Source organism: Cervus elaphus, chromosome 32 (genome assembly GCF_910594005.1).
Source record: "Cervus elaphus chromosome 32, mCerEla1.1, whole genome shotgun sequence".
Classification (NCBI taxonomy): domain Eukaryota; kingdom Metazoa; phylum Chordata; class Mammalia; order Artiodactyla; family Cervidae; genus Cervus; species Cervus elaphus.
This window is the reverse complement of record NC_057846.1, coordinates 23,353,394-23,930,109: the sequence shown is the minus strand read 5'-3', so window position 1 is coordinate 23,930,109 and position 576,716 is coordinate 23,353,394. Positions and strand designations below refer to the sequence as shown.

Here is a 576,716-nt window from a genome sequence, read left to right as displayed (position 1 = left end):
CGTCTCTCATGTCTTCTGCATTGGCAGGTGGGTTCTTTACACTAGCTCCACTTGGAAAGCTACTAACCGTGGTCATCAACTAATGTTCTTAACACAAAGTGTCACTCAGGTTCAGCAAAATGGATTGACCACCGAGGGACTCCAAAGCCTCCAAAGGCTCCAAGAGAGGTTTCCGTTTTGCTGTTGTTTTTGTTTGGTTGGTTGGTTTTTATCTAGCAGAGTTTTAACCTCAGAGTTGGGTAGATTATAAAACAAGAGACTCAGCACTGACTTCTGGTGTGAGAACTTAGAGGGGATCACCAAAACACTGCCTTCCTAGCACATTCTCTAAATCACCCCTACACTTTTATGATGAAATCTGATTCCATTCAACCAGCTATTCAGTCATAAAAAAGATCCAGAAGTTTAAAATACATGAATGTTCATTTGTGTGAAGTGCTACATGAAACACAATATTATTCTGTAAGATGCAAAAAACAAAGCAGGGTAAAATGTGATAATAACTATTTAACTTTGGAATCAAATAAATGGCCTTGTCCCTGTATTAGTAGCAAGGTCATTCACACAATTATAGTCAAGGGCAACTAATGGAAGTTTGAGGTCAACAAGTAACTGAAAACAATTGTTTGAATACTTAAAGACATGCAAAATTCATTTATACTTAGATCCTTTATGAAAACTATCTAAAAATAGCAATAGGGAGTTGAAAATGTGTGGGAGATGGTATTTGAGAATGATGTGACCCTAAAGCTTATGCCTAATATTAGCAGGCTCCTGAAAATGCATTTTTAACTAAATAAGCAATAGAAAATTAAAAACACAAATATGGAGAACAGAATATGAAGTCATTCAACATGCATTTATTGGGCTCTTACACTGTACCAGACCCTGTTCCAGGAGTTGAACAAAATAGTGGAAAAAACTGACTCAAATCCTTGCCCTCAGGAGGCTTGTGTTCTAATGAACAGATTCTCCATAATTTCACCACTTACACAGAACTAAATTTACAGTTTGGGATTCAGCTGTTTTTTCTTTTCTCTTTGCATTTATGTACGTATTTCTTCACAAAAGTAAAACTATGATGTGAATATTTTATACTTAAAATATAATGTAGTTATAGTTTCCACATGATTAAATACTTCTCAACAGCATTATTTATCATCATGGTTATCTTTTATTTGAAGAAAATATTAAGAAAATAACTGTCACATTTAAATGATTCCTCAAAGAAACTCATTCTCTCAGGAACCAGAAAAAAAAATACCCTTCATTTTATAGCTGGGAAATTTGCTAATAAGCAGAATCAACAGCAGAAATGAAGCTCCATCTCCATGTTCCTGAATCTGTCTATGAGACTTTATTCCAGGCCTGGTGACTCTGGCATGTATCCCAAGTTGCCTACTCAATATCCGACCTCCTTTTCTTCTAAGAGAACCCCAGTTGCATTTGAAGTGAAAACATGACCAGGTGAAAACTACATTTCCCAGCATCCATTGCAGTCAATTTGAGTCAATGAAATGGGAACTGCAACTACCGCCTGGGGTTCACCAATGTTGGTACCTGCCTTTGCTTCCTGTTTCTCCTGGCTAAGAGTGTAACTGTGATAGGTGAGGTTGCAGGAGCCATCCTGTATGAGCCAAGTATGAGGCCATAAAACTGAGGATGGCAAAACGCAAAAACAGAGGAGCCTGCAACAGTAATAATGTAGCAGATTCTTCCTATGAATCTTGACTTGCCTACCTACTATTTTTGATAGAAAAAAAATAAACTCTTTGTTCAAGCGATAGTTTTTCAGGGTTTTTTTTTTTTTTTTTGATCAATTGAGTGACTATTCTAACTGAAAGCATATCCCGATGCAGTCTTTTGTAAATCAAAAAGTTAGGAAAACAGCATTTTTATCAATCATTTATATCAGCTTTGTTCTTAGATTTTGCTGCTCAGAATAGAAAACTGCCTGCCTTACACTGTCTCAGCATCTTTGACGTGGTCCCCATCCTTCCCCCATATCCTTGTCCACTGTGTTTTCTAAATCTCATTCACCACCCGAGGCAAATTCTTTCCCAACCTCCTGAGCATTCAGAACCTTGTGGTGATTGTATTTATGTGATTGTATTGTGGTGATTGTGTATTTATGTTATGCTTCAGAAAGTCACCATTGTTTCACCTCTAGATTTAACTCCAGAAGATTCTCTTTGTCTTTATCACTGTGTACCCATAGCAGAACATTCCCAACTATCTACAATGAACATCAGATTTCTATCTGACAGGTTGTCCAACCACTGCCCAAGATAAGGGATCTGGCATACTGGTTCAGAAGCAATACTTTTTGGTGGGAACTGGATACCATGTGACATCCTCCTGTTATGGAGACAGTTTCCTTCCCTCAGAATTTTGCCCCATACTTTTAGTTTTCCCTCTCTTCCACTAATCAGCAGCTATAGAAAGGGGTCAATGGGAAAAAATTACAAGAGGAGACAGAACAAAAAAGATGGTTGGTTCTTAGCCAACAATCAGGTTCTTAAATAGTGGTGAGGTAATTTATTGAAATATTAAATGTGTCTGTGTTCTTTCTGTTTTTTCCCTCCATGTGCCTCCCCTCAATATGAATCCCTTTTTTCTGAGATTTGAAGGTTTTGCTCTGTAGAAAGTGGAAGCATTTTATTTCTGCTCTATCACTCAATGTTACTCTCTTCTCTGCCACTTTGCTGATTTCCTGTTGAACAATAGAGGCTTCCCTGTGGCTCAGTGGTAAAGACTCTGCCTGCCGATGCAGGAGACACGGGTTCTGTCCCTGGGTAGGGAAGATCCCCTGCAGGAGGAAATGGCAACCCACTCCAATATTCTTGTTTGGGAAATTCCATGGACAGAAGAGCCTGGTGGGCTACAGTTCATGGGGTCGCAAAAGAGTCAGACATAACTTAGCGATTAAACACCAAACACCCAAAGAGAATGGAGAAAGAATTTGGCCTTTGAAGTCCTCCAGAGGGAGAGATTTCCCAACAGATAAGATAGAGGTGGGTGTATCTGTCCTGTGAGTAACTTAATGAGTAGTCGGACCTCACAGCAAAGATACCACAGCTTCACCAGGGAATTTCAGAGCCAAGTGTGGCCATAAGTGGTAGAGTCCCCAGACAAGAAGGTGATACAGCAAGGCTAGATGATGGATGCATTGAAACAATAAAGACACCAGCATCTTTGCAAGGCAAGGATGGGGCTCAAGGAAAAAAACTCTCATAATGACTAAGGTTTTAATTCTTGCCAGACCAGTGGTTGAAATCAAATATAAGTTGACTTAAACCAAACATTCCTGTCGTGGTCCAGGCGCGGGTTGGAAAAGAATTTCCAGACATGAGACAGAATGAGAGGGAAATAAAGCTTATTCGAGTGGGAGACGCTGTTAGAACAGCAGGCCAGCTCAAGGGAGAACCGACATTAAACAGGGGTCCTTAGTCCACTTTTATACCCAGGGCACAAGGAGTGGGATAGGGGTCTTGCGGGTCATTTGCTAATTGGATGAGGCACTTATACTGGGTGGGGGAAGAGTAGGGAAAATCCCTTCTCCCTCTGGGGTGGGAGGGCAGACAGGTTGTACTGTTCCATTTATAGTTACAACATTGGGGAGGGAAGGACGATAAGGGTCTGGCCTTTCTGTTCCTGCAAATTCCAAGACCCTCCTTGGTTTTATCTGCCCTTTCATCCTTGGGTCACCACAATTCCTTCTTACCTGACTTCTTAGACAGAGATTCTCATCTACTATATCATCTGTAGAGGAAATGAAAGATCTGAAAATACAAATCTTACAAATCTATGTCTTTTACTGAGGTTTCCAGCCAGCCATCAGGATGGAAAACAGATACATTGGTCATAAAATATGATTTGTTTCACAGATTAGAATTAAGAATCTTGAGATGGAGAAAGAAGGGGAAATGAGAAAAAAACTGACTCTGCCTCATCTGGAATTTGTTTTTAAGTGATTTGAACTAAATGCATTTGGTAGCATATAAAACAATGTCCATTGAATCTGTTATTATTTCACATATATGATGGGACAAGAAATAGGAAGAAGAAAAATTAGGCCTCTAGAATCAAGTTCATGGCCTTTTTAAAACTGAACGGGCATTAAATGTTGTGTATGTGCGTATGGGTTTAGCTATGTGCATCCCATTAACTTGATCTCATTTCCATTGTAAAATGTTTTATTTTAATGAAGTGTTGCTAACAAATTAATTGAATTAGGCCAGTGAAATGAAACTTGATTTGGGGCAAGTCTTTCTTTTTGGCCTGTTTGATGTACTTGGTTTGTTTGCTGTGCAGCTGGAAATACTGGCCCATTTTGTCTCTCCTGGTACCCACCCAACACCAACTTCCTTCAGCTGCCCTTTAGCAATAGTGATCTGGTCTTACGATGCCCACCGGCTGGTAACTACAGAAACCAATGCAGGGATCAACAACTATCAAAACCCTCTCAAACATGACTCAGTTCTGAGACTTTCTAAACCTAGAATTTCCCTTAGAAATCTGTCCGAATTATGATCTGCATTTCCTGGGTGAGAGTTCAAGATGACACCTGGCAAAAGTTCTTGTTAAATCATGTCGTTTGAGACCAGCTTATAGATGGTCTGTAGCTCAGAGCCAAAGCTGTTTCATTACTAAAATAAAAATCTCAGCACTGCGGGCAAGAGAAACTAAGTTACGTTTATCGAGAAAGAGCTAGAGGGACTTCCCTGGCAGTCCAGTGGTTGAGACTCTGTGCTTCCACTGCAGGGGCACGGGTTTGATCCTTGGTCATGGAACTAAGACCCACCGTCGCCGCCCGCCCCCCCCGCCCCCACAATGCCTTGTGGTAAAAGAAGAAGAAAGAGCTAGAATTTTTGCATTAGGTATCTGATAAAAGTTGGGGGCAGAATTTAAAATCTGATGATGCTACAGCCTGACTAGGGTTCTTTAAGACTAGAACCAGATGTTACATCAAAAAGAACTAGACGCAAATGCAGTGTTTGAACCGGAAGGAAACTCTTCAGGGTGAAAGTAGGAATAAGACGAATATTTTCTGAGTTGGTGAATTATTCTTTTAGCAAGGATACTCTTGGAAAGGTACGGTGTGATTTTCAACACCTCCAACTTAACTCATGGGAAAAGGCCCTGATGCTGAAAGTAGGAGGAGAAGGGGATGACAGAGGATGAGATGCTTGGATGGCATCATCAACTTAGTGCACATGAGTTTGAGCAAACTCCAGGAGATAGTGAAGGACAGGGAAGCCTGGCATGATGCAGTCCACAGGGTTGCAAAGAGTCAGACAACTGAGCGACTGAACAACAACATCAGCCTAGCTAAACTGTAATAACCTTCAAAGCCTATCTATCTATATATGCACACACTCACATATATAAATACATAAATAAAAGTATATAAAATATTCTCCAAAGCCTCTGTGTGTGTGTGTGTATTCTAAATCCCTCAGAGTTTTATTTTTTTCTGGGTCTCAGGGGAGAAACAGTAAATAGTTAACTATTTACTATAACTAGAAATAGTAAATAGAAACAGGAAATAGTTAATCTGATTTTAGGTCTGAGATTTGTATACAGCATTTCAGCAAAGAGGATTATTTCCAGCATAGTTAAGCTAATTAGTGGGCCTTGGTGAGGGCAGGGGTGCCAAGGGCAGGGAGTGAGGGACAGCAGGAAAGACCCTGCAGAGGTCCTGGATCACGCGGGCCCCGGGCTTCCTTGCTCCTGGGCAGGGCCTGGCCAATGTGCCATTGTTTCTCTGGCTGACGTTGCAGTCACTTGAGTTGGAGGTTGATAATTAAACTTATGTGAATTATTCTCTTTTACTATGAAAGGCAATTCTAAATTATTCCACCTTGGCAGCCACATCAAAGACAGGAAAATACAGAACAGAAAGATGCCTTAGGTAATGTCTAAACTAAGCATTTATTTGGGGAGATAGGAGAGCTACAAGAACATGGACTGGGCAAGGCAAGGAGAAGCTTTATCCTAAAGCGCCCACCCAAGCTTCTGTTGTGTGCCAGCTTCTATTAATCTTCACCTCCCACTCTCATTACATACAACCCACTTTCCACAGGATGTCTGCTTTGTCTCCACCACGTTACTTTCTTTTGGTAAATCGTTAGATAATTTCCTTCCTGCTTCCCCCTCCCAAATCCACAGAGCTTAATCCAATGGAACCAATCGAGTGATAGTTAGGGGTGATGATTTCCATCTTCAAACGTGATGATCATCCAAATGTCAACTGGATATTTCTATCTTAATCTTTCTTTTTTGTAGAAGAGTTTGTAAAACAACAGGGAGAAAACCTTACCGTACAAGAATCAAAGAACAGCATCATGAAATAAGGTTACATACAACAATCCTTTCGTTTCTGAGAGATCATTTTCATTTGGGGCTTTTATTTTTTATTTACTGAGGTATAGTTGACTTAGTTTCAGGTATACAACATAATGATTCTATACTTTTATAGATTAAACATCAGACCAAGTTATTATAAAATATTGACTATATTCCCTAAGTTGCACATTACACTCCTGTGACTCATTCGGGGCTTTTAATCTCTTTCTTTGAATTGAACCCTTTCTCATGGGGAAAATTCAGTGTGATATTCTTTGCCTCAAAGGTATTTCGTTGGTTGGATGAGATTTTTTTTCCTGAGGTATGTTTTCACCCTTCTGGCTTTTTATAGTATGATAAGCACAATGATCTCATTCTCTCCAGTTGATAATAATGACATACTTTTTATAACTTGAAAAGGCATCTGCTTATTGATATGGGAGTTAAAATTAACTATAACGTAAGAGTTAGCCATTGCATGCCTCCCCTTATCTCATGGAGCAAAATAAATAGGATGGAAAACATGTGAACTTGCTGTTAAGTCTTTGTAAATGATAGTCTGTGTTCCTGTAGGGACTTTTATCTTCTTTTTATGATATATTTCACAGCCAAAAAATTAAACAAAGAACACAGTTTTTCTGAATATAGTCCTTTCTAAATAACTCTAAAATGAAAAGCAAATAAATCCTATAATGAAGTGGTCACACTGAATTCATAATCATAAACATTTGATATGTTAATAAAAATGTGATAATTGGCAAGCTGCTCTTTCCCTTTGAAGATGACATATTATCTCCACATTTCCTGTGGGACCCTATTCTGTTTAAAAATTACAAGAATACCATTAAGGCTGCTTGGAATTTCAATCCCAAACAAAAGGAAGAATAATAAATGAAATTAAGGTGCCTGACTAAATAAGAAACCTGGAGACTGAATAATTATAATAATTGTATACAGTAACACTGATATTTATAAACTAATTTATGAAATGACTTAATCCCAAGTGGATATGATAATGGTACATTTAACATGTGGTCTTTTGATGATGAGTTAAAGCTGCAAGGATGGTGGATGGTAAATGGTGATAAATTCCCTCATAAAATGAGGACCAGGCTTTGCATGGGGTTCACCTATCTGTCTCCCTGACTAAATGAAAATAGTTCTTGTAGTCTCATAGGACTGCATAGTTTTTTTCTTTAATCTCTTTTTTTGTTTTCAACCTCAGTATCCGGCACATTGCCTGGCATATAAAGGCACTGGATAAAAGTTTATTGTTATTCAGATTATAGACAGTGGTGAAAGAAGGCAGATCCTATAATTTTGAAAAAATGTTAGTATCGTGCTTCTCCTATTATAAAAAATGCAAATGCCATGTGGGAGGCAGGGATCATGCATTTAATCTCCTCAGCACTGAGCACGTTAGAATCACAGATAATGGAAGCTATTTGAGAGGTTTCCACCACCCTCTCCCTGGCCCATCTCTCCACTGTCCTGGGGTGCAGGGGTGGACCCTGGCGGGGATGAGAGGGTGTGCAGAGGATAGCACTGGACCACTGGGGTGCTAGGCTGCAAAGGTGCAAGGGTTCTAACAGGCTGGGAGGGAACAAAGATGAGTTTCAGCAGCTACTCGACGGCAATTATGTCCAGGCTTAGCCACCTGTCCAGAAGGTGGCAGGTGCATGTGAGGAGGGAAGACACCCCCGTCACCACTTCCAGAGTAAGGGAAACACGAGGGGGACCTGGGATTCAGGGACCAAAGAAGAGGCGGAGTCACCAAGCTTCACCTCAGAGCAAGAAGGACCCTGTAACTGGAACATTCATTCAAGAAATATGTTTTCTTGAATATTATTGCCAAATGCTTTGGGAATGAGTCACATAAGCTGCTACCCTTAATGCACAAAGAATTTATTTCGAGAGGCGAGGGCCATATCTAAATAATCACACAGCAGGGCAGGCGGTGATCTCTGCCACGTGAGGGACTCAAGGCTCAAGGCTCAGGAGCAAACAGCTCGAAAAGCTCTCCCAGCTCTGTGCTGAGCTCGGGCCTGGTGACCTTCCCACCCCCTCTCCACCCTGGAGTCACAGAAATGCAAGCATTGTTCACAGTCAAGTTTATCATGTCCATCTCCTACTGAAAACCACCTGGCCACTCTTCACTTATTCTCAGATGAGTTAAACCCTGTGCCAGGACCTGTAAGGCTCAAGGCTCTGCATAATCTGGCCTCCTCAGATCTAATCTGTAGTCACTGCCCAGCTACAGCTGCACCTCCAGGTTTCAATGGCACTTAATCTTTTTAAATTTAAATTTATTGATTTTTAATTGAAGGACAATTTCTCTATGACACTGTGCTGGTTTCTGCCAAACATCAGCATAAATCAGCCATAGGCATAACTATGTTCCCTCTCTCTTGAACCTCCCACCGTCTTCTTCTCCATCCTACCCCTCTAACCGGTTACAGAGCCCCAGTTTGAGTTCTAAAAAGGAATACATTTGAGTCAGTTCTAATGAGGTGGATGAAACTAGAGCCTGTTATGCACTTAATCTTAATTCCTTTGTCTCTCTCTCTCTCTCTCTCACACACACACACACACACGTACACAGTTTTCTATTTCATTTGTACAGAATTTCTGGCAGTCATGCCGCTCTCCACCCTCGTACCCAGTTAATCCTGTGGTTTCCCTCTTCTCTCTGCCATCACGACCCTGCTCACGCCACAATCTCTCATCTGGACTATGGCTGTCACTGCCCCATATCCAATTGCTTCCCTATTATCAGGACTCTCCACAGCAGGCAGAGTGTTCTTTATTTTTATAATAAAAATCACAGCTCTTTTCACTTATTTAATTAAAATTCTGCCATAATCAAACCCAGATTCCTCTCCGTGACCCCCAAGGCACCGCGTGAGCCGCCTTCTCTCGGTCTCTCCAGCCTCGCTACATGAAATCACTGTTTCCCTCCGACTCTGTGCTCTGCCCACATTAGCCTTCTCTTGGTTTCTCAAGCTCTCCGAACTTGTGGGTCTGATCTCAGGGACCCACACATACCCCATCTGCCTGGAACATTCTTCTCCCAGATGTTCTGATGGTTTTTCTGTTTACCGGGGTCTCAGCACAAATGTCAACTCCTTGGAAAGGCCTTTTTCTAATCAGTCCAATGAAAGTAGTCCTTCAGTTACGTTCTTAACACATGGTGCTCTGTATTATCTTCCTGCCACTCCTCACTATCTGAAATGATTGACCACTGATTTATTTGTTTACTTGTCCATCTCCCCCTGCACTGTGATGCAAGCTTGTCAAGATAAAGAATCTTGACTTCATCTTGACTGTCTTGTTTATCCAGTGCCTCCTATGAGGCTGGTGATTTATAAAGATTTAACCACTGTTTCCTGATTTAATGAGCAAATCTTCTTTCTCTCACTCTTCTGTGTTTTCAGTTGCTCATTATAATTCTGTGTAATTCTATTTCATTTCTAGTGGAAAGTTTCCCAGAACCCCAGCTGCTTGTGCAATTACCAGCGACCTTTTATTTATGGGCCACCTTCAAGCCACTTCCAATGTTAAACAGGAAAAAAACAAGCTCATAAAGTACGGAAGGATCTTTTGCATATAGTAAAAATGGTAAAGACTCAGTGCCATTTTTACCTGCCATTCATCTAAGTGACTCATAGTGTTGATTTCTTTACCAGTTCATTCTTTCCAGGCACCTGTTCTTGGAAATAATAGCCACTGGCCCCTGAGGTTTTTATTCATTATCCACATACCTCTGGCTTCAAGTTTTTATCCCACTCTATCTTAACATTAATTTATTCACCATCTTTTGTTGGGAACCTCTTAGGCAGCAGGCACTGAGAATGGAAAGGTGGCTTTAAAATGGCCCAGCCTCGGGAAGCTTACAGTCTAGTAGAGAGGAACGGTATGGAAACCAGCAAAAGCAATATGTGTCATAAGGTCTAGAAATCAGGTATATGCAGGAAATAGTGGGCCAAAACACGAGGGAGAGGCCAGTTTTCCATGACAACGAGGGGCTCACAGAACAACCTCACAGAGCGGAAATAGGCATTCCTAGCAAGGCAGCAAGGCCAGCAAGTGTAGGAGCTATAAGCGCTTGGAGGAACTACATGGACTTGGGGTGTAGGGCCTTGAGAGGCTGGGGGGAGGGTAGACAGAGAAGGCAGAGGCAGAGCTGTGAGGAAGACAAGATGTGCTCTGCAGAAATATCTGAGCTTTATCCCATGGAAAACAGGGCCAGTGAAGGTGTTTATTTTCCACCCCAAGAAATTCTGAGAAAACCATGGTCTATTTTCAGATTGAGTTCTATTTACTCAGTCTTTTTGACTAAAGTAAGTCCCACTAAGGCCAATACTGTATTTATTTTTTTAAGACTTGGTAGAAACCTCCTTGTGTCCAATTCTTTGTGACCCCATGGACTACAGCCTGCCAGGCTCCTTGTTCATGGCATGTCCCAGGCAAGAATGCTGGAGTGGGTTGCCATTTCCTCCTCCGGGGATCTTCCTGACCCAGGGATCGAACTTACATCTTCTGCATTGGCAGGCAATTCTTTACCACTGCCTTACCAGGGAAGCCCCAGAAACCTCCTTACAGGCAGCAAAATAAGCCAAGGTGGTGATGGTTGTTTGGTTTGCAATTTCCTGCAATTTTCCTCCTGTCTTTGTTTTCCGCCAGCCTTTTGCATTCACCCAAAGCTAGTACACATGCCTTATAATACATAAATGGACCAGTCCCAACATCGAGAAAATTATAAAGGTTTTACAGAAATCAATAAATAATTAGTAATTTAAAGGCATCATTGGAAACTATTATAAATATGTAGACTCCTTTTGATGGTCTAAGCTTCATTTACTTTACTGTAAAAATAGATGAAATTGTCACAAGGAAAGATATCGGAAAGTTGTCATGTGTTGCCCATACGTTTTGGATTTTTCTCCAATTATTACATAGAGTAAGTTCATGAAGCCAATTAGCCCAATTAATTCTTTGGATAAAAATGTATTCAGTTTTCTACATAAAGGTAGATTTGATCTTATTACACATGGTGTGTGATATGAGCTCCTTTAAAATCTTTCCTGCGCCTCCCCTTTCAGCAGCATGCTCTGAAATGCAGGTTTGCCTAAGAGAAACCAGTGATTATAGCAACCTCAGCCAAAAAAAAAAAAAGTGCAATTTATGGACCTGCTGGAAAGAAAATGTGTCAAATAGCAATCTGCAATCCCCAACAAATCCAGAGTGCCTTATTTTTACCAAAGCCTTTTCATTTCTGCTGTGTAAGGAGAACGTGGAGAAAGGGTGAGAATAGGAAATATGAAAATAAGTAGCAAAGAAAAACAGAGTATTTTAACTTGTGCTGCCAGACGAAAAGAGTGGCTAGTGGTGCCAGCAGTGAAGAATCTAGAGGATTATGAGCCTCACAAAGGTCTTAGCTAGATAAGAGGTTAGTTAAAAGACAGGAGGTGGGAGGAAGGAGGAAGTAACTCTGCTGTGCGTCTTCTGCATGTCAGCAGTGACCTGGGCATATTGATTCATAATCCTCTTTATTATTTGCCATGATTTTGAGCCACAGTCTGATGGGACGATTGGGATTTTACCAATAAGGAAGCTATGAATAAAAGTCAAGGAGTCAGTAACCTGAGCTGGTCACACAGCAGTGTGGGAGATGCAATTGGAATCCAGCTTGATCCAGAAGCCTGTGATCTTTCTGCCTTATGACACTGCTTCTGATTCTAAACGAGGAACATCCTAGTTTGGATGCAAGATTTAAACTGGACTTTGGACTCAATGAGTAACAGAAAGGAATGTAAGAAATGCACTGATTAGTATCCTAAGCTAAGCTAAGTCACTTCGGTCGTGTCCGACTCTGTGCGACCCCATGGACCACAGCCTACCAGGCTCCTCCATCCATCCTAGTGTTCATGTAATCTGAGTGGCAGTAGACTATTGTAATCTACCATGAAGACAAATATTTGACTCACATTTAATGAGTGCTGAGTATGTGCTGACAATCACAATGGCATATTTTTCTCATTTAAAAAAGTGGCTCATTTCACAAGCCCAGTGACCAAGGCAGTGCCTTATCAGCTTTTGACAACCAACCATAGTTTACGTCAAGGGCCTGGGAGACAATGGCATCTGCATGTTGCCATTGGGATCCAACAAGGATCCCAGGTATAAAACACAATAGCACACATCACAGGTAGCACTTCAGTGGGCCGTGAGATTGGGGAAGGATGTCGTGTGAATACTGACATCTAATCAGGGCACGGATGCTGTGTTTTCATTCTGCTTTGATTCCTGATGATTCTTCAGTGTTTATATTTACCAAGCACAAACAGACCTCTCAGAAAGTGCTTTCCCCGAATGGTTTGTCTTGCAGAGAAGGAAAGTTGCTACCAGATCAATGTGCTTAAGGAAATGAAAAGTCCTTGATTAGCCGCCAAGAAGCCTCCTAATGAAATGACATTTCCCCCTAGGGATTTAAAGTGGTTAATAAAATCTAGTGCTTTCTCTGTAAAGTGCTTATTGTTGTTCTAAGTGTTCTGAGGTACACTTCATAAATGTTGCTACAAACATAAAGCTGGCCCCCAAAATAGATGCATTTGCATGTCCACAAAAAGTACTGAAGCAAGAGCTTTATGGACATCCTCCACTTGGACTGTGTAGATAGAGCTAAATATACCATATGCACATCCCTAAATGAACTCTTCAAAAGTCTGAGGGCTTCAGAGAGGAAATGCCATCCTAGTGAACCTAAAAAGAACTAAAAAGTTTTCATCTTAGCTCCTAAAATGGAGGAGAGAATGTCAGAAGTTAATGTGAGGAAAATCTATGCCCCAAATAAAATAGTTAATTTATAGAGAAACTGATCATCTATGATCATTTTTGCAGGGATGAGTAAATTATTAGACTGTGGTCTTTATTCTCAGTTCAGTTCAGTTCAGTCACTCAGTCATGTCTGACTCTTTGTGACCCCATGGACTGCAGCACACCAGGCCTCCCTGCCCGTCACTAACTCCTAGAGTTTGCTCAAACTCATGTCCATCGAGTCGGTGATGCCATCCAACTATCTCATCCTTTGTCCACCCCTTCTTCTCCTGCCTTCAATCTTTCCCAGCATCAGGGTCTCTTCCAATGAGTCAGTTTTTCACATCAGGTGGCCAAAGGTTTGGAGTTTCAACATCAGCATCAGTCCTTCCAATGAATATTCAGGACTGATTTCCTTTAGGATGGGCTGGTTGGATCTCCTTGCAGTCCAAGGGACTCTCAAGAGACTTATCCAACACCACAGTTCAAAAGCATCAATTCTTCAGCGCTCAGCTTTCTTCACAGTCCAACTCTCACATCCATACATGACCACTGGAAAAACCATACCCTTGACTAGATGGACCTTTGTTAGCAAAGTAATGCCTCTGCTTTTTAATATGCTATCTAGGTTGGTCATAGTTTTTCTTCCAAGGAGCAAGCATCTTTTAATTTCATGGCTGCAGTCACCATCTGCAGTGATTTTGGAGCCAAAAAAAATAAAGTCTGTCACTGTTTCCATTGTTTCCCCATCTATTTGCCATGAAGTGATGGGACCAGACACTGTGATCTTAGTTTTCTGAATGTTGAGCTTTAAGCCAACTTTTTAACTCTTCTCTTTCACTTTCATCAAGAGGCTCTTTAGTTCTTTGCTTTCTGCCATAAGGGTGGTATCATCTGCATATCTGAGGTTATTGATATTTCTCCCAGTAATCTTGATTCCAGCTTGTGCTTCATCCAGCCCAGTGTTTCTCATGATGCACTTTGCATAAAATAAGCAGGGTGACAATATACAGACCTGACATACTCCTTTCCCGATTTGGAACCAGTCCATTGTTCCATGTCTGGTTCTAACTGTTGTTTCTGACCTGCATACAGATTTCTTAAGAGGCAAGTCAGGTTATCCGGTATTCCCATCTCTTTCAGAATTTTCCACAGTTTGTTGTGATCCATACAGTCAAAGGCTTTGGGGTAGTCAACAAAGCAGAAGTAGATGTTTTTCTGGAACTCTCTCGATTTTTCAATGATCCAACAAATGTTGGCAATCCAATCACTAGTCTCTCTGCCTTTTCTAAATCCAGCTTGAACATCTGGAAGTTCTCTGTTCATGTACTGTTGAACCCTGACTTGAAGAATTTTGAGCATCACTTTGCTAGCATGTGAGATGAGTGCAATTGTGTGGTAGTTTAAGCATTCTTTGGGATTGCCTTTCTTTGGGACTGGAATGAAAACTGACCTTTTCCAGTCCTGTGGCCACTGCTGAGTTTTCCAAATTTGCTGGCATATTGAGTGCAGCACTTTCACAGTGACATCTTTTAGGTTTTGAAATAGCTCAACTGGAATTCCATCACCTCCACTAGCTTTGATCATAGTGATGCTTCCTAAGGCACACTTGACTTCGCTTTCCAGGATGTCTGGCTCTAGGTGAGTGATCACACCATCATGATTATCTGGGTCATGAAGATCTTTTTTGTACACTTCTTCTGTGTATTCTTGCCACCTCTTCTTAATTTCTGCTTCTGTTAGGTCCATACCGTTTCTGTCCTTTATTGTGCCCATTTTTATTCTGCCATCATTTAAATACACTTATAAATATGTAGATTACAGTCTTTAAGATGGCTTCATACAAATGTGTGCTTATAAAATGCTGTAATATGAGAAACCTGCTAGTATTATATAGTTTGAAACTAGCAGAAAGCATTTTAATGAATGGGAAAAGTTTTGTGGCACCCAAGGGCAAGGATGTTTTTAGAATCAGAGACTCAAATTCTCTCTCTCATTCTCCCTCTCTTATATCTGCTTCTCTCTTTCTCTCTGAGCTGTTTCTTCATTCCTCCTCCTTCCTGTGCAGGAGTTCTCTGGCACCACAAGAATGTCTCTCTCTCCTCAAGAGAATCATTTTGAGACTACATTCTTTCAGGTCCAAATTTAGATTCACAACAGACACATTTTGTTTAAAACGCAGTGATTTGTTCCACAAAATGGATAACCAAGACAGTGCCTTGTCATATTTTGATGACAGAGCCAAGTTTACCTCAAGTGATTAAAAGAAATCTGAGTGCTAAAGTAGAATCCCAAATGTTAATTACCGCAACAATCACGTTCCTGCCTCGCCCGGGACAGCTGCTGTTCCCTGAAGCTGTCAGCAGGAGCCAGGCGGTCAGGTTCACTGTGGCGTGAATATGTTGTGCTTCTATTACAACAGTGAGCATTTAGAGGGGTAACAGGTTCCCCCACCACCAAGGAGGATGAGGTAAAGAAAATTCAATATACCTATCTCAATGATCTTACATAATTAAGATTTCAATTCAAATGGGACCACGGCATTTCGTAGGTAAATTTCAAACCAAGAAATCATTGCCATTACTCTTTTTCATGTTTCCTGTGAATCTGGGTCTGCCCTCCATTCTCCCACTCCCCCCACCCCCAACCCTTGCTGACCAGCTACTGCTCACCTTCAAAACTCAGCTTGGGTTTCCGCTCTCTTTGGGACACCTCCCTCAATTCCTCCCTCTTATTAACAGTCACACTTACTCATACTTGAATAAAGCACTTATCACACTCTTTAGTATAGTTACCTGTTTAAAGACTGTGGGCTTTCTTGGTGGCTCAGATGGTAAAGAATCTGCCTACAATGCAGGAGACCCAGATTTGATCCCTGGGTTGGGAAGATCCTCTGGAGGAGGGCATGGCAACCCACTCCAGTATTCTTGTCTGGAGAATCCCATGGACAGAGGAGCCTGGCGGGCTACAATCCATGGGGTCGCTCAGACACCACTGAGGGACTACCACACACACACACTTAAAGACTGTAATGGATAATTTCTGTGCTGAATATTTCATTTCAGAGACTATTTTCTTAACCTCTTGTGTGAAGATAAGCCTCAATAGTACAGATGGCTGACTTCTACAAGAAACTTAAGAATAACATATGAATAACATCTCTCTTTTTTTTTTTTTACCTATTTGGTGCTGACTGAAAGCCTTACTAAATGTCCTAGACACATGTCATTTATACATCAATTAAAAAAATTAATAAAGTCATCGAGAGCATGAAAAAAACCCAAGACACAAACCGAAGGCTCCATAACCTTGCCTTCAGCAGAGAAAATACAAAAATGATTTTCCTTCCATTTCCTCCTTAGACCTTATTCAGAGTTCCTAGGTTTCAACTCCATCAAAAAGAAGTCTTCTGGCACACTCTCGGTTTCTATTCCTCATCTGATGATGTGACAGTACCATATGCATATATCCAGAAGAGTGTTTGAGAATTTTTACAAGTATAATACAGAGAAAAAAATCCTGACAGCTACTTTATATCTCATGTTGAAAAATTATATGTTTGCATATTTCTACCCAAAGGTGGACAGGAAATATATCTCATAAATGTACCCCTTGTATCTTATCCTTACTATATGCACAAGAAAGAATTATACAGCTGCTTTCATGTCACCATTGGACAGTGATCTCAAGCCTACCCCTCTGCACACATTTGGGGTGTGGTAGGAATCCTATCTATGAATAAATGAAGCCAAGATTATACCTCAAAGAATACCAGGATAACATACTCTCTGGTTAGGCATTATGTGTTTAGAAAGGATAAATACTTCATCCTATAAAACTCTGGAGAAGTGATACTATTTTTTTTAGCTTCAATTTCTTCTCCCATAAAATTAGCTGTATAATACCTGCCAAATGGACGGTGGTAGAATTTTGATATGTTTATCTGAAACTCCATTTTTTGGGTTGGTTTTGAATTGGGCAACTATCATCAATTATGACTGGGAATAAGGGTTTTCTAAAACCAGTGATGCCAGGATATTAAAGAACTACACACTGTCATATGCTTGTGTTTCTCTGACAACCATGAAGAAACTGTCCTCTTTCTCTCCAGTGACTTTCTCACAAAGATGTTAGACGTGACATATGGGATAAGTCAGTGGAGCAGAATCTTAAATTTCCTGTGACAGCTCAGCATCTCTCAAGATTGCTATGAGAACCCACGACACACGGGTAGTTAGGGAGCTGTGCGCTTTCCCCAACTCATTACCAGTGGTATGACCCACATGCAAGCCAAATTTAGTCCTTCTCCTTATTTTAGGAGGAAATGGTGACTCATGCCTGAGAGTCAGGATGAGAAGAAAAGTCTCCTAGGCATCTTCAAATCAGATTCTCTTCTTATGCCATGAACAAGCTTCATTTGATAACAAACCAGAGACCAAGTATAAATTAGTATCTACACAGTCTTGAAGACTTGAAGGCTTATACAGGGCAGGACTCACCAGGGTAAGTGTGGATCAAAAGGCAGCATAGAAACCCCGATGCCACAGAGCAGATGGCCTTCTCCACTCCAGTTGTTTGCGTAATTTTAACAACCATATGCCTATCTTCTGTTTCTGGCAACCTAGATCTGTTCTTTGTCTTTTCATCTCAATAGAAATTAAGTGATTTTGGCTATCAACATTCTGCCTGTCTTCTTTCAGTCTCCTGTGAAGAGGACCAGATGAAATAAGACCTCTTATAGTCCTGCCACATTCATTGGAACTGAAACAATGGGCTGCTAATGTTCCATTTTTATAGGGAAAGACCCAGGCCTGCCCTGTGAGAGCGCGGTGTGCTGGGCTATTGCCTGACTCTTCAATGGGGGCTGAAGCATCAAAGATTGCATCTAAAAGAGTAATCTTGGAGGCAGGAAAGGGCTTATATAGGAATAAGAATTTCTGAGTATATGAATGAAGAATTATCCTTGCACTACTGCTGCTGCTGCTACTAAGTCACTTCAGTTGTGTCCGACTCTGTGCGACCCCATAGATGGCAGCCCACCAGGCTCCCCCGTCCCTGGGATTCTCCAGGCATGAACACTGGAGTGGGTTGCCATTTCCTTCTCCAATGCATGAAAGTGAAAAGTGAAAGTGAAATCGCTCAATCGTGTGCGACTCTTAGCGATCCCATGGACTGCAGCCTACCAGGCTCCTCCATCCGTGGGATTTTCCAGGCAAGGGTACTGGAGTGGGGTGCCATTGCCTTCTCTGAGTATCCTCGCACTGGAGATGACTTATTTTATCATGGAAATGTTACCAGAATCTATCAAGAATCTACTAGAATCTACCAGAATCTGGCAACAGGGTCAACCAGTGTATGCCAAGGGGAAGGGTCTTTATAAGATCCTGTGTAGAAAGGAACAGCTCTGTAGGGCTGACAAATGGAACACCAATGATCACTGTACTAAGGTTCAGATACCACTCTCATGATCAAAGAGCATTATCCAAAAGAACAAAACTTTTCCAGGCCAGCTAGCAGCAAAGTCACTATGACGTGAGTGTGGCACTATTATCTGCTTCTTTGATATAGATAAGTCACCGTGGTAAAAATGCCACAGTACACATTTTACTTTGCTTCATCTGGGGTATCTAATGATCTCAAACAACTTGAAAATGTTTAGAATATGTTACCTGTAGGAATGAAGCCTGGAACTGCACCCACAGGATTTAATAGAGGAGAGAGACCCAAACTCTTATAAAAGGTGTTAGTTGCTCAGCCGTGTCCAGCTTTATGCGATCCCATGGACTGTAGCCCACCAGGCTTCTTGGCCCATGGGATTCTCCAGGCAAGAATACTGGAGTGGGTTGCCATGCCCTCCTCCAGGGGATCTTCCCAACCCAGGGGTTGAACCCAGGTCTCCTGCATTGCAGGCAGACTCTTTAGCATCTGAGGCACAAGGGAAGCTTGTAAAAAGTTATAGATATAGATGTCCTTATATAAAGGACATTCAAAACAGGGGTTTAATCATGAGCATGAGAATCTTCATTTCTGCAACAATTTCCCTAATACTTTTAAAAGCTCACTTCTTATAAATTTGTGTTTGTTTGAATTTCCCTTTGCATTCAGGTTGATTTCCTGGTTTCAGAATCAGAGAGTCACAGAAGTCACTGATATGAAAACATAAATTACTAAAGCAAAACTTGAGATTGTGTGTCACAGTGGGATTTCATGGGGTTAAAAACCACTCACCCTCACCTCCCAGTGCACTGACTTTCACATCCATTTTCATTTCATGATATTAGGTGATCTGTGTTGAAATATAGGTTGACTGTTATCCATATGACACATGACTTTCCAGGAATGCCCTTGAAGCCCTGAATCACCATGGAGACCATTAAACTTGACCTGAATCCTAGAGCTCTTATGGAAAAATTGCCATAGCAACACCCTATATTGCTATGTTGCTAAAGATACCTCCATTCTACTGTACCTGTATAATTTGGAGGTATGTGAGGCTAGAGCTCAAAGCATAGTACCCAGGGGTCTCAGAGGCTAATCAAATTCTCTAGAGTGCCCAATCCCAAGCCTTGACTTAGGGGCAAAATTTGTCATTCTGAAATTTCTGGATGGTTCAGATCTTAGAGTACAGACCAGGTCAGCCCTGCATCCCAGCATGAATATGAGAAGCCTGCAAAGAACCAGTTAGTTCTAATGCAAAAGCTGAGTCCACTCTGCTTTGATGAGACTAGCCATCAAAAATGATAGTAAAAAAATCCTTCCCATTGTGTCAGAGATACCACCTGTTCTAGACATTTCAGTCCCTGTTTCTTAAGCCTGATGAACACGTCTCCTTAGACGTGAGTTTCCACAGTTTAGTCATCATTCCAGGTCCCTAGGGTACAACTTACTGCTCCGGAAAAACACATTGCTAAGTAGTCTATGGGGTTTAAGTTGTCACATTCCTTACGGAGTCAAGGTTACTATAATCGTCACTACAGCAGTTCTGGGAAGGGCCACAGAGCGGGGAGGAATTTCACACATGCCAAGTGTCGCTTACTCATCCTGCGAGGCCTGGCCGGAGCCGGCTGCCGTTGGGAGGAGGGGACAAGGGATTGGCCGGTCCACACACCGGGACCCCGGATCCTGTGAGAATGGGCCTGAGCTATAATTGGTCACCATGACTCACTCATTGGGGTTGATTTTATGGTACCAGCATTTCAGCACTCAGAAGTCACCTCCATGGCTGGGCAGGGTGAGAATTTGGTGCCTTGATCCAAAAGATACGGCAGGAGTTTTCACAGGGAAATCAGATCAGATCATTTCTTCCAACCTCAAAGAAACTGACTGACTTCACCATTTAGTCAGTAGGTAGAAATAAAATTAGGGCTTTTTTTTTTTTTTCTTATTGTAAAACAAGCTGTTTCTTGTTAGTTAAGGCTTAAATATGAGGTGGTGAGAAGAACTAAAATAATATCAGTTTTGCATCTATTATGGGGCAGAATTTCTCTAGTTGTCTTAGCCTCTGCTCCCTTGTGTCATAAAATATCTCATCTCCATCACCACTCAAGCCACAGTGAAGAATCCTCATAGCGGGCATGACTCCACAGTGAGCCATTTTTGCTTGTTTTCTGAGTATTCTCATCAAACAAAAAGATTTTGTCAAGCTTTACTTTCCCTAGTTTTTATTGGATGAAAAGAGTTCTTTCTCCAAATTAATATCATAAGATTTTTTTCAAACACAAATGCCCTTGGAGATTCTGAATCATTACCCCACGAGCCCTTCCTTCTGCCAACGCCTCACACTTTACTGGTTTTGAATTATAAGCCTAGAGGAAAAGACACATGGCAATTTAACTGATTAATGTAGCATTCAGGAGAGGCCCACTCTCATTCTCCACAGAACACCTTGCTCTCTACCTGGTTGAATAAATGGATGCTCTGATCTCTATCTTGCTTCGGGCTTGACCAATGAAACTGCTCTCAAAAGAACTGCCAATGCCTTTTCATTTGGTTTAACCAACTGGTATTTCCAATCATTTTTCAAAGTCAGGCTTATAAAAGTATAATTTCACCCTTTTAGGTGCACAGTGATAGGAACTTTGAAAAAGGCATGCAGGTACGTAACTCTCTTCACATCAAGATACAGAAATTTTCCATCACTCCAGAAAAGTTCCTTGCATTCCTCTGTATTCAGTGTCATGTCCGACTCTTTGCGACCCCGTGGACTGGTAGCCTACCAGGCTCCTCTGTCCATGGGATTCTCCAGGCAAGAATGCTGGAGTGGGTTGCCATTTCCTTCTCCAGGGGATCTTCCTGACCTAGGGATCGAACCTGGGTCTCCCACATGGCAGGCAGACGCTTTAACCTCTGAGCCACCAGGGAAGCCCTCCCACCCTCCAGCCCCTGGCAACTCCTAATCTATTTTCTGTCTGTACAGTTTTGTCTTTTCCAGAATGTCCTAGTAATGGAAACATATAATATGGAGGCTTTTGTGTCTGGCTTCTTTCACTAACATCACACATTTGAGGTTTGTCCCTGTTGTTGGATATACCAGTAGTTTTTACTTTTTATTGCAGAGTAGCATTTTATCGTATGGATGTACCACTGGTGATTTATCCATTCTCCAGCTAATGGATATGCGTGTTATTTCCAGGTTTTAGTGGGATTATAAATGAAGCCTCTAGAAAGATTTATATATGGGTTTTTGTGTGAACAAAAGTTGTCATTTCTCTTAGATAAACACCTAGGAGTAGAATTACTGGGTTACCTGCAATTTACGTTTCACTGTATCTGAAACTGCCAAACTGTCTTCCAAAGTGGCTGTATTACTTAGGATTCCCACTAGCAGAGACTGAGAGTTACTGCTCTACCATATCCATGCCAGCATTTGGTATTACATTTTTTCTGTTTTAAAAAATTTTAGCCATTTTGAAAAGTGTGCGGGGATATCTCACTGTTGTTTTCATTTACAGTTTCCTAGTGACCAATAATATTGAGTATATTATCATCCTTTTATTTTCCATTTATATCTCATCTTTGGTAAAATTTCTGTTCAAAACTTTTGCCTAATTTTTTTAAAAAATAGGTTATCTCATAATTTTTCTGTTATGAAAGTTCTTTATATGTTCTAGATACCAGCCTATTATCATACATGTATTGTGCAAATTAATTCTCTTAGTCTATGAATTTTTTGTTTTCGTTGCAGTAGAAAACACCAAGGCTTTTAGTTTTATTAAGTTCAGTATATAAAATTTTCCTTTTCTGGCTTATGCATTTTGTGCACTCTCTAAGAATTTTTTTTTCTAATGCATATTTATGACTACAAAGTATTTTTCCCCTTTGTTTTCTTCTGAAGCTTCTTTTTTTTTTTTTAATTGTAGTGTGCTAAGTCACTTCAGTTGTGTCTCTTTGTGACCCTATGGACTGTAGCCCACCAGGCTCCTCTGTCCATGGGATTCTCCAGGCAAGAATACTGGAGTGGGCTGTCCTTTCCTTCTCCAGGGGAATCTTCCCTGATGCATGGACGAAACTTGCATCTCATGGCTACTGCACTGTCGGGCTGGTTCTTTTCCACTAGCGCCTACATAAAATATAAAACTTAGCATTGTATCTACATTAGGTATATAATTTCAGTGACATTTAGGAAACTCACAGTGTTACTCAACCATCATTATAATCTAGTTCTAACCATTTTCACCACTCCTAAAGGAAACCCCATACCACTGGGCAGTCACTCCCTATATTGAAACTCCTGACATCTGTGACCCTACACCTTTTGGGTCTTCTTCCTTTGTCTCTTTTGTAGCAACTTTTTACTCCAGCTATCCTTAGAGATTCCACAAAGTCTGCCTAACCAGGTGCTCTGCTCCTTCTACATGCGCTCCCCATGTTGCCTCACATTCTCCTGAAGTACCCAATGCCCCTTCTGTGCTGATGACTCCTAATTCCATACTCAATACCAGACCTTTTCCAGCACACTTATTTATCCAGTTGAATGCCAATTACATGTCCCAGAGGCATGTCAGATTTAATATTTCCAATATTTACTCCATTAATCCTACTTTCTCCATATGCCTCTACAAACTGTTTTCTCTAGTGGTAGTTTTTTTTAAACACACATCTGATTGTGCTGCTCCTTTGCTTAAACCTTTTGAAGGCTGGTTCCAAACAACTCACATGGGCTTAGAAGGCCCTACACGGCCTGCGTGTACGTGCATGGTAAGTCGTATCAGTCGTGTCCGGCTCTCTGTGACCACGTGGACTGTAGCCTGCCAGGCTCCTCTGTCCACGGGATTCTCCAGGCAAGGACACTGGAGTGGGTTGCCATGCCCTCCTCCAGGGGATCTTTCCAACCCAGGGACTGAATTTCCGTCTCTTATGTCTGCTGCATTGACAGGTAGGTTCTTTACCAGTAGCACCACCTGGGAAGCCCCTATGTGACCTGACTCCTGCCTAATTCTCAGGCTTCATCTCTTGATACTCTCCTCCTCACCAGGGTCCAATTCAGCCACATGCCCCTCCCTTCTCTACCTTGTGTCAATCAAGTTTGCTGTTACTTACGCCAGAAATAAATCTTTGCAACACAAATGCTTTTGGTCATTTAGGTCATTCAGGCTGAAATGTGACCTCTTTAGTGACTTCTTTCTCTATTCAGTCTGGTCACTCCACTGCCTACACATTCTCTTTCCTATGATCCTTTTATTTTCTTTCTAATAGTTACTACCATCTGAAATGACATTGCCTAATTATTTGTTTCCTGCACTCTTGTTTCTGCCTCTAAAAGGTAATCTCCATGAGGGCAGGCTCATTGATCATTTTGATAGTAGTGACTGTATCTGTAGTATCTGTACCAATGCTTGGGTGGAATGAAACTGAAGGACTAAATGGATGGATGAATTCTATAATTCACTCATCCATCCACCTGTTTATGTAAGCCAGAAACCTGGGTATCATCCATAAAAGTTAGCTTACTAAAACAGAAAGCACTCTAGATAGTTTAAGCAGGAAAGAATTTAATACAGGAAACTAGGAAATTACAGAATGAATTAGAAGCTCTACAGAAGCAAAGGTCAGAGAAGTCACTGTGAGCTTTTAAGAAAACAGATTATAGGAATCTCAAAGAACTTCCACCTAAGATCTCAGCTGTCTACAACATCAAAGGGAGTGGTCCTCAGGAAATGACCCAGAAACTACTCTCAAAACCTCATTCTGTCATCTGCCAAAGCTCATGCTCCTACCCACCATTGCTGGGATAATGGGAGGTTTTCCTTCTCTTCTGCCTTCTGATCTTTCCTGAGTACTATTTGTGGAAACCTAACAGGAGACTGATGGCCAAAGAGTGACCAAAATGTAGGGGCTCTGACACCTCCAATCTAGGGAAAACAGAAGGAAAGAACAGCATTGAGACACTAACAATCCAGCCATGAGCCCAACCACCTCCAACACACAGCAGAAGCTTCTAGAGCCTTCACTGCTGCCCTTCCCTCACATATCTCAGCGCCTCACCTCCTTCCAGGCCCTCATTATCTTTTGCAACAGCTTAATTGATGTTCCTTTCTTCAGCCTTGTTTTCTTAAACTAATCTGTCTAAAATACAGCTCTGTATTATTCCGAAATCAAACGTCTTAGATACTGGGCATCACCTACAAGGTAAACTGAAGTTGGATAACAGGGAGGAAGGCCTGGTCTTTTGACCTCCTTCATTCTTCTGCAACACTGTGCATATCACCCATTTCTTCACTTCTTGGCCTTTCTTCATCTCATCCACTTTGTCTGGTTGTGCTTCCTAACCTCTTCCACTTAATGCATGCTTCTCCTTTAAGACATGGCTGAGGTGTCACCTTCCCCAGGACACCTTGCATCCCTCCCTCCCATCCCCCTCTGCTGTCATTCACACCCCATCTGAGTTAGGAGCACCTTCTTGATGCTCTATCAAATGATCAAGTCAGTTTATGGATCAGTCTTCCCTGCAAGACAGTGGTCATCTTCCAAGGATGGATTCTCCACCTTGTCTCAGCACCAAGTGCCTGACAATTCAGAGCACGTGGAAAACATCTGATGAAAGGTTAAATGAATGAATGCATGCATGCGTAAGTACTACATGCATCTGGTCCCTTTAATGATTTTCAAAGACTGAGTATATGCAAAGAAATTCAGAGAAATGAAATAGAGTTGCACATAAAAAGGGACAAGGACATCATACTTCTCAAAGACCATCTCTGATTTCTTTTCCAAGAGTAACATGTTTTCTTTCCTCCTGCCTACTTGTATTTGATGGAAAAAGAAGATTGGAAAGGAACTAAAAGGGTTTTGTATGCTCAGAGAGCTGACAGACATGCTTGGAGGAAATTAATAGCAGGAGTGGCAGATCAGATACGCAAGATAGCAGCATTCCTATTCTTCTGAGCACAAGCAGTCAACCACACAAGAGAGATGCTTAGGAAAGAACCACGACAAAAACCAGTCAGATTCTATCTAGCCTGAATGAGAGGTGTTTTCAGTCTACAAATACGTAGGCATTTAATACTTTGACATTCTTTTTGACCCATTCATGTGACGTTGCCTCTCCTTAGAGCATTTCTGTAATACAGGAAGATCTGACCTTTGTTTGTTTATCTCAATGATATGCTTAAAACGGGTAGGCCCTGTTCATCCACAAAATACCCTGACTCTACCAATAAGCTACACAGCACAGACCCTCCTTATCGATCTTCACAACTGGTGAACACACCTGTGTTCCCAGGCTGAGTCCGGCAGCTCCGTCCACAAGCTGCTCTTCTCCACTCTTTCCATTTCTTCCATGGGAAATGATGCATGGTGAGCCCCAGGTTATTATGTGTTAAATTACTTCAGTCATGTCTGACTCTGTGACCCCATGGACTGTAGCCCACCAGGCTCCTCTGTCCATGGGATTCTCCAGGCAAGAATACTGGAGTGGGTTGCCATGCCCTCCTCCAGGGGATCTTCCCCAACCCAGGGGTGGAACCCGACACTCGTGTCTCCTGCATTGGCAGGAGTACTGCCTGGGGAGCACCAGGTTATATCCCACCTAACAGACACATTTCATGAGGCTTCATTTCTCTACCTGCTCACTGATGCTCTCCACTCTCTTTGGTGCCATGCCCCCTGCCTTTATGACTCTGCCCCTCTGAAGGCCCTCCTGTGATCGAGCCAAATGCCTAATGATCCTGGGTAGTAACTTATGAAATCTTTGTTTCACCTCCCCAGACTCAAAGCACAAGGCATTTTAATTTGTACAAACCGTCTACTTTATGGTGCACTGGCTTCTTAAGAGTTTCAGAAGTGCAGCCTTTATGGGCCAAGTCTTGGAAGACTGTCCCATCAAAAAACAACTCCGGACAACACTGTAAACAGGTCAAACAGCACTGAAGCACTGCTGTGCATAAGAAGACGTTTGATTTTTCTCCCAGCCTCTTCCCTGGGGAGCACCTAGTGCTTTAGAGTTTTTTCTTTGGAATAGGGACTGCAGGACACATGGATATTGTAAATATCACCGGAAAATAAACAATAAAAACAGTCTCATGCAGCTCTCCTAACCTGTCCCCTAGGGCCACTGCCAGCGTCCCCAGAAGAGCATCAGGGGCATGAATCTTGGGTAAAATATCGTGACTTTCCCAGATCTGCTTCCATCCTTGTCTAGAGACTCATTTCGAAATTCTCAGAAATGTATTCATCTTCTATATGCCCTCTTTCTTTGCCTGGAGCCAGTGATAGAGACTGAATCCCAGGATTGTATCTGAGTTACCCTGGACATTTGCCTTTTGAATTTATCTTCTGACTCAGTTCCCTTCTGAAAGTTTAAAAAAACAAAAACTTTTTTTTTTGGCCATGCTTGGGCATTCAGGATCTTAACTTCCTGACCAGCGATCGATCGAATCCATGTCCCCTTCAGTGGAAGCATGGAGTCTTAACCACTGGACCTCCAGGGAAGTCCCCCTAAAACATTTGTTTTCACAGCAGAGCATGAGCCCTGCTGTCATCGGCCCTCTCTAGAGACAGACGGCACAAAAGAAAAAAGACAAATGTTTTCTCTTCGCTTGCAAAATAACACCAAGTAGCACTGGGACCTTAAAGATTCAGTGGGTCAAAGCCAGGCCAAGAAAGGGATACCCAGTTGACGACCCATGAAAGACAGTGGGACCTGCTGGAAGGACAAATATATATCATGTAAGTCAACACCCCCAGGTGCCCCATGGCAGCTGAGCAGACCTGTCTGTGGGCAGATACCAGATGCCTCCTCGGGAGCTGCAGGTCCTCATGGTGAGCTCTAAGCGATAAGGGGGCGTATGTCAGGTGACAGCAGAGAAGTCTGGGTGGTTGCTATCACTAGGGCTTAATCAGTTTTTCTAGAACCCAGAGCCCGGCAGTGCATATGTGCTAAGCTATTACTCTGTGGGGAAGGGACAGTGATATGCAAACCCAAGTCGGAAGATGGAGGCAAAACTGAAAGTGAGGCAGGGAAAGAGGAAAAGCAAATACGAGGTGATACATTACTGAGCGGGGCAGAGTTTCTCAAGGAAACACAGGTGGTTGTTAGGTTACGTGGAGTGAGCCCTCCGTCTCATCTCCGCTGGCTCCTCCCTCTCTCTTTTCTCCCTCGGTCAGCGTTCACCCCTCCATGCTCCCGGCTTCTGCTACCTGAGCCTCCGGGGAAACCACGGTGTCTGTGGTCGAGTGGGGCCAGACCTGGGTGGTGAGTTGCTGTGACCACCAATCCTTCTGTGTATGAGGGAAGCTTTGCCTAAGCCCCCGGGGGAGGCAGAGGCAGTCTGTGAGTTAGGCGATGAGACGGCAGAGGCTGCGGCTGTAGTTTTACGTCCACGGGAATGGTGTGACTGATGGCTGGACCGCTGCAGCTGGGAAGGAGGAAGACAACCCAGGCAGATGGGGTGGGTGGGGCCAACCAGACCTGGGGTGACTATGGTAGGCGTCCTGTGCAGCTTCCGGGGTGCCGGAAATCAGCATCAACTGGGAAACATCATAAAGGAAGATGCAAGATTTCAGCAGGGATACAGACTCCTAGACTGGGATCAGCGGAGGAGCTGTTAGAGACCATCTCCACGTTAAAAAAAAATCTTCAGATGGAAGAGGTTAGATGACTTGCCCAAACAGAACACGAAAGAATCCAGCATCCTTCCTTTTCTCAAAGCAATGCTGGTTTTTGTTTCTAGTTTAGTTTTGTTTTTTTTTTTTTAATTAAAAAAGCTGTACATTTTGGGGATAGTCTGAGTAATTTAGATAATTTTTCTCTTAGAGCTTTTTCATATTTATGATTGTATATTTTAATACCTTTATGATGATTAACTACATAGAGATTTATAAGCTTTCAAAAGCAATATCTCAACATATCTCCAGGAGTTATATTTACATGGAACAATCTGACAGCAGGAATGTTAACAATTATATTAGGGGTTATGTTCATAAGTCTGAAGAAGAATGATCTACCTCAACTTAATTAGGATGAAAGCCACTTCAGCAAAGCAGTATATATTTTCTTTCAACCTAGTTGTGTTTGATTAAGGATTGTATGAGAACTTTCCTCACACTTGGCTTTTCTACTGAGGTTTTTGAAATGCTGAAGGGAAAAAAGTATTTATTATAAGAGCTTTGAAACCAATAGCTTCCCTGTTTATAAAGTGTGGCGAACACTAGAGCCAAAAATCAACAATTTAAAAAAACATTTTTTGGGTTGAGATCCCCTGGCTCATTTTGGCTCAGAAGTAAATGGCATGGCAACCTTCAGAGAATATTTTGGCCTTTATCTGTGTTTGGGCCTGCATTTCTTTGGGCATAAAGAGTTGATGAATTCTATTTTATGTAAAATTCAAAAAATTCATGTAAATTTAACAAATTCTGCATATAAGCATGATTAGAGTTACATAATTTTGTTTCTTACATATTTATGTGTGCATATATATATATATATATATATATATATATATATGAATTCATCAACAACTCTACATGCATAAGCAAGAGATATAACAGGAGTAACTTAAGATCTCTTTTTAACACCTTGCGGGTAACGTAGATTCATAATCAAATATCCATTACTAAGAGGTGGTGACTGGTGTTTATTTCAGGTGCTGTGTGGACGTAAACACCATACACTTTTAGAATTTAGGAGCATAGCCATGTTTGTAAATCAAGTACACTGGAGTCAAGAAACCCTGAATGAATGTCCTTAGGTCACAGACCCACTTTTAGGCAAACATGCATCTTTTCAAACTTCTGACTATTCACGTAATTCCTTATCTCTGTGCTTTCAGGCATTAAGAGTCAAAATAAGATTTTTTTCCCCCATGGCATTATTTGGCTAAGAAGAGCTTAATCCTTGAGTGTTAGTGACATTCTAGTGTCCAGTTCTGAGCTACAATTGAATTAAGGCTCTGCCACTTGCTAGTTTCATAACTTTTTGAGTCTTCATGTCCTGGTCTATAAAATGGGGATAAACACCATGCCCACTTCATAGATTCATTGTAAAGATTAAATGAGTGACTTCTATAAAGCACTTGGTGATGAGTACATAGTTAACACTTAATAAATACTGATTTAAAAATTATTATTGTTTCAATTGTAAGATAATTTTATAAAATACTTGCCCTTAGAATCCTTCTATACATCACATGGCCTCTTCTCTAAGTTGACTTTTATCTGCCCTGATCAGGAAGAACCCTGGCTATGTAGTTGCTGCTTCAAAGTGGAAAATAAAGCTTATGCAGAAGGAGATGCAAAGAGTATGTAAAATGGGGAAACCTTCAGGGCATGGTCATTCAGTTAGTTTCATTGGCTCAGTATAGATTTCAATCCATTAGTTTCCCAACTATTTTAGTGAAATGATCTAGGATTATGCTTTTTAATTAGACATGGATTTGTGATCGCAAAGGCAGCTGTAGCTCTTTACCTGGACCTTTAGGTCATCGTGTATTACATCCTTGCTTAGGTTTCCCAGAATTAAACTTCACTATCCTAGCTAGAAACCTCAACTATGAAAATGTCAAGAGGCTTCATATTTTCCCTTGAGTCTGTAATAGATTGTTTATGGAACTTCAAGGCCACGGGTCAGGCTCAGTCTCTTCCAAAATCCCTTGTCTTGTGAAGAAAGCCAGTCTCCCACATTCAAGTGAGGCTTTCAGATTTGAATCCTGTGCCATTATGTTGGTTTCTGGGTGGAGGAGAACTGACGGAAGTGTTTTTCTATTACTTAGTACCCATTAGCTGAATACTGCAAACACACACATGCACACGCACACACACATATTTTAAATGTTTTATCATTATTTTGAGCAATTCTCATATAAAATTTTTACTTATGTAAGCATATTCTAATGTTCTGTTGACAAATTCTTTTTTCTAGTGTAGTCTATATTTCTCAGGAGAAAATGTCTATGGGCCACCAAATATAAGATAACATGGTTTTACTCCTTTTTCTACTGAACAAGTCAATAAAATTTTAAGCTACACTGGAATGGAAATATCCTTTTATTTTCCTTATACTAGCAACCTTTGATAGTCACTTGCATGCTTTATTTCATTCCATCTCTTCTCATAAACTTATTGCCAATTAATTTTGAAGATATTTTTGATGTTTTATAATAACTTCCATGGTTAGGCTATTTTATAACTGATAAACATTTTTACTTCGGGAGTATGTTTGAAAAACAGTAGTGCAGTTGCTAGCAAAAATGATTATTTTTTTATCATGTCCAAAACAAATCAAATGTATAGTGGTACTCCATGATATCCAAATTAAGTCATTTTGGGTGTTAAAATTTCTAAGGCCCAACACTGAAATTATTTTATATAGAAATATTTATATTCCCTGTTTTGGTAAAATGAAGAGTAACTCTCATTTTAGGGTCTAGTAGCATATAGAGGGGTAGCATATACCCCTAGTAGAATGGTGTACACATTTAACGTTGCTCGAATGCTGCCTGATTTGGAAATAATATGTGTATACTTTTCTTCACTTCATGAATAAACTTTTCAAGAGCAAGGGGGCATATTTTGCTCATAAACATCTCATAGAAATGGACATAAGCTAAAAGGACACTGTAAGAGACATATGTCCATCTAATTAGGGTCTCATGTATATACCTTTATATTTTGTGTTTACTTAGGATGTAGAAGTTGGTTTACACATTATTTTATCATCTGAATATCTCTTAATTGACATTTCCAATGTCATAACTTTATATTCATATTATCCGTTGGTTAATTCTAGAACTATCTGTTGAGCATGTGTTATGTGCAGGAACAGGCTTACAGTCCAGTAAGGGAGTTAGACATTATCTATGTGATACAAAAGCATCAAGTGCCTTCTGACTCAAACTGAAGAGTAGTTATTTCCATTAGAACTATAGTACTGAATTTTACTACATTTTAGCTTTGTATTAATTGAAAGAAAAATTATTTGAGAATATTAAATGAAAATTAAACATCAAGATTAAATAGTAAATGAATGGACTGCCCTGTGAAAATCCTTATAAAAGCCTGTGAATTAAGTGCTGTAATTCCCATTTTTTATATGAAGAAACATTAAGATAGTATTCCACAGTCATATAGTTGTAGACATGGATAATTCTCTTGTATCTCATATGTAGTAGTGATCTATTACTCAAAATAGTTCTTTCCCAAACCATTTTATTTTTAAAAGTGTGTTTAAGGCATATATTAATTACGTGGTTTAGTAGTGCTAATTGCTTAACTCCTCACATTTGAAAGGATTTAATTAGGCAAACTTAAAAGCACAGAAGATACCGTATTACAAGCAGATAATCCAGGAGCAGTGTACATGAAGCCCTTTAATTAATTTCAATGACCAGTTTCTGGAATGTTTAAGCTTTGTTGGAACTTTCAGGAACAAAGGGGACAGTGACCTCCCCATGAAAAGAATGCTGTGAATAAGCTGATCAGTTACTTATCAGTCCTGCTATTGTAGCTGTGCCAACCAGACATGTTCACATTACTTGGACATGGTGTGCTGTGGTAGATACTCAGACAGGAGAGATAAAAATAAAATTATGACTTCATTCTCCATGGATAACTTAGCCTTTGTTCTTTGGAATTAGCCATTTTAAGACCACGTATGAGAACAACACAATTCAGAAAAATGTTCCAGATTGTGCTGTAACAGTTTTAATACTCCGTAACAGGTAGAAAGCTGAGATCTTAGAAATATCAAACCTGCTAAACTCTGCTATTATGAGAGGAAAAGAATTTTTCAAAGAAGTGAAGACAAGTTTCAGAAAATATTTAAACCTCAACCATCACACTTGACTAATGATTAATGATGAAGAGTTTCATTTGGTTCAGCAACAATTTCCAACTTAGAGTTTGAAAATGGGTAATGATAAGACTGACTAGCCAGAGAACATCAGTAATAGTGATAATAACATTTAACATTTATTGCACAGATGGTATGTGCTAGACTGTGCTAAGCCCTTCATAGGAATTATTTCATTTAATTTGTAGCCCTGCTAGTTAGACATTATTAGCAGTTCCAATTTAGAGATGAGGAAATTAAGGTCTTTATAGCTTTACAGTTTTGTTTCTGTTCAGCCCCAGGTAGACACACAGGGAATGCATTTTTTTAGCACCAGTAACACAACAGAGTACAGTGGAAAGAGCAGAACTTTGAGAGTCAAGAGACCTGCATTCTGTTCTAGACTGTAAACTCCCTAAGGCCTCTATCTTGGTTACCATTCTATGCCCACACATCTCCTAATACCTGTGACATAATAAATACTTAATGAAACATTCTAGAATGACCGAATGAATGAATGGGCTGCTAACTCGGTGTATAATCTCAGCCAAGTTGTTTAATCCCTTTAGGCTCCAGTCTTTTTTTTTTTATTTCTTTCCTATTTTGTATCTTCCTTACTTCCACTAATGATTTCAGATGTCATAATAAAAGGTACAACTGCATAAGACCTTTAAAGTAAGGATAAAAGATTAAGAGTGATGTACATTAAGTAGGAAAAATCAGATCTAAAGTCAACGGTAAGAATAGCTGCTTCATTTGAGCATGAAATTTAGACTGAAAGTTGCAACAGAAAAGGAGCATCTGCTTGCAACCACCCCACCTACCAGCTCTTCTGCCACAATTTGGGCAGAGCATTCTGCACCTGAAAGGATTCTTGGAGAAAAGAAAAAGCCCCAAATAACAGCTTTGCTGTCTAATTATTTTCAATCATCAAATCATTCCAGTTCTAGATGATCACGTTAGGTCCGTTTTAGAGCATATAATCAGAAGTCCAAACAGCAGAAAAACCATGCATAGGAAAAAAACAGGCTTTCTCTAGTGAAATCTGAGATACTCTACTGAATGGAGAGGGGATCTTCCTGACCAAGGGGTCAAACCCTGGTCTCCTGCATTCCAGACGAATTCTCTACCTTCTGAGACACAAGGGGGAATGAATGGAGAAACTGGAATAGCTCAAAAATTAGGGATGAGGTCTAAAGGACAGGTTTAAAAGATCAGAAAGAACCAAGTCACAGCAAATTCTAAGTCCCCTCAACTTAGGAACACAAATCATACCTGACCTTCACCAGCAGAACTGTTATGGGAAACAAGAGAAACCATGAGAGAAAGAATAGAAGAATGTTCCGTCACTGTCACACCAACCCAGTTTAACATGATCACTCACTGTTCTAGGGAGGTTGACCAACCCAGTTTAACATGATCACTCACTGTTCTAGGGAGGTTGTTTGTTTGGGGTTTGGGCATAGCAGTTTGATAAGAAAAGAATCTGAACCAATGATGAGAAAGGTAAATAATTAACTATGTTACTGAGACAAACAGCAGTAATCTGAGTTATTCAGGTTATACCTTGAAAAAAGAAGCATTAGTACCAGCAAGACTCCATCCTGAGAAGCTTTTTTCTTTATCCTGTGGACTTCAGAGTCTTTGCTTTTACTACAGAAGCTACTCTTCTTAAACTGGATGAAACTGCATTTCAGAGATCAAAAGGAAATCTTTCCAACACACTAGACATGCTCTTATTTCTTCAATGTTTATGATCGTGTTTGTTCAGCTGTTTCCTCCCATAACTCTTTTCTGTTTGCAGACTCAAAATTAGATACCGGGTAATTCAAAGAACGATTCAGCAAAAATGTGCTTTATCACCTCACAGGCCCTCAACATGTATGCTGGAGTTCCTGCCTTTATATGATTATCCGGCAGATTCATTAATCAGGAAACTTCCAATAGCTTAGTGTCTCATTCTCCAAACTAAAGTCTGAGAGCATCTAGATGGCCAACCAGAAGGTGAATTTTCTCACTATTTTTCTTTCAGTTTTCTACATCTAAATTAATAATAGCAATTAGAGAAATTGAAATAACAAAAAATTTGAAAAAGAAGTGAAAAGTTTCCTTGGTGGTAAAGAATCCACCTGCCAGTGCAGGAAATGTGGGTTCGATCCCTGGGTTAGGAAGGTTCCCTGGAGGAGGAAATGGCAACCCACTCCAGTATTCTTGCCTGGGAAATCCCATGGACAGTGGAGGGGGTCGCAAAGAGTCAGACACCACTTAGCAACTAAAACAACAACAACAAATTAATAATAGTAATCAGAGAAATGGAAATAACAAAAAAAATGTGAAGAAGTGAAAAGAATCCAACTTGATTTGCAAAATTGCCAGTATAAATGTGCAATCAAGGGATATGCAATTACAACTGTGCCTGAACAAAATTAGGGTCCACCAAGATCTCAAAGAGATGGAATGAGAGACAAAATTAAGTTTTACCAAGGTCTATGCAGTGTCATACACCAACCTTCAGAGAAACCCAGCTGCACTGTACACGGCTAAGAGACAAATGGCTTTAAAACAGAGCTTTATTTAGCAACCGTATTACACAGTTCACGTGTGGAGCTTAGCATCTAGTATGTTAATATGAGGCCACATTAATAGAGGCAGTAGCAAGAACTATGACTGTCTCATCCTTTGCATGAGTTAGAGAAAAGTTAGAGCAATCTTCACAGTTTAAGAGCAAAAAGAAGATATTCAAAGGACAGTTGAAACGATTTTAAAATTATTATAAACTGGGCACAAGTTTTGGGGACTAGGCACAGTTAGTTCAAAAAGAGAATGTGTATAGAACACAAAGTGGATAGATTAGATCTGTTCTGTTGTCTCATACCACAGCAGTGGGACCATCAGTAGAAACTGGGAAAGCAGACCCCACTCACACATGAAGTCCCTGACAACAGAAGAGGCTGCTCAGGAATGCAGGGGGCCCTCATCACAGGAGTTGGTCCAGCCAATAAAGGCTGGTAGGCTTTGTCAGGGTTCTAAGCAGAGCTCAAGCATAGGCAGCACTTCAATCAATTGACCTGCAAAGACCTCTCCCACCCTGAGAATCCATCATTCAATGAAAGAAATGGACATTGAAGGGTGATCAATGTGGAGACAAGAGATAATTAATATGGAATTGATGTACTCTGTTATGTGTCTGCTTCTTAGGCCATGTGGGACCTGATCTTGCCATGACTGGGGGTGGACCATAATTCCTTGCTCTTCTACGATGCTCTTGAGGTTCACTTATCATGTGGTGCTTAACTGCTATCAGAGCAGCTTTATCTTTTCTTTCCTTGTGTTATAGAAGAAAAATGAAATGACAGTGTCTCTCAAGGATTTCTCAAAGGTCATTGCAATCTCCAGATGATGATGATGATGATAATTTTAGAGGATGCAAAAATCCCTCCGATCTTCCCTTCAGGACCAAGTGCTCTCCCACCCAGCCCTCCACCCCCACCCCAAGAGTGTATATTGTTGAAGGCTTACAACTCAGTCTCCTTCCACAAATGCCTTTACCCAAAGTTATGCCCCCTTCATGTAGGTGCCAGTGGTAAACAACCCCCTTGCCAATGCAAGAAATGTAAGAGATGCAGGTTGGATCCCTGAGTCAGGAAGATGCCCTGGAGGAGGGCTTGGCAACCCACCCCAGTAGTCTTGCCTGGAGAATCCCATGGACAGGGGATCCTGGTGGGTTATGGTCCATGGGGTCACAAAAAGTCAGACACGACTGAAGTGACTTAGCACACATGCACGTAGGCGGCCTGCATGCAATGAGTGGATGAAGGGTTATAAAGGCCCAGTCCGCCTTGGCTTTACTTGGCACACACCGAAAGCGTAATCTTAGCACCACAGCTTCTGGTGTCCTCTGTGGACACTTCATCAGGGTTCACCTTACCTCTTGGTTCAGTTTTCCTTCTTCCACTCTCCTACAGGTATTATAACTAAGGGTACTCCCCAGTAACCTTGTTGAGTAAAGCCCCTCCTTACCATCTGTTTCTAGAGAACCAACCACAGCACTAATGATGATGACAGCGACAAAGATGGTGCTGACAGGGGACGGGTAGGTGGTGTTAGCAGTGGAGAAGGGAAACCAACTGCATTTCATTTGCATTATCCCTTATACTAGCAAATGCAAAGACTCTTCAGATCCTCATAATAACATGGAATGGGTAGGAACCGAAATAATCCCCAATCTATAAAGAAGGAAATTGAGAAACTTAAAGTCGGTGATGTGTCCATGATCCCAGAATTAGGGATAAATTTTACAGTAAATCTTGTCTTCTGGTTCTCATTTTAATGTTATTTCACCTAATGTTAGTGCCTGACACTTCAGAGAACTCAAGGAAATATTTTTTGGGTAAATAAGTGTGATTTCACTGGCTTTTTATTCTTCCTCTTCTCCCACTTCAGAGAACTCAAGGAAATGTTTCTTGGGTAAATAAGTGTGATTTCACTGGCTTTTTATTCTTCCTTTTCTCCCACTGACCCTGCAAATCAGGCAAAGGTAGAATGTTATCTGATTTTGCAAGATAATTGTAATTTCAAGTATTCCAAATTCTGTTTTCAATAAATCTGCTTATATTCACCAGCTAACAGAACAAATTTATTTTGTTCAGAAATTATGATTTGTATAAGTATAATGTAAAAAGGCAAAGAAAATGAAAAATTTCAAAAGGAAACTCAAGAAATATTTCCACAACATGTTGACATACTGTGCTGTTTTTCTGCATCGATGTCTATCATAAACCAGTGTAACTTGAATAACAGGTATTAATAGTCAATAAATGCACAAACCTCGGCTTGATGAGTGTACCTTATGGGTCACTCTGATTAAAAAGTATTTCTACCAAGTCCTAGATGTAAAGGAAAACATTAGAGAAAATTCCCCTAGTCCTGTAGAGCATCTGAGCGCTAAAAGATGTTTCTTAGGATATACACGCATTGTTGTTATTTAGTTGCTAATTTGTGTATGGCTCTTTGCGACCCCACGGACTGCAGCACACCAGGCCTCCCCGTCCTTCACTATCTCCCAGAGTTTGCACAAACTCATATTCATTGAGTCGGTGATGCTATCCAACCATCTCATCTCTGCCACGCCCTTTTCATCCTGCCCTCAATCTTTCCCAGCATCAGAGTCTTATCTGATAAGTCAGCTCTTTGCATCAGGTGGTCAAAGTATTGGAGCTTCAGCTTCAGCATCAGTCCCTCTAATGAATATTCAGGGGTTATTTCCTTTAGGATGGACTGGCTTGATCTCCTCGCTGTTCAAGGGACTCTGAAGAGTCCTCCAGCACCACATGGAGAATGCATGCAATTCTCCAGGCAAGAATACTGGAGAGGGTTGCCATTTCCCTCTCCAGGGGATCTTTCCAACCTAGGGATGGAATCTAGGTCTCCTGCATTGCAGGCAGATTCTTTACCCTCTGAGCCACCAGGGAAACCCATTGTACATGCATGAATGTGGTGAAAGAATTTACAAGAATTTGAGTCCACATTTGATGAGGTGTCACTGACTTAAATAATGCTGATTAAAATGTTGCTGCCCTACTTTGATTCTGCTTGAATTAAGTTCTTGTTTGGCTTCTTAAGCCATGGACTTGAAATGCTTTCGGGCTAGCTTGTTTCATTAACTGCAGAAGACTCCCTGGGGTGACCTAAGTTATTTCACTTTGTAGGGGTTTTAGAGGAAGATGTTCTATAGCAGAGAGAATAAATCTTAAGCAAGTGAAGTCACTGCAGCTGAGAGAAAATCAAAACCATTATTCCTCTTTCTTCACAGTGGACTTAGACCCAGTGTATAGAACAGCTGGAAGCAGAAATTGTTTCATTCATGTCAGGAGCAACTCTGTAGTTTAATATTAAAGTCATAACTGTTGCTAGTGAAATAACTTAGCATTTAAAGTCTAATATGCTTTCTCCCTCACCACAGTCCTATGTGAGTGCCTCAAAGCATTGAAAAAATATAATACTTTATATTTTATGATGCAGAAACTATAATGAGAACGATCAAAATGATTTGTCCTAGATAAATGGCCAAAAAAAAAAAATCACTGAAAACATCACCATTTCTTTATAGCTAACTTCCAGTAATCTGATCCAAACAAACCACAGGAGTCTCTACATTTACAGAAAATTAATTTACAAAATGTTTCAATAAGAAATTTCATATGGCAAAAATATCATCTAATTCTCTGACTTTGGACATCACGATTTTTGAAGCCTAATTTCTCATCTCTCACATAAAAATAATTCCTACTTGGCAGGCCTCTATGAGGAACCGATTTAATATTTATAAAACTTGTAGCATAGTGCCTGGCACATGGTAATCTGCTCAATAAATTACACTGACACAGCAAAGGGACCATTACACTATGCTCTGAAATGGCAAATGATTTTCAACACGGAAAAAAAAAAAAAAACCACCGAACAAAATGAACAACAAAAAGATGTTCTCCATGTGCCTGATAATTCTCTGAGATTTTAGGTACATTTGAAAGGTGCAATAACTGCTTTAGATGACTGGTGTCCGAAGCTGCTATACTTGACCTATAACCAGACAATGACGTAAAGTCTGAGAGAGTCTGGATTAAGAAGCAATGCTTGCCTTTGTAGATGCGATGAAATCATACATGTGTTCTCAGAAATCGATGGCTAAAGAGCACATGGAAGCCTACAGGCGGATCTCAGAATCCACACATGGGCATCAGACTGTCCACAGCCACATGGGAGGGGGACACATTTTGAAGTGAGAATATATGGGCCTGGAGAGTTTTGCTTTGGAAGATTCTTCCGGAAAAAAGCATTCAGTCTGGAAGAGATTTGGTAGGATCTCATCAACATATCAGTTATATACCTTTGTGTTGTCACTGTTTCAATTTTATCATGATAGATTCAGTCTATATCTGGTAGAAGAATTTCCTAGGCAATTCAGTGGAGGGAAAAAAGGCATCTAAATAAACATCCTGTTTGATATTATCCATGCTTCAGTTCTTTGCAGCCCCAACTCTGAATTGAGAGCTACAACTTTTTGCTCCAAAAGAAATGATAATTACAACACCATAACTGTTATGGGTTGAATTGTGTTCCCCAAACAGGTATGTGCTGCATGCTCAATCGCTCAGTCACCATGGAGCATACACACAGCAGCAGCGTAAGCTGCAGACTGCTCATTCCAGGATATTTCTCTTCAACAGTTGAACAGAATTTTGAGATCCAATACACTGAATTCTCTACTTGGCCTTTATACCAAACCATAGACAAAGTCTGACTCATTTGTTTCAAAATCTCAATTCCATAAGTATATGACCTTGAAAAAGACCAGATAAGAATCACACCCAATGCCTACATTTATTCTGTTCCTCTCTCCTTTTACTATAATTTATGACTAATACTCCCCTCCCAGTCTGATGTGAATTGAAAAAGTCTCATAAAACAGGTTTCCACCTTCTCATTGAAATTATATTCATCAAAGCTCCCCATGGAGAACAGACCAGTAAAACTCACATTTTTCTTTGATGTTTTCATATAGTCAGTTCATTATTCCTATTTCAATAACCATTTTCTTATAGAAAATATGTCCATTTATTGAAGAGTATACAATGCAACACAAAGAAAATTTGTATATAATCCAATCACTCATTATTAAATAATGGGTAATGTTTAGTATAAATCCTGTATTTCTCCATGAAAATAGATTCCAAGTTTTACTTACAAAAATGAAATTGTGCTACCGCATATTTTTATGGGTTTATTGCTGTTGCTATTTGTTTAAATATAATATGAACGTCTTCTGTGCTATAAATAGGACAATTCTATATTAAAAGTCAAATAGGATCTTGATTCCTCTTCTCATGTCTTTCAGAATGCTCAAGTACACCATGAAACTACCAAAGAGACACAGTTCACAGCGTTTCCCACACTGTTTTTGGCCTGTGGGGCCCTTTTGGGATGGCCTCTCATAGAACACATTAGTAGATATCACATTACATAATTACTGTTAAACTCTAAACATATCCTGTGGTGTAAAGGAGTAGGCTGCTCAGTCACTCAGTCATGTCCAGCTCCTTTGCGACCCCATAGACAGTAGCCCGTCAGGCTCCTCTGTCCATGGAATTTTCCAGGCAAGAATACTGGAATGGGTTGCCATTCCCTATCCCAGGGGATCTTCCCCAGCCAGGGATTAAACCTGCTCTCTTGCATTGGCATGTGGATTCTTTAACACTGAGCCACCCTAGATGTAGAAGAACCATAATCGATTTAATCACTTCCCTATGACAGAATTCAAGTAATCGTTATCTTTAATGGATTCCCTGCCTACTTTGGGAAGTTCCCATTCTATTTCTAAAAGAAAATGATTGTCTTTCAACAATTCGAGGATGCATGCTTTCTGCCATTGAAACATTTCAGAAAACCATATGCTTCTCAGCCAGGCAGCAGCAGTCTTGACACTCTTACCATGTGTGTGGACATTGACACTCACTGAACACCCGGGAGTGTTCTGAACACAAAAGAGGCACACCCACTTCAAGCGGTGCTCCTGTGCCAACAGCTCTCCTGGTGGCATAGAGCAGTGATTTGCAAACGTCAGGCGTCCTTGAATTTCCCGGAATAACAGCAGAGAACATGGAAGCTCAGGCTTTTCAAAATGAAGCATGACTTGGGGCTCTGTCATTACCACTTTTCTAAGTGATTCTAAAACTGGCTAAGTTTTTGGTTTTTTGGCCAAGCTTTTTTTTTTTTTTTTTAATGTAAAACTATTTGTTTCATTCTAAATCCAATCACTTTCACAACAGTGAAAATTAGTGACTGGTCAAGGCATGCCACTGTACACGGTGTTGTTTTCTGACTGTGGTTGGGACCTGGTCTTAATCCACAAAGGTGGCAGGAGGGCTTGGGGACCAAGAACATAGAAACACACACAAAAGAAAGGAAAACTACCTCGGCAGAGAGGCAAGGTGGTGAGCCTGCAGTGGGGGTGAGAAGGGGCTCCCTGGCGGGGCTGGGCCAGCAATCCCAAGTCCGCTCTCCTGCCCCAGCTCCTGGCAGAGGGTGAGTGGAGACCTGCAAGGTTCAAGGTTAAAGGCCAAGTTTTTAAAATTACACTAAACAGGTGACAATACTGTGTGTGTCACGGGGAAGGAGGGCATCTAAATGTCATTCAGAGGAATTGAACACTGAACGTGAGGAATTTTAAGAATATCTTAACTACTTTTTTTCTTTCTCTTTTGTGTGCCCAGAGCGAGAGATGATATTTACTCCGCGTCCATTTAAAAGAACTCTTCCAACAAATGGTATTCAAACATAAAATGGAACATTGTGTCACCAGTTTATTGGCAAGCTTTTTTTTTCTCTTTAGAGGAATGTAAAATAAGGACATGTCTTATGATTTATGAGTCCTTCATTTTGCTGGCAAGTCTTTGGCACCTGATCTAATACCTCACATAAAGAAGATGTTTAATAAAGGTCTGATGATAAAAAGCCATCAAAACACCCAGCTCCAGAAGTTGCTCCATGAAAATGTATTGCCTCAGTAAATGTGTCCCAGAGTTATCTTCCTAAAGTACAAATATGGTCACATCTTTGGTCCTTTAAAAACTCTGTTACGGCTGCCCATTTCCTGAAAGTCCAAAGTCCTTAACAAGTGGAACGAGGTATTTCACAAACTGCCCCACGGCTGCCTTTTCAGTCTCATATCCTCTCCTGCCTGCCCCGGCCCGTGTTTCCGCCACACTCAACTGAGGTCCTACAAACTTCACACTTGCTCTCCTATCCCTGAGCTGTCACTTGGGCTCTGCTGGTTATCCTGTCCCCCAATTCCCAGAATGAAAAACCCCTCCTGGTCCTCTTAGCCCAGGTCGAGAACAGCCCCTGGTCATTTTTCTCTGGCTCCCTGGGCATAATTGTACCTGAGAGCAAGTCCCATTGCAGTGTAACTACTTGAGTCACTTGTATTCTCCTCTCTCAGAAGGAGAGCTGTAATTTAGTAACCTGACACCGGATGAGGTTGTTGGCAGGTAGTACAGGTTAGAGGGATGTTTGTTACATTGAATAGAGGGGCGGCCATGAAGGAAGATGCAATTAACCCAGGACTTCCCCGGCTGTTCATTCTTTCATTTGTTCAGCCATCATGTCTGTTTCTGTGTGCCAGGTGCTATGCTAAGCAATGGAAACAGGGTGACGATGAAACAGAAATTATTCCTGTTCTGACAAAGTTTATAATCCAGCAGGAACTGGGGTGCCCCAGGGCCCTGTTGGTGAGCAGCATCACTTTCAAAAGTCCAGTTGTAGAAGCCTTGAAGGAAAATGTGACTTTCCTGAAAAGGCCACCCTGAGCTGGGTCATATTATCTAATTTGATCCTCATCAAAGTCCTATGAGGCACTCAGGGGATACATTCACTTCACCCAATTTATGAAAGAAAATCCACCAAGGTCCCTCGCATATCTTACACTTGGTTCATGTTATTCCCTTGGTTTATAGATTTTTTTTTTTTTTGTCTTTCCCTCATCAAGGCCTCCATATCTTTCAAGTTTAGGTATCAACTCTTTATCCCTCCTCTGGTAAAGTTGGTATGAAATGATATTCTGTGCTAATTTAAACCCACAAGGACTGTTTACAGAGTTAATCGTCTTCCTTTGATGTAGAAGAGGCCTAAAAGGAGAACATTCTATTCAACTATCATTTCAAGGGAACTATCCGGCAATTAGGACTTTAGACAGCAAGAGAAATGAATTCTGCTCTGGGTAGATTTGGTAGAATAATTACCATTCTGGATTACAATTCTACCCTGAAAAAAAGGGAGCTCCCATTCAGTGTGCTGCGTGCATGCTTGCTAAGTCGCTTCAGCCATGTCCAGCTCTTTGTAACGTCATGGACTGTAGCCCACCAGGCTCCTCTGTCCATGGGATTCTCCAGGCAAGAATTCTGGAGTGGGTTGCCACGCCCTCCTCCAGGGAATCTTCCCGACCCAGGGACAGAACATGTGTCTCCCGTGGCTCCTGCATTGCAGGTGGATTCTTTATCACTGAGCCACCCAGGAAGCCCCTGCAAGGGCACACAGGTTGTTCATTTCTTCTGGCTGTGTATGCCGTCCCTGGGAGGCTTTCAACTGTGCATCTACTAAGTCGAGCACATTTTGTGCCTTTGATTTTTAGTTTGTTTTCAACATTTTTCTCATTTGGTATCAAACACTTGGATTCTAAAATATGCACCAAATCATGTATTACTCAGACCTCATTATTTGTTCACTTTGATGAATAAATCTTGCTGAACAGTTACATCAGAAAAAAAGGTCTGGAGGGCAAAGGGCGACCCCCGCTAATTTGCATTCCTCTGAGATTTGTGTGTTTGGCGGCTGAGGGCTTTGGCAACTGCCTCTTCAGAGCTCGCAGAGCCTGCCAAGTTTCACCTCAAGCCTCATGATTTGTTTCGGTGGCTCAGGTGAAACCAGAGGCATTTGTTTTAGAGGGCTTCTCTCCCGGAGTTGTTTGCCCAGGCTGATGGGGCTTCGTCACTAGTTCAGTCATGTGGTGACGCCTGAGCCCCGTGGTTTGCTGTGGGGTCGGGCGATGTGCCACGTAGCCCGTAGGTACCCGGGAGCCGCCGTCTCCACGAGGAAACAACGGGAGGTGGAAAAGCTCCCTCGAGAGACACTCTGTTCATCTGGTCAGAGTGCCTCTCAGAGAACAAAGCCTGGCCCCTTGTAGGAGAGCAAAAGCCACCAGCCGCCTCTTTCTAGGTAGCTTTTCAAGCTTATCATTATGAAGTACAAACAGTCAAACTCCTTGGGAGCAAGTGCAGCCTTTGCTATATGAATAGCTGGACGAATCTCTCACACTGGGGGCTTAATCTTAATAAAAGCCAAGGGCGCTTTTCTTTGCGGGTGAGGAAAGGCTGGAAGGGGGAGCAAGCAAGATGTATTTGCTTGGGGTGGGGGTTGCCAGGGCTGAGGGGCTGGTGGGTGTGGAAAGTTCACTGTGGATTAGGTTTTTCCTTCTGCTATTGGCTAACACTATTTCTTCCCCCCACCTGGTACTGACACATATTAATGGACATTTTCAGATAAAGTCACACTTGAAAGCACCTGCAGTTAAAGGTATCTGCAAGCCCAGAGCTTGACAAACCTGAAATGCTTAAAACAACGTTGTTATTATTAGCCAGTGAAGACCATGTTCCCTGTATTTAAGCCTGGCCAAATCTTCTTTCTGTACCTTCTGTTACAGTTTCCTCTTTCCTCTTCATCCAGAGGGGATACAGAATTTCTAGTGGGTTCTCATAACTACCAGTGGAATTTACTTCTGTGGTACACATATGGTATTTCTGTGTTAACAGATTTCACTTTATATTCAGCTTTTAAAAACATTTTTATGTAGCTGATATTTATATTCTTATCATTTGCCCTCTAGTAAGATTTTATTCTTCTGTAATAATTTTCTCATTTGTAATTCAGTCAGTACCTGGATGTCCATAAAACCTTCACTTTGCTGGATTTGTTTTGGTTTCAGGTACCTCTGATTTATCAAGGTCATTCTGGATCCTTATCAAGCTTAGACTTCCTCAGAGGATATGAAGGCATTGATTAATAGCCTGTGAGTCAGTTGGCTTCCCAGCATATATTTCTTGGAGGATGGAAGTTTAGAAATAAATCCCATTTGCTTAACAGAGGTATCCCAAGCCTCTTTCTAATCCCATCCAGGGTAGTTGTCACACTTCCCATCTTGGTCCCACTTAAAAGCACATTTTTCATGTTATTGCTAACATATCTAATTATGCAAGATTTAGAAAGATTCTTTGGCATATTCTCTGTGTTGCTAGGAATTAAAAAATTCAGTCTAAGCTTTATAACAGTCTGTACTGTCCCATTAAACAAACCATGCTCAAGTTCTGTTCTCTTAGTGTACAAAGAGCTTCTTTGTTACAACAGGGATGGGGTCCCTTGGAAGACTGTCACCCAGCTGCAGAGGCTGTTGGGCTAGGTGTGACCGCAGAATATTGCTTCAATCAGCAGTGATCTTGCTGAATTTTTACAGCAGTGAAGGAACCAGATTAAGAAGGATTTCTACATGGGAAACAAGGGATATGTGGCTTCCTATCAGGATACAGGAAAGCAGTAAATGTAGGGAAACAACAAACTTCTCTGAAAGTACAGAATGTTTCTAATACTCTCTACCAAAGTAGCCTCTTCCTAACACTGATCATTATCATCTTAGTCCAGAACTTAATAACTTTGTCTCTTATCAAGTAATCTTACCTTAAATCTGTTTTTGCTCTAAACACTTGTTTTACTTCATCTTTTAAAACTTTTTATCTTAAATACAAATAACTTCAAACTTACAGAAAAGTACAAAGAATAATAAACTGGAATACCCTTCACCTAAGGTTCACTAGGCGTTAGTATTTTGCCACATCTGTGTTAGCCTTTGATAGGTTGACGGATAGATGTGTATATAGGTTTACATGAATCTAGTTGTCATCTATCTTTTTTTTTTTTAGTTTTTATTTTTAATATTTATTTTTTTATCTGGCTGTGCTGAGTCTTAGTTGCAGCATGTAGGATCTAGTTCCTCGACCAGGGTTTGCACCTGGGCCCCCTGCATTGGGAGCTCAGAGTCTTAGCCACTGGACCACTGGGGAAGTCCCAATTTTTATTTTTAATTGGAGAATAATTGCTTTACAATGTTATGTTGGTTTCTGCCATACAACAATGTGAATCAGCCATAAGTATACATATGTCCCTATCTATTCTTATAAGTGGTAAATTGTACCATGAACATGCACACCTAAGATGGATACGTTAAAAAAAAAAAGACAAATTATTAACTCTCATGCATTATTATTCTTTCTGCTGAACCATTTGAAAGTACGTTGCAGAGTCCATGGCCCTTTACCCTAAATACTTCAACATATGTTTCCTAAGAACAAAGATACACATTTTAAAAATCATACTATAATACAGAATGGGAACAACAACATTAAATATCACAGAGTCCATATTCAAATGTACAAATTGTCTCCAGAGTAGACTTTATGGAATCTTTTTTCCTGATCTAGTGCCCAATCCAGGATCACACGTGGCTTTCAGTCTGTCTCCTAAGTCTCCTTTTATCTACATCAGCTCCTCAGATCTTTTATTTTCATTTTTAAAGACACTTATTGTTTTCTTTCTATTTTACAAACAATATATGTTCATTGCAGACAACAGTTCCTCACCCTCTCTTTTTCTTTAATGATACTTGCTATTTTAGAGATAAAAGTAATAGTAATTTTGAAAGGCACTTTTGCTGACAACGTTTTAAAAGGTGAATGTGATTTATATGACTTTAGATTTTGTTTCAGAAAAATCATCTTTCATATTATAGTGTGGCAGTATACACATTCATACTGAAAAAAGTTTTCAAAATTACGTGGATTTTTACCCACATTCTGCATAATAAAATCCGAAACAATTGACAGTGAGTTGCTGGTTTCCCTTTATATAGGATAACTTATTAACTATTAATTATGTAACAAATTTAGTTATATGTTTAAATATATAAAAGTTTAAAAAATACTTTTCACAGACATTTTGTTTAAAATTCTATACTAAGACAACAAACCTCAATAGAGAAAACAGGCAAGAGCTATGAACAGGAAATGTAAGGAAGAGGTGACTTAAAAAACCATTGAACATGAAGAGAAGTTCAGTTTCATAAGTAACTAAAGAAATGCAAATTAAGACAATAATAAGAGACTGCTTTGTGCCTATTATATTGGCAAGATTTTGAAAGCCATATAATGCCAAGGGTCCCTACTCTAGCTGGCGATGGAATCTGACTTAGGGCCGGCCAGGTACACAGTTACTAGCAACTTATGATGTATCTCATCTGACTCAGAAAGATGAGCTGGGAGAATCCTGTTTGTTTCTTGGGCCTCTGTATTTAGCAATGAGCAAGTTAGAAGGGAGAATAAAAGTCAGATGAGGCAGAGCAGAACCAGAGGGCCAGAGCGATGCATCCGGGCAGTCAGAGCAATGAGGGGAGAGGCTTGGGGCAGGTGAGGAAGCCTGATTCTGCAAAGAACACAGCAACACCCCACCCACCTCCCCATCCTCCGCTGCACAGAGTGATTTATAACAATTAACAGAGGGGCCATGAGAGACACCATGGGAGCAAAATGATCCATCTCAGTTCCTGCCTGCTTCCCAGCTCCTAATCCTGTGCGGCTGTGGGTATTCTCTAGCTCTCCCCTTCAGTGGAGTATAGTGGGGGTGTATTAGGGAGAGAAGACAAGACAAAAGAAGACCTTCATAATTTAAAAGGAAAATGACTTCAAAGATGCTTAAACTTAGCTAAACAATCAATCACATGTGAAAGTAGAATAAAGACATTCTTGAACAGGTAGTAAGAATCCACCCTAAAATACCAGATGAATTCAGGATGTTTCTTGATGATTTTTTTTTAAAATGCCAACATTTAATCAAAATCACTTAAATTCTTCTGAAGTTATAGTAAGTCAGTAATGCCCGGTATTGAAAAGATGAATTAAAACCCAGACTTTATACTATACAGTCTTTCAACATCTGTTCAGACAGTGTTCTAGGTTGTCACTAAAAGTATATTGAAAAATTAGAATATTCTAAGCATGATAAATGAGCCATGGACCAGGTTGGCCGCAGGGTGTTAATGGAGCAGTAGAAGAGTCAGACAAGAAAGGAAAACTGCTAATAATCTAGAGCTCATGAAAAGGACACAACAGTAGAGGCAGATTCCAGGTACAGTGGAGGCACAGAGAAGGCCGCTGCAAACTCCACCCAGGACTGTCTTTAGGGAGGGGGTCTATTTGAGCAAGGTGTGGAAAGATACAGTAGGAAGCAGCTTGGGATGCAGGCAGAAGGTGCTGGGGGGATGGACTTCATGGAGAAGCTTTTGGAACATCTGCAAGGCCGGGAAGCAAGAAATGGGGTGTCATTCAAAACTGCTGAAACATGGGGAGTGAAGAACAGAACCTGAGGCTGAAGTGGAAGGCAGGGGCAAGTTCAGGAACAGCAAACTCAAAACAACTTAAGGGAAAGGAACTCAGATCAGGGCAGGCTGAAAACAATGTGAAGTGGGAACAACCCACCGACTTTTCTGCAGCAGATGAGATAACCTGAGCAGGCTCAAACCGACCGAATGTGAATATGCTTGAAGACAGAAAGAAAATGGGACCCCCAAATCTGCGTGCACAGGATTCTTATGCACAGTAATGTTGGTAATTACTGCTGAAGCAGGAGTCCTAAAGTGGGGAGGGAAACACAGTAGTTACAAAACAGTAAACCAATGACTACCAGCAAAGGAAGGAAGTATCTGTGCTTATAAATGCAAAGTATTAATACAACTATTCCAATCAAGTTGCTAGAAACAAAAAGAAACAGGATGGTGTCTTGAAAGTATGTCAAATAGAATATGACTGGTGATAGTATTTAAGGGTGGGGATTTTGCAAAAAGTATAAATGGTTCATGGTGTGTATTACAGGAACGTCCCTGAAGAGATGAAATTTTAAGGAAGTGTGGGATGAGATCCATCTAACTGAGGAAGTAAAACTATTCCTGCTTTGAAGGTAGTTTTAAAATAAAAGAGTCTTAATTTGGTTTGGATTTTCTGAAGTATTTTAATATTATGAATAAATCATAAATGAGTTAAAGAGTCATTTTCCACAGTAGGAGACAATAGGAATTTTTAGAATTTTATTTTAAAGTTTGTATTACGGAAAAGTATATTAAAGTAATACATGGAATCCATAAGCAACACTTCATTAAAATATCCTAACTGGTTTGGTTATTGTGGCCACATATAATGAGTCAAAGGACTTTGTTTCAGCTGAGAGGCTACAACACTATCATTGAAAAACACAAAGTATTGACATAACTGCCCATATTTGCCAGTCTCCTTGAGGCTATGAGGAAGGTAAACCCCGTTTTAACAATGGTTTCAATTACTGTTGCTACGGTGATTTGCATGTTATTAACCTGGATAGACACAAATCTGTGTATTGAGAAGGGCTCCCCTGGCTCAGAGTCACATGGCTCTGATAACAGAAGTTCCTCCTGAAAGGTGAAAACTCAAGAGCACTTGTATTATGGGTGAAATATTGAGAATGATCACAGAAGCTACCCTCCTCCCAAAATGATGAGTTCGATGAAAAGAAATTAACAAGCTGTGTCGGGGCGTCGCACGTGATCAGCCGTGCTTGCTAAGTCTGTCTGTTGGTTGTTGCTATGACTACGAAAAGCCAGTGGAACCCAATGAGCTGTCTGCAAGCAGTTGCTGGGAGGACCAGCCATTTTACTTATGGAAAACAGGGTGGCATATTCTGCCGAGCTTTACCCTGGAAGAAGCATTTTTTAAAAAAATCTATTTGAGGGAAAAGAGAAGCGGTGGGCATGTTAGTATACAATTAGCATGGCCAGGCATGCCTGCCAGCTGCCGTTTGGACAAGCTGTTGACTGCTTTTCCTAGTAGCTGATCTGAGAACGTGGAATGCAAGGAGATAACGTTGCCTATCTGCTATCACACAGCAGGAAAGGTTTTTGTCTTGGGAAGGCTCGCCTGGCCTGCAGTGTTATCTCGGCAGCTCTCTAGCTGCTTACCCTGAAAACTACTGACCCCGCAGGAGGTGTTTCCGGCTGCAAACACCGGGCCGCTGCGTGGCTGTTGCCTATGAGTGGCAGGTCTGAAGAAGCAGGTGTGTGCTCCGATGGGCACTGGACTGTAACGCGGGCGGCGCGCTCGGGCTTACCTGCTTCCTGTTAACAGATTGTTGGCTCAGAGAGCATCTGCCTGCACACTGAGGCCGAGGCTGAGAAGGAGGGTCCCGTGTAGCCACTTGACCGACAGAGGTAAGCCTTTTTGTCCTTTCTCCAGCACAGCCTAACAATAACTCTGGGCAAAACTTCACCTAGACGTTTACATTCATTGTTGGTTCTTTGGCTTTACCAAGGCAACACACACACAGACACACACACACACATAAAATAGTGTCAGAGACAGAATTTTTTTAGTTAAGTTCAGGTTCTAGAAATCATAGCGATTTTAAAAAAAAATTCCTAATATGCCTTGGGGTTTCAGATAAAAATTTGCTGTTCTAACACACCATGATGGCTTGTCCTTCTGGACAACCTTCATAATCAACAACCTTTCCCCTTTAGAAACAATGGAGGCTTTTATAACCTGCACTTTGACATACATTAAGACAATTACCTTGAAAATCAGGACTGGAAAACTGTGAGGCATTTATTTTTAAGCCTCTGAAATGATGTATTTAACTCTTAACACACCTCTATATACATTTATATTAAGGAATTCTGTTCCCTATGTAGGTCATAACGGCCAGTGGATCATGCCCCCTGCTTACTCTGAGCAGAGTCTTGGTGTGCTGTTTGGTTTAGTTGGGGGTAGTTGTAAAGCAAATAGTGTAGGTATTGGAAGCTGCTCACACGTCCTCCCTGAGTATCATGCATGCCACGCTAGCCCAGAACACAACACCCTCATTGTGCGCCCTAGCTTGGAATCCAGGCAAAGAAAGGAAGTGAATCGCTGCATTGAGTTCAAGCACAGCATTACTATGTGACGGTAAAACTTCTTTTATTGCACAACTTTTCTCACAAGCAGATAGGTTTCAGAGAGAGAGAGAGTGAAACCAAAAACACAACACTCCTCTGACAGATGTACTAATATTTGCAGTGGATGTTTGCTATCCATTGCTACATGATAATAGCACAGATTTTGAACTGCCGTAGGAATTGCTCCTTACTGAGTATAGGCTCTTAGGAACAAAGCTGTTACTGTGGGTTGAAATTGGTCAGTCAAATTGAAATACCTGGTAAGGAAATGATCAAATAACGATTAAGTTCTATTTCAGCAACATTTCAGCTTTAGGTAAATCAGTTCTGTTCTTGGTCTATTGGAAAATGTCAGATCATTTACAATGCTATAGAAAATTTCTAAGGAAAAATACTGTGTTGAAAATGTTGAATAAAAACCTGTAAGTGCCAAAGATGAAATCTACCATGAAGTGTAAAATAAATAGGATCTGAGATCTACTTCTAAGAAATATATCTTTATTTGCTATCCTTTTACCCAACCTGTGCATGACACAGGATACACCTTTTAAGTATGATAATATAATTTTCATAGTTATGTATGAGTGTACATCACCTGTTTCACAAATATAGCGATGTCCTTATGCCCTCAGATAAGAGAGTTATAGAGCACAAGGAGAATAGTTTAGAAACTTCTGTTCTAAATGTCACCAATCAAGATACAGAAATATTTTAAAAAATCAAGATATAAGCAATCTCAGTCCAGAAAATCATCTCCAAACATTTAATGATAAGAGCTCTAACTAGGAATATTGTTTGTTTGTGTGTGAGACAATGTATAGGATAAAATAGTGAGGTGATAGCCTTGTACTTCACTTACGTTTAACTTTCAAAGCAAAGTTGAACTAACAGATTTAGTTGTGAGTCAAATTTTATAAATAACATCAGCCAAGAAAGTGAGTCTGCTATAGCAAAAGGAAAGGTGGGAAAAGTCTCTCATCGACTTAATTCCTGTTGGAGCTTTGCATGGCAAAAGGAATTTTTAGAATTAACACAGTGAAAAGCGCTGCAGCAAGAGAGGATCTTGCATTAGTTTTTCTTGGGGGAGTTTTTAGAAGAACCAGGTGTGACGTACCGAAGGCTGTGTCCTGTAGCCTTTGCATGGCACCATGTGTGACGGGAGTCAGGCTCTGGGAAGAGGGGCGTGCAGACTTCATACCTGTGTTTTCTTCCTACGTTAATAACCTTTGAGGTGATGTGCTCTGAAAGATTAGCAGTCTAAGTCCACTACTGCACAGCGCATCTGCATAGTTACGAACGCAACAATTTTGATAACCAGACGCAGAGATGTAAATCCCTATCTTCCAAGACTCTGCACCTTTTACTGTTTTCTGCTACTTCCCAGCTCACCTGCTAGCAATAGCAAATACTTCGTAATTTCCCAAATGCACTATACCAGACGTAGGCAAAGCTCGTCTCCTCTGTATAGATTTTTTTTTTTTTTTTTTTAATTTTTTTATTAGTTGGAGGCTAATTGCTTCACAACATTTCAGTGGGTTTTGTCATACATTGATATGAATCAGCCATAGATTTACACTTATTCCCCATCCCGATCCCCCCTCCCATCTCCCTCTCCACCCGATTCCTCTGGGTCTTCCCAGTGCACCAGGCCGGAGCACTTGTCTCATGCATCCCACCTGGGCTGGTGGTCTGTTTCACCATAGATAGTATACATGCTGTTCTTAAATCACCCCCACAGCGGCAGCCACCTGCCAGGTACGCTTCAAAATCCAGCTAGAATGTCTCCCCTGACACTTCCTCACCTTCTGCTTCAGCTCCATCCAATCTTATGTCTGTAGTGCTGCCCACCGCACCCGATTACACTAGTCTCTGATCAAGGGCTTCCAGAGTATTACTGACCTCTGAACGTACTTTGTCGAGTGTCTAGAACTTGGCATTCTGACATTGTACTGGTAACCTCGACTTCACTGTTTTCCTATTAGTTACCATAAATATGGGCTTGATCTTAAAGCGGAAGTCCTATTATCCATTATACTGCATTTGGTCAGAGAAACTCAAAACATCTAAAAACAGCAATGAGCCTTTAATTTCCCTGATTTGAAATTGTAACTTCAAGATCACAATTTAATAGAAGGACTACATTTCTTGTAATACATCAGAATTTTCTCAAGGAAAATTTTACAATATGTAAGTTTTAAATAAAACCAACTTAAAAGCTTTAATATCTAAAAGATACTGTTTTTCTACTTGTAGCTATTATAGAATTTGCAGGGGGAAATAAGCACCATAAATATCCCTATTAGAAATATGCTCTAAAATCAGGTCATTTAAAATTAATATTGAATTGATGATGATGATTAGTAGTTGACTATAAAAATGTTAGTTATGGAATTGTTTTCCATACTAAAGTCAGAGGAAAGTAGAGGCCATGAACTGGGAAGAAACCAAAGGATTAATGCCTACAATAGCAGAATTTCTTTTGATTTTCCGTATAAACCTGAAAGGTTACAGATAATAACTAGTTACATTATACTTTCCCATAACTTGAGTTCCTGGGTCATGGAGAGAATTGTTACACTCTTGTACAGGTATGCGTTTGGTTATAGAGACTTCCCACTCTTTTTTCTATATTAGATGGCATGATTGTTATTTTTTAAAGCCTAAATTTTTACAGTTGTTTTATGGAAAATTTATCACAATGTTGTAATAAAAATGAGAATGCATCAAAAGTTACATTAAGAATGAATAAATATATAATCCCTCATCTCTAAGATACCCATCTAAAAAGCAAAAGTTGAAATTAATATGAGTTCTTATACACAAAGTGGCAAAGATTAGGGAATTTAAAACATCCAAATGTTTGTAATTACTAAGCCAAATATTTAGGAAACCACCTAAATTCATATTTCTGGACACTTTTACACTATTTTCCAGCATTGAACTTTATAATCAACATAAGATATATAGTAACTCTTAAGTATCTTGTTGTCCTTTAAAGGCTTATTTTTACTATCTTCTAGCTGTTATTAATGTATAGCATGCTAATTAAATAATAGCTAAAGTTGAAATTGATTCTAGTTGTCTTAAAGACTAACCATGTTAAATCAATTATTTTAAATTGTATATAGTAATTAGATTTCAGGAAACATGATTCCATAGTATTTCTGTATCATTTTTAAGATTTTCTTTTTTAAGTAACTATGTTGAATGTCAACATATAAGTATTTGACATTCAAATGAAATGAAGGCGCTCCTCGCATTTTGTAATGAAGTATTGTAATATATAATTGTGTTAGATAATTTTCTAAAAGTTCCTCAAATAATTTAATCATAGATGTCTGTTAAATCCTAAATTGTTACTGCAAAGAATTATATGGAGATTTTCAAGATCTCTTTATCTACATTTCTGAGAGAGTTAAGACATATACATTTAGCTATAAGGGAACACTTCTATAATTAATTGAGTTCTAAATATTGATGGATAAGAACCCTCATTCCAGGTTAAGCTTGTTTAAGATTATCTTATTTGAATATATGACAAAGAATCATCAAAAAGAGGGTTTTATTTTGAGTTTCAGCAACATGATATATCCGTATAGAACTGTATTATACTTTAACCCTCGTCTGCTAAACAGAAGCTTTGCCAACCAAGAATTTAGTCAAAAAGACAGTGGCTTCTTCTTCCTCATGCAGGTCTGGTATGATATAGATCCAGGATTAATTTTGCACCTTTGAAAAGCATTATTTGAGCCAAAATCCAGAAATCTTTCACTTTTCCTAACTCTAAGCAAAAGTCTCACTTTCAAAGAAAAATTTCCTACCTGAAAAAAAAAAAAAAAAATCTAGCCATACTCTCACTATATTTCCTAATTTTTTCTATCCACATTAGAATTTAAGAAAATTTTATTTTTAATAAGAACATTATTTTAAAGTTTTAGTTATATTTTTGGTTTTTAATGTACACTGTTGCCTACTTTTAAAAATTTTGACTTTTTGAGTAACCTAGACATTCAGTTCTTCTAACTTTCCTTTGAGATGTCCTCTCAACAGTTGGTGTAAATTACACGCCAAAAAGTCTTTCTTATAATGAATCATATCCTCTGCTTTAAGTAGGAAAGTTAATCCAACCAGTTAGAAATACTTCTTCCTTTTAGATTTCCTTTCCTGATCAATTTTTCAGGAATAGCTGAAAGTGAGGGGCAGAATAAAACTCTCAGGCTCCAAGCTTTCTGACTTTCTACTAAATCTGGTATCTTCTAGAGACAAATGTGGCTTTAAGGATCAGCCAAAAGGAAGCCAAACAAACTGTACCAAAAATAGGCTTCTAATCAAGAGCACTTGTTACAAAAATCCCTAAGAGTCCAGGCAGGGAATAGTATAAAGAATGGAAACTTTTTTAATGTAGCCACACAAATATATGCAAATGAGACATTCTAAGGAGATACTGGCCATGTTGCAGAAAATGTATTAGTATAAATGTTCATTCTATCTGCCTCTTTAAATTCGCTGTTGCTAATTCTAGTCGGGGGTAGTTATCTTCTTTGGAAATATTTAGTCCTGCATGGAGGTGGCGGATGGAAAGAAACATGCTTAAGCTTTTGACTGTGTGAGGACTCATCCTCCACCTGTGGACACATCAGCTACTTCTGCCTCTTTGGATTCTTTTGCGATCAGATCTTAATGTTTAATAAGGTTTTCCTTCACTTTACACGTTAACCAAAAAAAATTTAAGAAAGCAATGCTTGGTTGTTTACAAGGGAGCTTTTTCACAGATTATCAAGATGTCTTCACACATCAAAAGATTTCAAATTTCTGCGCTACAGTTAACAAAGGGAAAGAGATTAGATAACAGTTTCAGCTGTTCTTGTGCTAACCACGTCATCTGGTGAACTGTTTGAGCACTTTCTGAAACAATCACACTTCATCTGTCAGGTATATAGTTGCAGTAGAATAAATACTATTATATCCTGTGGGGATAAATAACTTTTGAAAGAACTTGCCTCTCAGTATCCAGATGTGGAGATGTATATATCAATAGCATAGCATTACTAGTAGTGAAGATAAAAATTTTATAACTTAATTGTTCTGGAGCAGAGTGAATAGACTTGTGTTGGCTGATACACCTGGAGCACTGGCTTGAACCGGTTTAGTTAAAGGAAGATGCTGACTGTAGCAAGACCAGGAAAAGGTACAGATTGCTTGCGCAGAATTAAAGTTCCAGGGACAACTCAGCCTGCTTTGCAAGGGCAGCTGGAAGCTTGTAGGCACGTAGCAGACAAGTTGATTTATTAAATATTCAGTCATTATTTCTAGACTGAATGAATGGATCAGTTTTCCCCTTGATGTTGTGCTAATGGCAACATGTTGACCAGAAGATGTTGCTTGAATTTAAAGATTTAAAGGTCACTGACAAAATTTGCTGAGGTTTTTTTTTTGGAAATCATGAAATTTGAGATGGAAAAAATGATGGAAAAATTTTAAAATGCTATTATTTTTTAAAATAAAATATAGTCTTTCTGATGAGAAGCACTATAACAATGATATAAAGCAGAAGTATAACCAGAAGCTTAGATAAAACTCAAAGAACATACATCATTTAATTCAGACACCAAGAAAAATTGATTTCCACTCTTTTAACTTTCTTAAAATCTCTGGTTACCATCACATTCATCAAAATATGATCAACACTAAAGAGTAAGAGTATCTTGTGCCTTTTAGGTAAGCGCAAGATAAAAATGTTAAAACCTAGAGTTACAAAAATTAAGAGGTTTATTTTAAGGCTTTAGACTATAGTTAAACAGAGAATTCAAGACAGAAAAAGACATCCATCTGGGAGATTTTTTCAAGTTAAAAACCATAAGAACTGGGAGACCTTCCATGGCCAAAGAAAATATCTGCTCTGATTAAACTCAAGAAAACAATGAAAACTGAATAACAAGATTTCAATAAACTGCAGAAAAAATTGCTCAGTTTTTTCAATCCAAAAGGTACTACTACTAATAAAAAATTACATAGACTTTACTCATGCTAGCTACTATCTGAAGAGCTTTACATGTATTAGCTTTTTGTTGTTGTTGTTACCATATGTCACCATACAAAGATTTTACATAGTTACTGACTGTATTTCCCACTCCCTACGTTTCATACCCATGACTCATTTATTTTGCAAGTTTGTACCACTTAGTTTTCCTCACTTGTTTTTTTTCCTCCCCTCAGCTCCTCCCCTCTGGCAGTCACCTGTTGGTTCTCTGTATCTATGACGTCTGTTTCTGCTTTGTGATGTTTACTCATTTGTTTTGTTTTTTAGATTCCACATAAAAGTGAAGTCATATAGTATTAGTCTATCTGTATCTGATTTATTTCACTTAGACCTTCTAGGTCCATTCATAGGTATCACAAATGGCAACACTCCATTCTTTTTTTAGGGCTGAATAATATTTCTCTCTCTGTATGTATGTATGTACATATATATGTACATAGATACACACACATTCCACATCTTTATCCATTCACCTTGTGATGGACATTTAGGTTGCTACTGTATCTGGCTACTGTGTGTGGAGTTTACTCTGTGCTAGCTACTACCCCAAGAACTTTACATATGTTAACTTTTAATGAAGGATCTGAGAATTCATGAAGCTTTTAAGGGTATTTTAACTGGAATTTTCCACAATGGGATCTTAAATTAGTCCCCAAAGAGGGACTGAATGAATAGCACATTTAGTTGCTCCTTCTAAGATGCTCTCATATCAGTTTGTAAATTATGTTATTTTTATCTAATTTTAAGGAAGTTTTCCCTATATATGTCTCATCTTTCCATATGAAAGTGAATTCCATGAGGGAGTGATGGTGTTTTATGTCCATTTTTACCTCCATCAACTTGTCATGGGAATGGCCAAGAGTAGATGAGTTTGGATGATTAGCCCAAGTAGTCTATTAAATCAATTTCAACAAATAAGATTGACACCAAGGAAAACAGATGGAGTCAAGGTAATAAAAAACTGTATGTGATTCCATGTAACCATCATGAGAAGAATTCAGTTTATGTATCTTTAAATGTTTGTTGTTTTGTTTTGCTATGGTTTTACTGTTTGTTTGTTTTTGGTTAGTATGCTTTTCATTTAAAGCACTAAGTTAAATGTCAGAGCCATCCTTCTTAATACAGGGGACCTCCTCAATAGAGGAAATCATGACACAACCAAAAATGTTCCTGCTCACTTAAACCACTTTAGATTTTCCCCCCAGAATTTAATCTCCTGAACAAGTTAACTATATGTTTGTATCTCTGACAATCAAGGAAGCAATAAAAATGTGGGAAAGAGCGTTTATCTCCTTTACCAGAAAAACTTATTCACTTGTTGAAAATACATCTGTTTTGGGAAAAGGGTTTTTTCTTAGATCAAAACTTCAGATGACTGGTAATATATTCTGAATTCTTTGACACTGACTTTACTTAGAAACATGACTTTTTATATTATGTGTAGTCTACAAGCCAGTTATATTACTGACTTCCTTTCAAACATAAATTTAATTTTAGAAGACTAACATAACTAATTTATATAATTAATATGACTCTTTTCTTGAATTTAAAAAACCTTCCTTCTGAAGTTAACAATGTGCTTTTAATACATTTAAAATTAACTTTTAGATTTATTGGCAGCAGAGAGGAGTTTCGTCATTCTCATTTTATAAATAAAAGTAAATGAAACAGCCATGAATAATCTAATTTAATTTGAAAATCACCTTCCTTTTGACCCAAAGTCCCAAATGTCCTCTCATATTGACAGTTCTCTGGTAAAATAATTGCACCTGATGTATGTATTATTATGTGATGTATTAACACATCATAATCATTTTGAACCCTAAACTTTTGGTTCCTTTGGGATGAACTGGGAAAGCATACCCCTGAAACTCTTGTTCACTCCTCTTGGCACTAACATTTAACTTTGCAACTGTCAAGAACTGAAAGATTACGATCATAAAATTTAAGCTTCCTGGGGAGTGTTCCATTCACGAACTGCCTTCCCAGACTCCTCTGCATTCTGTTTTTAACCCAGTCTGCCAGAGGAAGTGCTGACTTCCATGGTCCAAAGAAAGCCCAGGGGGGAGGAGAGGACAAGGGCTTAACAACTAGGACCCAGGAGGATCCCAGTCTTTCAAGTATTTGCTATTGGATGAGGTCATTCAACTAAAAGAGCTAGGAGTTCAGTAGAAATTAGGAAATGTCACATGTTCTGATTTCCAACCAGAAGTAAAGCATTTCTTTTGAAATCAACTTCTAATTTTAATGACAGAAACCGAAATACAGTTCCGTTTATGCTCTTTTCCTCTTCTAACTGTTACAAAGACCTAGACCAACGCTATTCCCTTTTACAACAAAATCTGAGTTCCTATGAAGTTTCATGTCTTACATTTTAGGGAGATACTGCAGGTACAGAAATGAAATATTGATGTATCCAGTAAGTCTCAAATTAAAACAATTTCCATGACAATTTACTCAGTCTTCTTTAATGAAACACTTGCACAGTTCATATACAGAACCAACATTCTGTTGTTTGGCTCCCTGTATGTTATTTTGTGTTATGAGAAGTGTAAAGCATTTTTTGAGAAATCCGTGCACACTCTTATGTAATGCACCTCACAGAGTGACAGTATTTTATCTGGCCAACAAAACGAATGGTTTGTTGTTGTCTAACATTAAGAAACATCACTTCCCAAAAGGTCAGATGACTATATAATTGGTCAGTGCATTCTTTAGGAAAATAAAATCAGAACTGCATCTGACAAGTATAATGTCAGGGACAGACAATTTGAAAACTCTCCTCAAGCTAGATTTGCCCAGCAAACACATCAGAACCACGAGTCCATAACTGCTAAGTAGACGAGAATATCTAGAGTCCCCTGTTCCTGCAGTTGGTCTTGACCACACACTGACAAGAGTCTCTAACTCCCTTTTCTTTCCAGACTTCTGAAGATTGTTGTCTCAATTGCTGGTATGTTCACATCAATTAGTTCGCATCTGATTTTATCTGATATTGAAAAGAAGGCTTTGATAGGGAAAATAGGGGATGAGAGAGATGCTAAGTTCTGAGAACAATGTAAGGAGAGACCAGACTCAAATACAAATACCAAAGTTTTAATTGTATATTTAAAAATCATTCTTGAATTTTCATATCATTCATTTTTTTCATTTATTGCATCCTCGAGGACCTACAATGTGTTCAGCATGGATAAAAAGATAAGAAAATGAAACAGAGAGACACTTAAAAAGCTTATAGTTTAGTAATAGAGATAAGACAGGAACACTCATTTTTATAATTAGAAGATGAAGAGTGATAAGTACTATAAGGGAAGTATAATCATGCATTTATGTATTTCCTCAAAAGACATGCCTTTGTGTAGTTTGATATTGAGCAAAAGTTATTTTTCCTATTGAAGTTATGAGCACTACCAGTGTAATTTTGCTGGGAAAAATAAATAAGGATTAAAAAAATAAATTATCTCAAAGGGTTTTTGAGGCTTAACTAGATTATAAAGGCTAAGTGTGTAGAATGGGGCCCAGCATGTAGAAGATGCTCACGAAGTACTAGCAGTATTGCATTGGCCAAAAAGTTCGTTGAGGTTTTCAGTACCATTTTAGAGACAAACCTGAATGAACTTTCTGGCCAACCCAATATTATTAGCAATCATGTATATATAAAAGAGTTAAGTAGAGAGGCATGTGCTGTGATCCTGCACGCTCTCCAAGTTCAGTGGTAACTTGCCAGACTCTCAGTTCTTGAGAACTGTTCACAGTCTTCAGGGAAGAGAGGAAGGATGCCGATGATGACCAAAGAGCATCAGAAATACCAATACAGAGGTGAAGGGACACTCAGATCAACTCACCTAAGTGTTTGGGATGCATCTCAAACAAGGACTGCTCAACACTTAAAAATAGGTGATTCTCACTCAGAGTGGTATGGCATCCATGGAAATGTAGGGCATCGCAGGATCTACTATGCTTGTTGAGGGGCTCCCGAGGCATCAACGAGGAAACATTTGGGGCATAGAGAATATGTGGGCTCTTGCCTTGGAACGCACCGAGCTCCGTGATTGACGAACAGTGTGTGCTGAAGCACCAGAGCAAGAAGGAGGTATCCTAAGGACTGAAAGTCAAGTCGTTGGGTGTGGTCGGAACACAGGGTGCTTGACATGAACAGAGAGAAGGTAACACGGACAAGAACAGCAGAGCCAGACGGTGGCATCGGGTGTCACGCTCAGGTAGATGAGAAGGCTTTGGAAGAGTTCAAACGGGAAGGTGAAATACTGTAATAAGATTTCCATTATAAAACTTCTATTCCGGTATAAAGTGCAACTGGGGTGGGGGCAGGTGGTGAGACTAAATTCAAGGATTTCACAGAGGATGGTGCAAATTACAGGAAGAACACTGCCCCTGACCTTGACCTTTTATCCCTTAAGGATGTGGAAACATGACATTGGAGTTTCAGAAATTTCAGGAAACTTTGATTATCTGTGTTGAAATTTCATACAAATGGGAATTGCCATGTAATAAGCACAGCCTGATGCAAAATGAAACTCTGAGACTCCTTATTCAAAAATTATTGATAATTTCAAGATGAAGACCATAAAGTATTAAACCCAGCATCTGCCCTTTCTAAGTACAGAACCAGGTATAAATGCTTAGGTTGTTGTTCAGTTGCTAAGTTGTGTCTGACTCTTTTATGACCCCATGGACTGTAGCCCACCAGACTCCTCTGTTCATGGGATTTCCCAGGCAAGAATAGTGGAGTGGGTTGCCATTTCCTTCTCCAGGGGATCTTCCTGGACCAGGGATTGAACCCGTGTCTTCTTCATTGGCAGGTGGATTCTTTACTCCTGAGGCACCACAGGCCCATAAAGCCAAACCTGCACACAGCTTCCATTTTTATTCATCATATGTGAACACTGTTGCCTTTTGTGCATCAAACTCAATGGACTTAATAAGATGAATAATGAGTTTGACTACCGTGGGGGTATCACTACTGGCAGCCACTTTTCCTGGCTGGAGGAAAATCAGCATCTCCCCAGGCTGGGGCCCTTGGATGCGTGAGTCTTGGATGCGTGAGTCCTGCCATACCCTTCCCATACTCCACACGGTAGGACCTTGGTCATGAGAACACTGTCACCTCGACCCCTGCATCATGTCAAGGGGGCCCTTGAAGTTCCCAATGTGGGAGGGATCTGGAAGCTCATTTATCTTCTAGCTTCTAGAAAACCCACTCTCCCACCCTTTCCCGTGGTAAGAGGGCATTCCAACATGGAAGTGGGAAGATCGAGCTTCCCAGAGGATGGGGGAAGGAGCACTGGGTCAAGGAAGCATAATCTGGAACTCTCTCGGATAAGCCCAGTAGCTCCAGAGTTTGGGGTGGGCTGTGTGCCTGCAGTTCTAGGTCCAGGCCAAGGCTTGAAGATGCATTTGGATTTTTGTATTTATGGATTTCTGTGAGTGGAAGGTCCTCGACCCTAACAATGTCAACATACTGATCAGTGTCAGAACTTCCCTGCAGTACATCACAAATGGAAGCAGGGATCTGCCTCACTGAATAGCGCCAGGTGCCAAGATGGCCCCAGACACTCAGGAATGTGAGTGCGCCCCCCAAGACCCCCTACTCTGATCCTGCTTTGCCCTTCCTCCTCCTCCTCCATCTGTCTCCATTCTCCTTCCCGTCTGATGTTGTTTCCTTATGTGGTTGTTATAAAAATCCAGATTACAGTTTGAAGTCCCAGTTAATTGTATTTAGTAAACAATTTTATGCTCTTTATTGTTGGCTGCTGATTTTTAAAGGTCAGTAAATTACAGTATGAATTAAGTACTTTTAAAGTTTCAATAGCCCATAACTGCTTTCCCCTTTGTATGAGCCTTGTCAAAGATAAATTTTCTCTAATTCTGCATCAAAGTCCCTCCAGTTTTTTTTTTTTTTTAAGAATGAGCCGGGCAGGCCTGGGAGGTGCCTACAGGGTAGAGTAAGGTCCGGTCATGGGTGTGGCCTTCAAGAGATGTAAGTACAGGTGTGTGATTTAACATCTTTCAACCACAGGTCTGGAACCAGGTAAATGAGGATATTATGCCTGGCTCGTAGGCCCATTAGCTCTGAAATATGAAATAATTAATGCAAAAGTACCCACAACAGTGCCTAGCACATAACTGGCTCTCAATAAATGATAACTCTGCCGTCAAAAGTCTCCTGGGATGAAAGAGAAATGGGGATCTAGCAGAGAGATCTTGACATAATAGATTGGGCCCGGGACAAAAACTACGTACTGCAAAATGATCTAAATGAATTGCCACAATAGATAATGTAAAGCGTCTTAGTGTAAAACCCACCAGACTTCCAGTGATCACATAGTTCTTAAATTTGACCTTTAAAACTCAAAGAAGCTTTTAGAAGAATCTAACCCACATACTTTTGTATCTTCTGGTTATCACCGAATTATTTCACGCCAAGGCAAACTTCGCAGAGTTATTAAGTGAAAACACCGTGTTAGGATAGAATGGGGGAGATCATTATTTTTAAAGATCCTAATTCCAAATAGCCATCCCGCCATTAACTGAGCTAATAGAGAAGAATTTTAATGAGCCCTACAATCCCAAAGGACTTGCTTCAGAATGCATTGTAGGGTCTTTTGCCAATAGATTTACCTACTTAATTATGTTTTTCTTGAGTTGATCTAAAATTAATCCTCAAGTCACGTGGTGTTGAGCTTAGTGATCTGCAACTGTTAGTTAGGAATGTAAAATAACAGTAAGTTTTCTTATAAATGTTAGCTACCATTCACTGAATGCATACTGTGTTGGGCAGCTTGCCAAATTCTTCAAATACCTCTCACTGACTATTCACAAAAACACTCTGATGAGGGTATTATTCTCATTTTACGGAAGAGGAAACAGGGTCTGAGAAGTTAAACATCTTGTACGGGGTCACACTTGTGGGGAAGGGAGGAATCAAACTTGGGCCAGCCAGATTCCAAACCGGTGCTCTAACATTTTTCTAGATAGATTCTTTGTGGGAACCTCTGACTAGCTCCCCCCAAAATGTTATAATTCCCATGTTATCCTCCTCTCTATATTTTTCCTTTGTGGATTCTATAGAAATATTTACTTACCAGACTATACCAAGTATCTTTATTCTCAAAGACCAGAATCAACACAACAATAGAATTAAGGAGGGGGGAAACATCTAGAAGGCAAATAAGGATTATCTCTCTGTGGTGAGATTGCAGATGAAATTTTCTTTTCTTCTTTTGCTTTTTCATATTTTCTAAATCAACCTTGAGTTTTGAAAATTTCAAAATAAGGAGATGCATATTAGTGAGGGCCGAAGGAAATCTGTGGGGCACCAAAGGCACTTAGACATCTCAATCTGAGGTTGCAAAGCAAAGCAATAGAAACTTAGAACAAAAAAAAAAAAAATGAATCTCTGGTTATACATATTTATCAATTTCCTTTTATTGTCACAATTTGCTTCCATTTTAGTTTGGGAGACTATTTGGAAGATGTACCACTAGAAATTGATCACTGCCAGCTTGAATTCTTTGTGCTCAATGTCAGTGGGCCTGTTTACTGGTAGTGATGGTTTTACCTCCGGATTAAGAATGATTAGTTCTACTTTGGAATCACATACAGTTCAACTGGAGTTCGAAAAGAATTAAGATCTTGTGGCTATGTACACGTGGAACAATTTCCCTTTGTTAACCAGGTCACTGTGATCTAAAGGAGAAGTGGCCACTCTGAGAGCATGTATGGGTACTTTGGGGAAAGACAATCTTGTCTCTTTCATATTTTAAGATAGGAACTAGAACCATAGGTAGCCATTAAGACTCCTAACCTGTAAGTACTAACACAGTAGGTGAAATAGATCCAGAACATTTAAAATAAGAAAAATAAGACGAAAAAAGGTCATTTCAAATTCAAAAAATCATTTCCAAAGCATTCGTTGTTCAACATACATCACGTGGCCTGTCTGGCTATTTTTGTCCTTTCATTATTCTGTCATTCGCTTTCCACTGGCATTGAGTGAGCTTATTCCTGTGAGTACTGTATTACCCCTGGACTAACGTGAACAAAATAGAAGTGCTTGTCCCTGTGGAGCTTACAGTCTTGAGGGTTATTTATACTTTTTATATGAAGCCGAATGGCCTAATTCACGAATGTGTGAGCCTATACACACAAAACATATGATGAGATGAAGTGTGGGAAATTTTCTTTAACAATTACTGTATTCATAAATATATTTCCCAATTTTTTTCTAATGTAGATGGTGACTGTATGCATCCCATTGGATGGTAATTAAATGGTGCATTGGCAAACTGTACTCATTCTAATTTAAATAGATGTCATTTTTTAGTTGCACTAAAAATAAGCATACTTTTACCATTTTAATAAGCATCATTAAAAACAGTATATTGCTATGCTTTTAAATCACACTGACATCTTTTATTGCTTTTCCCCACATTCATGGTTTCCAACTCAATGTTCAAACTTTTTCAGAGGATAAACATTATGGAATATTTATAACCAAACACCAAAATCAGCTCTTCTTTCCATTTATGGGATGTAAAAGAGGAAAGCAATTTCAATGATACAGAATCAATGCTGAGTTACAAAAGTCATTCATTTCAGGAAAATGTGACCATGGAATCTTGAATTCTGCCCTAAGTTAATAAAGCCAGTTGTTAAGTAATAAATAAATTTTACAGTTATTATATGTGAAATGAGAGATGCTTTCTACCCACCCAGAGGACTATTATAAAAAAAAGGAAGTTAACATTCATGACATTAAAATGTGAAAGTTTCTCAGTATAGAGTTTTCTTTAAAAGCTAAAAATAGAGCTACCATATGATCCAGCAATCCCACGCCTGGGCATATATCTGGAAAAGACGAAAATTCTAATTGTAAAAGATATACACACACACCAGTGTTCATAGCAACACAATTACAATAGCCAAGACACAGAAGCTAACTAAGTGTCCACCAACAGATGAATTGATAAAGAAGATGTGTATATGTGTGTGTGTGTGTGTGTGTGTGTATAGATGTATATATATATATACACATATGTGTATACATATATACATATGTGTATATGTGTGTGTGTGTATATATATATACAGGATTTACATATTTGTATATATATGTGTGTGTGTGTGTGTGTGTGTGTATATATATATACACACAATGGACTACTTACTACTCAGCCATTTGCAATAACATGGATGGACCCAGAGGTTATCCCACTGAGTGAAATAAGTCAGACAGAGGCAAATATTATATGATACCACTTATATGTAGAATCTAAAAAACAATACAAATTAATTTATTTACAAAACAGAAACCAACATACAGACATAGAAAACAAACTTATGGTCATCAAAGGTGAAAGGAGAGGGAAGGATAAATCAGGAGTATGTGATCAACAGATACACACTACCATATAGAGAACAGACAGCGGGATTTACTGTGTAGCACTGGGAACTATATTCAACATCTTGTAATAACCTATGGTAGAAAGATTTTACACACACACACACACACACACAGGTATATATTGTTGTTGTTATTTAATTGCTAAGTTGTTTCCGACTCTTTTGCAAGCCCATGGACGGTAGCCCACCAGGCTCCTCTGTCCATGGGATTTCCCAGGCAAGAATACTGGAGCGAGTTGCCATTTCATTCTCCAAGGGATCTTCTCTACTCTGGGATTCAATCTGCATCTCCTGCACTGGGGGCATATTCTTTACCACTGAGACCCCGGGGAAGCCCTGTACAGGTATATGTTAATATATACAGATGATCCCAAGGAAGGAGGAGCCTGGAGAAACTGGACATAATTTAGCAACTAAACAACAGCAACAATATGTACAGATTATATATACATATAACTGAATCACTTTGCTGTATACTTGGAACAAATATAATATTGTAAATCAGCTATACTTCAATTTTTAAAAATGTTAAAGTTTCTTTTACATGAAGAGACCATCTGTAACTGGGACTGGCTATCCAGATAAATGGAGTGAAACACGAGTCCATATATTTCTTGCCTCTTTGAAGGTGGAAATCATTCCAATTTTCGAGTCACGCAGCTACTCAGGTATCTTGTAATAATTCTCAAAGTTTATACCCCTTATCCATTTGGAGGAAACCATTAGTACATAGCCAACAGATGAAACGACAAAGATACACTTATTTTACTTGTAGAGCCACAGAGATTATCATGTAAGTGAGAATCAGGAACGTTTGAGTTTAAGTGTGTTTCTGTGTCCTAGTGTGGGCACTAATCGGTATGTGTTAATAGACTGATTTACTCACTTCATTGTTCTTGTGTTTTCTATCTTAACCCAATGCTAGTTCCTCTGAGAACAAAGCTAACAAAACCACTGAAGCAGACAGTGGAGATAAGTAGTAAGAAACAAGACCCTGAATATCCTGCCTGCTGAAGTGTGTGCAACTAGAACCCTGTTTCATCAGCCTAGAAGTTAGCAAGGACCGTTCATAAACCTTTTAATGACTGTGTGTATATCATTTTTCGTTGAAACAGAAATGGCAAACACAGCCCTTGAGGCACTGCTCACTTTGATTTGGAAACTGTGCAAGAATTTATATGTGTAGGAAGACACTTCAAACTTCTAAATATACTAAGACAGTGAGAAGACAGTTGAGAAGCAAGAATAGCAGCAAACTTACATAACCATTCCTCACCTTGTGTGTGTGTTCAAGATTCTTTACTATTTAAGAAGGAGATGCATGAAATATTGCATTAAAAATCAAGACGAATTCAATGTTATGTCTGTCTCGAATGATTCTGTTGTAAGAAACTAATACATTCTGAAGGCAACACACAAAGGTTTCCTTCTATAAATATATTGATTTATGTAACTATGTTATATATAAATTATAAATGTAATTTATCACTGATTTGATAAATTATATTTTGGCCAATCAATTATTATGACTACATTCTGAACAAGTTGTGCATGAAACATGAAGGCTCTCTGATAACCTTGTGTTCAATTAAAATCCAGATAGATGAGCTCTGCCTATGAATAGGAATGAGTTCTCCATGGAGATGGTCAGTGGAAAGTGGACAGCATCATTTCACATGAACAGAGAGAGGACTTAGTACCCATCTTGGGGCAACACAAAAGCAAGCTTTAAAAATGACCGTAAGCTGAATTGTGGTTATAGGGGGAATGAAAGAGCAATAATATGTTAGCTGGAAGAATAAAATCATCACAGCAAAGATGATTAACCTGGTCTAAATCTCTAAGTCAAACACTCCAAAGAATAATTGGAGCCCATGGCCCAGGGGATCAGGTTTTTACCAGATCATGTTCTTTAGTTTGTAGGTTGTGGTGTTTGTTACTACTTGAAATTTCCAGCACCTTTGTGGTTACCAAAAATAGAACGTGGTACAAAAGTCCAGTTTGGAGTCTCAAAGGTGTGTTCCAATGTGCACAAGTCTTTAAAAAGAGGCCAAGTGGATAGATCTTAATCAGGAACAAGAAAACAGAGTTCATGTTACAGAATGTTAGAGCCATTGCAATTTATAGCTCAGCTCTGGTTTGGCCATAGGTGATGGGCAGCATTTGTTAAGACCTTTCCAATTCTTTCTTCTCTTACTCAACGTTGTATATGCAAACCTAAAGGCAACCTGATTTTAGCCCTCTTTATCTGTCTTTGCAGGTAGGATTCATTACAGAGTAGAATTGTAAAACTGGGCAAATAAGTGCACCCTAATGTAATGCTATTAAATGAACTCAGGGTTCTGTTTTTTAGAAGAGTTTTGCTAAGTGAGTCCTGCATTCATAAAAATAATTACTTGTTGAGAATTATCTCATTTTTCGAGTCATTTTTTAAATTATCTTAAATGGTATTCTTCTCCTTTGATGACTGATTCCAAGATCACTTTATTCTACTTGCGTGTCTGACTATGACTCAATTAAAATAGACCTAATATTGAACTTTGAAGCTCCAAATTTTACTTCCGTTTTAGGAGGTCTATTAATTTCTTTCCCCCACTGAATCCCTTCTCATTAGAATTATTGCAAATAATTCTACTTCTCTGCTGTTTGCGTCTGTTTTCTTATCTCTCTCTGAAAACCTCTTTTGGTTGCAGTTGAAGCCATCACTTGATACTTTAATGAGTCGACTACTGTGGATAGCATTCACTGTAATTTAGTTCACTGAGGGGTTGAATCCAAGTTTCAATCAAAGCGGCTCCCAGCAAAAGAAAGCAGCAGTTAGTGATGGAGGAGCCCTGCAGCTCATGGTACAGACCAGCAGGGTCCAGTGGGGCTGCTCATCCCAACTTGAGTCTCGAATCTGCTGGTGATGCTGTGCTTGACGTTTCAGCCTCACTAGGACAGGGTTTCTCAGGCTCTGGCCCCAGTAATCTTCTATAAAGTGATCCTCTGTACCCCAATGTTCTTTTTTTTTTAACTTTTTAATTTTATATTGGAGTATAGCTGTTTAGCAATACTGTTGGGGATCAAAGAGAAATCAGGAGATCTGAGTTTTTTATAAAAACTCCTATGAATCAAAGAAGAAATCAGACAATGCTCACAGAAATCATGAACTAATAAAGGAAGAAAATATAGGTGATACATAAACAGTTTCACTTAAAAACGTTATTGATAATCCCTTCAGCTAGCAAAGGGATCCCTGTAACAATCCTTTCTCTGTCCCATACAGCTTGCCTTTCCTTTCTAAATGTGTGAGGAAGAGGCTGTCTTTCAATTACTTTTTTTGTTGTTGTTCACTAAGTCGTGCCCTAGTCTTTGGACTACAGCCCACCAGGTTCCTCTGTTCGTGGGATTTTCCAGGCAAGAACACTGGAGTGGATTGCCATTTCCTTCTCCAGGGGATCTTCCCGACCCAGGGATTGAACCCATGTCCCCTGCTTGGCAAGACGATTCTTTACCACCGAGTCACCAGGGGAGCTCTTTACTTTTTTTTACTAAATCTGTTCCCTAGAACAGTGGTTCAGTTGGTCAGTGCCTGTCTCTTTCCCTTAAGCAAGTCAAGCTTACCAAATATTATCATGGCTGTTTCAGTTCCCCATGCAGGGTACCCCTTTCATTAGATAAATATTCACTCAGAAGATTCTGGGGCCCAGACACTGTGCTGGGAACTGGCAATACTTATGGGGCTTAAAAAAAAATTTTTTTTTTAAATCTTTTGCCACACCGCAGGGCACACATGGCGTGTGAGATCTTAGTTCCTGACCAAGGATCAAAGCCAAGGCCCCTGCGTTGGCAGGGCAGGGTCTGAACCACTGGATTGCCAGGGAAGCCCTGATACTTGTGTTTTTAAAAGGAGGCCAGTCCTCAAGGAGCCTATAGTCTAGTAGGAAAATGACAGCAAATAGCAACAACAACTCATCAAACACTCTTCCACAACAGGCGCTTGACTAACTGGTTTTCCCACAGCCTCATGTCATCCTCTCAAAAGGCTCCCCAAAAGGTAGTGAATATTGTTTGTGTTTTACAGATAAAGAAAATTAAGGCTCAGACTAAGTAACTTGCTAAAAGTGACAGGGCTTATTAAGTCTGATTCCAAACCTTGAATCTTTTTTCCAGCAGTGTACTTACTGCTATAATAGGGTACTTATACTTCAATTAATCACTTATTGAAAGGTAGTGTGTGTTTGTTTTTAGCAAAGACGGATAGAATTATAACTCTGTTCCTCCCACTTGCTAAGAGAATGACGGACTCTTAAAGGGACTTACAAAGTCCACTCTTTTTTTTATTTTGCTTCTTCTGGTTTATTCCTTTTAATGATAATAAATTTCTTCATCAACCTGTTACTCACCAAATAAGATGATGATAATGCTGTTGCTTTAAGGGGAAAATATCAATCATAGAGAAAGTCATTATCAAAGTCATTAGCAAAGATTGGGAATTTTCTTAATCCATCTGTTTAACAATTCCATGAATTCTTATTTAAAATTAAAAATTTTTTAAAGCCCCATAAAAGTCTGAATGTGAGCGCTCTGAAATGAATTATAAGGAAATTAAACTCAGAATGTTCGTGTGTCCCATCCATTTCATTTTCCCCCATTCGCAAACTAAAAGAACACATTTGCAAAGATCAATTACTACATTGACAAATAATTTTTTTCTACCTGCTTTTTAAAATAACTGATGATTACTGTGTGCCAGGAATGGCTTTTCATGCAGTATCTCCTTCTGTCCCCTTAATAATGCTCTATGGTAATTAAGTGGGCTCCCTGGGTGGCCGCAGTGGTGAAGAATCCGCCTGCCAGTAAAGGAGACGTAAGAGACGTGGGTTCCATGCCTGGGTCGGGAAGAGCCCCTGGAGAAGGAAATGGCAACCCACTCTAATATTCTTGCCTGGAAAATTCCATGGGTAGAGGAGCCTGGCAGGCTACAGTCCATGGGGCCACAAAGAGTAAGAGACAACTAAGCGACTTGTCAGCCGAGGGAACTGAGACTCAGAGATCATGCCCAAACCAAGGAGCAAATGAGGGGCAGAACCAGAAAGTTAATTAAGGACTATTTATCCTCAAAGCATGTGTTTTTAACTGTGTGTGTCATGCATCATTGAGACAATGATCATATCAAGAGCAGCAACCAACACTTATGCCTGTTGTATACAAGGTATTGTCTTAAGACCTTTGCATATATTAACTCATTCAATCTTCATACCAATCAGATGCGTTAAGTGCTGCAATAATTCTTTCTTCACACAAGAACTGTAGCTCAAGGAGATTTGGTAACCATGCTACTAAAGGCAGTGGTGTCAGATTCCCTGGTGGCAGACAGCCTCCAGACCCTTCCTGTCGAACATCAAGCTCCTCACCAATATAGACAGAAAGACAAAATGGTTATACGTGACTGATGATTATAAAATGGAATGTTTTATACTTTATATTCATTTCTTCAATGTATGGTACAACCAGAAGCCATGAGATAAGAATGCTTAAAATAATTTCCACGTTGTACGTGTATCTTTAGTTTTATTTGAAACTGAAAAAATTATTGGCTTCCTAATCCAATATGCTTTCGCCTCACTTATGACTGAGAGCATTTACCATTTTAAGAAATCCTAAGTAGAAAATTTTAAGATCACTTAATACTCAAATACATCCCTCGCCATCTTCTCAAAATCACTTTTTTTTTTTTTTTGTACCAAGGACAAATTCCATCATTCAGTTTAGCTTTTGAAACCTTGGTAAACTACACTGCAGTGACCCTGCTCAAAGTTTTCTGAACAATGCTCTGGCAATGTCCACCGAGAACAGGGTAAACAATGGGTTCCTGTTTTCTATTTCCTGCAGACTCTTATAATGTCCTTATTCCTCTTGATATCACTGATCACTAATTGTTAGTTTTAAGGGAAAAAAGAGCCAACTACTCGACTATATTTGTTTAAAGCCGAAAAGGTTCCAACGCTGCAGCTCCTTGGGCTTCAAACATATCGGCTCTGTTTCTCACGGCAATTTTCCGTCCATTAGAAAATGATAATGGGCCTGAAACTGAACGCAGCAACTCACAAGAGGTGAGGGCTAACTGTTGATGTCCAGAAGTACTTTCAGAACTTCTGAAACTATTTTGTGTGTGATGATCTTTATTATTTTTTTATTGGAACACGCTTGCTGTACAATATTGTTAGTTTCTGCTGCACAGCAGCAGGGATCAGCTATATGTCTGCATATACGACTGTTTCCTGGGCCTCCCTCCCACCCCTGCCCATCCCACCCCGAGAGTTCATCACGGAGCACCCAGCGGAGCTCCCCCCAGCTATAAATTTTACAAATATATGCATCAATGCCACTCTCCCAATTCATTCCACCCCCTCCTTTCCCCTCCGCGTCCACCAGTCCACTCTCCACGTCTGCATCTCTATTCCTGCCCTACACATGGGTTCATCAGTACCACTTTTCTAGATTCCATATACACATGTTAATAGACGATACTTGGTTTTCACTTTCTGAGTTAACCGCACTCTGTATGACAGGCTCTAGCTTCATAGCCAGCCTAATAGTTTTCAGCTACCTTTCAGCCAGCCTGAGCTGAGAAACTCGTTCTTGGGTGATTGTGTCAGTATGCCTCTAAGTGTCCAGCGACCAGATTACTTTTAACCAGGTGAGGGGCTGGTTTCCCCGAAACAACAAGGAGCCCAGGGTGGGTTCAAGACTGCTTCAGCAGGTGCCTCCCAGAAGGGCATCTGCATTTCCATCAGCTCAGAGGAGCAGTGTCAGGTGATGGGGCGAAGGGTAGAGCACCCACTCCTCAGGAGGTTCTGTGTTAGCATCGCACCCGTGAGACGTCTTGCCTGTAGCTTATCAGCCTGAACAAACCGCCAGGGGATCCCAGAAGATAAGTTTTGGGTTTTGGTTTTTTTGTGTGTGTGCATGACCTTTATTTTTCATGTTTGTGTTCGGAATTTCTTTGCAATTTGTATATATGTTTATTATAAAATAGAAAATGAATAAAGCTACTCTGAAAAATTATAGTGAGGGAATGAATGATAGATGGCTTCCCAGATGAAGAAACCACATTGATCTAAGTCCTACAATGGTTTTTGAAAGCATTGGTGTCTCTGGATTGGAAGAAAGAGGAGTGCAATATTTTAAATAGGCCTGTGACCAGGATTTTGTAGCAGAGTAGAAAGCAAAGATGAATCCTCCATAGGTAGAAAGCTGCGTCTGCCACGACTGTGTTACAGTATTTATTTCTTTTCAAGCCATGAGTCTGGATATAGTGAGTGACTTGATTGTAAAATGAAATGTGTCAGAGAGAAACTTCATTCAAAAGTGACCCTTAAAGAAACCCTGGCTGAGAAAAAGAGGAAGCTCACGAGAAGGTGAAAATGCATGCATTTACTTTGGCTCAGACGTCCATTCCCCACCCCTCTGCCTGAGCACGCACCATCCACAACTGCAGACTGGACAGACCGTCCAGCACTTTCCTCTGGAGACCAGGCCAGTCCTGGCTCAGCCCAGAGTCTGAACAATGATTTCCCCCCCCGGCCTGTTTTTGGTAAAACTGAGCTATCATTACTCATTTCTCGACATTTCTAACATGCCTCTCCCATACCATCTCATTTCTTGTGTTTCCTTTGTTAACAAGACTATTGCTTTTTTTAGGAGGCTGACCTTGCTGGTTAGACCGTTCCCACCCAAGCTTGTCTATATCTGGCACATGGACAGATGAGCATATCTGTAGGCACTGAAGTAAACAGATGAGGTTGCTAACAGCCAGAGGTGACTGGCCCCAAAGCTCCAGGTGCCTTGGGTGTCACCTAGCGAGGTGACAACCGCAGGGATCAATATTGCAGCAACATCTGTAACCCACCCAGGACACACCAACAGGCCACACAAAGAGGGGTAGGAAGGTCTGGATTGGAGGACGGATAACACAGGAAATATTAACACATCCAATATCTGAAAGCTCCCATTTCTAACCCACATTCATTTTAGGAAAATGTTTTTCTTATGCACTTGATATAACAAATCTATACAGTTCCTTCTAACCCTTGAATGCTGGGAACTCTTTCTTATTATTCTTCACTCATATTTCGTCTCTGTGGATTTCAAGGAAATTTTTCTAACATTTTGTGTATTATTATTTAAGTATGCCTGTCCTTGCAAAATTAACTTTTGTGGCCATAGTAACGATGGAAATATGCCATAGATGGTTGGGTTAATTAGTTTGTTTTCTGAATGCCTTAGAAAAGATATTTTTCATGCTCTGCCGTGATGATTTCAAAGTGTCTTACACGTGTACAAAAAGCATGTACAAATGTACAAAACAGTACCTCTTCAAACATTCTTAGGCTCTAATCAGTGTCCTTATGCCCATGGTAGAAGAATGTGTTTCACAGCCTTTTCCCAGGCAACAGGGCAAAGACCAGCCCCCAGTCTCCAACTCAGCTCTGTATTCCAGGCCACACAACGCTCCCTTTCCTCTCCTCTGCCAGAGAACAAGATCACAAATCTCCCAGTTTTTCGACGGCTAGTAATTCCTGGTGTGTTTATAACTGACGCACTATATGGACATGACAAAGGGTTTCATGCCACGAGAATGACAATGGCCGGAGCAGGCAGTGCTGTTGGTGAGATAATTCATTTCTGTTTGTCTGCTCATCAAGTATCTATAAAAAGCATCACGTACAGCTTGCCAAAAGCCATGTGGTATAACTGTCTAGTAATACACAAATACATCATTCTCTCAATAACCCTAATCAAAAGAAATTTTGATCAGGGATCCCAGTTGAGTGATTAATACACCTTAATGGAGTATTACATGATTTTTAAAAAGATCTGGAGAGAGATGATGCAAGAATGCAGGTATCGATTTATTTCAAGCCTATTTTAGAAGATAAATGCGAGTTATTAAGATAATAGATTCTATCCCGAGGAGGAAAACAAGTGCTGATTCTTTAAAAACCTTTTAAATCAAATATGTAACCACAAAGCAATACCGTTCAGAGAATCCTCTTGGTTGGAAACAGCTGCTTAATCAGAATACAGAGTTTTTGCTTTTTAGAAGATAAGATACTTTTATAAGCTCTCATTTATGTATAACAAAAATACCATCGTGTGTTGCCTCATGCCTTGAGCAGAACTTATTGAATTGCTTCTTTATTCAACAAATGCGCGCTAAGCCCTTCCTCGGCGCCGGGCACAAATATAACAAACCTGTCTGGGGTTCAGTGGGAAATCAGAGGAGAAATCGATGAATCGATCACTCAAAGGCAACGTTTGATGTTGGAGGGAACGCGAGGAACACGATTCTTTGAGTTAAAAGTGCTTGACCTTGGCTACAGCAGGGAAACCCTTCCCGAGGAAAAGGCACTTGGGCTGACAGCTGAAGGGTGCCTGGCATCCACATCAAGCAGGGCAGGTGGCAGGGAGAGCGCATGCAGCACACACAGGCCCCGACGGTGGTCCAGCCCAGGAACTGAGGGGAGGCCAGAGAAACCTGAAGAGACGGAGCTAGAGGAGGGAGGGAGACGTGGGTGGGGATGAGAAGCAGCAGATCGCACAGAGCCCTAAATAGGCCCCTTTATGAAGGCTTATCTTGATGATTTTTCTACCATATGTAGCAACTGTTGCATATGCTCAATTTCAATGGAATATAAATATCGAGAACTAAGTCATAGTTATATGAAACAGCAGAGGCACTTGCTAAATACAGATGGAGTTCAGACAGTCAGTTTAAAAACAATAAGGTTTTCACTAGAAAAGTGAGTTGTAACAAAGGTTTTAAGAAGTTGTTTCTATAGAATCTCTAGCACATGATAGATAGAATCTCTAGTCTGAATTGCTCATTCAGACTCTCACCTTATTTAGTAAAATCCAGTCCCAGATTGCATAATGGCAAATGGGATGGCAAGTCACATTTCATTTCACGTCAGTAAGCCAGGAAGCAGAAATAAGTGACATATGATTTGACAACTTTAAAATAATTATACCTGCAGATGTAGATCATGGGGATGAGCGGGAATGGCCAAATGCGATCTCTGTCAGTCCAAGCAAAAGTGGAGATGTTAGAGTTAGGAACGGGGTTTATATAGCTCAATGTTTCTGCTTCCGTTTTAGGGTATCAGCGCAGAGGACTTGTATGAGTGGTCTGAAACCACTCAACCCATGGGCTTGGGTTTCCCCACTTGGTGCATTTATTCACTGTTCAACACACTGAACTTTCTGGAGACGACCCTGCTGACCCTTACTGAGTGTGTGATGCTTCTAAGCATCACTAGTTTCATTGCAGACATGCGTAGTTCACTCAGATTCATGTGGTTGAAGCAGACAACTGTAAAAGATGTCAGTACACTTAATCGAGCCTTCATTTTGCATCCAACATGCCTGCTTTGGGGGTCCGCTCCTTCCTTTCATCAGCGTTATCTGATTTCTATCATTTCTATAGTATCAGAATCTGACTGCCTTTTCAATACATCTTTGAAACTCATGCCATGTTTCAGGCAGTCCTGCTGCCTCTCCCTAAACACTGAAATATCTAAGAGAATGACGCATTGTTCTCCTGGAAAATTAGACAATGCTACCCAACTGACATGACCATGAAAGCCTTCAAACATTTATAGTGCAACTCACTTTTCAAAGGACTTCGGGGGGTGAGGGGGAATGTGTAACCTAGAAAACAATATTCATGGGAAAACTACATTCACTTCCTTCCTACTGAGATCCTCTCAAATCATAGGAAGCGATGAGGAATCAAATGAGAATTTGGAGTTCTCTTGGGGAAAAAAAATTTAAACAACTCTTAAAGAAGCCCTCAAAACACATGTATTCAAGAAACCACACATATAAAAGTCCCTAGAAATCATCACAGTATCTGAAAACAAACTACTATGTTTGGCCGTAAAAGGAAACCGGCACAGTTATTCTACAACGTTTTAATTATTTAACCAATAACATTAATAGCATTTGCAACATGCCAGACTTTTCTACATTCCTTTCAAATGACTACTCTTCTAATCCTCACAACAGCCTACTGAGATAAATCCTATTTAAAGAAGAGGAAACAGAGGCACAGGGAAGTGAAGTAACTGGCCCAAGGTCACACCAACGTGGATTCCGGACAGACACACTGTCCCAGACTCTCTGCTCTTAAGCATTACACACTTTTTAAAGTTTTCTGAAACAATCAACCAACCAGTAAGACCCTAAAGCTACAGATGGTCACTTCATACAGAACTGGGAGTTTTAAATATTACTGGTGTGGGCCCACATTTTCTCTTACAATGAGGATTTCATTTTTAGGAAGCCCTTTGAGCCCAGAAGGCTTTGGTGCCACCTGAAAAGGTGAGAAGGCATTTGGCAAACTGGTGAGAGCCTTCAAAATAATGTGTTCACTTATTTAACGGTGAGGCAGAGGACAGCGGAAGCCTCTCTTCTCCAAAATGCCAATCTCTCGTGCGTCTAACAATTGGAGGGTTATCTGAGTTAATAAGATCCTTTCTTGTGACATAAATACCTTCTAGGATGGTTTGTTCTACATCAACTGTGCCTTAGTTACAGTTTCGATTAGACCAATACTTAGCTGAAAACAGTGTCAGTATTTCTTGTGTGCTATGGAGGGAGAAAAAGAAATGAAATGCTAAACTGACTTTCAACATTTAGGTTCATTTCCCCCCCTCCCTCTTCATCTCTGAAAGATTATTCCTGCTCTAGCCTCTGAAACCAAGCCTGTCCTCCTGGAGAGTTTAAGAATCTCAGTGGACGTGGTGGCTGGTCCCACTCATGCCTTGCACCAGGGCAACTAGATTTTTATTTTATTCTTCAGAGCCTGCAATGCTGCCTGGAATCTCGTGAAGTGTCCTAATTCCTCCAAGCATTAGATGTTGATCTGTGGACCACTCATTTAAGTAGCAAGGATCAAGAGCAGTGTTTCTCAAAGTGTGGTCAAGAATCACTGGGGGCTTGTTAGAGATCAAAATTTCAGGCCCCTCCCCAGACATACTAAATCAGAAACTAGGGATAGGACCCAAGAATGTGTGTTTTGACGAGCCTTCCAGGTGACTCTGATGCTTAATACAGCTTGAGACCCACTGGCCTAGATGGCACTGCCCAATAAAAATATAATACAAGTCCCATTTATAATATAAAAGGCTTTGGCATTTTAAAAAATAAAAAGAGGTAAAATTAATTTTAACAAAATATCTTATTTAACAAACTATGTCTGCAATACTATTTCAACATATCAAGATTTTTAAAAAATTCTCTTACAGTCTGTTTTTCATATTTAAAGTCTGGTATATATTTTATACTTATATGACATCTCAGTTCTGACAAACCATATGTGGCTCAACAGCCATATGTATCCACCACATTATATAGGCAGGCTCTAGACTTAAAGGAAATCAGTTCTGAATATTCACTGGAAAGACTGATGTTGAAGCTGAAGCTCCAGTACTTTGGCCACCTGATGCAAAGAGCTGACTCATAAGAAAAGACCCTGATGCTGGGAAAGACTGAGGGCAGGAGGAATAGGGGACGATAGAGGATGATATGATTAGATAGCATCACCGACTCAATGGACATGAATTTGAGCAAACTGTGGGAGTCATGAAGGACAGAGGAGCCTGGCGTGCTGCAGTCCATGGGGTTGCAAAGTGTCGGACATGATTTAGCAACTAAACCACAACAAAACTTCACGGTGATAATATCATTAACTTTTATGCGTTCTGTGTATCAGGCATTACTTGGTTAAGAATTTTATGTGCGTAATCATATAAACCCAACCACAACTCTATGGATTGGCATTGTTCTTACCCCCATCTTATACAGAAGAGTTATGCCAAAGGCCTATTAAATGTTTCATCAATATAAGAAGCCCACTCTAATATAAGCATTTCCAAATGATTTTAAATCAGGTTTTTTTTGGTAAAAAACACAAACAAAAAAAAAGAGACATAAATAAAACCATTAACAGTACAGTTGATACAATTGTTACTGTATTGATAACTTCCAAAAGACATAGCAGTTGGGTAAGTATTCTAACCTTTAAAAATATGCCTCAGTTTGCACTCTTCTGTGATATCAGATCTGCTGAAAAGTACTTATGGACAGGCTGTCTGGACAGTCAAGATCTTTGGGGAACAAAGGAGTTCTGGGTGAGTTACTTGGCAGGTTAGGACTCATCCTAAATGGAACAGGGAGCTGGGTCATAACCTGTTCATTCAAGTGCAGATTGGCATAAAATGACTCTAAAAATAGTTCAACGTGAAGCAACGGGCTTCTTTCAGTATTGGTGTGAAAAGCACCCAGTTTGAAATTTAAAAATAATGGTTGACTTAGTACTCAAATAGTTAATCTTTATCTGTTCCCTTAACTTCCACAGTTTCTCAAGGAAGGTCCATTTTTAAAAGTATTTTCCTTTTCATTATGAACTACTATAAGGAGAAAAAGGAAAAACAGTTAAAAAGTTTAGCTCCTGTTACATGGCACAGTGATTTGATATTTGTATACATTTCAAAATGATCACTACAGTAAGGCTAGTCACCACAAAGATATTACATAATTATTGACTATATATAATCCCTACACTGTCCATTTCATACCTGTGACTCATTTATCTTGCAACTGGAAGTTTGTACCTCAATCTGCCTCACCTATTTCTTTCCTCAGTATTTTCTCTAATCACTTAAAAGGAAAGAACTGAATTTGATGTGAGCCTCTGGTAGCCAGCCTTCATAATATTAACTATAAAACATATCAAGGTGGTTTTTATAATGGACTAAAATCAGGGAATCTTCTTTCATCTCTCAGCAGTATTTCCTGACTGCATAGGCATTTTCTTTGTTACAAAGAATAGAGAGTTCAGAGGTTTCGGGGATTTCATCTAGAACAGAGGCTTTTATACAAATACTTAAGTGTTTCCTTGGTAGGAAGTAACTAATTTTCCTTTTTCGGGATGTTGCAAAAAGCCTAATGAAGCAATGGAAGTCAGGAGTCCGTCTGATGACGCATATATTCCCTGGGTCAGAGTAGAAAGAGATCTCCACATCTCCAGTTGCCATGGTTTAAATAGCCTGTGGAAAAGAAGCTGTAAAAGTCTGTAACAAATTCTGTCCTTACTCTCGCTGTGTTTGTGTGCTATAAACCTTTCGAGGCAAAGAAATTAATTTTGTCCACTATTGTATTCTCAGAGTGCTTGGCGTATCAGAAGTTCTTGCCACGAAAATGTTTGTTGAATGAATGACTACAATTTCCAGATCTTAATTCATCATTCTGCAAACAAAATGAAAGCTCAGAGTTTGCCAGTCATTGTTGGTGACCCAGTCTGAAGTATTTCTTCACTGGCCTTTGGAGTGGGGAGAGAGCAGGGGCTGGGTGCCTGTCTGCATCTTGTCACTGAATGGCCCCCAATCTCTGCCAAGAGATAAGAAATGTCAACAGCTTAACCCAGTAGCTTTCAAAAATAGCATGGTTGATGAGACTGGAAATGTGGGTGTGGGCTAGAAATAAATCATTTGTCTTCAGTCTTAAGGAGGATAGGCTGACAACAGTTATTCCTCCCAGAGAGAAACCTAAAACATTTTTTTAAGACCCATATAAGCAGGCCAGGAACTAAGAGAAGAAAAGTCTTTCCTCTCAATACGGCATAAACAGGACATCTGATTTTCAACGAATCTCGTGAATCGTTTTGAAAACGCAAGGATTATGGCAAAGTACTATGTTGCTTTAAGATTCCAGTGAAGTTTTTTTTGTTGTTGTTACTGTGTGTTTTGCTTTCAATCATGCTGGCAGTTTTCCTCAAAATGTAAATGAATATTTGCACAGTGGAGCAAGTTGTTGTGGGTTTCCTGGTTTGTGTCCCTGCCCCCCCCCCAACACACACCCCCCTGGGGGGGCGGGGTGTGGCGATCCAGGCAAGGATTTTTCATCCCTTGCAGACAACCCCGGCTGCTGTTAAATGCTGAAAATAGCTCAAATGCTCTCAGAACAGTAGCACCACCCAGCAGCTGAGATTCTTTCCCTCTCTCACTTGCCTTCTCTCTTGCCCCCCTCCTTTTTTTTTTTTTTTCAGACACTTGGATTGGACTTAATCTTAAACCTCTGGAGTTCAAGACCTTTTAAAAAGGGCTAAATAAACAACCTCCACATGTAAAAGGCCACTGACTGCTACTTCCTCTCTTCAGAGCAACTGCTGAACCTGGCTGCCTGTAGGTAAGATTTTTTTTTTTTTAAATTCTGGAATTATTTGGTTGGTTTATGACATGGACTCAACGTTTTTTAAATAACTTGTCAATGGTGAAAATAAGCAGGGGGGGTGGGGGTGGATGCTGCTGGGGGTGCTGAACGCCGTCCAGGTAGATAGGGTGTTCCAGAGCCCAGCAGCACCCGGCGTGCGTTTCCGTGGCTGCAGCTTTAAACGGGGCTGAGGGCGCTCCGTAGGATGCTGACCTGCAGAACAGACCTGTCTGTGGCCGAGCCTGAGCTGAGGCAGAACGGTAATTAAGCCTCCTTGCCAGGGTCGTCCCAGAGCCTTTCAGACACCCTCATTTTCTTGTTTAGACGGGGTTTACTTATTTTTAACTTTCTAAGGGCATTTTTTTTTAAGGGAAAAGATGCAACTACCTGAGTAAAGGAGCTAGATTAGTGATTTATTCTTTAAGGACAATGAGAGGGCGCTATGTTATTACCTTCTTTCAGCACTGTTTTGTTCATTGCTACTGTGGAATTAGAACAATTTTTTGTTTGCTTTTGTATTGTATCTTCCTACCACAATTCAGTGACTCAGTTTTGAGGTTTCCTTACCTAGCTGATGGTCTTTGGCTGGAAGGTTTCTTTCTCCACTGTGACAAAGTAATACTTTGGAGGGTTTTCTGTGCTTCCCCCTCCCCCACCTGATGCTTGCTCTTGACGTCTTGCAAAGCACTTTGATCTGTGGACTTGAACTTCAAACATGGCATTTACTTTGATTGTGGGTATTTACTATGTTCAGTTAAAAAGTCATCTTCTTTTTTGTTTAAGGCTTTTATATCATTTCCTTGGAATAATCTATTGGGTTTTGGTTTTCTGTTACTGATACGTGTTGTTTTATTAGTACAGGGAACCACCCCCCACCCCCCGCCCCTACCACCAAGAGAAAGGCAAAGACTATTCTATGGCAGGTTTCTCTGACCATCAAAAAATTTATGACAGTCCTCGGCTCCATGCTCAGCAGATGTCTAAAATCAAGCAGGAAATAATGGTACACAGACTCTATCATGTAAGTGCCTCTAAATTGCCATATGCCTTGGGGCCTTACTGTTGCTTTTTAACATGGACACTGAAATCCTTGGAATTTAGAGATTCTTATTTCCAAAGAAGTTTACTGGTATCTTACCATATGTCAAAAGAAAACATGCATTTTAAACACACATCTTCTGGGTAACTTTCTTTCTTTTTTTTTTTTTTTTTCAAAAAAGAAGAAAAAAAATTTAAAAGAAATAAAAGAACATTTAAAAAAGGAAAACTAGAAAAAAAAGAAAGGAGAAAAAAAATTCTCTGTAGCCAGAAGTCTGTTATGCTAGTGAAACTTCTGCTGAATGAGGGATAAGGAATGAAAAAAATGTATTTCCTAAAATAGGCAGAGTGTAGTGCTTTCTAGCCATTCAGTCAACTTTTAGATGTTCTTTTTGTTTTAGAGAAAATTCGTGGGTATATCACATTAGTTTGTCACTCTTTCCTTCTCTACTGCAAACAAAGGGTATTTTCAAAGTCCTCAGCCAGATACTCAGTTCTGTCTCCTGGCAATCTGGCCTTGTGTCCTGGGGAAGGTGAACAGTAGGACGAGACTAATCCTGTCAGGAGACTAGGGGCCAGGGAGGGACCCTGGCTCCTCAGAGCTGACACGGGACGCACCCTGTTCTCTGCATCATGCTGACAAGGAAGGAAGCCAGTGGCCGCCGGACTCAGGTTCAGAGGGTAGAGCTAGGGAGCAAGTTATGGGAGACGTCCCTCTGGATTAGAAGCAGATGCAATGTGATCTCTAGAACTGGGGCTGAGATAGTAGGAAAACCTAGAGCTGTTGAGTCTAATTTTTTTTTTTTTAATTTCCCGAAGCAGGACATTTAATCACTAACTTTCTCTCTTCGGATCTGCATCATAAGAGCTTTTGAATCATCTCATTTCTGTGATGTGTGTATAGTCAAAGCTTGAAATCCTCTGGTCATTTTGAGCATATACTTCATTACCTTTGGGGGGGGGGGTGCGTCTAGAATACTCTTCCCTTTAATACTAGGAATTCTTGATTTGCCATTGCTGAGGAGAAATGTGCTGCTAAAAAGGCAATGCTAGTTCAGTTGCAGAATCCAATGGCTGAAATGTGATAGAGGCCATTCCATTCTTGAGCAAGCCTTTTTTTTCCTGTTCTGTTGGGGTTTTTTTTGTTTTTTGGTTTTTTTTTGTTTCCCTTTGCCTCTTAATTTTACTTTGAAACTTTGCCTTGTTTGAATGTGAAACTCAAGGAGAAACGTAGCCAAAACCACTGAGTTTCACACAGGTTCCACATGAAAGAAGTATTCTACCCAGCCTTGCTCGAAACTTGGCCCATGTTTTGCCAAAAGTTTCATGAATGTCACTGAGCCTGGATTTGAAACATAATCCCAAGCCAGGTGACTTCTGGTGACTTTGAGGCTGTCCTGTAGAAGTATAGAATCTGTCAAACAAGGGCACCCCTTATTTTCATATCTCTGACTATAATTTCATGTATACACACATTTTTGCAATAAACTTCCATTTGTTCTATGATACTTTAAAGCCAGGTTCAATCCTAACATGAGTTTTTATTGCTGGGGTATTGAAGCAATTGGCAAATAGAAGTCTGCATTTTTAAATTCCAACCCAGTCTGAAGCAAGTGGTATGAACATGTTGGTATAATTCAGCTGAAGGACGTCAGTCCCAGGAGAGTCATGGAGTGGCTTTCTTTGCTTAAATATACCTCTGTGCTCATGTGGAACAAACAGTAACATTTTGTCCGGGTCTATCTGCTTGACAGTATGCCTTTTGTTCGTTCTCCAAAGGTGGTGTCAAATATATTGGTGGAAAAATAATAAACTTACAGATTTTTTTTTTTTTTTTTTTTGGCCTGCTCAACTGACACACTCCTAGGGAACATTGTAAGCATTGAAAAGTTTAGTACTGTTCCTTGTAATGTATACTGAGGGTAAAGGAATCCTCAGCAGTCAATTTTCTTCAGAAAAGCTTGACCTTGAGCTGTTGTGTGACGGTCAAATGGGCTGGGTTGTGAAGTTGTGTGTGTGTGTTTTGAGTGGCTGGAAAGGACGGTGGGATTTGTAAACTTCGTTCAGCAAATGTTACATTTACACAAAAAACAACCAAGAAGAAGGGGACAAAGATGACAGCACGGGAAGTAAGAGACCTTCTGGTGCAGAGGGTGAGGAATCAGGACTGTTCAGTGGCGACTTCTTTAACTTGACTTTGTCCTAGAGACTAAAACTCTACCTGCAAAATACCCACACCTGTAATTTTATTTAATACTCAGGATTATCACAGGTAATAGACTGTGTTTTTATTTCACCCCATGCATAGTTATTTCACATTCAATAACTGATTTCCTGGATCATCTGTCTTAAGGTAGAGTGGTATTCCTATTAATATGGGGTTGGTCATGCAGGCAGTGTGTTCCCAGTGTACAGGTGAGGACACTGATCCCCAAAGTTGCCATAGTATCTATTTTACATCCCTAGAAAGCAGCCAATGGCAGGTTGGCTCTCATATCAGTTTTCAAAGTGTACCATTCCATCTCATTACATAATACAAAGATATAAAACAAGTTAAAAATAATAACCAAAGGATAATAAGAAAGTAGTTAGTCCAAGCTATGAGAGTGCTATTTGGAATCATAACAATTTCTGAGTTTCTATACTTCACTGAGAAATAATAATCTAATAATCAAAAATGGGATGAAGATTACAAAGAAAGACAAGCATGTGCCAGTGGTATAATGAACCAAAAGTTATGACTTGGTGATCAAAACAAGACTCAGGTCAGTGAAAAGAATCAGGTTAGTAACTTGATACAGCTTACATAAAATAATGTACTTGCTACTGAAAGGTCAATCCAGTATTAGAAAAGATAGGACAGAAACACTAATCTCTTGTTCTGAAGATAAATTTGGGCTTGAAAAAAGAAAGTGAATTTAGTTTAATGGAAAAACACATGTACAGCTTGTGTTATTAAAGCATTGTGTTTTGGTTACTTTGACCTGATACAAATCCTGGTCCAAGCACAACTTTGAATTGGCTTAATTCTAGTGGAGCCATTGCTCTTGACATACATTCAGCTCAGTGGTGCTTCTCTTGTGCAATTTTGCAAACCTAAGAAATTTGGTTGGTTTCGAATTTAGCACCAAGCAGTGTTCAGAACTTTTGTGTTTGTTCAACCTGACCATTTAAATATTTTAAAGCCACATAACACTCAACTTTAGAACAAATTCCTAGTGTTAAAAATACCTAAGAATGTTGAAAAAGTTATGTATAGGTACACTGTCTGCAGTGTACCATACAACCAAATATAGTTAACAAATACAGTTTTGATCTGTAGATCAAAGCTATTTTCTATTCCACATTTATATGTTTTACTATGAAAGTATTCACTCTTTAAAAAAATTTTATTATACTGGGATTAAATATCATGGTTAAGAACAGAAAACTGGGAATCCTCTGTCAGTCCAGGGGTTAGGACTCTGCACTTTTCCTGCTGGGGGCCTGGGTTCCCCCCGGGTTCAACCTCTGAGTGAGGACCTAAGATCCCACAAGCCGCAGGGCGTGGCCAAAAAATTCTCTTAAAGAGAAAAGAAAAGAGAAGCATGGAAATCTATCCCAAAACAAATATGGCTGAGTAAATGTGCAGTTAGACTAGAAACCACATCCTTACGGTACTAGCAAAGCCAAGTGTTTGAAGGTATTGTCTGGTATCTGGTTGACCTTCACGTGGACATCTGTGAATAGTCCAGAACAGTGGGTCTGTACTGAAGGATTCAGCAAGGAAGTATTGGAGATAAAGGAGGAAGTTTTGCACTAATTCAAGAAGGATGCTAAATGCCAAGCTAAGAGATCCACACCTCATTCCCATGTAAGAAGTGGTCATTATCCCTGACTGTACAGGGCAGTAAAATGATAACTTTGGGAAGAAGTAAATAGCTTACAGAGTATCACTTCTTAGTGATTAAGATTAAAAAAATTAAATTGCTTTGAATAAAAATCTTTGAAATATAAATTTTTTAGTATTTTTATTCAGTTAAAATTTTAAATAAACTCATTCTATTTATTTATAAATGTTCTATAATTTGAAATATAAATTATTTTACTTATAAAATGTAAACAATTGTTTATAAATTATTTGCTACAAAACTCAACAATTTACTATTGATGTGGGGCATAAAATTAAATCACTGAAATTTTCTTTTTTATATCAAATATGACTTTTTCATTCAAAGCAAAAGTAGGTATAAACAAGTTCTAAACTTTATATTGATATCACAAAAGGCTGTGGCTTATGATGAGAAACTTTTAAAAACCAAGCAAAAGACTGAAAAACTGAGTGAAATGGTAAATTCAGTGAGAGACAATTTTTTGTAGAAAAAATAATGAAAGTTGACTTTGTAAAAAAACAAAAAACTTTTTGTAAGATGACTACTAGTTTTCAATATAAAATATATTACATTTTAGTGTTTAAGCTACTTTACTTTAAAAATGAATGGATGGATTTTATATTCCAAAATTAAAGTTGGTATTTGCACTTTGTCTCACATGGTGAGATCCATCACTTAATAGCCATAGTTTATGTAAAAACTTGTCTGGAAACGAGGTGATAATATTTATGCAAAGGTAAGAAAATTTTATTGCAGTGAGATTTTTATCATCTTTATAATATTTTACCTATTTTGTATATTGAAATTAAACAAAAAGCATTGAGGTTAAAAATAACTTGTGCCTAAATCATGTACATCCTTTTCCTAATCAACATTCTGAATGACTATATAGGAGCATACAAAAATTACATGTAAAAACACTTGGCAGAAGACCAGTTTGCATTTTTCAATAAACATTATAGCTTCTTTTACTTAACACATGATGTGCTTTTTAATTTAAGAAGAATGATCTTACATATAAATCAAAAAGGAAGGAAATTAAGAGGTTACCAGTAAATGCAAATGGTGTTTTAAGTGACCAGAAATAACTACTTCTAATATCCTAAGCATTTACCATTTATTGAGTGAATATTGTCATAAAGATCTTTTTATATGGCTTCAGTCATTTGCTTCTTAAAGACTCCCGCCACCATTCTATATATGAAGCATATGGAGCTTGAGGTTTAAAACTTTACACTCTGACACTCTGACTACTGATCAGTCTCAAGGTAGAAGACATTGATAAAATCCAAAACAACATTTCAAGTTAAAAATTCACAACCAGACATAGGAAAGCATTGCTTTCACCTTAAAGGAAAAAAAAAGCATCAATTAAAAACCCGTATTATAAAAGGTGCACTTAAAAAACATGATTCTCAGATTCTGGTTACCTTGGGGGACATAGGGGAGATATTTCGATCAGAGGCGTGTATCACAGAATTTAATTGAATTCATAATGTCTTATATTTTAAGATGAATCATGGGTACATGGATATTTTTATATTATTCCTTTTATCTTTTGAACGTCTGAGTAAATGCCGGCATCTTCCATGCCTTAAATTTAAGATAAACATTGTATATACTGAAAAAAATTTAAATATATTTCTCAGCTGCTAATCTTGAGAAGACAATATTAATTTTAGTGAAAAGCGATTTTATAACATATAGGCAAACCTCTCAGTGGCCACAGGACCACAGCAGTGGTTTGATATGCATGAGTTTCCAGTTAATGTTATCCTGTGCAAAGTAAGGACTACTATGTTTAATATAAAGACTTCACTCTGTAACTTAATAACACATTTCTTAAAATTTAATTTATTAAAAAATTTTAATGTATTAAAAAAATTTACATACACACAACTGTTCCTTAATTTTCACACTAACACATTGACATCACGGGGGGAAAAAATCCAGTGACTTTTCATGATCATTTGGCAGGAACCTGCCAAATGAGAATTTTCATTCCTATTTTTTTGTTTGTTTGTTTTATCCATAGAGTTATTTCAAAATGCTAAAATGGAAAAGCTGGCAGGCAGCACTATCTTTTTAGGAGGTTTGATGAATGATGGATTATACTGAATAACTTTTGTCTTTTTTTTTTTTCATTGCAAGCGATTTTGCACTTAGTCTGAAAATTTAGTACAAGCCAAAAGTCCCTTATTTTAAATCACAGAATTTGAAAAAAATATATTTCCTATGTTTGCAGGCAAAGCCTATCAAGACATTTGAACTGTAAATATAAACTCATCAAAGAAATTGTGATGTTCTGATAACACAGAGAATAACTTTGAATTTCTTCATGCCATTGTTACTAAAGCTGTGAAACCAATTATTACATAATTAACAAAAGAGTAATATCTGTAAACAAATGTGAGGAAGAGGCTTTTAGATTTCTGGCATTAGACACTATCAGTTTCCTGACCATTAAAGTCTCTTCTCCTTTGCCTCCTGTGCCTCCTTTGCAATATTTTCCTCCAGTCTCTGATCACTCCTGAATTCCACTGACAGGTGAATCTTTCTTTGCCTGACCTTAAAGGTGTTCCCTTGGGTTCTGTTCCTCGTGTCAAATCTCCCCTCAGTTCATCTTTATCCTCCTTTGTGAAAATCTTAAAATCTATGCCTCTATCCCTCATCTCTTTCATGAGTTCCAGCCTCACATCTCTAAGGAAATGGTAAACACCCCATATGAATATCTTCAGCGTGTTTCAAGCTCAGTACTTCTAAAACTCATCATCTTCCAATTCCCAACCTGCTCTTCTTCCCCAGGGCTCTGTTTTAATAACTGTGTCACCCAGTTATTCAGAATTAGAATCTTAAACAAGCATTCAAATGTTCCTTCATACCAACTTAGTTGCCGTTGATTCTACCTACACACACAACTTCAATATCCCCCCTTGCCCCTGCTTAAAAGGCACTGCAACATTCTTGACTAAGAATTTCTCAGTACTGTCCTGATCACTCTTGACATCCATATTTTCTGCCCTCCAGTCTAATCCCTTGAAGCCAGAGTTGCTTTGTTGAAATAAACAAGCTTGGTATGTAGACTGCCCATACACCACACTCCCCTATCGTATAGCAAGTACATTCACTTTGCTCTGTCCTCAGGCTTGAGGGACCAGGAAAGATGATCATGTCAACCAGTGGAAGTAAACTCAGTACATGGTGTTCAGACATAAATAGCCCCGTGTTTTCCCAGACAAAAGGCAGAGTTGGCAACCTTTCCAGACTCATTAGTAAGAAAAGGTGTGGCTCACTGTGCCAGCCATGGAACAGAGATCCAAAGTCAGTCCAGTTACTTCTCTCAAAAAATCCTTTCCCTTCAATTCCCCTTCTAACAGTAGTTCACAGATCACCTGTTTCATTGGCACTTATTATGTACAATGTGATGGCTGTAGGCAAAGGCTAAGTGATAAAGTTTGTTTAAAAAAAAAAAAAAAACAGACTATAGGAAGAACACAAAGTTTTAAGCCAGAAACCCCATGTGATTCATAAGTGACAGTGGAAGAAGTCTTTGAGAAATAAATGACTTTAATTTTTTGAGGAGCCTCCATACTGTTTTCCATAGAGGCTGTACCAATTTACATTTCCACCAACAGTGCACAAGGGTTTCCTTTTCCACATCTGCAATAAGACTTGTTATTTCTTATCTTTTTGATGATAGCCATTCAACTCTAAAATACCTTCAGAACTAAACAGAAAACTGAAAAAAGAAATGACTGAAATAATATAAAAAGATCCTTATGACAATATTTCACTCAATAAATATGAAATCACTCAAGGTATTAAAATCATCCATGGTAACTTAAATTGCCAATCGGTTTTGCCAGTAAATTCCCAATTTCCTCCCTGTCTGATTTATATGTAAGAAGACTCTTCTTAAACATAAGCACAGTCAAGTGTTAAATGTACCAAGCTTTAATAGTCCATAAAAAATACAAAAACAAGGAATGGAGTTGTTTTGGGGGACAGCATAAAGGTCCCACTCATTGAATGATTGTCATAATTATAGTAAATATAACCTTATCTGAATAGTAGGATGTAAAGAGTGAAATTCTAAATACCAATCTTCTGAATCTTTTAACATTTCTGACACCATTGATCTTTAGTCATCTAATCAGTAATCGTTTATTAAGAGGCTACTCGGTAGTCTGTCCTGGCCTCTGTGACAGTCCCTGAGAACTAGCCCACCCCACCCTCTATCCCTGAGCAGTAGGAGATAGTTATTGAAAGGTAATTGGCCAAATAGTCATATAATTAAAACTGTAATAAGAGTCATGAAAGAAAGATAAAGGATGCTAGGCGAGCAGAGTTCACAACTTTGAGGACCAAGGATCAAGGACAAAAAGACAGCTAGATTTGGAAGTTAGTGAAATTATTAGGAAGGTGAGGCACTTAGGGTAGCAACCAGAAGAAGCATTTCCTGTGCCGAGAATGATGGTCCCTTTTACCAATTACCGAGGGTAAAGAATGAAGAGAGATGGACACGATTCCTCCAAAAATAGATACATCAGGCATCACTGTGAACATCCACCCTCTAGATTCAAGTGAGTGCATGTGATGAACTTTTTCTCCTATGAAAAATATCTTTAGAATGATAGCTAGCTGTGCTAGTATATATATAGTGGTGTTGGAGAAGACTCGTGAGAGTCCCTTGGACCGCAAGGAGATCCAACCAGTCCATCCTAAAGGAGATCAGTCCTGAATATTCATTGGAAGGACTGATGTTGGAGCTGAAACCCCGATACTTTGCCCACCTGATGAGAAGAGCTGATTCATTTGAAAAGACCCTGATGCTGGGAAAGATTGAGGGCAGGAGGAGAAGGGGACGACAGAGGATGAGATGGTTGGATGGCATCACCGACTCAATGGACATGTGTTTGGGTAGACTCCAGGAGTTGTTGATGGACAGGGAGGCCCGGCGTGATGCAGTTCATGGGGTCGCAAAGAGTCGGACATGACTAAGTGACTGAACTGAAATGAATTGATATATATATACACATACACACACACTAATTTATATGTATGTGTGTACATATACACACAAACTAATTTATATATATTATCTCCTAGTTTATATATATATAAATTCTCCATGGATTATATAGTGTTGTGTTTGCTCCTACTTAAATATTGAAGGAACATGATTTCTGAAAGATGAATGTGACTTTGAGAAAAACTTATTTGAGCTTTGAGTAGGATTTTCAAGATAAACATCCAAGGAAATGTCTAACAAGAGGGGTATTGAAACAAAATTTCTCAATGAATAAAGACCTTACTGATTGCAGCTATGAATTCAAGTATTTTGACGTATGTTCAGGTGTTTGTTTTGAGGCATGTGAGGAGTTAAAAGTGAAAGAAAATGTTTAAAGTTCTCTTCCTGACTTTGAACTACATTTCAAAGAAATACATAATTTCACCGTAAAACATATTTCCTCCATACACCAACACAAATATGTGTATAAATGTGAATTAAATCTCATGGTTGGGGTTATATCTGTTAATTTTTATTATGTATCTGAAATGGAAACTATTTAAAATAAAATATTTTCTGCTTTAATAATATTATTCAGAGTGGTACTGATAACAATATTTCTTCTGCTTCTTATACCCTTAATTCACATTTTTCAAAATCAGCAACGAGACTAATTTATTTTAAGAATTTCAAGGTTTTCAAACAAAAATACCTGCATGCAACTAAAAAAAAAGAGAGAGAGAGAGAAACATGGTTTTTCATGCATTATTTATTTCAGGTATTTACTGTGTTCAGTTGTGTCCAACTCTTTGCCACCCCATGGACTGTAACCCTCCAGGCTCCTCTGTCCATGGAATTTTCCAGGCAAGAAGACTGAAGCGGGTTGCCTTCTCCTCCTCCTGGGGATCTTTCTGATCCAGGGATCAAACCCACATCTCCTGCATCTCCTGTATTGCAGGCAGATTTTTACCACTGAGCCACCAGGAAATTTTTCTGGAAATATTCATAAACTTATATTTGTAAAAGGTAGCTGAGCACATTTATAACATTTCTTTTCCGGGGATCAGTATTGCTCTAGAAACGCTTTTTGAAATAATGAACTGGGTATCTGTGTAGATATGTTTTGTTAATTTTTCAGGTTATTCCTTCCTCATGCTACCACGAACAGTAGCAAAAAGAAATCAGAGAGAGCAATAAACAATGAACTTCCAGTTCAAAGAGTATAACACAAAGCACTTCCAATTCAATGAGTATTGTATTCCTGATGTAAGCCTTAAACCCAAGAACCAGGAAATCTGGGCATTCATGGGCAATAGAAACATGTCGAAAAAAGAAGAATCAGAATATGTGCTGGAGTCCCTAAACTGTGCTATTCTTGAATGAGCCAGCTTTCAGTGGAAAACAGAAATTTGCCTCATAGGAATATGAAAGGGCTGTGGCATAGAGTATTTTATAGAAGTTGAAGATTTGACCTTAAGTGATTACTGAAACTGACTTAGAATATTGTCCATTGGATTTCCCAGGCAAGAATACTGGACTGGGCTGCCATTTCCTTCTCCATGTTCTCTTTACTCACTGTCAGTAAATCTGTCCTATCCTATAGTCATGTAGCTCAGCACTTAGAAAAAGACATCCCACTTCCCTTCCAACACACATACACACACACACACACACATATCTTATTTGATTTCTACATATATCAAATGGAAAACCTTACTCTCATCTATGAACCTGAGAATGCTTGGTATTAGGAGAATTACTGAGAAAAAAGCAATCAACCCTTTGTCGCTGTTACTTGAAAGGTGCTTTCCTCACATTAGGCATACATAGTTTTAACTCCTACTTCATCTCTTAACCAAGAAACCATTCTTTCCTCTGGCATTTGGTGCCTCATAGGACATGTTTCATTTCTAGACTTAGAAAGACTGAGTTCCTTGTCTCTCTAGAGATATTAATAGCACTGCCATTCATCAAGACAGATGCAATCAGAGCACCTTCTAAGAGCAAAGCGCTGCTCTGAGTTCTTGCGACACATCAGTGAACAACACTGATCAAAATTTCTGCCCCCAAAGAGCTTACATTCCCATGAAAAGAAACAAACAATAGAAGATAAATATAATAAGTAATTATGTAGTAGGTGAGAAAGTAACAGTGCTTTTAAAATAAAACCGAATAAGGAAGATGTGGAGAATGTGTTGAGGACACTGCGGCTTAGAATTTTAAATGTGGAGCAAAGAATATGAAGGAGGTGAGGAGTTGTCCATATGGATCTCTGGGGGAACCATAGTCTAGGCAGAAGGAAGTGCCCCCATAATGCCCCCAAGGAGCCAAGGCTTCCCTGTTTGAGGTACAGCAGGGAGCCTGACCCAGTTGCAGCCAAAAGACAGAAGGAGAGAGCAACTGGAAGATGAGCTCAGAGAGGCACTTACACTATAAAAGGCACTTACACTCTGGCTGCTCCATTGAGAGAAATCTGCAAGGGAAGGGTGGAAGCTAGGGAACCAAGTAGGAAGCTACTGCAATAACCAAATGAGAGAAGATGATGGCTTTGGACAGGGTGGGAATGGAAGAGGTGTCAAGAAGTGGCTGGTTCTCCATGGGTATCTAGATCCCTGGGACATTCCAAGATTGAGAGGTCAGGATGAAGAGGAGAAACCAATCAATGAACCTGAGAAAACATATCTAGAGAGACAGGAGGAAAAGCAAGAGGGCGCGGTGTGCTGGAAGCCAAGAGAGGAAATTGTATCAGAGGAGGAGGCATGATTAAGTAAGATGACAACTGAGACTTGGCTAGTGAATTTCACAAATTGGAGGTGATTAGTGACCCTGACAAGAGCAATTTGGTAGAGTGGTATAATTCTGGAAGGTCCTGGGCATGATATTTACTTTAAAAAAAAAAACTGAAGTGTTTTTATTGGTGGGTAATAGCTTTTCTGATTGATTTAAACTTCCACATTATTTTTACTCCACATGCCCAGCAGTCACAGACTCCAAAGTCACTGGACCACTTGAGCACATAGTGCCAGTATTTAATGAAATATGTGTCTTCAGGTCAGTAAACCTCACCATGTGACTTGGAGTGCTTCCTGCAGATGCACTTTCTGACTGCTGAGTGTTTACATGGACCATGGCGATACCCAAAATAAAAATGCTTTTATACTTATAGATTACTTCACTGAATTATATAAAATCGGTATTGATAAACATATTTACTCCAAAAAAATGAGTTATAACACAAGCAAATTCATGCAGATTTACTGGCAATCTGTGAATTGTTGTTTAGGACCTGAGAGTTTCTGCACCACCAATCTTACTAATTGTGTGAAGAATTACATGATACTATGGTTATCAACCTCCATGTTAACAGTCTATAATGGTTTCCAGTTATTACATTCAATCACATGAGTGAATCAGCCAATTTGTACAAGCTGTCTTGCAAATAACTCCTATAATAAAAGTAAAATAAGAAAACCACCATTATGGAAATCATTCTTAAACACCTAAGCCTGAATTTTACCGTCTCATTGTGTAGATCTTACTGGAGAGAAAGCATCTGCTTTCTCTTTAAGGACTTGAAATAGCTGAACTAATTTACACTCTAATCTGTGTGATGTGTTATACAATACAGTCCTATACCAAACAGGTTTCTCTCTGCTAGACTTTTATTGTGCTTCTGTGTTTGATTATGTTATCTTGAAAAGGTAAACACGGTGTTTTAATTTCTAAGGACTCAGGATAACCATTAAAATAGAATTGTGATGTTGCATTGTAGCAAATGACATTGAAGATAAATGCTATTTTCCTATCTTGAAATTATTTTATAACAGCATTAGTTTCTGAAGTCTTTAAAATATCAGGTTAACAATGAAAAGGAAATTAACAAAAAAATCTCTAAAAGCTCAAATGTGCAGTTAAAGAGTAAAATTTGATATAAAATTTAGTTGTGTATTTTCCCTACTCAGAAATAAAAATTTGAAGAGCAGCAAGGGTATTTTGCTCTTCAAATTTCAATATGGGGCTTCCCCGGTAGCTTGGCTGATGAAGAATCTGCTTGCAATGGAGGAGACCCCGGTTCAATTCCTGGGTTGGGAAAATCTGCTGGAGAAGGGATAGGCTACCCACTTCAGTGTTCTTGGGCTTCCCTGGGGGCTCAGCTGGTAAATAACCCACCTGCAATGTGGGAGACCTGGGTTCGATCCCTGGTTGGGAAGATCCCCTGGAGAAAGGAACAGTTACCCACTCCAGTATTCTGGCCTGGAGAATTCCATGGACTGTATAGACTGTATAGTCCATGGGGGTCTCAAAGAGTTGGACATGACTGAGCAACTTTTCATTTTCAAGGGTATTTTGCCCTGCTCTTCCTCCTTCACTTAGATGAATTTCCTATCTTATTGCTGAGGCTACTTATGAAATGATAATATAATCAATAGGATGTTTCATGTTTCCTGAAGGGGCTTTGCAAACTCTAAATATCTTAGAAGCCACTGAAGTCCAGAGGAATGAATCAAACCTGACAATATCTTAAAGTCTTCTAGTAGAAGATCAGGCCTCCTGAGCAGTGCACCTCCTGTTTTTCACCTCACGCAGTTCAGTAAGGAAACCATCCCCAAAGTGGAGAAATGGAAAGCCTTTTCAGGACCCAGGCCTAGATATTACTGTATTACCTAACAGCACATGTAGTAGATAAATTTTTGTAGGTTGACCACATATAATTAGAGTTACATAGAGTTCAGGCCACATTCAATGATGACTAGAACTTGAGTTTTTGTATGGCTTAAATATATATATATATATATTTTTTAACTTACTTATTTTAATTGGAGGCTAATTACTTTACAATATTGTAGTGGTTTTGCCATACATTGACATGAATCAGCCATGGGTATACATGTGTTCCCCATCCTGAGCCCCCCTCCCACCTCCCTCCCCATCCCATCCCTCAGGGTCATCCCAGTGCACCAGCCCTGAGCACCCTGTCTCATGCATCCAACCTGGACTGGCGATCTGTTTCACATATGATAGTATACACACTGATATTTACTGCAGATCTGTTTTCTAACATTTGAAGTTAAACTTGATCTTTTACTACATGTAACTGGGTATGAAATCAGGATCAGTGAGATAAACAAATGAAAGATTTTTACTTCAGTGAGCCATTGATGGTATGTTCTATGCAGTGATGTTTGATGAGTGATAAGAAGGTCCACATGAGACCTTTAGCCATTGTGATCCAAGTTAATGAATGCTTTAGCCCCTCTTGGTAGTCAAATCCAGTTTTTAAGACTTGGTGCTACTTCCAAGCTCTTTGACAATTTTTGTTGTTTTATCTCCTCTGCTAATGTCTGCCAGTTAAAATCTTGCCTGGAAAATTCCATGGACAGAGGAGCCTAGCAAGCTGAAGTCCATGGGGTCGCAAAATAGTCGGGCGTGACTTAGCAACTGAAAAACAACAGCAATGACAAGCGAATGGCAGAGTGTACAGTCACATTCCAGGTGACAGTGACTCTTCCCATGTTAAGACAAAGATGCAGGGGACACTAATCAGATCTCTCCCTGAACTGGACAGGACTGCTACTGGAAGCAAGACTGTCAATCCCAGAAGGAAAGGAGCATGGTTGCTCAGAAGATCAAGAGTGTAGTCTGGCCGTGATAATGGACCAGGTCTGTTCATAAATGACTGGGTGGAACAGACACCTCCCCTTCCCACTCTCCCTCACACCCTCCACTGACCTGCACTGGATATTTAATCTCCTGTGTTAAGCCACTAAAACTTAGGGCTTGTCAATTATAGACACTGGCCAACCTTACACAGTTGGTGAAACTATATAGCTACACGAATCCATAGTGAAATATGCCAACATAGCCTAAAAGACTTTATGATTACATATGAAGATATATTTCTGAATTTTTGTATTATTGAAAGATACATGAATAATTTCAGAAACTCAAATCCAATGGTACTATGATTTTAAAAGAATTTTTAAAAAATCATTGAATTTAACTTTTTAATTTCATTTGAAAGTATGTAAGTTATGTATTCTTTTAAAAGGGTGATGAAACTGAATATATTCTTCTAAGTCTCTCAGTAAATGTATAAAAGTCTAACCACAATGAATTGATGCTTAAATTCTTTTCATATACGTGATTTCAGGTGTGTGGGTTCTGAATACAGATGCTGTCTATATTCTTGATATTTTCCAGTAGGAAAGAGACAGTATCGCTGGGATGATGAGGAAATTTAGACCCCTGGTTTGATTGGACAGCATTGATTGGACAATACTAATTAAATATTTCTTCTTTCTAGGAGGATAAGAGTTATCCTAACACAAGGAAAAATCCACAAGATATTAATTTTTTAGTTCCCCCAAATGAAACTGTTATCCTTTCTACTTTATCTGAAAGGAGTATTTTTATGAATAATCTTTAAAAACAGATTTGAACCTGTCAAGTTCCAAATTAGTACCCAAATTAAAATTTTCCAGATTAGATTTTTAGGAGGCATATTTTACCTTGAACTCCTCAATGTATTAAAATAAGTTAAACAAAGGGAATTAAAATTTTCTTATTATAAAGTAGTAGATCTTATTGGATCTTTATACAACTTATAGTTCCCTGATGTGTTTTTTACCAAAACCTATTTTTAAAAAAAGACTTCCAGACAGTTCTTCATCATCATTAAATGACTTATGAAAATGAACGATAGTGCTGGTGTTTAAATGGCCATGGTTCTATATCCATTCCCCTAGAACCTTATTTTGGTATTCGTGGGTCGGTGTCCTACAAAGCATAGTGGATATAGAGTTAAAATTCATTCATTAGGTCTAATTAGGATCAAATGTTTATTATGCACCAGTAGCTACACTGAGTGTATTTCCTAGGATGGAAATTGTTTGTGGCTAATGTGCTGTAGAACCCATAAAGTATTCATGACTGTGTTAACTGGTTCTGAGATTGGGTCCCCCTTTGTGGAATGTCTTTCATCTCAGTAGCTGCTTTATATAATTTGGCTGGGGTTTCCCCTACTAGTCTAAATGTAGCATATTAATGCCAATTTAAAGATCAAATATTATGAATAACAGACATGCATTTTGTCTAATAGATATACATTAATTACCTCAAAAGGGATATAGATTCTTCAGGATATACATTTTTTCATAACTAAATGGGTCAGAATTCATTAGCAGTTTGGAAAGACAAATATAAACTGGGACCAGTAGCTGAGTTTAATTAAGTTGTCACTTCTTTCAATTTTTTTCTTTAAGGCAATTTTCTACTCATTACATCTGAATTCTTTCTAAGCTCAGAATATCGTTGCTTTCCATTGGCATGATTTTGATGGAAGTATTTTCAATTTATTCTTTTAAAAGGGTGATGAAACTGAATATATTCTTTTAAAAGTCTCTCAGTAAATGTATAAAAGTCTAACCACAATGAATTGATGCTTAAATTCTTTTCATATACGTGATTTCAGGTGTGTGGGTTCTGAATACAGATGCTGTCTATATTCTTGATATTTTCCAGTGGGAAAGAGACAGTATCGCTGGGATGATGAGGAAATTTAGACCCCTGGTTTGATGATAATGAAATGAAGCTGAATTTTATAACTTGTACATATGTGATACACATAGTTGACCCTTAAAAGGATGCTTTGTATCATCATTTTATTTTACACATGGGAAGAGCTTCAGAAGTGTTAACTTTCTCAAAGTCCCTGGGCTAGTGAGTTACAGAGCCCGGATTTGAACCTGGTGTGTGTCACATTCCAGCACCCAGATCGGCCCATGGACAGCAGGGAATCACTCCATATTAGTAGATAGGTAAAAGGAGGTGTTTGCAAGTAGCCATATAAATGGTTACATTTGAACAGTTTACTATTTCCCCAGTGGATACACTTAGCAACCAGCCCCACCAGACAGAAAATTAAGCCACAACACCCAGTTAGGGCTGCAGGTGAGCAACAATTCCCCAAAGAACAGCTTCTAATTTTTGGTTTATAAGGAGTTTAATGGGTATACACTCAGCAGGCATGCAGTTTCTTTTTTGGGTTGCATCAAAGGCTCTGATCTCCATTTTCGTATTTGATTTGTCTACACAGGCAACAGAAAGTCCTCCGTTAGATCTGTAAACTCCTGGCAAACGAGTCCACTCTGACCCATTCTGCTTTGGCCTCGGCAACATCTCCAAAATTATTTCCTCATCCATCAACACATACGTTAACTAACTCATCTATATAGTTTCTTCCCTACCTAAAATTTCTCTAGCCTAAAAGTCCATTTACTCTGAGGTTATACAGCTTCATGCATTTGTCTCTGTAATTCTGGCCCCAAATGGCCAGGAATCAGAGGTCCATGTGTTAATTAGTTTGTATCTAATTAGCTCTGATATTCAATCTTACTAAGATTTCAGGTGAAAAAAAAAAGTGTTTTGTTTTTTTTTTTCTTGTTACTTAAGACAACAAGAGGGCTCTGTCTCTGTCTCCCTCAAGGCTCGACTCTCGGTGGGGTGTCAACAAGGCAGGAAAGGCAAAGTAATTAAATCTCCTCTGACAGTCTGCTGTTCCCAGGGTGGCTCAGAGCAGGGCCAATTCCCGGGCGCTCTTTGCTCTTGGCAACACCATGCCATCTTGCCTCCTGACTGTGGCGCTAGGGTCACTCCCATAAAGCGCTGGTTTTTTGCAACAGTGACTTATATTGTTTCAGGGTTCCTCTCCTTCCCAGATGGTCAGAAGCAACTTCTGCTTCCAGGGAGGCTGGGCACTTGAGTATCCTCAGCACCACCAGGAGGCTGACTAATGCAGTGGTGGCTGATCCCTGCTGGTAGCTGTGGAATTCCACGGCTTTATCAAGGACCAGTTTTTATTAAAAGAGCCTTACTCAAAGTTTCCTAAATATGCATTTAAAAAAAAAAAAAACCATAGCAAGCAGAGCTGTGTTTCCAAACATCTTTTTGGTCTTTGTCTGCTCCCCTCTGAGAAAATAACACCATCTTAGCTTGGAATTCTTTCTCATTCTTCCTCAGGTTCTGTTCCAAAGGGTGCAGCCCCTCATTTTTGCAGGTGGAGAGTTGCTGCTTCTTGCAGTGGGGCACTGGAGCTCATCAATAAATTAGGCTCCAGAAACAGCCCAAGGAAATCCTATAGTTGCCAAAGGTAAAAGGTGAACTGGCTCTAATAAGAAGCCAGGTTTGGCTATCATTTTTCAATATGTTACTTGGATTACCAAAAAAAAAAAAAAACTGATAAATCAACTCAGTAACAAACTCTGATAGCATCAGAGATTACTTTGAGGTGGTGAACACATCAACTTTATGCTTCAAATGTCATTAATATCAAAACTACAGACACAAAGCCCATGATAAATCTCTCCCATACATTATTAGCTCCTTAAAATTATCCCGGGCCCTCCCTTGAGACCCTGGACTGGCCGTGGAGGGTGAAAGAAAGTGAAGAAAGTGCTAGTTGCTCAGTTGTGTCCGACTCTATCTGACCCCATGGACTGTAGTGTCCATGGGATTTCTGAGGCCAAGAATACTGGAGTGGGTAGCTGTTTGCTTCTCTGGGGAATGGTCCCAACCCAGAGATTGAACCGGGTCTTCTGCACTGCAGGAAGACTCTTTACCATCTGAGCTACCTGGGAAGCCCCCCAGGGAAGGCTGTGGAGGGTGTTCTTGCTTTAATGTGTAAGGAGATGACATACCCCTCAGAGGGTCTCAGCACTCTGCTCCCCATTTCCCTTCATCTCAAACCCCAAAAGCAGATGCCTGTAGCAGAGGGTAAGACAGAGGGACACATCCTGAAATTATGTTCAAGAACCAACTGCATGAATCAAAGGCGGCATGATTAAAAAGAGCTCCCCTGAATGACTAAGCCTCCTCGGGTGGGATTCGTGGAGGATTCGTATGAGGTCCAGAAGGCCTAGCCTGTCACTCTCAGTCACTCTTCTTCACACCTGAGGCCCTGGGCCACAGTTCGCTTCATTAGAGCCCAGTCATCATGGATGAGGCCAAGGCCACAGGCCTGGATGTTGTAGTATGTGCATGCTTAGTCACTCAGTCATGTCTGACTCTTTGTGACCCCGTGGACTGTAGCCCACCAGGTTCCTCTGTCCATGGGATTCTCCAGGCAGGAATACTGGAGTGGGTTGCCATTTCCTACTCCAGGGGAACTTCCCGACCCGGGGATCTTCCCGACCCACGTCTCCTGCATCTCCTGCATTGCAGGCAGATTCTTTACCTGCTGAGTCATTGGGGAAGCCCATCGGATGTTGTAGGGTTAATGTTAATTTCCCAGTTATAGAGTACCACCGAGAACAGCCCTGTCTACCTCAGAGCAGACCACCGCAGAATTCACAAAATGTGCCTTGAATGGAAGACAGCTTTGTAACCAGCTCTTATAGCATCTTAGACCAAACCTGGGGAGATGTGTAAGAATCCCAGGTCCAGGAGGTGGCAGAGACCACATCTTCCTCCTCCAGATGGAGAGCAGTGCATTCTGGGAGAGGATAAGGGGATGCCATTGCCCTGATCACCTCTGAGTCTGACTCACTGTCTGGGACCCAGGAAGGGACCAGTGATGGCACAACCTGCTACCTCTGGCTGTCTGCAAGAGAGGACAGAATGCTTTTGATGCTGTGGGGCTCTTGTCGAGAGAGGTCAAGCCATCCTGAACACAGAGCCCATTAACTACCAGCCTCCAGGCCTCTCCTGTCACACAGATCATCAAAAGCCTGTTTGCGCTCACAGCCAGACATATGCAATAAGTTCAATTTACTGCATCAGGGAAAAAGTGCATCCCTTACTTACCGCTTAAAGCCTACAGGCTGCAACTAGTTTAGGAGACAGTCTGGTTGATGAGGAAAGAAAATTTCCCCACACAGGGACATTTTACCAGGCATTCCTAACTGTGCATCCATCTAGGATGAACTCAGCTTGTCACAGCTTGTCATGGTTGGTCCTGGCCTTCAAACACAGCCTCCGTTCTCACTTAAGTAACTCGGATGAGGTAAAAGAGACTGTGTGGATCCACAGAAATCCATCACATTTCTCAAAAACAAACCCCCAAAACCTGCCTCACGGTGATGTCAGTGGCAGACTTTTCAGAAACAACAAAATGTGTTTGAATTATGTCACCAGGGGAATCATCTTTCTATAACCTGTCAAGTCACTTAAGTGTAGAGAAAACATTCTCGCCTATAAATCTTACCTAAAGGCAACCCTGATGAAAAGTCACTTGCTGTTTCTCCCCCAAGTGTCTGTCATTTTGTTCTTCCTTCTGTGACTTCTCCCTCTGCTATCTTTTCCATAGCTTATAATGTAGAAAGATAGGGTTGAGGTCTTGCTGATGAGTGGAGACAACTAAAAATATGACCAGGAAGACTTATTTGGGATAGCTGGGGCCGCCCCACTTTTCAGGAAGGCCAAAATGGCAGAGTCGTGGCCAGGGGACAGAAACCCAAGAGATCAATGAAACAGGCTTTCATCATATGCGCTTCAGTTGGTATCTTCAAAGTGTGTGTGGGTGGTAGGTGGTGGGAGTAGTATATGTTTAAAAATAAAAATGCACCATCTAAAGAGAACCAAAAAGAGAAACGCTATTTGTCTGTTGCTACTTTGTTCTTTATCTATGAAAATAATATTTAAATTTAAATTCTCACCAACTATTAAGCTCGTATTCTACTAAATATCACAGTGTATACTCTAGATAGGTTAATGAACTGATCGACTGATACAAGAAACTGGATTCCATATTCATCAAGTATTCTGGGGAGCCTTGGAAAGGGCTTTATGGAACTACTATGTTCCCAAATCCCACAGGAATTGCAGGAACCTATAGGATAGGGTATTTGTTTTGAAATCACTGGCACTGACATGATCATAGTCTAACTGTATAGTTACAATAGCATCCAGCCATGTGAACTCATAGGGAGAGAAAGTGGGAGACAGAAAAATAAAGCAAAAAGGAGAAGGCGAGGAGGAACAGGAGGAAGGGAGGAAGAGGAAGAAGAATTAGGAGAGGGAAGAGAAATAATACAAAGAATCTTAAGTCTGCATTGTCCCACCACCCATTTGATATCTGAAGCCTCTCTGAACTTGCGGGGATGGGAGAGGGGAAGGCAGAGTAATTGAGTAGATAATGAAGTCAAGAAACAAGAGCTCTCAGCTACTGGGGGGGTACATCCTGCAAGGAGGCAATAAATCATTGCACATCACACTCTTTAGCTCCATGTCCTCACTTTATCTTGAGGACCAGAGGATGATGGGGAAGAAATAATTACAAGCCTCATAGTCTAGTTACCAGTGCTGGTCTTCAGCTTCCTAGGTAGCAGGCAAGGAGCAAAGTGAGCAGCCTATGCAAAGTCAGCATCAATATCCAGGATCCAGAGGGTTCGCAAGACACAGCGAGTTCATCACTCTAGGCTTTCCCACTGTGCTGAAATTTAGAGAGGTCAAACAACTTATTGAAAGTTCCCTCTATGCAGCAGATTATAAAACAAGCCTGCTCACGAGGATGCTACAAAAAAAGTAATGTGAGCATGATCATAAAAATGCAGTTAAGATACACTTAAAAAGGAAAGTATATCCCCTAAAGAGTAACAGCACCAAAGCTCAGTCTTACCCGCTGTCTGATCTTGAGATCTGACGTTCAGATCTGGGCGCTTCGTAGATGGAGGTAAAAGAGATGCCTCCTCAGGAAACTGGAGCTGGTACCAACTGTGTCCCAAGGACTCAGGGCCATTTGTCGCCATGCTCCCCAGGGCCCTTTAGAGTTGGTGGGGGTGGGGGTGGTGTTGACACATGCTGCAGGCTGTGTGGCTGGGAGTGGGGTCAGACCGTGAGCACACAGGTGTGCACGCACACTAAGTCGCTTCAGTCATGTCCGACTCAGTCTGCGACCCTGCAGGGCTTTATAAATGCACCGTTCCAGCTATGTAAGGCCCATCCAATAGCACAGCTCAGGGGTTAGGAAATAGAGTCCACTTAAACCAAATTCATGCATGATTTTAGCAACTATTTCTCTTTCCTGACTTCCCTATATTTTCTGTCCTTTTTACCACAACGGATACATCTTTACTTCTAATTTTAAACTTTGGCTGTAAGTTTACTGTTATAATGATAGCTAACAACTCTTGTGTATTTCCTATGTCAAAGACAGGATGGTGAACCATTCTGGTGGATTCTTTTATTCAGTCCTGGAAGTAAAGTGCCCTGGGATATAAACTCCACGGGGGCACGGACTCTTATCTGAATTCCTTTTGCCTGGGGGCGGGGGTAGTAGGTACTCAATACATTTTTGCTGAAGGAATGAACAAATGGATGAATGAGTGAAACAGCAGCCTATGAAGCGGGTCCTCTGATTATTCCCATTTTGCAACATGAAAAGTGGCCAATCAATGGTGAGAACAAGACACAGCGCCGGGCAATTTGTGCCCACAGTCTGTGCCCACTGTACGCTTCTGATGCGTACAGATGCCACCTTCACACAAGGTGTGTTTTTTGTATTTTTATTCGCTGCTTGCTTTAGGTACCGAGTCGTCCTAAAGTGCCAGCTGGCAGGCTTGAAAGATAGGATTCTGAAGGGTTGTCTGAATCCCACACCTAAACTCCTGGAGCCAGGGAGGCATCCTCAAGAACTAGAAACTATTTTCTTCACCAAGAATGAGCAGAATTAAGAAGTCAGTGGGGCAAGTTCAATCAGGAAGAATGCGAGGGAGCTGAGATACCTATTTCTGAGAAAGGCAAGTGGGAGCATTGGGAAGGGCTGCCAGCCGCGGAGGGACTCGAGCCTGCATCAAACCAGAAGGATTCTGAGATGCAGGAGAGGAGAGGAGCGAGTGCCGACCAGGGTCAGGCAGAGGGCGGGTGGGGCGGGAGGCAGGGAGCATCTTAACAACCACCTTGAAAGTCAGGCGTTCAAGTTCGCTCTCGTCCGCTGGCCACTGTATGATTTGTGGCTGGGTTAGTCCAATCTGAAGGACCAGAGATAAAGCAGATAACAAAAACAAAACATGTATTTTTAGTTTGCTTTGTGTAGAGTCTAGCACAGTGCCCAATCGGGGCCACAAAAGAGTCGTGATGAAAGTAAGGAGGAGGGGAGGTCTGGGGCATGACCCTGGCTCTGAAGCAGTGATTGGGCTGCAGAAATGAAAGGTACTATCCGTGCACGTCTCTCTGTTCCCCTCCTCTGTCTTCTTCCTTCATGACTCCTCTCGTCCTCTCTTTATATAAAGTCTTCAGCCAACATTTCTCTTTCATGTCTTATACTCATAGACCTTATCCGTATTCAGGCAAGGCATGGACTACAGGTCCTAACTTGGCAGTTCTGAGTTAGATTTTCTCTACGAATTTTTGGGTTCCAATTCTTTTTGCCAAGGGACCAGTACACGCAGTGGCAACTGGTCTGAGGTGCTTCTTCGGCATTTCTGGCCTCTCAGCATCACTCCATGCTGCGGTGCAGACAAGTTGACCTTCAAGCCTTCATTTCACCACCTGCCAGCTTTTCCTTAATGCCCACAGATCACTCTTGGGTTTGAAATCACCTTTTCGCACAGGCAAAGAGGAAAACCCAAGCAGCACAGATAACTTGGCCTGTCCACCCTGGTGATACGCCATAGGCTGAAGCCTCTGTGCCCGCGGACTCCTCACACGTGCTTGCTCTCCGTCACTTATGTAAATGAAGCAGCATTGCTGAGCCCGCATCACTGGTGCCCTGATGAGTACCCTGTGCACGTGTGGCTGCTGGCCAACGCAGGCCAAGTCCAGGTTCAGTGTACAGGCGAGACCAGTGCTTTGCTCTGCTCCAGTCCCGTAGAAGACACCCACGGCAGACTTGTATTTCCGTCCAAGGCTCCGTTTTCCATCATCTATTTTTTATAGCACCGATACTAACCCAGCTGCAGCAGATGAAGGGTATTCTTTCTGGCTCGGGTGCATCACCATGCTGATCTGCCCCTCCTGGGAAGCAGGCTTGCTGAGTTAGCTTTTATCCTTTACCATGGGAGACTCAGTTCAACAAAACGTAAGTGTTTTGAGATGCCTGGTATTTTCAAAATGTAAATATCTACTTCCCCACACATGAGGGGCAAAGGGCCATGTGATAAGATGGGAGAAGGATGGGAATTTTGTTTGGTACCATTGGTGGCAGGATGACAGTGGGTTTGAAGACGAGCAAAAGAATTTGCGACAACCTCCAGTTTTTCAGTATGTTATTAACCTCTGAGAGAATCTTAGTTTATTCTGAGGCAGCTTTGTGACATTTCAGAATCATACTGTCATGTGCTGTCTCTGAAATGTTTGCATATTCTCATCTTTATATGCTCTCCAGATAGAATAAGCTTGCATTTTTAGACTTCTCTACAAAGAGTGATAAAGATTTGCAAACCAGGAAATTTAAAGAGGACCATTTATAAAGGAACATAAACCACTTCCCCCATACTGAACACTCCGCACACCCTCACACACTAACAAACAAAGAGATTTTAAACATTAACTAGCTAACTAGTAATAGCATTATATATAAACTTAGAATGCTTTGGACTTACACTAGATTTATGTAGAATGATTCATTAAATGTCAATAATAAAATGACTGTATTTGTTGCCCAATATTAAGCTTTAAATCTGTAGTGTATTTCACCAGGTCGTTTGTGGTTTTATGAGAGTTAATGCTCTTTATTTCCATATGCATATTTATCACATTTCAGGTATACGGCTATTATTGCTTTCTCAAGCTTGTTTTTCTTTTGGCCTATATTGTCGACTCTGACTCTATTCAGCTTTTTGGTTTTGTGAATGTTATTGCCATTTTCAGCTGGCCAAAAATGAAAACACCCAACCAACCCATGTGAACTGCTATTTTTCAGTGTTCCTGTGTGTCTGTGCTCTACCTAACGGCAAGATCTATAGGACACCAGGAAGGGAAGCAAGGCAGCTCTGGGCTACATTGTCTACTTCGTATTAAACTTGACGGCTAATTTGCACGTTCACACTTTTTTAATGCTAGAGTTCTTAAAACCCTGACAGCTGAACCCTTTTAACTTCAGCTAAGTATGCAAATAGAGAATGGAACCTAGAGGGTTCCCTTGCATTGGTATCATTTCCAAGGTATTTATTTTGGTCAAATACAGAAATTAATTCATGTTTAATGCTCTCTAGTAAAAGGGAATCATATGAGGGCAGTGAGAGGAAAAAGTAGTATTGAAAGTGTTACAAAATAAGCCTGAACATTCCAGTGAGGATCACAAAAAGAATTCAGAGACCAAATATTTAATCAAAATTAATTTAACAAAATCATATTAAGTAAAGATCCTTCCTTAGAACCACTGATGAAATGTTTCAAATGCTTTTTCTATATAAAGAGACGTTTAATCTGATAAAGCAAGTGGCATTTTTATACTCCAGAAAAATTATTTATTCTTAGAAAAGAAGAAATCCTGGACATGTAGCCAGATATGGGAATAAATATTTAAGGGGGAACATGTTTTGGCAGGAAAGAGAAAGAAAATACTTTTTTATTTTTTTTCTGAAGCATTTGGCAAAGCAGAAAGCTTAGAAATATTTCCCAACTTGACCAGTTGCAAAACCACACAGCATGTTTTGCTTTTCTGTCCGGGGAGAAGGAGAAGCCTCGTCTGGGATGGCCTTCTGAGTCCCATCACATCCCCTCTCCTGACGGGGGTTAGTCACATTAACTCGGCTCTTGTTGGAATGCCTAAGCTGTCATTTGTCCTGCCCCCCTGAATGAGACACTCGGCATTCTGAGAAAGAAGACAAAGCAGCCAATTTCTCAGAAAATATGAGAATGACCCCCGGAGGTTAACAGCACAATCATTTATACAAAAATTGCTTCAAACATGGATCACGTGTTCTTCCCGGATCCGCGGATCTGTGTGTGCTGAAAGCCGCTCACAAACAAGCCGCCCTGGCTGGATCAGACGTGCAGGCAGAGGCTGGCGAAGACTGCGTGGGGCACTCAGAAGTGCGCTGCTGCCTCTCCCGCTTAACGCCACAGCCCTTCTCTCTCCATGGTTTTTTGGGGTTTTTTTTTCTGTCCCCTAGGGTGTTGTATTCCCTGAAGCAGTTTCATTGAGATAGATTAAGTGGCAAGCAAAGTAGCTCTTCTGGTCTCGTATCTGGAGTCAACAAAGGGTGTTTCTGTCCACTGAGTGGAGAGTGGAAAGGTTGGTTTATTGAAAGGAAACTTCACTGTATTATTCATCTTTTTTCCACATTACCTCCGAGGTCAATAAGAGGTAGGCAGCAGACAGAACCTGATGAGGGGGGAGATTTGGCTTTATCTGTGGGAGAGGCCTTTAATTCCTTCCACGATGTAAAATGTAAATCCTCACAAAGATGCCCGACTTTCTTCCCCTGAGGCTGGGGAGACCACCAGAAGCTCCTCGCCTTCCCACCCAAGAATCAGAAACTTCAGTGTCAAGGGTCTTACAGACCATCTAATCTTTGAGCACACAATGTTTTAACATTATTTGTTTGTTTTAATGATAGAGTTCCCTTCCATCCTCCCTTAAGAAACCCTCATTTCTTTTGAATTGCACCTTACTGTCAGCACGGGTCCCCCTAAACTGTAGGGCCATTCGAGGGGAAGCACAGGTTGTAAAGGAGCAGACGAAGTCTCGGTTCTGATCATGGGAAGGGGAGACCCAGGTGCAGGACAGTCCCTTGGTCCTCCCCCTCCTCCCTCTTCCCGCGCTGGGCAGGTGTCAGCCACAGTCGGGCTGGACAGCTACCGCTCTTCCTGTCCTGCCTCTTTAAGCCCCAGTCCTGAGACCCGAATGCTGTGGAAGTTCTACTTGTAAATGCAAAGTCCTAACAATCATTGGAAAATCAACCTCTCCTTATATCTCACCCTGAAACACAGTGAAAGAAGCAGCGCTTCTTTAGCAAATAATTGCTAAAAAGGGAGAAATTGTGGGCAATCTCAATAGCAATGAACACTGACCACTCTTAGCCTGGTTCCTGTCCTTCAGTAAATGAGGGGAGAAGCTCAGATTCGTAGGTGTTGCAAAGAGCAACCCAGGACTCAGACATCCTTACAGTGCTTTACTCAACTTGTAACTTGAAGTAAATATGTGAGTGATGGGGGCCAAGGGAGAAATTACGGGACTACCAGGTAAGCTTGTACTCTCAGGTAAAACGGATCAGGCCTTCTTGTTGGGGAACCCTCCAGTTAACCTCACTGTGGGCTCAATTCCTGATTCCAAGTCACTGCTAAGAGTGGACCACTGTGTGGGAAGACCATCTCTGAGTGAACGGGTGTTGAGCCGAGTCCTAGAGGACCCTTGGGTTGAGTGGGTTGTGTCAGAGGGGCCCTAGGCTGAAGAAGACACCCGGGAACACCTGGAGATTTGTGGGGGCTGGGAGTCACCCACAGTACAAACCCTGAGCTGTGACTAGGCAGCCTTGGCTCCTTTGCAAAAGGCAAGCTTGCCTAAAGCCTCATCCTCTGAATTTGTGTTAAAGTACCCAGACAGAGCTGAGCGCTGTGATGACTGAATGTCATTGGCTTCAACCTCTCCTTAAAGCTCACCATACCTCCCTATTCCTCCTGGGTCCCAGGTCTGCTCAGCGACCTCCAGAATACCCAGTTCCTTCATGAACAGACTTCTACATTGACCTTAATGATCCCAGGACACTTGCAGACAAGGGAAGGCTTTTGTAGGGGAGGAATATCCCCTCTCTCCTCCCCTCTATCCTGAGTTCTTAGCTAAGGCTCCTGTAATATTAACAGAAGATAGATTAACAAGAGAAAAACAAGCAAGTTTATTAACCTGCATGCCTTGTATACATGGAGGTACACAGGGAAAAATGAGAAACTCCCCAGGGTGGCTCAGAATTCAGGCTTAACTGCCATCTTCGCAGGGAACGGGGAGGAAGATGCGGGTCTCTTAGGAGAAGGTAAATGACTTTTAGGAAGATGAGTGGGCCCTTAGAAAAGTGGGCGGGAGGCGCGATAGTCTGTGATGATGATGTGTGTGGTATGATGTCAATCCTAGTCTCCAAAGACAAGTCCCTCTTCCCTCGTTGATGAAACTCCTGGAGGGGATCCGCAACCATTGAGTTTCTTTTGGAGGTTCTGTCTTTAGGCAGATAAGGGAACTCAGAAAAAAGCCTCTCCCTGCATTTGCTGTTTTTCAAGAGCCCACAGCTCAAAATAATGAATGTATCGAAGCAGCGTAACTTGGGGCAGTGTATTCTGCTGGCCTTCACTTCTAAATGACAAGACCTATATGCTGTAATGGCCTTAGATGCAAAGCATACTTCTCCTTTTAGTTCAGTACAAACCCAGACTTGCACTATTGCACCTGCATGAAAGCTGGTGATTTCTCAGGCTGACACAACTGGTGAGATGGTTCCTGACTGACTCGGTATTCCAAGCTCTCAAGAAGCTGTGATGAGCAAATGCTTTGGGACCGTTAGAATGGGCCACTTTTAATGCAGCCATAGCAGAGAACATCCGAGCCCTGTTTGTGTGGGAGACCCAGCTCCCCACCCCCCACCTAGACATGGGTAACATGGCACCTGTCCATGGCTCCACCTTGTGCATCATTGGAAGGATTAATAGAAACGCTTTGGGAAAGAGCTTGAACACAGAACACATTGGCTGCAATAGATACTATAACTGTGTTGCTGGAAATTCAGCAACATTAGGATTGTATGAAAAATCAAATTCTGAACATTTTCTAAGAAATTTGTTCATTGCAACTGTTAACTTCATCAAGGCACATGCAATACACAAGATTTTAGTTTTCTGCAGGTAGATCATTTATTTTGATCCATCAGTGATGAAGAGGACAAAACCACACACACACACACACAAATATTTTAAAGAAACAGTCCAGGAATGACAATTTAACTAAAGTTTAACACAACAGCAGATGCATTTTTAATGAGGTTTCATCAGATGTTATTTATAAATAAGTAGCTTAAACAAAATGAAGATTTGGAGAGATTTGGGGGGAGGGTTGCATGTGAGTATGTGTGTGTGTGTGTGTGTGTGTGTGTGAGAGAGAGAGAAAGAGAGTGTATGTGTCTGTGTGTGCAGTTTGCCTTTTTCCTTGCTGTCAGAATGGTTCCATTTAGGAAACAAGCTTTCTTCCCAAATTTGCAGATGTCTGCAAATAGTATTCTGCCCAGAAGGGAAAAAATAGCTTACTATGATTCATTTGAAACAAACCTCCTAGAATGTCAAAAGGGAGTATTTATCACTGTGAGAGACTGATTTATCTGCAGAAACAAGTATTGCTTCTCACCTGAAAATCAGGGCCTTCCCTAGAAACAGGTTGACTAGGCAATGCCTCCTGACAAGATAGGAAGACCCCAGAGAAGTTCCCACTGGCCTCCAAGTGGCTTATCACCTCCCATGACCCTCGCTTCCTGGATGGTCTGAAATTCTTGCCCACAGGGTCAATCCCATGTTTCAAAAACACAGACAAACTTGCTTAAGATAGAATTTACTAAGAGGAGAGTGTGTTCAACTTGTTAGCATCTCACAGAGCCTTAAATGGTCAGATACACTACTGTACCCCTTTAAGATTCAGCGAGCAAACCCAGAAAGGTGACTTTCAATTTGTAAAAAGCATCTAGGCAACTTAAATTTTGAATTGTAAGGAAAGGGTTGAGAGCTGGTGAATCAATTGAGGAGAGACCCTTTGAGGAGGGGACACAATGGAGTCTCCTCGCAGGATGAGTTGGCTGTGGGTGGAAGGCAGACACCAACGCACGTGGCAAGTGAGGGCGGAGGTGGGGAACACTCCAGAGAACTGCCTGGATCCTGCAGGAAGTGGGGTTGCCTCCCTCCTACCCTTTAAACCTCCCACCTCTCCTATCCTGCTCCATGCAGATTTGGAAAAGGCTGGAAGAGCGAAGAGGAGATGGAAATGGTGGATACAAGATATATTGACACTATAGTCTTTGTTATTCCACATACTTCCGTTCTATTAAAATACTCATCGGTGGTAATGAAGCTTTGTTAGAGAAAGTTTGTTTTAAATAAATGGGGCGAGGAACGTGGAAATGGATCAGCAAAACAACTCAGGGCTGCCGAAGTCACACTGCCTGCTTCACCCCCCACCTGAGACCACCGTGGGTTAAACAGCCCCGATCGACCCTATTCTATGTTATTCTGGCGACTAGCTGCATGCAATGTGTCACAAACTAAAAATAACGACAGGTGGGTTGGCCCAAATATTTCCTTTCATATTGTTTCTCGAGAACAAGGTATCAAACTTGGTCAAGGAAGAAGGGTATACACAATGCAACGATAAAGTTAAGCTTTCCTGAGTTTGATTTCCTTGCTATTTTGGTTGCTTTCACGATCACCGAGCTGATCCCACCCACCTATTTATTGTAACGTTTCTTTTCTAGAGCCAGAATAGGACAGACTCATATACCATTCTGATCTGGGTGCATTTCTTCAGAAGGTACGCTGTGCTCATGGGGAACTGCGGCTGCCCGGGTGTGGGACTGATAAGGCTGGGAGGAAGGTCTGGCGTGTATTTTAACAAGATTTCCCAGGGAAGTAGGGGGAGGAAAACGATGGGCACCCTTTGAGGCTGCTCCGACCTCTCCTGATATTCATTCCTCTCGTGTCCCAGCAGCATTTCTGCTGAGAGTCTTCAGAGGTGCCCTTGGTTTAAGTTGATTGATGTAAAGGAGGCCAGTGGGGAAATCAGAGGAAGTTGGGGGGTGGGGGGAAGGCCAGTGATGGTTCTGGAATTCTTGACTCTGCCTTATTTCTCAGTAGGATATTGTGCTGGGTAGGGGTGAGGGGGGTGGGGACAAGGAATCTCAGGAATGCTGTGAGGAAACTATAATCAGGCCCCATCCTCGTCCTAAAGAGGAAACTAATTGGGCCCTACGTGCTTTGTGTCTGTGCTCAGTTGCTCAGTTGTGTCCGACTTTGCGACCCCGTGGACTATAGCCTGCCAGGCTCCTCTGTCCATGGGATTTTCCAGGCAGAATACTGCCGTTTCCTTCTCCAGTCGGGCCCCATCCTTGTCCTAAATACCTCCCGTCTTGCTGCTTCTCAGTTACAGCCATGCCCACATGGTCCTACTTGTTATAGCAGGAGGATGCCTCTTTCTCACTGACACTTTACAGGGCACGGGAATGCCCTGACCACCATGCACGCCCCTGAGGGCAGGACTTCTAAGGCCCTCCAGGTCACCTACCAATGAATTTTCCCCGGCTTTCCACTGGGTGCCGGGGGTGGACAGGACAGCAAGGTCCACCACTGGATGTCAAGGGGTCAGCAGGGTCACTCTGCCCCTAAAGGCTCTAGACAAGAACCCTTCTTGACCTTTTGCTTGCTCCAGGTTGTGGCCAGAAATGCTTGGCATCCCTTGGCCAATGGCAGCATCGCTCCAGTCTCTGCTTTTACTTTCAATGGCCGTGTTCCTTTTTCTTGTGTGTCTGTCTCTCTCTGAATCTCTGTCCTTATAAGGACACCAGCCATTGATGTCTTTAATCCTGTTTGACCACATCCTAACTTGATGACATCTGCAAAGAGCCTATTTCCAGGTGAGGTTACTTGCGTAGGTACCAGGATTAGGACTTCACCATACTGTTTTGGGGACCCAGTTCACCCTAGGATCACAACTTCTGGGCACTGGGTCATGTCCGAGCAAGAAGTATCTTTCAAGTGTGGATCACTGGCTGGTGACTCTTCAGTCCCAGACTCAGCACTCACCCCCTCCCACATCTGTGCAACTGACCTGCTCCACGGGGAGCACAGAGGGCCGTGGTCCAGTGTCTCACTGGCAGGACAGGCCCATCTGGTGCAGGTGATTCCTGAGTGAGGTCAGAGACCGGAGGACTCATCACCTCACCATTATTCAGGAGCTTTGGTCTGCGTGAACCTTAAGCCCACAACTTACTTCTTCCTAAATACTAGGACCATCCATGTAATAGATCATTCTTTCTTCACAGTCTTTCTGTCACACTTTGACGCCCTTCTAATCCACACACAACATTGAGATTATCTTACAAGGGGATGAGTTTTCCTAAAACTTCATGGGTCCCCTTGATTGTTCTGAATTTAGAGGGCTGCAGAATGCCCTGGAGATACTTATTCCTATGCAGACAACTTATAAGATCACCCATCTCCATTGAACTTTCCGTTTTCTACTCATATATTACTTCTAAAAGGAAAATTTTTACTTCCTCAATTGTAAATCGGGTTTTAAATGTGCATATTTTTTCAAGAAAGCAGATCAGATATCAGAGCATAGATATCAGGCTGTGGAATTTATTATCCACGATCTACAAATAAGAATCTGTGCAATACTTTTAAGTCCTTTGCACACTGATTTGAAAATATATCTGGGAAGAGAGAGACGGGAGCAGAATGAGAGAGACATTCCCCTTTCTAAAAGTCACTGCTTAGTCATTGCATTCTGTGTAAAGACAAAGAGAATCCTACTGAAAAGGTAAATACCAAGAGGCTTAGTTAGGTATGATTATGCAAGACATTTTATAAATATTTTGATACACAGATACAGGAGAAAGTGATTTGTGAGACGGTAATTTTGCATTATGCTATGTCCAAAGCCAACTGAAATTCCTCATTTGCATTAACCATCCGAGCTGTTTTCCATTTGGAGAAATGTTCTATTCTGAGTTCCAGCTCCTCCCATATTAGGAGGGCAGTATTGGAGAGTCTGTATTTGAATCTGTCCAGATGAAATTGTGTATCCAAGTAAGTTCTATGTATCAGAGATGAAGTTAGAAGTTATTTTATTTAATTTTACTGTTGCTTCTACTTGTAATTTAGACTTGATCCATCATTACAGTGAGGTCATAATTTCTTCCTTTCTTCTTCCCTCCCTGCCTCAGGGAAGGATTTAAATTAACCAATGGGACTTGGTTTTTAAAACAGCCTTTTAAAGAATATGGATACTTGGACATAAGAAAAAGATACAAAATAATGAGTGGCATGAGTCATTTGTCACTTAATAGAAGAGAATAACCTGTTTAGTGATTTTGATAGGAAAGATATCCACTAAGCAGATAACATCAATTAAAAACTGACATTTTAGCCATAAGGATGGAATCTGGGTAGAACACTGCAGCTAAGTCAGGATGAAGCCCCTTCCAGGTTTCAAGATGGTTGATACTTGCTCACCTGTTTCAACAGGCAGGCAGGTGCCTGGGAGCCCAGCTTCAAAAGTGCGACAGCATTTAAAGCCTGGACCTCCTCCAGCCTGTGACTTCTAAAGGCAGGGCCCTGAGCTGAGCTATTATTTGTGGATTCTAGCTGTAAACTGCCTACTGCAACCTGGGCTGCAGCAGTTCACAAGAGGAATCTTTGTCCTTTCTTGAAGGAACTTAAAAGGGACTCACTCAAGGACTATTTGTCAAAAATGCTGAGTCATTAGTATTCTTTTACAATTCATCACAGACATATGTTGCCCTTATTTGTGAAGGTTCATAAGAGCCAAAATATGACTTGTTAAAGTTTCTTGGCTGTCCTGAAGTGTCCCCCTGAGTGGAAGAAGGCGTGCTTCTCAAAAATGAGAGATGACTTTTATAAAAATTCAACCCATCCGGGGGATGATGAAATGAACATTTGGAGATATTTTTCCCCTGTCCTTAAAAAAATTTCATAGTGACCTTTTTAAAAACCAAAATTGGAATTACACTGTGTTGGTCTGCATCTTCAATTTTACATCATTGTTTTGAGAGTATTTTTCCATTCATGAAATGTTTTTGAAAAATGTAAATTAATTAGTGACATAAGGGGTTACATAATAAATAAATATATCACAGTACAACCCAATGATAAAAACTAAAATTTTCTCTTAATGTTAAAGGAGCCAGAAATTCTGCATTGAATGTTAGATTTTTCTCATTCCCTAAAAAAAATAACATAAGTTATACTGTACATGAAATGTGATGGGTTTTTTCCCTATAAAGCAGATCATGATAATTCTAAAATTGGGCAGAACCACCTGGAATATGAATCATTAGACTAAGTAAGTAGAAAAAGAGAAAGAGTAATAGGGTGTTTTTCCAGGAAACCAAAGATCTGTATTATTCCTTGTATTTCACGGACTGGAAACTAGGGATCTGGGCAAACTTTAGATTGGATGATTTTGTAGGATTAATGGACCCTGAGTATTCGTAACCCACGTCCTTACAGAACTACGGCCATCAGCTGGCCTGATGTGAGGGGTGTTCTCCTCGAATCAGTTTAACATAAGGACCAGACAGACAGAGACGGCACGAAGCATCTAGTTCTGCTCTTCACTTATTCAGAAACTAGAAGTACACAGGAAATCACAGAAGAACATCCTGCCTCCAGTCCCTTAGAGGGGAGTCCTCTGAAAGAGTAGAGATTTGCTCAGCCGGCCCAGAGAACTGGGTAGGAAGTCAATGAAACATCTTAGAGTCTTTTCATTTTTCAGGGATACAGACTTAAAAGCAGCTTCATTGTTAGTATACTTATTTAATATTGATAGAACTTACAGTTTACCACATGAGAAAACAGGAGAGTAAGAAATAAGTGAATTCTATGAATCAGAGACATGACTTCCCTGTAGGAAGATCAGCAATTACCAGTCACAGAATTCTCATCATACGCAGTGCCCTGTGCTCAACACTTTACATATATTATCTAATTGTCACATAATCAGTGGTAAACAGATGTAATCGTTTTTATTCTACAGCTGAGGAAGGAGAGACCGGAGGGCTGACTTCATTCACTCCCCCAGCTACTCCCTCACAGAACATGTATTTGGCTCCTAATGTGTGGCCAGCGTGGTCTGAATGAAGGAGATGAGGTTGGGAGCATGGCCGTTACCTCTGCCGACTCCCCAAGCAGCCAGGGATCTGCATCCATCTGCTGCTGCTAAGTCGCTTCAGTCGTGTCCGACTCTGTGAGACCCCATAGATGGCAGCCCACCAGGCTCCCCCGTCCCTGGGATTCTCCAGGCAAGAACACTGGAGTGGGTTGCCATTTCCTTCTCCAGCGCATGAAAGTGAAAAGGGAAAGTGAAGTCACTCAGTCATGTCCGAGGACTCTTAGTGACTCCATGGACTGCAGCCTACCAGGCTCCTCCATCCATGGGATTTTCCAGGCAAGAGTACTGGAGTGGGTTGCCATTGCCTTCTCCATTGCATCCATCTACCCATCTCCAAACCACGGAACCCAACACTAACAGTGCTATTTAATAGAGAAATCTGTGCAGTCTCCCAGGAGACCAGCAAATAGCACTGCATCTTCAATAATTTTCTTCTTGAGTTGAGAATCACTGTGATTAACTTTGGAATCTGGAATGAAAATAACCAATGCGAGTGTGAATTATTCTGTGATGATGAGTTGAGGCAGGAGATGTTTGGTTAACCAGATTTAGAAATAAAGCCCTCAGGTTTTGCTGCTTTACCAAAAAGAGTCTTATTGATTGCCATGGAAGAGAGAAGAATGCTTACAGTAAAAGAAGCACCACCAATATTTACCTAGAACACGAGGTTCATCACAATGACCAGAATTAGAAAGAATGGCAAAGACAGGACCTTAGCAAGATATTTTCAAGTGATCCCCATTCACAAATACAGTTTTATTTGGCAAGCCAAGGGCTCTTCTCAGCCACAGCAGGTGAAAACATTTGCCTAGGTGACAGATGGTAGAACCAGAGCTCGAAAGCATCCGTTTGCAGCCACATTCTTTCCGTACACCATGCAGTGGGCTTTCCTACAGAATGCAGCCACTGCCACTATGATAGATCTTCCGGTCCCCATAAAGGAAGACAGAACCTTATCTGAGTCCTGTTCTTGGACTGACTGGATAAACCCACAGACCCAAAACTCAAAACACTTTGTTTTTGGAATAAAAATCTTTTTTTGAACATTTAAATAATGTCCAGAAAAGCTATTCTCCTTAGGTTTACTAAAACTCAAACTAATTTGAAAGCATTGACCATATATATTTCAAGTGTTTTTTAATATTGGAACCCTTAGTCAAGGATATACCACTAGGATGTGTTTAATATTTAAAGCAAATCATATTTCCATGAGAGTTAGTCATCAAAGAAAGCATAAAACCTGTCTGGAGCAGATTTAAGAATGAATGCATGAGTGTTAAGTCAATTCAGTTGTGTCCGACTCTTTATGACCCTATTGACTGTATGTAGCCCGCCAGGCTCCTCTGTCCATGGGATTCTCCAGGCAAGAATCCTAGAGGGTGTTGCCATGCTCTGCTCCAGGGGATCTTCCCAACCCAGGGATCAAACCTGCATATCTTACTTCTCCTACATTGGCAGGCAGGTTCTTTACCACTAGCACCACCTGGGAAGCCCAGGAATGAATATTAACCAGTAATTCAAAACAGTGATTGAGGATTGAGGTGTTTTATTTCTGTTTAGTTCTTTTTCCCGAACAAGCTATTTCCCTTGCTTTATCTTAAAAGGTATAGCAAACTGGTTTTATCAAAATAAAATAAGCCTAATTATGGGACATTATTTTGGAAATCAAGTTTTATTGCTGCAAAACCATGATAAATAAGCATGTGTCCTAATGAACACATTTAGTTAAAGGAGCTTATTGAAACGAAATGAATCTCTTTAGGCTTTTCTTTCTTAATGTAGGTATGATCCCATAAAAGGCTTAATTTGGTAATCTGGTAACAAAATCATTAATTTTTCATTAACTTAAAAAAAATAAAAAGTATTGAAATAAACAAGATTTGGTTCATTTAAATGCCCCATACAAGAGCATAATAAAGAGTCAGTTACTGAATTTATTAAACTCCTCCTAACTTCCTCTTGTATGTGAGCATTATTACACTGTCAGTGTAATAATTAACATAACATGTTAACATAACAACATGTTAACACAACAATTACAACATGTGTTGTAATTAACACAACATGTTGACTCTGACACACCTATTCTGTTAGCTGCAACTGTGTAATTGTGACTATTGAAGCTACAGGATCACTGATGCAAACTGAGGAAGTTCCTCAATAAATCTGTCAACTTTTCCGAGGGGAAGAGAATTTGCTCTGATGAAGCTATTTCTATCACATCAGGGTTGACTGAAGTGAATAACTCACTTAGTCACCATGGAGATGATGCCCGGGAGTATGAAGGGAGGAATGTGTGACGGGTGTGCAGGCTTCCAGACGCTGCTGCTTTTGTGGATGCATCTGTTTGGGGATCCAGATCTGTGAGAAGCACACTTAATGTCTCACAGAACCATGTGGTTTTGCTTTCCCTTCCCACTTTTGTTGTTTCTCTGGAAGAGCCTCAAGTAAATATAAAACAAGGCAACCCAATACTTCACTCACAGGATCCCATGTTCTTTTCAGAAGTGTGTCTCATATTTAAAGACGTGTGCCCTAATGTGCTAAAAACAGACCTTCCTCCCAGACACATTTCTACAACTTCTATTTCTGAAAGCCCTGGTCCATCTCCAGGATCCCATACTATATTTATCTTTATATTTGTGTCTTTCTATTTATCTTACAACTGTTTCCAAAATTTTTTAATATGTGAATACGTATACACTTGTAGGACAAACAGATAAGAAAAGAACGTCAAAAAAAAGGGGGGGGCAATCAATCTCCTTATTTGCTTAACCTACATCTAGTCAAGTAAAATGTGTGGGTATATATGTGTATGGGTTTCCCTGGTAGCCCAGTGGCTCAGTGGTAAAGAATCTGCCTGCTAATGCAGGAGATGAGGGTTCGATCCCTGGGTTGAGAAGATTCCCTTAAGTAGGAAATGGCAACCCACTCCAGTATTCTTGCCTGGAAAATTCCATGGGCAGAGAAGCTTGGTGGGCTAGTCCATGGGGCCACAAAGAGTCAGACTGAGCACGCGCGCGCGCGCACACACACACACACACACACACACACACACATATGGTTTTTGCAGCAGTCATGTACAAATGTGAGAATTGCACCGTTAAAGAAGGCTGAGCACCAAAGAATTGATGCTTTTGAATTATGGTGTGGAGAAGACTCTTGAGAGTCCCTTGGACTGCAAGATCAAACCAGTCAGTCCTAAAGAAAAGCAACCCTGAATATTCATTGGAAGGACTGATGCTAAAGCTGAAGCTCTAATACTTTGGCCACCTGATGTGAAGAGCTGACTGAATGGAAAAAACCCTGATGCTTGGGAAAGATTGAAGGCAAAAGGAGAAGCAGGAAGCAGAGGATGAGATGGTTAGATAGTATCACCAACTCAAATGGACAAGAGTTTGAGCAGACTCCAGGAGATAGTGGGAGACAGAGGAACCTGGTGTGCGGTAGTCCATGGGGTCACAAAGAGTCAGACACAACTTAGTGAACAACAACAAAGCTTCTTTGGATGAAGTATCTTTGGGGATAGATGATTAAAGATTTGGGGTATTTTTCTATTTAAAATAAAATTCTACTGATACATTCATTTGATATTCAACCAGTATTAACTGAAAGCCTAATAATTATAAGGCACAACAAAGAACACAAAAGTCAATAAAGCATGGTCCTTGCCCTCAAGAAAACATAAACACAGATAACAGAAAGTAAGACAAGATGAAATGGTACAGACAGGGAATTATATTCACTTAAATGAAAGAGGGCAATTTATGTCATATACACAGCAGGCAACTTTTCGGTGGACCTCCAAGAATGAGTGTGATTTCAAGAGTGATTAGGAGTAATGCCAGTTAAGGAAAGATATCATAAAAGGTGGTTCAAAATCGTATTTGCCTCACCACACCAGTCACGCGTTCCTGGGAGACAGGGATGGGTTTTGATGATCTGGGCACCCCCGAGACTCAGAACTATGCCTGACACATGGGAGGTGCCCAGTTAAAATGTGCCGATTAAACTCATATGAAGGTTGAAACATAAAATGTGTATAAAAAGGAGCAGCAGAAAGTCCAGTTTGGCTAAAGAACAGAAATATGAGAAGGGAAATAGAATAGAACATCTTGAAGATTAGGATGGGAACATATTGTGCTGGGCTTGATTTGGAATGTATAAATAGATAATGTGAGGTCACTGGTCCTTGTCAAAAGATAAACCTTGCAACACTGCGCCATCAAACCAAAAGAGAGAGAGACTGAGAGAGGTCAGAGGGAAGACTAGAGATAGGAAATGAAGCAAAAGATTAAAACGATAATTTGTTTGCAAAAATGAAATTAAAATAACAGAAATAATGATCCTGAAATTAATAGCAATAGTTACAAGAACTCTATGAACAATAGAAAAAATAATAAACATTAACAATAGCTAATATTTAATGACCAATGCTATACCCAGGCACAAGGTCAGAATGTCTATTAATTTACCTCTTAGGACTCTAACTTCAAAGTTGTAATTCACAAGTTTATAGGTCATTGAGTCTTGAAGGGACTAAGTAACTTCCTCAGAGAAACTCTGCGAGAAACTATGTTAGGATGCCACATTTTGTTTGATCCTCTGGAATAGAATTCTACATGGTAAGTGTCAGAAACCCACATTTAGAAGCCTTATCAAATGCAGCTTCTCCTTTGAATACAAATGATTAGCTCGAATATTCAGCATCAGTGGTAGTAATTCCAAACCAGAATCTCTGCAGCATGCTGCTTTTTTTGCAGGATAATTTCCATGCTTTTGTAACTACTGGATGTGAGCTGGCTGTTTATAGCTGAGGTTTATAGCTGCTGACCCATAGAAAACTGAAGTTCATTGTAAATATTAACAGGAGAAATGCTCAAAAATAGATGTCTAAATCTTTTTAAGGAACTAGTCAAAGATTTACTGTAACTGCTTTAAAACTCTCCATTAAAATATAAACCGGCAACAATCTTATATGTGATTCACCTTTTTAAAAACTTACTAAGCACATAAGATGCACACGGTGCTGAACTAGATGGAATGTGGAATAAAGAATGATAAAGAAGTTAGCCTTAATCTCATATGTATGATAGTCAGTGAAACAGACAGACACGAAATAGGTAAGCATGCCAGTGTTGCCAGAGGAGTGTGTTTTGAGAACACGCAAAAAGAATCATGACAGTCAGTGCAACAGGCATAGGACCAAGCTGGTTTTAGAGCCTGTTTCTGTGTTGGAGCCTATGAGGAATACACGCATGATTTCAGAGACTATTTTTCACTGTTTATTTGTTGTTGTTTTTGTTGTTTTAGTCACTAAGTCGAGTCTGACTCTTCATGACTCCGTGGACCGTAGCCCCGCCAGGCTTCTCTGTCCATGGGATTTCCCAGGCCAGAGCACTGGAGTGGGTGGCCATCTCCTGACTGGGGGAAAATAAATTGTATGTTACACGATTTGAATAGGTCAAAAACACCTTTAAAAGCACAGAAAGAGTAATTAATTGGGGAGACAGGAGCCTTGAAGAATGGGAGAGATTTGAGGAAACCAAGAGAGTTCCAAAAGGAAATTCTATACACAGATTGGGAAAACAGCGTAACCACCCATGGTGGACTTTCTGAAAGAACAGGCAGACACGGCTGAAGTGAGGGCTGTGGTGGAAGAGAAGACTGGAAAAGGAGGATGGCATCAGATCAGAGGATGGCCTTATGGTTGCACAGAATTGTTAGAAGTTGACCTGGGACAACCAGAGCCCTGAGAAGCTTCAGAAGGAGTGGCATAATTGGGCTAGGTTTTAGGAAGAGCCTCTGGCAACAGTGCAGATGATGGTGAGAAGTAGCGGAGTTAGGTTAGGTACCCCTACCTGATATCTCAAAGTATGGATCTGACCACTGGATGCTATATTACGAAACTTGGGTCAATTCTGCAAATATGACAGCACACCAGCAAACATTTGCTGTTGAAGGATAACTAGCTCCTTCTAGAAGCCAAGAAGACCATTAACTAGCTGCTCATTCCTCTTTCACTGTCTGTGCATGAAAAAATACCCCCAAGTAGTCAAGAAAAACACACCAAAGTGGTCCTAGCACAGTTTAAGATCTAAATGTACGGTATCTTTTTTTTCTTAATCTTTTAAAACACCCAAGCATCCTCAAAAATAGTCAGAGATGCCTATATGTAAGTCAAGAAGCCCAAGATTTTCCCCCCCAAGATCTTTTATTTATTTTTTTAATACAAAGCTTCTTGGGTCATTAATTTGGGAGCTAAAACCATGAAAGATAACTTACAGCCTCAAAACTGCTTCCTGCTCTCAAATTGTAAAGAAACTGGCCTTCAGTATGGAAGAGTGGAACTACCTGGAGTATTCAAGTAATCTGCTAATATATAAATGCTAAAAACACTGAAAATTCTTACTTCTTGGGTATTAGCCCTTTGCGGATGTAGCATACAAGAAAAGTTTAAAGTAACTAAAGTGATTAAAAATATGAGGCTGCAATACAGCTGGAGTCTATGGATTTATATACTGTTCTCTGTCCCCACTCCTTGTGAACCCAGGGCCTTTACAGTCACAGAAGCAAGGTCAATGCCCTGCTCTGTGACTGCGAACTCGACTGCTTCTCCCTCAGCTCCAGAGATCACTGAACTAGAAAGATGCATGCTTAAAAAAGAAGCATTACTAAACTCCCCAAAGCTATGAAATTTCCAGTGTGATTAAGACACACTTTCTACCTTGAGCCTCCAGATTCCGAATGCCTTAACAAACACTGGAAATTATTCTAAGGAGATGAAATGGAATAAGACTCAGTAGTTCTTGAAGCAAATCAGCATCTCTCCTTCTGGATATTTGAACACACTGATGCTGGTACCCTGGATCTTTTTTTTTGTCTCCTGGCTTCCTGCAAAACTTCATAATTATTTTCTCATGATCCTCATTGAAATAGATTGCTCTGTTAACATCTGTTGCTTAGCTTTCAGCTTATTGGAACATACTCTATATGTTCTATACGATCTGCATTTCAACTAAATTGGTCTTATTCTCCAAAACATAAAATTGTTTCCCGAGTTCCTTAAGGGAGATGGAGCAAAAGAGTCCTTTTCTTCATGTTTTTGGTGAAGTTGCCGCTACCCTCCAGCAAGAAGGCACCTGTGTTATTTCAGGTGCTCACCTTTATGGCCTGAGTTGTACGTCCAAATACAATATACCTTTAAATGGCTCTGGGGCTGATTAATTTCTTAGATGTTTTCCTTCTTCCCTCCATGATGATGTGAAATTCAACTCTGGCCCTCTTCAGCTATTACACAAAATAAAATTACACGGAGTCTTCAAAAACTGGCTTTTGCCTGGCATTTTGGTGCCTATTTTGGGTAGTATATAGGGTAAGAGTCAAGGGGTGTTAAGAAAAGCTCAGGTGTTTCTGGTTCAGTTCAGTTCTGTCGCTCAGTCGTGTCCGACTTTTTGCGACCCCATGAATCTCAGCACGTCAGGCCTCTCTGTCCATCACCAACTCCTGGAGCTTATTCAAACTCATGCCCATCAAGTCAGTGATGCCATCCAGTCATCTCATCATCTGTCGTCCCCTTCTCCTCCTGCCCCTAACCCCTCCCAGCATCAGGGTCTTTTCCAATGAGTCAACTCTTCACATGAGGTGGCCAAAGTACTGGAGTTTCAGCTTCAGCATCAGTCTTTCCAATGAACACCCAGGACTGATCTCCTTTAGGATGGACTGGTTGGATCTCCTTGCAGTGCAAGGGACTCTCAAGAGTCTTCTCCAACACCACAGTTCAAAAGCATCAATTCTTCAGCGCTCAGCTTTCTTCACAGTCCAACTCTCACATGCCTACATGACCACTGGAAAAACCATAGCCTTGATCAGATGGACCTTTGTTGGCAAAGTAGTGTCTCTGCTTTTTAATATGCTGTCTAGGTTGGTCATAACTTTCCTTCCAAGGAGTAAGCATCTTTTAATTTCATGGCTGCAATCACCATCTGCAGTGATTTTGGAGCCCCCCAAAATAAAGTCTGACACTGTTTCCACTGTCTCCCCATCTATTTCCCATGAGGTGATGGGACCAGATGCCATGATCTTAGTTTTCTGAATGTTGAGCTTTAAGCTAACTTTCTCACTCTGATCTTTCACTTTCATCAAGAGGCTCTTTAGTTCCTCTTCACTTTCTGCCATAAGGGTGGTGTCATCTGCTTATCTGAGGTTATTGATATTTCTCCTGGCAATCTTGATTCCAGCTTGTGCTTCTTCCAGCCCAGCGATTCTCATGATGTACTCTGCATATAAGTTAAATAAGCAGGGTGACAATATACAGCCTTGACGTACTCCTTTTCCTATTTGGAACCAGTCTGTTGTCCCATGTCCAGTTCTAACTGTTGTTTCCTGACCTGCATATAGGTTTCTCAAGAGGCAGGTCAGGTGGTCTGGTATGCCCATCTTTCAGAATTTTCCACAGTTTATTGTGATCCACACAGTCAAAGGCTTTGGCATAGTCAATAAAGCAGACATAGATGTTTTTCTGGAACTCTCTTGCTTTTTCGATGATCCATCGGATGTTGGCAATTTGATGTCTGGTTCCTCTACCTTTTCTAAAACCAGCTTGAACATCTGGAAGTTCACGGTTCATGTATTGCTGAAGCCTGGCTTGGAGAATTTTGAGTATTACTTTACTAGCATGTGAGATGAGTGCAATTGTGTGGTAGTTTGTGCAGTCTTTGGGATTGGAATGAAAACTGACCTTTTACAGTCCCGTGGCCACTGCTAAGTTTTCCAAATTTGCTGGCATATTGAGTGAAGCACTTTCACAGCATCATCTTTTAGGATTTGAAATAGCTCAACTGTAATTCCATCACCTCCACTAGCTTTGTTCGTAGTGATGCTTTCTAAGGCCCACTTGACTTCACATTCCAGGATGTCTGGCTCTAGGTGAGTGATCACACCATCGTGATTATCTGAGTCGTGAAGATCTTTTTTGCACAGTTCTTCTGTGTATTCTTGCCACCTCTTCTTGATATCTTCTGCTTCTGTTAGGTCCATACCATTTCTGGTTAGTAGATACTTAATATCAACACTATTCTCAATGCTTTGGCCATTAGAAAAGGGAGATGAAGTTCTTAAACCTAACACAGGGATGAAGGAAAAGAAGCCTTATGTCTCTTCGAGGCCTGTGTTTTCAATAGTTCTCAGAATTCTGTCCCAGAATAACTTATGATCCATGCCTGATGATTTTTTTTTAAGCACATTTATTTATTTGGCTGCCCTGGGTCTTAGTTTCGACATTTGAACTCTTAGTTGCAGCGTGGGATCTAGTTCCTTGACCAGGGATTGAACCCAGGCCCCCTGCATTGGGAGAATGGAGTCTTTAGCCACTGGACCACCAGGGAAGTTCCATGCCTGATTATTTTTTATCACCAATCGCATGCCACAGACAGACTCATTGCAGAATGTCATTCTGCTCTTCAAAGTCTGAAGTGATATTCAGCATTTTCACACCTCTAAAAATATTCAAAAAGGCAACATAGCTGCTTCATGTTAAACTCATTTAGAATAAATTGTAGAAACAGTTTTCCAAATAATGTGTTGTGTGTGCATGCTCAGCCACTTAGTCGTGTCCAACTCTTTGCAACCCCCGGGACCGTATCCCACCAGGTTCCTCTGTCCACGGGATTTCCCCAAGAATACTGGAGTGGATTGCCATTTCCTTCTCCAGGGGATCTTCTTGACCTAGGGATTGAACCTGTGTCTCCTGCATTGGCAGGCGGATACTTTACCACTGTGCCACCTGGGAAGTCCTTTCCAAATAATACCACTTTCTAACTAAATATTCATGTGAATAATAATAGTAACTGAAATCTAATTGTTCATAGCTGATTAGGACTGAAGAATCATTTTGAGATTCAAAGAATTAGGAACTCTTCTGTCTCATTAGACTAGACTTTCATAGATGTTTTTCATTAAAAAAAAAAAAAAAAACTCAAAAAGTAACACAGACACACACACACAAAAATAACACATCCATCCTTAACACTGTTCTCCAGATAAGCAGATAAAGCTTATACATGATCATGGCTTTTTCATCACCCTGTCTGGGCCCAGTGGCAAAACATGATCTCCTTTCTATTTATTTTTTGTGGATTATTCTGAAGTATGATTTATTCTAACAGCTGTTACAGAGCTCATGACCTTTCAACAGGTATCAGTGGTGCCCATTTATATAACATCCTGAGACTTTAACTGTTGTTCTTGGTAAAATTTGAACAACTTCTCAATTTTCTCCCTTACTACACTTTACTACCACTGAGAAGGTTGTTTTGGATAAAGATTATTAATCTCACATGGTAGCTTTCCCTAAATTATTTAGAAGTTGAGCAACACAGGAACAAAAGCCTATCATTAAGAGGAAGACCTCAACTCTCTGGAATGGGGCTTTTCCTCGAGTGACGGATTTCATCTCCTAAAGAAAGTTCTTGTTTTCCCCATTTTTTCAGTGCGTATTAGTACAGAAACCATTTTACTTTACAGAAAGATCTGGGTATTTTTTTTTTCTCTTTCACTTTACAGTAAAATACTTTGCTTATTTGAAACTGGGATCTTGGGTTCATTTTCTGGTTATGTCTCCAGAATTCTTTCTCCTTAATTGTTTGGTTCTCAACCCCATTTGCATTTCACGTCTGGATCGAAATTCCCATTAAATGTGGCAAAACAGGGACGAGAGCAAGATTTTCACTGGCTGCTCCAGGAAGTGTTAATACTAGCTTCCAAGAGCTGCTACCTGTTGCTATTTTTTAAGGGAGTTAGGGCACCGATTCAATTACAGTGGTGATTTTTATCTACAAATAGGTTAGAGATCAAACATTTCTATCACACTTAAAAGAGTGTGGGGCAGGGGATGAAGGAGGAGAAGTTATTAGGAAGTTAGTTTTCATTATAGTTGTTCTTTTGTTCTCAGTGTACGGCGTCCCAGATGGTCTCACTTTAGTCTCTGACCAACCTCAGTCTCCCTTGAGGGAGACAGATCAGAAATTGTAGCATCATCCCCCACTGCATAGGTGCTGCCTTTCTTGGCTGAGAAATGTTTCTGAAAATGTTTTCCAAATGTCTAGAAACCTTAACTTTGGGCCTGCTCCTGTATTGGAAAGACAGAATACAATCTATACCTTATGCAGTACACACAAGGTAAAATGTAACTTGATTATTCTTTTGGCAGTAGCAATTCTCTGACTTGTAAAGAATGTTTATATTACATGTGGATAATCAGAATCTACTGTCGTAATATCAACTCAGGCAACATGAAGAATTCAGGACAATGTGAGAAATTTAAGGCATTTAAAAAATTTATTTTCTAAACTTCAGAATAAATCATTTTGTTTCCTATAGGACATTCCGTAGATATTTTGCCTTTTATGGTTTTTGGTCTCTTTAACCTTTAAATAATTTTTACTGGAAGTGATAATAAGGGAATAAATATTGGGCATGAAGTGCTTTACACTTAAAGGCTTTAAGAATTTCATCTAATTTAATACATTATGCTACTCTTTGTTGTGTCTAGGGCTGTTTCTTGAGGTACTGAATCACCTAAAATGCCACTGAATTTTTTTTTTTAATGTGTTATCACTAACGATTAATAATATCTGTCTGGAAACCTAGAAATCTAATTTTGTAGTTAATTTAGGCACTTGTTTTCAAATTCATTTTAGGAATTCAATTACATGCATGGTGTGTTAAAAATTAACACAGCTCTGTGCATGTCTTTGGAGTATCTCTTTAAACAAAGGCTCACTCTGAACTTTTTATGTACAAAACGTTGTGTTTAGAAAATGTGATAGTAAACTCTGGAACGTGGAATGTAGGTCTGGACCTGAAGGAATCTATAATCCAATGGAGATGATAAGACATTCAGGGAAAAATGGAAGGGAAAACAGAAGGAAGGAAGGGAACAAGATCTTTGAAAGAGATGCAAGGGTTGTAGTGCCCCCAGGAATATGTTTGCTAGCTAATATTTCACTCAATCTGTGACAGAAGGAAAATGAAATTTACTATAAAATTGGAGACTTTCCCCCTTATAACTATTCCTACATATAAATTAAATGAGAAATTATGATTTGCTGGATTCCAACTGTGGTGGTCCATTCACTGGGATAAAAGCCCAGTGCTGTTGGAGATCCAAAATAACAGAGGCTTAAACAAGGGAGATGCTCGTTGCCCACTCGTGTGTCAGCGCAGATGGGTACTGCGATAGTTATCAGGGAGCCAGTCTCTTGCACACTCAACTTACAGCTTCCCTTTCACAGTCATGATGGCCACTCCAGATCCGAACACCAGGTCTGTCGAGAGCAGAGAGAAAGCCGAAGGCATGCCGTGCCTGTAAGAACCTGCCCTTGGAGGGCGCACATATGTTCGTCTCGCGCTCACCGGCCAAACTCTGATCACAAAGGAAGGAAAACTGAGAAATGGAATCCTCGCCTGGCTTAAGCCTTGTGCCCAGCTAAAACTTCAATTATAGGGTAAGGAGGAGAGACTGGCCTAAGAAGCCTGCTAGTTGTCTCTGCCACATGGAGCAACCATGCTATAACCTCCTACCGCAGAACTCAGAGTCACGTATGAGAAAAGCATCTTTTTTTAAAATCACATATTACTCGAGCTTTCATTTTCAAAAACAGATGAGATGCACCCTGGACGATTTCAACAATCAAAAGAGGATTTCTCACCTTGTCAGGAGCTGCCCTCTCGCAGCTGAAAGCTCACACCTTATGCTAAGCTAGTCAGAGCCAAATACAATTAATTAGATTAAGCTTGTCACTAAAATATCAAGACAAATGTTCTTGAAACATGGCACTTTCTCCCTTTGGCTTCCCCGCCCCCCAGTCTGGTTTATTAACAATAAAAGTAGGTTGAAGGATGGTGTTGCAGAAACTGATCCTTATGACTGTTACTCTATATATCCCCATAATTCATAACCAAAGGCTGGAGAGCAAAACAGATCTGAATTGTCTTCCCAGCATGGACGTCCCAGCCTGGATCACATTTAATAATTAATCACAGTGGTTTTCACACTGGTTTGAGAGCCTTTATAAAAATACTACAGGCAAGTCTGGATACGTCATTCTCTAAGGAGCTGTCTCAATTTAGTACCAGAGCTGTGACTTGCACCTGCTGCTTCTCCAAATCAGAAAGACTGAATTTTCCTCTTCTTTTTTTTTTTTTCTTTGTTTGGTAACCTCTCTCTAAGAAAATGATTTGCCAAAGGAGTTTTTTAAATGCAACATTTAACAACTCTATGACACACCTTTCTTGATGCAGTAGACAACAGACACGTTGATTTTTTTGAAAACCGAATTCTTTTTTAAAGTCATTGGGCAAACATGCTATGTAATGGAATATGATCATGCATTTGCTCATTTGCAGAGCAAAAATAAATCATCTAACTGTTCCTGATTTATAATTCTGGGTTTCCACATGGGCAGGTTTGCTTAGAGCTAACCTGTGAAAGAAATTATTGTACTGGACTGCTCTTCCGAAGAGGGATCAGAAAATTATGAGTTGTGGAGATCTAGGAAACATTGTCTAAAAGTTCGACTTTCATTAGCAAATGAGGACACAGAGAAATCCACAGATATTCCACACAGTTAGCAACACAGAACCTGGATCCCACATTCCCCCAGACCCCACAGAAGTGCACTAGGACCACATAACTTTTAAGTGGAATAAACATAGATGTCCTTGTGCACATAATCTGACTAATACATAGCTAACCTTAGGCAGCCTGGAGTATGCACACACTAAATTTGTAACTGTCACTGTGACAGAATCAGCAGCTACCAACACGGGAGATTTAAGAAAACTTTAGCTTTCTCTCTGCTTCCTTGACATTTTCCTACTTTGGTGAGTCTACCCCTTTTATCTAAACGTGTGGCTTTCCAACCTTTTGAAGTTTCATATACCTGATTCTCTAACTTTTGGGTGGTGATGAGCTGTATTCTGGGAACAATAGAATAATGCTCATAAACATAGTGAAAATGATAGCTTCAGTTCAGTTGCTCAGTTGTGTCTGACTCTGTGACCCCATGGACTGCAGAATGTCAGGCTTCTCTGTCCATCACCAGCTCCCGGAACTTGCTCAAACTCATGATCATCGAGTCGGTGATGCCATTCAGCCATCTCATCCTCTGTCGTCCCCTTCTCCTCCTGCCTTCAATCTTTCCCAGCATCAGGGTCTTTTCAAATGAGTCACTTCTTTGCATCAGGTGGCCAAAGGACTGGAGTTTCAGCTTCAGCATCAGTCCTTCCAATGAATATTCAGGACTAATTTCCTTTAGGATGGACTGGTTGGATCTCCTTGCAGTCCAAGGGACTCTCAAGAGTCTTCTCAACACCACAGTTCAAAAGCATCAATTTGTCAGCACTCAACTTTCTTTATGGTCCAACTCTAACATCCATACATGACCACTGGAAAAACCACATAGCTTTGACTAGATGGACCTTTGTTGGCAAAGTAATGTCTCTGCTTTTTAATTGCTTTCTAGATTGTTCATAGCTTTTCTTTCAAGGAGCAAGCATCTTTTAATTTCCTGGCTGCAGTTACCATCTGCAGGGATTTTTGAGCCCAAGAAAATAGAAAGTCTGTCACTGTCTCCATTGTTTCCCCATCTATATGCCATGAAGTGATGGAACCAGATGCCATGATCTTAGTTTTCTGAATGTTGAGCTTTAAGCCAACTTTTTCACTCTCCTTTTTCACTTTCATCAAGAGGCTCTTTGATAGTTCATATTCCCTTAATGATTCTTAGTGCCAGGGACTTTCTTAAGCACATTATTTTCTAAGTATGTTACTATATTATTTCCTTTCATCCTCACACAGATCTTGTGAGGTATGTACTAGTATTTCCCCCATTTTATGACTGTGGATACCCAGGCACAGAGCATGTAACTAATTCACCCCAAATCCCACAGCTAATAAGTATGTATGATAGTTGTTCAGTCATGTCCAACTCTTTATGACCCCATAGACTATAGCCCGCCAGGCTCCTCTGTCCATGGGATTCTCCAGGCAAAAATATCAGGGTGGGCTGTCATTCCCTTCTCCAAGGGCTCTTCCCAACCCAGGGATCAAACCGGGTCTCCTGCATTGCAAGTAGATGCTTTACCAGCTGAGCCCCAGGGAAGTAAGAGTAAGTTATTGTTTAAACCAAGTTGTCAGTTTCAATCGCTACAACATATTAGCTCTCATAGAAAAAGAATTCTAGAGTTCATAGCATATATATCTATATATATACAGTATGTACAGAGGACAGTGTGGCATAATGAAATGGGCCCTAGTCTTGGGGCCAGAAGGGTTACAGCCTTCCCTCTTTTTATTTTACTTCAATCCAGAGGCTTGAGCTAATTGTCCTCCTCAGTTTGTGACTCTGTATCTCTTTTGACCCGTGTTACGCTCCTTCATGTATGTATAAGCACTTCTTTTAAGACATAAGCCTCCTACCGTACCTATGCATGATACTATTTTTGAAGAAATTACTAAAAATTATGATTCCATTTGATTAAACAAATAATATGTATCAAACATTGGTGACATGCCAACCATACTATGCCAACTGTTACTGGCCCTGCTCAGATAACAATTCTTAAGATTCTACTACATTCATTATCATGGCTCCCTTACCCTCCTCTCTTCATGCAAAATGGTCCAGGCTTCAATACCTCAGTGCAAGTTACAGGAAAAAATGATCCTTAAGCAATCACTGCCTTTTTTTTTTTAACTTTTGGCATTCTGACAGTGGGGCAGTTATGCCCTGTAATCAAAGGAAAACATAAACCGGTCATCTCCTAGCAACTCACTGAAGATTACTCCCAGGGAATAATTTGTGTGGCTGAGCCGGAGCGCACATAACTTTGAACTTTGAAGCCAGCCAAGCTCCTGCCCTGGCCATTAACTCTTCTCCATATCTTGCAGATACAGTGAAGTTGTTTTTGATGATGTTGCAGGAATAACAGGCACTAAAATATCCCAAGCGTGAGCAGTTTTATGTGAAAGACACTGAAAGAGTTTTATAATCTTTTTCGTTGTCGTTAAAAGAAAAAATCTCATCACAGTGCAGTGTCACTAGGTACCAAGATCATTTTGCGGCTCCAGGTTCCCCTTTTGCTGACGCCTGTTCCCCGACTCTCCCGTATGAAGGGACATCTGTCGCCTAGGGCTGGGCTGCGTCACGGCAGCCTTGCCTTCCCGGGTGTTTCCTCCCAGTGGGGGCTTCGTTAACTGCCCCCACAGTCTGCTGTGCTCATGAGACCAGGCAGTCAACATCGGCTCCTCGTTAGTCTGAGGAAGCTGCCGGGTGCCAAACGAAGGTGCCGTCAGAGCAGATTTGACTCAGCCATCTGTGCCTCCAGGAAGCAACTGTGACTCGGAGAATTCATTTGAGCTCTTCAAACCAAGAGTTAGTGTGCTCCTTCAGAATTTTTAATTGATAAAAAGAGGAAACCTGACTAGAGAATTCATCTGAATGAATGACCATGCAAGAAAGAAACCCTCGTCTGGAAGGAGTCAGCCGCTAAGTCACAGGAATCAACACCAAAGAAACACTAGCTTTTTCATAGCAGGGGTAGTAAGTAGTAACATTACTGGCAGGATGCGCCAGACCCACGTCTGCACGCTTTATGTTTATTAATCACTGGACCCTCAAACAACGCGAAAAGGTTGGCACTATCGTCACTCCTATTTATCGAGTGGAAGCTCCGTTAGGTTCAAGGAGAGGAGAAGTTATGTTTCTTGTAGTTATCTGGGGATATGGTAGAATGGGCTTTTAACCCAGCTGGCTTGGCCCCAAACTCTTGATCGCAGCACCAGCCCACCCCAGCAGCAGGCATTCTCGTGTGCCAATCCCAAATCTGTCTGGAAACCAAGGGCAGAAGGTAATGACGACATGGCTCTTGAAAATACCCATAATTTGGATCATAAGCATTAGTTCTAACATGCCTTTTCCATGAAATCCTCTGATGTAGAAATTAAGTCCATTTTTATTTAGTAAGAGAAAGAAGAGGGCTGTTATCTTTTAGGTTTCTTGCTGTGCTTTCTATACGGAAAAGTATTCCTGTTCTGACCAGACAAAAACACGTGATCAACTTTAATCCCAAGTAGAGTTACATTATAGAACACTGTTCAGTGAGCATGAACAGCCTTCTTTTTAAAATATTCTGTTAGATATTCTAAAAACATTTAATGAGTGGTTAGTATTTATTATTTATCTGTTGAGCATGTGGTATTTTTCATTTATTATTTGTGATCTCTGTCTTTTAAGCCATTTAAAGTCAAGAGGGAAACATGAATGGGACTGTCACTCATGCAAACTTGTGAGGATTCTATATCTGTCTACATTTTCAGTCTTTATAGGTCAAATTATTGATCCCCAGAAATTTTCTACTCATTATAGAAAACGGTGTCTCATCTATATTTATCAAAAATTTTTCTGAAGTGTAAGGAGTGTCTTTTAATCCTGCTAAGTTAGGTCTTATGGAAAAAGTAGAATTAATTTTACCAGTGTTTTTCCTGATTTTAACATTTCAGTCCCATTTTTTTTAACCTTGATTATTTGGGCTAAATTATAATTTTTCTTCTTTAATCTGAAAAGTTATTTTGTTTTACATCTGTCCCTTTGACCTCATTATGTGCCTTTTCTTAACTTCATTATCTTTTTCTTAGAATGCAGGGATATTTCTTAGATTGAAAAGCTATAAATTGCTGGAGACTAAGTTAATATTAAAATAGAATGAATTTTGTTAAGTCCCTTTTTTGCTTTATTATCTGGGATAATTCCAATTTATGCCTGTTATGTCAGCATAAATATTAATAACACTCCCTTTTACTCTTAGCACTGCTCTATTTAGACAAATTATACAGACATGCTTTCCAAAAGTAGTGTAAAGCTAATGACTAAGTACATTTGTTTTTATTTCCAAGAATTCATGTATACCTACCAGAAAACCTTATTTCCTAGAACCTTTCTTGAAAACTGCCACTGTAAAGTAGATTTTCTTTTTTTTTTTTTTTTATTTTTTTTTTAGATTTTCTTTTTTTGACATTGGCTTATAAGCCTTTGACTTGTAGTCCAGAAACACAACTCCTCATCTTGGCAGAGAGTCATACGTTCTGAAGCTGATGTAAGTGAAGACCTAAAAGCATTTGAAATACACAGGTAGCAAGATGGTATTACTTATTGCTGTTATAAAACATATCTCTGTCAAATTTCAGGATACATTCTGTGTGCAAATGAGGAAAGGACCTAAAGCAAATTTAAATAAACACTAAGCTTGTACAATCTGCCATCATTCTACATGACACCAGCTTAGGGTATCCATGAAACTCCAAGTTGACCTGATATGAACCATGATCTGCGGTCTAGCTATGGGGTGCTTTGAGGCTTACTTGTAAGACACTGCCCAAAAATATACCACAGTCTAGCCTGTTGGCCCCTCCCATTATTTGGGATACTCCTTTAGAAATAAAGGAAAGACAACCTGTTAAAATTTTAAATGTGTTCTTTTTAGAAGTCAAAACCTCACCACTCAAAACCTTAACAAAACTTGATGTTTTGATAATGTAAGATAGAACATCCGCCATACAGCCAATTAAATAATGAAGGTTCTTCCCACCAAGGAAGTAATTTTTTCATTTTACTTATGATAGGTGGTAGCTACCTGTCCCATTTAGACTTGAAACTTAAGATCACAAGTAGTGGTACTGATTCCAAATTTCACTGAACTGCGAACTGCGTCAGCGTTGTTTGGAACCAATGCCCGTGATCAGAGTCCAAACTTGATTGGTGACTGTTTGTCTAGTTTCACATGAGAAGACAACAAAGGCAAATAATGGTGCTCAGAATGAACAGACGGCAGTATTGATGTGTGTGATGCTGCAGCATAATAACAGTGAAGCAATTAACAAATAATAATGATTAGAGTTTCTGTTGATCCAATTATAAAACACTGATCTGGTCCACTCTTTTTCTTGTACTCCGGTTCATAACAGCAAAATCTCCCACTGCTGCCTAAGAGGTAATGTTTGACTATCTCTTTGCATTAACTGTAAAGGGAGGAGGAGGGATTGATTTCAGGAATTTGTAGCGCTCATCACTTCCCCGCACTTCTCCATGTGGGGCCACAGGAGGCTGGTGTGTTGGTGGAACTGCCCTGGAGGCTCCACCCCATGACTGAACTTCCTGCCTCTGAATCACATTCTCCTGAGAAAAGTCCCTGGTCTTCTGAGCTTATGTTCTTGGGGTGGGAAAGAGATAATAATCAAACATAAGGTGAGGGATGATAAGAAGGGTTGTGATGAAAAAGGCTTGTAAAGGGTAAAGGAAATGTGGAGGGGGAATTCTGTGACGGATGGTTAGGAAAGCTCTCTCTGACAACAGGGCGTTTGAACTTAGACCCGAAGGGCTAAAGGAGAGGGCTGCAGATACCAAGGGAGTGTTCCAGGCAAAGGCAAAGACCTGGGACCATTTGAGCTTGGCATATGTTTTCACGGGGAGGAGGTCTGCAAGCCTGGAGCAGAAAGAGCAGGGAGGGAGTGGGAGCATGAAGCCTGAGGCTGAGTGAGGGCCCAGGACACGGAGGACCCTGTAGACTATGGTAAGCAAGGGAGATGAGAGGCCTTGGAGGGTTTCCACCTGGGACTCAGTGATAGCGCTCAGGTTTTACAGAGATTATTCTGAATACTCTGGGGACAGCAGAATGCAGGTGGTATAAGCAGATGAAAGGAGACCAGTCGCAGGCCTCCTGAAATAGTTCAGACTTAGACTAAAGTGAAAGGCTGTAGTGGAGAAGGTGATGAAAAGCATTTGGATTCTGGATATATTTTGAAGGCAGAGATAGTAGAGTCTGCTCATAAATGAGGGTCAGGGATGTAAGAGAAAATGTAAGTCAAATATCATGTCACTGCTGTTGGTCTGAGCAACTGAAATGGTGATGCCGTTTACGAAGAAGTGAAAGGAGGAGAGGGTGGGTGACAGGGTGAAATGAAAGGTCAGGGTGATGTGCCTGGTGGACATCCAAGTGGACACGGTCAACAGGCAGGTGATGTTCCAAGCCTCGCACGCTGAGGACAGGTAGGGGCTTGAGAAGTAAATTTATGAATCTTCAAATAGTTGTAATTTTAAGTTACACAGTCTCTCTTTCAAACACATTCATACTTTACTCTGCTACTGTTTCAAGGATGACTGCCTAAACCCCAACATTAAGTCTGGGAATTTTGCTTGGGCTTAGTATAAACCCAACTGTGATGAAACAAACAAACAAACAAAATAATACAAAAAGATGATGGCAGTAAAAACACGAAACAAGGGTGCAAGGACACCAGAGATGTGCCGCCCTGCTCTGCCTCGCTAGCAGGTGCTTTGACCCTTAGACCTCACCTGGATGAGGCTGGACAGCAAGAGGCCATGTGAATGGAAACGCTGGTTAGACCTGTATATTTCTGCAAATTGCTCTACCTAAACTTGAGAAGCAAAATATCTGTAATAAAAAGTTGTTGAGATCTGTTACATAATTCTATCTTGTTGTAGAAGGCATTTATTTCATTGGTTTTAAAATAATTCCAAATGTCTAATTAGTAGGATCCTTGTTATGTTGGGGATAGATCTATGTGCAATTTACGAATAGAGCTGTGACTCAGTTTGGCATCTGTTATGGTCCCTCAGTGTTTACCCGAAAAGCTTGGTTTCTCCCAGCCCCATCAGGTCCACGGTCTCTCCGCATCTCCACCGCCAGGCCTTCCTGCCTCCCACACAGTGTGGGCAGCAGACTGGTGATGCTCACTTTATCATTAGCGCTCATCACTAATGCGCAATGCAAAATCCATAACTCGTAAGATGAGGGCCCCCAGAGCACAGAAGCAGCTGTGTATCTTACACAGAAAATAAAGACTGAAACAAAAACAACTCAAGTGCTGGAAACTAACAGCCATAATAAAAATACAGGCATCATGCCACTGTGTGGGAAAGAACTTAAACAGTAAATATAGGGGAAAACACTTTTACTCCATCTTGAAAATTTGGAGTAAGAAGAATTTGGAGTGAAGGGAGAGGCATGTATACTCAAACACATGTAGAGATAGACAGAGATACAGCTGAAGCTTGGAAACCCAGAAATAATGTTCTAGTTCGGATTTTCAAAGATGGTATAAAGAAGCAACAATAAAGATTAAAATATTAAACTGTCTTGAAAGTATTTGCTTCTTTGAAAGATGCTCGCTTTCAAAAGACTGCCAATTGTGGGGCCTTTTCCCTCCTGCCCTGATGATGTGAAGGTTGTCAGCGCCACGCTTCCTGCTTTTTTCCTGTTTTATTGGTGTGACCAGGAAAGCACTGGGAAAGGGGAGAGATGGAAGCAGGTGTCACAGAGGGTGAAAAGAATGGGTGAGATAATTCCAGGGAGAACTCAAAATAGCTAAACTAGTCTTTTTGCCAAAGGTAAATGAAGTAATTTACTTTTTATAAGATTTGTTCATCTGAATAAAATGATTTCATTTTTGAATGTTCCTGTGATTATAACTAAAATGTGACTCATCCATCTGATGGCTCATTCTTCCTCTTGAGAATAAACCTTCAGAATCAGGATGAACAAGAGCTTAATGGAGCCATGTAGGGTGGCTCTGATGATGGTTTTGGTGCTGGTAGAGGAATCAAATGCTATTTGTGCTTCCTGTCTCTGATATTTTATGTATATTCATGGCAAGAGTCTTTCTTGACCCAATAAATTTATTATGAGTTATTGTGTAGTGACATATGTAAACTTAAAGACAGACATGCGACACATTGCTTACCAGAATGTCCATTCATTGTTGAGGATGCTGTTACTAGTCCATCAGCGTTTTGCTCTTCATGTAGGAACATCTTCTCTAGGAAGTGAGAATCCAAGTTGTCTCTGCCTTAAGACCATTATTTGATTCCCTGAGAGCCACCAAATGCCCAGACTGTGCCCTTAAGTATCAAGGCATAGAGTAAGCCTGGGCCTCTTAAAGGGGTCTTCCCAGGTGGTGCTAATGGTAAAGATCCTACCTGCCAATGCAGGAGATGTAAGAGACACAGGTTCGATTCCTGGGTCAGGGAGATTCCCTGGAGGAGGGCGTGGCAACCCACTCCAGTATTCTTGCCTAGAGAATTCCATGGACAGAGGAGCCTGGCAGGCTACAGTCCATGGGGTCACAAAGAGTTGGACATGACTGAAGCGATTTAGCATGCACACACATGGGCACCTTAAAGGAGGTTGAAGATGAGCAAGGTGATTGAGAAGATGAGTATCCTCTGATTGTCATGTAAAGCGATGCAAAGATGTAGAGAGACATGACAAGTGCATCTGAGAGCTGCCACCACTGGGCTGGTGGGGCAAGCAGTGATACCTTCAACATCAAAATCTGCAGAGATGTGGATGTACCTAGAGCGTGTCATACAGACTGAAGTAAGAAAGAGAAAAGCAAATGTTACATAATGTTGCTTTTATACATGGAATCTAGAAAAATGGGACAGAAGAACCTATTTGCAAAGCAGAAAGAGAGACAAAGAATTAGAGAACAAATGTGTGGACACCAAGAGCGGAAAGGATGGGTGGGATGAATTAGGGGATTGACATTGACATATATACACTCCTCCAGGGGGTCTTCCCGACTCAGGGATTGACCCCAGGTCTCTGGATGGCAAGCAGATTCTTTACCACCTGATCCACCAGGGAAGTCATGTATATATATACACACACACACTACTGTGTATAAAATAGATAACTAACAAGTCAGTTGAGGGACTACTGATTTGCTTTGTGTTCATCTAAGTTTGGTTGCGATAAGGAGCAGTAAATTAGATGCAAAGAGCTGATACTATCTGCTTGCTGCCCCCTACCTATATGCCACTGGAAGATCACCCATTTAGGGTTCACTGCTATCTCAGGTACATGAACCAATAATATTCATCCGTGCGTCACCATTAACCTTCATGTACTCCTGATGCTGGATGTTAAATTATGCCTTACCTGTATTTGGCCCACATAAAGTTCAGAGAGCTAAAAATGCTTATCCTCTCACACCCAAATCTCTTCCTGTGGGGCTGCGATAGAAGCATACTGTCCTTTCCAGGGCTAAATGTCTCTTCTTTAATTTCAAACACATAGAGTTGAGAGATGGAATGGTCAAGCTTCCCCCAAGTTCTGCTTATACAATGCCTGCCTTTCAAATTTTTTGATTAATGAATTAATGCATTGAATAATGAATGAATGGAGACGTTCTCTGAGTTATGGAATGCTAAAAAATGGGATGAGGTTTGGGGACAGGGAAATAATCATGAACTCAGCATGAAGTGGGAAATAAAGTATATTTGAAATGTAACTTAGATGTATCAATTTACAAACGAGGATAATTGGATGAAGGTCTCGGCTGCATTTACTTTTGATGATATTAAAAGCTAGGTTCTTAAAGAAAATGCTAGCATAAATACCTACACGACATAAAATAAGCCTTTTTTGAAACATTTACTACATGTAAATTGATGTCACATGCACAAGTCATTCTTATGTGTTTATTAAAATAAAGAACCCATTTTTTGGCATTATTTCCTGGACCTAGAGTTAATCTATGTTTTTGAAGGAAATAAATTGTTTCTTCATAAACAGTTGCTAATTCATCCTTCTCCTTAAGTCAATTCTTTCTCAGACAACTGTAACTCAATAACACATATATTATACAGTTGCCATATAAATAACCAAATATCCTAAAATCATAATTTATGCTAAGTGAACAGTCTAATTCCAAAGCTTCTGAAAAGAGGAACAGGCTGATTAAAATTTCTGTGGGTCATAAGACTTTGGCAATTTGTATGTGAGCCTGATGTCAAACTTCCACAGTAGCCAAAGCATATAATAGCAACCTCCACATGAAAAATCATGTGAAATACCACTGTACTTCACATGCTATTATAATTTAGCAAGTGATGACATGACTGATTCAGCCAGTAAGAAAATGTAATGAAAATACTAGTTTGGAACACAATGTGCTGAGATCTTTCAGCCTTTTGTTTCCTCAAAGGTCAACAGACTTTACTCTTGGAAATACGAGATATGCAAAATAATGCAACATTTGGAATTTGAAACCACATTCTTGACTTATCTGTTTTTTCCACTGCAAACTCTAACAGAAAACCCCCAAAATCAATGATCTTTTTCACTCTCAATGTCCCTGACACCATCACACCACCCGTAATGGAAAAAGCTTTAAGAAGGTGATGATAATTTATTGACTGAACTTTATTTTTATACAAATTGTTTTGGATGTACATTTATAAAATGGAAATTGTTTTAGGCCACATGACATCTTAAAATTGATCATCTCCACTGAAAGGCACTTGAGATAATATGGGAAGACATGTCATATAGAACGAGTGCCATGGATCTCATTCCCGGACTTAAGTAAACGGGACAGCTAGAGGAAAGCAGTCACGGATGATGGCTCAGACTCGTACTAATACATATCTATCACATACTGATGCTACTAGAAATACAGATCTTTCAAAATCTTTTTTTCCGAATTTTAGTGTGTAAATGAGTCATTAAAATACTGACTTCCAATAAGATTCTGCTTTATATCATATACAATCATGTTAGTAAGGATACTGGATTGTGCCTTTCAATAAATATAAATGAACTAAACATACCCTTTTTGGATTTAGGAAAATTTCAGACCACAGAGGGACCTTATGTGCTTTTGCATTTTAAAACAAGCCTTTCATTTTATAAGTTAAAACACTCAGGCAGCAAGAAGTGCAAGAGATTTGCCCAAGCACATATAGACACAGAAGACTAAATACTGACACTCAGTTTCATACAAGGAAGATCTAGAGGGAATGTTAAAGAGCATGTACCTGAAAGTTCCCTGAAACATGGGTTGTTGAATCCTGACTCTGCCACTTCCTAGCTACTGATGACTGTATATGTATTAATGTATTTCTGAAGTTGCCCCTCCCACAAAATGGAAAGTTGCTAACTTTCTGGTCCACCCATTATCTTTGGCTCCCTCCTGATATGAGCTATATTTTCTCTTTTTTTAAATTGAGTTATAATTGACATACAGCATTTTGTAAGTTTGAGGTGTACAGTCTGACATGAATTATAATATGATGGGCTCCATTTCTCACCCTGACATAGGAAGGGCAGACAGGCAACATCCCAACCGAATGAGCTCACATTAGAAAACAGAAGTGTGATCGCTCTCCTCAACTACATTTGCTAGACTCAGTATGACGGCACGTGATCACAACACAGTTTCTAGGTTTCCAAATGTTGCAGGAGAAATGAAGGACTGCTCCTGCTCTCCATCAACAGAGAAGAAATGATGCTAAAGTCAGGGAGTGTCAGGTTTTTGTCATGGGGTGTTCACTGCAGACACAGTCTCTGTCTGTGAACCTGATGGAGTTCACAGTAGAGTCTATATGATGTGCACAAAAAGCCCAGGGTGGGTTCTTAAGATCATGACCCCACGCCACAGCTGACCGTGGAGGGGAACCCAGCCTGCCCTGAAAGAGTTCCTATCCTCCGGCCATTGGAAAGTCAAGATGAAGTCTTTTCTGCTTTTCAAAGAGCAGCCGAAACTCAAAAGGAAGAAAGTAGAGAACTTCTTCCCATAGATAAAAGGGGGGAGGGAAGACTAACAAAGGAGCAGATCAAATAAGACTTTAACTGTGTATGTTAAAATATGTCCAACGATCATCTTAAAGAGTATTCCAATCATTTCTAGATGTAGCGAGTGTGTCAAAGGTGTTATGAAAGGACAAAATCCCTATTCAAATAATTTTCACTGTTCCCCAATGTTTAAGTATAAATTGTATGCTGTTTTAAGTATGCTGTTTTCTTTGCCTATTTTTGGTGGATTGAGTGAAAGTTTTAGCTTTAAATAGTGGCAGGGTATGAAGGACTATATTAGGTATTAAAAAGTGAAGAACGCTGGGAACATGTGACTTGGGTAAGACCTGCAAGTGAGGTCATTTGAGTTGGCATCTTGTTGAGCAAAAGAGTAACAGATATCAGCTCCAGTTTTGTTGTATAATGCAGAATTATTAAAGCCCTTAGTTCAAGGATGGAGTTATTTATATCCTTTCTGATGAGAGTTGTAAACCAGATTGTTAAAAACCCAGCATTGAGAAATAGTTGCATCTGGACATAACACAGCAGTGGGTTGCCATTCCCTTCCCCAGGGGATCTTCCCAACCCAGGGATCAAACCTGTGTCTCCTACACTGCAGGAGGATTCTTTGCAGTCTGAGCCACCAGGGAACATCTGGATATCATGTTTCTTAACCTCAGGTACATCCTAAGGGATACTGAAACTTTGAGTTACTACTGATATTCTTCTCCCTGTCCCTGCAAAGCCTAAGTGTGAATAATTTAAGAGTATTAATCCTAAAAGCCCCCGAGATGATTTCTGAGATGAAAAAACAAACAAACAAACAAGAAAATCAGGGCACTGTCAATAATTTTCTTATGGCTGCTAACACTCACGTGACAGCACTTTCCACCGAATCACTCAGAGGCCTCTCCACTTCCCTTCAGCATTCAGGGCTAGCCTCTAAAATCTGGGGAGACACATCCACAGCAGGCTGGCTCATGGACAAAACCAAAAGAACGACATTTTTTTTTTTTTAATTGAGGCCATGAGGTGCCAACGTGAGTGTAAAAGCGAGGTCATAATCTTCCTTGATTTCTACAACTGCTGCTCATTTTTAATTGATACAATCACATTTTTAAACCCCTGTGTCACACTGAGCTCACAGCCCATTAAAGCTCGCAGACATATTTCAGACAAAGTTTTGAGAAACAATCTTTTCAACCTTATCATGAAGTAATTTGGTATAGCAGAGTTGCAAGACTTTTTATTTATCCCTGTTAAAGTTTAACTCAGCCTGTTAAGATAAAGTCTTTCTACTCGTTACCTAGTCCTCTCTTGGGTATATGCCTTCTGTGGAACTGATAAGCATGCTAGTTATTTTCCCCAAAAATAAAAATGTTGAAAACACCCAGCCAGGGAAGGGTGCTCCTGAAAATGATTTTTCATTCATCTGTAATTCCGTCTAACACATTCATGTTAGTACATAGAAATGTCATGAAGCATTTTGCCAGATTTCTTGCTAAAGATCTAGTGTACTACTTTTGCACTCTGAATATTACATTTGGATATAAGAAGTCAATAATTTTAACAATGAAAACAGAAGAGATCTGTCTTTATTATCTCTTTTCTTTGGCTCCAGTGAATAGTGTCATAAACTACCCACTCCAGCAAAAATACTAAGTTTCAACTTTTAATAAGTTCAGGATTTCTTCAGAGGCAGTATTTTCCTTCAATGGCCTCTTATTTTCTTCCTTGGATTTTCACAAATTAGTCCAGTTACCTTAAGATGTTTGTGAACTTATGTGAGATACATTTTCATTCTAAATAAACTTTGCAAGAGAAATATTATTGAAATGTTAAGTAACCAAAGTAGAGCAAAGTTCTTACCACCACCAGCACCCCCAAATTCAAATCCCAGATAGAGTAGCAAATAGAGTTTCACCATGTCATATCTGAGACACACACAAACACAGGTTTGCATTACTGCTGGTGGTATATAGCAGGCTTTTTGCCCTTGCTAAGTTATGCAAACATTATTTCAGGTGTTCAGGAAGCAGGTGTGTTCAATCAAAAGAAAAAATGTGACTCTTAAACAGTCAATTAACAATAAGCAGATTATTTAAAGGTAGTTATTTCATAAAATAACATTACCATGGAAATACGTCCAAGTAAATATTTACTTAAAATTCTGAGGTTTTCTTAAAAAGAAAAAAAAAAGCAACAGTTATTGATCTAGGCTTACACCTAAATAAAGCTGTCTATTTAGGCTTGTGCAGTAGTTGGGCAAAAGAAATCCCTGTCATAAGCAACCATTATTTCCATGTTAGTTCTAGAAGAATAAATCTATGGTCCTCTGTTAACAGTCCTTACTTATTCATCAGCCAGGTCTGTGTTTTACCTGTAGAATCTGCCACACCTCCTGATATGTAGGAGGTACATATATGTCTGTCCTTTAGCCCCTGCCGTGGAGGTAGGATTCAGCACTCAATTAGGCACTATGCCTAATGTACTGTATTATAATTAACTGTAATGTGTTGAGGGGAAGCAGCTTGATTTCAATTACATTTGAAGATATCTTCACTGTCAGGAGAGCTAAGTCATTTTTGAGTGTCAACTTGTTACTATTTGATCTTGGAGCAGTCATTTCTCTTATCCCCAAATGCCTAATCTCAAAAATTGAAATGACTGATCCCAGGTCCTTTTCAGAAGTTGAAATTTTAAAAATAAAACACACATAAAATGATACTTCTTTACTACCACAGCATTTAATGTTTGCTTCCACTTGAAGTCTAAATATGATATATACAAAACTAAACTAGATTATTTAATTTCCTTTTATATCTGCTAACTTGTGATATCAGTGTATAAAAATTAAAATGAAAGGTTTAAAATAAAAATAGGAGGAAATTTATGAATAAACAACAAGATCCTACTGGATAGCAGAGGGAATTATATTTAATATCCCAGGATAAACCATAATAGAAAATATTAAAAAGAATGTATATATGTATATAACTCAGTCATATTGCTGTACATCAGAAATTAGCACAATATTGTAAATCAGTTATACTTTGATAAATAATGTTTTTTTAATTTTGAAAACAGGAAAATTTTCAAAGTTCAAATTTTTTAAAAATATGGTTCTTTTGTTTTTTTACATTGAACATAACTATAATTAACATTTTTAAATTTCAACTTTATAGAAGCTATAATTGACATACACAATTGTAAGATATTGCAAGTGTACATAGAGATGACACGTGTACACTGTAAAAGGATTCTCTCCATATGTTAACACATCCATCATTACATATATTAATCTTTTCTATTTTTGTTGAGAATATTTAGATTCTATTCTCTCTGTTGTTGTTTACGCACGAAGTCTGTCTGACTCTTTTGCAACCCCATGGACTTCAGTCGGCCAGACTCCTCTGTCCATGGGATTTCCCAGGCAAGGATACTGGAGTGGGTTCCCATTTCCTTTTCCAGGGCATCCTCCCAACCCAGGGACCTCCTGCATTGGCGGGCGGGTTCTTTACCACTGAGCCAGGAGGGAAGCCCTCTACTTTCAGCAAATTTCAATTCTGCAATACATTGTTACCAACTACGGTCACCATGTCATACATTAGATCCTCAGACCTTATTCCTCTGACAGCTCAAAGTTTGTACCAGTTTACCAACCTCTCCCTACTTCCCTGCCCTGACCCCCAGCCCCTGGCAACCACTTTCTTACTCTCTGTTTCTATGAGTTTGACGTTTTTTGTGTGGTTTTTTTTTTTTTTTCTGTTTTAGATTCCACATATAAGTGATAGCATGCAGTATCTGTCTTATCTTATCTTGCTTAAGCATAATGCCCTCAAGGCCTATCCATGTTGTCACAAATGACAATACTTCCTTTTTCCTCACACTTGAATAATGTTTTATTGTGTAAATACACTACATCTTTATTCATTCATCAGTTGGCAGACACTTAAGTTGCTTCCATGTCTTGACTACTGTGAATAATTCTGCAGTGAACACAGGAGTGTAGGTATCCCTTCCATAGTCTATCTTCATTTCCTTTGGATATACTCCCTCAAGTGGGATTCCAGGATCATATGGTAGTTCTATTTTTAACTTTTTGAGGGACCTCTGTATTTTCCCCTGTAGTACTAGCACCAGTTTATTCCCACCAACAGCACACAAGGGTTTCCTTATCCCCACATTTCACCAGCACTAGTTACCTCTTGCCTTTTTGATAGTAACTGTTCTAACAGGTGTGAAGCAAAAATCTCATTGTAGTTCTGATTTGCATTTCCGTGATGATTAGTAATGTTAAACACTTTCTCATGTACCTGTTGGCCATTGTATGTCCATCTTTGAAAAATGTCTATTCAGTTCCTCTGTTCATTTTTTAATCAGATTGGTCTTTTTTGAGTTTTGCCTTTTTGCAGTTGATTTATAGGAGTTCTTTATATATTTTGCATATTAGCCCTTTATCGAATATATGACTAGGAGGTACTTCCTCCCATTCTGCAGGCTGTCTTTTCCTTCTGTGATGATTTCCTTTCTGTGCAGAAGCTTTTAGTTTGATATACGCTTACTTGTGTATTTGTGCTTTTGTTGACAAATACAAAAAAAAAAAAAAATTGCGAAGACCTAAGTCAAGCTTATGCCTTGTATTTTCTTCTGGGATTTTTATGGTTTTAGACCTTATATTCAGATCTTTTATGGATTTTGAATTGATTTTTGTGTATGGGGTAAGATAGGCGTGCAGCTTTATTCTTTTGCATGTGGCTGTCCAGTTTTACCAGCACCATTGAAGGGACTATCCTTTCCCCATCATATATTCTTGGCTCTTCTGTCATAGATAAACTGAGCATATTTGCCTGGGTTTATTTCTGGGCTCTCTATTATGTTCCATTGGTCTGTGTGTCTGTTTTTAAGGCCAATACCATATTTTTTTTTTATTTTATAGCTTTGTAATAGAGTTTGAAATCAGGAAGTATGATGTCTCCAGTTTTGTCCTTCTTTCTCGAGATCGCCTTGGCTATTCATGATCTTCTGTGATTCCATACAAATTTTAGAATTTTCTTTTCTATTTGTGAAAAATGCCATTGAAATTTTGGTAGGGATTGCTTTGAACCTATAGATTGTTTTGGGAAGTACGGACATTTACCAATATTCTTCCAAGCCATGAGCATGAAATATCTTTCCATTATTCATAGCTTCTTCCATTTCTTCCACTGATGTCTTACAGTTTTTAGTGTACAAGTGTTTCACCTCCTTGGTTTCATTGATTCCAAGTAGTTTGTTCTTTTTTATGTAATTGTAAATGGAATTATTTTCTTAATCTTTCTTTCTGATATTTTGTGATTAGTGGATAGAAATGCAACTGATTTTTGCACACTGATTTTGTATCCTGCATCTATACTAAGTTAATTTATAGTCCTAACAGTTTTTTGGTAGAATCTTTAGGATTTCCGTATGTGATATCAAATCATCTGCAAATAGAGACAGTTTTATTTCTTTCAAATCAGAAAGAAGTGTTTCTTTGAAAAGATCATAGATTTTCTTCTCAAAGTAGAAATTTATGGTACTCTCTGCAATGGTGGATGGCAGGGGAGACACATTTGCTTAGTGAAATAAACAAGGATGGTTGTCATCAGGATGTTATCACTCTGCAATTTGCCACACAATTCTTTATGTGACATTTAATAGACATCTCTTTCCTCCAACCATCACCTTGGGTTATAAGCTGTCAAAGATAATGGAAAGTCTTTTTTTAAAGCTAATTGTCACAACCTTTAAGTGTCTCTTCCCCTTAGGTTTAGTAGTAAAGACTTCACTGGGGCAAGAGGCTAGTGTTTGATTCAGCTATTTATTTGGGTCTGTCTCTTCTTATTCACTGCAGTGGGCAGAGGGCATGGGGAGAATCTCAGTTAAAAGAAGGCTCTGTTTAAGGAAGAAAGAAAAGCTGCCTGGAAAGCAGAATTCCTTTTCAATTCCAATATGTCACTAAGTTGGGCATGGAATAATTGAGTAATGGGAAAATACACACAAATTACCTTTATAGACTGTGGTGGCTTAGTTCAATCTAAAGCAATAAAATAAAGTCTGTGTATTTTCAGGAAAGTGTTGATTACATTCAAACAACTCAATCAAAGGTAAAGGTCTGTCTCAAAATACTCAAAATATTGGTGAATGGGAATGATGCCAGTTAACCAATCTGGGGATGGTTCACAACAGTGGGGGAAGGTGTTTAATCCTGCTTCTGTTGCTGCTGCTGCAGATGGTAGTAATGTTGCTATAAATCATTTTTAAGGGCTTCCCTGATGGCTCAGACCGTAAAGAATCTGCCTGAAATCCAGGAGACCGACCCAGGTTCAATCCCTGAATTGGGAAGATCCCCTGGAGAAGGAAATAGCAACCCACTCCAGTATCTTGCCTGGAGAGTTCCATGGACAGAGAGGTCTGGTGGGCTATAGTCCATGGGGTCGCAAGAGTTGGACACCACTGAGCGAATAAATTATTTAGATGGCTGCAAATGCGCACAACTGTGTTTGAATCCAGGCCCACTTGACTTCAAGACCTATCGTTCCAGCACTATTCAGTTCACCTATAACATGTGTTTCTATAGTCTAATTCTTTACATGTCTCTTTGATGATGTGTCTGACTTACCAGGTCCATGTTAGGGTTCTGGTTTATTTTCATTAGGAATACATTTGGCTTTTGATTTACAGAATAGAAACCAACAGAAATTTCCTAGTACTATACCATCAAGTTGATCAATAACTTTGACTTAGGAAAAAATGCATTTGTAAGTACTTAGATGTATTCTATAATCATTCTTAAGTACTATAAAAGTAAAATATATCATGAAAGTAGGATACTAGAGCAATATTAAATCACTGGATCGTTTAGTGCGAAAAGAAACCAATATTCTTTTATCATTAAATAAGAGAGTAAATTACAGACTTTGGAACTTTGGAATAGCATCAGGAAGAAAATTATCTACCAGGATTGACTTTGAACTAGCATACTTTTTAAGGAAAATCTGTACATATTTGGACTAGCTTGCATTGTAAAGTCTCAGAAATAAAATTGCTAGTTTCCTTGAAAAACATGTGGGCAAAACTGGGTTTGAATACAGGTCCACTTGACTTCAAGACCTATTCTTGAATCATTCAGTTCACCTATAATATGTGAGTCTTCAGGAAATTTTTCCAGGTATAATGATATTTGGTATAATGAAAAAGAACACTGTATACTTTTATGAAAATAATCAATGACCTCATGTCCTTTTGTTCATCACTGTTCACAGTAATGATTTTGTCTTATTCCTATGAAATGACGCTAAATGTGTTCTGACCCCAGCATTCATGTGCGAATGCTATGGGTAATTTGGCGTCAGCATACTAAGGACCCATCTTTAGGCAGCATTCATTCAGGACTGTTCAGAGGGATTTAAGTTCTTATATGGAGGGTGAGCAGGGACAACTGTGCCCTCATTATTGACTGAGATGATCTGTGCCACCCACTCAGAGGCAAAGGAGCCCCCGAGTTGGCATCATAGACTGGCTGTCAACTCAGAGAAACCATTCAGAAAAGGGGTTGACGTGGATTCTCATTTATCTAAGCTCAGGGATTGTAAAGAACATAATAAACAACTTGGGGGATTTCCTGTGAACATTTCAAGGCAGCCTATTAATACAGTAGAAAGGATATATGTCAACAACTTAAATTATGTCATTTGGCTATAATTGAAGAGTGAAATCCTTTGGCAGTTATGAATACTGCTAATCTTTCCACAGAGAGAAAGAAACGCATTGACCATTCAGGGTAGCTTATGCAGAAAGAATGGTTACATATGACCCCATTTCAAAGTAAATTCAGGCTAAACTCTGGTGCATAAAATTAATATGCACCATATTTTTATTCTTGTGTTTAGAATATTTCTCTTAAAAAAAAATCTAACATTCCTCAGTATTTTCCCACCACTTTGTGTGTCCTACCTTCTGAATTATATATGAACTCTGAATAGAATAATTTAAAAATAACCTAGCAATTTACTGGATTAAAATTATTCCATGGAAAATCTTTCAGGCTCCAGTCTTAAAATCCTCATATTAACTGAGCTAAAATGTAGTCCAAAGTTGTACAGCTGGCCTTGGTGCTTAAATTCAAGTCTACAAAAATAACATAACTAACAGAATTCTTGGGCAAAATTGAGGAGAGGTATTGACCCTGCTCCTCTTCAGAATGGAATGCCCGATAATCAAAATAATTCAAGCACAAAGTCATGTTGGTACCCGTGAGTGAGCAATCAAACATCTTAAGATCCTCATTCAAAGCTTAAATGACCCAATCTGCTGTCATGTTGGAAATAAAGACTATTCTGATCCATTAAAAAGAGAGAGAGAGAGAGATCTGATAATTGAAAGGAATTCAAGGGAAATTAAGAGACCATAGCCACAAAATCATGTCGTTGCCCTCTGACCTATGAGAAAAACAAATCTACTGCTATGTACAAATTGTTGTTGTTGTTATTTAGTGCTAAGTTGTGTCAGACTCTTTTGTGACCTCTTTTGTGTGGACTATAGCCTGCCAGGCTTCTCTCTCCAGGGGATTTCCCAGGCAAGAATACTGGAGTAGGTTCCTTCTCCATGGGATCTTCCCAATCCAGGGACTGAACTCAGGTCTCCCACATTGCAGGCAGATTCTTTACCATCTGAGCCACCAAGGAAGTCTTTATGTTGCCTTTTATATAAAAACTTCAGTAAGAACTGACTTTAAGGAAATATAGCTCCACACCACCTGTTGAATATCATTCTGACACTCGAATGCACAGATAGGTCTTTGCTCTGTGGATTATCTGCTGAGGTTCAAGGTAGCCTGCATTTTATGGTCAGTTTTCATAGTCTTGGCCCTAGTATAATTCCAATTTAAGAGAATACTTGAAATACTGTCTCTCCTAATAGCAAGTAAACACTCCAGGAATTCGATGCTTTCCAGAATAATCTGTGCTTGTTATGTAAGTACCGTCAAAGGCACTTTTTCAGAACAGAACAAAAGAGGTTAGATTCGCCTTAGTTCTAACTGTCTAAAGAGAGCTCTCAGCTGTAGACTTGTTAATGGCTTCAGCACAAATAATGGAAATCAAATCACGCATTTTTATTAGTCACCAAAGAAGCCTTGGGTTTCAGGTTCTTCTGCAGAGCTCAATCACTGTGACTCTTCTTTTAACAACTTGGAAAATGTCTTTCCTGATTAGGAAGTTAGTCATTTCACGTTTTGACATCTAAAACAATGTGAAGTTAAAAAAGAAAAAAAAAAAAAAAACCCTCACAAATTACATCTATAAGTAACAGGATACATCACTTTAAAGATGACAAGCTCAAGAATTTGTGGCGCCTTTCTTTGTTCCCAATAATCCTATTCTACTTTTTGAGTGTCAGATACTTTGTAAATATCAGCATTTGAATTCAAACAACAAATGCTGATAATTAGTTCCCTAAACTTGTTATCAAAACATTATTATAGTAGCAGGTTTCATGTTTTGAGAACTAACCTTCCTTCAGTTTGATGTTTTCTGTAGCAATTATTACTATCCCAGTTCAAACACTGTCTTTGTGATTCAGTTTTAAAACTTAAAACTGTGTTTTGTTTTTTTTTTAATTTATTTATTTGAAGGGTAACTGCTTTGCAGTATTGTGTTGGTTCCCACCAAACATCAACATTAATCAGCCACAGGTTTACCTATGTCCCCTCCCACTTGAAAAACTTAAAACAGCTTTAAACATCAAGTGTTTTGAAAAGAAGTGATGAATAGAACTGGGGAAATGTCTTTCCAGTCCTCATTCTTCTGCAGGCTTGTTTATTCCTTCTTGTTTTAGCAGTTGCTTCAGCCTTGGTCACAGACATCCCCTGAGGCTTCTCTTTTCTATTTAGTTTGCCCATTTAAGGTTAACATATTAGGAGTTTTTGCTACTGAGACATTAAAATAAATACATCTGGGGCTTTCTCAAGGCTCCTGCACTGACCACTGCCTTCTTCCCTGACTTCATTGGCATCCCCTCAATCCAGGCGGTATTAAGGCTGCAGAGTTGAGCTCCTTAGCTATGTACCATGTTTATTTTTGTATTCAGAAAAAGAAAATAGAACCCTGCCTCTTTATTTATACTAGCTGAAAAACAAGTTAAAACTCATCATAATAAAGTGTCCTGCAATCACTATTTAAAGTCAACTGACGTGAAATTTTACAGTAAAATTCAGTGTAATGTCATGACTCTCTCGAACCTGGATGTGGCAGCTGCAGTATCCTTCAGGGTGGATGGGCAAGAATGTAACACTAAACACAGTCAGGTGATACCAAAACACTATGTAATGAGGATGTCATCTGTGTTGTTTTCAGTGTATAGCTCTAAAAATTAAGTTGGGGTGAACATCAGTACTGTCATTTTATCTATTCTATATATTCACTGCTGTGTAGTATTCATTGAGTGCCAGGATCTTGGAGAAGAAAATGGCAACCCACTCCAGTATTCTTGCCAGGAGAATCCCATGGACAGATAAGCCTGATGGGCTACAGTCTATGGGGTTGCAACCAGTCGGACACAATTGAAGAAACTTAGGACAAGTACCAGGATATTAGTAATTGAATGTAGGCATAAAAAAGGTAAAATCCTTCTCTTCTTGGCTCATATGTACATCTCATATCATTTGAGTGTATTGTTTTCATGCTGATTTATTTCTCAAATTCTCCCTCTACCCTGGGGGAGAAGGTATCATTTTATTTAGCCAGTATCCAAATTTTAAAATTTTTTGTAGTTTTAAATAAACTTTTTTCCAGTTTATTGAGTTATAACTGACATACAGTACTGTATAAGTTTAATGTAAACAACAAAGTGATTTGACTTATATAGACACAAAATTAAAGAAATAGAAAAAAATATATTTTTCAATGTGCTGAGAAATGTTTGGATTTTCTCTCAACAACTTTCATATATAATTGCAGCAGTGTTAATTATATTTATCATGTACATTACATACCTAATACTTACTTATAACTGGAAGTTTATACTTTTTTAGCTGTCTTCATCCAATTTCCCCTACACCTACCAGTGGCAACCTCAAATCTGATCTCTTTTTCTATGAGTTTGTTTGTTAGTTTATTTGTTGAGATATAACTGACTTACAATATAGTATATTAGCTTCTGTTATACAACGTAGTGATTTGATATTTCTATACCTTTCAAAATAATCACTACATTAAGTCTAGTTATGAATCTATCCCCATACAAAGATATTACATAATTATTGACTATATCCCCCACACTGTATGTTTCATACCATGACACCTTTATTTTGCTGCTTGGAAGTCTGTACCTCTAATGTCCCTCACCTATTTCTCTATTCCAGCCACCCTCTCTGCTTTGGCAACCACCTGTTTGTTCTCTGTATCTGTGACTCTGTTTCTGTTTTGTTACATTTGTTAATTTGCTTTGTTTTTTTCATTTAAATTTTTTTTTTTTTTTTTTTTTGCTTCGCCATGTGGGCTTGCAGGATCTTAGTTCCCAAACCAGGGATTAGCCCCATGCCCTCAGCAGTGAAAGTGTGGACCACTGAGCCACCAGAGAATTCCCTATCTTGTTTTTTCAATTTCACATATAAGTGAAATCATACACTATTTGTGTTTCTCTGCCTGACTTACTCACTTATATCCTCTAGGTCCATCCACATTGTCACAAACGGCAAGATTTCCTTCTTTTTTATGGCTAAGTGATATTCCATTGCACATGTAAGCCACATCTTCTTTATTAATCTATGGATGGGTGCTTGGGTGGCTTCCATATCTTGGCTATCGTAAATAATTGAGTTCAGTCGCTCAATCGTGTCTGACTCTTTGCGACCCCATGAACCGCAGCACACCAGGCCTCCCTGTCCATCACCAACTGCCAGAGTCTACCCAAACCCATGTCCATTGAGTCGGTGATGCCATTCAACCATTTCATCCTCTGTCGCCCCCTTCTCCTCCTGCCCTCGGTCTTTCCCAGCATCAGGGTCTTTTCAAATGAGTCAGCTCTTTGCATCAGGTGGCCAAAGTATTGGAGTTTCAGCTTCAACATCAGTCCTTCCAATGAACCCCATGAACAGTATGAAAAGGCTAATTGTAAATAACATTGCAACAAACATAGGGGTGCATATATCTTTACTAATTAGTATTTTTGTTTTCTTTGGATAAATACCCAGGAGTGAATTGCTGGAACTTACGCTAGTTCTATTTTTAATTTTCTGAGGAATCTCCATACTCTTTTCCATGGTGGCTGCAATAATTTATATTCTCACCAGTACTGCACAAGACACCCTTTTCTTGGTATCCTTGCCAACACTTGTTATTTGTTGTCTTTTTGATAACAGCTATTCTGACAGGTGTGAGGTGATATCTCATTGTGGTTTTGATTTGTATTTTCTTGAGGATTAGTGATGGTGTGTGTCCTTTCATGTGCCTGTTGGCCAGCCGTATGTCTTCTAGGGGGGAAAAGGCTTTTCAAACCCTCTTCCCATTCTTATATAGGTTGTTTGATTTTTTGATGCTGAGTTGTATGAATTCTTCGTATATTTTGGATATTAATCCCTTATCTGATAAATTATTTGCAAATATCTTCTTCCATTTAGTAGGTGGTCTTTTCATTTTGTTGACAGTTTCTTTTGCTGGGCAAAAGCTTTTTAGTTTGATGTAGTCCCACTTGTTCATTTTTGCTTTTGTTTCCCTCGCTTGAGGAGACATAATCCAAAAATAATATTACTAAGGCCAGTGTCAAAGAGCATACTGCCTCTATTTCCTTCTAAAAGTTTTATGGTTTCAAGTTGTATATATATGTCTTTAATCCATTTTGGATCTATTGTTGCACATGATGTGAGAAAGTAGCCCAGTCTGATTCTTTTGATGTAGCTGTCCAGTCTTCCCAATTGGACATTTTAATTTTATTATTATTTACTGATCCATGAGGTATAGATAATTTTTTTAACCTATCAGATATTAGAGTGCTAATGTACATGGAAACTCAATGTGTTGTAGGGGAAGTTCATGTTCATTGACAATAGACCCTATTCAGGAGCTAAGGCAAAGTGACCAGGGTTAAACAACTTTCAGAGAGCTCTTCCCCTTAGAAGAATTGCTTCCTGAAGAGCTTATCCTTTCGCTTTGGTTACCAGGATATAGAGAAATAAGAAACTCTAAAAGTGGGCTCAGAGAATATGCCAGGGAAAAAACCAAGTCATCTTACACATCAAACAATACTGTAAATATTTTGAAACTTGTTTTCTACAACAAGCACCATTTTCCCAACCATTTCCAATAAATTAATCTCAGTTGTCATACAGCAAGTGCTCCAGTGGGGAAAACCACCACATCTGATACTGAAACAGAACTGGGTTTAGTAGTCATCATTTATTTCTTTCACTTTAGTAAAAATAGATGAATCTTACCTTTGATTACTTGCTCAAAATACAAGCAAGTACATTGCTTAAATACATTAAATATTCCCTGGTAATAAATTAACTCAATAATAAATTGAATATAATAAATTAAATAATGTAAAGTAATAATCTCAAATAAAATAAATAATGCAATAAACTGAATAATGTAAAGTAATGATTTCAAAGTATCAGAGTGTTTTTTAAAATTCTGGAAGAGGGCACATAACCATCAATGATCCTTTCTGGCTTAGAGAACAAAAACTGTTACTATAAACGTTTGTGAAAGCAATTTAATTTTTAACCATGAAAACCCTACTCCATTTTCATCCATTAACGATCACCATTAAACAAAAACATGAGTTTATGTTTATGATAATAAGACCAATAATAATTGAAGCTTAACTTGAATAGAATTATAAATTCTGCCCAGTTTATTAAACTTTCATTTAAATAAGACTAACAATAATGTGATATTAGCTCACAGGTACACCAAAACCAAAGAAAAACACTTTCTTGATATTTTGCTCCCCACGCTAGTGAACAAATTAATACATCATTTTCTTTCTACAGGAAAACTGAAGACTTAAATAACAAACCCTCCAAGGTCAAAATGAACACAGGTATGCTGTCTCTGTTAGTTTTAAACTCTTCAGCCTCACTCTCTAAAAATCATCTTGGCCCTAAATCATTAGTTTAGCACTTGGCTGATCCTAAATGTGATACTGAGTTTCTGAGATAGTTGAATTCATTATTTGATTTCTTTGTTTTTGTACTTCAATCTTACAGTTATCAAAAGTAGAATTTTCTGTTTTGCTGTCTGTTCTTAGTCCTTTTTTTTCTGTAATTATATCATGACATTAACTCCTATAAACCCTAGGAAAAAGTAGTATATCATTCAATGCATACATTTGAAAACTCTCACTTAAAATAGGCTAAATTCATAGGCAGGTTGCTCTAATGAGAGAACATTTAAAATTCTCCATTCTATAAACATTTTATGTTGACATCAAGAGTAGACAGAGTGCCAAAACGTCATAGGAAATCAGCTTAATTAATCAATAGACATAATACACTTAGAGTCTTAAGTATTATACTTTTAGATGTAAGAACAGTATCTCCAAATAGTTTAACACTGGTGCTCTGAACCCCATAATGTATACAGATTAATTGTAAAAAAATTTTGTAGTACTTGCTAGATACATATGATTTTTTTCCCCATAATATAATTATTTTAGCTTACATTTTCCCCTTCTCCTTCTCCTGAAATTCTTATATTCAGTATTGAATAATTCTGGAAAGCAAGTTGAAATTTTGTAATTTTCAACTGTATTTAGAAAATACCACTTCCCACCCATAAGTGATCACAGCAAAGGAGAAAGCATAGTGGAAGATATTTTTCTCAGATCAAGCCAGTTGTTTTTCTTTGCTGTCTCTTGTTATCAAAATGCCTCGAGGGAGGATTAACAACCACTGGTGAGAACCGATACCTAATCCCTATCTAGTGTAGAGACAGGCGCTGTGAACGTGATTCTGCGGCTGCCCCTGAGCAGAAACCAGCTGGAACCGGCCTCTGAGAGCCTGAAGTCGGCTGGCCCCTGTGCAGTCGGCTCGTAGGTGTGCAGGCTAGACGAGGACGTTGGAGACAGTCAACAAGTACAAGGAAGGCTTGGAAAGAACAGAAATCGTAATCCTGGAAATGAACCAAGTCAAGTCCTTTGGACAATTGGAGATGTGAGAATTATACACATGGGAAATGAAAGGATAAATATTATTAGGCAAAGGAGACTGAAGAAAGCAAATAGAACAGACAGCCCATCACTGAGCTTGTCTAAGTCATCCTGTGAAACTGCAAAATCACCCCAGTGGGTCATGCACATGAGGAAGTTACATTCACCAATTGTTCTGCAGCGTCTTCTTGCAGACTTAAGTTGAATGTAATTTCCCAATATCCTTCATTTTGTGGAGTCTGATTTTCCTATTTATTATAACCTTATTATGACAGATGTATAATATGTGATTATACTAAGTATATCATATTTGTTACAATCCATTCAATAATTAACCTTCCTATTCATAGAATTCAATCCCCAATAACAAAGTAGGCAAATAGAAATTTGTAAATTTATTTAGTTCTCCAGGGTGCTTGAATAAAGTTACTGCTCTAGTAGCATGAATATAACCCTCTAAAGCATCCTCTCATTAAAAGGAGTGAGCTGGGCTCTATATGGGATGTTAATTTGCAGATATTTTAATTATATGAGTGAATTTACACATCTATATATGCATGTAAATATGTTATTCAAACATACACATACAAAATTAATTAGAAGTGACTGGAACCCTTTGTTTAAAATGCCAAAGTAATACTACAATGTTGCTATAAAAACATACCACTTTTGAAAATACATATAGAACTATAAGAGCTTCCCAGGTGGTGCTAGTGGTAAAGAACCCACCTGCCAGTGCAGAAGTCATAAGAGACAAGGTGTGATCCCTGAGTCAGAAAGATCCCCTGGAGGAGGGCATGGCAACCCACTCCAGTATTCTTGCCTGGAGAATCCCATGGACAGAGGAACCTGGAGGGCTACAGTCCACAGAGTCACAAAGAGTTGGATACGACTGAAGTGATTTAGCACGTGCACACGCAGAACTACACGTGTGCACGCGTGCACACACACACACACACACACAGTTTTTCAACACTGTAGGAAATTGAAGAAAGCATTGTCATTGTATCTCAAAACAAAGTATAAATCAGTTCCCAAATATCCAATAAATAAAACAGGTCTCCATTATCTACCTATTAATCATTACAGAGAAATATTACTATTTCAGTGTTCATGTGTCAGTCACTAAAGTTTTTCAAAAAGAAAATAAGATTCTTTCAAAACAGCTCTTTGTTTTTAGCCCAATACGTAATAAACCTGCCAAGGGAACTGTGACACATTTCTCATACTAAAGTATCTAAATAATGTATAAAATATACAAAACATGCTGTATTTGTACTCTTGGTTTTTGGTCCACTGTTTTCGAAAGAAAATTTTTGCTGGGGAGGAGTGGGAAAAAGACATCAAATGCTCCATTGTATATGGTTTACTCCTGTGAGTGTTTTCCAGCAGTAGAAGCAGCTACCGCGGGTCCTGCCAAGACCCAGAAGTATGAGCAGATTATGAGTGAGCATGAAGGTGAGGGCAGCATTAGGGTTCTTTTGGATGACCTAAATATGTAAGATAGCATCCTCATTTTGAGATCTAAAAGAATATCTTCAGGAAAGAGCAGAAAGTATCAACACATAAGTAAGTAGAAACGGGATACGATAGATTTCTTCATTCCAGCACTTTCACCAATGCCTCAACTTTTCAAACTAAGCTCTTTACTAAACTGTTAATAAAAATTCTCCAGTCATTTTACTGAGTTCTTAGAGTAACACAGAATACAAAAATTATTTAACCCAGAGGTTCCCACACTTTCTTGGTTGACAGGGCCAAAACAGCTCAGTAATTTTTCATGCACCCTCAAGCCAAAAGTACCTGATAGTTGTATTTATTAAGCAGTTAGGTGCAGACAGTTTAGTAAGTGCTCATGATCTATCAACTCAGAAGCAATCTGAACAAAATCATACACTTCAATATACTTCCCCGGCAGCTCCAAACAGCCATGGTTATTTTAAAGCTTCCCTGGTGGCTCAGATGGTAAAGAGTCTGCCTGCAATGCAGGAAACCCGGGTTTGATCCCTGGTTTGGGACGATCTCCTGGAGGAGGAAATGGCAAACCGCTCCAGTATTCTTGCCTGAAGAATCCCATGGACAGAAGAGCCTGGCGAGCCCCAGTCCATGGACTTGCAGAGCGTCGGACACAACTGAGCGACTAACACTTCACTTCATTTCATATACTTCAATTGAAAAAAAAAATCATTTATCCAATTCCCTATAACCACAGTTACTTGTTACTGGGATGCCTGTGTGTATTGGGCGCTATAAAATTTCTCAGACTCAGAATTAGATTGTATTTCACTTCTCTCAATGACTGGCCCGGATTACTTTGACAGGGCACTTGCGTTCCACCACAACAATCACCAAAAACACAGATTTACAAAGATGTGACCTCATCTAAAAGAAGATAACAGGATCTCTGATGGTGAAACTGGGAACTGCCTCAGGCTAGTGGTGGGTGCAGAGTCTGTCTGATAGACATCACCGTGTTTTCCTCAAAAATGTGAACTATGTTCCCAAACCCTTGTGAATCCACTGTGGTGGGTGCTTAATACAGAGTTTTGGAAACCAAAGGTTTAACCAGCCACCTTGGGTCTCTTTATTCTGAATTTTTCCCTTTGCATCTCTGCTTGTTCCTCAGATGTTCAGAATTAAAAGAACTAGAAAATGTAATCTCTAGTAAATGAGAGCTTTCCATTCACACTGTCAACACCCCAGAATACTTAACCTTTTGAGACCCTGATAGCTGCTATATATTGCATATTCAATAATATTACCTCTATTTTATTAGAAACATTCACCCCCCTCCATGGCTATTCTCCATTTGCAGAGTTTGCTAAAATCCTATTGGTGCCTCTCCTGAAGATACATTTGGTTGTATGTTTTTACCATTTATGTCCTTCTATATTTGGTCTTTGGCTTATTTGATTTACTTTCTTTTGTTGTCCCATTTCTCTGTTTTATTATCAGCATTACAAAATTGCTATTTTGAGTATATATTTAAAAACATATTTTGACATGAGAATCATTCTATCAATTTAAAGTTCTGCTGACCTTACTACTTGTTATTTTACCAACAATTAATTCAAATCATTCCTTCAGCACTCAGTTCCCTCATGTTCAATAAACGAAGTGGATACACTCCTTAAGAAATAAAGGAAAGCAATATGCAAGACTAGCATGTGGCCAAATATAATAATTATAATATTGGTGGTTATAGAATTTATCTCTTTTTTTTAATATCTTTTTGTTATAGCTTTCAAAAAGAATTAAATTTAAGTTCTTTTGGTTTCAGGGGAATGAGCAAAACTATTTATTGCACATTCCAGCTACAAAGGAATCTGGGAATGGAATTGGAATCTGTTCCTAAATAGAACATTAACCTTCCAATTTTAGAAGTCTTGTTACGCTAAGCTTCTCAAATCATATTAAAATAGCTGATGCGTTTTCACTTCTTTTACTTCATGCTGTGATTTGCATTAAGTGTAAATACATAAATCATATACTTATTGTTCAGAAGTATGAAAACTAATTTTTTAAACATGGTCATTTCAGTACTGTATATATCAATATTGTTTTACCTCAATTAGGCAAAACTTCCCATAACTAATAATAACTATGGGAAGACACAAAATGCTTTTCTTTATGAATCTTACTTATCAAATGTATTATGCCTATAACAGGTAGGTAAGAACTTTATTTCAAGAGGTCCTTTGACCTATCTTCAGGAATCATAATAGCTCAAATACAGTAAAACTGAAAACGATGGATATGAAAGTATGTTATACCATAGCTCTTAATCCTGAAATACAGGATATTCATAACTCTAAAAGCTAGTTGCACTGCTTGTAAATTTAATAGTTGAATTCAAATGGTATAAACAAAGTTCAGTTCCATACATGGTGTTCCTCAAAGAAAAACCATAAAACATCAAGTATAAAATCTGATTTTTTTTTTTTTTTTTTTTTTACTAAATCATTGGCATCTATTTCTAAGACCTAACCCTGGCATTTTCCTTGTCTTGTTTTGGTTTAGTTTGGGGTGGGTGTACATTTTGCAGATGTGTTCCATGGTTACTAGTGCTGACTGTTCATCTCTCTCACGGATGTCTGTCACATTTCACTGAGATGCATGATACCGCATGTGCTTTCTCCTCTGCTGTGGCCTCTGCTATGTCATTTTTTTGCTTCCAGATAGCGGTGGGTGTGCTCGCAAACGTGCCGCCATGTCTGTTACATTAACATCTGTGAAGAGAGTTCAGAGTTCTCCAAACCTGTTGGCTGCAGGTATAATATCACTAACTCACAGAATGTCACATTTGAATGGCTTTCTCTGACCTTTCTCTCTTTCCAGAATTATCCTGTTTGGATGATGAAAGTGGCTGTAAATACCTTTCTAATGCCCCACAAGTTCTTATTTTTCTTGTCTCAAGAATAGCTCCTATCCCTTATGACTGTTTTGCTCTAAAAATAAAAAATGTCAAAGGGAACTGATATCTTGTAGAAAATATTTCAAAAACCTAATTAAAAACAAGTCACTTGCCAAAAATGTGTTAAGTAGCTGCCAGTTTTAACTAAGTTTTTGTACTGCATGAACTAAAGTAACATAATATTTAATTAAGATAACTCATAGGTACTTTTCTTGTTTTTTACCTAAAAACTGTTGAGGGTGAAGGCACAGAGTGGCAGAAGTGGGATTTGCAGGAAATTGAATCTTTATTAATTTGCTTCTCTGTCAAAGGTTGCAAATAAAATGATAGAATATTAACTTTGAAAGAGACTTTTAATCTTCCTTTAATCCAATCAACAAAGAGCTTTCTAATATATATTTTTAAACATCTTGGTCCAATGAAAATTAACATGAACTCACAAGTATAAATATACTCTAGAAAGTAACTGAGAGTGTGATATTTCAGCATCCATTGAAGTGTGTCTTTTTATAATAAATAATCTCTCATGACTTCAACCCTAGTCTCTCTAGACCCTGAAATATACCCATATCACTAGATGACTGGTTAGTTGGTTGGTCAATTTTATTTTTCCTTGGTTAGTTCGGGTTTCTTTTGGTTTTTTAAATAATATTCATGAGTTTTGGAACAGAAGTTGGGAAGGGATGAAGGATATTTAAATAATTCTAATTCTCACTGTGCGTATTACTGTCTTTTATACACATGCATTTATTAGTCAGTTTTTCAGGATGTCCTTGACTTTAAAGCCACTTGACCCTAAACTATCCAGTTTTGTTGAGGAAAAATCAAGCTTCCATGTGGAGAATCCCACTCCTGCCCACCACCTTCAATCCATAAATAGATTTCAATGTCTAAGTTTAAATACAAAGCCAGGTGGTTCCATAATATGTTACCTTTATTAAAAAGTGTAAATTGATTGCAATGGATGTAGTAATGATCTCATTTTGGTTTGAAAAAAATTATATATGTATTTGTACATGTTTGTTCATGTGTATGTGAGCATAGAGAATGTTAGAAAAACAATCATTTCCCCAACTCATAAGGATTTGTCAGAATTAAATGAGGGTAAACGAAGAAAATAAATGGACAGGTTTATCATAGTACTGACAAAGACAGTAGCCATTCAGTTAGTTAACTTGAATTTAGTTAATACATTTAATTCTTGCAAGGCACTTGAACCCTCTAAAGAAAGGGGCTATAAGAATTCAAAGCAACATAACTTTAAGGAAAAGTATTAGAAGGACATTTAAGTAAAACCCAAGAGTAGAGACTATGAGGTAGGGGGTACTGCAAACACAGCTACGTAAAAATCGTAATATTGGAATCATAAGGGTGGAAAGGACCGCTAAGGACATCAAGTCCAGTCCCCGACACCAGGCCAGGAAAGCCCTGACAACTTCTCTCATGTTCGCCACCTTCTGCAGCACACAGGTAGTGCTCGTTGTAAGAGGGAAGAGCAATTAAAGTTCTTAGTTCTTAAAGACTGTTTTCACGCACAGAACAGCCAGGGGACATTAAATCCGTCCCATTTACTCATTCTTAAGTTTTCAAAGAAGCAATGACCACCCACTAAAGTATACTAAAAATTGAAGGCTCTGATCCCTAGAATTCTAGCTGTTTTTTTCCACAAGGGAATGGTCATGAAGTGTTCAAGATATTACACAAAACCATTTTCTCAAGCATCTGCCAAGTTATTTACCTGCCCAATTCTTAAAAAAATAACCAAAAAGCTCTATTCTCTTTACTTGACATGTGTCTAGGATGCTTCTTACTACCCACTCCAAATCACACCTGCCCTCCCTTTCCTAAGCTTTCCTGGCAGGGGTGAAATAAAAACAGAGCTTTGGTGAACAGTGTCCATGTGGGATGCTGTGTGACTTTCAGTTCCTCTGAAGAACTACAATATTAGTAAAGTAGCAAATTGGCACCCGGCGTTTTATATATCTAAAATTAGATTTATGTTAAAGAAACTGAAATATTTGTACACCTGAGGCTCCTTAAAGGACCACCCACTTAAAAGTAAATCTGAATCATTAATGTCCAGGACCTGGACAGAAGATTAGGCTGAATGACCTCTAAGAGCCTTTCTAAAACTAAGGCTTTATGATTCCAGGTGAAGTTGGCCCTGTGTTATCACAGAGCCAAGCAATACCAACTGATTACCTAAAACTGTGCATAATTTATAGGAGATTCTTGAAAGTATAATTCCAAATAAAACTGAGAGTAAATATGTTATCAGGCTGCTTTCCAGCTGTATTATCAAAAGCAATTTATTAGCAATGAAATGCTTACTGCAAGACAGTGGAATACTTGAAACAGCTTTTTCACTGTTGAATATAAAATCACTCTTAAATGGCAGTAAGAAGAAAATTCAAAGTCTAGAGAATGATTTGAAAATATCATATAATATGGCAGTGTATTTTACACTTTCTTAAGGTAAAGAAGAATTAAAGCCAAAATATTGATGGCATTGAAAGCTAAGGATCTGGTGGTTTGATTCATTGTTGGGAGAACCATGCATTGTTTACCAAACTTTTGATCCTTCAAACTGCTATTTAAAAATTCATATATTCACCTTAATATAGTAATAAGATAAAACTGAATTCTTGCAATAATACTGAGGGGAAAATCAGTGTTTGATATATGTTTTAATTATATATCATATTTAATTAATTCTAATCTAATTGAAGTAAAAACAAATGCACAAACTTTCATTAGTATATTTTATATACCCAGAGTTTTAGATCTAAGATAATGTTTGCCCAAAAAACAAAATAAACATCGTTTTTTGCCAAATAATCTTTACGGCATTGCTCGTTTTACCAGAGACCTAAATTCAACATTTCTTTTTCTTTTAGGTCGTGATTCTCAGTCACCAGACTCAGGTACCAAAAAACTATTCTGAACAACTACTACATTTGTTGTGAGTTTTTTTTTTTTAAGCATATTCATAGCCACATTGTTACTCTTACAATAAACTTAAATTGCATACACAGTTATGCATTTTTAACGTCTAAAAAGAAAATTTCAATTTTGGAAATAAAAATAAATTTTACTTAAAAAATATGTTAAAAGTGAATGTAGATATTTTTGTATCCGATTTGTTTTCTCTTAATAAAAGCTTGGAGATGTTACAATGATCGAAATCAAGAGACACTGAATGGAGATGCTACATGTTCCTCTCTTGCAGCAAAAGGTTTTAGAAGCGTTCGACCAAATCTACAAGAAAAAAAATCACTAACTCAGGTAATCCTGCACACTGCTGTCCACTGTGTTATTTTAAAGCATGGTTATTAGGCCACTGCTCCAGAGTCTCTTTTCTAGTAACATGCATATTTTGATATGTCTTATTGTTAATATGTTGTTTTTATATTTATATTGACTTGTATTTACAAATGGAAGACAAGTCTTAAGTTGAAAACAGTTTATTGATTTTTCTTTTTTTCTGATTCAGCTGATAAAAGCACAACAGTTTCTGGTATAATTTTCAGGATATTTTCTAATTCTCAAGAAAAAAAACAGTCAGTTGATGATTTGGATTTCAAAGTTATGAGGCCAGCAATATATTATTTACTGAATAAATATGAGTTATGCAACTGCTCATTAAATGAACGAAAGAAACTCAGTGTTGGAGGTATTAGTAAAATTGTCACAGGCATGAAACGTGTTACCAAAATGATGTGAGTAAATACTGTATATATACCTGAAGGTCTAGAGATATACACCAAGAGAAAATATTTTCACTTTTAACCTGATTTCCCAGAAAGTAGATGGAGACAAACTTGATCACGTATTCTCTATAAAACTATTTTCCCCCAGAAGGCAACTATTGACAATAAATTAAAATGCATTCTAAATAAACATGATCATTCAATCTGGCCAACAAAATGTATAGCATAATAAGAAGGTGTGACATTGCTTTACTTTCTTTAAAGGGTAGAGTTAACACTGGTTTCTTTAATGATTAACTTTGACTTTCTCTCTGTTTTTCCTTCAACATTATTTCTTTCTCCGGATGCTTTTGGTAACCCAGGCACCCCTTCCACCACCCAGAAAAGAGAGCTTTTGTAGCTCCTTGATAACCAATCATACAAAGGGTGACATTTTAGACCAATTAGGAACTAACACACAAATTCCATCCTGTACAGAGTTCATTACTAACAAAACACCTCTCCAGGGAACTATGTATTCTAATGATGATTCTAGCCAGACAATTGTTTATTCTGAAGAATCTAACACAACTGTGTCATATACACAAAAAATCACTAATCCACTACCACCGCCTTCCAGCACAGGTCCCCCACCAAAAGCTGACATGAGTACCCCATTTCTCCAAGAGGACTATACCCAAGATTCTCAAACTCGGAGAATTTCCACATTGAAACTAATCCATAACCAGGATCCAGGAAGCAGCATCACCTTTAGTCCTCCACAGTTTCCCAAATCTATTGAAGTACCATCATTTCTCAAAAGGCCTTGCTCACCACCCGCTAACCCAGTGCCTGAGAAACACACAGCATCTCTTTCCATTCAGATAGCTCCCCTTTCGGGACACGATCCTGAAAGCCACAAACAGCCACCTGAGCTTTCTCCAGAGACTGCAAAGATACCTCTTCAGCCAGAGAGACAAAGACCTGCAGTTGCTGCGGCCTCTCAGTCCTCAGACTGCCAAGTGGTACCTTACACTTTCCAATCTCTTCTCACAGCATTCTGTAGAGACCCTAACTCCTTTGGTTTGGGCTTCTTATATAACCCGATGCTTTGTTAGTTTGCAATCAGGAAAGGAGAAAGAAACCATCCTCCTATTTAAAACCCCACCAAATTCATCAGTAAATTTCTAGGGACCTTTTAATTTAAAAAATCTACAGATCTTTTACCCAGAAATCATGTTTTATAAGCTTCTTCCTTCTAGGTATTTATTAGAAATCATTGATGACTGGTTAACAATTAAGACTGCAAAGTACTTTTTAGGTTTTAAAGAAATATTGTTCATGCCAGATTTCTGAGTACTTAGATTTTACTTTATTTACATGGGTAAAATCTGCTAAAATAATTGTCCATTATAAGTCACTTTGGCAAGAAACAGTTATCTTAATTCTAGCAGAGTTTATTTTCTTGTAGTTCAAAATTCATTTTCATTGAAACTCAAACTTCTATGTTTTTAAGTTTATTATTTCAGAAAGTATGTTAATAAATCTTTAGTACTTAGACTATTCAGAAGTAAATCTATATTTTCTTATATGTTAAATTCTCCCATAGTGTCATTCTGCTGACATTTATGAATCTAGTTAGAAGAGAAATGTGTTCCTCTCCTTGGCTTTTTCACAAAGTAATGTAATGTGAAGAGCATAGCTTTAAGGCTAAACAGTAGATTCCAATCTAAACTCCATCACTGGCTACGTGATAAGGCAACCATCCTAACTTCTCTGTGAGTCTGAATGTAGAAATAAGAGTATTAATTAATCCTTAATTCATAGGCTATGATAAGAGTAGGAAGTTAGTAGAGGTAAATTACTTAGGATTCAGCAAGCTCTGCTTAAATGGTAGCCATTTATAAGGACATACTAGCAACTGCAGCAGTAGTGGGAGTCCAGAAAACACTCGTACTTGAGTAAATAATTTGAATAACGGTATCTACTGTAGCTGTGCTATTAAAAATCACCCAAGACATATCCTTGAAGCAATGTATTTTTTATCTTTATAGAACATCTTCAACAGACATGTGATTGACATCAACATCCTTCCCACACACACCCACCCATAAAGCAGAAACTTTAAGCTTAGATGATTAAAAAGACAAGTGGGTGTTCCTACTAAAATACCTCCTTCGTCAGTGCAAATTCTTTGAATTAAGGTAATATCTTCTGAGAGCCCCTATGAAATAATAATAAAAACAGTAAAAATGACAATAGCAGCTAACAAATACCAAGAGTTCACTATATGCAGGTACTATTCCAAACCATTCACATTTATTAACAACCTCCACAATCCCACGAGGGAGGGAGCAAAATCAAAGTGAGACACCACAGACGGGTGGGCTAGTGTCAGGGAGCAGACTTACTTGTGTCCAAGAACGTGTCCCTGGGAGCAGATGGAGAAGTCAGAGCAGACACCACCACATTCACAACTCAGTTCACGCATCTGACATAGTCTGGCTTTTTAAAATTGCTTTATTATGCTTAGAAACGTAACTTGAGAACTTTCTTCCCTATGGTTTTGTCACCATCCAGGCCGACCAGAGACAGCTGGTTTCATTATACAGTCCCCAGGGAATCAGCATGATCCACAAATCAGGATTTGAGATGCTGTCACTTTGATTCATTTAGGGCTTCTGAGGTGGCACTACTGATAAAGATCCCGCTTGCCAGTGCAGGAGTCATAAGAGATGCCAGTCTGATCCCTGGGTCGGGAGGATCCCCTGGAGAAGGGCATGGCAGCCCACTCCAGGATTCTTGCCTGGAGAATCCGGATCATGGACAGAGGAGCCTGGCGGGCTACAGTCCATGGCGTCACAAAGAGTTGGATGTAACTGAAGCAACTTAGCACGCACTTTATTCATTCAACAAATATTTATTGGGCGTGTGTCTTCTATTCTAGCCACAGAGCTGGATTTGAAACCATTGATGATTAAAGGCTTGTCGATGGCAGCGGGAACCAATATTAATAGAAACTTAGATAAGTAGATCGCATACATTAGAAGGAGATTATGTCAATAAACTAAACAGCACTGAGCAGGAGTGAGGGGAGCAGGGTCCGTGTTAAATAGGGTGGTCAAAGGGCCCTCATGCAACAGACAGAGCAGCTTTGAAGGGGGAAGAACTTTCCAGGCAGAGGAAATATTTAGTGTAAAGGCATTCAGGCTGAAGCATGCTGGGGCTGCTCAAAGACCATCAGGGAAGCCAGTGGGAAGGAAAGGAATCAAGTGAGGCTCAGAGTAAGAGGAAGTCAAGTCCGAGGTAACAGAGGCCAGATGGCAGAAGTTCTAAGAAGCCACTGTAAGGATTTCAACTTTTACTCTCAATGAAAATGGGAGTCACTGGGGGGATTTAAGGCTACGACTGTCATTATTTGACTTACAGTCTAACAGAATCATTCCGGCAGCTCCGTGGAGAGCAGACTACAGGAGGGTAAGACAGAGGGTAGGCAACCCAAGCAGGTGGCAACGGCAACAGCTTAAGTGAGAAATGGTGGTGGATCTGAGCAGGGTGGAAGCAGGGGAGGTGGCAAGAAATTGGATTCTGAATGTATTTTGAAAATACAGTACATAGGACTTCCTGACAGATTGCATGTGGGAGGTGAGGGAAAGAAAAGAGGCAAGGCTGCCTTCAGAGTTTTGCATCTTTGCAACAGGGAAACGATGGAATTTGCCACCCTCTGTCCCCTGAGACTGGATAACCATGGGTAGAGCAGGTTTGGGGAAAGATCAGAGGTTCCATCTGGGACATGATAAGTTTGAGGTGGGTTTTAGACATCCATGTGGAGAGGTCCAGGATGCAACTGGATATAGGAGTCTAGAGATCTGGTGAAAGGCCTGATCTTTGGAGATACAAGCCATCGGCTTATAGATGCTTTTGCAGCCATGAGACTGAATGAGATGACCAGAGCATGGCTGCAAAGAGAGGAGGAGTCCCAAGGACTGAGCCCAAGGGCGTCCTGATAGTAAAAGGAGGAACCAGCTAGGAGGGACTAAAGGGAGTGTCTGCTAAGGGACGAGGAAATCCAGAAGATGTGGCCTCCTGAACACCAAGTGGGGAAAGCACATTAAGAAGAGATGGTTAACGGCACAACTGATGCTGCCGGCACACGTGTAACATGAGATCTGCTAAACTACCACTGACTTAGAAGGGGGGAAGGGGGCTTTCTCATGCTCTCTCGTGAGCTTGAGAGAGACTGGGAGGAGAAAAATCGGACAGTCCGCTCCTTGAGGGGTTATTCATGTTAGACCTTTCACTGAATGATTACCCTTCCCTGAGCCTCACTTACTTCATCTGTAAAATGGGGATAATAATGTAGCATTCATCCCATACTATTGCTGGGATGTTTGAGTAAGACACTGCCTGTAAGGAGCTGGGTACAGTGACTGCCATGATAATCCCTCAATATGGAGTAACTGTGGTTATTTTAAACACCCTTTTCCAACTGTGCATCTGATTGGGGAAAGGAAATACATTATTTTCAACAATACATTTTTTGAATGGGTGGGATGAAGTTTGTTTTATAACACTTTGTCAAAAAGTGGTATAAAACTGTTGCAGTTCTGACTTGTTTTAATTGTGTAAGAATATTGAACTGAGATCCACCCACTTAACACATTTTAAAGTATACAATATAGTATCGTTGACTACAGGCATGGTTTTGTACAACAGATCTCTAGACTGTAATCACGTCACCATCTCGCATAACTGAAACTCCTCCTGTGAACAGCAATTCCCATTTCCGTATCTCCCCCGCTCCTGGCAACTACCATTCTACTGTCTGCTTCTATGAGCTTGACTGTTTTAGATCCCTCATAAAAGTGGAGCCATGCAATAGTTCTCCTTCTGTGCTGGTTTATTTCATTTAGAATAATGCCTTTGGATATCATCTGTGTTATCTCATGGGACAGGATTTCCTTTTTTTAAGGCTGAATAATCTTCCCTTGCCTGTATATGCTGCATTTTCTTTATCCATTCATCCAATGATGAGGATCTAGACATGTTTCCACATCTTGCCTATTGTGATATACTTTAAGTCTCATTTGCCATGTGATGGCCTTTACAGCAGTGACCTTTTGTTTTAAATACCCACATTTCATATTCCTGTAAGAAAGTCTCAGTAAATGCCAAGAGCTATCAGCTACATATCATAAATCAGCCAAATATATGCTCTATTATAAAGAATCATCCTCCCAAGAAAACAGCAGTACCAAGAAACAAAAATGCTCTATTGAGAGTAAAAAGGAAACTTTAGTGCTCTAGAAGTTTCATTTATATACTTCTCCTGTTTTTATTAAAGTCTGACCATTAGTGTAAGAAAAACACTATAGCCTACCATTAGGAATTTTCATTCTCTCCATATTTGATAATATAACACATTGCGTTATAAGGTGCATGTGTTATAATTTACCTCCTACAAATTTATGTATAGAGAGAACACAAAATGAAGTATGTTACCCTCTGTCACTATGTGAACAGATATCCTGTTGCTAAAAATGTTGCATTGTTCTCAGTGTCAGATAAGTGCAAGTCTAAGTCAGAAGCTTTGAAAGACAGCAAAATCTACACCTCACACATTTTCTCCGGCATTTTTTACTGCTGTGTCCTTTGCTTCAGGACAATAAACTTTATGATACATATAACAAATCTATTATGAAATAATGTTATCAATCATTTGCCAAAGCTTTACTTTCACAGCTGCTGATGCGCAAATGTTAGGGACTCAGACGGGACTCTGTCTCAGTGTCATATAGATGACAGAGAGAACTCATCTCTGTGGCTCCCTGGGGTCAAGATGTAGAATGTGAAGGAAGGCTGATAACGAATAAATGCCAGCAAAGTGGGATGCTAGAAAAGGTAGAGAATACGGACTATACTTTCTGGACCAATCCCATCAACACCAGCCCCAGTCACTCATGTGTTCTATTAGGATGGCCAACCAATATTTCATGACTTATTCTGTGTGAGTTTGTTATGAGATTAGTTGATCAGGCATTACACCCAAAAACTGATACTCACAAAATATTGGTGACCTCTGACTTGCATTCAAACACTTTAACCTTACATGGTCATGAAAAGACAGAGACACAAAACAACTATGATGATTTTCTGCAGTCATCTATCTGCCACCAACTCAGTAGGGGAAAAAAAAAATCTGCTCTTGTTTTAAACTAGTTTTTCCTACTTAAAAGTAGTTCAGAATGAGAAAACACTTCCCTCGCCTTTTCATACTTTCATCGTCCTCCTCTTAACGTTCTCTTCAGGGAAACATTTGTATTGTGATTCTTTCTCCCCCTGGGTCTAAGAGAGTATTTCATTAACGTGGGCATCAGGGTTATGTTAAAGAAGCTCCAGCTAGTCTAAGGGAAAAGTTACATCTTTATCCCAAGATATTTCAAAGTTTTTGTGTGGGTGCCCAATCGACTGTTGAACTTTTGAGTTTTATCCCTGGAAATTTAACTGTGATATGAATCAGCAAGAGGCATTTTACTGTTATCTACACACACATACACGTGAAAATTGTAAGCCTATCAGCTGCTTGTGAGAGAAATTCAGAAAGTGAGATAGCTCTGTTTTCTGTAGACACTCTCTTTAGAAGAACAATGAATAAGGACCCTTCCTAGATACAATGCTTTACAAACAAACTGATCATATTCCCCGTAAGAATCGTGGTTTTAGAGATGATATGCTTTAGCTTTTAACATGTTTCACATCCAAAGAAAATGGGCAAGCCAGTCCCAAGAGGGGTACAATCATTAAATTTTTCTCTTTATTTTAAAGGAAAAAAAAAAAAAAACTTCCTTCATGCAGATTACTCAAATCTTTTTGAATGATTTAATTTTTAAAAAATTTACTTAGCATAAATAGGACTAAAGACATTTACATTATATGAAAATGTCTTAAAACTTATGATTAAAAATTTACTAATAGGAAGGATGCAGTCCTTCTAAGACATTTTAAGTTCTGGGTTATTTTAAGGTTTCTCTCAGTTAATCCTAAAGATCTTAAAACTATACAAGTATAAAAGTATCACTTAAAATGAGTGTCTTTTTTTGCTTTATAAATGTTTAATTTTATATTGGCGTATAGTTGATTAACAATACTGTGTTAGTTTCAGGTTATGCAAAGCGATTCAGTTATGCACATACCTATCTATTCTTTTTCAAATTGAGATGGACGTGTACACACTGCTGTATTTAAAATGGATAACCAAGAGTGACCTACTGTATACACAGAGAACTCTGCTTAATATTATGTAACAACCTAAATGGGAAAAGGAGGTAAAATGAGTATCTTTAGACAACAACAACACAAGCTTAGAATAGAAAAATCTGACTTTTATTCAGGGTTGGAGTTTCTTAACCTGTTAAAGATGTGCTTTTGAGTATTCATGAACTCCTAAAGTCGACATGAAATGTTATGAATTTGTGCATTTTTCCTGAGAAGGATCAACAGCACTCAGATTTTCAAGGCATCTATGACCAAGAGATCATTTTATATAGTGGGTTTTTTAAAAATTCTTCAACTAAAAGTCTGAGGAGAAAATTAATTTTAGCATTTTATGAGATCAGCAGTCTACATGAGATCAACTGTTATGAACATGATGATTGGCTAAGAACCACTTAAATCTTTACTAGGCAAGATTTTTAAGTTTATACAGTTCTGTTTACTGTATTCCCCATCCTTGTATTAATATAATACTTTGGCTATCTATGTTACAACGGGCACCATACCAAACACTCAAAAAACCTCTATTCTGGAGATGGGGGTTTCAGAGTGAGGAGTAAGAAAAACTATTTTGGTTCAGAGTTTCATTTACTCATGTTGAGTGAATACATTTATCATCATATTTGACCTGTGTGGTCAGATAACAAGGTTAGGATGAATAGTTACCTTTAATGGGCCATCCACTCTCTTCCTTTTACAGACCACCCTTCCCACCATGTTTAGCCTCTTGGGTTGTATGGCCTTAGAGGTATTAAACCTTCTCTTTCTTCTTCAGTTTCTTTCTCCTTTACCTAAGATTTAAAGCCAACAGTAGTTCTAACCAACTAAGATATACTCTAACATCATCAATGGCTGGTTTTTGTTTTTTGTTTTTTCCATTTTCACACAAAGATACCACTATTTTCACTGCTAGGATACCTTAAAGTTCAATTCCTTTAGCATCTTACAGTGAAATCAAAGTAGAGATTCAACGAGTGGAAAGGAAACAAAATTCCCTTTCCACTTAGTTGTGTTTAGTTCGATCAGTCTCTAGATCTGTAAATCACCATAACACGAGGCAAACTGATTTATAGTTGGGGGACACTTTCCAAAAAGGAGGCAATAGGAGAAAATTGCTATAAGATTTTTCTGGTGAAGGGAAACTAATTCTGCCAACCGATGGATAACCAGGTATTAATTTGCTGTCACGAGTACAAAAACTAAAAATTAGGAGAAAAAAATTCCATTATGCCAACACTCTTAGGCCGCTACTCCAAATGAAAGCTGTGTGAAAACTGGTCTTTCTTATTTCCAAAAAGCACTGGATTCATTTTCTGCATGTTTTCATGCTTTGCCTCTACTGTGTCGTTGGCACCTAATCCTTCTAAATATATTTCCTTAAAGTGCTTGCAAATAAATCTGTGCTTTGCCTTCTCTGTCACATTGCAAAAAAAAAAAAAGAGATGTTTTTATTAATTGGATAATTTATCTCTCTTCTCATTATTTTTTCCTCAAACTCAGCTTGGAAACCAGAACTTAACTGCCAATGTGTTGGAGGTAAATGCTTCACAGACAAATCTGACCAGAAGCCTCTGCTCCATGCCCATCTTCTGGGGTACCTTGTAACCCAACCTCTTTTTCACAAGACAGTGGCTCCAGCCCAGCCTCACTTACCCTGCCACCACCTACTGATTTGGGGTCTTCACACCTGCAAAGACCCCCCAACCTTTTCACACTGTTTTTATAACGCACTTCTCCTGGGGCGAGCACTCCTCCTGTTCCTCCAGGGAGTCCTTCTCAGCCACCCCAGATGAACTGCAGATAGCTGACTCTGACACCACTGACCGTTCTGAAACACCTTCCCCAACCTTGGGTCAGCAGTCTGCCATGACAGCTGGCATCATCTTAACCACCCCTGCTATCATGAATGGAATTACTCCTCTTTCCTTTGCTTCATCATTTTTTAAACAGATCTCCAAAAGCCAAAAGGACCAATTTCTTGTCTGCCATCTGATCTTGCAGCTGAGCATTTTTATTTGCATAGGTGTTGATTTCATCTAAACCAATCCTGTATCATCTATTAGGGAAAATTCCGTCAGAATCATCCTCATAAGCCCATTTTGGGCTGAAAAAGTCAATTATATTCTCTTAATTCATTTTAGAGTCACATATATTCACACTGTTGCTCTAGGGAGTTGTACAATGATTTGCCTTATTAAGAAGGTTTCTCAAAAATTTAGATATCCATATAATATTATGATGATTAGATTATAAAGTCTAAATCCTGGTAGATAATAATTTATTTCAGAGATTCATATGAATGTGCCCTGTGTGAGCAGTTCACATCTCCTTATTCATCACATACAAGATTACTCACTGTATGATATTAATTCTTGCTGCCCCTTCATTAACAGCTACATCTTTTGAACCCATCTGTCCAACAGGAGTAAATAATGTAAATAATCTTAATCTGCACTGCAAAAATTTAGCCATATGAATTTTTTGGAGCCAGTTTCCCAAACTGTTCCAGTATAGAAATTTATGAATATTTATTGTTTTATATAGCAATAATTTGCCTTCCATTTAGATTAAATATAAATATTTTCCATACATATTTATATCATTTACATATGTCTGTTTGACAAGCAGCCCCTGATAAATGATTTATGAATGACTGAAGTGCTTCAAAATTTTATGGTGCAGATTTTCAATTACGTATACTGTATGTATGCCTGAAAGGGATACATATATCCTTGTGGAGCTAACTGTAACTGAACTTCCTTTTTTTTCTTTGCAGTGCAGTAATAAACGTTTATTGTTTTATTTTTTATTTATTTTTTTTTTACGTTTATTGTTTTAGATTCTGAGTTTAAGTGGCTTGTTAAGCAGCATAAATTGCATATACTTTCTCCATGAGATGGCTTTCCTAATAATCATGTCATATAACAATAAAATACATTCTAAAGTTCTAATAGTAGTATTCAATTAGTAAAATCCTAATTGATTTAACATGATGAAAGACTAAATCTCTTTGCAGTGTTTATTTTTTTTTTTTAACCCATAGCCATTGTTATTGAAACCATCAAGATAGAAGGAAGGGCAGCTTTCCTAAGTTTAGTTACAAAACATGATAGTTTTTAGTTCTCCTACCTTTAACGTTAATTCAAACACATTATAACAATAATATTGAAAATATATTTACAAAGATCAACCAAACTGGATTTGGACCACGAGGCAAAAATATTATTGAATTATTCATCAAAGGTATATAAGCATTCTGAAGCATTATGGGAGATCTGTGCATCATACTTATTTGAATGGCCAGTGCTCTAAGTTAGACGACCCTCAAGACAGAGTTGCTTATAATAGGAGAGTAATTTCTGTAACAGCTCAGAGAAGTACTTCATCGTTAAGCACACTCATTGTAATGAAATGCTTACTGACTTTAGGACAGATGTGGCATGGCTAGAAAGTAACAAAATTAGATTAATTCTACATGATTTGAAAACATCTGCTTTGAAGTGAGAAATCATGGAAATGTGAAATTAATTGACTACCTATGTTTCAGGCCTATACAACAAAAGTTTAATTGCTTTCAAATAAGTAGATTAAGTTCACAAATTATGGTTCTTTATCTGTATGCATATGTGTGTTGTGTGTGTACTGTATTCAGCTGTATTTTAACTAAGTGCTCTTGCTAACGTTTTATCTTATTTGCACGCATTATACCAATGCCCAGTGCTGCATTGTGGACAGACAGGCAAGCTTAATAGCAGTGAGCTCAACCTTTCTGAACTGAGCTGATTCAATTCAATTTTAATATGTATCTACTGAATATCTACTATGCTATTAGCCCCAGGTTGCATGTTATACAGAAAAAAAATATGTTTAAAAAGCATATATATCACAATTTCCAACAGGAATCTTGAAACACCAATGGGAATATGAAAATACTGATATAAAGCAATCAAAACAACAAACTAGTATTACTATCAAGGGCTAAAAAGGGAGATGAGAGCAGGAAGTAGCCAGAGATTTAACACATCTTTCTGTTGCTTTGCCAAGTATTTGATTCTTCCAGAATAGACTGCTTCAGGACATATAAATCCAAACAATTATCCTCCTTCTGTTAGTCACCTTGCCCTGGAAACACTGATTCACTAGAGGATATACATCCAAGATTAAACCTGAGAGCCAATCCCTTTCTTCTTGTCAAAGAACATTCATTTCAAATCCCACACACAGAGCAGTATGACAGTGTTCGGACCACTTAAGTCATGACATAAGAACAGATTCACCCTCGTGTGTATCGTAACTGACTCCTATGAGATCTTTGGACATCACTGTTAGCAGAGTGCCCAGTGGTCAGCTGCTTCCATTCCCCTCGTCACCTTCTATGGTCTCTACCATAAAAAGGGAGTGATTTTCAAAGTAAATGAAGATAGAGAAGACACTGAAAAACAGTGCCATGCCCTTCTCGACATCAGTTTCAAAGTAAATAAACACATGACAGCTGATTCCTGTCATGTGAGTGGAAGTCTTTATTGCCGTCTAAAGGAGTGAGGCATATAGGGGAATTTGTGCTTTAACACGATGTCTTTGCACTTTTCTCAGAGCCAGATAACAGTGAATGGAAACTCTGGAGGCACTGTGAGTCCAATGAGTTACTATCAAAGGCCGTTTTCCCCTTCTGCTTACTCGCTACCAGGCTCACTCAATTCAAGCATGATCATGCAGCATGGCCGGTCACTTGGTAAGTCATCTGATAGTCATGATTTTCATGACAATTTCAATATAGCAGGTACAAACCACATGACGAATACATAAAGCATCCAAATAATTTTTGGAAAAGGAAGAAACATGCAACACTCCACTTTTTTAAGGAGCCTATCCTAGGAGAGGAATTAAAGGCAGAGGATTCAACACTGGAGAAAATAGACACCCAGCTATTCCAAGACGATGACTGCATGTGTGTATGTGTGTGTGTGTGTGTGTGTGTGTGTGTGTGTGTGTGTGTGTGTAGAAGGCTATTAGATATTTGGGGTGATGGTGTAGAAAGAAAGAGATGGCCATTTAGGGAGAAGTGAGTGCACATGTACCAGGAGAACATTCCATGAGGCAGTGCATTTCCATGGGAGACAAATACCATCTATGTTCGAGACAGCCCTTTCTTTCATGGAAAAGCTTTCATTACAGAACGGTTTAGCAATTAAAACAGCCTAACAAGGGGACAGGCGCCTCACAAAGTAGTAAACTGCTGTTGGAACCGAGACCAGAAGACCATCAGACAGGGGTGTGAGTTCCTTTAAATGATTCAAGAATTTTATAGGAAGTTATTTCTAAATCTTTGGTGAATTAAGTCAAAGATAGAGTTCTCCTCCAGAAAAAGAAATGAACATTAGAACAGCCACATAAATTTTAAGACATAATTTCATTTAGGGCCTCCTGGAAGAGAAGCTGTGCTATATAATTCTACAAATATTTTTATGAAGCAAAATATGTTAGGACAATTTAGAAGATAATGTAATAAGTATTTCTTGGCTTTTAAAAAGGTAAAGAAAAAACCCAAACATTGGGAAACTGACCAAATCAAACCATCATCTGAATTGAAGCTGGAAAAGTTTCCATGCTTAGCAACTGGAAGGCCTGAAGGACAGCCGGAAACAGGGAAACCGGCAGAGGGCCACGTGACCCCAACCTACCTCTCAGAAAAGCAGGAGACCAATCCTCTGGACACCACCAAGCAGCAAAGAGAAAGGAACTAGACAGGGCTTTAACTCCCATGTCTTCATTGACAGTAGACAGCATCTTCTCATCCCTGACACTGTGTATTGAAAGAAAATGAGGGTATTAATTTACCCAGGAACACCCAGCCTATGGATTATGCAACTCAAACTTCTGTGGCCAGCAAAAGCTCTCTAATTATAAGACTTACATGGAGCCATGAGACTCATTAAGCAGAAGTCTAAATATACTTGCTCCTTCTCTAAGGCTGCTCCTGGGATCATCTGTGAATCTTACAATGATGTCCTTTTAGAGTATAAGAAAGTAGAATGTCTTTGTGCCAAAACACTGCCCTTATATAAGCAATCTGTGGTGTAGTATTATAATAGGAGTCTGATATATTTAGATTCTTTATGGAGCTATGCATGAGCACACATCTATAGTAAAATTCTACAAATTACCCTTGCCATAATATTTTTCCAAATAATTATTATCAAAGTTAGACTGTCCTCTTTGTCTCTCTTAATGAACACAGTTTTGCCCCTCCCACTCCAACAAATAAAATATGTAAATACTTGAGGACGGACAGATTTTTATATTAGAACATATCAATGGGTCGATTTTACATATAAACTATACTATACAGAAAGAAATTCTGTAGATAAATATTGAACAAATTCTGCCTAGAGGAACTATTCTGCCCTAAAGAACTTTATAAAGTTGAGGACAAAAAGACTGAAAAGGAGAGTTAGTGAACCATCTAAGACCATAATAAAATAAAAGGCTAACTTGTATTATGTAAGCTGTTAGTTCATAGATTCTTATGAACCACATATTAAGACAGAGTTAACACTGTTTAGACTGGGACTTTGCACATACTCAGTGCTCAAAAAATATTTGATAGAAATACTAGCATTGTGGTTGTCCACTCAAATCCTTTCCATAATTAAATGGAAAATCAGAGTCAAATGTCACTTTGTATCTTAATTTGGAGTTGCTTGGGAAAGATATTACTTTTACATACAATAGCATATAAAGCAGTTTTATTCTTAGCCTTATTTATCCTTCATCATAAATTGAAGTGGATTGAAAAAAGCTTTTCTGTTGCAAACCAAAACATAGAGTATAGAAGTTATAAATGTTACAATGGATTTTAGTTTGAAGAGGTCTTATCTTTATTTATCCTTACAATGATGAGTCCATTTTTTTAAATATCTTATGAAGTTCTGCCACAAAACACAGTCGTATCTTTTTAGATTTTTTTTTAGATCTGCTATATCTATATCTATACTTATATGTAATCAATGACTGCTACCCTGACATAAAGGCTTCCTTATCCACATTAAAAAAGAAAAAAAAGACCCAACTTACATGAGTAACAGACCTGGCAAACCATGGCTGAGGGTCATACTTGGTCAGCAAAATTTTGAAATTTACTTTCGAAAAACAGAAAGTCATATCATCAATTGTACTAAATAAATGATAATAATGTAGATTTTCATAAATACCTGTATACTATAAGTGGAATATATAGTACACCTATGTCCTCTTTGTTTCTTACAAAAGTACAAAAGTTAACAAAGATGGCTTGAAAATAAGAATGTGATAAATCTCAGCCAAACTGTATGCTTATGGCAACTTTCACATCCCAGGGGTGAGAGGTCATGATTTTTGCTTCTTTAAAGTAAAAACAAAGCTATTAAGGCCATCATGGAGTCTTAGATAAAAATTAATACTAATACCTTATGATCATTTCTTTACTTATATGCCTTAACATTCAAGTATATGTTTGGATGTGAAGATTTCCTGATGTGATTAGGAAGTCGTCATCACTGGACCCACCAGGAAAATCTCAAAAGCACTTTCTTAACACAGTGGTGGCCACACGGCCACATGATCTTTCAACAAATACTATTCTTCCCCTTAACCCCTGTCACTGGATGATGAAGATCTTGTTTTCAGAGGGCCAAGCAGTATATACCTACATGTTAACAATGAGTGGCTCAAATTTAAGATAAATGAGTTAGAAGAAATAGTGATGGAAATACACTCTATATTTATTTATAAATATAATATGGGGCTTCCCTGGTAGCTCAGCTGATAAAGAATTGCCTGCAATGCAGGAGACCCCAGTTCTATTCCTGGGTCAGGAAGATCCCCTGCAGAAGGGACAGGCTATGCATTCCAAATTCTTGGGCTTCCCTGGTGGCTCAGATGGTAAAGAATCTGCCTGCGAAGCAGGAGACCTGGGTTTGATCCCTGGGTTGGGAAGATCCCCTGGAGGAATGCATGGCAACCCACTCCAGTATTCTTGCCTGAAGAATCCCCATGGACAGAGGAGCCTGGTTTAATATATACCTACATGTTAACAATGAGTGACTCAAATTTAAGATAAATGAGCTGGAAGATATACTGATACAAATACACTCTATATTTATTTATAAATGTAGTATTACATGTGTGTTATTTGCTCAGTTATGCCTGACTCTCTGCAAGCCCATGGACTGTAGCCCACCAGGCTCCTCTGTCCATGGGATTTTCCAGGCAAGAATAGTGTAGTGGGTTGCCATTCCCTTCTCCAGGGGATTTTCCTGACCCAGGGATCAAACCTGGGCCTCCTGCATTGCAGGCAGATTCTTTACTGTCTGAGCCACCAACAAAGACCATTGTATTATATATTTATGCATAATTAATCACATATAACTATGTAATTACACATAATTATAATATACTATATTATAGTAGGCATGAATATGAGGCTCCATTAATCTGATTCCTTGTGCATCAAATATATTTCACCACATCTTCTCCGCAGATTCCTCGGAGGCATATCCCCAGCATGCCCAGTCTCTGGACGGCAGCGTGGGCAGCTCCATACCCCTGTACAGGTCCTCTGAGGAGGAGAAGAGAGTGACAGTCATCAAGGCACCCCACTACCCAGGGATCGGGCCGGTGGATGAATCCGGAATCCCCACAGCAATCAGAACGGTAGGAAATGCCAGCGCCCGCGTTGCTCTGGGGCTGTGCAAGCCTCCACAAAGGATGGATTGTCGATGGCTTTGTGCATTCCTACACTCTTACATAATGAGGATTGCCCACTGTGCCATCTGAATTCTCATGAATATTATGCTGCGTGTGGGCAGAGAAAAGGAACTGTCCATTGAAGATAATGACCCAATCTGTTTCTCTTATTTCGATTAAAAAAGCACGAAAATTGTGATCCTGTAAGCTTTGTTTGCCTTCACCTTTTACCAAGGGGAGTTAGGGCAACAGAGAGAGAAGAGAGAAGGGAGAATTAAATGTGAATTCTTTGGCTGCACTTAAGTCTCACGTGCGCTGCGAATAAGCCAGTGATTTGTGTCTGGAGATGGACGGACATGCCTTACCGCCAGGAGATTGGGAGCCCTGGATTGGGAGTTGAGAAGCCTGATGATTGGAGGGAAGGGCGTTCATGTCAGAGAAAGGAAAAGCTGTCCGTGGAAAATACACATCACATTTGGGTGTCCCTCCTCGGCTGTGCCTGCCGAGAGCTCTCGGGGCGATCAGTGAAAGTGTTTGGGTTGGGTTTTTTTTTTTCCCCTCCAGTCTGTAAACTCTGCCAGACCATTGTTGAGTGTGTTGGGGCAGCCCCTTCTGGCAGAGTTCGGCAGCGGCAGAGGCCGAGCTCGGGCAGGCAGCTGCTGGCTGAGCCAGTCCACTTGGAGAGGAGGTTTGTGCTAGCCTGCGGGGAGGAAGACAGGGCGCCAGGATGAGAGCCGCGGCACCTCTGCAGGTGAAACGGGGGGCGGGCAGGGATCGTGGCGCCCGCTGTGTACGCGGGTCCGCACACCCGGCTGGGAGGCTACGGAGGGCGGCCGGTTTGGAATGCAAACCTCGGGGGGGTGAGAGAGAGGAAAAGACTGGGCATTAGATCAGAAAAAGAGGTGGGGGCAATTGGAATCTGCTCAAAGAGAAGGAAAGACAGAGAGTGGGGGTGGGTGGAGGTTCTTCTCTCCTTGAATTTGCATTTATTACATGGATCCCACGATCTGAGATAAGAGTTAAAAATTAATTATTCCAAGCATCTGTATTAGGGAAGTCAGAAGGTAAGTCTGTAGAGTCATTGCTAGGGCTTTAGACTCATGAGATTCTGGGAATGTTGAATGTGGCTACTTTTAAAGACCTAAAAAATCTATGTTGGCACCAATAGTTGTCATATTTAAGTGACAGGAAAAGTTCGGGATCCGGACTGACATTTTTAATCTTACAATGACTGCATGTTTCTGGTGGTGGCGCTTTGTTGTATGTTTCTTTTTTAAGATTTCTGACCCCAAATGCTTTAATTAGAATTTATTTTTCCTAATAGAGTAGGGATACAGTGCCAGACCGGTACAGTGTCACTGGTTTTTTTAAACTGACCCTTGAAACATAATAGATACACAGATTAGAGATGTCTGATTCTGTGTACATAATATAGACTCATTTTATCTGAGATCTCTAGGTGTGTTTTTAATCAGTACACTGCAAAGTTAGAACTGTTTTTATCCATTAGATATAATTTTCTTAAATAACAAGGCCTTGCTTTCACATTTTAAAAAGAAAAAACTGAGATGTTAGAGATGGTTAGTGAAAAATCAAAAAATGTTAAAAATTTTATAGTATTTTATCTACTGCCAAATGAAAAGCATGTTTAGATATGCATAAACAAAAGCATATACTAGACATTTGATGCAAGCTTCCCTTCTATAAAACAGAAAATAAAATATAAGCAACTCAGAAGTTCCTTATAAGGAACCAGCATTTTTATGTACAGCCAGGCTCCTCTGTAGACGTTTCAAAGTTTACAAAAAAGGTACAGGTCTGAAGACTCATTCACATTTCTTATTTGTCAGCCCCGCACGGCACATCCCCAAGTATAGCTGTGTTTATAAATGTGGAGTCAGGCCATCTCAGAGCCACAGCAGGCCAAGAATCTCCAAGGCTGTTTTCCTTTCTCATCTGCAGAGAAAGCAATGATTATCTGACTTACATTACTTCACACGGGCTTTCCGCTCAGGGTGCACACCAAAGGCAGCGCTGTGTCCATGTGCCATTTTATAGTCTCACGGTCTCAGACATTTTAGACTCCAGGCTCCTTTTAGACACATTCTAGGTGTTGTGCTAGGTCTCTTTATATACACTGTCTCTCTCAATTTCCATAGACCAAGGAAACAGAATTTTGTAAAGTAACCTAGAAGCTCTAGAAGGCCAGGAGTTAAACAAACGCACCTTTGAGCTATTTGCAGGAAGGGGAGCAGCTCCCCAGACTGCCCTCTCTCATGTGACCTGGGACGTCTATGTCAGCCTTTTACTGCCGTCCTTAACAACAACAACAAAACGCGCTGGGGTCCAGCTCCCACAAGATTGTGTAATTAAGGCCAACTAGTTAACTGAAGTACAAGATTCTTTTCTTCTACTTCAAATATAACACCGTTAGAGCCTTTTCAAAGCTGGAAAGGGGAAAAAACAGAACAGAACAATGAACACTGGTGGGTAGAAAATACGTGTCTCTTCCCTTTTTGGAAATCTCTGCCTGATAAATCACTGTTGAGTTCTGATGTTTTGTAAACTACAGGAATGTAAATTTTCAGGTTTATTCAGCCAAGTTCGAGAAAACAACCAAAGAGTGATTTACTAATAGCTACTGTCCAGGCAAAACCATTTTGAAGAACACATAAGAAAGTAAACTTTCTCAAATTCAAGGAGACTTCTGTTTACTTAATCTCAATATTTGCTGCAACAACCTACATGAGGACATATATAAAGGGAACTTTAAATGTTTAGAAGACTTCTTTGAGAAAGAGATGGAGAGTTTAAGTGTTCCCATTTACCAGGTTCATATTCCTCTTTGTCAACCAACTTGGGCATTTTCTGGCATCTCAGTGCTCACCATATAAAGCTAGCAGATGGCAGAACGAAGATCCTGCCTGATATGTGCCCTCCGGCAAGTGAAGGGAAAAAAATCCCGTCTGTCAGGATACCTTGCCATATACAGTGATATAACTCACTTATTCAGCTTCCCCATTGCCATCGGTGGTGTTCAGGTATGGCTGGGAAACATGTTTATACAGTGTTATGTCTTATTTTTTATTGCTAAAGACTACAAAGGAATTAAAGCTTAATAAAAAAAAGAAATCCATCTTTTATGAAACTAAATATCTCTTAAAAATACAAGTTCAGCTACTTTGTTTAAACCAGCAAATAACAGCTAGACTGTTGCTTTATCACTACCTCCCCCACAGCTCCCACCATTTGAGTATAAAGTCAGCCAGTGATCCACCCAATATTTCCACTGTAAAAAGAGCCTAGAATGAATGAAGAAGTGATTTCCAACAAAGTTAAGTAGCCCCCGATGCTACTCTATATTTGTGGTGATTATCGGAATCAGATATTCTTAGCAAAAGAAATTTAGATATAGCACAAACTCTCAGTTTCCAGAAGAAAAACACAATGACCACACTGGAGAGAAAAATCAGGATATAAAATGTACACCAAAGTTCAATGTAACAAACACACGACTATTTTTATGGCTGTCCTAGCGGAATGTTTTATATGAAGAGAACTATCTAAAAAAATGGTATATTTAGTTACCATATACAGAACGGTCATGTTTCTCACCAGAATAACCTTGGAAGAGCTGAGGTGAACATCTTGCCAAGCAAAATCTTGATTATGATTATAAAGCATATGTACCCATTTACAGGTATACTATTAGACAGACTTTTATCCAAAAACCTGGGTCATTCATTATTTTATTCTGTAAATATTTGAGGCTTTCTACTGTTACGACTTATGGAACATTTCTTATATTCTAGCCACTGTTTTAGATCTTTTTGCATACATGTCTCTTTCATTTTCCAAAACAATTCTATGATGTGGATATAATTATTTCATCTTAGAGAAAACTGAGGCTCTATAAGGTTACCTCACTCGCCCAGATTCACATTGCTGGGAAATATTAAACAGTAATTAAAGGAACTAAGAATTGAATCTAGGTTGATCTGACATTAATCTCAGCTTTCCACTGTAGCCTACTGTTTATATTATGTCAAAAGCAGAGTGGATAAGAAGCTTCTGCTTTTAAGGAACTTACAGTTTAGCAAAGCAGATACTGCCAACATTTTATTATTATGTTAGAGGAGTTTTGAAGCAATAGCTACATTTTTGGACTTGCTCCAGGACACTAAATTATTTACTATATTCAGTATTTTATTAACTTAGACTAGTAAATATCAAATTTTTATTTCTCTAATTTAAGCCAATGATCAGAATACAGTTTACATGTAAAATATTCCCCAGTTAATTTTAAAAATAATGTATTGAATAGTATACTAACAAGTTTTTATGGATAATGATAATTATCACCAAAAGGGGTGAAACAAAAAACTATAACTACGAACTATAATTACAAAATGATAGCTTTGATTCAACTTCTTGTTGTTGTTCAGTCACTAAGTTGGGTCCAACTCTTTGTAACCCCATGAACTGCAGCATACCAGGCTTCCCTGTCCTTCACTATCTCTCAGAATTTGCTCAGTTTAGCTAATTTTATATAAATAAGCTCATGGAAATATCAATTACCCAGGGCTAGGCACAGCTGTGACTTGGGAAAAAAAAAAAACCATAGCATATAATATTCCAGCTCAGCCTAAACTCAAACAAGGGGTAATATGTTTACAAAGTGTGGGTATGCCTGGATAAATTACTGATATCAGCTTATTGACCAGAGATGTATTAATACATCTTTTGTTGCCCAAACATTATGGACCTGAGTGTTTCAATATTCACTTACATAACAAATCACCAGCCACAGGTGTTAATTTCTACAAAAATCCCCTGGTCAATAATGTGATGTTGTCATCATGAAATAATAAAGTGAAAATTGTATCACAGAATCTGCTATGAAAAAAGGTAAAATATAGAAAGAGGAACAAGGTCTATTCGTGACCAGTTTTGTAACCTTTGGACATTTTCTTTTACAGACAGTTGACAGACCGAAGGACTGGTACAAGACCATGTTTAAGCAAATCCACATGGTACACAAGCCGGGTATGTAGTTCTGTTTTCGGATCAGGTCCTTGTGGGTGGAAGAATACGTACTCTTCTGTGCAGTTTTGTTTCACACAAAATGTCAAGACTCTAGCAAACTTCATGGCCCTCCCTTCTTTTCAACACTCCTCCTTACTCTCAGTGTTAAGTGTTAGTCACTCAGTCCAGTCTGATTCTTTGTGACCCCATGGACTGTAGCCTGCCATATTCCTCTGTCTATGGAATTCTCCAGGCAAGAATACTGGAGTGGGTTATCATTTCCTTCTCCAGGGGATCTTCCTGACCCAGGGATCAAACCCAGGGTCTCCTGCATTGCAAGCAGATTCCTTACCATCTGAGCCACTAGGTCACCCCTCAATTCCCAGACACCTGTGCTGCTTCTTCACCCCTGAGCTGCCAGAAAGCCTCTTAGAAGATGAGCCTCGAGGAGTACCAGAGGCTCTGGCCTTATCCATTCATCCTTCCCTGTTCACAGTATAAACAAGCCTGGCTATTGTCTGCTTAAACAAACTCATGATTCCTCTATCCACACAGATCCACCCCATGTCAAGAGAGTGGGCCATAGCTGGGTCTCACCAAGTTGATAAGAGATCTTTAAAGTACTTACTAAAGGAAATTCAGGATCCAGAACAGGTGGAAAGGGGGGAAAGGGACTGACGTCTGTATGCTGTGAAGTGGGCGCCAGAGCAAAGCTGTTACAGACCAGAGAAGTCAATTTGCAGAGACCCAGCAAAACAAAAACAAAACATAATATTTGAAAATTTTTAAATGGTATTATGAACTCGGCAAACCATGTTAGCCTTCTAACAGGTCTGTTGTTTCCCTGAAGTTCTGCCGTCTTGATAGGATGTGGTGACCGAATCTGTATTACCATAATATTTATGTTTCATTTTCTAGATGATGACACAGACATGTATAATACTCCTTATACATATAATGCAGGTAGGCTGGTTTCCTTGCTTGCCATGAATACACTGTGCCTTGCCATGCGTGGAAGAACTTCCCACTTTTTTTTTTAACCACTCTGAGTGCACGATTTCAGTTTCTACAATTAGGAAGATGCTTTTTTTTTTTTTTCCTCTTTCTTTTCTCAGCATGTGTAACAAAAAATGTGGATCTTTTCTCATGCAAATGGAACTAATACTATTTTATCTCCTTCATCCCCACTGTTAGTTTATTCTCTCTGCTTCAGGAATGTTTAACCAAAATGTGAAGGACAGCAGGGGAAGAACATACTGTAATAGGGGTACAAAGTAAGATAAAAAGGTCTCCTTTTATCAGTGGAGAATTGTTATAATTGTGTAAGATCTTTCGGATTACACTTCACAGTAAAACAAGTCAAGCAAAGTATTTTGTGACCCTGTCCATGCTTTTGCTCCAAATGCAACCATTCATAGAAAGCTTTTTAAAAATCCCCGTTTGCCGGGCCACTCTTCTGACTCAGAGCTGCCAGTGGTCATGATGGAACGGCTTCAGCCCTGGGCATTTCCACTAGTGTTTCTGTGAGTTGGTGTCTTGGGGATGCTTGCAGGCTGGAATGAGGGACCCCTAAAAAATGTTTCTGATCGCAGCTGTCTTCTAAATATCACATCGGGGGATCCCTCACGGGGCCTCCAGTCACTTGCCAGTTCCGGGCTCAGGACTACAGCACTGTGTCTGTATTCCCTTCTTAGAACAGGCTCGGGGGCCTACGTCCCCTTTGGCAGCTGCAACCTCCTGTCAGGGTCCCCTGGGTCAGCCTGGCCCCTGAACTAGATGAGGCTGCTCTCTCTGTGACACTTGAAGGCCAGCACTCAGGCCTTTTGTAACAGTTGAGGATTCTGCTACTAGCATCCAAGGACAAATAGAGGGAAAAAAAATACAAGGAGAACAAGCTCAACAAGCTGCAAGAATCTGGCTTTCAGCCCTCACTCCTCTAGATGATAGCAGGCGGCCTCCTAAGAGTCCCTCAACTTTTATATGCTGGTCACAGGTACTACTAACTCCCCTCTTGGGTTTAGCCTGTTAAAATGCAAAACCCAATTGAGAAAATTTCAAAGATCTTATTGACTTTATATGACGATTCACGAATCAGGTGGCATTCAATCTAGCATACAGAAAGGAGCGCCTAGGAGCTGAATGCAAGGAAAGACTTTAAAAAGGCAGAGGGAAGTGGGAACAAGGAAGTTATACCAAAGAGAAAAGCCAGCACGTTGCTGCGAGGTTACTCTTCTTGAGGGGAGGGTAGAGGTCTGTGAGGCAGAGTGTCTAACTCATGCTGACCAGGCAAATCCTGGTGGACTGGTTTAAGATTCTGTTTCTGGGAGAGTCAAAACTGTAACTAGGTTAAGTCTCGGTTTCGTGACGTGGGGCTTAGCATGAGTGACTCCATTTTGGGTCTGTTGTTTTGTTCTTAAAAAGCACTACAGTTGAAGTCTAACTGTGGAACTGAGGCAAAACAAAAGTGTATAGACTGTATCTTATTTGTCATAGCCAATGTGCATGGGCTTCCAGGAGAAGCAGAAGAGTGAAAATAGTAATAGCTCGAAAGACTGAGGTGGCAGGAAACTCAGAATTTTTATAATTATTTTTCATACTGAGGTTTGTATCCATGAATAATTAGTAAATTGAACAGTAGTTACCTATCAACTCACAGACCCCTTTAGAAAGCTTTACCATTTAATCGGTAGACAAAGCAACTATAGTCAGTCTCTTCCCCTTTTACTAACCTTGCATGGTACTGTCCTATGCTTTGTACTTTCTGCCTCTTTTTTTCCTCTGCCATCTCCACAACTTCTTCCCCTACCCGCCCAAACCTTCAGGGCTCACTCTAGCGCCCTCAGTTTTTTATATCTTCTCCAACCAATCTACCATCTTCTAAAATTTTAATTCCTAATATAAGTTTCCGCATGTGGCCTTTATCATATGTTACCAATTATTTTCAATCATAATTCTAATCATGTCTCTTTTCCAGAGATGCACTATGAGCTTATTGAGGGTTTAAGTTTCCTTATGCCTTGCACAGCATGTAGATAACTTGCTCAATATTTTATATGATTGTAATTAACATGTCAATTACTATATACAAATCAAAGCTTCTAAAGTAACAGAAGATAATTGGAAACATGTTAATAGTTTACATTATCCAGGAGCAAATTTGCTAAGTATCTGTAAGTCTGTTTCTGGTACCAGTCTGAATTATTACTAATTTCATAATAATTGATGAAGATTCACTGTAACCAATGCTTGTGTCTACAACACATTAATGAATCAATAATGATTAATAATATTAATCAATCAAGGGCATATCATTCAATGCATGCGTTATGAATATGTCTACTGATAATAATCTTGGTAAAATCATGGGATATTTTGTAAATAAATAACAGGATTTTTATTTATTACAAATAGCGTGATGCACTTTAAAAACGCCACTTGTCTCTGTCCTGTTTTTGTTCTGCCATTCTGTGCCTCCTGACAGGCCTCTACAACTCACCCTACAGTACTCAGTCACACCCTGCTGCCAAGACCCAGACCTACAGACCGCTCTCCAAGAGCCACTCCGACAACGGCACCAATGCGTTCAAGGATGCTTCCTCCCCCGTCCCTCCCCCGCCTGTTCCTCCGGTTCCGCCCTTTCGAGCAAGAGATCGGTCTTCAACAGAAAAGTAAGGCTTTTCCCCCACAAAGTGTCCAGTAGTAAGTTTAGGATATAACTGATCCCACACGGCATTCAGCAGAAGACTCGGTGCTTACCTTACTAAGATAGTTTGCGTATAACCTTATCCGTATCATCTTATTAATCAGTAAAGTGACCTCCTCTATCAAGAGTGCAGCAGTTTCATACTCTTGCCTTATAATACCCTAGTCACCTTAGTTAGACTTGAAGTAATAGAGCCCCATCTCCACTCTTTGATCAATAAATGCATATGACAAACAGAAATAATGGACACCCACTCCCCTTTGGCATAGCAGGTCAGAGACAATGCAGTTAAATTTCAGCTTCCTCAGATTTGAACTGTTAGGACTATTAATGATTTAAAATTTCCCCTCTGATATCCAAAAGTACAGAAAAGCTTATTCATAAGTAAGGCATTAGTTAACAGGTGTCTACCTGTGGCTCATTTCCACACACTAATTTTAATTTCCCCACTGAAATACATTTATAGAAACTATTCAAACAAAAATAAAAATTTATAAACACACTTTCATTGTGCCATTTTTGTTAGGATAATGACTGATAGCCCTACTTATAGGTAATCTTCATTGAGACCTCACTATGAGCACTCATCTAAGTACTTTTCCTGTATTGTATCACTTAATTCTGAACACAACCCAATGAGACATGCTCTATTTTAAACCCATTTTAGAGAGGGAAAAAACTGTAGTTTCAAAAACCAAAGTAAGTTGCTCAACCCATGCAGCTAGTATGCCCAAGCCAGACTCACACCTGGCTCTGACTAAAGCCACAGCTCATCCTATACTAGCAATAATAAATATAAATGTAAGGATTATTTAGTATTAATATGCTTAACTATTAAGCATCCACCTATCTGACCCATCCCAGAAATTATATTCAACACCCTGCTGTACCATGAGGAGTAATTGATGATCATATAGGTTACAAGATAGCACAAAGACAGACATACATTATACGTGAAGAGATTCTCATTTTAATGCCATCTCTTCATGACTATTATATGTTTAGTATATGTTTAGACATGTATGGTATCTTAAATTTGAGAAAGAAGTCTAGACACAAAATAGTATCTCTGCCATAAAGAACCAAGATTAACTCAGACTTAAATGTATTATTTGTCCTATATGTCTAGTAAAAGTTAATCTTTCCTTAAGAAACATGATAATCCCTTAAAATTTTCTAGAATGCTTTCTTCTCTGCTGAATAGTGCTCATCAATTTACTAGAAAGCCAGGACCTGCTTTCCCCTAGCTCTCCTGTCTTGTAGAATATGTCTGTCTCCAACCTGCCACAGAGTTGGAATTTCATCCCATTCCATGGGTCAGAACTGCCCCCATCTATAGTCAGAAAATTCTTCTTCCTCAAAAGTGATCCTCCCAAAGGAAGCCTTCTTCAGCCTCAGCTACCTAGAAGAGTTTTACTTTTGAAGTCCCTCTTTGACTGCCTCTTGAAGGATGTTAGTTCAAGGAAAAGAGCTGATTCCAAGGACTCCTATGTGCAGAATACATGCCAGGCTCTGGTTTTTCAAGGCTAAACCATGGAGGGTCTAGCCTGTCAAACAACTTGCTCCTATGGACAGCAACCCAAGTGATACTTTAGCACTTTTTGCAGACAAACTACGATGCCATTTGCAAGATAAACAAGATCAAACACGACATGTGCATTACTCCCTGTCACTTCAGATCAAGAACGCTAGGTCACAGAGTGATGGGATAAACTCACAGGACTTTGGCGGGTAGCCACCACTTACTCTAAACACAAACATACATAGTTGCCATTTGTGACCCCAGGGTTCACTAGCACATCACTGACTGCGTATCTATTGCACAGACCCCTCATCTGACTTACTGAACCAGCAGGAGGCACATCCTTGCATGAAAAAAACAGAGGGACATACAACATGAAAGCAAAGAAATGGCTTTCTTTAAATCATTTATGTAAAACAGAACATAAATGTGCTTTTATTTTTTTCAGGGTAACATTTTACCCTGAGACACTTAAAAAAAGTCTATATCAGAATTAACTTTGAAAACAGATATTCAGTGGTTTTATACAATGGCTTTAAGCATAGAGAATGATTTTAATATGTAACTTGTTGTTGATTTCTAGGCATGACTGGGATCCTCCAGACAGAAAAGTAGACACAAGGAAATTCCGTTCTGAGCCGAGGAGTATTTTTGAATATGAACCTGGGAAGTCCTCCATTCTGCAGCATGAAAGACCAGTAAGCACTTGTCATTAAACAGAATGCCAGTTCTCTAGGCTTCCTGGGTTCCCAAATAAACCTGAACTTCATATTGTTTAGCAATTTTTATCACCAAGGTAATTAGTTGGCATTATTAAAAAAATCATGTTTGTTGTTTATCATGACTTGTGCATCTTATCTCAGAATCAAAGATGCACTCACTAATATACTGTCCCTACCCACCAAATATAGGACTCATTGGCATGGAACTATAACTATGCCTAATCATGATCCTGAATTTAATTTTTTTTTAAAGTAAAAGAATACTCAAATGCCGCACTGAATTGCCCATCTACATTGCCAGTGAGAGCAATCGTTCTTGGACCTCTCTGATACAAAGGGATCAGGCAGTTCCATCCCTTCATTTCCATTATTGGTTTCTTAATATTTCTTTAACTTCAAAGGAAATTTTCCAAATGCCCTTTTTTATAACAAGTTGTTTTAATTGATTCTTATTAAATCTCTCTCAGGTTACCAAGCCTCAAGTCTCCTGACTGATTGTCAATCTAATGGATCAAGATTATATTTAACTTTGCAGCATTTTTTCCAATTATATGTTTTAATTATCTGCAAAGGAAAAGATCTATAATGTTGAAAATAACCGCATGTCTCCTCAAAGTGCAGTTTAACAAACAGGCTTTTCCTTGGCCCTCTTTTAATTCCCCTAATCCTCCTTTCTGAGTCCTCTGCTCTCTCTCCTTGACCAAGGCCTTCAGGATCTCTTTGAAATTCTAAAATTCCTATGCATCATTTCTATCAAAACCTGCTTCTAGAGAAACAATTGTGCAGTTTATTCTTGTCCTTGTCTTGAAAGAATTTTAGGTGTCAGTGAACAGAAAATAGAGAGTTTTCTTTGTTAGTACCTTTACGAGTCCCCAGGAAGCCACATCATTATATATAAGGTCAGCCCTGAAATTTGATTAGAAACTGTTGCGCACCACACCCAATATGAGTGTCCTTGATTTAGTTTTCAAACCCTGTGTTTATGGTTATGTTCTTGAGAAACATGTTTCAAAACCTTATAATCACATAATTCATACAGGATATTTTTCTAGACCTTCTTTGCCTTTCTTCAAATTAACTTGTATCTTTTAGAGTAGCAGGACTTTACCAGAAAAACTGAAAGAAAAAAAAATGAACACCACTGAATTGCAGGTTCCACTGCAAACATATAACTCATTCACTAAGTTATATGATTTAATACCATGATCTTTGAAATTTTTAGGATGAGAATATCATGGTCTTTGAAATTTTTAGGATGAGAACCGTGAATTCGCCATTGCATAAAATGGAAAAGATCAAAATCATCATGCAATATGAGTCTCAGAGTTAAATGTAGTTACCAAAACATTAATGATCATTCTAACAATATCTGAGACCCTTAGGATGATGGGGGTTGTAATTGTCCTGGAATGCTTTTGCAGCTTTGGTGTCAGGAAATAGGATTGATCTTGGAAGCTGTCCATCAGGATATTTCTAGTATTTACTCATGCAACAAAATTTATGAAGCACCACCCATGTGCCAGGCATTGTATTAGGTGCAGAGGACATGGCAATGAGCAAGACATAGTCTTTACCTCAAGGAACCTGGAGTAGACACATTTGTAAGAAGTAGACCATCTCCAGTGTGGTTAAAACGGAGATACACAATGAATTTGCCCCCCTCAAGAGCTTATTCACAGGCCCTGTCTGAAAGAAATGTCCACTTTAGTTATGTCTTTGGGTTAATGCCTTGAAGGCTCCAAGTTTAAAAACAGCAATGACAAAAGCAATAGCAATAGTTGTAGCTCCTTATTGAGCACGCACTTAAGATGTCAGGCCTTGTAATTCATGCCTTATTACCATATAATGATCCACCAATTCTATGACGTAAATGTATGGAATTCCCATCTTACAGATACAGAGACTGAACACTTGCTCAGTAACCTTGCCCAGCTTCCCGTGGCTGGTGAGCATTGCACCTGGGAATTGAGCCCAGGCAGACTCACACCTGGTGCATTTCGTCACCTGGACGATGCTAAACTGCAAACACGTTTAGCTAGTAGTCATCACCTTAATTAGATGATTTGATTATTTAATTTGCTTAGCATAAGTTAATTTGTTCATTTATAATAAATTAGTGTACTGGATTTATCTGACCAGCAACCTGGGCCCTGAGTATTATAGTTAAGACACAAAACCAATTTACCCAATATACTGAACTAGCTCTAAAAGGAACAGAAAGATCTGGAGGGCGGGTGTGGTTGAAGATTCGGATATCGATAGCTCTCTGCCGCCACAGGAAAAGGGCCGTGAAAGGAACCTAGAAACTTGGAAAATCGTGAGAATGGCTATCTAAGAAGAAACAGAAAGAACCAAAATGTTTATCCCTCCTAAACAATTTTGCTGAGAGCCAGCCTTATGCAAGATGATCTCAGCCAGTCATCTGTATCATTTTGGCCAGGCTTTTTATTATAGGGCTCGGCTAGTCTAGTATCTTCTTTTCATCAACCCTGAATCCATTCCAATTGCCTCTCTAAACCAGAAAAAAAGGGGGGGAGGGGGTTGACGCAGGGCAGGGTTGCAGAGACTGGATATGTCTTGCTATTTTGATAGATTTGAGACTGTCTTAGATACATGAGAGAGAGGATAGGGAGCAGGTTTGCTAAATAAGAGGGATGGGACTGCAGGTAAGGACTGCAGGGTTTAGCTCTCTCGTGTATTTACTCCAAGACAGTCTGTGAGCATTCCTTGGCTCTTTTCATCTTTAATTTCTGTAAGGTATACACCACAGCTAGGTTACTCTCTGCTTCTCTTTTGAATTCCGAGATTATGCCATCGTCTGCCCAGTCTTCCCAAGTGTCATCTTGGATTCCCCTCTCCCCAACCATCTCAAAGTCCTGCCTCCTGGGAGAAGCACCAACTGCCCTTCTCTGTCCATCTGGCCCACCACTGTCCACACCTGGATTGGAATGTCAGCCACTAACTCATTTCCCAAATTCTCCAATCTCGTCTCCACACCATAGCTACGACAACCTTAGAAAGCCTCCTGCTCAAAACTTTCTCCTGGCTTTCAAGGGTCCTTAGAGCAAAAGCAAGTTCCTTAACATAATACACAAAAACCCTCGTGGTCTGGCCCCGCTGACCTCTGCAGCCCCGAGTATCTCCCAGACCTTCCTGTCTCAGCACGTTGCAGCTCTACAGAGTGCTCTGCACGCCCTCCTCCCTGGACCTCTGTCCAGCTGCCCCTCGGCCAGGAATGCTCTCTCCACCACCTCTTTCCTCCCAGGGAAAGTCCATATCTCCTACTCAGCCTGGCTCACTTCCCCCAGGGCACCACCCCAACTTCTAGACACTAGGTGCCAGCTTCCCCTGCTGTGAGGAGCCCCCCTAAGGCACGCTGTGCCTCACCACCCTGAATTGAAATGGCCTGCTGACTTGTCTGTGCCCCTCATTAGACTTTAAGCTCCTTGAAGCCAGGGACCATATCTGGTGCAGCAGTTGAATCCCTAGCACCTAGAGCAATGCCTGGCACAGGGTAGGTGCTCAGTAAAGACACATTGAATTAATAATAAGGGAATGGGGATAGGTCTTACCCTTGGAGTTAGTGGTCAAGTTGGTGGGATGGAATCCTTGTTCTGTTGCTTATCTGTGAAGTCTGTATGTTTCTAGGGACGAAAGGCGCCCCCAGTCTCCGTCAAAGCACACACGAGGGGTCCCACACGCTGCTGTTGGTAACTGTGGTTCCCTGACTCCTTGGCACATGCAGTGGGGAGAGGAGACAGTGCTATTTGAACAGAAGTCCTCCCCTCCTCTTCCTTAGAAATCAATGGAATGTACATTCATATTCTTTAATAGGAAAGTAAAAGTGAATACAGTTTTTTGGAAGAGCCTACATACTCAGTTGACTGTAAATTCAGGAATGATGATTAAATGGCCCTCATGTTTGATCTGGAAAAGTACTCTGCAATCACCAGGAATTTATCTTAAACTGACTTGAACCACAATTGATTCCATGAGACAATCATATAAACTCTCTCCTGGGATTATATTAATAAAAATTCTACATCCTCTCTGGGTTGGATATGTTTACAGGTGAACCAAGTTAAAATAAATTCAATTAAGCAGTGGTTTAGAACACCTTTATGCTTGAAAATAGAAAATAACGTGGAGATGTAATCTTTCTCTACGGTAACTAAACCCACACATGATAAAAGTGAGCAAACAAACTCTGAAGACAGTGCAGGGTTGAAATGCAATTTAAACCCTTGGTGAACTTAAACTTCTTTCAGTGAAGATTGTCACTAGAAGCTTAAGCTATAAAAATTGAGAGTTTCATCTGTTGGTTTAAACCATAAAAAATTGTCCGGACTAACAATGTGTCAAGCATTTACTGTGGAATCTCAGTAAATGTAAAACACAGTAGCCAACATCATTAAAGCTTAAAAACCTAATGAGCATAAGTTATAAAGAACCAAATGACACTGACAATTTCTTTTTGTTCAGAACTGCAAACAGAAACCCCATGCCTGCAATAAGAATACTGAGAGCAGTAGAATTTTTATAACCTGAAAAGCAACACATTTCTTTTCAACTGTAGAAAACAAAACTTGAAAAATAGGTTACCTTTAAATAAGAATCGAATGTGATTCGTAGTTTTAGGTTTTCTTACACACCTTCCTCTTGCCCTGATGACCCAGCGTTCACTGTGAGCACAGGTGTGCTGCGTTTTTCAAAATGAGAGGAGACCCAAAGAGGGTAGAAAGAGGTGTAGCAGTATCTCTGCTCTTCTGTTGTCTTTTATGAGCATGGTTATGCCTCCTAAATATTTGTGGATGTTAACATTTGTGTTGAACAATTGAAAACACTTTCGAGTCACTCATGGAGAGCTGTTTTGTGAGATCATGAGTATGTCTGTCTGTCTGTGGGCTGACCATCCGAATGTGCATCACTGACTTCCATGAGGCCCCTCTGTGCCTTAGGGTGACTCTAGGTTGCTACATAATACATTTAATTGTTGCCTGACTAAAGGGATTCAAAAGGTCAATCGCAGCAAAGAGAAAATTCCAGTTCTGCCACTTGGCGTTTCTTTACCAGGCAGGCTCTGCTCAAGCCTATGCCTTTCATTACGTCCCAAAGTTATGGATAACTGCTAATGATCGTTATGTGTGTGGGGGGGGGGGGCGATAGACGGGGGTGGGGGGTGGTGGGGGCTGGGTTCTCTTCTAATTTCTATTAGCATGTGCCCATTGAAACAGTAAATTGAAGCTTTATTCTACAAAATTATAAGTTTGGGAAGTTGCCGCTCTGAGGTGGGATGCGGGATGGTAGACAGTATTTTCCCTTTTCCCTAGTCTATCACTGAAATAGATTTCTATAAACCAGAACTTGGTATATTTGTTTGCTGTATATATATACTTTTAAGATGGAAATCAGAGTGAAGTTGTAACCTCTGGAAAACATACTTATTTGTTTAGTAAATTTGCTGCCCTCTACTGTTCAAAACGTTTTTTAAACATATGTTTTCTCTTAAGAGAAGTTTCTGTCTCCCCTTCGCAAAAATAAAGTACCATACATGAAAACAGAGATTTTAAAATCAAGAATTAACAATGTTATTAAAGGTGTAGCATGAGAAACAGCAAGATTTGAAAAAGTTAAAGATTATTCTCCTCTGGAACCAGTACTGGGCCTCTTACACACAGAACAAAATTACTGGAAAATTCTAATATCATTTACCCTAAAAATCAGCTCCAGCCAAACTACTCCACAAAATGCCTACATGCTGCAGCTATAATCTAAATGATAATTGGAGAAAAATAATATTTTAGTACCATCAAAATCTCAATTACTACTTTTGCACTATCAACTCAGAAATAAATTAAAACAAGTTTTTAAATTAAAGAAATGGTAAATTATTTACCAGAATATTTTCTATCCATTTCATTACTTCTGAAATGTAAACCAAATATAATGCTGACTAAATGGAGAATACATCTCAAGATTTCTGCAGCATTTTTCATAGTAATCATACAGTGTTTTCCATAATGTTATAATAGTACAGGATAATAATATTTGAAAAGAAGTCTCAGCACTGTGTTTGTCCAGGCACAAGCTTTGTGACACCGCCATAACTAGTATCATAATCTGTTTTTACTCACTTAGCACCCCATCATTAAGTGTGTTACAAGGTTACTACATGGTCTTTATCACTTTGGTCACCACATGTTTTGGGTATTGTAGGCCCTTTCACTTCTGTTATGATGTCTCAGACTTTTTCTATCACTGCCTGTAACTACTATCACAATCTCAGAAAATACTGAAATAAAAAGCACATCTGTTAAAAGACTTTGGATATAATTGATTATTAAATACAGACCGTGTGTTATTAACAAAACAATTGGGACTGCAACAGGCCAACAAAACACTTGGACAAGCTAGGGTCAAACAATGGCTTCTGTTTGAATATGGCGTACCTCAGAGGTTGTAGAGCATTTCTTCTGGAGCTGACATCAAGTTACTCAGTACGGGTCCTTGAGAGCTTTAGGGCTTGGAAGAGAATCTAAGGATCCAGTTTGAGGCCGTGAGCACATCACAGACCTCTTGGAATATGTCCTCTCCTGGCCCAGGTGAATGGCTTTTAGAAAACAGGAGCTTTTTTTCCCCCCTGACTTAAAATACTACCATCCAGCTCCTCCACATTTAATTAGTGTCATGTGATGGAGAAGGAAACACCAACCCACTCCAGCACTGTTGTCTGGAAAATCCCACAGACGGGATCCTGGCCGATTACAGTCCATGGTGTCACAAAAGAGCTGGACACAACTTAGTGATTAAACAGTGAATTCTCAAAGAAGTCATAACCCACACGTAGTACTTTAAGCATCCCTTTTGAATGTAAAATCAGTAGCCTGAATCAATCTGGTCAGGCATGTATTATTTAAAATCATTAAGGATATTGCTGGGTAAAGTAAATGCTTTTTTTTTCCTATTATCAAAGCAATTGTATATATTTTTTTCAACCTGCTTATATTAACAGTCCTAGTTTTTGTACCTTAAATATGACATTCAGAAACCACTGGGGGGTGAAAGTCAACTATAAAATTTTTTTTTTAGTTTTTGTCTAGAATGTTAACCAGGGTTGGATTTTCTCTTCTCTTTCCCAACCCTTGACTGACCATATGAAAAACCCCTCCCCACTAACATCCATATCTCTAGCTCAAGGTGGACAGGTAGGTGATATTTGGGGTTTCATAAAACGTGACTTTCTTCGCTTTGTAAAGGCTCTTCACACTTCTTTCAGTGTTCCGGATCAGACCTAAACTATCTGGGGGCCCCTGGGGCCATTTACTTTCCTGGAACGTTTTCTTCTGCCAGACTTAAGGCAGAGCACAACGCACTGCTAGCTGGCGTCCTGTTGGCTTCCACCAAGAAGCTCTATCTAATCAATCAGTTTGTCCTTCACCCCTTTTTCTTGCAGCCCCCTCTCCCAACCACTCCGACACCTGTTCCAAGGGACCCTGGCCGGAAGCCTATTTCTATGTCACCCTGCGGAGAAGTAACTGGTAGCCCCTCCCCTCCGCCCAGGACCAGTATCCCCGCACCAAGCCCGTGCGCCCCGGCTCTCTCCCCCATCCGGGTGAGCTCCTTCCTTCTTTAACTCATGCCGTCGGGAAGTTCAGGTGTAGCCCTTGTTCCCCAGAAGCTGAGAAGATAATCGGAGGCTGGCTACTCACCGTCACCCCCCACCTTGCTGCCCTTTTCTCTCTCACCGAGACTTCCGGGGTCTTCATGTCCAGCGACCCGCTAACAGTCTCCCAGCACGCTCACTCCTCCCCCGACCTTGTATCTCTTCCCACGACCCCCCTTCCCTCCCCGAGGCTCTCCAAGTGCCTGGACCCAAGTCAACTGTGAGCAGAAGGCAGGCTCGCTCACTGGGACCCCGAGGGCAGGGGCGATGGAGGCACTCGCCCAGAAGAGCTACTTGGGGACGGAGTTGAGCCTGTTTTAATACCTTGCTGGGCTATCAGTGCTCAACCTCACCGTCACAGAGAGTCTGTTAGAGTTTATGCATCCAGCTAAGGCGAAAACCAGAAATGATGGCAGAGAAAACAACTAGGGCTTAAGTGACGCCATCGGAGCTAAATCTTCATATCCTAATTTGACTCATTTTACTTTACCTCCTCTGTTCTCTCTGGCTGAGATTTGTTGGATGAAAGTTGATGCATGTTTGTGTGCGAACGTGTGTGTTTTTCATGCCTCACAGCGTTGCCCTCACTTAGCTCAGTGTGACTTTTCCTTCCCTTTTCCTTCACATCTGCTCCAGACTGATCGCATAAATCCAGATGACATAGATTTAGAAAATGAGCCCTGGTATAAATTCTTTTCAGAACTGGAGTTTGGACGCCCGGTAAGTGAGGCTAGACTGTTAATATAAAACGATTAGGAGAATGTTGTTTGATTTTTAAAACATAATCGTTACCAGAAGAGATAGGTGTCATTTAGAGAATAAGAGCTGAGTTCTATAGACACCAAAAAACACTGAAAAAAGTATATTCTATATACACAAATTTGGTACAGCTTAGCTCACACTCACTTCTCTACCAAATGGTTAAACATGTTCAGACACTGCTTATATAGTTCTTTTTTTTTTCCCCACCAAATCATACATTAGGATTACTTTATATCTAATTGCAAATTCAAAATGATGAGGCAGTATCTGTCTTCCTATAGTCAGACAATTCTTTATAGAAGATTTATATTTGTTTACAGTCCATTTAGGTCTAATTCAATCAGAAGAGCACCCTGTGAAATTTACAATAATAAAAATTACTATGGTGATAGCTCCTGTCTGCTTTGGAATCACCAAGCACCTGCAGAGGGCCGGTTCTGTGTGATTTCACAGAGACCTCATAGCATCCCTCCAGTAAGAAGAAACCAGAGGCCAGAGGGGTTAATTAATTTGCCCAAGATAGCCAGTGGCAGAGTCAGAAGTTAATCCCAGACCTATCAAAAAACAAACAAAAAACAAACATCCTGGGAAATCCCTACTATAATATACTGCTAGAATATCACCACCATAAAATGTCTCATTTGCTCTTAGGCATGAAAAGAAAGGGAAAAACAAGGAAACCCTGTAAACCTTGATTTCCCCTCCTGCTACTGAAAATCACCTCTCTAATCCCCAAAGCCCCACCAATAAGAATTGCTTAGTCTGTTTGGGATTAAGAGTTGACCCAAGCTTCAAATAAAAATTTCCCTTATCAACTCAAATTTTATTGGGGAAGTGCAGATGCCAACAGCAGTGCATTTGATGTCTGTAAATTACAGAGTTTTTATACTTTCATTGGTGTTTCTGAATTTTAAATGCCTGAAGAACATACTGAATGCACTGCATAGAAGTTTTAGTAAATCTTTCTTTTCATATCATGTACTGATTTATACACTCATATACTGACCATGTATTATATACTAGGTGGTTATAGTGGTTAGTCCCTTTTGTCCATTAAAATGCAAAGGAGATTTGGTTAGATTCATTACATCTTATTGAACTGGATCAAAAGTGACTGTAAATGAATATAAACCAAATAATTTTTTAGAATTTCTGTAAGTAATAGGAAGAATATTTTCCCTAATTTGTATCCAAGTATTCACATAAATCGGGCTTCCCAGGTGGCTCAGTGGTAAAAGAATCCGCCTGCCAATGCAGGAGTCCTGGGTTCGATCCCTGGGTTGGAAAGAAACCCTGGAGAAGGAAATGGTGACCCACTCCAGTATTCTTGCCTGGGAAATTCCATGGACAGAGGAACCTCGCGGACTGCAGTCCATGGGATCGCAAAAGATTAGGACACAACATAGTGACTAAAACAGCAACAACTCACATAAATGCATTTTACTTTAGAGAAAAAAATTTCCCAGCTTTAATGTAAATGTGTTGTTACTGTTGATTAGACAGTTCACAGGGGATAGAACCGATTTCTGTTCTGAGCCTAAATTATCACCATTTTCTACAAGCATTTTCAGCTACACGTGGAAACTCACCAGCATGCTATCCACCTGCTCCTTCGGTGTTTCTTTAATGTACCTTGCATTCCTCTGCGGCTAGAGACTAGGAGTGCTAATTTTGATTTGATGAAATGAGTTTATACTAATCAAATCACCAGTGATTTTGCCCAGTGCTTGAAAATATTTATGAGCATTGCACTCTTCCTCCTGGGCTACCCGCCCCCGCCTCGCCATTTCGCTCCGTTCATGTCACTCTTTTATGTGTATCTGATGCTGTCAGCACCGTTTCTAACTGTTGTCACCTTTTCCACATGGTCATTCCTTGCTGCCATTGATTCTCCTCCATTCCATCTCTACACTTCCGCTTATGTGGTGCATCTACACCCAGCCTCCTAAAAAGGCTCTGGACTATGTTCAAGATCATTCTCCTGGTGTTTCCAATGAGGTAAAAAACAAATTACTTTCTTTTTTCAGATTTCTTTCTTAGGAGCTGTTACTATGATTCTGAACATCCATGTTTTATGATTCACTAAAGTGTCTATAACCTGGTTTTGAAAATCTATCTTCACATCATTGTGTTGTATACAGTATCACTGCTTGGACATTAATTACATCACAGTTGTTGGCTCTTAGGTGAAAAATCATGCCAATCACTACTTTCAGGTGAACTATTCAATGCATCCTGGTATCTGAGTGTGATAATCAAAAAGCATTATTGCATATATCTGATTATACTGAATAAAATACAGCTGGAAATCTCCTCAGAGCCATTTTATCATCATGCTTGGAGGTATAGAATGACAGTTTAGATTCTTAGATGATCAGATTTTTTTTTTTTTTTTTGGTCATACCATGTGGCACAAGGAAATTCCCTAATCATGGATCAAAATCACATCCCCTACAGTGGAAACATGTAATCTTAACCACTGGACCACTGGGGAAGTCCCATAATCAGATATTTTATGTCTCATATATTCCTAAAATTTACTTCAATTCTTTCTTTTTCATAGATACAATTTCTAGATTTTAACATCAGATAAAATCAGGAATAGGACTGGCAAATAACTGGCACACATGTTACAACTTCCCAGGCAAACATTACTACACCCTTGGCAGACATTACTGATCCTTCTCAATGCTGTGATCCAGGCAGCCACTATAATAGATTATCACTAGCATATGAAAGGAAAGGTATTTTCCATCTCTGTCTGTGATGTTCATGAGAATCTGATACATAAAAAATATTATGCCTGGCAATGTAAAGTATTATTTGAATTAGTCAAAGAGAAGGCAGAAATTATACAGAGCCAAAAGCTTTTTCTCTGCAAAGAAGAATGAAATTATTTTGGAAAGCAGATTTAGGACTCATTAGTAGACACAAGCAAAAGTGATGGTTGTCTAAACATTAGCTAATAAGAAACAAAAAACTCCCATGGGAATTCATAGACGCAGCTAGGATGAGAGCGAAGTGAGTAAACTGGCTTTTGCAGTAGTTTTTCATAGTAGTTTCTGTGTGATCCTAAATAAATGAAAAAAACAATAAATATTTTTATCAAAAAGTCTTAATTCAGTTAAATATATACAACTAGAAAATAAAACTAGTAGGATACATCCTATGCTGCCACGTGTACAACTGACACATGATGATGATAACTGGAATTGCAGGCACAGTTGGAGGACAAAAAACCCAACTATCCAGAGCAATCTGCAATTCCAAATTACTTTCCCTGAAGTATGCATCACAGTGTATGTTAAAACAGGGAAGTGTATAAATATTTATATATTAAATAAAAAGTGATATAGAGTCTGAAGAAAGAGTATCATTTCAACATGTGAACAGTCAAAGGATTTACTTCAGAATTAGATAAGGTCAGATATTTCTCTTAGATATCTTGGCCAAATATTTCCAGGTTATTATTAAGGCAGTTCATTGAGAACTGAGATGGAATTCAGAGGTCGCTGTATCTAACTCACTCATTTTTCAGTCAAGAAAAGTAGAGTCCAACTGTTTTAAGAAACACATCCAAAACCAGATGATAATATGATGGCAAATTAAAGATAAAAAACATCTCCTAACCTTCCTTTATACCATACTTCTTAGCACTTCCAAGAGATGTACTAAGAACTAAAACCTTTTAGATACAAATTATTTGTTTTATTTGTTTATACTATTATACAAGTTATACTATTCCTTAATAACTCTAGATTTCTGTAAAATACATTTCTATAATTAATATTACAGAATAATACTTGGTGTAAAACTAGGAGAAAATTAATTCTATGGATTCTGTAATGTTAATGGTAGTGATGAAAAATATCACATATAGACGCATTTGGATATTTAAACTGATTTTTCATCTTCTCCTTGGGGCTGAGAAGAGGGTGTTATTTGTTCTGATAGCATATGAACTATATTATTAACTTCACATCATGGTTTCTCAGTATTAAAAAATACTCTGATAAGGTACTGAATCTGTCTCTAATAACCTCATATAAAACATTTCTGGTAAAATTTGTAATTGATTGGACATCACCCTAGCTACTATTTATTCAGTGCCTAGTATATGCCATGAATAACACATTTTTAGTCCATAAGTATCAATGAGAAACTGACATTAATAAGAAACAAGCAAGCATTTTTAAGCAAAGTTTAACGCATGATCACTTAGACTCAATGTCCGTACTTTACTAAATGACTTTCATTTTGGTGTACTACAATAATGGTAACATGTAAATACTCAGTAGCTTATAATAGGTAAAACAGGTATCTCCTTTCTGAAGACAATTTCCATTTCAGTATGAGTACCAATCATATACAAAGTTTTCTCTTAGTCATCTATCTAAACTTCTTATTGCTTCCTTATAATTTAATACTGAACCGTTTCCTTTGAGCATACATCACAATACTGGTTTCAGTATATTTTACCTTGTGGAAACCAGCACGAGGAGGAATAATTTTAGCTTCTTTGCGTAAGTCTAAAACACAATTTAATAGCATGGCGTCTTCACTTCTTACACTATGTTTTATTTCATATTACAGTAGTGTTTAGGCTCATCTCAAGCTAGTGATTCAAAATTTCTGATCACTTTAAGGGTATTCTAAGAGTGTCCACAAATGGACACTTTTTTTGGCCAACTGGGCACTGTGGTTGGGTGTCCCATGAAAGCTGTGAACCACACAGATGTTCTGAGGCTCTTTGGTGCTGCTCTTCTGCAAACACGAAGAACTAATATTTATAAATCAGAATATAATTATCTGGTTTTATTTATTTACTTGTTTTCCATCTTCTTGTTTGTATTTATCTTTCCACCCTTCCAGTGTCCAATTTAGAGTAGCAAGTTAAAACAGTCATTTAAACTTACCCGATTAGCAGACCAATTTTTTTTTCTATCTTTTTATTTGTTGAAAACCTCAGAATCTAAATATTTTATGGGAACTAAAAGTATTCTAATATGCTTTTTCTCTGTCTAAAAAGAGGGAGTAGTATCCTCTTGCATAGGGATGCTTTGTTTGTTTTGGGGCAATTCCTTTCTCATTCAGTAAGAGAGAATTAAATGAAAATAATAGTTAATAGAAGATATTTTAGAGTTGTGTTTTGTAATGGGGCTTGTCAGTATATATCTACACATACTTGGTATGCATTTTCCTAGACATCCCAGACATCATACATCATACCACAACTACTTGCCTCTCAAATCCATGTCTAACAAAAAATTGTTAATATCTATTTCACTGTATTATTCAGAATGAAGGAGTATGAAAATGGTATATATAATAAGCATTTGTAATTATTTATCAAATTTAGAGTATCTATTTTTCTTTGTTCCTATATCCATGGACAACTGAAAGCTGATTTTCTCACTAAAAGATTAAAAGTCCACTTTTTAAGAAAAGCTTATACTTTGATTCATTAAATCTTCTATTTTAACCTAACCCTGAATGTAAATAATTTCAAAAATACAAATCTGTACCTGATTCAAGGACCAGGTAGTTTAATTTCAAACCAAATTCTGTGGTTTTTTATTTAAAAAGTCATGTTTATGTTGACAGACGAAAGAAGTTCTGCTTAAATTTTATGTCTACATAAAAATTACACCTGGCAATATGGCAAAAATTTATGAAGGTTTATGCTTTATAAGGATTGAATGATGGCTACAAATACTTCTTTAAACATCAAACCATTTCTTTATGTGAGAAATTTCTATTTATAATCTGTTTCTACATGAAGGGGTAATTTTTCTTTTTCTCACCCTAGGCAATGTTTGATTTATGAATATTTTTAGTTACACAGAGAAAAGTACTGTTGTACAGTTGGCCCTCCATATCTGTAGGTTCCGCATTCATGGATTCAACCAACTTAGGGACAAAAATATTTCCCCCACCAAAAAAAAATAATTCCAGAAATTTCCAAAAAGCAAAACTTGAATTTGCCATGCTAGCAGCTATTTCTATAGCATTTACATTGCATTAGGTTTTATAAGTAATCTAGAGATGATTTAAAGTATACCAAAGATGTGGGTAGGTTATATGCAAATAGTACACCATTGTACATAAGGGACTTGAGATCTTCAGATTTTTGGTATCCTTGGGGAGCTCCTGGAACCAACTGCCCTCAAAGGATGACTGTATATCAGACGAGAAAGTAGATAAGAGGAAAGTAGAAATTAGGCTGCATGACTTCTTTTTGGGAAAACATTTTTATGCCCATAATAAATGGTATTTTTAATGTCACTTTTGACAATATTCTTTTTAGGGTACCTAATTTAATGTCCAAGGACACACAAAATTTTCCCATGGTAAAAATTTTCATGTTAACTATCCTTCTGTCTTAACAGGCCTCATTGTATCAATCCTCTATAGACAGAAGCCTGGAAAGACCCACTAGGTAAGAATCTCTTTACAGGTGGTGAGGGGTGGGAGGGAGGCTCAAATGGAGGACATACACATATACTTGGAGCTGATTCACATTATTGTAAAGCAGAAACCAACATAACATTGTAGAGCAATTATTCTCCAAATGAAAATTTTTTTAAAAATCTCCTTACATTATGCAACCAAAATATTTTATGCCAGTGGTTTCTTTTTCAGTAAAATAGTAATGATAAAATTTTCTATCCTTCTTCTTTAAGCACCATAATTCATGAAATTGTTTTAACTGTTTCTGCATCATTTTACATGAGGAAATATTCAAGAATGTATAAAGTTTAAGTGAAATAATTCTAGGTCACTTTACAGGCTAAGAAACTCTTGCCTTTCCTGTCTCCTCTGTACTCAGTTTTCTTCTCCTTAGATAAGGGTCATAAACATCTAATTTTCAATACTGTTAGATGATATGATGAGGAAACATTTTTTTTTAATTATAGTAAATTATAAGCAATTTTATCAATTATATTCTGTGTAGGTTTGTTCATTATACTCTATATACTCTGACCACACAAATCAAAATACTATTGTTGCTGTTTAGTCACTGAGTCATGTCCAGTTCTTTTGCGACTCCATGGACTTTAGCATACCAGGCTCCTCTGTCCATGGGATTTCCCAGGCAAGAATACTGGAGCAGGTTGCCATTTCCTTCTCCAGGGGATCTTTCTGACCCAGAGATCAAACCCACATCTCCTGTGTCTACTGTATTGTCAGGCGTGTTCTTTATCACTGAGCCACCAGGGAAGTCCTCGAAATACTGTTACAACTGATAAATGAGGACTTACCATATACCAGGCATTCTAAGTACATAAAATATACTCAATTCTTAATTATGAGTTAAGTATTATTATCTACCTTTTATCTCTAGTAAATGGAAACTTAGGCTTCATAACATACCAGGTTTACACAGTCAGCAAGGAACAAAGTATAACTGAACCCAAATTACTTGTAGGTCCTAACTGCCCTAAGAGACTACCAAGGCAAGTTCTGTTTGTAGGCCTTCAATATCACACTTACCTTAAAATACTACAGAACTTCAGACACAGTTCAGTTATACTGAAAAATGCAAACTCCCAGCCATATCATATCATCAACAAATATTTAAGAATAATTTGCCCTTCTGCAAATTTCTATCAACATAAAGGAAAAACTTGGTAAACTGGATCCTTTGTACATTGGTTTCACGAGTACCATTTAACAACATTAAGGTCACTAAGAAAAGAGCTCGCTAAATTCCTCCTTTTACATCTTGTGCAACTATGTATGCACCTAGAATATGTGAATTTTAAAGTTCTAATCTAACTTCCATAAAGACACACAGACCCTGACAGGATAATGATAAAAGATGGGCATCCTCTTGGGAAGAATGCAGACAAATTCCGAGGTCTGGCTCCACCTCTATACGTGCAAAGTCTGTAGGTTCAATTTATTTGTAAAACACTGAAATACCTCATATGTTACTGTACATGCATGCTGTATAAGACAATAATGTCAGTAAAGTAAATAGCATACTTTGCTCATAGGACCTGTTGTACTGTTGCTGCTGCTGGTGGTGGAGTTTTATCTAATGATTTGACAGACAGCATGCTATGTGATGTATATATTCATTCATTAATGTTTGTCTTAAACGACGCTATACTCAGAACCATGATAAAAAAAAAGTCCCTGCCCTTACAGACTATCAACATCTTTTAATACAACTAAGTGAAAGGACTCTAATAGTTTATTTGATGACCAGATTATTGGTTATTCTTAAATGTTGGAATTGAAGTGTAAGATTTTTCAAGCTAAAATGATTAGCAAAAGCCTTATGGAAAGCTTGAAGTAAGAGAAATTGGTCTTACCAGATTTCCTCCTTCTTTCCAATCATCTCTTCCATTTTGGCATCCTTCCTCTGGATATGTTCGTGTTGGTATAACTCCTCTATATGGAGAAAAGATGTATGGTACAAATCATAACACTGAATTGTCAGTAACAAAATATTACTTTAATAGGAGAATTTTTACTTTAAACGGTGATTATAAACTTATGTTCATACAAAAACCTGTACATGGATTTTACAGTAGCTTTATTCATAATTGCCAAAATGTGGAAGCGACCAAGGTGTCCTTCAATAGGAGAATGGATAAACAATGGTGCATCCATATAATGGGATATTATTCAATGATACGAAGAAATGAGCTATCGGGCAATGAAAGGACATGGAGGTACTCTAAGAGCACACTGCTAAGTGAAAGAAGCTAATCTGAAAACATGATATACTGTTGACTCCAACTACATGACATTCTGGGAAAGGTAAAACTAGAAACAGTGAAAAGATCAGTGGCCACCAGGTGTCATAGGGAGGCAGGGATGAAGGGGTTGAGCCCCGGGGATTTTTGTGATAATGACACTACTCTATATGATACAACAGTAAGGGATGCATGTATGTATGTATGTCATTATACATTTGTCAAACTCATAGGATATTCAACGGAAAACATGAACCCTAATGTAAACTATGGGCTTTAATTACATTTAATAATAATGTACTGATATGATTCATCAACTGCAAGAAATGTACCACACTAACAAAAGATGATAATAACAGGAGAAACCGTATGCAAGAGAAAGGGAGTACATGGGAACTCTCTGTGCTTCCCAGTCAATTTTTCTATAAACATAAAACTGCTCTGAAAAATAACGTCTAGGAAGTCCTAACCACAGCAATCAAACAAAACAAAAAAAAGAAAAAGATATCCAAATGGTAAAGGAAGAAATGAATCTGTCACTCTTTGCAGATGAGCCTGTTAATTTTCAAAGAGGTGAGTGTAAAGAAATAGTTTTTTATATTAAGGAACGAATTCCTAAAAAATGCAATTTGGGGGATGAAGGGGGGATGAAGTCATTCCATGGTCACCTCCGGCACCTTCCACTAGTCTTTCTGGTTCACATCTGAATCCCTGCAACACCAGCCAAACTGAAGCTGATTCCTTCTTGCAGTTCTGCAAGCATGGCCAGCGACTTTAGGAAAAGGAGGAGGAGCGAGCCTGCGGTGGGGCAGCCCAGGGGCCTGGGGGACCCAAGTGCAAGGAGCACTAGCCCAGGCCGAGCAGACCTCCCAGGATCAAGCACCACCCTGACAAAGTCTTTCATTAGTTCTTCTCCGTCTTCTCCGTCAAGAGCAAAAGGTGAGCAGCAATAAATGACGTGTAAATAATCAGTAGTTCGTTTTAACCTTGGGAGAGTTGGTCCAATGATGACCACCCAAAGATGGTTAGGGTTACTATTTTAACAAAATATAGCTTCAAAACAACAGCTTTCCTTATACACAGACTAAGTCAGGATGATGAACCTTCTGAATGGCTTACAGGACTCTGACTCTCATCTGTTAATGCTTTCTTTTCTCCAAATATATCACGTGTGTTATTTGAAACAAATTTAAAGTATCAAAAAATGTATGGTCAGGCTTCTAAAAGATTATATTTACAAACATTTGCATGCTGTCAAATTTTTCTAATGTTACTATGACTAGTAAAATTAATCATATTTATAGAATAGAAATTAGTAGTAGCAACAGAGAGCATTATTGCCTAAAACATAAATTGGGTTGGTTTTTTAAAAATTATTTAATTCTAGACAAAAGTTTATCTAACCTATGAAGGTTGTTTCTTTAATCACTTGGTTTATATTTTGGTCAGTATTCATACAAAGAGTAAAATATCCACATTCTGTATGTAACATAGTGTTCAATTCACAACAGTCCATAATTGTGAAGTTTGTTTATCACCAAGCCATTTTTCTATATGGCCTGTCTCCTCTCTGGAAGTTTAGTGAGTTGTGTTGAAAGGGAGCAGTCACTACTTCAAGTCTCTGTTTAGTTACATATTAACTGCAGCTGTAACAAGAATAATCCCACAGCAGAAACCTAGGATTGAACCAGCATCCATAGGTACCTACGATCTGGGGACCCAAGGTCTTTTCCAACCCTCTGGGGTTGAAACAGAAGAGAGAAGCAATTTGAAGTGTGGAAGAAAGTGAGCTGTAAATGAAGTTACCATAAAGTAGCAGAGATTCAGCTACACATACCAAACGCAGGCACTGAAAGTGCTGCCACATAAAGTTAAAGCTAAGAGTTTGCTGGTTTGTGAGAAAGGGTTTTTGGTTCTGATGATGGGGCTCTGTATAGGCAGGAGGTGCTAGCTCTTGTCCATGACCTAGTAAAGCTGTACTTACTGGAAGATTCAGATTCCAGCATTCAGAGGGAGGAAGTCCCTTTCAATATACCATTCCTCAAATTATCAGAAGCACCCTTACCAGAGTCTACTCATTTATACAAACAAATATCCTAAAGAAACCAACAGCTCATGAAATGCCATTGACTCACTATGCTTGGATTCCTGCAAAAAGTTAAAAGGATTCTTTCTGATTACTTTAGATATTTGCTCTTATCCTAGGGGGTATTAACTTCCTTTCCCCAATACTACATAGCTACTTAATGTGTTTATGTACTTTTGAAGAATTTGGGGAAGGCAGGAGCTGTCAATAGAGATATTTTCTTTCACTAGGCTTATTTTTAAGAAGAAAATGTCCCGTTAGATGTAATGTGGTCTGTCATTTATTAATTCACTCAGCAACACAAAAGACTATTTCCATAAGAACCATTTCCATCAGGGTTAGCTCTACATTATTATATTGCAAATGATTTTTTAAAAAGACCTTTCCTGGAAAAAAGCAAGTGCATTTACCTCTGATCAAAGTTTTATAATATATCCAGTTATCCTTATGGGAACCTGCCTAGTAAGAGGTTGAAAGTAGAGAAATCAAAGAGGTAAATTCGTTTGTTTGAAAAGGTGCTAGTTGGTTTATTTCTTAGAAAAATAACAGCAGTAGTTCACAGCAACTGAACTCAATTTTACAATTCTGGAAAATATTCTGTCTTACAGCTTTTTCTATATAATGCCCATGAAAAATTATTTGGTATCATTATTGGAGTATTAATTAAACGAAAATGTATAAATTACTCTTTACATCCGTATTATTATAAATCAAATAAGACTCAAATTCTGATCCTATTAAGATGATTAAATCTGTAACATTTTTAATTACAAAACCTTTAAATCACTACCAGGTCATGCTATTGGCTTACAAGGTACTATTAGATTTTTGACATACCATATTCACAGAAAGATGGATGAAGTATGCAATGGAAATAAGTATATTTAGCAATACGAGTTACTTTCCATACACGGTTTGGTTAACTATTGTCTGCAAAGCTATGCTTATTGCTTTAGAATTAGACTTTTTTCTCTAAATTGAAGCTACACATATGACATTTGGTTCCTGGATTGAACCCCACTAACTGCTTTCTCTTTGCTGTGCTACCTGATGCTAACTGACATGCTGTCCTCTTCACGAGCCTTTTAACTTCTCCAATGTCTCTCTTCCACCACGCTGCCTTGGACTAAAAGGTGGGGATGATAGCCAAACGTGTCCATCCCTTTCCAGTTTCTCAGGGCTCAACGGCCACCCCTCCCATGAGTTAGATTACTGTAACACTTACAGACAGCATCTAGATGTTCCTCAAGACTCGCAGAGGGCCATTACTTTCAAAAACGGCTGGCAGATGGCCCGGCAAAATGCAGAGGTCTGGAGCAGCACTGAAGAGACCGTCTCCCCCAAAATCAAATCCCGTAGTTGCGATGACCTTTTAAATGATGACTGCGACAGCTTGCCTGACCCGAAAACCAAGTCGGAAAGTATGGGTTCTCTGCTATGCGAGGAGGACCCCAAGGAGAGCTGCCCCGTGACCTGGGCTTCCCCCTACATTCAGGAGGGCCGCAGTAACGGCAGATCAAGGCTCCGACACAGGTCGGCCCACAACGCCCCGGGCTTCCTAAAGATGTACAAGAAAATGCACCGCATCAACCGCAAGGACCTGATGAACTCCGAGGTCATCTGCTCCGTCAAGTCGAGAATAATGCAATATGAGAAGGAACAGCAGCACAAAGGCCTGCTCCACGGATGGAGCCAGTCTTCCACCGAGGAGGTGCCCAGGGACATGGTCCCCACCCGCATTTCTGAATTTGAAAAGTTGATCCAGAAGTCAAAGTCCATGCCGAATTTGGGAGATGAAATGTTATCTCCTGTAACCCTAGAGCCGCAACAGAATGGTTTGTGTCCCCAGAGGCGGTTTTCCATTGAGTCTTTGCTGGAGGAAGAGAATCAAGGTAGACACCCGTCTCAGGTACCGCGAAGCTACAAGTCTACGGCCCTGGTGCCCATCCACATTGAAGTCACCAGTGACGACCAGCCGAGAACCCACGTGGAGTTTTCTGATAGCGACCAGGATGGAGTTGTGTCTGACCACAGTGATTACATTCACGTTGAAGGATCGTCCTTCTGCAGCGAGAGTGATTTTGATCACTTTTCTTTCACATCCTCTGAAAGTTTTTACGGATCCAGCCACCATCATCACCACCATCACCACCATCATCACCGGCACCTCATCAGCTCCTGCAAAGGCAGATGCCCTGCCTCCTATACTCGATTTACCACGATGTTAAAACACGAAAGAGCTAAACACGAGAACGCTGATGAGCCCAGAAGACAAGACATGGACCCTGGCCTTTCTAAACTGGCGTTTCTGGTCAGTCCTGTGCCTTTCCGGAGGAAAAAAAATTCAACTCCCAAAAAACAGATGGAAAAGGCAAAATGTAAGACGTCTGTGTTTGAGGCTCTGGACTCTGCCCTTAAGGACATCTGTGACCAAATTAAGGCTGAAAAGAGAAGGGGAAGTTTGCCAGACAACAGTATATTGCACCGTCTTATCAGTGAACTGCTGCCAGATATTCCTGAAAGGAATTCATCCCTCAAAGCCCTAAAAAGGAGCCCCATGCACCAGCCTTTTCACCCACTGCCTCAAGAAGGTGCTATTCATTGCCCGTTGTACCAGAACGATTGTGGGAGAATGCCTCACAGTGCCTCCTTCCAAGACGACACCAACAACAACTACCACCACCAAGACCATGACAGTGCACTGAACCTCCAAGGTGGATCAACTTTTCTTTCTTTTCCCTTGTGGTTCACATACACACCCTCCAGTTCTTTCATGTTTCATTCCTACATCTCATCATTCTTGAGCTCTGTGACCACCTGGATTCATTATATGTTGTGAAGCAAATGCTTGTTGTACAAACATCTTACCGAATAGTTCTCATTTGTTCATGGGATATTTGGACTTGATGTGTGGCTTAAAGTGATCACAAAAATTTACTCATTCAGAATCAAAAGGGATAAATAGTTTTGCAGCTTGATGTTAGGGTTGAGATAACTGTTACATAGAAATGACAAATTAAACTTATTTTACCAGTTTATAAGAATTTCAAGACAGAAATCATAACTGAGTATCAGTATCCTTAAGAAACTGACAACTTTGCATTAACTCCTTTTTTGTTGTGTAAAATGAATCAAAATCAGTAGTTTAATATCTTTATTTTGATTCTATTAACTTTCTAGTCACTCACCCAATAAATAATTTGCTGACATTCTATACAGAAGATGTAAAATCAGCACACTCAGGAAGCAAAACCAAAATATGTAATGCAGTAATTGATGCGTTATTAAAAGAGAATAAATAGGACTTGTTTAATAACTTTCTTCTTTTAAAAGATACAACTGATAAAATTTTTGTGAATATATCTTTAAGCTGTATATGTAAAAGTCTCATTTCCATCATTCATTTATTCATTTTCTCTTCCTCTTCATTATTTAATCTATTTTCTATTTCTGCTAAAAACAATCCTGTACCGACATTTGAATTAGATTATTTAGGATAAAAGTGACTCTCAACTTCATTTTCATAGATTCCTTAAAGTGGAACACAAGGACAAATAGCAATTCAAATACAGAGGACATTTTTTCAGGTATACATTCCTGGAAAACACAGGATGTTTTGATATTTTTATCCAATCCTTTTCATTAATGCTTAAAGTGCATTTGTTTCCTGTGTAAATTTTAAGAAGCTGGAATGAATCTTCCAGGCTGAAACTTAGATTGTTCACAGAATTTTTTATGCAACAGGCATTCCAAAGTGCTTTATACACATTTTCTACTTAACATAGCGTAAACCTAGATGATAGATATTACTGTAAGCACTGTTTTACAGATGAGGAATTAACACCCAGAGAGGACAAGAAATCTGACCAAAGTCACACAATGAGTAGGTAGCAGAAACAAGATTCAAACTCATGCAATTCAGAATTTGAGCATAGGATATCTATAGGGAAAAAGAGTCATAATTCATATTTCAAATTAATGTAACATATATAACCTGACTGTTAGTAACTATTGCACAAATTTGCTTATCTTATTAGTATTTATGTTTGTTTTCATTGATACCATGTGACATGCTTCAAAAATAGTAAATTTACATTTTTAAAATCAAAGTCAACAACTTGAAATTTTCACTGACTGAGACATGTTATAATGTAATGTTTTCATAAGTAACCTTTTCCAGTTATTCAATGTCATTTACATTTCCACATGTAAAAGCATAAGATATAAAGATACCATTAATAGATACTTGCATCTTTATTTTATAGTGCAATTAATTATGTATATTTTGTTTTAGAGCGAACAGAAACAATGCAATAGTTCATGAGTCACTGGCCACCAATACGACACTTTCTGTTTAGAAAATTTTTATCCTTTTGTTTCTGGGGATAGATATTCACTTTCTAATAAGATAGTTGAGCACAAAGGAAGCAAACAGATGATGGCCTAGTAAGCCTTAAACCTTAAGATGTCATCTTCAGACTCAATAAGTCATTAAACACAGAGAGAAAGAGAGAAGAGAATGGCCACGACGTAGTTCTGCCATCATCATATTTTTTTTGTTTTTCATTTCTGCATCCTTAAATTGTTCCATAACGTGCTCCAGTTTTTATAAATGGTTGCTGCCAGCTTCATCTTCTATAGGCTGTATCATAGAAATTATAAACTGGTGGCAAAAAGAACAGCAAGTATTAAATCCTTGAGAGGAAAAATCCCTGTAACTTTGAATTACCTATAGTAGGTGCTGCAGCATAATTATATCGGCAGCGTAACAATTAAACCTTTATTTATATTTATAATACTTCTGACATCTTGGATACTTTTCCTCTAAAAGTGCTCTGTTTTGTGTCTTATATCACATCTTTGTAATTACCTGTGAGCTTTAGGCCTGTGCTTTCCATTGTGGTGTCTCTCCACATTTGAAGGGGAATATAGTTGCCACCAGGGGAAATGGCTCATCAGGTCTGCTTTTGATTACGTGGATACTCATTCTGGCCCTGTCCTTTCCAACAGACCACGAGTCCCCTAGGAGTTACTCGGCCACACTGACTGATCTTGGAAGAACCGCACCCAGGGAAAGAAGAGGAACTCCAGAAAAAGAGGTAGCCTGCTTAGTGGCATTTGAGTCTTTTTCAGCAATATACTTGAGAAAGCATTTGCCAGCTGAAGTTATGTCCAAAACCAGTAAAGAGCCCAGATTAAAAACATAAAAGTGTTGATGAAGAAACTAGAAATTAGTTTTCCCTGGAGCCCGAGCAAAGGATTTGAAGCCACTGCATTCTAACCTGAGCAGCACGTCTTCCCCAGTTGTAGTCCATTTTTGAGAGTGACTCTCTGAGTCTTGACCTGACCTGTAAATTAACAGCTTTGTCTGAAACAGTCTTGAGCTGGGCCACCCCTTGGAGAAAGAGATTTCCCTATCCAGATTTCTGGCCCAGCGATGAAGGGGACAGCCCTATCAGCTGTGCTGCAAATCAGTACAAGGTCCATGGAAATAATTTTTGCTGCCCTGCTTTTGTTGGGGAGGATCCCTGAAAAAAACCGCTGTTCCTGGGACCCCACAACCTGCTGGCTCTTGTCTGTGGTCCTGACCCAGGGCTGATGGTCTAGCTTGTACTATCTTGAAGCCATGAATGTTTGATTGAAACAGAAGGCTGGTCCTGGACCATCAGCCACTCCAGAAGGTTCTCTACCAGTGTCTAACATAGTCCAGTGCCTGTGGATCCAGGATCCAAAGTCAGGAATGATCCAGGATGCCCAAAGTCCACCAGAGTCACAGGGAAAGAGAGGTGAGAGGATGATTGGCATCAGAGAGGAAGAGCTCAAGTGAGAAGCTACAGGTGCCCCAGGCAGATCTGTGAGCCCCACAACGCGAGTGTGGGCTTGTGTCAAATCTGGTCAGGACTCAAAGATGAGCAGCTGGTGTACTGGGTGCTAAAGAATTCCTGAACTCCCCAGGGAATACAAAATGACCAAGCCCATGCTTTTGGCCACTAACTAGCCTCTCCCTGATAACTTGGCTGTATTTCTCTGCTACTATGTTAACAAGTGTTTAGTAAAAGGAGTAATGACTTCCTTTGTGACTTTTTCCAGTCCTTTAATTATGGTTCAGAAGCTGTGTCAATACTTAGGACACAGAACAATTGACCTTCCACAGTTATCCCAGGAAAACCAAAATATACCGAGGACCAAATCCTCTGCAGGCATTTTATTCCCTTTTCATGGCAAATATTTGCCTTAGTCCCTAAGATGAAACGTGATATTCAACAATTATGGGGAATAGGTCATCTGTTATAGTTTAACTATCTAAAAAGAACCAATTGATTTGCTTATAAATTGCATATATGATTTACATTGTATATGTTTAATCAATCCCTCAAGTTTCATTTCTCTTTAATTCATATGAAACTGCTTTTTTAATAGGATATCCAAAATTTTAAGTTAGCATCAACTATTTCCTTCCTTTTCAGAAACTGCCTGCAAAAGCTGTTTACGATTTTAAGGCTCAGACATCCAAGTAAGTATAAGCATTCATCATATGATTTAAGTTGACTTTAAATACATAAATAATACTTTAAAAGACAAATATTGCACTGTGATGTGTTACAAATAAGACCTAGTTCCCAATTCAGCAATCAACTCTAATTAAATGGTTCTTTTTGAATTCATTGGGATGTTGGGGTAATTTTATTTTCATTTTGAGTTTCATTGAGAAACACTGAGTTTTAAATTACCCTAAATATGTTAGAGCACAATGAGTTCAAAAGGACAGGAAAAACAAAACGAAATTAAGGATCTTTGTTTCTAGAATTTTCATGTCAAGAATGAAGTAAAAATAAAGTGCTGGGGAGTAATTAATACTTAGAGAATTTGATAACATTTATTTATCCAACTATATCAAGGATAGTTTGTGGTTAAAGACTAGAACTGTGTACAAAGACTCCTATAGTAAAAATCTCCATTTCTCAATACTCAGAGCTTAAAGACTCTGAGTACATTTTTATCCTGTGGCCTTTTTTTCTTTTTTTAAGAGGTTAACATTTTATCTATTTATTTGGCCACAATGAGGGTTATGTGGGATCTTAGTTCCTCAACCAAGGATCCAACCTTCCACCCTCCACAGTGGAAGCATGGAGACGAAGTCTTAACCACTGGACTGCCAGGGAATTCCCTATCCTGTGGTCTTTTAATGTTGGTGTCTTCACAACACAAATTGTGTTGGAATTTTTCACTTTTTTTTTTTTTAGGAACTTGTTCATCAGATGGGCACATGGTGAGGGAAAGCTAATAGTAAGCACATGAGGAGGTTTAAATAGGAGCAAGACTTCCAGCTCTGTTATGGTCCATGTCACATGCCTAACTTAAGAAACTTTGGTCTCCAATAGAATTCAAGATACTGGCATTAAATTACACTATGCCATTTAGATGGAATATATACAACAGTCAAAGCATTTGTTCATAAAAATGCACATTATATGAATTAATAAAGAATCCATCTCTGGCAGAAGACGTATAAACAATAAAACCACTCAAAATTTGGAAATGAATAAGAAAATGCTATTTAGAGGGGAAGATGTTGAACATGAAGGAAAGCTTACAGCCTTTTTTTCTGATGAGAGAAGTAACGTCTGCTCTGCTTCCACTGCTATTTGGGTGTGGTGTGATCATTCATACAAGGCATGTCAGTTTTATGAAATAATGATTTAAAACACGTAAATTTCATTTCTTCTTTATGACAATCAAATGTGTCCTCACATGTGTGAAGCCCTGAGGCATGACAGGATGTATAAAATATGCTCAGGGCTCAGAAGCTTTGTGAGAAATCTGAATCAGAAACAAGCATCGGAAGACAGATGAGGTGCAGTGCAGAGGAAAGGTGTTTGTGGTGGCGATTGTGTCATGGATTTCATCTGCTCCAAGTGCCAAGCCCCTCACCCTCCTCCATGGCCAAGTCCTCACTGTGAATGTGTGAACGTGGCAAAGGTTCGGGGAAACCCACTCTCCCGCACGCTGCCCATGGGAGTGTAAATGACACAGTTGTTCTCAAGGGCACCTGCACTACCCCCACCAAGGTCTTCCTCAACCAACAAAATCTAATTGTATTATATGCCTTTAGAGAAGTGGAGTGAGTAATCACCCATGGAACCCATCCCAGAACTTCCAGTTCAGTTCAGTCGCTGAGTCGTGTCTGATTCTTTGTGACCCCATGGACTACAGCACGCCAGGCCTCCCTGTCCATCACCAACTCCCAGAGTTTACTGAAACTCACATCCATTGAGTCGGTGATGCCAACCAACCATCTCATCCTCCATCGTCCCCTTCTCCTCCTGCCTTCAATCTTTCCCAGCATCAGGGTCTTTTCCAATGAGTCAGTTCTTCGCATCAGGTGGCCAAAGGATTGGAGTTTCAGCTTCAGCATCAGTCCTTCCAATGAATATTCAGGACTGATTTCCTTTAGGATGGACTGGTTGGATCTCGTTGCAGTCCAAGGGACTCTCGAGTCTTCTCCAACACCACAGTTCAAAAGCATCAATTCTTTGATACTCAGCTTTCTTTATAGTCCAACTCTCATATCCATACATGACTACTGGAAAAACTATAGCCTTGACTAGATGGACCTTTGTTGGCAAAGTAATGTCTCTGCTTTTTAATATGTTGTCTAGGTGGCTCAGACGGTAAAGTGTCTGCCCGCAATGCAGGAGACCCGGGTTTGATCCCTGGGTTGGGAAGATCCCCTGGAGAAGGAAATGGCAACCCACTCCAGTATGCTTGCCTAGAAAATTCCATGGATGGAGGAGCCTGGTGGGCTACAGTCCATGGGGTCGCAAATAGTTGGACACGACTGAGCGACTTCACTCACTCACTCTAGGTTGGTCATAACTTTCCTTCCAAGAAGTAAGAGTCTTTTAATTTCATGGCTGCAGTCACCATCTGCAGTGATTTTGGAGCCCAAGAAAATAAAGTCTGTCACTGTTTCCACTGTTTCCCCATCTGTTTGCCATGAAGTGATGAGACCGGATGCCATGATCTTAGTTTTCTGAATGTTGAGTTTTAAGCCAACTTTTTCACTGTCCTCTTTCACTGTCATCAAGAGGCCCTTTAGTTCTTCAATTTCTGCCATAAGGGGGTGGTGTCATCTGCATATCCGAGGTTATTGATATTTCTCCCGGCAATCTTGATTCCAGCTTGTGCTTCATCGAGCCCAGCATTTCTCGTGATGTACTCTGCATATAAGTTAAATAAGCAGGGTGACAACATACAGCCTTGACGTACTCCTTTTCCTATTTGGAGCCAGTTTGTTGTTTCATGTCCAGTTCTAACTGTTGCTTCTTGACCTGCATATAGGTTTCTTAAGAGGCTGATCATGTGGTCTGGTATTCCCATCTCTTTCAGAATTTTCCAGAGTTTGTTGTGGTCCACAAAATCAAAGGCTTTGGCATAGTCAATAAAGCATAAGTAGATATTTTTCTGGAACTCTCTTGCTTGTTCAATGATCCAGCGGATATTGGCAATTTGATCTCTGGTTCCTCTGCCTTTTCTAAATCCAGCTTGAACATCTGGAAGGTCATGGTTCATGTACTGTTGAAGCCTGACTTGGAAAATTTTGAGTATTACTTTACCAGCATGTGAGATGAGTGCAATTGTACAATAGTTTGAGCATTCTTTGCATTGCCTTTCTTTGGGGTCAGAATGAAAATTGACCTTTTCCAGTCCTGTGGCCACTGCTGAGTTTTCCAAATTTGCTGGCATATTGAGTGCAGCACTTTCACAGCACCATCTTTTAGGATTTGAAATAGCTCAACTGGAATTCCATCACCTCTACTAGCTTTGTTCATGGTGATGCTTCACTGAGGCCCACTTGACTTCACATTCCAGAATGTCTGGCTCTAGGTTGGAGATCACACCATCGTGATTATCTGGGTCATAAAGATCTTTTTTGTATAGCTCTTCTGTGTATTCTTGCCGCCTATTCTTAGTATCTTCTGCTTCTGGACAGAAGGTCCATACCATTTCTGTCCTTTATTGAGCCCTTCTTTGCATGAAATGTTCCCTTGGTATCTCTAATTTTCTTGAAGAGATCCTTAGACTTTCCCATTCTTTAGTAAGAAAAAAAAATTGTTTCCCTCATAGTACCAATAAATTTATCTGATTGCAACTTAATCACCTTCCTCTTTTTCTGTTCTCAGGAAATATAAAAGAGTGGTTATGCATCACCCCCAATGTAGCTACACACCTGACACAAAAATCATGGTTGTGGGTGACTCATACAGCTACAAAAAAAAGGCTCTCACATCCAGACAGCTCTGAAAGTTTCAGGAGGACTGACCACATTGTGAAGTCATTTCAACCATGAGCTAGATGTGAGGGTTAGCAGACATTTGGCCCAGAGGTCCTTGAAGTCTGGTCCTATCCAAACTGTCCATGAATGTATCTGTCCATGCCAAATGGTTTTGGACAGGACCATGTATCAAGGACCTTTGGGCGGAAACCAAATATCTTACAGACATTCTGGGCAGGATAAAATGTCCTGCAAGAAATGTGAGTACTTCTTGTGCCTAACATCTTAACAAACAAGAGACAGATATTTGTTTCAAATAATCTGTTTTAAATGCTTTTTTTTTTTTTACTGAATACATAATGTATAGACTGTTAACTAGGAAAAAGAGATAAAATGCTATTCCCAATGGTTGTCAATGGCCACTATTCAAAGGTGGTGGGGGTTGGGGGTGGAATAAACTTATCAAAATGAGATTTCTAGAAAGATGAGCCTCCCGTGACATGAAAACAAGCCCTGAGCCTTTGGAGTAGGGGCACTGATTCCAAGACTCTAGACTACCAGAGAACTAACCCTAGGGAATATCAAATAGTGAGAACTCACACAAAGGAAACCACTTGAATATAAGACCGGGTATCACCCAACCACCAGTAGCACCCTGTGCAGGATGCCTCATCTAAACAACAAACAAAACAAAAATACAAACCTACTCATCAGCAGACAGGATTACCACCTCACTCAGTGTTGCCCATCAGAGGAAAAACAAATAAAAATTCAACACAAATCCCACCCTATACAAAGCTTACACAAACCACTGGACCAACCTGAGGAGGGCAGAAACCAAAAGGAAGAAAGAATTCAACCTTGAAGCCTGGGAAAAGGAGACCTCAAACAGTAAGTGTAAAAAAAAAATAATGAAAAGGCAGAGAAATACTACACAAATGAAGGAACAAACCAGAAACACAAGTCCAAATAAATGAAGAGGAAATAGGCATTTCATTCTGAAGATGAATTCAGAATAATGACAGTAAAGATGATCAAAAACCTTGAAAACAAAACGGAGAAAATACAAGAATTAATTAACAAAGACCTAGAAGAATTAAAGAATAAACATACAGAGACAAACAACACAATTACTGAAATTAAAAATACTGTAAAAGGAACCAATAACAGAATATCTGAAGCAGAAGAACAACTCAGTGAGCCGGAAGATAAAATGGTGGAAGTAACTTCTGAAGAGCAGAATAAGGCAAAAAGAATAAAAAGAACTGAGGATAGTCTCAGAGACCTCTGGGACAATATCAAATGCAACAACATTTGAATTATATGGGTCCCAGAAGAAGAATAGAAAAAGAAAGGGTATGAGAAAATTTTTGAAAAGATCATAGTTGAAAATTTCCCCAACATGGAAAAGGAAATAGTCAATCAAGTTCAAGAGGCACAAAGAGTCCCATACAGGATAAACCCAAGGAGAAACATGTCAAGACACATATTAATCAAACTAACAAAGACTAAACACAAGGAAAGAATATTAAAAGCAGCAAGGGAGAAGCAACAAGTAATATACAAGGCAAACCCCATACGCTTAACAGCTGATCTTTCAGCAGAAACTCTGCCTGTCAGAAGAAGGGAATGGCAGGATATATTTAAAGTACTGAAAGGGAAAAGTCTACAACCAAGATTTCTGTACCTGGCAAGGATCTCATTCAAAATTGATGGAGAAATAAAAAACTTTTCAGACCAGCAAAAGTTAAGAGAATTCAGAACCACCAAACCAGCTTTACAACAAATGTTCAAGGGACTTATATAGTCAAGAAATACAAGAGAAGAAAAAAGATCTACAAAATCAACCCCAAACAATTAAGAAAATGGCAATAGGAAAAAAAAGAAAATGGCAATAGGAACATATATATCAATAATTACTTTAAATGTAAATGGATTAAATGCTCCAACCAAAAGACACAGACTGGTTGAATGGATACAAACAAGACCCATACAAGAAGCCCACTTCAGGCTTAAAGACACATATAGACTGAAAATGAGAGGATGGAAAAATATATTCCATGCAAATGGGAAGCAAAAGAAAGCTAGAGTAGCAATCCTCATATCAGACAAAAGAGACCTTAAAATAAAGAATATTACAAGAGATAAGGAAGGACACTACATAATGATCAAGGGATCAATCCAAGAGGAAGATATAACAGTTGTAAATATCTATGCATCCAACATAGGAGCACCTCAATACATAAAACAAACACTAATAGACATAAAAGGAGAAATTGACAATAACACAATAATAGTAGGAGACTTTAACACCCCACTCACACCAATGGACAGATCATCGATCATAAAAACAGAAAATTAATAAAGAAACACAAGTCTTAAATGATACATTAGATGAGATGAACCTCATTGACACCTTCGGGACATTCCATCCAAATGCAGAATATACCTTCTTCTCAAGTGCACGTGGAACAGTCTCCAGGATAGACCACATCTTGGGTCATAAACCAAACCTCAGTAAATTTAAGAAAATTGAAATCATATCAAGCATCTTCTCCAACCACAGCACTATGAGACTAGATAGCAATTACAGGAAAAAAACTGTAAGAAACACAAACACATGGAGATTAAACAACACATTTCTAAATAACCAACAGGTTACTGAAGAAATCAAAAGGGAAATAAAAAAATTTCTAGAAACAAATGACAATGAAAACAGGACAACTCAAAACCTATGGGACGCAGCAAAAGCAGTTCTAAGAGTGAAGTTTATAGCAGTACAATCCTACCTCAAGAAACAAGAAAAACATCAAATAGACAACCTAACTTTACACCTAAAACAACTGGAAAAGAAGAACAAAAAAACCCCAAAATTAACAGAAGGAAAGAAATCATAAAGACCTGAGCAGAAATAAATAAAAAATAAATGAAAGAAACAATAGTAAAGGTTAGTAAAACTAAAAGCTGGTTCTTTGAGAGGATAAACAAAATTAACATAACTTTAGCCAGACTCATCAAGAAAAAAAGAGAGAAGAATCAAATCAACAAAATTAGAAATGGAAAAGGAGAGGTTACAACAGACAATGCAGAAATACAAAAGATTATAAGAGGCTATTATGAACAACTATATGGCAATAAAATGGATAACCTGGAAGAAATGGACAGATTCTTAGAAAAGTTCAATCTTCCAAGACTGAACCAGAAAGAAATGGAAATTATGAACAATCCAATTACAAGCACTGAAATTGAAGGTGTGATCAAAAATCTCCCAAAAAACAAAAGCCCAGGACCAGATGGCTTCACAGGAGAATTCTATCAAACATTTAGAGAAGAGCTAATGCCTATCTTTCTAAAATTCTTTCAAAAAATTGCAGAGGAAGGAACACTTCCAAACTCATTCTACAAGGCCACCATCACCCTGATACCAAAACCAGACAATGACAACACAAGAAAAGAAAAGTACAGGCCAATATCACTGATGAACATAGATGCAAAAATCCTCAACAAAATTTTAGCAAAGAGAATTCAGCAACACATTAAAAAGCTCATACACCATGATCAAATTGGATTTATTCCAGGGATGCAAGGATTCTCAATATACGGAAATCAATCAATGTGACACACCATATTAACAAATTGAAAGATAAAAATCATATGATCATCTCAATAGAGGCAGAAAAAGCCTTTGACAAAATTCAGCACCCATTTATGATTAAAACTCTTCAAAAAATGGGCATAGAAGGAAACTACCTCAACATAATAAAGACCATAATAAGCCTATAGCAAACATTATTCTCAATGGTGAAACTTAAAAGCTTTTGCACAGCAAAGGAAACTATAAGCAAGGTGAAAAGACAACCCTCAGAATGGGAGAAAATAATAGCAAATGAAACAACTGAGAAAGGATTAATTTCCTAAATATACAAGCAGCTCATACAACTCAATGGCAGAAAAACAAACAACCCAATCAAAAAGTGGGAAAAAGACCTAAACAGACATTTCTCCAAGGATGATGTACAGATGGCTAACAAACACATGAAAAGATGCTCAACATTGCTCATTATTAGAGAAATGCAAATCAAAACTACCATGAGATATCACCTCACACTGGTCAGAATGGCCACATCAAAAAGTCTACAAACAAATGCTAGAAATTCTAGCTCTGAGATGAGATGAACATAATTTTGAAAACTGAAAAGTGAGACCACTGTCCTTTTTTCCCAGAGGACTTGAAAATTCTAAATACAAGTCTTTACCCATAGAAAGGATATCTTTTCATATTTAAAAGAAAAATAATTAGCTGTCTCTTAATTACTCTTTTTTAAAAGCTAAGCTTTCTGATCTCATTTCCAGATACAAAATGTACTTAGTATAAATAAAACTGTTGGATTGTAAACATGAAAATACTTCGGTTTTTCTTTTCTATATTAGGCACATGTGTGAAGAGGGAAGTACTGTATTTGAATGTAAGGCTCTGTGAATCTTCTTTGCTTTTAGGGTTACTGAAAATTTAACACACTTCCATTGTGAAGATTTTAGCACTTCTAAATGTGTGATAATTCTTTTAACTATGCAGCCTTTTTCAATTAATTCTTTTAATCAATGTGAAATATTCTACACTTAATATAAACCTCTCTGTGTTATATACTCTGCACACATAAATGCTCCAACTCAAGATCCTGAACAAAACAACACAGAAGATTTGGGAGTGGGAAGGCAGGTGTGTCAGACTGTGGGGCTCTTGGCAAAAGATCCAAAATAAGTACCCTTCAACGAGACATGATTGTGAAGACAAAATAACACAGAGACACAATCACCTGGGAGATGAAGCCATGAAAAACTATAGCAGTGAGGGTGAGAATTTAGCCATGAATTATTCATGATGAGTAATGTCTTTATAACTTAAAATTAAACACCCCAATCTACCTACTATCTCCTTAGAAACAGTCAAAATGGAAAAGCATACTTACTTTCTTGAAATTATTTTTAGATTTAAAAACCAAAAAAACATAAAGGAGGGTACAAGCAATCTGTGCATGTCTTTGCACTTGAAACAAATTGCTCTTTGTGACCATAGTTCATAATACTGTACTGCATATTTGAAAGTTTCTAATAAATCTTAAAGGTTCTCATCATAAGAAAAAAATGGGAACTATATGTGGTGACTGTTAATTCAACTTATTGTGGTGGTCATTTTTAAATATATACAAATATTATGTTGTACATCCGAAACTAACATAATGTTACATGTCAATTATACTCCATGTTTTAAAATTTTTTCTCATTGTACCTCATTTGAAAAATCAAAGTATAAAATCTTTTCTGTTCCACAAGATAAAATCATTATCAAGATACTCTACTTAAATGCATGTCAACCAGCTTCAAGGAACCATAAATAAAATGTTTTCTCATGTTGGCATTTGTGTGCTAAGGTTAAATGATATTGGTCTCCTCATTGTAAGCTTGAGCTCACAGGAGGAGACAAAGGAGACAAAGAGAGAGAAGTAACTAACTAGCTAACTTCAGGGCAAATAAAAATCATTGCAGACTAAACCCAGCATTATGGCAAGCATCACAACTCTTCTCCCATAAATCAAAGAGTAGATAGCAATCATCTGTCCCCACCTTTGAATTTCATATTAATCTGCCTGTGATTTAAATCAGACATGATGTTTATATTTGCTCTTTTTCAATCATTTCTAAAATGATAATGTTTCAAATGAATTCTAAAAATTTTTCAAGGAACATCCTTAGCTAACTGGGCTCAACAGACTTTTTTTCAATACTGGAAGTACATTAACCAGCCAAATGCAGATCCAGTGAGAATGCTGATCTGAAGAATAACTGCTGTACATCACGAAAAAAAAAAAATGTAAATGTATCTCTTCCAGGGAGCTGTCATTTAAGAAAGGAGATACTGTCTACATCCTCAGGAAAATTGATCAGAACTGGTATGAGGGAGAGCATCACGGGAGAGTGGGCATTTTCCCAATCTCATATGTAGAGGTAAGCCCTTCCCCTTCTCCCCCTACGTGATTGTTGTTTCTAGAGTCACCATGGGTCAAGAATAGATAACTGCTTTGCAAATAAGTTCATCTGTACCATTGTTCTAGACTCCACAGTTATGAGTTAATATGATATTTGTTTTTCTCTTTCTTACCTCACTCTGTATGACCATCTCTAGGACCATCCATGTCTCCACAAATGACCCAATTTCATTCATTTTTATGGCTGAGTAATATTCCATTATATATATATGCACCACATCTTTATCCATCCCTCTGCTGATGGGACATTTAAGTTGTTTCCATGTCCTGCTATTGTAAATAGTATTGCTATGAATGTTAGGGTGCACGTATCCTTTTGAATTATGGTTTTCTCTGTGGTATGGAGATATGGTATATCTCCAGGAGCAGGATTACTGGGTCATATGTTAGTTCTATGTTTCATTTTTGAAGGCACCTCCATACTGTTTTCCATAGGGGCTGTATCAGTTTACACTGCCCCCAAGGAGGGGTGGGGAGTGGCGTGGGAAGAACTGGGAAACTGGGATTGGCTCACATACACTGTTGATGTTATGTATAAAATACATAACTAATGAGAACTTACTCTACAGCACAGGGAACTCTACTTTGAGCTCTTGGGTGCCCTGAATGGGAAGGAGATCCAAAAGAGAGGGGATACATGTGCACATATAGCTGATTCATTTTGCCGTATGGCAGAAACTAACACAGCATCATAAAGCAATACACACCAATCAAAATTAATTTAAAAAGAAGACAAAGAATAAAGAGAACTGTTCTCCTTTGTAGAAACTCACACCTCCTGAAAAAGCACAGCCTGCAAGACCACCTCCCCCAGCCCAGCCTGGTGAAATCGGAGAAGCTGTCGCCAAATATAATTTCAGTGCTGACACCAACGTGGAGCTATCGCTGAGAAAGGTAAGCGGCTTTCTTCCTTGGTGCATTTGAAAGGCTGCATAGTTTCAAAACTAGGACAGGTCATGTTCTTCCTTAGACAATTTTTGCGTCTTCCTCATTTACTGCAAAGGACCCCGGTAAGGCTGCCCTGAGTCACTGCTACCTACCTCTCCCGTGTCCTTCCTGATGAGGCTGCTGTGGGATGCAAAGATTTGCCGAGAGACTAATTGTCTCCCAGGGGTGCCTCAGGCTAAATATCAGGAGCTGTACAAGGGAGAACATCAAAAGAAATTAGCACTTTAGTACACTTCAAAATATTGTTCTTCTGCTGCCTTGTTATTCAAAAGTTATATCAAATTCCAAATTTAAACTGGGTTTTGTGGCATTGGCTTGATCCTTCAGGTCGCAGAAATAGTGACTATAGAAGGTCCTAGCACTGTCAAAGCCAGGGGTTTTATGAAAAACGTTACTGACCACTATGGCATGGCCACCCACCTGTCAGAATGGATGCTGGTATTACACTGTCTTGATGCAGACCAGGTGGACGTGAGTCCTGGCCACAGCTATGCATTATCTAGGATGCTAGCTATGCCCCATCCCATTAGCTTTTACTCCTTTGTTACTATGCAGTGCATTAGATAAAAGAAGAAAAATGGTGTGCTATCCACCTTCATCCCTCCCAGAGGGTGCTTTCTGGACCCCTTTTCAGACACACCGTCACCCCAACCTCTGGTGCACTTTCTGAGGTTCTGCCCACTGAAGCTCATCCCCTTGAATCTATCAGTGATCAGATGATGGTCTTGTCATCGACACACTGCAGGTTAAACTACTGTGCTTTTTGAAATAACTCACACATGACATTTCCCACAGGACCAATCTGAACATGTGTAAAGCCCAAGTATCCTCAGGAAAGCTTCTAATACATGGCTGATTACACTGTATATATGTTGATAAGCTATAATTTAGGAGAGCTCTGGAGGCTTTAGTTGCATTTTCCTAACGAAAACAAAATGCTCAAAGTATTAAGACTTTCCCAGATGGAAAACTATTATTAAAAAACACAAACAATTATAACTTTTTATGTTATCACAGGTCTATTTCTAACGCATTTTCCTACTATTCATTACAGGGAGATAGAATTATTCTTCTTAAAAGAGTTGATCAAAACTGGTATGAAGGTAAAATTCCAGGAACCAACAGACAAGGCATCTTCCCTGTTTCCTATGTAGAAGTTGTCAAGAAGAATACAACCAAAGGTGCTGAGGACTATCCTGAACTTCCAATACCCCACAGCTATTCTAGTGATAGAATCCACAGCTTAAGTTCAAATAAGGTAAGAAGACATTCTAGCATATTAGTATAATACTCGGGAGTTCGGAGTAAGATACATATTAGGTACATATTAGGTACCTAATTTGGTACATATTAGGGCATTGGACTACAACATCGTATCTATGGCAAAATGAAAGATTTACATGTTGTGTTTCTAAGGTGTGAGTGCCACGTCAAGTCAGTGTAATTTAGTTTCTCTTATGGGTACTTGCATAATGGTTTAAGCTACACAAAGGGAAACAACATAAAGAATCTACTATCTTAAGAGAAGCATTTTCTTTTAGAGGGCTATGGCTGTGCATTTTATTTATTCCACTTTTTTTTGAAGACTGGGTTTATGAGAAATTACTCTCAATCCTTTAGCATTGGAGACTGAAACAGTTTAGTACTTGCTAATTTTGTTTGACTGGTGACAAAATTTTCTACAATCTTCTTTAGTACATTTGCTTCACTATCAGAGCTCAGCATTTAGATAGCAACATCCTTCCTTCAGTAGTTCCTACTGATAAAAAGAAAAAAAAATCTTCATGTATGTGTTAAATATCTGTCTTATCTAGCATTCAGTCATCTTAAAAGAACTACCAGATAAATTTCAAAGTGACCGCCCTTTCAAATAAAAGGTTATAAGAAAGAATCAGTGTATCTACAAAGCCTTATTTAAAATTTAAGAAATTTTCCCATGAAGTCTTAATAAATATTGGTAGCGTAGATCACAATGTTTTGATCTTTGTTGTGAATATGATTTAAATGTGTTTTCAATTTCCTAGGTTTTTCTTAGGATATCATATTTTACATTTCATAGGTAGAGATGTGTACAAATTTCACTAATGACTAATTAGTGTTTTATTCTCACTGCTGGGGAAAAATACATTAAAAAGCTTATGTCCTTAAATTTAAAAAAATATTTAACAGTTCACCAACCGGAATCTATACTATGATGTCACTGGCTAAATGAAGGAAACTCCTTAATAGTTTTGAACTGAATCATTTTCAGAAAAAAAAAAAAAACAAACTGTAATGTACTTCTAAACCATGACACCCAAAACAAACTAAATGTTAAATATCCTATTTTCTAACTGATCTTTGTAAATAGAGAAGGGAATTCACTATGATTTATGAATCACTCTTGGACATACTCTGATCACATTTCTTTAGACATATTATCTTTATTTAGGAGAGGTTCAAATGTAAGTTAGTACTATTTCTGATATTTCTGCTTTTAGTAAAGTAGAATCCAATTCTAACGCTTTTAGAAGATAAGATAATTATATGATGCTTGTACTACAGGTATATTTTTTTGTGATACCGGTATCTCAGGGCACTCGATTTAACTTTCAGTAGAAGCAAGCCCATGGTCAGGCTAAGCACTTTGAAACCGTTAACACGTGTATTAGTGACTGTGGTAATGGCACATTGCAGTAGCCATAGTAACAGGCCGTAACGGTGGCAATAATGGTGTAGTGGTAGTCATGACAATAATGGAATTTAAAGACCTTTCTTCCTCAGCCACATCATATTCCTGGCACGAAAAGGTGCTATGTAGCCTTTAATCTTGAATCTTCTATAAGGATGCTCATAAATGTTTTGTGACGCTTTGTCTCGTTTATCCCACCCCATGGTGATGTGACATCACATTTCCTTTTAAAAAAAAAAAAAAATCTAGATAAATTCTATTAAACCCCATTCCTCTTATAGGATAGAATTCAAAATTAAGTGCAGAATGCACTGTGCGCTGATCCATACTAAGGCCCAAGGACCAAGAGTGCTGAGTGCACCAGTGACATGTCATTCAAAACAGTCAGCCAGAAAGTACAATCTCTCCTGAAGATGTTTTTCTTTCCACACCCCAATCGTCTACTTGGAAAGAGCCAAAGTAAAATGTCTTCCGCCAGCCTGTCTCAAATACTTCACATATGCAGCATGTAACATTCTTCCTAGTCCAAAAACAATATATAAATGTATTAGAATGTTCCTAGGCACACGTCAAGAACAACTTTTAATGAATAAAAATTCTGTTTTGTTCAGTACATCCAAAATGCAGTAGTAACATTAAGATATACAGAAGTTGTCTTTTTTTTTTTACTTCAGGAGATTGAGTTTCATAAATTAGACCTCCACTAGTTTACATAAAATGTCAAGCTTTTGAAAAAGAGAATGGAAGTCCTACTAGAGGTTTACTCCTGTTCACATCACATGCTCCCTTTCTGTATAAACATTTACTCTGGATTTTTTAAAACTTTGAAGTAGTAGTTATGCAAGTTCAGTCTCATTTTGATCATAAGTTTCTCTTCTTAAAAAAAATCTTTCTCAGAACTTATTCATTTAGAAATGTGTTAACATATAATGATGTAAAAATATTTTATGCCATATGTTATAATCACCTCGCAACCATAAGTGAGAAAATGATGAAAGTTCAAAAGATTTGGCACAGGAAGAACACTAAACAAATTCTGGGAATAAAAAAGGCTTAATTGTTGGTTTTCACTCTACATTAACATTATTCCAGAGTTATTTATATTAAATCAATATCTAGAAACCTATTTTGAAAGAAGTAGACTATTAAATCTCTAAATATTTTCCTGTCTTTATAATCTCTATGACAGCTTTACCTTGTCATTTGACATTTAATGGACCTTTTCCAAATGCTGGCATATACTTCAGATCAATCTTTAATTAATATGCTAAGGATTTTATGTATTTAAATTCAAAAACTAACAGCCAATCTACACCATAGCGTATTTTTTATATTCACCACCATGTCTTTTTGCATTTCTGTCTCTGTGTTTTGATGCATTATTTTTACTTTCATCTTTTCTGTAAATTCATAATCCCTGCTCATCTCTAAGCTGGCTTCCAGTGAACCAGGTCCCCCTCTCTTGCACAAAGCTTCACGTGACCCTGATAGCGACGCTCTCCAGGGAACCACCCCAGGGTGGCTGTCCTTGCCAGCCAAGGGTGCACTGGTAAATCCTTCAGCCCCAACGCCGCCTCATTTTCTGGACAAGTTCTTGGACGAATTAGAGAAGCTTGGTGCTTTAGCTTTACCAGCTGACCCAGCCAAACCAGATACCCCGGAGGAGATCAGCCTTGAGATTAAGGAGGATCCCTCCATCCTCCCTCCATGGCCGCGAGTACCCACACCTGCCAGAGGCCCCTCCTCTCAGCTGCCTTTGCTCCGCTCAGCTATGACTTCAGCTGTAGCCCGGCCTCCTGAGGCCACGATGCTTCAGGATTCTAGAAAGACACCTCCAAACCAGTCTGCAAATGTGACAAAAATGAGAGAGGGCTCTGCAGGCCCGGAGAAGGTACTGGAGGTCCTAGGTGATAAGTTTGTGACCGGCACACACCCTGGCATGGGTCCCTTGCCCCAAACCCTCCCTGTCATTGGAGAGGAAGATGAGGAAGTCTATGAGGGGGTCAGGGCAGGCACCCGAAGAGGGCCAGAATCTCAAGATCCAGATGCCCTGTGCTGTGGCCGTGATGGCACAGAGGTGACGTCACACCTACACATTGAAGAGGAGGAAGAGGAAAGACAAGCTGACTGCCTAAGATATCCAATAGCCACCCTCACAGGCCCTAGGACCCCTAAGGAAGACAGCAATGCAGCAAAAACCAGTGATGAGGTATTTTAGTGTTGCCTAATTCCTGAAGAACTAACCAGTCTTACTATAATTAGCTAGGACAGTTAATCATATTAATAAACATTAATCCTGACATTGTCTTAGAAGGTTTCCACGCAATAAACACAGCAAGGTGGAAGGATGCAATAAGGAAGCAATAAGGGCAAGGTGGAAGGATGGATGAAAAACATCAAATTTTACTAAGATGATGTACATATGTATTGTTATTCTGTTATTTATTACTGTAAATCCATGTTTAAACATGTTTATAGTCTTTCTAATTTTAATATTAATAATAATAGTTAATATTTGAGGTCTTACTGAGTTTCAAATAATTTTCTAAGAACAATACGTCTTTACTTTTCAAAACTCAATAGGGTGGGTAATATTATTATCATCCCCACTATACAGATGAGGAAATTGATACACACAGAGAGAGATTAATTCACCTCCAGAGTGCAAAAACTAAATACCATTTCTTTGATATAACAGCAGTCTGGAAAAGAAGGAAGGAAAAAAAGAGAAAGAAAGAAAAGAAAAATATATATATACACGCCAGTTCCCTTTCAATTCTCTCTGAAGACATAATTTTTTAAGTTGGTAACTACTTAAGAACTGGGTCCTCCATATTCACCTTACCAACAAAGAGCCTTGGGCAATGATTTTAATCAATAAAGAGAGAAATGCTCTAAATCTTTAAGCTTCTTGTAAGCTTCTCTCTTCTAAAAAAGACAAAAACAAAACTTGATATCCCAAATATTTAATCTGTGAATTAGAAAAGCAACTGTGACTACTGGCAAATTTTAAAATTATGAAACCAAATCAATAAGTCGTATTCTGCTACTAAGCAAGTCACTTTCTCCCATGGCTCCTCTATTTAGAAATCTTTTTAAATGACAATCTTTTTTTTTTTCCTGTGCATTTCATTTATTTGAAACATTTTTCCATCATGAAATTCATTTTTACAACCTCATTTTAAGGAAAACCTTAATTTCCTATTAAGACCTTACCAATAACAAATGTAGAGGTATTTGGTCTATATGGGGTATTCTTGGGATTAAACGATGGTAAGTGTCCATTAGGTCACTGGACAGCCACAAAACCCTTGAGTCTCGGCAGTTTCCCAACCAGATGAGAAAATGTCATCTGGACAAAGAACCCAGCCATGCCTGCATTTGTATAAAATAAACAAACTTTTAGTAATAGAGATCATTCATTCATTGCAGTAAATCAAAAATATTTCTAAGTCACTTACTTAAGTAACTTATTTTCCCTTCAATTTAATCAGTTTTAAGATGTGATTAGATATGTGGCTTGGTTCCCAAGGACTGCTGCTGCAGGCTGCAGGCAGCAGCAGATATTCAGGAAGGGGGTGCTGAGTTTACAGCCAGTTCCCAACAAGCACACACAGGCACAGACAGAGGTCCTATTTGCCTAGCTTTGTAACAAACCTACTCTTCATAAATTGCGATCTACTTCACAAGCAAGTTACAGACAGTCATTGCAGGGTTTTACATTTTTTCCCTTCATGGTCAGAAGGCCCCACATCACAAATACCTTATAAAATTGTAGACTGTGGGAATTCTGATCTCCAGCCCCTCGTGTCAGAAAAATGAAACTGATCAAACCCACTGGGAATTTTGAATCAAATTCAGAAGTTAATGCTTTCAAAGCAAGAAGTTGTCATAAATCTCACACACCCCGGGTATGTAGTAACTTTAAAAATATCTAGGTATGGAGGGGTGGGTATTCTCTAAAAGGCATGTAACCGCATTCTGGACACAAGCATAATTTCATCTTGTCTTTCCTCAATATTTAAGCCATCTTCATTCTCTTCGGGACATCGAACGTCTACATCTTTCCCCAGCTGTCTGCTTTCCTCCCCTCCCTTCCATGCCTCCTCGGCCACTGTCTCTGACCTGGTCCCCACACTCTCTCAGCCTACCCAGCCCTACTCACCTCCGCTCCTCCCTAAATACTCTTACCAACAGGAGATAAGTTCACCACAATTAAAGGTAACTGCATCTTGAGTGTGGTTTATTGCATGTCTTTCAATGAACTTCATTAATTAAATGTATGTCTTTAGATTCATGTCATCTGACAAGATCTAAAAAGTCATTCAATGTTGGTTGCTAACTTTTAACATCATTAGCATGGCCTCTGTCTGAAAATTTGAAAAGCTATATTTGCACAGCAGCTATACTTAAGAGTGAGGAGAAAAACAGGCTAAACTTTGTATAGTAATAAAATGTGATCATTAGACTTTTTTTTTAGGTTGAGGATCAGCAGGAGCTGATCAGGTGTCAGCTATGCGCCTGTATCTTCTGTCACTTCTTAGTGGGCTCGTTGCCTCCCAAGTTTCCCAACTAATCAGCAGGTTCAGCAGAGCCTGAGGGTTGGATGATCTTCGACACTGACTGTCTTGAGCCTTGCTCTTCCACAAAATTGCAGGAAACTAATGAGGACGTGGGAAGGAGGCTTCTTTTGTAGCAGTTAACAAAGCATCCATCTCTGAGACTTGCAGGCTGGCGGGCGGCTCTGCCGGTGTTTAACTCCCTCTTAGGATACCATGATAAAAGATTTTTAACACAATTAATGACCGACCTCGGAAAGACATTTAATGAGAACCACAGCATGAAATCAACCCATCACAGAAAAGTTTAACTTCTGTGTTCAGAACCATCCTCAAAACCTTTTCCCTTACACAAAAGGACTTCAGATACTGACTCATCCTCGCACGTAATCTTCTCCACTTGGAATGAGAGCCTCTTCAGATAAGTAAAAAATGAAACAAAATGAAGGCTCTGGTAGGGTCATGTTTTTGAACTGTTAAGAGAAAGCACCAACACCTGAGAAATGCCATTTATGCAATCTTCCAAACCCCAGTCACCAAATCAATCCACCAAAATCGTCCATCTACGTGAATTTTATCTTACTTAGAAAAGGAATCTTTGGGGGGGAAACATAATATGTTTTAAAGACTAATTGCTCTTTGCCCTTTGAGGTTTTATCTTAGCAGGAAATAATTAGGAAATTTTTAAAATAATAATAATTCTTTAGATAAGGTCTAAGACTAAGAATTTGCCTTGTGTGTGTGTGTGTGTGTGTGGTTTTCTTTTAGAGCCAAAATATTTATTCCTTGCCTTTCCCTACCTGTTCTTCAGCCTTTATGATTAGCGAATAAGTGGGCAAGTTAACTTGAGAATTGGAGTTCTCTAATTTAAAGAGATGGAACACTCACCCTTGTAGTGTCAAGGAAAAAACCAGAATTTAAACAGGTTTATTCTCCTGCAAGAACCAAGCTCATCTCATACATTCTTTATGTCTCAGTTCATAGAATGATATGAGACCATTGAGATACTCATAGTAACTATGTTTTCAAAGAATACTTAAATAATTAATTCCAGAAAAATTAAGTTATTTTTCTTTTATCTCATATTTGAGAGCATATGTTAATTTTAATCCCCTATTGAGTTTTTTGAGGCTCTTATAAGTCAATTTTTTTATTCATAGAAAGAATACAAATCAACTGAATTTATGCTTGTAAGTGTAGATACAAATTGAACCAACTACAAATTTTAGACCACTATTATGGTTTAATCCACATCTGACAAAGTAAAAATTGATGTGAATCCTTTAAGAAGGCTTCCTAGTTCTCTTGTTTCAAGAATGTTGAAAATTATGCTCGTTACAAAGAAGAAAAGTAACCTAGCACTAAAAGCAAAGAGAAAATAAAATTGCAATAATGTTTTAGTAGGCATAGTGTAGTATGCATGAAATCATTATTACATTTTTATTAACATTCATCAACCACTATTTTACCTAACCCATATTAATTTAATGCAGTTTTATTCTTCTAAAGTATTTTCTGAGATAATATAAGTCTGTCACATGCAATGCAAAATCATTTGTAAAAGTTGCCACCACTTTATAGATGACAGAAGACTGAAATGTAAATATAAATTATGATTTTGATATATAAATCAGAATCCAACATTTTCTCTAGTCTTTGAGCATCTTTTTGAAAATAATATTTTTTTGCAAAAAAGAATTATTATAATCCTCAGCTTTGATGTAAGTTGAACTTCCAATTCTATGTAAAACTCTTTTGTAAAAATTCATGTAGCCCATGGATTCAAACTGCAGTGGAAGTGCTTTGTAAAGAGATAGAAAGACTCTTCATTTTTTTTTTCCCAAGAAACTCAGTTATTGCAGTACCATAAAGAAGTCTCCTCACCCTAAAGCCATCCTAGCAGAAGGTGATCCCCTTGGACACAGTTTCCAACATGAAATTAAGCCCTGATTCCTCCTAATATGTTCAGATGATCTTTCCAGCTGTTTATCCACATCATTCCAGTGCTACTTTTTTTTTTTCTATGACTCTTGATGTTTATAGAAACCTCATATTAGTCAAGATTAGAGCAGCTGCAGTGCCAGAAAACTCAAAATAATTAGGTAGAAGTATATATGTCTTATGCATAAATGGAGGGCATCTAGGATTGGAATGTTGCTCCACATTGATCAGGAGATTCCATTTTATTTCTGCAAATCACCATGCTCAGTGAAAAGCTTCCAGTTGTTGGTCCAAAGTGGCTGCAGCAGCTCCAACAGTCCCTTCCTCAAACCAGCTAGCAGGAAGGAGAAAAGAGGAGGGGAGCTTATACCTTCTTTCTTGAAGGACATTTGCTGGTAATTGCACAGATCCCATCTGTCAGAACTTGTCACATGAGCACATCTAGATACAAGGAAGGCTGGAAAATAGACTTTATTCTGAATGGCCATGTGCCTACCTGACATTCAGGATTCCATTACTGGGATGACAAAGAAGAGAATGGATGCTGGATAATGTGAAGCATTCTCTGCTCCAAGACTTAAAGAAAAGTACCTGATGCATTTCATCCCCAGAGACTGAAGATAGGGGGCCAATCATTACTAATTATTATGAAATTTGAGAAAACCACATGCTTTTATTTAAAAGTCCTTTAGTCCTGCTAAAATTCCCATAGTATAGTATGTGTTAATCACTCAGTCATATCCAACTCTTGTGATCCCATGGGCTGCAGCCCTCCAGGCTCTTCTGTCTATGGAATTCTCCAGGAAAGAATCCTGGAGTGTGTTGCCATTCTCTTCTCCAGGGAAGCTCTCCAAGGCATCTTTCCAACCCAGGGATCAAACCCTGGTCTCTTGCATTGTGGGCAATTCTTTACCATCTGAGCCAACAGGGAAGCCCAAAGTTCCCATAAGCCAAATCAAATACTAGACAACACACTGCTAGGTTCAGTCCATGAATGGACAGAAAATCAGACAAGCACACAAGAAAGGTTAGCTTTTTCACTGTTGTATTAAAAAAAATGTTACTTTGAAGGAACATCAAAACAGTCACAAGGTGTTTGGCAATAGAAGAGTATTCTGAATTTAATTATATTTCACCATTTCCTCCAGAAAAGCCATATTTTCTTTGTATGTGTCTTACTAGAAAATTTGCCTTTGACAAATGATTGACACCATCTATGAAATCTGATGGATATTAAGTGAAATGTCCCTGGATCTTACCTTGGATCTATTCAAACAAACACATAGAAAACAGGTCAGATCTGAGAGTCTCTTGAAACCAATTGTTAAGCATTTCAATAGACATAAACTTCTTGCAGGTGCTCTTAGCCATGCACATGGCATTCAGACATCTTCCCTACACCCATTTCCCTCCATAAATGTCACTCTGCTCTGCCCATGAGTTCCTTGTTAAGGCAGCAACTGATGCTTGTGCAGTGAAAACTCTGGGCCTCCAGGCGAGCTGCCTGCAGACTGTTAACCTTCTGGCTCTGTTATCCGGGAGTTTGGCATGCTGTGTGTGCATGGGGGGCACAAAAAAGAAACCAGAAAGCTCCTCTGAAGGCTGGATAATGAAGACAAGAACTAATCAACTTCTTATGGCTTTTCCAGGCTGATTTTAAAAGCGAGCTATTTGTCCTGGGTAAGCCTCCGCGTAGCCCAGTGATGTCCAGGAGGACCTCCGGCTCCCCTGTCAGAGGGCTCGGCGGTCCCCACAGGGTAGGGTCAGAACGCCCCGTCTTGAGCCAGGCTCCCAGCCACCCCTCCGCCCTCGGTGGGCTGGCTCTTCCTTAGTTGTCATTGCTGTGCTTTGCCAGGGAAGTAGGACTGGACGTACCCTTGAAAGGAGATGATCTATTGATGATGAACAGCTACGAAGTCAGATCAACACGGAAATCCTATCCTGCACCTGTAGGCAATGTGCTTCTCTTTTATGTGTGTGTGCAAGCCTTCCAAAAGCCAAAAAGACATGTCCCAATTCTCTGTACACAAAAGGGCGTGGTACATGCCTCCATCTCGTGTAAATCACTGCTCTTCCATCACTACTTTTAGTGCAAAGAATAAAGCTGCTGCCAATCACATACTGAACTTACACCCTTCCAGGCATGTTTGCTTCTGGGTTGTTCAGTTTACTGGGATTTCCTTTAATCCATGATCCTTGTTGTAAAGTATCTTCTTGCTCTGCTGGCATGTGCTGAATTCACTTCACGACCCTTTCAAGCCAACGCTGCTTCTCTGGGCTCCAGGGTCTCCCAGGCTCTTGAGAGCTTTGAATGAACTTAAAGGTCAGATTACGTTCCCTTTGACTACTTAGTTCTGTAGCATCAACAGCCCTTGAAAATAAACTGATTCTACCTGGTGCCATCAGTTCTGAGAATGTCAGAGGAGGAGTTTGAGAATTTTCATCTCTGCATAAGTCAGTCCTTTCCCATTTCTCTTTTGATGGATGCTGGTTCAATCTCACATGTTTCATCACATGATGAAGTTGTGGTTCTGCAGGCTTTTAAGGGCTTGATGGCAAAGATTTCCTTTTCTGTTTTTTAGAAATATAGATACTTCTCTGTGTTTAGGCCATTTTTGTGCTTTTTTGCTTTGCATAATAAGTCCTGATTTTGCTTCTGAGGCAGAGATTTGTTGTTGCCATAGAGAATGAGGAATGTTGACTAGGAAAAAAGTCTCATGGAAGGGCTTTCCAGAGCCAAAACAAAAAGAAAACATTTTCCAAAATTAATACGGCCCATCCATAAACCTCCTTGGGTCAGTGAGATGGTATGCTTTGGGTCACCTTAACTTTTTTCTTTGCCAGATTTTTACATTATGTGCTTATATGTTCTACATGTTTGTATGAAACACAAATATTCTTTAGATTTATGAAAAATTGTGTTTTTGCAATTTAAAAATAAATATTAAAATAATTGTATAATGTAAGAAAGAAAAATACATCTATAAACATAAACATGGTACTGTTATTAAGAGAATTTCATCTAATTCTGCTTGGAAAGTACCACACCTAACATTTTCTGGGGGAAAAAAAAAAAGAACTCTAGAACAGCTTTTAGCTCTTTCCAAGATTTTTCCACATTAGTATTTAAAGTAATGGTCAATGTTTATGTAAGAATTATCTAATTTTAGGACAAACTTATTATCTGAACTAAAAAAGTATATATTTTACTGATACCAGAGATTCTAGGATATATCAAACCAGCTTTCTTATGAGCAGTGGTTTGTAGTTGGTTCTGGCTTTGAAATTAGTATGTGTTTAAAACCTGTCTCTCTTGTATCTGCTCTTGACATCCCTAAAAAAATAGCTACACTAGGAGAGAAAAAAAAGATTGCTACATTGTCAAGGAAAAAGCTAATATTTATGATTCTACAAAAATATCATGTTTCATTGAATTTTCTAATTTTTATTGTGCTCTTAAGACTCATTAAGGAAATATAAATACAACATAATTCTCACTTAAAATTTCCAGCACACTGACTGTCATCTGTTAACTTCCTTTAACAAAACTATCCTTTAAAACTCGCAGCTCATATGAGCTTCTTGAATGTCACTAATGTATCTGGTTCTGTATTTATCACAAAACCGCTAAGAAGTTATGAGTAATAGAAATGCCTGAGCAGATAGTGAAAATGCAAATGAACACAGGCCAAAAATACTGGTGGCTAAAGGCTGATCCTTTCTCAGAATTTAAAATCTGAGACAGGTCAGAAACACAGATGAATATCTATTCCACATCAGTCTGTGGTCTTTAAAATAGCCTTTCAAAATGACTCCAGGCTGAAGGAACTTGGTGAGAGCTGTCCAAGGGCATTAACACTTTTTAACATGTTGCTGTCATTATTCACCATTAGGCGGCAATAGAGTGCAGACACAGGTCTTTGCCTCAAGCTTTGCGCCCAGTTACAACATCAGGAGGGGAAAAGCAAAAGACAGTCTCCCACAATAGTTCAGTTGAGTATCCACACAGAACATAAACACTTGCCTAAAGGAAGAAATTAAGATGTGACTTTAATAAGACCACACTATCTATTCCATCATAGTCATCTTTAATCCAATATAGAGAGTCAAAATTATAATTCAGATCCTTCTTACCTGTCTGTGGTATTAAGAAATTTTCTTTGGGCTTTGGTTTACTGATCTGAAAAATGAAGTTTCATTATTGTTTTAAAAGTAATTGCTTTTATGTGACGGAGACACTTGGAAATTAACCAACATCAGTTGTCACAGCTCTCTGACAACTGAATGGGTAACAAGGGAAAGACATCTGTGGAAATGTGGATTCCTTTATGGATTCCCTAAGGGGGACATGACCTAAACCATCATCATGTCTGACTCCTGATTTAAGCAATAAGGAAACTGAGGTGCATATCAAAGGTCATACAGTTAGTCACTGCCAACACCAGAAAGACACAAGTGTGCCCTCACAAGTATCTATACTGCTCACTCCTCTGTTGACCAAATACTTTTAAAATAAATTATTTCAGTTGGTGTAACTGGTCATTTTTCCTCCAAACTGGTTCCCAAGTATCCATATTCACATGGAGAGGAGTCCTATCAAAGGTAACCTCAGAAAAATTCTAAAACTCTCTGTTATAATAGATACACAACTTCTCTGCTAATAAAAGCCATGATAAATCCTGGCCTGAGTATGTGAACAGTATAGAAAACCAGTGGTTCAGGAAAAAAAAAAAAAGTGGGGGTGGGTCCTTTCAAGGATATGAAGGAAGTATTGGGAAAGATTGGTTAAAAAACAAGGATGTTACTGGCTGACACACCCAGGAACACGAATTATTAAGACATAGAGGCCTCTGGAATTAAGGTAGCCGCTTGGTTCTTACAAAAGCCTGACTTTCATAATTAGCAAAGAGATGGTTCATTTAAATGATTTAGGAGATGAGTTGAATTAAAGAAATTAAACTAGTAGAACTATAATGACAATAATGGAAAAGTGCTATATGGGTTTTAATAAGTAAATTTTTTTTATATTAACAATATGATTTTAAAGTTGTATTCACCTTTTTACATAGGGAGCAATGAAATTAGACCAACCAGTTTTACCAAGCACTGATGCCATGATGTAGAAGTGAAACTTTTACTCAACTCAAAACTATTAGAATGGTTTAAAAGTGTGAAAATAGGCATGACATTTTTAGAGCACAATGAAATATATTTTACAAAACATTTTCTCTTAAAGCAAGAACATATACTATTTTCTTAATTATAAGTTTGTTATGCACTGCAAATGGCTCTATGATTTTGTGTGTGTGTGCAAATTAGTAGCTATCTTGGTATGAAATTTGAAATATGGCATTTTAGATGTTTTTAAGTTACATTTTTAAATGTAGTATTTTTGAGTAACTAATACAAGCATTTTCAATATCATGTGACTTGAATGCATAATCTTTGGCCTGAAATCTTACTCCTGGAAATGTGTTCTAAGGAATAGCTCAAAAGAAGAAAATATCTCTTTGTATAAAAATGTTTATAGCTTTGAAATATATGATAGTGAAAAAGGCAAGATCAATCTTAATTTCAAAAGCAAAAAAGAGAGAGAGATGACTAAGACAATCAAAAAGGATATATATACATATGTGAGGGAACATTATTCTGCAGTGATTTAAAATGAAAAAGAAGACTGAGAAAAGGAGACTGGAAATTATTACAAAATATAAATAGCAATTGATAAATACAAATATTATTTCTGCAGAAAAGTATATATATATATGATATATATATACATATGTATATATATATGTAATATATCATATATATATGACTGAATGAAAACTTGAAGAAATGTAGGCTTAAGAATGACTTAACTTTACCTCTTCGTTTAATTAAATTGATTTAGTCTTAATCAATCTTAAAATAGTATATTTATAATTTTAATAATAAATACATTGTTAGTTATTTTATATTTATGTACAGGCTAAGTATTATACTCTTCAGCCATACATGTGTCCAACAATTTTTATCCACTCTTTAATCTTACACTTATATATTCCATGCATAGACTGTTGAGTGAAATTTCTAAGAATACAGCTGGTAAATAGTAGTTTCCAATTACTATTAATTGAAAGCTTGAAGTTTTAGTAGTCTAGTAACAAGCACCTAGTCTTCTATGCTAGACAGACAGCTTGGATGGGAAGGAAGTGGATAAAGAATGCAGGAAGGGAGCAGCTTATAGACTCTTAGACTGAAAGAAACCCAAAGTCACCCTCCATTCTTGAACCAGTGGGGTTTGATGGACAGTTTGCAGGGGGGAATTCCCAGTCTCTCAGTTATCCATTTATAACTCCAGGATCCAGGTACTGATCCTGAAGTCTAATGTCAGGGATCTAAACTCTAGTCATCAATAAGGAATCACTTTTATAATTGCCATGCAATTTGTCATTCAGATTCTGATTTATCTCATTTTTACCATGTAGCCATCATTTATAAAAGAATGGTTTTGAAGTGTGTTGTGAATGAACTGTGATGCATTCCCCCCCCCGCCCCCGCAAAAGGTAACATTTAGACAGTTGGTATAAATGACATTGCGTTTCCATATTCAAGAAATGTGTTAACTTTCATTCATTGAAGTATTTATGTGGATATATGGGATTCAAAGGCTTGTCATTTCCAATATTATAAGTATCTATTACAGATACTGGTCTTGATGCTTAGTTTAAAAAGAAAGGAAACTCTTTTGAGAGTTCAGTGCACTGGGAATTTCTACCAGTATTTCTCTTCTCAGGTAAAATGTTATGTGTTACCTGGATATTGTTTGTTACATGCAATTTAAAACTCTCTGTTTTCTGTTTTTAAAAATGCATGTGTTTCCTCCACATTGAGAACAGAGAGTGTTAATTCAAATGTAGCATGGCATGTCTGCCTCTTGACATGTTCCTCTGTACCGTATGTGAAAATGTTGTCTGTGAAGGAAAAGTATATTAGAATGAATGTGGATACTTTGCCGTTAAGACTACATGTGGTTTATTTTTTGCTTGTTTGAGAAAACGCTGAAGAATAAGGTTGAATGAAGATGTCCAAACTCCCCAGTCTAGTTATTTGGTGTCTATGTTCTTGCCATGTTCCTGGCCTTTGAAAAATCAATGGGACTGAGCCCTGAGTCTTCCTTAAAGCTTGAGCAGACAAGATTGCAGATATGTTCAAACATTTGAACTTTGGTTATTTCTACTTAATTTAAAGCACCCTTCAAAATATTTTAATTATGAATCCTATAGAAACCCTTTATTTGGTTTTTCTTTTCTTCCTCTTGGTTTTTTACAACAGGAAATATTAAATGTCAAGAAAAGTGCCATGCCATTATCCAAATTATCTTTTAATTAGTACCAGTTTAAGCATTGATTACATTGAAAATCATTTCATTTCAGCCACAGCGTCCTGTGTTTACTCATGAAAACATTCAAGGTGGGGGGGAACCGTAAGTATTCTTCTTATCTTCTAAATTTGAGACTAACCTTGACCGGCATAATGGACCACTGATGTACCATAAGCGAGGATGGTACAACTTTGCACATGAAAGAGACCAGAGTAACTAACATGAGATAAGACCTCCCAGATTAAGAGTGATTGGAATAACTTCCATCTTTCACAACAGAGAACAGAAGCTACTTTTGAAAAAAATCCATGATTTTGCAAAGATTGATTTATGCACTAGAAAAACCTTCCAATGCTGCAGTGATTCCTAAGATTTATGAATCTGTCTCTCTCCTTGTGCTACTCAGCATGTAGATTCTAGTAACTGCAGCCTTAAGACACTGAAAATGTTCTAACATTGTTTTTACACATATTTGAAAAGCAAGAGAATGTCAAAGTAGACCTACAGTGATAAGTTAGTGACATAATTACAAAGTTCCAGAATGTTGGAAATGTCATGCATTGTCAGTTACGTGATGTTTACTACCCAGAGGGCCAGGAAAATGCCTGTTAACACTTTCTTTCAAATCCCCACCTCCTTTCTGATACTAAGTCAAATCAAACCTGAAGGTGTCACATGCTGTCTTTAAGGTTGCCTTTCTGCTCCATTTTGCCCAAGAGAGACATTCAGAGGTTATCCACTTCCTGTTGGCTCTTGCCTCTGAGTCAGGAGTGAGCCGGCTGGGAAGGAGCATTTACAGGACTAAACCTTGTCGGGCTGACCTGAGTCCGCACACACAGTGCGCCCCCTGCCGGCTGGCCAAGCTCCATTCCCCAGTTCAGTTCAGGCGCTCAGTCCGACTTTGACCCCATGGACTTCATGCCAGGCTGGAGCACAGCAAACCAGCAGAGCCTCGTGACCTCCCAGCCATCAGTCCCTCCTCACTGCTCACATATCTGGTGTTTAGCGAAAAGCTCAGGCCTCAGAAACCATCTCTCAAACCCATCATTGGGTACAGCTAGAAAGAAATTTTTGTTAATGAAGAGGTTTGGAGGAACAGATCATTTAAAATTTCATTTAGTTTGGAAAAAAAGTTTATAACTCATAATTCTAAAGGTTGACTTTGTGTTCTTTTTTACACAGTTGACTATGAGATGAATCACAGAGAATAAATCCAAGACTGATTAGGTTTACTGCACTGCATCATCAATGCATTGTATTAGCAGCTTTTAATCAACTTAGGAATTAGGATATAGGTGATGTTACATTTTCATGTCATATGGAGTTAATACTCACACGTGTTTATGAGCTCACAGGTGGGAGGCACATTTTCGGTGCCCTGCTTTGAACATTATAAAAGTTCTTTATTAAGTTTCTATTTGATTACAATGCCAAGGATAGGTTGTTGTTCAGTCGCTCAGTGGTGTCCGACTGTTTGCAACCCCATGGACTGCAGGGTGTCACTTAATCTCTCTCATTTAAGAAATAGGTTTTGATTGAAAATAGGAACAAAATGTTATCATGTCACTCCAATTCAGAAGTATGGTTAAAATATGTTACAGAAAGAGCTGCAAGTTATAGACAGAGTTTCATGATTGGCCGACCATTTCCTGTTTTAAAGACAAATTTCTTTTTGAGGCATCCTGACCCCACCACCATCGTTCATCTCACCAACACATCCTTCAAAATAGCATTTTTTTTTTTAATTGTAATTCGACTGCATTTCCTGTCGTGCAACACTGATTTTGAAGCCAACAGAGGCAGGAGGATTTCTGAAAGGTTTGTTTATGTTTCCATGAAACTTCCAATTTTCTTCGCTTTTTTTTTTTTTTTTTTGGTGGTCTAATTAAACCAGAATGGTAAGTAAACTTTGACAAGCACACTGGTTTTCATCATGTTAAAGTGAAGGAGGAGTTCGTGCCAGTTTTTTTTTTTTTCACTCTAGGGACCTTGAGATTCTTCAAGCAGCTGGGATTTATGGCCTTAAATAGGCCTATTTCTGAGAGTGGTTGGAGATGGGCCTGGGTGAAGGCTGAAGGCTGAAGAGCTTAGAGATCTAGCATTTCCCAAAGTGAGAGATGCAATGTATATCCATAGATTTAGCAGCCCAGGAATGCCTTTCTCTCTCAAATGTGAGACCGGAAAAGGAACGGCAGTGAAACTAACTTCCCCCAGGGATGGACAAAAGATACCATTCCTTCACCTGAGCATCTTCAAATCGAACAACAAAATAATCTGACTCCTCCAATCAGGGCTCACCCCATGCAAACATCCAAATTAAGGAATGTTGGTACTCAAGACCTCCCTGTCTATTTTGCCATTGCTCTAGGATTTAGGCTATCTTTCTTAGCCCTTCCCCACAACCAGAATCCTTTCTCCATAGAAGACCTCAAAACCCCAAGTGGCTAATAAGGTTTACCTGGAGAAAAAAATGTTAACAGGGGAAGAAATCTCTAACAGTGGAATTTCAGGCTTTGCTCTCAGGCTAGAGAAGATAATGTTTTCTAGTTCAGGCTGTTAGACACCACATCTTATCAGGTCTTTCCCCAGTACACCCTCCCCCAGTCCAGCTTTATCCAGACTCATTCCTTCCCCAGTCGGAAAAAGTTCAGGGAAGCCAATACAGCCTGTCTCTGATTTGTCACATGACATTTGAGTTCAGGTGAGAGAATAGTTTTGTTCTACCAAAGGATGATTCTCTTGACTAAAGTAATCAAAATAAATCATTCTTGTTCCTGAGCAATATCCAATATTATCAACCTTTTAAAGTTAGCTTGAAAAAATCCAAAGTGCCATGAAATGTGGTTTTTATTTCCTACTTTGGCAAAATTACATTAACTGTTAAGAAGAACAGCAGAAAAAATTCATTAAAAAAAAATCCCCCTCACAATACTGGTATTATTTTAGTAGTAATATGACATTTTCATGTTAACTGCATATCAAATGCGTCCTGACCCTCTAAACTGCTAGAATTGGTATCCTTCCAAAATGCCAGTCCATATTAGTATGCATGCTATTTTATTACCCAAAATTCTCTGAGTTTATTACTGATTGATGCCACCAAAATATATGCTCTCAAAGAATTCAAAGAAAGAAAGAAAAGTGGCAGCATTCTATCAGTAATACTTTTACATACAGTTGTTTCAAGAGAGAGTTTTTACATTAAGAACAACTTTTCTAGGACCCATTTTAAAAAAGAACTTATGTCTCTAAATCTACTGCCTGAGACAACCACTTACACTGATGCAAACTATGAAATTAAACTATTTTAAAGACTTCCTCCCAGTAAAAAAAAAAAAAAAAACTTCTCTTTTATAGTAATTTCCACATAGCAATATAAAAGCTTTACCTGAGACATTTTGTACATCTTGATTTAGAATCATTTGAAAATTCCACTTGCAAGTTGCAGTTCCTTGCTCCTGAATATGACTAGTTAAAACTATAATTCCTTCTTGTTTTATATAGCTGAAAAGTACACATACCACTTCTATTATATTCTGTATTATTATTTAATGTCCAAATTATCACTATCTATGAATGTGCAATTGAAGTGCAGGTCAAATTTATAAATGTTAAAATGTTTTAATACAACTCATGGATAGAATCTTCCATAAATTTTCCTCATTGTGAGTTCTGAGATGCTGTTAGAGTGGTCTAATTCTTATGAAAGCTTAACTACCTCTACTTACTTTACAATCTTACCAAAGACTTATACTACCCTAATTAATATGTCAAGGATAGGTTCAAAGTAAAATAAATATTATATTCTTTCGGTAGTTTCATAGAGGTGCAAAAAAAATTTTTAACACATGCATTTGTCTTGTTTAAGGTTTCAGGCTCTGTATAACTATACTCCTAGGAATGAAGATGAGCTGGAGCTCAGAGAAAGTGATGTCATTGATGTGATGGAAAAATGTGATGATGGATGGTTTGTGGGTATGTGTACATTTCCTTTCAGGCATTTGGCCATTTTATAATTTGCTTATGTTTGCTCCCGTGCATGGTTGGAGGTGATAGTCAAGCTTTCTTGGATTTCCTAATGCCTTTGATCTTTCATACGTCCATATGCATTAATGTAATCCTAGGGCAACTGCATTTTGAATACAGTTTAGTATTACTGCTTCAGGTATATGTGGTTTCCTGCTGGTTTTATTTCCAAGTCAACTGAAAGAAGAAAATTTCTCTAAATAGCACCAACCAGTAAAGGCTGAGATCTGAGAACAACAATGAGCTGTCCCTTAGACGAGAAACACGAATGTTCTATTCAGCAGAGAATGCTGGTCATCAGCAGTGAGGGTCTACTCTGAGAAAAGAGATGAAATGAACAACTCATGCATGACTAGGTCTGTTGGAGGTGCCCTTGGTTGTTGCTCAGTCACTCAGTCATGTCCGACTCTTTGCGACCCCGTGGACTACAGCACGCCAGGCTTCCCGGTCCTTCACTATCTCCCAGAGCTCGCTCAAACTCATGTCACTGAGTCGATGATGCCATCCAAGCATCTCATCCTCTGTCGTCCCCTTCTCCTCCTGTCCTCAATCTTTCCCCGCATCAGGGTCTTTTCCAATAAGTCAGCTCTTCACATTAGGTGGCCAAAGTATTGGAGCTTCAGCTTCACATCAGTCCTTCTGATGAAGACTCGGGGTTGATTTCCTTTAGGATTGACTGGTTTGATCTCCTTGTTGTCCAAGGGATTCTCAGGAGACTTCTCTAGCATCACAGTTCAAAAGCCATCGATTCTTAGGCACTCAGCCTTCTTTATCGCCCAACTCTCACAGCTACTGGAAAGACCTTAACTTTGACTAGAGGAACCTTTGTTGGCAAAGTGAGGTCTCTCCTTTTTAATACACTGTCTAGGTTTGTCATAGCTTTCTTAAGGTCCACTGATCCACCTTAGCTTCAATATGTGGTCCAAGTAGAGAGAAGTTCCATTCTTACCACATACAAAACAGCCCCATTCTTACCATCTTGAAAGAAAACTAGAGGTTTTCTGAGAAAATTTTTGTAGATAAGAGTATCATATACTAAGTCACAGAGGAAAGAGATGAAAAGGAAACAGATGTAGGAAGATGAAGGATACAACTGCTGGAGGTATGAAGGCTTTCTGTAGACAGGCCAGCTGTCGGGAAATAAAGGAACAAAGGCCACATTAGCAGCCACAAGCCTCTGCCTCTGTTTATATTAATTCTCCACTGAGAAGAAGAGTAAAATGGCTTACCTGCACAGGGATAAAGAAGATCAGTCATCAAACCAGAACAGTAAGCTCTAGAGGGTAAATGAGAAAGGGAAGTACAGAGACTGTGTTCACTCTATGTGAGCTGGAAAACCTAAGGAAGAATTTGATACACTTGCTCTTCCCAAAAGCTTCAAAAGAATTATGATATTTGAATCCAAAAGCTATCATCATGATGGTCCTTTATGCATTTGGTTTTACTCCTTATATTAGAAACATCCCCAGTGTTTGCCTGTGGTCTGCCTTTTTTTCTTTAGTGACTTAGTAAGTTGTTCAAATATTCTACATTTTGTGAAGGACCCTAGCAGGGCTATTTGTAAATGAATGCTGTGGTATTTAGCATGATCTATGAAATAACAAAACAGGGTGGTGATGGCATCCCTGATAAAGCCTTCGTGTTACACTGTGCTAAGGAGCCGTGACAGACCTCCTGCTCACAGAACCAAGCCTTGCTGTGGGCCTTTTCCAGTCCATCCTATCCCACGGCCAGCCCCATCTTTATTGAGAAGATTGTACCCACATGCATTTCCTCTTCCGCTCCTCACTCCTGTCTAGCAGCCTCAGTGATGGAGCCCCATCATACTCAAGTGTCCTTGTTCTTAAAAACCCACCTCCTCAGCAAGATTGTCTCTCCCCTCAGACCAAGAGGCTGAGCTTTTCTCTTTAGCCTGGTGTGATGGGAGCAGTTGGATGGCATCACTGACTCGATGGACATGAGTTTGAGCAAGCTCTGGGAGTTGGTGATGGACAGGGAAGCCTGGTGTGCTGTAGTCCATGGGATCGCAGAGAGTCTGACATGACTGAGCAACTGAACTGAACTCAATTAAACTGATGGGAGTGCAGTCTTTAAGCTTAAGAAGTGATGAAGACATCGGGCAGTAGAGATTAGACTGCTGACTTTGTTGTCCCATCCCTTCAATGAGTCTCTCTTCTTTTCCAAACTCTGAGGGCTTGCTCTCTTAGTGAGTTTTCAAGCCCACTTGAACTGATGAACTGATATCTCATGGTTGTTACCCCCCGCCCCATTTCATTTATCATTTCTGTTTTCAGGAACCTCTAGAAGAACCAAATTCTTTGGTACTTTTCCCGGAAACTATGTCAAGAGGCTGTGAATCACTCTCCTGGTTATTTATGCCGCATTTCAGCAGCACATCTGCATAACCTTGCCTGAGAGGCCCCGCAGGCCCTAACCCTAACCCTAACCCTAACCCCAACCCCAACCCTAACCCCAACCCCTAACCCTAACCCTAACCCTAACCCTAACCCTAACCCTCCTGCTGTAATGCCGCCCAGCTTCCAACAGGAGTCACCCACTATCACCATCTCCACCTGCCACCACACCACCAGCAACTGAACTGCCACGCCCTGGGGAAGATGGGCGGATTAGCCTCCACGTGAAAGTGCATATTCCTGCTTTCTGCTCTAAACTTGGAAAAGTGGATGTGTGGCATCAGAAAGAAAACCCTATGCTTAATAAGGGTTGAGCAGTTGAGGCAAAAAAATAAGTGTCTCAAGGAGGCTCCCTGGTCCACTTTGGAAGCTGTTCTCCCTTCAGGCAACCAGAAGATTGTCTCTTACTACTTGCTGTGGTTCACATTTTCACCTTCTTAGCTTGGCGGTATATTTTCCTTTCACGAGTTTGCCTAGTGTCCTGGTTTACACGATATGACAACTGTACTTCAACTATTGTTTGCCTGCACTTATTTGTTGTAAAATGCACAGTGATTACAAAATCTAAAGCAAGAGTAGGAAAGTTAATTCGAATGAGTGTGATTTTGTTGAATTGAATGTGAGTTTCCAATAGGAGTCTTTTCCTGCAGGTTTTCTTTTTGTACTTTTTAGAAGTGCAAACAGTAAGTGAATAAGAGCCTTTGGTAATAATCATGAGAATATAAGAGGTTTAGCTAGACTACAAAAAAAAAATAACTATTGTGTTGTAAAGTTGCATTGCTATTTTATATTAAAATGTAATAATCAGCATCATGAACAATGAGCTCTTAGTGTTTTATTTATCTGATAAAAGTTAAATAAAAGCAGTGTTAGTGACAGGGGCAACGAATTATTCTAACATAGACACTTGAAAATATGTGTAAGCAATATTCATAGGTAAGATTTCACTGTGTGTACACATACACATCTGAGATTGTATGAGAACAGACAATCCATATGCTATGTTGTACGTTTTATGGAAATGTAGAAGAATCTCACACATTATTTTATAGAAATAGAGTACTTTGGAAGCATCACAAGTATTAAGGTTGGTTTTAGTAAGGATTATGATCAATACAATTATTTTTACTATGATAATTATTTTTCTTCTCTGGAACTCAGAATCCTGGCTACATTTGAGGACAGGAATATGTTGAGCCTGATTTTCCTGGTGTGTGTAAACAATTTCCTCGGAATACATTAGGCACTTTTTAGAGACAATGTTAAATCATTCAGGTTATATTTTCTGCCCTGAAATAGAAACCTACGAGATGATATTGGGACCTGAAAGATTTAATGTGGTTAACAGTGCCTGAATTACGCATACCCCGAGAACTAGCTTTGTATTTCTTATGACTTTGCATAAGAACTATTCATATTTGGATCTTCAGCACCTTATAGATAAAACTTTTTACAGCATTTCTTCTGTGGACAGTGATTGATCTTTTCACAATGTACGTAGACTCTAGAATTTTGTACATACATTTGCTCTTTTTTTTGTACAGACTATTTAGTTGTTGAGAAGACAGGGGAATTTCCTAATTTGGTCTTTATCCTTCATTTAAACTAAGCTAAAACACCTTCAACAGATCATCCTTTACATCTCCCAGAAATCATTATTATGACTCGACAGTGCGATTCTGTAAGATAGCACTTAGCAAAAGTTTATGAATATAAGATTTTAGCAGCCAAACTAAAATGTATATAAACACTGATTATAGAGGAATTTCACTAGGAAGAAGGTAAAGAAACATCTTTGAGTAGCCTACCTTGATTATTGTCAAGTTCACAGCCAGCTTTATATTTTAAAGGCTTTGGGTTTGAAATTAGGTCAACTGCATGCAGCTTTGCTGACAAATGAATAATTACCTTTGATGCCATTTATGAGAGAAGACTTCAATATCTGTTGCCTGTCATACTTAAGAAAAATTAATGTTTCTACTCTCTGTATCTGATTTTAAAAGGAAAAATATTCATACCAAGCTTTTAGGTAATTGACTTCAAATTCTTACAAGCAAAGGTCATTGTGTTTTTCTTGAATAGACATCTAATAAATTTTGCTTGGACATATACTTCAGCTTTTCTTCTTGACATTTATCCTTACATGAATTGTGTACTTTATTCCAACCTGTTAGATAAACTCGGATAAAATGCATTTGCTCTGTGCTCTCTTGACACACAAATGGAGAAAAGATGCATTTGGATCAGCTCAGAGAAGAAATATTTTTTAAAACCATCACCAAAGCTCCTTTGGCTAAAGATTGTCCTTCAGCTAAAACAACACATTTTAAAATATTTCTGCCTCAAAAATAGCTATTTTTCTAAGGAGAAGTTAATTACAAGAAGTTGTAAGCACTTTACAAATTCAACTATCTTCAGTTCAACATCCTTGCCCCTTTATCACCATTGGCATGGCAAACTGTTAATACTCACAAGCGCTCAATGAATCTCAAACTAGGTGTTGCCATGGGGTGTCATTCCTTTACCTCAACAGATAGTAAGCAGCTAGCTCTCCCACTTGGATACTTTCTAATAAACTGGAGTCCTTTCAGGCTCTATGTGCTTCAGCCCTCTTCCAGATCTATCACTCACATACTCAGAAACACGGACGTTCCTCTGTTGGCAATTTAGTTATCAATGTTGTCTTATCATGTAGCTTCACCTCAACACCCACCCTGATCCCCTCTATTCCACTGGGCAGTTTCCCCCATGTATTAGCTTTCCACAAAGGTATGTTCCCATTGTAGGACGAATTATTTTTATTATTCTTTTAGTCCCTGGTTTTGTGAGGACATTTATGGGTAATTTAACCAGGTGAATCTGATCAAACACAGGATGCTGTTGGTGAACTTTCTGCAAGAGAATCTGCCAAATGATCAGCATGCTAAATATATAAATCTGGGATTATAAAACCACGTGCATCAAAATCCGGACTTCCTTGTCCCACTGGAGAATTTTATCATCTGTGATTCTCTGCAGAATCTGTTGAGATGCAGCAGCAATTCTGTCAAAGCCCAAGCTCAAGAATGCCTAAACAGGGACTTCCCTGGGGGTCCTGTGGTTCTTAACCAGTGATAGACATCTGCGCTTTCAGTGCAGGAGGCATGGGTTTGATCCCTGGTCGGGGATCCTGTATGCCACATGCGACAGGAGAAAAAAAAAAAAAAAGAATGAAAATAGTACAAAGAATCCCTAAACAGCTTTACATTTTGCCCAGACGTCTGACACAGCCATGCCAACACTGCTGTCAGATCCAGACTGGCCGTAACCAGCGTTCAGCCCTCCTGCTGTGCTTCCTCACTGTGGATGCCAGAACTCTGGGTCAAATGCTGAATTATTTTTTTGCTCCAAAACTGATGCTTAGTGACCTATTTTACTTAATTTTATGTCAATGCATGATCATCAACGAAATTCCTCATTTATGCCATTAATGGTTGCCTTGGTAGGTAGAATAGGATCCATTTTGTTGTGAAACCAACACAACAAGCCCCGTAGAGCACTGTCTCTACTCGTCAGCCTCAGTGGGCTGTGGACTCACACCCGTGTACCAACTGGCCAGCCGGGTCAGGGGAAGGAAAGCAGAAAGGGACCCTCTGATATCTGCCAAATTTTAATCCCTCCTTTGCACAAAGGGGGTGGGGATGAATACAAATAGGCATGTCCACTTCTTATTTGATAAGAAGCAGGAAGAACCTGATAGAGGGTCTGTTTCCATGATGATCCACACTTGATCTCTGTGTGTAGGTGGTCAATTTGTGTGGCCTGATCATTTCTTCCTACTGTTTTCCTGATTTCAGCCACAAATGGATCAGATAAAATAAGCACTTTGTCAGCTTCCAAAAGCCTATTTACAGATTGAATTATTTCATCTTACTTTCCAGATTGTAGCCCTCCAATTATTGTTTATTAATTAGCAATAATGATTTCAAATTATTTACTCATCATGGATGATTGGGTTAGAGCACAAGTAGAGACCGGCATTAGTTGTAGAGAGTCTACAACAAGAAACTGTAATCTATGGCCTGTGGACCAAATTCAGCCTGCTGCCTGTGTCTATTTGGTCTGCAAGTTAAGCACGGTTTGTACAGATGAACATGGGCAATCGATCTGATGATAAGGAGCATTGACTTTGAGCCCCAATTGAGTCAAATGTTGTCTCCCCAGAAAAAGAATCCCTTTCTTTTCACTGGTAGGTCTATATTGGAGAACCTTTATCCTGTTATTATATTTGGATTTCATCAATTCAAAATTGGTAGAAATTAGTTTTCTCTCTGAAATGTAAATATGTACATAATATCCTCAATCTTGCCTCCTGACCCACAAAACCTGAAATACTTGCTCTCTGTCCCTTTATAGAAAAGAAAAAAAAAACCTGTGAACCCCTGATCTATTTGAATTGTCAGTCACAAACCTGGAAACCAACTAGAGAGAAAGGAATGCTGAATGTCTGCTATATACCAGACTGTCATTTACAAGCATTCTGTGTCTTTTATCCTCACAACAGATCTAAGAGGAAATCTTCTCTGTGCCCATTTTATAGATGAGGACACTGAGGCTATGAGAAGTTAATACAAAATATGCAATGAAAGCTGAATTCAGACTCTGGGGTCTATCTACCAAGCTTGTACTCCTTCTTCTGAGCCAGCTGAGCCTGGTGCTAAACACTTTTGATCAGATCATGTGCACTCAAGAGTCAAACAGCTACATCCACCCAGCTCCCTCCCTCTCTATCACTTCCCTCTCGCAAACTCTGCCATCATCAACAGCTAGCCACTCACAGCAGCATCAAGCTGTGCCCAAGACGACAAGAAAGAGGTGTCTGCTTTTGCCCACCACCATAGTGTTTCCCTGAGGAAAGCTAATTTGGGTTTCTAAAAGTACACAGTAACCAGTGAGGCTATAACTTCAATTACTGGCATGTCTCAGCTGAGCATGGGCCTGCCCGTGAGCTGTGATTCACGAAGGTCCTGAAGGCTGACAGTGAGTCACATCAGCAGCTGATGGTGCTCAGGGAGATGCTTAGTACTGTGAGGCCATTTGGAGAAGAGCAAGGCCAGCATGCTCTAAGAACATGGTGTGCTCATTGGACCTCTTTTCAATAAACAAAGCCCCAGGATAAGCTAGCCATTCTCTGCTGGATGACACTCTGAGTGACTGAGAGCCTTAGCTCACGGCTAAATTCAGCCCCGCCATGGCTCAGGAAAGTTCCATCTGAGCTCATGCACGTACATATATCTTGACCCAAAAAACTTTCAGTACAAGACAGAAATCTGCCTAGCGAATCTTCACCTGTTCCTTTGGGGTTTCTTGTTTCATTCTTTTCCCTAAAATACGATGGGTGACTCAGTTGTCCTAGTGTCTTCCAAAAATAAGCGCCACTGAAAACAAAACTCTGGTTACCATTAACAACACCCGTGGGTGAGTGTCAACTCGCACTGATCAGACAGAAAGCTTGAGAATGACTTTGCAAACATTTTTGTCTTTTTTAATTTATAAGCAAAATGTGTATTGTAGGAAAAATTAGAAAATATAAATGAGCAGAAAGAAAAAACACTGAATCACTAAGGATCTCATTTAGGGTAAAGATTATCATTTGGAACATATCCCTCCATAATGTTTTCCTGCACATGTGTATTAGCCTGTTGTGTGTGTGTGCATATGTGTGTGTGTGTGTGAAAAAATGGAATCATACTGAACATATCAGTTTACATTTAACATTGAACAGGACTCTGAAATAAATAAACCATGCTTCAATTCAACCTTACCAAGGTTTACAAAACCAGTGAGAAAAAGTCAAAGTCAACCCCAGAATTCATGAAAATAATGAACACAAAGCCGAGGCAAGAACTACAGAATTACCACTAGGCTAGAAAATCTGCTGCAATCCAAGGAACTGGTAGATGAAAGAAAAAAAAGACAAAGAGAGAAAAGGAATAATATTTATTATCTCCCTGCCATAAGCCATCACATGCATTAGGCATTTTTATAGCTAAGGGGGTGGCTAGAGGAAGAGAGAGCTTAAAATGAGAAATGTATGAACTACAGAGGAGTTGGATATGACATACAAACTGTCCTGGGAGTTAGCTGAGTGCACAAGTTTTGAATCAAAACTGAGAGAACAGGTAATAATTTATTTTGAAAGTAGATATATTCCAGAAAAGTTAGATCTAAAACATGTTCATAATGCACTAGCACAGTGCTTCTCACCAAGAGCAATTTTGTCCCTCTCCGAGGGGACATCAGGCAATGTATGAAGACAATTTTGGTTGTCACAAATGGGGGTGCTATTGGCTCCAGAAGTTGTTGACTGGATACTCATGAAATACCAGTGTTTCTCCTGAGGGTGTAAGTACTCATAATGCCATGATGAGGTATAAGCTCAAGAGTTTACAGATAATATTTATCCTAGAGAAATTCCCTCAGACAAAATGGCAAGGAATCAACATACCTTTTCTAAAGACTCACTCACTATTTAACCACGTCAACTAAAACTGGTCTCAAGATTAGACTGGTATAAATATTGGCTTTATTGGGTCTCTAATGCAATGTCAACCCATAGTACTCTTTCTACTGCCATTGCTCAAAACCACTAGTCTATATTTGAGCCTCTGCCCCTGGATTTTCTTCTGCAGATGAGCTTTCATACAAGGAATAGGATATCAAGACCACACATTCAAGGCATCCTGGCTTGAAGATTCCTGACTGCAAGCTGTCAAAATATCAACTAACCTCCCCAGGGGCCTGAGACCCAGGGCTCTGACATGGCCAGACTCGACTCCTGTTGATCATTCCACTGGGCTCGTTTTGGGACTCATTATCGATAGAAGATATTTAACTCAAAACAAAACAAATACATAGTCATAGAGCTATTCAGAACATGTGTGTGTCACCATAGGCCAGACCTGGGACATAAGGCTTGATTACTTTTTAAAATTTTTCTGAAGCATAGTCGATGTACAGTATTATGTTCATTTCGGGTGTACAACCTAGTGATCTGACAAACACACTAAAAGATGACCACCACAACAAGCTTAGTAACTATTCATCACCTTCAAAATTATTATGGTATTATTGTCTGTATTACAGTATTACTATCTGCTACATACTACATCCTTGTGACTTATTATGTACTGAAAATTTGCAACTATTAATCTCCTTTACCTATTACGCCCTGTCCCCTCTCCTTCTCCCCATCAGCAACACTTCATCTGTTCTCTGTGTCTACAAGTCTGGTTTTTATTTGTTCATTGTTTTGGTTTTTTTTGTTTGTTTGTTTTGTTTTTTAGACTCTAAATGTAAGTGAGATCTTGTGGTATTCTTCTTTCTCTGTCTAATTTCACTTGGCATAATATCCTCTGGATCCATCCATGTCATCACAAATAGCACAAATTTCATTCTTGCTATGGCTGAGTAATCTTCCATTGCATATTTACACTGCATCTTCTTTATGCATTTGTCTGTCAGTGAACACCTAGGTTGCTTCCAGGTCTTGGATACTGTAAATAATGCTGCAATGAACATGCGGGTGTGGATATCTTTCCAAATTACTGTTGTTTTATTCAGGTAAATACCTAGAAGTGGAATTGCTGGATTATATGGTAGTTTTATTTTTTAATAATTTTGAGGAACTTCCATACTGTTTCCCACAGTGGCTGCACTGACTTACCTTCCCACCAACAGTGCACAAAAGTTCCCTTTTCTCTACACCCTCACCAACGCTTGTTATTTCCTGGCTTTTCGATAACCATTCTGACAGGTGTGATGTGATACCTCATTGTGGTTTCGATTTGCATCTCCCTAATGTTGAGTGATGTTGAACATCTTTTCATGTGTCTGTTGACCATCTGTAGGCTTACTTTGCTAGTAAGAAAATCCCTCCTTCGAAGTCTGCTCCTGTACAAACCAGGCAGTTGTTAGATAGCTTATCAGAGTTGCTGATAGCATAAGCTTCTGCCTAGAATTACTGGCATTTTCCCCCAACTCATCAGCTAAGAAAGATAGTTACTGGTGGACAGAAATGAGTTGGAACTAGCAAGTTGATCTTTGACCTATTCCCTAAGAAAAACACTGGTACTATTTGTTCAAAGTATTTACAGTGAAGCCCCTAAAATATCATCTTCTCTCCCTTTCCCTTCCTTCTTTCTTCTAATGGAGGAATCTCAAAATGCTTATGAACTCTGATCTACTGCTATCTCGACTTCCCACTACCACCACCACCACCCCCCCACAACAAACAGTTAGCCTTTGGTCAGCTGTCAGACGATATGACAACAAGCTTAACAGACATCTGCCCCTGGATTAATGGGCTTGGTATTTCTTTCACTATTAAAGATAAATCACTAGACAGCTGTATTGAAAACCACAGCACACTTCTCAACACTGATGACGCATAGATGAGATGACCTGCTTTTTAAATGGGGTCATGAATAATCTTCCTACTTCAGGAGCTATTTTTCCCGGCAAGAAAAGATTTAAATAAGCAACAAGGAACATGGTGTAAACTTCAAATTCAAACGTGGCAACTTTTTGACTCTGCAGGTGCTGATAATGGCATATTTTTTGAGGATCATTCTGAAATTCAGGATTAACCAAAAGAAAAAGTATAAGAGAATGAATGCCTTGCTTTGCCAACACAAATCAGTAAAACAGTATGAAAAGGACATCGTTCAAATTCAGACTCGCTTAGGTTTCTAAGGAAGTTGCCCTGAACTGGTGACAAATTCAGTTAGCTTGTAAATGGATACAATTTTTAAAAATCACATAGAGCTTATCTGAGAAGTAAATGAGATTAAAATATACAGGCAAAATTGAACACACAGTTGACCCTAAATAAAGGTTAGTTTCTTGTCCTTCCTTTCCTTTTGAAGTTACCATTTTGGCTGATTATAATTAGCAGCGAATATTTGGATTTACTTGTAGATACACCTCTTGGCTGCACTACTAAGTTTCAGAGTCTAGATGTTTGAAGAAGACAGTCAGAATATAGCATTAAAAAACATTTTAAATCAATAATATTTAAAGCATATTTTGTATAAAACAAAAAACTGTCATATAAGCTAATCGTTCTTAAGAAGGAAATGACATAAAAACAGAGTTAAAAGCTAGAAACAGAAAAATAACAGAGCAGGAAATGTGGATAAAGTGCTACCAACCATGAGTTACTCAGACAGTTCCAACACAGAGATCTAGTCCATCTGCAGAAACCCTAGTGGGACTGGGGGTGATGGACATACAACCAGACTAGACGTCTAGAACAGCACTATGGAGCCTGAACTCTGTCCTCATGTGATCTGTGACACTGAAAGTTATTGGAATGGCCAAAAGGTCAATGTCCTCATTGATAAAATGAAGAAAATCAATGGAATGATTGAGTTCCTTTCATTTCTGAGCTGTCCATGAAGTCTTTACAGAAAACGTTTCCCCAAAGAATCATTCATCAGGATAAAAACGCTTGGTCCTTCAGGCGAGCCTCCCCTCCTAGGCTTCCTTCCCAGGTGAATGGGAAGAAGGAGCGTTTAACATCCTCACGATGGTGGGAAAGATCCAGTGTCTGGGAGAGGATGTCCTCTACCTCTTCTAGTCTCCAGGGCTGGGTCCCTTGTCCCCTGGGTGTCCCCTGGCCCTCGGGGCTGAAATCTGAGCATGGTGTGGCTAGCGATCTGATCTGCCTTGGTTTGCTCCAGATGGTCACTTCCTGGCTGACTCAGGCTTGTGTTAGCTTCTGCAGGCTAACTGAACAGTTGCCATGCCCTTCCTTCAGCCTCTGCCTCGGAGGTCACCTCACCTTACCATCATGTGCACCACTGTAGAGCTCTCCCTTGTCAACTCTGCAAGCCCATCAGATAAAGAATGATGGTAGCATAGCAAAACCCAAACCCAGGGCCCCCCGTCTGCTTGATCACACTGCTTTGCCCAGCTTACTTGTGATGTGCCCGAGGTCCAAACTGCTAAGTTAATTCACCTGAAAGCATAGGCCTCCAGTGGGAACCAAGAGACATCCCACTTTCTTCATCCTTTCTCTTCTTCTCCATCTTTCTTTCATTTCCCAGGAAAGAATATGGCCTGGCTTTTCCTTTTCTTCCATTATACCCAGCCCCTTCCCCTCTACCTACTCCAGCTAAATATGCAGGAGTCTCTTTTCTGCTGAAGAAGGAAATGGCAACCCACTCCAGTATTCTTGCCTGAAAATCCATGGACAGAGGAACCTGGTGGGCTACAGTCCATGGGGTCGCAAAGAGTCAAACACAACTAAAGTGACTGAGCAGTCTTCTCTGTGTTATTAAAAATCTCTCTGAACTGAAGCATCTATGCTCAGTTAATGCTCAATTAATCTGAAGCCTCTATGGTCAGTTATTAATCTGATAATGGGAAGTAGGAAACCTTTTTCAAGGAAATGCTTGCAAGACAATACTTTATATCATTCTGTTTTTCAATCATATTAATAATGACTGTTAACTTGGCCTTTCTCTTGGTATTTCTCCTATAGAAATCATATTTAAATGAATACTGAGGGCAGAAGAAGCAAAGGTTTTTGACTGAAGAAAGCAAAAATTTTAATATTTTAAAATTTTATCTCCATAATAAAGCTATTTAACAAAAAGAGTCAGCCTAAATATTACTACATACCTAGATAAAACAGAGAGATGCCAGGAAAGGATGAACAGAGACTTGGAGGAAACTGAATGTTAATGAAGGGAATTAAGAGAAATCAGTGCAAAATATAGACAAAATTTGAGAGATAAAAACTAAAATGTCTGAGATTCCCCTGGGAGTCTAGTAGTTAAGACTCTGCACCTCCAGTGCAGGGGGTTATGGGTTTGATCTCTGGTCAGGGAACTCAGATTCCACATGCCCTGTGGCACAGACAAAAAATAAATAAAATAAAATACTGTCTTCTAAAAAAAAATAAAGGTGAAGAAGAAAGACAATGCCTTGTGTACTTCATGAACTTTCTCTACATACACATGTTGCTTCACAGAGAAGTAATTATGCTATGCACAATCTTCCTGCTATGGGCGTAACACTTTCTGGAGACCAGGATAAATAATTAAGACACCCATGTCCGTAGTTTATTTCTCTGCTGTCTTGTTTCAAAAAGGATTCCAAGCAGCTGACAGGGATAACTCTCATCCTACAGGAAAAATGAATGGTATATGATTAAGGAGCTTCAAAAAAAAGAAAAGAATGTTTCTTCTTTTCAGAAGCATTTAAAGGTATAAACTCTCTAGTTCACACAGAAAAAGAAGGAAGAAATGTTAGAGATGATACAGCTGTGTAAAGAAGACAGACCAAAGTACGAGATAAAATGAAGATTGAATCAAGGAAAGCATGGTGAAGAGCGTGTGGGAAGTGACCTGGGCAACATGACACGAAGCTTAAGATGATGACCCTGGAGCCTTCAGAGGGAGCAATATGGACGCCAAGAAGCCGGCAGCCATGCTGGTCCAGGTGAGGGAAAGGAGAGTCTACAGTAACGCAGCAGCAGTGGAAAACGTGTGAGAGGGGTTACAAAAATAAAATAAGCAAGACTTGGCCAATGACCGGGTTAAGGATGAAAGGAAATGGTGGGGTCCGTGACAACTATGCGGCTCCAAGCCAAGCCAACTGCAGGAATAATAAAAACAATATGAGAAATGGCCCACTTCCAGTCTTGCTCTTAAAAAAGAATGACGGTAATTTATTTTCCACATATAATTTTTCTGTGATAACAATATCAATAGACGTAAAAGTAAAAATGAAAATTTTCAAAAACTTGTTCTGAATCAGTATACTTAATAGCTATAAGAAGCGCTCTGATTTAGAACATAACATGTCATTTGTTCTCTTTGAAGCATAAGAGAAATCAAAAAGATAAAACACTGACTTAACCCAAAGTTTTTGATTTTATAAGTGTCATCTCACACTGAGTTTATACACCTTGTGGATTGCTTTATTTCTGCAGAGCTATCTATGATTACCAGTTGTGGTTTTTTTTTTTTTTTAGAAGTTTATTCTTTGGTAGAAATAATGTAAAGCTATATGTAATCTGTTAGGCAACATGGTACCAGATTAGGATGGTACCTAATGGTACTTTCTGTCTCTATGAATTTGCCTATTTCAGATATTTCTTATCAATTGGATCATACACTGTGTAGCCAACCAAACTGCCCCAAGAACTCTTACCCTGTTGGGCAGCAGTAAAAATTTACTTTAGCTCAAATTTAGCAATTAGCATCTCAGACATTTCTGGTTTAAGACAATTTAATTTTGACAAAGACTCATTAAGCGCAAAGCACACTGGCTAACCAGTTTTCCCTCCCCTTTCCTCTTCCTTCCCAAGTTGCTCTGGGTACAAGGGAAACCTGAGGATCCTCCTAGCAATGGTGGGGGCAGACATCGTCCTCCACTGGCCTCTGCAGGGCGGCAGCCTGATGAGGCTGGACTTTGGATCTGTGCCCCTCGGGACAACTGGTCGGTGCTGGACTGGGCAGACGATGGCTTCCCTCGCCGCTGACATCTGAGCCCGACACTGCCTCCCGCCACCCAGATCACTGCCCACAGCAGCCACCAATGCCAACTCCTGGCTTCTGTATCCACAGAGGATGGGCCTTTTTCCCCCTTCCTCACACCCTGCGCCTGTCATGGAGCCTACATAGAATAGGCATTCAACAATATTGTCTGAGTGGGTGACTACATCCTTCAAAATCCAGCTAAAATATTCTCTCCTCTGCAAACCTTTCTTTAATGCTGCCACCCCTTCTCACCCTCCACTGCTTGTTCTGTGCGCCTATAACAAGCGGATCTTGCTGCCAGGGGAGCAGGCTGTATCATAACCCACTGCATGGGTATCATCTCTCACACGATAAAAATTCCACTGCCCCTCACTGCCCAGGGGAGGAGCTTCCCAAGGCCGCCCTCAGATCCTTGCCACATAAAAAATATGCTCCACACCCCAGTGGAGACACAGACGTAGAGAAAAGGCTTATGGACACAGCTGGCAGGGGAGGAATGAGGGAGTGGGGTGTAAGGAGAGACTAACATGGAAACATACATTACCATATGCAAAATAGATAGCCAGTGGGAATTTGTTGTATGACTCGGGGAACTCAAACAGGGGTTCAGTGACAACCTAGAGGGGTGGGATGGGGAGAGCAGCAGGAGAGATGTTCAAGTGGGAGGGGACATGGGTAAACCTATGGCTGATTCATGTTGATATCTAGTAGAAATTGACACAATACTGTAAAGCAATTATCCTTCAGTTAGAAATAATTTTTTTAAAGTATGCTCCATAAACATTCAAAATAATTAAAGCCTTTTCATTTTAAATTAGTTAGGTTTCTTTTCAAAAATAATAATATGGAAATTTTACAAAATAATCACATGGGTATAAAATGAAAAGAAGTCTCCATTCAACCTTAGTTTCAAGGGCCAGTATTGAAACTCTTCAAATTTCTTTTTAAGTGCATATTTAAAGTATTGCCTAATAACCTGAGTTAGTAAAGGAGAAAATTTACACTAGAGGTTCCTAAGTGAAGAGGCCAAGAAGGGATTAAAGCAGAGAGAATTGAATTTGCAGACTCATGCACTGCACCAGAGGATGAAGAGGCAAGTATGGCCCTTGACAATGAGAAATTTGAATTTCATCCTGAAGCCAAGGACAAACCCTGCCTAATCAATTCTATTAACAAATATGTATCTCAGTTCTTCAACGGAAATGAAATCTTTCCAATATGTACTTGAATTTTTCTCCTCTGATTACCTGATATCACCTGCCTATGGATGGTTTCTGACATAATTTTAGATTCCAGAAAAAATAAATCCAGGCACTTGTGGGTTCATGAAAATCTGAAGATGGTGGTATTGAACTGAGACATTCAGATTGTGAATGGTACACTGAGTTGGGAAAAGAATGAACACTGAGAGTTTTATTATTCTTTCCATATCAGCATTGCCTATTTTTTCTCCAAAGTCATTCCAGAATTTTACATACATAATGTCCCCTTAGAGGAGGCTTACGGAAAAAGAAGACAGGCAAGCTAGGTGTTCTTCCTACTAAATCGGTAGAAAAGTTTTCTCTGCGCAGTTTCCCCAGAACCAAAAATGCTGTCGATCAAACTAAAAGACGGTGAACACAAGCTGAGGCTTGGAGAATGGAGGCCTCCCAACGGAGTCAACAGAGAGCCATGGTTCTGAATCAAGCCGCCTGGATTCAGTCCACAGCTCCACCATCCATTGCATATCCTGGACAAGTAATGTATGCCTTCTTCTGTTCCCTTGTAAACTGAAATTTACAAGATCTACCTCTAGGGCTGGGGGTGGGGGGCGGGGGTGTGAACGAGTGTAAAGTTGATGTATGTGTGAAGGACATTAGACGAGGTCCTGTCATCATCCCCTCCATCACGCATCATTGTGTTCCTTGACATCACTGTCTGTTTTCCTCATCTGTCTTCTATGGCCTCCTTTCCAGTAAGTATTATCTCACATCCTATTTTATCTCAGATAACCATTTCTTAGCCTTGGAAATGAACAGAGATCATTCTGTCATTTTTGAGATTGCATCCAAGTACTGCATTTTGGACTCTCTTGTTGACTGCGAGGGCTATTCCATTTCTTCTAAGGGATTGCTGCGCACAGTACTAGATACAATGGTTATCTGAGTTAAAATCACCCATTCCAGTCCATTTTAGTTCACTGATTCCTAAAATGTCAGTGTTTACTCTTGCCATCTCCTGTTTGACCACTTTCAATTTGCCTTGATTCATGGACCTAACATTGCTGGTTCCCATGCAGCATTTTTCTTTACAGAATCGGACTTTTACTTCCATCACCAGTCGCATCCACAACTGGGTGTTGTTTTTGCTCTGGCTCCATCTCTTCATTCTTTCTGAAATTATTTCTCCACTCTTCTCCAGTAGTATCTGTGTACCTATCAATCTGGGGAGTTCACCTTTCAGTGTCCTATCTTTTGCCTCTTCATACTGTTCATGGGGTTCTCAAGGCAAGAATGCTTAAGTGGTTTGCCATTCCCTTCTCCAATGGACCGTGCTTTGTCAGAACTCTCCACCATGACCCATCCATCGTGGGTGGCCCTACACAGCATGGCTCATAGTTTCATTGAATTATACAAGGCTGTGGTCCATGTGGGAGAAGGCAATGGCACCCCACTTCAATACTCTTGCCTGGAAAATCCCATGGACGGAGGAGCTTGGTGGGCTGCAATTCATGAGGTTGCTAAGAGTCGGACACAACTGAGCAACTTCACTTTCAGTTTTCACTTTCATGCATTGGAGAAGGAAATGGCAACCCACTCCAGTGTTTTTGCCTGGAGAATCCCAGGGACGGGGGAGCCTGGTGGGCTGCTGTCTATGGGGTCGCACATAATCAGACATGACTGAAGTGACTTAGCAGCCGCAGCAGCAGTGGTCCATGTGATCAGATTAGTTAGCTTTCTGAGATTGTGGTTTTCAGTCTGTCTGCCCTCTGACAGAGAAGGATAAGAGGCTTATGGAAGATTCCTGATGGGAGAGACTGACTGAGGGGGAAACTGGGTCTTGTTCTGATGGATGGGGACATGCTCAGTAAATTTTTAATTCAATTTTCTGTTAAAGGGCGGGGCTGTGTCCCCTCCTGCTGTGAAAGTGCTGCACTCAATATGCCAGCAAATTTGGAAAATTCAGCAGTGGCCACAGGACTGAAAAAGGTCAGTTTTCATTCCAATACCAAAGAAGGGCAATGCCAAAGAACACTCAAACTACCACATAATTGCACTCATCTCACACGCTAGCAAAGTAATGCTCAAAATTCTCCAAGCCAGGCTTCAACAGTATGTGAACCATGAATTTCCAGATGTTCAAGCTGGATTTAGAAAAGGCAGAGGCACCAGAGATCAAATTTCAACATCCACTGGATCATCAAAAAAGCAAGAGAGTTTGAGAAAAATATCTACTTCTGCTTTATTGACTACGCCAAAGCCTTTGACTGTGTGGATCATAACAAACTGGAAAATTCTTCAAGAGATGGGAATACCAGATCACCTGACCTGCTGCCTGAGAAATCTGTATGCAGGTCAAGAAGCAACAGTTAGAACTGGACATGGAACAACAGACTGGTTCCAAATTGGGTAAGGAGTATGTCAAGGCTGTATATTGTCACCCTGCTTAGTTAACTTACATGCAGAGTACATCACGAGAAATGCTAGACTGGATGAAGCACAAGCTGGATTCAAGATTGCCGGGAGAAATATCAATAACCTCAGATATGCAGATGACATCACCCTTATGGCAGAAAGTGAAAAAGAACTAAAGAGCCTCTTGATGAAAGTGAAAGAGGAGAGTGAAAAAATTGACTTAAAACTCAACATTCAGAAAACTAAGATCATGGCATCTGTCCCATCACTTCATGGCAAATATATGGGGAAACAGTGGAAACAGTGACAGGTTTTATTTTTTTAGCCTCCAAAATCACTGCAGATGGTGACTGCAGCCATGAAATTAAAAGACATTTGTTCCTTAGAAGAAAACTTATGACCAACCTAGATAGCATATTAAAAAGCAGAGGCATTATTTGCCAACAAAGGTCCATCTAGTCAAAGCTATGGTTTTTCCAGTAGTCATGTATGGATGTGAGAGTTGGTCTTTATTATAAAAGCAATCTAAACGCCAAACAATTGATGCTTTTGAACTGTGGTGCTGGAGAAGACTCTTGAGATTCCCTTGGACAGCAAGGAGATCCAACTAGTCCATCCTAAAGGAAATCAGTCCTGAATATTCATTGGAAGGACTGATGCCGAAGCTGAAACTCCAATACTTTGGCCACCTGATGCGAAGAGCTGACTCATTGGAAAAGACCCTGATTCTGGGAAAGATTGAAGGCTGGAAGAGAAGGGGACGACAGAGGATGAAATGGTTGGATGGCATCAATGGATGGAGTCAAGGGACGTGAGTTTGAGCAGGCTCTGGGACTTGGTGATGGATGGGGAGGCCTGGCGTGCTGCAGTCCACGGGGTCGCAAAGAGTCAGACACAACTGAGCGACTGACCTGAACCATTTCTTTTGGGGGCTTCCCTTGTGGCTCAGTGGTAAAGAATCCACCTGCAATGCAGGAGATGCAGGTTCAATCCCAGAGTCAGAAAAATCCCCTGGAGGAGGAAATGGCAATCCTCTCCAGTATTCTTGCCTGGAGGATTCCATGAAGAGAAGAGCCTGGCAGGCTACAGTCCGTAGGGTCGCAAAGGTCAGGCATGACTGAGCGAATGAGCAACACACACACAGCCGTTTCTTTTATACTGTAAAATTAGGAAGTGAAGAAACCAAATACCTATGAGATATCAGTATTAGATAGGAAGACAACTTCATATTCTCTTTTCTTTGCATAATGCTTTTCCAAACTCCTGCTCTAGACCCACTCCACCAGAATGGAGTAAAGTTTCCCAAACAAAGGGTGAACATGAATGAAACTACACCTGGCTTACCTTTTCTGGCTGGTGACACTCTAGCTTCTGACTAGAAGGTTCAAGAACCCTGTTCTGAAAATGCATATTGGAGATTTGGAGAATGGAGATTTGGCTCCCGTTCATAAGCAAAGGCCTCTTTGAGAAAGAAAAGACTACGTTATTTTACAACCCTATCAAGTTATACAACCCTGGCTGATTTCTGGAAATAAGTCTGTGATTGAAGGCATGCAGTAAGCACCTTTTTAAATTATTGCAAGCAATCTGTGGAAGCATAATGCCAACCCCCACTCTCAAAGGCCTCATTGTGAGCGCTGGTGCTTGGAGCTGCTAATTGCTGGCCGCCTTCCATCCTCCTCCTGCAAACACCATACCATATTTGTCTTTCAGCTGTCACTATTTGTTAGGGGCCTATAAACAGAGAAGATGCTTTCTTAGCAACCGCTGTGAAAACGTAGAACGCTCCCTTCCCCTCACCCCCAAAACAAGCCTGAAATGAGGAAAGAAAGGAAAAGGGACCTGACAAAGGTCCATGTGAAAGTCAAAAGGACAATCCAGTACGGAAAGTTTCACATACTGCTAGCTGCCTTTGGCTTGGGGGAAAACAAAGAAAAAAACTCACAAGAAGCTTTCAGAAGCCAGCTGCCAACAGATTAAAGGGCGGCTAGAAATGATCTCACCGCCATTTGTAGACGTCTGGTTACATGGATATCTGCAAGATAACCAAGAATAATCTGGTTACGTTATTCAATTTTACTTCCTTGGAGAATGCTTTAGGCTTCATCTTGCTATTTTTAGTCTTTGGTGTCAGATGCCATGGGAAGTCATTGCCAAGGCAGTTCAAGGATGACATGTTCCTCCAGAACAGGTAAAAGTTCTGGAAGCCAAAATGACCGAAAAAGCAGCTGGAGATCAAAGCATTCAAGAGATTCTGGAAAGGAAGAGCAGGGAGGAGATAGGGAGTTTTTTATTGATAACCACAGAACAGCCTTGATGGATGCTACATTTTAGAGATCGTTACAGAAAATCGTCATGTCTGTAAAGAAAGCAGAAACTTAAAAAAAAAAAAAAAAAAAAAACACAGAGGATCTGTGGGAGCACCCCTGGCCATTGAAGCTTTCGGGAAGTTGAAAATGTTTCTGGAGTTAAATCAGTTCACTCTCGCCAGCCTGAGAACAGCCAGTTTGGAAAACAGGACTTGTAGGCATGGAAACAGCAGGCATCTTGGTAACAAAACTCATTACAGGGTTTAATGGAGAAAAAACTGTGGAGAATCCTCAAGAGGGAAGGATAGTTTGGTGTAATACCACAAGGCCAGAGAGTATGAAACCTAAACTGAGAGTAACTAAAATATGCTAAGCTTCAGTAACTAAGTAAAAGAACTAAACTTTTGTGAGCCATAATCCTTCAAGTGCTGCCTGTTGGCAACTATCTGGGGTGCTAATCATCAAAGCAATGAAAGTTAAAGACACCCAGAAGAAATTATTTAATCCTATATTCCCACTATGTCCTTAAAGACATATGACAGTTAAGAGATAGTTAAGAACTAGCTCTCATGAATAACGTTTCAAAACTGGAAAAAGCAAAGATATTGTGAACAGAGAGTTTTTATATTGAATGCCAACTTTCATGCTCATTTTGATCCCCACAATAGCTCGTTGATAAGGATATTCTCTGGGCTTCCCCCGTGGCTCAAAAGTAAAGAATTCACCTGCAATGCGGGAGATGCAGGTTCAATCCCAGAGTCAGAAAGAGCCACAGGAGGAGGGCACGGCAACCCACTCCAGTATTCTTGCTGGAGAATCCCAAGGACAGAGGAGCCTGGTGGGCTACAGTTTATGGGGTTGCAAAGAGTCGGACATAACTGAAGCAACTAAGCAGGCATGTACGCAGACAAGGATATTATCTCCACTGCATCACACATGAGGAAACTGAGGCCCAGAGGAGTTGAGGTCTGTAAGCATCAGAGCCAGGCTTCCAACCTAAGCCAGGACTGCTCCTCCCCTTCATCCAGCCTCCATCCTGTACATACTGTGATTCAGGTAAGGCTGTAGTGACACGTGTGGGTACAACAAGCCACTTCTATGGTGCTGGTCCTCCCCCCCATCAGAGCATGCCACTGCACTAGAAGGCAGAGGGCAGAGTGAGTATTTTTACTGTAAAAATGGGAAACTTTGTTGTATACTGCATTTGTATTTTTTAAAAGCTCTTTTCCTTGGTCACAAATTTTGTCTTTGTGTTTTTCTCTTCCTCTACCTCTTCCTCTTTTCTCCTTTCTCTCTCCACTTTTACACACTCAACTTACACTGGAGCCCCAAGAGTAAAAGGAAGCTCATGAACTCAGGACTTCCCAGGGTACTCGCTGCGGCCAGTAATGACTACCCCACCCACATCCTCCTCCTCACCCAGCCTGACCCAGCTGCTTTGTTTGCTGATAACTTCATAGTAAAGGCAGCAAACGGGCAGCCTCAGGGAAAACTGGGGAATCAGTCACAGCTATTGCCAATTTCTCATGACCTCTGGTCTCCTAGGAGGCCCTGTTAACATGGCCAGAGAGTGATGGTGGAAAATGGAAAATTGAATGGAAAGCATACTCACTGTTAAGAGATACGGTTTGGTGCAATTTGGCTGCCCAGCTTCTGAAATCTAAAGGTGGAGCTCTGGTCTAGGGACAGCAATGTGACCATATATGACCAGAACTACTGTGAAAATAACCATATTCTAACCTAGTCCCTCGGTTTCACATACAATATTTAATCACTTGTTGTTCCTTCTCTATTTTCCCCAAATTGTAATTTAGGGATTTTTTTTTCTGCCAGGATACTAATAGCAGTGCTTTTCCTTAACCTCAGCTACAATGGGTTAAACTGTTCACTAGTGACTAGAATATGAACTTCCTTTCCTTAGTGAAAAGAAAGTGACTTAATACAACATAAGAGAACAAAAGAAGAGGGAGATCTATAAACTACCTAAGTTCCCTATGTGCTTAGTCACATCTGACTCTTTTGTAACCCCATGGACTATAGTCCGCCAGGCCCTTCTGTCCGTGAAATTTTCCAGGCAAGAATACTGCAGTGGGTTGCCATTTCCTAATGCAAGGGATCTTCCAGACCCAGAGATCAAATCCACATCTCCTGCATTGCCAGGCAGATATTTTACCCCTGTGCCACCTGGGAAGCACTTCAGTTACTAAAACACAATAATTCTTCAAGATTATTTGCAATACACATAATTGTTTATATTTGCAACCATTCATTTACATGAATTTATACTTTAAGACAGACAAGGTAATTGCAAGCCACTGCAGTACTCTTGCCTAGAAAATCCCTGGACAGAGGAACCTTGTAGGCTGCAGTCCATGGGGTCGCTAGGAGTCGGACACGACTGAGCAACTTCACTTTCACGCACTGGAGAAGGAAATGGCAACCCACTCCAGCGTTCTTGCCTGGAGAATCAGGGGCCTGGTGGGCTGCCATCTATGGGGTTGCACAGAGTCGGACATGACTGAAGCAATTTAGCAGCAGCAGCATACTTTAAGAAAATGTGTTATATACTGACAATACCAAATGCTAGCAAGGATATAGAGTAACTAAGGAAAAAAATAACAGAGGAGGAGGAAGAGTGGACAACTGATACAACAATGTAGGTGAATCTTAAAATCATTATGCTCAAATTACTAAACTCAGGGATGAAAGATGAGACATCACTACCAATCCTACAGAAAGTAAAAGGATTGTAAGGACATGCTATGAATACTTTTATGCTAACAAATTAGGCAACGTAGATGAAATAAGAAGATTCAAAAAAGGTACACAGTAACAAAATTGACTGAGTGAAAAGGATAAAATAAGAACAGATCCATAACAAGTAAAGAATTTAAATTATTAATTGAAAATCTTTCTTCAAATAAAAGACTAGATCGAGATGTCTTCACAGGTGTATGCTATAAAATATCTAAAGGACAAACAACACCACTCCTTCAAAACTCTACCACAAAACACAAGAGCGAACACTTCCCAACTAGTCACTCAAGGCTGCTGCTGCTGCTGCTGCTAAGTCACTTCAGTTGTGTCCAACTCTGTGCGACCCCATAGACGGCAGCCCACCAGGCTCCCCCATCCCTGGGATTCTCCAGGCAAGAACACTGGAGTGGGTTGCCATTTCCTTCTCCAATGCATGAAAGTGAAACATGAAAGTGAAGTCGCTCAATCGTGTCCGACTCTTAGCAACCCCATGGACCGCAGCCTACCAGGCTCCTCCATCCATGGGATTTTCTAGGCAAGAGTACTGGAGTGGGGTGCCATTGCCTTCTCCATACTCAAGGCTAGTATTCCCCTAATACTAAAACCAGACAAAGACATCACAAGAAAACTACAGCCCAATATTCTTCATGAGTCTAAATGCAAAAATTCTCAACAAAATGTCAGCAAGCTGAATTCAACAACATATCAAAAGGATTATACACAATGACTGAATATGAGTACAAAGTTGACTTAATATCTAAAAGTCAATGTAAAATAATTTTAACATAATATGAATAAAGGACAAAAACCATATGATCATGTCAACACATAGAAAAAAAGCATTTGTCAATATCTAACACTCAGTCATGATAAAAAAAGTCTCAAAACTAGAGATGGAAAAAATTTCATCAACTTGATAAAAAGATTCTTTGAAAAATCTGCAGCTACCATCACATTTATTGGTGCAAGACAATGTTGTTTCCTCTAAAACTGAGAAAAAGACCACATATTACATGATTGCATTTGTGTAATGTCCAGGAAAAGTTAACCTATAGAGACAGAAAAGAAGAGAGAGAGAGAGATACTTACAGGGTAAGATTTTATCCTTGATAAATGTACTTTTCCTTTCTCAAGCTAGCTGGTAACTGCTGACTAAGCTCCTCCTTGGCCCCAGGATGTCTATATTTTTTCAGAAGCTCATCTCTGATCCCAAGAAGCAGGCACTGGCAAATACCCTCTGCACACAGAGGGGTGTGTGGTTCCCTCAGAACCAGAAGGGGTTTGCTTCAGAAATATGGGAAAGGAACATTGAAGAAAATGCTGTAAGGTCTCCAAACCTGAATTTTATCATTCAGAGGAACAGGCCCATGTCTAAGGAGACAAAGAGCACATGTTCCAGGAAGAAATGTCACTTCAACACAAAGGCATTGCTCTGGAATCAAGAGAGTGAGAGAACCCAGCTATGATGGCAGTGCTTTGGAGATAAATCCCTCTGTCATCACACCACTTGATAAACAAGTCACACCAAGCCTCTCAGAAACTGCAGGAGTTTTCAGCACATCAAGGAGAAATAAATGGAACCTAGTCAGAGGGGACTGTTGAGAGCAGAAACACTGTTACCTGCAAGTAAGTGGCACCATACCGGGAATGTTGTGAGTACTTGGTCATCAGCATATGGATGCAGCTCAAATCCCTTTGCTGTCCTCACATTACATAGAGCATGGCAAGATCTTGAGTCCTGGACACCACTGGTGGAGGAGACAGATGTCACCATCCACCAAAATATCTATCTGCATTTCGGCTGGTAAAGTAACTGAGTGTTGCCTTTCCCTGAGTATCATTTTGCAACCATGAGCAACTAAGGGGCAGAGGACCAAGAAGACAATTGATTAGTGGCCTGATTCTTTCTGTTTAAAAGCCAAAGAATTTCAAAATCTGCCTGCTGAACTAGCATAATCTTACGTGTGTCCCAAGAACAGCACAAGACCGTAGTAGAGACATTTATCATCATGATGGGAGAAGGGTGTCTGGAGGATGGATCCAGACACAACAGCAGGGCCTAGGTAGAAAAATTGCTGATCCCCAGCCAGGAGTGTAGCTGATGCTCCAGCCACACTGTCACAGTGTGTGTGCTAAAAGGCAAATGGTACTCATGCTAATGGAAAGAGATGTGTCATTAGAGCTATAAGGCTTTGGTGTTTTGTTGTCAAGGAGGTTTGTTGTGGGATATTCTTGGCTGAATATAGGCTTAAGGAACCACGAGGAGTAAAAAGTCCAGTCAGTCCCCCTGGGAGGCAGAGATGCTGGTGACCACAGAGACCAGAAGGTGCCAGGACCAGAAGTGCCAGCATCCAGCCCAGAGGCTCCATCATCCCAGGAGCCCCATGGGTCTACCTGTCATGTAAACGCCATCACTTAAGTACCAATGCATCCAGAGCAAAACAGCAGCAGCTTTTCTCTCAACACTTGTATAAAGGGCTGCCTTCACCATGAAAGGAAGAGAACAAGAAAGAGCAAATTGGCCAGATTGGTCCTACTGTGTTGAGGGTTAGTGTCTGAAGAAAAGAGACCCAGACCCACTGCAAAAATAATAACATTAGAAACCTGGGAGCATGTCTGCTCCACATTCTCCCAGCGACAGAGGCCTGGGGGCATCGCTCTCCACTGACCCCAGTAGCACACTAATGCCAGTGGGAGGGAAGGGCCCCACGGTACCCGAGCCAGGGGAGAGAGACCAAGTCCTCTCTGTGCTGGGCATCCGTACTGACTTCCCATGGAGTCTCATCTTCGTGGAAATTCACGTATACCTATTCATTTTCAACATTGCTCTCCTGAAATTTATAAGTTTATGACTTTATTCTTCACTTAGTCACAAGTACAGTCTGTGCTTATCTGGCCAAGTAACCCCCTCAAGAGGGGAAAAAAAAAAGGAATGTATTTACTTTCCAGTTTGGAAAGGAATATGTACTTGGTGCACATTAGTCTTATTTATCATGTTTGCTGGCTTTCAAGCTTTTGCTCAGGAACTATAAAATGGGTTTAAATAAAGCAAAAAGGAAATTGAATTCCATCAATCAATACTCTGAAACACAACCAAAATTAGATATCATAAGGTTATACCATTTCATCACTAACAATTAATATTGTCTGTGCAGGCCTCTTCTGAGAAAATATTTATGTTTTGTTTCATTTCCTAAAAAGAAATTCATCTTCCGGCCTCCCCACAAATTGAAAAGTTACATTATGAGCTAGAAAAAAAAGAAAACTATTGTAGTCCCATTGGTTAATTTTAAAGTGAAATCTTTTACATAAAAATATTATTCCATCTGAATAGTCAGAAAATAAATTGATTTTGAGGCTATTTTTCCTCATGAAAAAGTCTGACTTAGAGGAACTATAGGTCATATAATCAATATTTTGCTGAAATCAAAATTCACATTAAACTAATAGTTAAATCAGGAATAATTAAAATGGTTGATGTGTACTTTTTTCTTTTTCACTAAAAATGATCATTTCTCAGAAGATACAGGTTTTCTTATGCTTCCTCACTATATGTTAAATAGGGCCTTTTGATTCACTCAAGGAATTACAATATTCAGTGATGCTCTACCAGGAAGGTAGAGCAACAGCTCAAAAACTGAAAGATTCTAGGGCCACCTGGGGACTAGACCGAGTGTGGTAGGCAGAATCCTAAGGTGGCCCCAGAGACTCCCACTCCCTGGTGTACACACCCTGTGTAGTCCCCTCCTCTTGAATGTGGAGCGGTGAATATGTAATCACTCCTGATTACACTAGACATAAGACACTGCGTTACGTAAGACCCTGAGTAGAAGGCTGGAGTGAAATCCCCACGTTTGGCTTGAAGAAGCAAACTGCCAAGTGCGGAGATGGCCATGCAGCAGGGAGTGACAGGAAACCTCTGGCTGCTGACAGCCTCAGTCCTACAACCACAGCAACTGAATTCTGCCAACAACCAATGAGCTTGGAAGACCCTGAGCCTCATGTGACCACAGCTCCGCTGACACCTTGACTTCAGCCTGTGAGAGCCTGGGCAGAGGACCCGGCTAAGCTGTGTCTAGACTTTTGATCCACAGAAATCGTGGTAAAATAGATTTGTTTGTCTTAAGCTACTGAGTCTGTGCTCATTTGATATTCAACAACAGAAGACTAACGTGTTAGTTACCTTCTTGCCCCTCAGGGATAGAAATGTGACCTGTGTGCGATAAGCAGCCCACATCCTCGCTTCTCTGCTTTTCGGCTCCTCATACTCATGGTTTCTTCAGGACTCTCCTACTTCATGTCTACATATCTTTTCTACTTATGCTCCCACTCATAAGTGAATGTCTCTATCTCATAGAAGCTGGACAGACAAAACAACAAACATCCTCAAAAGTGCCTTACCTTACTGAAGCACCTTTGTAATGTCAACTAATCCTCAAAACAGCCCTTTGGGGTGAATGCCATTATTATTCTCATTTTTGTAATAAATCAAGGAGTTAGGAGACTTGAGTGGAGATTCCAGGCTCAAACCCAAGACATCGTGCCTGATGTCTTAGACACACAGATACTGAAAACTACCCAGGAGAGTACTGATAACATACACTGCATTCTTTCCTCTTGTTTTTTTTTTTTTTTTCCATTTATTTTTATTAGTTGGAGGCTAATTACAATATTTAGTGGTTTTTGCCATACACTGACATGAATCAGCCATGGATTTACACGTGTTCCCCATCCCGATCCCCCCTCCCGCCTCCCTCCCCATCCCATCCCTCTGGGTCTTCCCAGTGCACCAGCCCTGAGCACTTGTCTCATGCATCCAACCTGGGCTGGTGATCTGTTTCACCTTTGATAGTATACTTGTTTCAATGCTGTTCTCTCAGAACATCGCACGCTCACCTTCTCCCACAGAGTCTAAAAGTCTATTTGGTACATCTGTGTCTCTTTTTCTGTTTTGCATATAGGGTTATTGTTACCATCTTTTTAAATTCCATATATATGCGTTAGTATACTGTATTGGTCTTTATCTTTCTGGTTTACTTCACTCTGTATAATGGGCTAAAAGCCACAGTCATCAAGACAGTATGGTACTGGCACAAAGACAGGAATATAGATCAATGGAACAGAATAGGAAGCCCAGAGATAAATCCACGAACCTATGGACACCTTATCTTCGACAAAGGAGGCAGGAATATACAATGGAAAAAACACAACCTCTTTAACAAATGGTGCTGGGAAAACTTGTCAACCATTTCTAAAAGAATGAAACTAGAACACTTTCTAACACCATACACAAAAATAAACTCAAAATGGATTAAGGATCTAAATGTAAGACCAGAAACTAGAAAACTCCTAGAGGAGAACATAGGCAAAACACTCTCTGACATAAATCACAGCAGGATCCTCTATGACCCACCTCCCAGAATATTGGAAATAAAAGCAAAAATAAACAAATGGGACCTAATGAAACTTAAAAGCTTTTGCACAGCAAAGGAAACTATAAGCAAGGTGAAAAGACAGCCTTCTGAATGGGAGAAAATAACAGCAAATGAAGCAACAGACAAAGGATTAATCTCAAAAATATACACGCCAACTCCTGCAGCTCAATTCCAGAAAAATAAATGACCCAATCAAAAAATGGGCCAAAGAACTAAACAGACATTTCTCCAAAGAAGACATACAGATGGCTAACAAACACATGAAAAGATGCTCAACATCACTCATTATCAGAGAAATGCAAATCAAATCCTCAATGAGGTACCATTACACGCCAGTCAGAATGGCGGCTATCCAAAAGTCTACAAACAAATGCTGGAGAGGGTGCAGAGAAAAGGGAACCCTCTTACACTGTTGGTGGGAATGCAAACTAGTACGGCCACTATGGAGAACAGTGTGGAGATTCCTTAAAAAACTGGAAATAGAACTGCCATATGACCCAGCAATCCCACTCCTGGGCATACACACACAGGAAACCAGATCTGAAAGAGACACGTGCACCCCAATGTTCATCCCAGCACTGTTTATAATAGCCAGGACATGGAAGCAACCTAGATGCCCATCAGCAGACGAATGGATAAGAAAGCTGTGGTACATATACACTATGGAATATTATTCAGCCATTAAAAAGAATTCATTTGAATCAGTTCTAATGAGATGGATGAAACTGGCACCCATCATACAGAGTGAAGTAAGCCAGAAAGATAAAGACCATTCTTTCCTCTTGAGACAAACCATGGACAAGCTACTATGGAACCATCACCCAGCTTCTCTAATTATGTTGCTTTTGCATTCCCATAGTGCCTGAGTCAGGAAAACCTAGGTATAAATATTTGCTCTCTCTATGACCATGGCGAATGAGTTACCTCTGTGAGCTTCAATTTTCTCAGCTGCAAGATGAAGCTACAGCAGAACTTACTCCAAAATATTTCCATATAGAATTTCAGGAAATAGTAATAGTTGTTGGTGGTGATGCCACCAACACCAACACCAAGACAAGGGCAACTGCCATGTCTTACACCTCTGTAGCTTAACAACAATTAAGCAACCTCAAAGTAGGACTCAGATGAATAAGCTACTTAGTTAATCCATATTCTAATCTGAATGGATGTCCATGTGCGTGAGGGAGTTCCCATGAAAGAAAGAACTGACTCTTTTTTATTTGGGAAATAACTTCTCAAGAATTTTAGAGCAGTCAGAAGTCCTTGAAAGAGTATACTAGGAGTGGGTTTGCTCAGGTTACAGGGCAGTCCTACTTTTGGAACTCTGTGAGGGGGCCAGCTCATCACCATGACAAAATTTCCAGAAGGTTCAACATCAAATGTAAACTATGTATAGAATCAAGGTTAAGATAAGAGCATGGACTTCAGAGTTGCATCTGCTGCTGCTGCTAAGTCACTTCAGTCGTGTCTGACTCTGTGCGACCCCACAGACGGCAGCCCACCAGGCTCCACCGCCCCTGGGTGGTGAGAACACTGGAGTGGGTTTCCATTTCCTTCTCCAATGCATGAAAGTGAAAAGAGAGTTGCATCTACCTGGATTCAAATCTTGCCTCTGGGTATCCCTTGGGAGCTCAGTGGTAAAGAATCTGCCTGCCAATGCAGGAGGCAAGGGTTCAATGCCCAATCCAGAAAGATCCCACCTGCTGCAGAACAACTAAGCCCGTTACCACAACTGCAGAGCCAGCACTCTAGAGCGTGACTCTCAACTATCGAGCCCAGGTGCCGCAAATGCTGAAGCCCCGCGGTGCCAGAGCCCGTGCTCTGCAACAAGAGAAGGCCCCACAATGAGAAACCCGCACACTGCAACTAGAGAGTGATCCCCACTCGCCACAACTAGAGAAAAGCCCACGCAGCAACAAAGACCCAGCACAGCCGAAAATAAATACACTATATTTTAAAAATATCTTGCCTCTGCTATTTATTCCCTGGATTTGTCTCAATAAGTACTTAACATTTTTGTGTCCTGGATTCCTCATAAACAAAAGAACGATATTAAGTGTCTTCTTCATGGTGTAACAGAGAGTATTAAATGAGTTAAAATATATCTAAAGTGCTTAGAACAGTGCCTGGATGTGGTAAACTCCTATATATGGCTGAGCACTGTGAATAAAAATGACAAAAAAAGGAGGAAGAAAAAAGATTAATGTTTATTGAGTGTTCATGAATAAACCACTCTCATGGTGTTTTACATATATTCTCTTAATAACTTTTTATTAGAGACCTTATTAAGTAGATACAATTTGCCCTGTTTTTTAAATGAGAAACATGGATAAAGACAGATTAACCATGTTTTGTAAGGTCACAGAGCTAATACGTGGTAAGGCAGGGACTTGAAGTCAAAACTAGGCTTGATCCTGCTTTTGCTATAAACCCAAGCTCTGTCCTAGAAGAATGAACACACAGTAAAGGTTCACAAGCAAATGACTAAACATAATAAGATGTAAATGCCAAAGTAGAGCTGTATACTAAGTAGAGATACTTATCTACAGGAATGAGGAGTTCCTTGGGGTGTCAGAGAAATGACATTTAAAACATGAATAAGATTTTTCCAGAAGAACATGGACTTTCAGGCGGTAGACAGGGAGAGGAGTGAAATACTCACAGACTGAGATGCACAAAATAATATCTGAAGTATTGGAGGGCCAGCAAAGAAAACGACCAAGACTACTGTCTCTTGAATGGGGACTTGGGTGGCAGTCCAGCAGCCAGCCCACACAGCATGTTGCTACTCACAGTGATTCCAGGAATTCATCTCTGCCTTCAATGTCAGCACTTTCTAATTGTAAGCACCAAACTGCTCTGTGTCACTGCCTCTTCCCGGCAGCCCAACCCCCGGCCAACTACACACCTAAACTGCACACATCTTTAAGGTGTTTCTTCTGTCCTCCTTGATTGCCAGCACCCACTGCAATTTATGTTACAGCATGTACTCCTCTCATTCTGTCTCGATGTCTATTATTCTGCAATAGCTTCCAGAGCCTGCTTCATCAGTTTCATCTGCTTAAGAATTTTTTTCATCAGTTCCATCTGCTTAAGAACATATATTTTCCAAAGATTTTTCAGCCCTGCCTCTATTCCAGGCAAAATGAATCTTCTGTATGGTTACAGGCTATTTCCAACAGACCTTTATTATGTTTCAGTGACTGTCTATGTGGCTCTTTTCCCTAATGTCAAGTCATTAGAGCAAGCAATGGGTATGTTCATCTCCAATGTCTTGTCCAGGGCCTCGCATATAAACATTTGATAAATAAATGAACAAATGCATGAATGAATGATAACTCAAAGGCCAGACATTGTAAGAACGTCCATCAGATGGACCCATCCATTCCATCCAACGTTTCCTTCCAATAACCTTCACAAGACAAATTTTAGGCTGGTCTTCTTCTTACTCAGTCTTCCTGCTCCCACTCCAACCATTTTCCAAGCTCCCCACTACCTCCTCCTTTACCTTCAATCACACAAGATGCGTTTTTCCACCGACGTAGTTTTTGCTAATGTTTACCAGCCTGCAAAGCCAAATCCTCTCTTTACTGACAACTAATATCAAACATATTCTTCACGATGTACATAACACTCAGGTATCCTTCCTTGACTATTTCCCACCCTTGAGACTGTTGTTCAGAATTGTCTTTAACTTTTGAAACCACTAACACTCATTTATTGATCTCAAGTTGTTTTATACAACCATATTTGTCTTCTAAAAGCTAGGGAATGTCATCTTATGTTCCATTTATTTCTGTCATTACCCAACGCAAGACACATAGGAGTTTTTTAAATAAATGAATAATCGAGAAACTGGCAGATTCAGAATGGCTGCTTAAAGGCTAATCTAACACAGTATTATCCAAAATATTTTCAGTAGGAATAATAAATTACTATCGCAATTAAGTATACTATATGGACAGGGAATTTTATGAAAAACCAAGCTAATTTTCTTCTGCTAAGAGAACTGAAATATGACTGACCTTTGCCATGTGTAAGTATTTTCAGAGGAGATGATGCAACATACCTAGATTCAAGGCCATGCAATTGTTCCATGAGTGGATTTTGCTGGCTGGAGAGCTCAACATTTGCTCACAGGCACACAGGCTCCCGAGACTGTAGATTCCATCTACACTCCTGGGGCCAGCTCACATTGTACGTGGACTGCGGCCCTTGCTCTGATCCCTGAAGCTCTGGCTAACAGCCCACCATTTCCATCCAAATCTTCTCATCTGGAATGAGCAGATCCATCTTCTTTGCCAGAATAGGCCTTAGCCCTAAACCAAGTCAGGGCAGCTGTTTGCCAAACTTGGAGATGACGCTTGATTCTAACGATCAATATGGCATTGAGCCACTGAGGAGAAAATGACAGAATGGAAAATAATGACGCCCAATTTCCAGAGGAACCATAATGTATTTTTAAAGGATCTATCTAGTTGGCTCTGGCCGGTAGGGCTTCAGTAAACCTCATCCTCATTTATATTCTTTTTACACGTGTGTAAAGAATGTAAACAGAATATTTAGTTTTACAAAAGTTTCTTTCAATGTAAAGTTAAGTTGGAAGTTTCTTGAAATTAAGGAAATTTTGAACATTTCTAACATAAACAGAAGAAAGATGGAAAGAAAACAGGAAAGCAAGGAATGCTTTATAATTCTCCCTTCTCAATTATTCACTGGTTCCCTTTAGATGCCTAAAACTTCAAAATGTAAGCTGATTATCTGGCCCAAACTGGTCAAATCTCTTTCTCAGGTTGCTTTAATCTGAGATAAAAAGAAGGCCACACTCAATATCAGAAGACTCTGACTCTACTCCCACGATTGGGCAGTCCTCCCAACTCCCCTGTTCTACTCAGGAATACCTCACTTGTACACCACGATGCCTTCTTTCATGGTCTGGTTCCTAGAACTGTTTACACCAAAAATGACAGCTTCTGCCAATGTAACATGATGAAGTCAAAACCACCAATGCCCAGAGAAGCTGCTATCACTCCTGCCTGTGCCCACTGAAGTCACCAATCCAAATAACAGTTCCAAGAAAAGTGGGCAATACAGCTACACCAAGTCCGCGATGCGCTTGCTCCCTCCCAGAAGCAATGGCATTACTGCTAATGTCCACTTATGGTGTTGGGCCACCAATCCCCAGGAGTGAGCCACGCCCAGTGTTGAGGGTACTGCTGGCTAAAGAAGTTGCCCTCTGAAGCTACCAGTTTGCTCACACTAGAGTAACCGTCAGTTGTTGTTTAGTCACTAAGCCGTGTCTGATTCTTTTGTGACTCCATGGACTGTAGCCTGCCAGGCTCCTCTGTCCATGGCATTTCCCAGGCAAGAATACCGGAGTGAGTTGCCATTTCCTTCTCCAGGGGATCTTCCTGACCTAGAGATCAAACCCATGTCTCCTGCATTGGCAGGGGGATTCTTTACCACTGAGCCACCAAGGAAGCCTGTAACTGGCAGTGTGTATCTTAAATCACACTGACATTTTCATGAAATCACTCTTTCTCATTCTTACAACTTCTTGCCTTGGGCTTTGAAACCCATTGATACATGTTTTGATACTGACTGGTGTGGCTGGTCTGAAATGGTAACTACTAAGTACAATACCCCTGCCCTTTTAAACCAGTCTATGGACTTGCACCAAACCTCTGAGTGTTATCCAATGTCTTATTCTCTCTTGCTCTGGGATCAGTTTCTTCAGAAAGGGTTACTCACCACAACTACCCGCAGGGCTCCTCTGTCCACGGAACTCTCCAGGCAAGAATACTGGAGTGGGTAGCCATTCCCTTCTCCAGGGGATCTTCCCGACCCAGGGATGGAACCTGGGTCTCCTGCATTGAAGACAGATTCTTTACAACCTAAGCCACCAGGGAAGCCCCAACTACATGCAACTACTCTTCATTTAAAAATCCACATAGCACCTAGTAGATAGCAACTAACACTTCAGTGCCTGGTCAGCTCATGAGTCCTCTATGTATGCCAGATAATCTGGAATTCCAGGGCCTGCCTGCTACAACTATGTGTTTTCTTTTTTTTGAGAGTATTTACTTCAAAGATAAGAAGACATGGTCTTATCTTTGTTGATGTCAAGTGGTAGACAAACCTAGAAGTTCAAAACTTGAGTTCCAAAAAGCATAGGCTACCAGCTCAATTTTGACTACTTGGTAGTTTTGTTTTTCCTTGTTTCTTTTGTGGGTGTCTCTAGAAGTAACCTCACGATCTTCTTTAAAGAAGTTAAAATCTGTGTCCTAATTCTGAGAAAACCCACCAAAACCTTAACAGAATATGGTACAGAAAGTTAGTATCAAGAAAAGAAGTTTCGAATTTCTTACAACTCATTTATACCACAGTAATTAACTGGAATTTGAATTTCATAATCAGATATCACAATGTAAGGATCATAAGACTCTCTTTGACAAGTCTGCGATAAAGAATGCTTTTCTAATTTGAGGGTCACAGAGAAAGACCCACAAGAAGATACACTGCTGTCAGATGTGGATGCCCTGGTTGTCACTGCTCCACCCAGTCCCCATCACAGCTGGATGACCAGGCGATACAAAAGCCCCCCAGACAGACTAATTCTTTGTCATCTATTTTAAACTGCTTAGTAAAATAAAATCAGACATGCCTGCAATTCTAAGAATGCCTGCTAAGCCTCCCACCAACCTCTCAAGTCAATCACTATCTCATCCACCTTCAAAAAATATTTAGCTAAAGGGATATCTTGCTTCCAGTGGGGCCCTGTGTTATTTAAAAGTATAACATAAGCTATGGGTGGGAGGTGTGCTAAATTTAACCTAGGAGAGAGAGAGAAAAACTACGGTGTTTCCCTAGGACAAAAGGGTATGTCTCCCCTAAACAGATGAGCATGTAAAATATGAATGGCAGGCAGTCTTTATAGAAGAGTCTCTGTGACACCCACAGACGCAATGTTTTCTTTTTCATATTGGCTTCTTTTAAACATCATACTGCCAGGTAAATGTACAATCCATTATTTATGTTTCACTTGCAGACTAGCATAATGTTCAAACTGTTTCACTGAGATTTTTAGGCAGCACACTATCTTAAGAAATACACAATCAACTAACATTTTTCAATATTTGACACATTTCAAAACAGCTTTTAAATCCTTTCATGGTTTCATCTTCAGGAAGCTTTTAATCTGCAGTAGGTCAATTTGCTAGCTGGAGGGTGGAACTTAGGGAAATATAAATCAAAGGATTCAGTTGCCATATTAACAAGCTGGCTACAACTCATTTCATGCCCTCAGACCACCGCCACGAGCCCAGCCAACCACCTAAAGTATGCACATGCCCAGTAACAGGGAAATAAGACAAAATGTATGTACAGAGGGTTTCCCTGATGGCTCAGCAGTTGGTAAAGAACCTGCCTGCAATGCAGGAGATGTGGGTTCGACCCCTGGGTTGGGAAGATTCCCTGGAGGAAGAAAAGGCAGCCCACTCCAGTATTCTTGCCTGGGAAATCCCATGAACAGACGAGATTGGTGGGCTATAGTCCAGGGGGTTACAAAAGAGTCGGACATGACTGAGCATGCGTGTATCTACAGAACAGCAAAAACACATAATCATTGATAGAAAACTCCCCAAAGTCCATGACCTCTTGAAAGGAATTCATTTTTGCACCTAAAGAAATGCATAATTTATATCTACCTCTTCTAATTTCTGAGAATATAGATGGCCCCAAGAAAAATGTTACTGTTTACTATCCTGAGAACAGAAAATGTTCACCAATTTCATATGCCTCATTAACTTTCAAGCAAACAGCTCCAAGAAGACAGTACTCCTTGATGTAGGAATTCAGAAAACCTTCAAAGACGACTACAGGCTCTGGCTGAGTATCAGAGTGGAGAGTTTATCAAAAGCATGGAAGAACTCCAGTTGACTTGCTGATCATCTTTGGTAAGCTGAATAAGGACATGTGAATTATGGATCCAATCTCGTCCATGATTCAAGTTTATTTTTTTGTGTGGTAAGGACACTTAATACGAGATCTACCCTCTTAGCAAAGTTTTAAGTGTATAGTATGGAATTGCTAACTAGAGGCACAGTGTTGTACAACAGATCCAGAACTTATTCACCTTACAAAACTGAAATGTTACTCCCACTGAGCAGCAGTCCTCATTTCCTCCTCCCCTCAGGCCCCTGTTTCTATGAGTTTCTGTGGGTTTGACTATTTTAGACACCTCATCTAAGTTTCCCTCATGGCTCAGATGGTAAAGAATCCACCTGCAATGCGGGAGACCTGGGTTTGATCCCTGGGTTGGGAAGATCCCCTGGAGAAGGGAAAGGCTACCCACTCCAGTATTCTTGCCTGGAGAATTCCATGGACTGTATAGTCCATGGGGTCGCAAGAGAGTCAGACATGACTGAGCAACTTTAACACACACACACACACACATCTAAATAACATTACACAGTATTTGTCCTTTTGTGACCAGTTTATGTCACTTAACACAATGTTCTCCAAGTTCATCCAGATTGCAATTCAGTGGCAGTAGGGGCATTCTCTGTGTTGTACAATCACCACCACTATTTAGTTCCAGAATCTTTTCATCTCCACCAAAATGAAATCCTGCACCCATGAAATAGTCACTCCCCATTCCCCACAGTCTCCAGCCCCAGAAACAACTAATCTGCTTTCTGTCTCTACGGATTTGGCTGTTCTGAATATTCACATAAATGAAATCATACAACATGTGGGGAGTGCTCATTACTTGGGGTGACTGAGAGGAGAAGGGGGAGACAACACCTAGGTCTGAGCCTTGACTAGCAACCCTGGGGGTGCTCCTCACCAGAATGGAGGGTGGAGTAAGGGAAAGAGGCAGAAGATTCAAATTTTGGACACACTGAGCCTGCGCTTCTCTGAGGGAAAAGCTTAACAGACACTTCGATACATGGCTTGTACATCCAGAAAAAGAAAGTAATGACAGGATATATAGCTTATCGGGAGAGACAGACTTTCATTTTTGTTTCAAAACTCAAATTATATATCATTATCATTCTAACACTTCCTGTAAGTTTAAAAGCCTGGGTACTGACCAGAATTTTCACCTATTATGAGGTCGTATGGAGATTTTTCTTGGTTTATGGTGACACCTCAGTTTTCAGCTCCCCTTAGGGGCTTACAGGGATTCTCTGTCACCTCTTGAGATATTCTGCATGCTGTCTGTGAACCTCTCCTTGTCTAAGTGTAGACAACATGTATAAGTGCACCACAGGGATACCATATGTACACAAATACTTCCCAGGCTTTGCCACCTTTACCATGGTCTTGACCCAACACTCTATATCCATGAAGCTTTGTTTGCAATTAGAGGAGTACACTAGGCTCTTTGAGGCTTCCCCAGTGGTTCAGTGGGTAAAGAATCTGCCTGCAATGCAGGAGACGCAAAAAATGCAGATTCAATCCCTGGGTTGGGAAGATTCCCTGTAGGAGGAGATGGCAACCCACTCTAGTATTCTTGCCTGGAGAATCCCATGGACAGAGGAGCCTCATGGGCTACAGTCCATGGGGTCGCAAAGAGTCGGACACAATGGAGCTTTCGTTCATACACACATGGGTTCTTTCAGATTTCAGAAATGATCTGAAAGACTTGGTGAAAACAGACCCATCTCAGAAGCCTCAGATCAGAAATCAGCTCCACATTGACAGCATGGCTTACCTACCCAGAAGGAGTCAACCATGCTTCCCATGGCCCCACTCCACCCCTTTTACACATCTACCACGATGCCTGTAGTACTTCTGTACATTTATTTCTTAAACATCTGCCTTTTTTAAAAAAAAATTGTTGATGTGGATCATTTTAAAGTCTTTATTGAATTTGTTACAACATTCCCTCTGTTGTTTATGTTCCAGTTTTTTGTCTTGGAGGCATGTGGGATCCTGGCTCCCCAACCAGGGATCAAACTCACACTTCCTGCATTGGAAGGCAAAGTCTTTAACTACTAGACTACCTGGGAAGTCCCAATATCTATCTTTTTTAGTAGTCTATAAGACTTATACCAAAGGCCAAGTGTTATTTCCCACGGTCACTCTACGTTTTAATACAGTGACTTAGTAAAGAATGAATTACACAGCTGTTAGTAACATGGCCTAAGAAACTGATTGGCAGTGGTAGTGGTTTAGTCGCTAAGTTGTGTCCAATTCTTGTGACCCCATGGACTGTAGCCCGCTAGTCGCCTCTGTTAATGGGATTTTCTGGCAAGAATACTGGAGTGGGTTGCCATTTACTTCTCCAAGGGATCTTCCCGACCCAGGGATCAAACATGTATCTCCTGCATTGCAGGAGGATTCTTTACCACTGAACCACCAGGGAAGCCAGAGAAGTTGATTCTATACATAGAAAAGGGTTTTAAGTTGAATTGGGGACTGAGACCAAGAGAGGAGTGAAGGTGAGTGAATGAGACAAAGACAGAAGTTGGAACTTATCCAATGACCATCCCCACCCACCGTGAACTACAAAGGCATATACAATATATAAATATATCGTTTTCTATAAAAAATATTTGGAAGGAGGCTCCCGAGCCACTCCAACCCATTTAACCCCTGTCCCTGTTAATGTTTTCTAAACAAAAAGGATGTTGCTACTGCCCAGTACCATGGTTAGTAAACACTTGTGTGGACTAGCCAGTATCATTCTAGCTCAAAATAGAGGCTCTTTTTGGGGCCTGAAAGTAGATTTCTGTCGGGGCCCAGAGGGCAAGAGGCAAGCAGTCAAGAAACAAAGACAAAACAGAGATCTAAGGGACTTTCCTGGTGATCCAGTAGTTAAGCTTATGCAAGTTTGAGCCTTGGTCAGGGAACTGAGATCTCACACGCCAGCAGGACAACGAAGCTTATGCATCACAACTACTGAGACCCCTGTGCTCTGGGGCCCACAAGCCGTATCTAGAGAGCTCACACACCCCAAGGAAGACCCAGCACAGCCAAAAAATACACCACAGAATTGAATTAAAAACTCAATTAGATACTGATGCTAAAAATGGGTAAGACAGACAAACAAACCCCAGACATCTGCAACAGTCATAATCATGCTAGTTAAGAACTAGGTGCCTCACTCAGGCAGGTACAGAAGCTGGAGGTGGATGGAAAAGCCCATAGAACCAATGTCTGAGCACTCACCAGAAACGCCTCGTTTGCTGTAGACCATAAAAAAGTCCACCTGGCTAGCCATTATCAGTAGACAGGCTGGGCTAGTAAGGGTCTTCTCTGCCCCTCAAGAACTCCTGACCAGTGAGGAGCCCTCCATGGTCTCTGAGGGTGTCTGGCTCCCAGGATCTTGACAAGAAGCCCTGGGTCCTGAGCGGTTACCAGGCGAGTGGTCCGCGTCCCCCTGGCCGCCCTGCCGTCCGGCCCTCAGCTCCTCCCCGGAGGTCACCGGGCAGAGGCCCAGGAGCCGTCCGGGCAGGCTGAGTCCCCGGTCTGCCATGAGGAGATGCTGTCCGCGCACCACCCCCGGAAGACAGACACCGGTTTCACCCTTGACCCGGCCAACCTGACCCCTCCGGCGCCGCCTGCGCACCTGGCGCTCAGCCTGCAAGCTGCTCGCTGGGGCGGGACCAGGTACCGCGCGGCGGGTGCTCGAGCAGAGGCTGCAGCTGGGTGAAGCCTCGCGTGTCAGGACACACCCAGCCCTCGGCCCAGGCCTCGTAGCACCTGGACCGCTTTTTCCTCCTGCGACCTCCCTCTAGCACCTCACAAACCCGTGGCCTCGCTGGAAAAACACTGCGCCCGACCTCACAGAACTGAGAAGTTTCCATGAGTGCCGAGAAGGTTCCAGAAGGTTCCTTAGAGGCCTGAAGGGGTGGGGGGCCGCAATGCACACGGGGAGTATCCGTCTCTTGCCGCGGCCTCTTGGGTTCCTCCTGTTCCTCCTCCGCCTCTGGTTTCCGGTCACTGCCTTCCCCAAGTTTCCAGCTCTGCGGAGCCCTTCTCCCGGCCCTCTGCCTCCATGCTGGCTGATACGGGAAGCCAGACAGCCATCCAGACTTTTTTCTTTCTTTTCAAGGGATTTTTTTTTTTTTCTTTTTACATAGGCTATTTTTAAAGTCCTTATTGAATTCGTTAGAACCTTGCCTCTGTTTTATGTCTTGGTTTTTTGGCCTGTGGGATCTTAGTTCCCCAACCAGGGATTGAACCCACACCCCCTACACTGGAAGATGAAGTCTTAACCACTGGACCACAGGGAAGTCCCCAGACTTTAATTTTTAAGTAGGAAAACAAGCCACAGGCTTTTATGAAACCTCGCAGTAAGATTCCAGAACATGAGATGAGCCTCGGAACCACTGACATTTAAGAGGCAATTATGGAAGGGGGCTTTTGAAGGAACTCAGGAGCTTCCAGTGATACGTGTCAGGAAAAAATCCAGAAAATTCTGGGATGACAGGGTCTAAGAGATGCACAATTTTAATGGAATAAATAGACCAGAACCTTCACGGAATTGGTTTTAGTTTGTACCAGGAGCATCCAATTCTACATCTAAAACGAAGAGGTTTCGTTAACCTGGAGGAAGAGCAAATGTGTGTTCTTTGCAGATGGCTTTCCTGTAGTGAGAAGGCTTTCCTCCAACCACAACCACTTGGCGGGGACTCGGAACCTGAAATGTTCATTCCCTTCGTGTGACCAGAAAACTGAGATAAACAGGACAGAAGCACTCATTTTCCTCCACTCCACGCAAGAGGAGGCTGATGGAGATGGTCAAGGCATCTGTGATAGATTAAATTCTAGTCTTAGTGCTTCCCTTCAAACCTTCTGGGTTACTAAATCCAGGCCAGGCATCCAGCCATCCAAATCTAGAGCTCCCTGTACATTTCCCCAGGGTTTCCACTCACTCTGTTCTCCTCTGAAATGTTTTTATAGTGATGATAAACTGACTCCAAACAGAAAAGCCCCAAAACACATGGTCTCTGTTACCGAAGCATGGGTTCCAATGTATTTCCATTATAACTATTATCTTGGCTCTTCTAATGGCTCATGAGCATGTTAAAAAGAGAAATCTAGATAGAATCTGAGGGCAGTTAACCCTACCAAGTAAAATACCATTTGACTGAAGATTAGGTCTTTGATTTCCCAAGACCCATTTAGGCAGGAATTTCTAGGGATCCTGAAACATCAAGAACAGTTTGTGGTGAACGAGATCAACTTTCTGAGGAGTCCTTTTCACTGGGATTTGTGACTCCAACTAGGTCCCCAGGGAAAACAAGCTTCTGGCTTCTAAAAGACCTCAAACCATGGCACTGAACAGCTTGTAGAGGTTGTTAGAGGCTCTCTGGGTTGGATAAACCCTAGCAAATGTGCATTAAGAGGCAACATGAAGGGACTTCCCTGGTGATCTAGTGGCTAAGAATCTGCCTCCCAATGCAGGGGACATGGGTTTTGTCCCTAGGCAGAGAACTAAGATCCCACCTGCTGCAGGGCAACTCAGCCCACTAGAGAGAAAGCCTGTGCACCACAGCGAAGACCCAGCACAGCCAAAAAGAAAAAAAAAATAGAAGACGACGACGACGCACTGTGAAATAATAGAAGAAGCAGGAAGTGGCAGAAAGGGACAGATCTAAGTTTGAATCCAACTCTGTCACTTTTCAGGTATAAGATTTTAGGTAGATTCCTTATCTTCTCACAGTCCCCATTTCCTAGGCTAATATCTATACTGCAGGGTTGTCTTAGGAATCAGAAATAACTAGCCTGTTAAATGTTTAGCACAATACCTGACACACCATAGTAGCTCTTCTGATCACATTCACTTTGGCACAACTAGAAATAGGTAAGTAGTCCACAAAGAAAGAAGCTTCTTCCTCAAGCTGCCAGTGGCAGGAAGCAACCTGCCCTTACTCGGCTTGAAGTCCACCCAGAAGACAATCTAGTAAGGATGGAAATACCCCAGATGAGTGGCTTCAATGGGAAAACATGATTAAAAAAATGCTCACCCTCTGACCAACTCTTTCTCTCTATGACACTGCAATTTGCAAAGGTCCTAGCATCCAAACGGCAGCCATCAGCAATAAGAGAGGCTGGTACCCAGAAGTCGCCCCTATTTGCTGCTCAGTCCACAGTGCCTCAGTTCTCATTTCCAGCATACTGATGAGTCTCTTGATTGTTATTAGTTAATTCAGTACCAACAGTGGGAAAACTCAGTGATATTTCAGAGGGGAATACCAAATGAACTTGAGCTGAACCATCGCATGGTCCCAAGGAGTGTGACGACGTGGGAATAAAACAATGGAGGCTCCTGCCAGCACTGAGGGCAGACACAGAGCATGGAATTCAGTGTGGTTAATTCTCCAGGAGAGATTTCACAAGGGCCCAAATCCTCCAAAGCATGAAAATCACACGGGCTCTTACCAAAGAGGAAGTCAGATACAATGCAGGGAAGGGCTTGGGAGCACTGGCTGGCTGCCCGGGCCCCTGGATAAGTTGGTTTGTGTGGCCATACCAGCAAAGACACGCAAATACAGCACCAGCAAGGTAGGGTTGGGGGAGCTGAAACCCCGAAAACAATGAGCATAACAGCAGCTGTCAGGGAAGGTGCTTCTTGGTAGGACTATTGTGGAAAGGAGGGTCAAGAAGGAACAAGGAGCTTCCCTAATCCAACCAATTCCAGTCAAGACCAAAACTTGCTTCTACCTAGAGAAGATCCCCTGGAGGAGGGCACAGCAACTCACTCCAGTATTCTTGCCTGGAGAATCACATGGACAGAGGAGCCTGGCGGGCTACAGTCCACGGGGTCACAAAGAGTCGGACATGACTAAAGCGACTTAGCACAGCACGGTACACCTATCAGTAATTACTGACCACCTCCCCAAAGTTAGCAATAGATGGCAGTTTTGGTAAATTCCAATGAAATAGGACACCTGCCTTGGAGAAACCTATTGTCTGGTTGGGAATGCAAAATAGCTCTCAGGATATCGTCATCCTTGGGACTCCCCTGATGGTCCAGTGGTTAAGACTCTGTGCTTCCAGTGCAGGGAAAGTCTTGATCCCTGGTCAGGGAACTAAGATCCCATATGCCAAGCAGCCAAAAAATAAATAAATAAAAGTAAAGAACAAAAATAAAATATCATCCTTGGAAGATTATGTGCCTGTCAAAATCCAGACCCATGCCTTGTCCTTGTGTTTAACACCAGCATCCATCAGATTAGTGGGTGCTTGGTTATATTGGAGAAGAGCTAAATTCAAAATCAAGATATTTGGACAAGAAATAAGAGCTAAGTCAAGAAAACGTTCGGAGTAGATATTGGTGGCCAATCAAGTCTTCCCAGAAAGTGTGGAAAGACAGAGGAATGTGATAGAGAAAAGAGGACATTCCTGAAACACACACGTGAAGACACAGTATAAGACATTAGCATCCTATGCGTTGATATACTTTTTCTTAATGTGTGGGCCACAGACCACCCACAGTGGATTTTGGCCCCAGCAACTGAATTCAGATCTCTGTAGAGTGGAGCCCAGGAGTCCGCATCTCTAATAAGCACCCAGGCTCTCTTGTGTTGCGCAGTGCTGAGTTGTTCAGCCATGTCTGACTCTTTGCAACCCCACGGACTACAGCCCGCCAGGCTCCTCTGTCCGTGGGATTCTCCAGGCAAGAATACTGGTGTGGGTTGCCATGCCCACCTCAGGGGATCTTCCCAACCCAGGGATAGAACCCAGGCCTCCTGCATTGCAGGCAGATTCTTTACCATCTGAGCTACCAGGGAAGCCTCCCCAGGCTCTCTTAATGCGCATCAAAATTCAGAACCACTGACTGAGGGATCTCAGACTGAAACACATACTCTTCCTTTAAAGACAGAAAGAGAAGTAGGGAAGGAAGGAAGGCTGAAAGAACTGTTTGGGACCGGAAAACACCTATCCGCTAGGATTTTATATAACCTGCCACAGTGGACAAAGTAGTTTCAACCCAGGTTTTGTGATTGACACGATCTCCAGGCTAGTCAACTTTGCTCTCTGCTCCCTGAATCTGTCCTCTCTGAGAGTCTTAAAACCACATACAGACAATACTGCTAATAAAGCGTACTGCAGCTCTCCTTACCTGAAGTGAGACAGCCATATCGTATTCAGCATGAAGTCCAAGACACTCATCCTTGGGCTTTTCAAGCATTTCATGCTTCTGCTCCCTCGTCCCTCCCCTTTTCCTTGGGAATCAGAGCATCCTGGAATATAGCACCAAAAATATCCGATTCCACATGGAACCTAGGCAGGACCCGCTTCAGACTCTCCTAGTCTTCAGACCTACACCAGCCACACCCTGGAGTCAGGCAGACCTGGGTTTATGATCACAACTGTATCACTTATTAGCTATGTGATCTATGCAAGTAACTTCCAAGAAGTTACTTCTTTACCAGAAAAAAAAAAAGAGAAGAAGAAGAGCAATCTGATGGGCTTGCCATGAGGATGAAGATGACAGGGATAAAGCAATCACCACAGCACCTGGACAATTAAGATGTTCACTGAACACCCACCACCCCCCCTTTCTCCTATACCCAGTCTTGTCCTGTTCGGGGGTCCTCTTGCATGGCTCACACAGGACAGTCTCAGCTCCTGGGTTTCTGTTACACTTGCAACCCATGTGTCAAAAACATAAGTTTAGAGACTGAATGTGAGAGAAGTACAATTACTCCAATCAAAATTAAACGAAACTCTGAGCATACTCGGGTTCCCTGGTGGCTCAGACAGTAAAGAATCTGCCTACAATGCAGGAGACCTGGGTTCAATCCCTGGGTGGGCAAGATACCCTGGAGAAAGGAATGGCAACCCACTCAGTATTCTTGCCTGGAGAATTCCATGGACATAGGAGTCTGGCAGGCTACAGTCCGTAGGGTCACAAAGAGTTGGACATTACTGAGCATCTAACACTTTCACTAACACTTTGAGTGTACTAACGAATTGTCTTTTCATATACACTTTAAGATGATTCATTGGATTGGGTATCTTTGCATAGTATTTTCACTTTTAGATTTCTCCATTTTTTTAAAATAGAAGTTTAATATATTTATATTATCATAGATTACATAAGGGCTTCCCAGGTGGCACTGCTGCTGCTGCCAAGTCGCTTCAGTCCTGTCCGCTGCTAAGTCGCTTCAGTCGTGTCCGACTCACTGCAACCCCATAGACGGCAGCCCACCAGGCCCCGCCATCCCTGGGATTCTCCAGGCAAGAACACTGGAGTGGGTTGCCATTTCCTTCTCCAACGCTCAGGTGGCACTAGTGGTTAAAAAAAAACAAAACCGCCTGCCAAGGTAAGAGACACAGGAGATGTGAGTTCTATCCCTGGGTGGGAAAGATCTCCTCGAGTAGGAAATGGCAACCCACTCCAGTATTGTTGCCTGGAGAATTCCATGGACAGACACTACAGTCCATGGGGTCACAAAGAGTCAGACACACACAGAGTCGCTTAACTAACACACCAGTATACTTGCCTGGGAAATCCCATGGACAGAGGAGCCTGGTGGGCTACAGTCCATGGGGTCGCAAAGAGTCGAACTTGCCTGAAGTGACTTAGGACGCAGGCACAGACCCACATGCCGTGTGAAGCACTGTGCAGAAGTATCTCATTTAATTCTCACAGCAGCCCTACCAGAGAAGGACCATAATTCTGTGCAGAGGAAACTGAGGCTTAAGAAATTTAAGTACCTTAGCCAGGCTCACACACTAGTAAGCAACTATTAGAGATCTCAAAATTGCTCAATAACCAATTGCATTGATGATGCTTGTCTTCTTTTAACTTCAAGTATAGAGGCTGTGGTTTAATTGCTTTTAACTTCCAATGAAGCTCCCTGCGGCTCTCCAAGCAGAAGATAAACAGTAGGACAGGTGTTACTTTAAGAGAGGGATGGGAGTTGTAACCCGAAGCCTCCTCCAGCCTTAAGCCCAAGAAGTCTGGGAGGCTGCGCCGAGCCGGTGCGCGTCTGTAAACTCCCGCGGGTCTGGCACGTCTCTTTCTTCCAAAGTTGGAGCTCTCCTTGGTGGGAGGGGGCGGGGAGGAGGGGAGGCCAGTGACGTCACACGCGAGCGGGGATAAAGCTCCCGGGTCGCGGTCCAGCGAGGACACTGCCCCGGGAGCGGAGTGGGCTGTGCCGCTCGGGGACACTCGCTGCGGCCCCGCCCGAGCAAGGCAGTGCCAGGAGGCACCATGCCCCAAAACGTGGTCCTGCCCGGGCCGGCGCCCTGGGGCTTCAGACTCTCGGGGGGCATAGACTTCAACCAGCCTTTGGTCATCACCAGGGTAGGTGTTTTCCATCCTTCGGCTGCAAGTCGGGGACTCTGGCGTGCCACGGGCCCCCTCGGGAGAGGAGCGCGGCCAGTGAGCCACTGGGGTGTGGTGGGTGGGTCCTGGCTTCGGGTTCACAGGTCGAGAGACGGCAGCATCTCGGCAAAGTTCGGAGGATGCGGAGCGGCTTAGAGAATTAACCACGTCCCGTCCTAGCGGTCTTTTTCTGCAGCCTCTTGGCCTCCCGCAGTTTTCCGAGGAGGGATGAGCTGGCTGCGTGGTTTCCCTGCGAGGTGGGCTGCCTTCTCGCCCTCGACGCCAGGTTTCCTTTCGGTAACAAACGCGAAGTGGGGATCAGAAAAGCGGAGACAGTAGTGGTGGTTTGCTGGAGAGAGACGCGCGTCTGAACGCTTTCCTTGTCTGGATGAAAACTTCAGGGCGCTGTTCGCAGGGCACCACCTGGGCTGGCCAAGTTGGAATCTATCATATCAGCCCAGACAGGGAAAAAGTTACTAATTTGTATTACTAGGTTTCCAGGCATTTTGAGTAAATACTTTCCAAAGCTGGGACTTGGCTTAGAAATCATCACCTATAACTCAAACTACAAAGAAAACGTGTCAGATAGCTTCCTTCACCTGATGGAGAGCCATCATTCAGACTAGTAACTCTGAAGATAATACCTCATTATCAAAGTCAAGCTTTCCGTAAACTTATTATTTTCTAAAGTATTGTCCAATTAAGAAAAAAGAAAATGAAAAAATTCAGCATCTGTCCTGTCAGTAAATTTCTAGTTGGTCTGGTTGATTTTTTTCTAACATTGTCTTAACAGAAAATTGTTATTATTTCAATTATCACATATAAATATATATATATTAAACCTAATTTTAAAACATAAACTTTCAGCACGTTTATATCTTTACTATGCTTTATTTTCTTCCTTACTGCTCATACTATATTTTATAAATGTATACTTTATAATCTGACATACTCACATAGACTTTGAACAAAGAATTCTAAATTCTGTTCTCCTTATGGGTTTTAAGAACCAATGGCTTTTAAAAATGTCTCAAAACATACGGATGCATGGAACATTTCAAGCTTTGTTTTACATTTTTTGAAAACATAAACACATCTGACATGTGTTTTAATATGGACATAAGAACTTAACATACTCCCAAAATGTTCCTAAGTAAATTAGGCAGAAAATGGTTCAATGATCTGGGCCAAGCAATGCCTTTTATGGATTTACCAAAGGAAACAATTTCCATTATCTCTACAGAGAAATATTTTTAAAGTTTCTGAAGTATAGTTTTCATTTGTTTATATTAAATGAAATAAGCTTTTGAATCCTAACAAATCCCATTTATATTATAAATCCTAACAAATCATATTATAGTAAATCTTAGGGAGACAACTTTGTCACAAAAATCCTTTCAGTGATTTATAAAAGAAGTATCTTGCTATTACTGTGGAACATATCAATATGATTAATCTTATGCTTGAAATGTTCAGTTGTTGACTTTATAAACAGTGTTTATTTCAAAGCAGAACTTAACATTTTGCACTTGACTGCAGGAGCTATCAGTAAATATATTTGATATATTGACAACTATTATTTGGGAAGCCAATTCTGTTTGAATTTTTAACTCATAATTAATTTGTGTCACTCACAGTGACACTTGGTTCAATAACAGTGCCTATGGAACACATATGATTATTTCATTTGACTACAGATTTTCTCTTCAATTAAGGTACCACTTAATTGAAGGTACCACTGCACTGCTTTGTTTTCATCCACTTAATTCATTTCATCCACTTAATTGACCTACAACCTCTTCTTACATCCCACCTTGTACCACAGTTGTTTGAATACATCTGTATCCCAGATTGCACGCTCCCCGCTTAGGGCAACAACCAGCAGATTTAGGGGGCTACTCAATGCCAAGCACAGTGTCTAGTACCTCTTATATTACAGAATAAAAGTAGACACAATATGTGATTAAATCATTCACTTTTGAGATAACTTTATAAATTTATCCTAATTGGTGTACCTTTTATTATTCTAATAGGTGTACACTTTATTATCCAAGTGTACCCAAAGCCATTCACATGGTAGATTCTTGTTCAATAAATGAAAACATAGTCACTTGAATTTTTTTGACTTAATGAACACCTAATTGAGAGTACTTCCACTGAAATTATTAGAATACTAAAAATCATTTGGGAAAAAGACTAGAAGATATGAACATACTTATCAGTATTATAATTAGGTGGCAGAATAATTGTATTAATTTCATAATTTTTATACTGTGTTAAAAGGTAGTGGATGAGGTTGTGTGTGCGTTAGTATACTTTTGCCTGCCATGCACTCTTCTAAGCCTTTCATACCCACTAACTCACTTGAATCTCACAATAATCCTATCAGAGTAATAATAGTACTAGTAATATCCTTTTCTGCAGATGAAGGGAGTGAGGCTTCAAGAGATTTATAACCTGCCGATGACCACAAGTGGTGGGACGGACTTTGATGCAGGTCGACTTGTTTCCAAAGCCTGCATCCTCCAAACACATGAAAGATTCTGCTTATTGTACAGATATTTTCAAAGAGGTATTTTGTGCCATCCAACTCATCACCAGGTCCTATTGATGCTAACTCTTCCAGATCTACCACTTTCCTCTTTTTCTTCCACTGTCTCCACTCAAGATTTAATAAGTTGAAACCTAGCTGTTGTCTCCCTTCTCAATTCACCATGCATATTCTCACCAGCCATCTCTGAGGTGGTTGCTGGTTGATCCTATCTTTCCCACTTTTAAAAGTCCTTCTGTGGCATCCCCAGTTTATAGAGAATAAAAGGTGTGGTTTTTAGCATGACATTCATGGCTTTCACCCTCTCTCTCAGCTCAAGTGTCCAACTTCATTTCCTCCCTCTCTTCTCTCTCCTTTCTTCCTCTCACTCCATAAATATGTAGTGGGGCCCATACTCTGGACCGCTTATGATTTCTCTAACATGGCTTTGCTCTTGCTATCATTTTTCTCCAGAATTCTCTTCCCCACCCAGTCCACCATCCTCTGTGCCTCTGGAAACGCATTCAAATATCCCTCCTCCAGCCTGACTCTGGTAGCCGTCATTTCATCCACTTAAGTATCCTTACATTATTCCTTGTACCACAGTTGTTTGAATACATCTGTATCCCACAGATTGCATGCTGCCCTCTTGGCAACAGCCAGCAAATTTGGCGGGGGGGCGGGGGGGGGTGGCTCTTCAGTGCCAAGCACAGTGTCTAGTACCTCATGTATGTTACAGAGTAAAAATAGACACAATATGAGTCATTAAATTGTTCACTTTTGACATAACTTTATTTTCCTAGTAGGTGCAAGTTGTGTTCTCAGAAATATCCCACAGTAAATAAAAAGGAAAACTTTTATTGTTCATTGATTTGTTTTATGTAAGTTCTTAAGCATGCAAAGAAGTAAAACACCAGTGCCTGTACTGAACACCAGGATAAGTCCCATGAATGAGATATGGTCCTCAAGGCAATCAATCAATTTTTAACCTGCAAGCAATGCCCTCGCTTCCCTTCCTCACACTCTACAAAAGCAGATGATAGCAATGCTACTTAGACAGTGGTCCTCTGCTCCACCCTCTGCTGGGGAGCTTGGTTTACAAAGTAACTCTCTCCATCAGTTGAAATTACAATTCACAAAATTAGGACAAAGGGTCCCCACCCAATAATTGTTTACCGTCCAATTAATCAGCCAGGTAAAACTCTGTGTCATAAAAAAAAATTAGAAGTAAGATAAATCAGGGCTTTCCTGATGGCTCAGATGATAAATCAAATACCAGACAATCTCAAAAAAATTTTTGAGCAATTGGTTGTGATCCGATTTGTAGGCAAGTAGTTTCTAGGCAAGGGTGCTCTTTACTTGGTGCAATGTGAATTTAAGTTGCAAATGTTTAGCGTGGGGGAGGGCATTGTTACTGCAAACATTATATACAGCTGGCCTAGGTATTTCACAGAAGTTTAAGGTTCACATCTCTAAATGAGCAGTTTTTCTTTTTCTGGCAAAAGTTTCTAAGGAATCTCTCTCTGTCTTAAATGTTTGGACCACCCAGAAGGTGGATCTATTATCACAGCCAAGTTACAGACAGTTTGTTTTCACAAATGGTCCAGTTTGGAATAAAGCACAGGCTTCTTTTGTGTACATGATGTAAAATGACTGTATACATCTCCTGCCAGTATGTCCCTTCCCACTCACTTCCTCTTCCCTCCTTTGTATACCGAGCACACCCAGGATTGAGATCACTGTGACTGAGAATGCTGTATATGGACCCGGGTACCAACACAGAAAATGTTAGGTTTTAACACAGGATAGTACTTTAATATAAACTATATTTATAATTTGAACTTTTAGAAAGAAATGTTTACAGTTGAATGCAGTCTTGTCCCATGTAGCCCTTGGTATCCTTGAGGAATTGTTTTCAGGACTCCACCGCTCTTTCTTCCCAATTCCCATCGCCCCTCAAGGATACCAAAACCTCAGGATGATCAAGTTTTTTATATAAAATAGTATTTGCACATAACCTAGGTACATCCTCCTGTATACTTTAAATCATCTCTAGGTTACTTATAATACCTAACGTGATGTAAATACTTTGTAAGTAGTTGCCAGCATGTGGCAAATTCAGGTTTTGTTTTTTGGAACTTTTTGGAATTCTTTTTCAAAGATTTTCAACCCTTGGTTGGTTGAATCCTGGATGCAGAACCCATGGATTCGGAGAAGTGACTGTATTTAATTTTGTTCTAACAGAGACGTGTCTACATCTAAGCACTAAGTTCATCTGTTTCTGACATTCATACATCCCACAAGTATCTATCAGGTGCAGAATGTATTGTTTGTGTAAAGCCCTGTGGGGGATACAGTTATAACTTAATGAGTTTCTACCCCTCTGAGAAGTTCATGTATCAGAAGAGACATGTTCACAAACTACCATGATACAACTTGTCCAGGATTCCATGAAAGAAGTATGACCAAAGAGATAGGAGGAGTCAGAGAAGAGAGTACCTGCAGGAGTGGCATTGTGGAGGAGCTTGAGCTACAGAGATAGACAGACTCGTGAGGAATTTCAGATTTTCATTGGATATGTGACCCTAAGCACATTTCTTATACTTTCTGAGTATTCATTTTCTTATCTTAAAGAAGACAAAGACAAATAGTATAACAATGTTATAATATGTAATATGATTATATATTATATATAATACAATTATTATAATTATATAATATATAATAGTATAACACAGTTCTCAAACGTGGCTGCATATTAAACTCGTTCAGATAACTTTTGAAAATATCCATGACCAGTTGCTACTTTCAGAGATTCTGATTGAACTAGAAATGTAGATTGCAGCCAGATGCTGTGGAGGGCTTTCAGGCATTGGAGTTTATTTGTAGGCAGTGGAGAACAACTGGACAACGGGATTTCTCACTATTTAAATCCACACCCCTTCAGTATACACTTGTCTTGCTCCAAACTGTTCCAGTCATTTTTATTCTTAACACAAAAATCCCATCAGGGCCAAGGACTTCCTTCATGTCTCCCACAGTTAACGGGAGCTTATAGATGGTTTACCTGTGATTTAAATTAATTTGTTTTTTTTTTTCCAAACAGACCCAAGTAATATATTGATGTGAAAAATAGGAGTCATCTGAAGGACTTGTTAAAAGCACAAATTCCCTAGTTCCTCTGCTAGAGCTTCTGCTTCATGATTCTAGGCTTCTGGACTGGACTGGAATCTTTATGTTGAGCAAAGACAACCCCCCCCCCAACCCAGTGATTGTTCTAATCAGACAAGTTTGAAACCATGTGTTCAGTGACTGGCGGCAGTACTGTTTCCAATGATCTCTTGAATGCTTTTGACTTTTGAGACACTAACGAAACTGAATAATAATCCACTGAAAACCTCTTGGCCTCATTTTACCTCTCTCTTCTCCTAGTTTGGGAAAATGTTAAACTATAAGCAGTAACATAAATGAAATGCAAAGTAATAATATAAAGTGACGCTGGGAAATAATAGATTCTTGTGATTAAACAGATCATTTAACTTCCTAAAACCAGTGACCAAGTGACCAATTTAGTGGTAACTTGCTGATCACTAGCCTCACTGAACTTGAGACCCAGGAAGAAGGGAAGATCCTGTTTTTTCCTTCTCTCTCATCCATTCTTTGACATACTTTTTTTCTTTCTTATCAACTCTCACCTTGGAGGTCTCAAAAACCAATGTCCAGGTTGAATGCAAAGTCAGACTCTTGTTCTGACATCACCATCAGCCACCTTTCCTATGCGACTTAATTAAACCACTGGTGACACGGCTCCCACCTTAATGAGAAGCCATAGGTTCCTTAGTCACTTTACCTCCTCTGATGGAAAAAAAGCAGCCTCCTTTGTCCAGCCTGTCTTAGAGTTGTAATGATAGAGTTATTAGAAAGAGTTTTGTAAATGTAATATTTGGGATAAGTATAAGATAGTTATTAACTTCCATATTAACATTGCTAATTACATTTAGTAATGCGTGTGTACTAAGTCACTTCGGTCATATCTGACTCTGTGCGACCCCATGGACTGTAGCCCACCAGGCTCCTCTGTCCATGGGATTCTCCAGACAGGAATACTGGAGTGCATTGCCATGCCCTCCTCCGGGGATCATCCCTACCCAGGGATAGAACCCTCATCTCCTGCAGCTCTTGCATTGCAGGCTGATTCTTTACTGAGCCACTGGAGAAGCCCACGTTTAGTAATATTCAGTATCTAAGTTCAGCACACCAGATGTCTCTGTTTAAAATTTATATAAACAGATATACACCAACCCTACCCTCAGATGTTTACACGCACTGGAATCAGAGCTAAGAAATAATGTTAGGCTTTTCTAAACCAATATTGAGTATTATATGTAAGCCAAATTTAAGTATATTAGAAAAGCTAGGTGAGTCTTTAAAAGCAAACACATTGAGCCATGCTTTCTCATGTTTTAACTCAAAGAAAAGCATTCTGGTCTTAGAAGTTTAAAAATAGACTGTACTGATTTTGATGAACTATAGCTACAGAAAATTAAAAGTTTGAGGTTATTTTTATCTCTATAAGCCACACTGGGGATGGAAACTCTTATTCTTCTAACAGTTGTGTTCTGGGAGAATTTCTAAATGGAAAAATGGCATGCCTCCCAAAAGTTGAGATGTAATAATCTCCAGTTGTCTTCACCCAGGGCCCCATTATCTGTCCCTACTGGAAAATAATCATGATTGCTACAGTGAGATGATCAGAGGCATGAACTGAGTACAATAAACATTTTATTGATGAGACTGAAGATCTAGGACACATGAGAATTTGCTATTTTCTTTTTATGAATATAAATTTATATGAATTATTCATTTATACAGGGCTTCCCTCATAGCTCAGTTGGTAAGGAATCAGCCTGCAATGCAGGAGACCCTGGTTCGATTCCTGGGTTGGGAAGATCCGCTGGAGAAGGGAAAGGCTACTCACTCCGGTATTCTCGGGCTTCCCTTGTAGCTCAGCTGGCAAAGAATCCTCCTGCAATGTGGGAGACCTGGGTTCAATCCCTGGGTTGGGACGATCCCCTGGAGAAGGAAAAAGCGACCTACTCCAGTATTCTGGGCTGGAGATTTCCATGGACTGTGTAGTCCATGGGATTGCAAAGAGCTGGACATGACTGAGTGACTTTCACTTCACTTCATTCAATTATGTGAATCTTGGATCTCTCTTAGAGCCATGAAGTTAAATTAAATTGATGACTAGATGAAGCAAGTGGAGAAAAAATGACTTAATGACTGATCCTCAGTTAAACATTAGGAATGATCTAATTTATTCCTGGAGCAATTTGAGGTTTCAGTCAAGTTCCACATATTATCCAGGCTTCCTGCATAGCTCAGCTGGTAAAGAATCTGCCTGCAAAGCTGGTGACCTGGGTTTGATTCCTGGGTAGGGAAAACTCCCTGGAAAAGGAAATGGCAACCCACTCCAGTATTACTGCCTGGAGAATCCCATAGACAGAAGCCTGGCAGGCTATAGTCCATAAGGTCACAAGAGTCGGACATGACTCAGTGCTATCTTTCTTTTCTTTCCACATATTATCCTACTCTAACCAGTGGGAACTTGAAAAAGGAGCAAAAACAGATTGACATTAATAGCCATCATCTTTGGGTGTGTGAGGACTAGTTCTTTTTGTTTCACAAGCTCTGATTAAATGTCCATTTCATTCATCTTTCAAGTAATTATTTATCAATTCAGAACACTGAGTATACACTGGGAAGCATTAGGAGTATACATAGTATTGTAGACCTCCTCAAGAACTTGAGGTTGGGAAGACACAGTACACAAGTAGATAAACATGCAAGTACAAGTTGTTCATAAAGGGAAAGAACGGGGCGTCACAGTGGAGAACGATGGAGAGGGGCTGGAGACACTCTCCAGAGGTCTGCGGAGGTCTCTTCAGGATGTTTAAGCCTAAACCAAAAGGATGAGAAGGAGCAACAGGGTGATGAGCATGTGGAGCATTTCAGAAAGAAAGAACAGTGCGTGAGAGCCCAGAAGAGGGTGCAAGCTTGGCCTATCCGAGGAGCTCAAAGGAAATCTGACCGGCTGTAGGGCAGTGGATGAAGAGGAGCAGGACGTTGTGAGATCACACTAGCGAAGTAGCTCAGTGACACCAAGTGAGGACTATTAGTTGTCAATTGGATTTACCCAGAAAAGTCGGAAGTGGGTATAGCAATCAAAAGAATCATTATACTTGCTCCTTGGAAGAATAGCTATGGCGGTGTGATCAGTGGTACAGTTTAATTGAAAGCTGCCATCTTGTTAGTTGTTTTCTACTTATTCCACCTAGTCTTCGTTTATGGAGAAGAGACTGTAAGTGGATACAAACTTCTCTTGTGTCTGTAGTTCCCAGGGGTTCTAGACTCTCGCTGTTTAACTCATACTTGGCCTTTAGCAATTTGTTCACAGTTTTAGCTAAATTCTTCTCAACAGCTCGTACACTTGGCCCCATCTTCCTTCGTGCTCTGGTACAAGTAAGCCCGTGCTTACATCTCGTCTTTCCTTGGAGACTCCCATCTTTCCTTAGATTCCAAGCTAGTTGGTAGCCCTGCAACTTCAGTTCTCTGAAGAGTCTGTGAAAAGTTATAATTTTGCATATTATCTGGCTTCTTGTTAATACAAGAGTGATTCTCTTTCCAGCTTTCTATATCCCACCCAAGTGCATTATAGGGATGCTAAAGCTGTTTCAGTTCAAATATAAAAGCACCCCAAATATATTAATAGTAAAGTTATATTCCCAAATAGAGAGTTGGGGTTGACCAAAGACTCTAAGAAAGCAAATTTTTATTTAAAGCAAAAATATGATTCAAACTGGGAGTCATGGAAGATGTCTTCAAAGAGAATTAGAAATGTCACGATGGAGAAAATGTGGTTACTAAGAAATAGAATTATCTCACGTAACAGGAAAATAGAATACAATTGGCCAATTAAGAGTTAAGCTAGATATAATATTTTCTGCAGGGGACTTCCCAGGTGGCTCAGTGGTAAAGAATCCACCTGCCAATGCAGGATCTGCAGGAGACTCAGGTTTGATTCCTGGGTCTGGAAGATCCCCTGGAGGAGGAAATGGCAACCTACTCCAGTATTCTTGCCTGGGAAACCCCATGGATAGAGGAGCCTGGCAGGCTGCAGTCCATGGGGTCACAAAGAGTCAGACAGGACGGAGCAACTGAGCACAATATTTCCTGCCCAGTGAAGCGTTTAGAATGTTACCAAGGTGAAGTACAAATGTCAGGCACAAAACTCAAGATGCCACAGGGTGTGGATTTTTAGCTATGCGGTGATTTCTTCCAGATCACTCCAGGAAGCAAGGCGGCCGCTGCCAACCTGTGTCCTGGAGATGTCATCCTGGCTATTGATGGCTTCGGGACAGAGTCCATGACTCATGCTGATGCACAGGACAGGATTAAGGCAGCAGGACACCAGCTCTGTCTCAAAATTGACAGGTGATCTTTAATTAATGGTGGTAAAATTTGATCTGTTTTGCAGGAGAACCTGAACCAGAATGATAAATGACTTCATCCTCCCAGTGAGGAAGACTATTGCAGGACCCAGAATTTTAACTGGCTTTTTTGTATGTTGGCCACTTTGGTCTGTCCTTCACTGAGGTCAATCTGGTAGCTGTTAACAAAGGATTTCTAAAAAGAATTCTCCGGAATGTCAGAATGAAAGAGGCCAAAATAATTTTTTTTTTCCTTCACTAACCCAGTTGGTCAGCTGAGAAAATAGTACTGGCCACATAAACACCGAACAGCATGTCTAGCTACACTGCTATTCTAAACATGGTAGAGAATGGAATGGAATTTCCAAAAAGAATCTCCTGCTTGCCAAAATGTGATCCTATTAAAATCTGGTTGCTAATGTCCTCTATGCTATTTTCTGTTTTGTACTGAATTCAGTCCGGAAGAGTCTCACAAGGTATGAGAGGACATGGGCATATAAGGGTTTTTAGACAATGAGAGATTTCTGATCAAAAACAATATTAGGAAATCGAACCTGATCTTTTGCCATCAGACCCAAAATCTGGAACTGAATTGTGAAAAGAATGATTTGTTGCCCTGATTAGCATGTGTGTTTATCCTGCTGCTGTTATATCCACAGTTTCCCTGCTGTGGTCCAGAGGACACAGTCCATCAGCCAGTCTGCCATTTCATGGGGTGAAACTGACTCTGTCCCTGTCTCTGCATCACCTGTGTTCCTGCCAAGCACATAGTTCTGTAGAAGCCACACGACCCCGAGTAGATACATGAGAAGAGTTGGATGGAGCTCACTTCCTTGATGCCAGCAGCAAATCCACCTGGCACATCATTCACTGCCTCCTGTGGTGCCCTACATAGGACAGGAGGGAGGTTGAGGAGATCCAGGGGGATTGCCCTGTGGTCATCTGCAGGGCAGGTTGCCAGGATCTCCCTCTCCTGTATGCTTCCCTCATGCACGGCAGACTCACTTTCTCCAGAAACTCTACAGTGTCCTTGCCTTAGTTCAAGTTGCTACAATTGAACACCATAGACTGGTTGGCTTAAGCAACAAATATTTATTTCTCACGGTTATGGAGGCTGGAAATTCAACATCAGGGAGCCAGCATGGTTGGATTTATGGGGTTCACAAATGCAGGAAATTAAAGTGTATTAAAACTAGAAGTCCCATTAGAATTTGGGTTTACGAATTTTATTTTTATTTACAGGGCGGAAGCTCGCTTATGGTCTCCACAGGTAACTGAAGATGGAAAGGCTCATCCTTTCAAAATCAACTTAGAATCAGAACCACAGGTATGAATTTTGGAGTTAAATGATGTTCACATTATGAAGAGAAGTATTCTTAGGTAAATATCTTGTTAAAAGACAAATATGTTTTCATTAGGGAAAAAGAGGCTATATCGATGTACAGTCTGCTTATTTTTTCATTTTTCATGATGGACATCTGCCAAATGACCATGAGGTAACCCAAGAAATTTAAGATGTTAAAACAAAGCAAAACAAAAACAGGGTCGACCATTTGAAACAGGTGTCTCTAATCTAATAGTTATTGTGACCTTCAATTCCTCAAGGTCTTCACCCAACTCTTAGGTTACATCCTTCTTTAATTATCAGTTCAGGCATTCTATAATTAAGTTTACTCTAGGAAGAGAGTTTTGCATTATGTAATCACAATGATATTCTGCCTATGCAGCTGAATTACAAAAGATAAAGGATTTTCCCTTCAGGCAACTCTAATGAGCTAAATTAATCTAATAATCTGATGCTTAGCTGACTGTCTACTTTCAAAATCTCAAAAAAAAAAAACAAAAACCTGAAATTAAACTGACCCCCAGTTGTGCTGTGTGGACAGTGTAATCAAGAAAAGGAACCTCCACTTGGTTAGATGTTCCCCACATTTAGAGAGACAGACACATAATTTGAATATTCCCTTTTAAACAGGTATCACTACTAAACTGATTATATCTAATGAAAATGAACTGAAAATGTGTTTATAATTTATGCTTCAGCAAGGTTTCCATTTTCAGGATCATCAACTCCTGAATTTGTCCCTCATGTTTTCCACTTGGGGGCCTAAGCCCCCATTCATTTTATTCTTGGTAAAATACATGGAGAGTACACATTACCTGTGTCTCATAGGGCTTCTAAAGATTGAAATAAAATAAGATAGAAAAATAACTTGGCATATCGAATTGCTCTTAGAGATATTCAGTTAAGTGGGCGCTCTCATTATTACTGAGTGTGTCGCCCCTTCCTGCCAGGCTGCGATCAGAAGGTCTCCTGGCCTTTCCTGACAGTGAGATAGGAGGCTGCCTATGTGACAGAGGCTGATGGTGGCTTAGCCTGGCGTCAGAGGTGGGTGGGTGAATAACACCTGTCATCAACATCTTCTTTGATAAAAGGAAAGGTTGGAAGAAGGAATGAGAGCAAAGTCCTCCAGGCAGAGCGGTCACTTGTGGACAGCCCTTGGCAGTAATGCCCAAACCCACCTGCTTCCTCCAACCCTCATCAACTCATCACTTAGAGGCAACACAGGAAAACAGAGTATGTGGTGCTTTAAAAAACAAAAACAAACAAACAAAAAAGGAAATTTAAGGCTCACATACATACATATATCGACACCCCCTACATATATCGACACCCCCATCTCCTATTATCCCTAGGACAAACTGGATAGAATTCTGAATTTCCTTGATCCATGTAGAGGACACGTCGAAAATTGTACAGCACCCTTATGCACATTTCTATTCAAAATTTCTCCTTATTTTTTAAACCCAATTTCATCGATACTAAAATAAGGGACCAACTACACATGTTTGACCCAAGTACCAAATCCCCAGTGATCCCTGATCATGTTGGAGCACCCATTCAGGCACATGGATGATTCGGCAAGTATGGATTTTATTAAGCACAGGGTAAGCTGAGAGCTTGCTGCGAGCCTGTGTTTCTCTATCATCTCCCCAGAATTGGCGCTTGTCTGACCTTTATTCTTTACTGCAGATCCATGAGTTTTAATTTATGACTATGGTTATTCAAAGACTTAATTTTAAAAGATAATCGAAATGTTAAATACTCTGGCCTCTTGTCAATCATTTGTTAGCACATGTGTCCTGCATTTTGGGGTCAGACAATATAAATATTAATGATACTACACATGAGGAAAAGATAAAGAATGAGATAGTTTTTATTAAAAAAAAAAAAAGGTGAAGACTGAGTTAAGGGCTACAGAAGTCAGTCAGATGGAGCCTTTGAACATTCCATTAGACTGAGTCATGACTAACTTCTTACTTGCACCCTCTCTCTAAGAGGCTGGTGTTTGAAGGGCTCAGAGATAAGGACCATTTCTGTTCTTCCCCTAAAGGACCAAAATATTCCTACTCCTTATGACCCTCAGCCAGATTTCTGCATAACTTGGCACTTCAGGAAAGACCTTCCCTACAAAATATAGCTAAATTTCAGCATAACCTTTGCTATCTAAAAGTTCCATAGCACAAACTGGAACAAAATGTAGCAATAAATATCAAACAGTGAACTTAACTTGTAGACTGAGACTGAAGAACTGGCTAAACTGTGCTTATGTTTGTATTCTTTTTTTTTAATTAACACAAAGCTATGCAAAGAAATATCTTGCAAACAGATATCTTTTCTTTACCCAAATGAGAACTCTACAAATAAAGCAACCCCTTCTGAACAACAAAGGTGTGTCAGTCTGAAAAACAAATGCCAGTAAGTCTTTAAAATGCCATTGTATGTGAATGGTAAAAAGTTGCGTTTGAGTGATATAATAGTTGAGTTCTTGTTTCTCAACCCAAGTCAAACTTCTGTTGTAAGTTATGTTACCTTTGCTATTGAACTAAAATACTATTTTTCATTTTAAAGGCAATATATATTAACTGGGTTGGGGGGAACCATGACACCCTACCATGCAAGTGCAGCCACAAATAATAAAATGTTAGTGTATTTGTTTTTCCAGCTTTTTCCCCTAGGAATAGGCTTAAGCTCTGGGGACTTTTTCTTACACAATTATAGTAATAAATGATACTAAATTTTAACATCTAGATTTTTTTCATTTTTCCATGCTATTATTAAATAGCTAAGTTTTTATTTTATGAATTTAGACTCCAATCTTAGGCTTAAAAGAAACCTTAGAGGTTGTTTAGATCAACCCCTGGCCAGTGGATAAACTCCTTCTAGACAATCCTGAACATGCCTATGAGCAGATGGGTGCATTTTTCTGTATAAAGCATAGAAAAAGACAAAAGGTATGTGTTAGAGTTCTTTGTCCTTCTTCAAAGGTTACATTCTCCAATAAGGCATTACCCTCATCTTTGTTTAATATTAGCTGAACTATTCAAAATTATAATGTAGTTATCACAAGACAGGAAAGATGCTTTTCAGAAATAAAAATGCTGTTTTCTAAATGAGCAAAGACTGCATCCTTTCCATAAAAGGTTTGACAATAAAAACATACTATCTGCACAGTCAAGGGTACAGAAGTAGGCTTGAAGTAGGCTTGAAGCTGTCATATTTTCATGAAATAACTTTATTCTGCAATGTTTTGGTAACTGGATGGCAGCCTGCCCAAAACAAGTTTTCATAAAATCCTCATTTCCCCAAACTCCTCCCCAGTGACTTATGGGAGAACACTTGAAACAGATCACTGAAGTAAAACTATGAGTGGTTTTGTTTTTCATTTAATGGGTGAGCATGAGGATGGGACAGGGATTGTTGATCAATTTCAACCATGATAAAATATAATCATTTACTAAGTGTACCTTGATTTGAGCACTTGATATTGTTTGTTTCTTAATTTTGCCACCTGTTTTTCTTATAAGTAGCTCTGCATACTGTCACACATGTATCAGACATGTTGTGTCAAAGCTGGTTATTGCCTCAGTTCTCAGACCAAATATTTATTCAAGTAAGAAACGGAAAGGTGAACTCTCTTTGAATGACAACATCTCTGAGGTCATTTCAAGGACTGGGGAGATTGCTGACAAGAGCTGCATTCTCCCAGTGTCAGCAGATCTCTGTTAAGTTACTTAGCTTTAACTCTGGCAACTCTAGCATTTCATTAATTCAAAATATTATTCTTTAATATGAGATCCTACCATTTAATATTGAAAAATCTGATTAATCATAATAATTACTTATTGAGTTCCTAAGAAATAAGAATCATTTAGATGCTTTTGTCTGGGTAGAAGAAACACAAGAGCTGGACTATATTAACTGATAAAATTTTTTATCAGTTAAAATTTTTATTTTAAAATAAATAAACTGAATAAATAAATATTATAAATATTAATAAGTAAATTAAATAAATAAATAAAATAAAATAAACTGATAAAATTTTATCAGTTAAAATTTAGATAAAATTTTTACAGTATTTTTCCATTACTAATGATTTTCCAGGAAAATATAAAAAGGAATTAAAGTAGAATAGCAAGCTTCTAATTGGCCTTGTCTTTTGATTCTGTTTGACCATCAACAGTGATGTAAGACTTGGATGGAATGTTGCCTCTCTGTGCCATATTTAAATTTTTTGTTTACCTTTAGTGTATATACTTCACTGTGCTTTTTTGGAATAACTCTAGCAGCCCATAAACTAATGCTTTGCAAAGCCTGAATACAAATGTTTGAAGCCTGTATTATAAACACTTCATTTTAGGATCTGAGTAAAAAAAGAGAGGGTTTTATTGTTTCATTTTAACAAATTACACTTTTGCGACATTTGCAATATATAACTAAAACCGAAAATGGCAAAAAAAAAGGTTGGAGCTAATTAACTTATGTGCTGCTTTTTGAAGTACTACTAGGGGCTATTATTGCACAAATATTTTCAGAGAAGATGCCTTATTTATAGGACAATTGCCATCCATGTTTGTTTATCATTTTAAGACTAAGAAGAAATAAGGGTAGAGATTTTTTTTCCTCATAAAGCCATCACATTATGTTATCTAATTTTTGTAAAATCAGTATTACATACCAAGATCTTTCAGGCATATCACTCTCACTTTAAAAAAAAAAAAAAGCTAAATTCCACAAAGCTTGAGTCCTTCAGTACTTCTTTATACACTCTTTTAATTAACCTGAAAGATTTACAATACACCAAAACTAAATTAGGCAATTAGCCTTCTGTCTTCTTTCATATCCAAAGTAACAAAGGCTTGAATCATGTCCATTGTCATTATTTACAATTATTTCCCATTTACTTTTTTTCATGCCATAATAACAGCTAATCATAATGGTTAATCATAAAACACAGCCAATCCAAATTCATTATTAAATCAGTCAAAGCAATCAGATGGTACCACTATATTAATCTTTGCACACATTTTCACATGTTCTGGGATTCAGCACTTTTCTAAAGCCATATTTAATTGTTTCAATAATGCTGCTCTCTCATATCAGCAACGACATTGTCACTCAACCAACTCCTAGGCAGTGAGCCTGGAGATTAAAGATTGAACCAATAAGATATGAGTCAAGTCAATCATACTATAGAATCACAGACCTTCTTTTCAAGTTCAGGAGGCTATTAAAATATACTGTCCAAAGTAGTTGAGAGAAAAGCTCCTATTCACCACATTACAGATTGTCAGGTACCATGAGACTTGGGGCAGTTGGAGTCAAAGACTCTGTTAGGGCTAGTATTTGAAGCTGCACCCCATTTGCCTTGTCATAGCGACTTTGTAAGTGGGCTTTTTCCAATAGGCCTAAATGGGAGAACAGGGAGTATATGTGATGACTGCCTGCTCAAGAGAACCAAGAAGAAGCATTGTTCTGGTTGGGTCCCTAAAGTAAGTTGTTGGCATTCCCTGAAATCCATGCAAAACTGTGGTTGCACCCCCTAAGAAAGGAACACAAGCTTTTTTCTAAAAAGCACACTCCCACATCTTACTCATCTATAATCAGAAGGGAAAAATGACACAAGAATATTACTAGATGTTTTTGGTTTTTAAATCAAAATAGTCTCCATTAACATTTCAAGTAATCATAAATGTTTGTACTATTTGAGATCTCTGTGAAACACTGGTGGAACACTGGTGGTGAAGTCACAAAAGGAAAGGAGGCTGATGTGAATGTGTGAGTGAAAATAATGTAAAGACTGATCTTAACCAATTCTGCCAAATGAGAAGGTTTGAAAGAGAATCAGCTTGTTTGTATTTTAGCATTTGTTTTGGTTTTCTTCTGTTGCTTTGAAGAAGAAAAAGTTTAATGACTTGACAAAATTATCAATCTGTATAAAAATTGGAAAACTTGATTCCTACATTGAAAGATAATAACAGAGTTTCAGATCATTCAGGCATGTTTCCAACTCAGAGTTTTGGATGGAAGTTTGTTCCTTTTCCCTGAGCAATAAAGTAAAAATGCTTCTGTAAATCACCTACCTTCACTGTCTTTGAATTGCTGACTTAAGTCTTTCTTCAACTAAAGTAAACATGAACCCACAACATGAAATCAGCACAATAAAAAGGGAGAGTTTTCTATAATGTTTTTCCTGCTTTCATAATGGAAGTCCTTTAATTTCTATCATTTTTTCAAATTTAAGGTTATATCTTAATGCAAATTAAGAATTTTGTTTGTTGTAGGAATTAAGAAAAAAGACTTGATTAGTTAAAATGATGCAGGACAGTTATTCATAAATGCTCACTCCCTTTCTGGTTGCATTAGTCTCCCATTTCCTAAAATGGTGGAAATGTTAAGAGAAATCTTATCTAAGTTCTACTTAAGAAAATGTTATGTAGAATCATTTTTCTAAGCCCCAGATCTCATTTTTGAGACAAAATTTCTGGATTGAAATGAGTCCTATGAGACTTTCTTAGATGAAATCAATAGTGAGCAGACAAATGGTTCAATATTCACATTATTTTATACTTCAAATAATATCAGTTTCTTTGCACTTAATGTATGGTGACGTTCACAGCACATATGAAGCTCATGGCAAGTGTAATCCTCCTTTAACCCTGCCGTTAATCTCATAGTGGATAAAGAAGCCTTGATTAACAAGAGCGATGCTGTTGGTTTGCGCGCTAACGGCTTTGTTGTGCGTTCTGTGGCTTTGTGTATTCTGTCTGCCATTGTACAGGAGTTCAAACCCATTGGTGCCGCGCATAACAGAAGGGCCCAGCCTTTTGTTGCAGCAGCAAACATTGATGACAAAAGACAGGTAGTGAGCGCTTCCTATAACTCACCCATTGGGCTCTATTCAACCAGCAATATACAAGATGCGCTTCACGGGCAGCTGCGGGGGCTCATTCCTAGTTCACCTCAAAAGTAAGTATTCCACTTGGTTTCTGGCTGCCATGTTCTCAATGGTGATAGTAAGGCTTCTTTTCCTTTCGAAAGTCCAGCTCTTGCTGTTTGATTTTTACTTTCCTGAAGGCACGGATCAGATTTTTCTTTTAAAGACAAGCATCTAGAACATGGTTCTAGGGTCCAGTCTGCCAGTTCCTGAACATTAGTGAATAGACGGTTGAGAGGAAGAAATCGCTCTGGCTCCATCATCACCCTTCTTAGTCATGTCAATATCTGGTGATAAATAATCCTTTCTGTACAGTTATTGTGCATTTAATTTTGTCTAAAATATATATATATCTATTAATCCTCCACTGAGGGGCTTTCTAACCCTTTGTTTTTACAGGATGTGAACTACTTTGAACACAAGCACAATGTTCGGCCCAAACCTTTCATAATCCCAGGCCGAAGCAGGTCATAAGCTTTAAGATGGTGAAGTTTGGAGTGCATGCCTCTTTAATAAATCCTACTAATCACCAAGATACATAACTCTTAGGTGTTTGGAGTGACTTTTCTCTTTTTTGAAGCTTACTGCAAAAGCAAAAGAAACAAATTCTACCTAGCGGAGACTAGCAGCCAACTAACCTCCATTTCTGAGAGTAAATGTTGACAAGATTGTAGAGCTGTGAAATATTATGCAATCGCTGTGTGTATTTATAACTGATACCCCTGCTGCTCTGAGAATCCCATCCAGAACACAGTGACCTCTGAGGTTAGCAGACATACCCTGTCCCAGGACAGGATGGCCAGTCAGCAGGAACAAACATGAAAACCAGCCCCCAGTCAGGAGTTAAGGTAGCAGGTGAGGCAAACGTGGAAAGGCTGGTGCAGCTTTCTGTGTTTGACGGACTCCATTCATCCCATCTCAGCACCTCATTTCTCACTGTGTCATCAGAGCCCGCTGGGTCATCCCACTCATTCTAACTCTTACATAAAAATAAATTTGCATTCTTATGGATACTTGTATGGCTTCCCTGGTGGCTCAGCCGGTAAAGAACCTCCCTGCAATGCAGGAGACCTGGGTTCGGTCCCTGGGTCGGGAAGATCCCCTGGAGAAGGGATAAGCTACCCACCCCACTATTCTTGGTCTTCCCTGATGGCTCAGATGGTAATGAGTCTGCCTGCAATGCTGGAGACCTGGGCTCAATCTCTGAGTTGGGAAGATCCATTGGAGGAGGGAACGGCTACCCACTCCAGTATTCTGGCCTGGAGAATTCCATGAACAAAGGAGCCTGGCGGGCTGTAGTCTATGGGATCACAGAGAGTCGGACACAACTGAGCAACTTTCACACATGGATACTTGTGTGGCTTCCCTGGTGGCTCAGATGGTGAAGAACCTGCCTGCAATGCAGGAGACCTGGGATTGATCCCTGGGTTGGGAAGATCCCCCTGGAGAAGGGCATGGCCACCCACTCCAGTATTCTTGCCTGGAGAATTCCATGGACAGAGGAGCCTGGCAGGCCACATTCCGTGGTGTCTCAGAGTTGGACACAACTGAGAGACTAACACACATACACACACACATATACATGGATACTTGCAAAGGAAGAGAGGCCACTTGGAATTTTTCCACTTGGGGAAAATAAGTATAAAGAGAGGGTTAGGAGGGAGGGAGTAACTGGGTAACCCTCATGGATAACTGTGCATAGACTGGAATAATAATAAGCAAAATCTCGTCTTGTCTGTCAGAGAAACAGATCATCATCAGACGATCCTTTTCAAATCTTCTCTAGAAATTAAATTCCAACCTACGAGGAAAAAAATGAACACCCTATATTGCCACATCAGGAAACAGTGACTTTAGGAAACCTCAAACCCATTCCTCTGACCTCAGCTCCATCAACCAGCCCAGAGGAAGGAAGTGAGGGCTAGGCTGGATCAACCCTAACAGATCAGTGATCAATAATCTACATCAAGTGTCCCAACTGGTGGTCCGTAGGTGGAGTCAGTTCACAGACGATGTTTTCTTTAATCCTCCCGTTGTTTAAAAATACGGAATTTAGGTCAGTGCCTTAAGATGGAACATCTACTCTCCAAATCTTGGCAAAATGCCCTTAACTCCCAAGCGTATGACACCTGGCCCGTTTTCATATATGTGTGACCCTCCTGGCCCCTGGAGACATCTGAGTTTATGCTGCTTGCCATGGATGGTCAGTCATCACTTGATATATGATTTCCATGTGCACACTTTTCCATGAGCTAGAGTCAGGGCCAGAAAATGACCTCAAAGTAAGCCAATTTTGTGATATCAGACTCAGAAAGAGGAAATGTAGTAAAAGAGCCGGAGAAAGATGCTATTAATAATAAGACAATGACTACCAAAGACATCTGACCCCACTAGAATGTAAACATATTATATCTCCGCTACCAAGAAATGAGGCTAGGACAGTAAATGCTCAGCAAATGTTCATTAGATAAAGGAACAAAATCTCAAGAGTACCTAATTAGACTTCCTGAGTAGCAAGAAGAATCAGGAGCTGTTATTCCTCCTGCATACTGGCAACTTTTGAACAATCCTTTTTGGCTTCTTTCAGTTTTTTCCTCCTTCATATTTCATTCTCCTTTACATCCTTCTCTATTTCCCCACATTCAACAGTTTTCCAACCCCACTCTCAATAACATAAAAAAATTGGATTAAAAGTTAAAATGCTCTTTTACTATGGAATATATACATACATCTTCCTAAAGAAGCATAGTAAAACAATATACTTGCATTCTTTTGAGGTTAACATAAATGTAAGCTCACTAACATGAGCCATAGAACTCCTCGAGGCTTGAGTAAAATGATACATTAGAGTAACACAGATCTTGCTTCTGCTAAAGACCAATAACATTTAATAGCAAAATTCAGGGTAAGTCAGAGATTCAGGTACGTAATGCCCTTCTTTTATATTTTCATTTAATTCAAACATGGTGATAATGACAAGCTACTCATAATTTTTTCACTGTAAGGTGCCTTTCAATCTAGCTAAATTTGGAGGAGGGGAGAGGAAAAACAGAGATGAAAGGATTTGCTTAAAAAACAGGTACCAGTAAACAAACCTTAAAAAATTCTAAAAATGCTTCTATTATCCTCCCGGTCTTCCTGTGGCCCCTCACTATTTTATCTAGCTTCCGAATTTCTTGTTCTTACCAAATAATTCTTCATCAAAGTGGAATTTTGAGTGGCTACTTACCAAGCAATAACTACACCGTTAATAAACAACTTTTGAATCAGACATAAGTTGGAGATACTAATATAGTCATCTCCCTGGGTCTTAATACTAGTTAGGATTCTTTTAATGGTTTCATCGTAACTGACCCATATTAAAAGACCAGTGTTTTCACATGAAAATATGTAAATGTTTAAAGCCAAAACTATCATTAAAAATACATACAAGGCATTTTATAGATCCAAGTGATAAAATACAATCCGGTTAGTGGTTTTTGGACAAGCTGCTTCCAGAAGCATGTCCCCAAAAGTCCATATACACAGCAGGGAAATGAGTTCTGTGTCTAATGATCTATCCAGTTGTATGATAGTAATTGAGTGTATCATCAGCCTTACAGGTTGCCAAGTCAATAGCTCAATGTCATGAAATTTCAGCAGTATCTACCTTTCCAAGTCACAGGAATAGGTCATGCTGACCCATGATCATCTCCACAGTGACTGGAGTCCATGAAAACTCTTTTTTAAGCATCAGTTCAAGAGCTTGTTTAAAATTATTTCAGAAATGTATGAAAAGATAATTGTCATTTGCTTAGATTTTATTTCCTATGTGAATAGCTTGACACGGGCCCTTAAATAGAATGATTAAGAAACTAGGAAATAGAAGACACAATCTCTGCTTAAACAAAATTATATACATAGACATGCATGTATATAAGAACACTCTTAAGAAGGGAAAAATAATATTAATTACAACTGTAAAATAAGTTATATCTGTAAGCTCCAAGTTAGCCATAGTTTATATCTCCACTGTGTAGCACCATGCCTGGAACACAGTAAGGTCAGAGTAGTTATAAAATGCTTGTGGAAAAGGTTCACTATTTTAAGCCCCAGTCTCCCAGTATTGAAATTCAGTGTCTCAAATCCCTAAATTACAATTTAATAAACTTCATGATACTGAGGTCAAATCAATGTGATCCTGACTGAATTGCACTCTAACTGAAATTTCATTTCTACTCTTTTACCAACTGAAGTCAATTTCAGCAACCAGTATAGTGTTACACCTATGAAAATGGTGAATAAACCACTTGATATTTCTGTGTGTGATCAACCAGTTTACTGAGTTTCAAACAGGTTCTCAACAGCCAGGAAGTGAAGGAGCACGTTCATATTTACCTGCTTCGTTTAGTCTGTGAAGGTCAAACTGGATAACACAACACAAAAATTTTTTTTTGTAATTTATTTAGTGACATGGGTTGCCCAGACTAACCAGGCTGCAGCATTGATGAAGCCAACAAAATCAATCCTCAACATATTGGATTTGCAGTTTTTGCTCTCTGTATGGGCCTGAGGTTGACATTAACAGTCCTAGAGAGTAAATGCAGGCAGGGACCATACTTGAGCCCTAAGGGAACACTGACTTTGAGATAAACACACCATATAAACTGTTCTTTGCCTTGAGTTTACAGCAACACTAACTTGCAGACATGATAGAGGCTTACATCAATACTAATATTTCCTTTGGCTTTGTCTTAAATGACTATGCTTAAAAAAAAATGCCATTTATCAAAAAAATGCATTTGTCATGCTGCATTTAAAATGCATGTAGAAAAATGACTTTTAGTCATCAGCATGTCAGTTATGACTAACCTCATATCTGTAGAGAATTCTATTCATAGAGAATATGAAACTTCTGTAGTTGTTCTTAAAATTGCACGACTGGCCTTTCTGATGTTTTAGTAAGTTCCTTTAACTTGACTTTAAAAGGAAATGAAAAATATGCATGAAAATATATATGTGCTTTCAAAATTTTGCAAGAAATAGCTATGTATTAAATATATATACATATCTTAGCCCTAAGTTGCATCCAAAGAGTCTGAGATCACTTTATTTGCTCTCTAATTATTAATTTCAAGGTGACAAGCATTTATTGGCTATTTCTAGGACCTATATTAAGTCACCAAACAATTTCTTAAAGTGTAGTCTTCACAAAATTAGAGAATTAAATAGAAAAAGTTAAAATAGTAACAAAACATTTATAAAAAGTCGTAAAACAGAATCTTTATCGCATAACCTCAAGTTGCCAATTACTTTGAATTAAGCCCAACTATATTTCTGAAAATACTTACTTTGCAATGTTTAGCCTAAATATTTGATTGGATCTTCATGCTGCATATTCATATTCCTATTTGTGTAGGATCATTCATTAATATTTTGATTTTAAATACCGCAGCTCAGAAATGTAGAAGGATTCCAGCTAATGCAATTCCCCTGAGCCACTTTATGTATACACAACCCTTTTCCCATGAAGCGTTCACCTAGCAGAGCATATTTTATAGTACAGCGGAGCCAAAAAATGCAGTATCACCGGTATCTTTTAATCCTGTGAAACTTTTTCCGATCGTGAATTTTTACAAGTGTTCCCTTTCTAAAACAAATTCTAGCCAGAAACAGACACTTCTTTTCCATCTGATTTAATTCACCTCTTCCTTTTAACCCCTCTGTACTTGTTCTCTGTGTCCCCCTGTCTGGATTTGCTGGTTCCCGTGTCGTCTTCTGTGTGGCGTGGTCATTAACACAGCGGATGCAGCACTCCGTCCGGTGTTGAAGGTGGCAGCGGACGTAGCACCCCTTCCTCTGTCAGCACTCTTAGTACTATTTGCCCAGGTGACTTGAAAGTTGCTGCTAAGATGGCCCCTAACATTCCTTTGGAAATGGAACTTCCTGGTGTGAAGATTGTACATGCTCAATTTAATACACCCATGCAGTTGTACTCAGATGACAATATTATGGAAACACTTCAGGGTCAGGTTTCAACAGCTCTAGGGGAAACACCCTCGATGAGGTAATAAGAGTCTTTCTGAACCATGGGCATGTTAACTAAACACGTGGGCAATGTTGACTTTACTGCTGTCTTGTAGCATTGTCTTAATCGAAAGAAAGCTTTCAAGAAAAAAAAAATACTAAGGGTTTATTGCAGATATCTAGGCCTAATGATAATGGCGATTTGAGAAATTAACCAAGCAGAGTTCTATGTGACAGCAATAAAATGAAATCATGGCAGGACGAAATGTACATGTCTTTTGAAAAACTACAATGTACTTTATAAATGTCTGGTACAGTACTTCTCAAAAGTGATTTCTAATCTGGGATACTGTGTTTCTTCTTTGGGTGTCAAAAACTGGGGAAGGGATGGGAGGTTTAGAGAAGTTTTAACAGAAATGATACCTTTTGTCTCTTCTAATGGCATCTTGTGGAAGAGTTAATTATTTTTCCATTTAATATTTTTGCCATGAATAAGGGTTTGTAAGTGAATATCTCAAGCTACTAATGTAGATATCTAATTTCCATTGGTCTCTATTTTGACTAATTTCTTCTTTATTATGCATATTTGTTCAAAGTACTTTTCAATTAAAAAGATTTATTAGAAGATAAAACCTTATTACTTCTTTCAATATTATACAACCATTATAATGGTTACAAGTGCTATGTAAGAATATCCCAAAGATAGCCCTTGGGATGAATACAATGAGATAATAATAGCATAATGTATTTCAAAGCCATTTGCAAGGAGTTTCAGATAGGTAAGATGATTATTTCCAAATATGATACAGGTAATAAAAATGTGTGCAAATAGCAACTACCTTTTCTAGATAATGCAATTAAATGACAAAAATAGTAAAACATTACAGTGCCTGATATGTATTTTTATTGTGGCATTTTTTATTGTTCATCATGAATATATATGTAGAAAGTTTATTAAAATAAATCATCTATCATTTTTGTAAATGAATTATAATGTAGCTATTTAGTAGCCTATACAACTGACTTCTATGTGAAAGTCATTATATTATGTGCTTTCAAACACAAGTTGAATTCTTCGATTTACAGGCAAAATATTACCTTGATTCAGGAGTTAACAAAACTAAACCATACACTTTTGGTTTAATATCAAAAATGAATCTGAATTTTATTAACATATTTATGACTGAGATAAACTGGGCTCACTCATGCACTTTCTATCACACGTATGTGGTCTTTTATTTCCAGAAGGTTAATTTTGTTCACATTATAATTATATATCCATCAGACGCACGCATTATTTTTAAAATTACTATTTCCTAACAACGTTTCAGTTGCCCTCCAAAGGATTCTTCCACATGGAGAAGTGCTGGAGTGACCCCCCAGGTTAATCAATGATATTTTTAAGGCAACCCGTGTGGATTCACATTATACTTAACTATCACAGAGATTAAGTTGAGAATACTGAATCTCTGTTCGGGAGTTGCTGTAAATACAGTAGTCACTGCTTATTGATATCTTGTCTTCCTGCACATACACACGCTCCTGACGCGGCTTCGCCCGCCATGTTGTTCCAGTGAACCCACGGCCTCCGTGCCCCCCGAGTCGGATGTTTACCGGATGCTCCACGACAATCGGAATGAACCGACCCAGCCTCGCCAGTCAGGCTCCTTCAGGGTGCTCCAGGAGCTAGTGAACGACGGCCCTGGTGAGCAGTCCGTGAATGTCTGCTGAGACGTTGTTGACAGAGGTTATTCCAAGGGTCAGGGGAGGGAGGGGAGGGCAGCAAGCATAATGGGAATGAGAGTCTAAAAACAGATTTTCATCAGTCATCAAATGACTCTTTGCTGAAAAGGATTTGGTGTTGTTTGGTTTAGGAAGAGAACATCCAGAACATATTTAAGTAGCCACCAACTTGATGGTAAAAGAGCATCAAAGATAAATCCTATCTCAGTAGTCAAGGGCTAGTTCAACTTAACGATCATAAAATACTGCAAGATTTCTCAGCCTCCCCCATATCTCAGGGTATCATAACCATCAAATTTTTTAGATAACACTAGAATGAACACTCACTATGTCCCAAATCCTGTGCTGAGCTGCTTTGCACATGTGATTATTTAATCCTCACAATAACTCAGTGAAGTAGGAGCTGTTATTTTCCCTATTTAACAAAAGAGAAAATGAGGCATAGAGAGAGTGGATTTGCACAAAGCCACACAGCCAGTAAGAAACAGAGTTGGGTCTCCAACCCACTCCTGAAGTCTTCAGAGTTCATACTCTTGCCAATGATTTTCCATGTCCAAAAGATATATACTGTCCTTCAGAAGTTGCACAGAAATGCAAAAATGCCCCATTAATATAGCTATTACCAAAAAAAAAGGAAAATAAGTGTTGATGAGGATGTGGAGAAATGGGGACCCTTGTGAACTGCTGATGGGGAATGTGAAATGGTACAGCCACTGGGAAAAACAGTATGGTGGTTCCTCAAAAAGTGAAATGTATAATTACCGCGGGATCCTGCAATTCCACTCCTAGACGTATACTCAGAAGAACTGAAAGCAGGGACTCAAACCAATACTTATGCACCAGCGTCCACAGAAGCATTATTCACAACAGCCAAAAGTTGGGAACAACCTAAATGTCTATTCACACATGAGTGGAAAAACACAATGTGGTATATATCCATAAAGTACACTATTATTCAGCCTTAAAAGGGAATGAAAATTCTGATATATGCTGCAACATGGATGAACCTTGAAAACATTCTGCTAAATGAAATAAATCAGAGACATAGGGACAGATATTGCATGATTCCATTTATATGAGGACATTAGAATAGTCCAGTCATAGTGACAGAAAGTATAATAGAGGTCACTGGGGTCTGGAAGGAGAATGAAATACAGAGTTAATGTTTCCTGGTTACAGAGTTTCTGTTTTAGATGATGAAAAAGTTCTAGAAATAGGGATCAGTGACGGTTGCACAAAATTGTGATCATACTTAATGCTAGTGAATTACACACTTAAAATGGCGAAGATGGTCCATTTTATGCCATGTATCAGTTCAGTTCAGTCACTCAGTTGTGTCTGACTCTTTGCGACCCCATGAATCACAGCACGCCAGGCCTCCCTGTCCATCGCAAACTCCCGGAGTTTACTCAAACTCATGTCTATCGAGTCGGTGATGCCATCCAGCCATCTCATCCTCTGTCGTCCCCTTCTCCTCCTGCCCCCAATCCCTCCCAGCATCAGGGTCTTTTCCAATGAGTCAACTCTTCGCATGAGGTGGCCAAAGTACTGGAGTTTCAGCTTCAACATCAGTCCTTCCAATGAACACCCAGGACTGATCTCCTTTAGGATGGACTGGTTGGATCTCCTTGCAGTCCAAGGGACTCTCAAGAGTCTTCTCCAACACCACAGTTCAAAAGCATCAATTTTTTAGCGCTCAGCTTTCTTCACAGTCCAACTCTCACATCCATACATGACCACTGGAAAAACCATGACTAGACGGACCTTTGTTGGCAAAGTAGTGTCTCTGCTTTTTAATATGCTATCTATACTTTACCACAATTTAAAAAAGAAAGATGCAAAATGTTCTGTTCCTTTGAGCATTTTGTAACAGCTCCCTAGAACAACAACAGTTTTTAACTAATTTCATTTCGTGAGGTCCTGTTTCAGAATAAATTATGCTTGAACAAATCCTGGTTCTTTCCAAATGATATTGTGGGTACAGCTAAGAATTCCTCAGGTTAAAGTGCACACCTTAAAATAGAAGCCAAGTATAAACCATAGCCAGCTGCTCCCTGGCCATAAATGGAAGCACTTTGTTTTTCAGATGACCGTCCTGCGGGAACTCGGAGTGTGAGGGCTCCAGTTACAAAAGTACATGGCGGTGCTGGCGGCACACAGAAGATGCCATTCTGTGACAAGTGCGGGAGTGGCATCGTGTAAGTTTCCATTTCAACCCAAAATTCACCATCAGTCTTGGCATCAGTTCCCTATTTCCTCTACTTTAAGAATCCAGAGATAGAGACTTTAAGTTTTATGAAAAACAAATTTCTATTCAGCGAACTGAAATACAAATGTCCACAACATTTCGGGCAGCTTGACCAGAAATCCTTTAGGTGTACCCCCAAATTAGCATAGAATGTGAGCTGGAAATTCTGACTTATAATTTCAGGTATATGCTCATGAAAGGAAACTGCCCCAGAAGTATATTCTAAAAGTCATTTCCAAGAATCATGACTTCACTTCAAAAAGCCCTCCCTTTGTTGATGCATAGTCTTTGAATTCTTCCTTTTCTGTATAAACCCAGGAAAACAAATATGGGGGTCATCCAGTTGTTCATTAAAACACATTACCCTTACTCGATTTCTTAAAGTTGCACAAATACTGAAATTATGATTTCTAGACACACAGCTTCCATTTTAAGGGGCTTTAGGTGTAAATAGCCACCCTTGCTAGTTTCAGATCTTCAAGTGAACCAGATCATTTCAGTCCCTCCACCTCCTGGCCCGTGGGGGCATGTCTCCCATCCCCTTTCTCTGTTCCCCTGTCTCTAGCTCTCACGAGGAGCTATCAGTCCGGTCACCCAGGAGGCATCCCAGGAGGGTGGGGGAGGGGATAAGCCTGCTTTTAGCACAGAGAGAGCTGGGAGACAGAGAAACAGGCAGGACAGGGGGCTGGGGGCAGAGAGGACCTCGTAACACACCACAGGTCATGATGTTACGCTGAGTATTGGGTTGGCCAAAAAGTTCGTTCGGGTTTTTCACATACGCTGCAATGGACAAACCCGGAAGGGGTTTTTTGGCCAATCCAACAATTGTTGCTCCGAAGTTGGATTAACTGTTTTGACAGTTTACTGTCGAAAGGCAGGTGTACCCACCCATGGAAATTCCATCTCCACCCTTTGGTGTGTTCTGTGTTCCATAGAGTGGACGCTGGACCACCAAGCTAGACAGTAAGCAGAGGGACAACAACCTTGGTCACAATCTGATTACTTTGCAGAGGATTATCTGCATCATCTCTCCTGCTTCCAAAGAAACAATGGGGAGAGATCATGAAGTAAGATCCTATCATTTCTCTAAAAAAAAGAAAACTTGTTTGAAAAAAGAAAATCTGAAAAATAATCACACACATGAACAATGGAGAGAAACCCGTGAAGATTTACTGTGGTTGTCTTGGCTCTCCCTGGCAACTGCATCAGTTCCATAGCTGTGCCCAGTTTTACAGCTATTGTTTCCTGAATGTGAAACACCTGCCTTATCTGTAGTGCTGGCTCCCTTTGGGTCATGTTTTTGGCTGTGTGTGTGTGTGTGTGTTTTCACGAGGGTCTCCTTCTTCCCCCACCAGTGGTGCGGTTGTGAAAGCGCGGGACAAATATCGGCATCCGGAGTGCTTCGTGTGCGCCGACTGCAACCTCAACCTCAAACAGAAGGGCTACTTCTTCGTGGAGGGGGAGCTGTACTGCGAAACTCATGCCCGGGCCCGCATGAGGCCCCCAGAGGGCTACGACACGGTCACCCTTTATCCCAAAGCTTAAGTCTTAGGCAGAAGGAGCACGCACTCACCCAGGCGCACCTACACAGGCTGGTGTTAACGGCTTTGGGCAGATTTATAGCAAAGTGCTGACGCCAAATCTAGAACCAAGATTTTAGACACTTATTGTATTTTTAGGAGAAGGAATGGGAGGTACATGCCTGCTATAACAGAAACATGCATTCAACTGTTTGGGGGGGAGCTTAGCAATAACTTAATGGCATTTAAAGCAATAATTTTTTTCATGTCATTCTCCACAGTTTACATTTATATTATTATGACCATCAAACATGTAAACATCAAGATATTTGGGGAGTCCAATTGTCTTTCCTTAACCAGCTGACTTTGCAATTCTAGTAAATACCAAATGACAATCTTGTATTCTAACAAAACCTGCAGTGTCTGTTTCAACAATTACAGTGCATGTCAGGGAGAAATTCTGTAGATCTCTCTAGTTTCATATTCAAAGAGTCGTACTGCCAGATGCAACATAATAAATACATAAAATATTTTTAAAATACCTAACGAAGTGGCACTCGCTGAATTCAGATAAAATCAACATTCCAATGAGGGAGCCCAGTCCTGACTTGGCATGTACACTGACAAGTATAGTGTACACGCGGGTATTTTAAGGACAAAAATATGGTTTCGTTAATTTTTATAACTCATTTGCTCTTTCTTATGAGCCCACAATTTCTGCTGATTGGAGGGGAAGTTTTAAATTTGCTAGTTAAAGGTGATACAGTTTCAGATTAAAACAGTTTCTGTTGCTTTGAAATAGTCTCTTTCATTTTAAATGTCTCTTTCAGATAAATATTCAAAGTTCAGACTCCATCAAGGCTAGTTCTTTATTCTCAAGGCTCACCACCACCATCTTCTCCTCCCAAAGATGGCACCTCCAAGAGGAGACATTTAGGGGACCCTCTGGGGAGGAAAGGGGCTGCTGCTCTCCTGGGGTCCTGCTTGTATTCTCTGCTGAAAATCCATGGTTCCACTTGTGCTGTTTTCTCAACATAGTTGGAACCAGACAACAAGCCCACCTTTACCACCACCTCCAGAAGTCTCAGCTCAGCTTTCCTTGAGTCATAGTTTCTTTGCATCTCGGACACGAACCCCATCTGGCCCCTGACTCAGCTTGGGCACCTTGCCCTTCACCATGGTGGTGCCACGGCAATGCCCCCTGAGTTGCATGTCTTACCTGCTTCCCAAGCTCATCCCTGGGGACAAAGTAGGACTTATGAAACTGTCCTCTCCAAGTATAAACCATGGGAACCAGCAGGCTGGGGAGGTAGGGACTGTCTCAGGCCCTTGGTCTCACCCCCTTGCCACAAAGTCATGTCTACTTGACTGCAGCTGCTGCCTCTAGGCCGGGAACAAGGATTCTCCTATTGTCCCAGATAGAGACTAGGGCCCGTGTTGTACTGCTCTGGGATTCTCCTAAACTTCTCTGATTATTTCTGACCCTGACTGGTCTGGGGTTTTGAACTAGTGACACAAGACAGAACACCTGCCCGGCGCCTATGGGCTATTTAAGATAAAAACTAACCCCTGTACCAAAACACAAATTCGTTCACAGAGCAATTCAAAGAAAATAGAAAACTATGCGATCAAAGGAATGACTGTATTCAAACACATTACTTTTTTTGTTCAGATGTTATTTTTAAACTTTTTTTTTTTTCTGGGAAGGATATAATCTTAAAGGTTTGGAAGCCAAAGAGCAAATGAGTGGGAACTGATTTAGGAAATCTGAGAAAGTTAAAATCCAAAGCAGCAATGGAGAAAACTGAAGACTCAACCCAGAATCTTGAAAAGGCAAGGGAACTGGTAACATAGGCATTTCTAGACTAGGGGATAAACGTGGAGTTAACAATAAGGAGGGTCACAGACAAGCTGTTTTAGAAGCACTTAATCCCCACTGTGTCCCCTCTCTGCCCCTCTCTCACACACCCATTGCCTTTCCTAGTGGAAGTTTGCCTGGTGTTATCTGGAGAAAGTCAAACAGCATCTCTGGAGTCAGGAAGCACAGTTGAGGGTATGTGTACCATACTAAAAAGAAGTTAAATAAGAATGAAAGACTCATGAGAAGAAAAGTGTGCATTAGACATCATGCTGTACATTAATGCATACTTTATGTTAGATATCAGACTGTATTTTCCTTAAAATTTATATATTTTGTAATGAACTTCTTAAGTTCAGATGTTCAATAATGAGGGGAAAAAGTAGTACAGCTTGAAAAATAGTAGTAGTAGAGCTCTAATCTGAAATTCAGGAGCCATGTGGCTTAAAGCTGATAATTCAGTCCATGTGACTAAGGTTTGTGATTATTGTTGTTTAGTCACTAGGTCATGTCCAACTCTTTGCAACCCCATGGACTGTAGCCTAACAGGCTCCTCTGTCTATGGGATTTTCCAGGCAAGAATACTGGAGTGAGTTGCCATTTCCTCCTCCAGGGAATCTTCCTTACCCAGGATCGAACTCTTGTCTCCCACATTGGCAGACAGATTCTTTACCTGGGAAGCCCCAAGGCTTATGAAGCAAATTCTAAAATTGCATGTTCATTATTTTTAATTAAAATTACTCTTTTGATGATTAAATCTAGAATTTAAACATAAAGTTAAATTTATGACAGAATTAACCAATAGAAATGAATGCAATATAAAAATCACTTTAAAACATATAAAGTACAGGGTGAAAACAGCAATGTTAAAATGGAAAGGAATTAAAACTTTTTAGAAAAGTAAACAAATAAAGCAATATTTCTCCCTGTACTAACACTTTGTCTTTCAATAATGAATTCACACCTGGGCTTATATAGGAATTCATGCCACAAACAAAGAATGCCAACCAATTTTTATTTAGCTCTCAGAATACTATATCTTCTGAAAAAACAGATTAGTCACTGTTTTTATATTTATAAGCTTATTAAAACCAGCAATGATCAATGAAATAATCTCTGTTTAAGAACTCTAGGCTCATGATTAACTAAATTGCTCTTTTTTTCAAAGTAAACCCAGGATAGAGTTGCTACACCCTCTGCCAATGGGACAACTCTGAATAAAAAACAGTTCTGGTTATCACATACATTTGCACCTGTGTAAGCAGTAAAGTTAATGGCTAATATGATATGCAAACAGTTTATTTATCTCTACATAAGATAATCTAAAGTTTGTCCATCACAGGAACATTCCAAGATAGGCAGGATGAAGCTTGGGGGTTCTACTAACAACCTGAGTTGCAAAAGTTTATCAAGCCATCCTTTAAACAGATTTGACTTTAGCCTTGAGAAACTACTACTTTATAACCATTACTCTTTATTACCGTGTCATCATGGCTTTTTTTTTTTTAACTTATGCTATGCCATCTGAATCTTAAGCATAAAAAACAAAATTGGAGAAAGATTGAGGGTGTTTAGATAATTCAAGCAAATAAACCATTTGTCTGATCTACATGAATATTTCAAGATAATTGTCTTAAGCTTCTATTCATGTTGGAGAGCACTCAAGAAATACTTAGTTGAGCACCTACCGAGTAAGAAATGCTGACACTGAACCCAACGAAATGGATTTTTTAATACATTGGCTATATTTACAAACTGACATTTTCAAGCTAGCTAGAATGCTTCATGTGATGATAAGAAGTGGTTGCTTTATCATAATTTCTTTCTTTCAAATTTGTAGTAATATTATTAATCACACTTCAGAAGAACATAAAATGAGTATATACAAGTTGTTTCTGTGCCAAGGGCAAGAATATGTTGCAGAGTTTCAGACCTACCTCTCGTGAGATCAAACTCCCATTTTATCTCCTTTCCTGAAGAAGAGGGGATTGAAAAACACAACATATGAATTACCCATCATGTGTATATATGCCAAAGTGCATGTGTATCTGTGGTTCACTAAAGCGCCAAGGTTATGCTACCAACGTCGCGTGCAAGAGCTTGCTCTGTGCACCATGATGCCTCATACAGGGGCACATGCTGTTCCGCCTGCCCACACATCTGGGCTCCAGATGCTGCTGTCTGAGTTCCCGAGGCTTCCAGCCATGACCCTTCTGGAACCCTGCTTCATGTCTCAAACCTTGTCACTCCTCCACATGAAGACAGTCCTTGATTCCAGTGCTGCTTCTGCCAGCCAATGGAAAAGACTAATTGCTGCTAACATGTACTATTAATTTTCTACTGCCCCCTTTATGTCAAATACTTGTGTTTTGTTCTGGAGATAGCCCTTTAATCTTAAAAAAAAAAAAAAAAAAAAAAAAAGACTTCAAGGGTAGGAATTCTAGATATAGGAGGAAAAAAAGTTGGAGAGAGAACTTGAGGAATAGAGTACTGGGCATGATCTGGACCAATTAAAGACCAAGTCTCTCTCCTTTTTTCTTTTTTTCTGACTGTGCTAGGTCTTCATTGCTGCATATGGACTTTCTTTAGATGCTGCGAGTGAGAGGCAGCCACTCCATAGTTATGGCACATGGGCTTAGTTGCCCCAAGGCATGTGGAATCTTCCTGGACCAGGGATCGAACCCATGTCCCTTGCATTGGCAGGCAGATTCTTAACCACTGGATCACCAGGGAAGTCTGGACCAACAGTCTCTTTGACCTTAGGAAGGTTTGTCCGATGTGTAGAGATGATGATACTGAGCTTGGCTCTCTGACAGGGACTGAAGCAATAGGGAATTTCTCTGAAACGAGGCACTTCCATTAGATAAGGTTGTGTCTGTGAATCTTACAGAGGGTGCCTATTTTTCCCACTCGGTCTTTCTGTGTCATGGACTCTTCTCAGCCTGCAAGCATGCTCACATACTCTCCACCATGCTAAAACTCTCTCTTTCCCTTATATCTATTCCCTCTCAAGCTCCCGTGATAATCCCCTGTCTATCTCTTTAGTACAGGCAGATCAACTCTACTTTCTGAGTTTCCCCACTATATCACTATTTGTAAGTCCTCTAAGGCAGCAATCAACTTCCTAAGAGCCAAAGCTACTGGCTATTCTTAGTGAGTTGTGGGATTCATTCTCCTATATAGGTGAATTCAGGTTAAAATTAACTCTAAAAGATACCTAAAGATGGCTGTGGATTTGCATTTGCACAAAGTAGCCTTTGAGACGGTCCAGAAGCCATCCAAGATGTAAGTCACCAGCACATAGTTCCTCTGACCAAAGGACCAACCTTATGACAATTGCAAAATTTATCATGTCCCTTGTGACTCAGCTGATAAAGAATCTGCCTGCAATGTGGGAGACCTGGGTGTGATCCCTGGGTTGGGAAGATCCCCTGGAGAAGAGAAAGGCTACCCACTCCAGTATTCTGGCCTGGAGAATTCCATGGACTGTATAGTCCATGGGGTCGCAAAGAGTCAAACACGACTGAGCGACTTTCACTCACTCACTCACTTGGTCACTTTTTCACACTACTATAGACTTCAGCTATGATTAATGATAGCCTTGTGATCTCAGGTTTTTAAAATGATCTTCTGGAGCTAAAACCTCAGAAGTATTTTAGTCTGGTAATAAATTGCTAAGAATAGATTTGACTAGCTTGTTTTTGTGCAAGCTCTTGAATTTGTTCCAGATTCTTGATTCTGCAGCTGTTAGTCAACAGGTGAAAATGGATTCTGTAAGAAGAGCTACTATTTGAAGATTCTGAAATATTGTGACTCACAGATTAAAAAAAAAAAAAAACTGGCAGTACAGATTTTAATTCCAACCTTTAGCAATGATCTTCACAAATCAGATATTTTCACAGCAGTTTCTGGACTGACTGACATGCATGGCCAGAGAAGGCATATCCCCTGACAGAAAATTCTCCACTGTCCATCTGATATGAGGTCACATGAAATAGGAACAGTTTCACCACACTGAGAAAATAGTACAGGTGACATGTGATACCATATCAGGGAAACAAACTTTTAGTTCTAACATTAATATTTATACCTCCTCTATACTTTTGTAAAATTTAGATGAAATGCTGTCCTATATCATAACACTGTGATTTGCTATGGGTAAAAAAAAAAAAAATCAAAATAAACTGGTTTTTGGCAAAACTAGGATTTCAGAATCAAGAAGTCTAGCATTGACCAGTTAAGAGAGTTTTTGAAAAGTTCCTAAACCATCCCATGTTTCAGTTTTTCCCATACAAATCTGGAAACTAACATTTTTCCATGAAATTCCACACTTCTCAATACCATGAAGTGTAAGCTAAGAATATTTCACCAAAAACTTAATTATTGGGGCAATAATTACACTAGGGAGGGAAAAATTTGATCATCCCTCAGAGTAAGTGTTTTGATTCTAAACTTTGCTTGCCAATTTCAGCTGGGATTATCAACCTTTTCAGTGTCACAGGCCCAGGAACTATGATAGGTGGGGCCACGAGTAATGAGATAAGATTTCCCTGGACATACATTCACAAATGCAATAAATACTCCCCAAAGTGACCAAATACATCCATTTTGGCGGTGACAATTTCTCTCCTTAACCATGCAGTTTCTCTCTCTCACCAAAGAACAGGGTCTCCATGCGTGTCTCTTGGTGTGAGGCCCTCACAAGGGGCCTCTTCTGGGATACCATTCATATCGTAGACACTTTAATTATTAAAGACATTTTAAAAATGTATTATAACTTTGTTGGCTCCAAAGATGGGCTTGTTGTATATTAATGATAATGATTTTCTGACAAATAAATTATTTTTTAAAAGTTATTCTTTAGTTTACAAAAGAGAAATGAATCTTATAATCAAATGATCTTGTTGACCCTTACATCTAAAATCAACTGAACTTCTAAGTAAAGAACTGCTGCTCTGACTGATGAATTGATTGGGAAGTATCTTAAAAGTAGAGTAGATGTCTACTGAAATTAGTACGCCAGCCAAATTTGAGTTTTTGATACTGTAACTCTTATCATCTGCTTTTTATATCCTGTACTGAACGGTATGGTTGAATCATCCCATTTAAATCCACAAGTAATTTCTGCGTACACATCTGCCATCCTAACCTACAAACATTACACAGACAAATCAGCTATTGTAGAATATTACATTATGTTAATTATCATGTTATTAGATATTAATATATAATGTTGCATAAAATAAAATTTTTATAGTAATTTCTTGTTATGGAAATTTCATTAGTATAGGGATTAACTTCCTAAAATGTAATGCTTTTTTATCTACATTCTCCCTTCAAAATACTGAAATTTACTTAGAAGAGTAATTTGACAGATATATTGGTGAAAAGGTTTGCAGCTCTTCAGAAAAAGTTAACTTTGTCACCATCAATCATCAATGGAGAACCTAAGTTCTCAAAATTACAGTTTGTCAAAACGGTCTACAACACCACAAGAAAGACTGCCAAATCTTCCAGAGGCCATTTCTATAGGCTAGGAAACAAGAAATGGACAGCTAGTAAACAATGAAACTATGATAAAGAATTTCATTTCCATGAAACCGAGCCACATAATTATTATATAATAAATTATTCCATCATGACTTGAAATTCCTTACTGTGACTTAAAATCTGAACTTTCAATTATTTTATATTACATCTATAATGGCTGTTATCACAAAATAATAACATATACTCATTTAATAGATTCACTTCAACAGCTCCATTTTCTGGTAGACAAGGGGGTTGACTGTGGCCAGGGTCAACCAGTCTTTACTTGAACAAGCCCCAGCTTCCAAGGCAACATCCATCTTTTACAAGTGGTTTACCTAGGTGCACAGAAAACCAGCATGCTCTACAAATGAAGATTGGCGCCTCTGCGACAGCGCTAATGTGTACATTTCAATACACTGCTATTGTAAGTTCATTACTGGAAATAGGGGTCTTCTTTTAACCGCAGCAAACAAATGTCCCTGTCTAGGATAGTTTGAATCCCAAGTCGCTGAAACTGACCTGACAGATGGGTTGAAACAAGAGGACCAGAACAGAATAAAACAATGAAATGGCGATCAGAGAGATCAGAGAAGGCAGGGAGTTCCTAGGTGTCTGTGTCTCTCCAAACACCCAACTCTGTCCACACAACTTCAGCTCAACAGGTGCTGCGTTAAGGCAGAGTCTGATCAGTTTCTGGATGAGCAGGGGAGACGCGGGGGGCAGGGAGCAGGGCGCCCTAATGAGTTTGTCCCTGGATTTGGGGGGCACAGCAAAGGTGGGTGGAGAAGGAAATGGCAACCCACTCCAGTATTCTTGCCTAGAGAATCCCGTGGACAAAGGAGCCTGGTGGACTGCTGTCCATGGGGTGGCACAGAGTCGGACACGACTGAAGCGACTTAGCAGCAGCAGCAGCAGCGAAGGTGGGACCTTCCCACCACGCTACCGTTGCAGGCGTCGCTCGGGCGGGGCGGGCGTTTGGGACCCGGGACCCCAGACCGCAGTGCGCATCTTCCTCCTCCCCACCCCCACCGCTGCGCGCGCCCCCACTGCCCCTCGCGCGGTCCCCGCCACCCCGTTGCCAAGCAACGAGATGCCCGGGCTAGAAGCAACCGAGCAGAATGCCTGGGAGGAGGGAAGGCAGTTGGGAAGAGGCCTTGAGTAGCAGAAATGAGCCCGGGTAAGAGCCAGGCTGGGGTGGGGCTGGCCTTTGAGGGGGCGCCCTGGGAGGTGGACGGGTACTGGAGAGCGCCGCCTCCCCGACCCCGGCCCCTTCGCCCGAAGAGTGAGTCGGGCCTGGGGTGCGGATCTGCAGGACTAGCCGCGCACCTCCGCCGGCCCGGAGGAAGGCATACCCGCGCCCGCCCCGCCTCCGGCCCAGCGCGCCCTCCGGTGGCCGCTCAGTGCGCCCGCGCCCTCATCCCCAGGCCTAGTCTTCCTTCTCCCGAGGCCTCGTCTCCCTCCTCCAGGCAAAGCCAACAGGCCGAAGCCCAGTGCTGTTTTGTTACAGAAAAGCGTCCTGAGGAAGAGGATGAGGTTGACTGCGTTCTCCTTTCAGCATCCAAGATCCTAAATTCTTCTGAGGGGGTAAAGGAAAATGGTAGCAGTGAAACAGGTAAAAAAAAAAAAACCTTCCGGCCAAGCTCGGCCGCAGTGATCCCTCCGCCTTTTTACTGTAGTAAAACTACAATAAATGACGTAGCAACCAGCACGCCGCCTAAATCCCCTGCCCAACTGGTGTACTTCCGGTAACTTCATCTAGTAATAACAGTAACTAACACGGAATATTTCCTTTGGGCCACGTACTGTCCTGAGCACTTAAATGGATCAACTGGATATTCACAACAACCTTAAGTAGGTACGACCGTTCTCCTCATATTACAGGTGAGGAAACTGAGTGAGGCACAGAGAGGTTAACTAACTCCCCAAGGTCACACAGCGAGTGATAGAGCCAGTATGCAGCAGGGTAGCTGCAAATGTCCAGGCCTTAACACACCTGCTGCACTCTACTGCTTCTCTGAATATCAAATAAGAAATTGCTGATTTTTCTGGACAATCACTAAAAAGATACTGATTCTTTCCAAAAGAACTGTTTTTATAGTAAATATCTGTGGACTACTGGAAGGGTGTATAGAGAGGGTGTTTGAAATAATTAAAGAGCTTCAGTTTTCAAGCTCTGTATAAACCATGAATAAGATGTGCGGCGGGGCATCTGAGCACACTGAAGTTGGAGTCTGGCTTCCTCCAGAGAGGCTGGAGGAGGCTCCAGGGCTCTCAGAGGGGCCTGGTGTTCATGAGAGATGTCAGGGGAGGCCGTCTCTAAACTGATGGGCCACGTTCGGATCTACCGTTGCCCCTAAGCCACACGGGACACATGGGCCATCCCCACACAGAGGGACTGGGAGAAGTAACTGGAGATCTGAGGTCAGGATGGGTTTGTTCACCTTCAGAGACCAGGGACCTTCACAAAGGCTTTGTCAAGGGCTCTGAAAACAGGGCGGGCACAGCCACGCCCCTGTAGACAAAGACAACGGGATGCCGGTGACCACCAGGATAAGCCGTACCTCAGTGGCCCCCATGGGGACAGTGGGCTGACCTGCCCCCTCTCCGCTCTTCTGAGCACCGCCCATATTCTGGGGGGAGGCCAGGCAGGCACCCCTGTGCAATGTGTGGGTGGGTAGGTGGGTGGGGGGGTTCCAGAAGTCCTGACCCAGGGAGAAGTCCTCACAGACAGTTCAGACAGCTCCACACTGCACGGAGAGCGTTTAAGGTCAGAAGAGACTGAGGGACTTGAATTTGGCAAGACTGTGTGTTCTCTAACGTGAGCAGGATGTAAGGCTCTGGAGGAAAATACCAGCGTTCACAGAAAATGATGTTATGTACAAAATAGCACATAGGCTTGGCTGAGAGATCCTGTCTTTCTCGCTAGAGCGTGGTGGGTATAAGGCAGGGGCTCAATCAGTGAGAGATATGCTAAGACAGGCATGATGAAGGGTGGCAGGGATCTTCTGCCCACAACTAAAGACAAAACTTGGATGTGTGACCCTGTGCCCTGCCGTCCTTCTGTTCTCTTAGCTACACTTCATCATCACCAAGATTTCTGTTCTTTGGGTACTGACCAACAGAACATTAATGTGATTTGCATAAATAACACTGAATTACAATGCCCTGCAATAGTTCTCAGGTCTCTTGATTTAAAATAGTTAATATATGAAGTGGTGGAGTATATGGAATGTCAGAGGTGGGTGGGGAGTGGGCGATTTTATTTCAAACAGGATGGGAGAAGACTTCATTAGCAGATGACATCTGAGCAGAGGCCTGAAGGAGGTCAAGGAGTCGTCAGTGCAGATTTCTGGGGAAAGAACATTCCAGGAAGAGAGGACAGCAGCTTCAGGGGCCCTGAGGTGGGAGGAGGCCTGGTATGTTTGAGGAATAGCTAGTGACAGGGGCAGAATGAGCGAGGAGGAGGAGGATGGCAGAAGGGTTCAGAGAGGAAACTGGGCTTTGCAGTTCCATGTACGATGAGAGGGCTTGTTCTGAGCAGACCAGGAAGCAGTGAACTGGAGCAGTCATCCCTGCTGTCCATCTCAATTAGAATTTTTAAATTTACCAAACCAACATCATATTGATAACATCCTTGCTACTACAGTAACATTAGTAACGTTTTCTTGAGTACTTACTGTATGCCACGCACCGTGTAAGGCTTTGCCTAGAAACTAGACAGTGACCCCTCACGGCAAACATCTGGCGAAGTCAGGATTCCAGCCCAGGCAGCCTGGCTGCAGAGCTCCCGGGACAGTGCCTTGTGCAGGGATATACCCTCCCCTGTGCCCTACTTTTCCCCATAGGATTTACTCCCGTCCTACACACTCTATCCTCCGTGCCCCTCACCAGAAGGGACACTTCACATGGGCAGAGATGTTGCATGTCTTGTTCAACTGTAAAGATCACCAGCACCTTGGACAGTACTTGATAGATAGCAGGTGTTAAAAACAGTTGTTGCATGAATGAATGAAGGCTTGCATGGAGCAGCTCACAAGGCTTCAGAAAACAATTCCTTCTAGGTGTGAATGGGAATTGCCACAGCAAAACTCAGTGTTTGAACCTGAGAATTAAAAAGCTTCAATTACAGAGTATCTAGCATCATATATAGAATTATTACCACATCGCATTTTTAAAATTCATTTGTTCTCCCTGCTCTGTGAGCTACAGCTATGCCCTTAAAACTTTCTCTACACGTTGAACGGGCTGCCCTGATAGCTCAGTGGTAAAGAATCCACCTGCCAACGCAGGAGACTTGGGTTTGATTCCTTGGTGGGAAAGATGCCCTGGAGAAGGAAACGGCAACTCACTGCAGTTTCTTGCCTGAGAAATCCCATGGACAAATTTGGTGGGCTACAGTCCAAGGGGTCAGACATAACTTAGCGACTAAACAACAAAAATACATCTACTATGACATAAGCTCCTTTAGACTTTAGAATAAATTCCCCATATCTTTACCTAAAGTATCTCAAAAGGCATCCTGTTGCAAACTATCTTGTTTTTAAATTCTGATATTTAAATATGAAACAGCTAGAGAATTTAAGTTGAATCTAATCTGAGTAATATTTCTTTCAATCTGAATAGAGATAAAGCCTCTTCAGGACTGGCACCACATCCTCTACTTAGTCTAAATACTTCCCAATATTGTACGTTTAGCAAGGACTTAATATACTGTGACATGTGATTCTGTTCCCTCTCCTGTGCTTCATTCATAACTTCTTTTCCAATTCTAGAAACACAAAATCCTATGTGGTTCTTTAAGTATTGATGAATTTTAAAATTATCTTCCCATTGGGAATAAGGAGCAGCCAGTGTCTCTGAAACTCATAAGAAAAATAAAAAGTTCTTTTGATAGCTTTTTAAAATAAATGACTCTCTCTGCCTACCCTGTATCTTCACTGAATCATTGGAACTTTGCTGGAGAAAAACACTCACTTCTGAGTCATACTGTGGATCTCAGTGCTATTTGGAAGTTACTTTATTTCCCCAGAAAACACTTTATCAAGCCCTCTCCAAGATAACTATTTCACTTTTCTTGTTTCATGAAATCTCCAACACCTCTCACCACTACCTCTTAATGGGGAACATGATCTCATACTGTATGAAGAAATTAGAAGCAGTCAGGCCCAAACACCCTGACCCGCAAGGGTGCCCACTCTCACCACTGCTATTCAACATAGCTTTGGAAGTTTTGGCCGCAGCAATCAGAGCAGAAAAAGAAAGAAAAGGAATCCAGATAGCAAAAGAAGAAGTAAAACTCTCACTGTTTGCAGATGACATGATTCTCTACTTAGAAAATCCTAAAGACTCTACCAGAAAATTACTGGAGCTAATCAATGAATATAGTAAAGTTGCAGGATAGAAAATTAACACACAGAAATCCCTTGCATTCCTATACACTAACAATGAGAAAACAGAGAGAGAAATTAAGGAAACAATACCATTCACCATTTCAACGAAAAGAATAAAATACTTAGGAATATATCTACCTAAAGAAACAAAAGACCTATATATAGAAAATTATAAAACACTGATGAAAGAAATCAAAGAGGACACAAATAGATGGAGAAATATACCGTGTTCATGGATTGGAAGAATCAATATTGTGAAAATGAGTATACCACCCAAAGCAATCTATAGATTCAATGCAATCCCTATCAAGTTACCAACAGTATTTTTCACAGAACTAGAACAAATAATTTCACAATTTGTATGGAAATACAAAAAACCTTGAATAGCCAAAGCAATCTTGAGAAAGAAGAATGGAACTGGAGGAATCAACCTGCCTGACTTCAGGCTCTACCGCAAAGCCACAGTCATCAACACAGTATGGTACTGGCACAAAGACAGAAATATAGATCAATGGAACAAAATAGAAAGCCCAGAGATAAATCCACGAACCTATGGACACCTTATCTTTGTCAAAGGAGGCAAGAATATACAATGGAGAAAAGACAACCTCTTTAACAAGTGGTGCTGGAAAACTTGTCAACCATTTCTAAAAGAATGAAACTAGAACACTTTCTAATACCATACACACAAATAAACTCAAATTGGATTAAGGATCTAAATGTAAGAGCAGAAACTATAAAACTCCTAGAGGAGAACACAGGCAAAACACTCTCCGACATAAATCACAGCAAGATCCTCTATGACCCACCTCCCAGAATATTGGAAATAAAAGCAAAAATAAACAAATGGGACCTAATGAAATTTAAAAGCTTTTGCACAACAAAGGAAACTATAAACAAGGTGAAAAGACAGCCTTCAGAATGGGAGAAAATAACAGCAAATGAAGAAACAGACAAAGGATTAATCTCAAAAACATACAAGCAACTCCTGCAGCTCAATTCCAGAAAAATAAATGACCCAATCAAAAAGTGGGCCAAAGAACTAAACGACATTTCTCCAAAGAAGACATACAGATGGCTAACAAACACATGAAAAGATGCTCAACATCACTCATTATCAGAGAAATGCAAATCAAAACCTCAATGAGGTACCACTTCACACCAGTCAGAATGGCTGCTATCCAAAAGTCTACAAACAATAAATGCTGGAGAGGGTGTGGAGAAAAGGGAACCCTCTTACACTGTTGGTGGGAATGCAAATTAGTGAGCCACTATGGAGAACAGTGTGGAGATTCCTTAATATACAGGAAATAGAACTGCCATATGACCCAGCAATCCCACTCCTGGGCATACACACCGAGGAAACCAGAACTGAAAGAGACACGTGTACCCCAATGTTCATCACAGCACTGTTTATAATAGCCAGGACATGGAAGCAACCTAGATGCCCATCAGCAGACAAATGGATAAGAAAGCTGTGATGCATATACACAATGGAATATTACTCAGCCATTAAAAAGAATTCATTTGAATCAGTTCTAATGAAGTGGATGAAACTGGAGCCCATTATACAGTGTGACGTAAGCCAGAAAGAAAAACACCAATACAGTATACTAACGCATATGTATGGAATTTAGAAAAATGGTAATGATAACCCTTTATGCAAGACAGAAAAAGAGACACAGATGTATAGAACAGACTTTTGGACTCTGTGGGAGAAGGCGAAGCGGGGTGGGTGGGGAATGATCTGAGAGAATAGCATTGAAACATGTATATTATCAATTGTGAAACAGATCACCAGTCCAGGTTTGATGCATGAGACAAGTGCTCAGGGCTGGTGCATTAGGATGACCCAGAGGGATGGGATGGGGAGGGAGGTGGGAGGGGGGTTCAGGATGGGGAACACATGTAAATCCATGGCTGATTCATATCAATGTATGGCAAAACCACTACAATATTGTAAAGTAATTAGCCTCCAACTAATATAAATAAATAAAAAAACAAAACAAAACAAATTCTGCTGAGCTACCTGGCTGTGTCCCACACTCTCTGCTGCCCCCACTTGCATGGAAGGATTGTCCCTGCTCCATCACAGGCCATTTCCTCCAGATCGAATCTCTCCTGGAATTCTGTAGTTCTTAACTTTGGCCTCATTCTCCAGAATTATTCTTCTCCATTTCCACTACATGATTTCCACAGCAAGCAGGTAGATTAGACTCTCTCAAGTTAAAAAAATTCTTGGACCTTCATATCTCTTCCCCAAATGCCTCTCCCCACCAGGCACCTTATCCCCTGCCACAGTAAAACCAGAAAATGCTGCCTATATATATATATACCCAATGTCACAAACCTCCACCTTCCACAGGAGAATGAGACGGAGGGAGGGAGGTCCATGTAGAAGCCATCTAGAAAGCCCACGCTCTTTCCTTAAGATCTTCATTCGCTATATCTCTTGACCAAGTCTTTGGATTTCTTTTTGCCCCACATTTCTTACTCCATCTTAGTCCTTATATTTAGCCCTAAACTTGCAAGTCCTAACAAGACAAAGGAAATCTGTGCAGAAAAGGGAGGCTGTTGTTGCGGGTGCAGGAAGAGATAAAATTGTGAATAGGAAATCCATTAAGAATAAAGCTAAAGGCTGGGAATGTTCACAGCAATAATATCTTATCTTTGGGTTTAAATAGTTTTGTGAGCATTATAGTTACAGAACAAAGTGTGACCATCATGAAACGTAAAAATACTATCACTATCAAACATCATGACAACTGGGGAGCAAATGTGGGAGGAAGGATGAGACCAATTTTCTCAAGATTTACTTCCTTTTTTGGCATGGATGGAGTAAATCAACACTGAATATTCACATCAGAAATGTATGTTACTTGCAGGCGGCTTCTTTACCTGCTGAGCCACCAGGAAAGCCCCACTTAAAACATAAAATTTCCAATCTCTTAATCCTTTTCATGACCCATTTCCAATATTTTAGAGGACTCTCATAGGAAATAATCTCTCATGTAGTGAGTAAAAATCTGAATACTAGCAATAAATTTGACTATTTGCAGTTTTCTTTAACAAATATGTCTAATATTATTATTTAAAAGTAGAATGCATAATATCCCATTGATTGAAAATCATTTGTTTTTTTCACTTATGTGTCTAGAGAGCTGAATAAGGGTGGGAACCTAAAGTTTTGTTGTTGTTTTTCAGTCACTAAGTCGTGTCTGACTCTTTGTGACCCCATGGACTGCAGCACACCAGGCTTCCCTGTCCTTCACTGCCTCCTGGAGTTTGCTCAAACTCATGTCCATTGAGTCAGTGATGCCATCCAACCATCTCATCCTCTGTCAACCCCTTCTCTTCCTGTCCTTAATCTTTCTCAGCAGCAGGGTCTTTTCCAATGAGTTGGCTTTTTGCATCAGATGGCCAAAGTATTGGAGCTTCAGCTTTAGCATCAGTCCTTCCAATGAATATTCAGGGTTGATTTCTGTTAGGATTGACTGGTTTGAGCTCCTTGCTGTCCAAGGGACTCTCAAAAGTCTTCTCCAGCACCACAGTTTGAAAGCATCAGTTTTTCAGTGCTCAGTCCTCTTTATGGTCCAGCTCTCTCATTCATACATACTGGAAAAACCATATGTAACTTAGACTATACGGACCTTTGTCGGCAAAGTGATGCCTCTGCTTTTAATATGCTATCTAAAAAAAAAAAAAAAAAAAATGCTATCTAGGTGTGTCATAGCTTTCCTTCCAAGGAGCAAGCATCTTTAATTCTGTATGGTGGGATTCTAGGTGATATATTCTTTTTTCATTTGCATTTTGATCTATTAATATTTGAGTTCATCAGAAGAGGTTATTTTATTTATTTTTATTTTACTTTTTAAAATTAATTTATTTCAATTGGAGGCTAATTACTTTACAATATTGTAGTGGTTATTTTAGAGTTTGAAAAAGTTTGGGATGACTTACAGGACTGGTCCAGACCTTGAGTTCCTTTTTTTCTCTCTGAGACGAACATTTCTGACTACCATTTATTCCCAGTAAGATGCAAAGCTGAGCGGTAACTAGATGGACTCACTGTCCATCCGTGCCCTGTGATGAAGGTGGGATTCTTCAGTTGGCCAAATGACTCCAGGTTGTGAACGAGAGCTGCTCTTGCAGTGATAAGGGCCAGATTGGGACAGGATGGGAGGGAAGATGCTTTGCAACCAGATTCTATAACATCTGGCAAGCTTCCATTCCAAAGGAGATATGCTGAACTCTTTAGAAACCTTCTCTTAAACATCAGAAATTGCCAGCCTAGGGGGAACATTCTAACATAACTCTCATTTCATTTACGACATTAAAAAAAATTTTTTTTAAATTTTGCATATGTCACAAAATTTGCAAATATTATATAGTCTCTCCCCTACTGCAGATCTATGATCTGTTTTTTAGGAAGGAACACACAGATCTTTATAGCACTTTGCTTAAGAACATGACAAGACCTATGTTCTATTAATCCAAACTGTTTTCCAGATTAAGGAAGAAAAACATCACATGGCTGTTGCGTAGACACTGAGACCTATATAATACTTTGCCAAGGGTCTCCCGTCATATGAGAATTGTTCATTTTTATACCAAAAAATGTATAGTTTATATCCCTGAAACAAAGATATCTAAGTTTCAGAGTATTCTAAGTTTGGTGTTACAAGTTAATGATTTATTATAAAAGTAAAACCACTGTTACAACCTCAAGTAGGTGCAGTATTTTAAGCCAGATGAAAATTATTTCTTAATTTGTTATACAGGTAGCACTGGGTTTATCCTAATGTGAACATCAGTCTTCTCATTATCTCTTTGCCTCACCATCCAAGGAAGCTGAGACTGCTTTCTATTCACATTGTTTAAAAATAACAATTAAGAATTAAATCACATCACTTTTCAATTTTACTTTTTAGAACACGGCTGTGTATCAGAATCAGAAAATCAAATCCAACCACAATCAGCATTGAAAGTGAGTATATTTGATTTTATTTTCTCAGAAAACCTGTGTAAAGTCTGATATTTCTCAGAATACTTGAGAGTGAGCAAGAATGATTAAGAATGTAAGCCAGCCACCTGACCTTCCACATGATTCCTGTAATAGGCAACTTTGGGGGATATTTTTTTTAATTCTAACAAAGTGTGCGTTCATGCGTGCTAAGTCGCTTCAGTCGTGTCTGACTCTGTGTGACCCCATGGATTGTAGCCCGACAGGCTCTTCTGTCCATGGGATGCTCTAGGCAAGAATACCGGAGTGGGTTGTCATGCCCTTCTCCAGGGGATCTTCCTGACCCAGGTCTTCTGCATTGCAGGCAGATTCTTTACCATCTGGGCCACTAGGGAATCCCATAACAAAGTATATGTTCACCTACAGATGTTCAATTGCATCCCTGTATAACTTTGTTTTAGGCCCTTCAGCAACAACTGGAATCGTTTCAGGCTCTCCGAATACAGACTCTGCAAAATGTTAGCATGGTATGTTTCTTTTAATTTACATAGAAAATATCCAAACTGAGGACACCATCATACATGTCTAAGCTGACAAACCCTAGCCAATTGATCACTTGAAACTAAATGTAATAAAATAGAGCTGCAATCTATTCTAGACCCCAAATTTGCAGGAAACTACATTGTTATACCTGTATTTTTTTTTAAAAAAATGTATGTTTAAACTGCTACCTGTATACAGTCTACAAATAGGGACTCTCGTCATAAGTGATAGAAAATCTAACTCAAAGTGAGGAGAAAGTGCCCTTTGCCAGCTCTGGTAATGAAAACCCCAGGGATAGTGCACCTGGGGATGGCTTTATCCATATGACCAGGACTACATCATCGGAGAACCAGCCTCACTCCTTATCATGGTTCTGCTTTTGACAGTATCGGATTCTCAGACTCCAGGTGGTAGCAAAAGGGTTGCTAAAAGTTGCGGCCTTTATCTTTCCAGACTCCAGTTAGAGAAGAAACTCTGCTTTTCTCTCTTAGCAGTTTGTCCTCATTCTGATGGCCCCACATGCATTCTTGAAAGCAGTCCCTGTTCAGAGGGCGGCAACGCTCTGACTGGTCACATGCTCACCCCTTGGAGCTGGAGGTGGGCTCTCTACCACCACGAAAGGCATAGGGACTTTATCCAGAAGAAACAAGGGGTAGTGTTGACAGGATAAGGTGTGGATACTGGGGGTACAGATCACAACACATTACAACTAGAGGCCCTTAAACCTCATCCTGATATTCCTGTACTAGAAGCAAGTGTGGGGAAACGGGAAGAGAAGATAAAATCCTCCTGAGGCTGACACAACAGATTCCATTCTGATGACAGAGTCAAGGATCTCTGATTTATTCAACAATGTAAAAATCAAACCTCTAAAGTTATTTTAATTCAGAAGATTTTACTTTCCTCAGTTAAGTCTTTCTGATTTTATAATCACATAGTAAAGGCATATCTTTCTTAAAAGATTCCTTCAATGATAGAGATTACAATAAGTTTAATTTATATTTTATATGATGGCCAATAATTTTTATGTGTAGGAAATTTAAAGATATCTTTTAATTATATCTATTATTCTTGTGCATTTCATAAGTTTATAAATCAAGGTCTGACATTCTTAATTTGTCTTTTAAAGGTACAGTCTGAAATCAGTGAAATATTGAACAAAAGTATTATTGAAGTAGAAAACCCACAATTTAACCCAGAAAAAAATCTAGTATTCGGCACACACAATGAAACGGCTTTGGTATGTTCTTCAACATAAAACCATTTCTACATTTAGGTACTTCAGAAATGTTACAACCTTTGATCTTCATCTTTACATTCTCCCCTTCTTCACAGGGTGACTGGATTGTCAGAGGTGAAAATAAGGAAACTCCTGTCCTGAAAACCCTAAAAGATGTATGTTTACCTCCTCCATACTTCTACAATTTTCTTGTTTCTCTTAGAAGAGCATATGAGGGGCATTTGACTTAGTCCAGATATCTAAAGATTCCCAAGTAAACTGAAATGCAAGGCAGCTTTTATAGCCTTTCTGTCCACTTATGAGTTCTCCTACTTTTAGGATTGACTTAGACCTAGAGTGAATTCTCTAGAACAGGTCCAAACCAGAGTCACTGTGTCTCCACTTATTAGAACTCACATTTCCAGGACAGTCACAGCCCTAGATACACTTGAAACTAGGAAGACAAGCTAAGGTTGACATACAGAAAGAATGAAAATTTTCATTTTCTTTAAACTTCCCTTTGAACTATGGCTTCTCTCTTCCCCATCAATGTATGATGGTCTCTTGAGAAATGCTGGATTTCTATTTCTGAAATTGAGGGGTTGGCCCTGCTATCTCACTACTTAAGGAAATAAGTATAATTTCTAAGCAAACCGTGAAGACCAGAGTTACAGACCTCAAAATAAAGGTAGATTTTCCTGCAGAAAAAGGAATCATACTCGTTAGGCTTCTCTGCTGCAGAAATGGATAAAATGTTCATTCTGGTTGTAAAAATATATCCTCCCCAAAATATTGTCTTAATTTGTTGGTCATGTAGCAAATGATAGTACATCTATAGTGTGATTTTTATTTTTACTAGCCTGTAGAGAATCAAGAAGAAATCCTTTTTACGGAGAAAATTCATCATTTTGAGGATTCCAGGACTCTTCATTCAGCAGAGGAAAAATTCAGTAGTGATAGTATTGACAGTCTTCCTCAAAGTATAGATGTTCCATGCCAGATACATTTCAAGGACATACTAACTCAGAGAACTTTGACAGATAATTCAGCTTCAGAAAATTCTGACAGGTTGAAGAATTATAATAACTTTTATAATTTTCTACCTAATGCACCTCAAAATGGGATGTCTCAAGCTGAGACGCTAATTCTGGATAAGTCCAGAATGACAATGCCTCTTCTCAATAATGGATTTTGTGAAAATTTAGATGGTATTTGCCATTCCATCAAACAAATGAAGGAAGAGCTTCAAAAGTCACATAATAGGGAACTGGCACTTACAAACGAACTGCAGACTTTAAAAGCTGTTCCAAGGCACAGGAATTATGACCTGCCCTCCATTCACAAGGAAAAAAAAATTTTTATTAAGGAAGAAAATATTGAAAGTAACTTAAGTGAAGATATAAAATCAAAGAGAATTTTGGAATTAGAGGCATTAGTAAACAAATTGCTCCCACTTAGGGAAACAGTGTCAAAATTCCATGTGAATTTTTGTAGGAAATGTAAAAAATTATCCAGGAGTGAAATACACAGGGGAAAAAGGAATGAGAAAAACAATAAAGAAATTCCTATCACTGACAAGAATATTGCAGATTTAAAACTCCATTCCAGAGTCCCGAGACATACATTGGCATTCTTTGACCCAACAAAATATGAAATGAAAGACAAAGAAAAACAACCATTTACAGTAAAACAAGGATCAATAATAGTTGAAAATGAGAAAACATCCAAAGTCAATTCTGTTACTGAGCAATGTGTAGCAAAAATTCAGTACTTACAGAATTACTTGAAAGAATCTATGCAAATACAGAAAAAAGTAATGAAACTAGAGAATGAAAACCTAACCCTTAAAACAAAAATTAAACCTCTTGTCTTTACCACACAATCTCTGATACAGAAAATTGAAATGTATGAAAAGCAACTTAAGACATTGGTTGAAGAAAAGAATACTCTCCAGTCCAAGTTAACTAAAACAGAAGAAGATGGCAAAGAATGTCTTAAAGAATTGAAAAAAATAGTTAGTAACTATAATGTTCTCCAAGGACAAACTAAAACCCTTGAGGAAAAAAACAGTCAACTTTCTTTGGAGAATCAACAAATAATAGAAACATTAGATCAACTAAAAAGTAAGGAACACAAAACTCAAAGTGATATGGCCATTGTCAGTAATGAAAACAAACGATTGAGCATAGAAATGGAATCAATGAAAACAAATGTTCTATTGATACAAGAGGAAAAAGAAATGTTAGAGAAAAAAACACATCTGCTTCTAAAGGAAAAAGATGCACTGGAAAATGAACTGAAAGAAAACCACCTAGAGACAGCACAGCTAAAAGAGAAAGAAAGATTGGCAAAAATCGAACAAGAGACACTTCTTCAAATAGTAGAAACAGTTAAAAATGAAAAGCTTAATCTTGAAACAACCTTACAAGAATCTACTGCTGCGAGAGAGATGATGGCAAGAGAAATTGAGGACATTCAAACATACCAATCTACTGCGGAAGAGAATTTCCTGCAAGAAATAAAAAATGCAAAGTCAGAAGCAAGTATTTATAAGAATAGTTTGTCAGAAATGGGCAATGAATGTGAACTGTTATCAAAAATGGTATTGGAAATTAAGACCGATAATCAGCTTCTAAAAGAAGAACTAAAAAAAAATAGTCAAGAAACTATAAAATTTGAAAATAGCATCTGTAGACTTGAGGAAGACAAAATACTCTTAGAAAACTATGTAAGGAGTATAGAGAATGAAAGGGACACCTTGGAATTTGAGATGCGGAATCTTCAAAGAGAATATTCAAATCTAAGTGAAAAAATCTGCAGTCACCATACTGACCTCTCAAAAATGGGTCACGTTTCAAGGAAAGATAAATTCCATTTTGACATCTATGATATTTATGAAGACACCTCTAGTCCTGGGAATAGGCCTTTAGCCCTGGGTTTGAAAGGTATGTATATCTTGGTGGATTCATAGAAGTGTGTTTAAGATTTCTTTTGTCTATCAGGTTTAGCCAGAGGACAGTAATAAGAAGGTGAACACTATTTTTCTAAGATTTGTATCCAATTCATTACATAGTGGAATTTCTTAGAGATTTTGGTCCTTTGATGAGATGTGTTATTTTATTTATACTACTTCTATATATTATATATGGCTAAGGCAACTTTGGTAGCAAGCAGGAAATTTTTTTTAATTATTATTTTTCCATGGTACACATAGCAGTCCGATTTTTTCAAAAATTCTTCTCTTTTTTCTCCCAGGAACTCCGAGTAAACTGTATCAACTGCTTCCATCCAAGACATGTAAATAAATTTCTGAAAACATTTCACAATCTTTCATCCGGGTACTTTATTCAACAAAAAGTTTTAAATTGACCTCCACATCTGATCACGATTACCTTATAATTGATTGGGCTAGTTTTTAATTAGAAATTGGAATTAGGTATATATTCTTATGCTGTCAAGAACTATAAACACCTTGAGACTTGATCCAGTTTGTAAGCTAATGAGCTAGTGGGTTCCAGTGTCGTGGGTTCCAGTGGAAGACGTAAGAATCCTGGGTCAGAGACAAAGGAGCTGGTTGCTCACAGCAACAGCAGTAGGCAGAGGAACAGCACTTTCCCACGGGTTCTCCCAGTTCCTACAGGCAACGTGAAAAAAGTCATACAGTGGTTATTGCAAGAGAAAACTCTGAGCTTTTCCTTTAAATACAATAACAGGTCCAATAGCCATTTTAATGTCTTTATTTGCTAATTCCATCTTCTCTACCATTATGGGGTTTATTTCTATTGACTGATTTATCTCCCAGTTGTGAATTACATTTTCCTGCGTCCTGGCACATCTAGTAGCTGTTTTTTGTTTTAAACTGGAAGATGGATTTTTTTAAAAAAATAATTGTATTTGTTTATTTTTGGCCGTGCTTTGTTTATTTTTGGGTCATTGTTGCTTTTCTCTAGCTGCGGTGCGCAGGCAACTCCAGCATGTAGGTTTCAGCAGTTGCTGCTCGCGGGCTCTAGGGCACAGGCTCAGTAGTTGTGACGTACACAGGCTTAGAAGCTCCATGGCATGTGACATCTTCCCGGATCAGAGCACGAAACTGTGTCTCTGTATTGCCAGGTGGATTCTTCACCACTGAGCCACTAGCAAAACCTGGAATTTTGTGAATTTTACATTGTTGAGCGTCTGAATTTGGTGTCTTCCTTTACAGATGGTCGGACCTGGTTGTGCTTACTTCTGTTGGAAGTGGTTGTGCTTGCTTCTCTTTCAGTCAGATCCTCTTGAGCCTGGTTTTTTAGACTTTCATTAGGGTGGGTGCAGAGTAGTCTCTAGCCTACCCTAGAAGCTCTGGAGCCACCGCCGAATGCAGAGAGGTGAGAACACCCCAGCCTTGACTTGTTTGGTGACATTTATCACTATGTAACTAAATGAATTTTTATTCATTTATGTCCATCTGGAAAAACCTCAGCTACTTTGAGACAAACATATTCCCCTTTGAGGCTCATGATACCCCTGATACTGTCTTTGGGATGTTCATTCCACACTGTCCTTTGGATAGGAAGTAAAAATCTTAAATATTCCTTTAGAAAACTTTTTCAGTCTTCTTTAAAAATGTATTCTTTTAGAAAAAAAGTAAACAGTGATGAGGCATGAAATAAAAATATACGTTTGACAACAGGAAAACTTCTCTGTGCCCTCTGAACCCCTTCAAAAGTCACATGTGTATCTGGATTGACCTGGCTTCTCCATCATTGGAAAAAATCGGTCTAGAAGCAGAGCACTGCAGCCTCTACACATTCTGATTTTCAAATCTGGGAGGCCTAGAATGGCAGAGGGACAGGTACTAAGGAAAAAACCAAGAATCAAAAATAACTCCCCCAACACATCATACTAATCAGTTCAGTTCAGCCGCTCAGTCGTGTCTGACTCTTTGTGACCCCATGAACTGCAGCACGCCAGGCTTCCCTGCCCATCACCAACTCCTGGAGCTTAACTCAAACTCACGTTCATCAAGTCAGCGATGCCATCCAACCATCTCATCCTCTCTCCTCCCCTCTCCTCCTGCCTTCAATCTTTCGCAGCATCAGGGTCTTTTCAAATGAGTCAGTTCTTCACATCAAGTGGCCAAAGTATTGGGGCTTCAGCTTCAGCATCAGTCCTTCCAATGAATATTCAGGCCTGATTTCCTTTAGGATTGACTTTGGCCTCTTTGCAGCCCAAGGAACTCTCAAGAGTCTTCTCCAACACCACAGTTTAATTAATAGATACTGTAAACTTCCCTTTTAAAATACCACCACTACCCCACCCCGACTGAATGAGAACTATTGAGAGATACCTCACAATGAATTACGGGAATGTATTTAAGTCATATCTGTTAACAGATTTTTTAAAGTGATAGGGCCAGTGAAGAGGTAACATGGGAAGGAAGAGGATAAGACCTAGAGAGGCAGCTACAGGGGAGAATGAGAGAAGGCCAAAGACAACTTCATCCATCTTGAAACCTGGCCATTTTTTATAAGATACTGAACTGAAAGTGCATTCCCCATTCTTCCATCCCCCCCACACACCCCACACCACCACCAACCCTGCTCAGCCTGGGGCTGCCATTGGCAGATCTGATGCTTTACACAGGCTATAAATAGAAGGCACCATACCACATTAACTGAGCTATCTGCCTCACCATACAACACATGTATACGAGAATCTATTAAATAAGACTGGATCAGTACTTCCCTGATGTTAAGAATGCTTTAATGGACCGAGACACTTGGATAGCTGTCAACTCAACCTCCACATACCTCCAAGAAGGAACAGCAAATTAAGAATTTACTGTAAAGCAACTATACTCCAATAAAAATTAATCTTAAAAAACAAAAACAAAAACGATACCACTTAATAGAAAAATAAGCATTCATTGTGCATGTTCTACCCCTCCAGTCCCCATTTTCATCCCTACCCTCCAACTCGGCAATATTTTTAATGTTAAGAGCAAAATATGTCAAATCAAAGAGTACACTTTGAGATTTTATAACAGTCTCAAGCATTCCTAAACATCTCCTCAGAAACACAGATCAAGAAACATAGCAATTATTAACAAATACTAGTCATTTATTGATGTAATAGTATGAAAAGAAGGAAAAGCATTAGTCACAGCCTTAAATTTCTTTTAAATGTTTGAGCTATTTGTTCCACACATCTTATATATTTTTTCAAATAATGAGCACTTGATAGTGAATTTTTGGAAGTCAGGACCTGTAAGGTTATTTGTCTTCCAGATGCTAGTAGGACTGTACTGAAGCAGTCTTGTAGTTCTTCATATTTAGTGCCCTAAAATTGGAAAATAAATGCACATTTAATTTTATAGGTGCAGGTAATAGATCTGTATGTTCTTGTAAAAAAATATCTTGCAATTAAAAGTTAACAATCCAAACAAAACCAGATTTCCTCACCAAAGAAAAAGCTTCACGTATATCAGATATACTTTTAAAATGTAATTTAAGAGGGAAAAACTGGTTTATGAGACCAATTTTAAATACTACTTTCCAGAGTTTTAAAATTAGGCTAAAAAAGAAGCTAAAACTTGATCTAGGATAATATTTGTGATAATGTAAAAAAAAGATATTTCAATAAACTCAAAATACTAAACAAATGATAAACTTCTGAACAATTGGATACTTTTTTCCTTTGCTTTAAACATGTGTGCTAGAGCATCATAGAATTTTCTCAGATCTGTTCTCTGGATAACCAGAAAACTTGAAACCACACTCCTCCCCACTCCACACAAAATTCCATTTATTTGGGTGTGAGTGTGTTGAGGAATATTCTAACTTAACTGTCAGTTCAGTTGTCAAAGGATAAAGGTCAAAGGACATGGAAAAAAGGCTCCACATCTTTGTTTCCCAAATGAATCCTCTACCAACTAGCCTGCAAAAAAATATTATTCCTATAGATAACAGTTAAACTATATAAATAATGAAGGGCAGCCTTACTTTTGTGATTATAATAATGATGTTTTTACAATCACTATCCACAAGTGATAAAGATGTACTATTGTTTCTACAAAAGGAATATGAATTTGATGTCCTTTTCCTAATCCATTGTATGATTACAATGAACTTACAAATACATAAGTTAGTCAGATTGGCATTAAAACTTTTTCAGTGAATAGGCAGAAAGGGAATCAAATAAATTCTTCAGTATTTATAATCTTTCACACATAACAAAAGAATGACAGACTGTCCTTTTCTAAATTATATTCTGAACTTCTAAGAACTTTTCAGTTCTGAAAGTGCTCAAAATGTAGGAAAGATCATGAATAATATACATACACTTTTCCTCAAAGTATTCTTAATTAATCAGAATATTTCCAGTTCTCATAGAGGATTATTTAAAAGTTAAAGACAGAATAAGTGTCATTAAGAGTCCACACAATTACAGAGTCTGGGGCCTATACAGAGATAATAATTTAATGAGTCAAAAGATCCTTTTAAGAAACAGACAATGTTAATATGTACTGCTAAGTGAAATATATATATATATATATATATGCATGTATGCATGCTAAGTCACTTTAGTCATGTCCAACTCTTTGTGACCCTATGGACTGTAGCTCACCAGGCTCCTCTGTCCATGGGATTCTCCAGGCAAGAATACTGGAGTGGGTTGCCATTTCCTTCTCCAGGGGATCTTCCCAACCCAGGGATAGAACCTGTGTCTGTTTGGTACAGACAAATTAAGCTTTTTCAATTGGGAATTTCAGAAGATGGAAAAGAACTTCTACAGGAGAGGGCAGGTATAAAGAAGAAACTGAGATATCTAAAGTCACCCAGATTTGTCAAATTTTAAAAGTATATATAAATAAAAGATATTACTCTGAAGAAATCTAAAAGCTGGAAATAATTTATGGGCTAATATTGCTACCTTTTGACGTTCAAAGCCATTATGCTTTCAATTGGTCTGCTTTTTGGTCCACCTGGTGGATGGAAAACCTTAGCACTTTTGCCGGATGGGCCTTTCAATTTAACCATGTAAGGGTCAACAGAATGTGAAGGGTAAGGATCAAATGTTCCTGCCTTCATTCCACCAGCCTACAAGTAAAAATGAGACAATTTAATATAGTTTTGTCAAAATGCTTCTAACAAAAATTACATGTGAAAAAGGTCATACATATTTGTGTATTGTACATGAAGCTGATTTTACATTTAAAGAGAACTGTTTATTCTGTTTAATTCAAATACCATCAAAGGGTCTTCCTACCACTAATTTTATGGGTTAAGACACTATAATTCCAAAAGTTCTCTGTTAAAATGCATATAGTTATAAGAAGGTAATATTCTAAACTATTGCCAACAGTTAATATTTTAGTGAGTTTATCAGATCAGGCTATGAACTACACAGGATGTGAGTCCATTCCTGAGGGAGTGAGACCCAGGTCACATGTATTTTGATACAGGAAGAAGTTAGCGTTCAGAACCAGAGGACGAGGGATGAGGACAAAGGTAAAGTTTATCCAAAAGGAAGCCTGGCACAACACGAGTTCAGTAAACATCAGTAAATGATGGGGAAGATACTGAAAAAAATTTTTTTTAAAAAAATAAAGGAATAGCACACAGAAAAAGAAAGTGAGAGGCAAACATAATCCACAGTCAGTCCTCCACACCAGCAAGGTCTGCATCCTCAGATTCATCCAATCTCAGGGTGAAAATACTTTTTAAACAAAGAATTCCAGAAAGTTCCCCCAAAGAAAAGTTGAACTTGACATGCACAGCAAACTATTTACATAGCATTCGCATTGTATTAGATATTGCAAGTAGTCTAGAGGTGATTTACATTATACAGGAGGATGTGCAAAGGTTACACGCAAATACTAAGCCATTTTATATAAGGGACCTGAGCATCCTTGAATTTTGGTATTCTGGGGGTAGGGGACAGTGGTCTCGAAACCAATCCCCCATAGATACTGAGAAGTAACTGGATCATACATTGTACTTTTCTTAAAATCTATTAAGAGAAGTCAATCATTTTTGACCTATATGCAAAACAAACATTTGCTTTGACTTTTTAAACTGATACATATTAACAGGATTTTCCTCATATTATATATGGTCACCAAGAAAACTCTATTCAATCACAATAACCCATTTAATTAGGCATCCTTTCTCTTACAGTGTCTAAGCCAGATATACAAAAAAATGTGATTCATTTGAAAGATATGGTTGTAATTTTTCAAGTTATCAAGATTGAGACACATGGGTTATTTTAAAAGCAACAAATAATAAGGAATCTAAAGAAAATACAATTGATTAGTCAACTGATGTAAAAGCAAAACAGATGAATAGAAAATGGAAAAATGTATGTGGTAAGTAAACCAACTCACCAGATGATGCTTAAAAAATAAACAGGTAAATCTATATTATAAAGATTGAGAAATAGGTGGAAGAAATCTATACATATATGGAATACAAAAAACTGTAAGATAATATTTTTTTACACCTCTACATTGACACATTTGAAAACCTGAATTAAATGAATGGTTCTCAAAGAAAAATATTGTCAAAGTGACTCAAAGAGAGGACACCTACAGAAAATAGATGGACATCATGTAAGAAATTAAGCTGAGAACACTTACTATGAGAAGTCTTTTAAATTTTCAAGGAAAAGATATATTTGATGCTACTAAACTCTTATTTTAAGATGCTAGAATCTACCTATATCAAAATAGAACAAGGAATGTAAAAAATACAGACCAGTCACAACACTTATAATAATTGATGCAAAAATACTTAATAAAATATTAACAAATAAAACAGTATTACACTTAAAGATTAATACAAAACAATACAACACAATACAACACAAGTGAGAATCATTTCAAGAAATATTATTTTTACTCACCTTATAATAAGTTAATAGAGAAAAACAAAGATGATCTAGATAGATTATACCAAAACATTCAACATAATTCTACAAACATTCCTGATTTAGTCTTATTTTTTTTTTTTAAGTCTTATTTTTTTAAACATGAATGCTAGAGGTTATTCCCACGATCCCCATATCATGTCTATGTCTTGGGCACAAGCATGACATGAGAGAGAGAAATACTGGAAAGGAAGGTGCAAAATTATCTGCAGATAATATAATCATATATCTAAAGATCCAAAGAGAATCAATGAAATACCCATTAGAATATAAAATTTAAAAAAGTGCCAGTTACTTTAAAAAAATCAGATGTTTTAATAAGAACAAATAATATAAGGGGACTGATGGGGAAAAGAAACTATTGATCAGGATCTTAAAATAAGAATAAACATGATACATAAATCTACATGAAATAAAATATAAAAATCCACAAGACAAATAAAGGTTTCTGTAAGTAGCTTAATTCTAGATAAGAAGATTCAAAGTATAAAAATCCTAATACAAGCTAAAATCTAAAGATCTCATTTTAGAGCAAAACACCAAAGGTCTTTTTTCCCCACAACTTCACAAAATAATTCCAAAGTTCTACATAATAACTACTGGAAAACAGTCATGTAAACGTATTTAAAGAAGAAGAAGAGACTAGACCACCCAATATTAAAATGCAATAATAATTAAAAGTAGCTTGGTACTGGTAGAAATAAACATCAATTAAACAGAATGAAGATTCAGGGGGAAAAAACACTAAAAATGGGAATTTTGATTTGATAAAGTGGCATTTCAAAACAGGGGTGTTAATTATTCTATCTGTGAGATCAGGAACAACTGGCTCTTTAAAAAACAATTTCACTTAAGTCTAAGTATAATAAGCTGCACCCATTTTAAGTTTACAGATTCTGTGAGTTTTGACAGATGTGGTTTTTCCAGTAGTCATGTACGGCTGTGAGAGTTGGACTATGAAGAAAGCTGAGAACCAAAGAATTGATGCTTTTGAACTGTGGTGTTGGAGAAGACTCTTGAGAGTTCCTTGGACTGCAAGGAGATCCAACCAGTCCATCCTAAAGGAGATCAGTCCTGGGTGTTCATTGGAAGACTGATGTGGAAGCTGAAACTCCAATACTTTGGCCACCTGATTTGAAGAGCTGACTCATTTGAAAAGACCCTGATGTTTGGAAAGATTGAGGGCAGAAGGAGAAGGGGATGACAGAGGATGAGATGGTTGGATGGCATCACTGACTCAATGGACATGAGTCTGGGTAAACTCCGGGAGTTGGTGATGGACAGGAAGGCCTGGCATGCTGCAGTCCATGGGGTCGCAAAGAGTCGGACACGACTGAGCGACTAAACTGACTAACTGATACACCCTTGAAACCACAAAGGCAATCAAGATATGGAACACATCCTCCCCTCAAAGCATCCTTCTGTCCATAAAACTGAATTTTGAAAAAGATAAAAGCTGGATCCTTGCCTTGTTCTTTCCATCAAAATATATTCCAGATGAAAATTTAAATGCAAAAGGATAAGACTAGTTAAAGAAATCAAGAATGCATATTTCACTAACATTGCTGGGAAGGAAAGATATTCTGAGAATGACATAAACTCAGCACAGAGGACTGATAAAATCATTATTTTATATGATTTTATCATTATAAAGCTTATATTAATGATAAATCATTATTGCTATTTCTGAATAGCACAGAATACTATAACCAAAGTCAAAGATTCAACAGACTAGAAAAATTATTTTCAACACAAATGATAAAACAATATCCTTAATATATGAAAAGATCTTACAGATCAATATGAAAAAGACAAATGTCTTAATAGAACATCTGCAAGTAAAAGGAACACACAATTCACAGAAAAAAAAAAAAACCAAGGTATAAACTAAGTCTATAAACTGTAAGAAAGATTTTTATTTTTATTCACACTTGTAAACCTCAGCAGAAGGGAGACAGTTTATTTTAATCACCCTTCAAAAACTAAAGATGGTCTGACTTTTTATGGTTTTGAGAAAAACTATACCTAAGATCTAGACAGGTGCTTAGAAAATTCATTGTAAATTAAAATACTTTAGAGATGAGTAATAATTATTTCATAAGGGCATCATTATTCCTTATGGTATCCACACACTATGACTTTTCATAATTTCATCAAAACAGGTTCCATGATTCATGGCATGAATATAAACAAATGGGAAAAAAAATAACATGACAGCAAGAGGCAACATTTCCTTACGATGCTTAATATTTTTTCATTCTAAAAACTTTAACTTACCTTTTTACCAGGAGAAGAGGGCTTAAAAGGGCTTCCAACTATTTCTTTCTTCTCTACTTTTTTAATTGGTGGTAAAGGTTCCTCAGACATGTAAGGATTGGCATCAAAATATTCCCTTGGGTAAAGATTTAATTTGAAAGCTGTCCCTTTGAGTAAACGATGGTGTTCTTCATTCTCTTTCTGTCAATTAAGGAGTTTGAAATTATAGTAGATAGCAAAACTTACTCAACACTGGAAGTAATGTAAAGTTAATTTAACTTTAAATTTTAATATAAGCATGTAAATTTTTTAAGTATATACTGCTGGGTTCACTTTTTTAAAACATTCCTTTGTTATGTTCTATTTTTATGATACAAAAGATATGCTTGCTTAGGAAAAAGCACAGCTATGATTGTTCATCTTGAATATAAATTTATTTGATGTATATAGATACATCACTTGAGCAAATCTTTATTAACTATCTATAATATGATAAAATGCATTAAAAATAACAGTCAGTTTCTAGCTCAAACCCTAACTCCTTCCCGCTTTCCAGCATTTCCTAGGGACACTGGGAAGGCTACTGACCCTTTAAGTATCACATTTTCTTCAATGATAAATGACGATCATAACATCCCCCAGACCCTTTATGCTATGATAAAGATTAAACGTGATTATGTGTTCAAAGTACCTGGCACATGGTAGGCCTTCAAAAAAATGTCAGCTTTTCTCCTAAGAACAAGGAACACTTACTTTTTACATTGCAACACTTTTATGTTACAATATTATTTTAGGAAATTCAGGGACATAAAATTTCTGACTTATGAATAGTAAGTTCTATTCATAAGAACTATTCTTATGAATAGTTCTAAATGCAGAATGAAAATGTTTTATTCTAAAGAGAGGAAAGTATCTTATATCCATAAACTTAGGATGAAAGACCAATTACTAAGCTATTGATAAAACTGCCTTGTAAAAAAAAAAAAACCGCCTTGTATGTATTTATATATTGGGTATTATCATTCCTATAGAATATTATGTATTATTCTATCCTATGTAAAACGTAGTTTACATAGAATTTTATATGAAGTGAAGAGTTAACACACAGAAACAAGAGATGACTATTTTCAAATGACCAAGGTTTCTGCTCAATTTAGTAGAAAACTTTTCCTGGGTTTGGACATGCCCATTTGCAAAATTGGCAACTATCCTTCTATCTCGCGAGTGCATGCATGCGTGCTAAGTCACTTCAGTCATGTCCGACTCTGTGCGACCCTATGGGTTATAGCCCGCTAGGCTCCTCTATCCATGGGATTGTTCAGGCAAGAATATTGGAGTGGGTTGCCATGCCCTCCTCCATCTATCTCACTGCCATTTAAAGTCACCACAGCCAAAAGTATTGAAGACTGCATGCTGAAAAAAACAAAAATTTAAAAACTTGTATCCTTCTCTAGTCTCCACTTCCTCCCTTCTCCCCAACACTCTTCCATTCTGTTCACTCACCATAATGGCCTGATCAGCCCAAAGGACTACCACTACTTTCTTAGGCACAAAATATTAGGATGTGTTGGGAATATAGTTAAGAATTAGGATACAATGCTTAGAATCAAAATAGAGCAGAGTTAATCAGGCCATGCAGACAGAAGTCTCACAGCTAGTTTAGAGAGATGGAAGATAAACTATAGCAGGAATTAAAGCTCATCCAGGGAATCTAAACTCAAAATGGTAAAATTATCACAATTCCTAAACATCAATCTGCCATTGCCCACATAATACAAATAGGTAAAACAAAATAAACCCTAATTGGATCACAAGTGAATTCTCTAAGTCAACTAAATAAGAGAAAGATTGAAAGAAGTTACAAGAGATTCTTTTACCTTGTTAATTAGTTTTGCCGCATCATAGAGATCAGAAGAGTGTGAAAACTGCTTACCTATGGTAATATTTGCATAGCTAAGGAAGGAAGATAATGATGATGACTTCAGGGTTCAGAAATTAAATTTTTTAAGTTCAAAACAAATGATATGAAAGTACTGAAATATCTTACCCATATCCAGTTCCTTTCTTTCCTGGGTTTGTGTATAAATTCTTTCCAGGTGGCTCATATTTTTCTTTGGGTTTAGACTGTGCACTGAAAAATGGGACTGGTCCACCTATGGTTCCATAGTAACTTCCTAATCCACAGCTTAAATAAGTGTAACAAGAACAAAGAGAAGCAAGGTAAAATAGTGAACTTTGTGTTACATGTATTTTACCAAAATTTATAAAATATCATCAAAAGAGGAGCAAAATATATGCAGTAGATTTGACGTGCCTAACTTTGGTAAGGAAAAAAAAAACTCTTTTGTTATTGTTGTTGTTGTTGTTATTTTTTTAATCTAATTTTCCCTATTATTCAAAGTCAAAAATTCCATTTTAAATGTTCTACATAAACAAAACTGAGCAATCTCTAGGAGGTTAGAAGAGTTTACATTAGTTCAGTTAACCATAAGAATAAATAGACCCTTTGTGTGTTCTTCTACTACGTTTTTCTAAAATTAGTTTTTATTTAAGCATAGTTTATTGACAATATTATATTAGTTCCAGGGGATGGGAAAGTTGAATAGGAAAAAAGTTGTTTAAAGGATAAAATACGTATGTTACATGAAAAAGAAATAAAGTAGCAGCCCCAAAGATACACATGGGAATTTACATCTAAGAAGAAAAGTAAGAAACCCAAAAAAAAGTAGTAGCAATAATAATAAATATATAATAATATAAATTAATATAAATAATAATAAATAGTTCAAACTTCTCCAAAGTATACAAAGGTAGGAAAAGATAAACTATAGTAACAGAAAAGAAGACATTTACCACTCTTAATAAAGACAATTTAACTTGGAAGACTGAACCTTTACTAATCTCAAAATCACAAATAAGCACAAAATTATTTTTCAACCAATCCTCATCTGTCATAAACTCTAGATTAAGAGTCAATGTAACTGAGTGTGAATTAACATTATAAAACTCAGCTATATTATAATCACATAGATTATATCATTTTATCTGTTTAAGGATTTAAAGGTTAAAAAAAAAAGAAACTCTTGACAATTTTTACAACTAAAATACTGTTTCCCTACATGTAACTTCATCATGATTTTTAAACAATGTACCTTTGATAAATTATGCTTTTTACCCAAAAAAGATTAAAAGATTTCTCCTAATTTCACATTTTTTATTTATACTTTTTTAAAGCTTTAAAAAGCAGAAAAAATAGTCAAGGCCACAGACATGATGACCCAAGGCAATTTTTTTTAATAGTCTGACTATTGTAAGATTTTCAACTAAAACTTATTTTCATTATTTAGTTGGCTTTATTAGTATAAACTGATAGAGAATAGTGACATAGATGATTAAAAATTTAATGTGACAATGAGAATCTACTTAATCAATTACCCCGCAACTTAAATCACCCAATATAATGGTCTCCATCTAAGATAAACTCAACTTAAAAGTCACACTTTAAAAAATGAGTCATACATAAGTCAGTCCGACAGAAAAATCAACAACTTAGGCTGGAGGAAAGAGAGTGATGCAGGAGATAGATTTAAGATTTTCTCCTTAATACTTACGGCTTTTTCTCTCCATTGCTAGGGAGGAAGGCTTTGCTTAGATTTTTTTTGGCTTCTTCCATCATGTGCCGTCTCCTCACTTGATTCGGATTGACATAGCCTTCACCTTCAAAAATCCTTACAAAATGGGGATCAAAATAACCTGCCTGGAGATTGGACATTTCTTTGGATCCTCCGGGTAGAATCTGTCTATTTTTGCTTGCAGCTTCATTAAAGGGTCCTTTAAAGATAAAATAGGAATATCACAATTTTGAGCTCACCATTAATAAAAGGACATGAAAAATAACAGAAAACTTTCCTGATCCTTGCCACTAGAACACCAGGGCAACAGAGAAAAGTTTCAAAACGTGATTTGAGCCAATGAGTTTTGAGATCTTAAATGTTGTTTCAAAATGGTCACTGAAAGATCCGTATCAAAGGCTTCACTGACAATAAGAACTAAGGCATTCCCATTAAAACATTTTAATAGTTAGACTGAGATCCTCTTAAACTCTGAATCTGAGAGCTGGAAGAGGCCTTACAGGTCACTGAATCCAATACTTTCCCATAGGAAATTGTTTTGCATCTTGCCTTTTTAATAATTTATCTTAGAGATGTTCCATATCAGTGTATTCTTTTTTATTGTTTTATTTATGACTCTTCTAAAAATCTCTCAGGTATTTATTTGGTACTTCATTTTCAAGAAAGTGATCATGGATGGCCATTTTAGATGTAAATGTAAATGCTATTTGTATAGTAGGGTGTCTCAACTAAGAAAAAAAAAAGCCAATGGTTCAGTCTCTCCGTGGTTGTGATTCCCTTTCTGGGCTTTCCAGGAGGGGCGCCAGTGGTAAAGAATCTGCCTGCCAATGCAGGAGTGACAGGAGATTGGGGCGATTCCTGGGTCCAGAAGATTCCCTGGAGAAGGAAATGGCAACTCACTCCAGTATTCTTGTCTGAGAAATCCCATGGACAGAGGAGCCTGGAGGGCTACAGTCCATGGGCTTTCAAAAGAGTCAAACACAACCTTAGCGACTAGACAACAACAAACAATATAAATATTCTGGGAGAAAACTGCCATGCACCTTGAAAACAAATACAAATACCTATGAAGAGAATATATGAAGGTAGGATAGTGCAAGAAAATGAGCTTCCTGATCTTACAAAAAAAAGCTCTCTCTTAACCGCTGTTGAAATTTCACAGGTGTTTTCAACTTTATACCTAAAGCTTTAAAATACAGACCGTCCAAAAAGATCATTTAACAAACATTAAAATCAAGAGGAAACATCCACTCTTAGGCTGTAAAGAAAACCAAATTATACTTACGATTAAACTGTGACACATATTTATCACCCACAGTAATATATTCCATCTCACTGAAGAGGCCAATCCTCTCCATATCAGTTTTCCCTCCTTCCGCAGGCATGGCTGTTCCTTGGGGGCCGTGTGCTCAATGTTGGTGACTTCAGCGGGCTTCTTAGTGCTACTTCTATAGCAAAATTCTACTCTACGCTGAAAATACAGGAGAAAATTTAGGGAAAAGCTGATTCTAACTTTCAATCCAAAATATTTTCAGTCTGAGAGTTAACATGCACATAGTTCCATCATAAAACAATAGTCCCAACTATATGGGGGAAGAATCTACTTTGTGGGGCCAAGGGGGAATAATGGAGATTATTCCTCCCCTTGAGTCTCCAGCTGAAGTATCCAAAAATTACAAAGAAATGTTTATCTGTGGCACTGCCGTTCATCTGTCACAAATAGTAATATTATGATGGTACAGTGTGGTATAAATACTGTATAAACAACATCCTTCTTTTGAGACGTTCAAAGTTGACTGAAAGATCTTAATTATATAAGGCAGTCATTTTTAGTTTAAACCCTTCTATCTAAACATACTACATTGTCCCTTGTATTAAAAATTACAACTTACTTTTACAGAATGCACAACACACCTAGGCATTACCCTATAGTTCTTGAATTTTTTCAAGTTTAAATGTATATAACAAATGTGCCACTTGGTGAAATCAGTTCACAACAGGGATAGGAAGGGGGGACAACTGACTAAGCAAGATAAACACGAAGAACAGCAAAACAAAAATCCACAAGGAATTCAGAGTATTTGCTAAAGAGCAGACTGCAACTATGAGTTCTTGAAATATCACTCTAAATACGCAACTACGTATTCGGATGTTTCCTTTAATTAGACATGTTCTAAAAAGTTGGACCAAAGAGCTAAGAATACTTGCCTCCATTTCATGGTAATATTTTTGAAGCACCAACTAGATCTAGGTACTGGACACATATGCTGAATAAAACAAACATTGGCTTACACTTCCCAGTTTATAATCCAAGGTAAGAAACTTCTGCCTTGAACTTAGAGCAGGCTGTTTCAATGACAATAACAGGATTGCCTATTCTGAATCTGTGGCTCATCCGCTCCTCTTCCTTGCCATCCTACCTCTGATCACCTATGCTTTAAAACTAAAAGTCAGTCAATTGGAGGGCACTAATTCAATTTGTTCCATGTTTCAAGGCTCCATCTCCACTGCAACCTTAAAGTCTTTCTGTGCTGCTACAGGGGCTCAAATCCTTTAAATGGCTCATAAGGCCACTATCACCCTCATCTGTCACCATGGGAACCCCTCTCCCTGGAACCTAAGCTCCAATTGTCTTTCAGTTCTCAAGTCGGCCTCTCTCCAACCACAGGACACTAGCACACACTGTTTCACTTTCGGCAGGTACTTCACTGTGCCTACCCTTTTCTTTCCTCAATAAATACTGATCCTTCTGATTGTTTAGCTCATTCTTCACTTCCTTAATTCACTCCATCATAGCGCCAAGTACTTCCCTCTCCAAGCCCTGATCATGGATGTTTATTTTATATTGGGTTATTTTACATTCACCTTGTAGGGATCTTGAATTAACTGCTGTTTTCCCTCACTAAACTGTGGGCTCCAGGAAGACAGGAACCACCAAACGAAGTGTGACACAGAGGGAAGAAAGTAAAGGGAACAAAAGGGGAGTTTTTGCCTTGAATTCTTCCACTACTTAACTTTTTTTGCGCAGCACTGGCAAAATATTTGATTCATTTATTTAACGTTTTGCAAAACCCTCCTCTGAGTAGGGCTTGCTGGTAGAAGTTATAAAACTGAGATTTTAAAAGGCATAGATACTGCTGTTAGGGAGCTTATACTCTTAAAGAAGACAATAAAGTATAACACAGTGGAACACGGCAAGTACCCTTCCAAAGTTATGGATAAAGTGCCCTAGGGGATGAAGGAGGGACAGAAAACTTCTGGGGGAAATGATGTCCCATTAAGGAAACGGAGGTTCAGAGTATCCAGGTATCTAAAAGACAGTACCTGATGGCTGCGAGTACCAAGTCACCTCGGAGAAGGGTACAAAGATCAGAGATCAGATTGTCCCAGCTCCAGTCCGAGCCTGGCTGCAGGAGCCACAAGCGCCACGAAGCAGCCGCCGCGCGAGCGATTCCCGTGCTGTACCTCGCCACGCAGCCGGTCCGCACGCTCGCGGAGCCATGGAGACCGTCTGCGGCGCGTTGCCCCGGCTACGGGAGAATCCATTCCGAGAAAGAACGTTGCGGGAGGCTAGGTGGAGGGTTCGCATCCGGATCGAGGAAGACACAGACAGAAAGACGTCAAGAGGGTGCGGAGGACCTGCATCCATCTTTCGTTAGGACTTCCGCTCCCCGCCCCGTTATCCCCCCGCGAGATCTGGCGTGGTGGTACGCCCCGTGACGCACACCGCAGGGCATGTTGGGAACGGTAGTCGGCCTTCCCAAATCCCGCCCTCCGACGGAACCACTTTCGAGCCAGCCTCCTGCGCGGTGGGCGGGCTTTGGTGTTGCCGTCGGCACCGCGTAGCTGATATGGTGAGTATCCCCTCCGCCCGCTCGCCACCGACTCCTGCGTGGTCACCTCCGACCTCACTAGCTGCCTGCGAGTGGGGCTCTGCGGCCATGGAAAGAACTGGGCCTGCCGGGGACCGGTGGTCCGGGCCTTGGTCTGGGCCTTTTCGTCCTCGGCGTGGCCCCTCCCGATAGGGCCGGAGGGAAGCCACCCCCGGACGACCTTCGGCTGCCGGGCTCCACCGCGCTCCCTGCACCGTTCCCTTAGTGTGCGTTTTGACAACGAGGGAATCATGAGGCGTTTTTGAAGGTTTCGAAGAAAGAGTGGACCTGGAAAAGAGAAGAGTAACTTTCCTCATAACTCTTGCTCCCTAGGCTGTGTGGTGGGAACACTTTCCTGGTTTCCCCTCTGATTGCTCAGGCAGGTTCTGCTGCAGTCCGGTATCCCTAGATGTGTGTTCAGTACTTTTCTTTACACCTTTGTGCTTTCTCCAGAATTTGTATCTTTAGCTTAGAGATGTATTCTGAGCTCCAGAGCTTCATATCTATTAACTGTACCGCCACTTGGTTGGCGCATATATATTTAAACTCAGCAAGTTCAAAACTGACTTAACCATCCCCACCTCACCCTGCTCTTCCTCCAGTGACCCCCCCGTTTCAGATCATTGCGCCACCACCCACCCCACCGTTGTTCATGCCAAACACCTGGAAATCATCCTTGACATCGCCCTCTTCGCAGCTCCTGAACATCCATCTGTCTGTTCCGTGACCAAATCCTATGGAATCTACAGGGGCTTCCCTGATGACTCAGTTGGTAAAGACTCCGCCTGCAATGCAGGAGACCCCGGTTCAATCCCTGGGTCGGGAAGATCCCCTGGAGAAGGGATAGGCTACCCACTCCAGTATTCTTGGGCTTCCCTTGTGGCTCAGCTGGTAAAGAATCCGCCTGCAATGCGGGAGACCTGGCTTTGATCCCTGAGTTGGGAAGATCCCCTGGAGAAGGGAACAGCTACTCACTCCAGCATTCTAACCTGACTGTATAGTACATGGGCTCGCGAAGAGTCGGACACGACTGACCTCTAAATGGTTGCCAGTCATCACAGTCTCTAGCTATTCTTGTCCTTGGTGCCATGAGATCTAACCCTCTGCTCTGTTGTCTTAAGTGGTCTTTTAAGCAGGTCTTCACCAGTCAGAGCCCCTGCCTGGGAGAGGCTTGGCCACCTTCACTCCTATCTTTTCCTTAGAATTTGTAATGTTCTTTGGAGTATTTCCTTTGGAATACTCTTATCTACTTACCCCTCAGACCTCAGTTTAAATATTGTTTCTTCAGAGAGAGTCTCAATTTAGAAGTGTAAGGAGATTCTAGTGTGTTCAGATAAGATCTCTTATAGAGCCTTTGGGACAGCCCTGTGATGTATATTTTTCCGGTATTACAGAAAAGACACACTTGAGTGATTAGTTACAAGGTCCTAGGGAAAGTCACAGGTAAGTGTTGCTCTTGCTGACTTTTATCTTCAGTATCTTTCAGTGCCATTAAATATTTTTTATTCAAATAGGTACATAGTATTTAACCGACTTCTTATACTTAACAGATTCTTATTGATAGCTATTTAGGTGGGATTTTTGTTTGTTTGTTTTTTGCTGTGATGAACAACAGTACGATAAGTGGACCACATTCAAGCTAACTTTGTCCTGAACTTTCTTAATTATTTCTGTAGGATAAATTCCAAGAAGTATAACTGGGGCAAAGGGCATGGCCTTTCAATATGTTATAATTTGTGGAAAATAAAAGCAGTCACCGTTGGAACAATGTGACAGGGATTATAAATGCGAAAAATAGTAATGGTAACTATTTTGAGTATCAAAGTTAACATATGTCCAGTCATTTAGCATAGTGCCTTCTACTTTTTAAGAGTTCAGTAAATGTAGTACTTACTGATTTAGTGTTAAATCATAGTTAAAAATAGGGCTCTTACTGTGTAGTATGTTTCTTCATCTTGTTCGAGGCAGGTTTTGAGACTCTGATGAAATCTTTGAAACCTTTTCCCAGAGGTTGCATTCCTCTTTCCCACCCTTCTCCCCATGCAAAATGGTATGTCTTTTGTCATATGTCATCAACTACCTGAAACTCAGCGTATGGACTCAAATTAAGAACTGCTAATAATTTCATTTTACAAGTGCTTTTTCTCCCCCTTTGCAGGCATTTTCCTACAGCATTAAATATTCACATAAAGCATGATTTTTCATTGCTATATAATATTTGTAATTATTAATTGGTCTCCTCTTGTTGACAGGTTAACATCTGTATACACTAGTCTTTGTGTGTTTTGCAGATTTCCTTAGATTAAATTTCTATACGCAGAATTACTAGACCAAGAATGTGAATGTAAAGCTTTGGATTCTTATTGCCACATCACCCTATGATGAATTCTAAGAGTTTATACTTCATACTCCCACCATCAGTGATATATTAGTTTCCTCTCATTGTCTTGCCCACCAGTTGTTATCATAATAGGTTCAGTGTTCCTGTCCTATTCTTAAACCATTTCTTGACCATTGATCTTTTCATGGTGTTTTTAAACCCTATAATTGCAAAGACTATAATTTAGAAATACTGTTTCAGAGCAGTGTGGTCCTCAACCTTTTTCCTTTAGAATCATTGACACAGAAGAGTTTTTAAATATCCTCCCCAGACCAATTTATCAGAATATCTGGGAGTATAGCCCGGGAATGGGTGCTTTAAAATCCTCAGGTAAAAAAAATAAAATAAAATAAAATCCTCAGGTGATTTCAATGTGGAGCAAAGGCTGAGAACCTCTAATACAGAATTGATTGTGTTTTGTTTTTCTCCGTAAAGCAAGGAATTAACTCATGAAATAATTTGAAAAGTCACGGTAATTTATACCTTGACCTAAATTCAGTTGGATTCTAATTTATATGAGGATGAGTTTCTTTTGTTTTACAATGAAATTTTGGTTTTATTTGTCTTAGGTTATTTCAGAGACTATGGATATACTCTTCAGAATAAGAGGTGGCCTTGATCTAGCTTTTCAGCTAGCTACTCCTAATGGTAGGTCTGCCAAGATACTCTCCTTTTTTACTGTAAAAGCAATGGTGAGAATCTCACCATTTTGCAAACAAAACTGAATGAGAGGGTGAATAAACTGTCTAAGGTCAAATAGTAAGTGATATGAATTGGATTTAAACTTAGAAACTGTGTTCCCCACCACTGCTAGCCCTTGGGGCTCCTCTGCACGTTAAGAAAAGGTGCCCCCTTATTTAAGAAACTTTACTGCCCTCTCCAAGAAAATTGTCACAATAAATATAAATATCCACTGTGAGCATAATGTAAATGAGACAGCTAGAGTTATACATTGCACACCTAAGACTCCAGAACCCACTCTCGTGAGGTCGTGTGGTTTAGGAATGGCAGGCAGGTTCTATGGGAGAAAAATCAGCAGTGTTGGTATAAACCAAAGTCTAGGATGTCTTCCTGTTTCTGACTACTGCCACAAACCAAGCTAAACGATATCAGAGGAGGAAGACAAGGAGCTATGTTTGAGATGTGTTTCATTTGAAATGCCACACTACATCAGGTGTAAATTCCCAGCAGGCAATTGGTAACTTGAGTCTGAAACTTGGGGGAGAGTGGTCAGAATTGGAGATAGAGAACTTAATATCTTATGAGGATGATAGTTAATGCCTTGTATTAGATGAAGTCACTCAAGAAAAGTATGATCAAGGGTGTCAGGAGCCACAGAGAAGTTCAGAAAGGTAAGGAATAAACAGTGTCAGAGTTCCTTCAAGGAGATCACCAGCTGATGATTATTTACTGGCCCCTTGGAAAGAGGAAGGGAGAGAATGCAAGATATTCTTTCTGATGCATCCCTTCATATTAAAAAATTATTCGTGTTGGTCCACATTCTGATTCCTACTCCCGGCCAATTAAAGTAAGTTTCCAGGACAGAGACTTCGGCATCTGTAAGTTTTTTCGTTGATTCTCTAATGTGCCATCAGGATGAGAATTGTTTTGCAAGAACTAAATCAAACTCATTTTTAAGCCTATCTTATCAGTAAAGTATTGTTCCTTGGGCTTCCCTGGTGGCTCAGTGGTAAAGAATCCATCTGCCAATGCAGGAGACACAGATTGGATCCCTGAGTCGGGAAGATCCTCTAGAGAAGGAAATGGCAACTCCCTGTGGTATTCTTGTCTGGGAGATCTCATGGACAGAGGAGCCAGAGGAGCCTGGTGAGGCTTAATCCATGGGGTCACACACAATCGGATACAACTTAACAACTGAGCTCCCATGCAGTGTGTGGATAAAGCCTTACATTTTACAACTCGCTATAAATTGAAGTTATCCTTTGTATGAACTTACTACAAAGTATAACTGATCTGTCATTCAGCAGACATAATGATGTAATTTCAAGTATAAATAGGGACTGCAGATAACGTTTTACGCAAATAATTGATGTATTTGAGCTTGTTTTCAGACTTTATAGTATTCCTCCTCCTGCTCCCAAGTCTTTGAAACGCTCCATGAAGGGAATCATTAATGAGGAAATACTGAGAACAGAGGTGCTTAACTTTAAAGACATTGCAGTTATTTAGATATTTCATGGTCTTTAGGGATGGACAGAAGATAATCCAGGAATTATGTTTGTCTTTTGTGGTGAAACTATAAATCTTTAAATTTGGATTTCTGAAACATATCAGGATGCCTTTATATCTGACTTATTATAAGTAATCTTTCTCTCCCACAACCTCAAGGTGTTTATTTATTAAGATATCAATGTGATAGTTATTTTAACCACCGAGTTAAATAGGTTTAGGATTTAGGAGTAGGACAAATATTTAAATATTGTCTTCTTCAAATGTATCTTTTTATATAGTTTTGACTTTGGAACCATGAAAATGTTTTTCATAATCAAAAAATTCTATTGAGTAAAAAGGAAATCACTGAAAATGAAGTCAGACAAATATCAGGTTGATGACATACCACATAGAGCAAAAGAGAACTTAAGAACACAATACTTTGTACAGTCTTAGTGGGATATAGTCTGAAGAAGAAAATTACAAAGAAATTCAAATCTCACTCCAGAGTTTTATTTCTATAAGTAATACGGTATTTTGAGAGTAATTGGAATCCTCACCCATTGCTGATGGGAGCATAAAATGATGCAGCTCCTCTAGAAAGCATTTTGACAGTTCCACAAAAAGAGAGTCACCATATGACCCAGCAGTTCCTTCAGGGTTATTACCTAAAAGAATTAAAGACATATATCCACACAATAACTTGTGCACAAATACTTGTAAAACCATTATTCATGATAGCGAAAAGATAGAAACAACCCAAACATGTATCAGCTTACAAATGAATAAGCAGAGTATGTTCTGGTCATATAATAGAATATTATTCAGCCATAAAAAAGCTAATTCATGCTAGGGATGGAGTCACAGTTGGATGAATCTTGAAGATATTAGGCTGAGTGAAAGAAGCCAGACCCAAAAGGCCACAAAATGTGTGATTTTATTTATATGAAGTGTCGATAATAAACCAATCTATAGAGACCAAAAGTAGGTTAGTGATTGCCATGGGTGAGTGCAGGGGGTGGGGAATGACTGCTGGGAAGTCCAGGGTTTATTTGGGGGTGACGGAATGTTCTGAGATTAAATAGTGATGATTGTAAACCTTGTGGTATACTAAAAGCAACTGAATTGTACACATTAAATGAATTAATTTTCTGGTCTATGGATTTTCTCTCAATTTTTTTAAAGACAAAAGAAACTTTTTTTACATTATTGAATCTGAGGAATGGATGTTTGGGGGCCACTTTTACTGTGCTCTACTTTTGTGTGCTTGGAAGCCTTCATGTTGAAAAGTGTACAGTTTTTCTTACTAACTTCTATTTGTATTCTTTTAATTCAGAAATTTTTATCAAGAACGCACTAAAACATGTACTGAGTGACCTGTCAACCAAGCTTTCTTCAAATGCCCTTGTGTTCAGAATTTGCCAGAGTTCAGTGTACATATGGCCTAACAGTGACATGAACACCATTCCAGGAGAGCTGACCGATAGTTCTGCCTGTAAGAACATAGTGCGCTTTATTCAGTGAGTATGCTTAAAGATTGCTAGAAATGTTTTTACAATATCATTTCACATTATAAACATCTCCGTGTATTAAAAATTTAGATTTGAACCGGAAGAAGGTACGAAACGAAAATTCATGAAGAAGAAAGATAAAAAGTTATCAGACACGGTAAGCAAATCACCTGTCTTCTTAGTGATAAAAATTTTCAATCCTTGAATTTTGAGTTGAGTGAGATCTTAGAAAGTTCTTACTTTTTTTTTTTTTTACAGATCAGATGATTCAAGTCCAGAAAGATTAAGTGACTTGCCCAAGGTTATACCTCTGTGTTATATATCTAAACTTTTGTCCTTGAGTATGTTTACAAATTACTTAAAAAGGAATCATTCTGAAACATTACAGTGACACATTATGCTGTATGAAATAGTAAATGATAAGTGATTTACTTTTCTTCACAGTTTTGGTTCTGTCAATTTTTGAACCAGTACTGTTGAGTATCTGCCACGTGGCACAAACTTTGCCAGGTATTAGAGATGAAAAACGGAGCAGCTACTTCAAGGCAGGAAGTTGTACAAAGTTAATATTTAATATGACTGTAGCATTTTTCTAGACTAGTAAGAATAATAGAGTGGACATGGGGTTGGAGATGTGGACAGAGAGCACTCGGGGGAATCTGAACGAAACCAGTAGCTATAGTAATAAAGAGAAGGGAATGGATACAAGAAATATTTACGTAATGAAAAGGATTGTACTTAGAGCCTAATTGGATGTGGGATGACCAGCTTCTTGCTTGGGTAAAGATGGGAGATGGGGAAGATGTGCGGTCAGTGTTGGTCATACCATGTTTGAGACACCAGTGAGGTGTTGACCTGAGCTGTGAGATTTTTAAATGTGGAGTGTACAAAAAAACTATGGACTTTGGATAAGGATTTGAGAATTACTGGTAGTTGGAGGTTAACATTTTGAGGGTTCAGGTCAGTTATTTTATAGAGTGTTTCTCGGATTGGGTTTGAGTTAGTTCTAGGCTGCCTCATGGTAGGTTCAGGTGGTCATTGTTGATAGGAATACCAAAGAAGTAATGTGTGTCCTCAGCACATCATGTGAAAGAGGCATATACTTAGTTGGTTCTCGTATCAGTGACGTTAACGATGATCACTTAATGTGGTAACTGCCACCTTTCTCCACTGGGAGGGTCCTATTTTTTGCCCTGATAATTAGAAGGTATCTTGTGAGAAGATGCTTTGAGTTTATGTATATATCCTATTCCTCATCAAGTTTTTACCCAACGCTTCTAACATCAATTGATAATTTTTGTCAGAAGCTAGCATTAACCTGATGGTTGCAAAGTGGTGATTTTTTTCCAAGTTTGTTGTTTTCTTTTACATTTACAAGATGACTTTGTACTGTAGGAAGAGCTTTTCCTTTTCCCTGTGTATTAACTGCGTGGAAGTATGGAATCCTGTTTTATGCAATGAGTTGTCTGTTAACTGTCATCAGTTATTTTGATGCTTATGTTTTCTAATTTGGCCAAGAGACACTTCATGCTGGCTCCCGTGTTCTCTTGACACTGTACTTTTGAATACTTCGTAATTTCTTCCAAGGATGTTCCAGGTCCATGTACTTTTGCTATTTCATTTCAGGAATCAGCCATTTCCCCAAAGAAGGCAGACATGTATGCACACATACTATACATATATAATGCACACTTCAATATTTACCCATGTGAATCATATACCTCTAGTTCTACTTCAGCCTCACACAATTCCTAACCTTTTCCCAGTGAGAAACCTGGCTTCCAGTACTCTTAATATTTTGCTAAATTTGTTTAATATACAGAAAGCATTTTCAGAATTGTTTTTCCATACCACTATCAAAATCAAACCTTTCTAAGAGTTCATTATTAGTATGTCTTTAGAGCAGAGGTATATAGTCATAACATATGTTTAAAAGTTGCCTTGATCTGTGGTTATTATATCTTGTTTATTCTTTTTTTTTTTGGAAAATTTTAAATCTATACAAAAATAGGACAATGAACCATAGTGAACTTTTAATGCTTATGGATTCATGATCTGATTTCATCTTCACTTCGCACTCACTCTCTGCCTCTCCTCAGATTATTTTGAAGCAGAGAAGAATTTTTCTTTAAGCTAAGAATTGTGCTTTTAAATAATTTACTGTAATATAGTGTATATGATCCTTAAAAAGTCCTTTTACTTACCTTTTATATTATTGTTCAGTGTGCTTTAAGTTAACTATTACTGTTTATCTTTATAGCATCAAATAGTAAATATAGATCTGATGCTGGAAGTGTCGACCCCTCTGGCAGCCGTAACGCCCATTATTGAAAGAGAAAGCGGAGGACACCACTATGTTAGTATGACTTTACCAGTTGATGCAGTTTTATCTGTTGCTCCAGAAGAAACGTGGGGAAAGTAGGTATTTTCTAATACTACTGCCACCTTTAAATGAGGACCCTCCCCCAAAGTAATCACATCCTATTTTTAAGTGTCGTTGAGGCATATCTAGGGTGGTTATTGTTCTTTTTACTATGATTTACTCCTTGTTTCTTATTAAATTAAGAGTCATCTAGTAATTCAGTGTTTATTGAGGAAGTAGGATAATAGGCCAAACCTATAGAATTTTCCATTTACCTGTACAGAGGAAATTTAGTCTATTTAACATTTAACTTTTTATTATTTAGACTTAATTTAATAAATCCAGTCCTATCAAGGGCATATTAGGAATATATTCACTCAACAGTTTCATGTATCATGACTATTATAACTTTTGTTAATGCACTTGTGTATTTCCCTCCCACAGAGTTCGTAAACTTCTAGTCGATGCAATTCATAATCAACTAACTGATATGGAAAAATGCATTTTGAAATACATGAAAGGAACATCTATTGTGGTTCCTGAACCACTGCACTTTTTATTACCAGGTGAAAAAAATCTTGTAACAATTTCATATCCATCAGGAATTCCAGATGGTCAGCTGCAGGCCTATAGAAAGGTAAAACCAATTCATTCTTAGAAAAATAAAAATATCATTCATTTTGTATTTAATTTTGTGCTTCTAATAAATAGCCAGCGTTTTGTGATTTAATTTTATAAAGTGTGGATGAACACTATTGGCTTTACATCTTAATGTCTATTCTCATGTAACTGTTTAAAGTATTTTTAAGAAAAAATTATTATGCTGAATCATATGTAACATTTTAATTTCATACATTCGGTAAAGTTCATTTGTAATTTTTCTATAGTGAAATTTAAGAACGAAAAGATGCTTACATGCCTAGAGTAGCTGATGAGTGCTATTTAATAACTTCCTTTTCTTTTCCATTACTTGCAAATTTACAAAAGAGACAGGGTTACAGTTAGAGAAGGGAAATTAGAATTTATCCTGTTTCTAATTAGGATTTGTAGTACTAGTCCATCCCCTACCTCTCAGGGTCATTTGGGTTTTATTAGAGGTGTTTTGAAGAAAACATGATCAACATTCAAAGAAATGAGATTTATTGGCAAATGACTGGTTTGATAGTGTGTATATATATGTATTTTTTTGTAGTATATATTTTTGATATTTGGCCTTGCCTAGTACCCATCAAATTATACCATGGAAACATCTTCCCAATCTCTGACCCGAAAAGAGATGTAACACTGTAACCCTCTGTGCCTCTCTGTAAGTGCCAAATGAATTGGTTTGCAGAGGCAACAGTTACACAAGCTAATGATCTCATTCAAACTGCTCCAATACATAGGAGATATCAAAAAGAAGATGTCAGACTTTCAGAGTAACTATTACGTTTTTATACATTAAGGAATATGTTGCCTTTTAAACATATATGTGTATTTTTATTTTGATGCCATATTGGTCTTTAAACCACGAAGTTCCATTCTGTAACCTAATCACTACCCCTTATATTTGTTAAATACTCTAAGCATGATTTTTAAAAATAAAAACCGAAGCATGATTTTTTTGATATAGTTACATCATTGTTAATTATAATTTACTCATTTACAAGACTTTCAAAACTACTCGTTACCCTAGATTTATTTTAGCAGACTGTGTTACAATAAGTAATTTTAAATTATCTCAGTTCTTTCATGCTAATAAATTATTTTCAATTTTCTGTATTCTCTTCCAGTTTCTATCCATATACATAGATAAACAAAAATAAATCCTTTTTGATTTTAGTTTAAATCTCACCCTCTTTGACCTTCATGAATTAAATCATAAGTGTTTGATAACTTAAATTTTCTGTTTTGAATCTAGTTTGGGTTTATTTATTGACTAGGAACCTATATCATTTAACCTTTTTTCTCTTCTTTCCTGTTAATTCTGGTTTTATTTAGGAGTTACACGATGTCTTCAATCTGCCTCATGACAGACCTTATTTCAAAAGGTCTAATGCTTATCATTTTCCAGATGAACCATACAAAGATGGTTACATTAGAAATCCACATACTTATCTCAATCCACCTAACATAGAGACTGGTATGGTGAGTTTAGTAATTATTTATAGGAGTTGGTTGATCATTAGTGTCATTAATTGTTTTTTGCTGGTGCCCAGGGGATGTTTGATTATTATTTTTTTATTCTGAGGGACTTAATATTTTGTTAAGATTTTTGCATTTATGTAATGATATTGTCTTATAATTTTATTTTCTCATACTGTTCTTACTTCACTTTTGTATCAGTAATACACTGATACATTGAAAGAGTTGGAGAGTATTTTTTCTTTTTTAAAAGAATTTTTATAAGGCACTAAAAGTAACAATCTAGCTCTGAAAACAGTAAATGACTCCAGCATGTATATGTATATGATGTTATCTTAAGCGATGATATACATATGTATACGTATAATATATACATCTAAAGTTAATATTTTACTGTGTTTCTTCTTTTTATATAGGTTTATGTGGTCCAGGGCACATACGGTTACCATCATTATATGCAGGATCGAATAGATGACAACGGCTGGGGCTGTGCTTATCGGTCTCTGCAGACTATCTGCTCCTGGTTCAGACACCAGGGATACACAGAGAGATCCATTCCAACACACAGAGAAATCCAGCAGGTACAGAACACACCATTTTGAATTATATGGAAGTTTCATGAACCCTAATATATTATCCATTAAATAATTATGCCTACCTCCTGGTCCAGACTTACTTCTGTTTTGAAGGGAAAAAATATATACTGGTAATCAAGGGAAATGCTCTGTACATAATCTTTAATAGCTGTCTTGTGTATGATTTTTTCTGTATTTTTAAATAAAGGCTCTAGTTGATGCTGGGGACAAACCAGCAACCTTTGTCGGATCACGGCAGTGGATTGGATCTATCGAGGTACAGCTGGTGCTGAACCATTTGATTGGTGTAACTTCAAAAATACTGTTTGTCAGGTAAGGAAACTTTAAGAAATTTGAGAAATCACTTCAAAGAGAGTTTGTCACTTTTATTAAAAAAGTGCATTTTCCCCCCAATTTGTTTTCGCTCTTTTCTCTTCCTCCATATTGCCCCCTTGCTTTATAAATCTCATTTTTTCCAGTCCTAAATTTCTTTGTTGTTATTTTTTAGAAGATGTTTGTGAGTAAACTTTGTGATACGTACTTGTATAGTCTAGGCCTAGTCTTAGTCTGGAAGAGGAAAACTTGGAAATATGCCAACTTTGAGTAGATACAGAAGGTCTGGTTTTTTAATGCAGAAGTCATTGAAGTCTTGGAAGGGAAAAATCAAATATTGATCTATGACTGACCTTTTTGTTTACTTCCCACTCTTTTGCTTCCTGAGATTTTAATAAACTAGTCATGTATCCAAATATAATTTTATCTTTTCCTTATCTATTATAACAGGAAATTTTATATAGGAAATTTATACTATAGGAATATAAAATTTATAAATAAGATATTTATAATAGGAAATTTTCTTTTCCTCTTTAAAAAATAGAATATTATTGGGAATACATGTAAATCCATGGCTGATTCATATCAATGTATGACAAAACCCACTGGAAAAAAAAAAAATAGAATATTACTATTCTAATCACAATTCTAGTATTAAAATATGAGCAAATATTAGAGAAGATTGATTTCTATGACCATCTCTAGCTTACTCCTTATATATGAGCTTATGTTTTTAATACATTTATTATGACAACCTTGATAACTAATGTCATTATCCTTATTGTCCAAGTACTTCAGTGCAGTTGCCTTCACAGTTGCAATTTGAATTGGATGTGGAAATCAGCACTAACAAATAAATAATAGATTAAGTAGTGAAGTAGGTGGTGATTAAAAAGTGAAAGTTTTGACACATGAAAATGTTATTTCATACATTCCTTACAAAGCAAGAGCTAAGGGTTAACACCATCTGGCACCTCCATTCTAAAAAAAAAAAAAAAAAACTTCCATCTATTCATCTTTTCTATTCTCAGAAGTAAAAATTGTATGATATTAAAATATTCCCCCCAAAATATGTTTTACTTGAAAACGTTTTGCAGTTTTCACGTTGGCTACACAGACATTGTCTGTTTTAGTCCTAGAATCTCCTGTCACATAGAAGGGCAGGTATTTTTGGTCCCAGATTAAAGATGAGGAATTACAGGCTCAGAGCTTGATGGTATGAAAACAAAATCCCAGGATTTAAAACCTGTCCTTCTGAAATTAAATCCACCCATAAGAATCCCCTCAGTATCAAAGTGACCACTTTCAATCTTAGGTGGTTAAAAATCCAGAACCTTCTTTATGCAGTTCTAGAAGCAAAGAATCAAGGTCTTCTTTCCTAGCTCATTTAGTGAACTTAAATATTTAGAGGTTGTATTGCTTTAGATTGCTCTCAGTTCCCTACCACTTAATTTTGCCTAAATTTATATCTATATTTTTAGTAACCAAAAAAGAAACCAAAAAGGTAGAAAACATTAGTTCCCAAGCTCATTTGATCTTCAGAATAGTTCATCTGATAGAAACTGGTTTCTTTCTAGCCAAGGTTCTGAAATGGCCTCTCAGGGACGAGAACTGGCTAATCATTTCCAGAGTGAAGGAACTCCAATAATGATTGGTAAGGTGTTTTGCAATCTTATGTTCCTTTGGTAGATGGAGAGTATGTGAAACTTACCATTAATGTAAATACATAATGGCACATAATATCAGTCCTTTGTAAACATATTAAAATTAGCTTTTACATCATGTGTACTGACCTCTAGATATTTTTTAAAATTTCCAAGGTGGGAGGAAAGTTATAAAAAAGATTATAATAACTAGAAGTAGTAAAGGCTAAGTTATTTGATAACTGTGCTCAAATAAAAACTTTATAGCAGAATGGAAAAGAGGCAGTGGTCACTCAGTATAGCATCAGAAGTCATGGCTGTCAGGAACTTGGCTCGCTGTGTGATATTATGCAAATTGCTTAACCTCTTTAGACTTTCTTTGTAAAATTAGAGAATTGGATTAGCTAATCTAAAGATTCCCGATTCTATGAGAAATAAGACTCGTCCTGGATGACAGAAGGCAAGCTAAGGCTGGTGGGTAAGAAATGCAGGTAGGCAGATGTCCGCAAACCACAGGAAGTAGTGACTGAGTAGACGGGCGCACCACTGGAGGCACTCGGAGCAGAGGTAACACGGCTTGTCTGCTGAGAGAGGCACCAGCAGCAACGGTGGGTACCCTGTGTGAGGAGTTCAGACCTTCTGTGGCCCTTCTTAAATCCAGTTTAGGTAATTCCATGAATATTAAAGTGACATAGAAGCCTAATATGATTATAGATGTGATTGTATCTTTTCTGTCTTTAAGATGTAATTTTGTCTTTTCAGAGTATATTTGACATTATGTCTCTTTTCCAGTTTAGGTCAATCAATTTAATATTATGTTAGATCAATTCATAGGCAAAATGATCTTTTTCAACTGAAACTGATTGGGAGGTTGAGACTGACATATGCCCTGTCATTTCTTATTTCCTCTTGTATAGGGGGAGGAGTTTTGGCTCACACAATACTAGGAGTTGCATGGAATGAAATTACAGGACAGATAAAATTTCTGATTTTAGATCCACATTATACAGGTGCTGAAGATCTGCAGGTTATTTTGGAAAAGGTAAGTGTCTGTTTAACAAATAAATACAAGGAAAATAACCCAAAGCCAAAGGAGGGAGAACTGGAAGCTAACAGAAAGATAGATTGTAAACTGAGAGCAGAGATCCTCACTGTAAGGAAGGACTCTAAGCCTGTGATGAGTAACTCTCTCTAGATATGAAGGCCAGGGGGGAACTAAAGTATTAGAGTATGAAACTCATAAATATATTCCTTTGAGACTTTACAGCATTTCATAAATATAGTGAGATTTATCAATGCCTCAAAAAAGAGTGAAATACATAACGTTTATAATTTTCAAATTAACCAAAAATTGGCAGTATGATGGACATTATGGAGACTTGACTGCTTTTATATATATATTATATATTTTTTTTTACATATAACTTAATCTCATTCTATGAAAGATTTGAATTTGAAACAAATTTAAGAATATTTGTTAATGCTTAAACTACCAACTTAAAGGAGGTATAAATTTACGTTAATTTATAGGCAACTAATTCAGATTTAGTACTGAGTTTTAATGAGAAGTTAGTACTAAATTTCCATGAAACTCAGTACTAAATCAGAGGCAAGTGTTATAAGACACAATTAACTTGAGTCCATTAAAAGTTTCATATTTTTTGCCAAATAAGTCATTAGTACCAATAAAAAGATTTCTTAAATCCGAAATCCCACGGAATTCTGGGGAAATGGATGGTTTAACATTGAAATTCACTTATGAGAGATCTTCAAAACTGAATATAGCTGTATGAGATTACTAAAGCCCTGTGAATGAGATGTTTATGAGAGTTTTTACTGTTTTATGTAGCTGAACTCTTATATCCCCACTTTAGTAAAGTCTATTGCCAATTATTGGAGCATCTATAAATACTAACAGGATATAAACACATTCTTAAAATTTTAAACGCCACATACACAAAATTTTCTCTTTCAAGGCATTTGGACTTTTAAGACTATGACATGTTTTTGGCTGGTATACATATCTTCCTAAAAATAGGAGCAATATTGACTGTCTTTCTGTAGCAAGGTGTTCACTCATTGGACATTCATTAAGTACCTAATATTTACCATCCACTGTCCTAAGCACTGGGGTATTAAAATGGATCTTTAAAGAGCTCTTTGTCTAGTATAGAAAGACAAAGAAGGGGAGTCCATAAAGGACTGCTTCCCCCCAAAAATATGGTATCTTTGGTGGCGCTTACAAGACTGCCCCTGCAAAGGGATCAAAGTCAGTGAAAGGAAAGCTGGGCATGTTCTGAGAACGGTGGCATTTTTAACATGACTTGAGCTGGTGGAGAGGGGTGACTGTTGGCTAGAGGGATCTGTAGGAGCTAAGTCAGGATGGCCACTGAGAGCCAGGCTGAGACACACACGTTCAGATTTTATCCTAAAGGCTGTGAGAAGCCTTACAGCTGCTGTAACAGAACACGGTAGAGGGGGTGGCTTATAGTAGCAGAGGTTTATTTCTCAGAGTTCTGGAGGCTGGGAAATCCAGGATGGAGGTGCTGGCTGATTTGGTGGCTGGTGAAGCCCACTTTCTAGTTTAAAGACGGCAGACTTTCTCACTGTCCCCACATGATGTAAGGGATGAGGGAGCTGTCTGGGCACTCTCTAATGATGGCTCTATTGTCATAACCCAGTCAACTTCCAGAAGCCCCACTTCCAGATGCCAGCACATTGGAGATTAGGGTTCATCATACAAGCCTTAGACACATTCAGTCTATGGCAGGGGCCTAGAGGGACAATCCTCCCTCTGCCTGACCTCTCTCTACCCACTTGGGGAGCTTTCCTGTGTAAGTCACCTCAAAAGAAAGATGTCCGGCTCCTCTACTTACTCCCACAGTTTCTGGCTTGGGCACCGTCTCTACCCACTTCTCTTGAAAAAAATTTGAGACCAGTTACCTAGAGATGGCCCACATGTGTGAAAGATCAAAACAGAAAGTATAAACCTTTTTCTGTCATTGAGAAAACAGATTTTAGGACATGAAATTCATTAGAGAAAGTTTTGCTGAAAAAATGAGATGATAAAAAGAATTTTATGTAAAGAAACGACTCTCAACGGAAATAAACCAGACTTAATGGTGGTATCTGTAGGCAGGGGGAGCAGAACTCGTAGAGGATTTTTTAATTTTTACTTTCACCCCATTTGAATTTTTTTATGTGTATCTTATTTTTGCAATCAGAAAAAGAATAAAGACCTAAAGAGCATCTCTACTCAACCCTCTGCCCTCCACACTGAAAAACAGGCTAACACACCATCTTCCTCTGTAGGAACTATGACCTTTGACTTTAGGTCCCTGTCAGAATGCCCAGCAGCCTCCTAGTTAGGTGGGCTTCCCTGATGACTCAAGTGGTAAAGAATTTGCCTGCCAATGCAGGAGACACAGGAGACTCGGGTTCCATCTCTGGGTTGGGAAGATCCTCTGGAGGAGAAAATGGCAACCCACTCCAGTACTCTTGCCTGAAAAATCCCACGGACAGAGGAGCCAGGTACTGGCTGTAGTCCATGGGGTCACAAGAGTAGGTCATGACTGAGCACACACTCCACTCCCAGTTAGGTAGGGTAAAGGAGCAAGACCACTCACTGCCTGTCACTCAACGCAATGGCATTTTGAGTCCTCACTAACCTCTGAACAAGTATGTGTAAGCAAGCGTTTCATTTCAGAATGATGTAACTCAGATAAGTCATTAGCTGGGTCTTTAAGAAAATAAATTAATGGCCCTAGAAGAAATTTGATGAACTTAACTATATTCACAATGAAATGTTGTTTGAAAGAAATTTTCTCTGCTGTAAAAAATACTGACATGAAACTGGGAAGTGGCAGTGATTACGGCCTGAGGAAAAGGAAGAATGTAGAATGCAACTCCCAAGGGCAAGTTCAGATTCCTGGACTACGTCGTATCACTGCGAGATGCCACTGCTGGGAAATCAGTGGCTGGGGAGGCCCACTTTTAATGAAAAGGCCCATAGCCTTTCTCACTGTCTATACAGTCTTCCATGGGACAGATGGCAGTTAAATTATCACATGCCATCGACTACCAGAATGATAAAACCATACATCTTAAAAATCAATAAAATATGACATTGAGTAATAGTACCATAATGAAGCTTTTCTTTTTTTAAATGATTTCTATGATTAAATATCATAGAATTAAAATTTTTAAAATTCTATCTGAAGTGAACCCAAATAAGCTACTTTTCTGTGCTTAATAGGAATTCAGATACTTGCATTGTATAGGTATTTACAGTCTTACTGCAAGATTCAGTTGTAAAATGTTACAATTTCAATTATGTAGTCCTGTAACTTTGTAAAAGGTTTTCCTTTCCCTTCTCCCACATCTAGGGCTGGTGTGGATGGAAGGGCCCAGAGTTTTGGAACAAGGATGCTTACTATAACTTATGTCTCCCTCAGCGACCAAATACTATTTAAAATATCTTGGACTTATAGACTGTAGTAAAGTTGTAACTTTGTTGATAAAGAATAAATTTGATTTCAAATTAAATCCTGGGGGTGGTTTGATGGTTTTTATGAGTTTTTCCAAAGGTGGTAAATATCACAAAGAAAACAATTTATTCTCTAGACATTCTTTTAATAAGTTAAGAGACAAAGCGTGCACAACCAGAACATTATAGGCACGTAAATACATGTATTCTTGAATGTTATCTTCACTTAGAAGAAAGGTTTCCTCCTTCTTAGAAGGAGTTTAGACACACTTGATGAGCCAGAAGCCACAGCTCGTAGCTGAGTGGTAGACCTGCATTAAGTGAAGACCTTCTCCACACCTCTTCATGACCAATACATCTGTTATTGAAATACATATTAACATTAAAACCTTTTTTTAAAAAGGTTTTCTCCCCAATCTTCCACCATGCAGGACAATTTTTGGTCTCTAAAGTCTAGTAGTAGTTACTACATCCAGTATTAAAATGTGTTAATGAGAATGAAAAGATATACAAGACATAAGACTGATGATATTTAAATGAAACAGTAAATTCTGTTTTAAATAAGAGATCCTTAAGGGAGGAAGAATGAAGAAACTGAATTACTTACCAACACTTCCTTTTCCCACTTGTATTTTCTTCACTTCCAAAACTTCGTTTCTGTCTGAGCACTTGAACACAATGATCTTTATTGGGTTGTTCCCTTGATTTTATTGTCTGGATGCATTTCATTGTTGTAAGAAACTTGGCACATTCTGGAAATCCACATGACCAAGCAAGATCTTCAGCTGTTTGCCCATTCTTATTACATAAACTAAGTTTAAGACCAAAAAAAAAAGTGTTCAAGTAAAAGTTGACAGTTGTTTAGCCTTTTTAAAGTGTATTTCTAACAAAGGTGCTTTGGGATCACACAAATGTTGGTTGCAGAATAAAAGAGGTAAAGGAAGCATAGAGGAATTCCATGTTTGCTCACTATTTGTCCTTAATTAGCACAGAGGACAGCACAGAATGAGTACTTCATTTCTGCACAAATAAAAGAGTATTCTGTTTTCAGTACAATGAGTGAGTACACAAAGGAAGTCAGTGAGAACATCTATAGGATGGATTTTTTAAAACAAAACTAAGATGTAATACTGCCATGACACATGAACTGCACCTTGGATTGCTTAGGATCTATTTTTTAATTTACTCAAATAGTATCAGATAATCATTAACAGCCTAACTTAACTTTTAAATGGTTCCACTACATTATCAATTAGGCAAGCATCATGTAATTGAGCTGCAGGAGTCTGATTAATTTAACCCAAGAAAATATAAAATTTGAAGTCACTGATTCCATACTCACTCAATTTGGGCATCACTGGCTACAAGCAGGCTGAGGCATTCCATGCTTCCAACTCTTGCTGCCTTGTGTAGGGGAGCTTCTCCAAAAACATCCTTACATACAAGACAGCATATTTTAATCTCTCCCCAAAACACTCTTGTGGAAATTGATGCTTGAGGAAGTAGGGTTAGAACTGCATTATACTGGACTGAATCTTTTTAATTCTTTTTTAAAATAAAGTTCATTTGGTGCCCTATTAAATATAGAATTGTCATTAATGTGCAGTCACAGCTACATACATACAGTAAATTTTAAGTGATTAAAAGCAAAATAGAATCCTACAGAAGTAAAAATTACAATTTAAAATTTAACATTCAATGGAAGATGCAAACTACCCTAAGAAAGTTCTGTAAGGAATTATATTGATTGTGAGCATGTCTTACAAGTTGTGCTACCCTGAGACTTATTTTTGTAATGGAGCAGTTGTTCCTTTGGAAATGAACAGTAGATCTTGGAAACGTCCGATGTATTAGCCAGCAGCCATCTATCTGGCTAATGAGCAGCTGAAATGTGGCTAGTCTGAATTGAAATGTGCTGTCAATGTAAAATACACAGGGTGAGAAGGCATATCCAAAATATCTATATATATATATAGATATATCAGTTATGTTTTATATTGATTACACATGAAGTGATAATATTTTTGATTAATTGGGTCAGTTTATTAAAATGTTTCACTTCATTAATGTGGCTACTGGAAAATTGTAAAGTTACATAGTGTCTCACACTTCTATGGGCATCGCTGTGCTAGTCATGTTGCTAATAACTGAAACGACTGAATACCCTGGCGTCTAAGAAATGTGTGGATTTGGGGGGAAGGGGAGGTTTGCACACAGCAACAATCAGTTGCCTAGTTACCTGCTGGTTGAGGTCAGCGCCCGTCTGCAGCTGCCAGAGAAGAAAGCAAGCAAGGCCGCCACCTGCAGCCAAGTGGACAGGCGACTGCTCGCAAGGATCCGGCGGTGCGTTGACGGAGGCCCCGGTCTCCAGCAGATGCTTCAGACTATCCACCTGCGAGAAAAGAACAGCTCCAGCACCCCTTCTCGCCTTTGTCCAGGCTCCTCTCCGGGGGTTGAAATCCTCCACCACTCCAAAAACCTTCCAACTCTGAAGAGGCTTGACTTGGCAGCGCCAAGTGGTCAGTACACCCTCACCCTATCTAGCCCTCTCTAGGAGACAGAATCTGGAAGCTTAAGCCTGCCTGGCCAAAGCAGCCTGAGTCTCACCTCTGGGTTGCAATCGAGCAGCAGCATCTCCCGCCTAAAGTAGAGGACAGGAGTCCTTGGGAGAGCTGAGCAGTGCGGCACTCGCTGCAGACGGACAGGTTAAGAGTGGACAGGCCGCCCGAGAGCCAGAGAATTTAAAAGGTCACCAGAGCCATGGGGCCAGCCCCTCCCCGCCGTGCCCCAGCTGCGGCTCGGCCTGAGCAGCCCAACCCTAGGCGGCCCGCCTTTCTCCGCCCAGCGGCAGCTGCACGTACACAAACACTAGCACGTGTAACCTGGAGCCCAGTGAGGCTGGCGGGGGCGGAGAGGAGGAGGAGGCAGCGAGGATGCGCCAGCTGATTGGCCAAGGGGAGGTGTCAGTCCCGCCCACCTCGGGGCGGAGCCCTGCGGCCGTTCCCGCCCAGGCCCCATTGCGCGTGCGCTATGAGGGACCGGCGTCAGGACTGCCGGGTTTCACCCGCCGCCGTGAGGCGCTCAGAGTTCGGCACGTCTCATGCTGCTTGTGCCCAGCTCATTAGTCCCTCTGGGGAAGCAGAAGTCGCGGGTGGAGGTTTTGGTTTCTGCTGGCGCGCACGTAACCAGGAAACGAAGGCGCTACCAGGATCTTGGGCGGCAACACAACCTTTGGAAGCTGCTACTGCACTTGGTGCCGGCCCCCCGCGGCCCCAGCCTCTGGCTCCTGAGGAAAGAAAGTTCCTTCTGAGTCACCGTGTTCAAAGCCGTCCCAGGCTTGCCTCTGTCCCTCAGGCCCTGGACATTTAGGAAAGCTAGAGCTTGAGAGGGTGTGGGGGGTAGGGGTGGTGGTGGAGGGGCGGCTAAGGTGAGCTAAGGGGCTAGGTTTTCCCACAGGACTGTTTCACCCACACCCCAAAATGACACTATGCCCTTTCCGGGAGTGACGTAAAGTGAGCCCGCCATTGTAATGTGGCCCCTGAGAGACCGGTCGGGCACAGTGCTGGACTTGTCGCCTGGGGAAATGGTGGTCCCAGCTCTTAGCTCTGAGCTTGCTGAGACGGGAGCCCCGCACTCGTCGTGAGGAGTTAGTGGATAAACGAAAAGAAAACTGTAGAAACAAGACATTCTGACTTCAAAGCCATAGCCACTGACCCTGTAGATTATCTCTGGACAGTTCCTAAGCACTTTTTTTTTTCTTCTTCCCCAGGTTAATCTAGCTAAAAGCTAAAGTTCCAACCATGTATTTATTTTCCCTAATATCTTAATCTGTACCCCTCTATGTGATGGTACCTTTTGAGAGCAAGACTGAAAGTTTATTCTGTTTTTGGAGAACAAGCTCTGTCCTCTGAATATAGATGGGTGGCCTTTTTGTTCTAATTTTGCTTACAGTTTCTTGTTTATTTTGTAATAAGAGCCATAAACTAATTTTGTAGTAATTTATATTACTAGATTTATACAGTTGATCCAAGATGTCGACTTAGAGAAAAATGTGCAGCATGAGAGGTGTGAGTTAAAGTTTATTCAGGGTTTTACTGAGGACTGTAGCCCCAGAGACAGCTTTCAGATAGCACTGAGGAACTACTCCAAAGAGGTGAGGGTGGGGAAGCTAGTTTATATGTGATTTTTTTTTTGATGTTAGGGAATACATGCAGTCAACATGGATCTTGATAAAAGATCACTGCTAGTTACAAAGAACAAATATTCCAAGTTAATGATTATAGTGCTTTTCTATGTATGGGAAGCAGAGTTCATTAAAATTCTTCGGGAAATGCATTTAACTAAGGGCCTGTTAGTCCAAAGCACAGAGCATCCCCTTTTCATCTTTTATTTCCTCTGTCTGAAGCACTGAGTGCACCTCCTGTTATCACTTTAATCTCTTCATCTGAAGCATCCTGTGCCTTGCTGCCTCAAAGACTTGGTGAGCAAAATTCTCTTTTCTTTTGTTTGCAAAGGGGTAGTTTTAAACATCTTTGTTTATATGTGTATTTAAACATAAGCATATAGATATATACACACACACTTATATTCAAACATGTATAGAATTGTGCTTGTGTTCTTTTTTTTAAATTTAAACTATTCACAGTACTTTTTATGCTGTTTAAAGAATGTCAGAGATATATGAGAACACATGTCCATATTGCCAGTTTTCCTTTTCTTGTGTTTTTCATCTAGATAAGCACTATTTTTCAAAGCATATAATTAAGCTTCAAGTTTGCACAGATGTTCATTTTCAAGAATTCCTAACTAATACAAGGTGTCATTGAAGAAGTTCTTAGTTCTAAAACGTATGTTTTGCAGTTAACATATGAAATGGGATGTTTGTGTGATACATATACCTCCACATTACATCCTTTTTCTTGAAAACAAGATTCTGTTCAGCATGCATTAAATCTGGTAATTATTGTTAACTTCCTGTGACATATTTAAATGTCACAAGGAAAGGGAATTTTGTGAGTAGTTTTTAAAACTTTTGTCCCTTTAATCACTGCATACTTGTCCATTGCTCATAATGTTTCCAAACAACTCTTTATGTCTCAGCTAAGTATCTGATTTACTCTTAGAAATGGGCCTAAAAGCTTTCTGAAAACTGATTGGAGCTGGTGGAGTACAGAAGTATACAGAATAAATACATTCGGAGAACTATATTTTTTCTTTTGTTTTTCTTTTTTGTTGTTGTTTTCTTTATTTTTAAATTTTTATTGGAGTATAGTTTATTCACAATACTGTGTTAGTCTCGGTATACAGTGTTACAACAATATTGTGTTAGGTATACAGCAAAGTAAATCAGTTATACAGATATCCACTTGTTTTTTGTTTCTTTTTCCAAATGGGCCATTAAAAAGTATTGAGTGGAGTTCCCTGTTCTATGCAGTAGGTTCTTCATTATCTATTTTATATATAGTAGTGTGTGTATACGACAAACCCCATCTCCCAATTTATCCCTTCCTCACCTATCCCCTGGTAACCATAAGTCTGTTTTCTAAATCTGTTACTCTACTTCTTTTTTGTCAGTTAAGTTCATTTATACCTTTGTGTGTGTGGGTGTGTGTGGGGGTGTGTGTGTGTGTCACTGAGGGACAGTATCTTACTGGCAAGGGACTGGAGTTTTTACAGAACATATAGCAGGTGGAATCAATTTTCCAAAGTGGTAGATGGTCTAAGAAGCATATGGAATAGTCACTCTTCCAAGCATCGCCAATTCTACTTAATGTGTAATTTGCTGGTAGTTGTCTTTTCAGAAGGGTGCCATTTAGAGTGAGTGTTTTGGTTTTTTTTTTTTTTTAAAAGGTTGAATGATGATTAAGTGACCAAATGAGTGAAAGATGTGTGGACTAAGACTTGAAGGGTAAGAGTTTGCTAGGTCATCCAGAAGAGGAAGAGAATTTATAAGAAGTGTTAAATATCTTCCAGTGTTGAGAACTATGTGTAATCCAGTCTGATTGCAATATATGTTACACATATAGCAGTGATGTGAAATAAAGATAAACAAATGAGAAATTATATTAAATGACCACTAATATCTATTCCAATGTATTATTGTGTTGTGGTACATTGACATTAATTGGGCACTTACTGTGCCCCATGGTTAATACAGATAGGAAAGGAAACTGATACTTAGGGAGATTTCTATAACTTATCTAAGATCACATCATTATTAAGGAGTGGAGCTGGAACTCAGGCAATTTGACCCCAGAGCCCACATTCTTACACCTATATTTTAAAGAATTGTGGTCATCTTTGGTAGTTCAAAGCTACTAAGATTGACTGCTTTGAAGCAAAATGAAGTCCTCAGTGAAGATTACTACAATCCATTGAAAAACACTGTTGATTTAATGATGACTTAATGTAGCCTTGTTTCTAGAACTGAATCTCCCACAGTGCTTAGTCCAATGCCTTCTATTCAAAGAGTTCCTCTTCAATGAATGAATGAATGTGTGCCAATTGGTGAAAATTATTAAATTAAAGTATTTGGTGGACAGGCTAATTAGAATTAGGCTGATTTCATCTATTTCCTGTTTGCCTTTATTGGCCAAAAAGATGACTAGAAAACATTCCCTAAATGCATAGCATTGAAAGGAGGAGTAATTGGGAATACCTTCTAATCCCCATTTATCACTATTATATAATATTTAATTACATTGTATACATTTAGAAATAATGCTATGGAAAACTTTAGCTCTAAAGCAAATGAAGAAATATAAACTAAAACTAAAAATCTCAATAGTTGGCTTGGTTTCACATGTATTATTTAGATCTCTTGAGAATTTTATAACCCACAAACATATTCAAGTAATATTCATCAGACATATCTGAATATGATGTTTCATTTATTTATTGCCAAGTAGGTGCCCTGTTATTTATATTAATGTTGACCAGATTCCAGTGAGCCTTAAAAGTAACTAGCTATTACTTATTAATAAAGATGTATGGAAGATATAATTCTATAGCTCATACACTGAAGATAATATATCACTGCAATAAGAAAACCTTTCAAAGACAGAAGATGATAGCCAAAGCTGGAATTTCAATAAATGGTCTTTGATTTTTAACGGTTTTTTTTTTTTTTAATCCACAGATTGAAAATGACTTGAACTAATCAATATAATTATGACCTTCATTGGCATAGGCAGTCAGGAAATCTATATATGATCCTAGTATGATTGTAAATGGAGAAGGAACTGGCAGCCCACTCCACTGTTCTTGCCTGAAAAATCACATGGACAGAGGAGCCTGGAGAATTAAGAGTCCATGAGGTTGCAAAGAGTCAGACACCACTGAATGACTAGCACATGTAAAAGCAAAAGGATTTCCCACAAAGAAATTCTTGTGCCTAGTTTATACTGTATAAACCCTCCCAGCCTTGCTTACTCAAACTTCTTGGAAAAGATGATAAATTATACAGTTATTCTAAACAACTACTGCTCCAGGATACTGCACAAAGAATAGACACTGGGTTGGTCAGAAAGTTCGTTCAGGTTTTTCTGTAACATCTTATGAAAAAACCCAAATGGATTTTTTGGCCAACCCAATAGATAACTGATAAAGATGGATAGATAGGAAGGAAAGAAGTAAGGAAAAAGACAGCTGTTCTTTACAAAAGCATGCCAAACACATCATTTAGACATTCCTCACTCCAGGAAGTAGAGGTTAATCCTTACCCCACCCCATCCTCCTCTGAGTGTGGGCTCTGCATAATGACTTGCTTCCAAAAAGTACAATATGGGAAGTGAGGAGAAGTAACTTCACAGTGGAGAAACCTGTGAAACACTGCCTTGGTTAGGTGTTTGTTATTATCACCAGCGATAACTCATGCACCCTTGATATGGTCTGCTGAAAAGATATTTCACCTCTGCATCTTCCCAAAAGTCCATAACCCAAGTCTAACCATGCGTAAAATATCAGGTAAACCCTGATTGGGAAACATTCTACAGGATATCTGGCCAGTACAAAACTGTCAAAGTTGTTAAAAACAAGGAAAACCTGAGACTCTGTCATAGACCAGAGGAAGCTAAGGAGACATGATGACGACGGGATCCTGAAACAGAAAGAGGAAATTACAGTAGTCCCCTGTTACCTGCATTTTCAGTTCCTGTGGTTTCAGGCCTGTCATAGTTTGAAAATATTAAATGGAAAATTACATTAAATGGGAAATAAGCAATTCATAAATTTTAAATTGCATGCTGCTCTGAGTAGTGTGATGAAATCTCACTCCATACCTCCTGGGAGGTGAATCACCCCTTTCGTCCAGGTTAGTCACCTAGTAGCCACCTGGGTTATCAAATTTACTTGTGTTCAGGTAACCCTTATTTACTTACTCATGGCCCCAAAGCACAAGAGTCGAGATGCTGACAATTCAGAGATAACAGAGACATGCTGTGAACATCATCGTATTTGGATTGTCTTAGTTCTTCTAAATACTTCACCTAATACTGCTTCACCCTAAAGTTCTCTGGAAACTTCTATATTTACTAGTACAACCATAGGTTTTTTGAATCATATAATCCAAGAAGTTTACATATCTAGGACAGATATTTTGAAATCCTCTAGTTCAAACTATTTATAATCCAAACTACAGATGAGAAAATTAACTCTTAAAAAAATTAAATGCCTCTTCCAAAATCATAGATACTTTGATGATTTTTTCCCCTGATATACTGATTTATCTCCCTTTCTGAACTTCATTCTCATTGTGTGTGTGTTAGTCGCTCAGTCATTTCTGACTCTTTGCGACCCCATGGACTGTAGCTTGCCAGGCTCTTCTCTTCATGGAATTCTCCCGGCAAGCATAGTGGAGTGGGTTGCCATTCCCTTCTCATAAACAAAGCAATTTATTGTCCAAAATAGTATCATAAAATTGTATGATTGTGGCTTTCCAGCCATGCTAAAGGTCTATTGAGTTCTCTTCACCACCAATCAGGAAGCTTTACTGGAAGCTTGTTCCTGATTGGTGAGAGCATGCTGTAACAGTAGAATTCCACGGAGTAAACAAAAAAGCGTAGCAACAACTGAGTTTGCGGTCTCATTACCCCCAGCCTAGGCCAACCTGGACTCCTTCATCCCACATTAGGTGGCCTCTACATTTTATATGAAGGCTCTGATTTTCCATTCAACTGTGATCCACCTTATAACATGGAAACCCACTACAGATGGAAAGATAAAACTGAACAACACAGTTAAAATAAGGTGTATTCCCAGGTAAAATAGACCGGTGCTTTCGTTTAAAATGGATTAGTTTGATGAGCTTCAGTTACGAGGTAATGGGAAGGTACTGATGCACAAGAACTGTATCTCTGGGCAGTGTCACCAATTCCTACTAGTGGCAGCAGCTGTGGTGGGTGACATGATTTGCTAGAGCATGTGATTTCACAGCCAGAGAGGACTTGCAGATAGCTTTGATCAATGACTCCTTGTGGTGGGAACAGACATGGATGAGGGCTGTGCTTCTCATAGCTGTGAAAGGTCCTGGTTTCCTAAGAAGGAATGCTCATATACCAGAGTTGGTAGTTTGGTACCCTATCCTTCAGTGATGAGGGGAGTATGCTCTTTCTGTCAAGTGGAAATGGAATCTCTTGGTGCATTTTCCTAGAGAAAGATATTTCTACCATATTATTATTTTATTCTCTTTTACAGAATACCCACTGTGGAGACAGGATGAAGTTGACCAGTGAAAAGTTGCCCAAGAACCCCTCTTATACTTCTCTATCCCACTTTGCTGCTAAGAATACAAAACTCTTCCAATGGAGAAAGGAAAAGACTGGTACAAGTCCTGATAGTATTTTCACTTAAAGTTAATTATGTACACCAGAGCAAAAGAGACAAGAAACATGAGTCTTATTGCTGGCAAAGAAGTGGTTAATTCTTCCAGTGGAGAAAGGAAGAGACTGGTACAAGTCCTGATAATATTTTTACTAAATGTTAATTACGTACACCAGAGCAAAAGAGACAGGAAATATGGGTCTTCCTGCTGGCAAGGAAGTGGTTAAGTTTACAGTCCTTTCTAGCTTTTCTGTAAAAATCTGTGGAATTGCTACCCAGCTTATCTGGTAGCAGATCATCAGTGAAGAAATTTCATCATGAGATCCTGCTTCTGGTTTTACTCTCAGGACTTTAGAACACCCTTCTTGAAAAAAGAAGCCAGATGTCACTTCTGTTAGAGAGGACAGTACCATACTTTATTTGAAATAGGCATTTAAAGCTACCATTTCTTTTTCTATAGACTAAAAAAAATTAAATTGGGGATGGTTAGCGCATTTAGTTAGAGTATTTCTAATTAAGACTGAAATTAAGAATTTCACACAGAGGCCAGCTTTGTCTAAAGAATTTCACACAGACTACATTGCTAGAGCTCCTGCCTAGTAGGAAAGAGGGTTTAGTGTGACAGCCCACCAATGTACTTAATTACATAAGATACAATGTCTGGTATTGTGATAGTGCTTTCTTTTTTCTAAGGTGATGCTTTTTCCTTGAACTAAGGAGGTCAGTTTTAGGAATGAGAACTAGGAAGGAAACCAGTGTAAACAGTGTCGGATGAATTCTATATACTTTATTACTTTAAGAGAAAAAATTCACATTGTATGGGTAAAGATGGAATTCTCTACTTTTTAAAAAACCAGATCATTACAGCCATGCTGATTTGGTGGATAAGGCTTTGCAGCTCTTGAAGGAAAGGATAAGAAGAGGGGATACTATGGCATATTTCCTACGAGGTCAACTTTATTTTGAAGAGGTATCAGTTTTTGTGGATTTGTTTTCATTTCGTATAAAGCCATTGTTAGATCTCCATAGCAAAGTTTCCTATAGAGTTCCTTACCATTGTTAAGCCAGGGAAGTTCTGTCAAATTCCCTAGATTGTGTTTGTGGCTTTGAGCATGATACGTTGGTCCCAGCTTACAGAGCTATTCGACCTTTCTCCATAAAAGTCATTCTAATGAGTGTCATTTATGGGAGTCATTTTGTTATGAAATCCATTTGCACATAATAAATAAGTCTAATTTTTATATTTTACTAAAATATTCAGTGTCATTTGTAAAATATTTTTATATTATTAACAATTAAAAATCCTGATTCTTATCGATTAATAGTACTTAAAGGTATCTTTAAGTTTCTGTATGGATTAAGGAGAGAATTTCCCTCTTTATCCACATTATGCTGAGATTTACAAAGTAGGTCTAGGTAGACCTGTGCAAGATGTCACTCCAGCTTCAGCAGTATAGCTTCAATTGTTCGTTGAACCCCAAGGGAAGATGCAAAAAAGGACCAGCTGTCCCCAGCCCCTCACTATCTCTTGAATGTTTGGGCAACCCTTCACCTATATCCTACTTACTAATCTTTTTATGGCTCCTTCCTTCATTCTGGCAACAAATATTTGTTGAGGACTCATCACGTACCTGTCACTCTGAGGATCATGTAGCATAATGTTTAAGAGAATGATCTTTCAGCTTGGAGCATAGGTTCAATTGAGGTTCTATTGCTTGTTAACTATACCCTTGGGCACAAAGGCTTAACCTCTTAGTGCCTCAGTTTCCTCATCTCTAAAGGAGGGGTAATAATATGTGTGCCATAGAGCTATTATGAGGATATATTAATTGTAAAAATACTTACTAATAGGGCCTGCCACTTAATAAGTGCTTTATAAGTATTTGCTACTATTAAGCTAGGTACTAACTATACAGCGGTGAGGGAATTAGAATGGTCCCCATTTCATGGAGCTTATAGTCGAGAGGAAGATAACAAGTTAATATATGATTACAAATAAGTTAAAAGTACTATGAAAGCAATTAACTGGCTACTCTGATAGAGATTAACTTAGGGGTAGGGCAGAAAGACCTGTTGTTGAAACTGAAACTTAAGGAAACAGGCAATGCAAACAGCCACAGGGAAGTACATTCCAGGTAGAAGGGAAAAGAAATGCAATGTTTCTGAGATCAAGATTTTGGCGAGCTCTACATTGTGAAAAGAATGCAAAGTCAAGTGGGCCTTAGGAAGCATCACTACAAACAAAGATAGTGGAGGTGATGGAATTCCAGTTGAGCTATTACAAATCCTAAAAGATGATGCTGTGAAAGTGCTGCCCTCAACATGCCAGCAAATTTGAAACACTCAGCACTGGCCACAGGACTGGAAAAGGTCAGTTTTCATTCCAGTCCCAAAGAAAGACAATCCCAAAGAATGCTCAAACTACTGCACAATTGCACTCATCTCACACGCTAGCAAAGTAATGCTCAAAATTCTCCAAGCCAGGCTTCAACAGTACGTGAACCGTGATCTTCCAGATGATCAAGCTGGATTTAGAAAAGGCAGAGGAACCAGATGTCAAATTGCCAACATCCATTGGATCATCGAAAACACAAGAGAGTTCCAGAAAAACATGTGCTTTATTGACTATACCAAAGCCTTTGACTGTGTGGATCACAACAAACTCTGGAAAATTCTTCAAGAGATGGGAATACCAGACCACCCAATCTGCCTCTTGAGAAATCTGTATGCAGGTCAAGAAGCAACAGTTAGAACTGGACATGGAACAACAGACTGGTTCCAAATCGGGAAAGGAGTACGTCAAGGCTATATATTGTCACCCTGTTTATATAACTTATATACAGAGTACACCATGAGAAACACTGGGCTGGAGGAAGCACAAGCTGGAATCAAGATTGCTGGGAGAAATATCAATAACCTCAGATATGCAGATGACACCACCCTTATGGCAGAAAGCAAAGAAGAACTAAAGAGCCTCATGAAAGTGAAAGAGGAGAGTGAAAAATTTGTCTTAAAACTCAACATTCAGAAAATTAAGATCATGGCATCTGGTCCCATCACTTCATGGCCAGTAGATGGGAAAACAGTGAAAACAGGGACAGACTTTATTTTCTTGGGCTCCAAAATCACTGCAGATGTTGACTGCAGCCATAAAATTAAAAGACTCTTGCTCCTTGGAAGAAAACTTATGACCAACCTAGAGAGCATATTAAAAAGCAGAGACATTACTTTGCCAACAAAGGTCCATCTTGTCAAACCTATGGTTTTTCCAGTAGTCATGTATGGATGTGAGAGTTGGACTGTGAAGAAAACTGAGCGCTGAAGAAAACTGAGCACTGAAGAATTGATGCTTTTGAACTGTAGTGTTGGAGAAGACTCTTGAGAGTCCCTTTGGACTGCAAGGAGATCCAACCAGTCCATCCTAAAGGAAATCAGTCCTGAATATTCATTGGAAGGACTGATGCTGAAGCTGAAACTCAAATACTTTGGCCACCTGATACAAAGAACTAACTCATTGGAAAAGACCCTGATGCTGGGAAAGATTGAAGGCAGGAGGAAAGGGGACATCAGAGGATCAGATGGTTGAATGACATCACCGATTCAATGGACATGAGTTTGAGCAGGCTCTGGGAGTGGGTGATAAGACACGGAGGCCTGGCATGCTGCAGTCCATGGAGTCGCAAAGAGTCGGACACGACTGAGCAACTGAACTGAAGGGCTCTAGACGAACTGTGTTTTAAAAGTAGTGAGAAGCTGTTGAAAGTGTTTTGAGACTGATGAATGGACTGGAAGGGAAGCGTAAAACCAAGACCAGTTTAGAGAGAAATTATACTAGTTGGGGCAAGAGAGGTTGGTGGTCTTGACCAGAGTGGTAGCAGTGGAACTGGGTCCTGGATATATTTTGGAGACACAAGTAATGGTGGCATGGACTGAAAAATGGAGAAGTGGGTGAGTTTTGAGGAAACCATCAAGAGTTCAGTTTTTGGACATTTTATGTTTAAGATTCCCCTTCGTCATCCAAGTATAAGGTTTCAAAGTAGAAACTACATGTAATACTCTAGATCTCAAAAGAAAGGTCAGAGTTGAAAGTAAACATATATCTGAGATTTTTCCAGCATGTATATGACATTTAAAATCACAAAAACTGTAAGGTCCTCTCTTCTCTTTCTCTGTATGGAGTATTCTGAGTTTTCCAGCCTTCATATCTTGGCCAAAGATTAGCCAAAAAAGAAAATGAATCTTTACAAGTCATTTACTTATTGTTAGCATTTTGGTGAAGTTTTTATTAATTTCATCAATTTGTTGATTAATTACAGTTTAGGAAAAGAGAAATTCAGTAGTTTCTGTGTTTTCCAAAAGTTGTTTTTGTCAGGCCTTCTCATCTTTGTACTGACCTTTCAACTCAGCGACTGTTTTTCCAGTATTACAAATGATTTATTCTTTAAGGCATTTTCCATGGGGGATTAAGATACAAGCTCCATGTTTGTTCCTTACACTGTAGCATATTTCTTATTATATCCTATGATGCTAAGGAGCCTTAAATGAATGACTCGTGACATGGAGGTTTCTATAGGACATATGGGAGGAAGATAATTTTTGAGAATCACATATTTGCTTTTCTGTGTCTTCTTTAGCTAGAAAATGGCAAAACTGGAAGAGCCATATTAGAGTGGATATTTAATAATAATGGATGTCCTGATGCTTATCTTTTCTCAGAGACTTTGGCCCCAACTCTGAAGTTTCTCAGATTCTGGGAGTGATGGTGATGTGGCAGGCTGGGATGAGCACCAAGCTAGATTATCATTAGAGGGTAGTTCAGCCATAGCCAAGAATAAGAGTGAAAGTCGAAGAAAGTCCCTCCTAGGTTCCTCCTCTTACTTCCCTCAGTTGCCATGTTTAGGTTTATTTTGCTGATTTTTATAGTGTGTTGATTGTTGTCAGTGGCTCACTTGTAAATTCCATAAATTTGTTTGTCTTTTTTTGTTTTATTCAGTGCTGCTAGCTAGATTTAGGTGGGAACTAAGTATCTAAGTATCTGTGATTACTTTAAGATAATAAAAAAAATAATCCAATATTTCCTGGGAGCTTACAGGGATGGTATGAAGAAGCGTTAGAACAGTTTGAAGAAATCAAGGAAAAGGATCATCAGGCAACTTACCAGCTAGGAGTGATGTATTATGATGGCCTGGGGACGGTCGCAGACTCTGTAAGTTATTGTTTTGTTCAGTGTTTAAGATTTCATGGTTTCTGGATTATTTGATACATTTAAAATTGCTTATATTTTAATAATATATATACGTACTCATATTTAAATAATTATCTGTTCTTTCAGCCTTTACATGAAAACAAAATTTCTTTTTGCCCCCTCCTTGCTACCATTAGCCGTCAATAACATTTATGTTTTAAAATGTTTTCCTTTGTTCTTAAAAGTTACTTTAAAGCTACATGAACATGGAGAGATGTTAGAAAATAAGCAAAATTAAGATCACTCCAAATTTTCCTATCAAATATGGAATTATTAATAGTTATTATTTTAGAGTATATTCTTTCATGTATTGCCCTATGCAGAAGAAAATTATGTGTGTGTATACACACCTACATTTTTAAAATATATGACCAAGTATACATACTGTTTTGTAATCTTTTTTTCCACCTTTGTTTTGATTGTCCTTCATTGTCAATAGATATAGTCTACATTTTCATTTAAATACTTGTATAATAATCTGTTGTATCTCAGTAGTATTTTTAGGCCTCATATTTTTGGCATGCTTGAAGATGAAAGAATAAGTTAAATTATGAGATTTGGAGATCAGTAATACAATTTTCTCTATGCTTTATGGTTTTCATTTTTTAATTCTTTCCCCTTTTCTTGCCTCATCTTACAGACAAATTTTCTATGAAATTTATTTTTAAAATTTTCAAAGATATTTAGAATTTAATTTCCCTGTATTCACTTGCAAAGGTGTCCTATCTATTCAGGTCTATGACAGATTCTAAAATGTGAAAGTATACAGGCTTTCAAATTTTGGCTTTACCACTGGTTTCAAATCTCGGTTTCACCACCTATTAGCAGTATAATCTTGGGAAAATTATTTCTAGCTTTAGTGTCCTTATTTGTAAAATGAAGATAAATAACCTCAGAGATACATCTGTCATTTCCCCCTCTCCTTTGGTCATGGCCAACCTTGATGACTGATCATAACCCTCTTTGTTGTAGCTGAGTCCAGACATAGTCTCAGAACTTTTATCAGTACAAAGCTTTAAGGATCCATTACCAGGTTAGTCCATTGGAGGCAGCGTAAAAAATAAAACTCATTAACCTAACTCGCATAGTTGTTAATGAGATTGGATGACAACACGTAAAAATAACTAACACAGGGCACATGGAGTAAGTATCCAAGAAGCATTTTCCTTCCTGACTTTATCTTGTATAAAGCTAATAATGTGGACCATACTCTTAATTCCTGAAATTCTTCTTTTTTCCGTATTTATAATCATTGTACCATATGATGAAATGAATGGTAAAAATAAGTGTTTGCATTAATTGTAAGATACTCATTTTAACCTATGTATAGTTTAATTTTTGAAAGTTTAGTAACCTGCATTATCCATTACTATATTGCCTGCATTTACTCCAAGTTTAATACAGCTGACCACACCCTTCTTGCAACACCCTTCCACCTTAGCATCTGAGAGATCTTTAGTTCATCTGATTCTCCCTCATACTTTGCACACATCATTCTATCATTGTTTGTATGTTTGAAATACAGTTTTTTCTGTTTGCCTCTTCACAGCCACTCCTCAGTCCCTTGTGCTAGCTGCTTCTCTCCCATCTAATGTTGAAATGTGTCAGAACCTAGGCCTCAGCCCTTCCTGCCTCCTTTCACTCTCTCCTTGAGTAGGCTCACACTCAGCCCCATGGCTGACACTATCTATAGATACTTTTTGAAAACTTTCCAATCGTTGTCTTCATACCAGAAACTAATTCTGAGATCCACATAGCCAACTGCCTGTCTCTCCCTAAATGATGAATCAGGTAAATTCATAGATTTGATGTTACTTTTCATTCTTTCTGTTTTCTCAGTGAAATAAAAGTGAAGCCATGTGTTTGCTTTAGTAGCATGTATGCATATCCTATGCAAAGATGACATACAAACTCATGAACTGTTCCATACTTTTTATAAAAACATTTAAAAAATCAAAGCCATTAGTTGAGACTGAGGAGTGGGAGCAGGGAGAGCAGAAGTTTGAAGAGAAAGAAGGTTTTAAATAGTATCCTCTCTTCGAGACAAGTGGGAGAGACTATTGTTGAAACAAACTGATAGTACTTGTGAGGGCTGAAAGCTTGCTGTGAAATTTATAGTCATAAATTTTAAGAAGGACCTGTTAGCATAGTTAATTTTTTTCCAGCCATGTTCAATGGTTTAAGTACAGCAGACTAGGGAGAAATAGGGTATTTGCCTCATGAGTGAGTGTCATGGAGGGAAAGAGGGACAAAGGAATGAGTACAGTGACAGATACAGAATAAGCTGATAATGTGGGAAGACCATGAAGGTGTGGAAAGATTAGGAAAATTGGTAGATTCAATGGGTTGGTATATGGAAACTCCACAAAGTAGAATGACTTCAATGTAATTACATTTGGAGACCAGAGGAGCAAAAAGGAAGATGGCTTCTGTAGGTCTCTTCAGTTAACCCAAGGTAAAGGGGCAAAGGGCAAATTCTTTTAATTTTTATCACTTTATAAATTTACTGAGTTGTTCTTGAGACTAATTTGGCCCAGAGTCTGGTTGAACCGAATGTGCTTTGTGTGGTAGACCTGAAATGTCTTGAAATTTACATTATAAACCCCCGAATACAAAATAGTTATGTTTACTTCAATCATATATCTTTGGAAAGAAATTAAGAGGAAAAAATACATACACACAAGTATGTATGTATGTGCCTGTGTATCTTTTATATTTGTACATATTTACCATTTCTGGGGCTCTTCAGTCCTTCCTATCAAGGTGGGTTGCCGTTTGGCACTATATTCCATTTCTGTTCAACCTGAAAAACTTCCTTTAAAGAGCATTTCTTGTATAATGTGCAGGTGATGAGTTATCTCCAATTGTGATTACCTGAAAATGTCTTCAATCTACCTTCATTTCTAATGAATTAATTTGGGGTTGAGCTCTTTCTTACTCCACTTTAAAAATGCCATTCTAAAATCTCCTGGCTTCTCATGAGAAGTCAGTCTCTGTATTGTGTGTTAGTCATTCAGTCGTCTCTGACTCTTTGTGACTCCATGGACTATAGCCCATCAGGCTCCTCTGTCCATGGAGTTCTCCAGGCAAGAATACTGGAGTGGGTTGCCATTCCCTTCTCTAGGGGATCTTCCCAACCCAGGGATCGAACCCCTGTCTCCTGCATTGCAGGCAGATACCTTACCATCTGAACCACCAGGGAAGTTCTGTATTATGTCCCCTATATGTAATATGGCCTTTTTCTCTGACCGCTTGCAAGGTGTCTATAGCTTTCAGCAGTTTGACTATGATGTGTGCCTAGGAGAGGGTTTTTGTGTATCCTATCTGGGGTTTACTGAATTTCAAGAATCCCTTTTGGTTGCAGTTTTCAAGAGTTATTCCTTTTCCAGTTTATGTTGGCTTTGGTAAACTTCCTAGTGCCTTTAAAAAGTGGTTCTATATGTTTGGTCCCAGTTTAATCACTGCCATCTGTGGGAGGATTTACACAAACACTTCACTCTACTGTGGTTGTACCATAAGTTCTCTCTTACTAACAAGCTGGGGTGCGGGGGGAATGGTAGACACCTACCTCACATACTCACAGAAATAGATCCTTGTGATCTGGGATTCAGTAAAACACCTTTATTTTCTCATCTTTTACTGTGTTGTTTAGCCAACAATAGCATTTTGAGAGAGCAGTGAGGGGTAAAGGTTAGAATGAAGTGTATACAACTGTACATGACTGTTAAATATTTTTTTCTTTGGAGTGACTTTTGAAGGTTTTGAAACTGAGGATTAAGTCCATTTCACCTGCCTTCATTTGTCAAGGTTGTTTTAAAGCTAACATGCCCTCCAGGCAACATGAGCATAAACCATAAACCATTGCCCAAGTGGTTGTCTAGAAACTGGGAGTCAGCTGCATCTAGTTTGAGCAGCTGGTTGAGACTGGATAGGGCCACCCACCCTCCAGCTGGGCATCCTTGGTGATCTTTTGAATGTGCAGAAGCCTGTAGCTTAGTTACGCCTGCGCAGAGCGAAAATTACCCACCAGTCACCACACCTTTCCCCCATGCCCTCCACACTCCCCCCACCTCCAACTGCCATGCTGCATTATTCATTATCCTGTGAATACCTGGAACCACTTGCCTTGGGAAGCTGTTTTGAGATTTGTTCTTCCTGTCTTCTGGTTTGACTGCCTTACAAATAAACCCTCTTTTTGCTGCAGACCTCTGTGTCTCAGCGTTTGGCTTGCAATGTGTCTGGCAAGACAAATCTAGTTTGGTAACAGATGAGGTGAGCCAGCCAAGAGGTAAGTAAAGATGAACCTTTCACCTGTGGCTCATTGGCCCCTTGCAAGTGCTGAGGACCTGGGGACAAGCAGACCCTATGGCCCTCACTCCCCGCTCCTGCTCCTGTCCCAGCCCCACCCCCGCATCCTCTGCCTGCCTTTTGTGTGGAGAAAAACCAGCCAAAGAATGAATTCAGAGAAATGAAAGTGTTGAAGCAAAGGAAAAGAAGACCAAATTACACTACTGCAGTCATTAAATGAAGCCAAGGACCTTTAGTTCTCCTCAGGAGCTATAGGTAATATTCTAAGCCACATCCTTTGAGCTGGTTTGTAGCCACTGAAACCCCTACCAGGTAGAAGAAGTTAAATACATGATGACCAGACTAGCCATGAGAACTGGCCCCAAAGAAATGGGAGCAAACAAACCCTGGAATTGAAGATTAACTGTACTTAAAACAATCAAGATGACGCTGATCAGACCACTTCATGACCAGTTTCAAGATGACTGTCAGAACTGACGGTGCTGTTCTGCATGCAACCCCCTCTCCAACTATAAAAGTTCTTACCCACTGATCGTCAGTGAGGAGTTGGCTTTCGGACTTGAGTCCACCGTTCTCTCCCACTGCTGGCCTCTGGAATAAAAAATACTTTCCTTTCCGCCTGACTTGCCTCTCAAGTATTGGCTTCTGCGCGGTGAGCAGTCGGACCTGATTTTTCGTAACATATTTTGGAGGTTTTGGGCTTTTGGGTTTGGAAGATTTCTTTTGGGTGAGTAACTTTGTTAAAGAAACACAACTATGCCTAAATTGTCTTTGCAACCCTGAATGGATCACGGACCAGAGGCCCACTTGGAGGGATTTTGGCAGACAGTACAGAAGGTTACAGGCTTCTGTATTATGGGTCACAGGCCCAGGGCCATGGTTTTGTTTTAGTCTTGCTTGTCCGTGTATGTCTGTGTCTGACTGTCTAAATGTTAGGAACTGGCTACTGGGGATTGAGATGAGGTGTCCAAAGAAACCTTGAAAATGTCTTTTTTTCCAGGAGCTAGACTGTCAGATGGGGAAAAAGCATAACTTTGTATATATGCCTGAATGTCCCATTTCCCTTCTGAGAGATTTACTAAATATCAGGGTTACCTTTGCACCTGGGCAAATGAGCATTAAAATACCACTAGAGCAGGCTTGCAAATTTCAGGCTGTACCCCAAGGAGAACAGCCAGCAGCTATTCCAGGAGAGATTGCAAAGAGGAGTCCAGAGGCCTGGGTGAACGAGAGATCAGCAAGAGCAGAGAGCTCGGCCTATGTAAGTTAGGGCATCACCTGAAGTCGGCTTATACAGGATTTAAGAGCAATCAGATTGTAAAAGAGGCTCGTGGGGCAGTCCCTGAGCCCTGCACTGTGTCACTGATCTGTCCACAAAATGTGGGTCTACCGTATGAGAGGTTATAGATGCCTTTTCTTGCACGTCCTTGTTTTAAATCCCAAGAGTTGTTTGCTTTCAAGTGGAAAGATCTGATACTAAGAGTTAAACAACAGTACTGCCAGACAGTACTTCCTTGAGGATTTAAAACTTCACCCATCATTTTTGGAGCAATCCTGGCAAAAGATTAAGGGACCCTCAACTAAATGAGGGAGGTAGACTGGTATTCAGATTACCAGTAAGACAAAGGACACTTGAGACCAGAATATGATTTTTCTTTCTTTATTTTTTTTGGCTATGCTGGGTCTTCGTTGCTGTGCAGGCTTTTCACTAGTTGCGGTGAGCAGGGGCTCCTCTTCGTTGTAGTGCTTGGGCTTCTCATTGTGATGGCTTCTCTCGTTGCTGGGCACGGGCTCCAGGTGTGTGCGCTTCAGTAGTTGCAGCTCCCAGGCTCTAGAACACAGGCTGAGTAGTTGTTGGCACATGGGCTTAGTTGCCCCGAGACCAGGGATCCAACCTGTGTGCTCTACATTGGCAGGCAAATTCCTATCCACTGTACCACCAGGGAGGTTGCCAGAACATGATTTTGATTTCAGCTTTTTTGGTTGAACGAGGCTATCAGGTATCCAAGAAAAAGCAGAGTTCTCAGCCCTCTGGTAAATATTTGGGTTTTGAACTCTCACAAGGACAGAGACTTGACCTCTGACAGAAGGGGAGCTCTAGGCAGGGCAGCAGCCCCCACCAAGAGACTGCTGCAGGAATCTCTGGGAATGGCCGGCTTCTGCCACATTTGGGTCCTCAGCTTTGGACTCAGAGCAAAACCCCTTTCAGAAGTTCTTAAAGGAGGAGATAATGAACATTCTGAAGCCCAGCTCCATCTTCAACAAACGGACCTTATGAGGAACCGGCCAGGAGAGGGAAGCCACACTGCAAGAGGAACATCAACACCAGCTTCTCAGTGGGCCAGGGAACCCCCAACAGATCTGAAGTTCCTATTAAGGAAGCAGCCATGAGAAAGACAGGTGAATGGGGTTGCTGTGGTGGTGGGCTTGAGAAAGTAAAATTCAGAGAGCAATTTAAATAACTCATTAGTTATCAGATTTTCTGTTCCGCTTTCTCTGTTTATAACCTCCCAGGCTTGGAAGGACAGTTCAGTGATCAGAATTTTTCAGTCTTTGGCAAAAGTAGATAATTTCTCTACCTTTTGGCTGTCATCCAAAACCTTCTGTATTTGATCATGTTGACCCCTTAGTTGTGCCTGTCATTAATTGTTGACCATCCCTAACTTCACTGTGACTTCAGGCGTGACTATTGAATTAGGCTAATCAGTAAATTTCCTGTCCTTTGTATTTTCTTGACTAACTGGAAAATTTGGTCTTCTCCTCCTGTCCTCAGAATAAAAAACCAAACCAAACCTTTGGCATCTCCCCTTGCCAAGGTTCTGTTTGGTGAGGGTATTTCAGAAACCACACTTAGCTTTCCCAGCCTGTGTCCCTTCCATATTATCTAAATGTTGTCAACTGATAATGATCAAGACACTCCAATAGGTAAAAAGTATTATAAGACAGAGATCCCAGGTAAGACCGTGTCCCAGGTAAAATCCCCAAGGATGAGAGTCTTAACATGTCTGGTATTCTGTGTGCCCTTAAAGGATACATAGTTGTCTCTGCTCCCAACCTGGTACATATTTATCTGCAATTTTTATTATCAGTGTTGGGCCTGTGAATACCCTGACAGCTGGTGCATAAGTGATATTTGTTTGGGATCGCGATGTTAACTTGAGGGACTTGGCTGGTGATCCAGTTGAGATTTCGCCTTCCAGTGTTGGGGGTGTGGGTCTGATTCCTGGTTGGGGAGCTAAGACCCCACATGCCTCCCAGCCAAAAAACCAAAGCATAAAACAGAAGCAGTGTCATAACAAATTCAATAAAGACTTTAAAAATCATCCACATTAAAAAAGATGTTCACCTGAAACCAGGAACGTATTTTCAAATAAGTGTTTAAGAGATTGATTCAAGCCCATGTTAGGGCTTATCAGCAGGACTTAGCCGGCGCTATCCTCGCTCTTTTTCCTCCAGAGTGAGAAATGGTCAAAAGGTAAGGTGGGGACTGAAACCATGTTCAAATCCATTTCGATTGCCTTCACTAATCCAGATGCTTTTAAGACTGGTGTGTCCCCCAGGCAGCATGTAGCCTAAACAAGATGCTTGCCTGAGCTTTTAGGAACCTGGAGTCGGGTATGTCTACTTCGAGCTGAGCCGGTTCAGAGGGGATGGAACTATCGGCCCATCTGGGCATGCACAAATGTCCATTGCTTGGTGACTTGTTGAACATGCAGAGCCCTATAGCTTAGGTACACTTGCACAGAACAAAGACTCCACACCTTTCCCCAGTCACTTTTCCCCACGCTCCCCATGCCTCCAGTGACTGCTTTCTTCATCCCATAAATACCCCAAACCCCTTGCCTTGCAGGGGCTGGAATTTGAGATTTGTTCTCCCATCTACTTGGCTCCTTGCTGCAAACCTCGGTGTCCCAGTGTTTTGGCTTGCTGGGCACTGGGCAGGAGGAGCCTGGGTTGGTAAACAGTTCGTGTCTGGGTTTTCAGAGGCAGGGCAAGCCTTTTATTAGCAGGCAGGATGTCTTCTGTGTTTTGTGACTATGCAGACATCATATGAAGATGAGTGTAGTAGATATAAATTTATCACTGAGCACAGCTAAGGAAAGTGTGCTTAAAGAAAGAAGACAGGGTTTAGGGCTCACATGCATCCGGTAAGGGTTAAAAATGTGAAAGTGTCTGGTTATTCTTACACTTTGACAAGTTCTAAGAACTGTGCTGATTCAAAATAAGGAACATGAGAAGAGACAAAGGAACTCATTGAGACGTGATGCAATTGTGGAAGCTGTAATATGGGAGGCATGCCTTATCTCCCAGAGCTCCTAGGAACAATGACTCGGGAGATGGACTTCTATTTATATCTAGCCCTGCAGACTCCAGGACAACCATACTGTTAGGTACAGACTCGAGACTCTACATCATGTCAGAGCGTGAACGCTTCATGGCATTATCAGAAAACTTAGTTTGGGTAAAACTAAACTGGGATTTGGGTAAAACTAAACTGGGACTTTCTGTCTTGTTCTTTTCCTTTGTGGAAGGAAAAAGGAGTGGAATATATGAAGAAAATTGTTGATTCTCCATGCCCCAAAGCAAGACACTTAAAATTTGCAGCAGCTTACAACCTTGGAAGAGCTTATTACGAAGGAAAAGGTGTTAAACGATCAGACAAGGAAGCTGAAAGGTAATCTGACCTAAGAACAAGATTTTGTTTTAATCAAATGTTCTAAACAAAGAATAACTCACCTCTCCTTCTCTTCTAGACTGTGGCTTTTTGCTGCAGACAGTGGAAACCCAAAAGCTAGTGTGAAGGCTCAGAGTATCCTAGGACTGTATTACTCAACAAAGGAGCCCAAAGAGCTTGAGAAGGTAACTGGTCCATTTGATAAACTGTAGCATCACGTGTAGATTAATATTTAGTTCACTATTCCTTCTGTGAATGGAGGATAGTGAGGAATAAGTATGTAGTCCTGAGTAGCTCATAATTCTTTAAAATGTAAAGAAAGCTTACATATTAGGATCTCCAAGCTCATCTCGCCTCAACTATGAATGCTGCCTTCTTCTGCCAAAGGAGACCACAGATGTGAGCACCTTGTGTGCTGTGGAAAACACACCTACAAAATACTCTACCATCAAAGGTAAAAGAGGAGGGTGAGTTAGTACAGTCTCTTTTAAAATCATCAGTGATGGGAGATGTTTCCAAGAAATCTTACAGGGAGGAGGAAATGAGGCAGTCAAGGCAAGCTTGTAGGAGCCACACAACCACCACCACCCACTCCCTGCGCCCCCACTGCCGCCCCCCGCCCCGCCCCTGCCCTCACCGATCCTTGGCAGATAGCTGAACAGCTGCCTGGAAATCACTGTGAACTCAGATTCACAGGGCAGATGTGCTTGGACCACATGCAGGTTTGTGTCCTTGGTTGTCTTTGATCCTGTCAGAGCTCCAGTGAGTCTGAAAGATGGCTGCCATCTAACATCACCGGCAGGTCTCCTTGCTGTGCCGCTTTACAGAGCCTTTCAGACACTTGCTTCCTGTCTCCCACCTTCTCTGTGCTTCCTCTGGAAAACGTGAAAATCCCAAAACCTGAATAGCTGAGCTCAAGCCAGTGACCTGGCCTGCACTGTGGGGAGACAACAGGGGGGCCTCCCTCAGCACCCTCTCTGAGGCCTGTGAAACTGGTGCCAGCCTGACCTGTGTTCAAGAGGCTGGAGCTGTGTCCTAGAGATGAATTAAATTCCACCTTGTGAATACTATGGAATTGTGCTTTTTCTTAGGCATTTTATTGGCATTCAGAAGCTTGTGGCAATGGAAACCTGGAGTCCCAGGGTGCCTTGGGGCTCATGTACTTCTACGGACAAGGTATCCGCCAGGATACTGAGGCTGCCCTGCACTGCCTAAGGGAAGCCGCGGAGCGTGGCAACGTCTATGCTCAAGGGAATCTCGTGGAGTATTACTATAAGATGAAGTTCTTTACAAAGTGTGTTGCATTTTCCAAAAGGTGAGTAAGCTGGATAAAAGTATTTACAAAAGCTTACTAGATGTTCTGTGCCTGGTCTGTTTAATAGAACTCACTGCAGTATTGGAATTGATGACTGTTGGCACTTGCAAAGTGGCCAGTGCAACTGAGGACTGAACTTGTAACTTTCATTGGATTTTAATTTAAACAGACACACAGAGCCAGTGGCTACCGTATCAGATAGTGATTGATGAAACATCTGTGCCATCAATCTGCATGATTTCAGTGCTCTTTGCTCTATATGCCGGCTAAGTGATCTTAAGCAAATTTTACTTCTGAGGGCATGAATTGTTCTTTTGCAATCTTGCAGAAGTATTTTCTTCTTGATTAAAAACAATAGTGAATATGAAGCATTTAACATAGCTTGGCACATGAGAATTTTTTGAGAAACTTTTTTTCTTCCTACACCCTCAGCCACGGTTCTATAACTGCACAGTTACACTAGCTTGATGAGGACAGCAAAATAAGAATGGTTAAAAGACTCAACACTACGTAAAGGATATGGAAATTTGTTCTGAGGCTGTGTACTTTCCTGCCTTTATCCACAATGCACAAACGCAACACGAGAAAGAGACCATGGTGTCCTCTAGAATGGCTGTAAGGCCATGCTGATATCTCCCTCCCTACACGCCCTTCCACAGAGCCCACAGGCGCCCAGTGTGAGGTGGACATCTACACTGGAGGATGAAGGAATGCCTTTTGCCCTCACCTCCCCAGCATCATGGGCAGAGGTGTGGTCTCCAGTGCCTCAAATCTCCCAAGTGCCCATCTGGGTAAAACTAAGACTTCAAGTAGTCCTTTAAAAATCTTTGGCACTTTTCATTATTGTCCATGTTCCTGTTTCCTACAGTATCACAGCTGACATGGAATGGACTCTTCCATATAATTGTCCATCTCTGTATCTGGGTTACAAAGAATGACTTTTTATTGCCCACTAAACATAGATGTGTAAGTTTCTCAATGTGTTTTCTGGTCCTCTGTGACTGAAGTCCAAATTCAAGGTTGATGTTTAAATACCCAAAGAGATAGAAGACTGCTTTTCTCTCCATTGTTTAAATCTGCAAAATGGTAAGAATTTTTGTAGTAATATTTTAAACTTAATGTTTTCTAGTGGTTATTGAGCCTGACAAGTGTAATCCTAAGGGGGCTGTAAAGTAACCACTGTGGTTAGTTCCTCTTCCACTTGTGTTAGTTGACTGTATTTACCCTTCCCCATACAGCAAACAATTTAGTTCTAAAACTTGTAGAAATGCTAGGGAAACCACTTGGGGCACAAGGATAATTTCTGGATGCGTTTATAAAAATGTAAACCGTAAGTGATAGTGTGTTTAAATTTGACGTCTGGGTGTTCCAGGATCGCCGACTATGATGAGGTTCACGACATCCCCATGATAGCCCAGGTCACAGACTGTCTCCCGGAATTCATCAGCAGAGGCATGGCCATGGCCTCTTTCTACCACGCACGGTGTCTGCAGCTTGGCTTGGGGATCACAAAGGATGAGGCGACAGCTAAACGCTATTATTCTAAAGTAAGCCCTATCGCAAACATAAATGGACTCAATTAGAATTTCTGGGTTTTTAGTTGAGACTTGAACATTTTATAAATTACTGTTTCTTACTATGCAGATAACCTCTGTCTACCCAGAAGTTGTCAGACATGCAGCTTGTTTGCAGACAGTTTTCTCATTCTTTTAAACATAATTAAGCTCAGATGGTAAAATTTCTATTTTTGATGCAAATTATTCTGTTTCACTGTCTGCAGCCTAAGGCTCAACACTAAGACCTTAAAGCCTGCACAAGCATGCCTTAGTTCATCCAGAAAAAGCGTGAATCTCTCTTTTCCTTCTGTATACATTAGAGTACATTTCATTAAGGTTTCTTTATGCATGACATCTACTACAACCAGTTAAAATAAGCCTTTTCATGTTTTAATCCATGTGATCAGTTTATTTATACCAAATAGATTTCACATCTAAACGCAACTGTTAAAAACTGCAGAGGAAGTGAGAAAGGCAGTCATTATGAATAGTAACTGCAAGTTCGTTTTTTTAATAAAAAGAAAGCAAAAAATTGCACACCTTAGGTCCATGACATCCATAACTCCAAATTAGATTATTAAAATTTGCATAATACACAAATTGTTCAGCTGGAGCAGGGGAACAGAGCAAAGAAGAATTTTCTAAGTCCCTTGCCTAAAAATCTGATTATGTTACAGCAGTGGTTCTCAAAATTATTTGCATGTTAAAATCACATGGGGATCTCTTAAGAAGTCCAAAACCTAGGCTTTATTTCAGAACAATTTAATGTCCTAGAATGGACACGGGCAGATTTAAGTTCCCTAGGAGGTTGCATTGTGTCGGCAAGTTTGGAACCCTAAATTATTTTGTTGGAAATTCAAAAACCTAGGCCTTATTTCAGAAAAATTTAATGTCCTAGAATGGACACGGGCAGATTTAAGTTCCCTTGGAGGCTGCATTGTGTCGGCAAGTTTGGAACCCTAAATTATTTTGTTGGAAATTAAAATGTCCACAGTATTAAACCCATATCAACACAAATATCAGAATATGGTACAAAAATAGAACTAACCTTTGAGATATCTACCATTACACCATTCTATTAGTATGAGTAACAGCTGTCTTTTTTAAAATCTAAATATTCTTTTATTATACCAGTTTCCAAACCAAGTCAGTTTTAGATTCTGTACTAGGTATCCTTTACAAGAAGACATAAGCAAAGAGAACTCTGGGTGAAAAATATCCAGAAATGTGGTACATGTTCATCCTAAACAAAACAGCATAATAAACAGGTACGACTGTAAAACTATTTTCCTTAGGTTGGGAGATAATACAAACCCATTACTCAGTTTCGGTCACTGGATTTTATGGGAGATACTTCCTCTAACTTTTCTGCATTTTAAAAGTATACCAGTGAAGGGTCTGGAATCATGTCAGATGAGGCACAATAAGGGAAATTCTAAGTATTTTACTCTGAGAAAAAGGACTTGAGGGGCTTCAGTGGTGGTCTTCAGCAGGCTGCGAGGCTGTCCTAGAAGAGGGGCACAGTGGGCAGAGGCTTACAGCCCAGGCAGTGTTACGGGAAGGGGAGGGCAGCAGGCAAGTGCCCAGTGACCCACTGTTGTGGGAACTAAGGAGACAGTTTCTGCAGGGAGTGAGGTTTGGATGAGATGCCTTCTGTCTTTCAAATTCTTGACATACTATGAAATTATGCACCTTATCACTGATTTAGGCATAACAAAACCATATATTTAAAAATTATCCATGCTGCTATTCACATGAGATAGAAAGTTTGAGGTCAAATAGTAATGCTTTCTATTTTACTTACTTAAATAATTCACATCTTAGAATACTATCAATGTGTAAATTCATTATTTTGGGCACTGAAAATTCTCTCTCCCCCAAATGATAATAGCATGGTTATTTTTAGTATATGATCTATTTTTTATAGGTTAACTTGAATTCCCCTAATTAAGCAATTAGAGTAGAAATGTATCTTAATTACAAAACTCCCTTAAATCACTGTACTCTACTTCTTAAAAACAAAAGGTTCAACAGTCCATAATATGTCTAAATAACTTTCTTTGAATTTGAAGGCTTGTCGTCTGAATCCTGCATTGGCAGATGAACTTCACACTTTACTTATTCATCAAAGAATTTAGACCACAATGCATTTCAACAAAGATCATCGATTGGAACAGCTTAGAATGTATGTATTTTTATAATAGCTGTTTTCTGCCTCACATGTTAGATTAACCTGGGTATTTTAATGGTATCATGATGGCATGATACCTTCATTCTTGAATTTGTGTAATATAACTTGAAACCTAGCTAACAAGATCAAATTGCAGGAAGAGTCCTCAAGAGATCCAGCCTCTTAGTCTAGAGAGTGGCCCAGATTGTGTCAGGTATTGAAAACTATTCTATAAAGCCAGGATTTTTTTCCATTCTTAAATAGTGTCCTGAAATACTTAGTGCAGTCTTAGCTTTAATAGTATAAGTGCTACAAACTTACCAAAAAAATGACAAAGTGTAATTCTTTAAATTTCTTTAATCTTTAGTTATTATCTTTAATCTTTAGTTTTGTGAATTTTTAATAATTTTATTCAGTCATCTAAAATTTTAAAATAGAAAATTCCAAATTGAAAGGGAAAACTTGAAATCTAAATTTGAAAATAAGTGGGTTTAAGAAACTGCTTACAATTTTGCCTCTCTATATCTTCCCTAAAACATCTTAGTGAGTAAAACTACTGTATTGAAACAAGATGTCTCTTTGAACTTCAAGTCCTTGTCTGCATTTTAAAACCCTCAGTGTATTTCAAAGATAAAATCTCAAATCATCTACCAGTATAAGACCTAGAAATTATTAAATCAGCAAGAGGCTTTCCTTATCCATTACATCTACAAAGCTAAAAGCTGACAAATAAAATAGAATCCATACCAAAAGATTTTAAAGGAAATACACATCTGTAAAATAAATTTTAACAGTATTATTTAAGATACCCAAATGACACCTTCTTTGTAAATGTTTTGGCTTTACTTTATAAATCACACCCATCCTTTCTAAAGTGATTTACAAGAACTCATTTTAGCACTGGTAAAATATAATTAATATGTAGGCACTGGTCACTAACGAAGTATTAAGTGGCACAAAACTACCTGCTTTTGTTTCATGTTCTGGTTTGTCTGTATTACTTGAACTTCATTTTGTTTTTATCTAAAGGGAAGAAATTTTAACAAACTTCAGGCCATATACGTCTCCTTTAAATCTCTTAGAGTAGAAACTGAAACCATCCCCCAAAACCAGTCCTTTCCTTTTCAGATCTCTACTGAAGACTCTGTTCTCCCCCAGAAACAACTTTTCCATTTCTCTAGCCCACTACAAGATTTCATAAAAACCTAACTTAAATCATTCTACAATACAAACCTACTTGCTTTGCTCTTATTTTCTTAATAGCATCCATAGAACATTCCTTCAGTTATTTGAAGATCCAGATTCCCAAACGATATTTTCTTCTCCACACTCAGTCCATTTCCTTGAGCCTTTAAGAATCTTAAAACAGAAATGTAATAAAGCCATGTATGAGGACTTTAATAGCACTTTTAATAGCGCACTCTTCAGTCTCCAAAGTGAAGACCACGGCCATGAGAACACAGGTCTGAGAAATCCTAAAGGTAGGAATTTGACATGTCATATTTTGTGATATGCTATGCTTGCATGTCCTAAGTGAATCCAACACAGAAGTTAAAATTTCAGTTTACTGTAGTTACCATAAGGCTGGCACATCTAGCACAAGCGAGCCCCTGAAAACTATTAATACCACTGCCGCCAGCCATGATGCATACCTTGACCTGTGATTGGAGTCAGTCTTTAAGGGAGGTGAAGCTTCAAGATCATTAACTGTTTTCAAAAAAAGAAAAATCAAAACTTCGATTAAGTCCTTATAGTTGATAACTTATGAAAAGGTAAGACTTAAGATTGAGAAGTCATAACAGTTCTGGTGTAATTACAGATGACGGACACTTTGAGTAATTGCTGTGAGGTTCCTGGGGCTTGGTGACCTCACGCTGCTTCTCTTCTCTGAATGTCTTTTCTATGTCGCTGTGAATGATAATTCCGAAGTACAATATCTCGGTTTGAGAAAAGGATCAAAGAGCTGTAGCTAACAGAATCTCAGAGATAAAATTTGCTTTACTAATTTTTAATCATTTCTCTTTCAGAACTTATGTTTTGTATCAAGAACTTGGCAGATATGCTCTAACAATGATATAATCAATACCATTTTAATATACATTTACATAGTATTTTTCTCTCATGGATTTCAAACTGAATTTCTGCTTAATTAGTTTCTGTCAGTATTCCTGGAGGTTAGATAGGGGAAGTGTTTCCTTATCACTGCATAATAAATGGTAAAACCCAGGAAAATTAAGTCACTTGTCCGTGCCCTACTACTGAAAACAAAGCAACGTCTGTACACCTAATGCCCCGCCTAGTCCCCAAGACTTGATGACACAGTCAAGTTGTGAGCAGCATGAAGTAACTTCCCTCCTCTGTTTCCCCATTTCATCCCTGCCTGTCTTTCAAAATTTAGCTCCCATCCCACATCCTGAATACAGCTCTTTGAGCACCCATTTGGCTCTTCTCATGCAACTAAAAATCGTATTTTTCACATTCATTCTGGGAGAATGGCACAACCTTTATACCTCCTTACAGAAGAACTCACATGCACAATGTTTTCTACAAATAAGGCACTTGATATATATCTGAACTGCCTTCAGTGTTTCAATTGTTTTTTGAGAGAAGGATACAAGCATCTTAAACATCAGAGCTCTGATTCATTTTTATAATTTATTGCTTCAAATGCTTCAAACTATGGGAAATCTTTGGTAAAAATAAAGACAGGAAAATTTTCACAATAACTTCACACAAAGCATTGCACAACAATATTCAGTACACACGAACAGAGGAATGTTCAGAGTCCTCAGTGAGGAGATTAACTGTACAATGTTCAGAGTTCTTCATTTAAAACAAAACTTCATAAATATTTAAAATATTTCCTAGGTTCTTATCACATATCAACATTTATATTTCAAACAGTATGTTGTCCTTTAAAGGATTTATATTAAAATAAAAATCATTAACAAGTTTTTTTTTCTTTTTCTGTTGCCTAATATACAGCATCAAGTTTCCTCCCCAATTCTGCTTAATTCACATAAAACTATAGGGAGGTAACTAAAAGTTCAGTATGGTTCTCAGTCAAGCCCTCTGTGGAAAAGAGGAAAATGTTTCATGTCTATTAGTACAGACATTTCTCTGGTAGTTTATTTGTGCAGTCTCAAACCTGACCAGCTTTAAGTTGATCTAAATGAGTTCTCAGCTCAGGACACAATTCAGTTAGCAGCAGTTCCATCAGCACCTGAACCAAGAAAGAAAGAAAGAAAAAGTCTTTTTCTCTAAAGATTTATTCAGATATCTACGTCTAAGACTAAAATCTAATTTTAAGCCTGAGATGATTCTCAGTGAACAAGTTACTCTCCAAAGGAATCCGTATTCTATAAACTCCATTTAGATTGATTTATTTCATGGTCCGTTAACCATCACCAGACCATCAGGGGTATTTAACATTGCTCACTATTATAAGACAGACAGCTAGGAAACAGTTTGCTTTGTTGAAATAAGAAAGCGAAGCAGTCAGGCAGAGATGTTACCACACAAGAGAGAAACTACAGCAGGCTAGGAAGAGGAGGTGGCATCCACTGGGAGTATTTTTTTTTTTTTTTAATCAAATTGAACAGACAAAAATAAAGCAGAGAAAATGGGTTCAGAGTTATAAGTAATAAAAATGATTACGAGCATAAAGAATTAAAATCTACCCCCATATGTGAACAGAAATGAACAACTGAAGAAACGGACTCCTCTGGGAGGCTTTACTCACATATAACAGGTGCTTATTGGCTCTCGTTTCTTGAAGTGCATTGAATATTTTTATTATACCGTAACGGGCATTTTGCTGTCCAACAAGGCTCTGAAGCATATCTGAAAAATTAAGTTTATATTCCGAGCTGCTACTGATAGAAGTGCACTGCGCACAGACCTTCAGTGAGAGGCCACGCCCTGTGCGCACACAGCACATAAAGGCACCGAGGAACGTGAGGGGTGGGTTCTTTCCAGTGTTTCAGGGAAGAATAGTTTTTTGACATAAGACATTTATACATACTATAATTTTAATACCCCAATTAAAACCATAGCTCTCAAAATGGATTTTTAAAGTAGAAAATTTTGTTGTCTAAAACATTGCTCTAGTGCAATTATAACCAGTACTGTTCTTTTGGGGACTCCCAGTATAATTTATTAGCAAGGGACAAGACATGATTTGAAAGGAAAAGGTACAATCACTTTTTTTCACTGTAAATAATGTTTCCTAAGTGACAGATGCCTTAGTGGGGCTGACAACACTCCCTTTCTGTCCGACTTTCAGGAGCAGAACACGGGCCTCACCTGGAATGTTCTCGAGCAGCTTCTGCTGTGCTCTCCGCTTTGTTTCCTGGCTGTGCGCTCGGCTTTGTTCTTGGCGTGGAGTTGTTTTTGGCGGCGCCAGCTTCCCATTGGGCCAAAAAGCATCCCGGAAAAGGTTGATGTAGTAAACCAACATTTGCTCACTGAAAATCCAGTTCACTGTGTCCCGAATTTGTCTTTTAAGAGAAAAATATGTCTTGGATGAGGTTTTTAAAAACTGTATTCTCTGTTTCTCAAAAGGCATTTATCAGTGGGTAGGTTAAGATACAGTGTGATCGAGGCATTTGATGAATAAAGTAGGAATTGGATTTTTAAACGCTGACTCTGAAAGTTATTTTTCATTTTGGTAACACTGATGGCCGTTCTTTCCTGCAGCTCACATTTCCACTGTTACTGATTTCTCTAAATGTTTGCCACATGGTGTCTTTCAATTTTGGAAAGGCAAGAACTGAGAGGAGATGGATTCATTTGAAGTTGGCAACTACTCTAACTGTGCATGGTACTTAATATACTAGTTTCTCCATAAAGTGTCGCAAACTGAAAACATCCATCCATGTAAAGACTGTGAAAAATGGCCTGAAAACCTTCCTGAGCTCTGGCAGTCCTGGGGAGAAGCAAGCTTTTTCACGAGTCGTCCCTTGGGGCTGCTGTGGCAGGGGGTGCTGGGCGGAGTTCTCCCATCCGGGAAGCATCTCACAGGCTCAGTAGGCAGAGGGGAGAAGATACCCCTTTCCCCACAAAGGGGAGCACTCAGAAAACACTGCCATCCAGCCACTCCAACCTCCCACAGGAATAAAGACCGACAGACCCTGACCCGCAGAGTTATAAGTAAGTGGCTTTTATCTGGTCACTCAGGTCTTCCATAAAGCCGACTTCAGCAGTCCAGTTCCAACCACCCACAGGATTGCTGTTGTCAAGAGACCAGCAGAGCTTACAGGGGAGGGAGCAGTCCTGAGGGCGGGAGGGAGGTCTCTGCAGAAAAGGGGAGCAGAATCACCTTTGACTCTTAGCACCAGAAAGGCCTGAGACTTCAAACTTAACTCACAAATAATAAATCAAACAGCCCTTTAAGAATCTGACTTCCCAACCAGATTTTTAAAGGGACGATGTCTGGTTTTCAGGAACAGTATCTGAAATAGCTGTTTCAAGCCCAGCACTGCACACAGTAACCCAGTCACTAGTGAAGTCCAGAGTCCACTATGAGTCAGAACTGTGGTAATCCTGTAACTGCATGTCTCCTAAGACACTTCCCAGTACTGCTTAGAACTGTGCGATTCAGCCCTAGACTAAATAAGATAATTTTATTAATTCAGTGGGACTTCTGCTTTAGGAGAGAACCTGCTGACCTGCCTAATAAAATCTACATCACAACACAGTTTGTCTTGCCTGGAGTCTTTGGCTTACTCACTGGCACTGCATGAAGAAATGAAGAAGGAAAATTTCAATTCACAACTGAGAATTAGATGAGTGGCTTTTACCAAACGCCATCTCCTACATATTTTCTGTCAATTCAAGTCTGACTTTATATTAGCCCAAACCGTAGGAAGCTTCTGCAGCCATTCTGGAACATGAAATGACAGTCAGTACCAGGCAGCAGGCACGTGGAGCTGCTCATGGTGTGGCATCGTCTGCCTGAGGCAGAACAGCAGAGGGCGGGGGGCTCCGCCACTTCTCTACCCGAGGACAAGCCCCCTGAGCCAACATCCTGGAGATGCCTACCCGGTGCCCCTCCCCCGGCCAGGAAAACCACTGCCTAACGTGTTCACCGCTCTCAACCCACAGCTGCTCATCTTAGCATTAACAGCCAACATCATAAATTGGAGCAAGGAACGCATGCGTGACTTTCTGAAACTGGAAAAGAAATGTGCAAGTCTGGAGTTCTCAGAAAAATGGGGCCATTCTGGAAACTTTACCCAAGGCTTGTCAGTACTAAGGTTAAAAGGTTTGCATCAGACTGAAACTGTAAGTTAAACAGGGCGTTTTTCTGTTAAAAGCCCACGATACTAAGCCAACCAAACAACTCACTAACACCATTAAAAAATATCTTAAACAGAAGTAAATTTTGGTTTATCATCAGAAAGGAAATATATTCTATTTGCAAATGAATAAAAATATAAAATGTTCTTTATTATGTTTCCCACAAAAATTTGTAAGATTTGTGTAATAAAACTGTCACTTTAGCCTTGCACATACATTTGACAACTAAAACTTTTACTTGGAAAAATACCTATTAATTTCATCTTAAAACATATTTTGCTGTTAAATTGATTTTCCCCTCAATTTTAGCATTTGAGTCTGTTTTTCCTGTGGGGTGAAGTCATTTTGCTGACAGGCTTGAAGAGTGCTAGGTACAGAATATATATAACCTTTATGTATATGGATAATGTGCTACAGTTTAGAATACACATATGGCTTATATAGCAGTGTAACAGGATACACACATCCCTCATGGATACTCAGGTATCATCTAACAAGAGGAAATACTATTTTTTTTTTTAGAGTTGAGGTGGCATGAAAAAAGAGTCTTTGGCAAAAGGAAAGTTTCCATCCCACGATTGCTTCTCAGCCACGTAGTTACCTTCTCTGGATGCCATTTTCTTGCTTATTTTTCTAGAGTTACTCCACTATAAGCATTGACATATGTATACGTACATATATGTGTATGTGGGTGTGTGTATTTTGCCAGTAACTCCCCTCAGTAGACCTAAAATTGCTTCCAATTTGTTGAAGATATTTATGTTGTTTCCAATCTTTTGCCATTAAAATGGTTTAGGAAGATTTTATAAATCTTCGTAATAAATAGCACTTCGTTATAAATAACACTTATGTTATTTCACACGTGGTTAAATTTCTCTGTAAATTGCTAGAAGAGTAACTACTGGGTCAAAGAATATATGGTGTTTTATTCTAGCCAGATTTTGCTAAACTGCCTTTCATGGAAACTGAGTATTAAGCTAAATTTTTCTAACAATAAACCTTGTATTAAAGGGCAAAAAAAAAAAAAAGTATGGTTTGCAGACCTTTCAAATAAATACCGACCATGCGATGCTCATCCTACTTTCCTTTGGCTCAAGAGTCTAAGCCTTTAAACTGATCCCCATCATGTGACATAAAAACGTTGCACCCAAGGTACTAAAACCAGTCACCACGGTCAACAGAGAACTTTACAGAACAATCTTCCGACCCTCATCAGCCAGCCAGCAGGAGCCTGTGCCAGCTTCTGTCATCAGGGGCACCGTGTGTCTGGGGGGGAGATTCTTGCAGAAATCTGCTTCCCTCTCCAGTCTTAGACTCATATCAGAAATACAAGGAGAAACTAAGAGACCCTCATTTGCGGAGGTAATCTGACTGTTAAGGCAAAAGGTAGGGCATGAATTCAAATACTAATTTCCTGCCACTTACTTGTTGATGGTTCTTCCAAAAGTGACCTGAACGAGAGCAATCAACGTTCTTCTCACCCATTTAAACACTGAAAATACAAATCAGAGGGAACACATCACCACAGGCGATCAGTCGTGACGTCTTCACAGCAGCACAAAGCATTAAGTCTCACCGTGTCATTCAGCCTGAGTCCCGACACCAAGTCAGGGGCGGTATCTCCAGATTTTGGGTCTGGGCAATAAGCTTTCATTTTCTACTTAGCAACTGGTGAAACCTACAATTCTTTTTTTTTTTTTTTTTTTACAGCTTTTCAGTGCCTAGCAACAACTGAGCTAGCAAGCGAAACTAAAAACTTCATGAGTCCTTGGGCTGCTGACGTCTTGTTTTCCACTAGCGGACGGCGCAAACCCAGACAGAATATTTCTGTCTGGCTTCTTGAAGCCAGTGTTCCAACAGTGCTGTGAATGAGTAGCATCTGTAGTCAAATGTTGACGAATATTCTGAAATATTAATGAACTGCTGGGTCTAACCGCTCCCCTTGGAATACTGCTGTGTAGACCAGGGGCTTTGTATATTTTATGCCTGTGGGGGAAGAAAGGGGAACTGGGAAGACCCAGGATCCCGAGAGAGCCATGGACCACTCCACTGCCTGGAGCAGCCGCCATCCCCCCTCCCAGCCTCCGGCACCTCACCTGGGAAAGGGCAGTGTGAACACGGACTCTTTTTTTGTTTTTTTTTTGGCTCAAAGAGTCACATCAATATTTTGTGTCAAAGAGTTTTGTGAAGGGTCCTTCCTATAGACCTAAACTCTTACTATTAGCATTAGATTAGGAGACACATTGCTTTAAGTGTAGAATATGAATATAAACCAAAAGAAGGCAAGGGAATGCTGTGAGGATGTTTTTGATCTGCAAATTAGAATCAAAACCAAATATTCCCTTTATATATTCACCTCCATGCACTGAAATGTTTAGCTCCTGACACATGGCTTGGCTATGATGGAGCCAGGAGTTCAGGTCTCCTGCACCAGTAAGAAAAAAAGGAGTAAATTCACAAACACCTCTGTACAAATATCAACAGCAGTTAACACAGACTTGGAACTAGACTTGAAAACATTTTCAAGTCATTTCTAACTTTGTGTCCAGGTGCAGTAATGTCAGTCCTTCAAGCAAGAGTCCAGTCTTGGAATCAGAACCATGCCTCAGAAATGCCCTATGTGTTTGATGGAATTCAGAGCACCTGGGAGGCGCGTGTCTGTCAGGGAGGATCACTTCAGTGCACCTTCCAGGGCAGCAGAGAGGTGGCCACACCCAGAGAGGGTCTAGGACACGAGCGGCTTCAGGAAGAATGCCTGACAGCTGAGGGCCTGGTCATAAATGCTTAAAACAGCTGTACTTCTGGCCCCTTTTCATAAACTGAACTAGAGCAGGAACACACACACACACACACACACACACACCCATTACTCCTTACACACACACACACCCATTACTCCTTACACACACACACACACACACCCATTACTCCTTACACACACACACACACACACACACATACCCCATTACTCCTTCCAAGGACTCATCCCTTCAAAGCCATGAGGCAACTGCAGCAACACTAGGATTTAGCTGATGGCAAATATATCACATCTCATTATCAATGATGTTCCATTTATTGTCCTCTGAAATGTCACTAGCAAAACCAAAACTTCTGAGCAGGCACGAGGAGAAGTGCACGCCGCGGAGACAGGACTTGGAGCCCGACTCCTGGCCTACTGCCTCTGACACGCCCACCTCTCTCTCAGTCTCCTTGTGTCAGAGAGAACATACTGACCGAAGGTGAGGACGGCACAGTTTAATAGACTCGGGGCGGGGGGGTGGGGAGGCGCGGGCAGGCGGTGGAGGACAGGTTTTTCTCTGCCTATACAAACATTAGCAAACATCTCAAAGTGTCTAAAGTATAGACCAGCTATAGCTTTTTCATTTGAAAGGATCCTTCATACTCAGACAATACTCCATCATGTGGACAGTTATTAGTTTAACTACTACCTGTTTGACTTAGTTCCAAATTTTATTATTAAAATTATGCTCAAATGAACATCCTTACATATAAACCCCTGCCTGGAGTTTAGAATTTAATTGTGTCTATCACTCAATGTGAATTACTTTTTGAGAGCCCTTATACTATAAATTCACTGAAGGAAGACTCTACCTCTGAGGTGTTTTTGTTTCCCCTATGGAGTTATAGCTAAAACATAAGTTGCTATTTTAGATTTGGTTTAGAGGAAGAAAGAAACCACTGAACTTCCCTGGTAGCTCAGTCAGTAAAGAATCTGCCGGCCATGCAGGAGATCCAAGTTCAATCCCTGGGTCAGGAAGATCCCCTGGAGAAGGGCATGACAACCCACTCTAGTATTCTTGCCTGGAGAATTCCATGAACAGAGGAATCTGGTGGGCTACAGTCCATGGGGTCACAAAGAGTCAGACACAACTGAGTGACTGACACACACATTAGAGAAAGAAAAACTTCAATGACCAAAACAATTAATCCCAGCACTAAAAATTTTCTTGCCTATTCATTCATCTACCCAAGCATTTTATTGATCACCTACTATGGATCATGGATGAGGCATTATAACAGACACAGAGGATTAAAAGACAAGATGTTTATAACATCTTATTTATAACAGCTCAAGTTTATAACAGCCCTTGGAAGTTTCTTCATCTGCACAGAAATTCTTTACGTGGCATGTTAAGGGGTATATAAGTAAGAAGCTACACACAGCCTACCTACCGTGTAGGACCAACTCTCAGCACCGTCTTTGCCCCAAGGGAAGAAATGCTCACCCAAGGGGACAGAGGCCAGGACACTCTCAGGGCAGCACGTCCTGGCTGGCGGCATGACTGTGCCCCGTGAAACCCAGCTCCTCCCGTGTGCTTCCTCTTCTAGGCACTCAGGTGTGCCTTTAGGCACCTGTCGCACCTCGAGCTAGTTCCTGAGGCTCCGGGTGTGCCTGAGTACGCGGGCCTCGTGACTCAGCGTGGGGGCTGTGCAAGGTGGGCGTGGGCAGAGGCCCCACTCGGGAATCGGGACACGAGCCGAGCAGTGCAGTCTGACCTTTGACCCAGTGCTGCTCCGGGACAGAGGCGCCCATGCAGGTCTGAGCAGAACAGTCTCCTGGGCCTCTCGAAGTTCATTTCTTTGAAGTCCATCTCCCCTGGGGGCCATCAGGGGAGGATTTCTCAATGTGGCACTGTTACTGGGGTCAGGAGAACCCTGTGTTGTGGGGCTGCCCCGGGCGCTGGGGGTGTAGATGCAGCAGCCCCGGCCTCCACCCAGAAGACGCCCGAGGCACCAGCCCACAGGCTGTGACAGCCAGCAATGTCTCCAGGCACGCCCAATGTCCCCCGGGGACGACACTGCTCTGGGGCGCAGAGGTGGCTGAAAGCGGACTTGGCCATCCCTGCATCCCTGGCCGCACACTCACCTTTAACAAGTGGCTCTTCCTCTGCCGCACAAAATCAATTTCTGTACACCTTTTGGTAATAAAGCCGTGAGGCTATGATAAGCCCCATGAAAAGAAATTCAAAGCGTTTCGGCTTTCTGTATTCAGAGGAACACGGTGCAGGGTAAACCAGGACCCTGCATTCCAGGAGCACAGAGATGATTACCTGTCCTAAGAGCCTATCTTGGTGTCTGGCTGGCCTGGGAAAGTATTCGCTCAATGGATATAAATACATGTCTGCTTCAGGAACAAAGGGACGTTAAATATGCGTGTGTCCATGTGTGTATAACCACTTAACCCGACAACACCACTGAACAGTAACAAAGAGGCTTACTTCCTCGAAGTTCAAAAATCTCCCCAATCAACATGAAACATGGCTCAGCCAACGCGTCCTTCCTTCCATCCACATCGTCACCATAATCGGACAGGTCACTGTCCTCCTCCGCCTCCTCCTGGGGGAAGAGAAAAGTCACAGAAAGCAGGTCACTCACCCAAGAAAGATGGAGGTGCTATCCCTCTTGCAGTGTCAATTCTGAATGATGTCCTCACAGTTCAACCTCACACAGTCCTTCCACTTTCCTACATGCAGAACTCTAGGCATTTTCAAAAAGAGGTCAAAGTGTATCTAACCCCAGGGAAAAGCTTGACCCTAAAGCCTTATTCAAGCTCTAAAACAATTCTGAAAAGTCTCCATCACTGCATTAATGAGGAGTGAATTCGCAGATGACAAAATAGTTGTCTAACCATTTGGGGTTTTAAAAGGCTTTTCAGCTTAAATGATTTTAAGTTCACTGTGTTTTACAGGCATGTATCATTTTAAAGTAATTTATTTTTAGGGCTCTGAATCAAGCTGTTATTCTGTATTTCAGCTAGTCTCATTTCCTGATCTTCATATCAGCAACTTTCAGTTGAAAACTCATTATATGCCAGGCACCAGGCCAGTGCAAACGAGCAAGACGTGGCGCGGGGCTTTGAGAGGCCTGAGCTCTGTGGGCGGTGACCAGGAGACACGCGGCTGTTTCAGGGTGCAGAGTGGAGGCAGGGGTGCAGACGTCAGCCGGAAGGCGACAGCTGAGGCAGTCCATTCCGCTGTCTGCAGAGGGAGCAGCTGGCACTGTGGGACCAGGGCTTCGGGGTTGGACGGCAGAGGAGGGGTCCCCCCACCGTCAGAGGCTGCGGAGAGCAGGGAGGAGCCGCAGCCCGAGCAGGCCTCTCCTTCAGAGGGCAGATTCCTGCAGTGGCTGGGCCACAGGGGACATGGCGAGAGATTCAGGGATAAACGGGAGGTGGCAGAGGTGAGGGCCAAGTCGGGCCGGATACGGCACGTGCGGCCGTGGAGGAGAGAGGCAGGAGATGCTCGCGAGGGACGCGGGCACGGGGACCCCCTGCGGGCTCCGCCCCAGCTCACAATGCAGCAGAAGCTCCTTCCACGGTCATTTCTTTCTGTCCGAACTCACTAAACCAATTCTGGTGAAGAGGCAGAGGGGTCTTTGACTGAACTACAGAGATGCCAGATTTCAGAGATGGGCTTGGGTAACTTGCTGGAGAGCCAGGTAAGGGGCGCAGCCCGAGTAAGGAGCCTGCCGGAGGGAAGCCTGACGCCCGGGAATGAGATCGCCCACGTCCGCAGTCCCTCTATTCACTCCTTCACCCACTCACATCACTGCCAGGGTTGTCTTGCTTCGCAACACGCCACAGCTTTCCATACCCTAAGAATAAAGCTTGAACCCTGCAGCCTGGCACGGCCTTGCCCCTCCTTCTACCCTCTGCCTCATCTTCCATCAGCCCCCTTCCTGGAGCCGTCCCCCAGTCCAAGACCTGCTGACTGTTCCCTAATACAGCCTTGCCTCCTGAACCTCATTATCAGCTCCAACTCCTCCATCGTGAAGGTCCCCATCCTGGGGAATGGCCAGGCTGCCTTCCACAGAGGGGCTCCCCCAGAACTTCGGCCGCATCCCACCTACCTACCTGCTTACCCATCCTGTCCCCCAACACGACCGCAATGGTAACTCAAGGGGGTTGCTTTCTCCCCACGTGCAGCAGGCCTGCCACAAACCCCTGCTACTTCACATAGCCTGCAAGAAGACATTTGCTTAAATATGTTTCAAAGACATACAACCTTCAGACAGCTCACCTCCTGATGGGAGAAGAAGTCGCGAGGGAGTCTTTCCAAAAACGAGGCTAATGAAAAACTGGCTTTTTTCCCCTGCACGTCAATAACCTTGAGGTAGTCAGGAGAAGGGCTCAAAAAGGCATAAAGTGCTTCACTCTGACACAGTCTCTCATCTGAAAGCAGATTCTGTGGGAGAAAGAGGATTAATTCTTCCTACATGGTAGGAACACGTCCCTGCACTGGGAGCCCCCAACATCAAGATGAAGAGCTGGCTGTCTCAGCAAGCGTACTTCCCTCGAAATTCTGAACCTAAAACTATTATCCTTTCCCCCTGAAAGAAGATGCATTAGCCTAATTCTCACTGATCTCAATGGCAAACAACGCTGGGTAAGATGACTGGAGCTCCCTGACCTTTCTGCTGGTGGGAGATACTGGCCCATGAGAGAACTCACGGCTTGGGGCAACAGAAAAGTCTCACTTAGCAGACCACCTGCAGATCCAGGGGCCACCACCTTTCAAAGTCAACTTAACTGTTGCTCATCTGTGTTGGAACAAGGTACGTATTCGCCCAGCACACCAGGATCTCACTCAACCACTGTTTCATGGCTACCTGCAGACTCTGTGCGTCAGCTGAGCAAAGAGCTCTGGGCTGCCACAATAAGGTGGTTGACTGCATGCCAGGCAGCAGCTTCCTGTCCCTCGGCTGCCACATTCCCCAGGTGGTGCGTGCTTACATAATTATGTAACTTTTTATTGGCCCCTAAACCGGAAATTTCCTTCCAGTTCTCTACGTGCCTGTCTGGCCTTAGCAGAAAGGAAAGGAGGACATCGTCAGGTTCGTTTCTGTGCAAAGCAGGTGCTCCTGGTAAGACAGGAAGTCAACGATGTCACCCTAAGGATGTGCAGGTGTCTGGTACTCACAGACACGGGGTTGCAGGATAAATGAACCAATGAGAAATCCTGCCCCACGGATGAGGTGACCCCCTGGGGGATGGAACTTCGGTTTGAGGGGAGAACCCTCTCTGCTGGGAGAGGAGGAGAGAGGAGCTGGCCCATGAGGTTTGCATTATCTTTGTTCAGACCAAGGTTGACTTCTGATAAACCCTATGACCCTCCCTAGAAAAGTCCCTCTGAGCATGCCCAATACTGCCACACTGGGGACTGGGGTCCCAGGGGCATGCCCCCCCGGCCCCCCACATTCCAGTGGTGATCAGCTCCCTATGTCCTGCAGAAGACTGGCCTGAGGCTGGAGGTTCTGCCTCAGGTGTGGGAAGGAGACTGTGGGCACGGGCTGCTGGATTCACTACTGCCTTCCCGGCCCCGGAGAATTTATTCCTTTCACAGAGCCTTAAGTGCTCAGCAGTACGTGAGCGTGGATGAGCGGGAGTGAGGTATTCTTCCACCTTGATCTCCTGGCTAATCTATACTCTGACACTCTTTCATAAAGTCATAGGAAAGGGTAACTAGTGCTAAGCCTCAAATAATACAACCATCATAAACATGGAAATGATTCAGGACGTGTTAAGTCTTTGGACTAAGTTATATTCTATTGAAGGAAAATAACCAAACTGATTATGTATGAAAAGTTAGACATGTTCTCAAAGACTATGTTTGTGGGGGAAGGTATAATTGGGATTTTAACATATTTTAACGCTGAGAACGGAATCCCAGTCCCAACTCCTTCCCTCCCGAGGGCTCAGAGCATGTCGCTGCATGTGGCGGAGTGGAGGAGGGTTGTGGAGAGGAGGGGACGAGTGTACGGGGCATTCCGGGAAGAGCAGACAGCAGGGTCACCCCCAGAAGCAGGCGTGGCATGGTCCGGGGAACATCCGCGTGTGAGGAACAATCAGCTAGATTACTAAATATCTGATATTAGTTTGCTTCGATAGGGGCCCATATATAAATATTCACATAAACACACACTCAATGGAATCCTCTTTTCTAGAAGGTCCTGTGGACCTAATAATATCTGCCTTTCAGACTAAACCTTTTGCATTTTGCTTTTCCCATTTGTGGGATGATATTCTGAAACTTCAGTCAGCTGTGTAACCTATCTAAATATATCAAACAGTGAGCACTTTCAAATAAAGTCTTTGAGGAAATGAAAAACAATTTAAACAGTTACTTCCAGGCCTGATGGAAAGACAAGCTGCTCCTTGGGAAGGTGCTTCACCTGTTCAGGCAGGTGGTTCCCGCCCTCAGCCTCACCCGCGCCGCCTGGTGGCAGCTCAGAGCACATGCTCCTCTTGGCACCAGGATGGGGACCACGAACCTATTTCCATCACCAGCAGCCCAAGAGGGGGAAGAATGGCCCCTCTCCACATCCCCAGAAGTGCAGGGGTGCCCCGGTCTCTGCAGCACAGCCGGAAAGGCGGCTGAAAGGCTGGCAGCACCAAACAACCCTCCCTTCCCCAACAGCAGAGGCTGCAAGGAAACCCAAGTGTCAGCTGGAGGGGCCCAGAGCCACACATGGGGACTTCACAACCTGGGATTGTGAATAATGCATACTCGTTTCACAAATAAGACCTTAAATTCGGCTGAATGATTTAATCAGGTATGATGCTTGAGTGGGTTTAGTATTTCCTGCCCATTCTGAATCAGCAACAAGATGGTAATATTTCTGTAAGATCACTTAAACATAAATGATTCTCTCTCCCACTTCTGCCATAATTAAAGTTGGAAAGCTTTTCAAAGATGCAACTATTTTATTTCCTGATGGACACACACACACAAATTTATATATTTGTAAGAACACATACATGTATCTTTAGAGAGAAATGAATATATGAGAGAAAAGCAGAAACTGATTAACACCTGTAAGGGAACTTGAGCTAAAATTTACCTAATTTAACTATGATCCGTACACCTGATTCAACTGAATATATTTTAATATAGCCTCTACTGAGAATCTGCAACATCTATTAAGTCCCAGGACTTCCAGCTACTTCTTCATTGGCAAACAGTGTTTTATGAGGCAGAGGTTCATGCCCCCTGCCCCTGAGAACTAGGACTCGGGCGTCCACGGTGTGAGTGACTTACTTATAATCTGAAGACAGAGGCCCCAGCTAAGGAAAAAATAAATAGTGGTTGCTACTGGAGACAGCATAGCTTTGTCCAGTCTTATTCTCTAAACATAGACTGAAGGAAAACAAGTATTTAGAGGAAATCAGGAGACTATCTTTAGGACCCTGCAGTAGGCAAAGAGCTCAAAAAGCAATAAGCACAAAAAGGAAAAAAAAAGGATAGATTGGACTAAATTGAGAATTATGCTCATTGAAAGAACTCATTAAGAGACTGAAAAGGCAATCCACAGAAAGGGAGAAATCCACAGCACAGGCTCCGACAAGAGACTTACCTCCAAACCACACACCCAACTCCTGCAAAGTGACATGGAGAAGACAGATGACAGGACAGAAAAACAGACAAAATTTTAACTTCACAAAAGAAAACAGTCCAGTGTGGAGCGACCAGAACCCTGCATGCTGCTGCTGAGAGTGTACAAACTGCTTTGACCACTGAGGAAAATGAAAAGCCCCAATCTCCAGGGACTCCCCAGCAGATATTCACCAAAGACCAGCAGTGGCAGCTTCAGCCTCGCTCCCCAGCACAGCCTCTGGCTGCAAACTCTCTGAATGCCCGTCAGCAAGAGCACGGACGGACTGCGGCGGGGTGCGCACAAGGAGAAGCCCATTCAACAGTGAAAACAAGAAGGAAAAGGAAATCAAAGGTGGTCTGCAACGAACAAGTTCAGGACCACCACCCTGAGTGAAAGGAGTCACACAGAAGCGGGTCCACACCCTGTGACTCCATTCATGTCAAGTTCAAAACCAGCTGTAACCGCGTGGTGAGGCGTCAGGAGCCCGGGCCCCTGTGGTGATGCTGGTGTAACCGCGTGGTGAGGCGTCAGGAGCCCGGGCCCCTGTGGTGATGCTGGTGTAACCGTGTGGTGAGGAGTCAGGAGCCCGGGCTCCTGTGGTGATGCTCGTGTAACCGCGGGGTGAGGCGTCAGGAGCCCGGGCCCCTGTGGTGATGCTGGTGTAACCGCGTGGTGAGGCGTCAGGACCCCGGACCCCGGGCCCCTGTGGTGATGCTGGTGTAACCGCGTGGTGAGGCGTCAGGACCCCGGGCCCCTGTGGTGATGCTGGTGTAACCGCGGGGTGAGGCATCAGGAGCCCGGGCCCCTGTGGTGATGCTGGTGTAACCGCGGGGTGAGGAGTCAGGACCCCGGTCCCCTGTGGTGATGCTGGTGTAACCGCGTGGTGAGGCGTCAGGACCCTGGTCCCCTGTGGTGATGCTGGTGTAACCGCGTGGTGAGGCGTCAGGACCCCAGTCCCCTGTGGTGATGCTGGTGGGACAGGAGACACCCTGTCTCTGGGACCGGATGCCAGTTACAAGGGTGTGTCCAGCTATAAAACCGGAGAAAGCCTTACATATGGTATCTGCATTTTCTATATCTATACATCTGGTCCCATCACTTCATGACCAATAGATGGGGAAAAAGTGGAAACAGTGACAGATTTTATTTTCCTGGGCTCCAAAATCACTGCAGATGGTGACTGCAGCCATGAAATTAAGGACACTTGCTTAATTTAAGGACACATTAAGGACGCTTGCTCCTTGAAAGAAAAGCTGTAACAAACTTAGCGTATTAAAAAAGCAGAGGTATCACTTTACCAACAAAGGTCCGTAGAGCCAAAAGCTATGGTTTTTCCAGAAATCATATATAGATATGAGAGTTGAACTGTAAAGAAGGCCGAGCACCGCCAAAGAATTGCTGCTTTCAAATTGTGCTAGAGAAGACACTTGAGAGTCCCTTGGACTGCAAGGAGATCAAACCAGAAAATCCTAAAGGAAATCAACCCTGAATATTCACTGGAAGGACTGATGCTGAAGCTCCAACACTTTAGCCACCTAATGTGAAGAGCTGACTCACTGGAAAAGACCCTGATGCTGGTAAAGACTGAAGGCAAAAGGAGAAGGGGACAACAGAGGATGAGAAGGTTGGATGGCATCACGGACTCGATGGACATGAGTTTGGGTAAACTCCAGGAGATGAAGGACAGGGAAGCCTGGCGTGCTGCAGTCCATGGGGTCACAAAGAGGTGGACAGGACTTAGCGACTGAACAACAACAACAGTTTAACTACCAAAAAAAAACCCAAAACAAAACCACACACACACAGAAAAACAAAAATAATAAAAACAAAGAAGAAAAAACCCCCAAATACCCCAAACCAAAGATATTTTGAGGATCTGGCATGACGTGTAAGAATAGAAGGCAAACCCTTAGAATGGAATCAGTTTAACCATTAACCAAACATTAACTAATGTTTCCTTCCATATCCAAAAAGTTTTCAGTGGCTTACCTGTAAAAACTTATTTAATTGATTCTTTGACTTTTCCATAAACTTTTGATCTATGGATTTGAAAGGCAGCTTGCTAAGAGAAGGCAACTGGACTTTTTTTAAAGAAGGGAAACACTGTGAGGGAAAAGAAATAAATGTTAGTTATCTCGAAATTACATTTAAATCTTTAAAAATTTATTTTAGATTTTTAATAAGAACAAACCAAGTAACTTCCTCTTGTATTTGTTTCCTCTGAGACTGAAGACCTTGAAAACCTACCTGTTCTAACCAGGCTCAAAGAATATGGAGGAAGAGGATGTGTGACGAGAAAAGCTAAGACTCGTCCCTAGACTGACAAGTGCCTGGAAGCTGGAAATCTTGGAGCCAGGCTGGGAAGACGGGTCTGCACACAGCACAGAGGACAGGGTATGGACAACTGACTCACGACAAGAGCTTTTTTCTTGGAACGTGTTTTGTTTACAACACATCTGTAAAACGTCATCACAGTTGACCCAAGTAGAGCATGGGAAGAACCACTTGGGATGCAGCTTTATTACTGCCTTTCAGGGGCAAAGTGCAGAATGTAAATATATTAATAATAAGGATGGGTGTTAATAAATAATAACAACAGGCTTTTCTTTGTGGATTAAATCCTGTGTCCTGCCAGACACTGCACGAGAAGTCTGGCGTGTGTAACAGCTCTGCACCTGTTTAGTTGCTCAGTCGTGTCTGACTCTTCACGACCCCACAGACTGTAGCCCACCACGCTCCTCTGTCCATAGGATTTCCCAGGCAAGAACACTGGAGTGGGCTGCCATTTCCTCCTCCAGGGACTCTTCCCGACCCAGGGATTGAAGCCAAGTCTTCTACACTGGCAGGTGGATTCTTTACCACTGAGCCCCCAGGAAAGCCCGCTACGAGTGTAATTACTACTAATAAACAAATGATGTTTGCTATGTGCAGCACATTCTTCTAAATGCTTTGTACACATTTCTCCATTCTCACAACAGCTCTAGGAGCTCTAAGAAGGCACACTTAGTATCTGTACCCACTGATGAGGACAGAGAGGCACAGACAGACAGAGTGACAGGCCAGTCACGGGCTGGTGAGCAGTGAAGCGAGGGTCCAAGCTGGAGGCACACTCCGGCAACCTGGCCCCGGAGTCTGCCGTCAAACACCACACTTCACTGACTCCATTCCTTTGAGTGATGAGACGCAGTATGTTCTACTCTGTTGCTGCGACCCCGAACGGATCCCGTTATCCTCTAATGGGTCACGACTGGCAGCTTTGAAACCACTGGCCAGAGACACCCCCAGCCCTCCTCCAGCTCTGGGGTTCTGTTGGGTTCAACGGAAGTCAGACAGTGATCTGTCTTCAAGGACTCAGACTAGACTAGACGGTTGACCTACGAGTAAATTTCCAACCATCAGGCCGAAAATGCCACTTTGCCGGTGTCCACAGCAAACGGGAAAGAGCGACCAGTTTCCCTGTGTGACTACAACTGAAATGGGCCCTGAGTCTCTGCTTGCTCAGTAATGCTAAGCCTGTGCCACAAGCGTGCGTACCTCACTAAGCCTCCGGTGTAAATTCTGAAACTCACTGAGCCTCCTGGGGACCGTCCAGTTCTTGGTTTCAACTCCTCCAACTTCCTGTAAGCTTACCGTGACAAAGTAACAGGGCATTTGTTCGCCGTTCTCTTCTGTGACCTTGGAGAAACAGATAAACACAACAGCAAGAAAGAGCGCGGTGAGCAGACAGGGCAGGCAAGATCTCCAGCACCCCTCCAGGGGCCCCCCTCCCGGGCGTGCCGGTCCCGCACGGTCCCCAGGACCAGAAAAGGACGGGTTCTGCTCTGGCTTCAGGCTACGTTAGAGGGCACAGCCCACCTGAAACCGGGCCTGCCCTAACCTCAGGGGCCCTTGCAGAAGCAGAGGGATTTCTTTGGTGAGTAGAAGAAGAATCAGAGGAAGCACAGGTAGGCTCTGACAGGTGGTGCTGGCAGGAAGATGGACTGGGCCACGCGGAAAGATCTGGAGTATTTCTAGGACCTGAGAACAATGCCACATTGACAGCAGAACAGAGCTCTCAGCCCCACTGGGAACCAGATTCTGCCAAGAACCTGAATGAACTTGGAGGTAGACTTCCCCCAGATTCTCCAGACAGGAACTCAGTCTGGCTAACAACCTGACTTCAGCCTTGCGATATAGCGAGCAGAGAACCCAGCCACACAGTTGGACTCTCAACCTGTAGAATTGTGAGCTAAGAAATGGGTGGTGTTTTGAGCCATGAAATGTGAGAAAATTTGCTCTGCAGCAAAAGAAAAGTAGCCTAGTGGACTCAACATCCTAACTTCGTTTCCTTGAAAACGCAAATTAATAGTAAGCAGTCAGGTGTGAGAGAGCAAAACCTCTCTCAGAGAAGGATGGGCAGCTTCCCCAGTTTAATACAGGATTCCACACATCGTGGTTTCTGTTTTCATGAAATTTCACGTTGGGAGACAAGATTTCCTCTACCTCCCAACTGAAGATAGCTCTTAAGCACTCACACAAACACCCTGTCATAATTCAGAAAAGGCCACTACTGCTCCTAATGTAAATGGATAAGCAAGAAACAAAAAGAAGATACACTGAATTGAAGCTTGAATTAGTGTCATGAACTGAATTAGAGACAAAGAGCAAACAGGAAAGCAAAGCAAAGGGACGCAATTCTGCTGAGCACCAGCTGAGCCCCAGCAGGCGGGAGGACCACCGTCCCTCGAGGAAGGCAGGAGCTGGAGCACAGACAGCCCACGACTGTCCCGGGAGCACACAGCTCACAGCGCCTCAGCCTGGCTCAGAGATCCAGAGGGGAATACACCCTCCACTGTTCCCACGGGGGCTGCTTCGTGGATGCTGGGCGGTCAGACGACCCCTCTGTGTCCATTGCTGTTATCTTTTCAGGGACCAAGGTCACAGCAAGCTCCTGAGTAACAACTGATGACCAGGGCAAAGGGCCTTGTGAGGGTTTTTCCTCCTTCCCTCCCCTCCTCAGTATCTGCCTTTGGAAGACAATTATAAGGAGCTGTGAAATGCCAGAGGCAGCTCTGGGCAAAGCTGAGGAGGTGGCAGAATCTGTTTGTACCCCATCCTGAGGGGCTCCTCTTTTATACCTTTTGACATCACGTCCCCTAAGAGCCCCTTCCTGGACTTCTACACCAAAGGTGATTCCATCAGCAGTGAGTAAGCGTTTCTACACAGTGTTCCAGGCTCTGGGCAACCTCCCCTCACCGGCTTCCCACCCCCCACCCCCAACAAAGGCACCTGGCCCTGCAGCTTAACGGGACAGCAAGCACCAAAGACACACCAAGGGTGCTCACGTGGCACGTGCTTTAAGGCCGGCACCTGGAGAACGCGCACGGTTCTGCTACCTAAACTAGAAGTGAATTTCAGATTGTGAATTCTAAGCCTTTCCCCAAGAACGAGTGTCAGGCCACTGATGATGGGAAAAGCAGGGATAGACACAGGTAAGTTGGGCAGATGGGCCCTTGAAAATCTCAGGAGTACTGGGCCAGACATGATAAGGGGTGTGTGTGTGTGTGTGTGTGTGTGTCTGTGTGTGTGTGTGTGTGTGTCTGTGTGTGTGTGTGTGTCTGTGTGTGTCTGTGTGTGTGTCTGTGTGTGTGTCTGTGTGTGTGTGTAATCCTAACTTCCTATTTATATCCCCACCACCCCGCACCTTTCCCCTATGTGTGTGTGTGTGTGTGTGTAATCCTAACTTCCGTGTGTGTGTGTGTGTGTGTGTGTGTGTGTAATCCTAACTTCCTATTTATATCCCCACCACCCCGCACCTTTCCCCTATGGTAGCAATAAGTTTGATGCTTTTGAACTGTGGTATTGGAGAAGATTCTTGAGAGTCCCTTGGACTGCAAGGAGATCAAACCAGTTAATCCTAAAGGAAATCAGTCCTGAATATTCATTGGAAGGACTGATGCTGAAGCTGAAGCTCCAATACTTTGGCCACCTGATGCGAAGAACTGACTCAATGGAAAAGACCCTGATGCTGGGAAAGATTGAGGGCAGGAGGAGAAGGTGATAACAGACAATGAGATGGTTGGATGGCATCACCGATTCGATGGACCTGAGTTTGAGCAAGCTCTGGGAGTTGGTGATGGACAGGGAAGCCTGGTGTGCTGTGGTCCATGGGGTTGCAAAGAGTCGGACACAACTGAATGACTGAACTGAACAGTAAGTTTGTTTTCAAAATCTGTGAGTCTGTTTCTGTTTTATAAATAAATTCACTGATATCATTTTTTAAACTCAGATTCCATGAGTGATATTATATGATATTGACTTTCTCTGCTTAGCGTGATAATCTCTAGGTAGGGTGGACCTGACTTTCTTCTCCAGGTGTTGATAGTCAGTTAGATGGAAAGGAAGTTTACACTAATGATATAAATGTATATAAGCATTTTTCCATCAAGTGAAATTAGTTTTACATTCAAAAAAAGGGATATGGTGTATTCTGAAAACTACTGTCCCATATCCCTCAGAGAAGAGCAAAATATTTTCTATATTAAAGATCTTAGAGCTGATTGATGCTTGAGTCACTGACATCAGCAGGCTGGATCAACCAGAAATACATTGAAATTTTTTCATCTCCAAATTTCAAGTAGTGTTTTCCATTTTCTTTCAAGCCTTGGTGGAAAAGGAAATTGGTAATTTGAGGATGTCAACTGTTTCTATCTGAAAGTTGCTTACGATTCGTGAACGAGGACAACTTTCTGTCTCAAGGGGAGGGAGATGAGATCTAAACAGGCAACCCAACAAACAGCTCCCGGTCAGGAATCAGAATGGAGATACAGAGCGAGCAAGGCAGGACCAGTGCAGTCCAGAAGGATGAATATAAGCTTCCGATTTCCAACCCTAGTTCTTTGGGACAAAATTTAATCTGTTAAAGTCAAACTTAACACTCTGGGAAGAAATACCTAATCAGCTGGGAAGGGAAGCAGTCAGACCTACCTCCCCACTGGTGATGGAGGCTTTCCACAAGCCCAGGTTCTCACACCACCAGTCTGTTCGTGCCATGTGCAACTGGAGGTCTGTGCGTTCTTTCTCTATTAGAATTATCTCCTCTTTCAATTTAGAAACAATCTGTCACAGGGGGAAACATCCTGGGAGTTACAAAACCATCTAAAACGCTGTGCAGTTCACAAAAGCAGCAGGATACCAAATCAACACACACAAGTCAGCTTTGTTTCTACAAACAATGCATCCTCCAAAAAGGAAATGAAGAAGAGAGTTCCATTTACAATAGCACAAAAAAAAAAAAAAAAAAAAAATCACAAAATACTTAGGAAATTAACTTAAGCAAGGAGGTGAAAGATTCCTATGATGAAAACTACAAAGAAAGAAAGAAAGAAAGACATTACAGGACACACAGATCAAGGGAAAGACACCCCACAAGTTACGCAACTCTATTTTTTGAGGCCAGTAGCTTTGCCTCAAAACTCTCCTGACCGTGCAGTCTACAAGGGCCTGTTCCTTCTCTAGAGAGCCTGTGGCAAGCTTCTCCTGCCCTGTATCATCAGTATGGGCTGTAATTGTCTCATCTTTGATTCCCCAGCAGCATGTTTGCCTGCCCCCTCCAGAGCAGGTTTCTCTGTTTGCTTCTCTGGTCCTTCATCCTGCCCTGCACTTACTCATCACTGAGGCCTCTGAACGCACATACAGAAGGTGCCAGAGGAGATCAGGTTGGCAAAGCAAAGAGCGCCAGCCGTAGCTACATTAAGGAAAACCTCCTTGTCGGACCCAAGAAGCAGGAACACAAAGCAAGAGGCCACAGCACCACCTGGGTGAGATGCTGTTTACATTTTTTAAGCTTTCAAATTCTGTTGATTTCTAGCAAAACAATCCTTCCCCCCCGCCACCACTTTTTTGCCGCACAGCATGGCATATGGGATCTTAGTTCCCTGAGCAGGGATCAAACCTGCGTCCCCTGCACTGGAAGCACAGTCTTAACCGCTAGGCCGCCAGGGAAGTCCCCAAACACTCTATTTCTGGCATAATTCCCTGAGATGATCTAAGTTGTGCTTGCAGTGTTGAAAGAAAAAAAAAAAAAAATTAAGATTGTCCCTGCTTAGTTAACTCACTTCCAGAAACAACTTTGGCACAAGGGGCAGTTCAACCCCTTTCCCAAAGACACTGCAGACAAGTCAGATAAAAGAGAGTTATAGCCGAGGATGGAAAACACAAACCAGACCATAAGGGGTAAAAGACAAATGCCCCCTAATTCTATACTATAAGCAAAAAAACCCCAAACAAACATAAAAACAAAAAAAAAGTGAAACTTACAGAATTTCTATCAAATTAGAAAAACAGAAACTTTTACAGACGACCTTGAAAATGGAAGAGTTACCTTCTTGTCGGGTTTTGGCGCGTTTTGAATAGAATTTAGAGCTTGCCTTTTATACTCAAGTTTCTCATTTAGTTCTCGCAGCTTGTTCACAGCAAAGCTGGCTTGTTCATTAACCCGACTGGAGCCTTCATCCACAGCCTCCTCGCCGACATCACCTCCCGAGTCCTGGGGGAGAACGTCACGTGAACCACCATATCTCATAATGATGGAATATTCCCTCCGTGTTACCTACACTATAGGCTCTAGGTCAGGACAATACACCGCTCCAAATCACGGGATTCCACTAAGGAAAGAACCACAGTAGAAAGCCTAGAAGCAGCCTGCTTTTTCTCAGCAAAGTGAAAAATCACAGTATTTAGAACCAAAGTAACTGGTGTTTGGAATTGCAGTGAAAAAAGAAATATTTGATAACCTAAAAAAATGAGAAAAAAAAATTCTATATTGTTATCTCCCAAATGGGAACCTGCACAGAACAAAGGAAACTGAGTTATCTTTCCAACTAAACCCAGATGTTCTGTGCCTAAACTCTGACCAAAAAATGCTGAGACCTGGCTTGCTTGGTCTCCTAGGATATTATGAAAAATTCATGGGAGTCTCTTTAAAATCAGTTCAGTTCAGTTCAGTGGCTCAGTCATGTCCGATTCTTTGCGACCCCGTGGACTATAGCACGCCAGGCTTCCCTGTCCATCACCAACTCCTGGAGCTTTTAAAACAAAATTTCCAAATTCCCACTAGTGAAGGAATTTTTAGCATATACTTTGCTCAGTCCTTCTTTTAAAGATGCATTTTTACTAACCAAGAGGTAGATTATTTTACAAGTTAGATAGTTAGCACTTGAAAGTGACTTAAGATTCATAAAGAAATACATAATTTGGGAAAAACCTGAATGGATTACCAACAAACAGCATGTCAGTAATTAGATTCATGAGCAGCCAGAGCATGAAAGAACTGCTGCGGACTGTCTTTTGGTTCATTTACTACTTAACTTTCTTCCAGATTTTTTTCTTCCAGTTTTTCTTACTTGTAACAAACAGTAAAGAGAAAAAATGTCAAAGGAAAATATTAATAATCATAGAACACCAAGCTGTTTTCATTTTTGTATATTCTTCCTAATTCTTGTCCATGACTATATATGACATTACTCTATGCCTTATATACATTCAAGAGGGAATTCTGCCTTTCTCATGAAATACATTACTACAATGCTGCATATTTGAGGGTACTGTAATCTTCAAAATTATAATTGCCATGGCTGCAGAGTATTCTATGAATTGATAATAAACTGAGGCATATTCCTATCGCTACTCCTGCTGTGGGCTGATTCTGCTTTTTGGCCATCCCATATGTGCTAAACTCCACAGTGCATAAACCTTTTTCCCCCTACATTTTAATTATTTTCATAGGATAAATTTCTAAAAGTGAGACTACTAGGAACTTTCAAAAGATCAGTGATACATGTCACCCTTCTTTGAATCCTAGGTGATGCTGGACATTTTTCATGTTTGTTTACGATTTATTACCTATCATATCAATGGTCAATTCAAGTCTTTACCCAATTTTTGTGTTGGATATTCATGCTTTTACTAATCTGAATAAACTGTTCACAACATTTACACATCAACCATTTTAATTTTTGAGTTAAAGATCAGTTTGTTTTAGCTGTGCTATTCTAAAAATAAAATGCAATGCATAATGATCAATTAGTTTAGTGGTTTTGTTTACTGAAAATGTAAAGATCCACAATAGAACTTTTAAAAAAAAGTCTGAATGAAGTTCAGAGACATCCACTTCTAAAACTATCATGAACAAGCACTTGATTCCTCAGAGCTTGAGACATAGTGAAGTGGACAGAAAGAGAGAATCCAAGATAAATTACAATCTTTCTATGTAAGGTGACTCTAAAACACTTTTTCTTTGTACTTTCAAAACCTTCAAACTCATATAAATCATTAGTAGTAAAAGGGAGATGGCCATTGGGCTACCCAAAATGATCTAATACACTCTAAGAAAATTAGACGTCAGGTATGGTTGGACAAGGTTTCTTTCAAAACATCTTAATTTCAACTGATTTTGTTTAAACTCCAAAATATTTCCTGCAGGACTTCCTCCATTCTCTACCTCTCATCTTCTCCCCATCCTTTTTGTCTGGTCTTGGGCTAGACTGTCAAGCTACTGATTCTCTTACCTGGCCTAAGTCACAAATGTCTCCCCCGCCCTCCAAGTGTCCTGCCTCACTTTTCAGGCACCACACTCACGTGTGACTCAGGCAGGGCAAGGAGGTCTCTGACTCAGTGCTGGGTAATGGTACCCAGCCGGTCAGAAGGACAAAGAAAGAAGCACCGACCAGAAGCAGTGCGGTACTTCGAAGTCCTATATGTTACAAGATGAAGGCGCACACCCTATCTGACTCCCACAATCTGCGCCCACCTAGTCACGTTCAATGTGTAACCACTCGAAAGGCAGCAGAAAGGTAAATGAGACTCACCACTTCATCCTTGTTGGAAACCAACTGTGAGACATGTTTTTCTTCCTCTTTCATCATCAGTTTCTCATACAGGTCGCTGACAATGAATGAAGGGTAATACCTATCCTTCAGGGTCTCATAAACGTCTCCTTGGATTTTGCAGAACACTTCGATCCCTTTATTGCCCACAAGACACTGCTGGATTTCTTTGTAAAGTGACTTTTCCACTGATATTTCTTTGCTCTCCACAAAGAAATTCTGGTAAATTTCACCAACTAGTTGTGGGATTTCATTCTGAAAAGACGGGAAGATAAGGAGAGTATGAAATACTGTCTCTGAGAAAAACTATTTTCTTCCAAATTCTCTGCATTTTAAAGGTGGAAGGAAGACACGTGGAATGCGGGGTGAGTGTGCAGCATTGTGGGCACATTCAGGGCCAAGGGGTGAGCATCAGACCCTGAAAAAAAACCAGCTGAGTCCTTAAAAGGAACACTTTACACTGAACAGTTAACAAATATAAATTCTTTTTAATGCTGGAAGGAAAAAACAAAGAATGAGAACAGTTCTCTTCTTGCAGTGGATTCCCTTCTCATAAATCTCAGTTTCACAGGAATACAATTCATCAGCTAAATTCAATTTGACCTTTCCATCTAATATAAATAGAGGTGCCAACTTCCCACTCCAGAAGAAAGTCAACAAAATAATTGTGGAAGTAAGAGACATAATCTTCAGAATGATGACTTACTACATTGTAATCAAGCTATGTCTTAAACACTACACTTAGGTCACAGCCATCCTACTTTGAATGTGCAAACATCTCTTACATCTGATTAACAGAACCTTTACATTTCCGCTAGAGACAACTCTAGGAATGATGCAAAGTCTTTAATAGTAGCAAAAAAAATGAAGACAAATGACTTAATGAATACTATGAACATAACTAGCATCATGGAACTTTTACATCCTAATCAGCATTGCTAGATAAAAATATAGTTATTTGAGGAAGCTATACCCTCTTACTGTACTGATATTTTTCAATACTTTAGGAAATTTTTTAGATTGCTCTTTACAGTATTCCTCTGATAGCAGCCAAAGCCAAGTTTGTAGTCAAGTCTGGTAGATAAAATATGTAATAAAGCTGGCTAGTACAATATTGAGTAAAATGAGGTCATTGATGGGTTATAAATTAACACTGAAAGAAATTTCTAAGATTTCAAAATACTGTGAGACTGGATTTAGTTCCTTAACCAACACAGTCTGTGATTTATGATGTATTCTAAGTTGGTGTTAAGCTCCAGCAATATTCATACTAAGTGTAAATAAATAATTTAATGTACATAGTGCTCTTTGGGCTTATTTTAATAAGCCTCTCAAAATGTATGTATTATATATGCTGTATATATAGTTATATGTTTGTTGACATATATTCATAGATATGTATTTCACATTCTTCAACTTAATTCTTAAATATATATTGAGAACTTGCCAAGCACAAAACACAAGGCTCATTATTGGGCTTTCCACTGTAATAGGCATCCGTAATCAAGAATTATTTTTTGTCTTCCTTAATACAATCATTTTAAATAAAATAAAAGGACAGTTAAGTGTGCACATTACAATATTAAAAATAACAAGGTTATGACAACGAGGTACAGGTGATAAGACCAAACTTATAATAGCAAAGTGGGTAGGACGCGCCTTTTTATAATGAATTACAAAATAACTCCCTGAAATTAAATTCAGTGATTGGGTACATTTGTAAATCTTTTCTCCTTGACTACACATTTAAAAGCACTTTCTATAAAAATAAAATCTAATTTCATTTACCATTATGGGCGAGAACATAATGCCAATAATGTCTCTGGTTTACAATATTCTTTTAATGTATAGCTTATCTTACAGCTTTATTGAAAAACACAGATACACTGCCTAAAACACAAGTTTTCATCAGCCAGTGATTAACATTCCTTTGGACCCATACATCATACCTTGTTAGCATTCTTTAAATACTCCACAGACTCCCAAAAACTAATTAGAGCCCTCTTGTCCATCCTTTCCATGTATGTTTGAAACTGCTCCCGGTAGACAGTGTTGGCCAAGATATCTTCAAACTGAAGAATCTATGAAGAGAATTTAATTAAGAGTTTGTAAAAACCCAATTTTAAATATCAGTTCACTTTGACTTCCAAAGGATTCATTTTCACATTCAGGAAAAAAAACGCCTCATTTTCTAAGGTCACAGTTAATGTCACAGACGGCCTGTTTCACCTTCCCAAAATTTAAATTGAAAAAGCTTACTGAATACTCAAAGTGCACATATTCAAAAAAATACCAATTTTTCATTAATTATTAGCTCATTCAGCAAAGGATTTATTTGGCTTCTACTCTGTATCAGGAGCATTTCTAGGAAACAGATAAAAATCCCTGCCTAACATGAGGGACTGCTGAAAGCAACTATGCTCATAGTAGAAAAAGTCAAGAGAGATGTTTAAAATACAAGGTAGCTGGACTCGAATAAATTGGTATTTTTGTTTTCCATCCTATTTTCATATAGGTAAGGAAATCTATGAATGATTTCATACCTTGCCTTTTTGTTTATAATATCACATTCATTAAAAAAAATCTCTATGTATCATATCATTTTAATTGACCCATAAGAGTCCATTATATGTCTAGCATTCTAGTCACACTAGGTCAAACAAGTGGAATCAAAATGTCATAAATTCTTTAGTTAGGGAAAAATTCATAAGTTTTCTAAAACATATATATTGTACACATTATTTATATGTAACAAAAACTTCTCTACTATGCTTGATAAAGGCTTGAGATCTCTAATTTTAAAAAACAGACATGCAACAAGCAACAAAGGTTTACTGTGTAGCACTGGGACCTATCGTCAATATCTTGTAATAATTTATAATGGAAAATAATTTCAAAAATAATATATGTGTATATGTATTCAGTTCAGTTGCTCAGTCGTGTCTGATTCTTTGTGACCCCATGAATCGCAGCACGCCAGGCCTCCCTGTCCATTACCAACTCCCGGAGTTTACTCAAACTCATGTCTATCGAGTCGGTGATGCCATCCAGCCATCTCATCCTCTGTCGTCCCCTTCTCCTCCTGCCCCCAATCCCTCCCAGAATCAGGGTCTTTTCAAATGAGTCAGATCTTCGCATGAGGTGGCCAAAGTATTGGAGTTTCAGCTTCAGCATCAGTCCTTCCAATGAACACCCAGGACTGATCTCATTTAGGATGGACTGGTTGGATCTCCTTGAAGTCCAAGGAACTCTCAAGAGTTCTCCAACACCACAGTTCAAAAGCATCAATTCTTCAGCACTCAGCTTTCTTCACAGTCCAACTCTCGCATCCATAAATGACCACTGGAAAAACCATAGCCTTGACTAGACGGACCTTTGTTGGCAAAGTAATGTCTCTGCTTTTTAATATGCTGTCTAGGTTGGTCATAACTTTCCTTCCAAGGAGTAAGCATCTTCTAATTTCATGGCTGCAATCACCATCTGCAGTGATTTTGGAGCCCAGAAAAATAAAGTCAGCCACTGTTCCCTCATCTATTTGCCATGAAGTGATGGGACTGGATGCCATGATCTTTGTTTTCTGAATGTTGAGCTTTAAGCCAACTATTTCACTCTCCTCTTTCACTTTCATCAAGAGGCTTTTTAGTTCCTCTTCACTTTCTGCCATAAGGGTGGTGTCATCTGCATATCTGAGGTTATTGATATTTCTCCCGGCAATCTTGATTCCTACTTGTGCTTCTTCCAGCCCAGCGTTTCTCATGATGTATTCTGCATATGAGTTAAATAAGCAGGGTGACAGTATACAGCCTTGATGTACTCCTTTTCCTATTTGGAACCAGTCTGTTGTTCCATGTCCAGTTCTAACTGTTGCTTCCTGACCTGCATACAGGTTTCTCAAGAGGCAGGTCAGGTGGTCTGGTATTCCCATCTCTTTCAGAATTTTTCACAGTTTATTGTGATCCACACAGTCAAAGGCTCTGGCAGAGTCAATAAAGCAGAAATAGATGTTTTTCTGGAACCCTCTTGCTTTTTTGATGATCCAGCGGATGTTGGAATTTCATCTCTGGTTCCTCTGCCTTTTCTAAAACCAGCTTGAACATCTGGAAGTTCACGGTTCACGTATTGCTGAAGCCAGGGTATATGTATTACTGAATCACACACACAAAAAAAATTCTACATTTTGAAATTAAAAAAAAAAAAAAGTCCAACGCATGGAAGTTTCATAATTACCCCTTCATTTACTATTTTGAGTGCTTACATTATAAGAAAAACCACTACCTGAAGACACAGTGTGATCAATCTTGAGCATGGACCACTAAAGAAAAAGTGGATGACCTTTATAGTAATTCAGGACTTAACAAGGAGCAATGCCTCAAATTAATTTAGAAGGAGTTTAACTGCTATATCCTTAGTTATCTATTTAGTAATAAAAATGATGTCTAAGTATAATGCAATAAAAGGAAAACTTACATTTAAGATTCTTAAAACTAACATTGTAGCAGATGGAAAAATTTCAGAAATGTTGTCAGTAAGATTTTTCTAAAATCAAGTGCCTATAATCAATGCATGTTCACCTCCTCTGCCACGGACAGTAAGTCTTCAATCTGCTTTGTGGGCAGAAAGGGGCAGGCATTTTTCTAGCAGCTTTTGGTAACTAATTAAAGGAATGACCATCCCTTGCTACAGATCATTAATACTTAGGATGTAGTGTACTAACTTTGGGAAATCACAGAATGTCTCCTCACTTCAGGTAAACCTACCAGGGAAGCATTTTAAAGTACAAATCCTAACTGGACAGGCTCCAAAGAAGTCTGAAGGCTCCCCTATCGATTCTAACAGGAATGACAGATTACTCGGAGAACAACCCATCTGCAACGCTGGGAGGAGCTGAGCAGGAGAGACATCCCACAGTTCTAAGGACGTCTTCCCAGTCTAATCTCACAGATTGAAATGAATTCCAAGTTAGATACAAATTCTTGTATTTGCAAAATTAAGCCCAAAACATCTTCTAAAATATCAGCCGCTTTTATTCTCTCATTGTGTCTTATGAACACTCTTACGTTTAGTTCTAAAAGTGAACACATAAATAAATGACAGTAGACCTATCTCAAGTCTAATTCAACATCTGATACATCTCATATCTTAGCTGGTGAATTAACCTTAAGTTCTCTACTCCAAGTTTTTTGTTTTTAATTTTCTCTTGAAGCCTGCATAAGCCTTTCCCTGAGGAACATGCACACTAACGGTGCAGGTCTGGGTGACCAGGATGAATAGATGGCACACTTTTGAGTCAAATATGTTAACGTGAGATGAACTCAATCTCACTGCATTAATCTGAGATGAGCTGTTCTCAGTAATTCTGAGACTTGGTGCAGAAGTGGAAAAGAGAACATTGGCTAGGTCAAAGTGGACACTACTGATCAATAGATGATTTAAAAATATAAGTATATACACACAACATAATACCAATTACCATTTACTAAGGGCTTCCATATAGCAAACACTATGCTCTTGTGTTAATTTCCTCTGTTGGATTAACACATTTCTTTCTGTCCTAAAACCTCTGGTAATTCTGGGAGGGGTGCTGCCACAAATAATCTCTGGGCAGAAGACAAAAAACTGTCCTGGTGGATGTTTCATGTGCCAGAGGCCATGGAGTGTTTCAGGTTGGAGGGTGCCCTGTGATCATTCTTTATTCCCCGTCAGGGATTTTTATTTACTTCTTTTCACTACGTCCCAGTCCCACTGGATCTGGTTTCAAGATGCGTATGCTATTAACTTAGTTTTATGTTTTGTGTGTCTTGTCTCTTAACCCACAGGCTCATTTTTCTCTAGGAAATACATCCCTCTAGCATTCAAAAGGACCACAAGGCCTAGAATAGTAAGTAAATGTTCTCCTGAAACACACAACGTGTTACCAAGAGGGACCCAGGCCCAAGATTCTCCAGCCGTGGAATATCCACAATATACTCATGAAATTGTCTATAGCAGACTAAAGAGAATGTGGAGAACTAGGATCCTAGGAATGATGTTTTATCCTGAAAAGAGAGTTCACAATTGGATTACTCTTACATTTATGACATCACTAAAACATACCCCGGAATAATTAATGCCAGTTAAAACAGATGTTTATTGAGTGCTCATTATACACCAACTACTGTGCTTATCATTTTATGTGCATTATTTAATTCCATGATTATCATGCCCTGTATGGTCTGTACACTTATTGTTACTTTACAGAGAAGCTAACTGACGTGCCCAAAGTCAATCCCCAGTGAACCTGGGATTAACAGTCAGGCTTTCTGACTCTATAGCATAACTTTTTTTCTTTTGAAACTTTTTATTTTATATGGAGTATAGCTGATTAACAATGTCATCATAGTTTCAGGTGGACAGCAAAGGGACTCGGCCACACATACGCACGTATCCATCCTCCCAGCCGGGCGCCACATCACACTGAGCCGAGTTCCCTGTGCTCCGCGCAGGTCCCTGCTGTTGCCCATTTTAAACACAGCAGTGTGTGCATGTCCATCCCAAACTACCTGTTTCCCCAGCCCAAAATAAAATACTTACTCTTCTTAAGAAATTACCAGCAAACTAAAAACAGTACGGGAGTCAAGAAGGAAAGCTGGGTTGAGAGCTCTGTAAGAACTTCAGGAGAAAGTCAGGGAGACTTTTCCCATTCAAGTGCAGGGTCCTCAGCTACACTCAGGTTTGGGGATCAACTAGATCTGGGTTTTTATGTAGTTCTGTCTCTTCCTATCCACATGGCCTTATTAGGTAATTTACTTACACCAACTGTTTCTTCATCTTTTGTAAAATGGAGACACGGAGTACAGACTCATATAGCATTGTGGCGAGAGCTAAGTAAAATAACCTCTAAGAGGTCTTCTGCTTCACTGCTGGTAATTTCTATCCAATTAGTAGTGAGTAATCTGATTGGGCCCTTGAAAACACAAATATGTTCCTCTGGGATGGTGGGATGACAAAAGGGAGACAGGAAAACACACACAGGCGTGTACATACACATGCATCTCACACCTCCCGATCACACCAATTACCACCTGCGGAAGTCAAGGACACCAAGAAATGTGGCTACTTGACTCCTAAAAGTAAACATGTGAGTTTACGTTAGGGAAAACATGTTTTAGGTTAAATACCAAGAAGTGAAAGCACTGTCTATATGATTACATCAGTGTTCATAACAAACACAAAATGGCAAAACAAGAAACCGCCAAGATCTACCTTCTGGCTTTGAGGCCCTTCCCCCTCATCGAAGGCCCCGTCCTCCTGCTGGTCATAGGCAGGGCCTCCCAGGACTCTGATCCTCTTCTCACACTGCTTCTTCGCCACGGTCAGCTGGTTAATGTACCTTTTCATGTTCCTGGCCCTCAGGAGATCGGCCTTCATGGCAGCGGTTTCTTTACCTTGAATGAGATGGATGGGCGGTAGGCAGTCAGAGGACAAAGTATCAAAGAGGTAAGGAACATGGTGACGCTGGGCCAAATTTGTGAAAACTTGGGGCTGAAAATTTGCCATTTGTGACATAGACAGACCTGGGGGTCATTATATTTAGTGAAGTAAGTCAGAGAGAGAAAAAAAAAAATACTGTATGCTTTCACTTATATGTGGAATCTAAAAAAATAAATGAATAACAAAAAAGAAACAGACTCACAAGTAATAAACTAGTGGTTACCAGAGCGAAGAGGAGTGTGAGGAGGGTTAACACAGGTGAAGGGGATTAAGAGGTACAAACTACCTGGTATAAAATAAGTAAGTTACAAGGACAGAACATATAGAACAGGAAATAGAGCCAATATTTTATAATAACTATATGGTAGATAATCTATAAAAACAGTGAATCATGATGCTACAGGGCTGTCTTTGGATCTGCCTCTCCTGGACACTAATGGTCTCTGGTGACCAACTTCCTGAACACACTGGGTAGCTTCCTGTGGGGCTTTAATATCCATATTAGATATCAGCAGATCCCCCAAGAATCCGTCTGGCTCCGTTCCCTGTCCCCTTCAGGTCACCAGTACAGAGCTCAGCAAAGACATCTCTGGTCATCCTCTTTCTACCTGCAACCTCTACCCTAAAACACCAGTCTTCTCCCGCTCGGCTTTATATTTTTTCTATGGCATGACTGCCATGCCACCTATTTGACTTACTTATCCTCCAAGTATGTCCTCATAAAAGCAGCATTTTGTTTCTTTATACACCACTGTACCACCAGCACCCACAACAGTGCCCGGCAGCACAGTCGGGACTCAGGGAACGCGCTGAGTGGATGCATGATCTGTGTCAAATGTTACCAAGGGTTCAGTATAACAGAGCTAAAGTTCTGCTGAGTCCTCGCTGTGCATTAGGTACTGTGCTCTCTCTCGAGCCCAGGCTGTGAAGGAGACAAGCAGGGTGAGATGCCTCACCTCCCGCTCTTTACCTTACTCCAACACGGCGTCTAGCCCTCCCTGCCGCCAACCTGCTGTGGCCAGGACCACGAGTGGACAAGTCCTGTGGACGGCTGTCAGCAGACTCTGGAATCAGATTAGAATTTGGTCTCTGCCACCATGAGCTCTGTGGTCTCAGGGAGACTTATTTAAAAAATTTACCTTAAAAATATTTACAATGGTTTGCTTCCTTAAGCTGACATTATGTAATTTAAAGCAAAAGCAAAAAATTCACACGAAATTAATTGCTAAAAATGACTAAGCATTGAGCACCTCCTTGTGGAGTAGGTACTAGCTTTGCACACATGACCTGCAGGCACGGAGGGGCAGGGGTTGAGGGCAGGCTTTCTTCGTCTAAATGGGTGAGAGATGAGCTGGTTTTAGTGCTGGTGGAAGGAAGCAGTTATGAAGGAAACAGGCTACAGGTGGGAGGGTGGTACCCAGTGGACAGTGAGGAAGGAGGCTGGCTTTGGGGAAGGCCGCCCCTCCCTGCGGTGACAGGAAAGCACAGGGATGGACGCGGACACCAGCCGGTCTGAACCTGGTGTCGGGAGCTGCAGCAGTTCCCTTCCTAGGGGTCTGCTGTCTGGAAGCAGGGAGTGAGGCTATCCGCTCAGAGAAGTGTTAGCCGTTCAGTCGTGTCTGAGTCTGCGATGTCGTGGACTGTAGCCCACCAGGCTCCTCTGTCCATGGAATTTTTTAGGCACGAACTCTGGAGCGGGTAGCCATTTCCTTCTCCAGGGGATCTTTAGACCCAGGAATTGAACCTGTGTCTCAAGCTAAGCAGGCAGATTCTTTACCATGGAGACACCAGGGAAGCCCTCACACACCTGGGGCGACCTCCAGTTCCCCAGCGTGGTCGTCACCACCCTCAGGTCGCAGAGTCAGGCCGTGCAGATGCTTACACCCACGCCTGGACAGGCTGCACACGTCCGACAGAAGAGCTCAGGCCAGGGCCGCAAGGCACGGCCTCCATCAGGGCAGCCTTTCCCGACAGGCGTCACCAACGGTCAGAGCAGACCTCGGGTCAACAGTCAGCCCCGTTCAAGGGGGTCTATCATGTGTCACACGGTGCTGTCACACGTGCAACTGAGGAGAAGGGGACGACAGAGGGTGAGGTGGTTGGATGGCAGCACGGACTCAATGGACATGAGTTTGGTGATGGACAGGGAGGCCTGGCGTGCTGCATGCAGTCCATGGGGTCGCAAAGAGTCGGACACAACTGAGCGACTGAACTGAACTGAACTGAACTGAGGAGGCATTTTCATCTGACAGCAATGATGGATTCTGTGTGCCCTGTGCTCAGCTGACAGGGAGGCCCTGCTCAAAGAACTGAACTCAGCATCCCAAGAAGAAAAGTAGTATTTCAGAGCCCTCTTAGTGGGAAGGTAAACGTTGGATGTATGGTAGAAACCAACACAATATTGTCAAGAATTATCCTCCAATTAAAAATTTTAAATAAAGTAACTGTTAGTCTGTCTCCAAATTCGCATACTGCAAACTTAAATTATTTGTAGGTGTACCTGAAGAAATACATGCTTAGAATTGTGACTTTTCCAGAAAACTTTTTGTTTTTTTCTGCTTCCAAAACTCAGGTTATTTCCATTATACTTAGATTCTAAGGAGCTTAAACTCCCACAGTTGCATTCCATGATTCTGCACTGATTACATTTATTTTAAAAAGATTTAAAGCATATATGCTTAAACTAGTTTGCACTGGTAACATTTATTTTAAACATGCTACACATATATTCTTAAACTCTAAATTCTGTGCATAATCTTTAAGCTACTTTAAAATGCGAGGACAAAAAGTTGCCTTTTATAAAATAAACCTAGACTGCAATTTTAACTTTGGGTTAAAACAGGCTAATCAAGAGAGACACAGAGGAAGAAACTGATACACACTTAACAACAAACACTTTCTTCTCCTGAGAAGGCTTAAAAGTCTTTCTAAAAGGACAAAAACAGGCAAATTCCAAAGGGAAGGGAGAAAGAGAATAAACCTTCCCCTAAAACCCAGCTGCAGAGCTGAGGAAACATCCCAGAGTCCTGCTGGGGTGTCCCCTGCTCATGAATGTGTTCTGTTTGTTGACAGCCAAAGTCATTGTCCGATCACAAAGCTTGTTGCTAACAAATGCAACGGCAGTTTGTTGCTTAGACACTTCTGTTTATTTTTTACCTCAGAAAACTAATGCCACGTTCAGGACTTAATGCCTAACAGGGCGCTGCTGCAGTGCATGCGACTGTTGTGCAAAAATCCTAGGAAATCCAGCGAGGGAAATGAATACGCTTCTCTGTGACCTGAGGACCCGTCCGGCCGAGAAATCCTCTCATCAAGAGGAGTGCGGGCCAGGGGGTGGACGACACACTGCCCGGTTCACGCCGGCCTCCTGCGGCCGCGTCTGCTGAGCCCTAGGCAACGCCGTGTGCCGTTGAGCCGGGTGAATCACACAACGTTTAATGGAGGTTAAGGAAGAAGGCTGAGGCCACAGACGGTGCCGGGTGATGCACGGGGTGGCAGTGGCTCTTTACGTGGGTGCCAAGAAGAACACGCGGGCGCCGTAAGTGTCTAAACAACGCATTATCAGTGTTCACTGGCTTCCCTCCTAGCGAGTCAATTCTGCTGAGGTGAGAGCAAAAGGGAAGGGGGTCTTTTGCTGGAAGAGAGGTCTGGGTTAGACCTCGGAGGAACCCCCTGGGGACACCACAGGGGACCGGTGACTACATCACAGAGCCCTCTGGGCCATAAACCTTCCGCCCACGATACAGTTCCTCCTCCAGGGAGCAGAGTGACCTGCTGCAAAACAGAAACACCGGGGACAACCGCCGGGCACTACCTCCAGTGTGGCAAAGGGCAGGGAAGTGACAGCGCAAACCAAGGCCCCAGGAGCGGCACCAGCGAAGCTGGAAGAAAACGGCACCCCTCGTCTGCCAAGCACTAAGAAGCACCCACAGCAGAGTGCTTCTCTTCTCACGTCAGACTCCAAGGCGCAGCCTAACTGCGGCGGCCTCGGCGGGCTGCCTGAGGAATCCCACAGAGGACACACGGTCTCTGAATCAGTGACCTTCCGGCGGGACTAAACCTTCCCTGTGGGGCTGTCCCGTGTGTGGCAGAATGTCTCGCAGCATCCCTGGCCTTTACCACTAGATGCCAGAGGCACCCCTTCCCCCGGGCGACAATCAGAAACGTCTGCAGACCTTGTTCAATGCCCCCTGTCCCCTGGGAGGCAAAACTGTACCCCCCACCGCATTGGGAGGATTACCACAGAGGTACAGCTCCTAAGGGGGTGCAGGAGGCAAGGCTGTGCTTGCCCACCCCCCAGGGCTCCCCAGCATGTGGCTCTGCCCCCCACAATGCACAGGTCTCCTCAGGCCCCCCAAGCAGTGGAGGGAAGGGATGTTCGGGGCTCCTCGCTAGCAGAGGTCAGGCCTCCATCCACACTGACAGGCTGACAAGTCTTGGAAATCTTTTGTGTACACTGAAACAGATGTTTCAGTAAAAGGTCCTGAGAAGGGGGTTCAAGAAACAGGTGTGTATTTATTTAGGGACTAGTGAAGTTTCAGAAGGAGAAATGCTTTTTCTTCTGAACGCAGAGCTGACGGCAGTTCTCAGTAGTTACCGATCGTCACAGACTTTCTCAAAGTTATCTGAAGATCACCTCAAAAGCTGCCCAGGAACTAACGCAATATTTACCTTACTTTTCAAGTTAGGGCCGGTAAGCTTTAAAAAAAAAAAAAGAACAAGTGGGATTCTCTTCACAGCAAACACCTGAAGTTTCAGAGTCGAGTGTGCCGCTCCCCCTTCAGTAGGAAGGATACTTGAGGAATGAGTAGAGGCCCCAGCAGGAGCTCTCAGCGGAGCCTCTCCTGTTACAAGGGGAGAGACAGTGAGGGCCGGGCAAGGCCCAGGCCGGGTGCCTGCAGCACACCTTTTATTTGTGTTTCCTTCCTTAAATACATCAAGTGCTGAAACTTCCAGCATTTTCCTCGGTTGAAGGCCCTCCAACACGCTTGCAACAGATTTTTAAAGTAGTAAGGCCCCATCAGTTAAATCCACACGTCAGATTACCAGGAGAGGCCTGCTCCCAGAGTAGAACGTGACTTGAGCAGAGAGGAGTCAGAGACTGAAGCCACAGCTCCGCGCAGACAGCTTCTGAGTTCCGAGTGTGTCTCAGAGCACCCGCCTGCGTGAGTGATCAGGGCAGTGGGAAGAGTGCAGGACACGTGGGTTCAAGCCCCACTAACCACGCACTTGCTGAAAACCTCTGGACCTGACCTTTACCTGAATAAATGCAGGTTCTTAGGACGTACGATGACTGAAGTTTTCTGGGGGGGGAAGGTGGGAGCGGAGTTGGATATATAAATTATGAGACTACAGAGAGCATTCCCTAGTGGCTCAGCCACAATGCGGGAGACCTGGGTTCGACCCCTGGGTTGGGAAGATCCCCTAGAGGAGGGCTTGGCAACCCACTCCAGGAATCTGGCCTGGAGAATTCCATGGACTGTGTATTCCACACGATCACAAACAGTCAGACACGACTCTTTCACTTTCACAAGGAGCATAGGTCTTCCCTGGTGGCTCAGACGGTAAAGAATCTGCCTGCAATGCGGGAGACCTGGGTTTGATCCCTGGGTTGGGAAGATCCCCTGGAGAAGGGCATGGCAACCCATTCCAGTATTCTTGTCTGGAGAATCCCCATGGACAGAGGAACCTGGCGGGCTACAGTCCATGGGGTCGCAAAAGAACTGGACGTGACTTAGCAAGTAAACCACCATCACCAAAGAGAGCGTAATGGAAGAGGCTGAGCCCCTGGCCACAGGGAGAGATGGGACGGGGCTGCGCTGGATGCTGGGGAAGGGACCGCAGGCTCCGGGCACCGCCGCATTCAGGGTGGGAGGGCTGGGCAGACAGAAACCCTAGCAAGGGCCCTGCAGCAACGGCCTGCGGTGTAAGTCTAGGTCATTCATAAGTTAGAAACTGTGTCACATTACTGCAGTGCTAGGAAACCAGAGCATTAGAAAGGGCTCTGAGAAGTCCCCTAGAGTCTATAGAGTAGCTCCTTCCTTTGGGCAGGGATGCTTTTAAATGCAAAATCAGATAAGAAATATGATTCAAAAAATTATTCCTAATGGAAATCATTAATGGTTTTTATCAACAAGTAACTCTGTGTGTATACATATTCAGTATATTCTGAAGTTCTTCTACAGTTCTGCTTGATATACTCAATTCCAAAACTCTCTACTTATACTAAACAAGGTGCACAATGGGCATGTCATCCCTGCGTGTGCAGTATTTATACAGAGCAGTTTCTATTAGATTAACATCCTGTCCTTTGTTGCAGTCAGCTAAGTAAATAGTACTCTTGAATCACTTTATTCTTGCTAACATTTCAGAACCCAGAACAGCAGCAAGGGAAAGAAAAAGCCTTAAAGGGAGCTGAAATAGAAAATAATAATTTAGGGTAACACACAGGATACAGTCAGATGTTCTGGGATTTTTCTTTTAAGTTTCCCACTAAATTGACCCCTCTTTACGGACTGACAGGTTTTGCTCACTACAGATGTGACGGGAACAGGGAAAGATAAACTACGGATACAAAGGGGTCCAGGCATCGGGAAGCTATGGTTTCTCAAGCAGCTGTTCTAGTAATGTCCACTCTCTTAATCACATGTCTGAACTTCCAAAACAGGATTCTGATTCATTCCTGTTGTTACGTGTGCTGACAGGATCCACCCTTCAAAACCACTGACCCAGGGGCCAGGTCTGGGGCGGGGAGGCTCCCACCAACCAGCCCCGTGGAGACCCCCCGCCCCCTCCACTGCCTCGCAGGGTACAGCGACATCAGACTAGACATCCGGACAGTAAATCCCACGGCTTGCTTACGTAGCTGTATGGTGATAACTCGGCTGGCTTACACACCTAAGAGAAGCCCATATAATTTGAAATAAAGTTGCCAGTCAATTAAAAATTAAAAAAAAAAAAAGAGAGAGCTGAAATATTGGGCTTATTCGCCTCCAGCAGCAGAGAAGACGTAGCATATGTCCCATTACTACTAGGATGCCGGCACTTGGCCAGGGTCTTAGTTTGGGCAGCTATAACCATCACCACAGACTGGCTGAGACGGCTGGCTGTAAACAAGCCTGGAGACTAGGGCGCCAGCGTGGGTCCCAGTGAAGCCCCTCACGTCGGCTGCAGACTGCCAGCTTCCTGCTGGGTCCTCACACGCCGGGGGAGGTTGGGAATCTCTCTGCAGCCTCTCTCATAAGACACCAAGCCTATCCATGAGGGCTCCACCCTCCTGACCAAAGCTAACTTCCCAAATTCCGTGACCATCAAGCAGCTGATGGGATTAGTGGGTAAAAGTCAGGCCTCAGTCAATATGTTTGCCCAGAATGAATGATAAAATAAGGTCAGAGGAAAGGAAATTTTGTGAGCGCACTTAAAACTTCTGAGATCAAGTGCTTCAAAAAATTTATAAATTGTGCAGTATTTATAAATTTGCTCTAAGAACCCGTTTCTCCAAATATTCCTAATTTTTCTTGCTCATAGGACAAAGATCTGAGTTAGATGGTCTCAATTTTTTTTCTTATTTCTATGATTATTTACTTTCCCTAGAACAGTACCAGCAATTAAACTAGTTAAGACATTGTAAAGAGTTCAAAAACCACTTGATACCTTATTTCTTAAAAACATCAAAATTCCAAAAGAAAAAAGCCACCAAGAATCAAGTGAAAATTTCTACATTGTTAAAGAAAGTAATTTGGTCTTCCACTATGAACCTGAAACATTCTCAGAATTTTGTGTGGATTTGCTGGAGTTTATTGAAGCCTCAGAAGCCTTATTTGAATGTTCCTGAATATACAAAGTGAAAAAAAAAAAAGACAAAGTAAAGAGGTCCCCCTGCCCTCCTGTGTTATCCTGAGAAAAGTCAATGCAGAGTCAGCTAGTTATTTCCTTAAGGTTTCAGAGGGCACAGAGTTAGGTAATTCTCCCCACCTGTCACACAGCATTTTCTCCATTGAAATCCTCAAAATACTTTCACAATTATATACCAATTCCTAATCAGTGAACAATTATAATTGAAAAAGACTTGCCTGAAACAAACATATTTATATGTAGCAACAAAATTATGTTTTAGCATATTCACTCTACCTTCATAAAAAAAAAAAAGTTCTCATCTCTAGTTTGAATCCCAAGTATTCTTAGGATCTTCCATCTGTCCTTTTTTTTTTTTTTTTTTAACACTTCTTCAGTTTACTATTCACAAAGAGAACACGAAACCAAGGCTAAGGAGAAACAACCCTGGACGTGAAATGTTTAGAACCGCACACACAGCCTGGCAGCATCGTTAGATGGTCACCTCGAGCACAGCCTGACTGTCCAACTTCAAGGGAACAGTGCCGGCAGGTGGGGCGGCGGGGAGAGGTTAACATCCAGAAGAGGTGCTTCCCAGATGCTCAGCCCGCTGAGACGCTGCCTAGATCGCACTCTAAAACAGAGCTCTCCAAAAACTAACAAAACAATTCTATTTGGGGGGAGCCTTTTATTTTTTTTTGGGGGGGGGCTTTTAATATGAGAAAAAACTATGAAACTATGTTTGTATATAAACCAAACAGCAGCATGATTCTACCCACTGATTTCAATATTCTAAAAATTATGAATACAAAGTTTATCAGGGAACACAGAACTACAAAGGTTTTTGTTAGGATGAAATCATACTTACTTTCTCTTTTGCTGATACAGCAATATTTTAACAAATTTGAAATACTTAAGTGCATACTCATACAGGTCAAAACCCTGACAGGAGAGAGAAGGCGGGGACTAGACCCAGGGCCTTCAGGATGTAAAAGCGAAGAAAACGAACTGGTTCTTACCTTTGTGCCTCTTCAGCTGGGGGAAGCTGCTGATTGTTGTTGCCTGGATTATCTCCACTACAATCTGATACCTGAGTATTGAAAAGGGAGAACAATTAAAGACGGAACAGGAAGGAAAGACCATTCTCAGGGAGAATTTCAGACTCTATTTGTACTGATCAACTGTAACACAGTGAATCCTCCCTAAGAATCATGAAAACCATCCAACGTGGATGAAGTCAGCGGGCTGGGTGCTGCGCCATGGGCTACTCATTCCTGAGGCCTGAATGCAAGAGTCGTGAACGCACCCCCACCTGCATCTCCCGTACAGAAGCATTTCCACCTGCCCCCCACTGAAGACGGAAACCTGAGGTCATGATCAACTCCTCCCCCTCTTTCGCCCCACACCAGTGCCCTCCCCCCGACACTGGTAACCGGAACCCTGATTCTACCTCCTGGACCTGCACTGTCCAGGAAGCTGACCATGAGCCACGCGGGCTACTTAAATCACAATTTTAGTTCCTCGCTGCACCACCCACACTTGAAGTGCTAAGCTGCCTCACGGACCTCATAAACCACACTGGACTGTGCAGAGAGACCACTTCCATCTATAACCTTTACTAGAGGTTAACACTCAGGGAATATTCCATCATTATAAGATATGGTGGTTCACGGGACATTTTCCCCAAGGAGCTGGAAGGAAAGGCAGGTGCGGAAGCTGTGGGTGACGGCTCCAGGAATATATATGTGTGACTGAGAACACCTCTGCTTCAGGAAAAAGAGAACCTTACATTTTTAGACCAAGTATAATCCTCGAACGATGGCTATTTTGAGCACATTCAAGTCAGGTGGGTTATAAACCCAAGTTCTCAGGGACTATTCAACTATTATTAAGTATTTTCCTAATGAAACTCATCGATCCTGAGTATTTCTCAGCCCTTAATTATACTAAGAACGTGCCTGTAATAAAACTATGTAACATTAACTCTTTATCAGAACACAATCTTAGCAGCATTTTAAGATTTAATGCTACATCTGGCTGACTTCTATTTTTTTTTTTAACCCTGCCACGTGGCTTGCTGCATCCTCATTCCCCAGGCAGGGGTTGAACTCAGGCCCACAGCAGAGAAAGCCCCGAGCCCTAACCCCTGGACTGGCCCAGGGAGTTCCCTTGGCTGGCTTTTAGGGCCCAAGATATGTTCTTCTGCTTTTCAACTAATACCCAGATGACTACAACTCATCAGTCATGGCTCTTCATGGGTTCAGATTCACATCTTTTTATTTCTTCCTCTGCGTCATATGAACATCGACGCTACCCCACCCCTCAGAGAAGGGGCTGTCGGGAGCACTGGCCGGTGGTCGCCTGTGGCAGACTGCCGGCTGCCAACACCCTTCATCTCCTTCTTCCCCACTAACTGGACCACACTGATCGGGGCGAGCGAGGCGCCCAGCCAAAAACGCTAACCTTCTCCCGAGCAGTTAGGGACGGCCATCTGAAGTAGTTGCAGCCGACGAGCCATGAGCGGAACTGGCCGGGAGGGGGTTCCAGGAAGGCTTCCTAAAGGGGCGGACTCCACGGGAAGGCCCTTCATCTTCTGTCCCTGCTTTTCCTCAGTTCTCCTGCCTGGGACGAGGATGCAGTGGGACGGAGGCACAGCACCTCCGAGGATGAAAGCCACACAGTGACGGGAGAAGACGGGAGGAGCTCAGGCGTCCAGAGAAACCACTAAGCCATGACTGCAGCCCCGGCCTGGCCATCTCAGGACAAGTTGGCATTGAGGGTAAAAAAGCCCTGACTTGTTCAAGTAACCGTGCGTCAATGTGTCTCATGGCCAAAGGCCATGTGACTGGCAGAGAGCTCTCTCAAGTCTCTGTCCATGGAGAAGTGATCTCCAAGCTCAACACACATTCGGGTGATGTCCTCCAAGAGGAAGCCTTGCTAGGACATTAATGACGATTACAGTTGTGTGATAGAGCTGCCTTCATTCCTTTATTAACGGTAAAAAATCAAAATAGTTTTTCATGTGATTTTTCCCGCCAGTTACTGAACAGATGAGGAAACAGCTTATAAGAAACATACACAAACCTGGAATCATCAGTTTAACACTCCCTAACCAAATCTTTATTTTAACCTTAGACTTTGGTTCTGCAAGCAGAAAGCACTGACTTGAATGCATGTCACCAAACTCCAAACATAGACTTGTAGCAACTTCTACAAAGAAAAAGCACGAGAATAATCTATGTGGTCAATATTCTTTCATTAAACAAACACTTGTAAATTGTTTCCTAGGTTCTAGACACACAGGAGTGAGTAACACCAGTATGGTGTCTGCTTTCAGAAAGCTCCAGGGATATATCAGACGGAGAGAACACTCAGCCTATAATATCTGTAAGTGAAGACTACATAATAGATTTTAATGATTCTAAAATGCAAAATGGCAGGTACATTTGTGATTGAAGGTATCTAAATATGTGGGTCTATGAACCAAGGCTACAATGCAAAACAGAGATAAAAAGGAAGGACCACCTGCATTAAAGTGGTAGAATTACAAGTCATCTTAAAACTGTTCCCAAACTACTTCTCTAGCTGAGCCAGTTCACACTTACGTTCCTTCCTGCACAGGAAGCTTGCCTCCCCTCTTCATTTCTGCATGAGCCCCATCATTGCTATCCTTTAGGCTTGAAATATCATCATCTTTGATATCTGCCCTCCCATAAATATGAATCTCCAAGTCCTCTGAATCTTTAAACAAGTTCCTCTCGTCCTCTTCCTCTAGACACCACCCTTCTCACCCGTGGGTCAGCTGCATTAGCTGGACGGCCTGCTTCCTTCATGTCAACCGTTCTATCTCCCACCCAACCCACACTGTGCAGCGCTATCAAAGCCCCTTCCTCGAGGACCACTCCCAGTGCCTCTTCCCTGGCTCAACCCCTCCAGGGGCCTCCCCGGAGAAGGACCCCTCTGCTCCAGCCTCTGGGTCCCTCAGCAACCAGTGCTGGCCCCCTCGCTCAAGCCCCACAGAAACCTGGAGTGAAGTCAGGACGGCTTCCACACAGCTCTCCTCAAACTGTAGCCACTTGCCAGGCTTTGGCCTATGCTGCTTCCTTCTGAAAACAACCTCCCTTTTTGTCCCCCTAATGAGATCTTGCATATATTATTTCTTCCCTCAGGTCATCCTCAATCCCTCTCATTGACATCAACATTTCTCCTCTCTGAAACCTTAAATTACTTCTGCTCTATAACATCACCCATTTATCTACTATTTTCCACAAAGAATGTTGTGAATGAAGAAAACGGTATGTCCGGGGCTTTCAAGGCCTCACCCTTCTTTTTAACATGGTAACACATCTTGTACTTAAAAGCAAGCAGTGGGCCTATGCCATCTGAGGAAGAAGTATGTTCAAACGAATCCATAGAATTCTAAAGTAATACCAGCTAACAGATTCCTTTCATCAGGCACCAGGTACCTAATTAAATACTTCATTTTACATTATCTCATTTAATCCTCACAAGATACTATAATGAACCCCACACTACAGAGGGAGAAACTGGAGTTCAGGGGGATTAAGAAATCTATACAATATTAACACATATATATGGAATTTAGAAAGATGGTAATGATGACCCTATATGTGAGACAGCAAGAGAGACACAGATGTAAAGAACAGACTTTTACACTCTGTGGGAGAGGGTGAGGGTGGGATGATTTGATAGAATAGCATTGAAACATGTATATTATCATATGTGAAACAGATCGCCACTCCAGGTTGGATGCATGAGACAGGGTGCTCAGGGCCAGTGCACTGGGATGACCCTGAGGGATGGGATGGGAGGGAGCTGGGAGGGAGGGTCAGGATGGGGAACACATGTACACCGGTGGCTGATTCATGTCCATGTATGGCAAAAACCACCACAATACTATAAAGTAATTAGCCTCCAATTAAATAAATTAATAAAAAAAGGACATCCATACAAGGTCTCACTGCTTTTAACTATAAGTAAAGCCTAAAACAAAAATGTCAGAGCCTAAAACAAAATTGTAGCTTCGTCTATGAAAAAAGATATGCTGTTTTTATCTCCAACTAGATTAGGAGCCTCTTGAAAATAAGGATTGAGTCTTGAATTCTTCAACCGAGCCTAACTTGGCAGTAAATATTTCAGAATGCCAGGGATGGAGTGTGTGTGTCCCCTGCAAAAGTCACAGGTGAAGCGTAAACCCCAATGTCATGGTATTTGGAGGCAGGACCTCTGAAAAGTCATTAGGTCTCGAGGGTGGTCCATGCCTGTACAAAAGAGACTCCAGAGAGCTCTCTCCACCTCGTGAGGACAGTGAGAAGACTGCTATCTATGACCCAGGAAGCAGGTCCTCACCAGACACCTAGTCTGAATACCAGCAGCTTGATCTCAGACTCTCCAAACTCCAGAACCAGGAGAGAGAAACACTTGTTCTTTGACACGCCACCCATTCTATGGTGTATTTGTGATTGCGGTCCAAACCAAAGAGCTAAATTCCTAAGTGTCAACATCTGTAACAGTTAACAGGTGCACATAACATCCTGAACAATCTGTTCTCTGGATGTTCTCAGTGATTCATGCTCCGGAACAAATAAGTCATCAGTGGTACCAAGAAAATACATGCCATCTGAAGAAGCGGCATGTTCAAACAAGTCCACAGAATTCTACAGTGACATCAGCTAACTGACTCCTTTCATTGGGTACCAGGTACCTAATTAAATACTTTACATTACCTCATTTAATCCTCACAAGGTACTGTAATGAGCCCCACACTACAGGGGGAGAAACAGGAGTTCAGGGGGATTAAGAAATCTATACAAGGTCTCGCTGCTTTTAAGTACAAGAGCCAGAATTACAACCTAGGGCTTGATGATGCTAAAGCTCATGTTCTTAGCCATTTTCCAGCTTCCCTAAAATTCAACAGGTTAGTGTTTATCATGTCTAAGGCCCTTCACAGCTTATCAGCACGGCCAAGGCCAGACCATCTTTCCAGCCAAACTGCCTTCCACATCCCTCTTGGATACCATTTTTCAGGCAAACCAGGCCTCGTGCAATGCTCCAAACACACTCCAGCTCTTCCCTACCTTGTGGCCTCTGCTTCGTTGCTTCTGTCCCCTACACCTCACCTCTCCTCTTTAACCTGCTGAAATCCTACTCACTCCAAAACACTCAGGCCTCGGCCAACTCCCCTCTGAAGCTTCCTAGATCCCGCTCACCTACAGCAGGAAATATTTGCTCCTACCCACTTTAGCTCTTCATATTCTACTTCTGGCCTGAATGTCTTGCTTCACATTTAGCAATTTACATCCACAGGGGTCTCCTGTTTTGAACAGCAAACACCCTGATGACAGGGGAAAGAATGGAGGGTCCAGAGCCAATTCATCTTTACAAATACCAGACCCTCCTCACATGGTGCCCAGCACACAGGAGGCATCTGAAGATCCTGACTCAATCTGCAGAACTCACTTTCACTTGATACCCAAAGGCAAAGCAGGAAAGGAAGGACTTTGCATTCCGAATGCTGGCCAAGGTTGATGGCACAGCCTTCCTGGTTGTCTGAGGAGCTATCGGGGGGTACCTGACGCTCACTTGGCCCTCCTCCTCCAGAGAACGACACAGGCTTGCTGGTGCCAAGTTCAGTTCAGCCCCTGGGAGGACTATTATTTGTAGGCTTACTTTCGATCAGAAGAGCAGAGATTGTTAGTATTTCTTTTTCCAAAATGATGATGTAAACTCAAGTCTTAGGAGGAAGCAGTGTAGTAAGAATTCAGCTCTTTTCCAATCCCTGCAAGGTCCTACCCAGAGCATCTTTGTCTCAAGCATAATGAAAAAGTCATCCAAAGCTTGCTGGTGCCTGCCACTGAGTCTCCACCTCACCTCCCTTCACTTTGTTACACTTAGCTAAATTGATAAAGACTTAGACCAAGATTATTTTTATGAACTCTCCCCAACGATCTTACTCTTGCCTGAATGCTACACAGTCCTTCAAAATGTGTGCTCGGTCGCTCAGTCATGTCTGACTCTTTGCAGCCCCGTGGACTGTAGCCCTCCAGGCTCCTCTGGTCCGTCGGATTTCCCTGGCAAGAACACTGCAGTGGGTTGCCATTTCCTGCTCCAGGAGATCTTCCCAACCCAGGGACTGGACCTGTGTCTCCTGCATCTCCTGCACTGGCAGGCGGATTCTTTACCACTTGTACCACCCAGGAAGCACCAGCCTTCAAAATAATTACCTTGGAAATCAACACTTTCTACTGTCAAACGTTCAGAACAGCTTTGGGATCCTATCAGACCTGATTTTAAAATTATTTAGAAGCCAAACCAAAAAAATTAGTCTCTCCACTTTATTAGGCACGTCCTTGAAATATGACTTCAGAGCTGTCTTGGGAGTGTACATGCTGGAACATCTTAGGAGAGTCAAAGGCTGTGGACAAATTCAGGTGCACAACATGGTAAATGGTTTAAAATACCATCTTATATTAAAATGAGCAAGGATCTACCATATACACCATGTATATATACCATATACATACAAATGTTTAAGAAGAAAATCAGAAATTTAAAAATAGTGTTTCAGAACTGCCACAGGCTACTCTGTACTAGGCTAGGGATAATGTTTCCATTAAAGAGACTTCACGTAAAGTGTTTAAAAAATGAAGCCATGGTGATTTCTGCTAGCTAAGCTGGTGCCGTCTCCCACGTCCACGAACTACTAAGGTCTGCTGGATAATTTAGAAAGTGTATCAGAACAGTTAAGAATGTGAGCTTTGGGGACTTCTCTACTGGTCCAATGGCTAAGACTCTGTGCTCCCAATGCAGGAACCTGGGTTCAATCCCTGGTCAGGGAACTAGATGCCACATGCTGCAACTGAGTCCTGGCACAGCCAAATATTAATTATAAACATAAAATACAAAGCATGTGAGCTCTGGCACCAGATGGGCTTTGTTCAAATGCTGCTTTCAATGCTTACACTGTCACCCTGGGAAAATTTTTCAAGCTTTTAAAACTCAAGAGTCCTCATATGTAAAAAGAGGGAAGCAGCATTTATCCTCATAGGATTTTTATGAAGTTACATGACAGAACTTAAAATATCTGGAACCACATCTGCCTCACAGTCAGAGTTTAACAACTATTACAATTATTGTCCTTTAACACTGCTGCTGAACTCTTTAGATGTATGCTGTTTAGAGGGAGGGTGTGTGTGTGTTTGTAAAATATATATAAAAGCCATTTTATAGTAAGTAACCTTACAACTTTTTTTTTCCTATGAGAGTCTCAGCCTGATCAATCAAAGACCACCAGGGTCATTAGAGTCCCAGAACATCAGGCTTCCTGACCCACTGCCATGAACAAGAGGAACCATGGGGCATCTCCCCAAAGAAAAAGATAAAAGTTACCGCAGGATTCTGGGGAAAGGCATGGTGTGGATGAAATGTAAATGAAGCAGTGCTGTGACAGGCTCAAAGCAGGGCTTGTAAAAGGGTCAATTTCAGATGAATCCAGGGCCCTACTGCCTTGAAAACTACACAGTTAAGGTCAGTGTAGGATGCTGAGTCCAGAAACCCCTACCTGCAACTCTGGGTTAAAATGGGGCTGCTTCTCTGTGTCAAAGTGACTGATACCCTCCAGGCAAGAATAGGATGTGTCGTTCCAACTGATAAAATTTCACACAGCAAAGTTTCTGATAAAATTTAGAGAGCCGTGCTTTTCAGTGAATAAGAAAGCAGGGGGTGCTCAGAAGGGAGAATCATCACGACATTTTACAGCCGTATTTGGAAGAAATACTATTTCCTGTTAACTTGGTAGATGGTTTTAGTGTCTGCTCCCACCAGCCTGAAAAGTGGACAGGCAGATTTTACTTTCTCGGTCTGAGCCAGTTTTTACTTTCTCTGAAGTAACATATGCTCTTTCAAGAAAATGAGAAAACACACAAAGTACGACATTCAAAAGTAACTGCTATTAACGTGTGGTATCTTTATAACCTTTTTTTAATGCAAACATGATTTTCTTTCTGTTTTATACAATGGAATTTTTGCTATAAATACTGGCTTCAAGCCTCTTTTTAAAATTTATTATTTATTTATTTATTGGGCTGCACAGGTCTTATTTGTAGCACGTGGGATCAACTTCCCTGACCTGGGATCAAACTCAGGTCCCCTGCATCAGGAGCCCGGAGTCTAAGCTATTGGACCACCAGGGAAGTTCTCTATAACTTATAAATCAATAGTTCAGTTCAGTTCAGACGCTCAGTCATGTTTGACTCTTTGTGACCCCATAGACACACCAGGCTTCCCTGTCCATCACCAACTCCTGGAGTTTACTCAAACTCTTGTCCATCAAGTCAGTAATGCCATTCAATCATCTCATCCTCTGTCATCCCCTTCTCCTCCCGCCTTCAATTTTTCTCAGCATCAGCGTCTTTTCCAATGAATCTTTGCTTCGCATCAGGTGGCCAAAATATTGGAGTTTCAGCTTTAGCATCAGTCCTTCCAATGAATATTCAGGACTGATTTCCTTTAGGACAGACTCGTTTGATCTCTTTGCAGTACAATAGTTACTGTCTCCCAACAGTATTAAACATTCTGTTTCCACACTATTATTACATGGCAATCCACTGTACAGGTGAGCCAAAACTTTTTTAACTGACTCTTATTGTTAGACGTTTTTAATTATCTCAAGCACTTCTCTATTTTAAATAAAATTACAAGAAACATTCTTGGAGAAATCTTTCCCTATATTCCTGATTATTTTCTTAAAACAAATTCTTATGAATAATGAATCTATCAGAAAGAATGCATATTTTGTGCCCTGTTGTTCAGATTATAAAAGCTGTAACAGAAAGGACATAATTTCGACCCCTACCAGCAGGATACTCTTGATAAGACACTAGGTGTCAAATTTTTAATCTTCACCAATATTATGAACAAAGAGAAGCATCTAATTTTAGCTTTTTGGTCTGAGTACCACTGAGGATGACAACAAGCTCCTGAGCTATCTTTTTAGGAGGCATATTTAATGGTCTTAAGCAGGAAGTACCCAGAGCTATAGCACAAATGGGAAATTTTCAGTTAAGATTCAGGAGTAGAAGGCACTTTTTTCCCCCCACTTTTCCAGTGTGCAGAAGGCGGCTGATTCCACAGAGAGTCTAAGGCACGTTTCCCAGCCTTTTCCCATTCACGGCACACACAGCGAGTGAGAGGATCTGATCAGGAGACGGGGTGACCACCATCCCAGCCACCTCGTGCGCTGAGGACACCTTCATCCCTGCACACCCACACACTGTACTTCAGTCACACTAGCTAGAAAGTTCTGCACCAGAGCAGCCTGAGGAATCCAGAGTGTATGTAAACACACACACACACACACATGCACATTTCATGTTACATATACAGAAAATAATCTGGAAACAGACATGTCAAGTAGTCATAGTTTTTAATCTGTCTGCAATAAGTAATTTCTATTTTCTTAATCTTCTTTGCATCTTTTAATCTTCCTAAAATAACAACTGTATATTTATTTGCTAGTTCCTAGAGTCTACAGAAATTGCATGTTACAGAAGCAGCCAAAGTTCTGTCATGCTGGCCAGCTGGTGCCCTTGAGTTAACCTCAAGAATGCCAAAGTTTTCTTCTACTTCCAGTATCTCATTTCTACTTGTGTTCCTCATATTTTTATGACATTAATATTGTTATAAAGTATTTACAGATGCATTTATAGCACCATGGCTATATGTTCCATTCCCAACTCTTATATAAAGCATTTTCATTGAGAACATCTACCGCGTATCACCTTCAGTTGCCTGGTTTTATCTTCTATACCAAAAATGTCCTAATGACCTTTCATACGTTTTAAACCAAGTTTTTCTGCAATAAGATACACTCGGTCATGTCATCGCCTCCATTAATCGTGTTCAAGTCAGAACCTGACAGCGTTCCTCCTCCTCCTGACAACTGTTATTTTTTCAACTCTTACCGGGAGCCTAGCATGCCCTGCCTTACAAGCGTTAATCTCATTTAATTATCACGACAACCCTATGCAATAGGAAATATTTTCTCTGTTCCAGAGTTAAAACTGAGGCTCAGCATGGAAGCGACTTGCCTCTGGCCATGCACTCGGCAGGCAGTGAAGCCACAGAGCAAACCAGGTCTGTGAAATCCAGGCCTGTTGGACCCTCGAGCCAGTGTTGGTGGCCAGGGTCTGCTTTGATGCTCGATGCTTCATGAGACATTGACCTCTTACGTTGTTAACACTCATCCGCCTTTAGAAGAACTGCATTTCTGTCAAGTGCAGGACATCAAAAGACAGGACATGCGTGGCCACGACTTACTTGGTGTGGGGCTGGAGTCGGTCTGCCAGTCCTGGGTGGGCTCTGGAGAGCCGGCTGCTGCATTTCAGTAATTAAGCCCACCGTTATTAAAATTAAATTACACAAAGTCATGTATGGATGTGAGAGCTGGACTATAAAGAAAGCCGAGCAGTGAAGAATTGATGCTTTTGAACTGCGGTGCTGGAGAAGACTCTTGACAAGTCCCTTGGACTACAAGGAGATCCAACCAGTCCATCCTAAAGGAAATGAGTCCTGAATATTCATTGCAAGGACCGATGCTGAAACTGAAGCTCCAATACTTTGGCCACCTGATGCTAAGAGCTGACTCATTTGAAAAAAACTCTGATGCTGGGAAAGATTGAAGGCGGGAGGAGAAGGGGAAAACAGAGGATGAAATGGTTGGACGGCATCACTGACTCAATGGACATGAGTGTGGGTAAACTCCAGGTGTTGGTGATGGACAGGGAGGCCTGGCGTGCTGCAGTTCATGGGGTCGCAAAGAGTCAGACACGACTGAGTGGCTGCACTGAACTGACCGTTTTTTTAGGATTAAAAGTACTCGAAACTCACTGGTTCCTAATGATTTCATTGATTTCTTATCTCTGCGGGAGGTTCTTTACACCCACTGGGTCAATGTACTGGAAATGCTGCATGAATACATACTCTGTGGGTCTCCTCCCAGGGGCTCCACATGTGCTGACATCACACTGGTGGCTTTCCACGGGCCATGCTGGGAGTGTGGACACCAGAGGAACCACCAGATGCTGCAAGTCAGGGGTAAGAAAAACCCTCCCCCCACAGAAACCAGCTGCTCACAAGGACCAGCAAACCACCTCCACCAGCCTTCACCACTCTTCACTACTCGTAAATCACAAAGGTCTTTTGTTCCCCCAATCATCTGTGAAATTTTTTTGTTTTGTTTTCATTTTTTGCACCACACTGTGTGGCACGTGCGATCCCAGCTCCTCTGACCAGGGGTTGAACCTCCCGCAGGTCTGTGGGCACAATGTTTGTCTCTGTTTTGTTTTTTAAAGAGACAGGCAGTACCCACAGAACTCACCCTACTCTCAAACCCTTCATGTTTCAATTCCAAGGAGCTCCACCCCTGGCCTCTCTCCATCTCTCTCTCCCTCCTCTCCTGCCGAGATGAAGAGGCTTTTCATCTGATCACAGAGGTGGAGGAACTGGACAAGTGCAGTGCAGACCTCCTGTTCCCTTTCCTCTCAGGGGCATGTGTTCTCTGCCTCCGGGGCGGCGGCAAGTGGACCACGCCCACCAGGGAAGAGCAGGCACGAGGAGAGGGATTCCAGTCTGGCAGTGCTGGGCAGGAAAGAACGTCTAATTCTGAAACTCAGTTTTAGCCAGTGCGCTGCCCGCATATGGAAACTACGTTCTCCATGATAAAGGTGACAGAGGTCTTCACTTGCCCTATGCCTTTTCCCTAAGATGGATTAGATTTCAGGATGGACAGGACCATTGCAATTGATGTTGTTGTTCAGTTGCTTAGTCATGTCTGACTCTTTGCAACGCCATGGACTGCAGCACACCAGGCTTCCCTCCACTATCTCCTGGAGTTTGCTCAAACTCATGTCCATCGAGTCAGCTATATCATCCAACCCTCCCATCCTCTGTCGTCCCCTTCTCCTCCCACTTTCAATCTTTCCCAGCATCAGGGTCTTTTCCAGTGAGTCAGCTCTTCACATCAGGTGGCCAAAGTATTGGTGCTTCAGCTTCAACATCTGTCCTTCCAATGAACATTCAGGGTTGATTTCCCTTAGGATTGACTGGTTTGACCTCCATGCTGTCCAAGGGACTCTCAAGAGTCTTCTACAGCACCACAGTTTGAAAGCATCAATTCTTTAGCACTTAGCCTTCTTTATGGTCCAGCTCTCACATCCGTACATGATTACTGGAAAAACCAAAGCATTGACTAGATGGACCTGATCATGAGAGCTCCTCAAACCCTAAGATGAAACGCTGCCTCCCTACAGGGCTTGAGGAGCTGCCCAGTCTTCACAATGATATTAACTCTATCTGCAAGCCTTGGTCTAGTGATTACAAACAATAACAATACTAGTACCAGCTAACGATTAGAAATACGCAGGTCCTGGGCCAAGGGCTTTACAAAAACTGACTCGGGGTTCTGTCATTCATAAAGCAGGGAACACTTACCCACTCCTCACCCAGTGTCAGAGCTGCTCCAAACACAAGCACATAACAGATCCTTTACTTCCAGCGACAGAATAAACTTCACACCAAAATCCCCCTTCTCATATCACATTTTAATTGCTGCCAACACTGAATCATCTTGCCTCCTAAATAAAAATAACTTGTGCCCTTGGGTATGTTTGACCCCCACCTCAGTGCCCTCTGCTATTACTTAGACACTGGAAGGAATTATATTCTCAAGTCAGTGTACTTTTATTTTTCATAAAACTGAAAGATCTTTTAGACACTTTTCATAGGCAGTCTCACATTTTAATGTGTTTTTAAAAATGAAATTTATATTCATTTATTCTTTTCATAAAGATTTGCCAGGCCTCTGTTTTACAGTTTGCATTTCCATCTCCCTGTCCGCCCACACGAGCCTTCCTTAGTGGTTTACACATGCTCACTGATTTCTGACACGCTGCAATGGGTTATCTTAAGTATGCTCAATTTCTTTTTTTCTTGATCCTCTATAACATGACCCTGTTTACTGCTAAAGATTCACATTTTCAGAATCCTGTTCAATACACTAAACATTCAAATAATTTGAATTCTTCTACACAGCAGCATGAGATTTTAAGAATTTTATTATTTTTAATACCTTATCTTCATGTGCAGATGTACCTAAACTGATTCAGAGTTGAAAAATCTAATGCATTATGACAGCCAAAGAAAAAATAATTAGAAACCCCCTCAGTAACCCATGCCAATGTTAGTCACGATCTCTTCAGTTAATCCAGTTAGGCCCACCGCCTCTCGCTTTAGTAAAACTGAAAACACCACACCAGGCTCAGTATGTGCTAGATAAAAGGTTTCCTTCTTTTCTCCAAGCTAAATAATCTTTAATTTTAACCTTTCATTTATTATTAGAATTTTGTCTCTATTTTTAGGTTCTCCACACTGCTCTCTAAATGAGGGTCAGCAATAAACAAATACAGAACTGAAAAATTTAATAAAGATCAGGTTGGCGGTAAATGAGATTATGGCAGTGACAGGCTGCTCTGATTTACTTTATTACTGCTCGTTTCTCTGGCGGTCTGTCACTGTCTTAATAAAAGATGATGGCGCTTCTGCTGGTTAAGCGTGGGTTATACCCAAGCCAGGGTCGGTGCCTGCCAAGCCCCACCAACAGTAGAGTTGTCTCCACACCGGCAGGCAATCCCACAAGACTGGGGCCGTGTCTCACTGTTCTCTGCCTGCCTGGCTGGCAGGTCACCCAGCTCTACAAATGGGGTGTGAAGTCAGACAGACCCGAGTTCAAACCCCAGCTCTGTTCCTGATTAGCTTTGATCCAGGGCAAGTCGCTTTGCTCTCCTCAACCAAGCCATGAGCAACACACACCTACTGTACACGGTGGTTGTAAGGATCAGATGATTATTGTAAAGAACCTTGCACTGTGCTGGATACATATTAGGTTGTCAACAAATGGTAGCTTAAAACAAAAAGAGCCTTCCTTTCTTGAGCATCTGCTTGGCATCTCCTTAACCCTGGCAGACGTCCAGGTCAGGAAAGCACCTCCCCACTGCCTGTGTGGGAAGCAGTGCTGCTCTGCCTTACTCTAACCCACAGCACATAGGACCGGGGCAAACATGCCTACCTGCCTATTCCGTACCCATTTTTTAGTCTTCCTTAGTAATAGAACCCTCCATTTATAACTAAGCCTAAGGGTGCCCAGAAAAAGACTACTTGTTATTTTCTCAATTGTTTTGACCAACCCAACATAAACAAAAATGTCATGTAGCAGCTTCTAGAAATTTCCTTAAAAGACAAGCAGTGCATGTGTGACCTATGCTACCATCTTTCCTGGCCTCCCTCCCACTTCCTGGGATGGGGATATGACGGCTGGCATCCTAGAGAACATCCTGACCATGAGGACTCTGGAATATAGGAGGGCAGAGCTGTGAGCTAGGAGGAGCCTGGGTCCTTGAGAAGGTTGGGGTCCCACTGGGTACTCCAGACTTCTTCTGTGTAAGGAAGAAAACACCCTCTGTTCTTTGACAAGTCCTCATTATTCTGTGGGTTTTCTAATTTTCAGCTGAATCTAAACCTAACTAATATAAGATGGGGCTTCCCAGGTGGCACTAGTGATAAAGAACCTGCCTGCCAATGCAAGAAACATAGATGCAGGTTCAATCCCTGGGTCAGGAAGATCCCCTGGAGAAGGGCATGGCAACCCACTCTAGTATTCTTGTCTGGAGAATTCCACTGACAGAGGAGCCTGGCAGGCTACAGTCCATAGGGTTGCAAAGAATCGGGCATGACTGCAGAGACTAGGCAAGCATGTACAAAATAAGTACAGTATCTCCAAACTGTTCTTGGAGTTAAACCAGTGGCTCTTAAGCAAGAACATTTTTGTCCCCCAGAGGACATATGACAATGTCCAGACACACGTGGGTTGTCACAACTCTGCGGGTGCTGCCGGCATTCAGCGGATGGAGGCCAGAGCAGCTGCTTATGTTCTACAGTAAACTGAACAACCCCACAACAAAGGATCATCCAGCTCCACGTGTCAATTTTGCCAAGGCTGAGAAACCTCGGGTTAAACATGTCTCTCGGGAAGGTCAGGGATAAGATGCCCTTTGCTCACGACAGTAAACCTGGCAGAAGAATGAGGTGCCCGCATCAGTTAGTATTCTCCCCATCAGAGTTACCATGCACCTCATACAGTATGAACAGTTTTCAAAGAATCAGAATAGAATGAATTACATGACAAGACATCTGGCAAAGACTTCCGACTGGCAGCATGTGAGAGGATATTACATTTAAAAGAGATACCACATTCTTGGGGTCTTGATTGCATGTTATGATCCCCTAGGAAGTTGATGCCCAAGTTCCACTCCAGACCAGTTATAACAAAGGTCCCAGGGGTGAAGCCTAGGCATCTGTACTTTCTATGGAGGAGCAGATAATTTTCATTAGAGTAACTTTTCACAAATACCCTTAAGAATTTCAGAACGCAGACAGCCCTGGATACGCCAGATTCCTGGACCACAACCTGCCTACTTGTTTACAAAAGGTTCCATCCGGGCCTTTCACTTCTCCTTTGCTTACTGTTCACTTTGACTCCCATTTTATCTTCAAAATAAAGGAACATGTGGTCTTATCTCTAGTCCGGCTGTGACTGCAGCATTTCACGGGTGGATGCATCTTAGATCTGAACAAGGCTCTCTGCCTTTATTGACGGTGGCCATCACCCTACCAGCCACTCCACCACTGGAATCTAATCAGCTGCCCTTTAACATCCTGCACTAACACGACATTCAGGTTACCGGCTCATGTTTTGTTAGCAGAGCTCTTCACTGCTCCTACTAGAAGACCCAGAAAATTCAAAATATTAACCCAGTCTAGCTCCCATATCCTCAGTTTGACATCTTGGAGGCTAGAGAAGAAGAACGAGGAAGAAGCCTCAAAGGGACAGTGGGATCTCAAGCTGTAATTTTTAAGTCTGGTTGATTCTAATATATAGCCAGGGTTAAAGACCACTAATTCAGTGTGCCCGCTGGATGCATTTCTAGCTCTATAATCCTACCATGAAAGCATCTCCTGCTGACTCAGAAAGAAAGAAAAGTTTTTTTTGTAGTTCTACTGCAGAACTACAAATAGCACATTCAAGGGTTTTTTGCTGTTGTTTGTTTATTTTTAATGCATTCTAGTCTAGCAGAGCTGAGTGACTATTTCCTTTAGAAAACACTCATCTTTCTTCCACGCTCCCCAAGTTATGCAGTGGTAAAGAATCCCCCTGCCAAGCAGGAGATGCGGGTTTGATCCCTGGGTCGGGAAGATCCCAGAGGAAGAAATGGCAACTCATTCCAGTATTCTTGCCTGGGAAATCCCATGGACAGAAGAGCCTGGAGGGCTACAATCCAAGGGGTCGCAAAGAGTCAGACTTGTCTGAGCGACTAAGCATGCACGTGTGCATCTTTTTTCAAATATGTATGAAACAAAGATGGTTTCACTTAGTCTAAATAAGATGCAATTCCTGCTTTAGGCAGCCTATCCCAAAATTTTACTGGGGGCAATCTGAAGACAGGGACCTAAAATGCTAATATAAGTCAGAGAGCAGAGTCCTCTAACTGTACAGGAGAAACAACGGGATAGATGAGATTATGACTGAAGAAAGCAGCTCCATTTGTGCTGATGAGCCTCATCGATGTGGGTTTCAGACGGAAGTCTGATAAAAAGCAATTCTGTCTGTCAATACAAGTGGGCAGAGTTGACTCTTAAATAAGAGGGCATTTTTTTTTTTATCAGATAAACAATAAGTACCTAAGTAACAAGATACTTTATGCAGCATCACCTCCTCTTTGAGCAGAAAGATCAATCCCTGCCGTCATAGACTTGTTCCTGGCAGCCTCTCTAGTACAAGAAGCAGAGAGTAAGAACTGGTCCTCAGGTCTGTGCCTCAGACACAGTGAACAGGGACAACCACCCCGAGGATGAAACATACCCCAGTGCCGCCTCAGAGAGAACTGCCTGAGATGCTACAATGCAGCAAAGCCCAGGGAACTCTCCCAGTCACAGGTCAGGGAAGGAGACTCCTGGGGTGTTATTTCCAATGTGTTTTCTCAAGACAATCAGGCAAGAGCCCCTTTATTCCCCACACTGGGCCTCTGTGTTTTCTAAGATAAAAGAAAAGCAACACAAATGTTCTACACTGTAATTTTAAACACACTTCAGTTCCTTCCACTGCTTTCCCAAAGGAAGCATCTGAGCAGCTACGCAGGTTCTAACAACTGATCCACTTTCTATTATAACCTAATCATTTGAAAAACATGGTACTTTGAACAAACGAACTCCACTACTAAGGGAGAAACTCGATAAATTTTGTTGTTACTGATTAGTGAGATTTATGGACTTTCTTTATTTCTGCTTCCCTGACAACCACTTTTTTTTTTTTTTTTAACTTAACCAGGCAGAGAAGGATAATAAGTAGCATTGTCACGCTATAATTAAAAACCAAATACCTGAGCTGCTTCAGGAACTCAACATCAGAGTTGTTGTTAATGAGCTTGATGAACTCTTCATAGGAAGGTGCGTACGTGTAGGCTCTCTTGTGATGCTCGTTCATGTGCTCCCTGCGCTCCAGTTGGGCGAGCAGCGTCTGGTTAATGTAATCTGGGTTACTGAGCAGCTCCACCATCGGCTTCAAGACTGCAGGACAGAGAAGAAAGCAACACTGAAAAAGCCTTCTCCTTCAGAGGAGCTGTGTTCATGCTTCTATAATTGAAACGGCACCTGGCAAACACTGTAAAACTACCCAAGTGCGCTGCACAAGTGTGCATGGATGTGCACGCATGTGCACACACGCAACACACACACACACACGGATCCATCCCTCTGGGTTTGCTACCAGCTATGACTACAACCAAGTGGTCATTTTAACAAATCAGTAACATGGAAAAGAGTGATGAAAGAAAGTCATTCGGAACCCAAGCGGTTAACAAAGCTATCAAAATTAAGTACATTCATTGTTTTCCTTTTATTTCCATTATAAGGCTCAACATGCTTCATGTGCCAAAAGGTTGAAAGTTAACCTTCTCCCAACTGGTGAAACAGACCTCAGGGAGGAAGTTGTGAGAAAGCCAATGATACCATGAAAGAGTCATCCTACAGACTTCAGGTTAAAAAGGTCACCTTCTCTCTATGGTTGGCTGTATCAGCTAATGGGCAGAGCTGGCTAATCCTGAGATAATAAATGAGACCTTAAATCAATGCATATAAACACAACGTTCTTTGAGATTCTGAGGAAGGAAAAGTTCCTCTTTAGATGATATTTTCTTACACTTTTCTTATCCTAGCTAAGCATTTCCTTGGATACACTTTTTTTTTCTAATAACCACATTGTGTTGTGGTACAGTTCCTTTTTATGTATTCTAAGTCACATATGTTGGTGGTCAGTCGTGTCTGACTTTTTGTGACTCCATGGACTATAGCCCGCCAGGCTCCTCTGTCCATGGAATTCTCCAGGCAAGAACACTGGAGTGGGTTGCCATTTCCGACTCCAGGGGATCTTCCTGACTTAGGGACTGAACCTGCATCTCTTGCATTTCCTGCATTGGCAGGCGGGTTCTTTACCACTGCTCCACCTGTGAAGACCTAAGTCACATATAGGTACTGCCAGTGAGTACTGCAGCAAAGGTATTTTAAGTGAATGCATACTAGACCTTGAGTACAGATATTCCTTTGTTTACACATATAATGGATGCTACATTGGGAAGGGCATAAGGACTGGTTATCTATTATTTAAAAAAACTAAATGGACTATGTATTTGGAAATATATTAAAAAATTCATCACACAGGGCCAAGTGATGTCTTCTTTGAGTGACATTTAAAACTTGATCTTTTGGGGACTTCCCTGGTGGTCCAGTGGCTAAGATTCCACGCTCCGAGTGCAGGGTGCCCTGGGTTTGATCCCTGGGGGAAGAGCTAGATCCTGCATGCCGCAACTATGACTCAGTGGAGCCAGATAAATAAATTAATTAATTAAAAATGTTTAAAAAAAAAACAAAAAAACTTGATCTTTTGAAAATACTTTAATTCCCATACATCCCACAGTATACAAGGTCTGTACAGGTATCATATAAAGTGCTCTCACATTCGTATGGAGCACATTAGTTTGCATTAAGTATCGCATTAGTAATATCAACTAGTTATGAAAGTCTACCTTTTGTTGTCAGAATTTCCGCGAGCATTATGCGTAAGCTGAGAGACTGGACATCCTTTGAAGGGAGGAGACAGAGCACCAGAACCCGAGAACACGTTTGTAGAAATCTTACTTCATCATTTGAGTTCCTCAAGCAAGAATGCAACACAAAAGGCCTCGGTTGCTCTTCATGTCTGAAAAAATAAATACGTGAACAGAGGGAAGAGGAAGGAAAGAAATTTCTAGAGACAATTTGCTCATGTACCATTAGGTTAAAAAAAAAAAAAAAAAGAACTTCAAATGGGCAACACGTCAGTTTTAATGACTATGTTCACTCTTCGACTATCAATAGTCAATAATTTTCTCAACCACAGACTAATCTGGAAAAAATGGCCTTTGGGGATTTCTAACCTTAAGTAGCATGAATCGTTATACAGAACTCCTGAATCATAGCAACAACTATCCAGAAAAGGGTGTGTCTCTTTAACTAGATTTTAAAATCTTCTAGCTCTCTTTTTAAATGTCATCTAGCGTTTCCTTAAAAAAAAAAAAAAAAAAACTAACAAAGCATAAACCAGGGTCACCAGGTCCAGGTCCTGACAACACCCTTCTGTCAGCGTCCTTACTGCAATTCCTAGTACTTACCTCTGGGTTCTCGTGCCCTGAGTAAGCAAAAGGACGTTAACCTTCTATACATTTCATATGTGCAGTATTACTTAATTTTCCCACCTACATCAAGAAGTGTATATTACCATTGCCATTTTACAGATGACAATATTAAGGATCTGAATGATCAAGTGAACAGTCCAAAGTCACAGAGGTAATTAGTGGTAGAAGTAATTCAAGTTCTTCTCTGACTTGCACATCCCCAACTCTTTAACACAATGCCAGAATTACAGATTAAGATGAAAAGGGAAAAAAAAAAATTCAGGGATAAAGAGAAAAATATGTGAAGAAAAGCATTATTTTGTCCCTTAAACAGCATGCCTGTGCTTTATGAGTAAAAAGAATACACAGACTGTAAAAAGGAGGCTATGAAATTAAAGATGCTATTGATTTAATAGCATAAAAACAATCATTTAAAAATTTTCCTGAAACATGCTAGAACAAGACAGATGGGGCAAAGGAAGAGGAAACAGGCAAGAATTAAGTGTGATCTGGATTGACTTAGAGCAGCCAACAGCATGTCGGCTGGGAAATAAACACAGGCTGACCGGAAAGCTGCCTCCACACAATTGCCCAACAGTCAAGCAGAGGATGTGTCGCTTTTATTAATGCAATTTGTTATTCTCTTGCCTGACTGTGGCCAATTCAATTGGGTGCCTCCTGGCTGCCATTGTCATTTTGCAGTCAATGGAAATCTGCACCCCAATGGCGATTTCCAGGGCGAAGGCACAGTTTATCTGGGGCAGGTGAGTGCAGAGATAACCACAGAACCTAGATGCATTTCTGCCCAGTCTCATTGTGTGATGTGTAGAAGGTGATGCACAATCAGATATTAGATCCCCAGCATTCACCTCCAGGGCACCACCATCTATATGCAAAACACCAGTGACCTACTGGCACTTTTTCAAATATCCATAATCTCAGAGAACAGTGATAGAGTTCCTTCCTTTAATAAGACTCATCAACTAGGGCTTCTAGGCACAGCCCAGACACCAATAAATCTATCCTTGGCACAAGAAGACTGGAGGTCCAAACAGAAGGCACTTCTAAAATGCAATCAAGTCTCTGTTTCCATTATTCTGATGCTTACTCATAATATCTTTATATAATTCCACAAAAGCAGTCATTTCACAAGCTGGTAAATAAATGTCTCAATGAAAAATATATTCTCATGTTGAAATCAGATAATCATAAAAACACTCCATTTCTCTAACCACTTGCTCTTCTCCCAAACCTAAATTCATCAGTCTTCTAAGTGGAATAAAACAATGATCTAAAAATACTGTCCTCTATTGAGCCATAATTTAAATACTTTAAAATGAGCTTCCACTGATGACAGTATCCACCAGACAGAACCAGGGAGCGCTTTAAGGAGCAGATGCCATAGCCGATTAGGTGCTGTACGTGGCTCAGAACACTCAGGAGAGGCTGCAGCTTCTGCGACTCCAGGAGGTGACCCTTACAACTTCCTCATTGGTTCGCATACCCCCTCCTTACTGGAAGTTACTTTCTCTAAAAACAGTGGTTTTCAAAGGGTGGTCTGCAGGCTCCCGTGTGTCCCGCAGACATTGTCAGGGGGTCTATGAGGTCCAAACCGCATTCACAGCAACAATTCCATGTGTCTCGCCTGTTCTCTCGAGTTGAGGTGGAGATTCCCAGAGGCTACAGGCTGGGTGGTGACCTTGTCACTATTGACGGTGAGTGGAAAGTGAGCTGTGCATTCTTACACTCAAAAAACAGTCTTAGCTTCATATCTGATATGATAAATATTGACAGATACGATGAGTGCTGAGCTGGTAAATGTTTAACAACTGGCTCTCCAAAGGGGGAAAAAAACCTCCCATTTGGAGCATTTGCCCCATTTCACGGGGTCAGTACTCCCGCTGTGGCCAATTACAAAGTGACGAGCTGGCGATCACTGATCTCAGGGTTGCTCCTACACCAGCACAAGCCGGCCCCGGACCCCACGGCTCTAACCCACACAGACAAAAGCTCTTTCAGGTCCTCGACAGCCTTCAAGAGCACAGGGCTATCCTCAGACCAGGAAAGCTGAAAACCGCTGCTCCACAGTAAGTTTTTCAAACTGTGGACTGGGACTCACAAGAAACAACACAAAATTTAATCTCAGATGCCATTTTTTAACAGTAAAGAACAACAACAAAAATCAAAGTTATCATAAGTAATGAGCATTATTTGATGAAACTGGATCACAACATAAAAAGCATTCCCAACTCTCACAACATTGTTAATCTGCTACATTGTAATACAAAATTAAAAGCTTAATAAAACCAATTTTTTTAACGTATCTCCCATTTTATTTTTAAAATCTGCAAAAAACGTGGACATGTACACCCTGCTCTCTTTAAAATGGATAACCAACAAGGACCTACTGTATAGCACAGGGAATTCTGCTCAATGTATGTGGCAGCCTGGATCGCAGGGGAGTTTGGGGGAGAATGGACACAACATGTATATGCATGGCTGAGTCCCTTCGGTGTCCACCTAAAACTATCATAACATTGTCAACCTTCGGTGTCCACCTAAAACTATCATAACATTGTCAATCAGCTATACTCCAACACAAAATAAGTAGTTAAAAAAAAAAAGTTTGCAAAAAAACACTGGGGGCAGTGAGCTGGAAAAGAATAGGCATATGGTGGCCCTGTGGATTCTGGCCTCATGAACCTGAGCTGGGTGAGCGTGGGGAGAGAGGATGACTCCAGGACAGCTGCTGCCACACGACCCCCCTTAGCAGCCAGGCGCCCCCACAACCTCACAGGCAGGGCAGACAGAGCTCGCAGACCAATCCGCAAGACAGGGCTTCTTAGAAGGAGGAGAGCTACCATCTACCCGAGGAGGATGCCTCTGCTTCTTCATCCCCTTGCATATTTTGCAAATACTTTCTCTTCTCCCCCAAAATATGGGCAGCGCTGTATCAGCGAGAAGGAGCCCCAGGAACTGCAGGGACCCTGCTCCTACTCCAACTGAGTCTAGGCAGAAGGCTACTCACTGCAGTGAGACTGCTCTTTATGTCCAGGTTAGAGGTGCTATGAGTCACCAGGCTCTCATTCAGGCAAGAGTAAGACAGACCTTTAGGATCCTATCGGCAAACCTAAGGGAGTAATGACTTGTTATGAGCCCTGAGGTCTTGTTGAAGTCTTCTTCCAAAGGTAGAGTCACCTCTCGGGCACAAACCTTTCCCAGCTAATAGTACAAAAGGCTGACAAGCCTGAGTATTGGCAATTTTCACATGAAAACACCTTCTCTAATCACAGCCTGCACACTCCAGTACTGAGTTCCTTTTAAAAATCAATTTTTAGGATATTACGATGCAACAGAGCTCTTAACACAGGACTCACAAAAAGAAACGTGAACTTTATTTAAACTTTCTCGAAAACGGAAAACTCACTGACACTCTTCAGAGTGTAAAACAACTATATTTAAATGTTCTGTTTCTAGGCACTTTAATGCTACTAAATAAATTCTTGATAGTGCTGGCTCTGTAAAATTCATCTCACTGCTTCAGCTATTTACGAAATCAAACAGCTCTATACCGTGGTTTTCTATTAAATTTCTTTTTTAATTTGCTCTATCAGAACATTATAATTATTCCCCCCAATGTCAACATTTCCAGCCAAGGGTCAGTAAGAGGATGAATACGCTAGAGTTCTGTCTTGACTCGGACCCCTTTTCTCAACAAGGAAACGACTTTAACGTGAGCAAAGGAGGGAGAGGTTGTTCCCCCTTTAACAGCTACCTGGCGTTCGCCGCCTTCAGGTCACAGAAGTGAGTGAGCAAAGCCCGCACGACGTCGTTGCAGACGACTTTGACGACGTCCACGTGGCCCAGCCGGTGGCGCAGCTGCCTGGCGACCTCCCAGAAGTCCTCGGACAGCAGCTGGTAGAGGCGCCCCTCGTCCCGGCTGAGGTTCCCGTACCAGGACAGGACGTAATCTCGGTAGCTGTAGTCGAACACTACCAGGAAGAGAAAGGGCCACGCGTCAAACGTGGGCGAGGGCCGCAGACACAGAGAGCTCTCCTGCTGCTGCTGCTATCTAACAGTCGCTTTAAAATACAAACAGTGGAAAGCAAAACAAGGGAAGACACACTGTTTCCCGAAAGCTTTCAAAACGAGTGATTCTTATCTAACTCGAATTTTGGGGGTGTGGAGACCCGAGGTCCTGGATTTTCTTGGATGGCCGAGTCTTTAAACAGTCCATCTCGGTACCCAGCCCCCTGAGTGTGTGTTTAATTTCAAAGTGCTCTAGATGGTTTAAATAGGACCAATGGGTGGAAATCACAAGGAAGTTGCTTTTCTCTGTTCAACACAAGGAGGAGCTGAACAAAAACATTAAAACTATTCGAGAGACTGCCATATCAGATGATGGATGCACCATCATAAGAAATTTCAACACAAGCGGAGCATCTAATAGACAAGGATGACATGGAAGAAAGTACTTCTTGAGATGGTAAGCTGGGTTACACGACCTCCAGGCTTTTACATCCTTTTATCCTCCTTCTGGGCATCCCAGTGCCAAGCAGGAAGAGTGTGATGACACATACTTTGCCAATAAAAACACTGGCTAAGTCAGGATGGCTGGTATCCAAAAGTCCACAAGCAATAAATGCTGGAGAGGGTGTGGAGAAAAGGGAACCCTCTTACACTGTTGGTGGGAATGCAAACTAGTACAGCCACTATGGAGAACAATGTGGAGATTCCTTAAAAAACTGGAAATAGAACTGCCATATGACCCAGCAATCCCACTTCTGGGCATACACACTGAGGAAACCAGATCTGAAAGAGACACGTGCACCCCAGTGTTCATCACAGCACTGTTTATAATTGCCAGGACATGGAAGAAACCTAGTTGCCCATCAGTAGACGAATGGATAAGGAAGCTATGGTACATATACACTATGGAATATTACTCAGCCATTAAAAACAATTCATTTGAATCAGTTCTAATGAGATGGATGAAACTGGAGCCCATTATACAGAGTGAAGTAAGCCAGAAATACAGCATACTAACGCATATATATGGAATTTAAAAAGATGGTAATGATAACCCTATATGCAAAACAGAAAAAGAGACACAGATGTACAGAACAGACTTTCAGACTCTGTGGGAGAAGGCGAGGGTGAGATATTCTGAGAGAACAGCATTGAAACAAGTATACTATCAAGGGTGAAACAGATCACCAGCCCAGGTTGGATGCATGAGACAAGTGCTCAGGGCTGGTGCGCTGGGAAGACCCAGAGGGATGGGATGGGGAGGGAGGTGGGAGGGGGGATCGGGATGGGGAACACATGTAAATCCATGGCTGATTCATGCCAATGTGTGGCAAAAACCACTACAATATTGTAAAGTAATTAGCCTCCAACTAATAAAAAAAAATTAAAAAAAAAATTAAAGAATGGGAAGCAAAAAAATAAATAAATAAATAAATAAAAACACTGGCTAAACTCTTCGTGTACAATTCCTTCTCTCTTACTCTTCTAGTAAACTAAAAGTTTTCACGCCACGGAATTTTTAGCTAATAGCGAATAAATCTGCAAACCGAAGCATCTGGAAAATAGAAGCATCTTTTCTTTCATTGAAATTTAACTTCAAATTAAAGCAGGAAATTAAGAGCAATTTTAAGAGACTTAATACTTAAAACAGATCTTTTCAACATGCTAAAGGATTTATATTCATTCACCTATATAATGCTTCATTACGTTTGTTAACCACATTGCATATTCTGATTACTGTAACTCTAAAACAGTCCTCTGATAATACATTTTGGCGAGAGATGGATAAAATTGAATACTGGCAAAAATCTGTACTTAGTAATAGAGCTATGTGCTAGTCATAGGTATATCTTCTTTTAATAATTCATCAGCACCCCTCTTCAAACTAAGTATCATAAAAATATAAAAGTACAAAAGAAAGACACAATACTAAGTATGTGTTACATAACTACATACATTCATTCATACAGGTACAAAAAAACCCAAAATATTTAAAAATATATCATCTGTGTCAATTCAAGGAGACAGAGAAATTCATGATAGTAAAATCATTTTATGTTCTTCATTAAGAAATATGCACGAGTAATGTAACAAACCACAGTAAGAAATGAAAGAACACTTATTCTCACTGCCAAGCAAACAGCTTTTCTTCTAAAGGCATAGCCAGCCAACAAAAAATTCAATGCTGTTATGACTTAAATACATCTATTTTCTAGGACTGCTCTTCAAGAAATAAGCAGGTGAGAGGGGATCACAGAAGATTAGAGAGAATGGAATAACATGATTAGAACTTCAGTTTTAGTTAGATTAATCTGAAAAGACGACTTAGGGTAAACAAGAGAGAAATACTAGAGGTGAGGAGACCAGTTTAAAAGCTACCATTTAGTCTAGAAAATGTGATGCTCGGTAAATCTCTATCTATACATGTTCAGAACAAGGAATGACTCCGTCTAAGTAAACAGTATGAGAGACAGCCATTTTCCACCTCTGCCTTCTCCCCCCCCCCCCCCCCCCCCCCCCGGTAACTCAGGCACAGTCTTCCATGCCCAAGAGGGTAAAGCCCCACAGGTCATAAGCGGTCCATGACCCGAGTCTCTTGGAACAAAGAAACAGTCATTCAACCAGGAACTGCCCTAGTGATGATGACAACAACAATTCCATTGATCATATAGATGTCCCTCTGTGGTTTGCAAAGTTTTCAAAAATCCAATTAGTAATTACTCTCTGTGTGCAGAAGAAAGTCATCTTCTGGGAAGATCTGAGGTTATTAGCTTATGTCACTGGTGGATCTATTGATTTATTCAAGAAAAATGGACACATATTTCACACCACTGGTTAAAGAGACATGAGCTAGATAAGCTGAGCCTATAGGGAGGGGGAAAGCCATGCTTTGAGGTACCAGCTATGCTTCTTTTGTGTCAGCATCTAATCCTTGGACCATCTGAGTTCTACTGAGCAAACAGCAGGTACTCGATAATTGCCGAATTACATTTCCTGCCCACATTAGTGAGATAATTCAGGGCAGTCCAGTGAAAATTGGGCTGCAGATCTAGTGAGATTTAATAGTAAGTCAAAAAGACTTTTAAAAGTCTATCTTCTGTCAGTTTTCCAGGAAATGTAACTTGAGGAGAAAAACTTATAAGGGTATCTGAAATAGAAGAGTAGTTGCCAGTTCTCTCCAAACTTCATACTTAACACCATATATTTTCACATGGAAAACCTCAGACTCTTTTTTTGTATACAATAACCGAAACTGTCAGTTTTTAGAAATTTGATTTTTAAAACAGATTTTTAAAACTTTAATTTGATCAAAATATATTCTCTTTTAAACTTTAATATTTGTAATTATACTTACTCATCCCCATTTCCAGACATACAACACTGTACCCACCACAGTCCCCTTTTCAATCATCTTTAATACAAGTTTCACATCTGTCCTTCATTCTTTTGTCAAGGTTGGCCAAGATCCCTTAATTTGGCTAACTGGTTTGTCCATGAGCGAGCCTGAGTGTATTTATTCCCAATGCACTTTCTCTACGTTATATCTATTAACAAAAGAAAAAAAAAAGGCTTCCTGATACCCACTTCAAGTAACAGTGAACAACAGATTCCTGCTTCCTATCATGGAAGTAACTCCACCAAGCTAGCTAGTTTCATGTGATCTGCAAATTCCTGCTCAGTCAATGTTTATATGCCATTCATTTAACTGAAACATGGATGTATCTGGGGGCTTCCCTGCTGATTCAGTGGTAAAAGAATCTGCCTGCCAATGCAGGAGACACAGGTTTGTTCCCGGAGTTGGGAAGATCCCCAGGAGGAGGGCATGGCAACCCACTCTGGTATTCTTGCCTGGAGAATCCCAAGGACAGAGGAGCCTGGCGGGCTACAGTCCGTGGGGTCACAAAGAGTCAGACACAGTTTGCTGACTAAACAACAACTGGATGTATTTACTATGTTTTCAAGTAAAAATTCATGATCAGAAAAATCCAAATGGCATCAAACAGAGAGAGGATAAATTTGCTAGAAATTACTATTTTCCTTTTAGAACATAATGAATTGCTTACTGTGGTAATTATATACCCTCATTTAATCCTTACCTTCTTTCAGAGCTTTGTCCATATTATGAGAAATGACTACCCTTCTAGACTGAACTGACTCATGTGAGTCTCCATACACAGGACTCTGAAATATAAGAAGAAAAAAAGATACAGATTACTGAATAAATCACATATAAATATAAAACCAAAAGTATGAAAAACCACTGAAACAGACATTAAAATATTGCTTAACAGATTATAAAGTTCTTCTGGAAAAGTAATACAAGCTTAAGGTAAGAAATTTTTGAAAAAGAATTAAGGATTTTCCCTAGCAGATATCAAGACAGTATGATGCCAGTGTAGGAATAAACAAAACAACTGAATGGTAGAAAGTACAAGAACATCTAAATATAAATGAAAATATACGAGAATTAAGAACATAATGAGAAAAATTTGAAATCTGTGAGGAAAACATGGACTATTCAATAAGTGGTGTTGGCATAATTTGATATTCATGTGGGAAGAAAGTTTAGAGTTTTACCCCAAACTTCGTGTATTAATAACTCCAAACTGATTAAAGAGCTAAATATTTTCTTAACTAAAAATGTATTTAAAGGAAACAAAGGAGATGCTGTGTTTAACCCTGGGATGGAGAAGCCCTCTCTAAAATAAGACACAAAGAGAGCTATAAAGGAAAAGAAACCTGAAAAATATGACTACATAAAATAGGAAATTCCTGTTTGACAAAAGATAACTATAAAATATAACTGACAGACTATAACAAAAGACTATTATTTCATATACACAGAGATCCCAAAACAAGAAAAATAACTCAAAAGAAAACCAGGCAAAGAAATTGAAAGAGCAATCATAAAAGATAAACACCAATCAATTTATGAAAAAAAAATGCAACCTCTTTTTCAATGAGAGAAATGCAAATAAGTGCAATGAGACACCATCAGACTGACAAAGCAGGGACAAAGTGTCATCTAACCCAATGTTGGCAAAGATATGTGGAAATAGTCATTTTCATACACCGTGAGGGGAAATGTCCATTTCTAAAAGCTTTTAAGAAAACAACTGAGCACATATCAAAATTCAAATGTACTCTCTTTATTCAGCAATTCTACTTCTAGGAATCTAGCTAAGATAGAATACTTGCACATTAAAAAAAAAAAAAGTACAAATACCAAGACTTTCACTGCTACATTGACTCTAAGGGAAGAAATTGGAAATAAATCAACTATATATTAATAGGCAGAGTTAAATTGTGATTGTACATGTTTTAGAATATAATGCAGCCATGAAGAAGAATGAATTAGGGATACATATGCCTTCATGAAAAGTTTCCCATGATGGAAAATGTTTGGAAACACATATGCTGAACGATTAAAAATGGTTTCTTCCTCCATATATGTCTGTACAACACAATTTAAAATTTTAATTATAAAAAGATACTAGTTGGCAAAAACAGAGAGGCAATGTGCAGGATTTAAACCCCACTATCAGGCAGGTAAGGGTACTTTAAAGAGAAAAGCTTTTTAATTGATCACATTTCAAAGTGATCAAAAGTATATGTATACTGTAAGCATATGTTGGACCATAAAGAAGGCTGAGTGCTGAAGAACTGATGCTATAGAACTGTGGTGTTGGAGAAGACTCTTGAGAGTCCCTTGGACTGCAAGGAGATCCAACCAGTCCATTCTAAAGGAAATCAATCCTGAATATTCATTGGAAGGACTGGTGCTGAAGCTCCAATCCTTTGGCCACCTGACGAGAAGAACTGACTCATTGGAAAAGACTCTGATGCTGGCAAAGACTGAAGGCAGGAAGAGAAGGGGACAACAGAGGATGAGATGGTTGGATGGCATCACCAACTTAATGGACATGAGTTTGAGCAAGCTCCAGGAGATAGTGAAGGACAGGGAAGCCTGGAATACTAGAGTCCATAGAGTCGCAAAGAGTCGGACACGACTGAGCAACTGAACAACAAATACTGCAACGGACCTACTTATTGGTTTCAGGGGCTTCCCTGGTACCTCAGTTGATAAAGAATCCACCTGCAACACAGAAGACCCGGCTTTGATCTCTGGGTGGGGAAGATCCCCTGGAGAAGTAAATGGCAACCTACTCCAGCCTTTTTGCCTGGGAAATCTCATGGACAGAGGAGCCGGGCAGGCTACAGTCCATGGGGTTGCAAGTCTTACACGACTTTGTGACTAAACCACCACCACCACTGGTTTCAGAGCATAAAAAGAAGCTAGTTATTAGTGGACTGTAGAGAACTTTCTTGTGCACGGGAAATATTACAAGTGCTTGACTACACGGCCACCGTCACTCAGAAGGTCAAGGGCCCTATCAGCTTCATCCAATAAATAAGGGTGAGGAAAGCCCTCTGTTCTCAGGCAGCCACCTCAACACAGCTGCAACCAACCCCTGGCCCTGGACCACTCAACCCTGAGAGCAGAATTTCCAATGCTCGGCTTAGTTTCACACTAGCTGTGGGTCAAACGCCAAGACTATCATCCACTTTTGTGATCACTGTTACTAAAAAATAAAAACAAAGCCATAGTGTTAAGATTCCTTAGTTGAAATACTTTAAAAAGCCTTAAGATGTATGTGTTACACTCAGAAAAGAATCCCTTTAGGCTATACAAATTGGGCTTCCTTGGTGGCTCAGTAGGTAAACCGTCTACCTGCAGTGCAGGAGACCCGGGCTCCACCCCTGGGTTGGGAAGATGCCCTGGAAGAGGGAATGGCAACCCACTCCAGTATTCTTGCCTGGGAAATCCCACGGACAGAGAAGCCTGGCAGGCTACGGTCCATGGGGTTGCAAAGAGCTGGACATGACTGAGTGACTAACACATATATACAGTGCTACAAATTAATACATAACATTCAACACTTTCTCAAGGAATCATTAAAAAAAAAGACAAAAATCCTTAATCATAATCCTATAGACAAAGCCATTTTATCCTAAAAGAAATATACTCTCATCTATCAAAAACTACTTTCTAGTTTCTGAGTAACTTGTTATAAAATTAAACGGTCAGGACATTTTACTGTAATTTTTAAAATTTTAGTTCATGAAAGGAAAAGACTGAAGAAATGAGAAGAATTTTTAAATTCTAGTGCTTTTTCGAACATCAGGCAGGTATTTAAACAACGTAACACTGTTAAAGCACTATACTGATAAATAACTTTAACCACAACTTCTCAAGCCTTTGGCGAACACTCTGGTATAGTTTTCCAAATATAGGTACAGCAGTTTCGCGCACAATACTGACGGGATGATGAAACCACAGCCAAATGACGCTTAATTGAGAAGTTCCTGAATTCGGGTTCTTAAAATGGAAACTGTGTTTAAGGGCTGGGAGAGGAGCAGGTGTGAATATGACAACACACGCCTATTTGAGCATATTTTGTACTTATGTGTCTATCTTTACAGCTTCCTTCAGAACAATTTTGTGCTTATTTTTAACCTTTCCTTTCTCTCCCTAGTTACAGCTTTCCCAATTCTTGCCATCTACCTGCACATTTCTTTTCTCTCTCTGCTTCCTGCTTCTGCAATAAACATGTTTGTCCCTACTCACTGTATTTGAATTAGGCGTTTACGCTCTTTAACTTAAAAAGCTTATGAGAATAACATCTTCTATGTTGGTTCTCTACCTAAAAGCATTATCAGTTTTTCAGTCTGGTTCTGGATTGCCCTACACTCTGTCCCCCAGGACCCTTATTAGGAAGAAAATTTAAACAAAGAGTTCTTCAGCCCTGTCACCCCCACAGCCTGATTGAGAGCCTGGAAGTAAGGAGAACAGGAAGATCAAAGAAAACATCACGGGCCCAAAGTAACTGGGTAACCACACATGGCAAGTCCTTTTTTTTAAGGATTTAATATTTCTGGAACCAGAACCTCTTCGTGACTAAACTACAACACTAGAGTAGATTAGTCACTGCACACGCCTTTTCTTTCAGGTCACAGAGGGATGGGACTCACAGTCATCATCCCAGGGTGGAGAGGAGGAGAGGAAGGGGGAGAAGGCCGGCAGGTAAGACTCAGGCACGTGAGCACGGCTGTGGCCCAGAGGGCGGGGAGGTGAAACCTGCCTTCTCTCTCCTTCCATTTATAGGTGTGAAAAGAGGAACTGCTCACTGCAGAGACTTCCCCAAGAGAAGTGTTCCAGCGAACGCTCGCCCCAGCTCTGCACCTCGCAGGCCCTCCCCCTCCTCCGGGAAAGCCTGCCTCAGACAACCACCTTCCCAATAACGCTGGTGCTGGGGAGGGTGAGAGAAACACGTGCGTGCTGTCCTCATCCCCCCGCCACAGAGTGTAAGTGACAGAAGGCTTCACCACTCCATCCAGAACTGCGGACTTCGAGTGTGTCTGAGCGGTCAGCCCCTCGCCTGGAGTCTGGCATCAGTATCCAAATACTGGGCTTCCCTGGTGGCTCAGACGGTAAAGAATCCGCCTGCAATACAGGAGACCTGGGTTCGATCCCTGGGTTGGGAAGATCCGTTGGAGGAGGGCATGGCAACCCACTCCAGCATTCTTGCCTGGAGAATTCCATGGACGGAGGAGTCTGACAGGCTACAGTCCATGGGGTCACAAAGAGTTGGACACGACGGAGCGTGTGCCAATACTAAGACAGAGGAATGTCTGGTGAACCAGAATCCCTGCCATGTAAAAAAAAATACAACTTATTCTCCATTTCATTAAGATAAATGAAACTTATCTTCATTTTAAGATTTAAACCTAGCTTGGACCCTACTTGTTGAGGTCATTTTAATCACTCAGTGAGTCCTCTGGAGAGAGAAGGTGAGACGCCTCAACAAATAACTGCTCATTCTGAAAATGTTCTCCAAAGACAGGGCAAAACCTGAAGGCTTTGCTCCGATATACAAGTCTCAGCATCAGAGAGTATAAGTCATATCAACAAATGCCGTCCTGAGGATGTACGTATTAGCTTTCTGTTTACTTCTGGATGTCAGCTTTTAGTCTACAGCCATAATATGCTCCAACTGTCTTCGTGTCAGAATTAAGACACCCTCTCCTGAGGGAACAACATTTGGAGAGAAAATCTACGCTGAGAGCTGGGAACCCTGACACCATTAGCAACGAGACAGCCAGGGGTGACCTGGAACCCAGCCGAGACACACACCTCATTTTCCATTGTTTACGCGGTCGACACCGCTTACTGTGTTGCTTCCTGTGGGAGCAGAGACGGGGCTGGTAATTCCTTTCACGCCTATTACCTAGACGACTCAAACAAGTATCTTCTCCTTCACTATATGCTTCTACAATAAAAAAATTTTTTTTAATGTATTTTGGTTTATTTTAAAAAAGAAAAAAAAAAAACAACTGTACAGAGTTGATGGCGTGATGGGCATAATTTCCTGTAAAGCTACTGAAATGGCGATTTATCTTAGGAAAACAAACACGAAACCCCAATCATCATTATCCACACGGAGCTGTCACATGGCCCGGTCTTCCCAAGTATTCTCAGCATCAGACAATCTACTGGGATCTCGTGACTAATATTCTCATTCTTAAGCTATGTTATTCTCAAAACCACGGCTCCTTTCAAACCAACCGCATTCTACCTCATCCTCAAAAAATAATGTAATCAGAAGCAAAAACGAAACGACCCACACAGATCCCTTCTCAGGAAGACCGGAAGGGACTGAGGCATGGGAAGGCCACCGGGCTTGACTGAGACCCTGATGAAAGGCCGCGACGTGAGTGACAGAAGCCTGCCGGCAACGGCGTCCAGCCTGTAACTGCCGGCTCGCAGAAAGCATTTAGCAGAGTGCCTGGCATCTAGTGGTAAAGTACAACTATCATCACGAATAAAACTCAAAACAGGGTCAACTTCCAACACACTGAGGCTCATCGGTTGGTTGGTTTTCACAGCTGATTGGATGGTTTTCTGAAGGGAGAAGAATCGTGGAAGTGAAAGCAAGAGAGAAGGATTGAAAGTTAAATCACCAAAGTTAAGACACAACTAAATAGAACATACTGTTCCTGAAGTATATTTGCCTTTGAGGATGTAATTTCCAGACAGGAAAGTGTCCGTTTCCTGGAGGCGTTCTATCGTGTATGGGCCTTTACATTCTCTATCACTGGTGAAGTATTCAAGTGATCAAACAAAACTTGGTTTGATCAGAACCAGTTTCTTGGATTGTGCTTAATGTTTAATTGTGAACTAAAGAAGGTCTGGTTCTCCTTATCGATAAAACAAACTGTATCCAACATACACTGAAAGGTTATCATTTAGGGAGATTGTACTGATAGAAAATACTGTTTTGTCTTTTCCCCTCTCTTAACTGAGTATAATTTCTGTTTTAGATATAAGAAAGAAAAGCTACTCTCTGAAATTCAAACCTACAAATGTTCTCATATGCTTCAATTTCTTTTAAAATTGCTAGTTCTAATATATCAAGAGTAGAGAGAGACACATTCTATAAATGTAAAGAATTAAATCAGCCTATTCACACCATTATCCACAGATAATCCCTACTGGCATTTTGGTCTATTTCCTCTTAGTTGGTGAGTCCATTTCTTACCATGCAACTGTGGACAACTTATTTCTGTACCTCAAGGGCCTCTTCAGTAAAACAAAGATAACAACGGTACCTACCTCTTAGGACTGATACAAGCATTGAATTAATACACATGATGTGTTTCAAACTGTGCCAGGCAACATATTATTAATTATAAATTACTATTGGTACTTTATTTTCGTATACTTCGGAAGAAATTACAACCATCGCATTCACACATTTCTGCACCTGTTTTTTCACACTCAATATTTTATCATGAGCATTTTTTATGTAATAAAGATTTGGAATGTTTTGAGTGACTTAAACTGTATTTTAACTATTTTCTTATTACTGTGTATTTACTTGGTCCTCAATACATTTTTCCTATTTTCCATGAAAAACCTATTTATTTCCATGCTATTGGCTTAAGTGTAGTACTACCAAAAAGGTTCTAAACAATACTGGAAGTGTCTATGAACCATATAGTGGATTTGAACTCTGATTTCAAACAACTATGTGCCTCGAGAATGTTGTTCTTATCTTTAAGGAGAGTCCTCTATCAGCCAAGGAGAAACTGATCGAACAACAGGGCGTGGTGTGTATCAGATTCCGTGAAGCACAAACTACGCCTGTCCAGCCTTTTGAACCAATAGTAAGTAACCTACATGCCTTGAAAGTCCAACACTGCAGGGTGTTTCCAGATGGGAAAACGAGTACTGGCCATAAGAGGTGGTGCAGGTGAGGCCTCCTCTACCCTCGGTGAGCAGTAAAGGAAACCACTGTGGCCTCCAGAAGCATAAATCGCCACCATGATTTCACCTGAAATGAACTTTGACAAGAGATGAGTGGTAGGTTAGACGGTGAGCAGCTTCTATAGCTTAGTACACACCGCTTATCGGAAGTACTGTGTTCAGGCTAAAGGCCTGCGTGCAAATGTAGGAATCAAGGTTCCGCTTCTATTTCTATAAAGAAAGGTAATCAGTCAGGTTAGCTCCTGAGACCAGATCCTACGACTGGGTATGAAATCAATTAGATCTTTTCTCTGGACAAATGTGAAACTCAAGTGTGCTTCAGGCTAGGGCACAATCCCATTATTACTTCCTTGCAAAAGCATATGACATCACGTGACAGTGGCGAGACTTAATTAAGACCCAGAAAAAGTTGGCTGCGTTGGTTCTTTGCCATTTTCTTGCCGTGTTATGATGAATATGTCCATTTCTGAGATTCAGTTTAAATAATGTCTGTCCTATTTATACTAAAGGATTGTTAAGCATCCCAAGAAGATAATGTGTGTGAAAGGGTTTTTTAAAGTTTAAGACTCTTAGTTGCTCAATCATTGTCAGACTCTTTGAGACCCACGGATTGTAGCCCACTAGGCTCCTCTGTCCATGGAATTCTCTAGGCAAGGATACTGGAGTGGGTTGCATTTACAAAGCAGTATTCAAATACAGATCATTATTACAGTGCCAAAAGGCATAGTCCACATTTTTTGCAATGTTAATCAAAGAATGATTATTGTTATATTACATGTGATTAGTGTTATGACATAGCATACTTTCAGATTTGACTATCACAAGCAAATTCCTTTAATGATGTTTCTTGGTTATTAATCTGCTAAGAAAAAATGATTATTAATGCAAAGGAAAAATCTCTATTAACTGAACAGAGGTATTTTCTGAGACAGGTTAACATACTAAGGGTTGGTTTTCCATTCAGTTGGACAAATTAGGCTCGTGGGAGGAAAAAAAATGTGCTTCATTTCTAATGTCAAGGACTCAGATCTGAAGCTCCTTAGAAAACACACTCCACTTGATTACAAGAGAAATGTAAGTGTATTTCAAATCAGGCACAGATTTGGAAACTGAAATTAGAACATGCACTTGAGAGTACACAGGCAGACGGCAGTGTGTCTAAACTGGCAAGTACAGGACAAGAGACTGGGGCTGGGGGAGAAGAATGAGGAAAAAGCAAACTGGCTTAGGAAAGATCACTGATGACTGGCAGCCGCCTTCTGCATTCCTGCAAAGATTTGTGTAAGAAAAATTCTGCAGCCATTTTATCACTGGCTCACACTGTAATTCTGAGCTCATGAGGGAAATCAGAGGTTTTCACATTTCCATCAACTCATTCAATCATCTAACATGCAATGAGGACTCTGTGCGTCTGCCGCTTAGCTGGGTTCCAGAGACAAAGGTAAATACACTCTCTGGGCTCAAGGGGCTTAATCTATCCTTGATGGAACAGAAGCTCATAATCAAATAACTAATGAGCTTGAACACTGTGGGAGGCTCTGCTTAGGAATTCTAGCGTTTTTCCTATTCTGGTCTCTCCTCTACATTTCGCTCTCCAGCCCAGGTCACGGAAGAAAATCTACTCAAATATACAATCAATTCAAGAGATCATTTCATAAGAATTCTGAAGTTCATACACAGTGAAGTAAATTATAAAAATTATTTTCATAAGAATTCTCACTGAAACCACTGAATTGAAATGGAGAAGAAGCCAGAGCAGTTGCCCCTGCTTCAAAGCTATCATGTAACTCAACAACTCGATGAGTCACACAGAACTGCTTTTTTTCACAGAGATGCTTTAATGAAAGCAATCACTTTTTTTTTTTCTTCATTACTATCCCGAATACCCATAATACCACTCTTATTAAATTTGTTGACTGGCTTTTAAATGAAAACTGGTGATAAAATATTCAGGATCTAGCTACAAAAACATCATATCAGTGATTTGATTCAGTGAGATTTCTAATATTTTCATAGCTCCCTTGAAGCAAAAAGCTGAGCTCCAGGCAGCAGCTTGGATAACATACATGTACTAGATACTGATAATGCGTGAGATGGATTACTGCCATAAAAATACTAGTTGCAAAAAAGAAGAAAAGAAAATACAATTCAATGGAATCTACTCAAAGAGACGGACTTTCACATCCCTTATAACTGGAGAGTAAAAATTGTCTATCCCAGCTAGATCTAGATCATAGAAAGTCTTCCGTTTCTATATAAAATAAATGTATAGAAATTCAAAGAATAAAACCTCCTTATGAGAAACATGGTGTTAAAGATAAGCCTCAGTGTAGCAGCCAGTCCACCTCTGAGCAGAGAGGACGGGTGGGGAGTGTGGGTCCATAGGACAGGACCACCGGATACAGCTCCCAGTCTTCTCGGTCCCTGTTCACCTCAGGAAGCCCCCAGCCCCTGCTTGGAAACACATGAACTCATTTTCAAGACTCACTTGGGGAGTTTGTTCTAATGCAGATTTCTAGATCCTAATTCAGCAACTATAAGGCGTGCCTTTGAAACACAGCATTTTTAGCAAGAATTCCTAAATTATGTATGCATCTTTAGACCACATTTGGCAAAACACTGCTAAATGGTGGTGAAGACAAAAGATTATGACCCCTGAGAAAAAGCTAGGAAGTCTTATTTCTGGGAAGATTTATTTTAATACAAGAGTGAAAGTGAAAGAAAGTGAAGTCACACAGTTGTGTCCGACTCTTTGCGACCCCATGGAGTGTAGTCTACCACACTCCACCGTCCATGGGATTTTCCAGGCAAGGGTACTGGAGTGGAGCCATCATTTTACATCACTTGGGACAGAGTCACAAAAGACTCACGGAATCTCTTACCACCTCAATAAAATTACCCGCGACACGTCATCCTCCTAACTATCAGCAATTAATCTGCCTCCCACTCACCAAGAGTGTCAAGGCGACCCAGTGTGAAACGTCTCGATTCCCTGCCAGCCTTGCAGCCTACGAGCTTCTCTCTCTGCTCCTGCTTCTATCTCCTTCCCGTAGTCTCGAGCCTGGCCCCTCCACCTGTGCCCTGGCCTGTCAGCATCCTGTCTCTGGGATCTTCAGGCTCTTCTCTTTAACCCAAAACTGCGGTTAAATCTCTCCACTACAAAACTGCCCAAAGCACACCTAGCACATACACACCTGTGAACGCCGCCTTCTCTCCTTCTCAGCCAAGCTGGTAGGGAGCACCGCGCACCCCATCTCTGCTTCCTCACCTGCCCTTCACCCCTCACCCAAGAGGATCAGTACCGTGTCTGCCCCGTGTCCACCCTGCCCTCCCAGACGCCACCCACACAGTCTCCAGTGACAAATCTGGGCTCACTATCCCCCCCTCTTTCTGGACCACTAGCCAGGGAGAGCCAGGCCCTCCTACGGGGAGGGCAGAGCTCAGACAGACAGAGGGGGTGGTCCTGAGCGGGGTGTGTCCACATGCAGCCTGACCTCCTCCAGGACTTTCCTACCTCTGGGTTATGTATCCTTTTTTAAATTTTTTTTAAGAGCTTCAAGAAATTATTTAACAACCAAAATAACTCTAGGGATATTGAGAGAGGTGGATCCAGGTTTTACAGAGCTTGGAATTTACAGAGTATTGAAGGCTTTCTTAGAAAAAAATACACACACACAATTATGAGCACAAAGTTAGAGACAGAGATAGATGCTTATTGAGAATAAGGGAATAAAGATAAGAAACCGAGCAGCCCCTGCAGTGAACTCAGGCTTCCCAACCTCACCTAAATCCACCCCAAGATGTAGGTGTTCTCCTCAGCCCCCTGTTTACAGATGGCACCACTGAGACCTTGGGTGAGTAAACCAATGTATCACATCTTAAGATAGGAAGTCTCACTGTTTAAAAAAAAGGGGGGGGGGGGGTGTGGGGTTCACAGGTGTAAGTCATGTTTAGAAAACACTGGATTAAAAAAAGTTGAATTACTCGGATTGCTCAGAACGTTATCATAGCAATACACAGTGGAAAGCCTCAAGAACGTACATCTTCAAACTGATGTGACCCGCTCCCCTCGACAAGCCTCTCATCTCGCCTCTTCTGTTTTTGCAGTGTATAATAACTAAAAGCATCTCCGAAATTAAGTGTCTACGGATCACGGTTTAGAAAACTCTGATTTTTCCCAGAACAGAAGAAAAGAACGTGTGACTGACTGACTGATAACAATATAGTGAGGGCAGAGTGGGAACCTGGAGGCTTCACTGTTGTTCCACACGGTTCTCACACAGGATGGCAGATGGGTCTCATGTTATATGCCAACTAGTAATATCTTAGTGGCTGCCTGGAAAGCTACGTTGAAAAGGAATCTAAAAAAAAAAAAATAAAAATAAAAGAAAAAAGAAAAGGAATCTGAGGCTTCATCCGGACTCGGGGGGCGGAGGAGAGAAGCGGCCTTACCTGATCAGCAGTGACTGTCCCGGGCACAGAAGGGGCAGTTGTGATGTCATTCTGAGACCTCTAAAGTGACACTAATTCCTAAACAGATACTAGAACCATCCCAAAGATGCTCAAGTTTTCTAAAACCTGAATCAGGCCAGACTAATCTTTAATAATTAAAACCTTTAATAATTAAATAATTAAAATAACTGTAGAGGCTCCAAAATAAGAAAGACCTGGGTTTAATTTAGTTCTTCCACTTGCTCTGGGCACATGCTTTCGCCTCTCTAAACTTCAGTTTGGCCTTCCCAGGGGGCTTAGTGGTAAAGAATCCACCTGCCAAGCAGGAGACCCGGGTCAGTTCCCTGAGTCAGGAAGATCCCCCGGAGAAAGAAATGGCAACCCACTCCAGTATTCTTGCCTCAGAAATCTCATGGACAGAGGAGCCTGGCGGACTACAGTCCATGGGGTCGAAAAAAGTGATATGACTTAACGACTAAACAGCAGAATGGCAAACCTCAGTTTTCCCATCTGTAACATGAGATTAACTGTTCCTACCTCCCATGAAAGACAAACATTTAACTGGGTAATGCGTATACATACATACATACAGTAAATGCAATAAATATTAAGTTTAGCTATAGCAGTTATTGAGGCATTCACTTTATGACATTCATATTATGACTCCTGTGGTACATGTATTTGTCCACTATACTCAGAGCCATCCGTTACAGTAAAATGAATCAAACGTCAGCCATAGAAACCATTTTCCAGAACCCATTAACAAAGTCAATTTATAGGCTATAATAAGCAAATGGCAAAGCGCTATTCAAAGTAAGTCTTACCTGCCTTGAAGGAGACAGAGAGTATATAAATCTCACTACTGAGTGATTATTCTTTGCAAAAGACAGATCTCATACATATTTTTTCCAACCTCTCCACAGAGAAGGTCAAGGCACAGTAACCAAACCAACAGCAATGAGCCTCCCTAACACCTGGAATGAGCCCCCACCTCCTCAGGACACAGGGTTTTCAATGTGAGAACAAAGACAGCCCTGAGTAAACAGGGACAGCTGGTCACCCCACAAACAAATGATCAGCTAAAGTCTCAATAGTAGGTCTGAGTCTGGCTGTGCTGCTCAAAAGTGAGACAGAGTGAGTTCTTGAAATACTATTTCCCCTTAAAAGATATCAGGGCTCTTTGTGGAGAAATCGCTAGTTCCAGGTGTGAGCAGAAAACACTCAAAACGAACCTGATCTATCTTGCCAAACCAGATAGCAAGAAAACTCTCAGACTTGGTGGGGTCATATCGAAAGGACTAAGGAGCCAACTTGAAAAGACTTCCACTGGCCAGAGATGAGACTGCCTTCAAAAAAGAAATTATGTAATATAATTACAACTAATTGGAACCCATAAAATACATTCTAATTCATGAGTTCACAATACTTTTTTAAACACATAACTAACTGGTCACCTTCAGAGGATGAGGGGGAACCAACACATTATCTTGGAAAACTGATAATGGGAAAGAATCTAGTATTTATCTTGCTTTTTCATATGAACTGTACCACTGTGCAACCAAAGAGTAGATGATTGGAAAATGTCTCTTTCCAAAAAAATTCAAACCAATAAATGAGAGAAATGACAGAATTAAAACACCCCTATTTGTCACCCCCAACAAATCCAAGTAACTGAGCATCAACAGCTACTAATAAAACCAAAAAAAGACAATCAGATATTATGCGCCTCCTAATGCAAGTTCACACACCACCTACAGTCCTGCCAAAGGGGTCAAACACGAGTCTGATCTGGACAACAGGCCGGACATGCAAAGGAAGAAAGAACAAGCTGAGCTGTATCATTCATATGTTGCTGTTTTAGTTGCTAAGTCATGTCAGACTCTTTTGTGACTCCGTGGACTGTAGCCCGCCAGGCTCCTCTGTCCATGACATTCAGGCAAGAATAATGGAGTGGGCTGCCATTCGCTTCTCCAGGGGGATCTTCCCCACCCAGGGATCAAAGCTGTGTCTCCTGCTTGACAAGTAGATTCTTTACCACTGAGCCACCTGGGAAGCATTCATATGCAACCAGCAAAATCCAGATTACAGGATGCTACAAGACAAATGCTCCAGGTTCTTCAATAGATAACCCACAGGGGATAAAAAGTATACAAGGAAGACAATATTTTTTTCAAATGGGCAACACTAAACTATAACATCCACGGATGCCCATTTGACTGATAAAATTATAACAACACACAAGGAAGTGATTATGATGGAGTCAAGATGGCGTTACTTAGGTGGAAGGGAAGGGCCTGCCATTGGGGTGGACAAACAGGGGAGCTTCCAGAAGTTACAAGGGTATTGTCTTTATAATCACTCACCCAACTATACATTTATTTTGTATAGTTTTTTGGAAGCTGCATCTTCAATCTTATTTTAAAAGCGTTTTTTAAAAAAGGTAAAAGTGGGTGATTCCCTGGCAGTCCAGTGGTTAGGGTTGGACACTTTTGCTGCCAGGTCCTGGGTTCAATCTTAAGTTGAGGAACTAAGATCCCACAAGCTGCATGATGAGGCCAAAGATAAGTAAATTAAAAAGGTAAAAGTGTAAAATCCACAATTTAACACCTTCTAATTCAAAGCACTTTCACAAACACCAGTACTTGTGTCTTCAAATACCACCACATTGTTCCAAACAACCTCTGAAGGTATTTATTACATCCACGTTTCAGATTGGGAGACTGAGGCTCAGAAATCTTAAATAAGCTGCCCATTGTCCCACAGTTACCAAGGCAGACTCAGATTCAAACTCAAAGGGCTGGCTGACTCCAAGACCATTCTCTGAATGCCTGTGCTCTGCTGATTCCCAGCCACTCATTCACTCAAGAAATGTTTACTGCCCACCTGCTCAATGATGCTAGATGTTAAAGAGACAGAGAGGAGTTTCTGCCTTCATGGACTTCAGGGGTTAGTGAGAAAGACACAAGGAACCGTGCAAGTATCTACAACTGAGCCAAGTACAGTGAAGGAAAGGTGCGTGGTGCTACGAGAACATATGCAGTTGGCAGACAAGGAGAGTCGCTCTGCAGAAGTGACGTCTTAAGCCCGAGGAGAAGTTAATTAGGCAAGGGGGCATCGGGGGCTAGAGACACAGCAAGCAATACTCAGAGTCAACATCGACAGAGCGGGCTTGGCACTCTGACGGCTGAGGATGGAGCATGAGGGGTAAAGGTAATTATGACAGGAGACCAGGCTGGAGAACTATGAGGACCAGGAAGCTGCTGAGGGCTTTTAATTAAACATGGTGTGAAAGAGGGTTGGGACTGGGCTTGCATCTTTAAGAGAATGAATTGGAGGAGGGACAGGGAGGCAGAGAGATGAACCAAGGGGCTACTGCAGTCACCCGAGGCACATGATGGTAGCTGGGACCAAGCAGGAGCGATGGGAAGAAGCAGGTGGACGTAAGATACTCCAGAGGTAAGGAGATAGGTCTGGAGGATGGGACTGCATGTGGGAAGGAAGGAGGAGACGTCAGGAAGGCCTCAGGCTTCCGGATGGAGGACTTGCAGGGGTGCCAGACACTGACACAGGAGCAGTGTGAGAGGGACGTGGACCTGATCACAGGACACATGGAGACCTGGACTTGACGGTGTCAGGCCCCACTGAGAGCACCAAGGGAAAGGTCAGGGTAAGCAGTTGAATAAGTGAGTCTGAGCCTGAGAAGATGGCGATTTTGGGAGGGGCAGAGGTGGGGCACCCAGGGTAAAACTGCCTGAGAGCCAGATACTTCCACAAATGGGACCTCAAGAATGATCAAAATTCAAATCTAGGAAACAAAGCAACTTCCTGAGGTTATCTAGGGGTTGAAATCTCAGAAAGGTTCAGTGAGGTGCGGAAAAAAAAAATCAGAAGAAACAATACGAGATTAACAGCTGTGCCTCAGGAAAAACCCACTGCAATTTCTGGAATGTTTAGGATGTTAACTTCACATCAAACGAGTTGGCACAATCTGCACAACTATATCTGCATATGAGGAGAGGCCTTCAGAGTAGTGGCTCAAGGTTGGAGACTCGAGAAAGCTCTTGACCCCAGGCGCTGCTCTGAGCCCAGGATGTGCCCAGCCGCTCAGTCGTCTTTTTTTGCAGGGATGGAGGGGAGGTAGACAGAGGTGATGGAGTACCTTCACAGGAGATGCAGACAGAGACGTAAGCTCCTCTCAGCTTCTATTACATGGTAAAAACTAAGTTTAACCATACCCAGTGAGAGAAACAAGGCTATACTCTCAACTTCCTTAAAGCACATAACGTGGCTTTGGCTCAGGGGGAAAAAAAAAAAAAGAAGGACCAAGCCCTCCTGGATCTCCAGTTTGAGGAAACTGAGAGAGCAGGAGGCAAAGAAGAAATGTCATTTTTCACAGACTGGCTCGGGTGACACAGAGGAGCCTCTCTCAAATGTTCTGCAGTCACCAGGAACAGAAGAACGTAAGTGAAGGCACTCATGTGTACATAAATCCTGCCTCTGGGCTGGCAGAAATAAGAGGAGGACTGCAGGATGAAGCCCGGCGTGAGCAGACGGGAGCAAACTCTGTACACTCTGAGTTACTACTATTAATGTAAACTCACTCATACATACAAGGTGGGTGAGAACTACAGCAAGGCAGGTTACTTTAGAAATGAGTACTTGTTAAAAATGCATCCAATTTTCCAAGAGGTGTAGTCTACACTAAAACAGAAAGCTTACTATTAAATAGATCCTAGTGACCTAAACAAGTTCCAATGTCTTATTCTTCTTTCTGGTTTCCCCCTTGGCCTTGGAGCTGTTTCACTTGGAGTTACCATATTCATTTTCCTCTACGTCCAGCTCACGGCTGTTCACACATGCAAGCCCCGGGCTGGCTGACAAATGGACTGGGACCGGCCAGTGCCTAGCATCACTAATAGGCACGGGCCAGCCCTGGGGACAGAGCCCGCACACGTCACCTCCTAACTGCATTCTCACAAAGCATTATTCGAGCTGAGGAGCCCACCAAAATGCAACCCAAACCCACTGGGCTTTCTGGAAAGCTCCACTGTGTTTGGAGAAACTAAATAAGCACACACACCAGGACTAAAGGAGGGTCTAAGAATGACTAACTGAACCCAGCCCCCAGGGTGCCCAGCAGAGTCCCCAGAAAGGGCTATCTACCCCTGTCATCGGTGACTTCCACGCAAACAAGCAGCCCTCATTTAGAAAGTCACCTAACAGTGAAGTTGGTAAAAATACAAGCTCCGAGTTTCCAAGTTTTTCTTTCAAAAGCGAAACTGCAATTTTTTTTTTTTAAAGGCAAGTTTCTATGTCATGATTTTAATACTAACAGGCTTCCACAGACATTTCCTTTTCTAAAACCTAAGCCTTCAGCACCAAACTTGCTGAGTCACCTTTTTTAGTACAAGAATGTGCACTATTCCGACTGTACGAGGGCTCATACCTCCTAAGGAAAGTAGGGCACTTCCTACCCTCAAAATGATAAAGTTGGGAAATGAAACCTAAGATATCTTTAAGAAGGCAACATTTAATTATGAAAGCTGACATCGTAGCATGTTTCCAAAACAAAACTGGCTTAAGATTCAAGAGAATTAGAAATAAATCTCTTGGGAATGAGCAGAATTTAGGCTCCAAGTAGATTGCTCAAGCTTGGAGACTTGGTCTTAACATTTGTGAAGAAATAGTAGGACCCTTTAGTTTGCAGCTGAGTTTATTATTTAAAGAGAATCTTCAGATACTCTTGAAAAGATTCTTGAACCCATCTGTAATAACTACTGATAATTATCATGAAAGAAACGTCTCACAGGAAAGTCACCGGAAATTTCACCCGTCATGACATTAATGTGAAAGAAACATGAAAGTCACTCCTGGCTCCGGTCTCCCTTCACACAGCTTTATTAACTCTCACTTTGTATCACTGCAACTGATTAGGGCTTCTCCTCCAGTCTCCCCCAATCACATTTCCATAACCCAGCTTTGATGCCACACTCCAGAGCTCAGAAGGCACGAGGAGCTGTCCTAACAGCAGACAACAACCCAGCCCTACTCGCTCACAGCTGAGGACTTCCACAACCCCCTCAACCCACCTCTGCTATCCCGCCTCCTGGGATTCATCTGATTACACGCACTGGCAACTCAAACCCGGAACAGTACACATACTCTGTCTCTAAAACAATTTCCTAGGGGTGCTTCCCAGGTGGTTCAGTGGTAAAGAATCTGCCTGCCAAGCAGGAGACGCGGGTTCAATCTCTGGGTCGGGAAGATCCCTTGGAGAAGGACTGGAAACCCTCTCCAGTATTCTTGCCTGGGAAATCCCATGGAGAGAGGAGTCTGGCAGGCTACAGTCCATGGGGTTGCAAACAGACAAGACTTAGCGACTAAACAACAACAGGGAATCATATTCAAAATCTTGTAATAATTTAGGATACAATATGAAAAAATACAATTTTCTGGGTTTGTTTTGAAGTGAAGTGAAAGTCACTCAGTTGTGTCCAACTCTTTGCGACCGCATTCCATACAGTCCATAGAATTCTCCAAGCCAGAATACTGGAGTGAGTAGACTCTCCCTTCTCCAGGGGATCTTCCCAACCCAGCGCTGGAACCCAGGTCTCCCACACTGCAGGCAGATTCTTTTCCAGCTGAGCCACCAGGGAACTCCTTTTGGTTTTGTACAAATTGTGAAAATATATGTAAGCCTCCTTCAGACAGCTTTGCTAAATTCAAAAATACATGTTCATCATTTCTTAGAATACATTTGCTGGTTTCGATGACCATTTTTTTAATGTTCCAGGTTTAATCATGAATTGTAGCTTCCTACTTTGAAGTTACCATTCTTCATATGTAACTTCTGATGTCTACTAACCCTAAGAAATAGTTCCTTCATAATAAAGATACAGAAAATAATTTTCTTTTATGTGTAATCACTGTTTATATTGTTTTTGAGTATGTATTTGTATTTGCTTGTATATACATAATACATATCTGGAAGAACAATCAACTGTTAATAATGGTTGCCTATAGGGGAGTTTTTTTTTTTCAATGCATATCCTTTTATATGTTTTTCTTTTTTCTATTAAAGCCATGTGAATCCATAACCTGCAAAAAAACTTAAATTTAAAAATTATGCATAGAATGAATTTAAGGTAAATAATTCTTACACTACAATTAGATATAAGGGGGTTTCAAAAGCCATCTTGCTCAAAAACATTTTTCCCAGTAGCCACCCTGACTTAAATCCCCCGGTCAAAATACAACCTAATAATCTGAAGACAGTAAGTGTATTACACCACTATCCATTATCAAATTATTTAGGATTAGTTTATCATATTAGCATAATAAAGGAGCGTCACAAAGAGGCTGTGTATAGTCTCCCTACATCTTGGTTCTTTTCTTTTTCCCTTGAGTAACAAAATCGAGTTTGTTTTACTCAAAAGAACTTTTGTATCAGTAAAAGAGCTCATTTAGGGATTCTCGAAGTCCCACCCGAGCCAAGTGGCGCCTTGGGTTGCTGTGTGAATGTTTTTACTGTCTCTATAAACATCTGTCCTCCCCTCCAGTCCTCCCTATCAATCTAATCTACTCAGCCTGAGAGGGCAGGGACAGAGGGCATCTTGTTCATCTCTGAATCTTCCCCAACACTGAATAAACGCTGCCACGCACTTAACGCAAAGCAACTATCGAAATTCTCAGTGACACCTACCTTGAGATATTCTTGCCTGGGAAATCCCATGAACAGAGGAACCTGGCGGGCTAGCCCACGGGGTCCCAAAGAGTCAGACAAGACTGAGCGACTACACACCGGTGAGACTATGATCCCTTCTCTAAGGAACTGTGGCTGAAATTTCAAATTTAAAAATGTCAGTCGGATACTCAAGTCTGTTCTCATCTCAAACAACAATCCATTCATTAGGGACAAAAATCCATCCATAGAGAACCTACTATGTGCCTGGCACTGACATTTAGCAACTAACTAGGCCAAAATGATCTCCAGAGATCAGAAAAGCAATATGCAGTGGATATACAGTAAATGCTTATGAGGTTTGATGAACTTCTTGAACTTTTCTGTCTAAACTTGGAAAAGTCTTTCACTAATATTTTCTTCACACAGCAGTGGACTTTAGTTTCCCATTATGCTACTAAGCACCTTTGTGGACTTTCTTGTATCAGGCCTCCAGTCTTCATTTGTCCAGTGCTTATTTTTAACTTAATGGTGTAAATCAAGCGTAAATCAAGAAACATCTAATAAATTACCATGTAAAAGAGAAAAATTCATAAACTATGTGAACAACTGACATCTTAAAAAGTTATTCCTTATTTTTATCACCAAAATGTATGAAATTATTTTCCTTTTTTCCATTATATGAAGATGCACTTTGTACCGCTAGTCTAGTAACGAAAGTAAGGTTTCTAAACTATTGATTCATTATGCCCATGTTTTCGTTGCTGTTGCTTTGGTCAGATCATGAGCTAGGGTCAGGTAACTGCAGCTAGCGAGTCTGACGCCTTTGGTCCACGTGAGTTGACAGGTCTGGCACAACGCCAAACCTTGGACCAAGGAGCACTACTCTATGGCAGCCTACTCAGCAAAGCAGGGCTAACAACTGTTGCCCCAGAAGCAGGCCAGCCCCAGAGCATCACAGTTCCAGCCAGCTGGCCTGCAACAAAGTTCAAGTTTTTCTAAAGTGGGGCCCAGAGAGCAAATGTCAAGACTTAAGCATCAACCTTCCTGACCTTACACAAAGCATTTTTTTTTTTTTTTTTGCCACCTGAATATACCACTGGATGGTCTTTCTACCCGAGTTGAAAAATCAGTTTTACTAATCAGTAATGATTCCCAGCCAAGTAAAATAAAATTCTTTGCACATAAGTGATGCTCAATAAACACTAGGTTAACTGAAGGGGGAAAGCCCTCAGTTACTGACCACAAACTGACCTAATTTTTTTCATTATCATCAGCAAACATTTTTTTGGAGCTCCTGCAAGGTACAAGGGATAACAAGGATCTCAACTACAAAGAGCTATGACAACCAACAGCTACCTTATAAAGCGTGCAGGAGCATTTGAACACGTCTAGACATGAAAACACCTTCTCCCTTTTAGTTTAGACTTCTCTAGTTGCCTACCTTTAAGAGTGTATGCATTTTTTTCCCCTCTAGAGAAGAAAGTCAAGAAGGGAAAAAAAAAAAAAAAAAAGGATGAACAGATAGGATAGATCCTAGTGTCTGACACGTTCAGCAGACACTAGAAGAATCTGAAATATACAAGAACAAATGAGGATTCTTTTCTTAATGCTGAGTCACAATTTCTGTAGTAAAGTAGTCACTGTATCTTAAGAGACACCATTTGGTTCACTACAAAACAGCCACCCCCTCCACATATGTTAGATGACCCGTGTGGTCCAGCTCCTACCCCCACAGAACTGACAGATATTATACACTACACCACATGCTTATGCTTCCATTCATAAGGAGCATTTTTTAAAAACCTTAAGCATAAGTTATTGGAAATACAGCACAATGAAAGGCTTGAGTAAACTGCACTGGTACTGTAAATATATAAAAATAATTTTAGACGTGGGCTTGATCCCTGGGTTGGGAAGGTCCCCTGCAGAAGGGCATGGCAACCCACTCCAGTATTCTTGCCTGGAAAATCTTATGGACAGAGGAGCCTGGCAGGCTACAGTCCATAAGGTTGCAGAGGTGAACACAACTGAGTAGGCACACACATATGAATAGCATGTGTGCATACACTTTAATTCTAGGTAACAGAAAGTAAACCTCCTAATGTACTTATTTTCCTATTTAATGCTGAGGGAATCTGAATTCAAAAAGAATGACCAATAATCGCCTGTCTTTAACGTACACTTATACCTCTTCCGCTGCCTGAAATCTTCAGATCGTATACATGAGAGGTCACATAAGCTGCTTCCTTTTCTGTCACCTTTAATGTAGTATTTTCTCTGCTTCCTCTACTAAAGCATCTTTCTGGATGATAACCTAAGTTTTATCAGAGGTACAAGTGAGCTGGGAGCTTTGGGGGAATGTATTTTCCAGGAAAAAGGGAGGTAAACCACCCGTGAGGCTTCCAGGCCAGAGGACTGACAATACCAAGGCTTAGACCCTGACCCCGCCATCTAAACTTCCTGCCCCCACAGACCAGGCACTCCTAATCACTTAATTCTTAATTACTTTTGGTTTCAGAAGCATTTAAGCATTTATCACTATGCAAAAGTAACTTATTTCTTTGTTTCATGCCCAATTCCCCCTTAAGAATTATAATCTCCAGAAAGCAGGGCTTTTGTTGGTCTTGTTGATTCAACCCGAGTTTCCAAAATAATACCCGGTTTCTGTAAACGACTCAGTAAATACGATTAAATACACATGGAATAGATCACAACATCTTAAAATACTCCAAAGAACTGTGACATCATTCACAGATCAACAATAAAATCTTGGGGTCTTTTATCATTGTAGGGAAAAAGCAAGAGGGAAAATACACCTACTCACCAACTCTTGCTAAATTAGATATTAAAAAAGGGGGGGGGGGATAGCTCGGTGCAGGTTTTTAAGAGAAATAAACACAGATAGTTTGGAGCTATTTATGAAAACAGACGTTCCTGTTCGTTAACATACTAAACAGCTGCTTAACTTAGCGGGGATGGGCGCCCCTTTACCTACACCTCTTTAGCCATTATTTCAGCTCTGCTTTCTGAACTGATACACTGAGGAAAAGGGTCCTTTTGGCGAAGAGGGTGAGATTAAAAAAAAAAAAAAGCAGCAGCACCAGGTCGTATTATAAACAAACACAAAACCCCGGGAGGAATAATGCTTCTAACAAAATACTCTTACGAAGTTGAGCCACAGCCACTTCCCTTACTCCAGAGTGACTATTTCAGGTTAATGACTGTAGAATTCAGCCAAGAGGTAAGTCCGGCTACGACAGAACCGAGTTTCTTTTCAAGGGTTGTGAAAGGGAAGCTGCTGGGAGGTAGAGAAAAAGCAGCGGTTTGGCACTAAGGAAGCGGAGAGCTCATTTAAAATACTGTCCTTCCCTACATTCCTTAACCACCGTTCTCCACTAGATCGCCACACCCCACTGATGATAACGTTCCTTTCGATGCAAACGACCGTGATTTCGGGCATCCGATTCCTAAATCACTGAAACTGCGATACTTATCCACACGGCGGAAGACAGGAAAGCGTGATTAAAAAAAAAAAAAAAAAAAGCGTACCCGGGCTTTCGGCACGAGGTATACCGGGCAGGGGACTTAAGCCAAGCCAGCCCCTCTGCGCCGTTTCCCGGTCTGTAAAAGGGCATAAAAGTTACCTCCCACGGGGAACGGTTACCAGAACCCAGCGCGATGACCGGCCCCAGGCGCAGCGCCTGCGTACAGCGGCCGCCCCGCTCCCCAGCGGCAGGGCCACAGCCAAGATCTGGAAGGATTATTCAGCTCCCGAGCCTGGGACTGAGGATGGAGTCAGGCAACTAAGTACATCGCCTGCTAGCGTGCATCTCCGCCCGCCCCGCGCCGAGCCCGGAGCCCGCCCCGCGCGGGGGCCCAGAGGACGCGAGCATCTATCTCCCCGCCCGGCCGGCCCGGCCCATCCCACCCCCGCCCCTTCCCCGAGAGAACCGGCCCGCCGCGACCCCCGGCCCTCCCGGAGCGGGCGGGCCGGGCGAGGCCGCGGGCGGCGGGCGGGCGCCCGGTACTCACCTCCGGCCGGCGGCGTGCGGCCAGCCGCCTCCAGGCGGCGGCGAAGTCGGGCGGCGGGGCTCGCGGGCTCCGGCAGACCAGGGAGAACACGGTCCCCAGCAGGAAAGCGGCCGCGGCGCAGCCCAGGTACAGGCTGAGCCTGAGGAGGACCGTGCCCGGCCCCGCGCCTCCCGCCACTGCCGGCCAGCAGCCGGCCAGCAGGCAGGAGGCGCACACAGCGGCGAGGGCGGCCACCGCCACCCACCGACTCCCGCCGCCGGGCGCCCCCGGGGCCGCCGCGTCCCCACGGGGCTCCGGCCGCCGCTCGCCCGGGGCGCCCGCGAGGCCGGCGCCGCCGCTGTCGGAGGCATCGGGGTGCATGCTGTTTGCTGGGCCGCTAAGGACAGGCACATCTCCCGCCCCGCTGTCCCCCGGCGCTGCCCCGGACGGTGGCCTCCGCGCGGCGCCTCCTGCCCTCCCCGCTCCCGCCGCGCCGGAGGCAGGAGTCCGCGCTCATGCTCTAGTCGGCGGCCCCCGCCCGAGGGAACGGCTCTCACTGACGCCGCCGACCGGCGCCGGGCCCGCAGCTGCCCGGCCGGGCGCGCCCCAGGTAGCCGGACCGGGATGGGACTCGCGCTGGCGGAGCCCCGGGGGCGGAGCGGGGACGGGGGCGGGGGCGGCCTGGAGAGCTTGTCGGGAGGGGGCGGGGCGGGGGGCGGGGAGCCACCGCGACCCGCTGAGTGACAGCCGGGGGCGCCCCGCCCCGCCCGGCCCCGCCCTCCCGGGCCCGGGCCCGCCCCGCCCCCACCGCCCCGCTCCCCGCCCACCCGCCGCGGCCGGGGGCTCAGCCAATCACGCGAAAACGGCTCTTTGCTGCGCTCCGGTCCCCGCCGCCCGCCCCCCCCCCCCCACCCCCGGTATACCGTCTGTTGGAAAATTCTGCCGCAGGTGTCAGAAGCGTTTGCAGCTCTCCAGCTCAGGTGATCCCTTAATCCTCGGCCCGCTCATCTCTCGACAAGTAACCTCCCCGTCGGTGGGGGTTTAACAGCCCTTCCTTCAAAATTTCTGCTTCTTTGCACCTGCTGTTTGAATAGGCAACTTCTTGACCCTCACTTTTAACCCAGTTCCCCTGACAACCTTCCCTTTTCCCACCCAGCCGCCTCCGGGACGGGACCAAGACAAACGGGGAGCAGTAAATGCTGCCTGCAAAATCCTAGGTACAGAGAGGTCCCCCCAAAAAGTCTGCCTGGCGCCAGGGGGCGTGCACAGCTGCCTTCCTCACTGTGGCTCCAACTCCCTGTATTTTTGTCGCCAACGATCCAGTACAAATGCCAGTGCCCACACGCAAGTGAAAGTGCTCCAAGTAATTTTGAGAATACATATTTTCTTCTCGTACCACGGCCCCCGCGTTAATATACAGATAATGCTTACTGAGAAGATACCAATATGCTAAACACTAGAAATTACTAAGATCAACAAAACAGCAGATGTATCTTTAATGAATAAAGGAATTCTAAGGGAGATGAAGGAATTGGAAAGAGATTAATGCTTACTTAAAAGGGGGTGATAGAATAGGGCAAATCAAAAATAGAAAGGGGAAGAAAAGGAAAGGGGTAAATAGATGAGGGATGCCATGGAGGATGTGGGAGACACACATCAAAAAGCAAAATCGTTTAAAAGCACTAGCGTTTTCCAATAGATTGAGTTACAGCCTGCTTCCTAGGAAATAGAGTTAAGTAAGCATTAAAATATATTTTCAAATACTGTGACTATACTGTGCTTTTCTATAAGGAATCTCCATCGTTTCAACTGAGAAAAAATACAACATTCATACAAAGTAAACTAGTGGACATTTTATTATTTTATTTTTTAAACTATTAAAATATTTATTTGGCTGTGCCCGGTCTTCATTGCTGCATGTGGGATCTCCAGCTGCGGTATTTGGGATCCAGCTTGCAACCAGGTGATCAAACCCGGGCCCCCTGAATTGGGAAGGCAGTCTTGGTCACTGGACCACCAGGGAACTCCCTGTTTATTCTTTTAAAGCAAAGTATTATCCAAGAGGTTATAATTCAGATGAAAAAATACCAGTGTCCATAGACATACAAAGGTCACCCATGTATTCATGTTTTTGTAATAAATTTCCCTGGAATGGCATGGATTTCAAGTAGAAGATGAAGTAGGAGGCCAAAAAAAAAAAATTATCCCTAATGTTAAGCTCTAATAAAACAGTACAGAAATGAATTATTTTATGTATCTATATAAAAACAAATATGTTCACATTTGTCATTTTTAAAAAGCTGATTGTTTTAAATATTAGTATTCATGGACCACTTTATTCTTATTCCTTGTAAGTCAAAGACAAGGAGATAATGAGTGCCTTAGGCCGGATGTGACTTTGCCATGCCTAGGTGATGACAGGGGATGACTTCAAAAGTAGTTACTACCTTCCTGTCCTCCTTGTCTTCTCTTTTTTATTTTTAAATAAAGCAGTGTAACTGATCTTGATGGAGCCCTTTTGCCCTAAAATAGTTAATGTTCATCCCACTGGGGGCCCTCAAAGTGTACCCTACAATTCCAAATTATTTCAAATAAAGCATGGTAATTTGATATTACTGACAATAAGATCCATATTTTTTGGATCTTTTACATGCAGGGGACAGCATGCTGAGCACTTCACATACCTTATATATATATATATTTAAAATTTTCCAAAATATGGGTTTACTGCAGTTGACAATAATAGTAACTAATTGTGCACTAACTGTGTCAAATACTATTCTAAGCATTAGACATGCTTCATTTGATCTTCACAATCACCCCTGAATGTAATCTCCATCTATCCGTGAGGAAACTGAAGTACAGAAAGCAAGATAACTTGCTTAACTGTTATAGAGTTATCAGACTTTGGATTTATCACCCACCGGCTCTGGCTCTAAGGCTTGTGCATTTAAGCACTAAGTCATGGTACTTTCTAAAAACTATCTCATTTAGTCATCCCATATGACAAATGAGAAAAAACAAGGTTTAAATCCATGAACTTAGTCCCTGTATTCCATGCTTTTATAAGTGTTTAGTTTTGTTGCTTTTTGAGTATGGCTGGTATCTTAGCCAGCCACCTGACAAGTGCAAAGTGATTTATAGTAATCACTAAAGTTGGTAAAATCATATAATCAATAAAGAGGAAACTGTATAACACTTATTGAGTGCCCTGGTCTTTGATCTTTCCAGCACACTATATATTGTTCCCAAGGATGAGATCTGGAGAAATGTACACTGGTAGTCAGAAAACTGCCTTAAAGCAAATGTCATATTGCTGCGAAGTCAGCACTGACAATTCAAACATTTACTTAAAAGTAGTAGTTTGGTTTCTACCCTGTGCAAGGTTTGAGGAACACTGGTGGTAAGATATACAAGGGAGTGCCTGAGATCAGAAGGTATTAAGGGAGATGTCAGGTATTAAATTAGAATCCAGGTGTTCCTTCCTGGAAGTCGGTGCTGAGTCCTACCAGGTCTAAGTTAAGACCACATTAAGTAGAGATGCCTTATTTATTATATTCCTTATGGCCAGCACATTCTGACAGGTTTGTAATTAAACACTCCATGGGCTATCTTCATTATTCTTTTTGGTAAGCTGGGAATGGTGTCTGCCTGAATTCATTGGGATACTATAAATTAAGTGCATATAGCATAAATTAAGTGAAAAATTGACATTTAAAGTATTAGAGTGTAAATAGGTATACAACAGCCAATCTCTGTCGATTATATGTAATGAATCTTCCCCTTCACTGTTTAGTATGTGTGCTAGCTGCTCAGTCATGTCCAACTCTGAAACTCTGTGAACTGTAGCCAGCCAGCTTCCTCTGTCCATGGAATTCTCCAGGCAAGAATACTGGAGTGGGTTGCCATTTCCTTCTCCAGGGGATCTTTCCAACCCAGGGATTGAGCCCAGGTCTCCTGCATTGCAGGCAGATGCTTTACCGTCTGAGCTACTAGGGCAGCCCATTCACTACTTTGTATACTTCTCCTTAAAGCCCCTGGCTCGCCTTAAAGGTAGCCATAGGGTTAGAGAGAAAAGCACTGTATTTGCCTTTGCCCACTTTGGGTAAAATTATGTATAGGTATTAACATGAATCAAAATACCTAGATATCACTATAGTTTCTTCTGTTGATTCTCTCCAAGAACATAACAGGTCTGTTAACCTAACTCTCTTGTAAACTTTCAAGCAGAGTGTAGTTTACAGAAAATACGGTAGTAAGTGTGGCCAAACTTCAAAAGGAGACGTGAAAAAATTATAAAACACTTTAAAAACAAATAGTAGACTGCTAAAGCTTAAAGGAAACATACTACATCATTTGGAAGAGGAAAACTAATCTGTGAACAAAATTGTAGGACATTGATATATAAACTATGCTGAGTGGGCCTCCTCAAGTAAAAATACTCACGTTGGGAAACTTTCAGGCAGAAGTGTCTTTGTATTAATCTTCAAAGAGAACTACAAAGGAAAGTACTGTACACTGAATTAGCTGATATCAAGACAAAGAATTGACAAGGGTAGATCCCCCAAAGAGAATAATTTCAATTTATCCAAGTTTTGACCTGAAACTTAGGGAAACAGAGTATGTCAATTATCTACTGTCATATAACAAACTACCACCAAATAACAACCACTGGATATGCTTATGATTTTGCAGGTCAGCCAGTGGGCTGGGGTCAGTTAAGTCCGTTCTCCTCTTCTTGCCTGAGCCACTAATGATGCTGTGATCTGCTGGTGCACAAGCTAGGACTACTCTGGCTATGGAGCCTCCATTAACATGGCTTGTCTCTGTTCCCTGAGTTCTCATCTTTCAAAAGATTGCTTGGGTCTTTTCACATGACCATGTCAGAGATGTGATATACAAGTTCTTTTTAAGCTTTTGTTTGTGTTACATTTGTTAACATTTCATTGGCCAAAGCAAATCAGATTGGCCCAATCAGGAATTAAATGAGAGGGGGCCTACATACATGTGTGCTCAGCTTTGTCCCTCTTTGGAACCAATGAATTATATCTCTCCATGTTTAAATTCATGTAAAGGCACCCTCCCAGGTGGCACAGCAGTAAAGAATCTGCTTCCAATACAGGAGACTTGGGTGCAGTCCCTGAGTGGGGAAGACCCCCTGGAGGAGGGTATGGCAACCCACTCCAGTATTCCTGCCTGGAGAATCCCACCGCCTGGGGAGGCTCATGGGCCACAGTCCACAGGGTTGCAAAGAATCAGACATGCCTGAAGCGACTGGGCATGCACAATATGGCTTGCCAGGCGTTCCTTTCTCTACACTTCCATGTAAAAAATATTGGGTACCTATTGTATTAATGTCCTGTTGCTGCTATAACAAATTACTACAAACTTAGTGGTTTAAAACAACATGAATTTATTATCTTACCGTTCCGGGGGTCAAAAGTCTAAAATTAAGGTAGGACCTGGGCTGCTTTTCTTCTGGAGGCTTCAAGGGGAGAATCCTTTTTCTTCCCTTGGTCAGTTTCCAGTGCATGACAAGTTGCTTCAGGGGTGGCAGACTCTTGGTGACCCTATGACTGTAGCCTGCCAGGCTCCTCTGTCCATGGGGCACCTCCAGCTTGTATGAAATATACAACAGGGTATTAACTATAGTCAACATGGTGTATATTACAAGCTCTTGCTTCCATGGCCATTTTTTTTTTTTTTTTTTACTATTATTACTGACCCCAAATCTCCTGTCTCCCCTCTTATAAAGACCCTTGGGATTACATTGAGATCACCTGGGATAACCTAGGTTGATGTTCCCACCTGAAGATCCTTCATCACAGAGCAGTCCACGTTGCTTTATATTCACAGGTTTGGGATTAGCAGGCTGGCATCTGTGGGTGCCATTGCTCTGTCGAACCTACTATGTGCTTGCGAGTTCAAACACGAAAAAGGGCTGCATTCAATATAGTGGACAGAGATCATTTTTCCCAGATTGTTTGAACTACCCATCTCATTCACCAGTAGTCAGAGGACTTTCTCACATGTTTACCAGCCCCTGGCCCACAGGGCTGTTTAAACTGAACGTTTCTGATATAAGCATATTTATATCAGCTGCCTCCATATGTATTATTACTGTCGCTGTTTGGTTACAACATTACAAGACCATCAAAGCAGCTTTCCTCGTTAACAGCCGAGGCGGCAGCCGTTAACACCTTGGCGGTGCAGGGCACAGTCGAGGGTCCGAAGGTCACTTTCTTCCCGCGTTCCTTCCCACCCGAAAGGGGGCCCGCTGGCCAGGCCCGGCGCCCCGCGCGCGTCCCGGAGCGGGGCGGGCCCGCCGCGCTCTGTGACGCCCGCCGCGAGGAGCCTCCGGCACCGCCCGCTTCCCGCGGGACCAGCGGCGCGGCCCCAGGCGACCTCCTTTCCAGTTCCGCTCTCTCCGCCTCCGGAAGCTCGGGCGGCCGCCGGGGCGGCGTGGACGGGCTGCGGGAGCGCGCGCGCGGGCGCACGGCAGGGACGCCGGCGGCGCGAGGAGGCTGCGGCGCCGGGTGAGCTGCGCGCGGGCGACCCTTTCTCCGCGCCCCCCGCCCCCCGTTCGGGATCCGTTTCCCCTCTCCGGGGCCCAGGCCGCGGCGAGAGCACAGGGTCGGTATGCGGAAGGCGGACCGGCCGGGCCGCGCCCCTCCAGCCCTCCGGGCCCCGCCCCCTCTGCGGCCCGGGCAGCCCGTTGGCAGGCGGGTCTAACCCACACGGAGGCGTCCGGGGCCGGCGCGATCGCAGGGCCAGCGCCCCTCGTCGGCCGCGCTGGGATGGCCGGGCCTGACCTCGGGGCGCGTTCGCGGGTGGCGTGGAGTCGGGGTCGGCCGTGAACTAAGACGTGATCCCCCGCCCCGGGAGATCCTGGCTCAGGTCTCCCCCGCCCATCTCCGCGGATCTTGACCCTGAACTCAGAGGAGGGAGGGGGATGTCAGTTTTCCGCTGCCTCGTGCGGTCCGGAGGGGGTCGTGTAAGGAACCTCAGATCCTGGAAGACAGGTGTTTCCTTTGGGCTGAGATTTTCGGGTATCCAATAGGTTACCGTCTTTGGACCAAATCATATGTCTTAACTATAGAAACGTCATGTCACAGTATCTAAAATGACAGTTTAAAATGCCGGATTCCTCTTTGTGTGTTTTCCTGATGTAAGGCGAAAGCGTTGGTATTTGTATTGCTGGTTCTGCAAGGATTCTACGAATGATGGGTGTCTAAATGACTCCTGGGCAGCTTTGGCAAGTACTTGTCCTCGTTGAGTACCAGCAGGGTCATTGTAGCCTGATGAACTGTCATTTGATTTTTACGCTTTCCCAATATTTTTTAGAGAAACTTTACTATCTTATTAAGTCCATATTTTTATTACTATTTAATGTAAATTGAATCTCACTAACTGAAGATTGTCAAAAGGATTGCTTAGTGATTGGGACAGTTGGATATTTTTTTCTGTTTGTTAAGTCACCTGACTGTTTCAGTTCAGTCCCTCAGTCATATCCCGACTCTTTGCGACCCGATGGACTGCAGCATGCCGGGCCTCCGTGTCCATCACCAGCTCCCCAAGCTTACTCAAACTCATGTCCATCGAGTTGCTGATGCCATCCAGCCATCTCATTCTCTGTCCTCCCCTTCTCCTCCTGCCTTCAATCTTTCCCTGCATCAGGGTCTTTTCTAATGAGTCAGTTCTTTGCATCAGGTGGCCAAAGGATTGGAGTTTCAGCTTCAGCATCAGTCCTTCCAATGAATATTCAGGATTGATTTCCTTTAGGATGGACTGGTTGGATCTCCTTGCAGTCCAAGGGACTCTCAAAGAGTCTTCTTCAACTGCACAGTTCGAAAGCATCAGTTTTTTGGCACTCAGCTTTCTCTATGGTCCAACTCTCACATCCATACATGACTACTGAAAAAACCTGAATGTTTAGGTCCTTGCAATAACCCATCTGTTGGATGTTAGGAACCTAAATCTAAACCTGAAAAGTCTCCCAGACACTGATCTCTGCACCCCTTGTCATGAACTGTGACCATTTAGGGAGACAGATGCTTACAATTGTTGGGGACTACAGGAACCTTGTGGGGCTTCCCGGTGGTTCAGGTGGCAAAGAATCCATCTGCAAAGCAGGAGACCTGAGTTCGATCCTTGGGTTGGGAAGATCCCCTGGAGAAGGGAACGTCTGCCCACTCCAGTATTCTTGCCTGGAGAATTCCATGGACAGAGGAGCCTGACGGACTTCCGTCTGTGGGGTCACAAAGAGTCGGACACGACTGAGTGACTTTCACACTCACAGGGATCTTGTGAATGCAAATATGGGGATAGTTGCTTCTAGTGTGTGGAGTAGGAAGGGAATGAAGGACAGCTATGGAAAACTATCCAGGAAAAAAAAATCAGGTGAAAGAGGTGATTTTTCTGCTTACATAGCTGGCTGTGCTCAGTCGTGTCCAACTTTGCAACCCCATGGACTGTAGCCTAACAGGCTCCTCCCTCCATGGAATTTTCCAGACAAAAATACTTGAGCAGGTTGCCATTTCCTCCTCCAAGGGGATCTTCCCGACCCAGGGATTGAACCCATGTCTCCAGTGTCCCCTGCATTGACAGGCAGATTCTTTAATACTGTACCACCTGAAAAGCCCTTCATAGCTGGCTCAATCTTAAATCTCCTAATTCCAGACTCCTTCATCAGATAAACATTCTTTGAATATCTAGTATTTTTCAGGTCTGACTTTAGGCGCTAGGATAGAAAGATGAGCAAGGTACCAGGAGTTCCCAGTTTGCTAAGAAGACAGGGAAGGCGGGAAACAGCTATGAAAAACGGATTTCAAAGAAGTATCTGTAGTCATTTGGCTTAGGGATAGACTTTGGGATTTAGACCTAGCTCATATTGGGGTTGGGAAAGGTCATATCCTCCAGACACACAAATTCCCTCTGCAGCACCCCAGCAAATAGCCATCCAGTCTTTGCTTCAACGGTATCTAGTGACTTGTGGCTAGATGACTTATGGCTCATAATCCTTGAAGGGAATGCATTCCATTTTGGAGCAATTCTAATGTTAAACTCAGAACAGCTTTCTTATGCATTCTATCTGCTGATGCAAGTTCTGCCTCTGGAGCTGCAAATAATAGCTCTCAAGTCTGTTTCATATCACCACTCTTCAAGTATCTGAACACACCCTTTCCCTTAGTTATTTCTTTTATTTCTGTGAGCCCTTGGTCGGTAAACCATTAATCATAACTCAGGTTCTAGACTTTTTGCCAAAAGGTGTTTTGACCAAGCAGAATATGATGCAAGTTGTATGTTGCTACACCGGGTTTGTCCCTCACCTTGCCAGAAATACTTGGGAAACTCATTACTGTCTTTGGAATGGTGGTTTGATCACAAGTTCAGTTTGGGATAGAGAGTCACAAGTCAGTTCAAAGTTCTGAATTCTTATTACCTAGGTTAACACTTAAATTTACCTAAGGCTACTGGTTTATTCAGTTTGTGATGCCAGTGAGATTTGTTACAGATTATTTTGTTAGAGGAAAACTGCTGCACAACAAATATATCCAGCAAAATGCGTGGTAAACACTAGCATGTGTATCTAATTTTCAGGCCATCCTTTTTTGCAAAGAACTGTTTCTAAAGCCGTATTGCTAAACAAGTCTCATTTTCTCTTAAAACTCCCTACCACGGGAGGGGTTGTTTTACTATCTTGGCCCCTGTTTACTGTCAAATAAATCATCCATATCACAACAATGTGCTTAAAGTTCAAGGAGGGAAGGTCTCAGTTTTTTTCTTTCCATAAGGCTAGGACCATATTTCTAAAGCAGAGTAGAACAGTGGTTAGTCACGTGATCCTCAAAGCTGCCCACTTTAGAATCCTGGCAGGCCACTTAACTAGCTGTGTGGCTTCAGGCAAGTTCCCACTTACCAGAGGGTGACAGAATATCTTAAAAGTTGTTGTCACGAGTCAGTGAGTTAGTACTTCTTATGTACTTAGAACAATCAATCCTGAATATTCATTAGAAGGACTGATGCTGAAGCTCTCATACTTTGGCCACCTGATGTGAAGAGACTCGTTGGAAAAGATGAGGGCAGGAGGAGAAGGGGACGACAGAGGATGAGATGGTGGGATGACATCACCGACTCAATGCACATGAGTTGAAGCAAACTCTGGGAAATAGTAAAGGACAGGGAAGCCTGGTGTGCTACAGTCCATGGGGTCACAAAGAGTTGGATGTGACTTAGCGACTGGACAACAACAACATATAAGTACTCAATATGTTTTAACTATTAGTAGTAGTAGGATAGCAACACTAATACAAATGAGACTTAGCTTAGTAAGTTTATTTCCTGAAAAATGTAAGCAAGTTTTGCAGAGGGACGGAAGTTGGAATAATTTGGATGATTTGTTTTTTCAAAGATTTGTGTTTTAACCTGGCTAAGAAAATTAGCTCTGGGCTGTGCAATGAAACTGTTTGATTTTAGAATTTGAAGAAACTTATTAAAAACTTTTCAATCCTTAAAGGCATTCTTAACCGTGGGAAAAAACAGCTACCACTGCTCTTTTATTCCTTGACGTTTTAAAGTGTGAATTATCTTACAAAAAGGGATAGCTTTGGGGAGAATTTAATGACTATTAATAAGTGCTGTCCATCATTCAATAGCTTATTTGATTTGCTGTTTTTCTCTTTGAACTCAGGTGGGCAGAATTAGATTGATAACGATCAGTCATGCCTTTTTATATTTGTGATGACCCATGATCACAGAAAACCGGTTCTTAATTCTTCCCCTTCGTCCCCTTTCCCAGCTTCATTCCTCCTCCCTCCCTTTATAGGCTCAAGCTCTTGGATATTTAATGCATGTCCTCCCAGGCCAGGCTGGTAGAATTTTATGTATATGTTTGTCCGCTTGAAGAGTTTAGTGTTGTTTGGTTTGTGTGTGTGTATGTGTGTGAAGCTTTTCATGATTATATTGTCATTCATTTAATTCCGCTGTCTTGGTAGACATGATTTTTGTGGCTGTCAGCTCATCATTTTTGACTGATACACAGTATATAATATAAAACATTTCTCTTCTCTGTTTTCCTCCGACTGGACATTGAGTTTTTCCCTCAGTCAGCACTGTTGCAGACAGGCCTGTGATGCACTTTCTTCTCTATGTGCCCAGGAACACACGACTGAGAAGCAGCAATACCGAGTTTTGGGCCTGAGTATCTGACCCAGTTGGTTCTTTCCCACTGTGCAGACTCCCTGTCAGTCACTTCCTTGCTTAGTTTGTTACATGAACACTATCACAATAACAATAATGAAAATTTTAAAAATGCAGTGGGATCGATGATTTCTCAACTCACTTTTTGTCCAAATGTCTAAATTGTATTATTAATCCAGTATAGATAACAATTTTGTATTAATGCATTTTTCACGCTGATAACAGCCCCAACATCAGGGGGCCACAAAGGGTCCGTTGGTGAACATTTTAGGCTGTGTGGGTGCTGTGGTATCTGTCACAGCTACTTAACTCTGCAGATGCAGTGGGAAAGCTGTCAGAGACAGTTCTTCAACCTGTGAGTGGGGCTGTGTCCCAATAAAACTTTATTTATGAAACAAGTGGTGGGCCAGATTTAGCCCATTCACAGTAGTTTGCTGACCTGTGATTTAAATAGTGATTTTAATGGGCTCAAAATATTCCTCTATTCAAGTTTTTTTTTTTTTCAGTATTAAAAGTAATGCTGTAATTGTACATTCATAGTCACTAACCATCAAGGAAATGATCTCTCCCTAAGACTGAACCTCAGAAAAGTGGAGAAGGGAATGACTGGCTTTAAGACTGTGAGCCTGAAGCTGTGAGCTGTGACTGTCACATGGGTTAAGCAAAAGCGCCATAATCTATGGATGCCACACAAAGGGACAACAAAAGTTTAAGAACTTAAGAGCAGTAGCTGAGACTGTTGCTAGTGCCTTAGATTTTGATCACATCTCTCATCTTTTAAACTGAGTCTGATTGAAAACTGCCCGCTTCCAATGGAGTTCTGACTGCTGGGCCATCCCACCAAACTGGGGCTTTCACAACTAACCCTGAAGCTTCAGCCTGCCCCGGAAATGTGAGTCTTTAACTGGCCAGTCTACCAGAATGATGTCTGTTTGGGCTGGCTTAGCATTCTAAACTCTAGCTGTACTTAATTTACAGAAGTCAGTTTTTCCTTGGCATTCACCTACATATCCACATTTGTGATATGCTTGCCTTGATGATCTCTTATTATTGTTCAGATCATTGGTGCAACTTGATTATTACCCCGGTAGCCCCCATTATCATTTCACTGAGTTACTGTTTTTATGGTAGGGTTTGTTTTTTTTTTCTCATATTTCTCTCTATATATTACCCAGACTTCTCAGTTTGGCAAAGTTTGCAATTACTGTATAAAAATAAAGAGAATAATTTGGAAATTACTCTTAGTCTGATGGTTACACTTTCCTCCTTTTCAGATATATTTTTTGCCGGCATGGATCGGTTTGGCGATATATCGGAAGGTGAAGTGGACCATTCTTTCTTTGACAGTGACTTCGAAGAAGCGAAGAAAGGCGAGAGTAGCTCAGTGTTTGACAAGCAAGAGGATGACACTGAAGAGAGAATAGACAAAGATACAGAAAATGTAAACTTGAAACTTGGACTACAAAGAAAGGAAGATGATGTTACTGAGAAGGGAACTGAGAGCAATGGGAAAGCTCCTCCAGAGGAGCACCCTGCAGAAGATGGTAATGCACAAGCTGGAAATTCTTCGTCCTCGACCACTTCTTCAAGATCAAAACTGGGTGATGCTCGAGTAGAACATAAAATACGCTTGCCCACTCCAAATAGCCTTCCGCAAACTGTAAAAGACAGTGAGCACGACTACTATACAGATGGAGAGGAAAGCACTGATGATGAGAAAAAGCATCATGTCAGGTCCAAGTCAGCTAAGCTGCCGAATAACTTCAAGAAAAGCCTAAGTAAAAAGTATTCCAGAAGCAGTTCCTCTTCCTCTTTGTCCTTCTCGTCTTCAAGTTCCGATACAGGCTGTTCAGATACCGGATCTGATGCAGGCCTGTCTGATTCATCTCCATCACTGAAGAAGCGTCTCCCTGGCGCCACCCACTTGTCACCCAAACTGAAATATAAACCAGGAGAAAAATCACCAGGAGCCCAGGCTTCAGGTACAAAACCCAAGGTTGGTGATGACACTGAAGAATCGGAAGACACTGTGACAGATGTCACTCCTTTATCGACCCCGGACATCAGCCCGGTTCAGTCTTTCGAACTGGGTGCCTCAAGCGACCGAAAAATGAAAGTTAAAAGGCAAGAAAATGTGAGGCAAGAAGTATATGAAACTGTTGAGGATCTGAAAAATAACTCAAAATCTTTGAAATCAGCCAAAAAAGGGAAGGAAAAACATGAACCCAGTCTCACCTCAAAGTCAACAGCGTTGGATTTCAGTTTGGACCACAGATATAAACAAAAAGTCTTACATGACACAATGGACCTGAATCATCTTTTAAAAGGTAATTTTAAACACTGTGTCTGGAATTTATGTATTTTTAAAATCAGTACATCTAGAGATAGGGCCTTTGTTTATTTTATAATTTATTTTTGGCTGCACAGACTTACTCTAGTTGTGGCAAGGGGGGGGCTACCCTCTAGCTGGGGTGCACAGGCTTCTTATTTTGGTGGCTTCTCGTTGCAGAGCACCGGTTCTAGGTGCAGGAACTTCAGTAGTTGCAGCACTTGGGCCCAGTAATTGTGGGATATGGGCTTAGTTACTCCATGGCATGTGGAATCCACCCAGACCAGGGATCGAAACCCTGTCCCCTACATTGGCAGGTGGATCTTATCCACTGTACCCCCAGGAAAGTCCTGTGTATTGAATTTAAATATTAAACCTAATATTATATTGAGCTTAAATATTAAACACTATGAATTTGCCTTGATTTTTCTAGTAGGTGTGTTTTGTTGTTTGAGATCAGGTTATATTATTATAATTTAACCAAATTATTTCATTTAAAGATATCTGGAATATCATTATTTATATTACTACAAAACTAATCAACTGGGACTAGAAACTACCTCACAGTGATTCTTAGAAACTCAAAATGCCTGGAGACCAGATAAAATAAATGCAAGAAGGGGAGCCAGATGTTTTCCTATGTGTGATGGAGACACGGGTGTGAGATATATTTCACTTTCTTTGAGAAAGAAAGCAAGAGCACCAAGTTTAAGGGAAGGTGGCATGAATGCTGACAAATTAAGAGAACTCAGAGTAAAGTGTAGGAGACAATTCCGATTTTAAGTTAAAGGCTAGACAGAATTGCTGGAAAATAATTACCAAGTTGGTGAAATAGCATGATTCAACTTTTAGTTACTTCTAAGATAGAAGGATTTGAGAATTAAGATAATCCTGACTACTGTATTTCTGTCTCTATTTATTTATACCCATTATTTAGTTTGAAAGGAACAATATATTCCAGGTGAAGTAAAAGCAACCTCACACTTCATCTTTGACTAGTTAATATAAAACTAAAAATATTGAGCTTGCAGGTTAGGTTTTAGGGCAACTGAAGATAAAGTTTTTAAGTTGTAAATAGGACTCTCTTGTCTTGCTTTGTTTAAAATGTTAGTTGAAGGAATAAATCGTCAGCTACATAATTTACATAGGGTGGTGATAGAAGGGCATAAATAAGTCCCTTATTTAGTCAAATGAGTCTCATAGATTGATAAAATGTATTTTGGAGCAACTTACACTTGTGAATGTCCCCTCTTTTATAGGTTTTCTTTGATTGTTACTCATTGATTGTTTAATTATTTAAAATATCAATAGTATAAGGAATGTTGGTCCTTTATTGGACTGGAACCTGGAGGTCCATAGTCGAGGATGAGAGAGTGAAAGAAGGAAAGAGGCTAATATTCCCTGGGTTACGCAGCCAGCTTTCGCGCTCTGGGGAATCAGCCAGAAATAGATATAGATATAAGACAGAAAGAAAGACACGGGGACCCAAGCTCTGATGGAGCAAAGGTGTTTTAATCAACATGGTGTGGGCATATATACTGTCTTACAAGGTAGTTACTCTCAGCAAAGATAAAGATTAAAATTCCAGACTTACAAAACATAAGTCGATCCTTATTACCGTATGGTTCATAAAAAGGAAAAGGGTACTTACTTATCACCGTATTGAAAAGCTAACAAAGGACACACGCCTGGATTCCTCAGCCCAGGGAAAGGCGTGCCTCTCCTCTTAATTCCTGAATATTCAGGAATTAATAAGGACAATGGGTTCCTGACAGATCCAAAAAGCACACAGGAAGCCTCCTGTTAAATGCTTCCTGACAAAGGAAGAATACTCATGAAGTAAACTCTTGAAAAAGATATGCCAGGCTGGTAAGAAAGAGAAAATAAAGTATCAATCTTGTTAGTACACAAAGTAGAATTCAAAATCAGGTTCTTGGCATTGCCTATTACTATCTAGTGGCTAAGTCTCCATTCAGCATGCCTTTCCTGATAAATGCTCATTCAATCTCTTAAAACTTTCAAGACTGAGTTTTCTATTCTTGCCCATCTGCTTCTTCCCCTAACAACAGGAATGATCTTTAAAAAAGTAGATCAGACCTACTAGTTTCCTTCTAAACTCTTCAGTGGGCTTACTCTTAGGTTAAAAATAAATATCAAATTTCTTACCATAGGCTAACAGACTGTTTGTTCCGTGACTCTTTATCCCAGGAAGTACGTGAGCATCTCTTGGAGAACTACTCACATTGTTAAAACAAACTGTTAAGTACTGACGCCTGGGCTCTGCCATGGAGAGCCTGGTGCCGTTCTCTCATATGCTGTTAAAGTTGATGAACCATGGCTCCCCATCATCTGTTTACTGCTTCATCTCTCCAGTCACAGTACTTCCTTACTGTCCATAGAATGTTAATACTTTGCACTCGTCGGGTATTTGCACTTGAGGTTGGCCTCTCTCTCTGTAGAGGCTCCTTCCGTCTATTGCTCGGCCCTCAGCTTATCCATCACCTTCTCGGAAATACTCTTCTGAACGTTCTGTGCAGAAGTTTCACACCTACCCCTGCCTCACGGTCACAAAAGCCCATTTCCTTTCAGGAGACTCTGGAGTTAGTGTAAGCAACATGAGGGCAGGATCTTATTCCTTGCTGGAATCCCCGCATTAGACACTATTTGTTACCTAAAGGACGGTGGGACACATCTGTCCACAGCACTAACAGGAAGTATGCATCTTAAGTTTCACTGAAATTGGATTTTGTAAAAGTTACCCACTAGTCTTAGGTTTGCCATCTGAAATACATACGGGAAGTCTTTGCCTCCTGCTTCTGCCTTATAATCTTATCCTGTTTTGACTCGGAAACAGAGCTAAAATGTGGCTCAGTCTCTAGGCACGTGGACTAGAGCTTTATCCAGTCTGCTGCCCCCTGGGGAGCCCTGATTCCCAGGACCTGCCCATACAGTACGTGGTGCTCAGGGCTACTACAGGCCCAGGAACAAAGTGGCGTTTTTGCCCATTGATGCATCTGTTATTGGAGTCACCAATATAACCCACCAAAGATTCTGTATAGCAGTAGAGTGTGTTTTAAATACTAATTATGGCGATCAGTCTATACATATGGTGTTTCTTGAGGTTTCTCAAATTATTATTCCTGCTGAATTTGCCTAGTGAAGTGTTCAGATCCAAGAATATTTTTGTTTTTCTTTTTTTCGTCTTCTCCATAGACCTAAGCCATGGACGTGTGAGATGTGGTGTGTGCGCGGCCAAGCTGTGTCGCTCTGGCTGTCTTCTATGAAGGCAGGCGGTAAAAGATTGCAGAAGTGTTCAACTCTGCTTCTCTCCTCACTGATTTTTTATTTTTATAAAAATGTGATGTTTACACAGCACTGGTTTAGTATTTTCAGACGAATTAACAGATATCTTTCAATTTTTTACCATTAATTTCTAACATGGTAAATATTGATAGATAATACCCACATAAACATTATTTGGGGTCCTCAGTAAACTTTTGGTGTGAGGTCTGTATAAGAACTTCTATTCCTGGAGAATGGATTAATAGTCTATTAGAGAAAAAATAAATTAGCATAGTCAGTCTTCCAAAAGGGGGAAAATGAGGGAAAAAAACAAACAAAAAAATAAGCATTTTTTTTGAAGATATAGAATTGTGAGAAGAGATCAAATAATATAAGTAAATTGTTTTGACTTATCAGAAGGCATTATCAGAGGGGATAAATTTTTTTAACCAAATCCAACCTGTAAAGATGTTTAAAATATCAATAGTATAGGAAGAATGAAAATAAAGGCTTGAAAAAGTTATGCCAGGCAGGTAACAAGGAGAAAATAGAAATATCAATCTTATTAGTACACAAAATAGAATTTGAGATGTGAAAATCACTGAAAGGGACAAAGACGAGCATTTTACATGAACAGACTGACCAAGTACACTAAAAAGATTTAACAGCCATTGATTTGAAGTGTTTGATAAAAGCAAAACAGAGCCAGATGATGAAATTGATAAAGCTGTAATCACTGTGGAAGATTGGTAGATGTTAGACAAAAAAAAAAAGTATGAACTACCCACGTATGGGCTGCACTTGGCCCATGGTTTTGTTTTTTTTTTGTCTATTACATAATATATTTTTTTAAGTGATGAGATCCCATTTTCTATTGCTACATTAACAAATTACCCCAGTACTTAGGGTATAGTCATAGTTGCTCAGTCGTGTCCAACTCTTTGCGATTCCATGGGCTAATGTGGCCCACCAGGCTCCTCTGTCCATGCAATTCTCGAGGCAAGAGTAGTGGAGTGGGTAGCCATTCCCTTTTCCAGGGGATCCTCCTGACCCAGGGATCGAACCCTGGTCTCCCACGTTGGAGGCAGATTCTTTACCATCTGGGCTACCAGGGAAGCCCCTTAGGGTATAGAGAGAGACTCAAAGGTGGGGGTGACTTGACAGGTGGGGCGTGGAATCGTCTGAGTGCTGGCGTACTCACACATCCAGTGTCTGGGCTGGGGGTGGCTTGGGGACGAGGACTGCTGGGCAGGGGGCTCATGCGTGGCCTCTCCCTGTGGTCTGGCTATTTCACATTCCGCAGCCTCAGTGCAGATGGTTCAGAGCCCCAAGGACAGTTCCAGAAAACCAGGCACACACCTCATCACCTTTTATGACCTAGCATCGGAAGCCACACGGCATCATTTCTTCCATGTTCTATTGGTTATAAACCTTCCCAGGTTTAAGAGCAGGGGCATAGACCCTCCTTCTTAATGGGAGGAGTGTCAAATAACACAGACACTCTGCAAAACTTCTTCAGTCCACCCTCTGGCCATATATTGATTTACATTCCTCCCAAATGCAAAACTATGTTCCCCCTTTTCAAAGATCCCTCCCACCTGGTGATCCAGGGTTAAATCAAGTCCCAAGGGCAGCTGTGGCTCTTTGGGTTTGGTTCCTCAATTATAGCTCGAGTACTTTGAGAATCTTATGCCAGGGGAGAGTAGGAAGTCGAAGTAGTAATAATTTTGAACCCCCAAAGTCTCAATATAGATATTCTCTATAAATTATACTTGAAAACTGACCGATTCATTTTGTAGCTCATCTGTTTTCTATCCTGTCTTCTTCTGGTGGTAAAATAAACTATTGATACTTTAAAGATTCTGCCTGGAGATCTGCTTAGCAAAAGCCACCAATGGCAGAAGGTATGTTTTCCATTTTCCTTGTTGTCATAGCCAACAGTGTTGCTAAAATTCTGCCGCTTGATCATCTTCACTAGCAGTCTCCTCCAACCCTTTCGAGCCCTACTTACTATCTGGTCTCAAAGCTAGTGCTCCAGATGTTGGGTTTTTGTTGCAGAAGCACCCAACTCCTGGCACTGTTTTGTGTGTTAGTCCCTATTGCTCTGATGACAGATCACAATCTTAGATGGGTAAAGTGGCAGCCCAGGATGGCCTGAAGGCTGGGGTCACAATACCCACGCCACACACAGCCCCTCTATGTGGTCTTGATGTCCTCACAGCTTCAGGGCAGCCAGACAAGGGTGGCCCAGGCCCCAAGCAGAAGGGTTCCAGAGACACGGCCGGGGCGGGGGGGGGGGGGGGGGAGCTGCATCTGTCTCTATTTTTGCCCAGCCTTGGGCTCTATCGTGTTGGTCCATGCCATCACAGACCTGCCCAGATGCAAAGGGAGGAGACCAGAAGAATGTCTCAGAAGTTCTCATCTGACAAGATGTTCATAAAGAAACTTAGTAAATTTAATTATTACTCCTTGAATCATCACCTCTCAGTTACAAGAGTTGGGATTTAAAAAAAAAAACAACCTTTGAAACATCATTTTAAAAAGCAAATACCATTGGTTTTTTTAATCGGGATTGTGAATATGCCTACAGGGTAGATTTTTTTAAAGAAAAAGTAATATTATGTAAATAAGGACATAATATGGCTTGGGATAAATTTTCCATTAATAGTATTCACATGAAAATTTTAAATGCTGTCTGTATCACAGTTTAGGTGCAAGTTAAGCTGGTACTTCTAGTAAATGGTGTTACTGAGTCAAGAAGTGGCTTTAGTGATAATGGATATATTGAAATACTGTAAAGAGTTTGAGCAAAATTGTTTCATTAAAGAAAATTAGGGAAAAGCAGTATTTCTTAAATGTGTAATTTAAATAATGTACATATTTATGTTAATATATTTTTATCCCTGAAATTTTATTCAAATTAACATTTTTTAGATCTTAATTGGAAAGACGGTGGATCATATATTGGAGGTTGCCTCATACTAAAGCGTATAGTAGCCACTTTAGAAAAATGTGCTAGTGATACCTGGAATCAGCATGTAAACACTCAACATATACTTTTCCCATCAAGGGGGGTTAGAATGCTATTTTGTTTTGTTTTTTTTTAAATGAATTAGTTTGAAATTCTTCCTTTATTTTTAGCTGTTGCCTTATTTTACTTTTAAAAGCTTTTTGTAAATGACATTAGGAAAATAGCTTACTTTTAATTCCCTCTAGAATTTAATTTTAAAGGCTAAATTAATCTAGAAACCTTATTCAATTCTACAAAATGGTTATTTCTTGGAAGCAAGATAATTCAATTATATATCGTCCATATATATCTCTTTCTAAATGTGTTCCTATTCAGGTTTCGTCATTAGTTTGGTGTGGTTTTCAACAAATCACCAGCCATTAATTTCCTAATTTTTCCTATCAGGAAGTCATTGTTAATAATTTTTTTTTTTAAGTTTCCTTAATCTCTGATCATCTTTGGTTTAAGCATGGAGATGTAGATTTACAGTTTTATGACCTTGCTCAAAGGATTTAACTTTTCTGCACCAGTCACATTTTTAAATGGGGTTAAAAATGCTTTTAACAGCATAAAATACTAAGCAAGTAAAAGAGTGTACGTAAAGGTGGTAGTGGTTCAGTGGCTAAATGTGTCTGACTCTCTGCAGCTCCGGGGACTGCAGCACGCCAGGGTCTCTGACCTTCACTGTCTCCCAGAGTTTGCTCAGATTCATGTGCATGGAGCCCATGATGCTATCTTAACTATCTCATGCTCTGTCGTCTTCTCCTTTTGCCCTCAATCTTTCCCATCATCAGGGTCTTTACCAATGAGGAGGGAATGGCAAACAGCACCAGTATTCTTGCCATGAGAACCCCATAAACATAAAGGTACTCTGATATAATGAAAACGAATAATGGGGGGCTTCCAGTGGCTAAGACTCCACCCTTCCAGTGCAGGGGGCCTGGGTTCAATCCCTGGTCAGGGAACTAGATCCTGTATGCCTCAACTAAGACCCAGTGCAGCCAAATAAATGATTAATTTAAAACAAATAATGGTTACTTTAAAAAGATATTGTTAAAACAAATGTATCATACTGTTAATCTGATATAATACATTCATTTTTAGTAGAAGCTTAAGGTGAAACAAGCTTGATATGTTTAGAAGTTTCTGATAACTGTTCAGTAATAGTTGTGATTTGCTGTAAATTGTTCTAATAATATGAAATATTGAGAATTTAGCATGTTGATAAAAATTTCATTTGGTAATCGTAGTATACAAAATATTTTTCTTGGTTAAAAGCTCCTTTTATATAAGATATTCATTTGGCTTATGTCTAGTCAGGAATAAAAGTTTGACTTTTATAGTAGAAGTATTTGTTACAATGCCAATATCAAGACCATAAATCTTGCATAGTAAAATGCTTTCAGGTTAAGTTGAAAGTTTCAGAATATTCTAGCTTTGCTGTTGCCATTTTCTGGCCATTGTATGCATTGCTGAGAACATTTAGTTTTTTAATTATGTGTGTGGGTGTGCTCAGTCGTTCAATTGTATCCAGTTCTTTGCTACCCCATGGACTGTAGCTGGCCAGGTTTCTCTGTCCATAGGATCTTCCAGGCAAGAAGACTGGAGTGGGTTGCCATTTCCTACTCCAGGAGATTTTCCCCACCCAGGGTTCGAACCCACATCTCCTGCATTGCACATGGATTCTTGTGCGCCACTTGGGATCCCTTTCCGACTAATAAAAACCATCTCAACTGATTATTGTGTCAATGCAATCCACCAGAGGTTTCTAACTTTTAAGCTTCCTTTAGGAGAACATATAATAAACACGACAAAAGCATTTTCCATAAATTATACCTGCAGTCTACAACCAGTGCCTTGTACATTTCTTATTAAAATATTTTCATGGTTTTGTGTATAGCATTTATTCCCAATGAACCCAATGAGCATAAACCTCTAAGCTGCCTCTGAATTTTTTCCCTACCCAGTTGTAGTCTGTATGTCGTTGAAGTTACTCCATACACCCCTTATCATGAGTTAATGTAATTTCCGTTTATAAAAGTTAAAGCATGTACCATGATGCCATCATATTGCTGTTTATTTAGCCATTTTTCCTTTTTTTGTTGACTTTTTTGTTGTTCACTTCTGTAGCTTTTCTGCAATTAGATAAAAAGGGACCACAAAAACATCACTTTGATCAGCCTTCAGTAGCACCTAGAAAAAACTACTCTTTCACAAGAGAGGAAGTGAGACAGATTGATCGGGAAAATCAGAGGCTTTTGAAAGAACTGTCGAGACAGGCTGAGAAGCCAGGAAGCAAGAGTATGATTCCAAGAAGATCGACTGGTCCTCCCCCTAAGTTGTATCATAGTGCTCTCAACAGACAGAGGGAACAACAAAGGATTGAAAGAGAAAATTTGGTAAGTGACTGAAACATTTTAGTCATCAAATAAAGTGCATTTGTACTGATTTGTAAGCCCAACTTTCAGCAAACCCAATACAGCCAAATTTTCTAAATGATATAAAAGTAGGAATAGGTTTGTATGGATGAGCCATGAGCCTGGAAAGTAACAATATGTGCTTTTTGTATCCAGAAAACTATATATATTTTAAGGGAGTATTAAATGAAAATACTGCAAGGTCTATTATCTATTTGACTAGATGTGTTAAATTATTATAGCAATACAAGAGATTGTGTCCAAGGATTAGATACATACATCTTCTGCAAAGTATTCAGTCACTAGCTAAATCTATTTTACTTCATTTTATCCTCAAAACCTAAAATAATTTATATATCATTTATTTTAAGTAATACACACTTTTTCAGAGAGGTCAGATTTGGTGCCCTGCTGCTTGAATGTATGAAAGACATTGATTATTAAAAATTGTATAGTAATAGTCCTTTGATATCCTAAGAAATATATATATGGAAACCGTTGAAAATCTTCACATTAAAAACTACTAACATATCATTTTTTATATAAAATGTAATTCATAATTGCTGATATTTACAGAGCTCTTTAATCCTGGGCATTATTCCAAATGTCTTCTAAATATTAGCTTATTGAATCCAGACAATAATTCTTTCAGGGACGTACTTTATTTATATCCACATCTTACAGGTGGAATAATTGAGACCTAAAAGGGTTAAATAATTAACCCATGGACAAAGAGCTGCTAAGCAAGTGACTGAGCCAAGATTTTAAACCCAGGTAGCATCTTCAACTAAAGTTAGACCTTTAATGAACACATACATTCAGAGTTAAAATAAGTGATAAAGCTGTTATTGAAATTACTAGAACAGTTACCCAAATTCACCCTTATTATGTTTCATCATCACTACAGTTCTACTTAACCTGAATTTGCAAGAGTAACTCTTATGAATTTATTACCATCACTAACACCAAGAGTTGGTGAGCTAGGGTAGTATATTTGCGAAAAATAGTAAAATATTGGTCAAGAGAGTTACCCTGAATATGGCAGGGAGTAGATTACAGCAGCAGAAGTTGAAATGAGGGTGATGGGTAGTGAACTACATGCTAACTTTCTACACATCACTCTAGCAAGTTCAGGATTCATTTATATTTTAGGAAAATGGTTAAACAGCTAGAGCAGGTGGTAGAATCATATCCAGGTTTCCTTGCTTTGGGATTACTTTTTTCTTTTTAACATCTTTTTTGAGGTATAATTTACATGCCATACCCATTTCAAGTGTACAGTGGGTTCTGATAAATTACATGATTCATTTTTTTAAGTTAGAGTAATATATAAAAGTAACAAAATTTGCCATTTTAAGTTTTTAAAATTTTCAATGTCTTTATTATTATTTTGATATGCACATGCTGCTGTGTTTATTTTTAATTTACTCCTGGCGGTGCTGTTTTTGTTGCTGCATGCGGACCTCCTCTATTTGGGTGGAGCAGGGGCTCCTGTCTAGTTGTGGTCCATGGGCTTTTCGTTGTGGCAGCTTCTCTCGTTGCAGAGCACGCGGGCTCTAGGGCACAGGGGCTCCTTAGCTGTGGCTCACGGGCCCTAGAGCGTGCAGGCTTCAGTCGTTGGTGGCGCACAAGCCCAGTTGCCCCACGGCCCGTGAAATCCTCCTGGACCAGGGATCGAACCTGTGTCCTCTGCATTGGCAGGCAGGATTCTTATCCATGCGCCACCAGGGGAGTTCCCCGTTTTAACTGTTTTGAGTGATTGGTTCAGTGACATTAATTACACTCACCATGTTGTGAATTGTGAATAAATACTACTTATTTCCAAAATTTTTTTGATCACTCCATACAGAAACACTGTGCCAAACAATAGCGCTCTGTTCTCCCTTCCCCTCAGCCCTTGGTAACCTCTAATCTGCCTTCTGTCTCTATTTGTCTATTCTAGATATTTCATGTTGGTAGAATAATAGACTATTTGGTCATTTTGTCTCTGGCTGATTTCACTCCATAATGTTTTCAAGGTCCATCCATGTTGTAGCCTGTATCAGAACTTCATTCCTTTTTGTGGCTGAATAATATTCCATGTGTGTATATATGCCACATTTTGATTCCCCATTCATCTGATGATGGACACTTGGGTTGTTTGCACATTTTGGCTATTGTGAATAACGCTGCACTGAACACTGGCTATAGGTATCTCTTCAGGTCCCAGCTTGCAGTTCCTTTAGGTGTGTACCTAAGAGTGGAATGACTGGGTCATATAGTAATTCTATATTTATCGTTTTGAGGAACTTGGGTTTGCTTTTGAAAAGTTGAAGCCATTAATGTCTAGGGACTATTCTAGATACAAACGAGATGAAAACTGGTAAGCAGCTTCTGTTTACAGCTTCCGTTATACCCCATATCAATTGTACATCTCAGCTATTTTAATAAGCAGTGGAAAATTACCACTATTTTTTTCTTTTTACTTTGTTACTTAGTAATTTGTATATCTGAGCAATATTTTTCTCCGTTTCATAGTAGGATCTTTTTTGTTATACTTGGGAACAGTAGAACATAAAGTGAACCACATGTATAATTTAAATTTTCCTAACAGTTACATTAGAAATGTCAAAGAAATAGGTGAAATTATTCCACTATAATATTTACCTGACTAAATAAAAAATATTACACTTTAACATGTAATGAATATAAAAAACTGTTGAGAGATATTTTATGTTTTTTGATACTAAGTCTCTGAAGTCTGTTGTATATTTTATACTTAGAGCATATCTCAATTTGAACTAGCCACATTTTAAATGTTCTGTAACAATATGTGGCTTGTGGCCTTGGACAGTGCAGCTCTGGATCAAAAGCTTAATTCACAAGTAGAAAAAGTAGCTTAAAGCTAAATGGTGAAATAAGCATAATTTATTATAAAAATTATGTTATTGTAAGGAATAGGAATTGTCCATATTTATGCTTAACTCTTCTTTATTAAGCAAATATTTGCTTTATTAAGCAAAATAAAACTAATTCTATATATTGTAACATTTTTTTCTTGGCTGGTCCTTTGCATTCTTCATAATAGCTGATTATTTTCCTTTATAAAAAATTTTTGATTAAATTTTTGTTGGAATTGTGTTGAGTTTACATTTTAATTGCAGAGTGTTGGGCACTCTTAAAATATTACCTTTTAATCTAGAAATATGGTATGTCCTTCTGTTTACTCAAGCCTTCTTAACACTCGACCTTGGTAAGGTTTGTAGTTTTCTTTAAAACTATATTTTTCGTTATCGTAACAATAACCCTATATGCAAGACAGAAAAAGAGATATAGATGTATAGAACAGACTTTTGGACTCTATGGGAGAAGGCGAGGGTGGGATGATCTGAGAGAACAGCATCGAAACATATGTGTTATCAAGTGTGAAACAGATCCGCCAGTCCAGGTTGGATGCATGAGACAAGTGTTCGGGGCTGGTGCACTGGGATGACCCAGAGGGATGGGTTGGGGAGGGAGGTGGGAGGGGGTTTCAGGATGGGGAACACATGTAAATCCATGGCTGATTCATGTCAATGTATGGCAAAAACCACTACAATATTGTAAAGTAATTAGCCTCCAACCAATAAAAATAAATGGAAAAAAATAATAATAATAAAAATAATTGGGAAAAAAATCTGAGAGAGGACTCTGAAAAAAAAAACAAGAACTATATTTTTTATGTTATTGCCATGAAATTTTTCATTTTGTTTTCTAATTGGTTATTTTCGTAAACTATCAACTTTTGTGTATTCATTGTATAACCAGCCACCTATGAAACCCTTATATAGAGCTGCATTGGCTCAAATAGTTCTTCAGTGTGAGATGATACACTTTTTAACCTGTTTGCCGGATTGTTTGTAGTCAAAACACACATGCAAGGGTGCGCGTGTACACACACACGACACTTTTGTGTCCAATGTACTGCACAACCAGGGTCCATTACTTTGTAATTTTCGTGATTCATAATCCTTCATTTGCTCCATCTCCAGTGATAGAGACCAGTTCGCATGGCTCACAGGCATGATGACTAAAGCAATTCTGTTCCAGTTCCCTAACATCAGCTCCTTAGCAATCCAGAGGCTGCAGGCCTCCAGGGAAAAGGTGTGCAGAACAGGTGAAGAGGACAGCCCTCTCCAGTAGAGGGCGCACTTGCTGCATATAGACCCAACTGTATTAGAACTTGGTTACTTCAAAAGGGTACAACTTTTTTAAAATTTGGAACTGTTCTTATTAAACCATGTTTACATATATTCATTTGGAGACAAGATGAATTCTGTTTTTAAGAAAAATTGCAAGAATAATCTTAGCAGAAGGAGAAGGGAAGGGGTCAATGGGGGTACTTTATAATAGTTTCCTATAGTATAGTTTATAGTTTCACTTTACTTGCTGAAAGAAATGACATTATTTCCTGCTCTTAAATGTATATATGTCAGTTCCTCTCTAAGCACATGTTCACCGTTGTTTCTAGCATTATTATTAAGAGCACGGGCTCTTAGCATTATTACTCCCATAATGTCATTTCTGTGAGAAAATAAGGTTTAGTGTATTGCAACTTACAGCATCTTTTCTAAGATGGTAACCTGACAAAGAAGAGAGCTGTGCCCACAATCAGTTGTTAAAATCATAGTGGTTTTGGTTAGCTATAGGACAGGTAGAAACTTTTAGATTTTCCACATTATTATTGAAATATTTTTTTCCGCAGTGACTTGAAGTCTTTTCTACTTTATTTTGTGAATTTCAGTTTCTGGAAAGTGTTTGCCTTTTTTAAAAACTACTGCTGTTTATCTAACGTTAGCTTTTAAATGGTTCATTTAAATGAAGGCTTTTCTGAAAAGGCTTGAAGCTGTGAAGCCAACAGTTGGCATGAAACGCTCAGAACAGCTGATGGACTATCACCGCAACATGGGTTATCTCAGCTCATCCCCAGTCTCCAGACGAGTGAGGTCGACGCTCAGCCAGTACAGCTCACTAAGTAAGCACACGCACACGTATTTTGTACTTGTTTGTACCCTTTTCCCTTTTAAAAGTTTATGACTTAGGCTCTTATGATAGAGCTTTAAAATGCTGACTTCTGGAATGCAGTCTATGTGTGTTTCACTGGCATGCCTTGTTTTGTGTTTGTTCACTTAACTTCAGGTTTCATTTTTTACAGCATATAATGGCCACATAGGAAGGCAACCAGTTAATTTTCAGTTAAATAACTGAAAATATCAGTAGTCTCTTAGGTAATGGAGGAGAGACTTTTAATTTCAGTGTGTTTATTAAAGGAAGAAATGAACAGATAAGACTGTTTAAAAGTTGCTGAAGCAGTCTCTTTAGCCGGTGAAGAATTTTCAGTAGTATCTTCCAGCCCTAATGCATGCTTCTTCTTCACTGGTAACTAAGACAAAAATTAGCAATCTGTAGTCATCAGATTAATCCCTCTTAATGCTCAGTATTTGATCTGTTACACACCCAGAGAACAGAGAACAGAGGTGGGAGTGACCGCTGAGTGCTGGATTGTACAACACTCGGAAAGGCCAGACCATTCCCTGCAGAAGTCTGTGCTGTTACTACTTGTATATGCTCTAAGCTATAAAGTCTGTAAAAGCTAGTCTGGTTTTAGAAAAGGCAGAGGAACCAGAGATCAAATTGCCAACATCCGCTGGATCTTCGAAAAAGCAAGAGAGTTCCAGAAAAACATCGATTTCTGCTTTATTGACTACGCCAAAGCCTTTGACTGTGTGGATCACAATAAACTGTGGAAAATTCTGGAAGAGATGGGAATACCAGACCAGCTGACCTGCCTCTTGAGAAACCTGTATGCAGGTCAGGAAGCAACAGTTATAACCAGACATGGAACAACAGACTGGTTCCAGATAGGAAAAGGAGTACATCAAGGCTATATATAGCCACCCTGCTTATTTAACTTATATGCAGAGTACATCATGAGAAATGCTGCTGGAGGAAGCACAAGCTGGACTCAAGATTGCCAGGAGAAATATCAATAACCTCAGATATGCAGATGACACCACCCTTATGTCAGAAAGTGAAGAAGAATTAAAGAGCCTCTTGATGAAAGTGAAAGAGGAGAGTGAAAAAGTTGGCTTAAAGCTCAACATTCAGAAAACTAAGATTGGGGAGGAGCTAAGACAGCGGAGGAAGAGGATGGGGAGACCACTTTCTCCCCCACAAAGTCATCGAAAGAACATTTGGACACTGAGCAAACCCCACAAAACAACTTCTGATTGCTAACAGAGGACATCAGGTGCCCAGAAAAGCAGCCCATTGTCTTCAAAAGGAGGTAGGACAAAATATAAAAGATAAAAAGAGAGACAAAACAGCTAGGGACAGAGACCTGTCCCAGGAAGGGAGTCATAATAGAGGAAGTTTCCAGAAAACTAAGATCATGGCAACTGGTCCCATCACTTCATGGGAAATAGATGGGGAAACAGTGGCTGACTTTATGTTTTTGGGCTCCAAAATCGCTGCAGATGGTGATTGCAGCCATGAAATTAAAAGACGCTTACTCCTTGGAAGGAAAGTTATGACCAACCTAGATAGCATGTTAAAAAGCAGAGACATTACTTTGCCAACAAAGGTCTGTCTAGTCAAGGCTATGGTTTCTCCAGTGGTCATGTATGGATGTGAGAGTTGGACCATGAAGAAAGCTGAGCGCTGAAAAATTGATGCTTTTGAACCGTGGTGTTGGAGAAGACTCTTGAGAGTCCCTTGGACTGCAAGGAGATCCAACCAGTCCATCCTGAAGATCAGTCCTGGGTGTTCACCGGAAGGACTGATGTTGAAGCTGAAACTCCAATACTTTGGCCACCTCATGCGAAGAATTGACTCATTGGAAAAGACCCTGATGCTAAGAGGGATTGGGGGCAGGAGGAGAAGGGGACAACAGAGGATGAGATGGCTGGACGGCGTCACCGACTCGATGGACATGAGTTTGAGTAAACTCTGGGAGTTGGTGATGGACAGGGAGGCCTGGCGTGCTGTGATTCATGGGGTCGCAGGGAGTCGGACATAACTGAGCGACTGAACTGAACTGAACAGAAAGTTGGAACCACTTGTAGTCTTAAACACTCAGATAACTAGTTTAATTCCATTCATTCATCCTCCACGCATCACTTCCTTGGTAGAATTAGTGACTAAGAGAGGGTCTTATTCCAGTAACTCAAAACTTAATATCATGCCGTGGATGTGATAAATTATTTGTTGAATAAATGTATAAATGGTTATACAAAGAGACTTTATTTTTCCCACTAGAATCTTTTGAGAGGCTTTTAAAAATACTTATTCCCACCCCAAATCTATTGCATCAAAATGCCCTTGTATAGAGTTTGGTTATGTTTGTGATTTTAAGTTCCACAGGGAATTCTGAAGAACATTCCTGGTTGGGAATAGAATTGGACTATTAAAAACACATGTGAGATAGAGAAGACAGTTTTATTTTAATCTGGGCTTCAAATTAGGAAAGGAAGAGTATCAGATGATGGTTTATGTGTTTACTTAGTTCAGATAATTTCTTGCTCTTCATTTATTTTCAGAAGGAGCTTCCAGGACATCCAGTGCTACCAGCGGCCTCAGCTGTAAGAGTGAGCCGTCTGCTTTTGACACAACAGGCGGTGGCCTGTTGCTAAGACCCAAGCCCCAGAATGTCCGTACAGCTTGGTTATAAAACCTCTTTTTACTTTAAACATTGTTCATCCAATTCTTAGTTGAAGTGCTCTTGTATAATGCTGTCATTGTCTGTGTAGACCTCTAAACACTGGTTTAAGCAATTTAAGGTGTACTAGCAGTGACTTGTATTGTAATTGGATGCAAAATTGTTTTCAAAAAGACAACTTAATATAAAAATCAGTGTTTCCTGGGAGGAGGTGTTTATATGAGACATGTATATATTTCGTAGAGAAATGGTGGTATAGCTGTGTCTTTTCTCAACATAGAAATTGGTTCAACTATTGGACTGATGAAGCGGTTGTGATAGCATCCTGCATGTTGGACCAAAATGTTCGCTATATAGTTCTCATTTATGTGTTGTTTTGTTTTCATTTTCTGTAAGTTTTATACAGTGAGCGCAGCTCCTGACTGACTTGGTTTTCTCTTTGCTTCAGAACCTGGGTGGTGTGACTTATAACTTGATTGTAAGATAGTTATTATGAAACTAATCTTGAAATTTGTTCCGATTGGCGGCGCTGATTTAGATTTGAGGAGAAGACAGAAGCTTGCACTAGGGCAGTCCTTGTGATTCACCAGAGGTGCCTACTACCTCTATAGAAGTGTGCTCTTAGTTAGATCTTAAAAATGTTATCAACCGTTCCAGACCATTTCAAATTGTGAGTCTTAGAAAGCTCAATTTAGAAGCTCCTCTTTTGTGTTTTTCAGGGGAAGTAGGTAAGGATTCTGTTAGGTTTCTTTAGAGCTCCTGCATTGTGAATAGTTTGTCCAAGGTCCAGATCCTCATAAGCAAAAGCAAGTATTTGTTGAATTAGCAGACGAGCACCTCCAGCTTGAGGATCCAAGAAGCAGATCCCAAGTTGTGTCAGGACAGTGTTTTAAGGGGTGTTGTTAATGGGTTGTGCTGTATTCAGCGTTTATTGTTTTAAGTGAGAGGAAGCGTGAAACAAATGCATTGTTCTCACCCCTTTAGAAGTTCCAGCTACTGTTTTTAAGGGCTGACAAAGAAAACTAAAAATATGAATGATAAAGGAGGAAAAAATCCCATATTTGTTGAGGCTACTTTATAAATGTCAGCCAATTTTTTGGTTTTGTTTTGGCCTTTTGTATTGAATCCTGGAAGTACCATTTTTGCCAGTTTCACTTTCTAAGACCTTTTGAAATTAGTGATGTGTGAGTAGGGTGTAATATAGTTGACTCTTAAAATCAGTACTTTCTCTGTCAATCTGTAGGCTCTTGTACAACAAAGTATATCTTGGTCATGTTGCTTCTGCTGTTCTAGTTATCACTGTTTTCATTACTGGCCTTTTGTATACCTTAAAATGTATTGCTAAGTTTCTATACTAAATGCCAAATCTGTCCTTTTTTTTTTAGTGTGAATTTTTGATCTGTAAACACAGTAATATTTGTTTTTTGTTTTTCTGAGTTGCTCAAGCTCTGTAGCGTGTACACCAAACTTAACTTTTCTTAAACACCTTCAGCGGTAAGCCAAACTGCATTTTGCTAAATATCAATTCAGAATGTCTTGGTCTTAGTTTGTATTGATAGATTTTGTTTCAGGTAGGGCTTGAGAAGGATGGGGAGAATGGGGTTAAAAAATTCATGGGAAAACAACCTGACCATGAGATTTTTCTGCTGCTTTCTTTGAGTTATAATGTTCATTTGTTGTTATTTGATATTCTGGTGTATCGGTTTTTACATCACTTAGTGCTTTACTTTATAAACTTTAGCTGTACTAAACCAAGGTTTTGTTTTCTAACTTATTGCACTTTTTGATGTTTGTGTAACAACCTGTCTTTAAGGAGAGATAAGATAATGCTGAATTTAAAATTCAGCATTTGAATATATTCCCAGTAGTGAGTTAGCCAATTTTTTTAAATTCGTTTTTAAGTTGTTAGGGGGAAAAAGAAACCTTTTATGTAATAGCATTAGTCTCTGAATACATTGTATATAGTCTTTGCTGCCATATGTCATATGCCATCTGGTACAATTTTAATTTGATAGATAAAAGCTGTACTTTTTTTTTCTTTGATCTTTAAATTTTTTTTTTTCCTCTGTACTTTGATTTTAAATACTAAATTAACACCTTCAGTTTTTACTACTTAGGCAGGGGAGTTTCGTCTAAGTATTACTGTTAACAGAGATTCGGCTTGAAGCAAAAGTCAGAAAGAACAACAGTACTCCTCTTTTCAGAGAGAAATTTACAACTGTTGCCATGGTTAGTTTACATTGAAAAGTATAAGTAGAGGGGTAGGAGTTGAAAAATGTGATCTTCTCCGATGTAAGTCAAGACGCCTTTTAAGTTGTTAGGATTTAAGGGGTATTTTTATGAAGAAATCAGAAGTATATTATTTTCATTTTCAAAACATAAAAAATGTGAAGGACTATCTAGCATTACTTTATATTTGGTTCCCTTGTACCTAAGATACATATTTTGAAGATTTACGTGTGCAACTAGAAACGATACTCATCTAAGGTCAGCAATTACTAGGCAAGGTTCTTATTGATAGTTACTTTCATATCTGTTAAATGTTACACTGGTACTGCATCCTTCTTAATAAGATCGTATGAAAAATTTTGAATTATTAAAGTTATTTCCTAAGGATAGCAATTACCGTCATACTTCCCCTGCTTCCTTTTTTTCCAGTCTCCGTAAAAAGCTGCTTTCTTAGCTACTACCCCAAATAAACGTTTTCTTGTTTGCTTGTAAATGTAGAGTATTGTAGTTGTTTTCAGCCCATTAACCCAAATGTCCAAAATGGATATCTAGGTAACTTCAAAAAGAGGTCACTGGGATGGATATGTGTGTGTACTTTGATCTTCAAATTCAAATACAGCACAGTATGAAAAGTATTATGACCAATGTAAAGTTGGGGACACAAGTTTAAGTTACTCTCTTATTTTAATAATTAAATTCATAAAATGTTTAATATCTTAAATGCCAAAGTTGGAACCTATATAAATGATTGTAAACCATCCAAGAAAATGTGCTTAATGCTCATGACTACTTTATTTGTATGAATAAAGATAGTAAGAAACTTAAAAATCAACATTCTTTTTTAATTTCCCAGTCTACTATAATGCCTTTTAGGCATGAAGAACTCACCCTTGGCACAGTGAAGGAAAAAAGAAAAGAATCAAAGATAACTGAGTTTTGATCCTATGTCTGTCTCTCAAAGGCACTGTCTTCTTGTTCCCATTGTAAAAATTAGAATAATAACTTTTACATGCCTCCATGACTAAGAATTAGTGAGAATGAAATTGGAAAGAGGATATTAGTTATTTATATCTTTGGAAGTATGAAGTTTATGTGGGAAAATGCTTTAAATTACATTCTTGATCATCTCTTTAAACCACATCATAATCGTTATGTTGCTACAACGTTGTTGTCAGTCGATAAGTCGTGTCCAGCCCTTGGTGACCCCATGGACGGCAGCGCACCAGGCTCGGCTGTCCTGCACCATCTCCCGGAGTTCGCTCAGGTCTATGTCCCATTGAGTTGGTGATGCTGTCTAACCATCTCATCCTCTGCCAGCCCCGTTTCCTTTTGCATTCAGTCTTTCCCAGCATCAAGGTCTTTTCCAGTGAGTGGGCTCTTTGTATCAGGTGGCCAAAGGATTGGAGCTTCAGCATCAGTCCTTCCAATGAATACACAGGGTTGATTTCCTTTAGGAAATCACTCTTTTATAGCTTGAATACAATAGACACTCTTTTATAGCTTGAAGGAGTGTTTTTTTTAAGTTCACATCAACATTTCATATGTATAATGGGTATTATGAATGATAAGAAATACTCTTTTTAAAACTTGCTGCTAAAACATTATGAATTTTTTTAATAAGGGTTAAATAACAATAGTGCCATTGGAGTAAATCACTGAGTAGTTCCTGCTGGTAGTATATTTGAGCTCTAGCAAATAAGACTACATTATAGCAGAAATTTGTACTTGGTTTTAAAATTCTGGTGACTGTTTTAATCCCTTAGAGATATTTCTGGAACCACCATAATACAGTCTTAATGTTCTGTGTCTCTATTTCAGAATCCAATTTGTCGGTCTTTTCTTACATGATTAGTCCTTTTTTAAATGTTGGATTTTATAAATTTTCATTCACCTGAGGACTTGAAATAATGCTGTTTTGTTACCTTCTGGAAATTTTACCTTTCACACTTAGACATGCAGTTCATCTGCCATTGTTGTTTGTCTCTTTTTCACTAATTCTGTTATCTGAGTTATTTAGTTCCAGTTTTATTCTCTGGGCTTAATTTGCTGTCATTTTTTAAAACTTGGAATGGATGTATAGTTCACTGATTTTCAGTCCTTTTCTAATGCTGTTGTTGTCTTTTCTAATAAATGCATCAAAGGCTATAAATTTCTTCCGAGCATAGCTTTAGCTGTTTCCCACAAGTTTTGCTAACATGGTATTTTTGTTGTTTTGTTGTTTAGTCATTCAGTCATGTCTGACTTTTGCAATCCCATGGACTGCAGCCTGCCAGGCTCCTCTCTGCCCATGGGATTTCCCAGGCAAGAATACCACAGGATTGGGTTGCCATTTCCTCCTCCAGGGGATCTTCCCAACTCAGCAATCGAATCCAGAGTCTCCTGCAATGGCAGGCAGATTCTTTACCACTGAACCACCAGGGAAGAGCCCATTAAAATTAAAAAATACTTTGTGACATGTCAGTACTCTAAGAAGTGCACAGTTCAGTGTCCGCACACAAAGTCTTGCAGACCAGCCACCCTGGGTTCGTGTCTAGTCCAGGGCGCTGTTGCAATAGGGCAGAGCTGCCCTATCAAAGACCATCTGGTCAACACAGCCTGAACTATTTACTACCTTGCCCTTCAGAGAAAAAGTTTGTTGACCCCTGCTCTAGGTGGTATTTTCTTCCAGAGGTTTACTTTTGCTTTTGACAGCAGGCAGCAGGGGGTCTCACAATCTCGTCTCCCATATCTAGCTAAAGGGATGAGATAGCTGAAAGCCAGCCTCCGGGACTGCAGGGGCCGCCCTGTCCCTGGTTCCCTCTTCCTGCTGTGGGAGGCCTCCCAGAGGTGTGACCCTTCCCCTCCCACCCCCCCACCCCACCCCCCCACCCAGACACTCTCAGAATCACTCTCCAATTCTCAACCTTCCAGCTGCATTTCTACAACTTTCACACACCTCCGGGGGCCATGGACCCACCCTGCGGGAATTGTCAAGACAGGGCAGTCCAGGGAGGTGCTGCCCATCCAAGGTTGAGGGACCTGGGGGCTCCGGGTCCTTAAGGAGCTGGGGTGAGGGCTGATGCCACAGGCTCCTTATACATCCATTCCTGAGGCCACAGGGGTTAACACTCGCAGGAGGTGGGGAGGCTGCCTTGTGGGTCACATGCAGAAGGGAGATAATCACACTGTTAAGTAAATGTTGAATCCCCTTCTCCACTTCCTGTTCCTGCCAGAGAGGGCCCCCGGGTCTTTCACTGCCGGCACTGCCCACCTCCTTCCACACTGCACCCCCCAACGCCCCCACCTTCCCTCCCCCTGCGCTAACTCTGAGGGCTGGCCTTCTCTGGAGAGCCACTCCACAGAAGCATTTGTCCTACTAGCCTGCCCTCTTTTCTCTCCATCAGCAACAGAGCTTGGACTTTTCAGATCACCTTTAGGAGAGAAAGCCAATGAGACACATAGGCCCCAAAGGCCCCTAATGACCTGTACCTGCGACCTGGCCTTGAGATGGGCTTGAGAGACTGTCAGCAGAGACAGCTGCTAGGTTAAGATGGATGTAACCTTGGACGTGGCAAAACTCAGACCTTAGCTACCAGAGTAGAACAGGGCAGCCATTTTTTTCACCAGGGAGGCGGGAGTGAAGAGGCGGAAGCGCTTGGGAAGGAGGCAGGTCCAGAACGCGGCGTGCAGAGATGCCCATCAGCCACCTGTCGGAGCCGTGAAGACACGTGCCTGCCGTCCAGGCTTCACCCCGCACGCAGGGGCACGTGTCCGCACGTCACTCCCAGCAAGCGTGGACCCTATGAACCGTGTGGTCTTCTGGACCCAAAACGTTTACTTTCCCATGTGGAATTGTCCTTGTTTTCCTCTTGCTCACAGACTTAAGAGTCAAGTCCCAAACTGACTTCCTCCAGGTCTTGATAAATTGTTGCAGAAAAGAAGTGCTGGCAGATATTCTCTATACCCCTGTATCTAAGTCTAGTTATTTTCTTTCAAGGCCTATCTTCTATCCTTCCCCCCCCCCCCCCCAGTTCCCTCTGGCTTCTAGTTCTCCTCAGCCAAGATTCACTGTATTGATATTAAATGTTACACTATTTAACAATGCCATGTCACTCCTCTCTCCTAACCCCACTTAAGCTTTTTTTTCCCAACGGGCTTCTGCCTTTTTGCATCTTCCACAGGATCCAACAGGATTTCAGTGCTAGCTTGCTAACTGATTTCAATGACTACTGTCCACCTGTCATAAAATTCCAAGTATCACAGTTCTCTAAAGGCACTGATAGCACTTCCTAACCATGCAGAGCTCCTGAAACTGTGCTTTAAAGCTTTTAGTGGAATCTCACAATTCCTGAAGACTGTGTGAAAAGTGCGTAAAATACGGTGAGATTATGGAAGCCACTATCCATGTTACCACTGAGGCTACAGCACTATGGTGTAAGGTGAAGAGAGAACATAACCTATTTCAGTTTGAAAACTGTAACTCTGAAGTATGCTAAGTGTTCACGTGATAACACAGTGTAATATCTGATATTTAGAAGCTTGTCCCCTGAGTTATATAAATGAGTCATGCTAAAAAATAAGATTTATGGTCTTATGATTTTAATCCATTTGGCAGTTAATAAGAATTCGGTAAAATAGAGAACATGCATTAAGTGGTCTTTATTGACATTTCACATTAAGTTATTCATGATCAGTTCTTCAGTTAATTATATAAGTATGATAAGTTATTTTCTATTGGCTGTGGAAATTTAAATGTAAAATAAATACAAAATACATTTGTGGTTTAATGAATACTCAAGCTTTTTTCCCCCCCTCTGAGGTATTCCTTTCAATCTGGTTTCATCCCAGATCTTTCTTTTTTACTTCCCCTTAGGAAGAGTCTATTAAACCACACAATGGATCTGGAACCAATGAACTCGAGTTTTAATCACATTAGACAAACTTTTTGATCTCATCATACAATACCAATACAAAAGCACCGCCCATGCCTCTCAATACGTTGGACCAGGCACCTTTGAAGAAAGCCTTGGGTCCTTCATCTTTTGCAATCTTCCTCCAGCAGTCCACTGTCCCAGTGTACATGATATCCGCTGTGGAAACAAACATCGTTGGTGAGGGCTCCATAATCCTGGAGGAAAGAGACTTTTCCTCTGAAAGACAGCTGCAGTTTGTTCTCAGTGTTATAAAAGGTCACTTTGAGTCTTCTGCCCACCTCTAAGCACATTCAGTGGGACAGCCCCGCCCCTTGCATAGCCGCTGGGTGGGGTCTCTAGATTCCTAGTTCAACTCAAGATCAAGTGAAGAACGGGGGTGATGAACCAGCTAATTCACATAAGTCAACCAGAAACAGGAAGGGAGCAGGGGGGAGCAGAAGTATTAATCTGGGGGGTCCTGTTTATTACTGATGAGAAAACTGAGACCCAATCTCAGATTATACTCTTACAAAGCAAGAGATACAATTATTAGGTTGAAGCAGATGAAACTAATTATATATTCAGTGTTTCTTACTGTTAAAATGGAATTTCTTATGTTTCAACCTATTGAAGCCAAAACTTTTCCTATTGCCACAAACTGCTGGAGGCCATCTCTCCCCCAGCTAAATCACTCTTCCCAATAATGCTTGTAAAACTAGGTAAGAAGCACTTTTAAATAAACTAGCTGATTACTTCTTTTCCCTATTTCTGCACCCAGGCTCCTAACGGAAAAAGGCCTAAGGCCTCTATGATGCTAGCTACCTAGTTAAGTTCACAAACCAGATGAACCAAACCACATCCCATTTTCGGTGTTCTTACTTCTTTGATTAAAATCAAACCAAATCTTTAAAGGAATAGTTTAGAACATCGGGGAGGATTCATCACAGTCTTTCTTAAATTTTTATCTCGGTTCTAACAACTTAGGAGAATGCAGGCTGTACAGAGCACTGACTGGTGGTCTCCTTGAGCAGAAAAGTAAGATTCTCGTGGGTCTTGGGCTTACCCCCTTTCCGGCCAGACTGCATCATCATCCTACGCCGGACGGTGTCAAAGGGATAGGACACCAACCCTGCGACCGCCGTCACAGTCTGGGCGATCATCCAGCTCACGATAATGTGCACATTCTTGGGGTCAGGCAGCATCCCTGTGGGCAGAGCCAAGAAGCCAAATGGCCATGACGTGATTCCTCCTCCGAGCAGCTGAGCAAAAAGCAGGTGGGGCCGGAGAGCAGGGCACCGCAACTTTCACGCCCCACCCTTCCAGAAGAGCCCGCCCCGCGAGGGGTGCCTCAGGAGTAACCAAGCAGCCAACACAAGTTGGGGCTGCCAACCCCCCCTGGACCCACAAAACCCGAGCCGTGCCCCCATGCACAGGGCATGTTGAAATGGCTCCAAGTTAAACTTGGTAACTGATAAAAGGAGCCAGGCACCCCCTTCGCCCTCTCTGAGTAACTCAAGGCCAGGGTAGTTCAGGAGAGGACAAGGAGAGTCCTCCAGCTATTGACCCCCACCTCACCACCTCCGCAGTTTAGCCCAGGGGCTAGGCGAAAGTGAGATTAACAAGACAAAGTCCTTTATGAGTTAGACACCCCTCAGGATCCTCTCCACACACCCTCCTCCGCTCTGCGCCCCCTGACGCCCTTCTCTCACCCTTGGCTGTATCATAGACTCCAAAGTAGGCGGCTCTGTAGATAATGATGCCCTGGACCGATACATTGAAACCCTGGTAGAGGCCCCTCAGGCCATCAGACTTGAAGATCTTGGTGATACAGTTGCCCAGACCAGTGAACTCCCGCTGGGCGGCACCCTTGCCCACGTCAGCAGCCAGCCTGGTCCTAGCGAAGTCCAGCGGGTAGACGAAGCAGAGGGAGGTGGCCCCAGCTGCCCCACCGGAGGCCAGGTTACCGGCAAAGTAGCGCCAGAACTGCTTATGCCGGTCCACACCCCCCAGGAAGATCTGCTTGTACTTGTCCTTGAAGGCGAAGTTGAGAGCTTGGGTGGGGAAGTAACGGATGACGTTGGCCAGGTTACCCCTCCAGAAGGAGAGAAAGCCCTGCTCTTTGGGGATTCTCACCACGCAGTCAATGATCCCTTTGTACTGCTTCTCGGCACTGATCTGTTTGCTGGCATGCTGGACCTGCAGTGGGGAGAGGGGTGGGGGAGGAGGGAGATGAGGGGGACAGGGAGGGCCGAGAGAGGAGGGCAGGAGAACAAGGAGGTTTGAGCTTCCTGACTTCCTTGTTTAAAAAGTATGGGGAAATCAAATGAACACTGAGTAAACTGAAGTCTTAGCTACTTGGACACTAAGTCCCCTAAACCCAGTTCTGCCTCAATTACCAGGGCATTTGAGAGAAACAGTTCTGCTCCAAAATACACTGAAAGGGATGATTTGATTACGTAAAGGGAGACATTGATTTGTTGCATTTTCCCGAGGTGCCAGAACTGTACTAGGGCTTTATTACTGGGAGACAGAAATAATTAAAGATCCCTGGCCCAAAGGACACCTGCTCTGATCTGACAGATAGGATGGGAAGGAGGTGAGGATTCCTCAGTCTCTCTTTAGTCTCTCTGGAGACGCAGTCTCTGAGTAGTAGGTGTTCTAACGGAAGAAGGAATCCACTCAGCATTGGAGCCTGACATTTTCCAAGCATATCCAAATAATCAATTATTGAGGGGTTTGTTGCTGTGGGCCATTGGGGTTTTTTTCTTGTTATTGATCATTTTGACTCCCAAATTGAGAATGCCCAATTCCTCATGGAGGGGTCCTTGCTTTTTGGGCAAGTGAAAAAAAAGGGGGGGAGGGTGAGATAATGAGAACAAGCCATTCAGAGATCAGGGCTGGGGAGGAAAAGATTTGGGGAAAGGATGAATAAGGCCATCTGAGTTTATTCTTTAAAGTGCTGGTCTCTCAAGACCTGTTTCTTTATGTGCAAAATGGGGGAAACAGTATCTGTCTTACAGAGGTCATACAAAGATGAATGAATAATAGAATAATGTTGGCTATAGCACGGCGCACTGGACACCGTAATAATCTTGAGTAATAATTATTTCGATGTTGTTAATCGTAAAAGGTGGATGCTGAGAAGAGGGTGCAAGGGGCTCTGAAAATCAAGAGGTGAGGCCGACCCAAGAGGCCTGAGTGCCTGCGCTGTCCCCGGAGCAGGATCTGGCTGGCTGCAACCTACTCTGGGTGGGTTTCCATATATAGACACCCGCACGCGGGGCGCCACCCGACACCAGGAATCCGCTACTGACGCTGGACCTGTCTCTGCGCAGAGGGCACCTTCCCCTTCGCGCAGGCCGTGCGCCGGGCCCGGGGCCTAGCGCGGATTTGGGGGACGGCCCCGCGGCCCGCCGGGGCGCCGCGCGCCCGGTCCCGCGCGCCAGCGCCCCGCTCGCCGCGCCCGCGCCCGCAAGGTCCTCACCTGCAGCAGCAGTTTGACCCTCTCGATGGGCGCGACAGCGGTCTTGGAGATGGCAGCGGCCACGCCGCCGGCCAAGAAGTCCTTCAGGAAGCTCAGAGCCTGATCGCTCATGGTGACAGCCGGGCGCACACCGCCTCCGCGAGACGCGCTCTCGCTCTCTCCGCCCGGGCAGCCCCGACTTCCCCTACTCCAGACCCTGCGCGACGCGAAGGGGCCACTCACCTCGCCCCGCTGCCCGCTTTATATACCCCGCCCAGGCTCTCGCGAGAGGAGGCGGGGCCCCGGGGCCCCGCGCGCCCCTCTCATTGGCTGGACGGGAGCGCGGAGCCCCGCCTCCTGGCCCGCCCCCTCTTCTGCAGAGGGCAACGGGGGCGAAGGCGCTTCCGGGGGGCAGGGGTGGGCTGGGGGCTGTGCCTTTACTTGGGACGTTTAAAGGGCAAATTCATGTTATCTGTCCCGCGAGCGCAGGGAACACCGTGTCTCTGCAGCATGTGGACCGCTGTATTTATAGCACAGGAGGCCTAGGCCGACCTGGACGCGGACATGGGACCCGCGACCTCCAGCTCCGCTCACCTTAACCCCGGGTCTGCACGCGACCCGCCCCCGGCCGAGGCGTGGAAGGCTCTCTTTTCCTCTTCTTCTTTGTAACTGTGTCGCTCCCCAGAGCTCCCTGCCTGTATGCGGGCCCTTAAAGAGTGGTGTGCGCTCACAGATAAATTAAGATCCGCCAGAATAAATACACTAACGTCACTTGATGCTGTGATTGCTTCATCTAATGTGGCAACCTGCTGAATCCCCTCTTCTGTCCATTCAAATCGTTCAATCATTCATTCCGCTAAAGTGTTTCTGTGCCCGGCACTCAGCGCCACCAGGACAGGCCGAGTATAGGGGGGCCACTAGGCGAACACTTATTTAGCAAGTATTTAGTATGTGTGTGTGTCGTTTGTCTGTTGGATCTGCCTGTCACCCCATGATACACAGCCCCTGATAACTCAAATAACGAGGACCTTATAGGTTTCTCTCTCTCTTTTTTAAATCCCTTAAGGGTTTAATGTTCCACTCTGCTCTCCATAGAATCTCAGCAAATGTTCTGGGCAGAATGTTCACAGGCAGCTGGCAGCTTCTTGAGAGTCGATGCTGTTCCCTTCCCATCAGAGTAGCTGGATGACTGGGGAATGTTAAGTAAGAGAAGGTCGAATGCTTAAGTGCTTTTGCCTCTTTTTTAATAGACACCTGGCTTTGGGGAGGTATATTCTATCTAGTCCTAGGAATTGATTGCAATTAGAGTTTGTATTTAAGAAAATACATTAGTATGAGCTTTGATTTCTCTTATTTTTTGACAGTTCATAGAATCATACAGCTTTTCAAATACAGCTCTTCCTTCCCCTAGAATGATTGATCTAAACTCTTTTCACTATCCAATCTCTTGCCATGTTTGTTAATGTTCCTTTGTACACTGGACAAAGTTTATTCATTTCTTTTTTTTTTTTTTCATGAGCTTGGTGCAGACAGACATCATGCTAGGCAGTGAGTGAGCTGCAGCCGTGTGTCATCCTGGGTTTGGAAGCTTCAGTAGAGCAGAGGTCACTTAGCTGGGTGCCAGCACCATAAAGGGTACACATTTATTTGAGGATGGAGCAGGCTAGAGTTCAGAAACCCAGGTGAGCTGTATGAAAGTGCACATTTACCAAGGTCAGGCAGAAGGTCAAGAATTCAGCATAAACAGAAAAGTCATTTATGCATCTATTCAACAAATACTTGAGCACTTACTGAGTACCAGGAACTAAGTTTGTCCCTGTGGATTCAATATGGCTCAGTCCCCAAGAACCCCAAAATACGTCCATGGCTGAAATAAGTTCAGCCAAGAACATATTTGTTACTTGTTCAGATTTATCACAGCTTCACATATAGATTTCCATGGATCAACATTATCCACATATTAGTCACTTTTAATTAAATAGTGTACTTAATTACCTTCTGTTAATATAGAGCAGTTGCCTAAACCATTTTCTTTTAACTATGCATTAGAGATGTTTCTTGTTTTTAATTATGAAAAGTAATGCTTCTATACAGATACTTCTGCACAGATTTTATTTTCCCCTTCAATTTTTTTTCCTTTTCATGTATCCCCAAAATGAAATTAATAGATTGAACATTTTAAAAGTTTTTTTAGCTTCGGCTACAGATTGAGAAATTGTTCTTCAGAAAAACTGTACGATAGGACTTTTATGTAGAATCTAAAAGTTACAACAAACTAGTGAAAGTAGCACAAAAGAAACAAGCTCACAGATACAGAGAACAAACCAGTAGGGAGAAGGAAGGGAGGAGAGGCAAGATAGGGGTAAGGGATTAAAAGGTACAAATTATTATATATAAAATAAGCTACAAAATATTGTACAACATGGGGAACATAGCCAATATTTTATAATAACTGTAACTGGAGTATAACTTTTAAAAACTATGAATCACTATGTTGTACATCTGAAACTTATATAATGTTGTACATCAAGTACATTGCTCTTCAGTCACCCAGTCGTGTCTGACTATGACTCCATGGGCTGCAGCATGCCAGGCCTCCCTATAATTCATTTTAAAAAAAAGAGGAAGAAGAAATGTGGAGTCCACCAGCTATGTAAACAGGCTCATTTCCCACAGATCCTCCACCAACAATGACTTAAAAAAAAAAAAAAGGGATCTTTTTGCTATTTGTGACATTTTATGAGTTCTAATTTGCACCTCTTTAATTACTATGAACCTATACATATTCCACATGATTCAACTTAGTTTGCTAGCATCTGTCTTTTGTTTAAACTCTTAATCTTCCTTGACCACTTATGGCATGAAAGCAGAGTATTTATACTTACAACTATTCTTTATAGATTTGGGACAATAAATATGTTTTGAGCATTTTTCATTTTTTAAAATATTTATTTTCTTGCATTATTTTAATCATGTCATTTATTTAAATAGGAGCAGATCCAGAATAAGATGATATACTTCCTGTTCTGGTGTAAATGGATCTCTTTTGTAAATATACTAGTCTGAGCTAAATCATAATTAGCCGGTCTTCTTCTACTTCTTTTGGTAGTCATTTTTTAAAAATATAACACTACATTACATATTATAAAGTGGTATAATCCAACTTCATTTTTCTCCATACCATGCTTGGGTTACCCAGCACTGATTTTCAGGTAGGTATTTTCTCCTCCCCAATATTTGTCTTATATTACTAATTCTAGTTTGTTGTATAAGTGCTTATAATAGCTTTAATTTAGGAAATCGCCATACAGTCACTTATTTATTTGATCATCAGTCTTTAAAAACAACTATTTTTTTTTAACATCAGCCTATTAAGAACAACTTAATAGGTGATTCCACAGGCACTTAAAACACAAAAAGTTTTATCTGCCTATATGCCTGGATTTATTTTTTCCTGTCAAGGTGTTCAGTTATTTAAACATAACAGACATTTATAGGTGATTCCACAGCCACTGAAAACACAAAAAGTTTTATCTGCCTATATGCCTGGATTGATTTTTTACTGTCAAGGTGTTCAATTATTTAAACATAACAGACATTTAAGTTAAATTAGCATATTAATTCAGGAAGTTTTATCATCTTCGTTACACTTCATTTTACCAATCAGAATTTTTAGTATTTTCTATGTGGGAGATATCATATTTCTCCTTGGCTTCTGTCAGATTCTCCTGTCACCTCAGCGGAGCTGTAGCTAGAATCCTTGACAGGGGCTTTTCCTTGGAAATCCATATACTGTCCTTTCCCTCCACGGACTTTCTCAGAAAAGAGAAGCCTCAGATGCCCCCAGGAGCATGAGCTGTCTGTGGTCACAAGGTCTGGGGATCACTTTACACAGGCAGGGGAGAGAATGGTGCTCAGCAGAACACGTGTCTGCCCGCCAGTCCCAGTACGTGGTGGCTTTCTGCCAGCCTGAGGATGGACACGGCATCTGAGATAAGAGAGAAAAGTCTGCCTTCAAATGTGGCGTGGTATCCTGGAGATTTGGGTGGGGTGGGGGAACAATTGCATAGAAAAGAGAGTAGGGTATTGAGAGAGTCTTTTGGATTTTAGTGGCAGCTTATACACACACACACACACACACATATATTTTATATATATAATATAAAAATACAATATATAACATAAATATATATAATATATATTTTTTAATTTTCTGGCCGCACCATGTAGCACATGGGATCTTCGTTTCCTGACCCGGGATCGAAACCCAGCGCCCCCGCTTTGGAAGCACTGGAGTCTTAACTACTGGACCACCAGGGAAATCCCAGTGGCAGCTTTGAAAGAATTAGTCTTTTCTTTTTACCAAATTGGAGCTGGAGTCTGGGAGCTACTAAAGAGGAAAAGGACACTAGAAACAAAAACAGTTAAGGACTTGCTGACGATGGGGCTAATGAATTGCTTGTGTGTAGGTATATCTCTAAAACCGCTAGGGATTAAAACCCACTATTACTATTTGTTCACGTGGTAAACTTCAGCCCTAAGCAAAGAGGAATGAATTCTGAAAATTTATTTTTTGACCATATAAGACCGTACATGAATTGCTGAATTTCAATTGAAAGTATTTAGTAGAATTTCATAGTCATGCATTGATGCATTGTTTCAAAAAGACCAAACAAAACAAATGCAATATTTCTCTACCATTCTCACTTAGGGTAGCTCCATTAATCCAAACAATACCTTAATTAACAAACTCTTTATAAGAATCTTAATAGTCAAGCCCTTAATGAAGAGCACACACACATCACATGCCTTCAGAAATCATGTGTATTCATGCAAAACACTCCAACTACCAGTTCCTAGTTAGCCCCTGCCAGGAAAATTATGCAACTGCAAAATGTGTCTTTTTTTTTTTTTAACCCATTCATTCATTGTAGAAACTTCTAACACTTTAATGATAAACTCCCTTGGGTATCTACTCTCCTCCTACCTTCATCCGTCAAAACAGAAATTACCTGAACTATTCACACACCATTCATTCAAATTCACTTCCTTTTCATCTTTCGGCAATCATTTTTGCATGCCTAGTCTAGACATCAAATACTGTTGGGCACTGGTGATACAAAAATCAGAAAGGTAATATTGTTGCCCTGGAGAAGCTCACCTGGCAGACACAAATAAATGGACATGTGCTGCCTGCAAGGCTGTTCCGACGTCATGGGACAAGATCCAAGTAGGATTTCTGAGTGAATGACTTTCATGTGCTACCCCAATCAGACTTGTGTTCTTAACATTTTAGGAATGCTTATGACACAAAAGTTTTGTTTATAAAGATATTAGGCATTGTTATTTTTTTCCTAATCCATTCTAACTTGAAAACAATTATTGATTTACTTGTTTTGGCTGTACTAGGTCTTCATTGTTGCACATGGGCTTTCTCTAGTTGCAATGAGTGACGGCTAAGCTTTGTGGCAGCGCACAGGCTTCTTGTGATTGCTTCTCTTGTTGCAAAGCACACGGGCTCTAGGCGTGCAAGCTTCAGTAGTTGCAGCACCCGGGCTCAGTAATTGTGGCTTGCATTCTTAGTTGCTCTGAGGCATGTGGAATCCTCCCAGACCAAGGAGTGACCCTGCGTGCCCTGCACTGGCAGGCGGATTCTTAACCACTGGATCACCAGGGAAGTACCAGGCACTGTTACTTAAAGGAGGTGATTTTGGAGGCAGAGGAGCCCCTGAATCATCAAAAAAGATGTTTAGAGGGATTTCTTCTCCAGAAGGCCCTCCACCCTGGGGAAGCTGGCTTAGCAGTTGCTGAAGGCAGGGAACCTGCATGCTTTTGGTCCCGGCAGCCTGTCCCGCACTAGCAGGGGTGGATATCCCCTTGCTAAAGAGATCCATAATTTCTTTTCACCCACCCAATCGTAGTACCCCTCCTTTGCTTTATCCATGACCCCAGTAAGCATTTTCAGTCTTCTGTAGTACAGTTAAACTTATTTCTATGATTGTGTAATAGTGTCTTCCAACCATGACCATCCACACTTCATTTTTCACTGACTTCTGGTTTCACCGAATTATGGCTTCTATGAATAAAGCCGCTACTCACCTGGAGTTGACTTGATGGTTTTCTAAGTACATTTTGAGCAGGTTTCCCCAGTATTTAGTGTTACTTATCCTAGGATTTTTTTTTCATTAACAGTTGCTTTATTCCTGTTATTACTTAAATCAGTATTTAATAAATGTTATCCAAGAGACCTTTTTTTGTTCATCTGTGCTATTGAATAGCAATATGTTGCTATTTTAATATAGGAAGTTTTTTTCTCCATATGCTTGCTTTTACCCCCGACCCCTTCCTTTTTCAGTCAGCAAGACATTCTGCGTCGTTACCTCCAAAAAAGAAAACATTCAGAAAGCAAATAAGGAGTCTATTGTTAGCATTCAGATTTCCCAAGGAAGACAAAGAAATCGCATCCACATGGGAGATTTGGTAGACTATCCAAGGGAAAGCAGAACTTCCTGCCCATCCCACACCTTTCCAAAAATTATATCAAGTTCCCAAACCTGGGGAGAAAGGAGGCGCTAGAGAGAAGGCAAGGAGTGAGATATTCATCTGGGTCTTGAAAAGACCCGGCCCTGTACACTTCCCAGTCCAGGGAGGCAGTGAACAGCCAGGGAGACGTGGCCGGGTGGAGTTTTAGGACACAGGTCTGAGACAGCCTTGCAGAGTTCATCCAGCATGAAGCGGAACAGGAGAACACATTCCAGGCCCCTGCAGGTTAGCCTGCATGCATGAAGGACTCTAGAAAACCCCAGTGTGTTCCTCCTGCCCCTGCGTGCTGTGGGAGCAGCCCCAGAACATTCTGTAACCAAGGACACCAAAGTCAGCGGAGGCCGGGCCAGACCCGAACAGCCCCGAGGCTGGAAATGCGAGTGTCGGGCGTGACCTTGATGGGGCAATGACAGGAGACCAGAAGGGAATAAGGAAGGGCCTGGCAGCTGGGGCCAGCGCCGGGAGATCCAGGCCACATGCCCTTCCTCCCCAGCGTTGGCGCTACCGTCAGACATCCCTGGAATGTAGATGGAATCCATCCAAAGACGGTGGAGAAATAAACGGGGGCCCAAACTTCTTCCACCGCTTGGCAGAACGGAATTCGCTGAGTTTCTGGGCAACGTTTATACTGACAATAGTATTTTCTTAGTTTTAAAAAACAATATACTAAAGGCATATCATGATTTGGGAAACCACTGTGGCTCATCCCATCAAACACATTTCTTTAAGAAGGAGATGCAGAAGACTTAGTCGGGGGAGGGAGGGCCTTCAGGGTGGTTTATTCCATAAATCTCTGGGAAACTCCAGCTTATGCATTCCTTGTTCTTGTTGTTGTTTAATCTCTAACTCGTGTCTGACCTTTTTTGACACCATGGACTGTAGCCCACCAGGCTCCTCTCTGTCCATGGAATTTTCCAGCAAGAATAGTGGAGTAGGTTGCCATTTCCATCTCAGGGGATCTTCCCGACCCAGGGATGGAACCCACATCTCCTGCACTGGCAAGCAGATTCTTCGCCACTGAGCTGTCAGGGAAGACCTTATGCATTTCCATTATATGGCTAAACTAAGTAAGCACAGTAACGGACTCTTTTTAACATATAAGCTCCATGATGTGTTAAACATAATAATTGTTCAATAAATGTTAAATGAATAGGGAAATAGCGCACTTCAGTTTCTAATCCACTAGTTTTTATTTTTTTTACAATGAACCTGTGTGACATTCTATTTATTTATTTTTATTGAAGTATAATTGATTTACAGTGTTGTGTTAATTTCTGCTATACAACAAAGTGCTTTATATATATATGAATCACTTATGTGTGTATATATATATATATATATATGTATATATAAGAATGCATATTCTTTTTGACGTTCTTTATATATTCTTTTCCGTTATGGTTTATCACAGGGTATTGGACATAGGTCCCTGTGCTATACGGTAACACCTTGATGTTTATCCATTCCGTATGTAATAGCTTGCATATGTGTGTGTATGTGCTTAGTCGCTCAGTTGTGTCCGATTCTTTGTGACCCCATGGACTGCAGCCCTCCAGGCTCCTCTGTCCATGGGGATTCTCCAGGCCAAAATGCTGGAGTGGGTTGCATATTCTAACCCCAGACTCCCAACCCATCCCTCCCCCATTTCCCCCTCCTTCTTGGCAACCACAAGTCTGTTTTCTCTGTCTGTGAGTCTGTTTCCATTTTGTAAATAAGGTAATCTGGGTCTTATTTTAGATCCCATGTATAAGTGATGGTATTAATCTTTCTTTTTCTGTCTAGTGCACTAGCTCTTAAACTTGTCAATAATGGAGCACCTAAAACCCACCCTAACTTCTGTGGAGCACTATGAAATGCAGGTAGTTGAAATTTCATCATATAAAGTAGGAGTAAATATACTAGCAGAAACACAATTGTCTATAATTGTGTGTCTGCCATGCAAAATCATTGCCACTTCAGTGGTTGATTTGTCAGTTTCTCCTTGTAGTTCTGTCAACTTTTCCTTTATATGTTTCAAGGCTTTGTTCTTAAAGACATACAAATTTGAATTGTTATATCTTCTCAGTGAATCTAGCTTTTACCATTAAGTTTTAGTCCTCTTTATCTGTAGTGATATTTGTACCCTAAATTCTTTATTTCCTAAAGGAACAGAGCAATAGCTGATTTTCTTTGGTTTGCATTTGTCTAGTTTCTCTTTTTCTACTCCATGCTGTATGTTTGAGGTATATTTTCTTTTTCCTTTTTATAAAAAAGTCTACATTGATACTTTTATCTTTTGGCTGGAGAGCCTGGATCCATTTCCATTTGTTGTTACCACTGGTATTTTTGAAATTTTATTTTGAATAGTTATAGGCTCGAAGGAAGTTGCAAAGGAATCACTACACATACTTTAGATTTTAATTTCTGCCATTTTATTTTATAATGTCTATTTGTCCTCCTTGTTCATGTCCTTGAAAGTTACAATTTACATTACTTTTTACCATGAATATTCTATGTCCACCATGATATATGTATCTGAGTTACATATCAAGGTGCTAATAACACTATACTGGTGATTATTTTAGGTGGCTACGGTTTTGCCAGGTTCTGAGAGTGCCAAGTTTCCCCTCTTGGTCTATTTAGGCACTGAGTATCTCTCTGGACTGTGATGCCAATTTATTCTCAGCTGCAGAAAACAATAAGCAAAATGAATAAGGAATTGACACAGCGATCAAATATGTGTAGCTTACCATGTGTAAGATGCGCTCAGGGAAAATTGTTGGAATGTCACAGCATTACTCAATGTGGCCACTAGAGGGCGACCTCATACAGCTATTACACCGTTCTTAAAAAATTCTTAACGCCACAGACTGCGTGGCTTAAATAATGGATTTTCTCACAGTTCTAGAGGGTAGGAGTCCCAAATCCAATATGTCAGCAGCTTTGGTTTCTGATGGCTGCCTTCTGGCTGTGTCCTGACCACATCTCCTTGGGGGAGGGAGTGGGGTGCACTCGGGCCCGGGGCGGCAAATTTTTAGCCAGGGGTTCCCCGAGCCGACCGCCTGCACGCTAGGCTCCTCTCCGCCTCGCCAGGCCTCTGCCTCCGGCTTCTGGAGAGGCGATCCGCGAGGGGATGCTGGGGCTGGAACGTTGCCATGGCAACCCGATCCCTGCAGGGATCGGCGCCCAGCGCCTCCCGGCTCGTCCGAACAGGAAAGGGGACTCCGGGGGACCTGCGGCCGGGCCGCGCGGCTGAGGGTGTGTGCTCTAGGGGCGCGGCGCGGACCGAAGGGAGGCCGGGAAGAAGCCCGGTGAGAGAGATCAGCGCCTCCTGCTTTCTCGGCTCCTGGAATTCAGCCCCAGGAGTCGGGAGCGCGCGGACTCCCGGCGGCGCCGGCAGGCCGCTGGGGAGCGCGGGTCAGCCTGGAACGCTGGTCCAGGATGCGCGCGTCCCCTTCCGCTCCCTGAGTGCGGTCTGCGCGCCAGACCCGAGCCGGAGAAGACTGTGCCCAGAGAGCCTCGTAGTGGCCCCAGCCCTCCCTGGGGCGGAGGAGGCCCCCGGTGGCCCCGGCCCGTAGGTACTGGCGTGCAACAGGCATCCCAGGGTCAGCGCCGCTGAGCTTCCGCGGCCCCGCACAGGATGCTTGTCTTGCATCCGTGAGACGCGGAAATACCCGCATCACGAACTTGCTAAATCCAGCCTCCTACCCACTCCAGGATTCTTGCCTAGAGTGTCCCATGGACAGAGGAGAGGATCCTGGCAGGCTACAGTCCATGGGGTCGCACAGAGTCGGACACGACTGAGTCGGTCGCACTGAGTCGGATACACACACACACACACACTGGCCCCTCACCCGTCCCCAGAGGTTCCTTGATTCGGTTGTCCCGCCTGCCACCCTGCAGGCCACTGATCTCCTCCTAAACGTGACTTAGCCCTGGCTTTGTCCTGCACACTGTACTTAAGCCTTTACAGACATCATGGCATTTAATTCTTTCAACAAAATCCAGGTAGGCGTTTCAGTTCAGTTCAGTCGCTCAGTTGTGTCAGACTCTTTGCGACCCCATGGACTGCGTCACGCCAGGCTTCCCTGTACATCACCAACTCCCGGAGTTTACTCAAACTCATGTCCATTGAATCCGTGATGCCATCCAACCATCTCATCCTCTGTCGCCCCCTTCTCCTCCTGCCTTCGATCTTTCCCAACATCACGGTCTTTTCAAATGAGTCAGTTCTTCGCATCAGGTGGCCAAAGGATTGGAGTTTCAGCTTCAGCATCAGTCCTTCCAATGAATATTCAGGACTGATTATCCTTTAGGATGGACTGGTTGGATCTCCTTGCAGTCCAAGGGACTTCAAGGGTCTTCTCCAACACCACAGTCCAAAAACATCAACTCTTCCGCTCTCAGCTCTCTTTATGGCCCAACTCTCACATCCATACATGACCACTGGAAAAATCATAGCCTTGACAAAACAGACCTTGTTGGCAAAGTAATGTCTCTGCTTTTTAATATGCTGTCTAGGTTGTAAGGAGTAAGGGTCTTTTACTTTCTTCCAAGGAGTAAGCGTTTTTTAATTTCATGGCTGCAATCCACCATCTGCGTGATTTTGGAGCCCAGAAAAATAAAGTCAGCCACTGTTTCCACTGTTTCCCCATCTATTTCCCATGAAGTGATGGGACCGGATGCCATGATCTTAGTTTTCTGAATGTTGAGCTTTAAGCCAACTTTTTCACTCTCCTCTTTCATGTTCATCAAGAGGTTCTTTAGTTCTTCTTCCCTTTCTGCCATAAGAGTGGTGTCATCTGTATATCTGATATTATCGATATTTCTCCCTGCAATCTTGATTCCAGCTTGTGCTTCATCCACAAGTTGATGTACTCTGCATGTAAGTTAAATAAGCAGGGTGACAATATGCAGCCTTGAAGTACTCCTTTTCCTAATTGGAACCAGTCTGTTGTTCCATGTTGTTTTAACTGTTGTTTCCTGTCCTGCATACAGGTTTCTCAAGAGGCAGTTCAGGTGGTCTGATATTCCCATCTCTTTCAGAATTTTCCACAGTTTATTGTCATCCACACAGTCAAAAGCTTTGGTATAGTCAATAAAGCAGAAATCGATGTTTTTCTGGAACTCTCTTGCTTTTTTGATGATCCAACGGATGTTGGCAATTGATCTCTGGCTCCTCTGCCTTTTCTAAAACCAGCTTGAACATCTGGAAGTTCACGGTTCACGTATTGCTGAAGCCTGGCTTGGAGAATTTTAAGCATCACTTTACTAGCGTGTGAGATGAGTGCAATTGTGCAGTAGTTTGAGCACTCTTTGGCACTGCCTTTCTTTGGGATTGGAATGAAAAGTATTTTCATTCCAAAGGATACATGGTGTTACCTCTATTTTGAGAGGGAGATGCTGCAGGCTGGGAAGAGAACCCTGCCCTTCATGACCTCTCTAGGCCTGGCGGAAGTACCAAGCCCCTCCAGCCTTGGCCTGGTCTCCGTGGCCACATGAGTGCAGTTTGTAAAAAAACACAACCACTCATCCTCAGAGAGAATTTCATTCAGTTCAGCAGTTGAGACCAAGCAGAAGCCTGTCTTTGTAGGTGGCTCTCTCCTTACCCTCCAAGAGGGGCCGGAAACAATCTATCTAAGCTCTGTTCAAACCAGAGATATAATGTGTCATGGATCTATGGCATTACACTTTATTGACATATAATAACCAATTTTTAATAACACTTTATCATTGGAAGGGTCGCTCCCTACTTTATTATATTTCATGTCATAATCAGAGTTTACACCATGAAGTGAGTGATTGTCTTTATTTTACGTGGATGTAAACGGAAGCCCAGAGAGGGTCAGCAGTTTTGCCCAGGGTCACTCACCTATTAGGCAGTTGGTTCCTTATTTCATGCCCCCATACCTGCAGTAATATAGATATTCCTCTAAAGTAGCCCACATTCCAGCCGTCACAACGTACGCAAATGTCCCGCTGATCATGCAGTAGGGAGGGTCCAGGGATGGGGAACCATCTGCCCTCTGGTATCCTTCCTCCCTTCTCCTTTCTGACCCCAGCACCCAGTATGGTGCCTGGCATATGGTGGACCCTCACTGAATGCTTGTTGAATGGATGAATCCTAGCCTTACTTTGTAATATCCTCTCAGCTTTCCCCTCTGTTGGCCATGCCCTGTGTTAGATTCCTCTTCCAGCTCTAGTAAGCTTCAATACAGATTTTTATAAAAGCCATTTGTTGAGCTGCTGTCCCAGGCTTTTTATACAACATACCATTTACTCCTTGGCTTCCTTGGTGGCTCAGATTGTAAAGAATCCGCTTGCAATGCAGGAGACCTGGGTTCGATTCCTGGGTTGGGAAGATCCCCTGGAGGAGGACATAGCAACCCACTCCAGCATTCTTTCCTGGAGAATCTCCATGGACAGAGGAGCCTGGCAGGCTACAGCCCATGGGGTTGCAAAGAGTTGGACACGACTGAGCGACTAAGCACATAGCATTTACTCCTTAACAACCCTGTGAGGTGAGAGTTATTTCTTCCATTTTATAAGAGAAGAGACAGACTCAGAGAGAGAATTAGAAGTTACAAATTGTAGAGTCACAGAGTCTATTCAGTGTCAAACCCCAGGCCTGTACTATTGAACCACCGTGTTGGCATGACTTTTTTGGATATTGCATTTCTGATCTTGACCTTGAGCCAAGAATAAATCACATACACACACACACAGACACACACACACACACACACATATATATATGATTGCTCTAAGGGCAAGGAAGGAGCAGTCTGATGTATTTCTCCATAATTGTGTGTTAGTTACTCAGTCATGTCTGATTCTTTGCGACCCCATGGACCGCAGCCAGCCAAATTCCTTTGTCCGTGAGATTCTCCAGGCAAGAATACTGGAGTGGGTTGCCAGTATATATGGGTATATGTGGTCCTACCACAGAAATAATATTTTTTTCAAGCCCCACATCAAGACACACGGTCTGTTAAAGAATTTTAAAATAAGTATTCATCTTCTAACTTTTTTATTTTATTTTTTAAAATTTTATTCATCTTTTTAAATGAAATGAAGAGAGAAATCTATTACACTTTTGTTTTCTACTCAGTAGGTATCTGTTTAAAAAGAGTTGTGTCTTCTAATATTCCATTTCATCTTTGAAACAAGATCACCCTTCCAGGTTATTTCTTTGTTCAGAAGGTACCCAGTACTTTGTGAGGGATTATACTTCTGCAATTTCGTTTGGAAGATGCATTCCACACGTGGTCAAGACTTTCCATTCTGGGCATGGGGCTCCTATTAGCAGGATGAAAGGATTCTTTAGGTTAGTGGGAATTTGATTCCTGGGCCACACAGATCCAATAAGGTGGAGTCACCAGCAAAGCACCAGCGAGATTTTAGTTCAGCTCCTGGCTGTTATGTAGCCTTCTCATCTCCTAGTCTGAAAGAGGAAGATGTCATTAGTTTACAACTCAGCAAATAACCACTAAGGAAGAACCTCTTATTCTTAATGCCCAAATTAATTAATTAGCTCAAGGAACATATATTATGAGTTTACCATGTACCCTATTGTTATTTAGAGACATTTTTAATACACATAGCTCCTGAGCTGGTGAAAAAAGGAAAAAGAATCAGTGATTTTTAGAGCTAAGGGCAAGGGGCCTGAGTAATCATGTAGTAATTTTTTTTTTTTTTTTTTACTTTTTATTTATGAGAAACTGAAGCCCAGAAGGGGAATCAGAGTCAAAAAACTAGGTAGTAGTTGCTAGAACTGATATTCCCGGAACTTCCCTGGTGGTCCAGTGGTTAAGACTCTGCACTTTCAATGCAGGGGACACAGGTTTGACCCCTGGGCAGGGAACAAAGATCCTGCATGCCGCAAGACACAGCCAAAAACAAAAAAACAAACAAAAAAAAACATATATATAGAATTGAGATGCCAGCTTCTGACCTCCTGACTCAGGGCTCTGGAGCAGTAGTCCAAACAACAGAAATGTTTATCAAGGAGTGTACCACACAGTCTTGGATTATATGTGGGTTTCGTTTGAAGAGGGACACAGAGCATCTCCCTCAACTTGCTTTTTATTCATATTTCATTTTCCCTAATTTACTTGTCAGCATGATTTTCAGTCTTCATACCTGCACTGGTTTTGAATCATGGGGAGAAAAGTCCAGAGATTTCCAGCCCAAAGTGATGTCAAGCTTGACAGTGTGTTCGACCCTGAGGGATTATTTTTTTGGTCTCCAAGAGCTAGAACCAGGAAAGGAAATTCCAAACCTCACTTGAGACTGGGCCCTGTGATATATCATGCACGTCCCTTGGTTGATGTGAAAAGATGACTGAAACCTGCTCTGGGAGGGAGCTCTTGCTTGATGCTTTCGGTTTTGTTTATGACTGGAAGGTAGGAGTTCTTCTCTAAGTGTGAGGTTACAGTACATTCTGGCATTTTCTTTCTAACATAAACACAGCATTTCGCATGTTAGGATTTGAGGATAAAACATTATCCCCAATGTTTTACTGTGATTTCCTCACAGAGGCCTCTAAGGCATGGTGAAAATGACTTCAGAAATTCTTGTTAAATGGGAGACTGGTTCACACTTCGTACTACTTTATGACCTTGTCAGTTTACATTACTGATATGGAAGTTGGTTCCTATGTGTACAAATTAATGATCACAGTTTTCTAAAATGTAGGAAAGTATTATGTCTTTATAATACCTTGTTCTGTGAGGTTCCGAAAGACCAAATAACATTCTTTGGACAAAAAAGTATCCCAAACTGGACTGCAGAATATCTGTACTAAGGAGGAATATGTATACATTTATGTAAGTTAATTTATGGAATCATGCACAGTAACATTTGTAAAATATTGTTCTGTAACTAGTACTGTAGATTTAGATGCTCAGCAAAGTAATTCAAGCCATCGAGAGGGCTTAGCACTGCTGAGTCCCTGTCACCTTTGACAAGAAGGTCCCTGTCCCTGTCACCAGAATCACCCAGAAGGTTCTTTTCCACTGGGATCAGCACCCTCCCCTGCCCCTCAGTCCAGCCCCAGTCAATATAGAGAAGGACTCGGGTTAAGAAATAAGTGCAGTGTCCACAATGAGGGTCATCCCCATCACCCCATCTCACCTGTTGTGTCCATGAATGGCCAAAGAAATAACATGTAGAGCTTTGGGGGCCCAGGAGCAGGGGGACCCCAATATTTCATTTCCTGGGGAGGCAGTAGCTTGGCCAAGAGAAGGGAGGAGATGGCCTGGTGTGACACAGAGGGGACAGTGAAGCCAGGCAGCTCCTGGCTCTGAGAAGTTGGGAGGGGATCCTGCTCCTGCCTCCAGGCCCCTTACCTGGAGCAATAGAAGGCAGGTGCAGTTGGGGGCACAATCACCCTGAGCTCTAGATGAATATGCTCAATTAATTGGAAAAATAAAATAAAATTTGCAAATCCAATATAAATAGACCAAGCCAAAAATGCATTCAGTGTTTAAGCAATTTACAATTTAGACACAATTATAATAGAGCATATAATGGGCTTTATGAAAGAGTTACAGGAACACAGAGGAGGGCATCTAAATCAGATGGGATGATCCAAGAAGGCTTCCTGGACGAGGTGACACAAACTGAATTCAGAGGATGAGAATGCACTAACTAGAAAAAGAAGGGGCTGGGGAGAGTATTTCAGGAACAGCACGTGAAGAGAAGTGGAGGTAGGAAAACACACACCGCATTTTAGAACTGACATCTGGTTTGGGGTGGCTGAGACAGAGGGTGAAGGTGGGAGTGACAGGAGAGGAGGCTAGTGAGGAACCCACACCCAGATAATGCAAGACCCGGCGTGCTCAGCCAAAAGGTTTTAAATTTACTCTGAAATCAGTGGGGAGGGGACTTCCCTGGTGGTCCAGCGATTAAGAAACCATCTGCTAGCGCAAGGCACACAGGTTTGATCCCTGGTCCAGGAAGATTCTACCCGCCTCGGGGCAACTAAGCTTGTGTACTACAACTAGAGATGAGCCCCCACTTGCTGCAACAAGAGAAAACCTGCTCGCAGCAATGAAGAACCCAGAGCAGCCATAAATAAATAAGTAAATAAATCAGTGGGACGTGACTGATTTTGAACAGGGAAGTGAGATCACATTTGCAGTTTAGAAGCATCATACACCCAACAGCATGTAGGCGTCCAGGGCGGAGGTGGGCAGACTGGAGGCAGGAAGGCCAGCTAGGAGGCTGCTGCTTGAGGGTGATGGCAGACCCCAAGATCCGGTACTTCTATGAGCTTAGAAAGTGGAAGACTGAGCGCCTTCCACCCCAACCCCCAATCAGTTCCAGAAGCAGCCGTGACAGCAGATGTTAACTTCATGCCAAGAACAATTCTGAGTGGTTTACCCTGAATCCTTCAGCAACCCTACGGTGACTGTATTAGTCTTATTATTCTCAATTGACATATGAGGATATTGAGGCAAAGAAACGTTAAGTAACTCGCCCAGAGTTACCAGCTAGTAAGTGGTTGCCCTGATCAAGCCAAAAGAGAGTGGTGTCCAAGTTCACTGATGCTGCTGACACTGCTATCTCTCCTCCACCCGAGTCTGTGAGGTTAGAGGTACCCACTCCCGCCGGTGAGTGTCCAGCTTCGTTAGTGAGTGGCAAACAGGAGTCCCTCCCTACACTGGTGACTCGATGAGGGTTTATAGTGCCCTCCTTCACCTCTAGTTTAGTTTTACCTGCTAGGTGTGGTTTTCAAGTTATATAATCTCTTGGCAGGTTCACTATGGCTTTTAAAAAAATATTTCTATGAGAAAGAATGATGCGTCATCTACTATCTATTTACAGTTTCATGCCATTTACTTCTTTGGTGGGGGCCACGCTGCATAGCACGTGGGATCTTAGTTTCTCGATCAGGGATCAAACCCATGTCCTCTGCAGTGGGAACATGGAGTCTTAACCCCTGGACCACCAGGGAAGTCCCATACCATTTACTTTCCCTGGTTTTTCACTGAGCACTCTTTTAGTTTTTAACTGAAAAAGTAACATAGCCACAGAAAGATATTCAGACTGCAAAAAGTATTCAGAGGAAAGTAAGCCGCCTCCTTTACACTCCCAGACTCCCAGCTCCTCTCCCCCAGGGCCACTTTTCTAGGTCTTTTAATGAAATACTGTGTGTAGCAAGGTCATACATTTAGCTTGTGTTAATGAAACGAACGCTTTTTTTTTTTTGCCTGTAATGAATCAGGCCTTCCTCTGTTCCTGCCCTGGCCCCTCCTCTCCACCACCCCTACCCCGTGGGATGATGGCAAAAAAAAAAAAAAAAAATCCAGGATCCAATTTCATTTAAGCCCTAGTCTACCTGCTAATTTAAGCTGCTCCTTTAGAAGAGGTTTCAGGCTGGCTTCATTGAGAACGATCAGTCTCCCTAGAGCCTGTCCTTTGCCCTGCCCCTTTCAGGATCAGGGTCAAGCAGCTTGTGAGGCCTTCAGCCGATACGCTGGGGTCCACTTCGTGTGCGTCTACTGGCCTCTGAGTCCCTGCCTCTGGGTCACGCGCTTCACTCCTCTGAGCAGGGCTAACCTTCAGACGTCAGTGGAGGGTCGGGGGTCTGCTGCTGGGGCCCGGCTCCCGGTGGCTCCCCTGGGCCGAGGTGAGCGCCGTCCAGCCTCTGATGGCCGCGTGGCCCCTCTGGGTTTGGCTGGCAGGCCCGTGGACCCCGCTCAGCCTCCTCTCCGCAGCCTTCCCCGCAGCAGGTCGCCCTTGCCTGGCAGCTGCTTCCGCGTGGCTGCCCAGCCGGGTTCTCAGTTACCTCTGGAGCCTGTCAGCACGTGAGATCCAAGGACAGGTTGGCAAAGCTAAGCCTGGCGTCAGACCTTCCACCTGACCACGAGCACGGTGACGTTTGTCGTGGTGTGGCTCTGCCAGGTTGGAACGGGGCACCCGGTGAGCTGGCACCTCCCAGAGTCCAGGCAGAGAACTGTGGAAGGGGTGCAGCTCCGCCTCCTGCCCTCCCTGTCGCCGGAGCTTGTCTAACCTCCTCCCCACCCCGCAGAAGCCATTTATTAAAAGACAAGCACATGGTCCAACTGCCGCGACAGACACATCTTCTTCACTGTGTGGGGACTCACTATACATGCGTGGGTCCTCTGGCCTTGGGTGCTTATATATTTGAGGAACAGGTAAGGGAGTTTGAATCACCCTTCTCTCAACAAAATTCTGCTTTTTATTATCAGTAATGGCACACTACCTCAATCATTCTGTAGACATTCTCTTCCATAACATAGATGTTAGGATGATTTTGGCCACAAGTGACAATATCCAGCTAAATGAGACTTTAACAGTGAAGGCATTTAATAAACTTACAAGACAAAAATTTTGAGGGTTAAGGGGTCCAGAGTGGGTTTGGCAACTCTATAATGTCACTCAGGGCCCAGACCTCATGCTCTGCCATTCTCAGTGTGCTGATGTCTCATCCTCAGGTTTCTCACCTCAAGGTGGCAGGGTAGCTGCAGCTGCTCCAGACATCACTTCGGATAGCCCTGTTGAAAGGCAAGAGAAGGGAGGGCTTTCACAGTGGAGAAACATCTCTCCATGTCTGTATCCTTTTTATCATGTTCAAAAAAAAAATCTTTCCAGAAGCAGTTTCAATAGATTTCTCTGTATTTCATATTATCTATAACCATGTCACATGGATACCCACAACTGAAAGGAAGACTAGGAAAGAAAGTGTCAGACATTTTCACAGCATCTATAATGGGAATATCTGCTCCTTTGGAAGAAGAGGAAGATAAAGTGTAATTGGTTAAGTCACAAAAGCATCTACCCCTGGAAGGAGATCCTGGGCAAGTAGATACCTTAGGTGTCCTAGGCCTGTACTCAGAAGGACAAAAGAGAAGAACCTACTAAAATTTTAGAAATATCATTCCCTTTATATAGCAACACATACACAAATGGCTATGTGCCAATATATTTTTTATGCTTTGCTTTTTTCACTCAACAATGCCAGTGCTATCATGCACTAATTTCCACATGCCCTGCAGTACTTTGCTAATACTGTTAAGGTGTCTAGTCGTGTGTAGCGTGACTCTTTTACTTACAGTACCTTTATGTTTTAGTATCTGGTAGGACTGGTCATCTTCATTCCTCTCCCTCAGAATTTGCTCAGTCACTTTTGCAGGTGTATTTTTGTAATGTTAGCTCCATCTAATGCTGAGCTATACCTTCAAAATTTGTTTACATTCACACACTCTATGTATCACTGTATATATACACATATATTAAGATACCATTTTATTAACATAATATGTCTAAATAAATTGAGCTTTTTCTTTTAAGAATCATCCATAATGCAAGCCCCAAACACAAAGCAAATAAACCAAAAAACCACCACCAACTTCTAGAATAGAGTTCTTGTTTTCACTAAGAAATCCAAACAATGGAAAAATTAACCAAGGTAAAGCAAGGAACTGAAAGAAAAAAGAATCATTTTAAATTAGTGAAACAGAGAAAAAAGTTTCTGCTGGATTTCTGACTTTCTGATTTCATATCCTCCTTTCGTCCTGAGACATGAAGTGATCATTTTAGATTTCGTAACAAGAGAAGATCAGCCCCACTTCCACTTTAACTGGAATAGAAGTCAGGTTGGCAAATGTGTTTCAATCTGATATTCCCTCACTCTTGACCACTTACAAGTATCCAGTGAAGGTGGATATCCTACTTGCTTATACAGTTCCTTTCTTCTCTAAGGGAATTACAAAAACCACTCATTATTTACAGAATTAAAGTAGAAATATTTTTGGACAGAGACATCATAGAAATACATGTCAACAGGCACTTTTGTTAATGTGATGGTGAGTTCCGAAGTCATCTGTGGTTCGGTCTGAATATTGAAGATTGTAAAGCTACTTCTTGAAGACATACAATTTTCCTTCTGCTTATTCTAAGTCATCTAGAGACTATGGTAGGAGAAAACAGATAAATTCACATGATATATCCTATAAATTTGAAGTTCTATTATGTTATAATTTTGAGAATGATTTTCCAGAAGTAAGAAATATAGTTACTTGATTTACTGTGACAAAGTCCATATTTCTTTGTTTTCACTTATTTTTTACAGAAACATTTGCAATTAAAACAGCATTAGTCAACAGGCATTGGAAGCAGGTGATAAGAATTATATATATACTTTTTCAATATAGTAGGGAATCTTTGGTAATTTTAATTTTCCACAGTGCACAGAAATGGATAAAATTTTTTTCTGTTTCTCCACAATAAAACAACAGAGAAAAGTTGTTTTAATCAAGTTCACAAAAGAAAACTATATGAACCATCATTTTAAGTATCTCTGATATTAGTTGATCTTAGATGAGAGATTTTACAAATTTTCCCACCTCATAAAAAACTACCAATGATAATTTTCTGGCTTTCTCCTCTGTATAATATTTTGCCATCAAGTAATTCATCTCCCTGATTCTGTGTATTATGAATCAGTTCTTGGTCGTGCCTGACCTAAGGAGAGGTTTTTATTCCTGTCTAGTAACATCTCAAAGCCCAGCTGGCTCAGAGAGTAAAGAATCCGCCTGCAATGCGGGAGAGGCAGGAGGCTCGGGGGATACGCGGGTTTGATCCCTGGGTCTGGAAGATCCCCTGGAGGAGGGCGTGGCAAACTACTCCAATATTCTTGCCTGGAGAATCCCATGGACGGAAGAGCCTGGCAGGCTACAGTCCATGGAGTGGCAAAGAAAAGCACTCGACTGAGCATAAAATTTCTAAACCACTAGGTGGCAGAGTATCCTTGGCTTAGATTAAATAGTATTGCATTTTCCCTCTGATCCCGGAATGTGAGTGGCCTTCAATATATTTTTTAAAAATACTTTTTAAATCATATACACCCTCCACAAACTTTTAAGTTTATGTATAAAATTATTCAACAAAAGTTTAAATAATTAAAGAGGTGTACTTCTGCCATACTGTAATACTGAAATTTTAAAATAAAATTTATATCATTCTTTTAAATAAATATAATTAAATACAAAATATCGTAGGGGTTTGGTAGCCATCATCATTTAAAAATTCCAAAATGAGCTTGTCTTTTACTGTGGGATACTTAATATCACTCCTTTTTCTCCTTGGCATCTTATTTTTCATTATATTTCCTTCACAGGATTTTATACTGATAGAAAAGTTTTTATGCTCAAAAGATTTGATCACTCTGTTTTTCTTCTCTGTTACAAGACCATGTGTATAAATGAAATAAATTGTTTTCTGTTTCTTGTGGCCATAAAATAATAAGTGTGAAATTCTTATATTTCTAAATTCCTAAAATACATACATTTTTCATACACATATATATTTCTAAATTTGCCTAGAATATGCTTATTCATTAATTTGAAAAATTCAGAAAAACATAAAAATGACTCTTAATCATACCACTTAACAGATATTTATAGAGAATAAATGGCAATGCTCTCATCATTTCTCGCCCCACTTCACCAAGATTACTTCTGTTAAGTAGTTGATGTTCATTTTCCCATATTTTTCTAAGTTTATAAAGATCTACTTTCAAAATTTGGAGTACAAAATATTAGGATGCTTCCAAAATTTCCTTTTTTAAGAGATTCTCTCCCAGCATTGAAAGCACTGTATTCCATTGAGGAGGGAATATGTGTGTGTTAACTGGATTACATACACAGACACGCAAATGTATACTCTCACATGCATACATAGTAGATGAGGGGAAAGTACCACTTTAAAAAAAAAATCACATTTATGGTATTGCTGAAGTTTAGAGCTAACTCCTTGGGAGTTTGGGAAACTGCAGAGTTAGCAGGAACACAGTTCTCCTCAGGTTTGATGATTTGCGGCTGCTGCTGCTAAGTCGCTTCAGTCGTGTCTGACTCTGTGTGACCCCATAGACGGCAGCCCACCAGGCTCCCCCGTCCCTGGGCTTCTCCAGGCAAGAACACAGGAGTGGGTTGCCATTTCCTTCTCCAATGCAGGAAAGTGAAAAGTGAAAGTGAAGTCGCTCAGTCGTGTCTGACTCTTAGCGACCCCATGGACTGCAGCCTACCAGGCTCCTCCATCCATGGGATTTTCCAGGCAAGAGCACTGGAGTGGGGTGCCATTGATAATATGCTAGCAGGACTCAAAAAGCAAACTGAAAAGAGGTTACACTCATGGTTATAGCTTATTTGGGGGAAAATATACAGGTCAAAATAAGCCAAGGAAAGAAGAGCATAGGGCAGAATCCAGGAAATCACTAAATATGGAGCTCCCAAGGTCCTCTCTCCCCAGAGTCTTCTATGCGTTATTTCCCTGGTTCCTGGGTGTAACACATGTAATATTGTCACCAGGGAAGCCCACCAGAGCCTCATCGGTTCAGAGTACTTACTGAAGTTCCGTTATGTAGGCGTGACTGGTTGCCTGTGTGGCAACTATGTGTGTATGTGTAGGAGAGTAGACATATAAAGGCTGATCAGGAAACTTGACAATAATAATACTGGTAACATTCTCCTGGAGGCTATATTCCAGGCACTGAGCTAAAATAAATGCTCTTTGTGATGACTCTGTGAAGTAGACATTATTGTCCTTCTTATTCAGATACTCAGATAAGGAAAAATGATCTTCAGAAAAATTAAATGTCTTGACTGAGATCACACAACTGGTGAGTAGCTGAGCTGGAATTCCAAGCGAGGTTTGTCTAACTCCCAATCTCACGCTCTTCATGAAGGCTCTGTACATGTTCTGGAGTTATTTGATTTTTAGATATGCTAAATATAGATTTTGGCAGGTCGTGGAGAAAGCAGGGGCTGGGGGAATGGGAGAGGCAAGAGATCATTTTGGCAGGTCATGTCCTTGCCTCTGGTTTCTAATTCCTAGACACACTGGGTAACATTATGGAGGGTCCCGGGTGACTAAGCCATATTAGACCAATGTAAATACAAAGGCAGAAGCATCACTGCCTCAGATGACCTAACCAGTTAGCAGGCCATTCAGCTTACCCCATGACTCTGCCAACATTTCATAAGATCTTCCTTTCATTAAAGAATATCAGAGGGTGACTTTCTCAACCCTTCCTTCTGTGAAGGCTTGATGTGTAATTTCACATGTAATCAATTGTTTTGTTGGTACCACTCATTTCAGATCTCCTCCTTAAAGCCATGTAGTTATTTGGAACCTTATCCTAGTGATTAGTACCGTTTACACTCAACTCCCTTCTGGAATCTTCAATGCTCTGTTGTCTTCCAGTTCAGCAGATGGGAGGTTTCCATAGTTTACTGGAGCTGTAAGCTTGGGACACTACCAGTCTCATGATACTGGTCACAGATCCTAAGGTCCTCTCTTCCACTTGATGGTCTGAGTCTCTGTAGTTTGTACGGCAAACATGAAATGCTCATTGGGAATATTGAATTATAATCACTTTAATCAGCAATATAATATTCACTACTTTAGAGTTCTGCATGTTGAGTCACTGGGCTCTCTTTTACTACAGTAATGTGTTACATTTGAAAACTCAGATAATCTTGATTATTCAGACTGAGATGAATTATGAGATTGTGTATAATTTATTAGAAGTTATACACTTATAAATAAAAGACAACTTTGCCTTTTCCCCCTTCCATAAGAATCAAAGGCCAAAATAATAATTTATTGTTGGAATATGTTGACATGGTATTAAAATGTATTCGGGAAGAAAGAACTAAATTAGAGAGGAAGTGATAGTAATATAAGCTTAGAAACGGGCTATTTTTAACAAAGGGGAAAAAAGAACACATACATAGCCAAGGTTGTTTTTCTACAATTGAAAAAAATTTTTTCATGACAGTTAAAACAGAATTTCTCATCCCTTTCTTTTGCCATAAACTATGACAGGAGATGAGAGCTGCAATTTTCTGAAATTTTGTCCCATTTAAACTCCTAAAATGTTTATTTTAAATCTGGAAAGCATTAAGACAACTTTCTCCAAAGGTGTCTTCAGTGTCATTTAGATTTAGACCATCCCACAATCTGTCATCTGATAGTTAGAAGGCAATTGGCTTTGGCATCAAAGTTCCACCAATGTTATAGTTGGAAGGTTCAGATACAGAGAGATTAAGACATTGGCCCAGAGTCACTCAAACACCGAGTTGGTTTAGGGTTTTGTTTTTTTCTGACCAACTTATCTATGGCTTAGAAGAATTAGTCTAATTTTCTAAGTACTTAACTTACTATCAGACAGGAGTTTAGTCTCCCTATAAAGCTTTTATGCTTGTTTGAATGTTGCCACTTAAAATTAAGGCCTCAATAATCATATAAAAACTCCAGAGAATGTTTCAAATATAAAAGTAATAGGAGGAACAAAAAAAAATTTTAGCTTAAAAAAATTACAATAGCCATGACTTTCTCCCTCTCTGAACCCACCCCGTACTCCCTCAAAAACACAAAACACAAAAACCTCTGCTGAAAGGAGGTCACATTGGAAATATAAATATACCGTTTGTGTTTCATAAATAAGAACAAATTCATGGGAAGGAATAGGTGTGAATTATAGGAAAAACCAAAAATGAGTTGCAGATATAAACAAAGGAAGTCAATTAAAATATATGTACAGAAAAAAGAAGAGACATAAAATAATAAATTATTTCTCTGGAATCTTATTTTCAAAGTGCTTTATATATTTCCATTTTTATAGTATTCTGTGAGTTGAGTGGATAGTTAATATTCTTAACTGGTATTTGATAACCAAGATCACAAAAAGATAAAATATACTAACTTTCTGCACAGCTGAAGCAGCAAGAGAACCTGTGTCCTAAGACTGAACCTTGTACTTTGTCCTGTGGCCGTCTGCCTAGGGGATGGAGAGAGCCATCCCACCCTATAGGGGTTAGCTAGGCCAACTGAGCAAGGGCCATGATAAAGAATAGCATAGGCCTCACTCCACGTCAGGCATAGAAAGAGAACAACTAATGGGCAAGAAGAGTCAAGTGATATTGATCCGTGGCTCGCCAGGGTTGAATTCAGTACATGTTCTGCTGTCTCCTGGGTGCCAAGATTTGACAGAAAGGGCAAAGGACAACTTGAACAATGTAGGGTGGGCGGGTGAAACCTCCATTCATTGTCCTTCATGTGGGAATGGAGTGCTCAGAATGAGGGAAATCTTGACAAGGCTCCCTGCTGGTAACAGCCCCTGGTTTCTTATCAGAAACCCGATATTCAGCGCTTTTTTCTCTTCACCACTGGGGTTGGAAAGAGTGTGAGGAGAGCACACTGGTACCAGAGAAGAGAGATTTTTTTGTATAAGATCTTTGTTCCTAATGGAAAAAAAGAATAAAAAGACAAAATTCAAAAGGAAAGGACAAGAACTAAAGTCAGAAAAACATTTTGGAAAATAGGCTAAGTGAAAAAGGAATTAAGTAGTCCTGGGTCACTAGAAAACACCAAATTCGGGTTAGTGGTGATTTTCAATGGAAAGGAAAAAGGACACAGTTCAAGAGACTAAATTGTAAAGAGAAATCAGACACAGCCAATGTATCCATGACCAAGGGGTTGGCTTTATAAATTATGGTACATCCACACAAGGAATACTATATAGGCTTTCAAAAAGAATCAAGTATACAAATGTTAATACAGCTACTTAAGACTGATATAGTAGAAAAATAAAATGACAGAATAACTTTTGAAGTATAATTTTATTTTAAAAGAATAACATATTTTAGTATACATATGATAAAAAAATCTGGAGGAAGAAGCATCAAGAAGTCAAGGGGAGTTATTTCTGAGTGAGGGAGGGAAACTTTATTGTGGGAGTGTGTTATGTTTTATATTACACATTTTTGTGCTTTTCAAAACATTTTTCTATAAAATTCATATAATTTTCACTGCACATTAAGAAAAAATCAATAACAAATATAGAAATAAGTTGCATTGCAAAGAAGAAATAAGACATCAGTCGAGATATATTGCAGTAAAACTTAATACTGAAGTAATTTATACTCTATATCTATATTTTCATCCATGAAATGGTGATTCCAAAGTAAAGGTTTTAATTTCATTTAAAAATGTTTGTTAGCTTAAAATGACAGAGGTGATAGACTTTTAATAGATGATGATTATGATTATAAAGATGTTCTTTATTATACTGTATTTACAGTATAGTATTAGACATAATCCATAATTTACCTGTAGATGTACTTAATACTTTTTTAACAATTGAGTATTCTGACTAACTTGAATTATTCCCTTCAACTCTTCTATGTTTTGTAATTTTCAAAAAGCAACTCTAATTGCTTCTAACTTAAAGACAATCCTCACAAATCACAAAGAGGAAAGGGAAAGCAAGAAACATTTTATAAGTATACCAAACTACACTTAACAGAATATTTTAAATCAGGTTTTAAGAAAACAGCAGAAGAGAAAGAAAATGCTAACTGGATTGCAATGGTCAATCTGCTCAGATGGACCTAATTGTCTTAAATTTTGAACTAACTAGATTGAGTTACATATGAAAAAAAGAGTAGTGATAATTTCACCCAAGAGTTAGGAGGGAACAAACACTAGAAAGAACAAGTTAAATCCTTTAGCTTTTGTCATGTTCAAAATGACCTAGAAGTCGTATTCCAATTTGTTTGCATATTGCAGTCAGGTCCAATAGAGTTCTATTTAACAGGATTTCATCTATAATCTACTCAAATAGCATAGGGGCTCTGTCTCAAATTAATGCAAGCATAAAATGAATTTGTCTAAAACAAAAAAACCACTGGGATCTAAAGTATGATTTGGGGAGCTTTTGAGGGCCCCTACTATCTATTTCAGGTGGAAAAGTAAAACTTCACAGACATTTCTCCCCGCAGTATTGAAAAAAATTAGAGTCCAAGGCAGAGAAGGCTTTAAACAGCCAGAATGAGGATGTCAGTACAGGTGGGGATCGTTAACACTTGGAACAATGGGAAGAGGCCAAGGGAAACAGTCCCTTTTGGCCCATCTGGACCAAACAGAGGTACTAGAGTAGGGAAACCCAAAAGAAGAGACACATCTTTGGAGAAGAGAGGCTAGTTAGAAAGAATCC

The 576,716-nt window shown here is 40.4% G+C and overlaps 10 protein-coding genes and 1 non-coding gene across 45 annotated transcripts; 7 read left to right on the top strand and 4 right to left on the bottom strand.

Annotated features, from left to right (window-relative positions):
• Positions 1–49,821: 49,821 nt before the first annotated feature.
• On the top strand, positions 49,822–254,972 carry SORBS2 (sorbin and SH3 domain containing 2). Of its 17 annotated transcripts, XM_043893772.1 has the most exons (27): positions 49,822–50,315; positions 81,599–81,738; positions 157,167–157,216; positions 162,502–162,594; positions 165,635–165,661; positions 165,898–166,022; positions 178,292–178,430; positions 182,217–182,389; positions 187,402–187,468; positions 188,366–188,410; positions 190,929–191,115; positions 193,256–193,370; positions 200,848–201,006; positions 201,694–201,777; positions 203,761–203,817; positions 208,209–208,258; positions 211,279–211,466; positions 213,747–215,327; positions 217,624–217,712; positions 219,081–219,127; positions 228,781–228,895; positions 229,702–229,830; positions 230,939–231,142; positions 246,474–246,523; positions 250,290–250,396; positions 252,742–252,875; positions 252,962–254,972. In XM_043893772.1, the coding sequence occupies exons 3-26, from the start codon at positions 157,207–157,209 to the stop codon at positions 252,801–252,803; spliced, it is 3,903 nt and encodes a 1,300-aa protein (XP_043749707.1). In that variant the 5' UTR covers positions 49,822–50,315; positions 81,599–81,738; positions 157,167–157,206; the 3' UTR covers positions 252,804–252,875; positions 252,962–254,972. The 17 variants fall into 17 exon arrangements, with proteins under 17 accessions (XP_043749707.1, XP_043749692.1, XP_043749694.1 ...); XM_043893756.1 differs by lacking the exons at positions 49,822–50,315; positions 162,502–162,594; positions 213,747–215,327; ... (2 more) ...; positions 252,742–252,875; positions 252,962–254,972 and adding exons at positions 166,810–167,451; positions 175,199–175,234; positions 233,988–234,764; positions 236,582–236,776; positions 240,705–241,607 and having other exon boundaries at positions 81,468–81,734; positions 165,967–166,022; XM_043893754.1 differs by lacking the exons at positions 49,822–50,315; positions 162,502–162,594; positions 213,747–215,327; ... (2 more) ...; positions 252,742–252,875; positions 252,962–254,972 and adding exons at positions 166,810–167,451; positions 175,199–175,234; positions 233,988–234,764; positions 236,582–236,776; positions 240,705–241,607 and having other exon boundaries at positions 81,468–81,738; positions 165,967–166,022.
• A 42,608-nt stretch (positions 254,973–297,580) lies between these two features.
• PDLIM3 (PDZ and LIM domain 3) lies at positions 297,581–328,416 on the top strand. 3 transcript variants are annotated; one of them, XM_043893498.1, is made up of 8 exons: positions 297,582–297,780; positions 307,674–307,825; positions 309,064–309,148; positions 316,500–316,567; positions 321,883–322,146; positions 323,681–323,811; positions 325,936–326,047; positions 327,453–328,416. In XM_043893498.1, the coding sequence occupies exons 1-8, from the start codon at positions 297,688–297,690 to the stop codon at positions 327,640–327,642; spliced, it is 1,095 nt and encodes a 364-aa protein (XP_043749433.1). In that variant the 5' UTR covers positions 297,582–297,687; the 3' UTR covers positions 327,643–328,416. The 3 variants fall into 3 exon arrangements, with proteins under 3 accessions (XP_043749434.1, XP_043749433.1, XP_043749435.1); XM_043893499.1 differs by lacking the exons at positions 316,500–316,567; positions 321,883–322,146 and adding an exon at positions 315,945–316,132 and having other exon boundaries at positions 297,581–297,780; XM_043893500.1 differs by lacking the exon at positions 321,883–322,146.
• A 7,758-nt stretch (positions 328,417–336,174) lies between these two features.
• On the top strand, positions 336,175–350,093 carry CCDC110 (coiled-coil domain containing 110). Its single transcript, XM_043893632.1, has 5 exons — positions 336,175–336,619; positions 345,329–345,384; positions 345,822–345,887; positions 347,033–347,143; positions 347,982–350,093. Exons 1-5 carry the CDS (start codon positions 336,175–336,177, stop codon positions 350,091–350,093), a joined length of 2,790 nt encoding a protein of 929 aa, XP_043749567.1.
• C32H4orf47 (chromosome 32 C4orf47 homolog) lies at positions 349,634–366,626 on the bottom strand. Of its 6 annotated transcripts, XM_043893556.1 has the most exons (9): positions 366,244–366,622; positions 364,205–364,390; positions 362,899–363,118; positions 361,335–361,472; positions 361,165–361,240; positions 359,309–359,488; positions 355,034–355,200; positions 353,366–353,440; positions 350,632–350,756 (listed from the first exon to the last, which is right to left on the bottom strand). In XM_043893556.1, the coding sequence occupies exons 2-8, from the start codon at positions 364,302–364,304 to the stop codon at positions 353,392–353,394; spliced, it is 930 nt and encodes a 309-aa protein (XP_043749491.1). In that variant the 5' UTR covers positions 364,305–364,390; positions 366,244–366,622; the 3' UTR covers positions 350,632–350,756; positions 353,366–353,391. The 6 variants fall into 6 exon arrangements, with proteins under 6 accessions (XP_043749493.1, XP_043749494.1, XP_043749491.1 ...); XM_043893558.1 differs by lacking the exon at positions 355,034–355,200 and having other exon boundaries at positions 349,634–350,756; positions 366,244–366,626; XM_043893557.1 differs by lacking the exon at positions 350,632–350,756 and having other exon boundaries at positions 352,847–353,440; positions 364,205–364,385; positions 366,385–366,622.
• A 66-nt stretch (positions 366,627–366,692) lies between these two features.
• Positions 366,693–384,436, top strand: UFSP2 (UFM1 specific peptidase 2). Of its 3 annotated transcripts, XM_043893553.1 has the most exons (13): positions 366,796–367,563; positions 368,186–368,234; positions 369,741–369,819; positions 372,680–372,863; positions 372,945–373,011; positions 375,115–375,272; positions 375,661–375,853; positions 377,197–377,343; positions 377,757–377,921; positions 378,124–378,248; positions 379,826–379,902; positions 380,809–380,933; positions 384,277–384,436. In XM_043893553.1, the coding sequence occupies exons 3-13, from the start codon at positions 369,756–369,758 to the stop codon at positions 384,361–384,363; spliced, it is 1,392 nt and encodes a 463-aa protein (XP_043749488.1). In that variant the 5' UTR covers positions 366,796–367,563; positions 368,186–368,234; positions 369,741–369,755; the 3' UTR covers positions 384,364–384,436. The 3 variants fall into 3 exon arrangements, with proteins under 3 accessions (XP_043749487.1, XP_043749488.1, XP_043749485.1); XM_043893552.1 differs by lacking the exons at positions 366,796–367,563; positions 368,186–368,234 and adding an exon at positions 366,693–366,773; XM_043893550.1 differs by lacking the exons at positions 366,796–367,563; positions 368,186–368,234 and adding an exon at positions 368,450–368,594.
• Positions 371,876–387,256, bottom strand: ANKRD37 (ankyrin repeat domain 37). Of its 2 annotated transcripts, none has more exons than XM_043893560.1 (5): positions 386,985–387,256; positions 386,617–386,769; positions 385,720–385,811; positions 384,985–385,188; positions 371,876–372,011 (listed from the first exon to the last, which is right to left on the bottom strand). In XM_043893560.1, exons 1-5 carry the CDS (start codon positions 387,009–387,011, stop codon positions 372,008–372,010), a joined length of 480 nt encoding a protein of 159 aa, XP_043749495.1. In that variant the 5' UTR covers positions 387,012–387,256; the 3' UTR covers positions 371,876–372,007. The 2 variants fall into 2 exon arrangements, with proteins under 2 accessions (XP_043749495.1, XP_043749496.1); XM_043893561.1 differs by lacking the exon at positions 371,876–372,011 and adding an exon at positions 384,503–384,735 and having other exon boundaries at positions 386,985–387,253.
• A 230-nt stretch (positions 387,257–387,486) lies between these two features.
• On the top strand, positions 387,487–417,888 carry LOC122687832 (LRP2 binding protein). 3 transcript variants are annotated; one of them, XM_043893508.1, is made up of 10 exons: positions 387,487–388,857; positions 394,071–394,197; positions 395,054–395,166; positions 399,289–399,402; positions 408,282–408,424; positions 408,504–408,609; positions 409,516–409,739; positions 411,112–411,286; positions 413,368–413,480; positions 417,751–417,888. In XM_043893508.1, exons 2-9 carry the CDS (start codon positions 394,092–394,094, stop codon positions 413,431–413,433), a joined length of 1,047 nt encoding a protein of 348 aa, XP_043749443.1. In that variant the 5' UTR covers positions 387,487–388,857; positions 394,071–394,091; the 3' UTR covers positions 413,434–413,480; positions 417,751–417,888. The 3 variants fall into 3 exon arrangements, with proteins under 3 accessions (XP_043749443.1, XP_043749444.1, XP_043749445.1); XM_043893509.1 differs by lacking the exons at positions 387,487–388,857; positions 395,054–395,166 and having other exon boundaries at positions 394,070–394,197; XM_043893510.1 differs by lacking the exons at positions 387,487–388,857; positions 394,071–394,197 and having other exon boundaries at positions 395,083–395,166; positions 399,282–399,402.
• SNX25 (sorting nexin 25) lies at positions 415,458–509,321 on the bottom strand. Of its 5 annotated transcripts, none has more exons than XM_043893502.1 (19): positions 508,692–509,320; positions 485,292–485,376; positions 480,941–481,157; positions 476,539–476,711; positions 474,838–475,024; positions 457,348–457,418; positions 448,268–448,449; positions 442,975–443,106; positions 441,008–441,280; positions 438,523–438,687; positions 437,127–437,258; positions 433,695–433,835; positions 432,150–432,263; positions 426,806–426,970; positions 425,006–425,123; positions 421,191–421,257; positions 417,771–417,964; positions 417,208–417,308; positions 415,458–416,688 (listed from the first exon to the last, which is right to left on the bottom strand). In XM_043893502.1, exons 1-19 carry the CDS (start codon positions 509,049–509,051, stop codon positions 416,608–416,610), a joined length of 2,958 nt encoding a protein of 985 aa, XP_043749437.1. In that variant the 5' UTR covers positions 509,052–509,320; the 3' UTR covers positions 415,458–416,607. The 5 variants fall into 5 exon arrangements, with proteins under 5 accessions (XP_043749437.1, XP_043749438.1, XP_043749442.1 ...); XM_043893503.1 differs by having other exon boundaries at positions 433,791–433,835; XM_043893507.1 differs by lacking the exon at positions 508,692–509,320 and adding an exon at positions 508,304–508,357.
• Positions 509,322–515,059: 5,738 nt separating this feature from the next.
• Positions 515,060–541,639, top strand: CFAP97 (cilia and flagella associated protein 97). Of its 3 annotated transcripts, none has more exons than XM_043893428.1 (5): positions 515,060–515,206; positions 521,144–522,196; positions 530,621–530,889; positions 535,750–535,900; positions 538,467–541,639. In XM_043893428.1, the coding sequence occupies exons 2-5, from the start codon at positions 521,161–521,163 to the stop codon at positions 538,592–538,594; spliced, it is 1,584 nt and encodes a 527-aa protein (XP_043749363.1). In that variant the 5' UTR covers positions 515,060–515,206; positions 521,144–521,160; the 3' UTR covers positions 538,595–541,639. The 3 variants fall into 3 exon arrangements, with proteins under 3 accessions (XP_043749363.1, XP_043749360.1, XP_043749362.1); XM_043893425.1 differs by having other exon boundaries at positions 515,061–515,206; positions 538,464–541,639; XM_043893427.1 differs by having other exon boundaries at positions 515,157–515,303; positions 538,464–541,639.
• A 3,795-nt stretch (positions 541,640–545,434) lies between these two features.
• SLC25A4 (solute carrier family 25 member 4) lies at positions 545,435–549,638 on the bottom strand. Its single transcript, XM_043893424.1, has 4 exons — positions 549,188–549,638; positions 547,413–547,899; positions 546,767–546,907; positions 545,435–545,880 (listed from the first exon to the last, which is right to left on the bottom strand). The coding sequence occupies exons 1-4, from the start codon at positions 549,296–549,298 to the stop codon at positions 545,723–545,725; spliced, it is 897 nt and encodes a 298-aa protein (XP_043749359.1). The 5' UTR covers positions 549,299–549,638; the 3' UTR covers positions 545,435–545,722.
• A 13,841-nt stretch (positions 549,639–563,479) lies between these two features.
• On the top strand, positions 563,480–563,552 carry TRNAE-UUC. The gene has a single exon. It is a non-coding gene; the product is annotated as a tRNA-Glu (tRNA).
• The last annotated feature ends 13,164 nt before the right edge of the window (positions 563,553–576,716 follow it).

What these genes read in the sequence shown, in the direction of transcription:
- SORBS2 (XM_043893772.1), top strand. An exon ending in GCAGCATGGCCGGTCACTTG is followed by an intron (nt 178,431 to 182,216) that starts GTAAGTCATCTG and finishes TCTTCTCCGCAG; the next exon opens with ATTCCTCGGAGGCATATCCC. An exon ending in TTTAAGGCTCAGACATCCAA is followed by an intron (nt 219,128 to 228,780) that starts GTAAGTATAAGC and finishes TATCTCTTCCAG; the next exon opens with GGAGCTGTCATTTAAGAAAG.
- PDLIM3 (XM_043893498.1), top strand. Translation starts at nt 297,688, where the DNA reads ATGCCCCAAAACGTGGTCCTGCCCGGGCCGGCGCCCTGGGGCTTCAGA. An exon ending in GGGGAAACACCCTCGATGAG is followed by an intron (nt 322,147 to 323,680) that starts GTAATAAGAGTC and finishes ATGTTGTTCCAG; the next exon opens with TGAACCCACGGCCTCCGTGC. An exon ending in GCTAGTGAACGACGGCCCTG is followed by an intron (nt 323,812 to 325,935) that starts GTGAGCAGTCCG and finishes TTTGTTTTTCAG; the next exon opens with ATGACCGTCCTGCGGGAACT.
- CCDC110 (XM_043893632.1), top strand. Translation starts at nt 336,175, where the DNA reads ATGAGCCCGGGTAAGAGCCAGGCTGGGGTGGGGCTGGCCTTTGAGGGG. An exon ending in AAATGGTAGCAGTGAAACAG is followed by an intron (nt 336,620 to 345,328) that starts GTAAAAAAAAAA and finishes TTTACTTTTTAG; the next exon opens with AACACGGCTGTGTATCAGAA. An exon ending in CACACAATGAAACGGCTTTG is followed by an intron (nt 347,144 to 347,981) that starts GTATGTTCTTCA and finishes TATTTTTACTAG; the next exon opens with CCTGTAGAGAATCAAGAAGA.
- C32H4orf47 (XM_043893556.1), bottom strand. Translation starts at nt 364,304, where the DNA reads ATGCCTGCGGAAGGAGGGAAAACTGATATGGAGAGGATTGGCCTCTTC. An exon ending in ATATGTGTCACAGTTTAATC is followed by an intron (nt 363,119 to 364,204) that starts GTAAGTATAATT and finishes TTATCTTTAAAG; the next exon opens with GACCCTTTAATGAAGCTGCA. An exon ending in AGCAATGGAGAGAAAAAGCC is followed by an intron (nt 361,473 to 362,898) that starts GTAAGTATTAAG and finishes CACTTATTTAAG; the next exon opens with CTGTGGATTAGGAAGTTACT.
- UFSP2 (XM_043893550.1), top strand. An exon ending in TCAGCTAGCTACTCCTAATG is followed by an intron (nt 369,820 to 372,679) that starts GTAGGTCTGCCA and finishes CTTTTAATTCAG; the next exon opens with AAATTTTTATCAAGAACGCA. An exon ending in TCAAAAATACTGTTTGTCAG is followed by an intron (nt 378,249 to 379,825) that starts GTAAGGAAACTT and finishes GTTTCTTTCTAG; the next exon opens with CCAAGGTTCTGAAATGGCCT.
- ANKRD37 (XM_043893560.1), bottom strand. Translation starts at nt 387,011, where the DNA reads ATGCTGCTGCTCGATTGCAACCCAGAG. An exon ending in TGCTCGATTGCAACCCAGAG is followed by an intron (nt 386,770 to 386,984) that starts GTGAGACTCAGG and finishes CTTTTCTCGCAG; the next exon opens with GTGGATAGTCTGAAGCATCT. An exon ending in GCGCTGACCTCAACCAGCAG is followed by an intron (nt 385,812 to 386,616) that starts GTAACTAGGCAA and finishes CTTGTATGTAAG; the next exon opens with GATGTTTTTGGAGAAGCTCC.
- LOC122687832 (XM_043893508.1), top strand. Translation starts at nt 394,092, where the DNA reads ATGAAGTTGACCAGTGAAAAGTTGCCCAAGAACCCCTCTTATACTTCT. An exon ending in GTCAACTTTATTTTGAAGAG is followed by an intron (nt 395,167 to 399,288) that starts GTATCAGTTTTT and finishes GGGAGCTTACAG; the next exon opens with GGATGGTATGAAGAAGCGTT. An exon ending in TGTGTTGCATTTTCCAAAAG is followed by an intron (nt 409,740 to 411,111) that starts GTGAGTAAGCTG and finishes TGGGTGTTCCAG; the next exon opens with GATCGCCGACTATGATGAGG.
- SNX25 (XM_043893502.1), bottom strand. Translation starts at nt 509,051, where the DNA reads ATGCACCCCGATGCCTCCGACAGCGGCGGCGCCGGCCTCGCGGGCGCC. An exon ending in CCGCACGCCGCCGGCCGGAG is followed by an intron (nt 485,377 to 508,691) that starts GTGAGTACCGGG and finishes CTTATATTTCAG; the next exon opens with AGTCCTGTGTATGGAGACTC. An exon ending in ACTTCTTCTCCCATCAGGAG is followed by an intron (nt 425,124 to 426,805) that starts GTGAGCTGTCTG and finishes CTCTTCCCCCAG; the next exon opens with GAGGAGGCGGAGGAGGACAG.
- CFAP97 (XM_043893425.1), top strand. Translation starts at nt 521,161, where the DNA reads ATGGATCGGTTTGGCGATATATCGGAAGGTGAAGTGGACCATTCTTTC. An exon ending in GGATTGAAAGAGAAAATTTG is followed by an intron (nt 530,890 to 535,749) that starts GTAAGTGACTGA and finishes ATTTAAATGAAG; the next exon opens with GCTTTTCTGAAAAGGCTTGA. An exon ending in CAGCCAGTACAGCTCACTAA is followed by an intron (nt 535,901 to 538,463) that starts GTAAGCACACGC and finishes ATTTATTTTCAG; the next exon opens with AAGGAGCTTCCAGGACATCC.
- SLC25A4 (XM_043893424.1), bottom strand. Translation starts at nt 549,298, where the DNA reads ATGAGCGATCAGGCTCTGAGCTTCCTGAAGGACTTCTTGGCCGGCGGC. An exon ending in GGGTCAAACTGCTGCTGCAG is followed by an intron (nt 547,900 to 549,187) that starts GTGAGGACCTTG and finishes TCCCCACTGCAG; the next exon opens with GTCCAGCATGCCAGCAAACA. An exon ending in AGTCTATGATACAGCCAAGG is followed by an intron (nt 546,908 to 547,412) that starts GTGAGAGAAGGG and finishes CTCTGCCCACAG; the next exon opens with GGATGCTGCCTGACCCCAAG.